General features: G+C 50.0%; 2 protein-coding genes, 6 long non-coding RNA genes, 1 other non-coding gene and 1 pseudogene across 17 annotated transcripts; 6 read left to right on the top strand and 4 right to left on the bottom strand.

Annotated features, from left to right (window-relative positions):
- Positions 1 to 43,114: 43,114 nt before the first annotated feature.
- On the bottom strand, positions 43,115 to 49,855 carry LOC131485889 (uncharacterized). Its single transcript, XR_009249060.1, has 4 exons — positions 49,582 to 49,855; positions 45,734 to 45,887; positions 45,267 to 45,442; positions 43,115 to 44,387 (listed from the first exon to the last, which is right to left on the bottom strand). It is a non-coding gene; the product is annotated as an uncharacterized LOC131485889 (long non-coding RNA).
- Positions 49,856 to 54,036: 4,181 nt separating this feature from the next.
- LOC131485888 (uncharacterized) lies at positions 54,037 to 62,974 on the top strand. Of its 2 annotated transcripts, none has more exons than XR_009249059.1 (3): positions 54,037 to 54,336; positions 62,512 to 62,623; positions 62,724 to 62,974. It is a non-coding gene; the product is annotated as an uncharacterized LOC131485888 (long non-coding RNA). The 2 variants fall into 2 exon arrangements; XR_009249058.1 differs by having other exon boundaries at positions 54,037 to 54,372.
- Positions 62,975 to 93,302: 30,328 nt separating this feature from the next.
- Positions 93,303 to 101,297, bottom strand: LOC131486267 (uncharacterized). Its single transcript, XR_009249274.1, has 3 exons — positions 100,998 to 101,297; positions 94,754 to 94,865; positions 93,303 to 93,856 (listed from the first exon to the last, which is right to left on the bottom strand). It is a non-coding gene; the product is annotated as an uncharacterized LOC131486267 (long non-coding RNA).
- A 69,185-nt stretch (positions 101,298 to 170,482) lies between these two features.
- On the top strand, positions 170,483 to 170,567 carry TRNAR-UCG (transfer RNA arginine (anticodon UCG)). The gene has a single exon. It is a non-coding gene; the product is annotated as a tRNA-Arg (tRNA).
- A 24,822-nt stretch (positions 170,568 to 195,389) lies between these two features.
- LOC131485887 (uncharacterized) lies at positions 195,390 to 204,294 on the bottom strand. 2 transcript variants are annotated; one of them, XR_009249057.1, is made up of 4 exons: positions 202,620 to 204,294; positions 201,322 to 201,615; positions 200,985 to 201,109; positions 195,390 to 197,124 (listed from the first exon to the last, which is right to left on the bottom strand). It is a non-coding gene; the product is annotated as an uncharacterized LOC131485887 (long non-coding RNA). The 2 variants fall into 2 exon arrangements; XR_009249056.1 differs by lacking the exon at positions 202,620 to 204,294 and having other exon boundaries at positions 201,322 to 201,916.
- Positions 204,295 to 248,910: 44,616 nt separating this feature from the next.
- On the top strand, positions 248,911 to 249,968 carry LOC131486266 (uncharacterized). The gene is made up of 2 exons (XR_009249273.1): positions 248,911 to 249,203; positions 249,322 to 249,968. It is a non-coding gene; the product is annotated as an uncharacterized LOC131486266 (long non-coding RNA).
- Positions 249,969 to 279,938: 29,970 nt separating this feature from the next.
- Positions 279,939 to 282,081, top strand: LOC131486265 (uncharacterized). Its single transcript, XR_009249272.1, has 2 exons — positions 279,939 to 280,530; positions 281,476 to 282,081. It is a non-coding gene; the product is annotated as an uncharacterized LOC131486265 (long non-coding RNA).
- A 1,035-nt stretch (positions 282,082 to 283,116) lies between these two features.
- SULF2 (sulfatase 2) lies at positions 283,117 to 400,420 on the top strand. Of its 3 annotated transcripts, none has more exons than XM_058685881.1 (21): positions 283,130 to 283,376; positions 308,691 to 308,966; positions 329,047 to 329,286; positions 362,438 to 362,589; positions 373,680 to 373,849; positions 378,640 to 378,790; positions 379,998 to 380,173; positions 383,752 to 383,880; positions 384,837 to 384,893; positions 385,387 to 385,516; positions 386,889 to 387,081; positions 394,245 to 394,473; positions 394,596 to 394,692; positions 395,096 to 395,190; positions 396,145 to 396,204; positions 396,547 to 396,716; positions 396,893 to 397,035; positions 398,096 to 398,219; positions 398,885 to 398,918; positions 399,119 to 399,172; positions 400,049 to 400,420. In XM_058685881.1, exons 2-21 carry the CDS (start codon positions 308,792 to 308,794, stop codon positions 400,077 to 400,079), a joined length of 2,610 nt encoding a protein of 869 aa, XP_058541864.1. In that variant the 5' UTR covers positions 283,130 to 283,376; positions 308,691 to 308,791; the 3' UTR covers positions 400,080 to 400,420. The 3 variants fall into 3 exon arrangements, with proteins under 3 accessions (XP_058541867.1, XP_058541864.1, XP_058541866.1); XM_058685883.1 differs by lacking the exon at positions 283,130 to 283,376 and adding an exon at positions 283,765 to 283,892; XM_058685884.1 differs by lacking the exons at positions 385,387 to 385,516; positions 386,889 to 387,081; positions 394,245 to 394,473; ... (7 more) ...; positions 399,119 to 399,172; positions 400,049 to 400,420 and having other exon boundaries at positions 283,117 to 283,376; positions 384,837 to 384,897.
- A 1,096-nt stretch (positions 400,421 to 401,516) lies between these two features.
- On the bottom strand, positions 401,517 to 545,086 carry NCOA3 (nuclear receptor coactivator 3). 5 transcript variants are annotated; one of them, XM_058685880.1, is made up of 23 exons: positions 544,933 to 545,086; positions 471,112 to 471,193; positions 433,947 to 434,051; positions 432,896 to 433,068; positions 432,327 to 432,427; positions 431,161 to 431,335; positions 430,703 to 430,891; positions 430,433 to 430,534; positions 426,795 to 426,935; positions 426,387 to 426,534; positions 424,802 to 425,193; positions 423,764 to 424,632; positions 422,407 to 422,542; positions 420,707 to 420,901; positions 419,517 to 419,774; positions 419,292 to 419,418; positions 418,102 to 418,273; positions 410,883 to 411,176; positions 408,404 to 408,508; positions 406,948 to 407,188; positions 405,662 to 405,836; positions 405,169 to 405,310; positions 401,517 to 404,863 (listed from the first exon to the last, which is right to left on the bottom strand). In XM_058685880.1, the coding sequence occupies exons 3-23, from the start codon at positions 434,030 to 434,032 to the stop codon at positions 404,852 to 404,854; spliced, it is 4,233 nt and encodes a 1,410-aa protein (XP_058541863.1). In that variant the 5' UTR covers positions 434,033 to 434,051; positions 471,112 to 471,193; positions 544,933 to 545,086; the 3' UTR covers positions 401,517 to 404,851. The 5 variants fall into 5 exon arrangements, with proteins under 5 accessions (XP_058541863.1, XP_058541861.1, XP_058541862.1 ...); XM_058685878.1 differs by lacking the exons at positions 432,327 to 432,427; positions 432,896 to 433,068; positions 433,947 to 434,051; positions 471,112 to 471,193; positions 544,933 to 545,086 and having other exon boundaries at positions 408,416 to 408,508; positions 420,707 to 420,904; positions 431,161 to 431,700; XM_058685879.1 differs by lacking the exons at positions 432,327 to 432,427; positions 432,896 to 433,068; positions 433,947 to 434,051; positions 471,112 to 471,193; positions 544,933 to 545,086 and having other exon boundaries at positions 406,948 to 407,185; positions 408,416 to 408,508; positions 420,707 to 420,904; positions 431,161 to 431,700.
- LOC131486475 (U2 spliceosomal RNA) lies at positions 455,680 to 455,775 on the top strand (annotated as a pseudogene).
- Positions 545,087 to 574,612: the final 29,526 nt, after the last annotated feature.

Below are 574,612 nucleotides of genomic sequence, written 5' to 3'. Positions count from 1 at the left end.
TCAGAGCCGGAGGGAGCCTCCCAGGGGGGCGACCTCCTGGCTGCCGAACAGGGGTGGCCTGGGGACCAGCCCCGACACTCTGGCCTCCCCGTGACTGACGCAGGCAGACCTGGGAGCCAGACGGAGCCGGTTCGGACCCCGGCTCCGCAGCCGGCAGCGAGAAGGGCTGGGCACGGGCTGCACCGAACGGCCTGGCCCTGGGCAGGGAGGGGGACACGTGAGCCCGACTGAGCCCAGAACCGCGTCGGAGGGGATGGGCACAGATGGTGACGCGGCCCGCGATGGCCCCGCCCTTCAGAGCCCGCCCTCCTTGCGAGCCCTTCTGCGAGGCCTTCTTCTCCTTGACCCTCCGCCCCGGCCGGCCTCTCCACCCTCGTCTTGGGACCCCCGGCTCTCAACACGGCGCGCCTCCAGGAGCAGATGGCAGCTGCCGGGCCCCACGTCACGTCCCGCCTGCCTTTCGCATGAAAATGGGGGAGAGACAGCCAGACAGATGTCCACCAGGCTGGCCTGTCCGGGCAGCGTGGACTCCGGGCCACGTCCACATCGGACAGACAGCCCCTGGACAAACAGCCTCCGGTCGGTGCTCCCCCCCACCCGGTGCCTCGGTCCCCCCGGAGCCCCGTCCATCTTCTGTCCATAAAAGCCACACCTGCTCTCTCCCTCCCCCACAAGGACGGGCTCACGGAGCCGGCGGACCAGCGGCCCGGCGAGCGGGAGCAGGGCCTCCGTTCTAAAGTGACACCCGGCCCCCCAGCCCGTGGTGGAGAGCAGAGGCGGGTGTTGCCTCTGGAACAAGAAGAAACAGCCCAAAGGAAGCGACTCCCCCCCCTTCCCCGCGCAGGGCACAGGCCTCTGCCTCTGTGCCCTCACGAGACCCTGGGGCAGCAGAGAAGGGGGCAGTCGCCCCGCTGTGCATTTGTTCATTCGACAAATGCTAGGGGGCTCCCGCTCAGCATGCAGAGACGACAAAAGTCCCCACCCCCAGGCAGTTGGAGGATTAAAGACAAGGTGCTGGGAGCACCGGGTCCGGCCTGGCTCAAGGATTGAAGTCACTAGGGTGTCCTCGCGGGCCTGGGTCCCGTGGGAGTCATGGAAGTTCTGGGCAGGGATCTCTGTGGCCCATGGAGCGTGGAGTGTGGGTGGAGGCGGGGGCAGGAAGGAGACCCCACGGATGGGAGAGTAGGTGCCCAGAGACCCTCCTTTTGGCCCGGATGAGAGCCGGGGTGGCAGAGACAGACACGGCTAGCTCTGCCCTCCCTGCACGGCCGGGTCCCTGGCCGCTGTCCTGAACCTGCCGACAGCATTTTCGCCAGCCCACCGGAGCCAGGAGAGGAGGCTGGTCTCGTGTTCCCAGAGAGCCCGCAAGCCCCTTGCCCCCAGAGTGCCCGCAATGCGGAGAAGGGGCTTCTCCTTCCTGACCCCGGATTCTCCTCTCCCAGAATCCAGCCCCTCCTCCAGGGCAGCCCAGCCTCCCTCCCGTGGGCTCCATGAGGACAATCCACCTCATTCTGTCCCCCGCCAACTGCCAGACTCTATGGGGAGAGATCCCAAAGAGGAAGCCAGGTTCCCAGCCCCAAAGGAGACTTCGTTTTCTCATCTGCTAAATGGGCTTAGGGAGAAGCCAAGGGTCGCTCAAGAACAATGAGGCATTGCTTCTGGGCTTGTGGGCTCGGACTGGACATCCAAGTGGGGACGGGGCTTCCCTGCCCACCTCAGGAGAGTCCCTCCCCACAGCCCCCGGCGTTAGTCTCCGTTTCCTAACCCTGCGGTGTGTCCCTTATCCCTCCCTGGCTCATCTCCCCTACCACCTTACGCTCTGATGCCCCCTGACCACGCTCTGAAATTAACTTTTTAATTCACTCATTTACTTTGTCTCTATTTTCTACCGGAACGTGAGTGAGCCCCATGATAGCAGGGGAACTTGCTTGTCAGGTCTAGTGCTGGATTTCCAGGGTCTAGAATAGCAAGTGCCTGGCACATAGTAGGGCTCCAAAAAATATTTGTTGAGTGAATGAATGGATCGGGAGGCGAATGAATGGGCTTCATATGACCCTGGCCCTGCTGCCTGTCCGGACTCGCTGCCCAGCACTTTTCTTCCAAGTCACTCTAGCCACACCCACGTTTGCCACAGCTCAGACATCCGGGAATATTCCTGCCTCAGGGCCTTTGCTCATGCTCTTCCCTCTGGCTGGCACATTCTTCCCCTAGATATTTCTCATGACTCCTGCCCTCACCCCCTCAGGTGTCTGTATCCGTGTCACCATCTCAGGCCTCCTTGCCTATCCTACCTAAATCTGCAATTGATCTGCCCTCCGGAGATCTCCTACCCTTCCTTCCTCCTGGCTGCTTTCTTTTCTCCATAGCGTTTGTCACTTTGCACACATTAATTTCTCTGTGTCGCCTGTTGTCTTTCACTCCCCACAGGCAGAGATCACCCTCTGTTTTGCTCACTTCTGTTTCCCCGGTGCCTAGAACAGTACGTGCCTGGCACATAACAGGTGTCCCGTAAATATTCACTCAAGAAACAAGGCAATGAGAAGGCAATTCACTCAAGAAACAAGGCAATAGGAAGTCAGACACGAGAGCACCCACGCAGGGCGGGGTACGTAAGGAGGGCTTTCTGGAGGAGGGGACTTGAGGTGGGGCCAGCTGGACTGAGAGAGGGAGAGTCCTGAAGGGAGAAAATTCCAGGTAGAACCAAGTAGTGAAAGCCAAACGCAACTTCTGGAGCCAGGAACAGAGAAACCACAGCTTCAGGCTTGGGCTATTTTGTGCTTTCTAAGGTGCTTCGATCATACGCAGGCCGGCGACAGTTCTTTGGCAATTAATTCAATGTTTTATTCATCCTTGAATTCTTTCAAGCTGCAAATCAAACAGTCACTGGGTGCTTTGCTAACCACGTTCCGTTCCGGGCTCCTGTGTTGCAAATAACCGTGCTCTTTTGCATACCAAGCAGACTTCTCTCCGTCCCGGGAAAACGAATTTCTCCTGGTGTTCATTGGTCTAATTGCATCCACAGCAAGTCCGACCAAATACGTTTCCATCACGATTTGCATTATGCAAAACCTTAATCTCCCCAGTTTCCTAAATCACTGTGAATGATTCACAACCTCCCGATGCCAGGAAATACACTGTTTGATCTGCCAATCCATACGCATAAGATTTATTGGAGGGAAATAAAGGAGCCTCGATACTATAAACTATCAGGAAATAATCACCCGTGTGCATGTGGGCCCCATAAATTTGCTACTTTGGAGGAAACCGAGGCAGCTGACCAAGCACATGTTGCTGAATTTATGTCCTCGGTGCAATTATCAAAATTGCGAGGAGGATGTTGGACTTCTGCCTTTGCAGACTTCTGTGCTATCCGGCCCATCCCCACACTCCCTGAACTGGGGGCAATTGGCCTAAGGAAGGCCCTGGAGGGACAGCTGAGTTACAGGATGGCTGAGGGTCGTGCCCCGAGCCTTCTATTTGCTGTGTGACTTTGAGCAGGTTATTTTCCTTCTCTGAGCTTTAGTTTTTTTCAGCCGGCATTAGGAAGATGGCAACTTAACAGACCATGTGGCTACGAGAATGAAATGAAGTCCTGGAAGGAGCCATTACTGGGCACCTTCTCAGTACCAGGTTCTGGCCTATGCTCTGGGGCCAGTGGAGAAAAATGGCAGGCGAGGCCCTTGCCACGAGCAACTTAGAAAGAAAAGACCAGGGAGCAAACTCACCGCCTGAATGAGCTCAGACAACGAAGAGCGAGGTGATGCATTGTCTTTACCTTTACCCACAGTCCTTTATTGCGGCCTTTGGTGGGCGAGGACTCTGTAACTTACAAAGTACCAGGATTTTCTATATCTGAACCTTTCTGTGTCTCTGAGCCGTGGGTTATGATCCCCATTTACAGATAGGAACACTGAGGCCGAGGAGGAGGGGGGAGTGCCTTGCCCAGCGTCGGACACACAGCTGAGCTGGGAGAGGCCCTGGTCCTGGGCTGAGTCGCCCTGTAGAGCTCCCCCTGCCTCCCCCCCCCCCCCCCCCCCCCGCCGTCGCCGCATCCCGGAGGCCTTCTCAGCTCTCTGACCCCGTGGCTCTCCCGGCCTTAGCCACACCCCCTCATGCCATCCTTTTACATTCTCATTATCGGGGTCACTTCCATTCCTGGACAGCCCTTGTTGGTATCAGCCTGTGTCAACTAGAGAGACGCGAGACGCATCCATCGGCACAAAGTCGTCCTTTGGTGGCAGGATGTGGAAGAAACGGGACAGGTAAGCGTGGGGCAAAGTCTCATCACGGTGCCACAGTGCCCTCCCATTCATTCATTCGTTCGTTCAGTTACTCAGGCATTCAACAAATATTTGTGTGTCCTACGTGCTGGGCGATATGCTCCAACCTTCGCTACCACGGAAGACCAGCCACGGTTCCTGCCCCCGTGGAGCTGGTGAGCAGACAGAAGCCACCAATCATACAAACACGAGGACTCAAGACTTGATACCCATAAGGTAATAATACCAGGGGCGCCTGGGTGGCTCAGTCGGTTGAGCGTCCGACTTCAGCTCAGGTCACGATCTCGCGGTCTGTGGGTTCGAGCCCCGCGTCGGGCTCTGGGCTGGCAGCTTGGAGCCTGGAGGCCGCTTCGGATTCTGTGTCTCCCTCTCTCTCTGCCCCTCCACTGCTCACGCTCTCTCTCTCTCTCTTTCCCTCAAAAATGAATAAACATTAAGGTAGTAATACCAGGGACTATAGCAGACAGCACTGGCGAAAGGGAAGGATCACCTGAGTTCCCCAGAAGACTTCAGGCAAGGATTCAAGGGCAAGAGGTTTATTTGGAAGGTGGTCCGGGCAACACAGGCGAGGGAGGAGGGAAGTGAGAGACAAAAAGGAAGGCGACCGATACGCGGTGTCACCAAGCAGGCAAGCACTGTGGGCACCTGACGCTCAGTCCTGCAGGGGTCTCTGGAAAGCACACATACAGACACAAACAGGCGCGGACAACACCCACCCCGAGTCATCCAGTAACACGCGAGGGCCCTGGAGCATCGTTTCACCAGCTGCACAGGCACTGGCCGAGAGCCACGCCTGCAGGGTGCCAAGCCTTGGGCACTTCCAGCCGGAGGAGTAGAGCGTCCTTCCACGGTTCCGGGGAGTCCTCAGGCACAGTCAGCTGGAAGCCTGTGTGGCACACAGAGAGTTCTGAGCCTTATGGGAAGGACACTAGGCGTGCTCCATAGGGACCTGCGTTACACGTCACGGGCACGGTACCAGGATGAGCTCCACCCGTTCGTCTACACTCGTGCACACGGTGAACACTGGCACGTGCATCCATGTGCCACACGCCGTGCGGGGCCTGGACTCACGGCCCTGGGCTCAGCCACAGTCCCTGCCTCCATGGAGCTGGCTTCCTCGAGAGGAGACAATCGTCACACGAGCGACAGGATCGGAGGTCTGATGAACCCCACGAAGGAAACAGTAGGGCGTCACGGAACAGGAAGTGACTTCACAGGAGACAGGCGATCAGGGAGGCTTCCGGGCGGAGGAACTAAGACCAGCTAAAGGCACGGGCCCCCCTCCCACGGCAACGAGGGCCTCCGAGAAGGGCCCCTGGAGCCCCGGGGAGCCTGGCGTGAGGACCAGGTGGCCACAGGTAGGGGGGAGCCGGGTAATAAGGACGAGACACGAGGCCAGAGCCGAACCCCCCATCTACACTTCCGAGGGCACTTGAGATGTGTTTGCACCGTCAGAGCTGGCCGGAGCACGGGGTAGCCCAGAGCCGGGCCGACCCATCTGTGCCCTGGAATTTTCTGGGCCCGAGCCGGCATTCCCTCCAGAGTTCACTGTCCGGAGTGAGCAGGGCTTCCACATCGTCCGCGTGGGCTCCTTTAATACCACCGCGGTCAGGGGAGCCTGTGTTTGTTTAACCACCGCCCTGAGAGCAGGGGCAGTGATGGGGAGATCGTGTGAGCTTGGGAGGCAGGAGAGTCTCTCACCCACGTACACGTGCGTGCATCCACACATCACACACACAGGCTCACACACCTTTGCATGCACTTACACACATACACAAATACGTCCGTACACACACATACACATCACAGACACACATATATGCGTCCATATACACACATATACATGCACGTACTCGCATCCACATACACACTCGTACACACATATACACACGTACACACACAGCACACACAACCCACGAGCGAGACTATCACGTAAGAAGTGCTGTCATCAGAGGCCCTCGATTCTTTGGGACCTGAGATGTAGACAGAAGCCCGGTTCCCGCAGAGGCAAACAGATCCCCCTTGGGCATCCCCAGGAGTTGGTCACGGGGAAGGGACCGCCCCCCGGAAGGAGATCCCAGGGAGAGTCAGCTCCCGGGGTTTGCCGGCTCCCGGGGGGCGGGGACAAGAGTGACCCGGCCTCTCGCCACGTGCTCCTTCCGAAGCGCAGGCTCCACCGTCCACACGGACTGGGTTCCCGGCGACCCTCTGGAAGTCGAGGGAGGACCCACCCTGAGGGCACCCGCGGAGGCAAGTCCGGGTCCCCGGGGGCTGGGGGCCACGTGACCCGTTCCTGCCAATGGGCTGTGCGCACAGTGACTGCCCGACCCCCGGGGCCGGGCCCCCGACCGCCTCTGCCAGGCCCCCTGGCCGAGCTCCCTTCTTCGTGCCCAGGCCCTGGTGACGCAGGGGCCGGGCTGCTCCGTCACCCGGGCCGCAAGGGAGGAGCCCCCCGAGCCCAGCTCCCGGCCGCCCCTCCGGGCACCTGCCCTTCGCGCAAGAAGCCCGCCTTCCCGGGAGGCTGCTCGCGGGGCAGCACGACCCAGCCTGTCCCCACTGCGCGTCGGCGTGTTCAGACCCATGCGCCCCCGGAGAGGACCGCCCCGTTCCCTGAGGCCGCCCGGGTGCCAGGCGCTGCGCTCCTCCGTGTCAAGAACGTGCCCTCTGTGATGAACGTGCGCGTGGTCACGGCTGTCCTCCATCAACGGGAGCGAACGGTAGTTACAGCTGGCCTTCCCCGCGCACTTCAAATGCGGCGGGCGTTTGCTAAGCACCTAAGGTAACGTCTTTGAGCCTCACCGTTACCCTGGGCAGGAAGCGTTGCTGTTTATTCCCACTTGACAGATGAGGACGCCGAGGCTCAGAGTGGCCACGCACGTCCCTGGGCCCACACAGCCGGTAAATGGCAGAGCTGGCCTTTGAACCAAGGCCCAGCTGACTCCTGATTTGGGGTGCATGCTGCCGTCCCCCTGGGGCGCTGGTGGTGACCCCGAGGGCTGGAGCAGGATGAGCGGGGCAGGTGGCCGGGCTGAGATTCCCCAGGCAGAGGCTCTGGGTAGTTGGCGAAACCCTTGGCCCGCTTTGCGTGCAGCCCTGCGGTGCTCAGGCCTTCCTGGCCACGCCTCTCTGTCTGATATGGACCCTCTTTGGAGTAAACCGCATTGATTCTGCCTAATTAGCTCCTCAAATGAAATCGCCAGTTATTTGGGGAGCAGCATCCTCACAAATGAACGTTTCCCTGGAGCATTCAGGTGGAGAATGCAGATAAACACGCCGCTTTGTAAAATAAATGGCCGCGATTGGTCCCCAGAGCCCGGGCTATCGCAGGCCCTGGGCCTCACTTTCACAAAAGGCCTGAATCTTAGCCTTCTGGAGTTCTCTCCAAACGGGGCCCCTCCAGAGCGGAAGAGAAACCCCGGTCTGTGCGCCCGAGCGGCCACGGCAGCGTCCCGAGCAGCCCTGCGGCCCAGCGCCCGGCAGAGGGCTCACCTGCGCTCGGGCGTCGGGCCCCAGCCCCGCCCTGTGAGGAACGCGACGGGGACACTGAGGCACGGGCCCGTCGCTTGGAGGCCCGGAAGTCCGGCCACGGGTGTCGTGCACTTGGTCGTGAGGCCCCATGCGTTGCCTCCACCACCCCTCCGTCCCCGTCCTCAGGTGTGAGTGCACCTGGAATTGGCATGTTGCTTTTAAAATTTTTTTTTTTTAACATTTATTTATTTTTGAGACAGAGAGAGACAGAGCATGAACGGGGGAGGGGCAGAGAGAGAGGGAGACACAGAATCGGAAACAGGCTCCAGGCTCCGAGCCGTCCGCACAGAGCCCGACGCGGGGCTCGAACTCACAGACCGTGAGATCGTGACCTGAGCTGAAGTCGGACGCTCAACTGACTGAGCCACCCAGGCACCCTGGCACGTTGCTTTTAAATCCACGCGACTCTTGGGTTCTGAGCGGCGCGCCGGTCAAGTATCAGTCCACGTCAGCAGTTCAGCCAGCGAGTGATCTTGGTGACCCTGTTTTCTCCAGTTTTGGGTATCCCCCCCCACACCGCCCGAGGGGGAAGCCTCGGGGGCTCCCGTCTCTGGCTGACCCGGCCCTCAGTACAGGCACTGGTATTTCTCTTTGGCTGAAGCCACTCGGGGATGGCTTCACAGACCCACCGTAGCCTGTCACTCTGTCCAGTCCTGTCACATTCTCTGCTTCCCGTCTCTGGTGACAGCCTCCCTGAAGGGATAATCTGGAGCACCGGTTCAGAGCACGGACCAGGAAGCCAGACTGTGGGGCTATGTGACCTCGGCCAAGATACTCATCTGCTCTGTGCCTCCGCTTCCTCCTCTAAAGCCACGGAGATAATAGGACCTACTCTGTAGGATTTTTGTGAAGGAAGGAGTTAACACATCTAAAGCACTCAGTGCGCAGGGCAGGGCCGCGTCCTTAGCGTCCTTAGCGTATTCAAGAATGCTTAGCCTTAAGAAGCAGAAGCTTCCCCAGAGCATCTGTCTTCATGCAAGTGGGAAGGCAGACTGGGGAGCCAGGGGGAAAAGGAGTGGCGAGTGTTGGTCCCGGGGTTCCTGCAGGAGGAACTTTCTCTGTGGCATCTCAAGCTGCAGGCAGGGCTGGGGCGGGGGTGGTGGGGAGCTAAGCGATGGGAACCGATGGGGTGAGTATGAAAACACTGGCTGGCTGCTTCGGCAGGAATGCAAAACACAAACGCAGGAGTCAGGCGTGAAAGGGACATAATAAATAATACGTTAGAATATCACCTCACTGGCGGATTCAGTGAGTGATATAGGCAAAGCCCGGCACCGGTGACCGTTCTGTGGTTATTGGTTGGGATGATTGTTATCATTCCATTGTTAAAGTATTATCGTCTTCGGTAAGCCTATTCTTGACAAAGAAATTCTAAGTGAATGGATCAATTCTCTCCCCCCTTCAACTGGCCACCAAGGACGGTCTGTGTGCCAGTGGGGGTTGGAGGTGCGGGAGACCCAACAGTGAGTTGGGCTGACCAGACCTGCCCTCGCAGATCTGACATCCGGACCCAGCAAGTCAAACAAATAAGAAAATGTCAAGCAGTGAGAAGTGCTCCAAAGACGAAGGGGTGGGGCAAGGTGGTCCCGTGGCCGGGCTCAGGAGGACGCTTGAGGAAGGGCTCCCCGAGAGGCCGTGCTATGAACTGAATATTTCTTTTCTTTTTTTTTTTTTTAATTTTTAATGTTTATTTATTTTTGAGAGAGAGAGACAGAGACAGAGACAGAGCATGGGTGGGGGAGGGGCAGAGAAGAGAGGGAGACACAGAATCCGAAGCAGGCTCCAGGCTCTGAGCTGTCGGCCCAGAGCCCGACGGGGGGCTCGAACTCACGAACTACAAGACCATGATCTGAGCTGAAGTCGGAAGCTTAACCTACTGAGCCCCCCAGGTGCTCCGAGAACCGCATACTTCTGTTCCGCAAATTCATGTTGAAACCTGTTCCCCACCGTGATGGTGTTAGGAGGCGGGGCCTTTGCCTAGTCGTGAGGGTGGAGTCCTCGTGAATGGAAGGAGTGCCCTTCTAAAGCGACCCCAGAGAGGTCCCTTGCCCCTTCTACCGGGTGCGGACACAAAGGAAAGACAGTTACCCGTGAACCAGAAAGGGGCTGAAGCCTTGATCTTGGACTTCCTAGCCTGCAGAACTGTGAGAGATAATTCATGTCGTTTATAAGCCACTCAGCACAAGATACTTGGTCACAGCAGCCCCAGAGCACTAAGATAGGCGGCCTCCAAGCTGAGCCTTCAAAGGCAGAGGAAACAGCAGGAGCAAAGGCCCTGAAGTGGGAGCAAACTGGATGGTGACAGCCGTATGTGGGCAGAGGCTACTGCAGTAGGCCGGGAGGAGGGTGGCGGAGGGCCTAGGGCTTGGGAGGCGGGGCAGCCGATGTGGGCTCTGCCTCCCAAGTGCTTTCCCCTGACCTGCACCCCTTTCCCCAGCACTGTTTGGGGGGCCGAACTCCAGGGAGTTTTATGAGAAATCAGAGAATGGGCCATGGAAGCCGAGAGGCCATTAATATGGACATTGGCTAAGTGGCCTTCTGGGAGCCAGGAGGCAGAAGGAGGGAGGGAGGGAGGGGGCCCAGGGACCACAGCAAAACCACTCGTCCCTGAGGCCAGACAGCGGAGGCCTGGGAGCCATAAATCTCTCCAGACCAGAGGGCAGAGCACAGCTGGGGACAGTGCTGCTCTCCCCGGTGGGGACCAGATGGTGAGGAGCTGGAGGGGTCTAGGGGGCGCCGGGCAGGCATCTCTTCTGAGAATCCTTCCAGCCTGGAGAGCCATCTGCGTAAAGTCTATTTTCCACCTCCAGAGAGGCCTGGGGGGGGGGGGGTTTCTGAAAGGAAGGGTATTTTTAGGGGAATTTAAAAGATGTGCGATGCCCCCAGGCCCTGACTTTGGAAATCCTGGTCTGTGACCCAGTTTGAATTGGATGTGGAACGAAAGACTGTCACTCGGAGCAGAGCTGGGCTGCGGGGCTGCGGAGCAGAGTGGGCTGCGGGGCCCCGGTTCCCCATGTGGAAAATGGAAATAATGAAAGTGCCAAATTCACAGACCTGCGAGCGTCCATTCGATGAATTCATCCCAGAGACCTTTATCGAGTGCTCACTGCATGCTCCAAGCGCTGAGATCGAGGGTGAACTTTTACTGGGAGCTGATCACCTGCCATGCAAGACCTGGGCTGTTTTCCATCGTTCGGTCCTGGAATCCTCCCCTCCCCAGAGCCCCGGGGAGCAGGAACTGTGCTCCAGCCCCGGGAGGCCGGGGACGGTGACGTTGATGTGCCTGCACCAGGCTACGAGACGAAGGGGCAGAGCGGGGATTTGAAGCCCAGCAGCCGGGCCCCAGAGACCACACGACCCATCGTCAACACGTGGCTGTCCCCCTCGTCTAGGTGCAGGACTGGCAACCATTAGGAGCCCCATGTGGAGAAACAGAGGCCCCCAAAAGTCAGCAGCTTGCCGGACGCCTCCCAGTGACCAATCCCTGGGCTTTGTCGTTCCACGAGAATCTGGGGACGGCCATGTCGCTTTTCCCGAAGCCACTCCCTTGTCACTTCCTGAAGAAACACTCCATGTGTCTGGGGCGGGATTTTCCCTGGGGTCACCTGCCACTTCTCCTGAGGGAACCCCAGCTGGTGACAGTGCTGTGGTCGCCCGATGTCCTTCCTGGCTCTGACGCTGAAGGTCTGCACAGTGCCTTCCAGCTCCGATCACAAAGCCTCTGCTCTGAGGGAAACGTCTGACAAACTCGTTCCCACGACCGGTAATAGCGTGCTTGGGACGATCCGTCTGTCCGTCTGCCCAGCTCTCCATACCTCCGTACATCCATACCTACGTCCTTCTGTCCGTCTAACTATCCACCCTCCCGGCCACCTGTCTATTCATCCATCCATCCGTCTGTCTGTCTGCCCATCTGTCTATCCCCCCACGCATCCACCTGTCCGGTGCTGGGAGTGCTCTGCAAACAGCAAGGTGGCCAGCGTGAGCCAGTGAGCCGCTGGTGGTGACAGGTGAAATTGGAGAGGTGCCCACAATGGCCCCGGGAACAGCTTTTTAAAGCTTAAAGTTTGATGAGGCTCCAAAGCTTTACGCCTCCTGGCTCCCCGAGCAGCTCAACAGACCCAGTCCTGGCGCTCCTGGGCTGTGGCAGGGGCAGGAGTGGCAGGCTTGAGGGCAGCTGATGGGGGTTGGGGAGTGGGCGTAGGGATGTGGGGGAGGGGGCAGGGTGGGGAAGGAGGCTGTGGCCCGGCCAGCAGAGTGACTCGGGGAGGAGTGTCCTGCTCTCCCCTTCCCAGCTGCACACATCCCCCTGGGGAAGAGCTGGCCTTGGGAAGCTGTCATTTAAAAAAAAAAATTCTACTAACCTCCAGTCTACGCCCCCCCCCCCCCCATTTTGCACCTGGACCGTCTCAGGGACCTTCTCGGCATCTCTCTGCTGCCCTGCTGCCCTCTTCAAGCCACCCTCCCCAGCAAACAAAACGGGTTTTGGCCATCAGGAGCGTGATCCTGTCTCTCTCCTGTTCGGTCCCCTTCCGTCTGCCGTTTCTTCACACTGACCCGTCTCTCCTGGTGATTCTAGGCCTTAGCACAGGCTGTTCCGTGGCTAAGGAGCTTCCCCCACTCTGTTCCCGGCTTACTCCTGCCCACTCTTCAGAACTCAGCCAAACGTCACCTCCTCGTGGAGGTCATCCAGAAAGCCCCTGCCTGGGCCAGCCCCCCGGCCAGCTTGGCCACCGCTCACACACGTTTCCTCATGAAACGTTTATCTTGCTCGTCCAGCACCGGTTTTCCACTAACCCAGCGACCCATGGTCGGGGGGGGTCTGGATCGTCCACAACTGTGCCCTCAGTGTCGCTGCCGGCGTCTGGCACGAAATAGGTTACTCGGTCAACATGTGTGAGTAAGCGGTATCCCGGGCTTTGACACAATACACGAGGAGCCCAGGAGCCCGTCCTGCACGGACTCTGCTGTGTGACCTTGGGCGAGAGACCTCTTGCACTCGGGTGAGCACGCACGGAAGAGCTTGCTGGCAAGACTGGTATGAAAGTCTCATTTAATTGGCTTAATTCACCTCTGTGTGACAATACCTGGTTTAGCACGAGCTTCCCCCCATTCCAGGGGAGAAAATGGGGGGGAAATTGAATCTCTCCTGCGGAGAAAGCTTTATGTACTTAGTACCACTTTGCAGATGGGGAAGGTAAGACTTAGGAAGGTACAACGTCTGGCCGGTGCAGTGAGGAGAGAGGCCGGTAGGGCCAACCATGCAGAACTTGTAGGTGGCGGTGAGGATTTGGGTCTGGCCGACGATGGGGATAAGCATGCTGGGCCATGGAACAGAATGTGCCAAGTGTGTGTTCTGTGTTAACGTGAAACTCTCCAAGGGAGGCACCAGCCCGCATTGACTGAGGGTGGACTTGAAGTCTGTCCTGCACTTGGCTGGGGACGATGTTGCCTTAACTCAGAATCTGGGGGAGGGACCCAACCAGGGCCATTCGAGACAGCGCCCTCCAGAGCCGTGCAATTCTGGAAACACTTAGAGGAATCATCTCCACCCGGAACCTGTGTTGCAACAGGATTCAGTGTTCATTGGACATTCCAGAAAGGCATCTCCCCGAATATTTGGGAAAGAGAATGGAAGTAGAAATCAAAAGTTGGGCTCTGAAATGGGGTGAGAGGTGTGGAGCAGAAGAGTGAGGTGGGCCCAGGCAGGGCCACTCTGAGAGTAAAGGCCAAAAAGTGGGAGAGGGAGCATGGCAAACAGAGGAGGTGGTGAGAAGGCGAGGATGGGAAGAGAGCCCGGTGGGTCCCGGGACAGGTGGCGCCACGACCTTCGGTGCTAAAGTCGGCTCTTGATCACAAAGGGCTCGAAGTGCAAGCTGAGAGGTGTTGGCTTGATCCTCAAAAGTTCTGCTCCCCCTGATCAACCTCAACAGCCACTTGCCCCTTGTATCAGTGAGAGCAGATTCAGTCACATAAAACAGAGAATCCAATGTAACAGTGACTTAAAAACAAGTATGTCTTTGTATTTTCTTACTTAAAGGAAGCTTGAGGGATAAACAGTCCATGCCTAAGGTGGAAGATCCAAGAAGTCATCAGCGACCACAGGCCTTTGCTATCGCTGCTACACCACGGATGGCTTCAGCCCATGGTTACCTCATGGCCCCAAATCGCTGCTGAGCACCAGCCATAGTGTCCACATTCCAGGGAGCCAGAAGGAGGACTGGGATCAGAACGGACAAGGCCCATCTTCCACTTGGGCCTGTTCTCTGCCCTGAAATCTCACACAAGCCTTTACTTCATCACATGACATCACCTAGTGCAAGGGAGCTGAACAAAGTCATCTTCTTTCTAGGGAGCATGTGCCCAGCTAAATTTGGACTTCTGTTCCCAAGGAAGAAGAGGAGACTAGATATGGGGTGGGCGGCAAGCAGGTCCAGCGAGACCCCAGATTTTGTCTCTCACCAGATCTTTAAGGGAAACTGGCCTCAAAGTCCAGTGGTGTCCGGAAACAGCCTTTCTCGAGCCCACGAGTTCACCATGAACTTCTAGCCAGCAAGTCATCAAGGTCCATTTTTGGCCATGATAAAATGTCCAACGCTTGCAGCCTCATTGTGGGCACTGGGTTCAATGAGTTCAATCTCCTCTTTATGGAGAGACAGGCGTTCTAACTGTCCTCACTGGCCACCTTTCAGGGCACCTCGACACAGTGTCCCAGTCCCCCCACACCCACCCTCCCTCTGCTGAGTTCGCACTTCTCCCTTCTCCCCCTTCCACACCATTTGTGCCTTTTAAGGGACATCTGAGGGCCCCTTTCCCTGGCTACCTCTGCCCGCAGGGGAAATCAGGAAAGAACCTCTCTCCCCTTTGCTGAGAGGCGGGGAGGCGTAGGGCTGGGGAGAGACAGGCCGAAGACATGGCGGGTGAGTGAGGAGGCAGCTGTTTGGTTTAGGACCCCAGATGTGGGACAGAGAGACGCCGGGAGAGACAGATGCACACGAACTCTCACCTGCCAGGCTCACACCTTGAAGGGTAGCATGGCTTTGGTGGATTGCTCATTCGATCAAGTAAGGGCCCCGACTGGGGCGCCTGGGTGGCTTGGTCGGTTAAGCATCCGACTTCGGCTCAGGTCATGATCTCGCAGTCGGTGAGTTCAAGCCCCGCGTCGGGCTCTGGGCTGACAGCTCCGAGCCTGGAACCTGCTTCTGATTCTGTGTCTCCTCCTCTCTCTGCCCCTGCCCCACTCATGCTCTGTCTTTCCCTGTCTCAGAAATAAACATTAAAAAAAATTTTTTTAAATAAAACATAAAAGAAAAAAAGGTTAAAATGGCAAATTTAAGATACGTATACTTTAAACCGCAATAACAAATATTTTTTAGCTCAAATGAGACGGGAAAAGAAAGAAAGAAACACACACACGTCACCATCATAAACTGGAACACAGTACTGTGTCCCTAAATAGAGGCAAATACTAGAAATCAAAGCAATGAAATCAAAGATATTTATGTTATATTCTAGCCTAATGCTGTGACCTGCGGAGGTCTCCAAGCCCGAGGCACTGATCTCATGTCTTTCAAATGAGTATTAGCAAGAGCTATAAAATTGATTAAAATATATCAACACTAAACTTTGACTTTCCCCTTGACAAAATCAACAGAAGCGAAAGAGAACTGAGCCGGAAAGAGCCTTTTCTTGGAGCGCAGGCGATGTTATCCCAGGACAGAGTCCACACACCCCCTGAAGTCATCTTGGGACCCCCAGCAGGTTTTCTTCCCTCCGTTTCCAAGGAGGAGCCCGGGGAGAAACACCAGCACTGGCAAAACTAAAAAGGCACGACAGAGTCTTCCCCGACCCCCTTCCCTTCCCTCTCCGCCTTCTACCAAATAGCTCAGTGTTGATGTTTTCGAGGTGGACGTTCCCATGGACTTCAGACTCCATTGGACGAAGAAGATTTGTTGCTTTACAAAACACGTTTGGAAAGTATTGGTCTAGACCTGGGATGGTGCTGTCCACTCTGAGAGTCCAGGATTCATCTTAATTATGACCATTCTCAGAGCAAACACACCCATTTCCTTCTTTAAAAAAAAAAAAAGTGTTTTTGTTTTTGTTTTTGTTTCTTTTTTGTTTGCCATGCCGTGTTTTTTCGGACCAGATTTTCCCCTGCCCCCAAATCCATTTGCCCATCTCCTTGTAATTACTCCTCATTTTCTTTGGAGAGCCACCCCTCCCCTACTCCGTTCCTGTAGTTTGTCTGAGTCCGGGGCTGTGCCTGCGACCTGAGTCCGTGCCCATCAGACATCTATATCCAGCGGCTGCAGTGATTGGCTAAGATGTGGTCAGGTGACCCGGTTAGAGCTGACCAAAGCCAATTCTCCGCGATCCACGGAGGAACTGCCAAAGTGCCCTCCTTCCCTTGCTGTCGCTGAGAAGTTACGGTGTTGCCCTAGCAGAGGACAGTGGCCTCCTTGCTCTAGGTGAACCGCGTCTGCCTAGAATGCAGATGCAGGGCGAACAAAGATAGAGAAAGGGAGCCACACGGGGACGTCCTCTGAGTTCCTGGATCCAGCCGTGCCTGATGCAGAACTCAGCACCCCGCTTCGGATCTGTGACCGGCTGCCATCCCTGGTTTAGGGAATCCGGCCTAGGTTGGACTTTCTGTCACTTACGACCAAAGAACCCTGACTTTCTTTCTCACAAGCTTCTCTTGAGGCCGCTGTGTGATCACTCCATGCTCTTATAAACGGTAAACACAAAACATTGGGCCGGGAACGGATTTACCTCTTAGGTCTTTAGTGGATATTTTTTTTCCCCCTCTAGAATGTAAAGAAACGGACCAGAGGCTGCCATCTATTAACGTCTTGACATCAGGCACTTTCTCTGCTTGAAAACTGCCTAATGTAAAAGCCTCTGTGTGCTGCTCTGTGAGACGTAGGGAGCGTGTGTCCTCGGGGCTGCCCGAGGTCGGAGGCCCATTCTCCGCGCGGCTCTGCCCTTTGGCAAAACACTGGTCATCTTGTGTCTGAAGATGTGATTCCATTGCTCACACAGCTGGCTGTTGCACCCAACACCAATATTTTCGTTTTGGCTGAAGAGCCCATCTCAACATAAACGTCGGAGCTTCTGAATGTTGCTCTAACAGCTTGACCACTCTGTAGGTGTGGAGCTGGCTGCCAGCCCACCCGCATCTTTCTGCTTCTTTCTTTTAATATAAACAGGGCCTTTGAAGAACTGTGGATTCATTGAATGAACAAATGAACTTGTTTACGTAAAACATGCCGGCGAAACTTTCCGCCCTGCTTCAGCATATAATTCCAGCCTGTGTTCTGATGGGCCAGCGCATCGTGGAGGTTGTTTTCCTAGACGGGGATGCTGTCCTCCATATGCTGGCCTAAGTATTCACCCCGGCCAGCAAGTTCGAGATTTGGCGAAGGGAGGCAGAGAGCGGCATCATCAAAGCTCTGCTGTGTTGGTTCACCGAGAATGGACTCTTGAGTTTGGAAGACCCCTGCCCAGTTATATGAGGCAGGAAACAGAAATGGGTTGACGTCACGGAGCACGATGCTGTGCTACAAGGAAGGCGGGCTCTTCCGGGCCGCTCTTCTGACCCCCCGGCCCAAACGTGCAGCCCGAATCTAGTGACTCACATTCATCTGCAGCGGGGAAACCGAGCAAGAAGGTCACTCAGGACAGGCGTTGGGTGGGGTGACTAACGGCACTTTTATGTTGTTTGGGGGAAAATAAAGCCTGGACCGAGGCCAGGAGTTTTCAGAAAATGGTTTGGGGGGAAGATGTGAAGTCCGGAGGGAAACGTGCGGGGGGGGGGGGGGGGGGAGGAACAGAGAGGGCTCGAGGGAGACACGGAGAGGTGGGGAGGGGGCGGGGGGGAGCTGGTGGCCCCAGAAATATGCCCTCGGAGAGGCAGGGGGGGCATCGGTGGGAGTGAAACAGCCTCACACATCAGTGATCGCCGAGCGTGCTCCCCTCCCCTATTGCTGTGAACCATTACTTTGTAGCACAGGCTGATGGTGAGCCAGTTTGGTCGGAGATGGGAATCAGTAAAGGCTTCTTAGAAAATAAATAAACATGCCCTCCTACGTGGGGTTAAGTGTTATCATCATTTCTTTTGAACGGCTTGTGAACACATGCCTCTGGGATGGTACCTTCTGGGACACCAAAATGAAATGAAATCACAGCTTTTTTTTTTTTTTTTTTTTTTTTTTTTAACGTGCCAGCATTTCAGCTCAGAGCCCACTTAAGCTCCTTCAGGAAGCCAGATAAGAAAAGCAGTGATAATAATTCTAGTACGAGCCAACATCCAGGGCCCAAGCACTGCCCTTAGCACTTTATCTGCTTTTTCTCCTGTTGTCATTACAACTATACGAGTTGGGGCCATCGTCAATGCTATTTTGCAGATGAGAAAACTGAGGCACGAACGGATTAAATTAAGCCCCTTGTCCAAGCCGATGGCATCTAATGGAAACTGGAGTCGGGGGTTGAATGCTGGTGGATGTTAAGGCTCTAGGGAGTGAAAAATACCAAAAAACAAAACAAGAAAACAAAGCAAAAGACAGCGACTTAAGGGTTCAAGTCTTCATGGAACGAAGGAGGGTAAGGGGGTGTTTCCAGAAGAAGGCCCAGAGAGTGTTGGAGGGGTGGTGTAGACATATGGCAGGAGAGTCACGCAAGCCCTCCTTTTGAAGTCACATGAAGGAAAGTAGTACCTTAAAGACGGCGGGGGGGGGGGGGGGGGTGGAGACAAGGAAGCCACAGACCCTTCCTCTTGGTCTGGGGCACCTGACTGGTGACAAAAACAAGGAACAAAGACCAAAAGCCTCTATTTGATAGAGAAAGTCAGGTTTCGGCTAAGGCTGGTCAGTGACAGGAGGGTTGGGAGAGACTTTTGAAGATAGGGGGGAGGGGATAGTTGCTTAAGCATTTACATCAAAGACTTTAGGAGGCAGAGAGGAGGGGGCGGAATCAGAGAAGGCAAACTTTAGGAGGGAGGGGATGAAAACAATTGCTGAGGAGGAAAAAAGAACCAAAGACAGATAAAAGGAATCCCTGGGGAAAGCTGCGGCAAGCAAAGAAAACAAATACTAAAGACTGTAACTCAAGAAAATGTTCCTAAAGCTGAAGTATAAAAGGAGTTGAAACTATTTACTGAAAGGTAGTACCGCATCCTGAGAGGCGTGAATGGTAATCACCAACACCAAGTTCGAGTAGAATTACTGGCCGTCTTTGTTTCTGTCGTGTGACTTCAGTGCAGGCGAATTTTCTGCATGTGATGCCTTCCAGAATTTCTTAGCATATGTTATTACAAGATCAAATTCAGCCTAAAAAGAATGTCTATTTAACAACGTCAGGAACCGTTCAAGGACTGCATCTGGGAGGACCAGCTGGGAGCGGATCCAGGCGGCCAGTGTATCTGCTGCTGGGACTGGCATGGTCACGGGCTGACACCTGGAACCAGCCCAGCAGACCCCTGGGCTGAGAGTGACAGAGGGGTGTCTTCCCAAGAGAAATGCCAACTTTGTCCTCAAAAGAAGGGGAAATAGAGAAAGCCCAGGTAAAACAACTCTTGCTCACCAATATTCTTAACCTGGTCTTTCCTGTTCTAGAGTTTCAGTCCACAACCTTGGAAGAGGCACCAAGGTGGGCAACCTTGGTGGGGCACTGGATGACAGGATGGGCTAGTTTGTGACTGGAAATATGATTCCACCCAACACCCTATTCTCCATAATAAAGAATTTTGTTCTGGGTCCCGGGGAAGGAACTTCCTGGCTGGTGAACACATTGATGTGCCAGGACGGTGATGTGTCTTGATTCCATGAAGACAGGACGGGGGGAGGCCGTGTTTGAGACCCTCACAGATCTTGTCCCCATGTGTCTGTTCACTTGTCTGTTCAAATCAGATCCTGATATATAGGCTTTATTTTAATTTTTTTAAGTTTATTTATTTTTAATTTTTTAAAAATGTGTATTTATTTTTGAGACAGAGGGAGACAGAGCATGAACGGGGGAGGGTCAGAGAGAGGGGGAGACACAGGATCTGAAACAGGCTCCAGGCTCTGAGCTGTCAGCACAGAGCCCGATATGGGGCTTGAACTCACGGACCGCGAGATCGTGACCTGAGCCAAAGTCGGATGCTTAACTGACTGAGCCACCCAGGCGTCCCTATTTATTTGTTTTTGAGAGAGAGAGAGAGAGAGAGAGAGAGAGAGAGAGAGAGAATCCCAAGCAGGCTCCACGTTGCCAGCACAGAGCCCAACATGGGGCTCAATCTCACGAACTGTGAGATCATGACCTGAGCCAAGATCAAGAGTCAGATGTTTAATGGACTGAGCCACCCAGGCGCCCCTGATTTGTAGCCTTTATTTTACGACAGTGAGTTCCGTGAATTATTCTAGTAAGTCATTGAACCCGAGTAGGGCCTGGGAATCCCTGAATCTGTAGCCAGTTGGTCAGAAGTGTGTCCCCCGCCCCCCACTCACAGCTGGCGTGTGACATGAGGGTAGCACGCTGGGGACAGTGCCCTGAGCCTGTGGGACGTGCCTTCCCTCCGGCAGCCAGCGTCAGAATGGCATTGTGGTTTCGCACCGTCCCTTCCTTGCAAGAGAATTTCAGATTGGTTACCTGGAAACGAATCCCCAGCCTTGAAGATGACACAATTTGAGGCTGACTCTATCTTCATGGAAAGGCTCAGGTGGGAAAAGAACACACGGGAGCAGGCCCGGCCAGGGTCGAGCCCAGGTCTGTCCACTCCCTGCACAGAAGCAAACATTTTGGCACTCGGGTCACCCAAGAGCTCACCGGGTTCCAGCTGGCCCTTTTCCCACCTGCCTACTGAGCAGCCAGATGGATGGACGGGGTCTGTGCCCAACGCCTGGCTTCCTAGCTGGAAATGCAAGGTAGACGGTGGTGGGAGGGGGACGACGGAGCCTGCGTGAGCCGCGCAGCCTCCCCCAGGTGGGTAGAAACAAGCGCCTAAGCACACGGGTGCCCGGAGCTGGATGGCAGCTTCCTCCCGAAACCCAGAGCCGCTCACACGCTGGTACCTGGTACCGGACCTCAGCGTTAGTGCTGACTTTGACACTCTCTGCTCACCTCTTTCCCTCTCCGCGCTCCCTCGTCGTTTCTTGGGCCCGTGCTGGAGCCAGAACGGGGTGGGGGGGGGGCCGCAAATGCCCATCCAGGTTACCGGGGCAGTGAAGGTATTGGGGTTCACAACCAAAGGACCATTCTGGAATAAAAACGGTGCACCTGACTTCACCTTTCTATCTTTCTAAGAGCTAACCATGGCACACAGGGCACACGAGGACACAGATTCCCAGAACATCCCTTGGATAATTCTGGTTTAGGCCGTTAACCTTACCCGGGCATAAGAAATAACCACGTTGACATATTTACTTGTGCCCCAACCAGTGCACGGATCATTGTAACTAATATATAACACGCATGTGAACCAAAACACTGACAACTTTGTCCTGGAAATTCCTCTAGATGGGACTTCTCCCAATAACCCACAAGGCCAACATCACTGGCAGACCCTTTTCCATTTAACAGCTAAATGGCAGATCTGTGGGGAGGCCACTGACCCATGTTTGATGGAAACCTGCTCGGCTGTATCTCCAGTAAAGTTCAGCTCTGAAATATTTGCTCTTAAAGGGGCTAACTGTTTTCCCCTGACCACACTGAGACTGGCACCAAGGGATGAACAGTTAACCTAACTCCCATTTTCCCAGGGAAGAAGGTAATCCATCACCATGTGGCAGCCAGCTGGTGAGCCAAGGCGGGGGGCCTGGTGAGGGGTGAGCCAGTCTGGGGTTGCCCAAGAGACCAAGAGGGAGCAGAATCACAGGGAAGGCACGGGCTGGCCCCTGGCAGACAGGAGCGTGAGGAATGTCCCGGTTTCTCCCATCCTCCAGCCTCCAGTCCCCCGACCGGGCCTTCGATGGGCCAACGCTGGCTGGCCCAAAGCCCGATGGCAAGGGGGTCTAGGGAAGCAGGGGTCAGGCTTCTGGGGACAGTGCAGGAGGAGGGCAGGCAGCGGATCTGAGAACAAACGCAGGAGTGACCAGCGGGGACAGAGCAGGAGACCATTGCTTCCTGGAAGCTGGGCCTCAACAGGTGGTCTTTCAATACCCATTTCTGAATCCTACCAGTCTGGTACAATTCTCCTCCGAGCCCTTCAGTATGGCTCCTTAGAAGAAGCTATATTTTTGTTCAGTTACACTGGACTCTTGGTGGTGTTGGTATATAGCAGATGTATAATCAGATTTGTTATGTGGGAAATGACAGAATTCCAACTCAAACTGACGTAAGCTACACACGGCGACCTGTGGGCTCAAATACTAGTGAAGTCTTAAGAGATCTGGCTTCAGACACAGAAGGATCCAGGGGTTTTAACAACGTGTCACCTCTTGGCTTCCCTCTGTACGAACTTTATTGCCTGGCTGACTCTGCCCTTGAACTGCCAAAGATGACCCTAACACCCCAACACCTCTGGGTTGAGAGGCTATGAGGTCAGCAACCCCAGGAAAAGTATCTACAAAAGTCTCAGGCTTAACACCCACCCTTCCCCTTCCCCTCCCCCACTCTCCCTCTCCCTTCCCCCTTCTCTTCCCCACCCCTCCCCTTCCCCCCACCCCTCCCCTTCCCCCCACCCCTCCCCTTCCCCCCACCCTCCCCTTCCCCCCACCCCTCCCCTCCCCATGCCTGGGTCTCAGGTTTAGCCTCCATTCCCCGCCCCCACCCCCAGCCCTTGGGGCTCTTGGCTTCACTCAGCACACACTGCACCAGCCTGCCCCACCCGTTCTAGCCTTTTCCTCAGGCCCTTTCTTCCCGCCCACACTGCACACCCCTTCTTTGAAGAGCAAGGTTTGTTTTGTTACAAGTGTAATTAACACACATTCGGTAAACACCTTATGTCCCAAACTGTAGCAAGCTCCTCGGTATTAGACGCTACAGATGGCTTCTGGGTACAAAATATTTATGAATCTGGGTTCAGCGGCATATGGGCCAAGAGGCAAGAGTACCCTGGATGGGTGTGACATTTCTCCCAGCATGCACCCTTCTCTGCTGCCTCTGGGGTTGTCAGTCTTGCCCCCCTCCTGATTAGAGGGCCCGTGGGGTTTAAGATGAGGCCCGTGAATAGCCCTCCCCAGGGACCCAGTCACAAGGCTCTGTTGGGACTCATCGCCAGGATATGAGAGAAGATTCGGGAAGGCCGGCTGTAATGGGAAGAGAGGAGGAGATTGTATCCGGAGGGACAGGGCTGTGCAGACTGTGTGTCTGGGGATACATCCAAGGAACCATCCTGGTATAGTTCACAGACTCTGAGAAGTGGAGGGGCCCGGGTGTCCCACAGCCCCCCTTTTTTGACAGCTGGTGGGGATGGATGGTCCCAGGCCACACAGCTGGTAGGAGGCAGAGTGGGGACTGGGGTGGCAGCCAGGAGAGCCACGGGGCCCACACTGGGGACCCCCGCCCCCCATGGTGCGGTTAACCTACAAGACTCCCATCTGTACATGCTCCGCACAAAAGATACACGGAGAGAGAGACCGGCAGAGAAAAAGCAAAGTAACCATTTAAAATGTGAGCAGCCCACGTGACTTTTTGTACCATTAACACAGCAGCTAAGATCGTGGACTCTGAAGCCAGACCCTCTGGGTTCAAATCCCCAGACGTTTTTTTTTTTTTTTTTTTTTTTTTTGCCTCATTTTCTCCCTCTGGGAAATGGAAATAACAGAACCCAATAATGAAAGAGGTTTAAATGTGTAAAATGGGTGGGACACCTCTGGGCACGCGGGACGTGCTCAGCATTATGCTATCGTTGCCGTTGTGGTTAGAATCAAGCACCAGAGGCCCACAGAAGAATAACGGGGCGCCTGGGTCCGACTCCTGGTTGCAGCTCTCAGGTCATTATCTCGTGGTCCGTGGGATGGAGCTGCACATCGGGTCGGCTCTGACAGCGTGGAGGCTGCGTGGAATCCTCTCTCTCTGCCCCTCCCCTGCTCATCCTCTCTCTCTCAAAATAGAGAAATAAATAAATAAACTTTATATATATATATACATATATATATATATATATATATATATATATATATGTGAATATTTCTTCCATAGGGTCCCTGAAAACAACTACACGTGTATTTAAAAAAAATCATACTGGGGCGCCTGGGTGGCTCAGTCGGTTGAGCGTCCAACTTCGGCTCAGGTCACGATCTCAGGGGTTCAAGCCCTGCGTCGGGCTCTGTGCCGACAGCCTCAGAGCCTGGAACCCGCTTCGGATTCTGTGTCTCCCTCTCTCTCTCTCTGCCCCTCCCCCTGCTTGCACCCTGTGTCTCTGTCTCTCAAAAACAAAGTCATTAAATTAAAAAATATGTCAATAAATAAATAATTTAAAAAATAAAGTGAAAAAGTCATACTGTAACTTGTGGATGTTCTGAGTGTGTTCAGGGTGATTTTTTTTAAAGTAATTGAGAGATAGAGAACGAGTGGGGGAGGGGCAGAGAGAGAGAGAGAGAGAGAGAGAATCCCAAGCAAGCTCCATACTGTCAGCACACAGCCTGGCATGGGGCTTGAACCCTTGAACCACTGAGATCAGGACCTGAGCCAAAACCGAGAGTTGGACGCTTAACCAACTGAGCCACCCGGGCACCCCGCTCAGGGTGTTTTTAACTGCACCTGCCGTCTGCAGTCAGGTATGTGGACCCCCACCCTTAGAGTCTGCTCCTGCCGCGAGCACCTACGAGTAACTCCAGCCCCCATGGTGGGGCCTTAAGAATACAGAAGGGCAGAGCTGGGGGGCAGTGTTTAGGAAACAGGTGAGGATGTGCAGAACCTTGGCCCTTTTCGGGAGCCAGCTGAAACCGGTTAGATTCCAAGTTGCATCCGGAGCACCCGCGGGCTGAAGGACTCTGGCAGTGCCCTCTCTCCTTTCCGTGACTTACCCGCGGACTCCCCTTTCTCCCCTGGCCACGCATCCTGTCCCACTCGGAGAAGCCCCAGATGCTGAGCGAGCATGCGGCCCAGCCTCTGCGTTCACTGGGAGCTTATCAGGAAGCCCCCGGGGAGCGGTCAGGCCCCGCCTGGCATCAGCCTCCTCCCACCCCGACCCCCCTTCCCTCTCTGCTCACCCCTCCGCCCCCGTCTGTGCTTCTGAAAGAAGGTGGCTGCACTTCAATCCTCCGTGTTCTGGAGACCCCAGGCTAGGGCCGGCCTCCTGGCTCACCCGCTCCCGTGGCCAGGACCCGGCTGGTTCCCTAAATCTGCCCACGTCTATCCCTGATGATTCTTGGAAACGGAACACAACATCAGGTCTCACAGATCGGCAGCCTGGCCTGTGCATGCCGCAAAGATCCGGATGGGATCAGCCCTCGGAGGCTCTGACATGCAGCCGTGACGCCTGATTGTGGGCTGGCTTATGAAATTGCACCAGAGTTACCCGATATCCACACGAAGGGGCGCGTCTTCTCTCTGTCTTCTGCCGGGTCGTGGTCCTTGAGTCTGTGGGGATCACGCCAGCCCTCCCGAGGAGCCGACATCGTCACACCCTGACCTACTCAGTGAAGCCGGGGTCACCGATGCTCTGTGTGCTCAAGAAGATGAACAGTGGGTGTTTCTGGGACCGAACCCTCAGTTTTATTTCAGAAACGGTCTCGGCCTCTGCTGGCACACAGGGCCCCCCCCCCACCCCCACCCCCAGCCCTGATCGCTCAGGGCACCATGAGGAGTGTCTTCTAAAAATGGCGTAAAAGGTGAAAATGGTACCTGGTGAAAATCACCCTTGAGAACCCTTCACCGTGAGCAGAGAATAGTCAGAGCACATGCTCAGAAGTGCCCCGCATTTGGAGTCTAACGTCCCGCGGTCCTGGTCTTGACATTCTTAATGATTTTGTCTTTGGTCTTGGGTTTGGGAGTGAAGACCCCTGGAAGAAGAGAGCACGCTTGGAGCCTTACGGTATGAGCGGTCCTGGCTCCTCACCTCCCCGGGCGGCCTTTCAGCGGCAGCTGCCTGTCCCCTCCTGGGCTCCTCACAGCCTTCCTCTTCCGGACCCCCTCCATGACCACCGCCATCAGGCGGCGACCCAGTCTGCGAGAGCCAGGCCGGTGCGTGCACTTTATGGCATCACTGGGAGGGCTTGGGTCGTCCCTACCCCAGGCTGGCAGCTAGAATTTCCCTCCTTTCCAGTTACTGAGTCATGTAAGTATACGTACATATATGTGTGTGTGTGTATGCATATTTTTTTATTTTTTATTTCTTTTTTCTTATCTGAAGGCATTTTGAATTGGTCTCAATAACTTCTAACCCAAAGAGTCTTGTGGACTCCTTAGGCAGCCAGGACTCTGCCCACAGCACCCCACCCACCCAGCACCAAATCCAGTTTCAAGAAATGATTTGATGATTCTTCCAACCAGGTGGTTATAGCTGGTAACTTGCCACGTGTTACCCCCTCAAGAGCATCGCTAGGAATGTAGAAAGTCAAAGAGAGGGATCTTAAAGATGTTTTGGGGATCCGTATCATTTTTATGTATCAGTAAATGGATTCTCAGACGGGGCAAGGGACTTGCCGAGGGTCACACAGCAGATTTGGTGCTCTGGCTCAGGCTCCCCTCTGGCTACAAAGTTGCCTTGGACTTGCACTTGGCCCTGCCTCCAGTTCCACTATGATCCCCCAGTGTTCTCTGTGCTTCTCTCCGTTTCTGCCTCTCTCTCTCTCTCTCTCTCTCTCGTTTGTCTCCATCTCTCTGTCTCTTTCTCCGTCCATCTCTTGTCTCTCTCTCTGTCTGTCTCCCTCCGTCAAATATCCCATCACGTGATGCATGGATAAGCAAAGCATGGCCACACACTACGCTACCACACCTGCTAAGAACACGACGCTAAGTAAAAGAAGCCGGTCACAACAGGCCATGTTGGGGATGACTCCATGTACATGAAGCGTCCAGAACAGGAGCATCCGCAGCCCCCGAGGTACATTAGTGGTTGCCTGGGGCTGGGGGGAGGGAGGAGTGGGGAGCGATCGCTAAGGGATCTGGGGCTTTTTTAGGGAATGAAGAAAACGTTCTAGAATTGGCTAGTGGTGATGATTGCCGAATCTACGAAACCGCGAAGGCCACGCGCAGGGTGTGCGTGCTGAGGCAGAAGAGAGCACTGTTTTTTGAAGGGTGAACGTTAGGGTGTGTGGATTATATCTCGGTTAGGGTGTGTGGATATATCTCAGTCACGCGACCTGGCACACACAGTGTTGCCGATAACTGCAGGTCTCGGCCCATCCCGCCCGTGGCACCCTAGAGCCGCGTGACTTCCAAAGAGAAGCGCGTTCGGGTCCACACCCTGGCGGGACGGCCGGCGAGGGCAGAGGGACGGAGGGAGTGCGGGCTTCCTGTCTCTCCAGGGGTCCCCACACCCCCAGAGCCTGCTTCCCCCCCCCCCCTCCCCCCCCCCCGCAGTGCTTAAACACGACGTTTTCTGTTCTGGAAACAAAAACCCAAGACAAGGAAAACTTGCTGGGGAGGCTGCATTCCCGCGGCTCCCAGCAAAACCGGCTCACGGCCCCGGGCCCCTCTCCACCATCCCTAGAGAATGAAGACAACACCATTTTCTTTTTTTTTTTAATTTTTTTTTTTAATGTTTATTTATTTTTGAGACAGAGACAGACAGAGCATGAACAGGGGAGGGTCAGAGAGAGACAGGGAGACACAGAATCCGAAGCAGGCTCCAGGCTCCGAGCGGTCAGCACAGAGCCCGACGCAGGGCTCGAACTCACGGACCGCGAGATCGTGACCTGAGCCGAAGTCGGACGCTTAACCGACGGAGCCACCGAGGCGCCCCGACAACACCATTTTCTTTTCGGGGTCCCAACACGGGCCGGGGGCTCCTGCCCCAGAGGAGGGTGCTGTCTGTTTGGACTTGCCGTACTTTGGGGTTTCGTCCCGCTCACTTAGTTACTGGCACTGCTTTCGGGGCCGAGGCTGAGGCCAGGATTTGCTCCTGGTGGCTCCCGGGAGGTCGGGGTGGCTGTCCTGAAGGGAACTTGGTCCCCTGACCCTGCGGACACAACCGCGGTGCAGTTGCTGCTGCTTTGGGGGAGGGGGGGCAGTGCCCCATTTCTGGTTGGCACCACGTTGTTCTTTTGGGCTTGCTTCCACGTGCTTCTCCCCAGGCTCTTGCTGGGTCGGGCTCAGAAACCCAAAGCAAACAAATGAAAGCAACAGTGGACCCTGCCAGCTGCCCACCGTGTGCCAAGCTCCCGGCCGTTTAATCCCTACACTGCCCTCTATGGGAGATGCCATTACTGTCACGCCCCCTTGAGAGATGACGCTGCGGCACAGAGGGGCTAGGCAACTTGCCCAAGGTCACACAGCTACTGACTGGCAGAGCTGGGATTTGAACCCTGCCGGTGTGGCTCTAGGGCTTTGCTCCAACCACGGCTCCCTTCCAGCCTCCGGGGAGATCCCATCCCAGACGGGCTGGTCTTCCCATCTCAGGGTTGAGGCGAAGAGAGTGGGGGAAGGGGGTCCAGCTCTGAGTAGCTCCGGGAGTCACATCCACAGAGTCTGTGGCTGCTCGGAAGAGACCGTCACATTCACCCAGAACCTGCGCCTTTGGAGAACCAGCCTCCCCTAAAGGCTCCGCCCCCCCCCCCCCCCGCCCTCCCCAGGACACTCAGGACACGTGCTTCATGGCAGGGAAGTCACGCTATGTCCCATCATCTGCTGCTGTTTCTGCACCACGCATGACACTGGGCTCCCAACGCAGCCATGCGTAGGACAAGGTATAATGTCTGTCCCGGGGGAGCCACCCTTCAGTAAGGAGGGGGACAGAAACCCCCACACTGGCCTTGTTCCCACAAGACGTGGCAATTCTTCATGTTGCAAAAAACCAAATCAACAGGTGGCCCTGCCCGTACCTGCTCTGGCAGGAAGTTGTATCTCCATCAACTTGGAGGCTTCCTGCCCACCCATGGTTTAGGGCAGATTCCGGGGGCTCACGTAGCCCAAGAAAACTGCACAAAGGACCCCCCAAGGCAGGACTGGCCGGGCTGCGTCTCTGGGGCCAGGTCATCCGGGTCAAGCCCTGGCCGTGTCGCTTGGTAGCAGTGTGGCTTTGGGAAAGTCACTCCTCGCTCTGTGCCTCACTCTCCTCGTCTGTAAAACGGGAATAAGAACAGTCTCTACTCACAGGATCGCCGTGATGATTAAATCTCTCAATACGTGGGAAACGCTGAGAGCGTTGCTTGGCGTAGAGTAAACGCTCGATAAATGTCAGCTAGAGAATGATAACAGTAGTGATAACGATAGCCGTTGCCGTTGCTGTCGCTGTAAGAAACGTCCTTCCTTCCGCCGTCCCCGGCCTCCGTCCAGGTCATGCTCTGCGGCTGTGCTGGGAAGCAGAAACACCCCTCCAAGTTCTCTTTCTAGCTTCCCACTAACCCCAGACAGAGCCGCCCCCCAAGGCCCTGCTTCACACGGACCCTGGATCCCTTTCTTTGCATCTGTGGAAATCCCCAAGCCCCAGCCTCTCTGTCCACCTCCGGGAATCCACCTGCAAACATTTACAGAGCGCTTGCTATGTGTCAGGCACAGCCATGAGCATTATCTCTGCCCTCACAGAATTAAAAAAAAAAAATTTTTTTAACGTTTATTTATTTTTGAGACAGAGAGAGACAGAGCATGAACGGGGGAGGGGCAGAGAGAGAGGGAGACACAGAATCCGAAGCAGGCTCCAGGCTCCGAGCGGTCAGCACAGAGCCCGACGCGGGGCTCGAACCCACGGAGTGTGAGGTCATGCCCTGAGCCGAAGTCGGCCGCGTCACCGACCGAGCCACCCAGGTACCCCTGAATTTAAATTACACTCAGAGAGACCGATAATTAGCAAAACAGCTATGTAAAGCTGCAGAGAAAGCCAGGCAGTGATGAGGACCAGGGAAAAGCATAAAGGCTGGTGGGGAGACCAGAGAACGCCTGGGTGGGCTTGGATGATTTGCAATTTCAAATTGGTACAGGAAGGGCAACCTAACGGAGAGGCCCCAAAACCTGAGGGAGGCGGAGGAATAAGCTCTGGAGGCGGAGGGAACCACGAGTGCAAAGGTCCTGAGGCAGGAGTGTGCGAGGCTACCGGAGAAACGGCAGAGGGGCCAGTGTGGTGCGGTGGGGCTCAGAGAGGCGAGGTGGGGCGTGGAGGGGGTGGTTCTCGGAGGTTCATGTGGGGCATTGGAGGGCTTTGACTTTTACGCGGAGTACGATGGGAAATCCTTAGAAAATTGTCACTTTGGTTATGACACGGTCTGATGCATGCTTCAGACCCGCTCTCTGGCTGCTGCTTAGGGAACAGCGTGGACCGCATCAAGGGAGGAGTCGGGGCCACCAGCGACGAGGCCACTGATGTGGCAATGGCAGCTCCGTCCAGGGTCACGGCAGTGCCGATGGCGAGAAGCGGTCACGGCCGCTTCTAAGGTAGAGGTAGGCGATAGAGGTTCATGGAAGGTGCCGCCTGGGCCTGCTTGCCTTTGGGGCTTAGGGAAGTCTCCACGAAGAGACTGTCGGACTCCAACGTTGGGAAAGGAGGAGAGGGTCACCAGGAGACATGGGCAAAGGAGGTCAAGGCATGCAGGCCTGGGCACGTGTGGGGTCCGGGCTCTCGGGTCGCGGGTGGGGGGGGCTCTGCTGGCCCAGATCAAGCCTCGTGGGGGCCAGGCTCCAAGCTTGCACCCCGTGCCTCTCTGCTCCTCCCTCCACGGCAGGGAAGGCCAAGGCCATCCTGTGATTACAAAGCGTCTGCCAGGGCTAGCGCTCCCCCCTTCTCTGGCCTCCCCTCCCGCTCTGTTCTCCCCACCCCGCTCTGTTCAAGCCCCGTGAGCGCACGGCCGCCTCAGGGCTGTTTCCTCTGCAGGTGACCCCCCCCCCCCCGGCCCCCCATCTCCACTCAGGCCTCTGTCCCCAGGCACCTCTTGGCCCTACCCCCTGCCCTGCGCTCCTTTCTTCACAGCACCCGCCCCCCGCCTTCCCTGGGATTGCAGTGTGTGTGGATCAGCTTCTGGATTTAACTGTCCCCGGGACTAGAGTGCAAGCCCTCTAGGAGGAGGGCGGTCTGCCCTGTTCAGTGATGCCCAGCCCCTGGCACGTAGCCGCTGCTCAGCAAACACCCCTGCAAGGAACAGACAAGTGTGTACCAGTCAGTAAACGGGAATACCATAGTTAACACAAGCGGCGAGTTCCTTGGCCTTGTGGCACTCTTATCGGTGTGGGGGGAGGCTGGGGTGGGAGCAGGTGCAAAGGCAGACCTTGGATATGTAAGCAAATGAACCACGTGGGCGGCTGGCATCTAGCTGACCTCTCAGTTTGCAGCCTCTGCCGTCAGCGAAAGAGCTGAGCAGTGATGGGGTCCTCTGGGCATCGGGGGGCAGACGTGGGCATCCCTGCGGGCGGGCGTCCTTCCCTGCACCCCAGACAACACGCCCGTCGGTGTCAGAAAGCCTTGCTCTAGCTCTCTCTTTATGCCACGCTTTGCTCTGAGCACAGATGGCACTCGATAAACAGACGCACGGCAGGTTGGGAGACGATACGAGTTTGTTTCCGCACGCGGCCAGGCATCCTAAAACTTCCTGCAAAGGCACAGGCACTATCGTGTTGGAGTTCTCAGAAGATCGGAACGGCAGGGACTCTCAGGCGATGCTCTCAAATACCTCCTCTCATTTCACCAATGAGGAAGTGGACGTCCGTGCTTACGATCCAAATTCCTTGCAGATGTTACAATACGATATTATCAACTGCAGGCACCCGGTGCCCGTTCTAACGCTTATTCACCCTCCAAACTAAAGTTGGGGTCGTCTGAACAACAGCCGCCCGTTTTCCCCACACCCCAGCCCCTGGCAACCACCACTGTCCCCTCTGTCTCTATGGGTTTAACTAGATTTTTTTGTTTAGATTCCACATAAATGTGAGATCCTGCATGAAGGATTTGCCTTTCTCGGTCTGGTTTACTCCACTCGCCACAGCGTTTTCCGTGTTTATCCGTATGGTCTCCATTGGCAGGATTTCCTTCTTTTTGACGGCTGAATAATATTCCACGGTATACATACGCCACATTTTCTTTATCCATTCATCCGTCGGCAGACTTTTACGCCGTTTCCGTGTCTTGGCAATCGTGGATGACGCTGCCATGAACACGGAGTCCGGGTGGCTCCCTGAGACCCTGAGTGCGAGCCCCCCGTCCACCCGCCGTTCGCTCCTGTCCCCCACCTGCCAGCCCGTTCCTCCGCCGGAGAGCGGGGAGCGCAGGCCTCCGGCTCGGGGCCCTGAAGGATACCGCAGCAGCGTTTACGTTGTGTTAGTTTCTAAGTATTCCAAATGGCACCGGGCTTTCAGTTCTGAATGCGGATACATAGGGTAATTTCTACCCTACTATAAATAACTCCAAGTGGGATCTGTGCCACTTTTTAAAAAATCACGAGATAAAACTAGAGACAGGCACAGCTGTCACGAAAACCAGACGCAGAGATGTAAATGAGGCTCGCGAAACCATCAAGGGGCGGCTGATGCGTTGGGAAAATAACAATAAACGGCATTTGTCCAGAATTTACTACGGGCCCGGCTCTGCTCTGAGCACCTCTACGTGTCATAAATAATTCATTCCCCTCGGTGACTCGGTAATGATCCCTATTTGACCCATGGAGGCACTCGGGCACCAAGAGGCCACGTGACTTGCCCACAGACACACGACTAGGAGGCGACGAGGCTGGAAGAAGCCCCTGACTGAGGGTCACTGGGGGGAAGGCCCCATGGTGGGCCCGGACGTGTCCTGGGGCCGTGTGGGAGATAGCGGCCCCCAGGCCGGCCTCGCCTGCGCAGTGGGACGGGGGTGTCGTCACCCACAGACATCACAGCTGACAGCTCCTCCAGGAAGCTCCGGGCAGTCGAGCGGGGCTTTGCTTCCTAACCTGTCGTGGGTGTTCTGAAACCACTGCGGGCGATTTAGCGCGGGCATACCCCGGAGGAATCGGTCATTGCCACAGCAAACGGCAGCATTTGCCAACCCTTAGCTGACCTTGGCTTTTCTTCTGCTGAATCAGGGCCCTGCTGACCACAGGCTGACGGGACCTTCGTGGGCTCCTGTCCTCGTGCTCAGCACCGGGGTGGCAGCAGGTTCTCTGGGGTGGCTCTGGGTGGTGGACTCGGGGCTCAGGGCAGGGGCAGGGTGGGACGGCCCAGAGGGGCTTGCTTGGATCTGAGGGTGCGAAGTCCTGGGTCCTGGAGGCCCTTTTATTTCCCGTTTCCCAGAGGAACCAAAGGCCCATGCTCCAAAGGACCTCCAAAACTGCTGATCTAGTCCCTGCTGGGTCTTGAAGAAGTCAGCATTTGGGTTTGCTGGATTGGGAGGGCTTCCTGGAGGTGGTGGCCACGGGCAGCTTATCCTTGAAGGCGTCACTGCTGGCCTTTAGGAGAGATAAAAGATTCCAGCACGGGCCGGGAAAAACGGGGATGTGTGGAGGGCTGAACCCGCGAGAGCAGGTGTGTCCCAGCACGGGGGGAGGGGGCGGGTAGTACACGTACCAGGCGAAGAGGGTGGGAGAAATCAGGGAGCTGTGTTTCTGTGCGTGTGTGTTTTGCTTAGTTTAAATACATCGAATATTTAGAAAACCAGGCTGGGGGCGCCTGGGTGGCTCGGTCGGTTGAGCGTCCGACTTCAGCTCAGGTGGTAATCTCGCGGTCCGTGAGTTCGAGCCCCGCGTCGGGCTCTGTGCTGACAGCTCGGAGCCTGGAGCCTGCTTCAGACTCTGTGTCTCCCTCCCTCTCTGCCCCTCCTCTGCTCACGCTCTGTCTCTGTCTCTCTCAAAAATAAATAAACATTAAAAAAAAAAAAGAGTCACCAACTGAACTGACAGAGCCACCCAGGCACCCCTTGTCTTTACGTAAAAACACAACACGTGAATAGACTGGCACTTGTAAGGCAGCCTCCGCCACCGCAGCTCTAGGGACTGAAGATTTGGTCAGCAAAGGGCAGAGGGGGTTGGGGTCCCTGGCACAATCACACGGGACTGGCTGGAACCTCTGAGCAGGCGTCTGCATGGGCCCCAGCGTTGCGTTGGGGGTGGCGGGGCCCATGGCTTCCTGGAGGCGTCTGGCAGGAATGAGGAGACACATCGGGGGTGGTCGGGCCTCCCGGGACGGTGAGGGGGGATGGGGACCACCAGAAGGGAGCCCGTGGGGCTCTGCTCCTGGAGGACGGAGTCGGGGTGTCGGGAAGGAGAGTGATAGGACCGAACGCAGGCAGGGTTACCCTGTGTGGGCAGCGCAGGGACCAGGTCCCCGGGGGACCAAGATAGTAGCCAGGGTCAGCCCTCAGCCGTGGCACCAGTGAAAACAGAGACCTGATCCGAGGAAAGTGTCAGGAGAACTAGAAGAGAAGGGGGCGGGACCGGAAAAGCCCCAGGGGCAGCCTGCACACAGGCCCACGGGAACCAGGAGGGTGGGTGTTCAAGGACGAGGGTGGGCGTTCAAGGACGAGGCCGGGGTCAGAGTGTGGAAGGTTTGCCCCATGATAGGGTGTCGTGGATGCCCCGTGTCACCGAGGACTGAGTGTGTTCAGGGCACTGCTTAAGTGCTTTGCGGGAATCAATACCTATCATTTTCCTCGAAATCCTCTGAGCTGGGTGCTTTTATCACACCCGTGATGGCCTGTGATGGGGATGAGACGGCTGAGAAGCCAAGTGGTTTATCCATCGACACAGGGCTCACAGCCGCGGAGCCGGGGAGGCCCAGGCGGCTCGTACCAGGCTCCAGGCTCCGCCTCCCTCAGGCCCCTTCCTTCGGGGGAAACTCCCCTCAGGCTGGCACGGCCTTTTCCAAGCAAGGTCTGAACAGAGAAGGGGGCAGCCCTATGTCCTCAGCATAGACGGTGATCGCACGTGGGGACCCTTCGTGATGGAACCAGGGACCCAGAAGGAGGAACACAAGCCCCCCGGGCAGGTGGGCAGAGTTTTGTTTTTATTTTTGTTTCTGGAAGCTTCACCTCCTTCATTCCCCTCCCTTCTCCTCCCGAGTCCTGGACAGAAACCTATCTCTGTTCTGCATGTCTAGACCCCCAGGAAGCCAGTGTGCCCTTGCTGAAAACAACAGCTTTTTTTGAGCGAGAGATTGACAGAGTGTGAGCAGGGGAGGGGCAGAGAGAGAGGGAGACACAGAATCTGAAGCAGGCTCCAGGCTCCGAGCGGTCAGCACAGAAGCCCAACGCGGGGCTCGAACTCACGGACCGGGGGATCATGACCCGGGCCGAAGTCGGTCGCTCCACCGACTGAGCCAGCCGGGCGCCCCAAGACAACATCGTTCTAATCCACAACGTATAACTCACTGCACAAACACACACCCACATATGCAGCCTCATCCATTAGCAAGCTCACAAATGTACCCACTCGTCATCCGGTGCATGTAAACGCGAGCATATCCCCAGTTATACTTTCTGAACACAAACACATGCTTGCTCATCTGTTTTCATTCACCGAACGTCTCCTGCGCTCCTGATACTTCTTTGTGATGCCTCCTGTCAGGTGCCTGGGGGGACCGGGACAAGCATCAGCCAGGGGGGGCCGGGAGGGCTACCAGGGGAGAGCGGAGTGAAGCCAGGTGTTGAACGATGAAAAGGAATTTGCCTGGAAAATCGGAAGGATAGTTCATTCATTCATTCATTCATTTTTGCTTCAAACTCTATCTTTGTTTGCTTGTGGAGTATGTTTCCCTGGTAGAAGAGAATTCCCACTGGGGCAGGATTTTTGTTTTGTTCATTGCTTTGTCTCTAGTGACTTGAGCAGAATCTGACTCAAAGAGCTCATTTGAGCTCTCCTTTTTTTTTTTTCTTTAAGTTTTCTTCACGTATTTTGAAAGAGAGCGAGCGAGCGTGAGTTGGGGGAGGGACAGAGAGAGAGAAGGCAAGAGAGAGAGAATCCCAAACAGGCTCCAAGCTGTCAGCGCAGAGTCCAGTGCAGGGCTTGAAGTCACAGGCGGTGAGATCATGACCCGAGCTGAAATGAAGAATCGGACGCTTAACCCATTGAGCCCCTCGGGGGGGTGGGGGGGGGCCATCTGAGTTCTCAATGAATACTGTCGAATGAATGAATGCATACATTAATCCTCCCTGAAGATTCTGATGGAGGTGATTCGGGGCGGAGCTGATGGCAGGGGCCACAAGGAACAAGGATCTTTCCACTCCCTTACTGAGAAGAGGACGAAATGAATGGGGTTTTCACCAGGAAAGAGTGAGTTAGAATAAGTGGATTAGGCAGAGCTGAGGTCTGAAAACCTGTTTGGTATCTCAGCGCTCTGGAAAGGGGAGACAGTGGGAGGAGGAGGAAGGAAGAAGGAAAGGAAGGAGGGGAGGAGAAGCAGGGGGAGGGAGAGGGGCAGGGAGGGGAAGGGAGGAAGGAGGAGGGAGACAGAGAAATCAGGGAGCACCGAGTCCTGTCTCTGAGAACTAAGTGGCCTGGGCCATGAAGCCACTTTCCGACTGGCAGCTGGGAACGAGCCTGCCCGGAGGACAGGAGAGAACGTGGGAATGTGCGGGGTCGCTAATTGCCTGGTTTTGTACAAATCTCTGAGCTTCAGTCGTGCGTGACCTTAGGGGCAGGATTCTCAAGGGGTCATCCGTGGGTGGACTTCAGGTGGTGCCCAGATGCACACTTTTAATTGTTATTTTAATTTTTATGAGTGTTTATCAGAAATAAAAGCTCTAGCTGCAATGTCATGATTATTATTCCCAAGGACCAGGTTGACTTTGCAAGGCAGCTGATGTAAAGTGGTTTGAGGAGACGGATCTAATCGCCCCACAGGCATGCAGCTGGGGTGGCGGGGTGGGGGGGTGTGAATGCTCCCTTTTGGGAAACACAGACCTACAGTGACGTCACAGGAAGCCTCCGCCCTGTGGCTTCAAGGTACGACAGGTGGTTCTCAGGCCAGTGGATGAGAGGGGGAGCCCCATGGGTCTCCCTGCACCCTTCACTGCCCTGCCCTCTAGAAGAGAAAGGACATCTTATAAGGTCTTACCGGAGGGAAGGGCTTCACCCCCATCCTCACGAAGCCAAGAAGCATCCCGAGTGGATGAGAACAATTCTGCTTGGTGAATGCTGTCGATTCCAAAGAGGGTAGACTCTGAGCCTTTGCGCTGGCTGTTCCCACCTCCTGGATACCCTTCCCTGCACTCCTCGTTTAGCTGCTCCTTCTCATTCAGGACCCCGCTCGTGTGTCACCTGCTTGGAACGGCTTTACCGGCATGCCCTCTGCGACATACGCCCGCCCACCCTCCCCACTCTCCCGTCCAAGATTTCGTCTTGTTTCCCTGGCTCGAGTCATTTGCTAGGGTGTCAAGCTTCCATCTCTCCCACGCGTGTCACCAACGTGAGGGCAGAGCTGGATCTGGGGGCGTCCACGGCTGGTACCCAGCAGGGGTTCTGCTGTTTGCTGACCGGGTGAATGAACGGCCACGCGCTCCCCCGGTTATCTTGCCTCGGCCTCTCCGACGTGCTTTTTGTGACACATTCGAGACGTACCAGCCTTGTTCTTTCATCGCTTTCTTCCAGGCCAGACCTGGGGGGCCTTCGTACGGTAACCGGAGCTGGCAGCCGCGCGTTTCCTCCCGGCGAGTGGAAACACGAAAGGTAGAGCCGAACCTTCTTTAACCAGACAGAGCTCACCAAGGGCCCCCCCCCCAACATCTGCCCCTGCTTTGGGGTCACCTGGCAGCCGGGAGGGAAGCCCCGGCCCCTGTGGACGCCTGGCCGAGATCTGCTCTCAGTGTTCGCGCTCAGAGAGAGCCTCTGGGAAGACAAAAGCTTCGAAGCCCAGGCCCAGCGCCCATCGAGGTTGCCAGGTTGACGGATCTCCATGGAGACCACAAAAGCACATCTGTTCCCTCTCACTTCCCGGGGAGGGTGTCTGTTCTGAGAGTGCAGTGCTCGGGCCTGGAGCCTTCCGCGGGTGAGCACCTCCCATACCTCCCCCACACCCCTCCGGGCAGGAGCCCAGGCTGGGTCCCCTGCCCACGAGGAGGGCAAGAAGGAGGGCAGCCGCCGCTCTTCGCAGGAGACGGACAGCTTGGGAGACAGAGCAGAGAGACGGGCTGGGCACAGAGGAGGCCCCGCGGGACTCCCGAGCTGGCCACCGGGCTGCGGCTCCTGGCTTCCTGGGAGTCCGGGGGCTGGGCCGGTGCCCACAGCTGTGCCACTGGCGCCTGGCTCCAGAGGAAGAAGCAGCAGCCTCTGTGGGGATCGGCCTCGCCACCCTGCAGCCCCGGAACCCGATGCCTCCCTGCTTGCTGTAGCTCCCGCGATCGGCAGCCCACCCCTCCGTCTCTCCCTGGTTCTCTCTGGAACGCTCTCTCCTCTCTGCCCTGGGTCTCTTCCTCTGTGTCTTCTGACCTCTGTGCAGTTCTCTCTCTCTCTCCGTGTCTCTCCATCTCTCTCGGCATGTGTCTCTGTCCTTTTTCTGTCCTTTCTCGGCACCACACGTAACCACCAAGGGTCATTGTCTCCGGAGCTCTAGAAGCTATTAGAAATTGTTGCATTGTGGGAATGCCAACTGGTGCGGCCGCTCTGGAAAACAGTATGGAGGTTCCTCAAAAAATTAAAAATAGAACCACCCCATGACCCAGCAATTGCACTGCTAGGCATTTATCCACGGGATACAGGTGTGCTGTTTCGAAGGGGCACGTGCACCCCATGTTTATAGCAGCATGATCAACAGTAGCCAAAGTACGGAAAGAGCCCAAATGTCCATCAATGGATGAATGGATAAAGAAGATGTTGTGTAGACACACACAGACACACACACACACACACACACACACACACACACACAAACGATGGAGTATTACTCGGCAATCAAAAAGAATGAAATCTTGCTATTTGCAGCTACATGGATGGAAATGGAGGGTATTGTGCTAAGTGAAATTAGTCAGAGAAAGGCAAAAATCATATGACTTCACTCATATGAGGACTTTAAGAGACAAAACAGATGAACAGAAGGGAAGGGAAACAAAAATAATATAAAAACAGAAGGGGACAAAACAGAAGAGACTCAGAAATATGGAGAACAAACTGAGGGTTACTGGAGGGGTTGTGGGAGCAGGGGTGGGCTAAATGGGTCAGGGGCACTAAGGAATCTACTCCTGAAACCATTGTTGCACTAGATGCTAACTAATTTAGATGTAAATTAAAAAAATAAATAGAATAAAATAAAATAAAATAAAATAAAATAAAATAAAATAAAATAAAATATAAATAATAAAATAAATAATAAAATAAAATAAAATAGAAATTGTTGCACTGTGCCCAGCCCCCTCTCCTGCCCTGGGGGTAGCTTTGACCCTGGTCTTGACCCCTTGAGCCCCTTGCCCCAGATTATCTCCCACCTGAGGTCTGTCCCCTCACAGTCTCCACACAGCTGGGAGGGCCCTTTTGCCAGCAAGGTGCATCTTAGGGGAGGAATCTCCAGTTCATGTAGGGAGTGACCTGCTTGGCCACGAGGGCATCTCTACCTCTCTGAATCTCTCTGCCCCCATCAGAAAATTGTATCATCGTGTGCGGAGATCCCAGGAGTGCGGAGAGAGCTAAGTCAGAAAAGGTGTGTGACCATTGTTTGCACACTAAAGGAGGGGCATAAACTGGAGTGCCATCGAGGGCCAGGCCAGCGGCACAACTGGGCAAAGAGGGAAGTGGGCCCGTACACAGGGCAACAGGGCGGGGTGAGGACTGTGACGAGCCACAGAGCCCAGGCTGTAGGGGGCCCACGACACAGCTCTAGTGAGTGGTCACTAATCAGGCCCTCAGACCCAAGCTTTCGCTAGAGATGCTAAAAAGCAGATTTCTAGTTACATTTTTAATGCTGACAGTTCCTTCCTGTTGCCTGGGCTTGGCCTCCCTGCAATCAGCCTGAGTCCTCTGGAATCAAGCTTGGGTCTCCCCCGGGAAAGTCTCTGAACCTCCATTTCCCCAGAGGGCCAGACTCTCTGTAGGGCACACGGTGTGCTGGAGCGGAGGCTCGAACCTCTACTCACAAGCAGGGCCACATGGGGTCTTAGGTTTTGAGTCCCAGAGCGACTAGCCCACCGCGCTGGCCCCTGGACCCCAGGCCTCTCCACGCTCCAGCGAATGAAGCGGTCATGTGAGGCCCAGGGACCGGAAGGCCCTCCGGGATGTACTCCAGACCCACGGCCAACATCCGTTAAGTATTTGGACTAATCCACCCAGCTCCACACCAGCAGGCAGCAAAGGAAGGGAGAGTCTGTGGTCTGGGGGTCTGAGCTCTGAACTGAAAATGTCCTTCCTTCATTTTCTCCTGCAGTATGTGTGACAATATTCCTACAGCCGCTGCCTGCCAGCTGCTATGATGAGAGACAATCCTTGTGTGAATTTTGGAGCTCAGGCTGGGGACCAGCTGTATGGGGTGGGGAGGGCTGTTCGTGGAGCTGGTCTTTTCGACATTCTCGTCTGAGGAAGGGGGTGGGTTTCAAGCCAGGGTCCTTGCTGCCCGTCTATGGCTGCCCCGACCTTACTTTCCAGGCCCAGCCCCTCCTCCAAGAAGCCTTCCTTGATGTCCACGGACGCACATGATAACATACAAGTCGTCAGAAGTCTTCTAGCTCCTCTGGCCTGTGCTCCTAAGAGACACAGGAGACGGGAAAATGACAGACACAGAGATAAGGAGGGACAGTCTCTGTCTTTGAGAGACAAAGAACAGAGATGGAGGTGTGTCCACGGGTGTTCAAAACATCCGAACGCGACGTGCGTCGTGGTTCTGACCGGAGCCGCAAGAGCTCAGCACCAAAGTCACCACGTCTCCACCAGGGACAGCTGGTGAGATCCACCGCGGTGCGGCCACACAATGGCCTCTATCCATCGGAGAACGAGGCGGCTCTGGGTGTGCCGAGAAGACGTGCCTCCGAGCTGAAGAAAGAGAGAAAGGCAAGCCAAGTGCAGGGCAGTGTCCACAGATGCTGCCACGTGGATGGAAGAGGGCTGCGTCCCCTCCTCCCAGATTTGTTGGCCATGAACCCAGGGCTAGTGCCGAGACTGACGCCGAAGTCTCGCGGGGAAAGAAGTGGTCCCCGTCCTCGTGGAGCTCTTTCCGATTTTCTTTTCCTTTTCCTTTCTTCCCTTCCCTTGACTTTCTCTCTTCTCTCTCTGCCTTTCTGTCTTGTTTACATACGGATGGGTGTATCTTGCACGCGTGCCGTGTATGAAGGGACAACCTCCAGAAGCCCCCAGAGAAACGGCTCCCCTGCTTCAGGCCTCTGGGGATGGGAGCCGGGAAGCCTGGGAAACATGAATGGAAGAGAGATTCCCTTCTCCGTTGCTTTTCCTTTGTGTGTCCTACCCAGTTCACGTTAGTTTCCGTAGAAGACTCTAGGAACTTCAGCTACAGATCCCTTGCAACACACGAGGAGGGCATCTGCCTTCTGAACACCATGCTTCTGCTCACTCCCAGACCAGGCAGAAGGGTCCTCTGCCTTGGCTTGCAGGATTACACTGATCCTGGCTCTCTCCGTTATACTGACTCTGGCTCACTGAGTTACACTGATCCTGGCTCACTGGGTTATACTGACTCTGGCTCATTGGATTATACTGATCCTGGCTCGCTGGGTTACACTGATCCTGGCTCACTGGGTTATACTGACTCTGGCTCACTGGGTTACACTGATCCTGGCTCACTGGGTTACACTGATCCTGGCTCACTAGGTTATACTGACTCTGGCTCACTGGATTATACTGATCCTGGCTCACTGGGTTATACTGATCCTGGCTCACTAGGTTATACTGACTCTGGCTCACTGGATTATACTGATCCTGGCTTACTGGATTACACTGATCCTGGCCCCCTGGGTTATACTGACTCTGGCTCACTGGGTTATACTGATCCTGGCTCACTGGGTTACACTGACTCTGGCCCCCTGGGTTATACTGATCCTGGCTCACTGGGTTATACTGACTCTGGCTCACTGGATTATACTGATCCTGGCTCGCTGGGTTACATTGATCCTGGCTCACTAGGTTATACTGACTCTGGATCACTGGGTTATACTGATCCTGGCTCACTGGGTTACACTGATCCCTGGCTCACTAGGTTATACTGACTCTGGCTCACTGTATTATGCTGATCCTGGCTCACTGGATTACACTGATCCTGGCTCACTGGGTTATACTGACTCTGGCTCACTGGGTTATACTGATCCTGGCTCGCTGGGTTACACTGATCCTGGATCACTGGGTTATACTGATCCTGGCTTGCTGAATCACACCGATGGCCATTAGACTCTCTCCATGTGTCCAGGGTGCTTTGTTAACACACCAACCCCCTCAATACTCTGTGAAGGAATCACAGGCACTGTTCCCATAAGGAAGAAAGCGATGTCTCATAGTTTATCACTTTTCCAATTTTGTGTCCTGTTTGGGTTCTATATGCCCCAGAACTTAGTGTCATAAGACAATAACAGTTATTCCGCTGACACAGCTGAGATTTGAGCTGGCCTTGGGTAGGGTCAGCCTGTCCTTGCTCTGCTGTGCAGCGTCATCTGAAGATGACAGGGTGGCTCAGGCCTCCCAAGGTACGAGCCCAAAGGAGGGCCTGGGGGGTAAGAGCAGAATCCGTACCACCTTTCTTGACCAGGCTTCAGAAATCTCCGGTGTCACTTCCAGCACATTCTGTCCCTGAAGACAACGCATTGATGGTCCGTGGAAGGGGCGTTAAAGTCTACTTCGAGGGGAAGGAGTGTTAAAGAATTCACACACAGGTCTTAAAACCCCCGCACAGAGCAAGACAACGGTCTTAAGATTTGAACCCAGACAGCAAGGCTCCGAGAACATATGCTCTTGGCGACCCCACTCCACCTCTTCTCTTCTGGGGAAAAGGCCGTCCTCAGGCCCAAGTGCACAACAGGTGTCCAATAAATGGTTTCTTGTATCCCGCAGACTGTGAAACGCCACAGGCCCGAGGACCCGAAATGACCCTCACTCTCGCCTCCGGAGCTCAGTGAAAAAGTGGGCAGAGAGGTGCGAGCGTGAAACTTCCGGGGGCCGCTGGTTGGAATCGCTGATGAGATCCCCGAGACGCCTCCGTGTCATCTGCCCCGCCACGGGCTCCGATGGGGGAAGAGCCGGCCTTCCCTGTTCAGTGTTTCCATAGCAACCCGCAGAGGGCCCGGTTTCAGCGGGGCCGCATCCCAGCCGACAGCCACTGGACACAAGACACCCTTTCCGGCGGTTGCTTCTAGGAGGAAAACCAACCGGCGCACGGGGGCTAAGGACGGCTATCGTCTGGCACCAGTGACGGGATCTGTTATTCTGGAAGCAGCAAGACAATGGGGGAGGCTTAGGGACAGAAAGGAGCAGCCCCCGATTCTTGTTTGGACGGCATGGGAATAAAACAAAAACAAAAACAGAGATCACCTAAGTCAGCAAATAAGTTTCATCCATTCATTGATTCAGTCAACAAACTTTCATGGCGCATCTGCTCCGGGCCAGAAGGTCTTCTAGGAGCTGAACCGCAAACAAAAGGTCTGTTCTCTTGGGGCTGGCGATAAACGGAATACATCTGAAGTGAATCGTTGCACCAGCTGGTGGCAAACGCTGTGGGGAAGCTAAAGTGGGGTGGGGAGGGGGGGGGGGGGGACAAGGGCAGGGGGTGGCCTGAGCCAGCCTCGCCGAGAAGGAGGCAGGGAAGCAAAGAAAATTAACCTGGAGAAAAGTACATTTTAAACCCGACGTTGAAGCCTCTTAGGTGAGGACGTGAGAGTGTATTTTGCAGGAGCAGCAGCTGATACGGAGAAACTGGGGTTGGTAGCTTGGTCTGTTCTCCGTACCGGCATTTAAGCTGTTTTCGGAGCATGACGATTCTGGGGATGTGACCCAGTCGAGGCCCGAGAAAACTGGAGGCCTGATTTCTAGTCTTTCTGGTGATTCATCTGCCTAGCGAATATTTCGAGAACACTCACCATGCGCCACTGAGGCCCGTGTTGAGCACTGGTTTTTCAGTTGTGTGATTGTGGACAAAGCACCTCTCGGAGTCGGATGGGTTAGGTCAGAAGCAGTAACTGCGAGGGCTTTTGGGTCAGTCGAGGGAAGATAGAGTTCATTTGCACACAGGAGGGGTTAATCAGCACGGACTCATGCTCTCTTAGGTTGGAACAGGGACTTAAGAGAAGAAAAGAGGGCATCTGGGTGGCTTAGTCCGTGAAGCGTCTGATTCTTGGTTTCGGCTCAGGTCACCATCTCGCGGTTCATGAGTTCGAGGCCCTCACTGGGTTCTGTGCTGATAGGGTGAAACCTTCTTAGGATTCTCTCTCCCCCCTTTTCTCTCTGCCCCTTCCCTACTCACGCTCTCTCTCTGTCTCTCAAAATAAATACACTTTTTAAAAAAGAGAGAGAGAGAGAAAGAAGAAAAGTAAAGGGTCTGAGGGGCCCAGCCTGATGTGTATCTGACCAAGCAAAGGGAGGGGCATTTTCTCTGGGTGTCACCTTTGACAGAAGCTCTGGGCTAGACCAGTGCCCCGCAGGAGATGGCATCTTTCGAGGAGACATTTCGTCAGGATTCTTCCGACTGAAAGTGACAGAAACCCAAATCAAAAAGACTGAAATGGGGGCGCCTGGGTGGCTCAGTCAGTTGAACGTCCGACTTCGGCTCAGGTCATGATCTCGCAGTTTGTGAGTTCGAGCCCCGTGTCGGGCTCTGTGCTGACAGCTCAGAGCCTGGAGCCTGCTTCGGATTCTGTGTCTCCCTCTCTCTCTGCCCCTCCCCTGTTCACTCTCTGTCTCTCTCTCAAAAATAAATAAACATTTAAAAAAAAACTTAAAAAGACTGAAATGAAAGGAGTATATTAGCTCATGTAAATGAAAGCCTGAGGCATTTGCAGCTTCAGGTACAGCTGGATCCAGGGTTTCAGTGACCTGGAATCTGGAAATGTGGCTCTGTTTCCCTTCATCTCTCAGTTCTGCTTGCCTCCTGGTTGGCTTCACTCCTGACTGACCGCAATGATAGTGAGAAGCAACCTTGGGCCTTTATTCTGCCCTCACAGCAACTGTCTTGGCAAGAAAACGGTCTCCTTTCCAGTCGGGGCAGCTAAGATCCCAGGTTCGACTCTGATTGGACCAACCGGGTCACGTGGCCACACCCTGCCAGCGACCGAGGCCGCGCAAGGGATGGGCCAGGCCTCGGGTCAACGTGCCCCTTCCTGGACCCAGGGATGGACCCAGCCCCACCCAAACCACACGGACTGAGTGCGGGGGAGGGGTGTTCCCACCAAACAGGACATGGTGTTGTCACCAGTTGGAGTTATAGACCCTGATGGTCAGGAAGACCCAGCGCCCACGACACAGACCAAGGACCCTGCTGCACAAATTCCTCCCCTGGGTATGAGGAATGGCCCCTGGGGGCAACCCTTTCCTCGCCCGCGAAATGCGGTTTGAATTCATTTCTCACCCCAAATCCGTCCAGACGGCGCGTGGCTGGTGAAGAAGGATGGGCCGGGAGCACCCGCTGGATTTTAATGCTTTGAAGACGACTCCTCCTCCGTCTGTTTAAGGATTACTATTCCTTGAAGAATTCAGCTCCACACGATAAGTGTTAATACCTTATTTCTTGGGGGACTCTGCAGCCTGGAGTTGGAATTGATTGTGAACAGAATAAAATAATTTGCTTTTTATCAGCATCCTCCACAGAAACTTGTTTGCGGCCAGGATGGGCCTCAGAGGAAAATGCTTCACCTCCCTAATCCCTCCATGAGATTCCTAAATCACACCCGTCACTCAGCGCCACTCAGACAGAAATGACCGGCGCTCTGTAATAATAAAAACAGAATTACGGTCGCTGTCACCTCCCGCTGACGGCTCCTTTAGGGGCCGGATGCCAGCAGGACTTAGCCGTCGTGGAGGGCGGCAAGGACTTACGGGCTCTGCCGCGCAGGACAGAAGGTCGCGGGCCGACAGCAGAGTCACAGGCCACTGATGGAGGGAGCACATCCCCGTAGCCACCTTGCACTTTGGTAGGAGCACAGGCAGAACCGAGTAAGCCATCCCCCGAGGTAAACGCACGGTCCGCATCCTTGTGGCCAAACACGGCTCGTTAGATTCACTCGCCACCCGCCAGAAGGGGAAACAGAGAGAGTGGAAGAACAGAGAGGTTAAGGAAGCTCCCACATTCGCACAGCCAGCTCGGGAGGGAGCGAGAGCCAATCTCTATAGACTGTGGGCTCCTTACCTGCTTCTCTTCAGGCAGGCAAGTACCCAGAGAGGCAGGACGTTGCACTTCACATATAGGAACGCCTCTGACCCTCCCCAGTGGTCAAACCTAGGATCACCTCACGTTGCAGATGAGGAAACTGAGGCATAAAGGGCTTGGGTACCGTGGCCAAGGTCACACGGCCCGTGAGTGGCGGAGCTGGGGGATGAACCAGGGAGGCCGCTCCGGGACCCGTACATATGGCCCCCGTTTTCCACGACTTTCACCAGTGGGGCAGTGGATTTTCCCTGTTCAATTTTCACTGGTTCGATCGTCTTCTGTGCTAACTCTCCAAGTAATCGGGCCCATTTTAATGCAACTTCACGGGTTTCGGTCTTGTTTTAGCATCGATGTGATCAGGACACCACAGTCTCTTGACCCAAAGGAAAAAATATTACAAGAATTTGCCTCACAAGGAGGTTTTCCGGAAGGAACCACCTGGGTAATGAGGCGAGCGTCTGGGTCTCTCACCTCTGTCAGATCACGGCGTGCTGCGGTCTGGATCTTTCCCTGCTCCTGTCAGTGTGGCCCCACTTTGGTCTGTTTTGCTCACCGCTGTCTCTGTCTCTGGGCTCCGAGCACAGAGCCCGCGCTCGCTGGTTGTCCAATGAATCTCTCCCTCTCTCTGCCCCAGTCTCGGTCTCTGTTAGAACTTTCCGAGGCTTGTTCTACACAACGTGCCCAAGACCCCTGATGTGGAGCTGTCCGGATGGAACACGAACCAGACCCCGACCCCAGTGCTATCGCTCCAGGAAGGAGACGGATGGACCCAGGCCTGTGGTGATCGGCGTCCGGGTTGGGGGCCTGATTACCTGTCTATGGAGCATTGATTTATGGGTACTCTCCGTCTTTTCCAAGACTCTGGATTGCAGCTAATTTACCGGCGGTCTTAAATCACCCCCGCCCCTCACACCGCGAAGCCACATGCAAGGCACCATCTATCATGTGCCTCCAGGAACCACTGACTCGAATAAAACACGGGCAGGGAAGAGAAATACCCACCTCCCTGCCAAGGGCGGGGACTCGGGGGGGAGCTGGCTGTGTGCAATTTATCCAGAAACGGTGGCGGCCCACACACGGCCCGCTTAATTTCATGTTTGGCTGCTGATGGGTTTTCATTTATAGATAATATAAACAGGTTGACAGGGCCCTAATTAACTGATTTGTGGTCCTTTGGGAACAAACGGTTATTAATATTCATAAACATTTGTAACGCTCAGGCAGATGCCCGGCCCCGACATGATCATAATATGTCCTCAACTGCGTGCACCTGTGATTTCTGATTTGTCTCTTGCCCGGGGACACCGGAGGGCGTTGACAAGTGCTGATGGCCCCTTGCCAGGAGATGGGCCCATGTCCTGATCCCATCGTTAATGCGAGATCTGCCAACTACAACTTGCTGGGTTTTCCGCCATCCTTCTTTCCTCTCTGGGCGCCCTTGGCCTAGCTCTCCTCCGATCCCGCTCTGAATCTCTTTGAGACGGGCCGAGAACTCCCTCCTTCGGGAAGCCTTCCTGGATTGATCTCTCTCCGTGGTGATGCCGTCTCTCCATAGCGTAGTCTGTTGGTACGGTGCAATTATTCACAGGAGGACATGGTTTTTAATGTTTTGGGGCTATCTTATCCAAGAATGTTCTGTTTCGTGAACTTTTCCTGAAATCAGGGACAGATCAATTTCTCCCTTTGCATAAGTGGAGTGCCTCTTATGCAAAGTCAGTTGCCATGGTGATAAGTAAATAACACCCCAAACAGCAACAGCTGGCATCTACCTGGCTCTTTATCATGTGCCACGAGTCTCTACCTGCTTCTGTCTGTTAATCGTCTCGCCACAGCCCCGCGAAGCAGGTACGAGGATCCTCCCCATCTTCCGGATGAGGAAACTGAGGCACAGAGAGGCCTAGGAACTCAGCCAAGACCTTAAGTCAGTGAACAGCCCAGTCAAAATTTCTCTTAAAAAAAAAAAAAAATCTCTGAAAGTACTCATAATATCCAGTCCATATTTAATGCAACGACTTTAAAACTTTCTTTCTCGAGGCGCCTGGGTGGCTCAGTCGATTAAGCGTCCGACTTCAGCTCAGGTCATGATCTCGCAGTTCGTGAGTTTGAGCCCCACGTCGGGCTCTGTGCTGACAGCTCAGAGCCTGGAACCTGCTTCAGATTCTGTGTCTCCCTCTATGCCCCTCCCCTGCTCGCGCTCTGTCTCTGTCTCTCTCAAAAATAAATAAAACATTAAAAAAAAATGTTTTTTAAACAAATGACTGGTGGGAAACGCTCCATGCAAACACATGGAAAAGATGTTCTACATTTCTTTAAAGTTTTATAAATAGTGATCCTGACACGTATGTAGAGCTTACTAGGTGCCAGGCACTGTTCTCAGTATTTTTCAATCATTAACTCAATCCCTCGCAGAACCCTGCGGGGTATTAGGCTGAACCATATGAAATTGCCAATTACTGACAATTTCCTACAGGGAACAGCAATTGTATATGGTTGAGCTTAATATATATCCTTATGATAATTCCATGTTACAAACAGCAAAACTAAGGAACAGAGAGGTTAAGTAACCTACCCAAGGTGGCACAGCCGGTAAGTGAGGTTGCTGTGAATGCCTCCCAGGCAGCCTGGCTCAAGCCCCTGTCCTTCTAACCATTGTTTTGGCTGACGCTGTTTGGTCAATGACTCCTCAAGGGCACCGAGGAAGCTTGCAGCAGTCATGTGCACGGGTGGCAAACTCCCTCCTTGTTTCATGCTTGGGAAACCCTTCAAATTCTTCTTACATTCTTTTCCAGGTTTTCTGAGCTTCCCTGGCCTATTCCGACATCGCAGCATCCAGCGCCCAGGCACCCCTAAAGCACCCCCACCCATGTTGAGTCCTCCGTGCTCCGTCCCCCTCCATGAGGACAGCTGAATTTGTTGGGGACTTAGATGCAGTATGGTAAAGCTCCTCGAGCTTGGCTGTACCTGGGATGCAGTTAGCAAACATTAGTTAAAAAAAATTAGCCTCGGGGCACCTGGGTGGCCCAGTCGGTTAAGCGTCCGACTTCAGTTGAGGTCATGATCTCACAATCTGTGAGTTCGAGCCCTGCATCGGGCTCCGTGCTGACAGCTCAGAGCCTGGAGCCTGCTTGGGATTCTGTGTCTCCCTCTCTCTCTCTCTGCCCCTCCCCTGCTCATGCTCTTTCTCTCTCTCTCTCAAAAATAAACAAACAAACAAAAATTAAAAAAAAAAAAAAATTAGCCAGAGGCCCACTGAGAGGCTGAGCCATGTTCTGGACTAGAAGTATTTTCATAGCTCATGAACATATGGAAAGGATTGGGCTGGAGGAGACATCAGCGTTCTCATCGTCCCACTGCCTGCCCTGCCTGGCACAACACCATGCATCGGAAAGTCCCCAACACTTAATGACCCACCCTGTCACAGAACCCTCCAGTTACCCAGTGCCCTGTGTCCAGGGCACCATCCATCAGCTTCTGGAAACGTGAACCACGTCTCGCAAGGGGCGAGGGGCTTGCTTACAGTTTATTTGCCTCTTCAGGCCTTACATTTCCTCTTAAGCATCCGAGCCTCAGGATCTGTGGGTTCCGACCAGGCAGCCATGTCCCAGCTCTATTGCGGAGCCCTGGGGAGGGCAGCGCCCTCCTGTCTGGAAAACAGTGGGGTAGCACCCAAAACTGGGCGTGGCTCAGGCTCTAAAATTACTGAACAAAGGGAGGATCAAGTGCAGGAATGACTGACTCTAATTCAAACCCCAGAGACACCCCCAACTTGGGTAGACGAGCCCAAGTGGACTGGCCCCGGACAACAGAGACCCAGTGAGGGAAGAGCTCAGACCCTCTGAGTCTCCACCTCCTACTGGGCGGGGCTCCATGCAGGGGCGTGGCCGGCTGGGGTATTTACATTCATTTCCATAGTCCATGTTTAATTACTAGCATTATCTTTGCTTTCATATCTGCTGTCAACCTGAAGATAATCGTCCCATGTTTTATTTTCTGTCAGGTGTATCCAGTCGTATTCATGTCGGATGAAAGTCTACTGCGGTCCTGGCGGTAAAAATACCCGCTCAAGGGGCGCCTGGGTGGCGCAGTCGGTTAAGCGTCCGACTTCAGCCAGGTCACGATCTCGCGGTCCGTGAGTTCGAGCCCCGCGTCGGGCTCTGTGCGGACAGCTCAGAGCCTGGAGCCTGTTTCCGATTCTGTGTCTCCCTCTCTCTCTGCCCCTCCCCCGTTCATGCTCTGTCTCCCTCTGTCCAAAAATAAATAAAAAACGTTGAAAAAAAAAATTAAAAAAAAAAAAATACCCGCTCAAGGGACACGGATTTTGGAGAGCACGTGATGGGACGGGATGGATGAGAGCTGGATGCCGGACCTCTCATTTACCGACCGTGTGACTTTGGGGAAGTCATCTGATATTTCTGAGACATACGTCCTCTCTTTTCTAGACCGGTGACTCAACTGAGGACAATTTTGCACACAGGGGACATTTGGCGGTGTCCGGAGACATACTTTTGGCTGTCAGAACCTGGAGGGGAGGGTGCGACTGGTATCTAGCGGGTAGAGGCCAGGGATGCTGCCACACGTCCCACAAGGCACAGGACAGCTCCTTACACAGTGGCCTCGTTCAGCCCGAAGTGTCAACACTGAGGATGTCGAAACTGATGGAGGAAAGGTATGAAGAATACTATAATGACTAGCCACGCCTCTCCCTCCCAGACATCAGGAGTGGAAGCCCTCCGCGGGTGCCCGCCCCCCGCCCCGTGCATGCCGCTCCCTCCCTGTAGAGCCCCCCACCCCCTGCAGGCCCCTCCCTGTGGTTGTCATTCTCGTCCACGTCCGCCCCCTATAACAAGGGCATGTAAGTGCAGGTAGACCTCATTGACCGTGGTTTTATTTGCTTCTCCTATTGTCTTTTTGAGACAATGGAAATCATCCCACCTCATTTGACATCTGCAGAAATGAAGCCCAGAGAGGTTGAGTGACTTTTCCTCGGCCACACAGCAAGGCAGGACCCAAGCTGGGCTCAAAGGCCAGTCCTCTGAGTTGACTTCTGGTTTCAAGAGTTGAGCTTGAAGAGCTTTCAAAGAATTTGAAGCACAGGGGTTAATAGAAGTTGATTCTGGGCCTCTCACTCGGGTCAGCCGCTGCTCTCTGGCGTGTGTCAAAAGCATTTCCCTCCGATTTATTTCCCCTCTCCCTAAGTTGCCATTTCATTTCATAAAGGAGCACGGAGGCCGCTGTCTCTCCAGATGGATTGAAAATTGAAGGCTGCCCGGAAGGCCTTTGCCCCTTTCAGGCCAGCCCCTCTGCAGAGCGACGGCCAGCAGGGACAGCAATTTGGCTGCCTCTTATGTTCTTTTTGTTCCTCATGAAAAAGCAGTTAAAAAGAAACCGATTTTTGAGAAAATGACCCAGGTGATTAGACGAAATCGCTTCTCTGGCTTTATGCTGCAGCTGGGAAGCAGCAACCGGACTGGAGGAGGGGGAGATGGGAGTCAGGTGGCAGAGGGATCTGGGTCAGTTACTGCCTTTTCCCCCTCCCCCCAGGTAAGGTCAAGGTTGGGGTGTAGACCCACTTCACAGATGACCCCCCAATCTTATTTTTTTTTCAATTTATTTAATCAAAGGTATGTGCACACAGATGAATCACACAGTTTTATAAGGTTTGTTACAGAAGAGGCATTTTCTCCTTCCCTTTGCTCCAATTTTCTTGCACTCTAGGGTGGCTACTTTCAACACTTTTAGCTGAATATTCTGGTATCTAAATCTAAATAGCATGCTTTTAAAAAGCTCCCAGCCTTCAACAGCTAGGCAGGTGACCAAGGAGACATAATCAGATGTCACTATGTGAAGGACACAGATTAAGCTGCATGCACACCAGCAGCCACTTTATGTTCGTGAGGCACATGCAGCTAATGATGTCAAATGGGAAAGGAGAAGATCCCCGTGTCCTATTGCCAAGAAGGAACCTACTTACCAGGAGGGCCAGGACTATTCCCCAGGTCTTCTGTAACTCCTAGTGTGGTGACCGTTCACTTCATTACAGTAGACCTGACGATAAGGGTCAAGTTCCCATCGGGTTAGCAAAATCTTCTAGTAACAGTTGCAACAGCAACAGTAATACAGACACTCTCGGTTGTTTACCCAACAGCCCTCACCTTTCTTTTCTTTCCTACAAACAGATTTTGTGTGGAGGAAGGAGCTAGTGATCTCAAGATCTCAGGGAACCTAACCCATCTTAATTGTAGAGGACCAATCTGTACTATAACCATAATGGTACATCTTTTTCCACTTTGTCAGTAATTGGTTTGGGAGTTGGCACGTGAATCTGTTCTGGCTCATGAGATATAAGATATAAGCTGGGGGCTGCCCACCCTGTAAAAAAAAAAAAAAAAAAAAAACAGACAAAACTCATGACAAAATCTTTTGCCCCTGACTCTTTCTCCCTTCTAGGGATGGGAGATCCGGATCTTGGCAACCATCTTGTGACCATGAGGACAAAGAGCCGATATGCTGAGGAAGGTAGGACAGAAGTGTGGGAATACCCCCGAGTCCATGGTGATGTCACATTGCTGCCACACCAGCCCAAGGATCTCAGGGCTCCGGAGAGCTTGTTCATATGAGACAAGAAACTGTCGTTGAAGCCTGAGATGGAATTTGTCAGGTGCTGTGTAATTGCAGCCAAGGGCATTCCCATGGATACCCATATCTCCCCGTTCGGAATGGGCTCTGATTCCCTCTCATTTCCCCCTGAGGTAAGCAGCAAACACATTGTGTGGCCACCACGAAGAGCCATTTTCCAGACCCTCAGAGTACAGACATGAATTGAATCCAGTCTCTAGCATCACAACCACCGGGAACCTAAGGGAAGAAACACGCAAAATGGATGTATTCCTCAGGACTGCTACCCGCGTGTCGAGTTCTGTGCTGAGCACTTGACGTGGGACCACCCACCTGAGGTCAAAGCTGGTTGAAGAGAGCACCTGCCTTGCCGGACAGTAGTGGTTCTGCTTCTCGTGCACGGTCAACCCCGGGTCCACCCTGAGTCCAGGGGCCGGACCTCACGGGTGTGGCCACCCCGGGAGCCAACAGTAGGCTGTAGCCCCAAACCCTGACCCTTCCTCATCTTCAACGAAGTGAGTGTGCGAGCCTCGAGGAACACGTGTCTGTTGGCCTCACAGCGTGCGTGTGGCAGGAAAGGTTATAAGTAAACTGTCCTCCTTCCCTCCCTCTCTGCTGCCCTCACCCTCTGAACGTTCAGTCTGTGGTTTCTTCTCCCTTTGAAAGCCTCGCCTGGCCTGATGTGAATCCTAATCAAAGTCATGCACAGCGTGACTTTTAATTAGCCTAAGCAACCCCACGAAAGGCGTCAATATTGAGCGGGATGACTGTGCCAAGTGACTCTCCCCCCAAGGATCAGCAGGGTGCCCCAGCTGGTGGGAAGCCTGGCACCCATGCTGGGCAGGGCCACGAAGGGGTCTCGCTGGGCTCAGCCGATCACAGTTTTCATGCGGGGCTGCCTCTTTGTGGCCAGGAGGCAATGACATTTATCCGGGGGTTGCAGATTTATTTCACGTAAACTACACGGGATTGAAAATAGGTCCCAATTAGCGAAGACAACTACCCCCTGAAAGGCATGGCTGGGTTTTAGAGGCAGGGGTGTAGACCCCACCTCTGGCCTGGGGGGTGAGGGGGAGTGGCAAGGGTTCTGAATCTAGATAATGAGGAGGTGAGTAAATGGAAGACGAAATCGTTCTTTTCTTAACAGATGCAACGATCGGAGCACGGTGATTTCTCAACGCAGAAATGATCTCACTCTTCTTTATTCCCCCAAAGCCATGGATTTTTCTGTGCCTTTGCTCATGAATCAACCAGAAACGTGGCGTGGGGGAGGTGGGGCAGCAGCATTCTGTGCTCAGGAGAATTCATTAGGGATTCTGGAATACGGACATCATAATTCACTCCTAGCACAGCGGGCTGCACCTTGCCCGTGCCCAAGGTTGGGGGACCCATTTAAAGCTGCAGGCAGCCTTCCTGCAAAGACACTGGCTCACAGTGGATGGTTGCTTCTGAGTGGGACACCAGGACACCCGCTTAGGGGCCTAGACTCTAACAGCTCCCCCGGCCCATGGAGCTGTCAGCTTAACGATGGTAAAACATGTCAGGAAGCAGGCCTGGGAAACCCTACAGCTAGCAGGGGCAGAAGGTAACTTACGCATGTCAGAAAACGTAAGAAAAGTGGGCGAACAGGATTCCGACTGCCAAAAAGCAGACTTTGGTAAGACACCTACCTCGCTTGCCTACTGAAACAAAGGTAAAAGACTTGGTTAGTGACCGTCTTTCCCCTGAAATTACTTAAGTGCCTTGATCCCTTATTTTATGAGCTTGACATTTTTAAGGAGACAAGACAGATCATTCGATTTCACAAACGGATAATGAGCTCCCACAAAAAGGACACCCCGCTTCACGTGAATTTCAGGAGTGAGAAGGATAGATGTGTAGGTCGGGGACGGGGAGGGGGTGACGCCCCAGTTCCTAGGGCAATATAAACCTGACAGGTTAGTTTGGCAGCTCTGTCCGCGTCAAACGTCCCACGGTCAGTTAACGTGTCTGGGCTACACGGCTTCCAGCGACTGTCCATATGTCTGTCCATCTCAGTGTGACCAGGCGCCTCAGTGACAGGCATGAGATCCTTCCAGAAGAAAGGCACCCTTTCCTTCACAGGGATCACCAACACCCCCCCGCAGGCAATGATGGCTTCTGAAACACTTGTGTGAAACCTTCATCCCGTCCATACAAAGGTGGCGCCTTTGGTCGGCCACCTCGTTCACCAAGATGTGGTATAACTTTGCTCTTCTTCTCTCATTCCTGCTCAGTCCAATGTGGCAGTGAATCTTGTCAGTCCTTCCAAAATGTCCAGCGTCTGACCTCAGCCCCCAACTCCTTGCTGCCTCCGTGATTCGGGTCCCATTCATCACCCCTCCTGGTTTGCCGTAATGGCTCCTATCTGGGCTCCTTGCTTTTGTCCTTGTCTGCAGAAACCAGACCTGTTCAAGGCTACATGTTTTAACCTTTTCACTTGAAAATTAAACAGGGTCACTGAAAGGGGCGCCTGGGCGGCTCAGTCGGTTAAGCAACCGACTTCAGCTCAGGTCATGATCTCATGGTTGGTGAGTTAGAGCCCCACGTCCAGCTCTGTGCTGACAGCTCGGGGCCTGGAGCCTGCTTCAGATTTTGTGTCTCCCTATCTCTCTGCTCCTCCCCTGCTCTCTCTTTCTCTTTCTCTCTCTCAAAAATAAACATTAAAAAATTTTTTTTAAAAACATGGTCACCGAAAAACACACAAAAAAGCATCCTTATAACATCCTTATGACCCGGACCAAGTCTAGAAACAGCACTTTGCCCCAAGCCCCTCCATGGCCGCATCCCAGTGCCAGCCCTACCCTTCTTCCAGAAGTAGCCACCTTCTGACTCACAGGGAACGCCACCCTCCCTGTCAATGTCCACGGCGTCACCACCCCAGGGGCCTCCTCAGACCCTAGAGCTAAGGTTACTGATTCGGTAGATCTTCCTGAGAAGCCCTCTGTTGCCGTCCCGGGCTGTGTGACCAGTAGGGTTTCTCATAATCTGGATCGTGGCGATCCCATATCTATGGTCAGTGAACGCAATCAACACGTTCTCTCCGTCCTCCGCGCCTCTTGAAAAATGAAAGCTGCATGCAGAGGCTTGGTCAGAATTTTGTGCGAAACTGGAAACAAAGTTCTGACTTGTAAAGGAGGTCTTGGGGAACCGAGGAAGGTGAAGTTGGAAGGTTGGACCACGATGTGAATCCCGCCAACCAAAGACCACTGGGGATTCAGCTACACGGTTCCACTCGTTCTGCCCGCTGCACCAGAGGAGACCCCCCCCACGGCACGCCCGGAGCATCTCGGGAAGAGGGACGGGGAAGTGCTTCTGCACGGCTTGGGCTTCTGCTGAACGCTTCCTCGGGGGGATTAAGGAGGCAGGGTCAACAGGTGGGACGCTTTGGTGGCTGGGTGGCTGAAATATTTTTATCTCGGAGGCAGAAAGGTGAAAGCAGGGCTCGCATTCTCAGTGGTGAAGAGGCAGGCATCACTCACGTTAGCAGGAGAGGGGCATGTTCACTCACTTCTGTGCTCTCTCTCTCTCTGCCTCGTCTCACACATGGTCGTTTTCTGAACGTATTTGTATTCTGTGAGCATTGTGCCTGCTGATATGGCTCCATCATGACCTAACTGCTGGCTGCCAGCTGCCGGAAGGGTTGTTTTCCTCTTTCCTGGATCCCCTCCCGGGTCTCACTGCAAACGGGGCTGATTTTACTTTGTCAGCAGTCATATTGTGGAAGGCCTTGACTATCCATGTGAGGAGGCTTCTATCTAACTTGGGAGATAGGAAGCCACTAAAGATAGTCAGGAGCCAGGGTGACAGAGTTAGAAGTGTACTCGGATAGGGTGTCGGTCTTTTGGGAGAGAAAAGATTGACCAGAGGCAGTGTGATAGTTAGAGGCAGATATTCTATCAGGGCGAGAGCCGGGGCCGCGTGAGTCACAGCACTAGTAACGGGAATGGAACAGACACGGCAGAGGCATTGACGGGGCGGGGGGTCGGGGGGGGGAGCGGGGGGGGGGGGGGTCGGGGGAGGGGGTAAGAAAATGGCAAAGCTGCACCCAGGACAGGATGTTGGGGATGTGAGAAGATAGTGTGGTGTCTCCCACCCAACAGCCATCCCCACCCTTCTTGCCAACACATCCCTGAGCATTTTCTAGGCAAAATGGGTGGGCCTTGGTGGGTCAAAACCAATCTTGACTATCCCAAGCACCGTGCCCGATACTTCCCGACCACCCTGCAGTGAGCACTGCCCGTGACCTCATTGTGGCCAAGGGGACCCAAGAGGATGTGTGACGGAACCCCTGGAAAAGGTCTGTGTCCTTAAAAAGGACTGGCACAAAAAAGATGCTCCCTGAACTGCCCTTTTATGCCCGACTGCGGCACGAGAAGGCCATGTGATGCCTGCAGCTACCTGGCCCGATCTTTTGCTAAATACCCTTATTTTTTATGAATCATTGTTGGAGTTGCTGTTAGCTGTGGCCCAAAGCATTCTTTTTTTAAATTTTTTTTTTAACACATATTTATTTTTGAGACAAGAGAGAGACAGAGCATGAACGGGGGAGGGGCAGAGAGAGAGGGAGACACAGAATCGGAAGCAGGCTCCAGGCTCCGAGCCATCACCCCAGAGCCTGACGCGGGGCTTGAACTCACAGACCGCAAGATTGTGACCTGAGCGGAAGTCGGACGCTCAGCTGACTGAGCCACCCAGGCGCCCCTGTGGCCCAAAGCATTCTAACCGACACCCGGGGGGAGCCAAAGATGACCCCAATGACCGCAATGTCTTTGCCTCGGTGAGTGACCGGATGGCTGAGCAGAACCAGACAAGTCTGAAGGAGAAGTGGACTGGGGGTGGGTAGGAAGATGGCAATGTTTTTGAATCTTCTGGGTTTGAGTTGACGGAGAATGTCACTATCTGGGGCTTGGGACAGAGGCTGGAGCTTGAGAAGGAGGCTCCCAGTGCTTCCGCCGTCTCTGGGAACCTGTTCATCAGCAGAGCAGCCTACAAGGACCTATGGGTCCATGGAGGAAGGAGGAAAGGGGGTGAGAGTCAGGGGGAGCAGACCCTGAGGCTGGGGCCCCAGGAGGGTGGATCAGGGAGGACAGGTCTCAGTGGGGAGTCAGGGAGGGAATGCAGGAGAGGTGGGGGCAACCCATGGGCCGCTGACGCCTTGACCTCCTAAAATAGCCACTCTAACCATTGGACACTGGAGAAAGTTGCCCGTTTTTCTCCAGAGAAGGATGAAGCAGACACCAGAGCCAGTTCCTGGTGCACTGCTTTCTTTTTCCATCTTCCTTCATTTCTCTTCCATTTCATGAGATGAGAAACCAACAGAGGGTTTTAAGCAGAGATATCGCGCATCACCTAGACTGCTTCGATGGGGTGATGAGGGCGGGAGGGGAGAGGCAATGAGAAGGCCGTCACTGAAACCAGGTATGAGGCCCGGTGGCTCGGACCTGGGGGCAGCAGTGGAGGTGGTGGGGAGCGGTGGGGATCTCTTCCAAAGATCGGGCCCATACAACCATCCCGGTGGATCGGCTGTGGCTTAGGAGAGAAAGGAAGGTGGTAAAGATGACCCCCAGGTGCGGGTCCTGAGCAACTGTATGGCCTGGCCATTGATCGAGATGGAGAAGACACAGATTGAGAGGGAGGTATGAGTCTCAATTTGGAGAGGTTACATTAGCGTGTCTGGGCCACCAAATGCACAGGATGGGAGCTCAGGGGAGCGTTGGCTTGGATGTATACACGGAGGTGAAGGTAATGCCTTCAGCCAGTGAGGACTCCCAGGGAGAGGTCGGGGGAGTCTCAAGAAAAGAAGAGCGCCCCCCTAATTTCCCAGGCCCGGATGTACTGTGTGATCTTGAGCCGTTGGTTTGTCTACAGGAACAGCGGTGGAAGGATCTGATCTCTGAGATCCTGATCTCTCTGTGACTCTATAATGGTCCAGGCCGACCGCTCGCTGCCTAGGAGCTGCAGACTGATGAAATGGCTGCTGGCCTCCGTCAGCGCCGGCCCCTATGGGGACGAAGACCTGGCTATCATGGGCTGTCACCACATTGGACACGATGCCCGTGCACCCGGAGGGAGATGTTGGACGCCCCCAGTTCCGCAAGCCACGATGCTGGAGGCGTCAACCAGCAAGGTCCTGACTATCTCCTGTGCTCTACAATAGGAAATCGGAACCATTATTCAAATCACTCCAGCTGGGAATGTCAGGAGAACTGCAATGGCCAGTGGGGTCATCCTGCTCTGCGGTCACATCCTTGGCAGGCCATTTGCCACCTGTTTATCCACCAGCAGGAAATGAGAGTCTACAGACACAGCCAGGATCCCTCTGCTGGACATCTTCTCCCTGTGAACAAGGAGGCGGCCATTCTTCCTCACCCCGGAGCCCTGTGGATGTGATCATCCACATTATAGGGGGACCGGGTTCCGTGGGGGCACGTCGCCCTATTTACACAACGTCTTCTTCGGCCAGTGCTCAGAGGCGGGGCCCTGGAGAATGGAGAGACCTTGGTTTCCAGGTCATGCAGGCTATTTTCGGAGAGAGCAGAATGAAATGGAAACTAGAAGAGATTGACGGGTTCTGTCGGTGTACCGGAAACTGCCTGGCACCCAAAAGGTCAAAGTTGGCACGCTGCCCAAGCACTGTGTACTAATGGAACAAAAAGAAACTCTCCGTAAGCTGCACTCCCCTAGGTGGTAGGTGTGGTGGTTAGAAGCATGAACTCTAGAAACACACTCCGCTGGTTCAGATCCAGGCTCGGTTGTTTTTCTAACTGCATTACCTTGGACAAGCGACCCGATGGTCTCTGTGCTTAGAAGCTTCGTACGAGAAAGGAGTGTAATAATGGTACCCACTTTATATGAGGATTACGTGAATTACCTTGTGTAAGGTCCTTAGAATATCGCCTGAGGCACCGAGAGTCTCGTATGAATGAGGCTCGATGTTCCTAAGGACGGGTCCCTTAGCCAAATCCCAGCCTACTATTTGGAGAATCCCTGGACGACATCTGGACTCCGAACTCTTTCAGTACACGATGGGAAGACCCCAGCTCACACATGACTTCCTTCTGCTCTCTGGCCTGATCGAGCCGGTAGTTACTGACCGGGAGTCTGCAGCTCCCAGTGTGGGCAGCTCTGGGCCGGAAGCAGAGACCCTTACAATCAAGATGTGGAGCCAAGACGTGTGACCTGCTGACCAGAAAGAGGGGTGCAAGTCACGTCCAGGATAGTGACCGGAAAGCGTCAAAGGACAGCACATGATTAACACCCAGACCCTTGGGTGAACAGTGAGAGACAGGACAGTATTTGAACAAAGAGCATCAGCAGACCACGTACTTAATGAAGACCTCCAAGAATCAACTAGAACTTCCAGAGATTATAATCGTGTCCGGAAGTCCAACGCGCTACAAGGTCAGTACATATTTAGGGAGCCAACTGAGTCAATGATAACATTCCCATAAAGAGAAGAGCATGTAAGGAAAACCTAGGCATTTGTTGAAAAAGGAAGGGAGTTTGGGAGGAAATTGCTCTACCAGATTTGATGTTGATGTGAGAATAACAAAAAGGTTGATGGAACAAAATCCAGATTCCCAAATTAACGTGCCCTCTGTATTAAAAATAAGCAGCTATTCTTTCTCGTTGCCAAGTAGTGAAATCCTGCCATTTGCAGCAACATGGATGGAACTGGAAGGTATTATGCTGAGTGAAATAAGTCAGTCAGAGAAAGACAGATGTCATATGTTTTCACTCATATGTGGAACTTGAGAAACTTACCAGAAGACCATGGGGGAAGGGAAGGGGAAAAACCAGTTACAAACAGAGAGGGAGGGCGGCAAACCATCAGAGACTCTTAAATACAGAGAACAGACTGAGGGTTGATGGGGGAGGGGAAAATGGGTGATGGGCGCTGAGGAGGGCACTTGTGGGGATGAGCACTGGGTGTTGTATGTAAGCGATGAACCGTGGGAATCTGGCCCAAAACCAAGAGCACACTGTATACACTGTAGGTTAGCCAACTTGACAATAAATTATATTACAATAAATAAGTAAATAAAATAAAAAAGTATAAATAAATAAATAAAACAAAATAAAAAATAAAAACAAGCAGTTAAACCCAAACCAGAAACAAATCTAATTTTCCACAGCAGTGATATTCAGCACTTAGAGGCAACAACATGTGTCTGCGATCCATATGAGTAAAACTATGGAAAGAAAGAAAGAATGCGATGCATAGTATATTCCTGGATGGAGTTAATCCTGGCTGGGTATTTACTGCCTCTTTCTTGAATCTATAAAAAAATGAAGTTCCACAAGGTTGCCATGAGGAACATGGCCTAATGTGAATTTGGAAAGGTAAGTCATAGAAATTTTTTTTTGAAAAAAAGAAATCATGGCGTGAGCTCTAGCAGGGACTCTCACACGTCAAATTGTAATAACTGAAGCGTGGAGCTGGTTGGGAACAGAGCCACAGAGCTCAGTAGAAAGTTCGGGAAAAGACCAGCATCGACGTAAGACTTTGCGACGTGATAAAGTACATTTCCATTTTGGGGGGGAGGAAGATTATTCAATGAATGATATTCAGAACATTTTGTGAGCGCCTAATGATCTAGATAAAAAAATATTAAATCTGCTCCATATCTCATTATGTACATCAAAATGCATTCCAGATGCACGGCTAAATGAAATGTAGAAACCTTCAGTCTTGGAAAAAAATAAATGAAAGTTTACATAATATTAGGATAATCTCTTAAGAGGACAATACATGCGGCAAGATCAAAGGAAAAGTTTGCTGAATGTGAAATGAGAATGAGAAGCTTTTCTTCCAATATCTCTCAAATTAATTTGTTTCTCAAGTCTACGAATTCAATGCCAAGATATCATTTCTTGCCTGAATTCATCCGCTCATCCATCCATTCATTCATTCATTCATTCATCGAGTGCCGACTCTACGGCAGATGCTGCCTGCTGGTACCAGGGATGCAGTCATTTTTTAAAAAGGACAAACCCCTGGCCTTCCCTGGACACACCGCTGGCCTTGCATTGCAGTGGGGCCGACAGGGTATAAACAGGATGAAGAAGTAACATATATAATATGTCAGATGGGTGTTCGGATTTACGCAGAACAGTAAAGGAAACAAAGGAGTTAGGTTTGGGGAGGAGTCATTTGCAATTTTAAACAGAGTGGTCAGGAAGGCTTCTCTGAGAAGCTGAGGTCTGCGCACAGAGCCCTGGGAGGAGAGGAGGTGATGTGTGTGGATAAGTGCAAAGTCGCTGAGCCAGGTGTGTGCCCGATCGTGCTTAGGGATCCTCAAAGAAGCCCGTAAGTGAAGAAAAAGACAGGAAAGGCTAGCCCGGGGCTGGGGGCTGACTGTGTGGGCTCTTGTCTCCCCCAGCGTCAGACAACAAAATGGCCCTAGAACCGGGACTCGAAGGCAAGTCATACTTCCTTATGTGCTCCTTGAGCCTGGCTGGCATTCCTTCACTCATCAGCCTCCACCCTCTTCCTTGAGGCTTGAGTCAGCCCTGGGAGACAGGGCTCAACACACTGCTGTGACTGTGTGATTTACCCCCCAAGCCTTATCCTCACTGAGCAGGAAGGGGCGCCATTAACGATAATTCCAGGCACACTGGGACTGGTGGCCACCTTAACTGGACACCATATTTGCAGAGCACTTCTGTAAGATTGAGGAAGTTTCCACTGTCTGCACAGAGAATGGGGGATAGGCCGACGACCCGAAGGGTTGGACCCGCGGCTCTTCCTCTGGGCCTCAGTTTCTTTGTTTGTCAAACGGTGGCCGTAACAGCAATCCCTGCCTTTCAGGTTCCTCTCGAGATGCAGTGAGTCACGCATAAGTTCCTCAAACGGCCTGGTAATTGGCAAGCGCTCTGCAAAGACTGGCTTCGGAGTCATGGGTCCGAAATGGGTCTGCAAGGTCAGAAACTGAAGCGTGGGCGGGAGATTCTGGTTCCTCAAATTTCCCACCTTCTGGAGGCCACCAGCCTTCCTTGGCTTCTGGCCTCTTTCTTCCAAAGTCGGCGACATCCGGGCGGAACCCTCCTCAAGCTGCCATCTCTCTGGCTGTCCCTCCTCTGCCTCCCTCGTCCACTTGCGGGCACCCTCGTGCTGACACTGGCCCACCCAGATAACCCAGGATCGCTTCCCTCTTTGAAGCTGAGCTGATGGGCCACTTAACTCCATCGGCAACTTCCGTTTTCCTTTGCCATGCAACCTGGCATCTTTGGTTTCCAAGGATGAGGGCACAGATGTCTCAGGAGGGTGGTGGGCGGTGGGGGGGGGGGACCTTATTCTCCCTACTATGGGGGCAATTGAAATTAAATCTCCTCCTCCCATTCCAGAGGAGGCAGCCTGGAGGCCCTGGAAGAGGAAGAGAACTGCCCAAGGCACTACCTCTGGTCAGTGCCAAGAGCTGACTCCTCCCCAATATCCGCACCCCCGGAGCCAGGGTCTCCCGAGGTAGAGAAAACTCCACATGACACAATGTGCAGCCCAGGTATTCAGAGAGAGATTTATGCACTGCTCTGGTGGGAAGCACCGCTCAGCCTGGGGTCTTTCCTCTTGACAATGAGAGGTAAAAGTAAACCCAGTGACAGTGACTTTCTCTGTTGCTGGAAGTCACATCAAGTTCAACGCTAGTAATTGCAGAAGCACCCTTCCCAAATCGCAGATTCATTAGGGAACAGATTTCAAAATAAACGTCCGGTTTCCGCCCCTCGAGTAGAAAATCGATACCGCGGTCGAGCTCCGGGCAGCCGGTTTGGTCACACTCGCCCATCTCAAAGGTCACTCGGGAGCCTTCATCCCGAGCACACCCCCTCTCTCACCCGGGCTGGGGAGGGACGAGGAGGCGGGTAATTTATCCACGTAATTATCCTCACGGAGCGAACAGATGGGAGACTTTCTCCAGGGGACACAGTGTACGACGTCCCATTTCTCACCGGGGCGGCGGGGACAGTTCCAATGAACCAACTTCCCATGAACCGGCCCCCAGCAGAACTCAGGGGAGGGGGAAGGGGGGAGGCGGAGAAGAACGTTCAGTGTTGGCTTCCGCGTCCGCGGCAGCTCGGTGCCGCCTTGAAGGCTGAAGGCTCTCACCGCAGTTAGAAGCCACGATCTCGGGCTCCTGGGCTCAGAGGCTGCCCGCGGGGGTCTCTCCTCTCGTCAACCAGGAGGCCAGCGTGGAGGGGGTGCTCGGCCCCCCTGTGGGAGCACAGAGGCCTCGGAGGCACTGCCCCTGGCCCAAGGGCCGTGCAGGGTGGCAGGGCGGTGGGGGCAGAGGGGCTGACCCCTAGGAACGGCGGAGGAGGCGAGGGCAGGCACCTGTGCGGAGGGCACGCCGGCTTCCCACGCCCAGCTATGACCTTGAAGCCCTCATTACTACCCTCCAAGCCTCGGTTTCCCTGCCCAACAAACACCTGCGGTCAACACGACCTGAGCGAGCTTGGGGGGAATGGCCTGTGGACGACAGCCAGGGCACTGAGGACGCCAAGTAGGGCGACAGAAAGAGCCCGGTCCCTGGAACACGAGTGCCTGCTGCACACTGGCCCTCTGCACTGGGCGCCTCCGGGCTCCTGGGGATGCGGGAAAAACAAACCTATCTTCATTTCAGTCACCCTGGGTTGGGTTTCCTGCTAGTTGCAACTGAAATGAGCCCTGATAGAAATCATTTGTCAGGGTGGTGCTGAGGGACAGACAGGCCTTCGTGCGGGAGGAAATGGCAGAGGCAAGTGGAGGGAAGCAGAGAGAAGCACGGAGCGAAGTCTTGCGGAAGATTCTGGCAAATGATTTCAGAGATCCAAGAAAACCCCCCCAGAACAGACCACCCCTCCGGTCTCCTCTCTTGCAGACACTCTTCACATCTGGAACTGTGGGCAGCCCTCCCGTCGCCAAGAAGGGTGTCGGCCTGTGGACAACCCTGAGGTCCCAGAGATCCCAGAACAGAAAGTGGGAAAGACCCAGATTCCTTAACCATGTCCCTGAGCCACGGTGTTACCCAAACCGCAGCTACCTGAACTCTCACGTAAATAATAATTGTTGAAGTCATCGTGCCTTGAAAACAAGTGTTGGGTCACCTGTTGCTTGCAGCCCAAATCATCCACACGGATGCTCTGTGTTTCAGGGGGAAAAGATGCATTGATCATCGTCCGTTAACGGAGCTGATAGCATCTGGTTGTTTTAAGTCACCGCATACACGGCTTTCTTTAGTATTCCAGAGTAGAGCACAGCACTTGCCCCAGGGCAAGACTGAGGAACATGGACTGTGGGACAGACCGCCGAAGTCTCAATCCTGATTCTGCCAACTTCTTGCATGACTTGTTTAAACTCTCCATGGTCATTTTATTTTATTTTAAAATGTTTATTTATTGTGTGTGTGTGTGTGTGAGAGAGAGAGAGAGAGAGAGCGCGCACGCATGCACGCATAAAAGGGCAGAGAGAGAAGGAGAGAGAGAGAATCCCCAGCAGACTCCATGCTGTCATCGCAGAGCCCCAGGCTCGAACTCATGAACCGTGAGATCATGACCTCAGCTGAAATCAAGAGTCGGATGCCCGACTGACTGACCCACGCAGGCTCCCCTCCTTGCTTGTTTTAAAAAACAGAGAGAATAGCGCCTCCCGCACGGGGTGGTTGTAAAAACCAAATAGCATAATACGTGAAAAGAATAGTTCCTGGCATTGGGAAGTGCAGTGTAAGAGTTAGCTGTTGTCATTCTGATACACAGACAAACAGCGTTGTTGATCCCAAGTGTTTTTCTGCTGTTACAGCGACAATATTCCCATATCACAGATGAGGACATCGAGGCCCAGAGAACTAAAGTTATTTGCCGGAGGTTGCCACCACTAGCGAGTGGAGAAGCTGGGATCTGAGCCCAGGCAGTGGGGCTCCCGGAAGGACCAGGGCCTGATCTCTTAGCCACCCTTCTATTCTGGATCCTTTACGGTGGTCAGATTGAACGAAGCAGGCAGCTGAGCAGGATGGCCGTTACACAGGCTGGAATCACGGATACAGTCAAGCACCAGCAACGACAGCGTGCTCCTTCTTTGCCAAGCTCCTCGTGGCTTTCCAGCTCCTGTCATGTCAAAGCACAGTTATCATTTCTCTTTTGCATTTTGGAGCCGCTGAAAGGGTCAGCGGGCTCACAGATCTAGAGGGAATCTAGCCAAATCCCCACCATCTGGCGCCCCCAGGAGACAGCATATGCCGTGGCCCTCTGCATGAAGAATCCCTCGAGATGCCCCGAATCCCTCGAAAGGCCCCTCAGGCCAAGCGCAGGTAGTCCCTGAGGCCCTGCTGAGGAGTGCCAGTCCCCCATAGCTGACAGGTCCCCCAGGCTCTGGGTCCTCTTGGGCTTTCCTGAGCTGACAGCCCAAAGGGGACCAAGCTCGGAAGAAAGTACCCTCTTTCTTTTTCAGGCTGGAACAGCGCCCTTCAGGCAGGAGGTATGGAAAAAATAAGTGACATGAGACCAGACTGCAAACATGGGGCACGAATATGGCACCGACCAGGTCCAGGCACTGGACAAGGTGCCAAGAACACAAAGATAAATAAAGCCTGGTTAGTGCCCTTAAGCTGCTCACAGTTTAGACAGCAAGACAGACGGCAAACAGCTAATGAGAGTTCTTTAGTGAGCACTCGCCGTAAGCCAGACACTGTTTTAAACCTTAATACGTTGGGTCTCCGCACCTACTCTATGAAGTGGCTCCTTTTATCATTGCCATTTCCCCTAGGAATCTGCAACACGCACAGAGAAGTTAAGTCACTTGCTCGAGGTCACACAGCTAATAGGCGGCTAGAGCCAAGCATGAATCCGGGACATCTGGCTCCAGGCTCTGCTGCCTGTAGCACCCAGAAGAGGTGTGAGATGTGCTCTAAGGAAGGACTGGATGAGGGCATCCTGGGGCCCTGATTGGAAAGCAGTGCATTCTCCCCACTGGGGAGGGGCTGCTTCTGAGACGTGGACAGACACAGATGGTGGTGATGATGATGGACAATGATGATGGTGGTGATGATGATGGTGACAGCAGTGATGATGGTGATGGTGACGCTGATGATGATGGTGACGATGGTGATGATGGTGATGACGATGGTGATGATGGTGACAGTGGTGATGATGGTGATGATTATGGTGAAGACAATGATGATGATAGTGATGGTGATGATGATGGTGATGGTGATGATGGTGATGATGATGATGGTGATGATGATGATGATGGTGATGATGGTGACGATGATGGTGACGATGGTGATGATGACGATGAAGAATAGTAGCTAACATTTAATGTGCGCTGGGAGACTCGGCTGAGTTTACTCAGTGATACCACGCAACACACATAAGAGGGTCACCATCATCAGGTGATGTGACAGATGCGACATTTGAGGCACAGAGAGGTTGGGTGACTTGCCTAATTTCAGGGAGAAGCAGAGCTAGGACTTGGACCCAGGGCATCTGGCCTCAGAGCCTGTGACCTCACCACCAGACCTAAAGGACAGGAAGACAGTCCAGAGACAGGGAGCTCAGTCTGGTTGGCCAGAGCCTGGTCACAGGGCCGCATGGACACCAAGGAGGCTGGGAAAGGGAGTCCTGACTCTGCACAGCCAGGAGGACAGCAGGAAGTGAAGAGCGCGGAGACTGTGGGAAAGAAATGGGTAACAGAGGATTGGTCAGTGGTCTCCAACCCACGCCTCCCCCACCCATCCCTGGGGCGAATGTCAAATCAATGCCCTTGTGAGCGATGAGAGGAGAGAATGGGCCGAGGGTGGACGGCCAGGGGTCTCACCCGGGAGGCGTGGAGAGGTTCGAGTTGCACTCTGTGCCTCTCGCTGCCTGTTCTGGCTCCTCCTGCCCCCTGCAGCCCCACTTGGGGATATGTCAGTTTCTTCTGCTGATGGGGTCAGAGTATACCTGATCTCCCTCGGCCCAAGGCCGACAAAGGCCCTTGTGTGCCCCAGGCCTGGCCCTCTGGCCCTGCTTCTCCGTCCCCGGTGCTGGGTGTTCTGCACTCCGTCCCCCTGGGTCACACCACCTGGCACGGACCCTCAGAGGCTCTCAGCAGCCAGTGCCGGGCGTCCTGCCAAATGCCAGCCTCTTGGCCGGAGGGAAGACAGCGCCGCCCCTCAGGTCGGTTGGGGCAGAGTGGGCTGTCAGAGCAGGACCGGGCACACGGCCATTTCTCAGTGGGCCCAAGGACGGCATTCTCCGGACGGTGCCAGGTTGCAGAGGGATCTGCCCACGGGTGCCCTGAGCCCTCGTTCCTTGGACACGATCGAGAATGTGCTTCCACTGTGCATCTGCCTTGTTCTTCTGTCTGAGCTCAGGCATCTGTTGTTACCTGGTCCAACAGGTGTGAAGAGGAAGGAGCCCATGGAACAAACAGCCTTGTGTGTCTCTCCCTGCCCTGCGTGCAGCCCCCAGGTTAGGGGAGCAGCAATTGGCTTCTAGTCTGGAGAACCACCCACTCTTCCCCCCCCCCCCCCCCCGGGTCTCAGTCCCTATAGTTGGGGTTGGGCTGACCCCACCCCTGCCTCCACAAGTGGACATGTGACCAAGGTCTGGCCAATCAGAGAATCCCAGTCTCCTGGACGTGCTCTGAATCAAAGACAGTCACATGACCGCTCAGGCCAATGGTGGTTTGGGCTGAGAGGTTTGCTAGAAGCCTTGGTGCTCCGTCTTGTCCTTCTGGAGTGGCTGGCTTGTGAGATGTAACCTGAGCTTCTGGTGGCCATCTCTGTCACCCAGACAGAAAAGCCTTCCTACAAACGGAGCCAGAAGAGATGAAAGGAAGGCAGAGAGACGGAATGTGAGTGCCAGCCACCCCAGTGCAGCTGTTCCTGAACCCCACTTATCCCCTGATGCTTTCATCACGAGATCCACGGGCTCTTTGTTGTCTTACCCACCTTAGAAATAGATTCTTGTCACTTGAAACCGAAAGCTTTCTGCTTATGGCTTTTCTTCCTGGATCCACAGAGCAGCCTTCAGGGCCTGGGGAGAAGCTGCGGTTCCCAAACAGTGTGGCCCTGCGTTCCACCTGGCTGGTCACCTGCCCTTCGAACAACCCTTCCCGCCAGCGCTGCCCAGCTGCCTCCCCTCGGCCCCTGGCCTGCCCCTTCCAGCTTTGTTCCTCACTCCCTTTCCTCCCCTTTGTCCTGCAGAGACCCCTTCACGGCCCCCAGAACAATGCAGCGCTAAACTCCTTAAGCTGTCTCTCCTTTTAGCAGTTGACTATTTAACCATCTTTCCGCGGACAGTTCAGAGGCGTCAAGTACATTCACATGGTTGGGCAACCACCCCCACCGTCCACCCGCAGAACGCGTTTCTTCTGGCAGAGTGAACACTCCGTTCCCGCAAAACAAGAACTCCCTGTCCTCCCTTCCCAGACCCCGTGGCAAGGCCACCCCTGGACTTTCCGCCTGTGTGAATTTGACCGCTCTGGGTACCCCGTACAGCATTTGTCCCTTAGTGACCGGCTTGTGTCACTTAGCACCGTGCCCTCAAGGTTCACCCGTGTTGCAACCCGTGTCAGAATTCCCTCCTTCTTACGGCGGAATTCTGTTCCACTGTGTGTAGGAGGCACTACGCTCTGCTTACCCGCTCGTCTGCCGATGGTTACCCATTCCCTCGACCTGCTGGCCCTTGTGAATAGAGCTGCTATGGACACGGGCACACAAATACCTGTTCTTGCCCCCTGCTTCCAGTTCTTTCTTGGGGGGGGGCGGGTAAGAGACGCAGAAGTGGGATTATTGGATCACATCGCAATTCTCTGTTTTAAATTCTTGAGGAACTTCCATTCTATCTTCCGCAGGCGCCACACCGTGTTACTTCCCCGCCGGTAAGACACACGGGTCCTAGTGTCTCCACGCCCTCACCAACACGGGTTCTTGTCTGTTGTTTTGTTCTGTTTTGGTTTGCGTTATAGTAGCCATCCTGACAGGTGTGAGGTGGTATCTCATTGTGGCCCTGATTTGCATTTCCCTAAGGATGATCGAGGTTGAGCATCTTGTCAAACCCATATGGGCCATTTGTGTGCATCCTTGTGTGCATTCGAGCCTTGGAGCCTTCTTCGCTCATTTCCTCCAGTCTTTAGTCATCCGCCCGGCAACTATTTCTTGAGCATCGGCAGCTTGCTGGGTATTGGTCCGCATGCTACAGGTGCAACGACGACCAAGATGGAATGAAACCAAGTAAACAAATGCAACAAAATAAAAGTGAAAACTCTTGCCTGGGTGGGGATGCCGATTGTCATCTATTCGTAGCATAAATCTTACTCGGAGGGCTTGTGTCGAGAATGAAGTAAAATAATGTCTGAGGCCCCCTTTGGAGGGGGGCCGCGAGTCAGTGCCTCCCTCGCCCCCCTCTTCCCTGTGCTGTCACACTCCCTCCGTTTCCTCCACCGTCCCCTCCCCACCTGGCACCAGCCTCCCCTGCCTTTTCCCTTCTCCACGTGCCTTTCAGCAGCTGGCGAGTGTCAGAGCTGGGGCCACAGTGCCTGTGGGGTCCTGGTGGGGATTTCCATCCCTCCCTCAGCTTTGCTCCTGAAATGTAAGCAAATGTCCTAAACACACTCGCCGAACACACTTGTTAACCCCGCCACAGAGCAGTGGTACCCTAAGCCCATGTAGAGCCTCCACGAAGAAAGCCGCCTTGTCACAATAAAGTCCTTTGTCTGATACATTTATTGGGAATTTTCTGTGAACCAGGAGATGGGGGGAGGCGAGGACAGACAACTCAAACATTTACAAGGGAAGCGGTTGGGGAAGCGGAAGCTAGCGTTTCAGACTCACGCTGGGGAAGAGGCAGCTTGTGGGTAGGAGCTGTCCGGCGAGTGAGTTGGGGTGGACCCAAGCCTGGAATTGAACTGGAGATGAGTGGACAGGGAGTAAAATAGTGGGGAATAATGCTTATCACGTGCTTTCCCCTTCTGATAACTAATGATGACTTAACCCCTGCTATACGTCGAGTATTCTCCAAAGGGCTTTATCTAGATTTAACTTGCTCGATCCTCACAGCTGTTCCAGAGGGTGTTATTAAATCCATTTCCTAAAGCATGAAACTGACATGAAAGAAATCGAACTCATCACACTGTTGAGGGACAGACGCCGGGTTCAAACCCAGGCTGTGTCTGGCCTGCCCCTCTGAGCTGAAGCACTTCACCCCCTCCCCCCAGTACTCAAAGGCAGGCACACATACTGTCCCTTGGATTCCTAGTCTAGGCCTGTCTGCCACGCAGCCGCTGTTCAATCAGCATGTGTTGAGTGTTAAAAAAAAATACCCTCAAAAGACTTCCCAGTTTATAAAACATTTCACCTCTGTTAGCTCATGTGTCCTCCCTAGAACCCTGGGAGGGAAAAGTCACTATTCTATAGCTTAAGAAAATGAGGCATGATCACAAACCTACTAAGTAGCAGAACTGGAGCCTCTGTTTTCTGACATGTTCCTAGTTTGGGGTTGTCTCTACCAGGCCAAACCGTTAGCAGCCATCAAGGCCAGAGTAGGCCTTCAGGCAGAGACGTGACAAGTTGACAGCTGGAAAGGAACTTCGATGTTGGGAGAGAAGTTTATGAAAGATGCAACCCTTTAGAGATCTGGGGTGGGGGTGGGGGGAATCTATCCAGGCAGTGAGGATTGCATGTGCAAAGGTCCTGAGGCAGGATTAAACTTGGTGTGTTCAAGGATCAGAGAGCATCCCACTTCATCTGGAGAGTTGCACGCATGTTAGGGGGCTTAAGAATACAGAGTTAAAGCTCAGGAAGCAGGCAGAATTTTATTCTAGATGCAATAACCCTCTGGAGGTTATTAGCAGATGAGTAACTAGGTCTGAGAGATCTTCTTAAAATCATCTCTCTTGCATTATACGGAGGATTCGCTGGAGAGCGCAAAATGGAAGAGACAAGGTTGAGGGACTCCGAGTGGTCCAGGTTAAAAATGGTGCTGGTTTGGACCAGAATGGACTTGGTAGAGATACAGAGACGTGGACAGTGCAAGGTCTACTGTGGAGGTACAGCCATGGGATCTGCTGACGCCTTGGAAGGTGCCAGGAGGAAGGAATGTGAGTAATCAAGCCCTGGCCTTGTGTCATGGACAGCTGGCTTAAACACAGCTTCTGGAAGCTTCTCTCGATGGAATGGGAAGGTGTCTCCACGGTAGCTAAACAAGATGTCTCATGTCCTTAGGAAGAGGCCAACGGGAGCCTGATAAATGCCCACCTTCTTCTTCGGGCTTCTCCCTGGGGCTCATTCCATGTGTCAAGGGAGGGGACAGGCCTCACAGGCCGCCACGTTTCCCAGCTCTCTGGTGCATTCCGCACCGTCTCCTGCTGCTGGACAGAGAAATGTAAGACGGGGAAAACGTCTGTGGCTGCCAGCCCCAGCCCTTTCCCCATCGGCGGTCTGCCCAGGCCCGTGTGATGTGGTGCCATGCAGCCCATACAGATGGACTCTGTTAGCTCCGGGCACACAGGCCCTGGTACTGGGTCCCTCGCCAGCCTGTGATGGATGGTGGTCGGAGCCCAGGCTCTGCGAACCCGAAGACTTGGAGGTGTCCAGACGCAGACAGGGCAGGCACGAGTCCCCACAGTGCACCTTTCTACTGGAACAGAAGCATCTGGACGGGTCTGGGCATCTTCCCACAAAAATGGTGGAGAGAGGACGACTGTAGCTATCGCGTGTCCCCGTCGCTCTTCTCTTGGTGGCCACCTCCCGGGACTCCTAGAGTCTAACGGCCTACATTCTTTGTCCCCCGATTTCCTGGGGGACCAGCCTTTGGCCCTCCACCCAGTTCTTAGGACTCGGCTAATCTGATAAAAGAATGTGCACAGAAGTGTTGAAAGATGCAGTGGCTGTGCCGTCAGCGGCTTGGATTCCTGTCCCAACAACATCCCTAATTAGCTTCAGATCAGGAAGCCCTGAAGGGAGGGTAAGGCATCTCAGCACCCAACCGAGGCTCTCTTCGTGGCTCACCCAGAGGGCGGAGAGGAGAGAGGAACCGTTTCAGCTCTGTCCCTGGTGTGTTCTGTGAGAGTGGCCGAGAGAGCCTCTGGGACCTGCCAGGGGCAGGGAGGGTGACGCCGGGCCGCCCGCGGGGCGTGTCCATAAAACTACGATCATCGTCGCTGTGGCTGCTGGAGAGAGCTGACGGGGCACAGGAAGCGGTCGTTATTTCTGATCCTCGATTCCAGGGCTGGCGCTCTCGGCCACTCCCCCAATTCAAGCGCTGGCTTGAAGCCGGACGGTCCACACCTGTCACCACGAGCCACCATTTCCTGAACGCCTGCCGTGGGTCACCCTCTATGCCGGGCGCTTTATCGTTTTGTCCCAATTTAATCCTCCTCAGAAACTGCCGAGACTGGTATTTGTCATTTTTCAGACAGGGAACTCGAGGCTCGGGTGCAGCGGGCAGGAGCGCCTCTCAGCGCACTTGACCCCCGAGGCCGTGTTCTCTCTGTGACCTTTGCTCCTCCGACTTTGTAGCGAGAAGATAGAAGTCCCAGGAGGCCCGGCTTGATTACCCTGAGTTTTACAACACCTCCCTTTAGGGCTCCTTTGATTCCTGCTCTGCTGCGTTTGTAGAGAGCTTTTCTCTGAGGCACAAAGGACTTGAACTGCCTCAGAGGCCAGAATCGCCGTCTCTGCCCGTATCACTTCACCACTCAGCATGCCTCCCCTCTCCTCTCCTTTGCTCCCTGTCCTCTCCTCTCTGACCAGCCAAACGATACTCTAAAGGCTCCTTTGTTCAAGCAACAAAACCCCCAACGCAAAATGGTTAGTGCCTAGAGACCGCACATCGGTGTCTGTAATTGAACGCAGCGGTAGGGGTCTGGGCTTCGGGTACAGGTTGACTAGGTTGTTCAAAGGACCCCACCAGGACCCGGTACTTCCCTGTTCTCAGCTAAATTTCCCCTCGCGGCTGGGGCACATTTCATCTGTTCTCAGATGCGAGGCTTCTGGAGAGAGGGAGCCTCTTTGTGCCAACAGGAATTTATTCATCCAGGAATATTCAGGAAGGTGGGAAGCATCACGCTGTTCCAGGTTGTTTTCCAGGTGCTGAAGATGCCGGAGACGAAACAGAGATGAACCCCTGCCCTCCTGGAGCGGCCAGTGCCGGCGGTAAACGGATTCACGCGTCAATACATGAACGATGACCCGTAGTGACAAACGCGGCGAAGAGAAGTAAGGCAGCGCAAGGCAGGAAGAGAGGGGGACAGCGGGGTGGCTGTGTTAGAGCCGTCGGGAAGGGCCCCTTGAGGTCACTCCTTGGAAGAGGCCTACGTGAAGCGAGCTCTGTGAATCTCGGAGAGAAGAATGTTCTAGGCAGAGTCACAGCGAGGGACTGCCGGGTGTGTCAATGGAAGAACGGGAGGTGGGGGTTCTGGGGACGGAGGTAAAGCAGGGGAGGAGTGAAGCGGGCAGGAATCCCATCAGGCTGTGGGAGAAGCTTGACGCTTCTTCTCCGTGTTGAACGAGCTGCCATTGGAGGGTGGAGGGCAGGGGTGAGGCTCTGATCTGCATCCAAAGGACCCTCGGGCAGCAGACAGGCTCACAGACTTTGGGGGCCGCGTGCCCATTCCTGGACCTTTCCTGTGACTGGGGAGGAGACCCTGGAGGGCCGTGGTCTGAGCTGAGCAGGAGACAGAAGGTTCTCCAGAGGATCATCCCACCCTGCCAGTAGGAAGCAGACGGATGGGCTGTAGGGAGCTGGAAGCACCGGGAGCCGCTCCAGCGGCCCTCCAGTCTACGCACGGCCAAGTGTCACTTCCAGGGACCTGCCCAATGCCCATCCTTCCACGGGGTCTCCTCAGACACACACGTGGGGCCAGCGCAGGCGACATAAGGCTCCTGGGGTCCTCCAGTCACACATCTGTGTCTTGCCTTCTCTGATGGATCGCTGTTGGCAAACAAGGACCCTGGGCCAAATCCAGCCCACACGGCCTACGTTTGTCCAGCCCCTGGACCCATAAACAGCGGTTTTCCACCGTCTACGCACACGTACCCACACGCATGTGCGCACCACAGATCACGTTCGGCCGGCAAAGGCTAAAATATTCGTTACCTGGCCTTGAGGGAGGGCTTTCTGTCCCTTCATGTCTCTCTGTCTTACTGGACGGGTTCCAATGGCGACATCTGATTGCATCATGATCATGATATAATCGGTCCCCTGTGATTATCAGTCAATGCACAGTGTTTCATTGCCATCCACGTTTTCATACACAAGAGTCAGACTAGACAGTTGGTATCGACAGTTACATGGGACATCTCTTTGTGCCTGCATGGTATCTGTTGTGCTTCTTTGTGGCTATTTTTTAATGTTTATTCATTTTCAGAGAGAGTATGATTGGGAGGGGGCCAAGAGAGAGGGGGAGAGGATCCCAAGCAGGCTCCACACTGTCAGCACAGAGCCCAACATGGGGCTCGAACTCACAAACCGTGGGCTCACGACCTGAGCTGAAATCAAGAGTCGGACACTCAACCGACTGAGCCACCCAGGCCCTCCTCGTGCTTCTCTGGATCACAGCACCGCTCTTTTCATTTGGCGGCACCCCCTACCCTGCTTAGCACTGGGGTCTCCTGGGGCATCAGCCTAGGTTCCAGAAGGGAGCTCTAAACCCACACTGGGCCAATGGGTTGAAAACCTGTGATTGCTTTTTAGAACCTTGGCAGAGTGGGGGGAATGAGGGGTAGGGGTGGTGTCTCTTCCCATCGGCCTTGGGTGTGGGAAGGCCTCACTGCACCACCTGGGGGTGAGCCCAAATGAAGGAAGGCAGAGCTGAGAGATGGGGGGAGAGAGAGAGAGAGAGAGAGAGAGAGACTGAGTCTGGTGGTGATGGCAGCTGACCCCGTTAGTGGCTACTTGTCGCCCAAGCTTCTCCTCTTCCCAGCTGTGTGACCTTGGTAGAATAATCATAGAATTTACTACTCAAATTGGACCACTTTTGAGAATAAATGGAGGTGCTCATAATTATTGTGTTGGGGTGTCCCAGGCAAACCAGGATGCATGGTCACTCTGGATGTAAGTAAGTTACTTCAGCTCTCTGTCGCGGGTTCTTCACCTGAGGAGTACCTGTCTCCAAAGAGATGCTATGAGGACATTAAGTGTGATGTACTTAGAAGACTGACAGGCACACCATACGTGACTGAAATGTGCCAGCTATTGCTGCCGTCATTATTGTTGTTTTCATTATTGTTTGTCCCTGAGCACCTCCTATACATAGAGACCTTCCCATCTTATGGGTTCACGCCTCCCCGGTGGGAAGCTGGGGACATGTTCTCCCAGACTCCCTTGCAGCTAGGATGCTTGGCAAGTGGGATGCCCCGTGTGATCTGGAAGCCAGTAGCCTGGAGAAGGCTCCCCACAGATCCTTGTTGGTGAGGGACACACAGCTTCCAGATGGCATCAATACAGGGGGCTTTCATGCTGGTGCCTGGCCTCCGCCCCAGTGTCCCCAGGAGCAAGGACACCACACCTGATCCTTTACTCTTCTCAGAGGTTGTGTGAGCCACGTAACAGCCTTCAATAAGCCCTTTTACATTTACACAAGCTAGATAGACTTCTCCTGTTTGTAACCAGCTCATAACCAGTAACACTCCCTAGATCCAACCATGCCTGTAATCCACCCCACTCCTGCACAGAATTTTCAGTTAGACAAGATGAACATCCTTCGAATTCTGTTTAATTTGGATCCCTAGTGCTTGTAGCCAAAGCCTACTAACTAATACACATATCTGTTATCAAAATTGGGGGAGACAGGGAATGCAGAAAAGTAAAAACCATAGTTCTTATATGAAACCTTAAAACTACAATTCTTTAAACACTGGCCTCCCCACTAAGTGACATGTCTATACTCACTCATCACACATTTCAACAGAGCCCCGGCTACCTAAACCCAAAGCTAAGCATAGACAACAGGCATCCCCTATCTTGCTACTGATGTTTCCCGATTGCTGCTTTAGGAAATGCGAACAAAGCCTCCGGTCTGTCGCTGTCCCCCTTCGTAGGGCTCTGGGAGTATGTTGAATCCTTGTGTGTGCTCTGAAAGGTGATTGTCCCTGGAAAAGCCTATCTTGCTTCCCACCTTGAACTTGTGATTCCCCGGTATCTAGAGTATTTTGCGAACATATAAAAAGGAAAAGAAAATACAGCAAATTCGGATTGTCATACAACACTCACCCGACTCCCTATAAAAAGTGAGCCCAGAGAAAGGTGGATTTTCTGAATACAGACCTTTGTGAAAACCCTTTAAGATTTATCTTCTTATCAACACCCCCAAATAATTTATTTGGGTATGAATGAGGGTTTCAACCCAAGAGGAAAAAAAATTATAAACATCTCTGGAAATAAAATTCCCATTCATGCTCAAAGTTTACATTTCTAACATTATTTCCGTATGCCTGTCTGGACTGGGGAGGGGAAAGAGAAAGAAACTGAGACTTAAGTCCAGGACTTTGCCTGCTCTGTATTTTTATGCGTAGGCACAGGGATTGATGCCACGTTGAAGGAAGGTTTCCTGGCACCAACCTCCTGAAGGGATTCCGTTCTGGAAAGTCAGGCCATACCTGGAAGACAGCAAGGCCTATAGGAGAGTCTTGGTCTTTTTGTTTGTTTGCTTGTTTGCTTTGTGTTTTTGAAAGACAGAGAGTGTGTGTCTGTATGAGTGTGCACAAGCAGGGGAGGGGCAGAGAGAGAGGGAGAGAGAGAATTCTAAGCTGGCTCCATGCTGGGTGTGAATCCCATGACTGTGAGATCATGACCTGAGCTGAAATCAAGAGTCGGATACTTAACCAACTGAGCCAACCAAGCACTGCCACCCTCCCCCACTTTTTTTTTTTTTTTTGATAGAGAGAGAAGAGTCTTATTTTGAAGAGAAATCCAACTAATGTGTCCAGAGACATCAGTATTGTGCGTGTGACTTTAAATATCATTTTAAAAAACATTATACAGTAAAAGCTAACTTTTGGTGTACATTTCTGTGAATTTTAATGTATGTATATGCTTTGCATAACCATCTTGATAATGAGGATACAGAACAGTTCTATCGGCTCCCCCACAAAAAAAAAATCCAGCCTCCCGCGATTCCCTTATAGTCACACCCCACCACCACCACCACCACCACCAAACACACACACGTAACTCCTGGCGGCCACTGTACTGTTCTCTATTAAAATGATTTTTCTGCTTTTTCAGGAAGTCATATAAATGGAAATGTACAGTACGTAATCTTTGAGACTGTTTTCTTTCACTCAACATAATGCCTTCCAGATATCAAAGCTGTGGGTATCAACAGCTCATTCCTCTTATTGCTAGGTAGTATTCCGTCATGTGCGTGAACTCCAAACTATTTAACCATTCGCCCGCTGAAGATCAGTTGCTCCCATGTTTTTGCAATTACAGATTGAGGTGCTGTAACCGTTCGTGTACAGGTTTTGGTGTGAACATAAGTTTTCTTTCCCCTGGGGTGAGGCAATGGGGGCGCTGGGTCATCTGTAAGTGTGTGTTTAGTTTTATAAGGAACCGACAAACTTGTTTTCCAGAGTGTCTGTACCGTTTTATATTCCTAAAAGCAATGTGTGAGCTCCAATTGTGCCACAGGGTCTCCTACACACCCCCCCCCCACCCCGTCCAGTCTGTGTCACAGCCATTCCCATATGCATGCAGGGCTATTTCATTGTGGCTTTCATTTGCATTGTCCAGATGCCTAATGACATAGAAAATTTTGTCACGTGTATTTTTGCCATCCATACACCCTCTCTCGCGAAGAGTCTGCTCACATCTTTGCCGATTCTTTAGCTGGTTTTTTTGTTTGCTTACTGAGTTTCAAGATTTTTTTTTTTTTACATATTCTGGATAAATGATTAGCAAATATATATTCAGCTATGCGATTTGCATGTCTTTTCTCCCAATAACCAACCTGATTTAACAGGTTTTTAAGTGTCTTTCACGGAATACATTTATCATTTAAAATTAAATTTCTAATTTTTACAGAGTCAGTTTTGTTCATTTTTTCTTTTATGGGTCATGCTTTTGGTATCAAGCCTAGAAACCTTTTCCTAACCACGGGTCACAGAGATGTTTCCTACTCTTGCCTTAGATTCGATTTTTCCATTTGTTTCATGTATGTCCACAATTGTGTATTGAAGGATTTTTTTTATCATCCCTGATTTAAAGTCCTTGTCAGAAAATTTCAATATCCGCGTTATTTCATTGCAGGTGTCTGTTAACTATGTTTTCCATAAGTGGTGAGGTTTTCCCGGTTGTTTATAGATCAAGCAATTTTAGATTTTACCCTGGACATTTTGCCATGAGCCTTGGAGTCTTGTTCATATCCTGTGCACCACGATGTTGCTTAAGAGTTTGGATATGAGAGGGGTGCCTGGATGGCTCAGTCGATTAAGCGACCGACTTCAGCTCAGGTCATGATCTCACAGTTCATGAGTTCAAGCCCCGTGTTGGGCTCTGTGCTGACAGCTCAGAGCCTGGAGCCTGTTTCAGATTCGGTGTCTCCCTCTCTCTCTGTCCCTCCCCTGTTCACACTCTGGCTCTCTCTCTCACAAATAAACAAACATTAAAAAAAAATTAAAAGACTTTGGATATGAGAGAATGGAGAAAAGAGAGGGGGGAAAGTGGGGGATGGCCACACTCTGTCTGAATGTTGGAAGTTCCCTCTACCAATATGGGTTCCCCGAACAAGGCTAGCGGGCCCCTCTGGGCTTCTCCTGGACCTCTCTCCATCTTTGCTCTCATGCCATTTCTGGATCTGGGGATCAGGACACTTGATAGGAGAGGTGAAAATCTGGCAAAGTCACCACCAGATTGGTGACGCTTTAAATTCTGGTCTTCCTCCCTAAGTGACCTACAACGATTTCCTTTTCAGAGTCTCTGTTCACTGCTCCATGCAATCTTTCCAGGCTCTATAGATTTATCCAGTGAGAGACACAGGGCAAACTGTTTCTCTTACCTGGGACCTGAAGGACCGACATCATTTTTTAAGAATAACGATGCAGGGGTACCTGGGTGGCCCAGTTGGTTAAGCATCTGATTCTTGATTTCGGCTCAGATCATGATCTCATGGCTTCGTGGGTTCGAGTCCGCTCCATCAGTGCAGACCCTGTTTGGGATTCTCTCTCTCTCCCTCTCTCTCTGCCCCCTTCCCAACTTGTGCCGTCTCTGTCTCTCTCGAAATAAATAAATAAACGTAAAAGAATAATGATCCATTCATTCATTTAATGTGTTTATTACAACTGTCCTTACGTCACGGTCCCATGTATGTTTGCCACCTGCACCACGGGATGTGAACCTCCCCAGCTCCAGTGCCTCGTTTCATTCATCCCAGAGTCTGGCTTTGTTGTCGTTTGGTTTGACGTGGGTTGGTGCCCATAACAGGAAAGTCCAGAGGTAGCATGCTTCATGGCAGGTCTAATCCAGGATCTCAAGTGATTCCATTTCTCTTGTTCATCTCTGCTTTCTGTAATGTTGACTTTATCTTTGGACTCTATCTTCTGGCCGTTCTGGACTCTTGTCTGGTAGCAATACAATAATTCCTGGGTGTCCAGAATACAGTTCTCCATATGACGCAAACTAGCGGGGGAAAAGGGGGTCTCATAGTTTCTACTGCCTAGGTCTTGAGTTTTTTATCCTTTTGCTAGCCCAAGTGGGTTATACGTCTATTCCTAAGCCAATCGTCAAAGCCAGAATGGGGAGAATGTGCTGCTTGATGGAAGCTTACATAAGCTTCCCTACGTAACTGAGCATGTTATCAGTCCCACCCAAGGCTTGCGTCTGGGAATACAGGAGGGGTGATCTTCCCAAAGGAAAACCAGAATGTAAACTATGGGAGAAAGGATAAGTGGGTAGATAGATGCCACGGAGCTAAGTCACTTAAGTTAATTTTAAATGCAAACATCAAAAGGGCTAATGCATCATACTTAATTATTTCAAATGATTTGTTGTTCATGTAAGCAATTAAGTCCAGAGATTCAGACATCAGGAGTGGCTTGATTAAGATCCCTCTACGCTTTCTCTCTCATTTTCTGTGGCGGGCCCCTCTTCCCCTCCTCAGCCTGGCTTCCCAAAATGGTTCCGCGATTTGAATCACCAACGCTTCTACATTCAGAGGGGGTTCCAAGGAAAATAGGAGTTCTTTACTGACTGGGCCAATCTGTATCCAGGAAAGTATTATATGCCCATCAGCTTACACCCGGTTTCTCGGAAACAATCATGTGGCCAAAAGGGTGGAATCATGCTAGTTTTCTGGAACATGAGGGTCTCACTGCTATCGCTGGGCCTGAGGTCAGTTTCCCTGAGAGACGTGGGGTACCCGGAAGAAGGCTGAGCATCCCCTGAGGATGCCGTGTGGAAGGGACATGGGCAGTTAGACACTGGATAGGCGTGAAAAATACCTACAAAAACTACCAAACGTAGGACCCATGTCTTTCCAAGGCAGAGACTGAATTTCCACAGTATTCACAGTCACTGGCACTTGGGCACTTAATCAATTTTTGACGACTGGATTAAAGAGTTAAAACTATCAGGGAGTAAAATTCTCATCACATTTAAAAATAGGATTCACAGTCTTAGAGCTAATTCCAGTTGAGACACTATCACTCAGAGATATTTTGCCATAGCTGTGTCTATGAGAAGCTGTCAAAATATTGTGAAGTTAGGTAATAATTTGGTATCTATTAAGATTCTCTCTTCAAACGTCTTCTTTCCGTGAACACGGAGCATTGAGGACCAGGCAAAACCAATGTCAAAACATTCGTTTTATATCATTGTATCTTGGCTTCTGGGCTAAAAGCGGCGATCAAGTGACACATGTCACAAAACTCAAAACTCAGACAGTTCTTAGGGAGGGAACCGTGATCATTTAAGACACGGTGTCTGGTGGGCGGTTCTGAAAGTAGATGCCAGAGAATCTCAAGAATCGTAAAAAAAAAAAAACAAAAAAAACCAGAACTCTTGGTCAAGGTAAGATTTGGACAGAGTCCTGTGGGTCAGTAAGCTGGCCCTAAAAGTCGAGGGCGGTGTTGTGGGTGGGAGGAAGCATCCACAGCAACAGCTTAGAGTCAAGAAAAGAGAAGGGATGCCGTGTCAGGGGTTCCCAAGACCTCGCGTCCGCTGAGACAGGGTTTGCAGGACTCCGCGTACAGTTGTATTCATGGCGATGGTTTATTACAGTATCTCAGCAGAGGGAGAAGGCACCCGGAGTGAAGTCTGGAGGAAACCAAGAGCAGGCCTGCAAGGGTCTCTCCCACCGGAGTCCCACAAGACTCCCTGAGTTCCTCCTGCGACGCGTTATGACAACACGTGCGAAATGTCACCCACCAGGGACGCTCGTCAGAGACTCGGTGCCTTTACTCGAGTTGCATCATGTAGCAGCCTCTGCCGAGCGTGTGCCAAAATCCCAGACTCCCAGAAGGAAAGCAGGTGTTCAGCATAAACCATATTGTTTTGTATAAACACTTTCGGCCCCGTGAGCCTTTCTTATCAGTCAGGGTGTTGGGAACCCTCCCCAAATCCCAGTTCCCAGACACCAGCCAAGGGCCAACCCTCTCTGCAGGCCTTTCAGAGGGCACCGTCGGGCCTGCTGTGGCCACTCTCTTCTGCACAGACGTTCAAGAGTTCAGTCTTTAAGGTCAGGCCTTTCAACTTCCCTAATCATGGGGACTTGCGTAATAGTAATTACCACTTAAGCCTCCTGCCCTGTGCCAGTCACTGGGTGAGTTATTGCCTCAGTTTCTTTTTCTGAAAACAGACACGAGGCCAACCACAGAGTGGCTGAGCCAATTAACCCAGGCAAGAGGTGAGAACACCTGTTCCCCTGGGGGGGAGAAGGCGAGCATAACCTCCCCTGTCCCCCCCCCACAGCCTCTGATTTCATGCAGGGGAGGGAGGCGGGGGATCCTCTGAGCCTGTCCAGGCAGGAGCAGGATTCCTTTCCACTCACCCCACCCCAGCCTGGCCCCGGAGAACTACATGAAGCCGAGCAGAGCAGGAGAACCGGTGCTCGAGACGGAGGGTGATCCACAGGTTTGCAGAGGAAACAAGCACATCCGTAAATACATGTCGGGAAGAATGAAACCCGACTGTGAGTAGAGAAATATTTTGGAAACACGTTCCCTTGGCTTCAGCAGAGCAGAATCGGCAAACTCAAGCCAGTTGTCAATTGTTGGCAGCCCAGCTCAGCGGTTTACCAAAAGTGGTTTCTCCCCACACTCGCAGGCCTGTGGGGCCACCACAGCTCGGCTGATCTCGGCTGATCTCGGCTGATCTCGGCTGATCTCGGCTGATCTCGGCTGATCTCGGCTAGGCTCCACCGGGCTTGACTCGGGCTGGGGCTCGGGGTGGGCTCCACGCGGGTCCTTCCCAGCCCGATCTGAAAGAGCACGCTCTTCTCGCGGCTGCTTCCCCAGGGCAAGAGCAATATTAAGGGCGGGAGCACATTTGACCCCTCGGCTCTTGTCACTTGCACTGACGTGCCATTGGTCAAAGGAAGTCACAGAGCCAAAGCCACGTCAAGGGGGTGTAAAGCACTGTCCGCTCACAGCGGGAAGGGGAGAGAATGAGTGTTTTCTGGACAACTATCTGGACCGTCACATGAGCCACGGCCCTAAACACGCTTATGATATGTACCCACACGCCTACGTGCCAGAATCCGAAATACCCTCCCACAGGGCAAAATCACAGTGGCAGCTAATGCACACACAGCCCACAGCACGTGCCAGTGGCCTCAAGTTCCAGTGGCACCAAGAACAATGGGCGAGGGCCCAGGGAGGCTTCTAGCCAACTCTGGGATGGGGGATGTGAGATCATCGCTCCCGTCTTCAGCAGGTGGATCCTGCACACATGTTAACATCGGTTCCCACCTAAACAACAGCTGCCGGCCTGGCCCAGGGACCCCTATCTCTTTGCATGTTATTGTAGCTCCGGGGTCCGCCGCTGCAATAAAGCACTCTCGGGGGGTCGTCTGGAATGTCTAAATCAGCACTGCAGACAGCCTGGTGCAGAAACCGTCAGGGATGATGGATGCCAGATGCAGCAGACAACCTCGGGGTCCTGGCTTTGTGAAGCCAGCCCCCGTCACATACATCAGCTCAAGGGAAGACACTCACTTCCCCTGCAGGTGAGGCCAGCGGTGGGTGTGTCTGGGCAGCCGCGAAGGACGGAAGGTGCTGGACACACATCGGGGCTGTAGGCGATTGGCCCGCGTCATATGGCGTTTGTGAAAAAGCACTTACCGGCCTTCTTCAATGTCTCTTTGGCTCCCAACTGTGTCATTACCATTCTACAGCGGAGGGGATACAGACGGATGGTCAGGCACTGGACGGGCCTTCATCAAACCAGACTCCTGGGGGGGACATGAAGATGTGCTAACGGTCCATAGGCACGGATGTTTTATGAGAATCCATTTCCAGACCTCCACCAACATGTGTCCTATTTGCCATCTCTTCCTTCACACAGGTCCTTCCTCCACTACCGAAAACGTAGGCCAGGGGCATCCGGGTGGCTCAGTCGGTTAAGCGGCCGACTCTTGGTTTTGGCTCAGGTCATGATCTCACAACTGGTGAGTCTGAGCCCCGAGTCAGGCTCTGCGCTGACAGCGCGAAGCCTGCTTGGGATTCTCTTTCTCTCTCTGCCTCTTCCCTGCTATCGTGTTCGTGCTCTCTCCCTCTCTCTCAAAATAAATAAGCATTTAAAATTACTTTAAAAATAGGCTCATTGAGGCATCTGCCGTGGGCTTAGTGGGTCAAGTGTCCAACGTCGGCTCAGGTCATGATCTCGCGCTTTGTGGGTTTGAGCCCCGCGTCAGGCTCCGCAAGGGCAGTGTGGAGTCTGCTTGGGATTCTCTCTCTGCCCCTCAGCCCCGCCCCTCAAAAATAAATACATAAACGTTTAAAAAAAGAAATATTCACCTCGGTGTTCAGAACACAAATGTCGCTGATAAGTGGGTACCACCTCTGGTCTTTGACCAAGAAACCACACCCTTCAGCTAGTCAGAGTGTTTTCAAGTCTTTGCTGTCACTGAAGTTAAAGAAGAACCTATTACCAGTGTCAGCTCACGGATTATCAAAAAGCTCTGTGGAATTTCTGGCATATAACGACAGGAGCGCGAGCGATGGGGCAGCATATAACAGAAGCCCTTGTGTTCCTGTGTTTTTGCGTGCACAGTGTTTCGGTGCCGACATCCACAAAAACAAAATGGTGTGAATAAGATTCATGCGGGCCCCTGTCTCTTTAAGATAGCAATATTCATTCATAAATACGTTGACCGGAAAAAATAGTCCCGCCTATCATGTTAAGAGAAGCATATTGCCAAGTATTTTACTTTTTTCTTAATTTTTGTTAAACATTTATTTATTTTTGAGAGACAGAGACAGAGCGTGAGCAGGGGAGGGGCAGAGAGAGTGAGGGAGACACAGATATGAAGCAGGCTCCAGTCTCTGAGCTGTCAGCACAGACCCTGATGCGGGGCTCGAACTCACGGACCTCGAGATCATGACCTGAGCCGAAGTCGCACACTTAACCGACTGAGCCACCCAGGCGCCCAAGTATTTTACTTTTTTAGGATCATTCTTTTTTTTTTTCTTTTAATGTTTATTTATTTTTGAGAGAGAGAGAGAGAGAGACAAAGCTCCAGCAGGGGAGGGGGAGAGAGAGAGGGAGACACAGACACCAAAGCAGGCTCCAGGCTCTGAGCTGTCAGCACAGAGCCTGACACGGGGCTCAAACTCAGGAACGCAAGATCATGACCTGAGCCAACATCAGCCGCTTAACCGACTGAGCCACCCAGGCGCCCTAGGATTTATCATTCTTTATCATGAGCTATGACATATTTATCCTGTTCTGATCAATCGTGTTCTACTGAGAACAATAATGATAATTGAATTAAAAATAACTTACTTTAAAATTTAAAGACTTGTAGTGAACGAAAATGTTTAAAATCTAAATTTCAAATTATGAGACTATTTTTGTTGCAGTCAGTGATGTATAATAGTCATTAACAAAAGGCTTCTACAAATACAAATACATTAGGACCAAATATCTGCCAAGGGAGTGAACTTCAGTGAGTAAAAAGAACAATGCAGAATTTCTGGCAATTAAAACAAAGCTTGTACATGCTTTTCTTTCAAATCCACAATGGCATGGAGCTTCAGTTGCACATACTTTGCAAGTGACATTACTGTTTCCTTTTAAAATATTAATATTTACAACAGGCCAAATATTACAGCCGTATATTAATTTTACTTATTATACTTCTTCTATGTAAAGCATATATACATTTTTTAAGTTTATTTCTTTATTTTGAGAGAAAGAGTGAGTGGGGAAGGAGCAGAGAGAGAGGGAGAGAGAGAGAGGGAGAGAGAGAGAATCCCAAGCAGGCTCTGCTCTGACAGCACAGAGCCCCATGTGGGGCTTGACCCCACGAACTGTGAGATCATGACCTGAGCCAGAACCAAGAGTCGGACGCATACCTGACTGAGCTCCCCAGGCTCCCCCCAATTTTTATTTATAGGTGAAATAAATACATATTCTATGTTAGTAATATATAATACTTCTATATTAACATTATATATAAGTTCTAGAATGACATCCAAATACATACGTAAACCTAGGTTAAAAAATTTAGCTGAAAGCTTAAGACTGTGAGACTATGGCTGTGATGTTTGAAGCCGGAGGAGATACAGGGACGAGTCTGCACAGTTAGGCAGGGGTCAGATATCTTGCAGGGTCTGGTTTGCCCATCGCGTGCGGGGATCCAAGGAGGGAAATAAGTCAAGTCCGTCCAGGATGTCACAGGACAGCTGCATCCAGTGCCCGGTGACGAGGTGACAAAAGGGGAGGGCAGATTGCTGGGGATCAGGGAGATGTCCCAGAGGAACGGAGACTAGCCCGGGATTTGAAGGAGGGTTCAACTGCGCCTGTGGACGCAGAGGAAACGGAGGAAGTTTGGGAAGAGACAATCGGCTTATGTATTCTGGATCCTTCCATTTGCAATCAGATCCTCCCGTGAACACCACTCTCCGCCGTACCCACAACAACAGCAGTGGCAGTAACAACGTGACTCATCTGTATTTGTTGAACATTATTTCTAGCCATTGGTCTGGGATGCACAGATCTGAAGACATACACGCTAGGACTCAGGCACCTGTTCTCGGCCACTAGGCCACGCCGTTCCTCTTTTGTCTCTCTGGCTCTTTTCCATGGAATCATTCCTTCTTTTTAGAAAAAAAAAATTTTTTTTTAACATTTATTTATTTGTGAAAGACAGAGAGAGACAGAGCATGAGCAGGGGAGGGGCAGAGAGAGAGAGGGAGACACAGAATCCAAAGCAGGCTCCGGGCTCCGAGCTGTCAGCACAGAGCTGTCAGCACAGAGCCCGACGTGGGGCTCGAATCCACGAACCCTGAGATCATGACCTGAGCCGAAGTCGGACGCTTCACCGACAGAGCCACCCAGGCGCCCCTATCATTCCTTCTTTTATTTCCATCAGCGAATAACTGTTGAGAGCTGACCGTGTGCTAAGTAGTCTAGATATGTGTGTCACAAAATCTGAACTGGGCAAGCTTTCCTCTGCACTGATTTCCTCGGAGAATCTCACCCTGGTGTGGTTTGATTCTCGGATAAAAGGCCGACGCCCCTTTCTAAGCTGTGGAGGAGAAGCCTGCTCTCTCTGTGCTCCTCCCCTCATTCTGGAGCCTCGGGGCCCAGCTCCCTATCCCTCCTGTTCCAGCCGGTCCCCGAGTGCCCACCTTTCTCCAACCTCTGACATCTGGTACAGCCCTTCACGCCGCCCAGTCCACCGCCCAGGTGTAGGCTTCTCACCACGCTTCCGATCAGAGCGGATACTCGCACCGCCTCCTACACTTTGAATCTCCCCAAGGCTTCTGGCTCAGCGGCACCTGCTGAGATGAGATCTGAGATGTCACTCTGCTATGCGTTTCCCCGCGATGGACAGTACCTTCAACAAGATAAAAACGTATTTCTGGGGGCGCCTGGGTGGCTCGGTCGGTTAAGCGTCCGACTTCAGCCAGGTCACGATCTCGCGGTCCGTGAGTTCGAGCCCCGCGTCGGGCTCTGTGCTGACCGCTCGGAGCCTGGAGCCTGTTTCCGATTCTGTGTCTCCCTCTCTCTCTGACCCTCCCCCGTTCATGCTCTGTCTCTCTCTGTCTCAAAAATAAATAAACGTTAAAAAAAAAAATTTAAAAAACGTATTTCTGTCTCGTATAAACACGGGCGGTTATAACGTTTAGAATTTGTGAACACATGTTCGTAGGCGGCTTTCCATTGATTTATGATGCAGTTCTTGTATTTTGAAGCAAAAAAATTAAATGTTTTCTGCTTCCAGCCCACAATACTGTATTACGCACTTAAAAATGTGTTAGGAGAGCGGATCTCATGTTAGGTGTCCTTACCACAAAGAAAAAAGAAGGGGACCCAAGGAACTTTGGGGGCTGACGGATAGATCTATTACCTGGATTGCGCTGACGGTTTCACAGACGTTTTCATACGTACAGACTCATCAAATTGTACACATATAACAGGTGCATTTTTTTGTATATCAATTGCAACCTCAAGAAAACTGTTTTTAAAAAATATAAATGAGTACATTTTCTGCTCGGTTAGTTTGTCAGCTGCCCTGGGAAGGCCAGCAGGAATGGCCCCTGCACGTCAGACACTTGGGTGGTGGCTATACTTCCAGCTGTTCAGACCTGGAAAGGGTGAGCCCTTAAAATGGAACATCGTAACGAGCACATCTGTCTGGGCTCTCGGTTGCTAGCACTGGAATCCACAGAAGCTACGAGTAAACAAGATATGCAGTGACTTGGGGCACCTGGGTGACTCAGTCAGTTAAGCGTCCGACTTCGGCTCAGGTCATGATCTCGCGGTCCGTGAGTTCGAGCCCCATGTCAGGCTCTGTGCTGACAGCTCGGAGCCCGGAACCTGCTTCGGATTCTGTGTCTCCCTCTCTCTCTCTGCCCTTCCCCCACTCATGCTTTGTCTCTCTCTGTCAAAAATAAATAAACATTAAAAAAAAAAAAAGATATGCAGTGACTTGAAGGAATAAACCAACCCCCCCTGCAGCTACTTAAGTGGGAAAGGAATTTAGTAAAGGGTGTTGGGAGCTCGCAGACTCTATGAAAGAAAGAGCAAGCAAGTCAGCCATCTTGGAATCTATGCAGCAAGAACGCTGAGGGTGCCATCCCTTGGACAACTGACAATTTCGCCAAAGGCAGAAGAGCTGTGACTTGGGGGTGGCAAACCTGAGAAATTTCAAATTCAAAGAATTTGTTTTTTAAATAAATAAAAGCAGTTCAGGTGGTGCTGTCTGAATTAGCTCACACATTGCTCCTGGAGTCCGATCTGGGGCACTGATAAGCTCAATGTATGAATGATCTCAAGTGTTTAATAAAAGAAATAGCATCAGTAGGGGCGCCTGGGTGGTTCAGTCGGTAAAGCATCCAGCTGGCTCAGGTCGTGATCTCACGGTTGGTGAGTTCGAGCCCCGCCTCAGCCTCTCTGCTGTCAGCGTGGAGCCCACTTCCGATCCTCTGTCCCCCCTCTCTGTCTGCACCTCCCTTGCTCACGTGCGCTCTCTCTCTCTCTCTCTCAAAAATAAACAGACATTAAAAAAACAGAAAAAGAAATAGCTTCGGTATCCACACTGCCCAACTGTTAGGTCAACAGTGCTTTTATTCTAATCACTCGGTTAGAAAGTCCAGACTTTGCAAAGGTCTGTTGAGCTAATTTGTAAGAAGGAGCCAAGAAATTATCACAACCTGGGGGTTGGTTTATTCCTTGAAGTCACCACATATCTTGTTTACTCTTAGCTTCTGTACATTTTGCCTTCCCAGAAAAACTAACACAGATTCCTTGGGAGCGTTTTTTCTTTTCTTGACTGTGTTTAAATAAACTATTGATTTTGTTTTCAAGGTAATTTAAGGGGTGATATAGTACCGATGTGATAACTACCACCTTAATACATTCAGAGTGAACAAATTTTAGGGTCTCAATAGTTATTTTTGTCATCAAAACCGACCACATGATGACTGGCCCCAAGGAGATTACTGGGTAGCCTGTATGGGCATGAAGCCATATGTGACATTAATGACTCAGAGCCAATGACCAAGAGGAAAATTGGTATCAGAGGTTGGAGTCTCTTCTGGAGATGTGTGTTCTTTACGAATAAATTAACACCGGATTTCTTGGGGGAAAGCTGAATGGAAATGTGATTTTTGAGAATGCAATATAATTTAGCCTAGTTAGGTCAAAAACATCTGGCAAGTGTCTCTGCAGAGTGGAAAACATTCGTTGCAAAGAAAAGTAGCAGTAACCTCCAAAGAGGCGCATCCTATCTTCCAGGAGAGATTCTGGTTGCAAGTGACAGAAAACCCACGTCTATCTGGTTTGTCCGAAGTAAAGGAATTTGTGGCTCACACCAAAGGCCAGCGATGGGCTGTGGGCATATCTAAAACCAGGGACTTTGACTCTCTTTTTCTCTCCATTCCAGGGTGTTTTTCTTTGACTTCACCCTTAGGGAGATGACCTTCCGGTGGGGACCTTGCAGTCTGAGTCTCACAGCCTTCCAACCTCAGGTCCCTCAGCAAATGAACCTGTTCCTCCCACGCAGGCCCAGGGTTAGTTCTGATTGGGTCTGACTGCAGTCACATGCTATTCTTGAGCCAATCACCGTGGTGAGAAGGTCTGATTGGCCAAACTTGGGTCACATGGCCTGACACTAGCAAAGCCGCAGTCCCCAGAGCGAGCTCGGGCTCAAGGACCTGGCTCACATCCGTCTAGGCAGTTGGCCTCCAGAGTCGGCCCAGAGCCCTTGCGCTCCTTGGCTCCTCGCGGCCTTTGGACCCCGGACGTCAATTCTCAGGACTTCTGCCCCCGCCCCCTCACCGTCACGGCCACCTGCCCCCTCCCTGAGCCTCTGCATCCGGGACGCGGCTTCCGCCGAGACGCCTCCCTTTCTCCACCCTTCCTGGGCCCCCAGTCCCTGGGAATGGCCTGCGCGCCCTCTTTTCCACCCCAACTCACTCTCCTTTGTTCGTCACGACTCCGACTCCGGGTCCCCAGCTGTATTGTGAGTGTGAGTGTGTGTGTGTGTGTGTGTGTGCGCGCGCGCGCACACACATAATTATGGAATGAATGGAAGGCTATTGTTTCAGCCAGATCACACATTTCTACTAGGTCTGAAAGCATCATAGCCTGATACCTACTTGCAGTTAATGGACGCAACACACACAAATAACGTCTTCTATGTTCTCAGCGTAGATGACATCAACCGTCTAACATTTTTTGTTGTTCATTGTCACATTTAATCCTCTTAACAACGCCACGAACAAAGTCATGGGTCTGTCTTCACACAAACGAACAAGGAAACTGAGACACCGTGAAAAGTAAGCGACTTGGCCACAGTCACGCGGAAGTGGGGAAGTCAGGCGTTTGGGAGAATTGAACTGCTTCCTCCTGGTGAAGTCGGGGGTGGCCACGTGGCGGACTCTGGCCAGTGACGTATGCGTCACTTTGTCTTTAAGATCCAGTGTTTCTTTGTCAGGCTCTCTTCCCTCTTCTGAATTCTAGTCGGGAGAGAGACTGCCATCACACCCATCAGGGAGAATATTGTGAAACGGGCTTGCCCACTGCCCTGGATTTAAGCAAGAAATAAAGGTGTTGCTTTAAGCCACAGAGATTGGGGCTAATAAATTGCGACATTAACCCACACGAACTAAGGCATTCTAGAGTTCTGGGTGTTCTTAGCGGTTAACGGCTAAGGGTTAAAACTTGATTTTACATTTACAGAAATTTGGTTGCAAATCTTTCTAAAAGGTTATACTGATGCTCATTGTTCTATTCTTTTAACTCCTCCAGTATACTTTTCTTTTTTTTTTTTAAGATACAAGAGGCAGCCGTGACTCCTTAGAAATACTTACTGTAAGTTAATTTCCTCGTTGTTCATTTCAAAAGTATTTTGTTTGTTTGTTTTCAAAGGCTCTTACAGTAGTTACTCTGGGCCAGGCCCCTATCCTAAATGCTTTACAAATATTAACTCACTTAAACTTGACAATAGTCCTTTGAGTAAGGTAATATTATTATCACTTAACTTTCCCATAGTGAGGAGGTAGGTGACAGAGCCAGGGTTGACCCCAGGCAGTCTGGCTCCAGCCATGTACCTTCAACCTCTAGATGTCTTATTACTGTCTATACCTCAGGGACGTTCAGCAGGGTTTGGCACAATAAGCCTTCAGTAAACCCATTGAGGGTATGGGTGAATGAATGAATGAGTGAGTGAATGAATGAATGAATGAATTCCACCTCACAAAGTCCCCTTATTTACATTATTTCATTTGAAAGCCCCAACAATCCATTGCCATATGAGTATCCCCATGTCAGAGAAAAGAAACAGTCTGGCAGAGTGAAGGGCCTGGTCTGCCAGCCAGGAGACGGAGTGTTGCTATTCCAGGCCTCAAAACAAAGAAAGCAGAGCAAAGATACACCCTTCTTTCCTTCCAAGGGACACGCGATTCTGTCTCCTTCATCTAAGGGGACGTCAACTTGGAGTCTTGCATTTTTAATGTGCGTCCCCCTCGCTCCTATCATGGAGAAGTGTTCCGTGCTCTCTCTGCCACGTGATAGACCTCAGGGAGGCCTTGAACTGCTCTTTCCAGGGCCCCTGCCTGCCGCAGACGTGAGACGTTCCTTCCAGAAGAGCGTCCTTGTCTTCGTCTGCTTGGACTACCATAACAGACTAGGAGTTTAAACGAAGGAATTTTTGTTTTCTCTCAGTTCTAGAGGCTGAAGCCCAAGATCAAGGTGCCAGCAGGGTCGGTTTACTGGTGAGACCTCCCTTCCTGGCTTGTAGATGGCCGCCTCCTCTCTGTGCCCTCACATGGCCTCTCCTCTGTGTGTGTACCTTCCTAGTGTCTCCTCCTCTTCTTACAAGGACACGAGCCCCATCGGATTGTGGTCCCACCCTTATGGCCTCATTGAACCTTAATTATCTCCTAAAAGCCCCGTCTCAAACACAGTCTTAGAGGTTAGGATTTCAACATATGAGGTGGGGGGGGGGGGGGGGGGGGAGGGTGTGGACACAGTCCAGTCCCCTACAATCCTCTTGAGCAGAGCTGCTAGGAGCCAGGGTTCAGCAGAGCCCTCAGGCCTTGACCGAGGGAGACCTTGACCCTTATGACACAGAGAGACCAGAGAGGGCATGACTTTGCGGCCTGCTTCCTGAACAGGATTTGCATCAGTCTGTGCACATGGTCTACAGTGTAGGGCAGCACAGGGAGCAGCAGGTGTACGGGGGTCTCCCTTCCTTCCTTTGTTATTCATCCCTCCCTCCCTCCCTCCTTCCATTCCTACTGCCTTTCTTTTTCCCTTCCTCCAGACTTCAGGTTCCTTCCAGCCACCGAGTTTCTATGACAAGCACCGTTTTAAGCACAAGGGTTACAATCCTAAGCAAACGGAGGCGGCCGACTATCATCCATCAAGCCCATGTACACATGAGGGAGACAGAACATGGAAAGTAAACAAATAAATAAGATGTCAGATGTATTACGTGCTTTGCAAGACACAACAGTGAGTGTGACTGGGCAGAGCGGGAGCTACTTTAAGAAGCATTCTGGAGTATGTGTGAGAGAGCCAGGCGATGAGAAAGAGAGCCGGGCCAGAGAGAAGAGCATGCCGGGGGGAGGGAACTGCTGTGCAAAGGCCCTGAGGTAGGAGTGACTGTGGATGTGTGGTGACTGGCAAGGTGACACGTGGCCTGCACAGAGTGGGGAAGGGGACACAGGCAGGAAGGGGTGGGTCAGCACCTTGCTGGGGGACGCCCCTGCCTTCGGGGCTCCTCCTCTGTCCTTCCTCTCTCCCTTTACGCCCTCTTTTGGGGTTTCTTTGTGCCTCTCCCATCTCTATGGTCTCCCCATCTCTCCCTGCACCTCTCCATGACTGTCTTCCTCTGTCTGCGTCTGTCCACCTCCCTCTGGGTCTCTCAGAGGCGCATATGAACACGCACAGTGGCTAGCCCCCAGGAAGTGCCTGAGACCCTCACAGAAGTGCCCCCAGTCAGGCGCTCTGTCCACCGGGCCATCCCCTCGAGCGCAGACATCAGGGTAGTTCTGAGCACAGCCAGTCTCTCTTCTCAGGGGGCCCACAGTCTACTGGGGAGATAAATGTGCAAATAAAAATTACAGAACCGTTTGACCAGAATGAGGGATTCCCAGGGGTCCCCGAGGAAGCCCTGAACTCTGTTAGAGATGTCTGCACGCAGGTTGTGACATCTGACCCGGAGCGGAGTGTGGTGCTAAGAGTGAGGGCTCTGGAGTGAGGTGGCCTCATCCAAAAGGGGCCCCAGAGGTGTCCCCAGTGAGTTTGCCTCTCGGTGCCTCAGTTTCCTCTGTGCACCACCTATAAAATGGTAACATTCTAACCCTGGTCCTCACTGAGCAGGAAGAATTGCTATGAAAGTTGTCCTGTGAACTAAATGCTTGCACCCTCCTGTAATTCCTGTGTTGAAGCTTAAGCCCTAAGGTGATGGCAGTAGGAAGGGGGCCTTTTGGGACATGACTAGGTCTTAAAGGAGGAGCCCTTGAATGGCATTAGCACCCTTATAAAGAGACCCCAGGGATGGGGCGCCTGGGTGGCTCAGTCAGTTAAGCGTCCGACTTCGGCTCAGGTCATAATCTCATAGTTTGTGAGTTCGAGCCCCGCGTTGGGCTCTGTGCTGACAGCTCGGAGCCTGGAGCCTGCTTCGGATTCTGTGTGTGTGTGTCTCTCTCTCTCTCTCGGCCCCTCCCCTGCTCATGCTCTGTGTCTCTCTGTCTCTCAATAATAAATAAATGTTTAAAAAAATGTTTTTAAAGCTTTGAACATCTCCTGGCACATAGTAAATGCTCAATAAATTTTGTTCATGGGAGAATAAATAAGTAAAAGGATAAAAATATGGTACAAAATGTCTTCATGCTACGGGATGAGATCAGACCAAGACAAAACTCAGGTATTTTCCCCTCCACAACCTCCAAAGACAGAGCCTTCCCTCTGAGAAATTCCAACCCTACCGTCCTGGGTAAACGATGAATCCCAGCCCCTGGCATCGCCAGAAGAGTTTTATTTCATTTTCTTCAGGCTGCAGGATGTGGAGTTCGGTGTGTGGCCTCCAGAGCCTTATACCTGGGTGCAAAATACAGAAACGAGTTCTGCCACTAACTGTATAAGCTTGAGCAAAATACTTCATTTCCCTGCCTCAGTTTCCTCACTGTCAAAACAGGATAGTCCTGCAGCGAGGATTAAAGGAAATAGCTGTAAGGTATTCAGACTGTGCCCGGAACTTTGTCCGGTGGAATGTTAATAGAATGGATTCCATATTTTTTTTATAATTTTTTAAAAATGTTTATTTTTCAGAGAGAAAAAAATACACATATATGTGTGTGTATATATATATATATATATATATATATATATTTATATATACACATGTATACGTGTATATTAATATACATGTATATTAAAGTGCTTTGCAGGGCACCTCAGTGGCTCAGTCAGTTTAGTGCCCAACTTCGGCTCAGGTCACGATCTCACAGTTTGTGGGTTCAAGCCCCGGGCGGGGCTCTCTGCTGTCAGCCTTCGGATCCTCTGTCCCCTTTCTCTCTGCCCCTCCCCCCGCTTACTCTCTCAAAAAATAAATAATATATTAAAACTGCCAAAAAACCTACCATAAGTTTTAAAAAATAAAAACAAACAAACAACAACAACAAAAATAAAGTGCTTTGCCAACTGTAGAATCCTGTGCATGGTTGTGTTGTTCGTATTATTCTTGTCCGCGAGAGCTTATGCAGAAGTTACGATCGTTAATTAGTGACAAAGCCAACTCGCTTTCCTCGCTGGTTTCCAGGTCTCTCGTATTTTGCACACAGTTACATTTGTGTGATCCGGCTTTCCGCAACAGGTAGCCAGACAGACCCTTCCTTCTTTCTACCTCCGTAATAGGAAGTTCAACCTTTTCCTGGGTTCCTAACTCCCGATGGTTTCTTGGTGCTTCTCTCTGCTCCGCCCTCCCCCGCCTGCAGGTGTCTGCACAGCACGCATGCGCCTTCACGCACCAGCGCCGCCTGCAGAGACGCGGCCGGACCGTCTAGTCCGTCTTCCCCGATGGCGCTTTGCAGAGCTCTGTGTCCACGAGGAGCGCGGCCACAGCGCGAGAGGCGTTACCAAGCCCTCCTCCCCTCACTCGGCCATCAATTCCCACAGTAGGTATTTACATACGCCAGTTAATTGCCAGGCACTGTTCCAGGTCCAAGGGCATGGGACCTGCCCTACGTAAAGGAAAAAGAAAAAAAAAAAAATTGTTTCTTTGCGAAACGTTTGGTCCGTATGGTGAGAAGCGTTTGTGGCTCCGAAATTTTGTTTCCAGAAGGGTCTTGGAGGCAGCAGTTTTTTTCTGGAAGGGGGAACGATAGAGACCTGGAGTGTTTCTACATACCTGGAGCCCCCATCCTTGGGGAAATGTAGAGTAAAGCCTCTTCCCGTCCCTTTGAAGCTCGGTGGGGCCACAGGACCTGCCCTAGACAATTGCTGTGAATGGAAGAGATGTCATGTCGTCGCTTCACTGAAGCATTTCTGGCAGGTGCAGGAGCCCCGGGGCTCTGCCCTGAGCTGGGATGGTGACATTCGATGCTGCAAGGCCCACCCTGCAAGACGGAAGGCCCCTGGATGGCTGAGTCCAGGACTCTGGACAGGCAGTTGATATTACATGAGAAAGAAAAACAAATCCGGATATTTTAAAACAGCATTTTGGGGGTTATTTGTTACTGAAGCAGAACCCGGACGTTCCTGACCGATGTGCAGCTAGGGGAGAGGGGCGGGAGCTTGGGATACGGCTGGAGGCTGTTTGCGGCGTCACGCCGGCCACATGGAGTGTGTGTCCCTCGTAAATCCTGGGAAAATGTTGCCTAACAATGACCTTGCTTGACTTCGTATATATACGCTTGGCATTATATTACGTGGGACGGCATTGAGGGCACTTTATCAGATGTTGTTGAGGGCTCTAAAGGGTTCCTTTCCAAGCCATTCCTTGGAACCACTATTAATTTAAAAATAATAAATAACAATAAGATAATTAAGCATTTTTCATTTTAAATGAAAGAATATTAAATATTAATAAATAAACTCAAGGATCCAAGCTTGTAAGGATTTCTTAAGGGCAAACTCTTATTGCGACTTAATTAAGAAGCTCGGCGGAGAAGCGTCGGGCTATTTAACAGAGGTTGACGAAGCCTGGTTGACTGGGGCTGCATAGAGACGCGGCTTTATTAGTCTTCCTCACTCCTATGAAAGCAAAGTAGCTTGTGTTCCACTTGGGGACTAATCCATTTGTCACTGCGAAATCTCTGAGGACAGGGATGTCCATTTCAAACCTAATTTGCAGTCGCCTTTTCATTGTAGTGTTTTGGGAACGGAATTCATCTGCCTCGACCCTGCTCTGTTTGGCTCCTCTATGCAAATATGTAGTGCCCGCAGTGAAATTTCCAGATCACGTTAACAATTTGTTTTCCCTGAGATCACCTCTGTTTGTCACAGGCTTGGACCCAAGCCCGTAAAGAAATGTCACTCTTGCCCTCTTCGTAATGGTTTTATGCAAACAATATCCAAGCCTTGGTCCTGTGATGATGATTTCCAGGAGAGAGAAGGCTGGAGGGGAGAACAGAACAGAGGAGAGAGACGGGAGCTGGGGGAAGGGAGAGTAGGGGACCAGGGGAGGAAGAGGGAAGTGACAGGGAGGTGGGCTCTTGGAGGGAAAGGGTGGGGAACCGAAGGAAGGTGTGGGGTGCCCACGAGCCAACAAAACTATATCTCATCCTCCATTCTATGGCGGCATGGTGGTGGAGATGTTATTGCTCTGGGAACCTCCTTGCGTGGTCGTGAGGGACCAATGACAGTGTGAAAAATACTGCAGAAGGAGTCCGGTGCTTTTCCCCCAATTTTTGCTATTCCTGTGTGAGCAGAGAGAGGGAAGCCAGGCCAGCAAGTCAGAAAACAGATCATTTTTTAATCAAAGCCAGCTCTCTCCCGGGGGCACATTGCCCGAAAGTACACGGACACAGACTCTCAAACTACACAGGTTAGTGTTCCCTCTGTTGACCTACCTGAGAACGCTCCCATTGGTCTCCTTTCCCATCTCTCCTTCACAGTTGCCCTTTTCCCAGCTTAGAAGACGAGGTAGGGGTGCCTGGGTGGCTCAGTCGGTTGAGGGTCCGACTTCGGCTCAGGTCATGGTCTCATGGTGTATGGGTTCGAGCCCCGTGTCGGGCTCAGTGTTGACAGCTCAGAGCCTGGAGCTTGCTTTGGATTCTGTGTCTCCCTCTCTCTCTGCCCCTCCCCCCCCCCCCGTCTCTCAAATATAAATAAATGTAAAAAAAAAATTTTTTTTTAAAGAAGAGGGAGGATCTTCACCCATCCCAATCCTTCCATAGTGCCTTGCTTGGAGATGTGCAAACCTCCCCCACATGTAAAAAGGGGGCAGCTTGCAATACCGGGGTCTGGGTGCCCTTTAATTAAGACCCCCTGATTCCCTCCATCCACCCCACAGGCTGTGCAGGGCCAATGGAGCGGTGTTTGATGTTTAATAATTATTTATCCAAATTTACTGTACATTTATGTTGCTTGGATCAGTTGGGCATTACAAATAATTCCGACAATAACTCAACCCAGGGGACATTTTAAACATGCTTAATTTAGAAGTAAACTAAGTGACAGGATAAAAATACACTGAAATAGGAGAGAAGCATCCGGGAGAAGTGGAAGAGATCTTTCAAGGAGAAAAGGGAATGAGACATATTGCTAATGGTTCAGAAAACTCAGCACGTTTTTGGAAAGGATGTAAAAGGACACTTAAAAGGAGAATGTAACCGTTTTATTGCAAAATATCAACATTTACACTACTCTGTCGTTTACACAACTTTGTCATGTCTGTCCTTTGCATTTGGCTCTCTAATTTTTTCCCAGAAGAGCGGCTTGCTGAGAACAGAACTCCTTTAACCTCTCTTCTTCTCAAGTGTTCCCTTCCTCCCATGATGAGGCACTGCCTTCTCCTAGGGCTAACCTATCACAAAGAATCTACATTTGTGTTAATTCGTGAAAATGTTACAAAGCGGACGAGAGGGCAGCCGGGGTCTTTGTGGCATCGAGGACCCAAGCGGTGGGCGGGCTGGCCTCACGCAGCAGCTAAGAGGCCTGGATCCACCTGCCTGCTCGGGCAGCAGCACGAGAGAGGGATTCAGGCCTCACCGGCTACACATCGGCGCCCGTCGTAAGGTGTGGTGGTTTTGAGGGCCAGTCAGGGTCGCGGTGTGCGGACCAGCTGACCCCGAGGTGGGCATGCGCCCCTGGAGCAAAGGAACTGTTCCCTCTTGTCAGCCGCTGCCCTGTGGGTCTTGTTTGCCACTGTAGCGGAACCTCACCCGGCCTGGTATCGCCCAGAGTCACCCGCAAAGAGCTGGAGCTTCCCGTGTTAACTCTGGGAGGCAGTTAGTCTGTATCCAGCTAATCCTTGCAACTGTGTCTTCCTCTCCAAACCCTGCAGGCTTCTAGCAAGTCACACTTGCGCTGCTGCCTTTGGGGAATAAATTTTACAAACGCAAAACGTGAAAACATTCTCTCCCCTGCTTTGCCTCCAGGAAGGACCCAGGAATCCGCTGCCGTGATGGTTGATTTTGCGTGTCAACTTGACTGGGTCACGGAGTGTCCTGATATCTAATTAAATGTTATTTCTGGGTGTGTCTCTGGAGGGTGTTTCTAGATGGGATTCGCATTTGAATTGGTGGACCCAGGAAGACAGATTGTTTCCTAACGTGGGTGGGCATCACCTGGCCTGATTGGAACCAAAAAGGTAGGAAGCAGGGAGAATCTGCTTTGTCTGATGGTCTGAGTGGGAACATGGGTTTTCTCCTGCCCTTGAGCTGGAACGTGCACCATGAGCTCCCCTGGTTCTTTTGGCTTTCGGACTCAGACTGGACCTACACCTCTGGCTTTCCTGGGTCTCCAGCTTGGAGATCATGGGACTTCTCAGCCTCCATAACCATGTGAGTCAATACCTTACAATAAACAGTACACACACACACACACACACACACACACACAATCTCCCATCAGTTCTATTTGTCTGGAGAGCTCTGACTGATACAACACCCCCCTTGTCCCCCCCACACACACCCGGGTTTTGCTACTTCTCATAGATCTTTTCAGCGCTGTGTCTGTGATCACTTCTTTATTCCTGCCTTCTACGACCTTTGTGACATTTCTTGAAAATCCCATTTCCTGCTCTGACCCAGGGTCGGAGGCTCTCATCAATAAGCAGGCCTGGTGTCCATCAAAGCTCTCTATTAAATAAGAATGTAAACATGAAGGTCTTTCCAACAGAAACACCTTGTGCAGCTAATGGAAACCAGAGAAAGTGATTCATTAGCCCAGAAAACTCGGGGAAACTGATTAGTGAGTCAAAAGGACATGACCTGCTATTCCACGAGAGCACACACAGACACAGACACCATCCTGTGTCGGCCAGTTCACTTGACGAATGGCCAGCCCCGAAGGCCGTTGGGAACCTTTGCCCCTTGAAGTCAACCATGCAGCTCATTTGCACGTTAAAAAAAAAAAAAAAATCTCTATTTTAGACCATGATTTTCTGGATCAACGGTGGTAAAATAACTGAAATTCTCACCTTGTGCCTAGAAAGGTTGTCTTCCCACCAGCATATAAATGTTTCCCCATCTCTCTGGGGTCTTGGCCGATCGGGGATCCACCATTTTGAAGAAGTTGAGGGAAACCAGACCACCCCATCCCAGCATCAAAGACCTGAATGATGTCGGTGCCACCTGGGTGACCCTTTAACCATGCATCATCATCTTCCAAAGGTTCTGGCTTTGAGCGCCTCTCGTTTTCTCCACTGTTGGACTAATCAAAGCCATCCCAAGCTATTTGCATGCTGTCTTAAAGGGCACCTTCTGGAGGAATGAAGGGGGACAACTGATAACTTGATGACTCTTCTCGCAGAACCAGCTGAATCTAGACACTGAGAGTCACCAGCTTTCCTGCGTAATATCCGAGACCCTCCACAAACCATCCCCTTGCTCCCTGGACTGCCATGTGTCTGCGATCCTATCTGATTCTTCTAGACTGAGACACTAAATGCTCCTTTTTAAATGCAAACGTCGTAAAGCTCAAGGATTTTATCAGGACTCTTGGTTGCATACAAAACCTGGGTTCAATAGCTTTGAATTAAAGGAATTTATGACATCAGATACCTACGAAGGGCAAGGAGTCGTTAGTCTCGGGCACAGCTGGATCCAGAGGTTCAGATGACGTCACCAGGTCCTGCCTAGTGTCTCCTGATCTCTGAGCTCCTCCCTCCTCTCTCGGGTCCACTCTTAGACTCTCCTGTCATGGCCGCAACAGGGACAAAAGTGTACAGCATTCCCAGAAGCCACTGCAACAGTCTCGTTGCATCTCATTGGCCCTGACGGTGTCACATGCCCGTCCCTGAGCCAATCACAGTTGCCGGGAAAGGAAAGCCGCGATGATCTCACTCCACGGGACCCGGAAGGCTGGTTAAGCCATTTAGGTGAGAGTAAGGTGGTGGGAGAGCGCTTCCCAGGGAGCTGGTCACCAAGGGGTAGGGCAGTGGATTCTGAGTAGCCAAAAAAAATTAATATACATTACAAAAAAAAAATCTTATTCATTAAAGAGATTTATAAACTGAAGTGGGATGGACAGAAACTTTTACTCACCTCCTGTCCAAAGGGGAACCCCATGAACGTATTTGCTGAGTTGACTTCTCGCCTTAGATACCTGTGAGCTTGGAAAGAGAAATCCCCTAGTGCTGGGACACAGAGCAGCAAAGACTGTGAAAAGGAATAAAAGGTGGAGCCCTAACCAAGACAGCAAGGCGCCTGGGAATGGTGACAACCACCGAGAAGGAGGGAGACGTCTGGACAGGCGTCGTCACCATAAATTACGACATAAACAGTAAGGACAGTCGCCGCTGGGAAGGCGCTTTCTCTGTGCCACTATTCTGATCACGCTGCAGATTTTAACACCTTCACCTCTCCCAACAGTTTTATGAGGGTCTACTGTCTTCATCTCCATGTCACAGGTAAGAAAACTGAGACACAGAGGGCTTACGTCACTTGCCCATAGTCACAGCTACTGGTGGTGACATGGAGGTTTGAAACCGGGCAGTCCGCACCAAACTCACGCACTCAGCAAGACAGGCAGTGAAGAATCACCCAGAACCAGAGAACCAGGACGGGGCTGCTGGAAGACGGTGCTGAAGCTCATTAGACCCAAGGGGGAAACTGAGGCCTCCATACTTCGGCGCTCTGCCACCCTCGGGTGTTAGTGAGGACTCCTCTCTCTCCAGTAGTGCGTGACGGACGATGCAAACCGAGCTTGTTTCAGCAAGAAGAGAGTTTTGCTGGCTCCCCAAACAAAACATCTAAGAGCCACGCTGGCTGCAGGCAGTTTCTCCCGGGCCGTGGCGCCATCATCGGCCGTGTTTGCCTCCTTCCGGGGCTCTGGGGGGCAAGGGCTCTGCGGTCCCTCCAGCCTCTTCCTCCAGGTTCAACCCAGAAGAAAAGAGCCAGGAGCTTCCGGGTTAAGTCCTGAGAATCATTCTGGTTGGTCGTGTGCTCACCCTTGACGAACCACTGTTGCCAGGGGACCCGACACAGTGACTGGCTTAGCTCTGGGTCGTGGGTCTCTTCCCTGACTCCCAGATCAGATGGATCAAAGGCTCCAGGGGAGGACTTCCAGAGGCAAGTGGAAGGGTGGGGCGCGCCGGGGGGGGGGGGAGGGGGGGGGCGGGGGGGAGGCGTAAGAAAGTTCTGTTTCCAAAATAAAGAAATAGAGATGCAGGAGTTTAAAAACAACTACTCACAAGGCCCAGGCTCCTATGTGTGAAAGGTTCGATTTTTTTTTTCCCTGATATTACTTGGCAGCAATAAAAATATATATAACCCCCAGTGACCTCTTCCGGAGTGTCGTCTACATCGTTCAGACTCATCTGTTTGTGTTTGGAAAATGGATTTGAAATCACTGACCTATTGTTGATGGGGTCTCTTGATCAGCAGTGACTGGTGAGTTCGCGGATTGGCACGCGTTTATGAGATACCTTGTCTGCCTTAAAAGATGAAACTATTCCTTCTCCCCAATTCCTGGGGCATGCCAGAGCACGGAACCATCCTTCCGTGGAAACCGAGTGCTGTACAAGCCCTCTGCAGAGGAAGGAATTGAGACCTACCTTAGATGGACATTTCTTTCCCAGGTAGAATACACACCTAAGGGAGCTTTCACAGCGAGCTCATTTTGATGAACTGTGGTCCCTGGTGAGAATTCAATTCACCCTCCAAGGGTGAAGAGTACGTCTTCCGTGCCAACACAGCGCCCAGCCCAGCACTGGCGCTGGCTGAATGTGAGTTGATGGCTGGGAATGAATTTTCCTACTTCGGGATTGGCTGCTTCACAAAGGGCCCGTGCCCCAAACCCTCTTCAAGGTCGAAGGGTTCAAGGCAGGGGCTGTGAACACGGTGGGAGTCTTCCGTTCACGGAAGGCTTGCCCACCTGCCACTCTTGGCATATTTCCTGGGTGGCTGTATTAGTCAGGGAACTTTGGTTGAAATCCACAGACACTGGGTCCAGTGAGCTTAAGCACAAAAAAAAAAAAAAAAAAAAAAGAAGTTCCTGGAAGGATATGGGTTACCTCAAAAAAGGAAGAGGCAGCCTTAGAAAGGGGAAGAACTGGGGTGCCTGGGTGGCTGTGTCGGGTAAGCGTCCCACTCTTGATTTCGGCTCCGGTCACGATCTCACGGTTTTTGAGCCTGAGCCCCGAGGTGGGCTCCTCACTGACAGTGCAGAGCCCGCTTGGATCGTCTCTCTCCCTCCCTGCCCCTCCCCTGCTCATGCTTGCTCTCTCGAAGTAAATAAATACACAGGCAAAGACAAAAAAGGGAGGAGGCAAGAACTGAATCATCTCTGAAGTGCCACAAAGAGGAAATAAAGACAATTTCTTCAGGGCACCCCAGTGGGTGTCTCGTCATTCCCGGACTGCATTTTTTCCTCTCCTCAGAGTCAAATTACCTAGAGATTGAAATTACCCACGGACCCAGCTGGGATTACATGGCCACCCTGGCTTATGGGGACAGGGAGGCCATCTTGATCAGAGTCCCACCGAGGCTGCACCTGATGGGGAAGGGTAATTCTCCAAAAGGAAATCCAGATGCTTTTCACAAGCAGGGGTGGCTCGAGAGGGCAAACAGTCGTGCCTCCCTTTGCTCTGGATCCCCTCTCTGTTCTACATGTTCCCTCGACTTGCCCAGAAACGCAAGCCCCTCCCTCTCCCAGGTAAATACCCGAGCGACGGTCTCGGGAAAAGGCCCAGGGACGAGTAGCCCAGAATGTTCATTGCAGCTCTGTGTTCGCGAAACACATAGAGTCCACTTGAATATCCATTGACCGAAGCCAACAGCATGGGGACGGGGGTCCAAATAAACTAGGAAAGTAGATATCGACAAGAATCAAGCTCGAAGACATTATGTGAAATAAAACCAAGCAGATTGTAGAAGAATACATACAATAATACCATTTGGGCCAAGTAGTATGTGTAACATTTGGGGGTATAAACGGATTCATTAGAAGTATAATATGCACGAGCACGATAAGAAAACAAAGTTAGGGAAGTAGCTACTTCTTGGGGAGAGGGAGGGAAATCCACGGGAAGGGACGCGCAGGAAGTTTCAAATGAACTTCAGAAGTCAGATTTCTGATCACGGAGCGGTGAGTACCCAGATGCTTGTTATCTAACACTTTTCTGTACGTATAAAATGTTTCTTAAAAAAAAAAATTGGGGCGCCTGGGAGGCTCGGTCGGTTAAGCGTCGGACTTTGGCTCAGGTCACGATCTCACGGTTCGTGAGTTCGAGCCCCGCATCGGGCTCTGTGCTGACAGCTCAGGGCCTGGAGCCTGCTTCAGATTCTGTGTCCCCCTCTCTCTCTGCCCCTTCCCCACTCATGCTCTCTCTGTCTCTTTCTCTCTCTCTCTCTCAAAAATAAATAGACATTAAAAAAAAATTCGTCTTAGAAGTCAAGTTGCGAGTGTTACAACCCATGGCCAGAGCACGTCTCCTTTGCCCCGAAACGATTTCTGTCCCGAGTCTGCACATCTTCCTTAGACAACGTCAGGCTGTGAGCGCCCTCGCTCATTCCACCCGGGAGCCGCCTCCCCCCTGCCCCCCGCCTCTCGGGATCCCGTGGGTGTTTTTGCCGTGCTGTTGGGCAGAGAGGATGCCCTCCTCCCCGCAGCCCTCCGTCCCATTGTCATGCGTCTGTTGACCATCGGTCAGGAGTCAGGAAGGGGCTGCGGGCACAGCCGTCTCCCCACGGGGACCTGGACTTCGTCCGGCCGCATCCGCGCTGGGATCTTCCAGGGGCCCCTGGGTCTGCGCAGGAGGACGAGGGGGCTCTGACGCTCACAGAAAGAGGCACAGCTGGGACCCGGTGTCCCTGCCCTGACTCTACCTCCGGGCCTGGGGTGGCAGAACCTGAGTCTCCCTCACCTCCTGGAGGCTGACGGGCCCACCATCAGCGATTCCTTCCTTTTGGGCTTTCTCCCACAGGTGGGACGGCTGAGCCCTATGTGCCCGCGCCGTAGCAGGGGCTTCTGGACAGCCACGCGGGGCTATCTCTGGGGGTGCCGCAGGGTGCAGGATCGGGGATCTGGGAGGGAGGAGAAAGGCTTGTACTAGAAACCACAGGAGCTCCCACCCTCCCTGCTTTCCCTGGGGGCGTCCCCAGGTCTACACTGGGAGGAGAAGGGAGCAGAGGGAGAATTGCTCTATCTCAAAGTCAATAGTGAATGCCGCCTCCTATCACTGGGCATTCTTGGTTGTGTTGAAGCTGGCCTACCAGATAAAAGATTCTAAAGAATTTAAGTATAGAATGGCTGTTAATAACCAGAAGCTCCTGGACTACTTAACAGAACACAGACAACCACCCTCAGGCAGAAACAGAAGGATCAATTACAATGTCGGAAAAGGTTTACAAGAAAAACCCCAGTGAAAATCAAAGTGTCGGGGTACGTGCAGAACATTGCCTCGGAGCTCTGCTCTGTATTTCTGGATGAATCTGAAGCAGGAAAATCTATCCACTGAGATGTGCTTGCATGTCGGCGACCAAATATCCGAGTAACACAAACTTAAGGAATGTTGTTTATTGTCCCCGGTAGCGGAAACGATGATTGATTTAGCTTCGCCACATTTGTCTTTCTGCCTTGTCTTCCTCATCTCCTTGGCCTGGTTCGTAAGTGTATCTCCTCATGATCGCAGAATGGCTGCCTGGGTTCTAGCATCTTGTCCTCAACCAGTTCTTTTCAAAGGCAGGAAATAGACTTTCTTTCTGTGCATCCATTTTATTAAAGATGAAAATCCTTCTAGAAGATTCTCCAGACCCCAGAATACATTTACTCACCTGTTGCATTAGTCAGACTTGGGTCCCGTGGCCATTCTTGGTAGCCATGGAGACTGGTCTATCTGTGCTCTACAGTGAAGTGGAGTGGGGTGGGGGGTGGGGGGGGTGGCATCCTCCTCCTGATAGGGAAACTGAGGCTAGAGCTGGGCAGGTGACCCTTAGCTCCTGCCCCTGAACGGCAGCTAAAGCCTGTAGTTAGCTGTCTCTTCATGGGGGCTGTGTGGATATTTGGACAGGATGATTCTTGTCCTCTTGTCTTGACAAGCTGTGAAGGCTTGTCTCTTCCATTGCAAGTTATACAGCAGCATCCTGATCCCACACACGAAATGCCAGAAAGGACGTCAGCCATCAGTTATTGTGACACTCCAGAACCCCCCTAGAAACTTCCAAATGCTCTCTAATGCTCTCGACCCTCGGTCTGTCCAAGGATTCTTAAAATGTGTGAACTGTGTCTGCAAGATTCAAAGACAACGGTGGGGGTGGGCAGCGGGGGAGGGCTCACCCCCCAGAGCAGCTCTGCTTCTGGTCTGTTTTGCAAGTTGAGTTTCTATGACAGGTTTTCTTTGACGAAAATATTTACACCTAGAAATAGTTGCGAAAGACTACATGAGTGAAGACTGGAGCCACGTGAATTTGAAACTGCCTTTTTCAGGGGTGCCTGGGAAGCTCAGTCGGTTGGACTCGGGTCGTGATCTCACGTTGTGAGTTTGAGCCCCGCGTCGGGCTCTGTGCTGATGGCTCAGAACCCGGAGCCTGATTCGGATTCTGTGTCTCCCTCGCTCTCTGCCCCTTCCCAGCTCACACTCTGTCTCTCTCTCTCTCTCTCTCAAAAATAAAAATAAGACATAAAAAAAAAACAATAATAAAAAATTAAGAAACTGCCTTTTTCAGAATAAGAGTCGGTCAACATGGTTATTTTACGCAGCAAATATTCTGACCAAATTTTTGATGGTTGATGGAATGAATTGTGCCTTTTCTTTTATTTCCACTTTAGGGGGGCTCTGTCTCCTGGATTCATCCCCCATTCACGCCAGAGATGGGACTTAGAAACTTGTGTGTGCTGACTTCAAAGTCATAGAAGAAATCCTGGCTGCCTGGCCAAATTGTTCGGTTTTGTTTGGGGTTGTTTTTTTTTTTTCCACCTTCTAATTCATGAATTTATGGAATGCTGCAGAGAGTCTGAGAGTTTATAGGTTGTACTCTGGTTAAACTTCGCTGGAGTTGAGCACCTCCTAATCCCCAACAGAAATCTGACATTTTCATTTTGCTTCTTCACCCTCTCTAATCTTCACATAGCCTGAGGTGGGGGTGGGGTCCGTGCAGCAGAGCATGACAATAATCCCACCCAGCAATAACCAAGGCATGCCTGAGGGTTTCGGTGGAGACTGAGATGTCCCAAGCCCTTCCCCTTTCCAAGGTGATGAAAAGTTGGTCTGGGCAGGGCACCAAGTGCTACTTATCAGATTCCAAGTGGCATTGTCTCTGGCACCTGGCCCTGCCGGTGGCATCTGTTGAGGGTCGGTTCCATCAAGCAGGCGGGAGGGGTGACCGGGCTCCAGGCTTGGGGGATTCAGGGTCCCCGGTGCGGTTCCTGACTGGGACGGCTGTTTGATTCTGGCAAAGATGGGGGCACCATGGAGACGAGGAAACAGACAAAATGACTCATCTTGGCTCAGAGCCCAGAATATGTATGCTAATGCCTTCATGCAGACAAAAATAAGATTATGGAGATATTGGGTGCAAAAAATGCCCAACCTCAAATAATCGTTCCCTTTAATCCATCAACACGGAGACCCAATAATTTTGCTGAGATCCAGAGTCAAAGAGAAAATCATCACATGAGTAAAGTTTGTTAAGTCAATTTTTCCCTCCGCACACCCCACGCGCCTCTTGACAGACATTGCCAGACCCACCCAAATCCCCAGCTCCCTACTTCTTCCAGGCCCCCAGAAGGATCAGTCTCCCCCACCCCTCATAGTCACTCATGGACAGGTGACCACTCCTGGCCAAAGAAACCCGAGAGAAAGTGACAGGTGCCGTGTCCGAACAGAAGCACGTAAGAGCTGGGTTGTGCTTTCTCTCCTTGCTTCCCATGTTGCGGTGTCCACGGGGGCATGTATTGAGATGGTGTAGCCTCCATCCGACTGGGTTACTGAGTGCCCATGATGAACAGAGCCCCCCCCCCCCAATAGCTCACATTAGACACACGGTGTGAGCGAGAAAACTTTCGTTGTGTTAAACTACGGAGAGTTGCGCGCTGTCCCTGCAACATACCCTCGCCCATCCTGATTAGTGCATCCAGTACCTTCCCCCACAATATCCTACAGATGGATACATTAAAAGCCCATGAATCCCTCTAAACTTAGGCTCAAACGATGATTGGTGTTCAAGTCTCCTCCAGGCAGAAAAAAAAAAAAAAAAAACCCACAGAAGTGTTACAGACGAGAGAGCCGCTGACTTCCCCAATATCGAATCTGACGCACAGGAAAGATACATTTACAAGCGCTGACATCAGCGAAGGACACTTTTAATGGCTGTGTCAAAAGAGATCTAAATTTAGAAGCAGAAATGGTCTAGTGACAGGTAGGAACGAACCATCGAGACTTGGATGCTTGGTACCATTTGGGGGTTATTTGAGCTACATGATTGTCACCCACGTTGTGAGTGTTCTTCATCTTAAACCCATTAAGAAGTGGGAGGAGAAAACAGAGAGAAAATATGTTCTACATGAAGGCTGGTCCACATGTTTTAAGCACAAGTGCAGAAATAAGAGCCTCCATTACTTTTGTTCTCAAAACAAATGAGCTATAATAAGACGCGAGAACGTTGGTAAACTGTAAGGATAAAATACCAAAACTGACTTTATTTTATTAAAAAAAAAAAAAAAACAAACTTGGCTCAGTGTAGAAGACAAGTGTTCATCGCGGCCCCTCCCTCAAACACATTCACTCACGCTATTTTTAGTAACAAAATATTCCCCACAGATTTTCCAGGAGACCACCCCCTACCCTGCGGTGAGAAGCCAAGAAAAAAATGGAAACATATGTCCACACACACACGTGTGTGCGTCAGTGTTCACAGCATCATTCATATTAGCCAAGACGTGGAAACAATCCCAATAACCACCAGTTGGCGGGCGGATTAAAGAAACAAAACAAAACTGTGGCGTATCCGTGTTGCGGAATACTATTCAGCAACAAAAAAGGAAAAGAAACTGTGGACGCACACCATCACTTGGGTGAATCTCACAGACATGACGCTAAAGGAAGAAAAGCCAGGCTTAAAAAGTCGTGTGCTGTAGAAGGCCATTTATAGGACGTTCTTTCATACTTTCTTTTTTAATGTTGATTTTTGAGAGAGAGGGAGACAGATCGTGAGCAGGGGAGGGGCAGAGAGAGAGGGAGACACAGAATCCTAAGCAGGCTCCAGGCTCTGAGCTGTCAGCACAGAGCCCGACTCGGGGCCCGAACCCATGAACTGTGAGATCATGACCTGAGCCGAAGTTGGACGCTTAACCGACGGAGCCACCCAGGCACCCCTAGGACATTCTTGGACTGGGAACTGCAGAGTTTGGAGGGCAGATCAGTGGTTGCCAGCACTGGGGAGAAGAGGGGTTGGCTACAAGGGGCCACACCAAGAAGATTTTAAGGGTGACGAATCTGTGTTGTATCCTGATTATCATGGTGGAGGATATGCAAACCTATGCCTCCTGATGGGGCAGCAGGTGTATTTCTTCTTTTGCCAAGTGGGTCCTTCCTTGAACTGAAGTGACAGATAGTCCTGCTGCTTTTCCATTTGCATGCAAAACGTCAAATTATAATGCGTTTTCATTTCGCCATAATAACAAATCCTTCTTTGAAGCCAGTAACAAGAAAGCTCATCTCAGGAGTAATTTCCTGATCATCAAGTTTTTGAATATATATGTATTTTTAATTTGCTAACCCCTGCTGGCATGCCAGGTGGCTGGTGTGCTGATCCCTAGAGATTTCACTGTTATTTTTCCAAGATTGATACGAGTCAAACTCCAGATAACCTTCGATTGTTTGCATTTGTTAAGAAGCATCAGAGAATCCGGAAATCAAAGAGCTGGATGGAACGTCAAGAATAATTAAAGCTGAGATAGTACTTACAGAAGAGGGTAAAAGTTTACAGGCGTGGTCAGCAACGTAGTCTGCTGGCACCACAAAGCTTTACTCAGTCCTATGACAAAGTGTAGATGTTCTAGAATCATCCAGGAGGGTGAGCCTCCTGTCCCTCCACCCCGCTGTCTCCGATCCGGGCATCTCTGCCCAATTATTCAGAGTTTGGATCGGGCACGGGTCTGAATTGCAAACAATGGAATCCACTCCAGCTATCGTAGGGGAGGCCAAACTTCCCTCTGCCCTCTTAGATTCTGTGGCTGGACCTAAGAATTAAGCTGACATAAGACAGATCGACAAGAGAAATCCCACACATTTTATTTAATATTTTTATGCACGCATGGGAGTCTTCAAAAGGAAAACTAAAGACCCTAAGACGCCAGTAGGCCCCAAAGCTTATACACCTTTTTTAAACAAAGAACGGTAAATTATAGGGATGCGACAAGACAAAGTGGCTTGGACTAGGGGCAATAAATTGGGGGACAGTGACTAGGAAATGTATGGGGAAACTAATGGAAGATAAGGGTTATGTTAGTAGGCTTGTTTGGACAGATCCATTTTGGCCTGGACTCCCAGACTCTGGGATAAGATAAGAATGTTCTCTTCCCCATGCAGGGAAGACATCTTTCTCATGGGAGATGGCGAGTCAGAGAGCCCTTCCCACGTCTGTGGTTTCTCAAATGCCTTTAGCTCAAAATAATCAGTCTGTCAAAGTGGCATATTTAGAGGGCATATTTTGAATTTTTTTTTTACGTTTATTTATTGTTGAGAGACAGCATGAGCAGAGGAGGGGCAGAGAGAGAGGGAGACACAGAATCAGAAGCAGGCTCCAGGCTCCGAGCTGTCAGCACAGAACCCAATGCGGGGCTCGAACCCACGAACCGCGAGATCATGACCTGAGCCGAAGTCGGACACTTAACTGACGGAGCCACCCAGGCACCCCAAGAGCGCATATTTTGAACTCCTTTGCTTGTTCAGGCCAGAGAGGACATTTTATCTAGTGGCCCCCGGGGTCTCCACAAAGCGAAAGAATCAGACTCAGAGGTCGTAACCAGGAACAAGGCAGGTTCATTGCCCCTGGCACTCACGTCCCTGACACCGAGCCCGGGGTACCAGGGGACAACCTTCTGCCTCTCCCGGGTAGCTTCTGAAAGCCCCGTATCTCTTGGCTCCCCTCCCCGGAATGCACTCTGCCCCCTGCCACCCTTCACTCACTTCTCTCCCCAGTCTTCTTTGTCCCCAGCTGATCAGTGGGATCGACATCACGTGCCTGCTCTCTCCAGCTGCGAGGGAGACTGGGAAGGTGAGATTCTGGCTTCTCTTTTGAGGATGTGCAGACACATTAGGGGGAAAACTCCCCTGAACGTAGAAAGGCTTTCCAAAGTTTCTGGACGACCGCAGATCATGACAAATGTCCCCTCCCCAGGTATTCTCTCAATGTAGCTACCCCAGCGCTGCTCTTGACCACAGTTATATCACTTTCAAAAATTGGCAAAGGGGTTATGACAAATGCAGCGCTAAATTCCCAACTCCCTGGTTTGGCAAAGGAAAGCCACGGTATAAATTCCAGATGTGATTCCAGGAAAAGGTGTTTTTGGCATGGACGTGCTATTTTCGTGTAATGAAAGCCATTCAGTTTCTAGTTTCCCAGGGGAGAGAGAGAGAGAGAGAAAGAGAGAGAGAGAGAGAAACGTGTGTGTGTCAAAGGATTATCCTCCAAATGTTAAAAACATAATTTTGACGAACCCCGCGGTGACCGTTTGCCAAATCTGTTTAACTCATGGACGATGCCGTTAATAGGGTGGCCCGGCTGACTCGCAACAGGACGTGAGAACGAGGGCTCTGTCTGGTGGGTGAAACAGGAAGACAGTAGAATACAATGCCAAGTTAGATACAACCATTTCAGCATTTCCCTGGGCAGTAGAACTATGACTTTGGGGTCTTTAGCACCATCAGAAAAGTAAGTATCGCATGTTACCATTTTTCTGTATGTCGACCTCTACCTTTCCAGCGTGGCAAAACGTCCGAGCTGTAGCCAGTAACCACAGGAGGTCGAGGTCTTATCTCGTTTCCTTAGCGTCAGATGTCCCTGACGTGGGCTCGCGACACTGCTCTCCACCCTGACCCTAAAAGATCTCACAGTCATCTTTGGGCCTTATCCCCGAGTGTGGGATATTTATTCTTAACATCCGAAGTCTTCTCCCAGCCCTCAAAGGTAAATATGTTGGTCTGACTGGAGCTCTCTCCCCTTGAAGACTTCCGTCCCAGTCATTCACCTGCTCAACAAACATGTACTGGGCTCCACTCTGTGTCGAGAACTCAGCTGGCCACTGAGGCAACAGAAGTAAAGGAGACACGATTCCCACTCCGAGAAGTAAAAGCGTGCCATCAGCTCTAACGAGGTAGGTTAACTGAGGCGATGGATAGGACCACAAAGTCCTCTGGGATGAAGCAGAGGGGAAAGCGGTTCCGCCTTAAGTGCGGTTAGTGAGTTAGGCACAGTCAACATTTTCTGAAGACCCACTAAGTGCCAGGCACATCCAAGGCTGCAAGAATCCCTAGGTGGGCAACACAGAAATTGGCTGGGGTGAGTTTCTGCTGCTGTGGGTGGGCCAGCCTCAGTTCCCCTCTCTTCTGCCCTGGGACCCCAATTTTCCCTAAAGGATCCCATGCCCACTCTGTTGGCGTCTGGATGGAGCGGACGATCATGTTCTTCTGGCTGGGGTCGTGTGGGGGGGGTGCGGTGGATTGGCTCTAACTTCTCTCCTGGGAAAGCTTCTCTTGGGATGACTGACACAAGAAGAAAGGATGATTGGGTCATCACCCCAAAACACAAGCCCGTAAGAGATTGCCCAGGAGTTCCTACTCCCTGGCCCCCAGAACTGACCCAGTTCTTGTCCTTCAGAGCCTGGTCCCTCAGCCCTTCCTGTTGTTTCCAAAGTCACCCCCACATCCTTCCACAGATTCTTGATAAGACTGGCCAAAGCCAGCTTCTGTTGCTTGCAACCAAAAGACCCTGGCCGATGGATGCAACGTTCACGGGATGTGCCAAGGATGATGGGTGGGGGGTTTGCAGCAGATCCAAGGTTGGCAGCGTCTCTTCCTACTCCCTCTCCCCAGTGCGTTCACTATCCTTACCCTGGGATGGGGTCACGGCATGGCTCTTTGAAGAGATGGCTAAGAGAATTCACCTTCTGGGCCACAAAGTCACATTTTCCGACCCCTCCTGGGTGCCGGGCACGATGCTGGGAACAGAGTGATGTAATCCCCGCCCTTGAAGAACTTCTAGTAGCGATTCTGCTAAACTCCCAGGAGGGAGTTGTTAGCTCAGTTGAGAAAATCCTCCAATGTGTGCATTTCACAGGGGCAGGTCCCTGTGAAGGCGATTGGGAGACCAGCTTCCTGTGAGTTCTTTCATGCCCAGCACACTGATTTCACCGGAAGAGGGAGTGTCCTCTTGTAAACAGGGCTTGTAAACATCATTGGAGTTCCTGTAAACATGGCCTGGCCAAGTCCCGTGCTTGAGCTATTGGGAGGGTCTGTACCACCAGTGCATGAGAGACCCACACGGGCCATGGGGCAGTGGTTTAAAGTATGTCTTTCTAACGTCTTAGGATGATTCTCTTGGGGAAGGTCATTGTGTTTATCTTTATTTCGAGCCTGCTTCACAGAGCATTTGTGGCAATAAAGTATATCATATTTAATACAGGAGGCTGTGTCAAGAAAACTTGCCATTTTCCTTCTCAGTATTTATTCATTCAACAGCTATTTAAGGAGCTTCTCCTATAAGCAAGTACTATTCTAGATGCTCAAAATATAACATTGAACACAAAGGACAGAAATCCCTGACGGCCTCAAAAGGGCCCAAATTCCGTTGCGGGGAGATGAGAACAACAACTTGATTTTCATTTGGAAGATTCTACCCTCCAGTCAATACCCAGTCGATATGGTATGCAGGGAAAGGCACCCCAGGCTCGGGAGGTGGGACTTATGGTCCAGGTTAAACCTAACAGCTCTAGCGTTGCCTTGGCAACAGGAATTCATTATGGGGTGGGCACGTGACCCAAGCCGATCCAATCAAAGTTCATCGCAGGCTTTGGTGGAAGCTACTAGAAAACGGGTCGACCATAGCCCGTTGTTTGAAAATGGTCCCCAGGGCCATTCTAACCCCGTCTGGTCCTGAGAGTTAAGCCAAGGCCTGTACGTCCTGATAACCGATGAATCTGAGGTCTGAAGGTAGCTGTGCCCAACAAGTGTTTAAGATGACCATATGACGTACTGTCCACGGGACACACGTGAGGGCAAAAGGGGCACTCTTCGACAACTACTCCAGAACAACAGGCCTAAACGGGGACTATACTGGGCAAAGTGGACCTGCGCCCCCACCTCCCAACTTGTGACTGATTTTTTCATCATCCGAGGCAAGAAATTACCTCCTGAGAAAGGCACTCCATATCCTCGCAAGGAGTTCCTTCTGCTTTAATTTAGCCAGAGGGCAGTTCTGAGGCATAATGATCAGTGGGATTGGAAGGGGCTGCTGGGAACGGTGAAGGGGGCCGACAGACACACGCCGGATGTCCCCGAACACACCCGGACATCTGCCCGCCCCCAGTACCCAGCGCCTGACATGCAGGGTTCCCGGAGGAGCAAGGCACTGGGATATGCCCTCCTCCGGGTGCTCACTGTCATAGGAAGAGACACAAATACCTAAAACCACAATTGCAGTGCAAGAGTGGGGGGTGGGGAGGGCTGCAGGTAAAGCCCTCCTGCTCCCCTGCCCCTTTGAAGGGTGCTCACATTTTCGGGGCTTGACTCTGTTCAGTCACACCCAGAGATGATGAATGGCTGAGCCAGCCGACTTGACCTCTTCCCTTCCTCCGGCATTTTCCGGAAAATTCCAGCACTTCAGGTAAAAATGGCAGGCCATCTGTGGCTTCATATTTGAGCTACTTCCTGTCTGTTAGAGTTTCAGCCCCAGAGCCCTAGAGATGGAAACCCCTCATCTTCGGGGCAAGAAGATAATGGGGACTGAACAGAGAGAACTTCAGCCTCCCGCTCCCCCTGCCCCCTGCAGCCTTCTCTGAGGGAGGGGAGGGCCCTGGCAGTGTTAACTCTTTTTTTTTTTTTTTTTTTAATTTTTTGTAGTGTTTATTTATTTTTGAGAGACAGAGTGCGAGCAGGGGAAGGGCAGAGAGAGAGGGAGACACAGAATCCGAAGCAGGCTCCGGGCTCCGAGCTGTCAGCCCAGAGCCTGACATGAGGCTTGAACTCATGAGCCATGCGATCAAGACCTGGGCCGAAGTCGGACGCTTTAAGCAACTGAGCCACCCAGGCACCCCGGCAGTGGTCACGCTTGATAGGACATGTTCATGATGTGGAGTGGATCACCAGGGCGCTTCCTTACCAACTTGTATCTGAAATTAACACAGCAGCGGCCTTTGGCAAAGAGAAGAACGACATCAGGTAGCAAAAGCACCCTTTCCTCTGCCAGGAAACGTCTCGTGGTCCTGGGAGGAAGCCCTGGGCGCCAGAGTCCAGAGGGGTGGTGTTGGGCTTAGTAGACTGTCTTTTGGGTTTGGGAAAACAGAGAACACGGTGCCGAAGGTCCTGGCCGCATTGGGTGGCCGCACACCCCGTGGTCAGCACCCCAAGCTGGCCTCTCGTCCTAACACGCTGCGAGCAACAGCAGAGATATGATTCCCCTTGTCTTGCTGAGCAGCACAAGCCATGTGTCAAGTTCATGAGTGGATCTGATGAAGCGGCAGACAGCTCCCCAGCTAGCGGCCGTGTTTCCTTGCCATGGGATGATTCTGGATCTCGTAGTGATAACATCAACAAGAGAAAGGCACGTAGCGAACAGCTAATTTCTGGAAGAACATCTGTTTCTGCTCAGCTTTCGCACCTTTATTGTTCCGTGTGACAGTGCAGTATTTTCTGCTGCACGACAGGCCTGACTCGGCTCATCTGTCTTCCGTACGATCCAAGTTAAAACCGGTGACGCGAGCCAATTCCTGGCCTATCGGTACCTCTTCCACAAATTATCGTCACCAATTGGCTCGTGTTACAATTTTTTTCGGAAACCAATAGCTGGAAACAAAAAAACAAAAACCCAACCTGATAAAGTTGGAGGCGATATCATTTGCTTTTTCTGTATTGTTTCCTTAAGAGACAAAAATGGCAGTTTGGGAACCTAATGACACACGTGTCACCCGCATAGATCATATGTTGCTACTTTTATGAAGAAATCACAAAGCCGGAGGAAGCACCTACCTTTCCTTCCACAAGCACAAAATGACTCTTTTGGAAACCTGTAGACCTCTTAATAAACTCGATAAGCTGTCATGGCTCAAAACTCTGGTTTCCCAGACCAAACGAGCTTGGAGTCACCCCAGGAAACGCCCATTTTTTTCATCCCATCTATTTTACAAAAATATCCAATGCACTCTACACCCGCGGCAGCCAAGCTTCAACCGCTTCTGTCACCCCCTCGCCACTGCCTTGGTCAAAGCCACCGTGGAAACTGTCTCCTCCCTCACTGAGCTCCCGGGGTCTGCCCCTGCCCCCCGACCCAGCCCTCCCCACTGTCTGCTCTCAACACAATGGTTGGGATGATCCTCTTAATTACAAGTCAACTCTGTCAAAGGAAGTCTTCTAGATGGCCCCCAAATTCCCGCCTCCCTGGTACATAATCCCTTCCCCTAGAGTATGGACAGAAACTGGCAATATGATGGGATATTGCAAAGTCACCCTTATGATGGGTGACGCATCCATTGGCTCTGAATTAATAAAACGGGTGACGATCTGGGTGGGCCTGACCTACTCAGGTGAGCCCCTCAAAGGAGCTAGGATCTTCTGAAGGAGCTGTGAGCTACGATGGAAGGGGACACGTGATGAGGACCTGAGGAAGTGACAGTGGTGTTCAGCTAACAGTTAGCAAGAAAACAGGGATCCCGGTCCCTCAGCCACAAGGAAATTAATTCCATCAACAATCTGAGGGAATTGGGAAGCGGACCTTTCCCAGTGCACACTCTAGATGTGGTTGCAACCGGCCGACAACTCGACTTCATCTTTGTGACACCCTGAGCAGAGGATCCGGCTAAAACATGTCGGAGTCCCAGCCCACAGAAACTGAGAAAATGAATTTGTGTTGTTTTAAGCCACTAAAGTTGTGGTCATTTGCTATATGGTAACAAATCATGCAATACTAGAAAATTAGTATACTCTCCTCTGTTCCAAATCCTCCAAAGTCCTCCTCACTCACATAAAATCCAAATCCTCACAATGGCCTAAGAGGCCCAGTGTGGTCTGCTCTGCCCACTCCTCTGGCCTTTTCTGTACACCTGTCTCCCTCCTTCCCTCTGCTGCGGCCACACTGGTCACGCTCTGCTGCTCAAACTTGCCAGACATTCTCCTGCCCCAGGCCCTTTGCACTTGCTGTTCCCACTGCCTGGAATACACTCTCTCTCCAGATATTGGCCTGTCTCTCTCTCCCTCTTGGCTTTCAGGTCTCTGTTCCATGTCAGCATCCTCTGAGGACCCCAAACCCACCATTCCCTGCCACACTTTCCTTCCTAGCACCAGCCTGATTTGTTCCAGATAATGTCATCTTTCTATCGATTGCCCTTGACCAGAAGGTGAGCTCCCTAATGTCAAGACTTCTACCAATCTTCCGCTTTATACATCGAGCCTAGAACAGTGCCTGGAACATAACAGACACATCACCATTACGTCTTGAATGAATGAATGATTCGGGGTTTAATTGGGAAACCCGGCAACACAGCGCATTCACGGGAGCCTCAAATGCCAAGTGAAATGGGCCACATGAACTTGAAACTGTCCATAGAAAGAAAAAGCCGAAACCACACAGTGGCAACCTTTTTCTCTAGTCCCTCCCAACCTTCATGTTTTTTGAAGAAACCAAATAAACACGGTTTCATCGGCCTTGGCATTTTTTGTATAAGTGTTTCTTTACCTGCTCGGCAGCCCCCGGAGCCCCGGCGCCCCCCAGACACCCGTCTGGTCATGGAGTCGTTTGCACTTTGAAGAAAATGAGACCAACGTGACAAGTCGCCGCCTTTGTCGGTCAAGGCCAAGATACACAGCAGCAAATGTCAGCCAGAGACGGGGCCCCTGGAATAGGGGGGCCGCTGGCCTGAACATTCTGCATAATTGGAAGGCGAGGTTAACAGCAATAAGGAAAAGGAACACGGACGTCCAACGGTTTATGAAGCAGATGCTGGAAAGTAAATAGAGCGGAGGGCGTCCAACCAGCTCAGGCGGAGCCTGTTATTTATTTTTTTAGAGTGACGGAATAACACGGGGGCGGGGGAGCGGGAGGGCCGCGTGTCGGGCCCAGGACTCGGGCTGAAGTCCAGCTGCCTCCACCCCAGCTGTGTGGCCCTTGGCGGGGGCCCCAGCTGACCTCTTCCCAGGGTGAAGGAGTGGAACGTCACTGATGGGAAGCTTTTCTGCTTTAGGGGCCATCGGAGGGTCAACACCACACAGGAGACAAGACGACCTGGGGGTTTTCTTGACAAACCGCACATGGCACGTCCCCTGCTACTAGCCCGCTCCTGGGAAGTATCTCACCGAAGTCACTTATCAACCCCATGGGGTAAGTACTGTTACTCTCCAGCTCTCCGGACAAAGGGACCCAAGCACGCTGAGGGGGCTCTCTTGTCCAAGGTCACACAGTGAAGCAAGCCAAACCAAGATTCAAACCCAAGCTACCTGTCTCCAGAGTCGTGATCTCCGCGGCCCCCATGTCACACTGGGGTGTCTGCTTCTCCCCGAGTTTACTCTGTCCCCTGGGCGTTGGCTTATTGTATCAGTGGTGCTCAAATCTGGGACATTAACGGTGGCCACGCCTTAAGCCTGGAATCTCGGGGTCTGAAAGATCGATGCCATGGCGGCCTGGCAGGGCCCCCGAGACCAGGCCCCCCCCCCCAAGAGCCAGGCAGGAGGGAACCACCTGCAAAGGGCCCAGGGTCAAGCAAGACACAGCCACCATCGCTCGGTAGAGTCCCTAGCTAGGGGTGGTTGTCCCAGCCTGAGTCACACGGTGCCACATGACAGCTGACACGGGACAGTGGAAAAGGAATTCTCTGCAGGTCCTGAGATGCGGGCTCTTTCCAAGAACCCAAATGCAATGGCGGAAGCAGGTGGCCCCGGGGACAAAGCACTTACTGCTTTTAAAACGGGAAGAAAGGGGACGATAACATTTGCATTCGTTGTCTCCCCAGAGTTAATGAAATTGTAGAAACTCTTACTGATAAGCTTTTCTTCAAAGGATCCCAGAGCTTAAGTATCAAGAGTGTGAATCTTTCCGCGTTTCTAAATCAGCCTCTTCTTTGTTTAACTTTTAACACTTGGCTGAGTTTATTTTTATCTGTTCAAAATATTTCAAAATTAAAAGAACACTTTTATTTTTTTAACTTTTAAACGTTTTATTTATTTTTGAGAGAGAGAGAGAGAGAGAGCGAGAGAGAGTGGGAGGGAGGGGGAGAGAGAGAGGGGGACAGAGGATGCAAAGCAGGCTCCACACAGACAGCACAGAGCCCGACGTGGGGCTCAGCTCATGAACCATGAGATCATGACCTGAGCCGAAGTCAGATGCTTAACCAACTGCCCAAAAGAACATTTCTGAAATGATGGCTGGGGCATTATCCCTCTAACTGAGTGTCACCCACTCTTATGTTTATGCTTTCTATTCATGAACTTTGACCCTTCTGTTGGCATCCTCCCCATACTTGGGGGGGCCGGTTCAGACATCAGTGCTTTGGGAAGCCACTCGTAACCCAGAGGTGGCTTGCTCTGATGCCCTCGGGGCTGGGCAGGTCCTGGGAAGAGAGAAGCCAGGTGGGCTAGGGGCTCGGGGCTGGGCACAGGGAGCTGGTTTCCGCTCCAGCCCATTGGATATTTGAGGATATTCAAGAACCAAGGAGGCGTGTCAGCTCATGGAAAACCCCATTCTGTGTGAAATAAGAAAAAACTGGTGGGCGGGGAGGGAGTTATCATGCTGAAACTGTGTCCCCTCCCTGTCTCCAAGCACCACGGGCATCTGAGGCATCTGTGTCCATAGGGACTTTCCCTCCAGGATCAGAGGGGGACTCCCAGGTACACAGCCCGGTTCAGCCCGTCCTCGGCGAGGCCCACTGGGGCTCTCGGGAACTCGCCTCTGCCCAGCCGACAGACTGTTAGAGCCTCAGCTGTGCGGACACAGGAAGCTCATAGAATGTTCCCAGCCCCGGGCAGCGGCTCCTTGGGGAAATGCACTCACATTTGGGGAATGGAGTCGGGCAGTAGCTGAGTTTACAGACAAGGTGGTTGGTACCGAATAAGTCAATGTCCTCGACATGGAACTTTCTTCTAGTTGTGCATTTATGGCTTCCTTGTAGATATTTTAATAATTATTATCAATAATGTTAGTAATGCAATTGGATTATTAAGGATGGCTATCATCTTGTTATTGTTAATATTTAGATACCAATGTATTAATTAATATGCAAAATGCTTTCATATACGGCATCAGCTTGATCCTTGAAAGAGGGGAGGGAAGAGTGGTGGGCATGGTGGAGAATTTGTACCACCCTATCTTATTTCATAGGTGAAAAAAATAAACTGGGGCACAGAGAAGGCAAGTGACTTGCCCCAGGGCACAGAGCAAGTAAGTGGTTGGACTGAGTCTTGGCAGTCCTGCCCTAGGTTGGGGCTGGGGGTGCTGGGCAAAGCCCTGGGATGGGAGTCAGGGTCTCTGCATTATCCTCTCGCTATGGAAAAATCAAGTTAAAATTAATTCTTACGTAAATAAGAAATACTTAAAGGTGCTCTCCTTTTTAAAAAAATAAAAACCTTGTAAGTAGCGCCCACTAGTGATTCCCTCCCAGTCCTGGGCTTGATCCCCCTTGAGAGGTGGTCACCATGCTGATATCAGTGTCCCGGCTTCCAGAACTGGTTCCCAAGTACCACAGACATGACCCTCCACAGGGACGAGATGGTATTTTACTAGGCACGTGTTTACATAGACGTCGTTCGCATCACATGAGGTTCTGCATCTTGCTTTTTCTCTCCCTCAGGTACACGCATTGCAGGCCTCTCCACCCTGCTTCACATAGGTCCCTCACCCCCACGTCGGCTGAGTGGCACCCACAGTGCAGGGAAACCGCAGTTCACACCGCCTTCCCCAAGGGACGCACACCCAGTTCGTGCCCTTCTCTGCCCTGTTCCACATGCGGTCATGGTCACCTGACTGACTTTGACCAATGAAATGTGAGCACGAGTCCCACATCTCACTTCAAGGCAGACACTAAGAACCCCCTGATTTGCCACGCTCACTGGGGTCCCTGAGGGGGGACAACATAAAGCAGAGCTCCTGCCTACCCGAGAGGGATGGGGAGTGTGAGTGAGAATCAACCTTCACTGTTTAAGCCCTGGGGCTTGGGAGCTGTTTGTTGTTGGGGAAGCATCTTGTCTGTCTTTGATGCAGATTCTCCTGTGGTCAACTGAGTAACAGCCCCCCAAAGCCGTCCACATCCTAATCCCCAGAATCTGTGAATATGCTACCTTACACGGTAAAGGGACTTTGTGCATGTGATCAACTTAAAGGTCTTGAGACCGGAGGACTAACCTGGACCACTCAGGTGGGCCCAGGGTCATCGCGAGGGTCCTTAGAAGAGGGCGGGAGACTCAGAGCCAGGAGGAGGTCATGGGACCTCAGAAACGGAGAGAGACGGGAAGATGTCACGCTGCTGGGCACAAACATGGCGGAGGGGCCACGAGCCAAGGAGCCCAGGTGGCTTCCGGAAGCCAGAAAAGGGAGGGAAACGGATTCTCCCCTCCAGCAGTCCTCCCAACCCATCTTACACTCCTGACCTGCACAGAGGAGAATAAGTTTGTGTTTTAAGTCACCACGTTCGCGGTAAGTTGTTAGGGCAGCAATAGGAAAATGGCGTGTGTCCTGACGTTTTCCGTAAAGCAAACAGCGCCTCTATGAACATCTTCACATCTCTCTGGTATATGTGGTGTTTCTCAAATGCAGATTTTTAAACAAAGGATGCATTCCACAAAATTGGGCTGTCACTTTTAAGAGTAAAGGTGAACTCTCTGCTACATAAAATTTCATCTAAAACACCCAAAATGCCTGCGGTTAAATACACAATACCACTTATTAAACCATCACTCCACGTTTAATACAAAGCTCCGATAATTGCCATCCACTCTCCCCGTGACACTGCTGTGGAATGAGACGGTCGCAGTGAGTGGCTGGCCTGGGGACGGGGACTTCTCAGACCCGGCCTGAAGGAACTCACAGACACCAGACGTCTCCCCGAGAAGAGAGGAACTCAGAGGGTCTTTCCTCCGTATTTGCCCCGACCACACACGTCTCTGTCGCCCTTGTATCTGCGGTGGCAGGAGATGGCAGGACAGGCACCTCGCCTGTCTCCTGGTCTCTGAGCCCCAAGGTCACTTTGCAGTTTGCTCCCCTGTATTTAACCCCGGAGGGGGTTAGGGGAAGTCACAGACCACCGGTGCAATGAATAGTCCCCAACCTCGCCCACCTTTGTCCAGCCTGATTGCACGTCCCCTGCATTTACGGCTAAACCTCCTTCCCTTTCATTTTTCTCCCCGAGAACCCTGAGGTGCGGCAGGCCTGGGGACTGGGCAGGATTCTTAATGGCCGATTTGATTGCTCAGGCCCTGGCTGTTCTCTCATTTTGGTCACAAAGGTTACGTAGCTCCAGAAACAATCAATGGCTCGCTAACATATACAGCGTGTTTTCATCCCCTTTCAGACCACAAGCCATTTTATAGACAGATTACCAAGTCAGTTTAAAGCCACGAACATTCGGATTGCTTGTGTAGCTGGGCCCATGCTGGAACACACCAATTTCAAGCCTTTGTGCAACTCTGATTCTTAGGGCAGCTGAAATAGAACTTCTGGTAGAAGATGGGCGATGTCATTAGCCTTCTCGCTGGCACCTACCTCTACAGAGGTCCTGTGGAGTCACAGGCTGGAAGTGAGGTCTTTAAAGAATATCTGTGGCTTTAATGGGCACTCAAGTTGGCCAACGGTGACCCTGAATGCTCACCTAAAAGGCAGAGGGACATGTGGCACAGGTGTGAGGTGGTGAGAACAAGGGAAATGCAGAGGAAGAGGAAAAGAGCTCATTAACAAATCCTTCCCCCCCCCCCCCCCCCCCCGTTCATCCTTCACTCCAGAGGGGAACGGAGCAGAGAGAAAGTGGGGAAGCTCACCGGAAACTCACTCTCAGAAACTGGCAGTATATTCCGAACAGTGATGAGGACACGTTCATGCGGCTTCCCTGGTATGAACCTCCTGTGCTGAGTTTTCAGCACGCGTCCCCCACCCCACCTTCTGGTTCCACACCCCAATAAACAGGCACTCTCTCGTTGTCCATTCACGGCGTTCAGGATCAGCTCCGCGGCAGGTGTACGGGTGGAGCATGTGACCCGGCCCAGCCAATCAGCTGGTGAAGCCCCCAGACCCGGAAGCGGTCCAGGATGAGCACGTGACGCGATCCCGTTTCTGGGGCAGGAGCGACTGGGAGAGATGCTCCCGGGGGCAGGTGCTGCTGGAGGTCAACCCCGCGGCTCCCACAGCCCTTATTCCCGCCAGCACAGCACAGCCCCCCAGTCTAGAGGGGGTCAGTTAGTGTTACTGAATCACTCCCAGAACTACCTTTGGTTTTGTGATGTGTGGAGGGGTGGGGTGGGGAGGGGGGGGGGTTAGTATTTAAACTACTCTCTAGACTGAGGTATCATTATTCTAGTCAATTCTTTTTTTTTTTTTTTTTTTTTAGTGGACCAGAAATATGGATGGTTTGGGAGCTACCGGGCTCTTACCGTCCCGGAGATCCCCGGAATGACACCATCATGAACAGAGCTCAGGTTAACAGGGTCCTGATGACACTGTTGGAGCCTCTGACTCCATCGGTACCTGGAGACTGACCTCTGAGGTTTTCAGTTATATGAGTCAATACATTTTACTCTTGCTCAAATCAGTTCAAATTGAGTGTCTCTTGCAATTTACTACATTAAACTTTAAAACCTCTGCATAGCGAAGGATGCCATTAAATATTTAAAAATATATGCCCAAAGATGTTCTCTATGGGTAATATTTATAACAGCAAAAGTACATGAATGAGTACACAAATACATGGGAAATATCCACATATCTACAACACGATGGTAAGTGGCCCATCCATAGTATATATTACTATGTCATCCGTTAAAGAAGAGAAGCCAATATATACTCACAGACCATTACATCCAAGGCATCTATTTTGCAAAGAATAAGTAAAGAATAATTATATGTATGCATATCTTACATACGTTTACATGCCCACACGTATAGAGGCATGTGCATATAAAATAAGCTAGAAAAATCATATTGAAATAAGAATAGAGTTTAGCAGGGGGAGGGGTGGAATCGTGGAAGAGGGGGATATTTTTACCCTACACACTTACAAACTACCTCCATTTTAATAAAATCTGTTTATAATACTTGTGAAATTAAAACCTGAAGAGAAAAAAAAAAACCCTAAAATATCCGTATTGCTCTAAGCAGGTTCTACTCTTTACAAAACATTCCGTAAAAAAGAAAGAAAACAGGACAAAAAGCAGACTGGGCCGTTGCGCATGCCACGTGGAAGCTGAAAAGTCCTGCCGGGCTTTCCGTTGTTCTGTCCTCAGTCTCCACGACAGGAACATGGAACCAGCCAAGAGCACTGCTCCGGCCAGCCTTCGGGAGCCCTCCCTCTTGTCCTCAGGCCTGGGCCTAGTCCTACAAAGGTGGGACCCTGTCCTGCTCCCTGCCGGCTCAGCCCCAGCACCCTGGAGCAGGGCTCTGGGGCCCCAACTGGACTGGGCTGTGGGTAAGCAATGCTGAGGAGTTTCAGGTCAGCTCCATCCAGCCTGGACTGTCTCCTCCGAGGCTGCCTCTAAGGGAACCAACTCTACCTTCGTCCCACCTGTCAGGTGACCAAGGGCGGGGAGCCTCCTTCCTGTTGTGTCTCCCTCACACTTGGGGACAAGGAGCTGGCGGTAACCTGCTTCCTGTGTATGAAGCTACCATTCAAAACAGTATAATTATTCCGTCAAAACATCAAACAAGCCAGCAGTAGTCGTAACACACGCACTGTTCTAGAATAGCGATGTTTGCAGTGACCACAATAGGGATTTCCTCACGCACTTGGTCACTGTTCAAGGAAAAGAATGTTCTGCTCTGGCTGTTCTGTGTTGGAGAGGCCAGGGCCTCTCGTGTTCTGGTCAACAAGCTGTCTCTCTTTGGCATTGACCTGGCGTCCGATTCCAAGACAAGCAGAAAATGAGGAGGAGAGAACGAGGTCCTCCAGGGCTTTGAGGATCCTTGTGTGTTGGCCAGCTGGAGCTGTTCTGACAAAGCACCATAGGTGGGGGGGCTTACGAACATCAGAAATGTATTCCCACGGTTCTGGAGGCTGGAAGTCTGACGTCGTGGTGCCAGCAGAGGCCGGTTCTGGTGCCTCCTCAGACTGCAGACTTCCTGGATCCTCACGTGGCAGGAAGGAGAGAAGACGAGGAAGGTCTCTTGTGACTCTTACAAAGGCACGAATCCCACTCATGGGGCCTCTACCCTCGTGGTCCAATCTCCAAAGGCCCCAACTCCTAACACCACCGTGTTGGGTAGGGTTTCAACATACGAGTTTGGGGGACACAGACATTCAGTCCATAACTCCCTGTCATGTCCCTGGCTTTCACTCTAAGGGAGATCAAAAGCCACGGGCCACCTTTGAGCTGAGGGGTGGCTGATGTGACTCACCTGCCAGATTGGGGTTGGGAAGACAGAGAGGGAGGGAGGAGGGGTGACTCTGGTCCAGAGGCTTCTGGACGGAGCTGCCGGAGGGAGGGAGACAGAGACACCCTGAGAAGGTGGCCAGGCGGTCACTCAGACCTGCGATCCCGCAGCTGTTGTTTCTTTCGCCGTGACCTTCCTCGTCTGTGGCTTAATCATCTCTTCACATGCCTCTTTCCCAGCCCCGGGTTCTCAAAGACAGAGCCTGTGCCCTCTGTCACCATGTGGCCGGTGTCACAGCCAGGGCCTGGAAAATAGAGCAATCAGTCAGTGTTTGTGGAAGAAATAAATAGAGGGTACAGAGAGGTTGAGAAGACATATGGTGAAAGCAGTCAACCGTAAAATTCTCAGTCAAAAATAAGAAAGGAGGAGAAAAGCAAAGAGAATCTAGCTTGATTCAGAGAGTTGTTTTGTTTTGTTTTGTTTTTTAACATATTTCGCTGTTATCTTGGCTGCTTAGACAGGGGCTCGGCGACTTGGCATCATCCATGAAAGCGAAGAGGTGAGTCCCTCGGATCCGGCAAGGACAGTCTTCGGAATCAAACTCGGGGAAAACACACACGTACGCACACACCGAGACGCTCCCGGCAGGCTTGTCCGTAAGAGGGAAAATTCGGGAAGACCCCAAATGTCTCCCAGGCAAGTGGATGAAGAGTTGTGACAGTGACGTTGCCAAGGGACGCCATCCAGCAAACAAAAGAAAGCTCCAACTGCACATGGTCACGTGAGAACGAAAACCATATCCTCGAGGAGGAAAGGCAAGGAGGAACACGACACAGCATGCTTTTATTTATATGTAAAGTCTACACCAAAAAATACCTATGCGCTTCACTTAATTATAACTTTTATCAAGGCCATAGAGGATTACTGGATTATAGGGCTGACGGTGAGAACCTGCCTGCCCCACCCCTCACCACAGACTTGTGCTCCAGGAAACAACCATTTTCAGCGATTCTGGTGTTGGTATGAGTATCTACCGCCATGTGTCTAGATAATAGGCTTGCGTAGCTGCTTGTTCATTCACCCTCCCGCATCATCCTGACAGTCAGAGCGAGACTTAGTGGCACGGAAGAAACACACGGTGTCCGTTGTCCAGCAAAAGAACACGCACCGATGAGCTGTGTGATGTGCAGTTCAGTTGGCCATTCTAAAAGTTTGTGTTTTGTTGTGTTTCGTTTCTCTAAAATGAGTAATTGCCTTGGCTTTCTTCCGCTTCCTATGTTTTCTCCATTGCTGTCGCTAATCCATCCCTATGGTCCGAGCCCTGCCTATAACCCGCCCCTCAGGAGGCTCACACCGCCAGGTGAGGAGACCGGTTGATGGTTTTCTTGGGCTGCTCTCGAGATCTGCTTCCTGCCGTTCCCCTGGTGCCCTGATTCGTCCTGGAGACTCTGCCCCTCCCCCGCCTCGGAAGGGTCTCCCACCTCCTTGTCTGGGACCCAGGGTGGCGTTGCTGACCCACCCCTTGCTGGTGCAGCATGTCCTCTGCCCGTGGCTTCCCGAGAAAGGGCACGGAGGAGATGAGTCTCTGCCATCTTGCAGGTGAACGTGCTCATTCTGACCTTGCCCTTGATCTGTGACGTGGCCGTGGTTCACGCTCTACGCTCGGAGTAGATTTCCCAAGAGGTTTGAAGCCGCTGCTCTCTTCCAGCCCCAGGGTTGCTCCCTGAGTCCCGGTCCTGAATTTGAGAGCAACTCCTCTCTGGAGGCTTCTAGGATTTTCTCTTCTTCCCAGATTTGTGTGAATTCATGACGATGTCTCTGAGTGCTGGGTCTTTTCAAATGAATTGTTCTGAGCGCTGTGTGGGCCCAGAAAGCACATCCATCTGTTAGTTGTATAATTAAACATTAATTGTAGAATTCCAAAAATGACACAAGGGCAAAGTCACCCGCATCCTAATCTTCTTCCCCCCTGGTAGAGTTGAGCAGATCAGCGTGGCCCCAGTCACTGCCACCACCGCCTCCCTGGGTCCGTCCTAGGACACCGGCCGTGGTGCCAAGGACTCTGGAGCCGGCCCTCCAACCACGTCAGCTCGCCAGGAGACGCTCGCAGCCCCGGACGTGTGCCCTGGGCAGCCGGAGGCAGGACAGGCCTGCGCCCCCCACCCGCATGGCCTCTGCCTCAGGGGACCCCTTTCAGGTCCACCTTGGTGGATCCGGAAGCTCAGTCACAGAAAGAGCTTCCCAGCACCTCGGGGCCGGCGTGAGCCCTCCTCCTCCGGGATCAAATCCCTATTTCACCTTCACTTGCTGAGGCCTGGGACCCCTGGGGACACCAGGAGCCAGTGAACCTGCCAGCTGCTCTTGGCCTTGAAACCACAGCCCCTCCCCCTCGGTGTTCTGTCTCCAGCAGGGCTTGGCGGGGGTGGGGGGGGGGGGGACAGGCATGCTGAACCAGATGGAGCCACGTGTCCCCACACAGCATCAGCCTCCTTCTCCAGCCCGGATTTAACTTTCTTTGCTTGAGCTGAGCTCCATCAATAAGCAGACAAGTACGTGGGGGGATCCCTGCCCACCCGGGCTCCCACTCACGGCTGTCAAGACCCGACGGGTTGAGATGACGGGAGATCTCTGACCCTGGGTCGTTTGCATGAGGGCAGAGGACCCTCACTGAAGACACTTCTGCGATTTCCTGCATTCATTTGTGTGCCTGTATTATTCCCTCGTTGATCTCTAAGCTCCACGAAAAGTAACTGTGTGCTTTCGGTTTATCCTCATTCCTGCCCCTCTCGTTCCCTCGAAGACAGGTCTGTGCTTAGTATAAATGCAGCTTCTCAAATCCCGCCCCTGAACATTGAACTTGGGCCCGGGGAGTCCCACATTTCTGCGAGCTCCTCGAGTGAGTCACAAGCACATCTACCTTTGAAACATGTGCAGTAGGTGAGACGCAGACTCATTTTTCTCTACAGATACAAAAACAAGACCAGACTGTTTACAGTTAATGTAATATTCCTATGATTTAAGTCTATGCTCTTACTCTTTGTTTTCTTTATTTTTTGTTTTATTTTTTAACTTTTTTTTTTTTAAGAGACAGAGAATGAGCAGGGAAGGGGCAGAGAGAGAAAGAGACACAGAAACTGTGCTGTCAGCACACAGCCCAACTCAGGGCCTGAACTCATGAGCTCTGAGATCATGACCTGAGCTGAGGTCAGACGCTCAACCGACTGAGCCACCCAGGGACCCCTTACTGTCTGTCTTCTATCTGTGTCATCTTTTTCTCTCCTTTCCTTCCCTGTTTTGTATTGTCACGTATCTTTATTATTTTATTTTGTAACCTTCAACTAGATTGTCGTGACGTCTTCATTATTGTTTTAAGGCACGTACTAGGGACTAGGGCATATACACCCTCCACTGGTTAGAGTCTGCCCTGAATTAGAACCTTACCCCTTCCTGAATGACAAAGACCCTGAGGACACTGCCCTACCACTTAGCATCCTTCTGGATGTTTCTCTTATCACAGTTGAGTTTCATTCCTCGTGGACTGTAAACCCAGCAGGACATTATTATTACGACTGTTTTGTGAACTCGTTAAACAACTTCCTATTGTTCCTCTTTCTTCCATGTGTTTCTGAATTTTCATTTGGAATCATTTTCCCTCTGCCTCGGCAATCCCCTCCGTGTCTATTTGAGTGCCAACCTGCTGGCAGAAAATTTTTCCAATTTTTGCTTCTCTGAAAATGTGCCTATCTCACCTTCACTTCCAAAGTGTATTTCCAATCGGTATAAAATCATGACTGGGCAGGATTTCCCCCCCATCACCCCCCCCCCCCATCAGGGCCATATTCCAGTATCTTCTGGCTCCGTCGTTCTTATGGAGAAGTCCACTGTTTACCATTGTTTCTCCTTTGGAGGAGACGAGTGGTTTTTCTCCGGCTGTGTTCAAGATTTCCTCTACGTCTTCCTGGTTGGCGGTTTCGCCATGATGTAATCAAGCGTATGTTTCTCAGTTTTCGTCATGATAGGAGTTCTTGAATTTGCAACCCGATGTATGTCATCGGCGTTGGGAAAATCCTCAAAATCTCTTGACATAGGGTTCCTGCGACATTTTCCCTCTCTTTTTTTTTTCTTCAAATTTCAATTACACATTTTAGAACTTCTCACAATATTCCATATTTTCAAGGTTTTTATTCCCTGCTTAGTGTGGATATTTTTTTTTTAAAAACACCTTTTTTCTTTTTTTGGTCGAAATTGTTGATATACCAACCTCTTGTGTTGTTTTTTTATTTCACTTGTTTTATTTTTCAGTTTCGGACTATTCTTCTGACTCTGTATAAATTGCCTTTCTCTGATTAAATGTTCCCACTGTTAATATTTTTAGGTTAACATATAGATAATAATTATTTCAAAGTTCTTGCCTGGTACATTCCAGCACTGAGGCATCCGTGAGTCTTTTCCTGTCTTCTGTTTTTTCACTGTTTGATTTTGGTCATTGGTTCCTGCTCCTGTTGGGTTTGGTAACTTTTTGTGAAACCCGGATATCTTATTTGAGAAATTTAGTGTCGCTTAATGCTGTTGCCTTCTCCTAGAGAGCACGTTCTTCCAGCAGCCACAGAGGTTGGGGCAGATTTCTTGATCAAATCTGGACCTGGACTTAAGATCATTTAAAAAAAATTTTTTTAACGTTTATTTATTTTTGAGACAGAGAGAGACAGAGCATGAACGGGGGAGGGTCAGAGAGAGAGGGAGACACAGAATCGGAAGCAGGCTCCAGGCTCTGAGCAGTCAGCACAGAGCCCGACTCGGGACTCGAACTCACGGACCGCGAGATCGCGAGATCGCGAGACCGCAAGATCGCGAGATCGCGAGATTGTGACCTGAGCTGACGTCGGATGCTCAACCGACTGAGCCACCCAGGCGCCCCTGGACTTAAGATCATTTAAGTCACATTGGCAGCCTTCACACAGCCTAGTTTATTTTGGCTTGCACTTACTCCTAGAGAAAGTCATTCTAGGGTCTCACCTGTAAGACTTGCACATTTTTCAGGACTCCTGTGCTTTGAGTCTTGAACGCTAATATTTATTGTTAGGGCCACGTGATATTGGTGAACACGCAGGTACGTTTCTCAGCTTTTCTGCAACCCCCCTTTCAGCTTGGTTTCTGGGCATCGTGTTCTGTAAGCTTAGGAATCAACAAATACCTTCCTGAAAGTGCTGCAGAAGGTCAGACTCACTGCTGGGGGGAGGCTGCTTGCTCCGGTGTCTTGGGCCCCCAAGTGCTTGATTGCTCCGTAGCCTCGAATACCAACTCCTATGTCAACACATCTATGAACTTAGCAGAGAGCTCTGAATTGGCACTTTCTGCTCTCAGGATCCCTCTGCACTTACAAACGGACAGCTAGTGCAAAGACTGGACGGGGTGAAGAATGGGGGGCTCACTGCATGCACCTCACTTCTCTCTGGAATCATGGACGTCACGTCCTGGCAGCCTGGGTTGCTTTCTGATGCCTTTAAGTCCCTTTCTTCCTTACTTCCTTCCTTTTGGTTTACTAGTCTTTGCTAGGTGTTCCCTTTGGTCTGATCTACGGTATTCCATCATTGCTAAATAGAGAGGGGTCCCTTCCTGCATACTAAAGTAGACATAGATACCTAGAAAGCTAGGGTTGAAGAGCTAGATATCTGCATCTCTTAGCTAGATAAATGAGAAATTACTTTTGTTGCTACTTTCTCATGAAACCAAAGATTCCAACCACAGGAAAAACTAAGAGAGCACCCAGCTCAAAGGTTACAAACCCAAATGCCTACCGGTACCAGGCAATTAAGTCAAAATGTGAAGCAACCCAAGCATCATTAAAAGGGAAAATTCAACAAGTGAATGATACGTGGTCATAGTGATGAAGAGACTCTGGGACTGGGGGGTTTGACAGCCCAGAGGAAGAATGTTCCATGCTGAGGAGATGGTGGTACTGGCTGCTTATAGCAAGGAGGAAATGTGGACTGAGTTTTGAAAGAGCTCAATTATTTTAACATATAAACTATGTTTCATACAAAAATGCACGCTATGACAATTCCGACAATTAATTATTTTTTAACAACGTGCTTCCGAAAATGAAAATAATAATAAAAACAACAGTTTGGCACAGAGGCATCATGTTGAGAGCATTGGTTTTGGAAGTCAGACCACCTGGGTTCCAATCCTGCCTGTCCTCCTGCCAAGCAGGCGACCCAGGGAAAGTCGCCTAACCCATCTTGGCCAGCGTTTCCCCGTCAGTGAAGTGGGAAGAGGTGTATCTATGTCATGGGTGGGAAAATGAGACGAGGGAACAGACGCGAAACGCGCAGCAGCGGAGATCTCAAGTCTGGGAAAACGCTCATCAAACAAACACGATCGTGCACAGGACGGACTCCCTCCGGAAGCTGATTTCAGCCCACAGGCCACCATGTCTCAGCATCTGCCCCGGTCCAGCCTCCTCTCTCTCCACGCGGGGCACGTGTGAGTCACAGAAAGGGGAAGGGAGCTGCCCGGGCAAACGGACAGCCCCTCAGTCCTAAACCTGGGTCCAGGACTGGAGTTTCCTTTTGATGCATTTTATCAATTAAATCCGCGTGCCCTGCAAGGCGAGCAGCTAATTCCCGCGGGAGGCGGAGCGGTCGAAGCTCCCTCCAACTACAGATAACTCCCTAATTGCCACGACTGCCCCAGTTCGCCGCAATCATTAGCAGAGGCCCTTGTGCTCCGGCTGAGAGAGGAGAGGGAGGTCCAGACATATCATTGCTCATCTAAATTTTTAATAATGCTCCAATCTTCGGATCACCGGGGTAATCAAACCCAAATTAGCCTGACACTCAGAGCCACGGAATAACAAGGAGAGTGAAAGGGATAATGTTTCTTTAATGAAAATTTCATCAGTGCAGAGTTCTCATGGAATATTAAGGGTCTTGGCCCAGAGCCAGCATCAGAGCTGACTGCTGTGACACTGACCTTTGTCCCTCAGAGGGAGACACAAGTGCAGGGTCTGGCTGGCCTCACCTGCTCCATGACGACGCAGGTGGTCTTCCTCCAGCTCCCATGAGGGAAGCTCTTGAGCCTGGGGCGAGTGGGCTCAGGCCCCGTCCTCTCCGGAAGGTTCTGCCGGGCGGCTCAGCACCAGCCTGGTCTCCCTGCATCTCGGCCCCTCCTTGCCCTGCCGGCTCCTCCTGAGACGCCCCTCCCCCGACTCACTAGGTGCCCCGTTTCTCCAGCTGCTCAGACCAAGTCCTTGGGGTCGTCTTGGCTTGTTTCGTTCGCTCTGTCTCACTGCCTCTGTCCACCCGTCAGCAGAAGCCCAATGTGACCTTCAGATGTGAGGCGGGAGCCGGGCCCTGGGGACCCTGCCCGCCCCTCCTCCTCGTGCTCCTCAGGGGCCCCGCAGGCCGTCTGAGGGACACACGCTCGGGCTCAGATCCGCCCTCACTGGGCCAGGCCAGCTCTAGGTCCCGAGATGCACAGAGGACGAGAGTCTGAGTCTTCGTCCTCGTGGCCGAGCTGGAGGCAAGGGGCAGGGGCCCCCTCGGAGCCGCCAGAGGCACCAGCCCCGCCAACCCTGTGGTTCCGGACTTTTGTCCCCCCAAACTGTGAGAAGACCGTTCTCTGTGGTTCGGAGCCCCCGGTTTGTGGCGACTTGTCAAGGCAGCCCTAGGAAACGGATACAGAAGCCAGTAGAAGCTTCTAGGAGGGAGCACATGGTCTGACGTGCATTCTGGACGAGCCGGGCAGTCCTGAGGGACTGGAGGGACGGGCCTCACGGCGTTCTTGCCGAAGAGCCTCACATGTGGGGTTCACCTGCCCCTCAGGCCATTCGACCTGCTCGCGCTCGGGGAGCCTTTCTGGGCCCCCGACCCCCCCCCCCCCACCAGCTCTGTCTCCTCAGAACCCACTGCTTCTCGTCATGTGTCCTCTGGCCTATTTGTGCCACCTGTCCCTACTGTCCTCCGAGAGCCTCCCCTCAGCCGGTGCACACAGCACAGCGGGCTACGCGGGTCCCTCTAACCGAGCAGCAGCCCCGGGGCCTCAGATGTGAAGCAAATCACTTGTCCTCCTGAGACTCGGTTCACGAAATTGCAAAGGGAATGGGTTTGACTAAGCGATTTCCAAGGGCTCCTTCTGACTCCAATGTTCCGGGATTCCAATTTCAGAATTCTTAAGATTCCATTCTATTGTTCTTCCCAGTCCTTCAGTGACTCAAAGAATGCAGATCAAGAACCGACTCTGTCCTCAGAGCAGGACTCCAACAGCAGACAGACAGACAGAGGGGGGTTCTGGCTCTCACACGGTTGCCATTCCTGTGGGTGCAAAAGGCGATGAATAATCAATCTCAGATGGAGACAGCTGTGCAGGAAATAGGGACAGGATGTAGGGTGCAGACGGCTTCCGTGGGCAGGTGGTCACAGCTACTATCTGAGGAGGTGACACTTGAGCAGAGACTGGAAAGGCATGAGGCAGCAGGTCTGGGGAAGCAGGGGCGGCACGTGCAAAGGCCCTGAGGCAGGGAGACTTGGGGTTTGCAGGGGGAGCCAGGAGGCCGGTTCCCTGAGAGGGAGGGAGGGGAGGCAATGGGAGATGATTCCGCGGAACCCACAGGAGTCGTGCTGGGCTCTGCAGGTACAACAGGAAGTGGGGTCCCCTTCCTCCACCGACACGTGTACTCAGGGGGGCGTGTCTCCTGTGGATCTCACGGGGCTCACTCTCACCGTGGGAGCGTGTGGAGCGTAGATCTGGGCGTGGGGCCAGGAGGCCAGCAGGAGGAGCCGTCCGGCTGCGGTGGTGACCCAAGCGAGGACGCGGGTGACGGCAGGGGACAGAGGGGCAGACAGACTGGAGACTAGTTTGAGTTTTGTGGACTGGACGCGGGCCGGAAGAAGAGGGAGGCCCACAGGATGACACGTGGGCAGGTCCCTGGCCTGAGTGACAGGCGTTTGGCGGCCCCACCGACCGAGGAAGGGAACCCGGGTCTCGTGCAGCGCTGTCGAAAACTCCCGGAATCTGGAAGCCAGAGTGGCTCTTCCTCCGGAGCAGCTGGGGCGCCTCCCTCAGGCCCGAGGGGGCCGGGAGGCGGTGGGCACCTCGCCAGCCCAGGACCGACCCCGATCTGGACGTGGGGCAGCATGGAGCCCGGTGCCGGGAGGCGGCTGCTGCCCGGGGCAGAGCCAGGCCCCAGACTCACGGAGGAAACTGAGGGGCCGGCGATCACCTGCCACGATCCTCCCGGACCCCCCACCACGGGCAGGGGAGGGGCGTCCTTAGGCGGCGGGTGTGCCCAGAACACCCCACGCCGGCCCTGTGGACGCACCACCCCTGGAAACGGGGAGACGACTCGACCGCAGGAAAATGTCAAGGTTTCAGCCTCTCGGCATCATCGAGGACACGCTCTCCCTTCGTCCGGCTGCTCGGCTTCTCAGAGGACTCGTGCCTTCGCGGCGCTTCTGGGCTGCAGTTTGAGCAAAGGCAGAAAGAGGAACGAAGAGGGGGTGAGAAGGAGGGACGGAGAGAACGGGGACAAAGGAGACAGAGGCCTCTCGGCTTCCAGATGAGGAACGAGAGTCCAGGTGTGTTCAGAGGGGCTGTGGACAGGCCACCAGATGGTCCCCGGCTTCGCTTGTTTACGGTTTTGAGACGTTGGTGCCGCTTGATGGTGGATGCTGGGCCCACATCCCCCTAAGGACCCAGCTCTCGTCCATATTTCATCCTTGGGGACGCGAGTAACTTCCTCAAGTCGGCACCAGAAACCCCCTCTCGCGTTAAGAACTCCCCGCATGGTAACAGCCCAGACCCGGGGCCCCACTGTGTGCGGGACTCAAATCCTCTGCGCGTCAGCCCGGCAGGCCCTCCCAGAGCTCGGGGAAGGAAGGCCAGCTCTCGGCCCCTCTCCCAGCGGGGAAGGAGTGTGCAGGGACGGGGACGACTTCCCGGGGACTGTGGCCTGGGGAGCAGGGGTGGGGGCCCGGCCCCTGCCCGTCCACCAGCCCCTCTTCCTTCCGGGAGGCCCCCCTGAGGAGCTGGTGTCCCACATTCTGGGCAAACGGACGTTCGCTCCTGGTTGACCTTGGCCTTAGGGGACCTACCTGGATGTAGACAGAGGGATCACGGGAGGCAGGGGCCGCCTTTCCTTCATGAGTCCAACTTCTGGGCAGAGCCAGAGCCGGGACCTGGTCCGAGGGAGCTCCGCCTTGGCCGGCAGCTGAGCCCCGGCGCCGACCCTGCAGGTGCCGCGGCCACCGGCCCCCCGCCAGCCGCCCACCTGCAACCTCACAGCCAGAGGGAAGCAGAGGACGGGCGCTGCCCGCGGCGGGGCCTCCCGTGTCGCAGCCACGAGGCCTCCTCAGGAAGCCTCCCGACGGCATCCTGGAGCCCGTGTGTCACAATCGCGGGCCTCCCTGCTGTGGGGAAATCGTACATTTCCCCTGGCGGAAAATAATGAAAACCAAGCAGGTGCGTGTGGACCCGTGCCGGGCGGCTTCTTCCCTGTCACACGTATTCAGTCGCACAAAGGAGGAGTGTTCGTTATTCACATAAGCAAAGTTCCAGCCTCAGTGAAGAAGTGATTTTGCATTCTTTGCGAAGCCTGCCTTATCTTTCTCTCAAGACGATCCTGGTCCTTGGGACTTGTGGCTTGGGAAGATACGAATGTTTGAAGGTCTTTTTCTCCCCTAAGATACACACGTTGTGATAGGTACTGCAAAGGTTCATTTGTGTGCCTCTGGATAAAAGCAGATTTCATACACTAATAGCAGATGTATCAACTGATGGAAAATACTTACTTAGGGGCCACTGGGGAAGCAGATCCCTTTTAAACACATTTTTGCGTCGTGAGGCGATAAGGAAAGGCATGAATGTAACTCTAAGACAGAACGAAAGTCACTGTTTTTTTAAAAGAAATATGTAAATAGTAAGTAAGAGAATGCATAACAGAATGTGTTTCTGGATTCCGAATCTTGCCAAACCAAAATAATTTTTAAGAAACATTTAAAATATCATCGGTAACCTTGAACTTATCATGTTAAAATGTCTCTTGTAGACAATGGGGCCACCCAGGAACTAAAGCCAGTATTTGAGAAGGAATAAAAAGCTAAGCTAGAGTCAACATTTTGAGCTCACAATGAGAAGAAAAAGAGTGGGCCGGGAAAAGGAAGTCCAGTTCAAGTAGCATTCATTTGAAATTTCCAAACAATTAGAAACCTTTATTTCAATTATGTATCTTTTTCTGCCAGACATTGACAATCATGCACACTGTGTTTCTCTGTCTTTCAGGGAAGGATAAATGGTAAATGAGGCAATGAATTTCAGGCAATACATTTTGTTTATTTCATTCAGTAAATTTTTTTAGAGTGCCAACTAGATGCTGGGCACTTTTCTGGGAGCCAAAGATAAAGCGTTGAGCAAAGTGACATACATTATTACCCTTGTGGAGTCTAATTAGGGGAAGACGGGGTAACCCAAATAAAGATTATTGGAGGGCATTAGGTGCCATGGGGATAAATAAAACCAGAAGGAGAGATAAGTGCCAAGGGGGTGCAGTTTAACAAGGACGGGCAAGAAAAACCTGCCCAAGAAGGCTACATTTGTGCAAAGATCTGACGGAGTGGAAGGTCTAGTTGTGAACTATCTGGAGAAAATATCCATGCAGAGCATAATGGAAATATAAACAGTGCCAGCTTGGGATGAGTGTCAGTGAGTAATCATTCCCCTCCCAGTGAATCTGCAGACAGTGAGAATGCACACTTTCAATGTTCCTGAGAAGGTCTCTAGCGGGATGGAGCCCCCTTACCCACCCGTGTGTCCCAGTTACCTATTGCTATATAGCAAATGACCCCAAAGCTTAGCGACATAAAGCAAAGACCAGTCTGTTGCGTTCATTGGTACCGTGGGTCAGGAACTCAGGTAGGACAAAACCCCATAGTCTCTGAAGGGCTCCCTCTAGGAAGAGGTATGGTGCCGGGGGTGACTCAAATCCCTGGGGGACCGAATCATCTGCAGACTTCTTCGTTTCCATGTTTGATGTCTTCCTGGAAAGGCTCAAAGATTAATCTCAGCTGGGACTATCCACCAGAGGGTCTAAACATGACGTCCCCATGTGGCTTGGGCTTCCTTGCAACATGGCAGCCTCCAGGGAGGCATACTGCTTGCATGGGGGCTCAGCATCCCAAGAGCAAATGTTCTAGAAACAAGGTGGAAGATGAATGGCCTTTTCTGACCTAGCATTGGGGGTTCACACAGCATAGCTTCCACCAGCTAGAAGAGTCCCAGGCCAGGAGAGGGGGCATAGATTCCGGCTCTTGATTGGAAGAGTGTCAAAAATGTGCAACCATATTCTCAAACCACCGTGCATACTAACTAACTCAAGTTACATCCACAGATTGTCTTCTCTTCCTTCTCTGTTCTACTCTCCCCAGCGCCCTGACTTCTGTTCCTAGAATCACTTCCCCAGTCGACCTGACTCAAGCCCTTGGCTCCAGCTCTGCTCAAGGGACACCCAAGAGAAGACGTTGTTCATAGCTTTAACCTCAAAAAAAAAAAAAAAAATTGGGGATGCTCGAGGCGGAGAAGACGTGATTGGGTTTAGACAGAAATGAATTCTAAATTGAGCCTACTTCAATTGAAATGTGCGATGGTCTCTGGGACCAAAGGAAACTCACCCAAGGATATATTGCGACATAATTACACACGCTGCTTTCTTTCATACAACTTCTCGTGCCTTCCAGTTTTCTCTTTCCCTTCGTGGCTGTCTGCTTTCCCGAGACAGCACAATACATGGTGGGGGAGGGGATTCACAACAACCTTCGAGGCCTCTGTTTTATGAAGAGAAAGAACAATGGTGTGCGCATGAGCATTAACAGAGGTGAAAAATTCCCCCTCTTTTGATTTCGCTCCACCCACCCTACGACAGCATGGCAGGATTTGGATTGACCCAAATAGGGGCCCCATTTAGAAACCAAAAATCGTCTGGGAAATTTTTTTTTTTTTCTCTGCAGGTGAGTCACTTTTCTCTCACCCACGTTGAACCTATAAAATTCAGAATAGGTCAAACGTAGCAGCAATTCATTTCAAAGTATCCCACCATTAACAACGGGTATTTCCAGGCCTCACGTCCCTGCCCTTTCTTGAAACTAGCCTGCAGTATTTTCGTAGCAAAGAGAGGTTAGCCTGCTTTCAATCTCCACGGGTTCAGAAATTGTGTCCAAGAAACCCAACGGGTTGATTGGTGACCGGTATGTGTTTGTTTCTGTTTTTGTTTTCATTTGAAGTCGGCTTGCCCAAAGCATTTTTGCTTCATATGGTGGAGGTCTCTAGGGGAAGCATTGCCTCAGGCCAAAAGGAATCATTAGGGATTCCCAAGTTGAGTCAATTGTGGAACTTTTGGGGGAAAAAAGTCCCTGCCTAAAGATTCACCATGTAGGTGAATCCCCTTCATTAAAAATGAGCCCTTTTCGGGGGCGCCTGGGTGGCTCAGTCGGTTGAGCGTCCAACTTTGGCTCAGGTCACGATCTCACAGTTTGTGAGTTCAAGCCCCGCGTCGGGCTGTGTGCTGACAGCTTGCTCAGAGCCCGGAGCCTGCTTCGGATTCTGTCTCCCTCTCTCTCTGCCCCGCCCCACTCACACTCTGTCTCTGTCTCTCTCAAAAATAAAGAAGCATTAAAAAAAATAATAAAAAAAATAAAAATGAGCCCTTTTTATCTGCTCTCAGAGGGAACCAACCCCTGGGAGCCCATGGCATCACAAACAGGCATCAGCCTTCACAAAACCTCCTCACAGTGGGCTCCCAAGGTAGAGACTTGCTTTTGCCCTGTGCGGAAGGGCCACGGGACCTCTGGGACTACAGGGCTTTCACGTAAAACAGAGCGGTCAAGTTCACAAGCCATCGCCATGAGCCAGGCCATCAGCTGAAGCAAGAACGAGATGGGTGTAGAAATAAATGTATCGATCTTTTATTGGAGACTATGATGTAGGGGCTGCGGTTTTTAAAGTCAGTGCAGAATAGAATCATGTCAGCTGGTATCGAATGGATCCCCAAAATAACCTTGCTGGAAATGGATCATTTGATAAAATATTCCTAAAGAGTTTCAAGATTCATAATGAGGGTTTTTTTTTTCATAACAAACTTGGCAGAGTTTTTCTCCAGTTTCCAGTTTTCCAAGTGTGATTATTTTATTCCAAATTGCTTTTAAGTTTGCAAAATGAGCTCGATGCTTACCTTCCCCCTGTGCTGAATTGTCTCTTTTACATTTTGCAGTTAATTTTAAGCCTGAGATTGATGACTTCTTTAGTGCTGAGTCACTAGGACAAGAATGGCTAAATTTTCAATTATGTGTGGGCAAAATGGGAAGTCTGGAACTAATATAGGGGCAACATTCAGCATTTTCCTTAAAAGACTAGAAATGGCAAGCGGTGCTGACCAAGAGCATCTCTGAAGATCCCCAGGGAGGGTCTTCCTCTCGTAGGTTTTTCCTGGCAATAAGAAAAGAAAGTTTGGGTATCTCTTTGATTAACTATGTTTATCTCTCCAGGTAGACCAAATCTTCTGTGAATTCAGTGTCTCATTCTTAACATCTTAGCACCATCCATTATTCCTTGAACCTGAGAGCAAGAAGTCCTAAGTAAATTCTTGCTGACAACTCGATTAATAACTCTAAGAATCAGGAGATGACAGATCTTGGTGGGGGCTGGGGGCTGGGAGCACTGAAAAAAGAAGGAAGAGCCTTGCTTTCGTGAAAAATAGCCATTCTGGGCTGGGTTGCGTCCCCCTTGACCTTGGACCTCCAGCCTCCAGAACCACGAGAAAATAAATGTCTGATATTTAAAGCCGCTAGTACGTGGCTCTTTGTCACGGCAGCCAGAGCAGAAGAACACAGAGTTATCTTGCCGCTAACTGGGGATCCAGACTCTGAAAGTTGACTTTGCTTATAGGCCTGCAGCTCATGAGTAAAATATGACGTGATGTTACATCGAAGTCAAGGATGAGAGACATTTGAACTTGAACTTGAACGCTCGATTTGCACCTGGTCAAAGTTGCCGTGAAATGCATTGTCCCCAAAGAGTTCCAAATGATTGATAATCTCCAAGAGTGAAAAACCAAGTGACCTTCTTTATACTAATATTTGAAATACCCCTACTCTCCTCCTACCAAGACACAAAAGGCACCGGGCCCTGTCCGCCTCTTCCCTCCTGCTGGATAAACCTGCAACAAGAGGCCGCAAGCGGACGAAACACACGACGCGTGACAAGTAGGCGATGGGACAGCCCACGGCCACCGCCTGCTGAGCGAGGTGCGGCCTCTACACCCCCTCCCCACCTCCCTGCCCACCGCCCCCAGAGCACCTCCAGGCTCCCCCTCAGATCCCCGCCTCCCTCCCCAGCTCCCTGCAGTGCGCTGCAGAGCAGGGGTGAGGGCTGCGGGCTCGGCCTCCCACTCGGTGACCGTGGGGACCTCACCGCCCTCTGCGGTCTCAGTCTCCTCCTCTGTAAAATGGGTGTCCTGCTGGGCACTGGGGGCTTAACTGGGGTGCTCGGTGCTCTGTCCTGGGACCTCACCAGGATCAGCTCAGCCACCCAAGCTCCGGTCACTTCCTCCAGGGCAGGCTCCCCTGCCCGGCTTTGCTCCCACAGCTCAGGCCTCCTTTCCTGCCCCCACGACACACATGCTACAGGCTCCTTCCCGTCAGCGGACGTGCACACGCACCTAGACGCACACACGTAGACACACACCCTTAGACACACACACATCTAGACACACACGCATCCGTGGAGCTTGTAGCTGCCACCAAGGACACTGCGGGTCCAGCCGCCTCCCTCCCCCACTGTCACACTGTGCTCTCCCTCCGGGGGTCTCAGCCTCCCCATGACTTCAGGGGCCACGTACAGGCAGGTGACCCCTTCACCACACGCAGCCCAGACTCTCCTCCGGCTTTAGACCTGTGTGTCCACGTGAACGTCCCACGGTCACCCCCAGACGTGGCCTCTCTGGATGTCCCCCCTCACCGGCCGGTGACGCCATCCACCGGGTCCTTGCCGGGTCCTGGGCATCTCTCCTGTCCCCTCCCCTCCCTCGCATCCCAAACCTAATTCCCGCTGCGTCGGCTCCTGGGTATCTCTGGACCCTGCCCCACCCCCACCGCTGCCATCACCCTCCCAGCTCGGGGGACCGCCTCTCTCACCGCGTGACCGCCTCGCCCCTCTCACGGATCGCCCTGGGCACACGCTCTGCCCACTCCACACCACCGACGCGGCGACCACGTCCCGCCCCTGCGGAGCATCACGAGGCCTCCAGGCTGCCCTGCGCCGTCCGCCCCCGCGCCCTCCCCTCCACCGCCTGCCCTCTGCCCTCAGCGTCCTCGGACGTCGCTTCGCCGCCACGTGCCGCTCTCCTTCCCGAGCTGGCTGCACCCTGGTGCCTGCGGGCCTTTGCGCGCCGCGCCCCTGCTGGAACCGCCTTCCCTCGCTCTGGCCGGCAGGCAGGGTCCTCGCTGTCCCACCGGCCCCGGCGCAGCGGTCCCGCTCCCCAGAAGCCTCTCCTGGGTGGGGGTCTCCTCCTTCCTGCCTTCCAGACTCACAGACCTCCCCCGAGGCGGCACTGCTGCCCCAAGCAGAGGACGGTGGCCGCCTGGCCCACTGCCCAGGGCAGCGCCCAGCACGTGCTGGGGGTGGGGGTGGGGCTCAGCACGTGTCCGCTGAACGAGCTAAGGTGTTGTTTCCCACATCTTAGCTCCCCAGCTCGATCGTGAGCGTCCGAGAAGAGAGCTGGGACGCCCACTCTCTGGGTCCCCACGTCCCCCGCTCGCGGGTCACGCACGTTTGGCGGGCGATCGGCCAGCTCGGGCCCGCGGTCTCTGCGTTGACTGTTACCTGCTGCTTGTGCGGAAGGGAAACACCAAGGGCAGCGTCGGACACCGGACAGAAGAGCGACGCACGCGGGGCACCGGGGCGGCCGGCTGAGCGGACGCGAGCGCAGCCCGGTGTCCTGTCCACGTCAGAAGTGATTTAACGAGTGGGGGGCGTCTGGACAGATGTCACAACCTGTGCGATTCTTTTTCACGTCAACGCTCCAGACGGGGGGAGGGGCTGTCCTTCTGCAGCGGGCCCTGCCAGGGAAGAGCGATCAGAGAGAAAAATGCTCGCTGCCTCTCTCCAGCTTCTCGAGTCTCGACCGGATCGTTCGGAGATAATTGTCTGTGCGCCGGGGAGGCGCAGGAGAGGCCCCGACGTCAGCCGAGCCCTAGGCCTGCTCGAAAAATATGGGCGCTTGGGTCTCGAGGCGACGGTATTGATTTGTCCTCTGGCTGACGTGCGGGATGTGGAGACATGACTCCCTGGGGATTAACACGAGGCGCCCTGAGTGCCTGGCGGGGCTCTGACTGCTCCACAGACCCGCTGAATCTGGGTCCGGGGTCTTCCTCCTCCCGCCAGGGGTCCTCCCCGCAGATGGGGCAAGGATTAGGCCAGTGGCCAACCAGGCACGGGGGCAGGCGATGATCGCAGACGTCCTGGTGGCCGATACGTCCCCGTGGCTGACCGTCTGCCTGGCCTGGAGGAAAGGGTCAGCCTTCCTGGGTCAGTACCTGCCGCTCGGCCCCCACTCACCCCCACTCCTGCGCTGCTTGGGGTCGGCCCAAGGCCTGTCCTTTCTCTGTGGCTCAGTCTTCCCACCCGCCAGATGGGAAGATTAACATCACCCCCTGCATTATCTCAGAGCGGATGGAAATGTGAGATCCCAGCAGGGGATCCATGGGGGAGAGCCATGGGGAAGGTGCAAAGGGCCAGCGCCCAGGGCCCAGGCTGCATCCTGTAGAGACGTGAGGTGAGATTGCTTTGATTCATTTCAAAATTAAGCTCATTAGTCATAGTAAATTGCTGAAGGATCAACGGTTGTTTCTGTCTGTCCACCCTCCAGCCACCATTTGTTCCCCATGTCGTTCCATTTTTCCCCTGGGGAAGCGTCTCTCTCCCCATTCCCAAACATCGTGGCAATTCCCAGGGCTGACCCCCCTCCAGTGGGCATGTGGTCCAGGTCTGGCCCCGTAGAGCCTGATATTTCCAGACTGTAGCAATTGGCTCAGGACGGAATGCACCCCAGCCTGGTCTGATGACCGCCCTGCCTCAGAACAGTCGGGAAGAAGAGCCTCTTCCTAGTAGGGCCGTGACGTTGGCAAGAAATAAGCCTGGTGCTCCACTGACTAATAGCACATAGCAAATTATTCCCAAATGGAAGGGCTTCAAATAACCATTTCATGGCCTCATGGACCCTGTGATCAGGAACTCAGACAAAGCAGAGCAGGATGGTCGCATCTGATGCCTCAGCTAGGAAGTGTCGACAGCTGAAGATGTCTCTACAGCTAGGGGCCAGAACCATCCAGAAGTATCTTCATTCAGTCTCCACCTCATGCCTGCTGCTGGCTGTGCTCCGGGACCTCAGCTTCACTGTCACCCTCAGCTCCTGCGCATGGCATCTCCACAGAGCTGGGCTTCCTCACACACGGCAGTCACAACACAGCAGAACGTCTTACCAGTTCAGAGCTTCGAAGGCAAGTGTCCCTGAGAACGAAGCCAAAGCTGCCATGACCTAGTCTCTGAAGTCACAGGACTGCCCAGGCTCAAGGACAGAGGACACAGAGCCACCTCTCGGTGGCAGGAATGTCAAGGTCACAGTACAGATGAGCCTGGGAAATAGGAAGACGTAGGCATCTGCAGACTTGATTCTAATAATATGCCAGCACCTGGATCCATCCATGCCTGAAGCCAGATACTTTTAAGAAGTAGACTTCAATTACTTGCAATTAAAAGAATCTTGATGGCAGAGGGGCACCTGAGTGGCTCAGGAGGTTAAGCATCTGACTTCAGCTCAGGTCACAACCTCACGGTTCATGGGTTCGAGCCCCGTGTTGGGCTCTCTGCTGACAGCTTGGAGCCTGGACCCTGCTCCGGATTCTGTTTCCTTCTCTCTCTGCCCCTTCCCTGCTCATGCTCATGCTCTGTCTCTGTCTCTCTCTCTCTAAAAAATAAATAAACATTAAAAAAAAAATAAAAGAATCTGGATGGCAGAAAGGCTGTACAGGGCAATAGTTACAAGGATGCATTTTGGAGCCAGAAGACGTGACTAAATTTTGGTGCTTCCTCTTCAAGCTACTTAGCCTTGGGGACAAATTCTCAGTGGGCTGGCTTTGGCTGCTTGATTAACCGAAATGATCAAAATACACATGGGGGTCGGCAAATATTTCTTAGTCTACCCATAAAAGGAAAGATTGATAAGCCAAACTTCAGTGTAATTCATACCTTCCATTCATCAAAAACACCATTAACAAAGTGAAAGGGAGTGAAAAGGCAGGTCTCAGATCAGAAGAAGACATTTGTGATAATTACACCTGACAATGGACAGTATGTAAAATATAGAGAAAGTTCCTACAAATCAGTAAAGAGAAGACAACCGATTAAGTAATCAATTAAGGATCTGAACAGGTTTTAACAAAATAGGAGACCCAAATGTCCAAGAAACAAACATATAAAACTAAGCTTCAGATCATGATTATAAGGGAAGCATGAATTAAAGCCCTGAAAGTCCACCACACATCCACCAAATGGCTAAAATTCTTCTTTTTTTTTTAAGTTTATTTATTTATTTTGAGACAGAGGGTTAGGGAGAGAAGGAGAGAGAGAATCCCAGGCAGGCTCCAAGCTGTCAACACAGAGCCCAACACAGGGCTCAGTCCCACGAACCCGTGAGATCATGACCTGAGCTGAAATTAAGAGTCAGACGCTTAGCTGATGGAACCACCCAGGTGACCCCTGGCTAATATTCTTTTTTTTTCTTTTAAGTTTATTTATTTATTTTGAGAGAGAGAGAGAGAGAGAGAGAGAGAAAACGAGTAGGGGAGGGGCAGAGAGAGAACGAGAGAGAGAATCCCAAGCAGGCTCCACGCTGTCAACACAGAGCCCAACGTGGGGCTTGAACTCATGAACCGTGAGACCATGACCCGAGCCGAAATCAAGAATTGGATGCTTAACCGACTGAGCCACCCAGCTGCCCCACGGCTAAAATTCTTAAAGACAGACACTCAGTGTTGGCAAAGATGGGGAGCAGCTAGAACTCTCATATGCTGTCGGTGGGAGTGGAGATTGCTACAACCCCTTTGGAAAATGTCTGGCAACATTTCCCAAGCTGAAACTTTCACCTCCTCACTATGACCCAGTCCTCTTACCCTGGAAATCTACCCCAGAGAAAGGACCACACACGACCACCAAGGGACACGTACGTGCGTGTTCAAAGCAGTTGTATTCCAAAACAGAAAAAAAGAACTTTAAAATGCCCATTAGGCAGTAGAATGGAGTCTCTTCATACGCACAACGGAATGCTATGTTTCATAAAGAGAAGGAACTGCCGCTACGAGGCACAGCACGGACATGTTTACAGATATAAAGAAACAAAAAAAAAAAAAAAACAGACACAGAAGGCAAAATATGGTATGATCTCTTTTATACAAAATTCAAGAAAAATAACACTAACTTCAGTGATAATCTAAATCAGAATGGTAGTTAATTCTGGATGGGTGTTAAGTCAGAAAGTGTTTGTGGGGGTGGGGGGCACCTGTTTGTTGGAAATGGTCTGTATCTTTACTTGAAAGTTGGCACATGGGTGTCTGTATATATGAAAAACATGTGCCACGTTTACACTTGAGAATAGTTCGTAGCAATGGATGTAGGTGATAGGTCAATCAAAAGGAAGAAACTTGCAGCGAGGGGGGGTGGGTGGGGTGGGAGGGGATTGGAGCTGCTCTAAAGATTCTGGGATGAAGGCTGCTGGGCAGGTGAAAACCACAGAGACCCCTGACCCACACCCCTTCCCAACCGGGCACCACAGCTCCTGATGAGGTCAACACCATCACCCTCATTTTCCACGTGAGAAAGGAGTTAAAGACTTACATCCACACAAAAACCTGCAGGTGGATGTTTACAGCAGCTTTATTTATAAATGGCCCAACTTGGAAGCAACCAAGGTGTCCTTCGGTAGGTGAGTGGATAAATAAATTGCGATACATCGAGACAGTGGAATCTTATTCAGTGCTAAAAAGATGAGTTATCGGGCCATGAAAACACATGGAGGAAACTTAAATGTGTATTACTCAGTGGAAGAAGCCAATCTGAAAAGGCTGCATACTATACGATTCCAATTATGTGACATTCTGGAAAAGGCAAAACTCTGAAGACAGTAGGAAGATCAGTGGTTGCCAGGGACTGGAGAGGGAGGGATGAATGGACAGAGCACAGAGGATCTTTAGGGCAGTGAAGATACTCTGTGTGATGGCAGGCTGACCCGTTTGCCCAAACCTACGGAATTTGCAACATCAGGAGCGAACCCTGACCTACACTGTGGGCTTTGGGTGATCATCACGAGTCAATGCGGGCTCATCAGTTGTAACCAAGGGACCACTCCCCTGGGGGGTGTTGATGGTGGGGAAGGCTGTGCACGTGGGAAGATACATCTGAACCTTCTGCTCCATTTTGCTGTGAAACAAAACTGTTTTAAACACGAAGACTATTGCTTTAAAAAAAAAAAAGTCCTATCTTTATTCTCATTGGACCAACTCGGTCACATGCCCAATTCTGAACCAATTCCGTAGCCAAGGGGAATGTCAAGCATTCATTGGCTCCGTCCTGTGTTACTGATCACCTCCCAACGGATCACAGTGGGGAGGGGAATGTGATCCCTCTGTGGACCCGTCTCCAAGTTACTAAAGGTTTTCAACCCTGAAGTATTTATTCGTTTCTCAGCGGGTTTGGGCGCTAACAGAACTCAGGGAGGACATAGAAACAGAGGACTGGCCCCCGGGATCTTCACGTTAACGTGGGAGGCAAAATGCAAACATATACACGCGCGTATACACAGGCACAGGCACACGTGCACACACGTACATCCCTGTACATGCGCACACACGCGCACACCTAGATGGGGGGCTTCTGGGTGAGGTTCCTTCACTTCCTGGAGGCCCCGGCCCCACTTTCTACCCACAACACCTCGTAGAGACTCCACCTGTGGTCCAGCCTGGCTGTGGATTGAGTCCACTTGCGCAAACTAAAATGTCTTCCGAAAGGTGGGGTTTTTCAACTTTTGGCCAAAACCCGGAGGCCGACGTGGTGCCCAGTGAAAAAGCCACCTGTAAAAGAAGCTTCTCTGTCACGACAGGGGCCCAGAAGGTCCCCAGACAGAAGGGAGGGGAGGAAGCCCTGCGGCTGAGAGCTTTGCCCGCCCCACCAAGGCCCAGCCCCTTCCTCGGTCTCACCCGCGACGCCATGCCCAGCCATGGAGCCACCTCCAGGCCCTTCCCCGAGGGGCCTCAAGGCTAACCGTGGGGCCTTTCACCCTTGGAGCCTGAAGAAAGTGTGGTGTGCCTTCTCCACTCTGCCCTCCCAGGTTTGTTTTTGTTTCTGTTGTATCGTTGGATACACAGAGGCATGGAATGGAAAAGACAGCACCTTTAAAAGTTTCGGGCCCGCCCGTCTCTCAAGTCTCCTTGTCTCTAAATTCCAGACTTCCCTTTACAACGAAAATGACGAAGCTCAGCAATCAACAGCTTTCCAAACCCCGGTTTAGCGCACCCTTGCCGAGCCAGCCACCCATGACCTTGAGGACGGCTTCAGAGTGCAGCCAACACCTGGTGCAGAAGGAGACAGGGACAAACACTTGTCCGTGCGGACCGATCTCTCTGGAACAGAGGCAAGCCTGCTGAAAGGGAGTTTCCCGGTGGGGGCACGACTTTCAGTCTCACATTCAAAAAATTTCTTTGTGGGAAGGGCCTGGGTGGCTCGGTCGGCTAAGCCTCTGAGTCTTTTTTTTTTTTTTTAATTTTTTTAAGTTTATTTTGAGAGAGAGAGAGAGAGGGCACAAGCTGGGGAGGGGCAGAGAGAAGGAGAGAGAATCCCAAGCAGGGTCTGTGCCCCCGATGTGGGGCTTGAACTCACATCCTCGAACTCATGACCTGAGCTGAGATCAAGAGTCAGAGGCTTAACCGACTGCACCACCCAAGCGCCCCAAGCCTCCGACTCTTGATTTCAGCTCAGGTCGCGATCTCACGGTTCGTGAGTTCGAGCCCCGCATCGGGCTCTGCACACACACTGCTGACAGTGGGGAGCCTGCCTGGGATTCCGTCATCCTTCTCTCACTGCCCCCCCCCCCCCTTGCTCTCTGTATCGCTCTCCAAATAAATAAAAATGAGTTTTAAAAAAAGAGGGACGCCTGGGTGGCTCAGTCGGTTGAGCGTCCGACCTCGGCTCAGGTCATTATCTCCGGTTGGTGAGTTCGAGCCCCACATCGGGCTCTGTGCTGACAGCTCCAAGCCTGGGGCCTGTTTCAGATTCTGTGCCTCCCTCTCTCTCTCCCCATGCCCCACTCACTCACTCTCTCTCTCTCTCTGCAAAAATAAACTTAAAAAAAATTTAAAAAAAAACAAACAACCTTGTGCTTTTGTCGCCCCCCTGAAGTGATCGGCAGCTGCTGTTTTATCAGTGCTCTCACTCATCACCTGGAAGTGATGCAGGTGCTTTTGCTCTCCCAGTGGGAGAGCCAGCCCCTGGCAAAGAAACTCAGCTCCAGGGGCTGAACAGTCCCAAACTGGGCTCCGAGACTCAACGCAGGCTGTAGCGGGAACCGTGCCCACAGAGCACCAGAGAGCATGCCTGCAACTCTCCCGGCCCTAAACTCTCCTCCTCGAGGGAGCAGTGATTCCTCTACCATTTTCGCCTCGCAAGTGCAGAGCCAAGGGCTGGTTCCCCCCCAAGCGGATCTGGATGGGGTCTGTGCCACTTGGGAGGCGGGCGATCGAGCAGAGCCGTGCCCTTGTCCAGGATAGATCTACATCCTGGCTTCCCTTCTCCCTGCCTCCCGGACAGATTTCCCATCTCGATTGGTCGCAGCCCTTCGCGGGATCTGGTGAAATACCCAAGGATGTCACCCTGATGAATCCCAAAGGGTCACTTAGAAGCCGGAGAGTGTGGAAGTCGAGGGGACTATTGTCTCATTCTCTGAGGGCTGAAGACAATCCTCCTCCTTGTCCCACAACACATTTGTAGCGAACAGATAGAGTTACCAAGTGTCAGAAAATAAGCGGCCCTCTTGGGACGGGCACTCAGCCCTTGCCGAGCTCAGCACCATTCATCATCGAGCATCTTGTCTCGCGGGGACGTCACATCCACGCTGGCTTCTCAGCTTATGGCTCCTCGGTTATCTCCCTGAAACAAATGCCCTTAAATTGATTCTGCAGAATCCCATTCTGGAACTTGCCATCACTTCTAATGAATATAAATTTCCGTAAGAATTTTTTAAATTGCTCCCCGGCATTACGGATTCACAGCATCCGTGTTATAAATTTCACAGGTTTCCAAACCTGAGTATATCAAAACTGAAAAGACTGGAGCTTAAAATTACAAGAACTGAATCATTGTGCTCTCGGATGCTTAGGGAAAAGCATTTAATTGGAGTAATCAACATACAGTAATAAAAGAATTTTTATAGTCATTTATGATATTCACTTGTGAGGACGCTCAGTTGACAACCTATTGATTGACCAAACATTAAACCTTCTGACGACTATTTTTGAACAACTACTCTGTGCAAAACACGGTTAGGTGTGACGAGGTGTACAAAGCAAAGTGATACAATTCCATCAAACTCGGCAAACGAGGACAAGTCCCGGCCACGCACCAAGGATTCTGCTAGACGCTGAGACCCGGTGGTGAACAACACACAGATCTGGTCACGGCCGGGATGATGGGCCAGAGTAGGGCATCCATCAGGCGGCTCTAACTGAGTAGAGGCTTCGTGCTAAATAGGACCCGAGACAGCCTGGGACAAGGGCGAGGTGGGCAACGCCTTCGCTTCCCGCCAGTTCTGCGCTGCATGGAGCCCCGGCCCCCGGATCCGGGCCCCTCAGGACAGAGCGGGCTGTGCCCCGACTCGCTCTGAATGCGCGCAGGACACCGAAACGCCCCGTGCCTCAGTTTCCCAATCTCTGAGAACGGGCACTACTCGTACCCATTGATTGCAAATGAGACAGCCGTGGAAGGAGCTGCCGTGGGCTGTGCCCGGGCCACCGTGGCTGTCCCCACCGCAGGGTGGTGGGAGGGTGGGGTTTCGGCCGCGCTGATAACTCCGTCGTACTCGCAGCCGGCAAGGGCGTCCTGGGTGCAAAAGGGCCACCCCAGGAGGGGACCTGCGGGCGTGGTGCCAGGCTGGGAGCCTCCCAGGCCGGCAGTAGTCCCACAGCCAACAACCCGCAACGCGAGGCTGCAGTGTCCTCTCTTCCCTGAGCCGCGGCCACGCGGAGTGGGGGCGGCTCGAAGGGCGGAGTCGGGGTCAGAGCGGTGGCCCCCCTGGCCGGACCCAGTCTGCTCGGGAAGGCACTAAGCAGATACGAAAGTTGAATACAGGTTAACGTGGAACTGAGAGCCGCAGCCGGAAATCGTAGAGACTCGGGCTCAGACAAGGCAGGGGCTCAACCCGGGACGGTTTTGCACACGCACCCCAGACAGGTGTGCCTGGAGACACTTGTGGTTGTGACAGGCGGGGCGGGTGCTCCTGGGATCTGCTGGGTACAGACCCGGGATGCCGCTCAACGCCAATTAGTTAATATCTGGGTCTCCTGCCCAGGGGTTCGATTTGCTGAGTCTGCCATCCAACGTGGGCGGCAGGAACGTTCAGAGCTTCCGGGGGGTTACGAAGTGCAGCCCAGGAGGAGAGCCACGGCCAGACCCAGGCCCAGAAGAAGAAACGCAACTCACACCGTCGCGGCAAGCCAGCCCCCTGCGGGCTCCAGCGCGTCCCCACTGCAGACGCGGGGACCTCGCGGCCACGCTCTGCCCCCAGCACCTCCCCTCGGAATCGGGAACGTGACCTCTCTCTGATCTTCAGGAATCTTCTCCCGCCTTGCCCGCTCTCCGCCCTCCCCGTCCCCTCTAAACTCTCCAGGGGGCTGAGTCCTTCCCAGACGGGAAGGGCAGCTGCCTGTGCCCTGGGACGGTGCCTGTGACAAGGTAGCCACACCTGGTGACCTCCTGGGGACAGGTAGACAGGACCATGGGCAGAGAGACACATGCACCTGAGGCCCCCAGTGTGACCCTGCCTCCGGGAAGCAAGTGACACCAGGCCAGCACACAGCAAATGGGACCTTCCGTGACAAGTCTGGGGGTGCTGAGGAAGTCGGAGAAGTGGACGCGGGAGGACAGTGCCACCCAGCCCAGACAGTCACCTCCCATCCTAAAGGCCCTGAAGGAGATTCCCAGAACAAGCACATGCCCAGGCCCCCACGTGGCCATTTTCCTGGAAAGCTCCTCCTGACGGTGACCCTCAGCCCTCTGGCATTTCAAGATGGTGAGCATCGGGTCATGGCTACCTCTCTTCTGCTCCACTCGGCGCCCTGCCCTGGCCTGCGGGGCCCTGCGGTATGTGGCAGACGGGTCGCCCGGCTCCTCCAACCTCCTCCTCTCCTTCACACGGCTCCAGCTGCCCCGGCCTCCTGGCTGCTCCTCACCAAGGACCACCAAGGGCTCTCCTGCCTCAGGGCCTTTGCACCTGCTCCTCCCTCTGCTTGGTGTGCTCTTCCCAGGACTGGCTCATCTCCTCACGCATAGGACCCTCCCCGCCCTCATAGGGGACCTCCTCCATCAGCTCTGCTGTCCCTTCTAGCAATGATCACCTCCCTACACATCATACAATGATTGGTTCAATGACCACTGCTTGTCCTGAGACGGGAAGGTAGCCTCTGTGAGAGCGGGGACGTTGTTTTGTTCCCCGCCCTGTCCTGGCATTCGGAGCAGTGCCCGCAGGCGATGCCCAGGAACACCCGTCAGTGAATGACTCAGAAGCGGGGCCGTCTCCCTCTCACCTCATGGGTCTGTCTCCCTTATGCCGATTTTGAGTGGTTTTCAGACATCATGCCCTTTCTTTATTGATTCCTAGATCATAGAGCCTCAGAGCACATTGCGCACCAAACACCCCTTTGCAAACAGGGAAACTGGAAGGTGGCTTCACCTTGTGTCCGGACGGGCAGGAAGGCTCTCCAACCCCTGAGAAGGGCCCCCCGTCCTGGTGATGCCTGGGCTCCGGCTTCAGGTGGGGGCCCCGCAGTGCCTGTCATTCGTGGATTCTGCTCCTTCCCGGCTCTCAGCAAGCCAACAGCTCCCTCCCGGCTTTCACGTCCATCCGTCTAAGCAGCGGAAAAATTAAAAACAAGTGAAACGCACTTAAGAGAATGCCTCTAGGAGTTAGCGGGCACCCTGCTGAAGAGAATGGGTTCCTTTCGGGGTCTCTGTGATGATCAATTATTTATTGAGCCCTGATTATATTCCTGGCGCCACGAAGACAGAAAGGAGACAGGGTCCCTGCCCTGGGGGCTCCCAGGGAAGAAGGGAGAGTTTGTGGAGCTAAAAAAATGTTGCAGCTGAAAAGACAGCGACGCGTCATGGCTAGAGGCTGCTCTGTGCCTTTATTAGATCTTTACTTTTAATGATGTTCATTTATTTTTCTGATCTGAGAGGTAAAGGGAAGTTTATAGGAATATAATATATTCCTACAAAAGAGAGAAAAAGTAAAGTCCAACTCTGGTATTTTACCGCACATATAAAAAGTCTCCTTAGTGTGTAAACTAAGGATTTAATCTGAATATGTGCTCTTCAGATTCTGCCTGGATTTGTCCCTCACGTTCTATCACACGCAACTCTCTGTACCGTGACATCAGAGGCATAAATGTTAACAGCTAGAAACATTCCATCACGCAGACGTGCAATGATTCCCCTCCTGCACGACCGTAAGGTTGTTTTCTCTATTTTGTGCTAGTTTGTTGGAATAATATAAAAAAACCTCGCCATAAACATCCTTACTCGGGAGTCTTGGATAACTTTTGTGATCATTTAAGTGCCTAATGGAGAAGCGGAACTTCTTTGTTCCTAAGCCCAAGTTGGAAGTAAATCCCAAGGTTTCCCAGAGTTCCGTGTGCAGGGGCGAGGGTGAGTGTGAAGCGTGTGTAAGCCCCCCGGGGCCACACGTGGGCACCGAGAGCCGTCACCCCGGGAGGGCTCTCCCCCCGGTACCTCCCTCCCAGCTGGTGGGTCGGGGCACCTGCGGGATCCCACCTTCCAGCCTGAGGGAGCAGAAATAAAGGGCATGACTGCGGGAAATGTAAACAATCCAGTGCAAATTAGCTTTTTAAAATATAGCAGCTCATATGTTCTTTTCTTGTTTTTAAAAAATGTTTATTTACGTTGAGAGAGAGAGAACTTGGGAAAAGCAAGGTGGGGGTGGAGACAGAGAAAGAGAGAGAGAATCCCAAGCAGGTTCCATGCTGTCAGCTCAGACCCCACCCGGGGCTTGATCCCATGAACTGTGAGATCCTGACCTGAGCCAAAATCGAGAGTTGGACGCTTAACCGATTGAGACACCCGGGTGCCCCTCTTTTCTTACTTTTTAGCTCCATATAACAAAGTGTGCCTTCTCCGGGGAGGTCCAGGAGGCTCTGAGCTCCTTCCAAGAACAGACACTCCACGGAGGGAGACACCAGCCTCTGGTTCTCCCGTCTCCTCCCGAGTGACGAGACACAGGGCCTCCTTGGGGTTGCCTGGGAGGGAGCCACATCACCAGGGATGTTTCTCTCTCTGGCTCTCCTGTAGCAGACAAAAGAATGGTGGAAAATTGGACACCTCCAGCTTAAAACCAGCATCTCACTAGAGCTGACTGTTCTAAGAGACCAGCTCCTAGAGTCCTAAGTTCATCTGATTTAATATAAAAGCTCAAACGTTCAGCCTGAAAGCTTAATAGGGAACTGTCCTTCTGCAGAGTTATCCTTGAACGATGGTTCGCAGGTGTCTTTTCCTATCAGAACGAGCCGCTCTGGCCCCGGGTCTGCATCGAAGGGGGCAAATGCACTGTCACAGCCACATCTTCTTCCAGAAGACAAGACTCCATGTGGCTTCACAGTCTTTAGGCCCCTCGTGACAGATCCAAAAGAGGTGACACATCTTGATCGCACGTAATAGAAAGACAACTCAACCTAGATTTAAGAAAAACATTTTCAAATAAACGCATTGGTTCATTAGCAGAGAACTCCGGGGGGTAGTGTGGGGTTCAGGCACGGGTGCCTCCAGGACCCCACTCTCTCCATTATTGGCTCTGACTTCAGGGGTCTGGGCTCCTTTCTTGAAAATCTCCCACTGCGGCAAGAAGCTGCTGGCGGGTCCGGGGTGGCACCTTCACACCTCCAAATCCACAACAAAGAGCGTTTCACCCCTGCTGCAGAGCTGAGAGAGGAGCTCCTACCTTTCCTGTGAGTCTTTATCCCCCCACAGCCTGTACTTATATTTAAAACGAGGCGCTGCTACGATGGCTGCATAATTGCCCAGGACCTCGGGGTACAGACTAGTGTTTTTAGATATAGATGATTCTAGTAGCTCTGTGAACCGTCGCTTCATTTTACTGAGCGTCCGCGGAGCTATAGAGCCGCGGATTTTCCCAGCCGTTTTTCCAACAACTGTCAACGACTCTTACGACAACTGTCTTCAGCGCCTCACGCATTCACCTGCTTCCCTGCTCCCGCTCAGATCAGCTGGTCCTGTTTCCTCTCTCTCCCGCTCAGTCCGGTTCCCTCCCCGAGGCATCTGTCGTTGAACAAACGTGCAGAACGAGGCGCCGGGGCGTTTAGGATGCTTTCAAGATACACGTGAAGAGACGCCTGCAGGGCCACCTTCCCGTGTGACGGGCACTGTCCTCGCGGCTCAGATGGCTGCCCTCGCTCCCCAGCCGCTCGCAGGGGACCTGAAGCCCAGTGGGCGGCCTCGGGCCACAGGGGAGCCCGGTGGTTTCCCCGCTCCCTCCCTGCCAGCGCCTCACACAAGGTCCACACAGAGGTGCTGCTTCGGTCAAGAAAGGTCAGAGCCCAAGGTCACTCGAAACAACAGGAAGTTTGGCGTCCCTGTGGAATCCCAGGGGGGACGATGAGAAAGGAAGGTAGGAGGCGCCCTCCTGACAGCACAGAGGCCGCAGGTGTGCAGTGAGTGAACCATACGGCACCTGCTGGGTGAGCCAGAGCCGCCAGGACTCAGGAGGACGAGGGACAGCCACGACACGGCGGCATCTCCACAGCACCCCAGGCTCTCGCCCCCGGACTCGGACTTCATGGTGACAACCGTTTGTTATCAGGGTGACGCCAAGGCGAGACCCGGGGAGATTTTAGCCCCTGTCCACTCCCATCACAGCCCCAAATTCACCCCCCAATAAGCAGGGAGAACCTCTGGGAAAGAGCAACAGAGAAGCCCCCTGAAGCCCCTTCTGGTCCAACTGCCTGAAGCTTCTTCCTCCGTACGGACAGTCTGCAGCTGTGTGCCTTCGGGCTACCTGCAGAACCTCTCTGAGCTCCATCTCCTCTGTCCAGGGAGGACAACGGTGGTGATGCTCTCCGGAGCTGGCAGCGTAAACCGTGAGATGGTGTGACAGAGCAGCCCAGCCTGACAGCACCTCTGGGGAAGCGCTTGGGGGGGAGACGTTCTTGTCAATTCTCTCTCGACTCCTAACGTGGAAAAAACAGAGCTGTGCTCCCCCCCCCCCTTCCTGCTTCCAAGAGGAGCAGCGATCGTGATTTTGACGGTCATCCAGTCATAAACTCCACGTGAGGACAGTCATCAGGAGGGGACACGGGTGGATCCTCTCCAGCGAAAGTGTCAGGATGAACGAGCAAACAGAGTGATGTATAATCCAAATTGGAGACTGACCTCCTCTGCTAGTTTCCTGTCACCGGGAAGAGGCCACCTCCAACCTGCCGCGTGCTTAGTGAAGCAGCTCGGAAAAGGAAAAAGTGAGCTGACAACATGTGGTCCAAGCAGATGTTCTCGGCATCAGTGGGACTTGATGAGCCCTTGAATGTCTGATTAAAGAAAAGGAAGAACGCTAACAAAGCCTGGGCACAACGGCACAGCCCCCACTGGACGCAGACAACACAACCCTGGCGCCCGCCCCTGGGGAATACTGGCGACATGACACGGCGGTCGGGGACACGGTGTCGGACATGAAGAAGCCCCGAGGGGTAGCGGGAAGTGTGGTGTGTCGGCGGAAGACGGGCTGTTCCCACCTGTGCTGAGAGCAAGGACACCCAGACCCTACCCAGCACTGCACTGCATCCGCTGAACCTCGTAGCAGTCAGCCGCTGTCACCACTAAGCTGCGTAACAACTGCCCAAACTCAGCTGCAAAGAATAGCAAGCATCTGTTTCTCATTCTCAAGTCTACAGGGCTGTTGGGTCCATCACATCTAGGCTGAGCCTGGCTTCTTTTCTGGGCTTCATGCTGAGGGGTGAGTCCAGGGCTGCCGCACCGCGTGTCTCCCATCTTCCTGGGACCATTGAAGACAACAGCACGTTCCTAACCCTAACCCTAGGCGAGAGCACAAGAGGGCAAGACCAGCTGTGCAAGCACGTTTCAACCCTCTGCCCACATCGCATCAGCCGAAGCAAATCACATGACCGAATTCCGTGTCGATGACACAGGAGACTTCCCACCTAGAGGGACAGCCCCCAAAGTCATGTGACAAGGGGCATGAATCAAGGAAGGAAGATGGGAGAATAAAGAGCAGTGATTTGCAACAATACGGGCTCCCAGGGGCGCCTGGGTAGCTCGGTCGGCTAAGCGTCTGACTTCAGCTCAGGTCACGAACGTGTGGTTTGTGAGTTCGAGCCCCGTGTCGCCCTCTTTGCTGACAGCTCGGAGCCCGGGGCCTGCTTTGAATTCTCCGTCTCCCTCTCTCTCTGTTCCTCCCTGGCTCGCACTAAGTCTCTCTCTAAAATAAACAATCGTTAAAAAAAAAAATTAAAAAGTATCGCCACCAACAACAACATAGGCTCCCAAGGGCGTCAAGCCCCATCCTGGGCATGTTTCCAAAGACACAGAATCCTGCACCGTGGGTTTTGGAGCAGCATTTCTTTTCTCCCTGCACAGATCTCCACATCTGTAACACAGGGGTAAAGATGTCACATCAAATCGTCTCACATTCGTTTGTTTCAAGTTGAAACAAGCAAATGCCGGAGAAGCGTTGAGTAGGGCCGGGCACAGTGTGGACAGAAGCTACCCTGAGCTCTTAGCAGTCCTGTCAACGCTCAGGTGGTACAAACCCCCTTGAATGTCTCATTGGAGTGTCATCCCCTGGCAATTTACATGTGCTTGTCCTTGACGGTCAGGAAAACCGTCATGGGGTAGAATATCCTGTCTGAGGAGCGCAGAGAACAGGTTAGGGCACTGGAGTCCCAGCCCTGCCCCCCCCTCCCCCCCACCCCATGGCTGTGTGATCTCCAGCATCGCCAGCCTCCCTTCCCCATCTGCAGAATGGGTATCCTCAGCCTCGTGTCGGGGATGGTCAGGAATAAATGGGCTGATGTCTCAAAGCGCTCAGCACAGCCTGGCCCGGGGGGAGAGGGGGGCGCCAGGAGGGGCCGGTAGAGAGAGCACTGACGCAGGAGTCAGGAGCTTGGCCTCGGCTCTGCCACCCGCTACCTGGGGGTCCTGGAAAGTCCCTGTGCGTCCTGAGCCTCGCGGGTCCCGTAGGCCCAGGAGGTGACTGCACCAGTCAGGCCGCGGATGCCCTTGCAGCTCTCTGGCGTCCTTGACCCACGGTCTGCACACACTTCACCAGACCCCGGGCCTGGCAGGCTCCCACAGAGCCCAGGGGCGCCCTGTTAGCTCGGGGCGGGGATGCATTTCTGCTACAAAGACTGCGTTTCACAGACAAGATTTCCAAGGGTTTTCTTTTCGCGGAGTGCTTCTCTCGGCGCCTGCGGGCGATTATTTACACGTGTCCGCCTGCGGGGGCCTCGCAGAGAACAAACAGGGGATCATCCTCTGCAAGCAAAGCCTTGTTCCTCGGTGCTCCCGCCTGGCCTGGGGCAGGCCTCCCCTGAGCGATGTCCCCCGACAGACCCCACACCCTGGAGGGAGACAGGAGCCAGCCAGGTGCTGGGCCAGCTCTCCCCGGGCCCACGATGGGCTCCTGGCCACCCCAGCTTCCCGTCCCCCCAGCAAAGCCGGTTTCCATAAAGCACCTGTTTCCATAAAGCAGATCCCACCAGCCCACAGTGTAAAAACCACAAATGATAAACACCTCTTCACTGATCACACGAATAAGAGTGAAGTGTGTCACCACATCTAACTTGAACAAGTCTTTGCTGGGACGTGTGGATGGTCGCGAATCTCACGCCTCCCCTGCTCCGGGTTCAGAACCCTGAGGACAGGTTTGGGGACCGCAGGGGCAGTCGATGAACCTCACCGTTACTCCTGAGGCTGCAGGGAGCAACTCGACCTTGGGCCGCAAACCCACCTCCTAATGCCACCTCCAGGAAGCACTCTGTCTGCAAAACCGGAAAGCTCCCCACCAACTCCGTGGGCCTGGCTTGGAGCTCTGATCCACCACTACAGAGGAGGACACTTGTCTCCCAACCCCAAACCCCGGAGCTGAGACGGAAGGGAGGTCAGGCCTCCGCGGTCCCCCAGCCCGCTCGCCACGCACCCGCCGGCCAGCCCGGTCCTGCCCATCGTCACCCGCACACCACGCGCCCAGCGGTCAGCGCGGACTTGGTGGCCGGAAGCCACGAGCGTCTGGGCGAGTGAGGGCCCAGCTGTGACGCGGCTCCTGACGAGGCCCCAGCGAACCCAGACCCTGTAACTCGCTCGTCCCCCGGGCTCGGGCAGCCCAGAGTCATTGCAGGGACAACGGTATTCAAGTACGCGAAGCTCACGCCCCGCCTCGCCCCTCGATGCCTCCCTCCAGGACACATGACACTGGGGTGACCCAAATTCTAAAAGGGCCATGGAACTCCACTCTGAGGGAGAATGACAAAACAATGCCAACGACTCAGACGACGCCCGGAACCCGTCTTGGCTCAGAGCGGCCCCTGCCCACCCTGTTTCCGGTTCCGGTTCCGGTTCCGGTTCTCTCCGGCCGCGGGGAGGAGTCAGGGTTCATCCCCCCGCCCCAGGGTGAGCGGAAAGGGTCCCGAAGGCGGATTCCCACCCAGCTCGGTGGCCCCAGGGGAGCCGTTTCCAGGGCTGAGCAGCGAGGCAGGGTTGAGTGGGATGACGGGCGGTTCTTGGGAGGGAAACTCGAACAGACATCGTGGGTCCTCGGTAACCGTCCCCGGGACGTACTCGTGTCACATCTGCTCCTCTCACCCAGACGGACCCCGCTGCTCCAGCCGTGAGACGGAGGGAACCGGCCTCGGGCTGGCGTCACGGGCGCAGACTCGGCGACCCTGACCCGGGGAGCGCCGGCTGCAGGGCTGCTGGCTGTTCCATCAGGTCAGAAACCACGTGACGGGCACGACGTGCTGGGGAATCGCTCCTGCCTCCTCTGGAAGGAATTCCTGGGAAATTTTAGATCCACGGTGTGACCTTATCTCGTCTTGGTGAGCGACAGACACACCCTGGCCACTTGATTGTCTGTGGTCCCCACATCCGCTGCAGCTTCGACCCCTGTGTCCCGCAGACGTCATCACAGACATAGATGCTGACACAGAGCTGGGGACATGCGCCAAGTGCCAGCAAATGCCCCACTCTGATCACAGCTTCGTAAGCCAGGTCATTTTTGCTGTGATTTGCTCCATCACATCACGGGCCCATCAGGAAGAGGCAGAGTCAGTTCTGGGGCATCGATGATGGTCGTTCTTAGTAAGTCGGACGAGGCGAAGATCCCCCCAGCAGGAGTACGGCCGGTGCAGACGTGACCTGGGACGCACCCTGAGACCATGTTCTGTCTCCGCTCACCCGAGACGGGAAATGACAAACGTCGGCTGATTACACCCAGCGGGGCTGATTGACGATGCCATCGGCCAGTTCAAGCTCAACTTGATGTCTCATCATCAACCGTCCCGAAGCCTGCACAGAACCGCAGGTGCGGGCTCGGTCCAAACCTGGGAGCAGCGGTTCCAGCCAGGGGCGGTCTGCACCTGGGGCACACGGGGCAACGTCTGGGGACAGTTTTGGTTGTCACCACGTGGAGGGATACAACTGCATCTAGAGGGTGGAGGTCGGGGATGCTGCTAAACACCCCACAATGCAGAGGACTCCCCTCGACGAACCAAGGCGGGTCCTGCCCGGGATGTCAACAGAGGCACGAGTGAAAAGCCCTGATTCACAGCCATGGTCAACATTTCATTCCCTGGACGGATATTGCCAGGAATGACACACAGCTGGTGGTCCGGCTTTTCCTCGGGCATCACGGGCATGAATTCATGCGCAACGAAAACCATGCGTAAATCAATTGTTTGCTCTCCGGCTTCGTCCTACTGTAATCTTCTCCTTCCCACTTTTATTTTTTGTCACTGGAGAAATAGTGAAAAAATAAAATACGCTAATGAAAAAGAAGTAATTTGGAAATGACGCACGGGAGGCTGAAAATCAGTGAAGGAAGAAGACGTGGGCTCATCAAACGGGCATCATCCCAGAGAGGGGCAAAGAAAAGTCTCCGTGAGCCCTGGACAGTCGCATGAGCCAGCACGCCCGAGTGAGGCAGGGGCAGAGGCCGCAGGAGGACCCAGGGAAAGCAGGGCTGTGTGAGGCGAGTCAGAGCTTCCCAAAGTGCAGGCCATGCCTCCTTAGTGGAGCCTGAGATCAGTTTCATGATGCGACGCTGACCAAACCAGCATTTTAAGATGTGAAATAACAAAACCGAGTAGAAAATATCAAAGGGTATAGCTAAGGTAACTATTGTTTTGTGAAATGTTAGTTTCATAGCTTATGTGTGCATGTGCATGCCAGGTCTTGTAAAATATATTTCTTACCATGGGTTGTGGGGGAAATGGCTTGAAAAACACTGCACTGAGGGGCGCCTGGGTGGCTCAGTCAGTTAAGTGTCCAACTTTGGCTCAGGTCATGATCTGGAGGTTCATGGGTTCGAGCCCTGCGTCGGACTCCGTGCTGACAGCTCGGAGCCTGGAGCCTGCTTCGGATTCTGTGTCTTCTTGTCCCTCTGCCCCTCCCCTGCTCACGCTCTGTCTCTCTGTCTCTCAAAGATAATAAATAAACATTTTTAAAAACGTAAAAATAAAATAAAAAAGAAATCCCGGTTTTCAGCCGAGCACGTGGCATTCCGGACCAAACCCGAACTTCCCACCCGATCAGGTGCAGCTCGAGAGCTCCTCCCCCACCCCATTTCTCCTCCCTCCTGCCTAACATGACCTGCACCCCTTGCATCAGGTGAATGAGAACAGCGACCTAAAGTGGCAGAGCAGCGAGGAAGAAGGTCCAGACACCCCCTGGCGCTGCCCCCCCAGCTCCGGGCCTCCCACCGAGGCTGCTGCCCACCGGCACTGGGGTCCCTGCACCAGCCGGTGGACCAAACACCCAGAAGTCAGGGGGTGCATTTTGTGTTTTGACCGTTACCTTTTCATGTCAAGGTGAGCTAGGGGGAGAATCCCAGCTTGTCATCCGGCCTGTGATGCCATGAGGACGGGGGAGGGGGTGGAGGCAGGGGGTACCGTAACGCGGGAATTTGTTTAAGAAAACCGGGAGCTGCTTCGGCGTAAAGGAGATCTTCAGTAAGATAATGACACGGTGTTACACGGTCCGGCAACGATTCTGAAGGGGACCCCGAGGGACCAGAGCTTGGGAAACTCTGTGCCTGACAAAGTCCGTCTCCTTGTGGCTCCGTGGACAGCCGGTCCCTTGCAACCACGTCCACTCGGAAAGGCGACCGGAGGGAGCAGCAAAGCAACCAGGGTCAGGGTGAGAGGCACAGACGTCCCCTCGGGAAAGTGGGAGCAAAGCACACGAGGATCGGGAAGCACTGAGGTCTCGGCACCTCTGGTGACCATTCCTGCCTGTCGTGGGGCCTCAGCACAAAGCCCCCGGGTGCCTGGCAGGCCCCAAGGTCCCCGACCTGCAGCTCCGACTTTTTGCCACATCACGTCCCTGCAAATTCTAGCTCCGACTTTGCTGTGCGTGGCCTGACCTCCGAGGGTCACTTTCCGAATTTGCTCGCTAAGGCCTCTGCTGCTGACCCTGCATTAAGCCCCTGGTCTCCCTGCCTGCCCGGCCCCCCTCCAGGAGCATTCACACAAAAGGTCTCATTGTCCCCTAGCCTCAGACTCAGACATGCTCCGGCCTTGACTTTCCGCAAACACCCACCGCCTGCCTCGGGTCAGAGGTCACCCCCAGCACCCTCTGTGCCCGGAGTGGCTGGCGTGCGGCGAGCAATCCCGACTTCCTGTGTGATCCCAGCTTGCCCACAGGAAGTCCGGGCTTCGCAGAAGCAGAGAGTCCACAGTGGACTGGATACAACATAGATCAGGATGAGACAGTCCCATGGGCTCCTCCAACGAGCGGGAAGGTGAGCTTGTCCCTTTGTACTGAACAGCGCTCTTTCCCCAAGCTAAGGGGACACGCGTGTCTTTATTGACTGCATCCAACGCCTTCTGGGGAGCAAAGGGGAACCCCCAAGGGGAAGCGGTGTCACCCTTTGCTTCGGCTCGAGACTTAAGATGCCCTCAATATGTATCCTCAAATCTGTGTGTGCCCGAGCGTGTTAGAGCCAGCCGTCCCCGTGACCTCGGCAAGTTCCTTAACTTGTGGAGACAGTGATCGTACCAACCTGAGTGCTTGTCACAACCACGGGAGACACGGCACGAAAACCCTTGGGCACGGGAGGGCACGAAGCGTGGAGCCGGGCCCACGCTGACTTAGGTATTCGGGGAGACGTGGCCTCCGGCTTCTAGTCGAGGAAGGAAGGACAAGCCCGTCTGAGCTTAAAGAAGGACACAGACCGGATCCCCCCGTCCAGCCGGGGCTCCGTCGTCTGCAGAGACGGGGGTGAGGGCAAAACGGAAGCTCCGCGGACACCGCGCAGAGCAGGTCCCTCTGTTCCCCAGATCTGCACCCCCTGCCCTCGGCCACCCCGGGTCACCAGCCAAAGCCAGTCTGCTGAGTGATTAGTCCGCCCACCGAGGAAGCCGCTCATTGGCATGAGCCTGCTGACGGGCCGGTTTTCTCCAAGCAGTGACACGAATGCCTGCAACAGAGCCTGGAAGGGTCCAAGGGGTGTGACCGCTGTCAGAGCAAGGGCCGGGACAGGGACAGAGGCCGGCCTGACCCCGCCGTGGGGAATGCAGAAAGCTGCCTGACCTGGGCATTCTTACATTAGTTTTGAAGGCGTCGGCGTTTTCCCAGTACCTCCTGTCTCCGCCGGCCGCCCGCTAGGAACGTTCTCCAAGGCAGCCGCCCCTCGCCCGGCCCGCGCCCTGAGCAGGACCTGAGTGAGGCCACGAAGCCAGGAGCCCCACTGTGGCTGGGGTGGCCCCGCCTGTGGTTTGTGCAAATTGACACGTCTCAGCTGCACTCGGTGGAGAGAAAACTCCAGGCTCCTCTGTGGACAGACCTGGATTCGACCGTGGAAGTAAGGCCCCTCCACCCCTTGGCGTCGTGGGGACTCCCAGCCCGGAGATGTTTTCAATGTCTCTCAAAGGGCCGGGACTCAGGAGTAGCTAACAACTTATAGAACACTGTTCTCCGTTCTCCGAGACTCGGTCTGTGAAGCCGAGCACCGATCAGCATACTGCTGCCACCAAAGCTGACTGGTGAGGAAGGATCTAGAAGGTGCTTTGCTGTCCCCTGCCCTCGGTCACAAGAGCCCTGGGACTCAGCAGGACCTGAATGCTCCCTGAAGGGTCAGCTGGGACCGGGCAGCTCTGTGCTGGGGGCAGAACTGAATTGATGTAAAGAGCCTGGTGTTGGTCAGCAGCGTGGGCAGGGCTGATGCAGGGAGGGAGGAAAACGGTTGGGGGGAGTGCAGTTGTGGGGGGCCCTCCCTGGCGCCCCAGGCCTCTCCCAGGGGCAGAGGCACCAGCCTGCTCTGCCTTCCCTGGGGCTGGTTCAAGGCCCTCCCCAAGCTTCCCACTGGGTGAGTCCAGGGAGGGAGGGGGGCGGGCCCCTGCCCTGGGCGTGGGTGGAGTTCTAGAAACCAGGCCTCAGTCCCCAGCCCAGGTCCCCATTCACCCCATCTCAGCCACTGGAAGGGGCGTCCAATGTGCTCTGCTCATCTCAGCGGCCCTGCTGGGCGGTTTCCATGGTTCCCAGTCTGAGAAGAGCTCCCAGGAGCCCCGGGGCACAGGGTGACAGGCGCTGCCCTAGATCCCGCGAGCGAGCGGCGCACAGTGTGACATTAATGGATGGAATTAGCAGCCTCGGCAGCGTTAACGAATCTCCTCGTGGAGACTGTGACGTCTGTTTGGCAAAAGGGATCATTAGATGTGTGCAAACATCCCACGTGCCGTGGAAGGGCCTCGGGCGCTGACAAATGATAAATGAGGAAATTAGAGGCTTGGGGAAAATGTAAATATCGCCCTCTGTAAGTCTGTCCCGTCCCTCGGCAGGGAAAAGACAGACGTGTCCCCAGAGCTGGGAGCCACCCCTTCCGTCACTTCCCCACCTGGAAAGTGCCTGGGATTACTGCCCACGGCGGGCGCTGCACGGCCTGGCCGCCCGCTGCCTCCTGCCCGCGTCCGGGCCTCGCGGGGGAGGACAAGGCCGCGCTTTCGTCCGGGTTTCCTCTAAGGCTGTTCTCAGCCTTCATTTCCTGATCGTCCCCTACGGAGCCATTTTAGACATTCGTTTCTGGGTCCCTCGTGAAACGTTAACGCCACAGAAGCGCCACGCGGCGGTTTGTGTGCCGCCGCGTGTGCCCCTTTGCTCCTCCATGACGACAGTGACATCTTTTCGCCCAGAAACCACGCTCTGCCCCCCTGGGAGCGGCACCGCCCGGCGGAGAAGGCGTATTCTCAGTCGTGCGTGCGCGCGTTCCGTCAAACACGCGCAAGTGCGCACCGGGTGCCCCCTCTGGGCCCCGGGGACGCAGCGGCGAGCACGGCAGGTGGCCCTCGTGCGGGGACACCGCTCGGGGACGGCAGACAGCGACAGAGCAAAGTGTGACTATGCCCCACAGCCAAGGATATCGGGAGGGGAGCCGGGAATGGGTCCCAGGTTGAGCAGGGGGCCCGCCCGGGAAGGCTTGGCGCGTGGGGTGCGGCTGGAAGCGGGGGCCGGTTGGGGCGCGGGGTGCAGCGAGAGGGAGCGGCAAGGGTGAAGCCCCGAGACGGGACAGTAGCCTGAGTCTGCGGAGCAGCGAGGAGGCCGGTGTGGCCGGAGCCAAGTGGGCGAAGGGGCGCGAGGGGGACATGAGGCCAGGGGGGTGACAGGTGATGGCAGGGAGGAGGCGACAGCTCTCAGGACCCTGGATCCCTCTGAAGACTAAGGCTTCGACTCTGAAGGAAGCGAGAGTCACCGGGACCAGACCTGGTTCACACTTGAACGGGATCATCGGGATCATCGGGCCGGTGCAGGGGGGTTGCGGGGCAAGGCCCGGGTCGGGGCAGGGAGACCGGGAGGCGGGACGAGGTGAAGGCGGCCCGAGCCAGGCGGTCTTGGTGGAGGAAGTGAGAGGGGTCGGGTGGAGCCGGAAGGACACGCTGCCCGGGGAAGGAGCGGAGTGTGGAAGGAAGGAGGGAGGACGGTGCCCAGGTGCTGGCCGGAGGGCTTCCAGGGCTGCCCCAAATGGAGACGGGCGAGGCCGTGGGGGAACCCGAGCTTTTGGACTTCCTGTGCCCCAGAGCAACACCCTGCAGAGGGTCAGAGGGAGCGAGGGGGACCTCCAGGAGATTTATCACTGTTCTCCAGGCAGCTTCAACCACATACTTTGTGGAGCCTCTGCAAATTGAAAATGTGCTCCAAAGCAGGAAGAAAATGCCTTTAAAAGTTCTAAACTAAGAAAGATTTTTCTTTTCTTCTGCAGTCTGTCTTGTTCACTATTTAGTGGGTATGGAGGTCCTCGCGGGGCAGTGCAGACTCTCACAGGTCAAGCTCCTAAAAGGGTCAGAGTGTGGAAGCAGTCCCTGGGCAAGTTTATTCTCCTGAGCAAATTCTCCAAAGTCACATCTTTTCAATAGGTCTTTATTAAATTTTTTTAAATGGGTATTTATTTTTTGAGAGAGAGAGACACAGAGCACGAGCAGGGGAGGGGCAGAGATAGAGGGAGACAGAATCGGAAGCAGGCGCCAGGCTCCAGGCTCTGAGCTGTCAGCACAGAGCCGGACACAGGGGTGAGAGCCACGAACCGTGAGATCATGACCTAAGCTGAAGTCGGACGCCCAACCAACGGAGCCACCCAGGCACCCCTCAATAGGTTTTTGAAAAAACATGTTGGAATGAACGTCAAGACTACAATGAAAGCTGTTAGCAGAAGCCATAAGAATTGTGGGACGGAAGCATCAGCAGAGGGACTGTGAGGCCCCTGGACAGGACTCTGGGCTAACAGAGCCTTTGTATGGGCCCAGACCTTCCTTCACCTACAGCAAAGCCCCGCCCCCGTCGCGGCCCCACCCACGGCCTGGCCCCACCCCCAGCTTGGCCAGGCCCCCGTCTCCGCCTGGCTCCCAGGTTGGCCCCGCCCCCAGCCACACCTCTTAAGCCGGCCCCACCTTCCAGCCTGGCCCCGCCCTTGCCCTGACCCTGCCTTTAATATCTCCTAGTTCTAAGCAGATGTAATGCTCCAGGCCTGTGTCCTCGCTTTGGTGGCACGGCCGCCTCCGGCCCACCGTCTAGTGTGGTTGGGAGAGGCGGGCTCTTGGATGGCCTGGCAGAGGCCTGCAGACACCTTCTCTGTGGTCCCCAAGTAGTGAAGAAGCAAAGGTCCCCCCGACTCAGTCATGACTGCTTGGTGGCCTATCAGGGATTCCAGGGACAAGGGTACACTGGTGAGAAGATTAATGGCAGAAAATCTGAACAAGGAGGGGCACCCGGGTGGCTCAGTCAGTGCAGTGGGGGACTCTTGATTTCAGCTCAGGTCCCGATCTCACGGTTAGTGAGTTCGAGCCCCATGACAGATGCTGCACTGACAGCTCAGAGCCTGCTTGGGATTCTCTCCCTTCTCTCTCTCTGCCCCTCTCCTGTCTCTCTCTCTGTCTCAAAAATCAATCGATAAACATTAAAAAAGAAGAAGAAGAAGATGAAGAAGAAGAAAGAAAGAGAAGAAAGAAAGAAAGAAAGAAAGAAAGAAAGAAAGAAAAGAAAGAAAAGAAAAGAAAGAAAGAAAAGAAAGAAAAAATCTGAGCAAGGAAAGGGGAAAACAGCTGTGGTGGACCCTCCCTGAAGAGCACCGTGCTGTCACAGTGAGGAATGAGCCAGAACCTGGAACCCAATGCACACACACATTAAACACAGATAAACACAAGTCTACATACATGTGTACATGCAGCCTACATACACCCACATGCACACAATATGCACATGTACGTACATGTACGTACTCTAAAAGCCCACAGAGTCACCCTACATAACACAGAGTAACTCTGGGACCTATACGCATACAGGTAGAAACATTTATTGATCGAAAGCCTGTAGAGTTCATCTGGGAGGCTGGGGCCCCTCCCTTTTCATTGCCCTCCCTGCCTCTGTTCCTGGAAGCACAGAATGTTCCCGCTCCAGGGCTTCCGCCCCTGCCCCCCATTCCCACCCCCTGCTGGACCAGCCCTCCACCAGGTACACTTCCTGACCACCCACCTCCGTTTCTTCACCCTGCTCTGCAATTTGTTTCTTCGTTCTCCGATTCCTTCAGTGGAATGTCTCCTCCGTGGGGGCTTGGCATAGGACGAGTAGTCAATAAACATTCGTTGAGAGGATAAATATTACATATGTTACTTGAGTAACCACACAGACAAGTGCATAGAAACAGCCCATGCAAGGGCTTTCATCACACCTAGCTGGTAACAGTGGTTGTGTGTGGGCAGGGAGAAGCTGGGCAGGGGTGGGGGTGGGGGGGTGGCGGGGTCAATCGGGACTTGGGCTTATCTCTAATGTTTTGATTTTCTTACATGGGGAAGATCCTTATGTATTGCTTGGGTAATGAAAATTAATTTTAATTAAAAAATCAATTTCATGCAATATCGATTTCACAGTAAAGGAACAGAATTTTCAGTTTCCATGATTGAGATGTCTGACATCAAACGCTCCGTCATCCTGAAAGAACCAATTTCACAGTAAACAGACACATTCTGGTGCATTAATAATAATAACAGTAATAACCAGGACATCTGTTCCTGCTAATGGCCATTCAGGGCTTTGCTGATTCCAAAGCCTCTGCCTCCCTCACTTGATTCTTATGACAACGGTGCAAGGTTGGAGAAGAAGCTTGTGTTTATTATCATGATCCTAATCACTGTCCCGCTTTTGCCAAAGAAGATGCGGTGACTTTCTCCATGCCGTGGGGACCTATGGGAAGATTGTGGGCAACTACTCGCCACCCCCTTCTTCACAGGACTCTGAGTGTCCCGCCCCGGTAGCCTAGCGAGCCTGGCCCGGCCCCAGCTCCAGGAGCGTGTGGGCCACGATTGTCCTGACCAGTCAGCTCGTCTCACTCTTTGGGAGGTGGGATATGAACCTTGATTTGTTCAGAGACGGGCACCTGGCCTGGGTGGGCACTGAGATATTTGCCTGGGCTCCCTGGTTCTTCCGAGGTTCCCTCTGGGCAAGGTAGATGTGGATGCACTCTAGAAGGACTATGGCCTTATCTTGCTGCCGTGAGAGATAGCATCCGAAATCGGCACTGGGAGGCACCGAGAGAAGTTCAGGGAAACTGAATCACTGCTTGATCAAATCATTCCTGAAGCCTTTTATCTCCAGGATCTTTTAAAGCTTGAGGCCATCGACCCCCTATTGTTCAAGCCTGTTGGCACGGAGTTCTCTCTTCCTTGTGACCACAGCCTTCCATCTATCTGCTCAAGGTCACAGAAGAGTAAGGGGCAGATGATTAAAGCAATTCTTCCCTTGGGTGTGATACATACCTTCTCAGAACCAGCTTGGTTCTCGAAATCTAAACGTTGGAGTGAGAGGAGAGGCCCTCAAGCTCACCGAGCTCAGCCTCGTGAGCAAAGTGAGGCGGTGAAGAAGAGGTGGCCCCACATCACAGGGGAGGGGGCAGGGCTGGCCCTTCTGTAGCTGGTTGTTCACGTTTCCGGGTTCACACAGCAAGAGGCCACCGGAGCAAGACACGGAGGGCTTCATCTACCCGTGCAGAGTTCGTGTCCACACACGCAAAATGAAGTGGCAAACGTTTGCGGTCGTAGACTCTGGAGTGATAAAATCTCTGCTCCAGGGACGTGCGCGGTTCCGATTACCAAATGGAGAGGGATTCTGGTATTCTGTCGATGTGGAATTTCGCTTTTCTCTGCAAACTCAGATGACTTCATTTTTTCGATGTGATACTGTTGTTTGGGTATAGATCTGCACATGTTCCCACTCAAAAAAAAAAAAAATCTTAGGGGTGCCTGGGTGGCTCAGTCGGTTAAGCGTCTGACTTCGGCTCAGGTCGTGATCTCACGGTTCGTGGGTTCGAACCCCACGTCGGACTCTGTGCTGACAGCTCAGAGCATGGAGCCTGTCTTTGGATTCTGTGTCTCCCTCTCTCCCTGCCCCCCCACCCCCGCTCACACTCTGTCTCTCTCTCTCAAAAATAAATCAACGTTAAAAAAAATTTTTTATAGAGGGGATATAAATGCAGAATACATTATTGATATACATTTTATGTCCGCACTCCCTTTGGAATCTACTCTTCGGGGATTTTGTTCTCACAGTTGCTGCCTGTGTGTTGGGTCCTCTCTTCTCCCCTACTTTCCTCCTAAGACAAAGAGACGGGGACTGACGTACCCCCCCCTGGTTCCCTGAAGCAGGGCCCTGAGAGGCGGACCCCGCGTTGCACTTGGCCGGCGTGGGCACAGCAGAGGGCTGGGGGGACGGGACGGGAGACCTGGCGAGACGTCTCTCTCCTGGGGCTCCACAACATTCATCAAGGTAACGGCAGCCTCTTCGAGTCCGCGCTCTGGCGGTAAAGACTCTGTTGAGACCTTACGGAAAAAGCGACCGTGCTTCAGGCCACCGTAAAATGCCTTCGGTTTCTGCCGAGCTGTTGGCAGTGAGAACCTAGTGGCCGGTTTGCTCGGTGTTCCCCGCGTTCCCTCCTTCCGAGGCGACGCTGATGTCCACTCCCTTCTCCCGGGCTGACGAGAGCAATTTCCAGTCCGACGACTTGGAGGAGACATCATCTTATAACGGTTCATCCGTAAAACCGTCATGCAGAACAGACTTCAGGAGAAATTGAGGAAAACTGCCCGTGTACTTGTGGTTACAGGCAGGCGTCGGTGAAGACTGGGGGGTTTGGGATGGAAGAGGTCCCTACTCAAATCCCGACTCATCCTGTACCTGCCGCGCGGCCCCAGGGAGGACGCTGACCCGGGACATCACTTGCCTGACAATGCCACTTACCTGAGTGGTCCCTTCCCTGGAGAGGCCACTGACCGAGGAGGCCACTCACCTCCTCTGAACCAGTTTCTCTCAGTTCGAGGATTGTCACAAAGGTTCAAAGTCAAAGCAGACTGAGGCCTCGCTCCTCGAAGTGTGGTCCACAGACCAGCACACCTTCCCCACGGGGCAGCGCACCGAAAATGCAGACTGTCAGGTCCCATCCAGGTCCTACTGGGGGGGTCCGAACCTTCGCCAGTCCCCCAGGTGGCTCGCGTGGGCCCTGGACTGGGGACACCGCCTGGGGGCGCCGAGCAGGCCGCCAGGTGCACGGCCCGCAGCCCCGACATCTGGGCACTTGAGTGTTTGGCCGATGTCTCGCTTGCCGCCCCCCGGCCTCGCCCCTGCTCCCGCATCCGGATTGTGGCCGGGATTCTGCCCTCAGACAGCCCCCTTCTCTGTAGAGCTTCCCCTTGGGGCAAATGGAACCAAACAATCAAAAACAGGAAAGAGAAAGAAGAGAAAAGAGGAAGAAAGACCAAGAAAAGGCGACTGTCTGTCCCAGCAGATCAGGAGCCCTGAAGTCCTCGTCCATCCTGCTGCGGGGAAGGCAGCAAACGTCCCCTGGGTGCATCTGCTGGGCGGTGGGGGCGGGGACCAGCCCCACCGCGTGGCCACAGAGCTGCAGGGGCGGCGGGCACACCTTCGGGGCACCGCTGCCCCGTCAGGTCCTCAGACCTCAGGGAGGGATGGCCACAGTGCGCCTCGGGGCTCGGGAACTGGGGCCAGCGCGGGTTACTGAGGCTCCTGTGCCACAGGTCCCTGTGACGGGGCTGCAGCTACAACCACCTTCCAGTCCCGAGTTCGGGGCCCTTTCCCCCGCACTGATCTCTGGGCCCCTGGAACCGATACAACCGTGCACTAATGCACAACCTGACTGCAGGGAACCCTGGTGTCCAGTGACCTCCTTGAGCCCTCAGAGCAGCCCCCTCTTGGCCTGTCCCACCACTTATCCAGAAAGCAAAGGGCCAGTGGCACTCCAGACCCTGACCCGAGTGTCCCCTCACTCTTCCTGACCCATGGCAGGCAGGACGTGCAGGGCTCTGCGGAGCACAGAGCCCCAGCCCAACCCCAGCAGACAGCCTCACCCCATGCGGCCCTTCCACGAGGGCCGCCTGTGGCTCTGAACCCCATTTGGGAATGGGGCTTGGAGGGGACGGGGCTGCTCCCTCTCCGAGAGCTGCTGTGAGTTTTCAGGAGATAAAAATCTCCAGACTGAAGCTCTCACCACAAGAGCTCGCATTCTAGAACTCAGCCAGGTTCATGAGCAAGACACTGGGTGTGTGCAAGGCGGACATGGGGTGGGAAGCAGAAAGGGGTCTGGGAGAGTGGGGGCTCCGCTCTGGCCCCACAGCTGTGGGGCAATAGCCGGGGATGAGGGAGGACCAGGGTCCTGGGTGGTCTTCGAGGACTGACCTGAACAGGACAAAGGTGGAAGTGAACCAGCCTGCGGGCCTCCGGGGAGGGGATGGCAAGGTGGCGGCTGTGAGTGGATGGGGAAAGAGCTTAGGGTCTTGTCAGGGGCCCCTTCCCTCCTGCCTACATGGAGGAAGCATGGTCTGCAGAATGTTCTGTGCGGTTGCCGCATCCGTGGAGTCCAAGGAACGCAAGGGCTGCCTGGTGGGCCAAAGCATCCTCCGTGAGCGTTCCCTACACCCAACAGAGGGGCAACCTGGGGTCAGCCCCTTCTGGAACGTTCCCTCCAGAGGCAGTTGCCCGTGGATTCTCATCTCACAGAAGACAGCATCGCTCAGAGCTCCCAGAAAAGCCATCAATTAAACGCCACCGAGGGCAGTTCTGACGCAGTCTGCAGGAGGCAGCCGGGCCAGCGGCAGGGCCAGCATGATTTACGGCCCCTGCTTTCACAAACGCCGCACCGCCTCGGCTCCCTGCCCTCGGGCCAGTCACTCCGGAGTTTAAGAGTAATTAAGAGAAATGATTCCTTTTTATAGCCAGTTCTTCTTTCTCTCAGGTACAGAAGTGGTTCTGGAATAAAAACATCATGAAAGGCACCGTGAAGCCATGAGACAAAGCAGCAGGTGACTCTGGCTTCAGAGAAGGGACACCTGAAGTGAAGCAGGAAGAAAAGGCCGCCTGCATCAGCCTGGAAATGAAGGGGAAGAAGGGGAAAAAAAATGCCTCCGGGCCCAGGCTCCTCCGTGGGGAATGACGAGGTCTCCTTCTGTCCAGGGCCACTCAGAGCCCTTTTCAGCATCCCTGTGATATAATTACTGCTGACTTCACGGCCTCGGGTGGGCAGGGGGCAAGGAAGGTCCTCAGATGGAGAGACAAAACGAAACCAAGCATTTCCGCACGGCCCTATGGAATAAACAGACAAGGGGCCACATGTCCCTTGAAGGACCAGGAAATAGACCTTCCGGCTCTGGCATGACACATAAGGTCCTGTCACTTATAATGTGGACCACTCCAGTGACCAGATCAGAAGTGGAGACGGTCTACTGATGCTGTTTCCAACCCAAATCCCCAGCGTCCTTATTTCCTTATTTCCTATTCTTCGTGTAGAACGGGAATAAGTTACAACAGCCCGGCTTTCTTCAGACAGAACAGTCTCTTTTCTTTCCTTTTCCTTTTTTTTTTTTTTTTTTTTTTTTTTCATTTCTGCCATAATAATATGACTTCTTGGAAAGATTATATTTACCTTAGATTTTATTCATTCATTCAGACCTGTTGCATTCACTGATTCCCCATTTTCTGAGCAAATATTTATGAATCACCTTCCCTGGGCAATGAATGGACAACCAGAGCCTTGGCCTCAGAAGGTGAAGCTTTGAATATAGGAGACACTACGAACAATCACAGAAAAAACAAGGTTGACAAAGAGGATTTTGTGGAATTTCTCTGTGGGAAAAAACTGAGAGTTGAAAGAAAGCAGGGAATAGAGACCACGTTAGACAGCGAGATCAGTGACAGCCTCTCTGGAGAGGTGACTTTGACCCCAGATGAACACAGCAGATTCCGGCCAGGCAGAGGCCATCAGGAGAGCATTCCAGGCAAAAGGCACAGCACGTGCAAAGGCCTAGAGGCAGGTCTGGGCTGGACAAGGAACAGAGAGGGGGCCGAGGCCTGGGGCAGTGGGGGACGGTGGGTCGCAGAGAGGCAGGAAGGGGGGCACAGGCCTCCAGGGACAAGGCAATGCCCTGGGGTTCGCGAGAAGAACGGAGGGAAGCAACAGGCAGGGTGTGTACGGGGAGGGGCGCGTCCTGGCTGGCTTGCACCGCTCGGCTGCCTGGTGGAAGCTATTGGGCTGGGCAATCGTGGAAGCAGGGGGCAGGCCGATCCCCAGGTCTGCGAGACGTGTGACCTTGAACAAATTTCTCTCCCCCGAGCCGCAGTCCTCATCTGTGGGGTGAAGGAATCACCACTGAGAACGCAGTAAGATGTCGCCCGTGGAGGAGCCCAGCCCACGGCATCAGGGTCTTTCTGGAGCTGTAACGAGAGGACACTGGCCTCCCCGGCCCGTGACCCGGGGTGACCGGGCCTGGATAAGTGCCCCTCGTCTGCCAAGTACACGCGCGTGGGTAGCACAGGCCCTCTCGCGTCCTTCACTCACTGTGTCACAACCGCTGGCGAGGGTCACTTGGGGGAGGACCAGGCCCCGCTGTGGGGGCTGTGATTCTAATTTGCGGGTCCCCTGGGAGAGGCGGGGCAGCTGACTAGTGGCTCGCCCCAGAACAGAGCTGACACGATGAGGTGGTGACGCCTGGGAGCAAACGCTTCCGTTGCTAGTTAAGGACGATCCAGGAAGCCTCCTAACACGCACCCAGGCCCTTCGTACGGCACCTGCTGGAGGCCGGCCCCGCTGGGCTCCAACCCCCTGGGTTTCCAACCAACTGAGCCCCTTCCCCAGATGGAGCCCCTTCCCCAGGTTGCTCGCTGGGACCCCTTCTCCCTGCAGGGGAGGGAACTGAAACGTGGCAGGGACAGGCGGGGACCCACAGATCCACACCGTGGGGCCCTTCGGGCCACCCATCCCGGGAATTCCGCAAGGCAGTGACATGACCTGCCAAATCAAGGGAGGGGATCACACTCAACCAAGACCTGCGGAGACCTAACCAAGGGCCCGGGGGGCTCTTGCTTGCGTCCCGACTCTGGACAAGCAAGGAGAAAAAGGCCCTTGTGAGGCAGCTGCCGAGATCTGCACACTCCCGGTGATGAGGACACTGCAGTTCCCTTTCAAAGGAAAACCCATCCAGTACAGGCTGGGACTGGCTTGAAAATACCTTGGCGGGAAGAGGGGAGGCAGCTGGAGGGAGCGGGCAAAGCCGGGTAGGTGCGGAATGCGGGTGAGGGGCAGATGGTTCATTGCGTTCTCCCGGTGGAAAATCTCCATGATCGTTGTTCGAATGTGCTCCGTTCATTTTTTAAGATAGCTGTTCACTCGAGGAAATATTGCAGGATGTGACAGAACGCAGACCGGGAACGTCCACTCTGTCATTTTGCCGCTTCCCCGTGTGAACCGGGTGACAACAGGGCATGTCACGTGGCCACGGGCCCGAGACGGGACCTATTCCCGCGTCTTCTGCAGACGGGACTCTGAGACCTTCCGCCGTCCCGCACGCAGGGGGAGGGTTTGCGTCGACACCCGTCGGAAGCTAACCGGCTTGCTCATCACAGAGCCAACCGGCTGATGGCGATTTTATGCAGAGCTGAGCACAACAGCCGGGGCCTGTCACCCCGGCTCTCGAGTGAAGATCCAGGGGTGTTTTCAAGCAGAAATAATGGGCCGCCGTGGCCGTTTAAAGAGGTATGATTTATCTCCGGGACCGCATCCAGGCTGGAGCTGCTGGGGACAAGCCCAGGCTCCCTGGCCGGCGACGAGGTTTAATGCCTCGGCGGCTTGTCTGCAGGTGGAGGACGGCTGAGCCCTCGCGTGCCCAGCGACCGGGGGTCGGGGTGACCCGCGCGGGCACAGACGCAGCCAACACGGGCCGCTGCGGACAGCGCATCTGTGCACCCCAGGAGGTAGGAGATTTGGGGGTTTCTGTTGACTCTGAGCCACGTGATGCTTAGCTGGGGCATCTGGGGGCCGGTGGAATGTTTGCAGGCAGAATCATGTGGCTTGGTTGCCTTCATTACTCAAAAGCAGGAATTTCTGTCTCCAAAGATATGAATTATGTGCCTTTGATTGAGAACAGCTGCCACAGCCTCTGCACAGAAACGCCGACCCTTCGGGCCAATTCATCGGACCGTGACACGCACCACCAGGTGTCTACCCAGGGCCCTTCCTTCTCGCTCATGAGTCCCTAAGCCTCGTCCAGCCCCCGCCCCTGTGCCCCTGTGACACTGCTCTGGCCATGAGGGGACGCAGAGGCTGCTGGGGGTTCTGGGCAAGTGCTGGTTTCCTATTTCAGCCTCCTCCTCCCTCCTCCTTTCCCTCCTCCTCCTCTTCCCTCTTCCTCCCCCTCCCACCCCTTCCCCCTCCTCCCTCCTCCGTCTTCCTCCTCCATCTTCCTCCTCCCTCCTCCTTTCCCTCCTCCTCCTCCCTCCTCCTTTCCCCCCTCCTCCTCCTCCTCCCTCCTCCTCCTCTTCCCCCTCCTCCCCCTCCTCCCTCCTTCCTCCTCCTCCTCTTCCTCCTTCCTCCTCCTCTTCCCTCTTCTCCTCACTCCTCCTCCTCCCCCCTCCTCCTCCTTCCACTCCGTCCTCCCTGGTTAGGTAAGAGTGGCAGCATCTGCAGCCACGAGAGATGCCCAAGGGAGGGCAGGGCAGCAGAAGGAGCCAGCCTTGGTGACATCACGCGGCCCCCACAGCAGCCCCAGACCTGTTCGTCGGGAGTGAGGCCAACCACCACCGGTCAAGCTCCTGGAGCTGGTTTCTGTGGCTTCGAGCTGAGCGGGGTCCTGGCTGGGAGAAGCACGCACAGCTGGCCGCTGATAACCGAGGCGCCTGGTCCACTCACTGTGACCCGCTTGCACGGCACCGGGGTCCCCAAACTCACTTGTTCTCTGATGTACACGGAACGTGGCCGCGACCCTGCATCCAGTGGCCACGCTCTCAGTTACTCACTCCCAGGTGGGCTCAAGCTTTCACACGTGAATCCGGAATCGGCAGAACTTCTTCCGCTCCGACCATCTGATGCCTCCGGGGTTCTCCGGCGGTGCGGTGGGCACCCTACGCGTTCCCTTCCCGGAACGAACACCTCTCGTGCCCTCTGACGTCTGCTTCCCCTTGCCGTGTGAGCAGAACCTGGCTGCCCTTTGAGAATTCACCTTCCTACCTCTGTCCACGGGACCCCGAACCCCAGGCCCTCGGGGAAAGGCGGGCCACAGGAGCCACCACTGCCCGACAACGGGCTCGGTGACAGGAGGGACCTCAGCCGGCCGTCAGTGACTCTGGGGCTCTGATGGCATCCTGTTCGTGTCCCTGCACTTGGACCTGAGCGAGTGTGGGGCTGGAGCTGGAACCGTGGGGGGTTGGAACCACGCGGGGGCACCTGCCGCTGCCCCCGAGGGGAGTCTGCAGGGGGCCGGCACCAGGGGCGGTGCAGGGGCACACGGGAGACCAGCCCAACCCACGCGATGGCCTCTGAGCCCCCAGACCCAGCTCTGCCCGACCACCAACACCAGTGCGTGAGCCCATTGAGGCCCCGGGCCTGAGCCCCTGAGTCGGGTCTGGGTCGCGTCACCAGGAGAATCCAGCAGAAGGTTCGGTTTGGGGCAGAAGCGTCCGTGGCCCCTGGGAAATCTCCAGCCGGCCCGGAAACCAAGAGGACATTTACACCTGCTGAGTCGACTGTTCGTGACCATCCTGGGTGGGCCTCGCCCGCTGCCGCGTGGGTCCTTTTCCTTGGCTGAACTCACTGAACTGTCAGGGAACGGTCACCGGGGGTGGTTTTGCTCACTTCCTGCCAGAAGAACACATTCTGGTCTGTTTCAAAACCCTCATGACGTAACTGTGCCCCCCGCACATGAGGAAACGGAAAGTTCTTGCCGCAGAGGGAACTCTCGGCACCTTTATCCTGAGGCTTTGTTCAAGGAAAACACACCTGCCTGGCACTCCGCCGGGGCTCGAACTGTTGTTGCTGCTGCCTCCAGGGCCGGTCCCTGCACCCCAGCGCCCAGGTCTGCGGGGCCCTGTCCCCTCCCGGCCTCTCGGCTCCCCCTGGGCCTCCGGAGGCCGCCGCCCACCCGTCAGAGGCTCTGGCCTCCTGCCAGCTTTGTTCTGGGGATAAAAAGGCAGTAGTGGCCGAAGGGCTCTGCCTGCTGACCTCCAAGGAGCGGGGCTCTCGGGGCCTCTGCTGAGCTGAAGCTGCGGCCTCCCCGACGGCGAAGCGCCCTGAGCGCCCAGAAAGTTCGTGGCAGAGGCTCCAAGGGGAGAGATGGTAAGGCCTCCAAAGCTGGAAACCAGAACAGCCCCCACCCCCAGCCAGTGTCAGGTCAAGGGCAGGGCACGTCCCTCCTAACAGACTCTGATGCGCCCCCGGAATAAACTCCGCTGCTGGCCGCGACCCCTGCTGCAGTTCAGGTCCTCTCTGCTCTCTGGGGGCCCCGGCGCACTCCAGTTCTGGGAGGGGGGCGCGTCCTACTTCCCAGAGCTCAGTGGTGCCCTGACCCAGGCTCTCCCCGCCTTTCAGGAGCTGGTCTCTGGAGCATCACGCTCCTCGCCCTCCCGAGGCTCTGACGTCACCCCAGGCCTGCAATCTTGGGTTGTCCAGAGATGATGGATTTCGCTAAACCGAGCCCGGCCCCCCTGCAGACAGAGTCCCCATTATATTACCCCACTCTGCTGTGCATGTGACCTTTGTTATTTCCTGGAAGTGTCTTGTTTGTTGATTTATTCACTTCCTTCTCTCCTGTCTGCACCCCACCCCCCAGGCTGGGCCAGGAGCCCCCTGAGGCCTGGGGCTGCGTCTAATTCTCTTTTGTTTCCCTGGGGCCATAACAGGGCTCTAGTCCCCAGAAGGAGCTCGATAGAAGGCCTTTGGTCAAAGCCCCCTTTGTGTCTCATTCCCTTCTTGCCCGGTGCCTCTTTCCCACCCGATGTCTTACTAGATCCAAAACCTTGTGTGTCTGGCCAGCGTCGTCCACGAGAACTTTCTGCGATGAGACATGTTCTGTATCTGCCTGTCCGGTGGGGTAAACATTCACTGCACCATCACAGGGCCCTTGACATGTGGCTAGTGTGACTTCGGAGCACAGTCAGGGAAGGGGCGGGGGAGCCCCCAGCCTTCTTCTGGGTCTGGTGATCGGCCACGGCCGGTCACTCCCGTGGATCGGAGACTACGGGGGGTTGGAGGACAGGCTGGGAGGAGGGACTTTCACCCCGGGGCGGACAGCAGGAAGGTTGTGTGGGAAGAGGGAGAGGAACCTCAAGGCCTGATGAACAAAGATTCAACCCCGAACGGTGCCCTGCCCCCCCTCCACGTCACCCTCCTCCACCCCTTCCTGAAAGCTCCAAGGGGTTGGGGACCAGGCTCTGCCCCTTTCTTGTCCCACTCTTTCTGGGGTGTTGTGCTCATGCAGGTGACCAAGATGGCCCTCTCCCAGGTCCAAGTTCCAGCCAGTGGGGAGGGGGAAGGAAGGAAAGAGAAGTCTCTCACTTTGAAGCCTGGAAGTCAGACCCCTCACTTCTCTTCCCAGCCCATTGGCCAGAACTTAGTCACAGGCCGCCCCGAGCAGAGGCACAGGGAAGGAGTCGTGCTCTGTTCTGGCAGCCCCCTGTCCCACTGAGGGTCTGAGGGCTCTGTCTGTATAAAGGAAGGGAGAAGGGGCATAGAGAGACAGCTAGATGTTTCTGCTCAGAAGCACTTGGCGAGATCAATCACCTCACCACAGGACCACCTAGGCCTTGCCAAGTTCAAGGGAAATAGAACAAATGTTGCCCCGTGGAGGGTCAAGCCACGTCCTTGTCTGCTTCCAGCTGGGGCTCGTGCCTGTGCAGAAGCCAGCTCTCTGTCCCAGCTGGGACCCCCCCCCCCCCAACCCCACACACACCAGTTGCTGGAGTTGCTAGGAGTAACCTAGCCTCCTTGTGCCTCAGTTTCCTTATCTATAGAATGGGGGTGATAACAATCACAGGTAGGTTCGATCGTCAGAATTAAGTGAGTTAATTAACGTGAAACATCTAGAACAGAGGCTGGCACGTAGTGAGTATTAACGGATGTTCATGGGGAGAGAGCAGTGGAATAGTAAAGAGCGTTCACCCACATGCACACGAGCACACACACACGCACACGTACGGCACACACACGCGCACACACGCACACATACGCGCAAATGTGCCCACACACGGGCACACGGGCACTGAGTCTCCTCAGCCTGAGCCTTGGCCCCCGACCCCCACCCAGGTGCTCACCGCGACAGTGACAGGGCCGCTCCCGTCCCCGTAGGGCCAGCAAACAGCCCGCGGGACCTGAGCCCAGGACGTCGGATGCCAGGTCAGCCACGGAGTCGCCCCCCAGGCACCTTCCGGGCAGCGCCTCTGGGCCAGGCACGGCTGCAGGTGCTGGGAGCCTGGGGCTTAGCAGGACGGGGCCGTCCCTGCTGCCTGGGAGCTCACGGTGCAGCGGGAAGGGCGAGGGAGGTGACAGCAAGGACACGTGCCCTCAAGGTCACTTCCCATGGTGGGGAGTGGCACCCGGAAGAGACAGGGGGCCGTGTGCCGGGAGGGGCCTGGGCGGACAGCACCGTCAGGGGGCTCGCTGACCGGGTGACGCTTGGCAGAGCCCTGGAGGCTGAGGAGGGGCAGCTTCTGGAAGGTGAGCTGGGGACAGCGTGGAGGAGGCCACACGGCGGGCACAGAGGCCCTGGGTCGGGACGAACCTGGCACGTTAGTGGCACAGAAGGGAGGTCAGGGTGTCCGGGGGAAGAGGGATGGGGGGGGGGGGGGCACAGGCCTCCACGTGCCCCAGGGCCTGTGAACCCGGGCACATCTCCGAGTGGTCACGCAGGTTCTCAGGGCAGAGAGAGCCCCCACTCTGGGCAGGAAGGGGCGGCCGGGTGGGTGGGGAGGGTGCTGGGGCGCGGGAGGCAGGCCCCCGCTGTTCTCGCCAGAAGCCCAGGGCCGGCTAAGCCAGACGGCCCCGGCCCAGCCTGGCTCCTTCCTCACCGCCCGGGCCCCTGCCATCCGGTTGGGGCACCTCAGAACGAGGAGCAGGGAGGGGGACCGGTCACAGGCGCGCACCCGCTACCCAATCTCCAGACCCAGGTAGCATCCTGTGACGGGCTTCCCCGTGCCAGCGGAGGGGACGCTGACGAGGGGGTCCCCTGCCTGGCGATTCCTTTCTGGTTCTGCCCACGTGAAATGTGCCCGTTTGAGCCTCCTTCTCCGCCTGTTTGCGTCTTACACTTTCCACACGGGAGGTAAATGCAGAACAGACGCAGAACGTGTAATTGTAACCCTCGGTTTGTGGCCCTTTATCCCTGCAAGTTCCCGAGTACCCGTGCGGTGAAAGCACGCTGCTGTGCAAGAAGCCGGGCTCCGGGACAGCGATCTAACCGCTACTTATCCCGTTATTCATCTGGTCCCGTGTGTGCATCTGTCCGTCCCACTTTGTGGCCGTGCACATAACAAGGACACACACATTCACAGGTCCCCTGTGTGTTTGGACAACACGTGACTTTGCATCACAAAAGCACCTGTGATGTCAGAGGCGCCGTGAATCATCATGACGACTCTGGGCCTGGTATCCAAGAGACCTCAACTTGCAGCCAAGTCACTGTCCCCCCGCTGTGAGAACTGGTGGCTGTATTGGAGCCTCTAGCCGGAGGGGACGAAATTACATCTAGAATGACCCGCATTGTGCCACCGCTAATGACCCAGTTAACCTCTGGATAATTTTCTGCTTCTTGGTGTCCTGGGAACGGGTGGTGTTTACTCCACTTGGGACAAACCTTTATTAATGTGCATTAATGTGCCGGGGCGGTCGCTGCTCTGGGCCCAGGGTTTTCATAGAAATCGGCCAGTGAGCCAGGGTCCCGCTGGAGCTGTTGCATGAGAATGAGGCTCTTTTCTTTACCCTCTCAGATCCTTGCCCTGATTTGCATGACTAAGCGTTTCTGCTTTTTTAAAAAGTGTGTTTGTTTGTTTCTGGATTGTTGTTGTGTCTCCTACAGAGGAAAGCAATTACTTGCTCACTGGACAGAGACCTAAATCTGGCAAAAGCCCAGTTCTGCTCCGCCCAGAGGAGGGGAGCCAGCCAGCCACACTCCGTTGGTAGGGACCATTCCAGGACACGGGGCCCACGGAGGCGGGATGAAAATTACTTGGGTCTTCAGTAGACTCCTTAAAAGAAGGTATATATCACAACAAAGGAGAATTAGATGGGACCGGAGGGCAAAGAGGACTCTGTCCTTGTAAAATTCGGCTCAAGCTAACAAGTAGCTCCAACGTGTCTCCGAATGAGGCTGTGGGTCCCCTGGGGAAAGAGAAGACGTCGCTAATTCTGTTCAGACGTGTGGTTCTCAGCTGTATCAGAGCCAATGTCTGGTTTTTAAAACAAATATTTCACGGCTTCTATTCAACGGGAATGAAACTCATAATTAATATCACCTACCTACATACGTATTTTTAAATAAATATTTTATTGGGATATTTTAAATATCCCAAGTGTAAGATAAAGGGGGAAAGGAAAGGAATTCATGACAAAATAAAACACGTTTCGACACGTAAATGCTCTGGCACAACTCATCTGGAAGGTACAGTCAAGTAATCAGATGCTTGAACTTGGACATAGAATCCCAGTGAATGAAGCTACACACGCAGACCCAGGACAGTTCTGCTGTTTGGGGGCAACTCAGGCACCAGGAGAAGCTTTGCCATTGGTAATTCAAGCCTTCAAACGGGCAAGGGGACCTTGGTAAAGAGTCCTGAGCGAAACAAAGCACCGTCTTCCCTTAACTTACACCATAGTTTATTCCTGAAAACTCCAGATCCTTCCAAACAAGGAAAAAAAGTAATCTTGTGTCTATGCAAAATAGAGTTGGGTTCTGGGCTCAGGTCGTCTTAGACGGCTTTTTAATCTATGTGGATGTCCAGAGGGGCCCTCAAAATTGGTGCCCATGCGTCCGGCCCCAGAATTAGTCCGGAGGATAGCTGGCGGGCCGGGCCCCACCTTCAGACGGGAAATGAAACCAGAGGGAGGAAGAAGCTCACCCAAAGTCCCACGGCCAGAGAAGGGCAAGGTCGGGGCTTGAGCAGGACGCTACTGGATTCGAGGTCTGGATCCGGTTCACTAGAGGCTCGTAGACACCCCTCCCCAGAGTGAGAGCTGCACTTAGGCCAAATGGGAGCTTCCTTGCTCAGGAGGCTGTAATCCCCACGCATGCCCCAGAGCAGTCTAACACCAATAATGGGGGCGACAGGGAGGTCCAAAGGCCAGCCCCCTTGCCTCAAGTTGGGACCAACTCTGGGATACGATTCATGCTCCAGGGCTATCCATGGGCTCGGGCTGAAGCTGCTCTCTTTCTTCGCTTAGCTTTCCCCGCCCCGCCCCCCTTCCCTGTTCCACGCCCTCCCTCCCTCCTCCCGGGAGATGTCCTCAATAAGTCGCACGCATAGGGATCTCCATCGCAGGCTCTGCTTCAAAAACTGACCTAATACAGGTCAAGATCAAAAGACCAGTTCGCTGACTATTGCAGTCATCGGGTGAGAGATGATGGTGGCTCGGACCAGAATGGCAGCCGTGGGGGGTGGAGAGACGAACTGGTGAATATTCGGAAGGTTGGTGACTTCATTAGGTGCTGCTGCACTACGGCAGTGAACTAAACCAGGGGCCAGTAAACCACATCCAGAGAAGAGATCTGAACCCCAGCCTTTGGAAGAGGCCCCCGTCCAAGTTTGTCCTTCCTAGGAGACTCTCCCTTAGCCCTTGGGAACCACCTAGGGTTTCCTTATGGCCCTTAGTGACTCTTTTATCATAGGTTACTAATTCTTTATATAACATTTCCCCTGTTTAAATCACGGTACGGTTCTGTCTTTCGATGGGGCCCAGGCTGCTACATAGGTGGGACCCAGCAAAAAGCCAACGGGGAAAGACTAAGCGGGCTCTGTAGAGTCTCAGCCCTGGCATTACAGAACAGTTTAGAAGGGTACGTTGGCGGCCAAGAGACAGTAGCTTAGTAACCTGCCCACGGTCATTTCCGGCTTTCCCATTCTATTACTCCGATCTTTTTAGTTGTCCTCAAAAGGGCATATTGGAGGAGCACTTACTTCGAAATCAGAGAATGGACATTCCAGTCTTGAGCCGACTGATGACTCTCCCCGGGGCCTCAGTTTCCTCACTTGTCAAAGGAAGTAGTTATACCAGAGGCTGCTAAGAATCTTCTCGTCGTGAAATTTCTGTGACTCGGTGAGAGAGACACCTGCAGCTGTGGGGGTTGAACTCCAAAGCTCCCAGTGATCATTACCAGTGATGGTCATGATCCCCCCCGTCTGATGATGATCAGGCACTGACACCTCGCTGCCTTATGTTCCCTGACCCAACCCATTAGCACTTCCTGACAGCTCGACCCCCGAGTAGACTCTGAATCCACACACTGCTCTCTATCCCTCTCCTCATGTTTTTGGAATGTTTATTTACTTTTGAGCGGGGGGAGGGGCAGAGAGAGGGGGACAGAGGGTCCCAAGCAGGCTCTGCGCCGACAGCAGCGAGCCCAACGTGGGACTCGAACTCACGAACCACGAGATCGTGACTTGAGCTGAAGTCGGACGCTGTCAACTGCCTGAGCCCCCCGGGCGCCCCATATCCCTCCCCATCTTTACCCAGGACGGATGATGGATGATGGATGTGGAACACCGGCTTTCCTTCTGCCCGTCCGCCAGGTGCCTACGTGACCAACCCCCAACAAAAACCCTGGGTGCCGAGTCTCTACTGAGCCTCCCTGTAGACGAGCCCTCACACCTGTCAGGTCCCCCGCTCCCTGCCGGCCGCACAGGCTCACGGTCCGCTTCCACACTTCCACGCAGTACCATCCAGACTCCTCACTGTGGCCCACGAGGCCCTGCATGGCCTGGACCCTTACCACTCCCGTAACAATGCCACGTCCTTTCTTGCTCAGGGCCATACGCTTACCATTTCTCCCCCCCCCTCCCCGGCACCCGTGCTCCCCCACCCCCAGCCTGGCCAGCTGCTTCTCATTCCTAAGACTGACCCATCAGAGATCCCTTCCCTGCGTGCCTTTCCTTCACGGCACTTACGACAATCTGAATGTATCTCATTTATTCATTTGTGTGTTATCTCTTGCTGTCTTCCTCCCCCCGCCCCCACTCCCCAGGATAGAAGCCTCAGGAGGACAGGGACCTTGTCTGTCCCGTTCAGTACTTTATCCCCAGCAGCCAGCCCGGTGCCTGGTATAGACAGTATTTAATAAATATCTATGAGAAAATGAGTGGGATCTACTGTAGACAGCCTGTGGTTGTTTACCTGGTTCCCGTTTCCAGGTGCCTGCTTAAGGCCAGAACACGTGTACCTTCTTCATTTACCATCCGCCTCTCTGGTCCCTGCGAGGTCGCTCTGTGCACCTGCACCAGGTGTGAGTCAGGGCGGTGAGTTGAAAACCAAAAGAACTCATACTAGTACATTTACAGTCAATTTAAGCAGAAAAGGACTTTACTAAAACACAGTGGGTAGCTGGGAAATTTCCCAGAAGGGCCAGAGAGTCAAACTGAAAGCCCACCTAGCTAAGAACTTGGTCTGAGACTCACCCCCACGGAGCTCTTCACCTGAAGATACCTCCAGTACGTCGGACGCAGACGCTATGGCTCCCGCTGCCCAAAGCACTGACGCGTCGTCTCCCCGCTCGCTGGCCATCCCCAGAATGCGTTTCGTGAGGTTCCTGTTTCTCGACGCGACGAGACTCCAATTCAAGGTTTACGTACGTACGTGGGCGCGACCGGAGTCACCTGCCGCCCTAGCTGCAAGGGAGTCTGGGAACCCGAGTCGCTAGAGTCCCGCTGAGCCGGCAGTTTGTAAGGTATAAAGTTCGCCAGACGCAGGAAAGGAGCTCCGAGTTTCTGGACAGCTAAACGAAGCACAAATGCTCACTCAACTCCCCAGGCGGGTGGCCACGGAAGAGCTATTTTCCCCTGTAAGCCGTTGGCTCTTGCCGTGCCAGAAGGCTGCAATAAATCATCCTCCAGTTATGGCTGTCCTCGGGGGTGACACACGGTGCTGTAACCGCTTCCCCGAAGGCCTCTGTCTCTTTAGCCACTCTCCTTTAGAGCAACGAAGAGACGGTTGAATTGTTGTCGAAGCACCTCGCATCATTCCTCATTCTGGCTCGGCACGAAGGCAACCTCAGGATCAACGTGGTCGTTCCCGAAGGTTTTTATATGCTAAACATCAGATGTAGACACAGCCTGGGAGATGACAGTCCACCCGGGATTTACACGTGTGAAACGGGCAGAGAGAGGGCTGCCCCGGGGTCCACCCTAAACACCGTATCCCTCCCTTCTCTCCATCCTCAACAAATATTTGTCGACTGTCTGCCATCCGCCCAGCAATGTGTTAGAAGCGGGACATACGCCGCTGAGAAAAACATAGGCATGGCCCCCCGCCGCCATGGATGGTCCATTTGGGCTAGAGATTGGGAGGGCAGATACTAACCGAACAGTCATTCATATAAATCTAATACGCAGACTGAGACAAGCATATGCTTTCAAAGTCAATAAAATCACGTTACTCACCTGCTCAGAATCCTCTGACTTCTTCCCCACGCCCAGAGTGAAGGTCTCACACTACCAGCCCCACGGGATGTGATCGTGGCTGCCTCTCTGACGGCCCCCTGACGTTCGTCCCTAGACTTACTGGGCCCAGCCACGCCGGCTCTTTCCTCTGTTTCTTCTACTTTATTCAGGCCACAGTTATTGGAAGTCTCTGCTACACACAATCAAATCATCCTCAACTGACACAGCACATCTGGGAGCTTTGGTCTTTATTTTTAGGGTAAGGTGAGGCCCTCGAAGCATTTAGACGGCAGGGTGAGTGGGTTTGGTGCATTTAGCGATCCCCCTGGCTGCATAGAGGACACGCAGTGGATACTGGGCGAGGCGGTGGGTGAACCCTTCTGCCCTCCCACGGGGTAGAGGACAGATTACGTCGAGATATGGCAAGACTTGGAGAGTCTTGGTCCCTGAGCAACCACAAGGTTTGAGATAGGTCACATTTCCGGACCTGAACGTCCTTGTCTGCTACCCCAAACAAACCTGCCGTGTCTTGTCAGAAATGAACAGAAGAGGCAGAATCCGCGGCAGACGTCTGTGATCGTGATGGTAGAGACACCCCGGGAGATGAGAACCCCTGATGCCCTCAGCCGACATTCCTCAGCGTCCCTCCCCCGTGAAGGTCCATGGTGATGAGTATCCGCTCGAGCAGGGGACAGATAAGGACAGACAAGAAAACAATGCGACTGTCAACACAGCCCACACCCCGTGTCCACACTCACGGCCAGCCGGTCCTTGCCACCTGCGATCTGACCACAAGCCCCAGACGCCTCCTGACAGTGTCCTCCTGACCTGGGAAGTGCTGGGAGCTGACACCCCAGATGCCTCTGCCAGTGATGGCTGGGACCCTGAGGGCTTGCTTGCAGCCCACCTGCCCTGTCCCGCTGCCCCACTGCCCTGCAGGGTCTCCCGCAATAAACCCCTTACCTTGCCTCAGCGTCTGGCACTGGGAGCCAGACCGAAGGTCGGTGGGAATCAAATGAGATGTGGACAGAACGGGGGCCGACAAACCTTTTCTGTAAAGGGCCAGAGGCTAAATGCTCTAGGCTCCGCGGGGCGCAGTCTCTGTCACAGCTATTCAACAATGCCCTGTAGCGAGAAAGCAGCCACAGAGGACACGTAAGCGAATCAGTGTGGCTATTTCAATAAAACTTTATTGACAAACACACACAGCGGGCTGGGTTTGCCCCCTAGCTGTGCATGGCGGACTGCCGGGATGGAGAATGGCCGGTGCTGGGCCAAGAGCTCCATCAAATTCACGGTCGGGGAAGCCTCACTAAGGAGACAACGTGCACACAGGAAGTCACTAATAAAGGTCCGGGGGGGGGGGGGGGGCGGCGATCCAAGCAGAGGGACCTGGAAGACCACAGGCCATGAGTGTGTGGAGCGGAGTACGTGGCTCAGTACCTAGCTGGAGGGGGAAGGGAGACAAGGCAAGTAATGGTAGAAATGGCAACGGATACTTAATGGCCCTGCCTTCCCAGGCAGGAAGTGGGATTATTGTCCCATTTTCCGGAGGAGGAAACCAAGGCACAAGGAGGTGAAGCAGCTGGCTCAAGGCCACCCAGCTAGGTTCCAGGGGGCCAGGATGCCTCTCGCCTGCGTCCAGAGAGGAGCCATCCCCGGGGAGAGGGAGTTTGGGCTACGTGCCCAACAGAGCCAGGGTAACAAGGAACGACATTCATCCAGCACCGACCCCGTGCCGGGCCTCCATCTAAGCTCCACGCAGACTAACTCATCTAATGCTCACATCGACGGACGTTATGAGGTGGGGGCTGATTGTCACCGTGTGACAGAGGAGGAAACTGAGGCACCGAGGGTTTAAGCAGTGTTCCCAAGGTTGTTTCTGGGAGTGGCTGAGCCAGGATCCAAGCCCAGTGTGACTTCAGAGATGCTGCTTCTGCACACACTATACACGTACACACACACACACACACACACACACACACACACACACGTGCTTGTGCACACAGACCCCAGAGAGTCAGCAGCAGACAACAGTAGATGGAAGAGTGTTGCCCCGAACGTGGAGCATGATGAGAAATATCTCAGAGGCTGTTTTCCACCAACTGGGAGTGTCTGAATGAAAGCCCAGCCCCACGGCCCACGGTCACGTACAAGAAGGGGCTGGGGGCACGGAATCCTGGTTGTCGTGATCATCGGCTCTCTTCCTCCAGACCTGGGCTTTTTGGATACAGTGTATGCGGTAAACACACTACAATGAAGTCCAAATTCCATCTCTCCCTAGCGGTGGGACAAGGAGCAAACACTTCGCCATCATCAGCCTCAGTTTCCCCTGAAACATGACTGATAACACTGCCCTCCCTAAGAATTATATATAACACCTGGGCATGCTTAGAGCGTGCCGGGTACACAGGAAGTGCTCGATGAATGTTGACTGATATACCTAAGCCCTGTGTGTAAGCAATTCCCTTCCTGACTCCCCAGCACCAGACAGCCCCCGAGAGCCTCAGTGAATGACAGCTGCCACCACGCGGTGTCATTGTTTCAAAGAGTCTCCGTACCGAGCGCCTGGTGAACTGTCACGTGCCGACCGGAGAGTCGTCCAGCCTTTGTCTCGCTGGGCTGGGCCGATATCCAATGTCACAGCGTTTTAGGTTCTTCTTTTCTCTGCCTGTGTCTTTTCTCTGCGGATCGACAAGAAAGATAACAGCTGCGCTCGGACTTTGTGTTTTAATCGTTTTAATAAGGCACAGGAAGTCGGGTGGCTTAGGGACTCGGCGTCAAAGGGAAGCTGTCACTGTGTGGCCAGAGCAGGTGGAAGGCGGAGAGTCAAGGGCGGGAAAGAGGAGGACACTCGGGGAAGGCAATGGGATAGCTTGAGAGGCTTCGACGGCCCAAGTTAAGTTCACCTCTCTCTCGCAAACACCTCAGCTGTGCCAGGCACACAAGACAAGTGCCAATAAATATTTGTGAATACACGAACGGAGGAAAGAATGAATGACCCGGCCACTATCTAATGAGCTGTGCTACTCTGGCCCTACCCGGTGAGTCAGGCACGGATCCACAACGCGTGCTCAGCGACCATCTACTGATGCCTTGGACACCTAACAGATCCCTCAGTCTCGCTCCCCTTTACGAGCCTGCCTGGCTACACAGAGCTCCGGGAGGACGGGATGTGCTGTGTGTTTCTCTGCGTTCTCCACCACGCCCTGCGCTTGGGCAACTCTCAAAAGATAACTCAGGGTCGGAATGCCCGGGGACATGAGAAGGGGAGTCGTCATTCAGAAAATTTCGCCACTTGCAGGCCACGCCCTACATTCTCTTGTCAGCAACAGCTCTTAGGGCCTCCATACCTTTGCATAGACTGTTCCCTCTGCCCAAATGCCTTTCCCTCCGTCCCCACTTCTCTGGGGGAGCTCCTACTCCTCCCTCTGCATCTGTCACTGCTTCTGTGAAGCCTTTCTCTGATTTCCCCCTGGTTGCTCCGTGACCGTCCTCAGCCCCAAAGTTGGCCCCACCATCTCTGGGACAGCACATGCCTCAAGCCCCTTCCGTGTTCTGCTGCAAGTCCTTGGTGATGAGTTCTGTCCCTTGCTCTTAAAAAGACTAGGGTTGGGGCGCCTGGGTGGCTCAGTCGGTTGGGCGTCCGACTTCGGCTCAGGTCGCGATCTCGCGGTCCGCGGGTTCGAGCCCCGCGTCGGGCTCTGTGCTGCCAGCTCAGAGCCTGGAGCCTGCTTCCAATTCTGTGTCTCCCTCTCTCTCTGACCCTCCCCCATTCATGCTCTGTCTCTCTCTGTCTCAAAAATAAATAAACGTTAAAAAAAAAATTAAAAAAAAAAAAAAAAGACTAGGGTTATGAAAATGAGCACTGAACCCAGAGATCAGAGAGTGGTCCCTTCCGTTCCACGTAGCCCAACGACCAGGAGACCCGGGAAATGGGAAACCCTCCCCGTCCACCGCCGTCCGGATGGAGGGGACCCCGGGTTTCACAAAGGAACCCGCAGAATCGCAGCACGACGGCCACGCTCCGCCCTGCCCGTGAGCTCCTGTCGTCAAGCCCTGGTGGGTTCGGCTTTGTCTGAAGGTTTAACAGGATTTCAGACTTGGGGGGTGGTCTCCTCGGATTTTCTCCTTCTTTTTCCTTTTGAGGCTTAAAACTACCCCCACAACACCAAAGAAACAACCGTGGCGGAGAAGATTAGAATTACACATGATGTAATTCCCTTTCACAGAAATGCCAAAGGGTACTGGGTCATCTCGAGTTGTGATTTTCCTCCTGCAAGAGCCAAAAAGCTGAGATCGTGGATTAAGTAAAATGGTTGTGAACGAAGCGTGGCTCTTGAGGACCGCAGCTGGAGGTAGAGGTTTCAAACCCTAAGGACCCACAGCGGAGGGTTTGTAAAGAGCAGAGGAGCATCCAATCAGATATTGTGCTACGCGGCCACAGGGTAGAGATAAGGGAATATCAGGTTTCTTTAGGTTTGTCATTTCTCGGCTCGTAGATGTGTGCGCACGCGTATGTTAACGCAGTGATTCAATGTGTGTAGTATTGTCTTACGGGGAGCCTGAAAGGTCGAGGGGCTCACTTCTGGTTACGCAAGGGTTGGGATTGTTTGAGAATAATTTTCCCAAAAAAAGGTAAAACTATGACTCTCAGACAAATATTCAATGAATGTGTCAGAGGTGTGAACGCGGTAATGAAGGAGCCAGAAAAGTCTTAAAACCAAGTCAAAGAAAAATCCAGGGGCACCTGGGTGGCTCGGTCGGTTGAGCCTCCGACTTCGGCTCAGGTCATGATCTCGCAGTTTGTGGGTTCGAGCCCCGCGTCGGGCTCTGTGCTGACAGCTCGGAGCCCGGAGCCTGCTTCGGATTCTGCGTCTCCGTCTCTCTCTGCCCCTCCCCCCACCAAAAAAAATTTTTTTAATAAATAAATAAATAAGAGAAATGCAAAGTGCACACCCATTTGTAGGCCATTAGGAAGGTTGAAATTAATTTCATTAATACATGCAAAAGAGACTTCCTCCATAATGGGGGGGAGGGGTGGGGGCGGCGGAGAAAATCAGTTAAAAACACCCCCTGGACATAACATGCATTTCTATGGACAGGAATGATTTGCGTTACTATCAGTTTGCTATAAATGAACTTTTATCCTTACAGGATTGTAAAAAAAAACCTAGTCTAAGACAAGCAAAGGGGAAGATCACCTGGGACGATGAGCTAGTGAAGACACCCGCCACATTGCAAAATCTTTCCCAATTTTACCCAACGGGCTACTGGCATTTAGCAGACAGGAGCCCAGGGACGCTACAACTCCCACCACAGCCTCCCCTGTGCCCCGCATGGCTTGTAAATGTCCTTCTGGATATTCCCCTAAGCACGGGCCCTGTTTGTGATCAACTGAGCCTCCAGCCTGGGAACACAAATGACTTTGTCGCGCCTGTTCATGTGCATTGACTAGGTGTTACTCCAGTGTCTGCCCCACGTGTGTTCTTTCATTTTGAATATGTCTTGTACAGGCTGGCTTCTCATTGACTTGCTACTTTTACTTATGTTTAATTTTTTAATGCTAATTTTTGAGACAGAGAGAGAGAGACAGCGTGCGAGAGGGGGAGGGGCAGAGAGAGAGGGAGACACAGAATCTGAAGCAGGTTCCAGGCTCTCCAGCAGAGAGCCCGATGCGTGGCTCGAACTCACGGACTGAGAGATCGTGACCTGAGCCGAAGGCAGCCGCTTAACCGACTGAGCCACCAGGCGCCCCTGTTTTGCGGCTTTTAAATACACTTATTCATCAACAGCAGAAGCAAACATCTCACTGATTCTTTATAGCTGCTCCCAAGTGCGTTTTTATTATCCTCAAATTTTGTATAGTTCTACCGTTTTGTTATTTTTATTATAAGCAATATCCTATAAGTTAATTTCCTTTTATTTCTCCTCGATACGGTGACTAGGGCAATATTCTAATTTTTTAAATTATGTGTATAAGTAGGTCATATTACTCATGAATTTCATTTCCGGGGTGTGAGGCAGCATTACACAATATTTGCCATAAAGGCAGGTGTTGAGTTAGTCATGAGGGTTGAGAACCACTGTTTCCATGGAACGCTGCCGTCAGATTTTTCTCTTTCTCCAATAACAGCCTTCCAATTCTCTTTGGGGAACAAAGTTTTCACTACTGGATACAGACTGGAGGATCTGCCAATCAGGGCGCCCGGTTCCCTTGAGGGGTGACCGCTGACCCAAGCCTGGACGATCTAGTCTCTCTGTCAGAAGCCGTGTCTTAAAGCCATGTCTGAAGCAAGGTGATCAAAACGTGAAAAATACTGGATTCATGTCTATTCTGGCAGCCAGAGTCGTTTCCTGTGTCTTACAAAGAGTTCTGACCCCAAAACAAAACAAAGTAAGCCGACAACAAACAAAAAAAGCCAATAAAAGATTCCCCAAGTCTTCCTGGAAGGTTTACCTAAAACATTAATAACATAGCACTTGAAAACCAAATGGAAAAAATTAGTTCGAGACAAAGGAACCTTTCATCCGTCCTTCCCACAAGAAGCATCTCCTGGATTCCTCACCTGTGGCAGGTGTATGGCACCTTGTGGCGGGGATCCCATCCCCCAGCGCGTGCGAACACAGTCGGGGTGGGTGGGACCCGGACGACGGGCAGGCTAAGGACTGCAGACGAGCCTTAGAACCTGTACGGAAAGAGCTGTCTACGTACAACTTTTGTAAAACAAATCCATTCCTACGCGTGGCAAACCCCTAATTTTTTTCTTTTTTGTCTCTTTTTTTTTTTTAAGTTCTAGATTCACTGGAGCTTTCCAGGTTTCTGGTTCAGCAAAGGTTGTTTTCAGTTGCATTTCTGTAATTATAATTTTTTTTAACGTTTATTTATTTTTGAGACAGAGAGAGACAGGGAGACACAGAATCCGAAACAGGCTCCAGGCTGTCAGCACAGAGCCCGACGTGGGGCTCGAACTCACGGACCGCGAGCTCATGACCTGAGCCGAAGTCGGACGCTCAACTGACTGAGCCACCCAGGCGCCCCTCAGTTGCACTTTTGAATCCCAGTGCCAATCAGCTTGAGCAACTATCTTCTCAGAGAATCCTTCATTTATGTAAGATGGCACACTTTCCTCTACTTACCTTTTCTAGTTCATTGACGGGCTCCTGGCTGGGGCTCTTTCAAGGCTGGTGGCGGGGCCTCCCTCAGGGGTACGCGTGACCTGTGAGTGTAGGGGCTTCACCCTCAAGGCCATTCTCATCTGAGGCGCCCTCAGCTTGTCCCTCCCTGTGAATAAGCCACCTCTGCTGAGACCCTCTCAGGCCAGTGCCACCAAGTCCTGGTCACCCGAGTCGTGCAGTTCTATCTGACCTCTATTTCCTCCAAATATCCAAGCTGAACTTGAGTGAGTGGGGCTTCCGGTTACTGAACGAAACTGTTACCTGAGAGTCATGGGGCAGAGAGAAGAAACGGACCCTTTGGGTTTTGTTAAACTAAATAATACGTGATTTTTTAAGTTACCACGAGGACAGAAAGGCTGAGAATGTAGCATCTGTCTTTGGTCTCTTGCTCCCGACCTCTGGTCCACCTCCGGGATCAACCTTTTTTCGGTGGCTTCTGAACTTAGATACTTCCGAAAGCGACGCCTCTGATTCACAATGCCTATGTTGTGACCTGCCTTAAGGGTGGCTCCCTTTTCACTGCTGAGTGGTATTCCACTGAGAATACTAGTCGTTTGCCTATCGACGGACGCTCGAGTTGGCGAGAGCCGCTCTGAGCATCCCTGCTCCTCCTCTTTCCGGATGTGTTTTCATGTCTCTTGGTGTACAAACCTAGGGGTAGAATTACTGAGTCAGAGAACAGATGTACGTTTTAACTTTCTAAAACGGCCAAAGAGTCTCTGACGGTTCGCCTCCCTCCCTCTCTGTTTGTAACTATTTTTTCCCCTTCCCCTCCCCCGGGGTCTTCTGTTAAGTTTCTCAGGATCCACTTACGAGTGAAAACATATATCTGTCCTTCTCTGAATGATTTCACTCAGCATAATATCTTCCGGCTCCATAAGAGACCCTTAAATACAGAGAACAAACTGAGGGTGGATGGGGGGGTGGGGGAGAGGGGAAAATGGGTGATGGGCCCGGAGGAGGGCGTTCGTTGGGATGAGCACTGGGCGTTGTGTGTAAGCGATGAATCGCGGGAACCCACCCCCAAAACCAAGATCACACCTTACACACTGTATGTTAGCCAATTTGACAATAAATTGTATTTTAAAAGCTGGCCAAAGAGTTTTTCCAAGTGACCGTACCATTTAACACTCCCGCCATCGATGTATGGGAAGTACGTTTGCTCCACATCTACCTCTGACGGCGTGGGACATTGGTTGCCTACAGGCCGCTGTGACATATGAGGACTCAGCCCTCGATTTCCCCAGCAGGGTACTTGTTACTTCCACCCGCAGAAGAGGAAGGATGGGGTCCCAAGGGAAGCTGCATGGACTCGAAGCTCAGCTCCGTCACTGGCTGTGGGAACTTGGATGAGTTATCGCTTTTCTGCGTCTCTATTTCCACATCTGTGAAATTACTTTCGAGGATCAGACACCAGCCCCTAGGGAAGAAGGGGTATGTGAAAATGGCCTCCCTGGTTCGTCCTAATATTTGGCCTTTGATCTTCTTTCTGACACGGAGCTCCTAAATCCCTTGGAATTTCCTGGGCAATAGGAGTGTCTTCTGTTCTAATGAAGCGACTCTCGGTGGCCTCCTGGATGGCAGCTGGTCACCAGAAAGACCAAGCCAAGATTAGCAGTCTGGAACTTTCAGCGTAAGCTGATAACGGATCATGCCTATGTGATAAAGCCTCCATAAAAATCCCTAAACTATGGGGTTCAGAGAGCATCTGGGCTGGTGAACACATCCACAGGCGGGGGGATGGGGTACCCCAACACCACAAGGACAGAAGTGCCACACTCAGGACCTTTCCAGACCCTTCCTTATGTGTCTCTTCCTCTCACTGTTCACCTGTATCCTTTCCTATATCCTTTGTAATAAACTGGTAAACAAAAGGAAGTATTTCCCCGAGTTCTGTCCATTCTAGCAAATTATCAAATCCAACAAAGTGTGGCCACGGGAACCCCAAATTACAGCCTGTCGGCCAGAAGTCCAGGTGACATCCTAGGACTTGTGATTAGCGTCTGAAATGGGGGTGGCCTTGTGGGACTGAGCCCTTGGCCTGTGCGGTCTGACGCTAACTCAGAGCGGACAGTGTCGGAACTGAACTGAATTGCAGTACACCCAGCTGTGCTGCAGAATTGGGGGGTGTGGGAAGAAGTGTTCGATGCGAGCGGTAAGGAGAAGAAAACAGAGTTTTCCTTCGGTGAGGCTGGCGGATGAGGCTGGTTTTCCTAGGCAGCCGGTGGGTATCACTGACTGCCCACTGCATCCATGACCAACCCTCCCCGGGAAGGGTCCTTGGCTTCTCGTGAAGCCCCTGTCCCCCTCACATTCCACGGGCCTGTGAGGGGCTGACTCCAGCCATTTTCCTGGGCAGTGATTTGGTCAAGAACACACATGTGATGCAGTTGGGGCCAAGGAGATTCCGGAAAGGGTTTGCTGGAGTTTTCTAGAAAACTTCCTGCTTGCTCCTTTAAGAAAGCTTCCAAAGCTTTCCTCGGCCTGATTGTTTCTTCTGAACCCAAGTGACCCTCAGTCCCCAGGAGGGTCTCCTCCCTCGGGCAGAAAGAAGTCCACTCAGAAGACAACGCCAAGATGGAAAGAATCCGGTCCTTGGAGACCTCTTTGGATTGCTGACTCACCTGTTGACCGATGGGAACCCACATGCTCTGTAACTTAATAAGCCAATATCAGTATGAGTTCCTGTTACAGTGTCAGGGGGAGAGCGGTGAGCCCGTTCTTACACGATCTCAAATTTTCCATAAGACTGTTCAAAGTTCAAACCATGTCTGGGAGATGTCAAACACCTGCCAACAGCAAGGAGGCCATAAAAGGGTGAATACCGCGTTTGAAAGGGAAGCGATTTGCTAACGATCGATACCGATATCGGGTTGCGTTTAGAAAATATAATGTTCCCCAAAGTGAATCAATACAACAGTCCCAGGTGCTTCCAAAGATGCTAAAACAGCTAAGACTTTCTCCTGAGGCCATTGTTTTCTCCGGCTCTTGGGGTAACTGTATTCTGGGACCTGTTAGCTGAGTTTAAGAAAAAATCCCTTTATCTGGCACGAAGCTCGGATCTGCCCCTCTAACCGCGACAAAGGTGGAAAGCGGGACAAGGAATAATTCCACTTGCGGGCCGTTGTCCTGTATAACCACCTGGATGAAACCCAGAAACACGGCAAGAGAATCAGGAAGTACAACCTCCTCCCATCCACTGTTTCCCCAAGTTTCTCTTCTCTAGTAAATTTCCCCAAACCAGCTCTCCAGACCGCGGTGTCCTGGGGACGCCATCACCCGTCGTTTCAGACCCAGAACTCAGACTCAGAATTCCTCGCTGCCCTTGGAGATATTTTAAGGTTTCACGTTTTTAACCATATTCCTATTTTATATACATTTTCCCAGCATCTCCCACAAGCATAATCCATATGGATGGAGTTTTTCTCACAAGAGAAAAATAGGATTTTGGTGAGAACGTCGTCTCGCGACGCTTCCTTCCGGGGCGCTCCACCCAAGGGCTAGACTCACTCCCACGGAAGGGGAGTCTGTGTTCAATATGAATGCAAAACGCTCCAGACACTCAGGATTCTCTGTGCTTTGCATGAATAGAGACAGCAGCTTGCCAGTGGGCAGGACTTGGCGGGGAGGCCCCTGTCGCAAATCCACAGCCCGAAGTGCCTGTGAAATCTGCCTCGGTCGTTAATTTCACACCCCGGGGACAGAGCTGTGAACAGCTCAGAGCACAGAATTCTCGTTTTCCTAACAGTTTCCGTAACCCTCAGACACCCTTCTATGGCATTTTCTCCACCTTTTAAAAAATTAAAATGTTCACTCCCGTTAAGGTTAAATCTCAGGTTTGTTTTGGCTAAATCATCTCATTACTGCCTTGACTTTGCAAACAGCAGTGACTTTATTTTGTCTTCAGATCTTCTGCGAAGCTTTCTCTGGCTGGGTTGCATTTTTTTCAAAAGCGAAATGAATCGTTCGCATATTCCGCATTCATTATTCGCTCTCCTGCAGCTTTCTAAATGACGTAGGTACTTGGATGCTTCTGGGATGGGCACAGAATACACTGGAAATGCGCTGTTAAAATATGCTTTTCATCTCCCTTCAGATCAGAAGATGAGTTTTCTTCTCTGGGTTTCTGCAGACCTGAGAAACACTCCTCATGGCACAGGAGGCGGATCCTTCGGGACCCAGGCAAGTGAAGATGACTGTAAGAATTCAGGGAGCTGAATTTATAAACCCAAAAAGGTTTGCAACTGAGACTAGGGTTTAATTGTTTGGGTCGTTCCTGTTGACCAACTCGGTTGGGCATTTCAGTCAGTGAACGACTCAAAAATAGTATCTGCTCGGATCATAAAATATAGTGAAATTCTGGTTCAGCTGTCTCAGAAAAAAAAAATCATGATTTGTTTCTGATATAAATTGGCTGGTTAGGTTTTTTATTTATTTAGTAAGCCATGGTTCTCATCATAATACTTAAAAGCAGAATTGGTTTTACAATTAATCAGGAAATTAGAGGCATACAACTCAAATTATAACTCCCAATAAGGGCACCTGGGTGGCTCAGTCAGTTAAGCGTCCGACTTCGGCTCAGGTCATGATCTCACGGTCCGTGAGTTCGAGCCCCGCGTCGGGCTCTGTGTGGACAGCTCAGAGCCTGGAGCCTGTTTCAGAGTCTGTGTCTCCCTCTCTCTCTGCCCCTCCCCCGCTCGCACTCTGTCCCTCAAACATGAATAAACATTTAAAAAAAATTTTTTTTAATTTTAACTCCCAATAAAACAACAGATCCTGTCTTTATTTTAAAATTTGATATTTTGTTCGTTGCGGACTTTTTTTGCATTCGTTCTGGTTTTTAAAATACTGCATTCAAATCATATTTATCTTTTTTTACGGAGATTTGGGGGCACCCCCAAAATCCTTGTGCCCAAGGCCAGTCCGTGCCTGACCCGCCTCAACTTAGCCCCAGTCCCGAATTTACTTCCAGATCAAGGAAGTGGTGATCCCCTGGGGCCCCAGACAAGGACAGGAGCCCAGGGGAGCCTCCAACATTTCCCTCATCACAGATGGTGTGAATTGGGGGTCTTCCCTAGAGGAAAGGAAGACTTAAGGGCTGAAGCAGGTCCCAGCTCTCTGTCATCTTCCAAGACACCAGAAATGCATTCCTGCCTCAAAGTCCCGGCTCCCGACCTCCCCCGGGACCTGCCCTCCTTTCCCTTCTCGGTGTTCGGTTCTCTTGACCTGAGATGCAGCCAGCATCACGCCTCTGACATCATTTCAAGTGACAACAACTGAGTGCTAGAACATTCCTTGGGCAAGTGTTTCCTAGACGAAACCTCCACGTGCCAGGATCCCCCCCCCCCCGCCATCACCGTTGTGTACACACTGGGGACCCCACGGGGCCGGGGAGGTGAGGATTTCCAGGCGAGAGTGACAGATTCAGCTGCGACCAGGACAGTCCTCCCCAGCCCTGCTCTGAGACTGGTACAGACGTCAGCTTTGTAAGTGTCTGCTGTAGCTCCACGAATTAACAACCCAAACTCTTGGATGCTTGGCCTCCAAAACGCCAGATGTTTGGAAATTTGGAAACACTTGCGTCACTGATTTTTTTCTTTTCTCCCCCACGTCTTTTTCTTTCTTTCTTTCTTTTTTCTTGCAAGTGATTGAAGCCTGTATGTGTTCGGGACTGGTTGCGATTGGGACAAAATGTTGTTTTTAATCGCCCGATAGACATTATCCTGTTTTTGTAACAACTGCAGGGAGCAAACGCACCGGGCACCCTGGGGGTGTTGCGTGCACAAAAAAAGGACATTTATTGACCTACATAACTTATGGACAGTCTCAGGTAGTGATTCTTAACGGAGGTAATTTTACGCACACACAGCCCCAAGGCTATTTGGCAATGTCCGGACACATTTGGCGTTGTCACGGGGGGGGGGGGGGGGGGGGGGGAGGGGGCAGGGGGAGGGTGTGCGGCATGCTATCTGGTGGATAGAAGCCAAGGATGTTGTTAAATGTCCTACAAGGTACAGGACAGCCCCCCCGCAGCAAAGAAAGATCTATTCCAGAACTGACAATGGTAGCAAGGTTGAGAAAACCTGCTCCAGGGGTAACGGCTTCAGGCATGGCTGGATCCAAGAGTCCTCATAATGTCTACGAGATTCCATTTCTCTCCAGTTCTTGGCTGCTTTCCTCCACATTGACCTCACCCACAAACGGGATGTCTCTGCTCTGTGGCCTGGCTCACGGCCTCATGGCCTCACAGAAACAAGTCCTGAGAAAAGGGAGATATTCTTTCCAGGAAATCCAACCAAATCTGGCATTGAATTCCATTTGCCACCCAGGAACCACCTTGACCGAAGAGGGTGTGGGTGGGAGTGGAGAGGGAGAACATTCTTATTGCCAAGCCCCTGGGTTCTGAGGCCAAATCTAGAACTGGAGGCTTGTGGATCGAAGAGGGGAGGGATCACTTGCTCCAAATAAAATCAGAGCACAGCTGCCAGAAAGGAGGAGGATGCTGGGTGGACAAAAGTAACAGATGCCCGCACCACATGCTCATGAATGAAAGGGGTGGGAGAACGGGTTTGTAGTGTTAACCATACGCTACGGAGAAAGGAGAGGTTGAACTATGAGACGAAATGCAGAAATGAGTCATCGTGCTTACCAGAAAGTATGTACGACCAAGGATTTGCAGGCATTTTCTTCCTTCCTTCCTTCCTTCCTTCCTTCCTTCCTTCCTTCCTCCCTTCCTTTCTTCCTTCCTTTCCTTTCCTTCTTTCTTTCTTTGATCTGGAAAAGAATTATAAATATGTGTGACATGTAAATACCTTCCGCACATTTCAATGAGGACAAATGAACTTGTGCCTGGGAAGATAGTTTTGCACGGTCTAACCCTTTACACAAACAAAAGGGAATGTGGAAATACCGCCCCAAATGCCGGAACTGTAAAACAGGATTTCCCTCCGGGTCCCATTTCTGTAGACAGTTCGAGTTTTATTTACCTGTTTTTAAAGATGAAAGTATCGTGTCTAATTCCTTAACAAAGAGAAAGCAGGTGTATCTTGGGGTCACGGTGATCAGCAGCTCCTTTCGATTCCAAGCTCTCCGTGTCGCCTCCATCTGCCTGGGGCTGGGCTGATACGTTTTAATGCACCTGCTACAGCCTTTGATAAACAGAACGAGTCTGCAGCCAGCAGAGCCGACCTGATTCAGCCAATGGCGATGTAAAGGGGAAGGTTCCTGGTCTTCCTGAAGTGAACGGGTGGGAAGGTCCTCCTCGTCTCTGGAATCTAGGGCTGGACACAAAGCCCACTTTCACTGCAGTAATAACTCACAATGACAACACCATTCCCTTCTCCTTCTGGCCCACTCGATGCTTTGCGAGGTCTTTCCATGTCCCCATCTCCAACCACTCTTATGCCTTATGACTCACACACGCTGGCCTCGTTTCTAGTCCTCCAGTTCTCAAGACCTGTTTCCTCCCCTCGGTCTCTGCACCTGCTGTTCCCTCTGCCTGGCACACTGTTCCCTCAGACCTCCCATGCCAGCCCGTCTCACCCTTTAGGACTCAGTCCACACGCCACCTCCTCAGAAAGCTCCCCCCAGACCACCTGAAATGAACCAGTGGCCCCCCACCCCCCATCATTCTTTATCCCATCCCCCATGTTGTTTCCAGTCTGCATTTCTCACAGTCTGAAATTTTCTGTATATTTATTTGTGTCGCTGTATATTGTCTATCCTCATAAACTGGAACCTCATGAGAACAGAGGGATCACATCTGTCTTGTTCACTGCTGGGTCCTGGAAACCAGACGGGATATGAGCAAAGGTACACGATCAACACTTGTTAAATGAATGAACAGACCCACAAGTGGACGACTGCATTGACGGGGTTCACAAGGGGCTGTGTTGCTTTGCATCTGGTTTGTTCCATTTTTCTTGTACAATCGGGGTCTCCCCGGGCAGTGATGGTGCCTAGGCTCTGTGAAGAACCTGGGCACGCCCGTGTTGGACGAAAAAATACATAAACGCCTCTTCTCTACCCATCATTCTATACCTTCAAGGATAAAACAGTCTACCTCACACAGGCCCAGGAATTTTGAAATACATTTTTTTAAACAAACTATGTAGACTGAGACCCTGGGAAAAATCCGTGTGTGTGTGTGTGTGTGTGCGCCTAGACCCCACACAGTCTAGGTGGGGCCCTGCAGTCAATCCTGGGAGGTCTGGAGCTAACATGGCCCTTCACACACGCACTAAATTGAGCCACGGGGGATGAACCTTTATACTCCCGGATTTACCAGTCTTTGGAAATGGATGGCTCCCATGGAAAGAAAGTGGCCTTGGGCAAAGCAGCTCCCTTTGGCCAACAGCGTTCCCTGGGGAGGGACTCGGCCCTGATCTCTCAGCAGCAGCCGGCCCGGGATTATCTGGTTTGGAAGGAGACTCTGGGGGCACATCGCAGCCTCTCCCCAGCCTCCCTCATCTGGGCTCTTGCCAAAGTTCCCCAGCAGGCCTCATTCTTCCACTCTCGCCCAACAGACTGTTCTCCACCTGGCAGCCAGAGAAAGCTTGTGAAAACCCGAATCAGATCCTGTCTGTCCTCTGCTCAGAAGCCCGCTGGCTCCCACCTACTGAGACTAAAACCCCAGGCCCTTGCCACAGCCCTGAGGGCCTGTCCCCATGGCCTCTGTGACCTCATGCCCCACCGTTGCCCCCTCCCCCACTCAGCCGAGCTAGGCTGACCTCCCGGCGTTTGCCGGATGATGCCAGCCACACGCCGGCCACAGGCTCTGTGCTGACTGTTCTTTCTCTGAAGGCTCTGTCCTGAGGTCACCATGGGCCACCACTCGGGTTCCTCCACGTCTGCCAGACATTGTCTTCTCAGCCAGGCCTTCCCCCACCACCTATTTAAAATTGCCAACCACCCTCTGCAATCAGCTGAACAGCACACCCCTCCCTACATACGCCCAGGTCCTAGTCCCCAGAACCTGTGAATTTTCACCTTACAGAGCAAAACGGACTTTGAAGGTATGATTCAGTGAAGGCTCTCGAGGTGGGCAAATTATGGGGATTATCTGGGTGGGCCCGGTGTAACCACAAAAGTCTTTAGACAGTCCTTACCAGGGGGGAAAGAGGAGGCTTAGAGTCCAAGGAAGTGTCACGACAGAAGCAGGGATGGGGCAGAAGTCCCCTGAAGATGGAGAGGACACCACAAGCCGGCGAACGCAGGAACGCGAGGGGTACTCAGAGCCAGAGGCTAAGGGAACGGACTCTCCCCTCCAGTCCCCAGAAGGGCCCAGCCTTGCTGACACCTTGACTTTAGCCCCCGTGAAACTGACTGTGGACTCTGGCCTCCAGAACCGTTACGAGAAGAAAATCCGTGTTGTCTTAATCCCCCAAGGTTGTGATCGTCTGTGACAGTAGCCCTAGGACAGGAACACCCCCCTCCCACACGCCTGGAGCTCCCCATCGCGTGCTGCCGTCTCTTGCTTTTACCGATTTGTCTCTCCCCACCACTTGAACGTGTGTGCCTTCTAGAATCACGGCTCCGGGACCGCTGACGTTCCGTCCATCCCCGTGGCGCGCGAGGCGGCTGAGCACCAAGATTCTAAATTCAGTCCGGGCAAGTTCAAGTCCCAGGAGGGCGCCCTTGGGCAAGTCACTTTACATCCCAGTGACTCCGTTTCATTATCTAGACTGGAGACAGGGACAGCAGCCTCTCTCATGGAATATGATAGAATGAAAGGAGTTTGGTACATGAACGGCTTTCGACGGTACTGGTGCATAGCCTGCACTGAGGACACTTTGATTATTATTACTCCTCATTCACCAAATGGCCGCTGAACCCTGTTTGAGGTCCGCAGGCCAAAACTGAACGAGGCAGACGCTGTCCCTATCCTCCCAGGGTTGACATTTGATTCGGGTAACGGACAGACATGATAATTAAAGGTGATTATCTGTACCATTAAGAGGATAAACTAGGGCGGGCGTGACGCCCAGGGAAGAGGCGATGGAGACCTCTGTAGACGAGGTAATCCTGGAAGGCCTCATGGAGGAGGTGTCTCCGGCTGAGTGACGGATTTCAACGTGCACGTGACGGGAGCCACAGGCAAGGGATGTGAGGAGCGCAGAAACGTGGTCTGATTTATTCTCTTCCAGGATCCCTCTGGCTGCCGTGTGGGGCCGGAACAGAGGTTGAGAAACGGGTGCGGCGGCAAAGCGAGGGTGACTGGTGCCCGAGCGAAGCAGGGAGACGAAGGAAAGAGATCCACGCAAGGTGACCTCTGGAGGCACATCCAGGGAGGCAGCCGTGCTGATGGGCTGGGGTGGGGCGAGAGACCGAACCGAGGGGGACCCAGGGCGTTTGCCCGAGCCACTGGGCCCCTGATGCTTGGCGGATCACAGACGTCTGGTGGGGAGTGGATGGACCCACCCTCACAGGGGCGGCAGAGGGAGTTTTAGTCCCCCATTCCCAGGGAAACGCTCCCAGAAAGCCTGTGCCCCACGTGTGTGTGCAGGGAGGGGGAAGGGTTCCTTGTGGGGCAGGGATTAGAAGGGCGCGCAGGGGTGTGACTGCAGAGGATTTACCCAGAAGGACTGTGGCTCCCTCTCCTCACTGTAGTAGAGCCTGCAGGGCATTCCATCGCCTGGGGACCCGGGGAGCCCGGACCCATCGAGACTCACCACTCCTGCAGCCTAACCTGGCCGTCCAGGGCCAGGCGCTTCTCTTAAACGTGCCTACCACTTGTCCCAGGGACGACCTCCCCCAGCTTAACGCTTACTGACTGATATTTGGAGAGAAGGAAAGCCTGCAGGGGAAGAAACAGACTCCCATCATCCTTCCTATTTCCAGTCTCAGTCCGGTCTTGGCAAAGTACATCAACAGGGGACATTATTGGCGTTTTGTGCAAGGCGATCCATTGCAAGGGACTGTCCCAGGCATTGAAGGACATTTATCTTTACCCCGATCATTGTCACTGAAACCACCCCACTCATTTCCAGGCACTGGGTTTGCCTGCAGACCTAACTCTTCAAATGCCTTTAGAACCTCAGTGGGGGGAGTACCCTTCCCTTGCACCATTGCCTGGGCAAAGCTCTTTACAAGTGTGCCAGGTTGGTTACTTCTGAGCTCTGGGGCCTGCAGACATTCCATTACCAACCAGCCACATCTCCAGAGAAAGTGGAGGCTACTCGGGGACCATCCAGCCCTGCAAAAATAGACAGTCATGACAAAATATAAGCAAACAGAAAAAAGGGGTCTCTGCATTGTGCCATCCAGGTGGTGGGCATTTACAGATTCCACACGGCAAGGGCAGTGCCCCTTGTCAGAGTCCGAGGAAGAATGAAGACACCATCCCACGGGGCCAGGAGCTCACAGTGGGTCCAGGAGATAAACAGAATTACTACTCACTGTGGCAAAAGCAAGGAGAGAGGACGTCTTTCTGCAAGATGAGTTTTTAAACACAGGTAGGGAGTAGCCCATTTGTGGGTTCGATTTGAAGGGTATTTTTATGTTGGAATAGAAATGGATGGGATGGGATGGGATGGGATGGGATGGGATGGGATGGGATGGAATACAGTGGAATGGAATGGAAAACAACAGCATAGGATAGGATAGGATAGGATAGGATAGAAAACACCAGAGTATATCCCAGTTGCTAAAAGTATTGTGTTTCCATTTACATAAAGGGGTATATTGTCTACTGATGTAAAATGTATTTCTAACTTTGGGTCATGTTCCAAAAAGCTTGAGGTGCACGGTGTATACAATATGGGATCCCGAATGGGATTGTAGAACAGAAAAACGAGTGAAATCTGAATAAAGTGCAGTTTAGCGAACAGTAATGTGCCACTGTGGACCACGGAGGAAACTATCTTTGCAATATGGGCTAGAAACACACATCAGAACCTGTCAAGCACTGGAAACTTGACATCAGATTTTTGGAACAATTTACAGGTATAGAGCAATTGCACTCTGCGATGGGTCCTGGTGTCCATCAATTTAGGTAATTCCCAAACAACCCTGGACACCATTCTTCTCCTTGCAGAGATGAGGAAAATGGAGACTCAGCAAGGCCAAGAGCCTCTCCGGAGGTCAGCCTGCTGAGAGGCCAGAGCTCCAGGCCTGGGTCCCGCAGGCATCCCCCCCAAGACCCCGACCCAGAGGATCCTGCGGCACCTGCCACCCCGGGATGGGGCTCCCCCCACGTCCCGCCGTCTCCAGGCACCTCTGCAATGAAAGCAACAGGCAGGATGAGCAAACTCAGTTCGGATTTAGAAAGAGACTCCCCCACCAAGACTCCTTGGGCACAAACTCGCCTCGCTCCCCTCTTGCCAGAAAATCATGCTGCTGAAACTGCCCACGCTTCTCTCTAGCGTAACTGACTGTCACTTCCTCAGGGCGCCACCTGGTTCAAGCTCAGGATGCGGAAGGGAAGCAAATCTTCTAGGTGATTATTCCACCACCGCCCATGCCCACCCCCCTTCGGAGTAAAAGAGCCAACAAGAAAGGAGGAGGAGGAGGAGGAGGAAGGAGAAGAAGGAGAAGGAGAAGGAGGAGACGAAGAAGAGAGAAATGTCAGGATTTCTTCCAGAAAAGCCAAATGAAACAGGGTGGATGGAAACCCCGTCCCGGCTGAGGATGGGTAAGCATTAGCCACCCCCCCCCCCGTTTATGTTCTGTCCCCCCACATACAGGTGTGTACGTGGGAGGGGGTCCTTTCCACCCTGGCCCCTCCTCCCAGTGTCCCACGGTCTGTTGGTTTAGGGCGCCCACATGGCGTGGGTTCTGGAGGCTGAGCTGGGACAGGACAGACGACTTCTCTGTTGTCGCAAGGTCAACGACCTGTGTCACGTGCATCCGTGGCATGAGCTCGTGTGGCAGTGCAGCCTGGTGGTCAGGGCCACAGCTCCGGCAGCCCCCGCCTGCCTTCATTTCCTCTGTCGAGAGAGCAGGGTGGACGGGGCGATGTTGGGGAATCCTTCCGGCGCGTGGCGTTCGTACAACAGGCACCCCTGAGCACCCGCCCTGTGCCGGTCCCAGTTCCAGGCTCCGGGGTGCAGCCCCGACCCCAGTCCTACCCCCACAGACCCGGTACCCTGGGGGAGACACCCAGTGAGCAAGAAATCAAAGCAACACCCGGAGCATGAAGCATGCTGGGAAGACAGGCTGAAGCGCCAAGGGACGGGCAGGTGGGCTTGGATGGGGACTCGGAATGAGGAAGGGACGTCCGACCTCAGCCCGAAGAGGAAGAAGGAGCACATCGCAGGAGGGGCCAGGAAGGGCACTCTGGGCACAGAGGGCATCGGAGTGGAATCTGAGTTACAGCCAACCCCGCCCTTCCCAGCTGGCCCCATGGGACCCACGGAGAAATGTCCTTCCTCCTGCCCCCACAAAAGTTCCTGAAATTGCATCCTGGAAGTATTAGAGGCCTTGTAATGAATGTTTAAGAACATAGACTCTGGTGCCAGGGTACCTAGGTTCAAATCCCAGGTCTACCACTTACCGGCTGGGCTACCTTGGGCTGGTTAATCAACCTCTCTGTCCCTATTTCCTCCTCTATGGAATGGAGATAATAAGCATCCATTTCATAGGGCTGCTATGAGATGAATGAGTTACTGTAGTGAGCACAGTGTCTGACCTGAGTATGTTTGTCCACCATTACTGTTTAGGTGAAAAATCCAGCATGTTGCAAGCGATTAAAAAAAAAAAAAAAAAAAAAAAAAAGTGCCGTGAGGAGACCAGATGTCCAAATTGACATGCAAAGGGTATAATTGAAAGACAAGCACAGTTGGCATCGAAGCACCACTTTCCCGGAGTGTGTGCCCACGTTTTTATATAGACAAGGAATTTAACTGCAGCCTGGCAACTCTTCAAGAAAAATTAATACCCCTGCTGCCTGCTTCTCCCCTACCCTCCGTGTTTCACCTCCTCTCCCCGCAACCCACCCCTAGAGGCTTCCTGGAATTGCCGATTACACAGGGAGGGGTGTCACCCGGGGGGCTCCAACAGGGAGACACAGGGAGTCACCGGGACGCGGCAGGGGGGGCTCTGAAAGGAGGGTCCATGGGAGGCCCGGAAGCAGCAGAGCCCAACACCCTGAGCCGCCCGTCCCTGCTCTGCCCGGGGCCCGGTGGCGCCGCGCTGCGGGGCGCTTTCTGCAGGAGGGAGACACCAGCCAGGGGAGCAAGCCCGGCTGTCAGGGCCGCGCAGACGCCCAGCCCCAGGAGCAGGGAGGACAAGCACCTGGGGCAGGGCGCGGGCAGAGGGCAGCGAGCGGGAGACACCGACCGGCCACCGACAGGGCCGTGAGACTCCGTCCTTGCGGGGACCCGAGGGAGACAAAGCGCCAGGGGCCGGCATATTCACGGGTGTGGGGCCCCTGCCGGGGCGTCTCCGCGGACAGGGGGTCTGGGCAAGCAGGATACAGTGCGGCGGGCTCCCTGCGCCCACTTCGGGGCCTGCTGTCTCCGCCGTCTGCTGCCGGGCTGCCCGGGGACTCGGGGGCTCGGCCCGGCACGAGGGCTTCCCCCTCGCCAGCTCTCTCATTTGCACGGCTGGGGTGAGCACCGAAGTCTCCATCCGCGCTCCCGCCCCCTGCCCGTGCCCCGCGCCTGGTGACCCCGTACCTCCAGCCCCGTCCTGTACCCCTGCCCGCCCCGTGCCCATGCACAGCCTCAGACAGGTGGCCCTGGGGACAGGGAGGGCCCGGGACCCGCGGGGGGGTTCTTTCCAACAGAAATGGCGCTTGACTCGCTCCCGTCCCGCCTGACACGGGGTCTCCCGGAATGCGCCCCAGGGGGCTTGCCGCCCCGCCCCGGACCCCGCCCGGTCCCCCGCCCTGGCCGTAACTGCCTCTTCAAAAGGGAGGAGAAGGAGCAGAGAAGGCACCTGGCCGATCAGGGCGGCCACGGTTTCCAAAGCATCCCCCACCCACAGATGACAGCCTGCCCTTGGATGTGTCCAGGCGGCTAAACACCGGCAGATTACAGACGCCTGAGAACTTGCGGAGTCCTGCCCAGATTTCGGTCTTAAGAAGCAATTTGCAAGAAATGATTTGCCGGATTGAGCGGCCGCCAGGAATCCTGGCCGGTCGGCGTTTTCTCCCGGAGGCTGTTCTCAGACTCGGGAGCCAGATCGCGGGCGGCAGGGAGGCGCAGCGCGGGCAGGCCGATTTCGTGCGCGTTTACCGAGCCCGGCAGGAGGCCACCGCCCAGCACGTCCCCGGCTAATTGAAGGACCGCGGCCAGTTGTTCGCCATCAGGGTCGCAAAAGACGACCGCTTTGCTCCCAGGGAGCGAATGGGAGCGCGTCAGATGCCAAAATCCGGCGCCCGCCACATGGCATCCTTCACAAGCGACCCTGCAGGGACAGCCGGCCATTGTGCGGAGAGGGTTACGGTAGAGCCTCCATCCGGCCTCTGGGGGGCCGCTCAGCCCACGAGGGGGCAGAACAGGGTCCCGACCTGCCTCCGCCCTGGCCCAGAGGGGCTGCGGCTCTGCACGGGGGAGGGGCTACAGGCCGGGGGTCAGGGGACTCCTGCAGGGGCGGGGGAAGGGGGCCTGGCCCCCGGACCAGCCCTGTCTCCGGCCAGTGCAGGCCACGTGGAAACACGGGCCCAGCACCCACGGACCTTCCAGCAGCCAGGGCCACCCTGGGAAGACGGGGGTCACTGTCCGCTCTGGGACCGTGAGCTTGTCGGGACAGGGCCAGGTCCCGTCACATCCTCGCACCCCTGTGTCTGACCCCCACCCAGGACGCCCTCCTCGGCCACCAGGTTGGGACGGAGAGGTCACCCCGCTGAAGTCTGCGGCCCCCACAGCTTTAGCTCGGTGGGTGGTCGCCCCTGAACTTGTGACCCGCTAAAGCTGCCCAGTTGGGGGGGGGGGGGGAGACGCCCTCACCTCATCTGTCCCTGTGATCCCCACGCCGCCCAGCCCACCCTTGATGGTCATGACATTCTGGAATGACTGTTTCTCTCCTGGGGTCACAGGTCACACTGGCCCCAAAGGAGCCGGCAGACACGGCCGTGTGTGTCCCCTTGGTGTTTTTTGAGACATGGAACTCCAGGGTCAATGTGTGAAAACCTGGAGATTTCACTTGAGACTCGGATTGATTCTCCTGAGGTCCCAGGAGATGGGGCACCCTGGGCCCACACCGTCTGGTGTAGCCACCGGTGGGCAAAATCCCGCCGCCCCTCTAGGCGGGCCTGTGCTCCCAGTGTGAGCCGTCTCCACTGCCCCCCATCATCTCCCAGCACGAGCCCAGGATCTGCCGCCCGCACTCCTGTGCTGCGTCGTCCAGGTGCCCCTGGCCGGCCCTGTGACCCCGGCCAGCTCCTCGGCCTCCCTGGGCGCTCCCCCTGCAACCACAGAAAGTGTAACAGGACCCACGGCTCGGCTGGCATTGGCCGAGCCCGGATCCGCACCTGCTTGGACAGTGTCTGGCGGGGGTAATCCCTGGGGAGGTGCTGGCTGGCGGCCGGTGGCTGGCGGGGTCCTCACTCCTTTTACTACTTGCCGGGCCCGTCCGGGCCTTGGGGTCCGAGACCCTGCTACGGACGGAGGAACAAATTCGGCCATTTCTCTGCAGCTCTCTCTGCCTCCCCCTTCACCCCAGCCCGCCGCTCCCCGGGCCCCACCCCCAGAGGCGAACAGCACGCGGCCCGGAGTCCTGCCTCCTGGAGCTGGGTGTTCCATGGGCCCGGTCACCACCCGGCCCGAGAGACCCCGTGTGCGCCCGCGTTCGGATCTTCTCCCGCGTTTTGTGCCCGGACGTTCGCCCCCATCCAGCAGTGACTCCGAGACTGCGTGGGAGGTGGACTCAAACCTGCCAGTTTTCTTTCTTCCCGCCCCCCGCCCCCAACCCCCACCCTCACCAGACGCTTCGGGATCCGCCAGACGCCATGGATCTTTGGGATTAATACGCACACCCGCTAAGCACTTCGAACGCCGTCAACAACTGTACTCCAGTTACTACCGGGTCCTGCTTCACGCTGTCTCGCCCCCAAGCTCGTCCTGTCAAGCTCGTAACGATCAGCAGGGTCACAGGGGCTCTGCGACCTGGCGTTTGAATGGCACGTGACCTGCCGTGTCTGTGCCCGAGTGTGTGCGGCCGTGGAGCGTGTGCGCGCGTGTGTCAGTCCGCACACTCACGTGTCCAGGCCCCGAGTGTGGGACGTGGAAACCGGCCCCCAAGATCTGGTGGACGCGTTTCACGCTGTCGCGGTCCTTAAGCTCCGAGGAGTCACTGACGGGACACTCGAGTTTCCGTGTCAGGCGGCCACTGACACCCCCCCCCCCCCCCCCCCCCCCCCCGCTCCGCCGACACCCACCTCCTCCTTTCTCTCCCCCCTCCCATTCGCCAGCCCTCCCTTTCCGGCTTCCTCTGCCCCTCCCCCCGCCTGCCTGCCCCGTCCCTCCCTCCCCTCCCCGCTCTCGTCTACTTTGCAGCTTCTGCCCTGCGCCCCCCAGCCCCACGTGAGGGGTGCAGGACGGGAGGACCACCGCCTCCCCGCCTGGCCGTGGAAAAGCTTTGACGCAGGTGTGCACCCGTTTCTCGGCCCTGCGGATCCCCCAACGCGGGGAAAATCCATCCATCACACATGCGTGCACACACACACACACACACACACACGTGCACACATCAGGCGCGCAGAACGTAACACAGACCAGAAGCAAGCCCTCCGCCCTCTGTCTTGGTTTTGGTTTCCCCAGAAGCAGACCCTGAGGTGAGGTCTCAAGGTCAAGTAGTTTATTTGGGGGGTGAACCCAAACGACGCCAGCTGGGTGTGGGGCAGGGAGACCCGGAAGGGACGGAGCCAGCCAGCATTCTCCCTGTTTCTCTGGGAGGCAACCAGGCGTTGTCCTGCAAGACTGCAAGCCCAGCCCGGGAGCACTGGTCAGAAGATGGGCCTGAGCATCCTGGGAAGGGGCGGCTGTGCTCCCTCTAGCCAGTTACTACCATGCCTGCCCTGCTGGGGAGCCTGCTGCATAGACATGCTCCTCTGGGTTATCCCAGCCAAGACCCATCAGAACTGTTACCCCAACTCCATGGGACCTGGTGTGGGGTCCCCCCTTGGAGCATTAATTTCTCAGCACTGTAAACAGTGGAAGCAGTGACATGGGGTGCGGATCGAGTGACAACAAGGAGGACAGTGGAAGGCAGGCCCCGGCACTCATCACTATGCCAGCCTTAGAGCTGTCTCACTGTGACCCATCCTGCAGTTCTGCCTCACTTTTATTTCCCAGGCTCTACAATCTCCCCAAATCAACAGAGCCCAGACCTGCTGGGCCCCCTAGGTGACGTCCCAGTCGGGTCATAGGACTCACAAAACCCGTGAGACAGTTTTTCGAACTCTTTTTTTTAATGTTTATTTACTTTTTGAGAGAGAGACGGAGCGCGAGCAGGGGAGAGGCAGAGAGAGAGGGAGACACAGACTCCAAAGCAGGCTCCAGGCTCCGAGCCGTCAGCACAGAGCCCGACGCGGGGCTCGAACCCACAAACCTCAAGATCATGACCTGAGCCAGAGTTGGATGCTCAACCGACTGAGCCACCCCCGTGCCCCTTGAACTTTTGTTTAATGCAACCCACAGTGAGAATCAGATTTCACACCGTGACATACACACTCACATGCACACAGACACACGTCTGTTTATAGAAGAACGGAGCAGGGGTTTCCCCAAACGCTGCCTGCCCTCGGCACCTGCCACGCACGACATTTCCCAGTCTACTCTGTTGCGGTGACTGCAGATCTCGAACACGGGGCTCCCCCCTCTACGTTGATTTCAATACCCACTAATGATCACAACCCGCTGCTTGATAAACTGCACCCGGAAACATCCGGTATGAATGGTGTTGGACTAGACACCCTTTATCCCACAGGGGTGGGGAGGTGACCCACTTTCTCCTCCGGAGGGCAGGGGCGGGACAAGGGCGGTGCCCAGCAGACCTTGAGAGGTCACGACCTCCGGTGTTTGCCCAGCAGCCTCCAAAGCGGGATATTGGTGGGGTTGGGGGCACAGACCGGATGGCAGAACCCCAGCCCTGGCGTCTCCCCAGCCCACCCTGGGGCATCTGTAGGGCCCCGGCCCCCAAGGAAGCAGCGGGCTCTGAGCTGGGCCCGGCCGCCCTTCCCAGGGACCCCAGACCCGCCTGTGACCCCGCCCTCGGGGGCAGGCTCTCAGGGCTTGCAAACAACCCCCCGGGGCCCAGAGAAACAGGCACAAGACTGTTAATACGTTAGGGGGAGTTATTCCTCCTGTTACCGTGTGGCTCTGCTCAGCTGACGTTGCCCCAGCCGGCACACCGGCCCCGCATGGTTACCTCACTTCGTGCTCACGGCAGCCCCGGAGGCAGACACGGTGGCTGAGGTCAAGGCATCAACAGTGGCTGCGGCAGTAATGAGGACAGTAAGCGATGCCTCCTGTCCCCGTGCCGAGGGCTCCCTCTGATCCCCCGAGGGGGCCGCTTCCTCCCGCAGGCCGGTCTCTGCCCTCCTGCCCTTGTCTACCACGCCCTTCCCGTCTTGCTTGTCTCTGGACAGACACCGTCCCTCTGGTCTCCCTCATTTCCGTGCCACTGATGGTGACAGTCTTCCCGGCCGTGCTTGCGACGTGGCCTTTTGGGTCCTGATAGACTTGTTTATAACCCGATTTCACATATAAAGGCAGGTTTTCCTTCCCAGGCCCACATTGGGGGGAGGGTCTCGGGTGTTCAGGAGGCCATGTTGCCCGACTGCTGGTTCAGGGCCCAGAGGGGACAGATGGGGGGGCAGCAAAGGACCCAACCCCCACCCCAAGCAGGGGGTGGCTGAGGAGGCCACCTGGGGATACTTTGGCCACCACAGTCGTGCCGCCTGAGCCTGGTGTGTTCGCGGCACCAAGGACTGGGCCCCAGGACTCCACATTTCAGACCCTCCCTGTCCTACTCCGGCCCCAGCTCCCCAGAGAAATCTCCGTGTTCCTCCAGGGCAGAGACATTCTCATTCCCCTTTGAGGGGAAAGCCCAGTGGCGAACAGCTCTGGAGTCCCCTCCCCGGCTGCAGTCCAGCCAGCCCTGCCACAGCCTGCTGTGTGACCTTGGGTAACTTGCTTAAGCTCTCTGGGCCTGCCTCCCCCCCTGTAGCTGTCTCTGCGGCCCACCTACCCCGCCAGGCACTGAGGCTTTGATACTTCTCTCCTCTTACAAAAATTCTTTGCGATCCACCTTCGCGTATTTTTCTAACGATTTCCGCGGATAAATTCCTATACGTGGAATCTGGGGCCCGAAGTTATGCACCTTTAGCTGTAGTCGCCCTGTGTTGCCAAATTGCCCTCCAGACAGGCTGTGGCAATGAACTCAGCAAGAGGTGTGGTTTTATTGAATGAAACGTTCCTCCGCCCCGCACATCCTTTAATCCACCCTTCGCCTTTATGAGGCTTACGCTTCTCTTCAAAATCCTCGTTTCCTCCTGCATAATTCCAGAATTTCATACACGTTCTCCTTTCGGGTCATTATTAAAATAAGACCTATCAGACCGTGTGAGAGCACAGTCAGAGCCTTGGGAAAGAGATGTTCCTTTCAGCGTTGCAAAGAATAAAAACTACTAATCCCCAGGGACGCCTGGGTGGCTCAGCTAGTTGAGCGTCTGACTCTTGATTTTGACTCAAGTCATGATCTCACGATTCGGGGGATCGAGCCCCACGATGGGCTCTATACTGACAGTGTGGAGCCTGCTTGGGATTCTCTCCCTCTCTCTCTCTCTCTCTCTCTCTCTCTCTCTCTCTGTGCCTCCCCTGCTCACATTCTCTTTCTCTCTCTCTCAAAATAAATAAACATTAAAAAAGTTTTTTATAAAAAAAAAATTTACTGGGGCACCTGGGTGACTCAGTTCGTTAAGTGCCCGACTTGGGCTCAGGTCATGATCTCACGGTTTGTGGGTTCAAGCCCTGCATCAGGCTCTGTGCTGACAGCTCGGAACCTGGAGTCTGCTTTGGATTCTGTTTCTCTCTCTCTCTCTCTCTCTCTCTCTCTCTCTGCCCCTCCCCCGCTTATGCTCTTTGTGTCTCTCTCTCTCTCTCCGAAATAAATAAACATTTAAAAACAAATTATAAAAAATTACTAATCCACAGAGATTCTGAAACGAGGCGGTCAGGGCGCAAGAGAACAAAGTCTCCAGCCTCACGGGAGGGGCCCCTCTGACCCAGGACCCCATCATGGTGCTGCCTGGTCCTAGCACCCGCAGACCTTTCCACTGAGCTCAGAATGAACCTGAAACCCGCCCCCAAGAGACCAATGTTCTTTGCAGCCCCGACCTCCCCAACACCCCCCAGCTGCCTTCTTCGGCCACACTCGGCCCCACCAGCCTCCCCGCTGTCTTTGAACGGTCTGAAGCATGCTGGCCTCTGCACCTCGGCACCTCGGCACCTCGGCACCTCTGTTCCCTCCTCCTGGTAACTCTTCTCCCTGATGATTCCCAGGCCTGCTCCCTCACTTCCTATCCCTGCTCAGTGTCACCAGGTCAGAGCATCCCCCTCCCTGACCACGTACGTCAAATAGCACACCCCCTCCTTCTCCAGCCCTTGTCTTCCTTTATTGTCCCTGCATTTATCACTAATCAGTAACTGACACTATGCAAACATTCGTGTTTATCAGGGGGTTGTCTCTCCCCCACGAGAATGGAGGTTCCCTGAGGCCAGAACCTCATCTGGTATGTTCCCCGCGTGTCCCCGGTGCCTAGAATGAAGCCCACTCAGTGAACGCAGTGCATGTTGGGTGAATAAACAACTCCTTCCCGGGGCCGATCGCTGCCCATCTCACCAGGTATGACTGAGTCTGGCCACCTGCTCACCAGCCCGCTTGCTCTTCCCAGATATGCAGGACAGTGACATTTTCCAGCCTCCTTGCAGGGAATCTGGGGACGTGTGCCTGAGTTCTAAGAGAACAAAAGCACAAGGGACAGAAGACAAGGCCAGACCGAACCTTAAAACCTCTGCGCGAGCCCCTCGTCTCCTGCCCCCTTACACGGTGAACCTTGAACACACAAGGTGAACACGGTCACATCACGAGGTTGAAGGAGCCTGAATCCCTGAGCCGTGGCTTAGAGGAGGTCTCACCAGGAGAGCCTCGCCACCGCGTGAGACTGAGACAAGAGCAGAAAGAGCCCTTGGGTGTCCGTGTCAAGGCTTGGGACGTGTTGTTACAGCAGCAGCCAACACTCATCCTGACTAATGCACAAACACCGCGTGCAGCTCTGTCCCCTGGAAACGCTGCCAGAGTTTGGCGAGGTGTGGCCCGGAGCGCGCTCGGGGCGATTTTCCTTCTCGCCCCGGGGTGACCGAGCGGGACCCAGTATTTGAGATCAACCCCGCGCCTGCACACCTGCCGTGGCCGGGGCGGCCAGTGAATCCGAAAACAGACCCAACCCTGCCGTCCCAGCAGTCACTGGCCAGAGCGCGGTCTCTCCGGAACCCTCTGTCCTCGCACACGGCTCACCTGGGCTGAGCAGGCGGCAGGGCTGGGACCGCCCGACCCGCTCTCCTTTGCGTGGGAGCAGCTTAGGTAACAGCGCTCGGAGCTCACACGGGGCTGACGGCCCGGCCTGCGAGACACCCCGAGGCCTCCTTGGCTGCTTGGTAATCAGACCAGGAACCTGTGAGGAGGCGTGGCCCTCATTTCACCTAATTGAAAATCCTCCTCATCAAAGAGAACATCCATGCTCCGTGGCCCTTTCTTCCCTCGCCAGTGACCATTAACCTTTAAAAAGATGCTTTATGAGCCATTTGCCGGCCTCGTTCTCCGGGCCAGGGTGTAATGAGGCCCGTAAATGGGCCAGACTCGGGAGGGAGCGAACGTGAGAAGCGCCACAAATGAGAGACCCGCGCAGAGCAGGCCCCAGGCCGCCCAGCCACGCGGGTGCCCAAACTGGACACATCAGCAGCCACGGGACTGTGGGACGGCCGAGGCCGGGTCGTGTTCAAGAAGCGAGTTCAACCGAGCCAGCAGTGGAATGAGTGCTCGACCCAGCCCCCCTCCCCCCTCTCCCCTCTCCCCCTTCCCTCCCCCTCCTCCCACCCTCCCCCACTCACTACTAACTCCCCAGCCCCTACCCCTCTCTCCCTCCTCTCTGGCTCCACCGCCCTCCCGGCTGCGCCTGGAAATGCCGGGTGCATGCCTACCCCAGGGCCTTTGCGCGGCCATTACCTCTGCTGGGAAAGCTCCTGCCCCAGAGAGTCTCATGGCCGCTCCCTCACCTGTCACTTTCTCAGGGAAATCTCCCGGACCCCACTTGTAGAATAACATCCCCCACCACATCCCGCACACTCCCTGGCTCCCTCCCCTGCTTTATTCCTCACCAAAGCACTGGCCAGACCTGCCAGACCACTCCCCTTACCGATTTCCATTCATGGCAGCGTTCCTCTTTCTACATGAGGACGCTCGGCCCACAAGGGCAGGGAGCTCTGCGTGTCTGGTTTTTCACTGCTCTGTTCCCAGCACCCGGAACAGTGTCAGACACGTCGTCGACACTTCCTAAGTCTTTGTGGAATGCGCGAGTGAGTGAGTGAACGCACGCACCCGTGAATCGAATTCCACTGACGGACGAACCTTCGGGCCTTGGAAGAACGTGTTTGAAAACAAACAGGGAGGATTCTAGAAGCTGCGCCCCTGCATTTGCTGAAGGGAAGGGTCAAGAAACGCCAATCATCCGGCGGAACCCTCGTGCCGAGCTGCCACCAATCTGGCTGCCACAGGGCCACCCTCGCTCCAAGGCGCAGAGACAGGAGCCGGGAAAGAGGGACATCTGAGAGTTTGCTGCTCCCCAGAAGCGACACAGAGCGACACAAGGGGGCCCCTTGCTGGTCGTGCTCCCTCTGCCGGAGTCCTCTCCCCGCAGGCCCTCCCCGGCAGCTCCCCCCTCTCCTGGGTCTCCGTTCCAGGGCCCCCTCCTCCGGGAAGCCCAGACCTCAGGTGACAGCCCCCTGTCGCGCCCCCCGCGGCTTACTCCCCTCAGGTGGCTCTCAGATATTCTCTGCTTACCTGCCTCTTCTCCGTCGGCCCCCCGGGGGGGGGGGGACAGCAGCTCCTTACCGGTCTCGGGTCTCGTCCATCCCCAGGCCCTCCGCCAGGATCCGACACAGCAGGCGCTCAGTCAGCATCGATCAGGGGACAAACAGCTGTCCGTCCGCGCTGGGGACTTGTAAAGTCACACCGGACACTTCCAGTGCCGGAAGGGCCTGCAAGTGCCAGTTGCTGCCGCCTCGGGGGGACTGGGGTTACCTGACACAGGAGCATGACCCACTTGGCTTCCCCAAATCCCACACTTCAACAGAAATGTTGCCGTGCCCGGTGTCTATGGTGCACCGTTAAAGTGAGCACAGGGGCCATTTGTGCCTCTTCCTCTCTCCACACCTTCCAAACCGCACCCCCCCACCTCTGCTGGTAACGTGCACACGATTCCCCAGGACAACCACCCCGCCTGGCTCTCTGCCCTGGTGTGTTGGGGGCAGCCTCCCTCCCAGCCCCAGGCACGTGACCCCGGCCGCGCCGATCAGCGTACCTCACCCTTGGCCTCGGTGGCTTGTCTGGGGGCCATCCTGTGACCGCCGGGCGTCCAGTGCTGGTCAGCCCAGAACGGCCTCAGGACCATCGGGCTCCCTCTACTCTCGTGAACGCGGTTGTGGCGTCTCTTTGGTTTGCTCAGCCATCTGGATTATTCCACAGGGAGCATTCGCATGGAGCTCCTAGCTTGGGAGTCGTGGAAATTTCTGAGTAGAAAACCGAACCTAGCTGCTGGGGTTTTATGCAATGGTGAACAGGCTGTGAGCCTTCCCACAAGGAGGGACTGGAGCATCCAACAGGAGGCCCCGGTGGGCGTTTCGGGCTCTCTTCCCACGCCTGTGTTGGGATGACGATCCCCACCCTGTGGCTTTCTCCTCCATCGATTCCAGAAACTGGTGATGGGCAGCGAGGACACGGGGCACTTGGAGTTAGGTCCCTCCGAGTTTGGATCTTCCCAGGGCCACGTACCAGCCACATAAGCCTGCACAGATTACTTAGACCTTCCTGGCACCTGCTTCATCGTTTGTAAACCGAACAAGAGTTGCATCAAAAGCACTAGTTTGGGGGTAAGACAGACCTGAGCCCTAACGCGGGCTCTGCCCTTTACTAGATGCCTGACGTTGGGTGAGCAGTTAACCTCTCTGATCCTTACTGGCCTGTCTATAGAATGAAGATAAGAATACGGACTTCAGGGGCGCCTGGGTGGCTCAGTCGGTGAAGCGTCCGACTTCGGCTCAGGTCACGATCTCACGGTTCGTGGGTTCGAGCCCCGCGTCGGGCTCTGTGCTGACAGCTCAGATCCTGGAGCCTGCTTCGGGTTCTGTGTGTGTGTGTCTCTCTCTGCCCCTCCCCTGCTTGTACTCTCTCTCTCTCTCTCTCAAAAATTAAAAAAATAATAATTACAAAAAAAGAATACCAACTTCACTGGGGTTTTGTGAGGACTAGGTGAGGCCATCTATGTAAAGCACCTTGCATGGTTCCAGGCTCCCCGTGAAAAGACAGAAGGTGCTCTCTGGCGCCCCCAGGACCCCAGGTGCCCTGAGGACACTCTCTCCCAGGCCCAGCCCGGCCCCACAGAATTTTCAGGATCCCCCACATCATCCAACAGACTAACAGAGGCTTTCCTCAGGCCGACGTTGGTATATTAGAACCAGGGTTCCGCACACACATAGCCACCAGGATTAATATCCAGACTCCATGAAGAATCCTGTCAAGAAAGGAAAGTCAAAAATGCCAACTATCCAATACAAAACAGGCAGAGACTTGAGCCAGCTCTCTGCAGAAGAGGAAATGTGAATGAATGGCCAAGAAAAACATGAAAACATTCCCAACCTCCATAGCACTCAGGAAATGCAAACTAAAAATATAATGAGATAACCTCGTAACACCCACCAGATGGGCAAAAATCTCAAAACCCTGTAAATTCAAGCATCAGGGCATTAGGGAGCAGGAGACCTCTCAAGCTGTTACCACCGTGTCCAGAAAAACACTTGTTTCTGTTTGTGTTTTTTTTCCTAGTTACTATGGTGCCGTGCACACTTGATGACCTAGCAATTCCACTCCTCGGTATATAAGCAAGAAGGGTAGGGCTTCCATCGGTGAATCTTCAACACACCAGCATTTTTTAAGTAAATAAAATAGATCCAAACACTGCCACACATTATAAGGATAAGAACGTATCGTGAAATCGCTCTTTGTCATACATTCCTGTGAAAGTGTGTGTGTGTGTGTGTGTGTGTGTGTGTGTGTGTTGGGTTAAGACTCAAATGACATTTCTTATCTGGGATAAAATGAAAAGCCACTGGCGAGAAGAATGCAAGCATTCGTGTACAGGAGAAATGTGTAAGGACGTTCATAATGGCCCCAAATGCTCCCCAGGGGGACCACGGATGCGTATCTCCTGTTCCCATCATACAATGAAAGAACATCACGCAGGCATGAGAAATGAGCAAACCAGACTACAGTAAAAGCCAATGTGGATGAATCTCAGGGAGAGAATGGCGAGCCAATATGGACACCTGATAGATGCCCACAGCAAGTGAGAACCCAGAAACATCCACACGGTAGAATTCCTAATTATCAATGTCCTAAAACTAAATGCAATTGTATTTGGTCTATTTGGCTGCTGTAACAGACTGCCATCCACTCCACGGCTTAACCAACGAACATTACTTCTCATGGTGCTGGAGGATGGGGAGTCCAAAATCAAGGCACCAGCAGACTCTGTGTCCGGTGGGCGCCCGCTTCCTGGTTCGTGCCCAACTCTTTTGTCACCGTGTCCTCCCGTGGCAGAAAGAACGAGAGAGCCCTCTCAAGTCTCTTCCTACGAGAGCACTAACCCCACTCACGAGGGCCCCACCCTCACGACCTAATCACCCAAAGGCCCCCCCAACTCCCAATACCATCATCCTGGGATTTAGGGTTCAACACACGAACTTGGGGAGGACACGAACATTGAGTCTGTAACGGCTCCGTTGTACACATATCCGTGAGACACGCACTTGTGCTGGAACTGGGACGACAAACACAGGAAAGCGGTTCCTTCCGTGGGGGAAGGGAAGGGGCTGAGATTCTCAAGGTAGAGTCCTTTGTCAGGTAGCAGGCATCCTGCTAATCATGGCAGAGGTGGGACTCGCTGGGCCACCATGGGGTACGGCTGTGACACCTGCCATGTCACCAGGCTGCACACCAAGGCTCATGGGAAATCGTCTGCACCTCAGCGTGGTAAAGAACATGCTAGATTCTACGTTGCCCCCTGAACAGAAGTTCCCAGGCCAATCTCTGCTCTCCATTGCTTCTCCACGAAATAACTTCCTAAAGCTTTGCTTGGGTCTATTTTTCTATATATTTTCTATTTTAGTCTCAGAGTAAAAAGATAATCATAATTATAGACCATTTTTTTCTCTGCCAGTCATAATAATCAAGGCTTAATTCTTCTTATCTAGGTTTTTTTTTTAAGCTTTACAATTCCTGGAGATATTAATCAGGATCTTTGGTTTCCAAATCATGAGACAGAAACCAATCCAAACTGTTTAAGTGAAGAAACATTACGTTAGCCGCCATAGCTGAGTTCACACGTTCTCCTTGTTTGAGGTACAGCTATTTCTAGAGCTCTAAGTGCTTTCCTTGTGGTTTCCCCGCCCCTTCTTTTTCTCCCTCTCTGCCTCCCTCTCCCTCTCTCTCTTAACTTTGCCTTGTGTGTTAGCTTCATTCGCAGGAAAACTCACGAGATAAGGTCGAAAAATGGCACCAGCAGCTTTGCAACTTAGCCTTCCAGCTCCGTGACTCCAACAAAAAGGATGTTCCTTTCTCTACAGTCTTAGCAAAGTCCCAGCTGTCTCTCCCACTGGCCGGCCTTGCATCATGTGCCCATCTCTGGACCAATCACAGCGGCCAGGGAAATATGGCACCACTTTTACCCAGGACAGGCTCTCGGAGTCTGCAGTCCCAGGAGGGTCTTTCCTGGCACGAGGAGGGATGATGGAGCATCTCCAAGGAACCGCGGGACCTCGAAGCCCCGGGGAGCACGGAGAGCTGCAGGAGGGAGCCTCTGGTGGGAGCCACCATGGAGCCCTGCGGGGACCCGTGGACAGGCCAGGCAGGGGCGTCGGGAAAGCCTCGGCATGTCGATGCAGGGCTGTGGCTCATGCTCCCCCTCCTGAAACTCCCCCCCCCCCCGGCAAGCCCCTACTCCCCCACTCACACCCTGCGTCCCCCTGCTTTGAGCTGAGGGCTGGCCGGGCTGGCCTCACTGGTCTCCACCCGGAGCAGCCAGAACGGCGTGAGGGAAGGGACCCATGCCAGTGCACAGAGACTGTGTGAGCAGGGTCAGAGGCTGAAGTCCCCTGGGGCTAACAACTGCTCCAGGAATAACGTCCCCGTTAGCATTCAATTACACCTTTCTCAGATGTATTTGCGCCGAACAGCCGTCTTCAGGGGGGCCTGGATCCCCGTCGTTTGTGGGTGTCGATCGGGCCTCCACCGCATGATGGGAGTCAGGCCCGCTCTGCTCCCTCCCCGTCCGAGCCTCATTCACTGTGACCAGATGTGCCCTCGGGCCTGGTGGGCCACCTCTGCTGGGGGCCGAACGCAGAGCTTGCTGGGGTTTGGGTGGCTTTAATCAGAATGGTCCAGGCACTGGGCTGTGTTGGGAGGAAAAGTCCTCCTTCCTTTTGAATGAGCTGCGAAACGGGCCCTGGGATGCACCTCTGGGGTGAAGAGGTCGGCGGGGCCTGGCCCCAGGTAATCTGGTGAGGTGTCGGCAGACGGGGCACCAGCGGGACGCGGGGCTGGGGGACACACTGCCACAGTGTGCAGTAGGTGAGCCAGTGTCCCCAGGCTCCCCAAAGCCGAGAGGCGGGAAGGGAAGAGTCTGGAGCCGGCGGGACACACAACACCCACACGCTAACGGGGCGGCCCCACCTGGGGGGCCCGAGAACCAGAGCCGAGTTCCCAGGCCTCCCAGCAGGGAACAGGTGCGGACTCTGGCGCAGAGCAGCTCCCGTCTACACCCTGGCCTCTGATCGATCTTCTCCACGTGAGTGGGGAGTTCCTGGTCAGACGGGCTGCTGGGGCCCAGACGGCTCTGGGTCGGGCAGGGACTTGGTTTCTTCTGGTATCTTCTTAACATTCAAACTATGAATGTACTGAGATTCCCAGAATATTCAGTATCTCCAAACGCTATTCCCCTCCCTAAAATCCTTTAAAACCTTCCCATTGTCCTAGGGCATCCTGACTCACCCCCAGCCTACTGTGCCCAAGCCTGTCTGGCCCTGCCTCCTCTCTAGCACCAGGTTCCTGCCCACTGGCCTTATCACATTTCCTCAAACAGAACAGACTCAGCCCAGTTCAGAACCTCTGCACTTGCTGCGCTTTGCAGATCTCCCTATTTAGGAGTCCTAGCCAATGCAATAACACAAGAAAGTGAAATTAATATACAGATTTTTAAAAGGAAATAGAACTGTCTTTGTCTGCAAATACATGATTGTCTACATAGATAATCTGAAAGAATCAACAACAACAACAACAAAAAACCTGTTGCAACTAATAAGCAATTACAGGACATAAGATTGATATTAAAATGTCAATCGCGTTTCTATATATCAGCAATGAACAAATGGAATTTAAAATTAAAAATTCAATTCCAGGGGGTGTCTGGATGGCTCAGTTGGTGAAGCATCTGACTTGACCTCAGCTCAGGTCTTTATCTCACAGTCGCGAGTTCAAGCCCCACATCAGGCTCTGTGCTGGGCGTGAAACCTACTTAAAAAAAAAAATTTTTTTTTGAAGTTTGATTTCATTTACATTTGCACCAAAAATAAATGAAATAATTAGGTATAAATCTTACAAAGTATCCACAAGTCTACACAAGAAAAACTATAACACTGAGGAAAGACATCAAAGAACTAAATACAAGAAGAGATATTTCACGCTCGTGGATGAGACGACTCAACATCGTTAAGATGTCAGTTCTTTCCAACTTGACCTATAGATTCCATGCAAACCCAATCAAAATCCCAGGGTTATTTTGGGGATATCGACAAACCGATTCTGAAGTTTTTATGGAGGAGACAAAAGACCTAGCATTGCCAATATGGTATTGAAAGAGAACAGAATTGAAGGGCTGGCATTACTCAACTCCAAGATGTACTAGAAACCTACAGTAATCAAGAATAATAGACAAATAGATCAATGGAAGACAGCTCCCATCTTTCCTCACCCCACTCACCTCCAGCTTGTGGGACGTTCCTTTGTTCCAGGAACACAGTGTATATCCTCCTCATCTCCAGGCTTTGGCACGTGCTGTTCCCTTGCCTGAAACACTCTTCCCCATCCTTCACCTGCAGTCATCTGGCTAATTGCTACTCCTCCTTGCTGTCTTCCCTTCAATATGCTTTCCCTCCATTCCCAGCCCCTAAGCCCGAGGCCTTGTCCCCCAACCCCAGGAAAAATGCTAGACTTTCCCAGAATCCAATTTTCCCTTCACTCCCTTTTGCACACTCTCAAATTGTTGGAGGATCATTTGTATTTATTCTTTGAATGGCTGGTCTCCCCTTCTAGGCTGGAATCTTCATGAAGGCAAGGAATGAATGCAAGTCTATTCCCCAGGATGTTGTCTGTTAACAAATATTGATGGGCTGGCAGATGGATCTGTAAATAATTTTGGCCTCTGTGTCCCTGTGCTGGAATCAATCTGTGTGGGTTTGTTTAGCCACGTTACCCGAGCTGATTTCCCTTTGTCAAGGTGTCTGCAGGTTTAGTTAAATGACAGTCCCTGTGGAGGATGGAGAAGCTCCCAGCTGCTTCCCCTTGTTGAGAGTAAGAAGTTCATACGAAAATACCATCACAAGCCCTAGGCAGTCTGCACTCAGGGATGCATGGATGCTGCAGAGAACTGGGGGAAGGCAGTCAAGGGACCCGCACCCCAACCCCCCATCACTTTTCTCCATAGCACGTGGAACCCTCTAAGGTACTAAATAATGTGCATAGTTATTTGGCTCCTATTTGTCTCTCTTGATTGAAATATAAGCTGCATGTGAACAGGTGTTTTGTTGAATTCATAGCTGTATCCTGAGTGCTGAGAACAGTGTGCGATATTCTAGTGCTTGATAAATATTTATTCAATGAGTGAACAATCAATTAATGAATGAAATGCACCACACAATGAAATGCAGCATTTGTTCACCTGCTACACATCCATCATCACCGGCGTGAAAAAGGCAAAGGCTCTTTCTTCTGTATTGTCCCCAACCCTGGGGGCACTAGAGTGAGCAAAGGAGGAAGGAGGGTAGAAAGGGAGCGACTAGTGCCCCTCCCCGCTAAGGACCCTAAACATTAACGACACCTGAGTAGAAGGGATTAGACTTGAGAGATGCAGAGAAACTGAGTCCTGGTGACCTTTCCTTAAGCCCCTGGATACAGCAATACCTGAAGCCAGCTCATTTCTTGCATTAGTTTTCTACTGCTACATCAGTTTACCACACACTCCATACATTCCATACAACACCTATTTTTTGGATCACAATTCCATAGGTCAGAAGTTCAGGGCAGCATGACTAGTTTCTGTACCGCAAAGCTGAAATCAAGGTGTTGAGTTCTTACCTGAAGGCTCTTCAAGACAACAACACAGTGAATCTGAGTCTCCAACATCCTCTGTCTCGGAGCCCTAAACTCAGATTTAAAGGGCTGGAGTCATTAACTCACGTCCACCTCCGTGATCTCCCCTTCGATTAACACAAGGCCAACTAATTAGTGACCCGATCTAAATTTGCACAATCCCTTCCGTCACATAACATCACAGAACCACAGAAATAGTATCTCAGTAAATTTACGGACTCGAGAGGAGGTGACACCAGGCTCACTGGGGGTCACCCAGAATCCTGCTCACCACACGTCGGACGCTTCGGTGAGATGAGACCTTCCATGCCATTGAATTGTTCACTTTAAAGGGGCGAATTTATATTTCAACACATTAGGATGAAGCCAAAAAAAGAAAAAGAAAAAAAAAAAAAGGAAAAAGAGCCTTGATGAAACAGAAGACCAAGAAACCCAAAGATCAACACGGCTTGGGAAGGCGGGCTTGTCTGCACCATGTCTGCGTGAAGCGGGGCCTTAAGCTCCGCCCTTAAGTTCCGCCCTTTAAGTTCCGCCTTTAAGCTCCGCCCTTAAGTTGCCCTTCCTGGACAACTGCACACACACAACAGCTCCGCGGGGAGGGGGAGGGGAGCTAATCTAATTATGGTTGAAACTTCTCATATTCCCGGCCGTCAACCGGACACACTGCTTATGAAAACTCTTGCTCACAACCGCCTATAATTTGATAGGTTTGTGAAATAGAAATCCTTCTGCACTTCCTCCCGCGAAAGGAAAATTAATGGTTTATGATGAGCGTTACAAATCAGTTCTTATCTCAAAGGGAAACATGCTGGGGCTGTAAGAACCAGAGGCCATCTTTCTCCCTGGAGCACTTTCCAAAGAGACCATTTATTAAAAAGTAATTTGTAGATCCCTCGGATAGGGGGACAGCTTAATCCACTGCGCCCCTCGGCTAGGGAGGTGTGTGTGTTGACGACCAGGGGGTGTCACCGAGACCCGCACGGTCCCGAGGGCTCCGAGGCGGCCAAGCTTGAGGCCCGTGCTCACCTGGCGTCCTTCTCACATGACGGTCCCACACACTCGCAGGGGTGACCTCCAGCAGCCACGTGTGACCCGGGCTCGGGTCCAGGGCTGCCCGGATGAGGACAGGGCACCTGACCTAATCAGGGCCAAGAAGAAAGTGCCAAATGTCACTGCACTAAGGAGACCGAGATTGAGGAGCTAAATGGCCAGGGAGGACAGGGTGGCCACCTGGGATTGGGACCACGTGCCTTCCCAAGCCTGGGCCCCGCCTCCTACCTGCCACTTCCTGCACGTGTCCTGGGTCCTGGCCGCACACTCTCCCCTAGGTCGAGCCCTCTGACCGGGGGTCTGCCCTGCCCAGAAGTTACCTTATACACTTGCACAAACCCTGTTTTGTTTCCTCCCCCGAGACAACATCTCAGAGTTTCGAAAAAGGGATCCAGGTAAGCGCTGGCACCAGAGGGTTAGCGTTTCCTCCGGCAGCAGGAGAGTGGGAGCCAAGGGACATCGTCTCCTACGCCACCAGGCGGGCCAAGGTCCAGACAAGGTCCGTGGCGGTGAATGACGGAGACCCGCCTGGGTGACGTGAGCACAGCGGGCTTTGTCCACAGGATCTCAAGCCCCACAGACCGAGCGGTCGGGGCACCAGGCAGGAACCACAGGGGCCGTGGGGCCAAGAGTTGGCATGTTACACGTGGAACCGGAGTACCCGGATCACGCCCTGGGAGAAGTGACCTCCCTCCACTCGACCTCCTTTCCTTCCCTGGCTCAAAACCAAGTCCCAGGAAACAGCATGTGACAGGCCAGCCCTAGACCAGTGCCCAGCGCCCGGACAGCAGGGTGGGAGAGGGAGGCGTCGCCCCTCTGCTTTCCGGGTGGAAGGCGTCCCTGGGAATCGCCCTCAACCCTCCCACCCGGGGAGGGAAGCTCCCAGAAGGAAGCCGGGCAGCTCCAGAGAGGGGAAGTGGGTCCCGGGGAGCCACAAATGGCTCCTGTCCCCTACCTGTCACCTGGAATGGGACCGTGAGCCTTGCATGCCGGACTCATGACTCTCAGCTTCCCTCCAGGGGCAGGCGGGGTCAGGGGACGCGTGATGGCTCCTCGTGGAAAAGGCAGCTCTCTGGACTCAATTCCGGCAGAAGCCATGCTGGGCTGTACTCACGGGACTATTTAGTTTTACAACGAATGTTTACAACTCTTACAATAAAACTGATTTTCATTTAGGGAAAAAAAAAGCCACAGTTTCTGAAAGTGGCAAACCAGAAGCTGAGGCTGCTGGGCTCAAACTCCTCGGTCGGTCGTCTGCCCGCTTTCTGTCCTCACCGCGGCCCCAGCGCTGTGGTCGGTTCCCGCGGAGGTCAGACGGCGGCTCCCCAGAAACACCGCCCGCAGACGCCTGGCCGGGCTCTCCATTTACCGCGGCCCATCCCTTAAACCGCCTGCAGTCCAACCGGATCAGGAACCAGCGACGCAGCCCCCGCCTGCATTGACGCGGCCGACGACACGCACCCACGTCTGGCTGCCCGCACTTCTCGGAAACGGGGTCATCCGGCAGGTTCCCTTTCACCGCAGTGGCCTCTTGCCTTGGGCCCGTCGAGCCGTGTGCCCAGCAGCACGCTCCGGGGGCCTGTCACCCCTTCCCGGAAGAGCGGCCCCAAGGCCCCAGGCGCGGTCATGCGGGTGCCCTCTGCACGTCTGCGGGGGCACGTTCCCACCAGGGCGCGGGTGGGCCTCCACCGGCCGCCCCGCCCTGGGCCCCAGGAAACCCTGGCCCGTCCTACAACGTCAGCTCAGGCCCCTCGGAGACCTCCCATCCCGGCCTCACCCCTGCCATCCCGGAGATCTCTGCGCAGAGCGGGCTGTGCTCCTGGCCGGCTGTTTCTGGGGACCCCGCTCCAGCCAGTCCCCCGGAGAGCGAATCTCAGCATCAGCTCCGTCCCCCTGCCCCCGTCCTGGGGCCTGGAGAGGAGGCACGTCCCCCCCGAAGGACAGGGCCAACGGTCCGCGCATTTTGGGATCCGCACAGGCCTCTCTCGAGCCCGCGGCCACACCTGACCTTCCTCCTAGTCGGTCAGCGGCAGACGACGCTGCCTTCGTCGCATCTCAGACACACGATGAGGTGCATCACTGCTCCCTTGTCACTACGCGGGGAAACACTGACAGTTCAATTAGGAGGCGATGGCCGGGGCCCCATTGATGACACGACACCACGAGGTCAGAAGGACGTCAGCACGGAAAAGGGGGCATCTCCGGGCCCCGGAGAGTCGGTGTTCTTTCCGCTTTATAGATCCAGAAACCGATTCCGAGGGGTTCCCGTCTGTTCACACACACCCGGCGGGCCACAGGTCAAGCCTGGGCTGTGACCTCTGCCCCCTGGCGACCGGCCCCGGTCTGGGGTGGGCGGGAGGTGTGCTGCCCATCCCCCTCCCGGGAAGGCCTTGCTGCCCAGTGTGGGACATGGGCCCGGCAGACAGCCTCCCAAAGAGCCCTGAAGGACGGGTCCACGCGTTTCGCGAGCGGTGGCGGTTTCAGGCTGTGGGTACTGGTTGCCCTTTAAAACTGGCCTGGGATCGATGGAAGAACGGGGATGTGCTGAGGGACTGGAGAAAAGGCGGCAGCCGGGAAAGCCTCTCCGCAGGTGAGGGAACTGGCTGGGAGTGGAGGGGAGAGGCGGGGAGAGAGGAGGACAAAGACCATCCCTCCACCCTCCACCCCTGGAGGCAAGAGACGAGGAGGTGAGAGGCTGCAGCTGAGGGAAGACGGGAGGGTCGGCTCCGCATTTGCCACAAACCCGCGTGTCAAGAAGCACGTCGTTCTTGCCCAGCCAAGGTGGTTTTGTGACCACACTGGTTTGCACAGTTGTTCACTCCGTAGATACTTATAGAGGCAAACTGGGGGCTACTCGCTCTTTCAAGTGCTCGAGATAGAGCGGGGAGACAAAGCGTCAAATTTCTTCCCTCGGAGCTTATTTTTGGAGGAGGGAGATTAGAAACGAAAGAAAAAGAGCATAAGGACCTCGGACCAGACGCAGGTTACACGCCCATCCGATTTTTCCAGCCCCACCTGTCTCCCACCATGGAAACTGATTCCCTGCAGGGCCACGGGATCCCATGTGCTCTGACCGCCTCCTACTCACCCCGTGGCGAGGGAGGGGTCCCCACCCCAAACAGGAACTTTTGGTAAGTTGAAGGTTTGCTGTTCCATCAGAGGCTGTGAGTCCCGCACAACTCCCTCGCAACCTCAAGGCGTCACTCTCCCCGGGACCCATCTCAGGATGTCCTGAGATGGACGTTGTCTTCTCGGAACCCCAGCAGAAGCAGGGTCTCGTCCGTCCCGCAGGGTCCTTTATCCTGCCCTGGGCAACACCAAGGGATGTCAGACGGGTGCGCGGTTACAAATGAGGGGACTGAAGCCCAGGAGGAAAGACGACCTGCCCAGCCCTCACGTGGTGGCAGAGCTGGGACCTGAACACTTGCCTGTGGTCAAGGAACGTCAGAGGTGCTGTGACAGGTCCTCTGGATGCTGGCGTGAACGTTGAGGCTCATTCACAAGAACACAGGATGCAAAACCTTTGGCAGAATCTGCAAGCCGTGCCTACATGACTGGGATGCTCTTCCTGCTTGGATGTTGGTTTGGTTTTTTTGTTTTTTAATTAAGCTCCACACCCAACATGGGGCTTGAACTCACGACCCCGAGATCAAGAGTCTCCACACACCGAGCCGGCCAGGCGCCCCGACTGCCAGGCTTTGAATAAAAGTCTTTCCGACCCAAGTTATCTGGGACATCGACCCGCTTTCCCTTCCCCAGCCTGTGCTGGTTCTCCCGAATACTTGAACCTGAATTCATAGTTTGCATCCGGGCCTCCGGTTTCTTACTTCCACCTGCTGGGAGGAGGGCAAATGAGGGGACATTTAATAACCTGTTTCCACTCTCTGCTCGCATGATATTAATTTGAGTACACAGGATCTTTCGTGCTTCGACAACACAAAGACGCAATTTCATACATGACTGAGTCAGTGTCGAATGGGAGGGGGAGGCGGGAGGGAGGCCGTGTTTCCTTGACTCCTCTCAAATGGTTTCTTATTTCGTATCGATACAGATCAGGGACCGTGGATTATGCCGACAAGCTCATCAAGTGGCTGCTGCTCACCAACAGGGCCAAGGTCTTGTTTCCTTGACGAGTTGTTGATGGTGATTGCACAGGATGTCCGTGAACTTGAAACTGCCTCAGTTCCCCACCAGGGACCTTGAACTTGAGCCCTTCCTACTCCACACCGAGGTACAAATGACACTCATGGTGTGCTCATTGTCGAGGGACATGGAGAAGAGCAATTAGACTGAGTCGTAGGAGAGGGAAGGACGCATCGCTAATTGGAGCGCGTTACAGGCTTCGAGAAGCTGACGCGGTATAAACAGCAAAGCCCCACACGTGACAGGCAGAGATGAACGTATTTGGAGCCAGAGGTCATTAACACGGACAACTGACGGGCTCTGTGACCCAGAGGGGGAGGGAAACTCGCTCTGCCATGCAACAGTATGTAAACATGGGATTTTATTATTTTTCACAAGCCATTATCTTCACATGATGACTTCAGGGATCCTTCACGGAGGATAATTGATCACCTGACAAAGAACCTGTAGCATTTCCTTCTCACAGTAGAAGAGGGAACCACCAACCATCTAGCTCTTTTGAGCAGAGAAGGAGCATTTTTCAGAGGAAACACTGCAAACTTTGTAACAACGGGAGCCCAGGAAAACACAAATGCGTCTCGCCTTCTTGACGAATAAGATTTAATTGGGAGCCTCCTCGTGCCGGGAAACAAAAGTTCGCCCGTGCGACGCAGGGAGAAGCCACAGGCCAAGCGTGAGTCTCGTTGAAACACAGCCACACGTTGGCCTCTTCATTATTCATAAACGACCCTGTGACGGAACTTCACCGCCCCCCCCGATTTGCAGTTAATTCTCTGTCTTTGCTCCCAATGCTGCTTGTGCTTCGTAATGACATCGTCCGTTCACCCCTCAGCGGGCGCAGATGGAGCACAGAGGCCTGGGGTTACCCCCTCGAGGAATTTTCATAATGTTCACATGTCGCGGGGGTACAACCCGCGAGCGCTGAGGTTGCTGGCCCAGAGATGCGCCCGTGTCTCCGGGGCCCCGCGCCAACTGCAGCCGGGTGGGCTCCGAACTCCCGGCCCCGCAGTGCTCGCCACTCAAGGCCCCCGAGGCTGGTACTGCCGTTCGGAGCCTGACGCCCCTGTGACTCCGGACGCGTCCTGAGGCTTCTGCACGAAGCCCTGCACCCGACTTGGCCCAGAACAAGGCCCCCTGCTGACCGAGCCCAGGCCCCTGCCGTCCACGCCGGGCTTCCTTGCTCAGCATTTCCTGACCCTCTGCACTGGTTTCCTCTGAGACGTGACCAAGGCCCTAAAACAGAGGTCCACCATCCCACCCAGGCTCTTAGCCGGGAAACAGGCTGTGACGGGCAACAAGGAGGAAAACGAGAGGCCCAGACCAGCAAAGATCCCTTTACAAATGGGAACATCCAAAAAGGCCAGTGTGATCCCAGTCATACCCTGGCTTCAAACCTTCCAGAGGGCCCTCAGCCCTCAGGACGGAGCCCAAACTCCCATGGGACCCGCCCCTCACCAGACCCATCACCCACCGCTCACAGTGTCCCCCTGGTCCCGGCCACACTGGCCTCTCCTCTGGCCTTAGACACACCATGCTCCTGGCACCTGAGGGCCTTTGCACATGCTGTTCCCTCCTCCTGGAGGATCTACCCCACCCCACCCCAACCCCTCACCTAGTTACCTGCAGCCCACCTGTCAGGTCTCAGAAGAAACAGCACCTCCTTGGGGGGCTCTGCTATGTTTCTCATCAGCCCCCAGCTCGTCCCAGGGCCCAGGTCGGGTCCCCAAAGCCCCTCTCATGATGCTATGTGTCTTTCTGTCCCAGCAAGGACCACATATAATAACATGAGGTCCTTATTATGTGAGGATGATCCAAATAGATAAAAAGGCGACTTTAGGCAAATCCAGTTAATTTGGGTACCAAAGTTCCACAGCAAATATTTGTGATGTATCTAACCAACATTTACCTGGGATTTACTGCAGGCCAGATCTGTTCTCAGTACTCTACGTATATACTACGTATATTAAAGTATTCAATCCTCCACACCATAGATACTGTCATTATTATTCCCATTTTACAGATGGGGACACTGAGGCACAGGAAGTTTTCCCCACTGGCAACTGGCAGGAGAGTTCGTGTTCTCAACCACCTCTTCTGAGCAAAGGCTTTATCTAGAAAAATGAAACTAAACTTGATGGAAAAATAAATTTAATCTCATAGGTGACAACTCCCAGGTGATGGCGGGAAATGTACCCTAATTCTCAGAGTAATCCAGAAGAATCAAGCACTGCTTCCGTGATATTTGCGATAGAAGTGCAGGGCGTCCACTGCCCTTCCCTCCAGGTTTGACTTCCAGACTTCCACGCTGATCAAAGGAGAGTCGGGGCCTCTGGAACCTCCCCAGGGCCTCGCCTGTCCCTGGGGGTCAGTTCTCCCCTGGACAGCCCGCCCCCTCCTCTGCGCCAGGGCTTCTCCTCTCTGGTGTTAAGGGTCTAAATCTGCCAGATCCTCCTTGGCTGTGACCTCGTGGGTGAGGGTCGCCCGCGGCCATGTGGTGAAGTGTGCCAGCCCACCAGGGCTCCCTGGTGCCCCCACCCTGTCATCTGCCGAGAGACCCCTGGAGGGGACCCGCCTGGTCACTCGCACCCATGCGTCACAGAGGACGGCCAGCTCTCACAGCCTGCTGCGGAATGTTCAGGAATTTCACCACCTGGTCGCTGGGAATCAGCCGGCAGGAGGATTCACCCCTCGGAAACCAGCAACTGCTACAAACCAGGGCGATTTTCCCCTAGAGCCCGGGTTGACCAGCAGCCCCTGCGGTCACATCTCTGGCACAGCCCTGACCTTGGGGTGGAAATCCTGTCATCAGAGTTGGGCTCGCCTTCCGCGTCCAGACCCCAGCTCTCCCCGGGGCAGGGGTCGTGAGCCCTGAAACTGCTCTGCTGAGACCCCTCCTCTCCCCAGCACCTTCCTGCGGGAAGGACAGAAACAGGTCTGGGAAGGGCGCCTGGCCCTCGACCCTGCAGTGACAATCATTTCAGCTGCTTTCAATAAATCAAGAAATCTTCCGTTTTAATTCGTTCATCAAAGATATTTTTCCTTTCCAAGATGTTGATTTGGTTCCTTTTTTTAGTTTCTTTGTCCGCGTGGCAAGTAAACAGCCAACTGCCTGAATGTGGAGCGTAGTTAGTGGAGATGCCTTAATTGGCTAATTTGCTTAATCTCTACGAGTGAGCAATCAGAAGGCATCTCAGCAAGAGTGTCCTTTCCTGCCCGGGCTGCGGGGCCTGCAGGGGGGCGGGCACGGGAGGGGGGGCCATGCCCCACCCGCTCACCCCGACTAGAATACCCGAATTTTCACACGCCAGCCAGCCGCACAAGGCGGGAGCCTGCGTGCCAGCCGAGAGGCTGAGGACCACTTCAGATGGAGGAGGAAGCCCCTTAGTTTCTGCCAGTGGGCAGTGGGGGGGGAGGGCTGTGGATCCCTGGGGAGCTCAGGCCAGGGTCAGAGCTGCCCCCGCACCAGCCCCGCCCACCCCCTCAGGCCTCACCCCGCAGGCCACGCCCCCGGGGCTCCCCTCCCTGTGGGGCTTCCTACCAAGGGGTACCAGGCACAGGGGGAGGGAACCCGCTCCCCTAGACTCTCCCTCTGGGCCAGGTTGGAGCTGAGGTGAGAGGTCCAGATGGCCTTTCCAGGTTCAGCACCAAGGACACAGCCCCTCCCGCTCCCAAGCTCTCTCTGAAAAGCAGGTAGACCATGATCAGTGTGGTTAGTCTCTCCCAACCGGATGGGGGCCCCCAGATGTGGGGTGACGGTCAGGGGGAGGCCAACGGCGCAGGCAGAACAAAGGGGGGACAAGTTTACCGAGCACACGAAGGGCACAGTGGGGCGAGACAGCAGAGGAGAGGCTGTCTGCCACCGGGCAGTGGATGGGAGTCGCGTTTAAAGCGGAAGGTGAGGGGGGATGGAAACGTACGGAATCTTCTCTGTTTTGGTACCTGCGCCTGCTTGTGAGCAGCCCATTGGTCAGTTAGGCTCTGTGGATGTTTTAAGGTGGGTGCATCTGTTGGGCCTGTCAGCATTCAGCCCGGGCAGCAGCTGTGGGCCGCTTTCCAGGTTCCATCACTCCAGCCCGGTGCCACAAAGCGGCCTCTGCGTTCACAAGGTTCACAAGCCCTGTTCAGGTAGATTTTCACCCTCTTTCCTTATGACTAATTGGCTTCGTCATATTCCTTCCCCGGACATTATTGCCTGAGATGACCGGTTTTTATTTTGTGGTCACCAGATAGGTTTCTGACCTCTCTAAGCCTCAAGGTTCTTGTCTTTTTAAGGCTGTTGTTAGAGGGGCGCCCGGGTGGCTCAGTCACTTAGGCATCCGAGTCTTGATTTCGGCTCAGGTGGTGATCTCACAATTTGGGAGTTCGAGCCCGGCGTGGGGCTCTGTACTGAGCCCTCTCTCCCTCTCTCTGTGCCCCTCCCCTGCTTACTGCCTCTCTCTCTCTCTCTCTCTCTCTCTCTCTCTCTCAAAAAGAAATAAATAAATAAACATTTTTTTAAAAAAAGGGTTGTTAGAAACAGATGAGTAACATAGAAAAAAGTACCCGATACAGCAAACGCTCAGTCATGTTGACCTGTAAATTCCCGCCTCCCGTCCTTCTTTCTTTCTCTTCACTCTTCTTTTCCTTCCTTTCCTCCCTCCTTTTCAGCCTTATTATCCTTCTCCTGAATGACAGAGAGACAGGTGCTCCTCAAATCTGTCTCGATTTAACCTTTAGCTGGTAAAAGCAAACAGTGTATAGATTCCTCCTGTTGCACAGCGACAGCCGTGATGGGAGCTAGGTTTACAGGGCAGGCGAAGGGCGAGGGCGTGTCTCTGACCACAATTCCCGTCTCTGTCTGACTGACCTGATTTGAGTTTTGTTCTCCTCAGCTTACTCGTTTGAAAAATGCCAAAGCTACGGGAAAGCTTAACGCACCGTACGGTGAACATCTGCTCACCCCATCTCCTCTATCTCAGTCACCAGCTGCTGACACGATACCGGCCTGTTTCAGTCTCCATGTGTATTATTTATAATATATGTGAGGATTTCCCCCTGCCCCCCCCCCGTTTTTGTACCCAAACATTAGAGAGTATGGTGCAAACAACATGATATTTCATGCCTAAACTCTTCAGGATATATGTCACCGAAAAAAACCACAAAACGATTCTTCTACAAAGTGTCCAAACCATTTTTACCCTTGTAACGTTTAATGTTGATGCAGAAATCTCGTTCAATATAGTCCAAATTTAGAGCTTTTTTTCCCCTAATTCGAAGCGATTGTGCATTGCCTTTAACTCAGCTGCTACAACAAGGCTTTTTGTCTTTCATGATTTCGCCTTTTTTTTTTTTTTTTTTTAAGATTTTTATCTTGGACCAGAAAGCCAAGAAGTACTCAGAGGATGACAGGACAAATCAAGGAAACAGAAACTGGAATAAATCAGTTTGGCTCCCACTGCCACATCTAGGAATATTTACACATGAAAAAATGAGGGTAATGGATGTGAATACATGGTGTGGGAAAAAAAAAGGTCCCACGAGTGCATAATGACACCGAAATCGGTGGTTAGGAGAGAGAGTTCTTCTTCACGGAAGGAGGGAAGCTGGTCAATGCACTGTCCCCTCTGACCTCACCCGGGGGTCAGCACAGATACTCCTTCTTTGAGCTCTGCCTTGTGCCCAGCCCTGGTCTGGTCCCGGAAATGCACAGAAGGAACCTTGGCCTTCAAACATGGAGTCAAAGCTCCGGAGTCTGTGTCCGTGGGGTCTTGGGCATTTGGACCATCTCCGGATGTTTTCCAGATGATCGCAACTTCTCCATCGGAGGGATAATACATATATTTGTTGCTTCCTTCTCCCGAGCAAACCAGGCGCTCTGGTTCCAGAAAAAGACGGTCACTAGAGACGCGCACCCGGGAGCAACCTGCGGGCTCCTGGTGGTCCCATCAAGCGAGACAGCCGGGTAATTGGGACGATGCCCGCCACGGCTGCCGTCAGGATCCGCGGCGGCAACGCCATCCAAGGGCATCTCTCGGGAAGCATCACCCCAGCACCCGCCAGGAAAGGAGGCTTGCGCAGCCGGTCCGCCCGAGCCCCTCTGACACTGACGCCCGACCTGACCCCAAGCAGCAGCGGCGGCTTCAGAGCCGGCAGGCATCGGGGTGACGTCTGCAGAGTGGTAGAGTCAAAGCATTTGCTGCAGCACCGGCTCTTCGAGGACTGAGCGTCAGCTTGGCAGCCCGGGCAGGAGAGGGTCTCGAAGGCTTCGTTCCTTCATTCCGCAGGCGTCTCGGGAGGGCCTGAGACGCGCCAGCACAGCTGAGGCCCCCGGGGAAGCGGCCAAGGCCCGGCCCCAGGAGGAGCCTCGACGGAGGGAGACACACAGCAGGCAGTGACAGCCCAGGACAGTGAGCGCAGCCCCCGGCTGATGCGATCCGCCCCCTCGTTCCTTGACACTTGCCCCTCGGTGGCCTCTCTCTGCCCCGAGGCCTCCGGCTGCAGGTCACAGGCTGACGTCCCGGAAAGCAGCCCTGGCCAAGGGCCGGACGGGAGCTGGTGGAGCACACGTCCCCCCGAGGCCTGTTCCCCACCGTCTCCCACGGGACCCCGGAGGGACGGAGCCCCGCACCCGCCGTGGTCACCTGCTCACCGCCCAGCAGGGTTGGTGCCATGATCCTTCTCCTTCCCGTCTCCCTTCCCCGCAAGAGCTCCCTGGGTCTCCTCCAGATAAACCGCTACACTCACACCCAGTCTCGGGGTCAGCTTCTGGAGGAATCCAGCATAAGGCCCTCGGTAAGGCGCGGAGTCGTCACGTGGCCGTGAGTGGCCTGGAGATGTGTGGAGTAGGAGCGGGGGTGGTCGTGGAGGGAGGGGGCAGGCAGAAGGAGCCCATGGAGGAGGTGACGTTGGAGCAGGTGCCCCGGAGGTGAGGGAGCAGCGGTGGACACGTGGGCAAAGATCGGGGGAGAACAGAGCAAAGGTGAAGAACCAACAGGGGAGCACCAGGCCCGTCCCGGGAAGAGCGAGTGTGGCAGGAGCAGGCGGAGAGCCCCGAGAAGCACGGAAGAGATGAGGGGGCCGGAGGGGCCAGGGAGCGCTGGGCCCTGTCCACCAGGTAAGAGCAAGACCGGGAGATGGCGGGCTCGGTGCATTTGCTTATGCTGTTCCTTTTAGCTAGGATGCCCTTCCAGCACCTCTGCGTGTGCAAATCCAACTCATCCCTCAGGGACCATTTAGCCTGCTCTTGCCACCCCAAAGAGCTCCCGTCACCACTTCCCCATGAGCTTCCCAACTAGACAAGGATCTGCCTCCTGCGAACAGCCACAGCACTCCACCGAAATTCCTGTCCTCTCTTGTAGATTACAGTTATTTCGAGAAAAAAGTCCTCATCGATAGGATCCTTTTGACCTGAGTCCCCAGAGTTATTACAAAGTTGTAAAGAGCGACAAGGCCATCAGAGAAGTGTCCACTGATGAACGGATCACTTATAAAATTGATCCCCAGAATCCACGCCGGCAGGTTCACAGCAGCACCTGTTTCCCCTCTATCAGCCACCCACGTCCTCCCAGGCAAGTGTCCCCGTGGATGACACATAAACACCCGCCCACATAATCCAAGTAAATGAAAACAGAGTGCAAAGTGAAAAAAGAAAAAACAACAACACACCTTGCAACAGCTCCAGCCTTTCATGACTTTCATAAAATTGATGTCGGTGAGAACAGCTCACAAAGCCAATTGACGCCTGAAGGCAGGGCTGGGAGACCGAGTGATCATCAGGCTGGCTGACGGGTGCTTTCAAAGAGAACTATTTGTCTCTGAAAGAATGCAGAATCCTTTGGGGGAAATCGACGAGCCCTGAGATATTTTCCAAAACAAAACTTCCTTTGCTTGAACTGTGGACATTAAGTATAAGGTGGAGGAGGGTTAGAGGAAAACGACACCCCCAAATCAATACTCTCTCCATTCTCTGTTGTAAGTATCAGCGCGTCGTTGCAAGTGAAGCATCACTTCTGTTAAATGTAAGAAAACACACTTCCTTTAAAACTTTCCACTTGGGCTTTTCTTTTCAACGTTTATTTATTTTTGAAGCAGAGAAAGACAGAGCGTGAGCTAAGGAGGGGCAGAGAGAGAGGGAGACACAGAATCCGAAGCAGGCTCCGGGCTCTAAGCTGTCAGCCCAGAGCCCGATGCGGGGCTTGAACTCGTGAACCATGAGATCATGACCTGAGCCAAAGTCAGAGGCTTAACTGACTGAGCCATCCAGGTGCCCAACACATATTCATTTTTAAGGGACAGAGACAGAGCACGAGTCAGGGAGGGCAGAGAGAGAGGGAGACACAGAATCCGAAGCAGGCTTCGGGCTCTAAGCTGTCAGCACAGAGCCCGACGCGGGGCTCGAACTCACCAGCTGTGAGATCATGAACTGGGCCAAAGCCAGATGCCCAACCAACTGAGCCACCCAGGCACCCCAAACTTGGCTTTTGAAGTTTGAGTCTCAAACATGTTTCCACCAGATCTGTCCTCTTTATTCGGAGCAGTGGAGTCCCTGTCTTCGGTACATTCATTTAGAGGGACATTTTCTCTGGTGGACGAGGACCTCCTGTGCTTGTCCTCTATCTCCTTTTCGACCAAAAGAAAAACACGGAGACTAGAGAATAGACATTATTCTCCAGCCTAGAACATAATAGAGGCCAGCGAACATTAGATGAACGGACACCCAAACAAACCAGAGGCATTCCGCTTTGCTCTGTGTATGCAAGCTGGTCAAAGAGAAAACAGAAATTCACACCCAAGATTTACCATCTTGTCGACAAAACTAAACGCAAGGTTCTGGAAAGCCCGGCTTCCCTGGCAGAGCCCCCAAGAAACTACGGAGTAACGTAAGATAAGAAGTCTGGTTTAGGGGCGCCTGGGTGGCTTGGTCGGTTAGGCGTCCGACTTCGGCTCAGGTCATGATCTCACAGTCCGTGAGTCCGAGCCCCGCGTCGGGCTCTGTGCTGACCGCTCAGAGCCTGGAGCCTGTTTCGGATTCTGTGTCTCCCTCTCTCTCTGACCCTCCCCCATTCATGCTCTGTCTCTCTCTGTCTCAAAAATAAATAAACGTTAAAAAAAAAAAAAGTCTGGTTCCATTCACTTGGCCGAGAATGAGCTGTGTAACAAATGATGCCAGCACCACGGGTTAAGGATTTATAGGAAAATTAAAGTTAAAATGGATTCCATCCCATGCCTTATGAAAAATTAAATTCTGGTGCCTTATTAAGACTTAATTATAGGGGCCTCTGGGTGGCTCAGTTGGTTAAGTGTCTGACTCTTGATTTTGGCTCAGGTCATGATTTCATGGTTCATGAGTTTGAGCCCCATTTCGGGCTCCGTGCTGGCAGCGTGGAGCCTGCTGGGGATTCTCTCTCTCTCCCTTTTTCTGCCCCTTCCCAGCTTTCTGTCACACGTGCTCTTAGAGTAAATAAATAAACTTAAAAAAATACTTAATTACAGGGGCTCCTGGGTGACTCAGTCAGTTGAGTGTCCATTTCTTGATTTCAGGTCAGGTCATGATCCCAGGGTCATGAGATCGAGCCCCAAGTCTGGCTCCACATTGAGCATGGAGCCTCCTTGGGATTCTCTCTCTTTCTTTCCTTCTGCCCCTCTCCCCCACTCACAGTCTCCTCCCCACTCAAATGAAAAAAAAAAAAGACTTAATTATAAAAAATGCAATTAAAACTTTATAAGAAAATCTAGGACAATACAAATACAATATAGCAGTTGGGAGAACTCACAAATCGAGAACAGGAATTCTAGGAATCAAAGAAAAAAAGACATTTTAACATTAAAATTTTGCACGTCATAAGATTACATCAAGGAAATCTACATAGAAACTAGAAGTCTGTAAAATTATTGGTAAAGCAAATGATAGAGAAAGGGTTAACTTCTAGAGCATACCAAATGTTCTTGGAAAGTAACCAGAAAAAGGAGCAAAGGTTATAAGGAGACCACTCCCAAAAGAGAAATCCCAACAAGGAAAATAAAGGAAAGAAAACAAAGAAAGAAAAGAAAGAGAGAAAACAAAAGAATGAAAGAAAACAGCCGAGAGAAGGAAAGAAAGGAAGGAAAAAAATGTTTGAATTCACCAGTAGTCAGAAAATTTCCCATTCATCTCTGAGTTATGACCTATCCCTGTAAGACTGGCAAAAATTTAAAAGGGCTATAAATCCCGTTGTTGGCTGGGCTCTGGGGAAAGCATACTCTCCCACAGTCTGGTAGAAATGTGGAACCGTACCGTCGTTTCTGAAGGTAATCTGGCAACATTTAATAAGATTTAAAAAGTGCAAACGCCCTGTGTATACACCCAGCTCTTGAGCTGCTGGAAATCTATCCTGCCTGTGCCCGTGCATACAGGAACATGTACTGTGGCATTGTTCCAGTGGCACAGAACCAGAAGCAAAACAGATCCGCATTTCTGGGAACTTCGCAAATATATCCAACACGTAGCATATTGCACAGCCTCTGTAAAGAATTAAATTTAGAGCTACACAGGAGGGCTCAAAGGTGTTTCTACAAAGTATTAAGAACAGCGGGATGCAGAAAAATGCATTATATGGTACCATTTTTGTAAAACAATGACTCTCCCCCCCCAAATGCCCTTGTACCTGTGTGCGTGTGTGTGTGCGTGTGTGTGTGATGCACTTTGTAGGATTATGGGATTACACGAGTAGAAAGAAAAACATGGAAGCACATAGGCTAGTCCTGCTTTGTCTTGTTTTTTAGTGCAGGCTCTGTGTTGATGGAGACACAGACGTGAGGGGGAGGGAAGAGAGAGGAAAGTGTCCACAACAGGCACCGTGTACCATCCATTCCCATGGGTGCACACGCGTGTGTCTATACATTCGATGCTGACAAACACCAAACCACCTGGACTCGGGCAAAAGAAGGTGACCCCAAATCTTTACCTGCCTGAGACATAGAGAAGGTGGCGGAGGAGAAGGGAATCCGAGCCAGGCCTCCGAGGATAAATAAAACGCTGACAAACAAAGATGACAATAAGAGGGGAAGACAGACAGAGTTCCTGACGAAGAAATCCTTTTAAACCAAAAGCCTATGTGGTGGGCAAAATTCTAAGATGGCGCCTGAGATTTCCGCCCCCGGGTGTATCACATCCTCCCCTTGAGAGTGGGTGGGACTTGTACATACAGTGGGCTTTCACTCCCAAGCCTACATTATGTTTTATGGCAAAGGCAGAGGGCTTTTGCGGGTGTGATTAAGGTCCCTAATCAGTTGAGCCGGAATTAATCAAAAGAGAGATTATCCTAGGTGGGCCTGACCTAATCTGGTGAGCCATTTAAAAGAGAGCCCTGGACCTCCCTGGAGGGAGAAATTAAAACCCAGAGAGATGCTTTCCTGCTGGCATTGATAAGGTAAGCTGCCATGACTTCTGCAACTATAAGAAAATTGATTCTGCCAACACTTGAGCTTAGAAGACCTGTGCCTTAGATGACATTCCAGTTCTAACCAACACTTTGAAGCCTTTGGAGACTCTGAGCAGAGGGTCTCAAAGTTGGGATCTCTTTTCATATGCTTTTTAAACATATGTATTTCTTTTCATGGTCACCTGCTCCTCTGGCAGGTAACACTGATTTTCCATTAACGGTGATGATATAAAGTTGCTTTTAAAAATAAGCTTTATTGGGAGAGAATTTGCATGCAGTGAAACTCACCAGTTTTTTTTTTTAATTTTTTTTGATGTTTTTTTATTTTCGAGAGAGAGAGACAGAGACAGAGCACAAGCAGGGGTGGGGCGGAGAGGGAGGGGGACACAGAATCTGAAGCAGGTTCCAGGCTCCGAGCTGTCAGCACAGAGCCCGACTCGGGGCTCTCGAACCCACGAACCGTGAGATCATGACCTGAGCCGAAGTCGGACGCCCAACTGACTGAGCCACCCAGGCGCCCTGAAAAACACCAGTTTTAAGTGAACAATGTGATGAGTTTTGACAAGTGATGTAACCATCAAAGAAGTCATGGTATAGAAAGATCCATCACCCCCAGAAGGCTCCTTCCTGCTCCGTTGCAGTCCCCTTCATCCCGCCCCCCGCCCCGTACCAACGACTTGTAATCATTACAAATCGTTTTCATTTCTTTGGGATAAATACTGAGAAGCGAGATCACCAGGTCAAAGGGTAATTGTATGTCTAGCGTTATCAGAAGCTGTAAAACCATTTTCGCAAAGTGGCCGTGCTATTTGAACTACCGCCAGTAACGTAGGAGTGTGCCGTTCTTCCAGACACTTGCCAATACTTGGTCTTGTCGACCTTTCTAGTTTCAGCAATACTGTCGGGTGCACAGTGGTATCGCCTGGGGATTTGGCTTCTCGTCTACAGAGAGGTCAAGGCATCTTTTCATGTGCTTAGTTGCCATTCATGCATCTTTTTGGTGGAAATGTCGGTTCAGATCTTTTGCCCTCTTGAATCACCTTGTTTTATCATGTCTATATCGGGGTGGCCCCCGGAATCTCCACCATCTGATGTGACTTCCATTATTGCATCACACTGCATGGAAAAGGGACTTTACAGGTGTAGTGAAGATTACTAATCAGCTGACATTAAAATAGGGAGATGGTCCCCGAGTATCCAGGCGGGCCCCCCAGAATCACATGAGCCCTGAAAAACAGATGACTAAGGTACAGAGATTCGAAGCATGAGGACTTGACCCGCCATGACTTTGACCTGACCCGGGAACCCTAGGTTCCCGATGAGAACCACGGCCTCTGTGGATACCTAGGGTATCCTTTTAGCTGTTAAGCCCTTGACAGAGAACCCAGCTACATAACGCCGGACTTCTGACTTACAGAACTGGGAAGTAATAAATGGGTATTGTTTTAGGCCATTTAATTAGTGGAAGTTTGTTATGCTGCAGTAGAAACGTAATTTACCATCTCTGTATTAAAAGCAAAAAAAAAAAAAAAAAGTTAATTTAAGAGATCCATATGGTTCAGGAAAAACGTGAGCACATTTTTTTTTTGTGTGAGAGCGGAATTGAAGTACTTACCCATGTATTTACAACACAAACAAAATGCCCTCGTGTGAAAAAACACAGCCCACCCTCCACCCTCACACACCCTCCCGCCCGGCCCTGGAGACGCGTGAATTTCCGACTCCGGTTTCCAGACTCTCTGGACACGGTTTGAATTTTCTTTCTCACGGGTCCCCAGCTAGGAAGGACCTGGAGGCTGGGGGCTCTTCATTCAGAGGGAATGGTCCTACTCTCATTTCCAGATGACGTCATCCCCGAGGCAGCCAAATCTCTAATGTGGAGGTGTTTTCTTCTTTTCTTTGTTGTTGTTGTTGTTGTTGTTGTTGTTGTTGTTTTCCTCCTCAGACCCAGGATCCAATCCCAGCCATGTTTGCTTCCCCAACATGTTAACGCAAACAGCCTTCTTTGCAAACTAAAGCGGCACATGCTACCTTAATTACACGGTTGCTATTGAAACACCCGAGTGATAGACAAAACCCTCCATTTGGGAGGGAAATGAGTTGTACACAAACAAGAACACATTTCATCTTGAATTGAAATCTCCGACACTCCCTTGGCAGAGAACTCTTCGGCGGTTTCTCTTCCTCTCTTCGCAGCGTTACCCCCTCCCCCCCACGGGAGATTTTCTTGGCAGTGGGCCGGGCTTTGAGGCCCCGAGGCTTCTCCTGTAATCCCCCTTCTGGCTCATTCTCTGGCCTTTGTTGGGGCTACTGGCTCCAGGCCGCCTCGAGCCCCCACGCCCTCCCCAGCCCTGTCCCTTCCTGTGCGGTCCCCTCCCCCAGCCCCTAAGGAGGAAAAGTTGTCAGGTCTGGGAGGAGCCGCCCCTCGCCCCCCCAGGCCAGGGCTCACCAAGGTGAACGAGTGATTGGACGTGATGAATAACAGTCCGCCCGAGACGCAACTCGGGGAAAGTGCTCGCTTTAGCCGAAAACTCCCAGATTTATTGCCAAGTGCCACAAATAATGAAATCATCAATCTTCCACCGACTTAAAAAGGGAATCTACCGCAGCAAGTTTAAACCAGGCAGTGGGGAATAGCCCAGCAATTCAGGCTCTAGGATCTCTCTGTCCCCCCGCCACCCCCCACCACCAAACACACACACACACACACCTGCCCTGTGCCCTGGGGATATGCCCAGTGGGTGCCCGGCCCCATGGTCTGCCCTGGGGTGGAGGGGTTACCAACACCCTGACCCGCCACCCACAGGGGCCCAATGGTCCCCAACCCCCAAACTCACTTAGGCTCTGAGAATGGGCGTCTGTGACTGAGGACACGGGACAAGGTGAAAATCATAGCCTACAAAATATGCGTAGACCTGTTCTCACCACCTCCATGAACAGCATCTGGCTCGGACCAGCACAGGCCTCCCAGGCCTCCCTGCTTGTGACTTTGCCTCTATAGTCTATCCTCCCCACTGCCGTGGGAGGGATCCTGCCAGGACTTCGGTCAGATCACGACCCCCCACCTTTATCCACACTTCCAGGGCTCCCAACTCCCTCAGAGGAAAAGCCCTCCCCATCCAGCCCCCACCCCAACCCCCACCCAACCTCTCAGACCTGAGCATATTCAGTTTGCATTATCCTCCTGCGAGAAAAGCACCCTGATGATGATACAGGGTTTCCCAAAACGCAGCATATCCACCTCCAAAGACTATCTGGATCCTTCTCAGATGGATGTTGCTTATTCCCAGAGCAAAGAGTATTTGATGCGTATCGGCCCAAAATAAAACTAGCCATACACTGATGAATAAAAAGCTCAAGTAAATAGGGGCGCCTGGGTGGCTCAGTCAGTTAAGCATCTGACTCATGATTTCAGCTCAGGGCGTGATCTCACGGAGCCCTGCTGTGAAACTCTGCACTGGGCATGGAGGCTGCTTAGGATTCTCTCTCTCCTTCTGCCCCTGCCCTGCTCATGCTCTCTCTTGAAAGAAAGAAAGAAAGAAAGAAAGAAAGAAAGAAAGAAAGAAAGAAAATTCAAGTAAGTAGATTTAAAGGAAAAATTTAATGAAAGAAAGAAGAAAATTCAAGTAAGTAGATTTAAAGGAAAAATTTAATGAAAGAAAGAAGAAAATTCAAGTAAGTAGATTTAAAGGAAAAATTTAATGAAAGAAAGAAAGAAAGAAAGAAGAAAATTCAAGTAAGTAGATTTAAAGGAAAAATTTAATGAAAGAAAGAAAGAAAGAAAGAAAGAAAGAAAGAAAGAAAGAAAGAATAAAATTCAAGTAAGTAGATTTAAAGGAAAATTTTAATTAACAGAAGAGATAGTATAAGGCAAATGATAACGGTCACGAAAGTAGCTCGGGGATGCCCGAAGTTAGGGAAAGGCTGTTGCAGTAGAAAAACCCCAAGTCTGGGTGTCTGTGGGCTTGCAGGCACACCCTCCCTCTGCCACTTGCTGACCCCGTGACTTTGGGCACCCCGAATGGCCTCCTGGGCCTCCCGATCCTCGTGTGCGACATGAGGAGGTTATGAGGGCTCTGTGGTTCCTTGTCCTTCAGGTGCAAAGACAGAGGGTGCTTGTGTCATGAATTCCAAAGGCAGCACCTGGACCAGGCTACCCTGCAGCTCCGGCTGCGGAAGGGCCCTTTCCGTGCCTGGTCACAGCCCTCCCTGGGCCTAAGGACACCCCACAGGGCCGCCCCTACCTCTCTGTGTTGCGTTAGGCGTCTGTCACGGCAGCCAAGGGGCCTTAATGGATAAAAGGGGCTCTAGACCCTCAAGTCTTCCTGGGCCTTTGTCCAGGATCCCCTCCCTCGACCTCCCATCTTGCCCACCCAGCCCAGGCCACCTGTCGGCTCCCCACAAGCCATCTTTTGACCTCCCTTCTCTCATGCATGGCTCAGCTGCATGGTCACCGGGACAGGCACACCTGAGCCACTCTGCCCAGTGTGGCCCCACTTCCCCAGGGAGCCCACAGTGGTCTGGATGCTGTCATTGCACCCAGCACGGAGCTGGGGGGACCCGAGACTCCTCCTCCCATTGTTTACCGGGCGGAGGCGGGGGCAGGGGGGGGGGGGCACCACATGACCACGTGGTTCACTCAGCCCAACGCGCTGCACCTTCCTGTGTTAACATCCCATCGCCCCCGCTGGCACGGACACTCTTCAGGTTTGCAGCGGACGGTCGGGTCATTTCCCACCACACAAATCACCATGGGACAGCTTTAATGATACATGGTGCATATTAAAGTACACATTTTATGTGTCGAGGGGTGAGCCTCAGAGCTCCCACCTTGCTGAACTTTGTTTTCCACATTAGAACATTCTAAAGAACGCCTTAGAGTATCCACCAACGTACTCTTTTACGTTTATTTTATTTTATTTTTGAGAGAGAGAGAGAGAGAGAGAGAGAGAGAGACAGGGCACAAGCTGGGGAGGTGTAGAGAGAGAGAGGGAGACACAGAATCCAAAGCAGGCTCCAGGCTCTGAGCTGTCGGCACAGAGCCTGACGCGGGGCTCAAACTCACGGACCGCGAGATCGTGACCTGAGCCGAAGTCGGTCGCTCAACCCACTGAGCCACCCAGGCGCCCCTCTGCCAAGGTAGTCTTAATTGTAAATCATAGTTAATAAATTCTAGTGTTCTGAGCACATCTCCACAGGATCTATGCAGCATGACCTTGGATTTGTTCTTGACTTTTCTCCCTTTCACATCATTTTCAATTGGTCAACAAATCCAACCCGCTCTCCTTTCAAAATACATCCTCAACCCGACCTCTCCTCCCACCTCCGCAGTCCCACCCTGGACCTGGGGCCCTCATCTCTCCCCGGGATTGTGTGGAACCCCCTCACCGGCCCCCTGTCTCCATCTCGCCCACTACGGGCCACATGGCACACGGCAGCCACACGGACCCCTTCAAACCTTCGCTGGACCACATCCCTCCCCAGTGGCTCCAGCCACCCCTGAGGCAAACCCAAGCTCCTCACCATGGCCCACAGGGCCCTGCTCTTGGTCCAGAATCTTCCTAACTTTCTGACTTTATCCCTGGCCTCGCTTCTCACGCTCACTCCTCTCAGGAGCACCTGCTCCCTTGTGCACATTCACACGCCCTCGGGTGCCCTCACTGGGACGTCCCCCAGATGTCCCCGTTCCCTGTGTCTTAGCTCAGCTGTGACTTCACAGAGTGGCTTTCTCTGATTGCCTGGGATGTCCCCCTCGCTCATTCACTCTCCTTCTATCTCGCATGCCAATTACATTCCCGCTTGGCCACGCCGGTCCTCCGCCCTTCTCCACTTGCTCTGTGCCCCGGGACGCCGACCTCACGCAGGCTCCCTGTCCTCAGCTCCCCCTGGATTCTGCCCGGTGAGCACTGGCCGGAAGTTGAGGACAGGATCAGAGAGAGCTGGGACGTGGATGTCTCGCCTCCTCCGTGCTGGGCTGCGGCAATCCTCAACACCCACAGCTCCTGCCGGGCCCGCGACCTCGGCTGCAGTCCAACCCGATGTCCAGGTATGCGGCTGTCCCTCCTCTTGCCTCACAGGTCCTGGACGGCTGGGGCTCGTATTTATTTGTATCTTGTCTGCCTCTCTTCTAAAACGCAAACTCCCTGAGGCAGAGACCTTGTCTGTTTTGTTTCCTGTTGAATCCCCAGAGAGCACAGTGCTGCTTGGCTCCTGGCAGGGGGCTTAATAAATACTTCCTGAACAAGAGAGAGACATCCAGCCTGTGGTACTAACTTCCAACGGTCCCCCCCCCCACTCCTGACACTCTGCTGTCCCCTCCCATATTTGGTGTGTATGACCAAGTGTCACTTCCAACATCAGGTGATTAAAGGCTTCAGCTTCTCTCCCTGTCTCTCTGTGTCTCTGTCCCTCCACTTGTCTCTCTCTGAAGCCACGTGGCACAGAGGCCCATGTGGTGAAGGAGTGAAGCCTCTGCCGCCAGCCACGTGAGTGAGTCTTCTCCAGCTCCTGCCAGCCTTCGAAGACTGCAGCCCCAGGGCACGACTTCCCCGCAGCCTCCTGGAGATCCTGAGCCAGAAACCCCAGCTAGCTGCTCCCAGAATCCTGACCCTCAAAAACCGTGCGAGGTAGCACATGTGTGTTGCTTGAAGCTACTAAACTTGGGGTGGGGTGGGAGTAGGTATTTGTTACACGGCAACAGGTGACCGATACATGGCCCTAACTTAGTTTACCTTCCTGTATCTCTGAACATAGCCCTTGTGCCAAACCTGCCGAGCCTGTGATCAAGCACGTACCGCCTCCTGCAGCAATCTGGAAACGTCCAGCCCACCTCCCCGCTGAGCCTGGCAAGACAAGATTCCATCTTCTGTCCCGGCCTCGGCCCCAGGCCTGACCCAGGAGGGGGGCGGGGCTTTTCAGAGCTCGATCCCAAGGTCACCTTGAGCTTTGCCCTTCCCCAGTCCCAACGCTGTTGCCCGTGGGCTTTCCTGCGGCTTTGAATACAAGGAGGCCAGAGACCCGGGGGAACAAAACAGACATTCGCATGAGTCGGAGTCTCTGGGGGTTTGGGATGCAATACAATTCATCCCACGGTGGCGTTCTTCGTATAGAACTTTGTCTTCACTTTGAAGTGAACAAACTTCTTGCTTTACCTGAGTTCTGCAGACTAAGAGGGTGTGTGCACTTCTCTCCTGGCATCACGTGTAACCAGGGGGCCGCAGTAAGGAGGGAAAGGTCCCCTTCTTCGACGTTTGTTGCTGAGAAGGAAGTGGCTAAGCACCATTACTTCAACTGCACAGGCCACGGCGGGCCCCACCATCCCTCACTGCCTGCCCCTCCCATCCCACCAAACGTAAACCCTCGGGCAATGACTTTTGATAAAAACATAGGGATCATCGTCGTTTCCGTGTTGTTGTTGTTTGTTTGTTTTTTTGTTCAAACAAGTATGGTTGGGTAGAATTTTTAGTAGGAAAAGAGAACACGGAGATTCGGCGAGCAAAGGGGTACAGAGACAACAGAAGATACGGCAAGGGGTGGGGGAAGATGGGGAGCCGAGAACAGGGTCGAGGACAGGGACGGGCAGGGAACGAGGCCTCGGGGCGCGGGCCAAGGACAAGGAACCTCGGGTGGCCAACAGATTGAAGATTTGCTGGTGCAGGGAGACACATGAAGCAGTTTTCAAGGATGTGAGATCATTAAAGCAAGTTACCAGGGCTCCCAAGAGACAGTGGGAGTAATCTAATGAGAGAGGCCCCGACATTGCAAAACTCCAAATTAATTCTTTGCTCGGCTGTTCACAGGGGAGGAAGACAAAGCAGTTGCCTTCAGAAACCATAATGTATTTCCTTACTGGGGCAAAGTGCACCGGGGGCGGAGCGGGGAAGCTGGGACAATGGGGACTGGAACTTACTTGCTCTTGTGGTGGGAGCTTCTCTGACACGTGAACTGTAGAGCCAGCTCAGACCTGTCCCTTGAGCCCTGATGACACCCTCCCGTGAGTCCTAGCCAGTTCGTGCCTTCCAGGAAGCAGCGCTCAGGCCACAGCGGCCATCCCGGGGTGTCGTGTGTGTCCTACGTCCCCACTGTTGGCCGCCTGGCCCTCTCGCTCACGAGAGCTGAGCTCCTGCAAGCTCCGGCCAACTTCCCGGGTGGCTTTTCCTCCGGTGGTTAAAACAAGTAAGTCCATCCCGTCCAGATTTCCCGTACCACATTCCGTGGTTTGGAGTATTTGCTGCCCAGCTGGGTAGAATCAAGATGAAATTAAAACACAGGGCACCTGGGTGGCTCAGGCGGTTGAGCGTCCGACTTCGGCTCAGGTCGTGATCTCACGGTTCGTGGGTTCGAGCCCCGCGTCGGGCTCTGTGCCGACAGCTCGGAGCCTGGAGCCTGCTTCCGATTCTGTGTCTCCCTCTCTCTCTGCCCCTCCCCTCTCCAACGCTGTCCTTGCTCCTTCCCATCATGGGGAGTCCAGACAGTCTTGTCCCAACCACTCCAGACGGCGTACAAGCTCATCACGGGCCCTACCAGACCTCGGATGTCTTTGGTCGGGATGGGACTTTAAGGAGATGCGTCCGCCCTCTCAAGCTCTCATCCCTGGCCTGCGTATCCCAGAGGCAGGGCAGGGCTAGCACCCAAACCCTCCGGGATGGTTTAGAAAAGTTGAGGAAGTACTTAGAGCCCAGGCGGAGGAGGAGGTCAGCCCCTAGTTTCCCTGCCTCTAGCTGCTTGCTAGGCTGGGGTCAGAGCCACCGCACCCAGCTCCCGGCACACCGCTCTCCTGCACAAGAACCTTCCGGCTCCTGAAATGGAAAACTGCATTTCCTAACCTGCATTCCTACTTCCCTAGCTCCTCTGAAAACTCATCTTCTAGATGCTGACCGTGTGCGTTTTGGATTTGGGCCCTTATCCTTATTAGTTCCCTCTCCCTGCTTTGTCCTGGTTTATTTTGTTCCTCTTTCCCCCCCTAGTTTTATGATTTTTTTTTTAAATTTTTTATGTTTATTTATTTTTTGAGAGAGAGAGAGAAACAGAGTGCGAGCAGGGGAGGGGCAGAGAGAGACGGAGACACAGAATCCAAAGCAGGCTCCCGGCTCCGAGCTGTCAGCGCAGAGCCCGACGCGGGGCTCGAACCCACAGCAAGATCATGACCTGAGCCGAAGTCAGACACTTAACCGACTGAGCCACCCAGGCGCCCTCCCCGCCATTTTTAAAGAGCTAACTGCCTTTACCGGTACTCCTTCTTCTGGAATAATGCAGGCATTTAGGACCACACATTTTCTTCCAAGTCCAGCTTGGCTATGTCCCCGGTTCAGACACGAACTCTTCTCCCTTTCACCGTTTTCTACAAATATCATTTTAGTTTTGATTTCTGCTTTGATCCGGGAGTTATTTGGGAAAGGAAGCCTTCCAGTACAATGCCCCCGTCTTAAGTACCCAGCCCAGCGAGCTTTGACCAACGTGTCCACCAGGGTAAGCATTGCTATAGCCAGGATACAGAGTATTCCCAGCGTGGATATCTCTTTATTATTTGTTTTAATGTCATTAGATTATGATCAGAGTATAGCCCGCAAAAATCTTTTGTTTCAATTCCGTGAGGGCTTCCTTTGTACGCCCCCCCCCCACAAAAAAACAGCACATGAAAAAAAGGAGTGATTTGTAAATTATATTTAAGCATCAAATAACTTCTGTCTGGTGTGCATTCACCTCCCTCACTCACCTCCACTCTGCTCCTAACATCGTCTAGTCCTCTTTCTATGAAGCCAAAATCATGCTGCAGTGCTGTGAGGCCTTGCTCTACACGCCCCAGCCCCCAGCCCTAGACCGTGGCCTCCCGGAAGGTCAGGGCCACTTTGTTTTCAATGTGACTCCATGTGGCAAAGATTCTCTATCAATACTCCCCACCTACAGCTAAATCCAGGAGGCCTGGCCTGTGCCCTAGAGGACCACCCAGCTGGGTAGGTAATTTAGAGACCCCAGCCCTGTGCTTCGGGCCTCCTCTCTACAGTGGCTCAATTCGTCTTATAGTATTTCCATTGTTCTTTAGAGAGCCTGAATTATTAAGGGAAATCACTTCTAACACGACCCTATTGACTGAGATAAGTAAATCATTGAAATCATCACATCTTTCGCGTTTCAGGGAAGGGGCTGAGAGACCGGGAGTCAATGGATTCGATCCGAGCAGCAGCGGCAGGTGGGTGGAGAGGGTCCCTGGCCCCGGGGAGCAGGGCGGTTCTCAGGGCTGGCGAGGCTTCAGAAATCCAATCCCGGGCACCTCACAGGGGACAGGTGGGGTTGTCGCTGACCGTCACTGCACCCCCTTCCCTGAGCTGGCTCCGGGGTGCCTGCCTAGAGACTGGCATGTGGGTTCAGCAGATGGAGACTCAAAGTCTCCACTTATCCCTCAAGCTCAGCCTCAGAAGGATGCATTGGGCACCTGCTGGGGAGGAGCGTCTCGGGGTTCAGAGGGAGGGGGCAGGTGACACAATGGAACAGGCCCCTGGGTCACATGCTGTCCCATCTGGCTCGGTTGTCTTCTATCCCTTCTCTCCCAGGGCCACGTGGACTTCAACGGCACCCACCTGACCCCTCCACCCCCGGCTATGTCACCCTCATAGTGGCTCCCCGTTGTCACCCTTGGAATTCCTGACCGTGGCCTCAGGCCCCTTCCTGCCCACCTCCAGCCTCCTCTGCCCTCTCTCCACACTGCTCATCCGGCCTCCTCTCTTCTCGGGCCTGGGCGATGCTGCTGTCCCCCTTCCCGCACCCCTGGAAGGCTCCTCTCCCACGCTGCCCAGCCCCTCCTCCCTACCAGGGCCTCCCAAATGGCAAACATGAGGTGACGACAGGGCCGATGGATGTGGTGTCCGGTGACACTGAATCCTACAGCGGTTCCTCTCCACTTCTTCCGATTCCCTCGAAGACACCCTCGCGATTTGCTGCTAATCTGCCCTTAGCCCCTCTCTGGGCCCAGCTCGTCATCCTTTGCAACAAAGAAGGAACAGGCCTTGGGCTCACAGCAGAATGCAGCCCCTCTGTCCAGGCTCGTTGTGTTTATTTCTATGGTTACCATCCTTTTTCCAGCAAGAGACGCTGACATAATTTTCTTTCAAGTGACAATTTTTTGGTGAAAACAAAAATAGATTTATTTAAAGAAAAATATTAAATAAAGGAGCATCCTGCTGATGTATGAATGTGGGGAAAACAGAGCTAATAGCCAGCGGGTAACTAAAATTAGGTAAACGGTTGGGAGGGGGGCGTTGGTGAAACGGGTAAAGGGAGTCAAAACGTCCAAACTTCCAGCTGTAGAACTTAAAAATTCTCATCACGGGAGAAAAAAACCCACTTGTTGTAACTATGCGTGCTGGTGGATGTTAACTAGGCTTTTTGTGCTGATTACTTCGCAATGTACACATGCATCAAATCATTACGATGGAACCAAAAGCTAATATAATATTACATTTCAATTATGTCTCAAGAAAACAGGGAAAACAGTGCGCAACGGTCAGGAGCTTGGGCTGGGATGAGACCACATTCCGCAAACCCCACCCCCCACCCCCTGGCCCAATCAAGTCCCTTCTCCTGCCCCATCCTCAGTTTTCTCCTCTGTAAAATGGGAAAACAGTCCCCACCTCATGGGGCCCTCGTGCAGAGAAGTGAGCTCACGCGGGAAAGGCCCAGGCGCAATGCTGGCGTAGAGCGGACAGCCGGGGAGTGGCCGTGATCATCCTGGCGAGTGTCGCGGGGAGAAAACACCCGTCACCAGCGGGGATGAGAGAGAGGAGCTACCGTAGTGCGGGAAATGATCTCGAAAAGCTGCTCAGGGGTGCCCGTGTGGTCCCAAGGCTGGAAGAAGGCCACACAGCAGGCGCTGGGGAGCTATGCGTGGATGGTGGGCAGCAGTTTGGGGGGGAGGAGGGAGAAGGGGCTTCGGGGGGCGCTAGGCTGCACCTCCTGACGCTGGAGTTGGCAGACGTGGCCAGGGGACCGGGGCATCCACAAAATCACCCAGTCGCCTGCGTGTGTGCCCATCCCAGCGGCCTGTGGCGTGGAATCTGGGGGAGGAGGGACAAGGAGGAGTCCGAGCCCCGCGCGCCTGCGGGACTCCCGCAGGAGCCGGAAGCGCGTGACAGGTGCGGAGAGGACTCCGCTGGCAGAGGCGGGGGGTGGGGACGGAGGGGCCGCGCAGATGTCAGCCCCGAATCGCGGAGACCCCCGGGGACGGCCTCGGACTTACTTCCCACGGATGCGGGGCCCGAGCCGGCCGCCAGCCCCCAGCCCGGCCTCCTTGGAGATGCTCTGGGCCCCGCCAGCCCGCGCGCTCCGGGCAAACGTCCTGGGAAAACAGCAGGCGCCCCTCGAAGTGCGGCCCCGGGCCCAGGACAAACGGGAGAGTGTTTCCCTCCTTCCGTGAGTTTCCACAGCCGGGGGGGGCAGAGACAGCGCTGTCCATCCCCCACCTGTCCGCTATGTTCCTCGAGCTTGACTGTCCCTGTCACCATCACTGGTGGGACACCGCCCCCCCCCCCCCCCCCCACATACCGCAGAAGCTAATCGATTATTGGGAACTCTGGATGGAGTCAAGGTTTATCTTGTTAAAGAAGTCCTCCCTTCGGTTCTCACTTCTTCCTAAGTCAGGGCCTGAGGCAGCTCTTTCTGGAAACTTCCACTTGCCTGAGCCAATAAGCCCCTTTTTGCCTTGACCTGTGGGTTTTCTTTGTAATTTGGCAATTGAAAACATTTCTAATTCATAGAAACCGGAGGAGGCAGGCGGGCACAGTTACCTACCAACTGTACAACTAAGGAAACTGAGGTCCTTCCACCACCTAACCCTGCATTCTCGTTCTCTCCCAGCCAATGGAAAGAGAGAGAGAGGCGGTGCTCACACCCCAGTGGCCACCTTAAGGTCACAAGGGAAACGTGGTCTTTCTTCCAGGCAGCCGGCTTCCCTGCTACTGTGAGGGACACGGAGGGGAACCGTGGGGAGGGCCCCGCAGTCTGTGCCACAGCTCGCCAACCCCGTCCCGTCCCCCGACAGGGCAGCCGTGAGTGGGGGACAGATGTCCTGCAAAGCCGACACCGGCATGACAGGCCCTGTTTATCCCCCTGGCCAGGTCATCCCGGTGGGACGACAGCGCTTACATCCGGGCGTTGGATCGAGCCTTCTGCAAACGGACCGGCCAGGAGGAACGAGGCAGGGAGCGCTGACGGGGAACGTCACCCACAGGGGCCTTTGCCGCCTTCCTGGGACTCCCGGGAACCCCGGGGCCTTCCCGGGTGCAGCCGGCCCCTCCCCAGGCCAGACACCGGAGACAGGTGCCGAGGTGAGGGCCCCCCCCCCCCCCCGGCCGGGGCTGTCACCTGCATCGGGTTCGAAACTCCACCCTTTCAGCAAGAGGCTAATTACAGCTCCCGAGTGAATGCGTGGTCTCCGGGCCCAGCAGTCTGTCACCTGCTAAAAATAGGCTGCCTTGTGTTCTCGCCTCCACAGGTGCAGCTGAGTTTGGGGAAATATTGCCGTTTTCAGCACCGGTGCCAGCGGGATGTGGCTGACGACTCACCTCTCAAGAAGCAGGACCGGACCAAGGATCGCCCCTGCCCCTGGCCCACCCTGCCCCTGTGTGCAAGGACCCCTCAGACCATCACATGCTAATCGGCCCCAAGGCCAGGAAGATCTCACCCAGGACGTGAGCTTCCGAGGGGCTGACCCGGGCTGTGTGACCTCACAGATGGGGGGCAGGAGGCACCCACCGCTGTAAGTTCCCCGGGACTAAGGAGGACCCAGCTCTCCCGCGAGCTCTGTGTCCAGGTGACGGGCATGCAGGGCAACCCAGGGCAGCAGGGTTCGCCGTGCCGTAGAGACGCGCCGTGCAGCCCGCAATGCCCAAACGACAGGATTCTGTTCCGCAAAGGGCACCCAACCGTAGGCCTCACGCTCTGTGAGCGTCTAACTGCCTGATCCCCGGAAGTTGCGTTTCCATCGTTGTCACGCACGGATCGAATCGCTGCCGAGCTCCTCGGGTCCCTGGCGTGCGTTTCTGGTGAGCAGGTCGGGGACAAGCCTCGGATGGCTGCTCCAGCCCGGCCGCGGGCGGGTCTGGCTGCACAGAACAGAGCAGAACGTCTGGCTCACGTTCAGCCGCAACCCGGCCTCCCGGGAAGGGCCGTCTTTGCTACAATCTCTGGTCTTGTGGGCTCGTGTGAGCGAGGAGAAACGTCTCCACCCAGGAATCATGGCTCAAAGCCCCTCACCTTCCCGCTGCGGTGGATCCCCACGTGTCCCGTGAAGCTGAGCGCGGTCCATCTTGGGTCGCAAGGCCACAGATCTGTCCGTGCTCGCCTGGAGACGGACGCCCGGGCCCCACACCTGCCGATACGCCAGCCCTTTTCCCAGGCTCTTGGGAACTCGGGTGTTTGCTCGTCTTAGCCGGGGCGGTGGGTCCGAGTCTGAGCAGAGGGCGGGAGGTCACAGGGGGAAGGATGGCGTCTGGAAAGGGGACAAACGGTCTTCCTGTTGCACTTTTGGAGGCCGGATGTCGGAACGCCAAGACATTTCATCTAAGCAGGTCACAGAGTGAACCCGCTCGTGTGCGGTTCCCCGTGCAGGTGGACGGGACATCCCAAGGGAGCTCCTGAGAGCACGGTCCCGGAGGCAGATCGTCTGTGCTCCGGTCGCAGCCCGCAGCTCACCCGCTGTGTGACCTCGGCAAGTTGTTTACCCTCTCCCTGCCTCCGTTTCCTCATCTGTAAACGAGGATAATGACAGTCCCTGGTGCATAGGACCGTCGGACAGATTAAAGCCGAGAGTATCAGGAAGGCGCTCAGCAGCGCCCGCCCACAGGACGCGAGGGTTTGAATCGTCGTCGTCGTCAGGAGTGCATTTGACGACACGCCGATGACCTTCGCCTCTGGCCTCGTCGGCTCCACGTGTGTTCCTGTTGGGATCAGTCTCGTCTCCTGGGCCAGACCCCTCCCTGCAGAGCCGCAGCCTGAGAAGGATGCTCTGTGGCCACCGCCTCATCGCCACCAACGGCCGGCCATGTCCCCGAGCCAGGCAGGCGCTAGCCCGCGTCCCTCAGACGGGCCCCGCTCTGCGCTTTGCGGAGCACATGCCTCCTCGAGCAACCCTTCCTGGCCCGGCACCTCTCTGGTCAAGCCCTCTAGCGCCCCTCTCGGGGGGCGGGTGGGTCAGACCCTGCTCTTCTCAGGCCCCGGCTCTGCCCACGCTGCCCCTCACACCCGCCGCCCTGCCCCACACTGCCGTGTCCTCCGTCCCTCAGACGTGTCCCGCCCCAGGCTCCTCTGCCAGGAGTGACCGTCCCTGAATAGGCCTGGCCCCGGCTGCCTCCTCCTCATCAGACAAGGCAGATCAAGCGGCCCCTCCTCGAAAAGCCTCCCAGCCCCCCAGTCCAAAGTCACCAGCCACCCCCTCACATGTGTCATGGGTCCAAGAGAGCTGCTGAAACTCCAGCCATTACATTGACATTCCAGTGGCAAGAAGGCACAAAAGACAAAGAAGGGAATGCCCCCTCCCTTTAAGGACATGTCCCCGAAGTTGGCCACAATACTTCCCCTTCCTTCACGCTGCCTAGGACTAAGTCATACGGCCGTGCCTAGTTGCAAGGGAAGCTGGGAAACATAGTCCTCACTCTGGGTGACAATACACACAGTGATAATCAGCAGTGGGGGACACTAAGCTTACGGAAGACCACTAGCACTTCCTGCCGTGGCTGTTTACTGGCTATTTGACCCCGGGCAAATTATTGGGACTCTTTTCTTCACATCTATAAAATAAAATCCAAACTTACAAGCTCTGGCTCCTGCCCGTCTTTCCAGTCGCAGTTCCGCCCACTCTCCAACCGACTACTCGCTTCGTTCCTAGAGCAGTGGGCTCTTTTCTGTGTCTCAAGTGTGCCAAACCCATCCCTGCCACAGGGCCTTTGCTCCTGCTGCTCCCTAAGCCTGGAATGGTCTTCGGATCATTTCTTTTTCATTGCAGGAAAATAAACATCACTTCCGTTTATCACTTTTAAGTGTACAATTCAGCAGCATTAGCACTTTCACAACATGATGTTATCTTCGTCACCAGTCCTCAACAGGACGCCTTTCACCTTGCAAAACCAGACCTCTGTCCCCATTGAACAAGCTCTCCCCGCTCCCCTTTCCCCCTTCCCCTGACCATTCTGCTTTCTGTGCCTATGAATTTGGCTGCTTTAAGCACCCCACCTAAGTGGGATCAAACAGTAGTTGTTCTTTGGTGACAGGTGTATTTCACTTAGCATCATGTTCTCAAGATTCATCCGCGTGACGGCATGCATCAGATTTTCCTTTCTTTTTTTTTTTTTTTTTTTTTTTAAATTTTTTTTTTTCAATGTTTTTTATTTATTTTTGGGACAGAGAGAGACAGAGCATGAACGGGGGAGGGGCAGAGAGAGAGGGAGACACAGAATCGGAAACAGGCTCCAGGCTCCAAGCCATCAGCCCAGAGCCTGACGCGGGGCTTGAACTCACGGACCGCAAGATCGTGACCTGGCTGAAGTCGGACGCTTAACCGACTGCGCCACCCAGGCGCCCCCAGATTTTCCTTTCTTTTTAAGGCTCGGTAATGTTCTGTTGTACGGATGAGCCACGTTTTTGTTCATGCTTCCAGCATACACCTGCTTGCTGTATTCCTTCCTTCAGGTCTCAACTTTTCACAGACAGCCATCCCTAATGAGAGCAGCCCCCTGTCCCTCACTGTCACATCAATACACGTTATCTTCTGCTACTGAGTACAGTCTGAAATGACATCACTTATTGGCTTCATCACCCATTTTCTGTCCCTGCCTCCTAGATGTGGCCTCTCTGTGTACGGGGACCCTGTCCTTGCATACCCAATGCCTAGGATAGAGTCTGGTACATAGAAATTCCTTAATAAATGTTTATTTTGTGGGGCTCCTGGGTGGCTCAGTCAGTTAAGCGTCCGACTTCGGCTCAGGTCATGACCTCACGGTCTGTGAGTTCGAGCCCCGTGTGGGGCTCTGTGCTGACAGCTCAGAGTCTGGAGCCTGTTTCGGATCCTGTGTCTCCTTCTCTCTCTCTGCCCTTCCCCCACTTGTGCTCTGTCTCAAAAATAAATAAAATGTAAAAAAAATAATAAATAAATGTTTATTGAATAAAGGTATCAAAGATGGGACTGAGGTGCAAACAGATGTAACCTCCCAGGCCCCTCCCAGACATGCTTCTTTCTTTCTAGAGCTTTCTTCTCCGCTTGCTCGTGAAAGACCTTCATCCAGCCAGGCTGGTTCCATGCTGTCTTCTGCAAGTGTTCAAAGTGGCTGGACTCGGTCGTCTGAGAGAGGATGCGTCACAGTGGCCCAGGATCGGGGAGGGGGAGGGGCACGCCTTTATCATCGGGGACGTTCGTAATAACAGCACCGTCGTATTTCAAACCTGCTTTACCGCCTCCGGGGAATTCATAATCCATTGCCCTCAAGGAGAAAAAGAAACACTAGCCAGAAAGAGAGGGAGGAGGGAGGAAGGAAGATTTAAGAATGAACATTTTCCAGCACTGAGTGAGAACACGTGTTCTCTCTGGTCTCAAGATCATAGAGGGTGGATACGCAGAGAAGAGAAACACTTAAGAAAGACTGTGCTTTTTCCTGAAGATCAGCCCACAGCAGAGCGTCGGGGAATCCGTAGTAACGGAGGCTTCGGGATATTTTTTGTTTTTAATTAAGAAGCAGAAGGAGAAAAGGCAGCCGGGCCCGAGCCCAGAGCTTTGGAACGTCCATCTGTGTCTGGCAGCTGGCGGAGTGGGCGCATCTCAGGGGCGAGGCCACCATCCCTCCCCGCGGCCCCTTCTGCGCCCGGTTTAAGGACAATCAACCTTTCGTGGCCTGTCCCTTGGGAGGGATTGGAAGGAAAGCTGCCATTGCAGGCTAAATCTCAAAGCGTTCCTGCAGAAATCTCTCCTCCTACACCTGAAGCCCTGATTCCAGGGCGGCCTCTCGACCCGATTCGTCTGTGACCCCGATTGGCGACCCGCTGACGACAGTGGGCTGACTCAGGGCCCCGACCTCGTGTGGGGACTGGGGCCCTGAGAGCTCCTGTGCGTGACCTCGCTTACCCCTCTCCTGGACGCGGTCTCACGGCCCGATCAGGAGCCACATGTCTCAGAGGAGCAGGGTGGGTGGGACAGGGGTCCACACTCCCTGGGGCCCGTGACCGCAGGGCCGAACAGCCGGTGTCCAGGGCGCACCGCTGGCCGCTGGCCGCCCGCTGACCGCCCGCTGACTGTGCCCTCGCTGGTGGAGGAGGGGCGGCGGTGACAGCCCCAGCCACCGACATCGCTCTTCCCTGGAAAAAGTCCCACTCCTCCAAGGCAGTGAAGCCGGGGCAGTGGGATTGAGCAAGACTTTTCTGAGGGACTTGGAATGTGGCTGAACTCCCGAAGCTGGGGGCGTCGGAACCGAGTCATTCTAAAGAGAGTGCCGGAAGGATCCGCAAGCCCACGACCGCCAACCCCACCTGAGAGGAGAGGGACATTTGGAAGCAGAACCTGGGAGGGAATTCACAACAGGAGACGATCAGATTGGTTGTGAGACTGGGTGTTGATATATCCTGGAGTGGATTCTGCTTCCTGGGTGATGCACCTGTTCTTGGAGCTAAGCGAGTCTGAGCAGCTTCAGGATGCACCCAAGTTGTCAACCAGGGGAGGGAGGAAGGGACCAAGGAGTCCTCGTCAGCTTGGGCTGCTGGAATGAATCTTTTCTCACAGCTCTGGAGGCTGGGAAGTCCAAGGTCAGAGTGCTGGCCAATACAACCCCTGACGAGAACCCGCCTCCTGTCTTACAGGCAGTCACCTCCTCGCTGTATCCTCACATTGCAAAGCAGAGAACGTGGAAGCTTGTTCTCTTCTCCTCGGGGCCTCTTCTTTTTATTTTATTTTATTTTATTTTATTTTATTTTATTTTATTAACATTTATTTATTTTTCAGAGACAGAGAGAGAGATAGAGCATGAGTGGGGGAGGGTCAGAGAAAGAGGGAGACACAGAATCTGAAACAGGCTCCAGGCTCTGAGCTGGCAGCACAGAGCCCGACGCGGGGCTCGAACCCACAAACTGTGAGATCGTGACCTGAGCCGAAGTCAGATGCTCAACCGACTGAGCCACCCAGGCGCCCCCGGGGTCTCTTCTTATAAGGGCACTAATCCCATCCTGGGGGCTCCACCCTCGTGGTTTAATTGCCTCCCAAAGCTTCACCCCCAAACACCATCACACTGAGATCAGGACTTCAGCATCTGGGTTTGGGAGACACAAACTTACAGTCTATAACACACACGTACTTAAAGCCATCAAGGGAAGCGGGCACTCAGTTCCCTGATCATTGCTGCTTCAGGATAACAATCTGAGAATTCCCCAAAATGAGTCCTAATCTCCTTAAAGCCTTTGGGTTAGAGACACTGACAAAATCCCCAAGGAAGCAGTATTCTGTTGTGTCGTGAGTCATCATTGGCTTACTCCACTCACAGCCAGAGCCCTGTGTCCAGGACCCAAGCAGCATGGGGGTGGGAAGAAAGTAAGCCTGAGACAATGTCAGGTAGGTCAGGACTCGAGTCCGCCCTTTCCCTTGACGCCCCGTCTGTGGGATCCTCAGCACATTATTCTCCCTCCTGGAGCCTCAGTTTTCCCCATCTCTAAAGTGGGAATCATCGTACCTGCACTGACCTCCACGGGCTGCTCTAAAACCCAAGAGGAGCCCTCTTATCCAAAACAACCGGGACTGGCCATGGGTCCATTAACAAAACTACACTGGCTCAACTGAGGAATTAAAAAAAAAGAAATTACGGTCACATCCTTACACAAGTTAACAGAAACACGTAAGTGTCCATTGATTGGTGAAGATTTTTATGACAGAGACAAGACCTTTTTTTTAGTGTGAGTCTGTTACTGGATTCTCTCATCGTCTCCTTCCTTTTGTATAATCATACAATGTTCAGTTTTGATTTATTTCACACGGAATGCTGGCTTGCACAGCGATCTGAGGGCAGAATCTTCCAGAATCCTAGCCAGCAGAAATAACGGAAATCCGACGTGAACCACACATGCAATTTTGAAGTTTTTATTTTTGTAACTTTATTTATTTTGAGAGAGAGAGAGCACGAGCCGGGGAGGAGCAGAGAGAGAGGAAGAGAGAGAATCCCAAGCAAGCTCCAAGCTATCAGCGCAGGACCCAACATGGAGCTCGATGCTACAAACCGCGAGATGATGGCCTGAGCCAAAATCAAGAATCAGCTGCTTAACTGACTGATCCACCCAGCCGCCCCAGTTTTGAAGGTTTTAGTAGCTACGTTAGGAAAGAAAACGAAAAAAGAAACAGATGACATTAATTTAAACGGTATCTCTGATTTCACTAAACATATCTGAGATATCACGTCTACACATAATAAATATTAAAATTAAGATAGTCTGCATTTTTTTCATATAAATCGTCAAAATCTGGTGTGTATCATAGACTCACAATGCATCTCTAGGTTTATCAGAAACACTCGATCTTCATTTAGATTTCGGGGCATTTACGGTTCAAAGATTCATATAAACAACTGGCCCCAAATGTATTTTAAAGTCTTTCAATAACTGAATCACGTGTCTATCTTTAATAAATTAATCAACCGTATACACCGTCAAAAAGTCAGTCTCTCGGTCCCACCAGCCACGTTTCAAGCGCTCAGTAGCCACATGTGTGTCTAGCAGCTACTATTGGCGGGGAGGGGGGGGGGGCGGGTAGGGGCCGTGCCCTTCTGGATATTTTCTCCAACCTCTTTTTCAGCTTTTTGCTCTTCTCACATATTTGTAAATAATTCACATCTGGAGGAAACAGGTTTGGGAACAAAACCGGTGACTTTCAGTAAAGAGGCATTTCAGAGAGGAGCCGATGGTCCCAAGCGGTAGGTTTCGCTACGCGTTCACGCTTCAGATAGTCAGCTGAGTCGGATGAGGGGCTTTGGGTGGGAGAGATCCGACTCTGGATTGAACGCCCTAAGTGCAACGAACGGATTGTAAAAAGTGCTCATCACTACCGCCCACCTTTATTATGATTATTAAATTGAGGTGGTGGTTGTCGTTGTCTTTTCTAGTCTAAAAGCCCACCGACCCGCCTGTGCCCCGCTCAGGCGGCTGCCTAACCAATTTCCCTTCCCACGTTCCTCTTTCCAGACAAAGCTCAACTTTGCCCTGGGGTCCAACTTTGCCCTGGGGTCCAACTTTGCCCTGGGGTCCAACTTTGCCCTGGGGTCTTTTCTAGTCTAAAAGCCCACCGACCCGCCTGTGCCCCGCTCAGGCGGCTGCCTAACCAATTTCCCTTCCCACGTTCCTCTTTCCAGACAAAGCTCAACTTTGCCCTGGGGTCCAACCGGGCCCCGTGCAGCCCCTTGGCTCAAGGAGACACTGCCCCGAGCCCCGGCTCCAGGGTCACCCTGATTAGTCTGTGGTTATGAGTGTATTGCAATCCCCCGGAGGTTGTTAGTGGTCCGGAGTGGGCACGTGGGCAGAGCTGGCCCGTTGTATGGGAGGGAGAGCGTACATCACTCACCGAGGTTTCTCTCCGAGTGCCACCAGGACCAGGAGACACGTGGCCCCCGTTGCTGATGGCGGCTATCTTGTGGCCAAGAGAGGAACTGACAGCAGCAGATGGCCAAACAGAGAAGCTGGTGGTGGTGTATCACCGCTGAATCAAGCCATTCTCAAGTGTACCTAACCAGTGGATGCTGTGGTGGGAAATAACAAATTTTCTTATAGCGTCGGCCACATTTGTTAGGAGTTTCATCACATGCCAGCGAAAGCAAGCCGACTGACACGCCATCCCCTTCCCGAAGCCGTCTCTGGTCCCCCAGCACCCAGCAACCTCTCCCTTCTCGGAACCTCGGAACTTTCTCACTGCACTAACCCACGGCTCCCCGCGTGCTAATTTAGGTCCCTGTTCACGGCCCCCCGCCAGCCAGGTGCCTGCTGAGAACGAAACCTGATCCACTTCTCCTCTCCTTAGCCCTTAGTGGCCTTAGCAGGTGCTTTGTGGATTTCATGGCCCTCAGAAGGTGCTGTGCCCTTAGTAGGTGCTTTGTAGATTTCATTGTCTAAATAAATGTATATTTTCGTTCTAGTTGCTTTAGAAAGCCAGAGAGCTGGGTGAAACCGCTGTCTTGGTTTCCGTTTTTAAGAAACTCATCAGTGACATGTAAACTGCTCTGTTAGACGACACTGCAACACTTCGATGCCAGTAAAGACAGGTTTTAAGATGTTTTATTTTATTGGGACAAACTACACGTCCATAAAAGCCCCATCCGTCTTTTTCCCAGTCGATGGTATTTGAAGACTCAGTAATTTCCTTCCCGCAATTGATATCCCTCTTTAACATTCAAAATCCCCTTAACAGATGTGGTACTTCCCGACAAACCCATCTGGACAGGTGGCTGCCACAGTAAATCTCCTTCGTGGGCCTGGGGCACTCTGGGTGCTGATGGAAAGTTCATCCATTCATCCTTTAACTGCGGGACTCCCCATCCTTCGGGGGAATGAACCCCAGCCATTAGAACAAAATGCAGGCTGAGTCTTTAAAAGAAAAAGTCAAAACTGCCCTGGAAACTTCACAGATGGAATTTTAGGAAGGACGTGGCCGTTCTTAATTAAATCAATTCGTGTTGGTTTCATCTGTAACTCTGGCCAGAATTTGATCACCTCCCCACCTCCTCCATGAATGGTCTGAGCATCCACTGTCTCCAGCGCAGCTGCCTCCTCACTGGTCTCCTGCCCTGACTCTTGTTCACCCTCCACAGGGAGCCCGAGGAATCCTTTCAAATATCAAGGCAAAATCTATAAAGTCCTCTGGGCAAGTCTCAAGTCACATCCCATGTCTCTCAGAACGTGACCAAAATTTCTCTTCCGTGCCCTATAAGCCCTTACTTCTTATGAAGTCTGGCTTCTCCCCTTGCCCGCTCCACTCTAACCTTCCTAGAACATGCTCCCACCGCAGGGCCTTTGCACATGCTGTTTCCACTATCTGGAACATGTTTCCTCCAGATTCACACACGGAAGGTTCCTCTAATTCCTTCAGGCATTGGCCCAAATGGTACAGCACAGACAGGACTTTCAGCAACCCCAACCTAAAGTAGCTCCCCAGAAGTCTCTATCCCAATACTTTGCCTGATTTTTGAACATCTTTAATACCATATAACAGCTGTGTACATATACGTATGTGTGCATGTGTGTGTGCATACATGCGTTTCCATTTACATATCTGTGTGCACACACACACATGTGCATGTCTCTGTGACTGCACGTGGGAGGTGGGCCTTAACGTTCACTGCCCCCTCCCCTTCCACTGGAAGGTCAGCTCCATGAGAACCGGGCCTCGGTCTGTTCCACACGCAGCGGTAGCCTCGGTGCCTGAAAAGGTGCCCGGCCCCCGGGAGTTGCTCCGTGAGGAGCCGGTGAATGAACGAATTGAACGAGTGAGCGACGCCCTGTTCCGAGCACCGCCTCAAAGAAGAACTCGGGGAGACGAACGGAAGCTGGCCTGGCCCGGGGCGCCCGAACCCAGGGGCTGGATGCCTTGTGCAGTGACCCTCAGGACGAGCCTCCGAGAGCCCGAGTTCCACCAGGGTCTGTGCCGCTCCGCACAAAGGACCTCTGCGCGGCGATCTGACCACAGGGACCACCCAGAGCCAGAGCCAGGCTTGGCCCGGGTGCACATCCCCGGAACGAGCCTGGGATCGCCGGGTGTGCTGTCCCCAGTGACCCAGTTCCTGGATGGTCACCACGGGCAGCCCATCGGGACGAGCCGGACGGTTGGGCAGGCGGAGCTTGACGAGGCCGAGCTCACACCCCGGGCCACCCCCGCTCCAGGTGGGGAAACGCAGGTGACGGGGAGAGAAGGACGGCCACGGGCACCCGGGGCGCTGGGGCAGAGCCGGCCAAGACCAGCTTCCTCCCAGGCCAGGGCGCCTCCCTGATGGAAGCTTCTGGGAGCCTTGGCCCTGATCCCTTCTCTCACCACTCCTCGTGAGTCAGTAGGGCAGGATTACCAGGGCCCAGCTTGGCAAATGAGGAAACTGAGGCACAGCCAAGGTAAGTGACTCACCGTCTTTCAAAGGGCTCATTACCATGGGCCGATGGCCAGGTGGTTACCGTGTGGGCCTGGGCCTGCAGGCTGGGCTGGGTCCTGGCTGGGCCGCTTCCGAGCTGAGAAATTGCTAACCCTTGTGTGCCTCCATTTTTCCATCTGTAAATTGGGTAATATGCGTAATTGACCCACAGCCTTTTATCAGCATGATGAAACCAGGCATCACGGGGAGGAGCCCGACTCGGGAACGCGATGGCTGGTCAACCCACCGGCCCTTCCACTCGCTGCCTCTAGGACCCTGGGTGAGTCACCAACCGTCTGTCTGCAGATCGAAACAAGGATGGTGTCTCCCCTTGAGGTTCTTGTGAGGATTGGGAGGTTTAATGATTAAATGCCTTAAAATGTTTTTTGTTTTGGTAAAACAATGAGAATAGTGCCTCCACAGGGCAAGCACAAGTATTTGTTAAATAAAGATACGAACAGGGGCGCCCGGGTGGCTCAGTTGGTTAAGCATCCGACTCTAGATTTCAGATCTCGCGGTTTCAGATCTCATGATCTCATGATCTCATGATCTCACGGTTCGTGAGCTCAAGCCCTGCATCAGGCTCCGTGCTGGCAGTGTGGAGCCTGCCTGGGGTCCTCTCTCCTCGGTCTCTCTGCTCCTCCCCAGCTCTCTCTCTCTCTCAAAGTAAGTAATAAACGTTAAAAAAAAACTACCAACATAAAATACAGGTGAAGTGCTCAGACCACTGTCACACACACACACACACACACACACACACACGGCCTCAGCTCTGGAGGGAGGGTCTGCAGACTCTGCCCCTGCCCCTACTCCCCAGACCCGCTGGCCACCATGCCCAGCTAGGGAGCAGCCCAGGGAATGTGCTGGGCCTCACTCCTCCGCTGGCAGGACAAGAGAGATTAGAGGAGGTCTAGGTACATTTTCCTCCTCCCCACCCTTGCTCCTCCCTCCACAGCCACACGGCCACCCCCGGGGCCTCCTGCTTAGGCCTCTGGTGGTTCCCCAAACCCGACCCAGAGATGGGCGCCTGGCACCCCCAGCCACCGGCGCGGACTATCTCCGGTGTGACACAGAGTGGGGGACCGGAGCCCCGCAGGCTCCATGTGGCCACAGACGGGGCCGGCTAAGAGAGGACGAGGCCTCACCCCCTGCCGAGTGGGCCCCCAGTCCCACCCTGGTTATCCTTCCCTGGGCTGAGCACCCTGGTTGTCCTGTCACCTGAGGAGGCCCTGGGGACACGCAGGAGGGAGCCGCGGTCATTCCTCCTGTCTTACACGGGCTCTCACCGCTAAGCCCTATTAGCACAAACTGAGACTTTCCTGTTGGAAGGAAAGGAAAATTCAAAAGGATGGGCTTTCAAAACATGTGTCCCTATGTTCTGTCCTGAGGGTCTGAGTCATTTAATGAGTGTCATTCGTCATCCCCCACACTGGGGAGCAGGCGCTGACCGTGCCCTGCACAGAGCCCTGGAACCCAATGATCTGTTTCTCTTTGCCTGAGAGCTTTTGGACACACCCTCAGCAGACCGCTTTGCCCGCATGGGGCTGGCAGAAAGTGCCAGAGAATGAACACCCCCTGCAGTAGCCCCCAAAGAATGACTTGTCAGAGTTGGTGTCCCTGGCTCCGGGGGCACCGCCTCCCAGACTTTCTCCGTGGGGGTGAAGTCCAGCTGTCCTCTGAACGAGCAGGCTTAATAACACGTCCCGAACGCCTCTCCTGCCTTCCCACTCTCACTTCCTGCTCCCAGCCAGTGTTTCCTGGAATCACCTCCCAAATAAATCACTTGCTCTCCAATTCTTGTCCCAGAGTCTCCACCTGGGACAGCCCGGTCTAAGGCACTGAGCATCAGTCATATTCATCCCACCCCCAGCCCCGAACGTCAGACCCCAAATCCGAGAGACTCAATCAGCTCGCTCTTACAAATAGACGCGAAATCAACTCACGAGAAGCCTGCATGGCAATTTACTCCAGGAGGGGCTGGATTTTTCCGTGAAATATTTTCGTATGGTATTGATTACTGCAAGGGAAGCTCAAATGGAATCCATCAGATCTGCAGTCAGGAAAACTCGCTGTGGCTCTGCCCTGAAGCCCGGACCTGGGTGGCGCGGGGGCACGTGCACAGGGAACCCCGTCGGGCCCCGCTGCTGTCATCGGAGGCGATACTGGAAGAGGTTGGACGGGGTGGCTGCCCTTGGCTGGCATTCACGAAGGGCGATCACCAGGAATTTGCGATGGATTTGGCTGGCGGAGGAGGCTAAGAGGCTGCCCTCTGACTTGCAATGGACGGAGGCGTCGGGCACCCCAAAGACAAACACGGCAGGAGGAGCAAGTTTGGGGAGGGAGGTCACGAGTTCACACTCCGGCGGCCATTGAACTTGGAGCTGCCTTCCAAAGATCCAGGTGACCATGTCAAGAGGTCCGTGGGGGCGTATGGGGCCAGAACTCAGAGGAGAGGCAAGAGTTATCGAGACCATCTGTGGGCAGATGTAGTCGAGGGAAGGGAGAAGGACTTTAACGGGGGGGGGGGGGGGGGGGGGGGGGGTTTCTTGTTTTGTTTTGTTTTTTATTGCGGTAAAATACACATAAAATTTACCATCTTAAGCCTCCGTCGGTAGACACGTGGATTGCCTCTCCCTTTCGACCACCATGAATAATACCGCTCTGAATAGGAGCACACCGTCTGTCTCCCCGAGACTCAGTTCTTTTGTGCACTTGCCGGATCACGTGGTAATTCCACCTTCAACTTCTTGAAGAACTGCCTTCCTGTTTCCCACGGCGGTGACACCATTTTGCGTTCCCCCCACCAGGGCCGAAGGGCCCCACCTCCGCCGCGTCCTCGCCGACGTTTGTTATTTCCTGGAGTTTGGGATCGTAGCCATTCTGTCGGGGGGTGGGGCGGTGAAGTGGGAGAAGGCAGAGAGGAAGAAAAGGCCTCGCTCCACATCATAAGGAGGCCAGCGTGCACGAGCGGCCGCGCTCAGCTCACTGTCACTCCCACGAACCTGGGTCTGTGGGGACGCGCTTGGCTACAATGTAGCAAATGCTGTGGCAATGCCGTGAGGACATTTACCATTTTCTTTTTTTTTTTAATTTTTTTTTTTAACGTTTATTTAGTTTTGAGACAGAGAGAGACAGAGCATGAACAGGGGAGGGGCAGAGAGAGAGGGAGACACAGAATCTGAAACAGGCTCCAGGCTCCGAGCTGTCAGCACAGAGCCCGACGCGGGGCTCGAACCCACGGACCACGAGATCATGACCTGAGCCGAAGTCAGACGCTTCACCGACTGAGCCACCCAGGCGCCCCATTTTACCGTTTTCTTAATACAAGGTCCCCGAGTGGTTGGGCAGTTCAGGCTCTTCCCTGTCTGCCACCCTCAGCCCGTCAGGGACGCCGCCCCCTCCCGGCCACATGATGCATCTCCCCGGCATCAGGCCCCTGGGCACCCGTGGCGACCTCTGGAACAGCAGGAAGAGGTCACAAGGCAGAAGCGCTACCTTCTAAGACTTCTACCTTTTCAGCAGGAAGAAAACTATTTCCCCCAAGTCCCCGGCAGATGCCTGCTTACATCTCATGGGCAAGAACTGGCCCTGCGCCCACACACGTGTAGGGGTGGGGGCCGTCTAGGCAGAGATGGCTGGCCCCACCCCCACAGTGAGGATCAGCCGGCCCGGGTGGGCCCTCGAGTCAGCATTTCTAACAAGCTCCCAGGTGATGCTAATGCTGCCGGTCCGGGACCACCCCTTGAGAAAGCCTGGCTTAAAAGGATCCTAAGCCACCCCTTGAGTGGGGCCCATGGCCACCCAGAGAAAATCCAGTGTCTATTGGCAAGGGGGAAAACAGCAGCAGATGTCGGTAAGAACCAAGATGTTCTGCCGCATCTGTTGAGCTCACTTGGTGTCTCTTTTTCACCCGCTAGACTCTAAGCCCTTGGAAGCAAGGGTCATCAAAGTCACCCTAGACCCTAGGCTCTGAGACTGAGTTACTGAGACTTAGTGGCAACTTTAGAAAGGTCTGTCAAATGAATGAACCAACGAGCATCTCCCCAAAGATGTGTGAGGCTGCTCGGTGATCTGATAACCCTGATCAAAGAACCTTTGCAGCAACTCCAAGGCCGGGCCAGCCGGTCCCCAGCGGGTTCCTCCAAAGCAGCCCGTGTGGTTTCTCTCTCCACGTCTCCCCCCCAGGGGACGCCTGGCTTCCTGCTCTGAAATGCCCTGCGGGACCCACACGCTGCCGGGGGGTAACTCAAGAACAACCCTTGTTTGGGGGTCTTTGCTGCTGCGTGCACCCAGGCAGATGCAGACAGACTGCGGCCATCGGTCCCCAATAGTCTGTTAATGGCCCGCGGGGCGTGGTCCCCAATTCGAGGCAAAGAAACAAGCCCTCAATCCCCGTGTTGTCTCAGCGGACGACACCGAGAGCTCCCGCAGCCCAGCTCGTGATTCCTTATGAACCAGAGCAAATGTGGTTGCCAGAAGGCGTGCAGATTCCGTTTATCCACGGGTTGCTGGCGGGGAACGAGACCGATGAGGAAGCGCGCCGTTCCCGCACAGGTTATCCTTTCGCTCTGCACTCCCATTCACCTTTGATCCCGATGACAGTCCTGGAGGGAGGGAAGTGGGGCGAGATTTGGGTGCCCATTTCACAGATGAGGCTGAGAGCGAATGAGGCCCGAGGCTGCACAACAGGAAGCTGCACCAGAGCCCAAGTCCTCTGACCACGAGCACACGGGTGAACTTTACGTGATCTGGCTGTTCACAGACGAACCGCTTCCTGCCTCGGTCGGAGGGCTGAGTGAGCAGGAACACCCAGCCCATCCTGTGACACAAAATGGGGTCACTTGTGGTTGGGGCCCCAGGCCAGCATTAGGGCATCTGGACGGCTGGGGATCTGTGACGCTCTCCATCTAGTCCTGCAGCTGGAAGGTTCGAAGGTTCTGGCGTCTGAGCTCCCCGCCACCTTGGACGCGTCCCTCCCCTGCTGCTCCTTGCTTCCTAACTAAAAGGATGAGGGTAAAATGAGAGACACGGAGGGCTCGTCCCCGCTCTGGCTCACCGAAGGTGCAACAGGCATTTGTCCTTTGTTTGTTTGTGGCCACTCCATTCCCTCTCGACATGATGCTAACATCCCACAGGGAGGCCCGCCTTCCCGAGCCAATTCCAGAAACTCAAATTCCCGCCCTTCTTTGCAGCCGGGATGCGGTCACATGGTCCAGGCTCTGCCAATCAGACACACCCATGTGAGACAGGGATTCAGGGCGAAGCTTGGTGTGCTGGCGGCTGTGTCCAAGCGATCTGAGCTTCTAGAAAACACTACGGCAAAGCTTTTGGTTCTTCCTGGGGCTCAGCGCGGCTCAGCCTGCAGAGCCCAAGCCGGAGTTCATCAGGACAGACACCGGGGCGGTGTTGTGTTGCCAAAGCAGCCCGGGGGGGTGTGGCTGAAGTCTTTTCTGGCCGCCTGGCTTCAAAGCCTGCATCCTGACCCTCCCACAGATTCGAGGATACTTAGTATCTTTTACCAAATCCCTTTCTGGCTTTAACTACCCAAAGCCGGTCCTCTAGGAGCAACCTGGTTCCCGCAGGCAGAGGCAGTAACCTACGCTGACTCGGGGTTCCTGCTCCCGAATCCTCCCTCCGAGGTGAGTCCTCCCTCCAAGGTGAAGGGCACAGACCAGAGTACATCCAGCTCACGGCACAGGCCTCTGCTGCAGTCTTGGTCGGCAGCCCAGCCCTCACGGGCACAGCACCTGCCAGAGCCCCAGACGACTGGATGTGAACACAAGTGGATGAGTCACCAGGAGCAATCACGGGACGAGGATGGCCCTGGGTGCCTGGAGACCGAGCTGCTGCCAAAGCCACGCAGGAGATGGCACTGAGACTGACGGGAGCCACTTCCTGGGACAGAGCCGTGGGGTGAGGCCAGGTCCCACTGGAAGGAAGGCAAGTGGGTACGTTGGGGGTGCCAGAGGGGGCCAGCCGGGGACACTGAGCAGGACAGACAGTCCTTCTAGGCTCAGCGGAAGCCCGGGGCCCTTCACTCTGGTCTGTGTTGGCCCGGCCTGTGTCCCTGGGGAGGCTGCTTCACCCCACCGGGGGCAGTGACTCCAGGGGGCCTGGCTCTGGGCCAGGCCAGGCCAGGGGTCACGTGGGCAGGCTCCCCCCACAACCATCGCCGCTCCCCTAACCCACCCTCCCCTCCTACGTTCCAGAGGAGGTAGGATGTTTAGACCAGAGGTGCACACGGGCCTCTCTTCCCAGGTGGAAATGGGGAGTGTGCCCCTCCCTCCTTACCCACCTGCTTCCAGCTCTAGCCACAGCCTGGACGGACCTCTCTGGGCCTGGGCCTCGCTTTGGCCCACCCGTCTCAGCCACCCGGCCTCCGTCCCCATCCCTCCCCTCCCCACAACCACTGCTCCTGTGGGGTCTTATTTATATTCTCTTCATTTACCTACACACACCTCAGGGTCAGCTGGGGGCCTCAGAACCTTCTGGGCAAACTTACGTCACCTTCCTGTCTTTCCTGAGGCCCCCACCCCTGGGCAGGGCTCTCAGCCCAGCCACCAGGCACCAGAGGTGAGAATCACCTCAGGAGCTTTAAAACGACCCATGCCCATGAGGGATCTTATTAGGAGGGGTGATGAGAAAGTTCTAGAACCGAATTATGGGGGTGGTTGCACAACTAGGGAAATTTTAAAATCACCCACTGAAAGTGGGTGAGTTTTATGGTATGTAAATTATACTTCACTAACCTTGTCATTTTTTTTTTTAATGTTTTTATTTTTAGGAGAGAGAGAGAGAGGCAGAGCACAAGCAGGGGAGGGGCAGAGAGAGAGGGACACACAGAATCCGAAGCAGGCTCCAGGCTCTGAGCCGTCAGCACAGAGCCCGACGCGGGGCTCGAACTCACAAACCGCGAGATCATGACCCGAGCCGAAGTCAGACGCTTAACTGACTGAGCCGCCCAGGCGCTCCGCTAAAGTTGTTCTTTAAAAAATACTCATGTCTAGGCCCACGGCTACCCCCATTAAATCAGAATCTGTGGTTTGGGGCCTGGGCCAAGACCCACACTCTGGTGTCACCGTGACCCCAAACATTTCATTCCACTGCCATCATTCACACACTCACCCCGAGGGAGAAGGAGTGACCCCCCCCCCATTCACTTTCTGGGGCCACCGTAACCACCACCACAACCTGGGTGGCTTAAAACAACAGGATTCCACTCTGTTCCAGGGCTCTGGGGCCAGAAGTCTGAAGTCCACGTGCCAGCAGAGTCATGCTCCCCCCAAAAGTTCCAGGGAGGATCCTTCCGTGCTTCTTCCAGCTTCTGGTAGTTGCCCACGAGCCTTGGCATTTCTGGGCTTATAGCTGCGTCCCTCCCATCCCTGCCTCCCTCCTCATGTGGCCTCCCTCCCTATGTCTGTCCATGTCCCTGTTTTCCCTTCTTACAAGGACGCCAATCATTGGACTGGGCCCACCCTTATCCAGAATGACCTCATCTTAACTATTTACATCTGCTAAGACCCTTTCTCCAAATAAGGTCACATTCCGAGGTTCTGGATGGACAGGAATTCCGGAGGGACGCTATTCAACCCAGCACGTTGAGAATGGGAACCCGGCGAACCTTGTCAGGACCAGACGATACAGCGACAGGTGCGGCCCCCTTCTCCACTTCCTGCAGTAACTGTGCCTCTGTAACAGCCCCGGGCCTCCTCTAAGAAACAGGTCTGAGGCTCGGCTCCCTCCAGGCGTGCAGACATGACAAGGTGGTGTCTCCATAAGTGTCCTTCTGGAGGATCCCCAGGGGCTCCTGGGCCTGGGGGGATGGGAACTGGGAAAGCCCACGGGTCATGTCATCTCACTCCGTCCTACCAGAGAAAGCGCTGCGGTGTGGATCTTCGCCTAACAGGCCCTCAAGCCCGTTGCTCAATTGGTTCCAAATTGCAAGGTTGGGGAAGAGAATGATGATTAGTGATCACCCTTAAGAATAATTACACATAGCCCAGATCTTGGGCCAAACATCACCTGAAGGAGACGCACATGAATTCATTCAATTCCACAGCCAAAATATGGGGTCGGGACTCATCGTCCCCTTTTCCCAGGTAAGGAAATCAGGGTTCAGAGAAGTCAAGTACCTGGCCCAGAGTCTCACAGCTTGTAAGAGGCAGGGAACTGGAGAGGTGCCTGGGTGGTTCAGTTGGTTAACCGTCCGACTTTGGCTCAGGTCATGATCTCATGGTTGGTGAGTTTGAGCCCCGTGTCCAGGTCTGTGCTGACAGCTCAGAGCCTGGAGCCTGCTTCGGATTCTGTGTCTCCCTCCCCCTCCCTGCCCCTCCCCTGCTCACACTCTGTCCTTCTCTCAAAAATAAACATTAAAAAAAATTTTTTTTTAAAGAGACAGAGGACTAGATTTGAGCCCCAAAACCTGGCTCCAGAGGCTGTGCCCCAAACCAGGTTTCTGGAAACTGTGGCCCGTGGGCCAATCTGGCCTGCCTGGGCATGCATTTGTATGGCCTGCAGGCTGAGAATGGCTTTTAAACCATTTTTAAAGGGGAAGAAGAGGGAAAGGAGGAGGAGGAGGAGGACGAGGACGAGGAGGAGGAGGAGAAAGAAGATAGAACCAAGGCTGTACGTGGCCCACAAAGCCTAAACTCTTTACCCTGTCCCTTTATGTTAAAAGTCTGCCGTGATGCCTCCCAAGTCCCCTACAACGACTAGGAGAAGATCAAAAATGATACGGAGGTTGTGGACAGAAATCTGCATCCGCAGGGTCAGCGTGTAAGATGCCCGTGAAATGATGACAAATCACACGAGCACATAGCTCCCAACTCAGGCCCACGACCCAGACAAGGCCAATCACAGTACATGTATTATGTTCCCAGGCGTAATGACTCGTTCAGGCAGAAGTGTGTGAAATAAGTCAGGTCAGTGAGATGCAGTCTTGGGACTCTGCTATAAAACAGTCTTAAGAATAAAGAGGAGGAAGGGGAGAATTTATTGGCTCACATAATTGAAAGTGTTCTCTTGCCAGCTTCAGGTACAGCTTGACCTAGGTGTCCACACATGTACTTGCTTTCTATTGCTGCATAACAAATTACCACAAACTTGGCAGCTTCGGCCAATATGGGTTTATTATCTCACAGTTCCCATGGGTCAGAAATCAGGCTATGGGTTAGCTTGGGTCTCTGCTCAGGGTCACAGCAGGCTGAAATCAGGGTCTGACTTTAGCAGCCTTAGTGAAAAATGTTTGAAGCTGCAAGTCATTTCACATTCAGGTTCCTCTTCCACACTTGCTGGCTGTGGAAGACTTCAGTTCCTGTTAGTTAGAGGAAAACGATCCCCGCCTGTTTGCTGTCTGTCACAGAAAGGCCACACCCTGCCAAGTGGCCTTCGTCACAAGACAGCATTTTGACCTTTCAGGGCCAGCTGGAGCATCTCTGATTCCAGGGAAGACCCCAGTCCCTTTTCAGGATTTACACCTGATGGGTCAAGCCCACCCAGGATTTTCTCCCTTTTGATTCATTCAAGTTCAACTGATAGGGGTCCTTAATCACATCTTCAAAATCCCTCCCCTTTATCTCAATCATGGGAGTGAAATCCATCATATCCACAGTCCTGCCCACACGTAGGAGGACAGGGTTCTACGGAGCCTATATACACGAGAGGGGCAGGAATCTTGGGTGCCACCTTAACATTACAATGCAATCCATCTACCCCACAGCTCTCCTTCTGCCCCAGGTCTAAGCCCACACGTGGCCTCAATTAGCACCCAGTTCAAACCCGGAAGTAAGAAAGCTCCTCTCAATAGAGTGAATGAAAATAGGCCGTTTATCCCCATTGGCTCACAAAGGATCGCATACCTATGTCTGAACCAATCACCAGACAGAGCACGGAATGCACAGATTGGCCAGGTCTGAGTCACATGCCCAAATCCGGAACAAGAAGCCGAAGCCATGTCACTAGAGGCTCTGGTGGAGGAAATCCAGGAGGGACCAGTTTCCCCATAGGAGAGGAGCGTTCTTGTTCTAAAAGCTGGGCACGTGGGGACGCCTGGGTGGCTCAATCTGCTAAGTGTCAGGCTCTTGATTTCAGCTCAGGTCATCGTCTTACGGTTCGTGAGTTTAAGCCCTACGTGGGGTTCCGCACTGGCAGTGCAGAGCCTGCTTGGGGATTCTCTCTCCTTTTCTGCCCCTCGCCCCCCTTGTGTTCTTTCTCTCTCAAAAATAAACGTTTTTTTTAATGTCTCTATTTATTTGTCAGAGACAGAGTGTGAGCGGGGGAGGGGCAGAGAGAGAGGAAGACACAGAATCCGAAGCAGGCTCCAGGCTCCGAGCTGTCAGCCCAGAGCCCGACGCGGGGCTCGAACTCACGAACCGCGAGATCATGACCTGAGCCGAAGTCGGACGCTTAACCGACTGAGCCACCCAGGCGCCCCAATAAACATTTTTTTTAAACTGGACAAATGGACCCTGAAAGCAATCCCAGTTCCCCCTCAAAAAAGCAAAAATCTGTGTGGTCCATACGTACTCTCCTGGAGAGGCTACCTTATTTTATCTCCAGTTCGATGCCATTTTTATCCAAATTTCCAACCCTTTCCCTGATTCCTAACTTCTGTGTTTTTGCAATGTTAGCTTACAAATGTATATTTACCTACATGCCCCTGCAAATGGACACCGGGCATTGAAGTGTTGGGGTTTTTTTTTTGTTTTTGTTTTTGTTTTTTAACGTCCAGGCCACTAATAGGGTAAAATGTGTAACAGCCCAAGGGCCGTGAGAGGGAACGTGCTGAGTCAGAGCTCGTGCTGCTGAGTTCACTCTCCTCCAGCGGGGAGAGGGGGCTACTTTTGTCCCCTCCTCTCCACGCTCCCGTGCCTCGGCCCCGGTGTGAGCCTCCAAGGGCTGGTGTCAGGGGCGAGAGTAAAAATATTTAGCGACGGGCCCGACACATCGGCTCAGACGGCTGCTGTAAACAACCAGAGCCTTTTCCAGGCCAAATGTTGATCTGACCGGCCTCTCGCGCAGGGCAGCATGTGGCCAACGGTGTGGCCACATCAGCACTTCCAAGAAGTTTTCCCTGGGTCATTATGCTTGGAGACTGTTTCTGTGTGAGCCTGCGGATGGCCAAGGGTGCTTATAATCACAGGCCTCTGGCCAGCGGACTTAACATCAATTATAAGTGCACAAAGAAGGCTGGTTGTTATGTGCCAGCACTGTTCTGAGCACCCTGCGTATAAACTCGTTAATAGCTCGCGACAGCCCTGGGAAGTGGGGACTATGGTCATTATCCCCACTTGGTAGATCAGTGTGACAAACAACCAGGGAGTGGTAGCCTTGAACCTCTGTGGCTTTGCTTCTAAACACTGGGGTCCCAATCTCTCCACTTTACCACGTCCGTTTGAAAGCATCACACACAGGTGTATTCGTTCGCTCACTTCACAAATACCTACAGGACACCAACTGTGTACTAGGGACTGGACCTACGATAGCAAACAAGCCAGACGCAGCCCCTGCTCCCCTGAAGCTAGTGTGGGCTGCAGGCGGGGCGGGTGTGGGGGAGGGGTGCTGAAGGGACCCTGGTCACAGGCACAGAATAAAAACAGAATTTTGTATAGTGGCATGCTGTAGGAAGGCAATAAAATAAGGAGGGAGGATAGAGAGTGAAGGCGACCAGGAAACATCTTTGGGTAAGACAGGAGAGAACTCTCAGGGAGGTGACAGCTGAACTGAGAGGCGAATGATGACAAAGAGCAAGACCAGAGAGAGGGCACACCAAGTGCAAAGGCCCTGGGGCAGGAAAAGGCTTAAGGAACAAAGAGAAAGACACCCTTGTGGCTCTGTTAATGTGAGCCATCTCGCATCATCTGGGGAATGATTATGGAATTGCTGTTCATTTCCTTAGGTGTGATAACGAAGGGGAGGTCACCTGGGGCACCAGCTTATTCTTAGGAAGTGCACGCTCAGGTCACAAGGGGTGATGTGCCATAATGATCATGACTTTTTTCAAATGGTGCAGCTAGATATAATGCACGCATGGCCAAACATTAACAACTGTTGATTCCAGGTGGAAGGTGTAGCATAGCCACTGTCCTACTCTTTCAACAATTTGGTTGGAGATTTTTATACTAAAAACAGAAGGCAGAGCTCCACCTTGTCCACAGATCTGCAGCTGTGCTTCCTGGGGCCGTGTTACTCATTTTAATACCCAATTACCTGCGGACTGATGCCGGTGTGCCCCATTTTATCACATCACAAATTATACGAAATTCACGCATTTAATCTTTTCTTGCCTACGTATCCAGAAGAGAACTATCCGTGTATTGTTAAGCGACTAGACAAATTGTCACTGTTATCTGCGTTCCTTACTGGAGGCAGTGCAACCGTCTTTCACCGGTAAAAGTTCGGAATAAACATCACCTCTCTTTGAGATCACTCATAAGCAGCCCCCAGGAGACTGCAATTATACCCATTTATAATTCTCCTACCTCCCAATCTAACCCTTGATTCATGAATGTGCACTTTTAGGCGTTAGGCGTTAGAATAAATTAGACTATACAATTACGTGTAATTAAGGGGGGGAGGGGGAATGGGTACCGTGTTGCAAAGATTAGCCCTGTTTTGCTCAAGTAAAGTATGTCTGTGTCACCGTGCCAGCCCAGGAAGGCAGCATGAGATACAATTAATGTTCTTCTGACTTAATGGGGGTTTATGGTGCTGTTTTTCATTATCACAAGATCTCGAGAAATATAAACAGTTTTTCTCTAATGCAATTGCGTTTCCACCGACGAGACAGCTTGGGTCTAAGTGAAAACTCAGCAGAATTAACCGCAAATGGAAATGTTATGGATGACGCTGGGATTTGTATTTTAAGACCCGTGCAAAACTGTCCCCACTCAGGAGCTGAGAAGTCGGATCCCCAGCCCCTGGGGGTGCCTGTGCAGCCTCCTTCTGCTTTGTCCCGCACTCGTGTGGCTTATTAAAGCCACCTGTGCCCCAGTTCGGTGGCCCGCTCGCATTCCCAGGCCCTCCCGTCTGTGGCCATGTTTCTACTTTTAACGCTTTTCCTTCACACGTCAATTTGTTTGAGACATGTTAAAAGCTTGACTTTTACAACCTCATAAAACCGCATCTACTCCAATCCAAACGCAGCCAGAAGTGCTGGGACAATCAGATTGAGTTTCAGCCTCTTGACTGTGAAAACAACACAGCAGGAGCAATTCTTTTTTTTTTTTTTTCTTTTTAATTGTTGTATAGGAGTTCCAGAAATAACAGCATCCTGGCTTTGCAAGGTGGATAGAACCAGCCGGGCGATCTGCGCCGAGGGCCGCCGGGGAACTCACGGAAGGATGAAATGAGGCGTGTGGGTGTCAACAGAAAGGTCCCCTCGAGGTGAAACCAGCAAGGGGGTGGGGAGTCAGGCCAGTCCTGAGGGGCCTGAAAAGCCGATTATCCAGCCAGGACGCTCACGGAGACGGATGCCATCGGGGCGACGAGGGACCCCAGAGGAGAAAGGCTGTCCCAGACAGTGTGGATGGAGACGGTCAGGGGCCGGGGTGTCAGGAGGCCGGAGGATCCCGAGAATCACACTGAGGCCCCACCCAGGCCCTGGCTCAGTGGCTGAGGGATTTTCCAGGCTGGGGGACATCTGAGCGCCCGAGGCCTCCCAAGTCTCCCAGGCAGACACCGAGCTCCCAAATGTGGCCCGAGTCCCCCTCCTGCCTGGGAGGAAGCTGGAAAACTTAGGCTGAGGCCTCCGACCCCCGAGGACCATGGAGTTTGCTGTGAATCATGGGAATGAGATGTGGCCAGGGGGCGCTTTGCAGACCCTTTGACTCTGCGAGCGTCTGAGTTGGTGAGTTAGGGCCTCACCTGAAACCCGATCCGTGGCACAGGCCTATGGTGAGCACACACACATGTGTTTGCACACGCGCACACAGACACGTGCACATGCACACAGACACACACAAAGAGGCACTGACTCATGAGATCTATCTCCTTCCTAAGGAAAAATAAGGGGCAAAACACAGATGACATCATGTTCAGCCTATGACAGCAACAGAAAGAATAAATATCCAAAAGCGATAACCAAATGATGTCATCTCAGCCCTGCCTACAGCCCCATGTAGGGGATTGTGAGCTGCCCCTCCACGCGTGGGGTTTCCTGGTGAGGAGAAAATTGTGGGCAGGACCCCTGTAGGGAAAGGAGACCTGTGTTCGTGAACTTGAGGCCTAAAGGAAGGCAGTGTACTTGTGGTTAGAAATCTCCCCACCTCTGAAATATTCTCCAGCATAAAAAGCAGGTAAAGGCAGATCTCACCTCCCTCCCCACCGCCAGCCCCGGAGGCACCCCAGGGGGCTCTGAGGACCCAGGTAGAAAATTACTGTCGCAAGAGATACGTGTCCCAAAGTCAGGCACAGTCTCAAATGAGTTAAAATCCCACTTTGCCAACTTTGTGACCTTGGTCACAACCCTTGACCTTTGTAAGCATAAGTTTTCTTGAAAAATTGGTACAAGGATTACATAGGATAGCCTGGTGGAAACATTCAGCAGTGGACCACAGAACCTACTAGAACTATACTCCCTGTGGGAATCCCAGCCCCACGTGGCCAGTCCAAATTGTGAGATGGTGGGCGTGTAAAACACACACCAGACTCCAAAGACTTGGTAAGAAAAAAGAATGTGAACTATCTCACTAATAATTTTTATATCGATCGCATGTTGAAGAGATGTTTTGGGGAGACTATGTGAAACGTATTAAAATTAACTTCACCTGTTCCGTGTTACTTTTTAACGCAGCTACTAGAAAATTTTCAACTCCAACCATGGCCTGCTTTATCCTTCTACCAGACAGCAACGTACTAGCAGTTCTGCAGGAAACGTGTCCGTCCTTCCTTCCGCAGAGATGAGACAGAGGGGAAGAGGGTCCCCGCTATTTTTTGCTCCCCGAGGGTGAAGACGCGAGCCTGACATCCTGAAGAAGGGCAGGAGGTCAGCAACCTCAGTGGTGCCAAACGTGAGGCAGGAATCTGATTTAGGAAAAGAAGTTCCCGATTTTCCTGATTTCGTTGAATTACTTTAAATGTCTATTGATTGATGGATTTGGGGAGAGAGTGAGCACACGCGAGCGGGGTAGGGCCGGAGAGAGAGGGAGAGAGAGGGAAAATCCCAAGCAGGCTCCAGACTCCGCACAGATCCCCTCGTGGGGCTTGAGCTCTCCACCGCGCGCACAGCCGAAATCAAGAGTCCGTGGCTCAATCCACTGAGCCAGCCGGGTGCCCCTGATTTATTTAGACTATAGATCCATCTGGGGGTGGTGAAGGGAGAAGACGGTGGGGGACTTTCGTGCTTCCCAGCCGGGTTAGGACACCCGATTGGCATCTCAAATAAACAAAGAATATTTTAGCACACCTTGTGGGCCTCCGATATTTTTATTTACTAAATGTGACAAGCCAACCTGCGCGAAGGAAGACTAAGTCAGAGAAAGGAGCTGTTCCAGTGAAAGGGGGTCTCGGACTTAGCAGAACTCTGGAGCCAAGCTTCCTGGATTCCAATGCTGGGTGCACCCCTTAGCAAGTGTGTGACCTTGGGCGGGTTACTTAACCTCCCTGTGACTTGGTCTCCACGTCTGTAGAATGGGCCTAACACCTCCCTTGTAAGACCATTAGGTTTCAACAAGTCACCGTTGCCTACATAAGGGCACGTATCTGCAGCAAGGTCTGCCTCCCCTTAGCAACTCTGCGTGTTCCTGCGGCTACTGGTTGGTTCTCTGCCGGCTCTTTGCCCCACCCCGTCAGCCCGGTCCCCCTCAGGCCTCTGCTGTGGCGCTGGGGACAGTGGAAACCGCGGTGGACAGCACCACCTTGAGTCGAATTCCTCCCCTTTCGGAGGAGAAAGCGGGTTTCTCCTTTCTTTCCTATTCCCGGATCATTTCTGGGCAACGGCAGCTATTTTCGCTTGAGTTCAAGTTAGGATCTCGGGAGGGTTCCTGGGCGCGGGGGCAGTTCACCCTGCGCTCTAGCTGGGGGCTCGGGCTGCAGCCGGCATCTCCAAAGGCAGATGCGTCTGGTGAGAGGCGAGCGCCGCGCTTTCAGCAAAGGCGGTCGGGTGTTTGCAGACCGGGGCGAGCCCTTGTGAGAGCAGATAAAAGAAAACATTTATTAACGTGTCATTACGAGGGGAGCGCCCGGCCGGGGCTGTCGCACGCCCCGCGCAACACTGGCTCCTTCCAGCTCCGAGGGAGGAGAAAAAGCGGGGAGGAAGGAAGGATACTCTTCGTTTCCAGCCAAGGGGACCTGATCAATGGCCCTCCTCACTTTATTGCGGTGTTTGATTTATTAGCGATGCCCCCCCCCCGTTTGTGTCTTTTACACACACAGACACACACACACACACACGCACGCACGCACGGCTCTGGCTCGCGTCCCTCCCTCATTTCCAGCTCCTGGGCGAATCCCACAGCTGTTTCAACTCTCCGCCGAGGGCGAGCGGGAGCGAGTGTGCGTCTGTGTCCCGGCGAGGGTGCGCGCTCGGCGCCGGGAGCGCGGCCAGCCGGGTCCCGAGGCATCGGGAAGCCGAGAGCCGCGCGGACCCCCGCTCTCCGCCGCTGCCCCGTCCGGGGCCGGACTTCGGGGCCAGGGCCGCGCGCGCCGGGGGAACAAGGACCGGGCCGGCCCGGCCGCGCGTCCATCGAGCCGGAGGTAAAGCGCTGGGGCGCGGGGGGCGCGGGGAGGGCGCCGCGGCGGGTTCCCCCCCCCCACACACCGGCCCCGGGCCCCCGCCGCCCGCGGCGCCCTCCCCGCGCCCCCCGCCCCGGCGCGCGCTCGCCTTCCCCGCTCGGAGGCCGGCGGGCGGGGAGCCGGGCCGCGCCGTGTGCCAAGGGGCTGGCTCGGGCAGCGCGGCCGGCCGGGCTGGGGCGATGTGAGAGCGGCCCGGGCGCGGCGCGGAGCCGGACTTTGGCGAGGGCGGTGCGCCGGGGCGGGGGCCGGGGTGGGGGCGGCGGCGGCGGCGGAGCCGGGGGGGGGGTGGGGTGGGGGGGGGCGGAGAGGCGGGAGGAGGCGGAGGGAGGGGAGGAGGAGCGGCGGCGGCACTCGCCGGGGGATGCAGCGGCGGCGGCGGCAGCGGCGCGGAGTCCCCTGCGCCCCGCGGCCCGGCCGGGCTGCGGCAGAGGCGGCGGCGCCCCGCGCGGGGTGAGGCCGCCGGGGCCGTGCGCGCCGGTGAGTGGGGCGCGCGGGGCCCGGGGGGGGCGGGGGGCCCCCCGGCCGCCGCAGCGCCGCCCAGGTGAGCGGGCGGCCGGTCCCGACCGCCCGGCTCCGGCCCCGGCGCGGCGCGCGGAGGTGGGACCGGGCCGTCCAGGGGAGGCCCAGGCGCCGGCGGGCCGCGGGGGGCGGGGGGCGGGGGGATGACCCGTTTGACCCCGCCGGCGGGCTTGGCGAGCGGGTGACGGCTTCCCACCGCGCTCCTGACCCGCGGGAGCCACGCGGAGCCCTGGAGGACTCCGGGGAAGCGCGCCCGGGCCCGCCGGCCGCAGGGGGATGGCCTCCTTGACCCCTTTGAGTTAGAAGCCAGACCACGTGGGGCTTGTACAGGCAGGACACGGGAAAGCGGTGGACCGGATCTTCAGGGTGACTGGGAGCTCGCAGCTACCGAAAGGGCCAACGGGATCGAAAAGACAAACTTCCTCCCAGGCCAGGTCAGAACCGGTTCTCATCGCCTTGCGGGGAGATGCTCCCCTCCCCGGGCTCCCCGGGGTTTCCGAAGTGTGGCAGCGAGGCGATTTCTAGGAGTGCGCTTTTCTTTCCTTCTGGTTTTTCTCTCTTTTAATTCTTTTTGGTAGTTCATTCATTCGTTCTACAAGCATCCATGGAGCACGTCCTCGTGCCAGGTTCCGCATTAGCTCCAAGAAAAGGCGACGATCGGTATATAGTTCCTGAGCCAGAAGCTCGCTCGGTTCGCTTTGAAGGCAGCCTAGTAAAGAGATGTGGTCTCAGGGTGGAAACTGTAAAGAGACACCAGCAAATCCTAGTTTTGCACAGTGTCCTCTGTCCGCAGTTCCCTACCTGCCCTAGGACTGAAGACAGTGCCCCCTGTGCACAACACAGTCCCCCTCCTCCTCTTCTTCCTGAAAGTTCTGATCCCTTCCCTGCCCCCTCTACTCTTTCCAGCAGCTTGTTTTAATCACTTTTTGAGTTAAAAGTCAATATTTAATTAACCAAGTAATTACATTCAGCTTACGCTTGAATCTGGGTGTTTGCACATCTGTGGCTGCGGGGACGCCGGCCCTGGCCCCCTCCACCTGCCCCTGCCTCTGTCCCACAGGGCCGCCCTCCCTTCCTTCGGGGCAGAGCCCGGAGCCTGCTCTCCCGCGGGTTCTCTGGCGACAGAGAAGCAGGTAGGATGGGCTTTCCCCGGAGGACAGGGCGTCTCTCCCCAGAGCGGCCAGAGTTACTCTCATTTGGCAGTTAATAGTGAGGGGGATTTCTTCCTGCATCCCGGCTACCCGTCACAGAACCCGCTGGAGGGTTGTAATTCAATTAAAGCCATTCATACGTTTATAAAGGGGGTGGGGAGGACAGACTAGAGACCACTCACCTGGCAAGAGAGGTTCCTCCGGCTTTGCCTGTCCCACCTCATGGAGGACAGAACACTCCTCAAAACAGCCCGTCCGGGGGTGCAGATTAGTCTTCTAATAAGCGGCTCAAAGGGGAACGGTGGCAGGCTTGGCCGATAGGAGGCTCGCTGGACATTTGCACACGAAGGATGTGCCTTCCTTGGGCCACGTTTATGTACATAAATGCCTGAAAGCCCATGTGGGTTTGGGGTTTGGGCTTTGCGTACAGTTTTGGGGGTTTTCTTATTTGAATTTGTGGCTTTTTAAAAAACCCTAATAACATGTTACGTTTTCAAACTTAAGGGTTGAGTGATGAGTTAAGTGTAAAAAGCCGGGGCTTGGAGGAAGACAGTGTGGCCGTGTGTGAGATTGTGTGTGCGTGCATGCGCGTGTGCAGGAGTTGTGTCCCCTGCCCAGTCGCTCTGTTCAGCTGTCAGCTGCCGTCCTGAGGACCTAGAAAGGGGTGACTGCACTGCCCGGCATGTGAAGTCCACCTTTGGATTCGGGGGCGACAACTCTCTTCCTTTCCCTAGACGTGTTTAATTTATCCATTTGGCCGTGCCTCGAGGGGCAGCTTTCTGGTCTCCTAAGTCAGCCAGACTGGGAACATCACCCAACCCCACGAAGTCTGTTCTTCAACTCTGTCCCCGCAGAAAGGAACCAAAAGCCTTGTCCTCCAGAAGAATATCAGAATTCCCGACCCGCTTGTAGTTCAAAGAACGAGCTTCGTCTAGACTTAGGGTGATAGATAACACTTAGGTAGTGTTTTGTGAGCCATACGCTGTTCCAACCCCTCGTGCATAATAACTCCTTTAATCCACACAAAAACCCTGTGAGGTAGGTCTTGTGGTTTTCGTCATGTTAAAGACGAGGACACAGAGGGGATTGTGACCTTCCTGGGACAATTGGTCAGTGGTGGAGCCAGGATGTAAGAGGCCCTGTGGCTTCAGGGTCCATTCTGACCCACTGTACTCTCCTCCGTCCGTGACCTGGGTCTTTCTTCCAGATGCGGAAGAAATACATGCCCCGTGGAAGAAAACGCATCTAGACAAAAGTTTGAAAGGCAGAAGCCCATCAGTAACCCCTCTCCTCTCCAAAAGTCTCCACTCTTTGACAGATTTGTGTTTGGTTTGCGGGGGTGGTTTGCAGCCTGAGGAAAGTGTGCGATTGCCGGGCCACGTTTCCTGCCCCGTGCAAATACACACACACACACACACACACACACACACACACACACACACACACACACGCTCCCCTAGTCAGAATGCAAAGGGACGCATCAAATGTGGCTGATGCAAAAAAGCACGGCCTCCGAGGGGCGGAAGGGTTAACGTTTTCCGAGAAGTGAGGCCCTCTTGTGGTTGGTGATGGAGTCGCACTGGCCTGTCCTTGGAGAGGTGGCCCCGAGGTTCCCAGCTTTCCATCAGGCCCCCGGGGCCCTCTGTGGCTGGTGGGCACGGAAGGTGGGGCTTCTCAGTGCTGACCTGCAGGTGCGGTCGCCTCACCTCAACCTGCCTGCCTTGCGAGGAGCCCCCGCCCGGGGAGGCCGCGGGGCCCCTGATCCGATTCAGGGCGCTACCTAATTGGAAGATCATTAAGATCATTATAATTAATTGGCATCCTGATAAATGGCGTGATTGCCTAACTGGGACGGTTGCTAGGGAACCGGGCCTCACTTGGAGCCGAAAGAGGAAGTCGCGTGGGTCTGGCCGCGGTCGGGTGTTCTGACTACACAACCAGCAGTTAATGGGGGGCAGGGAGGCGGACGACCCGAGCGGTCTTCCCGGCATCTGCTGGTGTTTACTGAGCAACTGCTGTGTGCAGGTCGCAAAGGGAATGTCACAGAGTCTCAAACCAGCATAAGGAGAAAAGAAGGGACGTGTTCGCTTTTATGGCCACAAACTGCTCAGGTAACTCTGGCTTCAGATGCAGCTGGAATCCGTTCCTCTGCCTGTCTGCTCCTCCTTCCACGGGGCCGGTTGCCCTCTGGCTCCAAGGGGTGGGCAGGCCCGGGCTTCCTGCCCCGCTGTGTGATCCGGGGAGCATTAGTTAACCTCTCTGGGCCCCGGCGTTGTCGTCCAGCAAACGACGAGGTCTGTAGTAGCACTTACCTCCTGGTTTGTGGCAAAGGATGAAGCGAAGTCATCAGCAGCAAGGGCTTCGCGCGGCATCTGACCTCAGCAGGCCCTCAGTAAACGCCGGCTGTTATCATAATTGAGGTGTCCGAGTTGGCTGCTGAAGAGCGGTCCTCTTGTTCTCCCTGGTCTAAGCCCAACAGGAAAGAACAAGCCTCTTTTCTGGAAATGCCCACCCTCGCCCCAGGCGTCCCTCTGATGGCACTGGTTTATGTCACGTGCTCACTCCAAACCCACACCGGTCAAGGAAACGAGCGCCCGACGGTGGGCTTAGGCCAGGCTCCCAGGCCCCACCCTGGGGCTGGGGACGGAGCAACGGAGCCCCCAGAGTCCTGGAGAGCACAAGTTGGGGGGCTCCCAGTGGAAGGAAGCCTCATTGCTACAGCCTGCTAAACATCCCGGGGTGTCTGCGAGGGACCTCACAACAAATATCCATTGTGCCGGGGAACCAGGTGACTGCGCAGCCTGGAACGTGGGGATTCCTGAATAAGACTAAGAGAGAGGTTTGGGGGCAGGGAGATGATCCGGAGTTCAGTCGTGGACATGTTGGGTTTGAGATGACCAGGGGATCTGAGCTCTTGGTCGCTGTGGGATACCCACGTCTGGAGCCGGTTGGGGCTGGCAGCCTAAATTTGGGAGGCCTTGGAGGATCCGTGTTATTTTAAGCCATGGGACTGGACACGACCGTCCAGGGAAAATGTATTTTGTTCTCTGGTGTGGTCTGCCCCTCCCCTCCACCTGCCTGTCCTGCATCTATCTGATGACTATTTTTAGCACACCTCACAGGCTCACCTCCTAATGATGCTCCTGAGAAATTCACAAAGCCCCAGGCTGAGCCCGCTTTGTCCGTCTCCTCACTGCTCAGTGATTAGCGGATAGAACCAAATATTCATCACTCGACAACAGGTACCTTTGGGAACTGAAGGTCAGGTGGGATCTTGGGCCTCATAGGCAACATGATGCCTCCCTGGTAGAACACCTGTTGGCATGGTCTTCGAAGCTTTTCCTCCAGCCCAGACCCAGACTTCATGGGATTCTCTCACCAGAGACCACCGCCATTTTGAATTCTACACAGTCTCTTAATGAGATTCCAAAACATACGTTGTCCAGGGGCCCTGGCCTCTGACACATGGCTTTGTCTTGTAAAAGCCTGGCCCACGGCTCTGCGCACTTGGGCCCTGCTTGAAACATTAAGTAAATTCTACCCCAGACCCAGAGTCGTTACGAGTAGGTCTTCTAAGCGAGAGTTGATGGACGGGGCCATCCCCAGGGGCCATGACGTGTTTAGCCAGGTGGAAGCCAGATGTGTTAGGTGAAGAATATAGCCAGTAGCCTTTGTTACTGGCTCCCAGTCAGGGCCCCAGTGGGTGACTGGCCCTCCTCAGTGGCCAAAGAGAGGAGCGTTTTGAAAAGAGAATGGAAAATGGCTCCCAGAAGTTCAGGAGATGTTCATGCTCTGGTGAAAGTCAGATCATCCCAAAGCTGCATTTCTGGCCTGCTCTAGAGACAGACCCTGTCCACAGACTTGTGCATGCGGGCCACTTTTCTGGATATTTCAGACACCAAGAAATCCTACCACAGTTCTTAGAGGCTTTAAGTCCTAAGCATTTGAATGTGAATCAAGATATATTCACCGCAAGTAATGGTGAATTACACTCTCCTGGCTGAGAGTGGCTTACACAATAGAAACGTTAGCTCTCGCTTAACAACAGTCCAAGCCAGGGGAGCCCTGGAGCCAATTTGTACAGTGTCTTCAGAGACCCAAGATCTTCCAGGCCTCTGTTCCTCGGTCCTCATGCGTCTTTGGCCTTGCTGCTTCATGGTCTCAAGATGGCTGCTGCAGCTCTGGATATTACAATCCCCCATACAGAGTGGAAATAAAGAGTGGGACCCCATGCTGCCAGCCTTTTAATCAGAGAGCAAAATCCTTCCAAGAACGCCCTCACCCCAGCAGACTTTGCTTCACGCCTCATTGGTCCAGGGTCGGGTTTTGTATGCACACCTAAACCAAACACCGGCAGAGGGAAACGGGCTTTTCGTGTTTGACGTCACTCGGTGGTTCCCAAAATTAGCAGATCGGACGCCCTCATAGAGCAAATATTTTTGGCAGGTTTACCTGAAATGAATTCCTGGTAATACAACCTCTCTGCACGTTTTTGAACTGATAAGGTATCCTGAGTATAATTTAAAGAAAAACTAAGAGGAAAGTGAGTTGTAAGTAAACATATGTATGGCCAGCTATAAATCTTAGGCACAACTACGTTGGAAGACGCAATAAAGCAGTCAGATGCCCACGCTAGTGTGGAATCACATAAATCTGACGGCTACAGACACAGCGGGGTAGGCCATGTGATTTTCCCAAATGGCGAACAATTTACCAAAATCTCCGAACAAAACAAACGACAGTCTTCCCTTGGTTTACCTCGCGGTTGCATTCCCAGAAAATTCAGCGTAGAGTAGAACCAGGCAAAACAGCTTTTGTGTTTATATGTGAAATGGGGTTCGTTTCTGAGGCCAGGTAGCTAACTGTAAGAGCTTTTTCGCCTACGTGAGTGTCTTGTGGGACATCGGAAAGTCATGCCAGAAATGGGGCGGGTCTGGGGGTGCCTGGCTGGCTCGGTTGGAAGGGCATGAGACTCTCGATCTTGGGATCGTGAGATCGAGCCCCACATTGGGGGTAGAGATTACTTAAAAATAAGAATAATAAATAGAACGTACTCAGTTGGAAATGGGGCAGTTCTGGGGGTGCCTGGCTGGCTCGGTTGGAAGGGCATGAGACTCTCGATCTTGGGATCGTGAGATCGAGCCCCACATTGGGGGTAGAGATTACTTAAAAATAAGAATAATAAATAGAACGTACTCAGTTGGAAATGGGGCAGTTCTGGGGGTGCCTGGCTGGCTCGGTTGGAAGGGCATGAGACTCTCGATCTTGGGATCGTAAGATCAAGCCCCACATTGGGTTCTTCACTGCGTGGAGGGTGGCAAATTATCCGTCATCCCTGCTCCCCTACCAGACGCCGGAAACATCCCCCAGTTACCATGACGACCAAACACTCTTCACAAATTCCTGCGAACACCCCTCTGGGCTGATTTCACTCTTCTGAGAGCCAAGGGCTTACGCCACTGCTGGTTTATTGCCAAAACAGGGGTGCACCTCCGGGCCCGTAAACTGAGGAGTGATCCTGTGGGGGCCACCCACAGCTTCTGCCTCAGAACTGTCCCCGGGGACAGCTTATTGCCCTCCTTGTTGACGCGTTCCTACAATACCCTAGTCCCTCGGGTGACACGATCCCATGTTGTTAGCACGAACCAGCTCTCCAGCGAATGGGCTCCTGAGTTCTTGGGCACATCCAGGTATCAGCGGCTTCCACCTGGGCAGGAGATGAAGAAGGTGTAGAAGACTGGACGTAAGAGACATCTGACAGTCCCCCTGGTTAACAGGGTGCATTCTAGAACCAGACTTCCTGATTCACCTACCAGCTCTGCCGCTCAGTAGCTGGGCGGAGATGGTCAAGTCAACTCATTTCTCTGAGCCTCAGACCCCTCTTCTGTCAAATGGGGATGGTCACGGCGAAACACTAGTTCACTGGGTCGGCACGTGGAAATTGCTTCCAAAAGTCAGGCGTCCTTATTATTGCTTATACTTGTAGATCCCCTAGCCTTTTTGCTTTTTTGATACGCGTACATCTTGGAAAACGATTACCACAGTAAGGTTAGTTAATACGCATCATCGCACAGTTAAATGTTTTTCCTGGGGATGAGAATGTTTAGGGTTTAGGCTCTTAGCAACTTCCGGGTGCAAAACACAGCCTCATTAACCGTGCAGTGCGTCGTCCCCGGTTGCAACGGGAAGTCTGTACCTTTTAACCGCCTTCGCCCATTTCTCCCACCGCTCACTCCGCAGTCTCTTCTCGGTATGAAGATTCCACATATAAGCGAGCTCGTGCTGAGTTTGTCTCTCCCCTGATGGCCCGTGCCACAAACGGCAGGGTTTCCTCCTTTCTCCTGGCCGAGTAATATTCCCATGGTCTGCGTATACACATCACCTCTCCTCTCTCCGCTCACCCCTCTGCGGCCACGGCGGTGGCTTCCGTGGCTTGGCCACCGTGGACGTACGCGTGCAGATAGCTTTTCGAGACGGTGATTTCATTTCCTTTGTATAAATCCCGGAAGGGCAGTTGCTAGATCATATGTTCTGTGTTTAACGTGGGGAGGAACGGCCACGCTGCTTTCTTCTTAGCTTCTTGAAGTGCTCCTGTACTTAACTCCCGTCGGTCCGCGAGGAAGGCTGCAGTACCCCCCACCCCGAGCTGAGGAAGTCCGCATCCTGAGGCCTCCTGAGCTGTCGAGCTGCGCTGTGCCCCGCTCCCCACCCCGCCCCCACCCACCCCTCTTTTAGGCCTCAGTCAGGCCAGCTCAGGAAGGGAGCAAACCTGGGGGGCCAACCTATAGGGCTCCGAGCCCGTCCCGGGAGCCCAAGGTGGGCTTGTCACCATGGACCCAGGAGATGCTCATTAGGGGAGCGGGGGTTCCGAACAATCTCCAGGGCAGCTCTTAAAAACCCCGGCGCCCAGCCCAGGCCACACGCAGACCAGGTAACTGGGCGGCCTGGGGGTGGGGCCTGGGCATCCGAGCAACCAGGTGACTCCAGTGGGTAGCTCAAGTTTCGGACGGCTAAGGCAGGAAGAGAAGGTGCTGGATGGGGTGCCTTCTGCTAGGCGTTTCTGCAGTTGGTGGTGGCAGCTGCTCTAACAAACCCCTCCTTCCAGTGACCTGTTGCGCCTGTCGTAAAGTCCAGACTCCTTGCCATGGGCTACTCTGCCCTGCACTGCCTGGCCTCCACCCCCGTCTCACTTCCTCCACCTCCGAGCTTATTGTGCCATCACACTGGCCTCTTCTCTGTTCGTTGGCCGCATCCGAGCTTGTTCCAACCCCAGGGCCTTTGCACTTGCTGTCCCCCCGTGCCTGGACATCACAAGCCTGGCTCCTTCCGATCCATCAGGTCTCCGCTCAAACGTCACATCCTTAAAGGCCTGGAATGACACCTGTTTTATGTTTATAACACTTGCCACTCTCTGGAATTATCTCGATTTACTTATTTGTCCTTTGTCCTCTCTCCTCCCCCTAAAAAGTAAGCCTCGCGGCTGCAGGAATCGGGTCTGTCTCACTCATCACTGTAACCCCAGCACCCAGAACAAGGCCCGGGACTCTGAGTGCTCAGGAAATATTTTTTGGATGAGGGAACCTGGGAAGGAGGCTCGGAGATGTGCCGCTGGGTCTGAATCTAGGGTTTGGGGATTCTTCGAGGGCAACTGCTCAAGGTGAAGGAGTCAGAACCAGTTTGCCATTTGCAGAAAGCAAAGGTGGGGGGCGGGGAGGGTTGCTCCGGCGTCCATCCCGGCGCTGGAGCTGGGGTGTGTGCTGAGGTCACTCACATCCGCCTCGGGCCACAGCGGGGACGTCAGGCCCTGTGCAAGGGCTGGCAGAATCCGCCGCTTCTGACCAGTCTCAGGCCACTTGGTACACGGAAGTTAATCTGTGAGATCAGTGGCGGGACATTTCTGCAGGTGCCCTGGGAAAGACAGCTCTCCCCACCCCCCACCCCCCTCCCCCGCCCTCATTGTCCCCTCCTGAAAGGAGCTGTCACAGCCCAGGAGACCTGCCTCTCTCACCTCCTGTCCCAAACTCACACTCCTGAAGGCTCACATTTCTGTGCCCCAGACAGCATTCTAAGCGGCCGCGCAGATGAACATGACACGGGTTGTCTTAGTCCGTTCAGGCTGCAACAGAATCCCAGAGACTAGAAGGTTTCGAAGCAGCAGAAATTTATGTCTCACCGTTCTGGGGCTGACAAGTCCAAGGTCGTGGTGCCGGCAGATTCAGAGTCTGGTGAAAGCCCGCTTCCTCCTTCACAGGTGACACCTTCTCGTGGCCTCGCATGGCAGAGGGACAAGGGAGCTCTCTGGGGTCTATTTTATAAGGACACTAATCCCGTTCATGAGGGTCCCACCCTCATGACCTGATGACCTGCAAAGACCCCACCTCCTAATACTATTGGATTGGGATGAGGTTTCAACGTATGAATTTTGGGGAGACGCAAGCATTCGTCTACAGCACAGGGACCTTCTAATCCCCATTTTACAGACAAGGAAAGTGAGGCAGAAAGAAGCCTCTCCTCGTCCTGCCCTCTCAGAACGGGACATCACAGGCTGGCTAAGCAGGGCCTATATTCAGCTCACAGAGATGTTTAACCTACACACTGTTTTGAACTTTTTTTTAAGTTTATTTATTTTGAGAGAGAGGGAGCATACAGCACGGGGGGGGGGGGGGGCGCAGGGAGGGAGAGGGCAGGGAGAGAGGGAGGGAGAATCCCAAGCAGGCTCTACACCATCAGCACATGGAACCAGATACGAGGCTCGATCCTACAAACTGTTGAGATCGTGACCTGAGTCAAAATCAAGAGTCAGACGCTTGACTGACTGGGCCACCCAGGTGCCCTTGTCTCAAACATTTTTTAAAGTTACTTGTCAGATTTTTAAAAATTCTGAGATCTTAGGGGCGCCCGGGTGGCCCAGTCGGTTGAGTGTCCCCCTCTTGATTTCAGCTCAGGTCGTGATCTCACGGTTCGTGAGTTCGAGCCCCACGTCAGGCTCTGTGCTGACAGCGTGGAACCCGTTTGGGGTTCTCTCTCTCCCTCCCTCTCTGCCCCTCCCCTCCTCGCTCACTCTCTCTCTCTCTCTCTCTCTTTGATCAGGGCCCATTATCGTCTCCATTTTGTAACTGAGGCACCAAGTGTGGTGCTCCCCCCCCCCCCCCCTCCGGACTAGCAGCTCCTTCAGCTTGGTCATCTCGGTACCCTCCGTGCTGAGCTTCCTGGCTGTTTGAAAAGGGATTGAAAGAAGGGAAGAATGATGCCCCTCTTTGAGGACACTGATTAGAGCCACTGGCCACTGGATACCAAAAATCTTGACTGGTCGTAGCCTTCAAGGCTCTTTGGTTGTGTTTCTGCTCTAGGAGAGAGCACCTGCGGCTGGGTGGCTTAAAGCAACAATGGAATAATTTGTAACCGTTCTGGGAGTTGTCAGGGTTCTCCTGCTCCCTGTGGTATCAGCTAAAAGGTCCAAAATGGGTCCACTCTGATGACCTTCAGCGAGTGCTGGTCACACGGGGGAGTTACCTCCTCCCCACGTGGCCTCTTACCGCGCTCGCTCACCTATGGTGGTCGGTCTCATGGTCTTCTGACTCCTAGGAGCCCAGCAATGAAAGCTACCAGGCTTTCTAAGGCTTTAGCTTAGGAAGCTATAGGGACCCCCAAGGAGCTGCTGGAAGAGGGGTTCCAATGGGACAAATACACCCCTGTTTGTCCCTTCTGCCCTTAACATTCCATTTGAGAGTCAAAAGCCCGAGGAGAGAGTCTGATGGGCCAACTTTGGTCACATGATCACCACTCAGTCACATGGCGAGAGAGAGGGTGACATATCTTGTCAGGCGAGAGAAATTCATCAAAAGGAAATTGGGTTTCTAGTGTCGAGAGTAGTGGACCAGTGGCCGGACGAAGTTAGAAGCCACTGCTCAGCCCCTGAATAAGTGACTCCCCCAGGATGAGCAGTTAACATTTTTGAGTGAATGGATGGATAGATGGGTGGGTGAATGAATGAATGAATGAATGAAGGCATTTGTAAAAAAAATCTGCTAAAAGTAGAACGCCCAAATCTGTGTGGCATCTCTTCCCGGTCAGGGGCCCCATAACTCAGGCACTGCTGGGGGTCTGAGAGACCTCTTCACGGGGCAAAATTGGCTCCCAGAATTCTAACCCAGCATCCTGACCCCAAAGATGGGGATAATTGGAGCTGGCTCCCGGCAGGGAGAGCGTGTGCGGTCATGACCGAACTGCCAGCACAGCGAATGTGCTCCCGCCTCCCCAGACCCCACCCCACGTGGACACTGGCGGTGAGCTCTCACGCCCTCTCCTCCAGCCACTGTGCACCTGTCAGAGAGTACGCCTTGTGACACTCAGCGAGTCCCCCAGCGCAGTGAGACCGCTCCAGTGGGAGAAACTGATCCGAACTCAAGGAGCACCACCTCTAACCTCCGCTTTCCTCCCCTTGGCCGTCTGTTTCCACCTGCCGATTAAATTGCACAGCATGCCAGGGTTGGAAATGGACCTGTCCTGCAAAATTCTCTGGACTCCCGTCTCTAAATTTAGTGAGTTATTTGGTAAAAGTTGCTTCAGACTCCTCCTCCTGCCTATGAGTGCAGGCTTCTCAAATAATTCTAAGTGCCAGGCTGTTTCCAAGGTGAGCTAATGAGAAGCTCATCTGTTAATAGCAGGGGCATGATGGGCGAAGATAGTACACGGGGCTGTGGAATGGGTGGAAAGGGAAGAAGTAATTAGATTATGAACACCAGGCCACCAAAACAGACTTTTGTCCCTTTATGTTTTGCTCAAAGGAAACTATATACAGTCTCTGGAACCATAAATACGTGTCCTGGGCGGGGTAAACCGTGCTGGGAAAGAGTGGGGTTGAAAAAAAATAGACGGGGGGGCCTGGGATCCGCAGTCCTGGCCCAGGCAGTCTACACTGAGAACCAGCCCACAATTAGGCGTGAATAATGACTCTGTTCAGGTCCAACTTTATTGCTTTTGGCCAAAGGCCTTTTGGAGAAATAACTTTGTAACTTGCTGCCAGGGAAGCTTTCATGCACAGCTAAGACAAAAGAACAAAGGACAGAGGTGGGTACTTCTGTGTCTGATTCCCCATTTCCCCTGAACACCTAGCAAGAACAACGGGTGTGGCCTACCTGGAAGGTGTGGGCTGGCAGAAGGTGATGTCCAGTCTCCTCTGTGGCAGGCTGCCACTCCTGTTCCTGTCATTCTGGTCTTTATTCTGTTTATTCTTCGAACCAGCCAAACTCGTTCCTACCACTGGGCCTTTGCACCTGCTTTTTCCTTCGGTTGTAAAGCATTTTGCCTATAACTGGCTTCTCCCCACCTTCAGGTCTCAGCTCAAACATCACTCCTTCCTAGAGGCTTCCCCTGATTTACTGTCTATCCTGTCTCCCCGACAGTTTTCTTCAAAGCTCTTCAGACGACCTGAAATTTATCTTCACGTATTATCTGTCTCCCCCACCAGGATGTCAGCTCCTTGCGGGTAGAGGCCTGGCCTGTTCCATGTTTATGGCTGTTTGCCAGCATCCCATGTAGCACCAGGCACATAGTAGGTGCTCAGAAAAGATCGCATAGCTTTGAAGGGTTGCAAATAGGCCTCCGGCCACACTCTAGTGGAGCTTTCTTTGGTCGCTCCATGTTTCAAAGTGAATGCTTTCACTTTGGAAACAAAGTCTCCAGTGTGGTCCAGTCCCCACCCTCTAACCCATTCTCCCAAGTCCAGAGCATGTCACTCAATTCTCGGGCCTAGCCCCTGCAGGCATTTGAGTTTGAGGCCCTGCTGTAGACAGAGGCCACTGCAGACGAGCATGTCTCCCCAGAATTAGCCACACAACATCCAGGCTTCTCCTGAGCCAAGGCCACGGGCCAGCCCGCTGGGCTCTGGCCGACCCAGGCCCACTGACTGGATGAAGGCATCCAGTGGGCAGGACCCAGTGGTCCTCACTTTAGGGCCGTGTGTTAGGGGTCATTCCGTAAGTGACATCAGATTTCACTGTGTTCTCTTCTGAGCCTTCTGAGTCCTCGGGGAGGGAGCCCCTGTTACTCCTCCTTTGTGGCCTTCAAGGAGGCCTGTAAGAAAAAGGTCAGTGCCCTCGGCAAGCAAGGATCCAAGTGCCGTGTCATGCATTTGTTTCTTGATGTTGCTCTCCATTTATGGCCGGGGTTCTCCCCTGGGAGCAATTTTGCCACCACCCCCCTCGCCCCTGGGACATGTGACAGTGTCCAGAGGCATTTTTGATGTCCACAACTGGGGGTGGGTGCTAGTCACGTCTCACAGGTGGAGGCCAGGGAGGCTGCTAAACACCCTGCAATGCACAGCCCTCCCCCACCCCCACCCCCGGCAGACGATGGCCCGGCCCCAAACATCAGAAGTGCCAGGTTAAGAGTCTGGTTTAGTGCAGGTGATGCTCATTCCCCAGAGAAAGACAAGCCTAACTGAAGAAGAATCGGGCAGGAATGAGAGCACAGGTAGAGGTCAGTCCTGTCGCCTCTTTCAGAGCAGAACGGACCGTGTGCCTCACGCCAGGGCCCCTGCCCTGGAAGCGGCCATCTCTCCAGAACCTTCCTGGGAGCCGCCTGGAGAAATGCAACCGTTGATTCTGGGCCAGGCGGAGCGGCTGCGTTGCCTCGGCCGAGTTCCTAAGGCCTGCGGCTGGTCTGCAGCTCTCTCCTCTGTCCTGACGTTGTCAGCCCTCCCTCCCAAACCTGGTCCCCAGCCGTCCCCCCACCGCCCCGGTCTGGAACCCCCCAGTCGAAGTCGCCTCTCCCGCTGCCGGACAAGCCAGCCAGCCGCCCGAGGAGACGGGCCGGCGGCCTCCCCTCCCGCACTCTTCTGTGTGCACGGTGGCCCTGGGCTCAGAGGGCCGAGGGGCCAAGGCTCAGGATCGTCACTTCCGACGTCAGCAGGAGGGAAGTGAGGGCAATTAGGGCCGGTTCCCCCAAACCAGGTCCCACACTTCGCTCTGGGTTTCTGGGTCTGTTGGCTGCCTTCCCCCTTAAAAACGAGGAGGGGGAAGGGTTCTTTTGAAGCGGGAATAAATGCTTTCTGGGCCAAGATCACGGGAAGCTCCGTTCTCCGTGGCTTTCTACGTCCAGTGCAAGATTTTCTCTCGGCCCGTCGTCCCCTCAGAGCTGCTGGACCTGACCCCGCCGAGTTAACTGAGCCCTTCGGGTCGTACAGGACGAAGGAGTGGGGTCAGGGGGGCCCCCGGGTGACCCGGGGCCTCCTGAGGCCCAGGGATCTCCGAGGCTGGCGTGGGCACAAACTCCAGTGCCTGCCAGATGCAGACACGGAATCGGAGTCCGTTCGAGTTTCACTTCCTAGAAAGGCTGATGTGTGCCGGGCAGAGGCCCACGTGGCCCCCACGCTGTGGCGCCCAGGCCCCCGTGACTTGGCGGGTCCCGCCGTGTTTCCAGGACAGCCGCAGGATAGCCTGCGTGCTTGTCCACGCTGTGACCTTGGCGCTCCTCCAGGGAAAGGGGGCAGGGGGTCCCCATCCCCTCCTTTAGAACCCGGCCAGACTTGGGACCTGCCCGTGACCGATAGAGGCAGGAGTGACAGTGGGGACAGCAGAAAAGACGGAGTTGGGTTGGAGACACGGAGGCGGCCCTGCCCGTTGCTGGGACAGCCGCCTTGCGAGCCGGAAGCAGACCCCACCCTGAGGCCACCATGGTGGGAGGGAGCCCGGGCCTCGAGGAGGAGCCTCCCTGAGGTCCTGGCCAACTGCCGGTAGCCGCTCTTCGGTGACCCCGGCTACGGCCGCACACATTCTAAAGCAGAGGCCAGCGTTCTGTGCTGTGTCCCGTTTGAGCTCCCGGGCGCAAAAAACAAACAAAAAGGACTTTATTCTCCTGCTAAGGTTGAAGGCAAATTGTTACACAGAAGTAGTTGCTGGAGCACCTGGCGTGTGCCAGTCTGCCCTCCCATTTGTTTGTTCATTCACTCATTCGTTCACTCGTTCATTCCTTCAGTCATTCGTTCCTTCATTCCTTCACTCATTCGTTCATTCACTCATTCATTCATTCCTTCACTCATTCGTTCATTCACTCATTCCTTCACTCATTTGTTCATTCACTCGTTCATTCACTCGTTCATTCCTTCAGTCATTCGTTCCTTCATTCCTTCACTCATTCGTTCATTCACTCATTCATTCATTCCTTCACTCATTCATTCATTCCTTCACTCATTTGTTCATTCACGTATTTGTTCACTCATTCACTCAGCCCTTCACTCATTCGTTCATTCATTCCTTCATTCGTTCATTCACTCATTCATTCCTTCATTCGTTCATTCACTCAGCCCTTCACTCATTTGTTCATTCACTCATTCATTCATTCCTTCATTCATTCATTCATTCACTCATTCCTTCACTCATTTGTTCGTTCCTTCACTCATTCACTCATTTGTTCACTCATTCATTCCTTCACTCATTCGTTCATTCACTCATTTGTTCACTCACTCATTCGCTCATTTGTTCACTCATTCACTAGTTCATTCACTCATTCTCTAGTTCATTCACTCATTCTCTCATTGATTCAGTCACTCATTCATTCACTCAGTCGTTCATTCTTTTGTTTGTTCATTCACTCATTCATTGATTTGTTCATTTCACTCATTCATTCACGTGTTCATTCACTCATTCATTGATTTGTTCATTCACTCATTCATTGATTTGTTCATTTCACTCATTCATTCACTCGTTCATTCATTCACTTATTCACTCATTCATTGATTTGTTCATTTCACTCAGTCCTTCACTCTTTCATTCACTCATTCATTCACTTATTCATTCACTCGTTCATTCACTCACTCATTCATTCACTCTTTCATTCATTCATCAGTATCGAGAATCTCACATCTAGCCCCCTCACCACCCCTGTCCTGGTCCAAGCACGGTCCAGGGCAGCTGTCTCACTGGCCTTCCTGCGTCTACCCTCCTTCCCTGCAGTCTGTTCTGTTAAAGCCTGCCCTATTAAAACCTACATCCAATCTCAGTACTCCCAGGCTGAAACCTTCCAGGTCCTCCTCTCCCAATGAGCCTTCCCCTCACTCAACTCCGCCCAGCCATACTTGCACACTTTACCTTCCTTAGACTCCCAGGTCCGCTCCTCCCCCAGGACATTTGTACCTGTTCTTCCCTATGCCTGGAACACCATTCCCCTAAGATGTCTGCAAGGCACATTCCTTCACCTCCTACAGGACTCTGCTGACTCCCCTCTCTAAAGATGCAACCTTCCTCCCACCCCCACCGTCACTTCTGACCTCCCTCTCCTGCCTCCGCTCCTGAGGACTCATCGCCTCATGCCTGTGATCTCTTTTGGTGCCTGATTCATGCAAGATCGTTCATTTCTGGATCACCAGCATGTAGAACAGGGCCTGTGCGTAGTAGGTGCTCAGTAAATATTTGTTGGCTAACTGGAAGAATGGGCACCGGGGGGTGGGGGGGGTGGGGGTGGGTGGGGGGTGGGCAGGAGCTGGGGCTGTGGATTTAGAAAAGAGACAGCCCTGCCCCTGTGGAGCTTCCGGTGGAAAAACAACCCCCACAAATAAAGACCGAACAGAAGAGCCCATCAAGAATCACGTGTCGTGATGAGCATTCCGAGGAAACAAACCTTGGGTGCTCCTGCTTCCAGGAGGGAGGCCAGGGAAGGCCCTCTCCCCACCTGTCAGACTCCACCCATCCCAGGCTCCAGGGCCGTGCCCAGGGAACAGTCTATTTTGCTTGGCAGGTGAGGAAACGAAGACCGGATCAGGACCAGAGTTCCTGACTCCCACACCCACGTTCCTTCTCTTTGCCACACCACCTTGTTCTTATCAGTTGACAAAGAAGGATGAGGGCAGTTTGCCGACGCTAAGACCGAGTTGGGCTCAGGCCCCGGCCAAGGGCCAGCAAGCCATGTTGTCAGGTTTCCACACAGAGGCAGAAGGCGGCTGGGAGGCCGCCTGAGTCAGCGCTTCGCCTCCGGCTTGTTCTACCATACGGGCTCCTTCGGTTGCAAGTGACAGAGAAGGCAACTTGGAGTGACCCAAGAAACAAAGAGAATTTGATTCCTGTCCCTGAGGAGTCAACGTGTGAGAAAGCTGACCTAAGAAGAAAGAAAGAAAACAGCTGAAACCAGCCAAAGGAGAAAAAGGGATCTATTGGCGCCTGACACCGAGAACCCAGAGGAAAATCTTCCTCCTTCGGGCTTAGCTGGATCCGGGTCTCAAATGTTGTCAAAACGCAACTACGTTCCCTTGCTCCGCTAGGTTTCCTTCTGTCTCTTGGCTTCATTCCAACCTCTGCGTGAGGCACGATGGTGTCAGTCTTCCTTACTCCCTTGGTGGAATGACATAGAACCAGTTAGCCTGTTGGAAAGAGCCCACATCTCTTCCTAGTGAGGCCAGAGTGCCTGGATTACTCTAATTGGCCAACCACCGAGGCAGAGGGATTGGAGGCTCTGATGGGCGCAGGTCTGGATCACGCGGTCTGCTCTGCAGCTGGGGTCTGATTTGAACCTTATTAATGGACCGAGGATCCCCAAATGAAAGCTGCTGCTGTTACAGAGAGGAAATTGGCCCGGGGTGCCCGGGTGGCTCAGTTGGTCAGGCATCCCACTCTTGATTTCGGCTCAGGACGTGATCTCGCAGTTCGTGAGTTCGAACCCCGAGATGGGCTCTGTGCTGACAGCTAAGAGCCTGCTTGGGGTTCTCTCTCTTTCCCTCTCTCTCTGCCCCTCCTCTGCTTGTTCGCCTGTTCTCTCTCTCTCTCTCTCTCTCTCTTTCTCTCTCAAAAGTAAATAAACCAACATTCAAAAAAAAAAGTTGGCCCAAACCCAACAAAAAAATGCTAGCTAACACGTATACGGGACTTACTGTATGCAGTTCTATTCTACGGGCTTCATTGGCATGAGGCCATTTTGTCCTCATAACTATTAAGTGCTGTCATTGACCCCACTTGACATTCGAAGACACTGAGGCCCCAAGAGGTTAAGTCACTTGCCCAACTAGTCCAGAGTGCAGCCAAGATTTGAACCCCAGCAGTCTGGCTCCAGACCCTACCTCCACCCCTTCTGTATCCATTTCCTGCCACATTGTAGCACGGATCTGTCTGCGTGGCTTTCTCTACTCTGTCAGCTCCGTGAGATGTGTGTCTGCTTTTTATCTCTGATCACGAAACAAGACTCGCACATAGATGCTCAGATATTTGGGCACGTGAATGACGTGGCCTCTCCAACGCCCACTCAGGTTACGTGCAAAACCTTGTGATGTTCGGGGCTTTCCGAGACCTTGAATACATTGTTTCTAAACTGTCTTTGAGCTCTAACTCCACTCCAAGGCCCTGTCCTAAGAGTTCACGGTGGTTTGCCATTCCGTCTAGCCCTGCTTTCTCACACTTGACACTTTTAGCTGGAGTTTTTCTTTTTTTTTTTTAATTTTTTTTTTTTTCAACATTTTTTATTTATTTTTGGGACAGAGAGAGACAGAGCACGAACGGGGGAGGGGCAGAGAGAGAGGGAGACACAGAATCGGAAACAGGCTCCAGGCTCCGAGCCGTCAGCCCAGAGCCCGACGCGGGGCTCGAACTCACGGACCGCGAGATCGTGTCCTGGCTGAAGTCGGACGCTCAACCGACTGCGCCACCCAGGCGCCCCTGGCTGGAGTTTTTCAACTCCGGCTTTGGATGTCTTGACTCCTTAGAGGGTCAGCTCCTCGAGGACAGGGACTTTTTTTTTTTTTTTTTTCTCACTGCTTTATCCACCGTGCCAGGAACTGTGCCTGGCACATAGTAGGCCTCTGAGGATTTCTTGTTGAATGAATAGTTATGCCGGCAATGGAGTTTTAAGCCCTTTTCTTTCTGCCCTGATTTGCTTTCTAGAGCCTGAGCCCTTGTCTTGAAACCTGATCCTTCCCTCCTCCCTTTGAAAGACTCTTCTCTTGTCCTGCATCCTGTCCTGTGCGTGCCTCCGTGCCTCCGGCTAGAATTCCAAGAACAGAGAGCCACCGGATGCCCTGGCCCAGGGGTAGGGAACACACAACCTGGGCCCACAGGTTACAGGAGCTCCTGTCGTTTCTTGGACAGCCCAGAGAGAAGGCTGGGGAAAACCCGCGGCCCAGAAGAAGAGCTACCAGGGGAGTGTCAGGTTTAACAGACGTACTTGTGTCGTCCCCTGTCTAGACAACTTCTGGTCTTGTGAAGTTCGGGACCACACATTTACATTCCCTCCCACTCTGCCTGCCCCCTCCCCAGGCCAGCAGGGGTTTTTTCCCTTCTTCCTGTTTGCGCAACGCGCTTAACCTCAGTTTCTTGCCTCATTCCTGGGTTTCCAAGTGAGCCTAGGAGGCCGGAGAGGGCTGTGGGGTCAGGATGTCAGGGTGTGGAGCTCAGCCGTGAGGTCTGCTTGCTTTATCCATCCAGGGCCCCGCAGGAAACAGATTGTGGCCTCCCACAAAGGCGTGAGCAGAATATAAGAAAATGAGTAATACAGAGCCCTGGGACTGGGGACGGTGGGGAGCATTTGCTGGAACCCGGAGAGGGCCACCCGCCACGGAGGCCCCCAGCAGCGATAGAGGGAAGTGGTCAGTTCCCAGCAGCTGGGCGGACCACCCCCTGGCAGTGTCCCCCCTTGCCCAAACCCCACCGGGAGCCAGAGGGCACGAATGAACCCCCCCAGGGTGGGGCCTGTGAGAAGCACCCCATAAGTTGTATTCTTCTTCGTCACTGTTCCTTGAGGGCGTTTACTGTGTTGGGCCTGGTGCGTCCTGTTGCAAAGGACACTCTTGTTGAATTTGGGGATCCACACAGGAAGCGTACCATGTGGGTCTTTCTGGACAGGGCCTGGGTGAGATCCAGGGAGGCTCCCCGAAGCTATGGTGCATGGGGCCGGGGGGGGGGGGTCATCAGTTCCCCCCCGGGGACTTGTTCCTCTCTGCAGATTTAACAGATAAATCTAGAAGCAGGAGTGATGTTGCTGAACACTTGGGACGTTAGTCATTTCTGGAGCTGCCTTTCTGGGCTGGGAAGCCTTTGCCAAGGTCGGCGAGAAGACACAGGACGAAGAGAAGGAGCCAGATGGACGTGGCGGTGAGCTGGTGGGTGTGAGAGGACGTATCCAAGGGACGGACAGAACGTCAGTCCGCTGGTGCTATACGGATTCCTGTTCAGCCACGCTGAATCCTTTACCAAGAAGGAAAAAAATGGAGGCAGGTTCCCTTGTGTCATTTTTAATTGATTTCTTCAGCATCCAGAGAGAGGCTGGCACAAAGCCAGGGGAAGTCAGAGCTGGGGGAAGTCATCGAAAATCGACCTTCTGATGAAATAATTAGCTCCTGTTATTCTCAAGTCTCTGGGTGCAGAGCTTTGCCTCCCATCCAGAGGGGGAGCATCCTGGCCGGCGGGTTGTAGTTGCCTGGGAACGGGGGGGGGGGGGGGGGGGGGGAGGGCACGAGAGGGCCAACCTGGGTGCCAGGAACAGAGTCCAGCTGACCCGCGTCTCCCAGCTCCGCCCACCCTCCGACCCAGGGCTCCCCATCTGGGCTGCAGCTCCCAGCTCCATACCTCCCTCCACAGCACAGGCCCAGAGCCCAAAAGACCCTCGGAGGACACCTGGCCACCGCCTGCTGCGTTTTGCAAGTGAGGAAACTGAGGCTGGGAGACTCCCGAACTGGCTTCCAGGAGGTTCTGGTTGAGCAGCCCGGCCAAGCCAGGCTGCGTTTGAACCTGTGTCTGCTGCTGCTTTAACCACATGACCATGGAAAAGTACTTGTAACTCTCGGTGCCTCACCTTCCTCATCCATCAAACGGGTATAATATCGATGGGCGGAGATGCGGAGGAAACGTAGAACGTGTCGCAGGGGATTTGCTGTTGTTGTTTCTGATAGATGACACCTGTGGGGCCTCCCTTGGAAATTCTCTCACTGTCATCTTGGGGCCTGATGTCCGTCTGAAGGAACAGGAGTGTGCGTTTCACAGACAAAGCCGTGGGGCTGGTTGGCACATCCGTTAAAGTGCAAAGCATCCTGGTGTATTGCCAGGGGCAGGTGGGACACAGGCTGATAAACAACATGATTTGGGCACCACCCCACGATTTGGGGTAACTCAGGGACCGATGAAATGACAGAGCGTGGGTTTTTTTCAATCCTCTCCCAGCCTCACGCTCCCCCCGCCCCCCAGCAGAACAAAGGGCTGATGCCCTTTGACCCCTTCCAACACCTGCTGGTCTCCCTTAAAAAAGAGAGCGTGTGCAGGGGCGGGGAGAGCAGACAGGCCCAGGGCTCGGCTCAGAGCCTTAGGAAGGAACTAGAAGCCGTGAGGCTGCGTGTCTGCTTTCTTTCATTTTGTGTGAGTTAGTTTGATGGAAAAGGGCTGCCGATTTTCCATTCACCCTGGGATAGAAGGTCTGCTTTTTCAAAAACATGTATTCGTGTTTTTATTTTTAAATGAGGCCATTTCACAGTGGAAGGGTTGTGCAGATGTAGCAGGAACGGGGGCTCTGGCACTGGAACAGAGGAGGTTGGGAAATGTGCAGGGGGGCCGGGGCGCGCTGAGCCGGCAGGGGAGCAGGGGTGAGGCCGTCTCTGCCATTTTCTCTCTGGGGAACCTTAGGACGGTGATTAAGCTCAGTTCTCAACTGTAACGTGGGGGCAGCACTAGGGGTTGTTGGGAGTGGGGGAGGTTCTGCAGGCGGAATGTGCCTGTCACAGCCCAGCCACGGCCACAGGGATCATCGTCCGGCGAAGGTGTACTTTGTGTGACGTGTTCCGGTTAATTCCGTGCGCCAGGCTGCAGGCTCGGCACCCTGTATTAACCCGTTTCGTCCTTCACGCCCATTTTATAGATGAGGAAGCCGAGGCACAGAGGGGCTATCTGCCCGGGGTCCCTCAGCAAGTGGCTCCGGCATCCGTGTCATAACCATCCCGCCGTGTGGGACACGGCAGGTCCTCAATACACAGTTGATGCGGTGCCTCCGGCTGTCGAGAGGTCTCGAGACGGGAGCCGATTCTTGCCCCCGGGTCTTGTGAAAGTCCCGGTTCCCCGGTCAGCTCCCCTGAGAACGTGATCCGCATCTCCCCGATCTGCACAGATGGCCTGTCGGAGGCCCCTGGGGCGGGCAGGGGGGAGCACCCCGTGGAACCTGCTCCTGCTCTCAGCCTGCCCTGGGCAGTGACCATCGAAGGCACCACTTCCAGAGCCAGTTTGGGTTAAGAGAGCAAACAAGGAATCTTGCAACACCCGGAAGGAGCCAGCAAGGGAGGGGAGCCGCGCTACCCACAAGCCTGCAGGGGCAAGAGGAGGGAGAGGTGCCCCCAGGACTGGAGGCGAGCTGGAACAGTGGCCAGACTAGAGCGACAGAGGCACTGGGACACCGCTGGTGCCAGGGAGGGGGCAGAGGGGAATAAGGAGCCTGATTTCCTACCTCCCCCTGCCCGGCAGCCTCCCAGCAGAGGCGAGAACCAGCAGGAAGCAGGAGACGAGGCAGGTGCGGTCTGCAGAGGTCAGAGTGGCTTCCTGGGGCCCAGAGCAGGGTGGAAAATGGATCAAAGGGAGGGAGCAGCCCACCCTGGGACCCTTCCTGGGGGATGGGGGAGGGGGATGGGTCGGCGATGCTTCCGAGCCTCCAGACTGGGGTTACCGCATGGCCCTGCCAAGCCCCACGTCCCTCCCTCTGCAGAACTCAGAAGACCTTGACAAGATCTCCTTTCCTTTAGCCATCTGAATATTTATTTGGCACCTACTATGTACCAGGCTTAGCCTAGGTGCTGGGGACCGAGCTGTGCATAACACAGGCCTCTTTGCTACCCTCGTGGAGCTGACCCTTCAGTGGGGAGAACTGGGCAAATAAGATAATTGCAGGTCGCAGTAGGGACTATGAGAATAAAACAGGTTATAAAACACAGAGGGTGTCTCAGGTGGGGGCACCACGTTAGATAAGGGCAATCAGGGCAGGCCTTTCTGAGGAGGTGATGTTTGTGCCGAGACTTAGCAGAGGAGAGTGAGCCCAGCATAGAAAATCTGGGAGAGGGCTCTTCCAGGCTTGAGGAGGAGTAAGTGCAAAGGCCCTGGGGCAGGAGCAAGCTTGCGTTGTCCGAGCAACAGAAAGAAGCCGGTGGGGCTGGGGAGCGATTGGGAGGACTAAGGAGAGGTAGGCTGGGGCTGGATCACTTGGATCCCCTGTGGGCCCTGGCATGGAGTGTGCCTTGTATTCCTTGAGCAGAGAAGCTGAGGGACAGTCCGAGCAGGTGAGGGACAGAACTGGGACGAAGGTGAATGCCCTGCACTGGCACCACGTGGAGTGAGTGTCCCCTCTGTGTTGCGCCCTGAGCCCCTTGCTGGTCTCGGCCTGGGCCAGGCCTGCGGAGGGATAAGATGGGATTTCCATCCTAGGAAGATCCTGCTGTCCGTCCTGGAGAGAATGGAGGGTGGGGGCGCCGTGAGGGAAAGTGGGGGGCCCTCTTCGAGGGGCGTTGTAGCGGCACATCCCCTTCTGCGGACCGGAGCCCTCGATGAGTTCCCCGAGCTGTGACTTGGGGCCGGCAGTGGCGGGGGAGGGGAGGCTGGCAAACAATCCTTCAAGGTCATGCAGCCCACCTCCAATGAGCTTGGTTTCCTCCTGACAGATCTGCTCGCTCTCGCTCTCTTGCTCTCGCTCTCTCTCATTTTAAATAAATGAGACCAGAAGCCTATATGTGGAAGGACTTGAAGGCTCATTTCCTCAAGAAGTAGAAAAATGACCACAGAGAGCAAGGAGCGAACCAGATCAGACCTGCCCGAGCCAAGATTCGCCATCCCGCCTGCTCTCCCCCCAGTTCGCTGGGGAGCCCGTCCGACCCGGGGTTCAGGGGTGACCGAGGTCGCAGCCGACTGACGGCTCTTCCCCCACGGCTTTTTTAGCCCTCAACATTCTCCTCTGTCGTGTTTATTCTGCCACTTAAAGCCAGTGCGAATGAGTTGCCCAGCTGTGGGGTCTGTCTGCGGGGGGCCTTCACACCCACCCCCACTGGCTGGGGCTCCCATAACGCCCTCGTGTCCCTATTCTATCCGTGGGAAAACCAAGGTTCCTTGCTGGCCGGGCGGGGACACCCGGAGGGTGAGCGACGCACGGAGTTGTTCAGTGCCACACCTGCACATCCCTCCCTGGGCCACACGCTGCCCAAGAGCTGGGGTTCCATCCGGCTCACCTCTCCCCACCTCGACCCCCCGGTGCCGGCGGAGAGGGGACGTCCAGAAATATCAGCTCCCCCAGACTGGGCTCCTTCCTTTCCTTTCTCTGGGGCTGATCTGTCTGTCGAGCGGGTCGGATGGTTCGGGGGCCGGCTGGTTATCCGACCTTGGACGTGGGCCGCTGCCAGCACATTCGGAGGATCGCTGGTCCAGGGAAGGGGGGGGGGGGGGTCTGTCTGCAGAAGCGGTCAGAGAAGGCTCTCCGGCCGCTCTGTGGCCCGAGCGAATTGCGAATTGCAAATCCTCTGCTCGAAACTTTCTCCGAGTTAGGTTTTCTCGGCTGTGGCTACCCCTGATCAGAGACGCCCTCGCTGTCCGTGCCAGAAATCATTATGCAAGCCCAGCCGTCAGGCGGCCTTTACGTAAAGACTGACCTGATTCTTCTCCTCCTACTCTAGATCCGTGAGTAGAGCGGGAAGAAGGGAGAAGAAGCAAATCCACAAGACGCGACTTCAGGCCCCTGCGTCCCGCCAGAGGCGACGGGCCAGCGACGTGGAAGATGGGATCCCCCGGCCTCCTGCTTTGCTTGCTGTCTGCCACCGTCTTCTCTCTCCTGGGCGGAAGCTCGGCCTTCCTGTCACACCACCGCCTCAAAGGCAGGTTCCAGAGGGACCGCAGGAACATCCGCCCCAACATCATCCTGGTGCTGACGGACGACCAGGACGTGGAGCTCGGTAAGCAGCTGGCCAGCAGGCACTACCTACCCAGGGTCCCTGTCCTGGGTCTGAGGCTCCTGACGCAGGTCGGCTGTGTAGACCTGTGGAGCTCACTTCTAGTGGATTAAGACCAAGTCACGGCGGTGGAGGGTTGACCCACACATGTGCATTTGCAGCTTGGGCCTCAGGGTCAGGGGTCTCCAACTTACCCCTAAGGCAGCTGGATTTCTCCAAAAGTCTTAAGGAGAAGAGATGTATAGACCGGTTCGTGATTTTCCCCCAGCTGCTACTGAGTACCTGCTGTGTGCCAGGCAGTCTCGCAGGGCCTGGCACTTCAGTGATGGGTAAGACAGGCACATTGCGTCCACTCTCGTGGAGCGAGGGGCACGGATAATCACCGCTGCAAGACCGCACATAAAGTAATCTCGAGAAGGGAGAAAGGCGCAGGGGAGGGGAATGAGAGCGCTGTGCCGGATGGGGCGGCGGGAGCTGCTGCGGATCCGTAATTAATCCTGGAGGGGCTCCCGGAGGGGGTGATGTTTGAGCTGACACTGAAACGAAGAAGGAGCCAGCCGGAGTGTGTGTGTGTGTGTGTGTGTGTGTGTGTGTACGTGTGTGCCCCCACACGTGCACATGTGGGCCCTGCCCCTCTAATCTTAACCCCAGCTTTGGGTGGGCTTGGCGTTCCTTGGTGGCATCCAGGGACAGGGAGGGTGGACGCTATTCCTAGTGACCCGACCCTGTTCACAAAGATGGTGCCTCCGGAGGATGAGCTTGGCCGACTCTGGTCGGGACTCCCTCCCCTGGCAGTGCTTTGGCTCCGGGTAAAGCGGGTGAGGACGGGGACCCTCGCCGGGGTTCAGTTCACTTGGACCGACGGCCAGTTGTGACCAGGGCCCCTTGAGCTCACAACCTCAGCGCCTTTATCCCCCACGCGAGCACCCCTGGCCGCTCCTTGCCCCACTGCGTAAACCCTCCCGTCTGGTCCACCTGAGCTGCGGGCGCTGCATTTGCACGAGGCCTTTCTCGCCCACCACGTGTTTCCTTGCACAAGGAGAAGCCTCACAAATGAGGCCACCAAGAGTGAGCCGTCCACAGTTCAGCCTAGCTGGACCTTCTGCTCTCCTGGACGGCGGGGGGACTCCACCTATATTTCCAACTTACCTCTGGGGGGCTTTCCCAGGGTAAACCTTCTTTCTCCCTAGCTTGTGTCTTCTCCACCCGCCCCCCCCCCGAATTCACTGATTTTGGGGGTTCCGTTTCTCCACCAGTAAACCCTATACAGAACTGCCCTAGAGAAATACGATGCGAGCCACGAATGCAAATGACAAATAATTTTAAAGTTTTCTAGTGGCTACACTTTTTTTGAAGTTTGAAAAACAGGTGAAATGAATCACATCTTTTGTTTAACCTCGTCTGTCCGAATGATAATCATCTCAACATGTAGTCAACACAGAAAGTCGTCAATGAGATCGTTTACAGTTTTTATATTGTTTCCGAAATCTGGCGTCTACTTCTCGGCAAGAGCGCGTCTCATTTAGGACTAGCTGCCTTTCGGGTGCTCGGTAGCCACCTGTGGCTTGTGGCTACCGTATTGGACAGCACACATCCTTGTGCATTTTGCTTCTGTAGCTTCCCTTCGAACCATCAGCGCTGTGTATTGTGAAGATCTGGGACAAGACTTCTAAGCAAGGGAGCCAGCATGTGCAAAGGCCCTGAGGCAGGAGTGAGGAGCCAGATGGGGCTGGAGCTTGGGGCAGGGGGATGGAATAGGAGACCGGAGAGAGAGGCTGGAGCCATATCTTGGAGGCTGTCATGGGTTGCGGTCAAGAGTGCCAGTGGTTGGCCAGGGGAGGGGTGGGCTTTTAGTCTCTATCCACTGTCAAAGGACGTTTGAATATTACTGGTGGCAACAAATTTAAAGCCTTTGCAGCCAAACCTAAGAATGTGGTCAAGTCTCAAGCATGACTGGATCCATTATTAAAAGCACACACGAGTCTTTTTAACTGCTAAGAAGCGGTGATTTATATCCATCCAAGCTGCTCCTTATAATGATTTGTATTAATGATTACAAGTATAGATTTTTCTCAGGGAGGTTATCAAGGGCAAAAAGAACTTGCAGCCAGGAAGCAATCAAAGCCCAGAACTTTTATTGACAATTTCACACATATAATCCCTATCTCTCCAGCAGCATTTAGCTGGAAACGTGTTGGATAACCATGGGGAGTCCATAGGTCATGGCCATAAGGATGCAAGTTTTGTTTCTGGGGGAATTTTGCAGACAGCACCTGGATCTCAGAGCACAATGGTCTTGCTTCACGGGGCCCCTCGACGGTAGTCATGCCCGGGAGTACCAGACTCCGGGAACGTCCACTCATGCATTCAGCAGATAATTTATTAAGCATCCACTCTGTGCAGTGCACCGTGCTGGGAGCTAGAGGGAAAGGGGCATTCCAGGTCAAGAGAACAGCAAAGGCAAAGACGCTATGTTAGTTAGCAATGAACTTGGCGGGTTCGGACAGATGGAGAAAGCCTGTGGGCTGGAGGGAGCCGGGCTAGAAGTGGAAAGAGAGGAGGCCAGGAGTCGACTGAGAACAGGTCATGAGGGGCCTTGTGGCCATGACGAGGGTTTAGAGCTTTCTTCTTAGCGAAATGGATATGCATGAGGGAGCCTTTAGCAGGGGGCCGTGAGCGGACTTAGATTCCAGCAGGATCCCTCTGGCTGTTGCATTGTAACTGGCTTGCCGAGAGCAAAAGCAGAGACAGGTAGCCCCAGTCGGAGGCATGAACGAATTGGGCAGGTGATGACGGGAGCATGGACCAGGGTGGGAGCAGTGGCACCAATGAGGCACCAGTGGATGGTTGAATGTGGGGGCTACGGAAAAGAGGAAGATCAAGGGCACCTCCTAGATTTGGGGCCTGAACCAAGGTGAGCGATTGAACAGCCACTTTTGGGAGCAACGCGTCCAGCTAAGCTACGTGTCAGCAAGTGATTATAAGTTTACATCTGTGACTCCTGAGTGAAACCAAGAGGATATGCAAATATAAAAAAAAGGATCAGGGCTGCCTGGGTGACTCTTGATCTCAGCTCAGGTCTTGATCTCGGAGTCTTGAGTTCAAGACTCACGTTGAGCTCTGCACTGGGCGTGAAGCCTATTTTAACAAGAGAAAAAAAGGATCTATGATAAGGACACAGGAAGGAGGAGAGCAGGGGTTACAGAGGGAGCGATTAGGGCACAGGGAAATGGAGTTACTTAAGCCCAGAGCCCCATGGTCCAGTCTCCTGGAATGGCTGTTGAGTGGCTTCTAGATTGTTAGCGTGTGTGTTAGTTGGTTTTCACTGTCACAAATATCATTGCTGGGAATGTTTTTCTACATGCATCTTCGCACACGCAAGCAAGCGTTTCTGAAAGATAAATTCCAGGAAGTGGATTCGGGGCATTTAGAGCTGGCGTCTGTCAGCTCCCACCCAGCAGCACCACCCTGCAGAGATCGGTGCAAACCTTCCCTCCACGCTCGAGCCCCCACCCCTCCCACAGCAGGAACCGGCTTCTGAAGGAGGCTGTGCGGCTCTCAGGAGGTGAGGGATGGGAAGGTGGGGGGGGGGGGGGGGATGGTGGGCTTTTTATAAACCACTAGACAGACCCAGATCAATAATGCATGTTCCCAAAAAGGCCAGCACATTATCTCACAGTCTAGTACAACTGGCACACAGAGGGTGGTCCTAAAAAATTTATCATCTGCTATTTTCTGCTCATCCGTGCGGCAGTTCTGACGGTTCTCAGGGCTGAAGACTTCTCGACTGAGCTAATTCCAGGCTTCCTTCCAGTCCCGGGTGGAGAACAGCCGTCCATCCTAATTAGGGTCTGGTTGAGAGAACCGTTACGGGACCCAGACAGAAGAGGGGCTCGTCCTGTGTCCTGATTTGCGAGGTTGGGGCAGGGGGAGGGGAGGCTGTACGTTCATTTTCTCTTTTCTCACATGCATCTGACACCCTTCCCCGAGCTGTCACTCAGAAGTGCCGGCTGCCCAGGGGAACTGGTTCCCGGGCACAGTGGTCAGTAAGTAGCCTCAGTTCTCAATCCACTTTCAAAGTGGGTAAAATCCCTGTGTTTGGGTGATCCTTGGAGACCGGCGGGGTCTTGGCTTGCCTTCTTTACCAGAAGGATAAGAGAAGGAGAAACACACAGAAGCCAGTCTTGTTTGCACGTGTCGTTCGGTCAGATAGGCTGTGGCACTGACAGACCCTACCAAGGCTTATTGGTCTAATTCGATCCAGCCAAACCGTTGGTGAGCCTTCATGGCTCAGGCAGGCTCGATGAGTTACACGCGGTCCTCACGGAGCAAGAGAAAATTTGCAGCGTCCCCGGCCCGTCTGTCCTGCCTTTTGAGATTTTACTTAACTGGACTTGCTTTCTGAAGCTTAAATATTATTTTTATTTTTTTTTTTTTTCCAACTTTTTTTTTTTTTTTTTTTTTTTTATTTTTGGGACAGAGAGAGACAGAGCATGAACAGGGGAGGGGCAGAGAGAGAGGGAGACACAGAATTGGAAACAGGCTCCAGGCTCTGAGCTGTCAGCACAGAGCCCGACGCGGGGCTCGAACTCACGGACCGCAAGATCGTGACCTGGCTGAAGTCGGCCGCTTAACCGACTGCGCCACCCAGGCGCCCCTAAATATTATTTTTAAAGGAAGCCTTCGATTATGAGTGTAAGTGAAAAACCAGGATCCGTTGTCTTTTGTAAAAGGTCACTGCAAAAACAGGCACGGTGAGAACAGCAGTGTTTTTGCATTTCAGCAAGAGTCGGCCTCCCACAAGGCTGGCGTGTCTTTGTTACAAAGAGCGAGGGCAGTGACACGTCCCCGAGACGTTCTCCTTGACCCAGTCGGATGGAAGCTGGGAGAGGGAAGGACTTGCCAGGTGGGAGTCACAGGCTTTTCATATGGGAGGGTTGCGGAGACAGACCCCCACACCCCAGAAAATCTGGCACTGATTCTCCACTGTTGATCTCCTGAGGGTCCACGCAGGATAGCAACAAGGTGCCTCCTCAGATTACTGGTTTTCAGACCGTGTGAACAGAATTGTGCCGTTTGGGGTGACAAAGGCAGCCAGGTGATACTGTTGGAGGGCTGTAAAATACCATGGGAACAGGTGTTCCAGTGGCTATAAAAACACACGTATCACCACCCCTTTCTGTCAGTCTGGGTTCTCTCAGTGATGAGTGACAGAAACCCAATTCCAACTAGACTGACCATACAAAAAAAAAAAAAAAAAAAAGAGTTTATTTGACTCGTGTAAATAAAAAATCCAAGCGTATTTTGAGCTTCAGGTATGGCTGGATCCAGAACTCTGTCTGGCTCTCATCTATCGATCCATCCCTGCAAACTCAGCTCTCCTCCAAATTGGCTTCACCCTCCACCCAGCTTTCCACCTGGCATCACCAGACCCACATTGTTACAGCAAGCCATCCTCGTAGAAAGAGAGGGTCTTTCTCCCACAGGTACCAATAAATGTCCCCAAACGAAGTATCTTGGGGCTGGTACTCTCCGGGACAGCTGGTCGACCCCGAACCATCGGAGGGGTGCGTGGACTGCAGTGACTGGCTGGCCTGGGTCACATGCACATCCCTGGCGTCAGGCCTGGGGCCAACCCCACATGAGCCCTGAGGATTGGGAGAGGGAGTTAGGTGTGATTCTTCCCTAAAGAAAAATCCAAGCACTGGTGCCAGAAGAAGGCAGGTGCCAACCCTACAGCCAATGCTCAGGAAATGCCCAGGGCACGCTCACAGGGCTCTCTCCAAAGCAGGGTGCTGGCTCAAAGGGCAGGCCGGACTCATTCATTCAACAGATACTCACTGAGTACCTACCATGGTGCGAGAGTTAATAAAAAAGATTTATAAGTCTATAGTGCCTACGATCGTGAAAAGTGGTGGGAGGGTTAAAGGAAGGAACGGAAGGCAGCAAGGAGAAGGAAAGAGAGTTATGATTTTCTGTACTGAGAAGGGGACATTGGGGCAGAGAAGGTGAGGACACCAGTGAAGGGAGTTCCCCCAGGAAGAGCATTCCAGGCAGAGGGAACAGGGGGGACGGAGGCCCTGAGGGAGAAAGGGGTCCCGCCGGGCTCAGAGCCGCAAAGAGGTCAGGACAACAGGGCAATGGGAGCAAACGTCCAGGAAGTGGTGATTTCCGAGAGGTAATGGGGTGATGGTGGAAGGGTGGACCATGCAGGGCCTTTGAACCAGAGGGAGGGAGGATTTTGACTTTGTAAGCGATACACCAATGGAGGACGCTGAGCAGAAGAGGGACGTTATCTGACTTACGTGTTAATATGACCCCTCTGTCTGTGATATGGAGAATGAGCTGAAAGGGTGTCGTGAGGGCAGGGAGCCCGGTGCGGAGTCTACTGCAGGAGTCCAAGCACGAGGCGATGGCCACTCAGACCAGAGGTGGGGCGAGGGGGGTCGATGCTATACCTAGTTATCAGGTGGTGCTGGTAAGATGTGCTCTGATAAGCGTGGCTCAGTCGGTTAAGCGCCCGACTTCGGCTCAGGTCATGATCTCTTGGTTTGTGAGTTCAAGCCCTGCTTTGGGCTCTTTGCTGACAGCTCAGAGCCGGGAGCCTGCTTCCGAGTCTGTGTCTCCCTCTCTCTCTGCCCCTCCTCCTCTCTGTTTCTCAAAATAAATAAAATTTTTAAAATTACTAAAAAAAATTAAAAGATGTGCTGATGGGCCTGATGTGGAGTGGGAGAGAAGAGTCGTGAATAACTCCAAGGTTTTGGCCTGAGTGACTGCAAAGAGGGAGTCTCTGTTTACAGAGCTGCGGAGAGTGATGGTCAGGAGCTCATTCCGCTTCTGAACCTAGTAAGTGGCAGAGGCTGTGAAAAATCAAAAGGAACTGTCCAAGGCAGTCAGCGTTCAGAGTCAGGAGTTCGGGGAAGAGGCCCAGGTCTGGAAGGGCTGGGAGCGAGGGACGACCAGGAAGGGGGCCAGAATTGTGTGTAGATTGAGTGCCTGTGTGTGCTGTACTGGGTCCAAGACCCTCACCGGATTCCCAGGGGGATCTGTGATCTGGAAAGTTGCGGGGGCCCCCGGCCCCGACGGCTGCCTTGTGGGAGAGGCAGGCTTTTGAGAGAAAGGCTTGGGAGGGTTTCTGGCCAGGCCCTTGTTTTCCACTTTCCATCTGTGAACACGAGGAAACCACTCCCTGTACTGCAGACTGATCTCCAGAAATCAATTCTAAATTTCAGGCTTGGGCACTCTGTAGGGGCCAAATGGCTGAAAGCCCAGGAGACAGCGTGCCCAGATTCCGGACAGCAGGTCAGCGTAACTCCCAGCCTGGCCTCTCTAAGACACCAACCCCTGACATTCTTGCATTTCTCACCAGAGTTACAAAAACATGTGGCTGCAGGTTATCTCGGGAGGAAGAGAGGCTCATCTAGACCCACCCTGGTGTTCAACTTGCCAAGCACATTCCTGTAAGACCTTTTTTTTTTTTTTTTTTTTTTTTTTTTAAATTCAGCAACACTTGGGAGATACTTAAATTCTGGAAGCTAAATATATTGGGATTAGGTTTGGCTGCATATAAAAGAAAATATAAAATAACAGGGGCTTAAACAAGATAGAATTTTGCTTCTCACTCACATAGAAATATCTGGAAGTTGGCATTCCAGGGCTGGCATGGTGGCTTCAAGGTTATCAGGTACCCAAGCTCCTCTACCTTTCCGTCCTGCCATGCTTGCTGTGTGGCTTTCTGTCATTAAGGTCACCTCATGGTTCCGAATGGCTGCTGGAGCTCCATCTATCAGAGCCACGTTCCAGGCATCAGAGAAGGAGGAAGCAAAAGGGTAAAAAGAATGGACTTCAAGTTAAGTCGGCTCCCTTTAAGGACCTCATTCCAGACATCACGTACAACACAGACAGAACTTATTTAATTAGCCACATGATCTCAGCAAGAAATGTGGGGCACACTCAAATTTGGATTATTCAAGGAGGGCTTAACTAGATTTTGCTAAAGTGTGGGGAAATCTGTTTAGTAACATTGCAGCCATTCCCACCCCAAGGCCAAGGGGATGAGGGGGCAAATGGTTACTGGGACACAGAGAGTCCCCCCCCCCAACAGGAGCCGTCCCCCTCTGTTGATACCCCAGGGAGAGTGTTGGAGACATCCATACCCCAACATCCCTTTCTGCTTCTGCTGATCTTCCACCAGGGCCCCCCCCCCATTGGCCAAATCCAGCCCAAAGCCAGAGGGTAAAGACAATTGTGGGTGCAACCCATTCAGGTCAGCTCGCTGGTCTGGATCACTGGGCACGGAACTGATCTAGAAGGCCAAAGCGAGGACCGTTTGCACGTTTAGCTACAAGAGCGTCTAGGAAATGTATTTATTTCCTAGCTCAGTGCATTAAAGGTTGAAATCAGAGCCTCTTAAGAAAGGGAAACCTGCATCAATAGGCCACCGGGGTCTCTCCCACACCAGATCAGGAGCAAGGGTCCCAGTGAGGGGTAGCACCTCTAGCATGGGGGTGGTGGGGGACGGGGGAGGCAGTTGTATGAAGGGCACTCGTGAGACCTGCACCTCCAGAAGGAGGTGGTCACATGGGAATTTGGGGGAGGAGCATCCCAGGCCAAAGGACAACTGCAAGAGCCCTGGGGCAGGAATGGACTGGCCAGGAACTTAGAGGAGGGCAGCAGGACGTGGGGAATGAGGGGGAGAATGATGGGAGAAGGTCTGGATTTTCTTCCAAGGCCGATGGAAGGTCACTGAGCTGTTCTGAGCAGGTCAAGTACGCGTGATTCGTGTTCTCGGTGGCTCAGTCTGGCTGCGGGTGGAGGGGCGGTGGCCCGGGGACCGGATCAGGATCAGGAAGACCAGTTGTCCGGGTGGGAGCCGGTGGGTGCTCTGGAGAGGCGGTGACAGGTGGGGCGGGTTCTGTTTTGGGGGTCAGCAGGCAGGGCTCGTGGACGGATTGCAAGGGGGAGGGAAGGAGCGTCGAGAATCAGAGAACCACTCAGAGGTTTTGGCTGAGCCGCTGGGCAGATGGTAGGTAGTGTGCCATTTACAGAGATGGGGACACTGGGGGAGGAGGAACAGGCTTTCAGGCTCAGGACAGACATCAGGCTGCTTTGCACACATCACCACCAGGCTGGTGGCCAGGTGACTGGCTCTGTGTGGCACAGGACGAAAAGTGGGCAAAACACCCTGCACTTTGCATAAATAGCCTCTGGCAAGGAACAGTCTGTGGGTGGAGCTCCTCAGGGAGGAAGTGACCGGTGATTGGTTGGAAAGTGACCCTTTTCCAGGGCCTCTGGGCCACCTCCCCTCCACTGAGAAGGAATATATCAGAATTTCCTCCCCGAGGCTTCAGAGCCAGAAGGAGCAGAAGGCAGAGGAGGAAAAATTCACTTCATGATCTCTCTGACAGTCCGATGTTCATTAATGAAATTCTGGCACGGCTGTCTTCGACATCTGCTTAATTGATACTGGGTTTAGGAACCGATTTCGAGCCTCGGCTTTTCGTAGCTAAAACCAGCAACAGCATTTGACTTTATTTTGTAAGTTCCCAGGGCGCCTGCGTGGCTCAGTCGGTTAAGCATGCAACTTCGGCTCAGGTCATGATCTCGCGGTCCGTGAGTTCGAGCCCCGCGTCGGGCTCTGTGCTGACGGTACAGAGCCCAATTCAGATCCTCTGTGCCCCTCTCTCTCCGCCCCTCCCCTGCATGTTCTGTCTCTACCTCTCTCTCTCAAAATAAATACATAAAAACTTAAAAACAAAAAAAAAAACCTCTTCTGTTTTGTAAGATTGCGGAGTCCGGAGTGGCTCCCCCTTTGCTGCTGCGAGGAAAAGCCGCCCGAGCAGCAGGGCCCTGGCAGCCGGCGCGGTTATTCTGGGTCGAGTTGGAGGCACAGCGGTGAGCACATCCGGGCACAGATGTCGTTGTCCGGGAAACAGTGGGGTCCCTCTGCCCAGATGTGGCCTCCACTGCTGCGCGTCCCCCGGCCTCCCTCTCCCTGCCTGCCGGGGACAGAGCTATTCCGGGCGGTCGGGCTGATGGGACCCAGCCTCCCATGGTGGTTAGACAGTCTGCCACAGGCAGGCGGCTCACAGTCTGATCCGGTGACATCGCGGGCATTCCAGGGACACTCGAGGCCCGGATGAGGGCTGCCTCGGGTATTCCAGCCTGGTGGCTGCAGGGCAGCACAGGACACAGATGCTTTGCCACCTGTGGCCCGAGCTGATGGCCCTCCCCCGTCCCCTCCCCCGCCCCCACCTGCCTGTCCAGGTCAAGGCTCTGTCCTAGCCTGCACCCACACCCACAGCTCTCCTCCCCCTCTTAAAGCCTGCTCTCTGTAGGGCTCTGGGTCATAGTAAGTGTTACTCTGAAGGTTTACTCAGCTGGTCCCTTCCCCTGGAATAGAAACAGCTGCAGGTTGTAAACCCAGTGCCCCCAGGGCCAGGCAGGTCCTGTAAATGTGGGGAGTGGGGAGCGCAGGGAACCAGCGCGGCCCTTCTAAACCGGGCCTTTGCCACTCAGGTCCACTCACTGTGAACCCAGCAAGGCCAGATCTCTGTATTTTTTCAAGCCAAGCCAGAAAACTGGATTGATGTGAAATCTCCCAATTAAAAAAAAAAAAAAAGAATTAGTTAATGTTTTAAACGCTTTCGAGCGCACAGACCAGAATGTGTCCAGAGGCACTCTGTGAACTCGGTGTGACGCAGTACTTGGGAGCTACAGCCACTAAAACTTTCGACAGCTACCGCGTGTTAAGCGTTTTCATATGCCGTGTCCTGCACTAGAGGCTTCGCCCGTATTTTCCTCAGTTAAATTTTGGAACATCCCGTGGGAAGGAGGCACTCTTATTCTCCCTACTTTGCCCATGAGGACACCAAGGTACTTGGGGGGGGGGGGGGGGGGTGGTAACTCATTTGCATCAGGGTATGTGGCCGACAGGAAGCGGCGAGGTCAGGAATTGAACTCAGGCCATGTGCCTCTGGGGCCCTTCCCAGCACACTGCAGAAGGTGTCAGAGGGTATTCGAGAATCGTCCTTGAATGTCACCGTCAAAGGAAACCTTATACCTAAAGCTGTTCCCGGGCTGTACTTTGACAGAAGGGAAACGAAGGCCCCAAGAAAGTCAGTGACTTAATAGGACAGATCACACTTCGTTCCGTGGGCTCTTTGATACCCAGAGTCTACAGATGCGGGGGGCGGGGGGTCGTGCCCCGCGTTCCGTCCAGAAGAGAAGCGTGCTGATGCGGGTTACACCCGCACACGTATGGAGCAGCGGAACCCGTTTAACATAAGTGGGTGAGAGAAGAATCGCTCAGAGAAGGATGGCATCTGGAGAGGACGTGGGTCGTGGCCCCTTCACCCGCCGCCTGGCCCCATGCCAGCTGGCCCTTCGGCTCCTGCTTTTCAACCCCCAGGAGAGGAGAAAACACTGCTTGGGAACCCCTGGACCATGTGACTGGAGGGTTGGCGGAGGGGGCTGGAGGCAGAATCAGCCCGGGGCCGATGACTTGATCAATCGGGACTCTGTAACGATGCCTCTGCAAACACTGCCCGCCCCCAGACCTTGCCCAGGGCGCCTGGCCGCTGCTTCCTGTCCTTTAACAAACAGGTGAACGTGTTTCCCTGAGTTCTGTAAGCCTTCTACCAAATTCAAGAACCTAAGGAGGAGGTCACTTGAACTGCTACTCTGTGGCCTGTCGGTCAAAGCACAGGTGACAGCCCGGGCTTGCGGCCAGCGTCCGTGCAGGGGGAGTCGGGGAGAGTGGGGCACCCTTGCGGGACTTGAGCCCTTAACCTGTGGCATCCGATGCTGACTCTGCGTAGACGGTGTCCGAAATGAGTCGGACTCTTGGACCCCCTCCCGGTGTCCCAGAATCTTGACACGCTGGAAAAAGCATAACCAAACATTTTCGTGGGCAGGCCCTGCCTGTGGCTTTCTGACTGTGGCCTCCGGTTTTGTGTTCAGAGTCACCTGTGGTCTCCACAGATACGGGGAGGTCCTTGCTGAAAGGCCCCTGCTCAATTAGATTATCTTTCCCCAAATGAAAGGCACAGATAGGAAGGCGACACTCATCCTGGAGTGTTCGTGGATTAGCCTGTTTGCAGTCAGTCCTCTCCTCCCCCCTGAGCCTCCAAAGTATTTCAAATCATATGAGCCATACAGCCTTACCTTCAAATACTCAAACGATTCAAAGCCAAAGTAGCCTTTCCCAGCCACCATTCAGAGGGCTCACCCGGAAGCAACCGTCCTCTACGGCGTATGTATCTGCTGAGAACATTTTCTCAAAGAGCAAGAAGGGGAAGAAGGAGAGAGCTTAGCACAGTCCAGGGTCCAGGGAAAGCCTCCCTGAGGACGCAGTTTTGGTAAAGACCTGGATGCCACGGGGCAGGGAGGGGCGGAGGGGGTGTGTCTCGGGGCTGTGAGAGCAGCAAGTGCAAAGGCCCTGAGGCAGGAGCGTGCTTGGCGTGTTCAAGGAGTGGTGAGAAGGTCAGCGTGGCCGGAGCAGAGGGCAAGTGGGGGACGGAGGTACAAGTTGTACTTGGGGAGAATCAGCGTCCAGGTCACATGGGGTTTCCTGGGCCAAAAGGGGCCGGGGGGGGGGGGAGGGGGGGACTTTGGGTTTTATTCTAAGCAAGATGGACGCTCGTTGGATGAGTTTGAGCAAAGGAAGTCATGGTGTGACTTAACGTTTTAAAAGGAGCCCTGTGGCCACCAGGTGGAGAACGTACTGCAGGGGACGAGGGTGGGAGCCGGGAGCCAGTTGGAGTGACTGCCTCAGTAGGTCCAGATGAGGGTCAAGGGTGGTTAGAGAGTGTGGTTTAAGGGGCACCTGGGTGGCTCAGTCGGTTAAGCATCAGACTCCGACTCAGGTCATGATCTCGCGGTTTGTGAGATCAAGCCCTGCATCGGGCTCTCTGCCGTCCGCATAGAACCCGCTTCGGATCCTCTGTCCCCCTCTCTCTGCCCCTCCCCCGCTCGCACACCTGTGCACGCACCCTCTCTCTCAAACATAAACAAATTGCAAAAACCGTTAAAGGAAAATGCTGATTTCAGTCAAGACCCTGGGTTTACCCCGGGGCTTTATTTTTCCCCACATCCCATCTCCCTGCCACTGCTCTCTCGAGGCGAGAACACGTCACAGACTCTGTTGACCTGTAACGTTAAGAAAACAAACATCAGAAGGCATCGTTGCAGTAGTCGTCTGTCAAAACCAGTGCCGCCCCTGCCACCCACGCTGGGGGCCACAGGAGTCTGTCTTAAAGGGCCGTGGGTGCTTCTGCCCCCAGCTGACACAGGCCTCTAGGGCAAAAAGTGGGTGGGAACCACCTAAGCCCTGGGAGGGGCAAAAATTGAGTCAGTTTTGAATCTTGCAAGCCCCCGGCACCCGCTCGTTCCCTAGAGGTCGTGGTTGCCCCGACCCAGACTTTGAGAAGAGCAAACGAATTCAGCGTTTCCCAGATGCCTTTCTACGACAGGTAAGGCACGAGGTATCTCATGTGACAAGTCAAAAAGCATGGATTTTACTACTTACAAACTTATTTTCATGTGCATCAAAAAAAAAAAAAAAAACGTTTTGATTAGCATATCAGACACAGAACTTCACGTAGTGACTCGGGTTGAGATTCAAGTTGATCTGTTTCAAGTCACGTGAAGGGGCGCTGGGTGGCTCCGTCGGGTCAGCGCCCAACTTCGGCGCAGGTCATGATCTCGCGGTTTGTGGGTTCGAGCCCCGCATCGGGCTCTGTGCTGACGGCTAACAGCCTGGAGTCTGCTTCGGATTCCGTGTCTCCCTCTCTCTCTCTGCCCCTTCCCCATCTCTCTCTCGCTCTCTTTCAAAAATAAACATTAAAAAAAAATTGCGGGGGGGCGCCTGGGTGGCTCAGTCGGTTAAGCGTCCGACTTCAGCCAGGTCACGATCTCGCGGTCCGTGAGTTCGAGCCCCGCGTCAGGCTCTGGGCTGACGGCTCGGAGCCTGGAGCCTGGAGCCTGTTTCAGATTCTGTGTCTCCCTCTCTCTCTGCCCCTCCCCTGTTCATGCTCTGTCTCTCCCTGTCTCAAAAATAAATAAACGTTAAAAAAAATTTTTTTTTTTTAATTTTAAGTTGCTTTAAGGAAAAATATCAAATAAGGATAAATAATAGCACAGGTGGTCTACCGAGGAGGCCCCAGAAAGCGATCAGAAAGGGGCGGCCAGATAAGCGTCAAGGCCAGGGGGGGTGGGGCCATCTCATCGATGGGATGGGACCATTAGAGTCGCACAGAGGTGTCGGGTGACCTCACCCCTGGCCCAGCTGGGTTGGAAGGTTTGATCACAGAAGGAAACCGGGCCTGTTTTTGTGTGCACGTCCCAAGTTTGTGTTGGACAGAGTGAGTCTGGGTTGGCCGGCCTGGCTTCATTTAACGTGTTGAAAACTGGCCTTTTTATTTCTGTGTGGCCGCGTCTTCCAGGTTCTTCCCCCCCATCAGACTGGTCCATCTGCCTGAGGGCCGGGCTGGGCGAGATTAGATCACATGTTTTTGTGTTCCGGATGTGGACGTACAGAGCCCCATCGCTGTGGCAGTTGTGCTAAAGCAGGTCACTGTCCCCACGGGGAGGCTTCATGGTAGTGCTGCTGGGGCACAGAAGCCGCTGTCCTCTGGGGGCGTCGTCACCTCGTACCTGAGCAGCGCATGGACACGGCTCCCCTGCAGCCGGCTCATGTGGGCAGGGGCGAGCGCACCGAGCAGACACGCACGGGGACTCCTGGACGAGAGCGGCAATCGCTCCTCTCCTCGGAAATAGTACGGTGGAGACAGGAGCGCTTTGAGACCCTGGTTCTGAGCCCATTTTAAAAAAAAAAAAGAAAGAAAGAGAAAGAAACGGTTCTACGGGCTTTTGCTTTTTGCCAGTGCGGCATTCGGGGCTGCTGACTGCAGGGGAATTGTTCTCCAGGTGGCAGCCTCCTGCCTCCTGGAGGAGGGTCTGACAGGCCTGGTGGGGGGGCCAGCGTTGTCCTTTCTGCAGACCTAGGAGACCCAGATGGGCCGGGTTCTCACCACCAGCCGCCCCGTCCTTTCTCCCCACAGTTTGTAAAGAGCGGGCGAAAAGTTGATTCTGCCTGGAGGGCCCTGGACGCATTCCTTTGAGGAATACTTACTGAGCACCGACCCTGTGCCGAGGGCCGCTCCAGGCCTCGGGGCTGGGAGGCCTCAGTGACCGGGCGCAGGCAGACAGCAAGATAAATAGTGTGTAAAAGTCTGTGGTTAGTTACAGATGACAGTTATGGAGTCAGAAACTTAAGAAACAAGGGAGGGGTCTCAACTGTCAGGGGCAGGGAGTACAGACGAGAAGGGGGTGATCGCACAGGCCGTCAGGGTTCAGGGGGAAAGGCCTTCCAAGCAAAGGAGCAGCAAGGCGAAGGCTCTGAGGCAGGAGCAGGCCTGGCAGGTCTGAGGGCGAAGACGAGGCCCCCTGCCGGACGAGGTCTGGACCCAGGTAGGCCTGTGGAGGACTTCAAGACTTTGTTCTCCGGTGAGTGGGAGCCCCAGAGGGTGCCAAGGAGAGGAGGCGCTCTGGCTGCTCCGTGCAGAATAAATGGGCAGGGAGGAAGAGAGAGGATGCCCAGGGCGGGGGCGACAGGGCCGGATGGTGGACAGGCTTTGCTGATGGATTCGATGTGGGAACAGAGAGACGGGACCGAGGGGTAGCTAGATTTTTGCCCACGTAGCTGGAGGAAAGGGAAGGAGGCATGAGGGGGCAGGTGGCAGCAGGAGCCCGGGTTAGGGTACGAGGCACTGATGGTGTCTGAGAGAATCCCAAGCAGGCTCTGCACTGTCAGCACAGAGCTGGATGCACGGCTCGAACTCACGAACCCTGGGATCACGACCTAAGTCAAGATCGAGAGTCCATTCTCAACCTGAGCCACCCGGGCGCCCCTTCCGTGGACTTCCGTTAATCAGCTGTAATTGGTGTGTGTGTGTGTGTTTAAGAAAAAGATTCAGGGGCGCCTGGGTGGCGCAGTCGGTTGAGCGTCCGACTTCAGCCAGGTCACGATCTCGCGGTCCGTGAGTTCGAGCCCCGCGTCAGGCTCTGGGCTGACGGCTCGGAGCCTGGAGCCTGTTTCCGATTCTGTGTCTCCCTCTCTCTCTGCCCCTCCCCCGTTCATGCTCTGTCTCTCTCTGTCCCAAAAATAAATTTAAAAAAAAAAAAAAAAAACGTTGAAAAAAAGAAAAAGATTCAGGGCGCCTGGGTGGCTCAGTCGGTGAAGCGTCTGACTTCAGCTCAGATCACGATGTCACCGTTCGTGGGTTCGAGCCCCGCGTGGGGCTCTGTGCCGGCAGCTCGGAGCCTGGAGCCTGTTTCGGATTCTGTGTCTCCCTCTCCCTCTGCCCCTCCTCTGCTCATTCTCTGTCTCTCTCTGTCTCTCAAAAATAAATAAACGTTAAGAAATTCTTTTTAAAGAATATTAAAAAAAAGGAAAGAACAAGATTCCACTACCCTAAATGAGAGAAACCAGGATTAACTGCTCTAAGGAAAGGAAAACTAAACCAGTCGACTAAATATAAGCCAATACTGCTGCCCCCTGAGCGTTCTGACAGGCGACTGGTTCACTCCCCGTTGAGGCAGGAATTGTGTAGGTGTTAAGGACGTGACCACACCAGTTGACCTTTTGTGTTGATCAGTAGTGGAGGGAATCACTTGCCCACGGCTGGCGTCCCTGATATTTGGTGATGTGCCCCCGTGCTGCTCCCACCGCTGGTGTGCCAGCTAAAGTCACCTCTGGGATGAGCAGGGGACCCAGCCTCCAGTCCAGGACTCTTCTGAGCCTCCTTGAGGTCGAGAATTGACCCAGTGCTTGGGATCTCAGTGCGTTTCCTGGGTGTATTTACGCTGCCTCCCGTGCGGTGTGAACCGTACGTTTCTTGAACCTGACTCCAAGCACCCGCCGTCCCCGCCGGACAAGCCTGGGTTTGAGCCCTCACATCACGCTTCCAAAGGTGTGTGGCTTTGGGCATTTCGCTCTCTGTCCTCAAAAGGGCTGTTGAAAGGATTAAGTAAAACGGCGCATGACACGTGCCCAGCCGTGCATACAGCCGGCACTCGGCCATTGCAACTATTAGCGAGTATAACGATTATTATTGACGGATAACACTGCCCTCTACCCCACGGAGAAGCTGGACCTGTCTCATCCACTAAGTTATGTTAGGACGCTGCCAAACCCAGGCCTTCAGGTGCCTGGCGGGTACGTGAATGGGCAGATGTGGGATGTGGGACCATAAGGAGCCGTGGCTAGGGTAGCAAACCAGAGAACGCGGGATGGATTTCATGCTCTTTAAAGGCAGAGTTTTCGAACCCGCTGCACAAAACACACATGTGTAGGAATACGAACCACCTGGGGCTCCTGAGTTCTATAGAAACCTCAAACAGTAAGATCAGATCTTCTGTTAATTTCCAGACGTTTATTGAGAACCTACTCTGTGCCAGGCACTGTTCTAAGCTTGGGAATGTAACGGCGAACAAAGCAGGCCTAAATCCCTGCCAGATTCTGGGCCAGGGAAGGCCTCCCCTGTGATACTTGACTTTTGCTCAGTAACCTGAAGGAGGGAGCGCTCCAGGCAGAGGGCAGAGCTCCGGCAAAGGCCGCGAGCCGGGGACGTGGCTAGTGTTCAGGCTTGGGCCTCGGGTGTCGTCGGGACTCCGATGTCTCGATTCGTGGTAAAAGTTCAGGGTAGAAAGAACCCATCGGCGAGTGGGAGGCCTTCCCGGAAAGCCTTCCCCAGGAGCGGCCCCGAGGCTGGTGAGGCCCCAGGGCTCGGCTGAACCCTGAGACTGTGCCCTGCTGGCTTCACAGGCTGGACCTCGGAAAGCCCATGTCATCTGTCCCCTCCAGAGGGAGGTGTCGTACCTGGTAGCAACCTTGTAGTTGCCTGCAGTTACAACTGTGTCCCCTGGGGCTTCTTGGAGGGCGTGTGACCTTGAGGATAGATGTTCACACGGTTCTGGGCCTGATAATTCCTGTTCAGTTCCTCACACAGAGCTGGCTCTTTCCTCCACCCACCGCTGCCAGCCTTGGCCAAGAGGCTCAGGAAACACACCTGGTCCCAGAAGGGCCTCCCCTATAAAAACCAGCTCAAGTGCTGCAGGGGGGGTGGCCAGGCCTTGCTGAGGAGGTGACGTCGAGTTGAGATCTGACTGAATGGGATAAGCCAACAAAGGGATGTCTCAGGAAGAGTCCCAGCAGAAGCGGTAGCCAGTGCAAAGATCCTGGGGCAGGGATGGGAGTGGAGCATTTGAGAAACCATGAGGAGGCCAGTGTAACCAAGTGAGCAAGGGGGAGGGGAGAGATGAGGTCAAAGGAACATGGGAGGTGGCTTGGCAGCAAGGATGAGTCTGGAAGAGTCTGGAAGAGTCTTAGGCCACAGTAAGGAATTCCGGTGTCCTTCCGAGTGCCATGGGAAGCTATCCGATGGTTTTAAGTAGTGAGGAGATATGATCTATGTTTGCCTCAGGGAAGCTCTAACTCTGTTTCCGTCCCTATTTGGCAGAAAGATGGGATAAAAGAGCCATATAAATCTCCTTTTCATTCTTCGCCTGTAGGGACAGAGTGCTGAGGTGAGAGTGATTAGTTTTTGTTAAAACCTCTAAGGGGCTGTTGGTGATTGGGCTGGGCACCTCTCCAGTAAAAACTCCAAATGCCTGGTAGACTGCATTGGCTTACTCTTCAGTAGTTCTAGAAGCCAGAAGTCCGGAATCCACGTGTTGACAGGGTTATGCTTCCTCCGAAGGCTCTAGAGGAGAATCCTTCCTTCCTCTTCCAGCTCCTGGGGGCCCCGGGAGTTCCTTAGCCTGTGGCTGCGTCCCTCCAGCCTCTGCCTCGGTCCTCACATGGCCGTCCCCACCGTGTCTGTGTGTCTTCTCCCTTCTGGCTCCTACACGACGCTTGTCATTGGATTTGGGGCCCACCCCGGTAATCCAGAACAATCTCCCCCCAAGATCCTTAACTACACCTGCAAAGACGCTTTTTTCCAAATAAGGTCACATTCACAGGTTTTGAGGGTGACGACGAGGACGTATGGAGGGTGGGGGAGAGTTTGCGTCACTCAGTCCGCGGTAGACTCTAAGAACTCTAAGGAAAAGGAAGGAAACTGCGGGTGGGAGGAGGAAGAGAGAAAGGATTTCCCTTGAATATTTCCCTAACCCTACTAAATATCCTGATACCGGCCATAGGTTTGCGCGTCCACTCTGCAAACGTTTATTGAGTGCCTACTGTGTATCACACCACGAGGGCGTTGAGAATTCAGCACGGAGCAGGGCACGCAGTCTCTGCCCTCGTGGGGCCCTCAGCGGAGCAGTGACCAGGAAGGCACCTGTGCACAGTAGGTCTCCTGCACGTTAGTTTCCTTTCCGTCCTGAGCGCCTTTCGCTGCATACAACTTCATTCGCGAACAAGAAAAGGCGCGAACGAAGCCACGATACCTAGTGGTATGTGATTAAGCCCTAATAACACCTGCAGCATGCATACTACGCGCTCGAGGGAATCAGAAGCCAGTGTGATCACTGGAAGAGGTGTGGCTTGGCCGATGGGAAGTGGATTCCAAACTAGAAGGACCATGTGGACAAAGGAGCAGAGGAGTGTTCAGGGAGGTGAGCCAGGTGGGTTGGCATGACCAGATTTCAATAAAAACGAACAATTCTTGGGCAAGTTCCAAACAAAACAAAGTACAATCTTCCCTTGGTTTACATAGTGGTTGCTTACCAAAAAAAAATAAATAAATACACTGCATATTAATATCCTGCAAAAAAAAAAAAAAAAAAGATGTTTTGTTTATATGTATGACAAACAGGTTTTTATCTGCTCCCCATGAGCACGCAGCGGGACTGGGGACCCAGGATATTTCTTGCACAGGACTACCCCACAGTGCCTCGCTGGCCCATGCTCACAACTAACCGTTGTGGCCCCCCCCGCCATGTGTCCCCAGAGATTTCCAAAATGCACCCCCTCCCCAGGGATGGGGTTAAGAACCACTCAGCGCCTGTCCCCAGTGGTCGCATGGCCCACCGGGCACCAGCTGGGAACGGCCGCACTCACCTTGGCTCCTGGTTGCAGGTTCCATGCAGGTGATGAACAAGACAAGGCGCATCATGGAGCGGGGCGGGGCGCACTTCGTCAACGCCTTCGTGACCACGCCCATGTGCTGCCCTTCGCGTTCCTCTATCCTCACCGGGAAGTATGTCCACAACCACAACACCTACACCAACAACGAGAACTGCTCCTCGCCCTCCTGGCAGGCACAGCACGAGAGCCGCACCTTCGCCGTGTACCTCAACAGCACGGGCTACCGGACAGGTAAGGGGAGCCGGGGGGCCGCGGGCGGGCAGGCGGGCGCGCAGGCGCCCCGACCTCAGACCAGCATGTGGACCCTGTACTGCAGGGATTGGAGATGATGTCAGGCAGCCCGTGGACCGCTTCATTTTAACTTGAAAGCGTTCGCTTATGCCCGTGGGCCCTAGGAAAATACGACCCGAGGGGCGCCTGGGTGGCTCAGCAGGTGGAGCGTCCGACTCTTGATTTCAGCTCAGGTCCTGATCCCAGGGTCGTGGGATTGAGCCCCGCCTCTGGCTCCACGCTGAGCATGGCACCTGCTTGAGATTCTCTCCCTCTCCCTCCCTCCCTCCCTCCCTCCCTCTCTCTCTCTCTCTCTCTCTCTCTCTCTCTCTCTCTTGCTCCCCCTCCCCCTCCCCCCCCCTCCCTCTCCCCCACTCATACAAGCTCACTCCCTTGTTCTCTAAAATAGAAAAAAAAAAAAAAGAGTAAAAAAATATATTAAAAAAAGAAAAATACAAAATGATTTGCCTATAGTAGTGAAAGAAAGTGACCTTTTCAAAGCAATTTGGATTTTTTTTTTTTTTTAATTTTTTTTTCAACGTTTTTTATTTATTTTTGGGACAGAGAGAGACAGAGTATGAACGGGGGAGGGGCAGAGAGAGAGGGAGACACAGAATCGGAAACAGGCTCCAGGCTCCAAGCCATCGGCCCAGAGCCTGACGCGGGGCTCGAACTCACGGACCGCGAGATCGTGACCTGGCTGAAGTCGGACGCTTAACCGACTGCGCCACCCAGGCGCCCCAGCAATTTGGATTTTTTTAATGAGTCCACTTAAAATATGAAATATAATACAGAGAGAGGCTAGAAGTATTTATGTGTGAGTTTGTATTCACCATGTGTTATGTTAGGGACCGGTTTATTGACTTCAGACCATCAGCATGGAAGAAGGTTCCAGAAGAACATTGGGGTGGGAGGCAGGGATGAAAATTGGTGTGGAAAATGGACAGGAGCACGTGTGGGACTGTGTGGCCACTCTGCAGAATGGCCGGGAAATTGACATGGACGGCTTGTCTACACTTGGCCGTCTACACTACCCAGCACGCCCCACCTCTCCTGTGTCAGTGCTGCAGAGCTGTATCGTGGATGGATACAGAGCAGTTAGGTCTTCCGGTCTATCTTGCAGGAGGTACCTTGGTCGGTTCCCAAGGCTCACCTGTCAGGCTGCTGGCCTGGGGCAAAGACACAATTACAAACACTTACCTCTAGCACCATGCGAAATTCCTCCAAAACTCCATTAAATTGAATTTTGAAAAAGTAAACACTCCCCACTGAGAGCCGAGCGAGGCGATCGTGAAATCAGACATTGCGGCTGGGATGCTGCCACCCTGAGAAGTCGCGTCCGAGTGACCAGGGGCTTGTTTCCGGGGGAGTGACAGGAGGGAGGGATCGACGCCTCCCTCAGCTGAGTTCAGAGATGAAGCAGCCTTCCAGGCTGGGGGTGCTTTCCCTGGGATACCCATGTGGCTGGCGGGGCACGTCGGGGTGGGGAACAAGAGGAAGGTGCGTCTTCTTGTGGACTGATTCTCCTGCCAGGGTCACCCAGAAAGCGGGGCCTCCTGAGAGAACTCAGAAGGCCTCCATCCCATGCGCATAAGCTGGTTGGTTCCTGGATCTCTGCAGAAAGCCGCACGTGTCAGAGGTCAGCACGGGCCACCGCGCAGCTGGTTGTGGGGACCTGCATGTAAATAAAGAAGCGGGACACGGGGGTCCCGCAGCACACCAGAGGGCACCTACGGAAAGGGGCATCTTCTACACCGGTCCGGATAATTATAGCCATACGTGCCCAGGGGTACCAATCTTCGCATATTTCTAACCTGAATGTGTAGCTGAAATATGCTGATATAAGGGGGAAAAAAAAAAAAAAAAAACGTTGCCATCATCAATTTCTTAAAAAATGTACACCGTGGGCCAAACAAAAGCTTGTCTGAAGGCAGAGTATAGCTCACAGACCCCCTGTAGAACATCTGACTGAAAGGTCTGTGTAGAAAACTTCCGATTTGGATGCTAAAAGAACAGTAAGGACCCTAAGGTGTTCTCATCAACACCCTTATTTGATAGCCAGACAACTGCAGCCCAGAAAAGAGACGTGCCCAGAAACCGAAGACCGTGGGAATTCAAAGCAAGTTTGGAGCATCCTTCACACTGAAAGGAAACACATACCCTGTGATATCGTGGGCGCTCCTGGTGGGAACCGGTGACTAATGCCTTAGAATCATACAGCTGGCACAAGAAAAGGAACTGTTTCAATAATAAATGCTCTTCAAAATTGATTTCCCAAACTTCGTTCTTGAATTTGCACACATCGCCGAAAAGCTGTCTTCCCAAAGACTTGCTTTCATCCAACTGTGCTTACTCGGTATCGCTTCAGTGAAGACTGGGATCATAACGTCCAAGCGTAAATAGCCATCCACAGATCATTTACATTTTTCGTAAAACTGTCCCTGAGAATTTTATTCGTTACAGTTAGAATGCCTCTCTGTACAAGAGACCCTGCTGCAGCGTGACTTTCAGAACTCAGGACCCTGAAAATGCCTGTTTGTTCTGATGGCCTGATGTGCTCCTGGTCATTAAATAGCAAGAGCTATGTACCCTGTATACTTTCCCTCTTTGCCCTGGCAGCTAGGAAGCTCTGACTTGAGTTTTATATTAAGTTGCTATTTAAGGTGAAAACATTTTAAAGATACCACTAATAATGTTAGTTATGCTGGTCATTGTTGGTTGATTGAGGAAAATGACAGGAAACTAATGAGTTGAAAATTCCTCTTAGATGAATTTGATAGGTATGACTCACGTTAGAACGTGTAACAACCTTAGTCTCCCAAGGACCAGTGGTCAGCTGCTCTTTCTGGGTCTTTAGGCACATTAAACTCTGCATTCTCACGGGTATTTAGCAAAGTTGCTTGAGTTGGATTTACGTTTGGCTGTGTATGAGACCCAAGAGAGCAATCACTTACTGCTTGCAGTTAAAAGCCCGTGCTTCTAGCACTCTCAACAATAGCCAAATTATGGAAAGAGCCTAAATGTCCATCAACCGATGAATGGATAAAGAAATTGTGGTTTATATACACAATGGAGTACTACGTGGCAATGAGAAAGAATGAAATATGGCCCTTTGTAGCAACGTGGATGGAACTGGAGGGCATTATGCTGGGTGAAATAAGTCAGGCAGAGAAAGACAGATACCGTATATTTTCACTCATATGTGGATCCTGAGAAACTTCACAGAAGACCATGGGGGAGGGGGAGGGGGAAAAAAAAAGAGGTTAGAGTGGGAGAGAGCCAAGGCATAAGAGACTCTTAAAAACTGAAAACAAACTGAGGGTTGATGGGGGGTGGGAGGGAGGGGAGGGCGGGTGATGGGTATTGAGGAGGGCACCTTTTGGGATGAGCACTGGGTGTTGTATGGAAGCCAATTTGACAATAAATTTCATATATTGGGAAAAAATAGAAAAATTAAAAAATAAAAGCCCGTGCTTCTTTGGTGGGCCTGCTCCACGAATTGACCAGAGACTCAACCATTTGCTTTTCTGAGAATGAGATATAATTGGTGTCTAACATTATATTAGTTTGGGGTATTTGGGGTATTCAACGTGTGTATATATTATGAAAGGGACACCACAATGAATCTAGTTAACATCCATCGCCATGCATAGTTACGAAATTTCTTGTGATGAAAACCTCTAAGAATTTCTCTCTTAGCAGCTTTCACATATGCAGTGTGGTGTCGTTAACTGTAGTCACCATGGGTACCTTGTGTCCTCATGACTTACTTATTGTACAACTGGCAGTTGGTACCTTTGGACCCCCTTCACCCATTTCACCCCCCCCCCCCAGCCCTGCCCACCGCCACTGGCAACCGCCAATCTGTCCTCTGTATCTACGAGCTCAGTGTTCTTTTCTTGGATTCTTACATATGAGCGAGATCATAACAGTATTTGTCTCTCTCTGGCTTCTTTCACTTAGCATAATGCCCTCAAGGTCCATCCTTGTTGTTGCAAATGACAAGGTTTCACTCACGCGGCTGAATGATCGTTCCTTGTCTACATACACCACATCTTTATCCATTCAGCCATCGGCGGACACTTAGCTTCTTTCCATGTCCTGGCCGTTGTAAATAATGCTGCAGCGGACGTAGGGGTGCAGATATCTTTTCAAGTTCACGATTTCATTTCCTGCAGATCAATCCCCAGAAGGGGAATTGCTGGATCGTATGGGAGTTCTGTTTTTAATTTCGTGAGGAAGTTCCGTAGTGTTTCCGTTGTGGCTGCACCGATTTTCATCCCGGCCGGCGGGGCGCGAGGGTTCCCTTTTCTCCACACCCTCACCCACACTTGCTGTCTCTTGTCCTTCTGATAACAGCCGTCCTGGCAGGTGTGAAGTGACATCTCATTGTGGTTTTGATTTGCATTTCCCTGATGATGAGTGACGTTCGGCACTTTTTCACATACCTGTTGGTCACCTGGATGTCTTCTTTGGCAAAATGTCCATTCAGATCCTTTGCCCCTTGTTTGATTAATTGGTTGTGTTTTTAATACTCTGGTTTCTCTTCAGATCGTATAAATCTTTCGCCTTTTACTAATTGTTTGTGTTTTTGCCGTTGAGCCTTAGGATTTCTTTATATCTTTTGGATATTAACCCCTTTTCAGATAAAAGAGTTGCAAATATTTTCTCCAGTTCGGCAGGTTGCCCTTTCATTGTGCTGATGGTTTCTTTCGCTGTGCAGAAGCTTTTCAGTTTGGGGTGGTCCCGGTTATTTATGTTTGTCATGAATTGCCTTTGCTTCTGGTGTCAAATCCAAAAAATCGTCGCCAAGACTAATGTCGCATTATGGTTTCAGGTCTTGTGTCCAAGTCTTTAATCCATTTCTAGTTCTTTTTTTTTTTTTTTTTTTTTTTTTAACATTTTTTATTTATTTTTAGGACAGAGAGAGACAGAGCATGAACGGGGGAGGGGCAGAGAGAGAGGGAGACACAGAATCGGAAACAGGCTCCAGGCTCCGAGCCATCAGCCCAGAGCCTGACGCGGGGCTCGAACTCACGGACCGCGAGATCGTGACCTGGCTGAAGTCGGACGCTTAACCGACTGCGCCACCCAGGCGCCCCTCTAGTTCGTTTTTGTGGATGACGTCAGGGGTCCAGGTTCATTTTGTGTGGCTGGCTCGTTTCCCCAGCACCACTTATTGAAGAGACTGTCCTTTCCCCATTGTATATTCTAGGCTCCTTTGATGTCAATTAGTTGACCATATCTGTGTGGGTTTATTTCCAGGCTCTGTTCTGTTACACTGATCTGTGTGTCTGTCTTAACGCCAGCGCCATACTGTTTTGATTACTGTAGCCTCGTAATACAGTTTGAAGCCAGCAAGCATGAGGCCTCCAGCTTGGGTCTTTTGTGGTTCCATACAAGTTTTAAGATTATTTGTTCTACTTCTGTGAAAAATGCTGCTGGAATTTGAATAGGGATTGGGTTGAATCTCCATTGCTTTGGGTACTGTGGGCATATTACAGTATTAATTCTTCCAATCCATGAGCACAGAATATCTTTCCATTTATTTGGGTCTTCTTCAGTGTCTTTCATGAATATCTGACAGTTTTCAGCGTATGGGTCTTTCACCTCCTTGGTTAAATTTATTCCTAGGTATCTGATTCTTTTTGATGCAATCGTAAAGGGGATTGTTTCTTCACTTTTCTTTCTGATAGTTCATTGCTGGTGTATAGAGATACAATGGATTTTTGCGTATCGATTTCGTATCCTGCACCTTCACTGAATTTGTCTATTCTAACAGTTATTTTGGGGTTTTTATGTGTGATATCATGTCATATGCAAATAGTGAGAGTTTAATTCTACCTTCCCAATTTGGATGGCTTTTCTTTCTTTTTCATACCTAATTGCTCTGGCTAGGACTTCCGATACTGCATTGAATGAAAGTGACAAGAGTAGGGGCACCTGGGTGGCTCAGTCGGTTTGGCGTCCAACTTCGGCTCAGGTCATGATCTCACGGTTTGTGAGTTCAAGCCCTGCGTCGGGCTCTGTGCTGACCGCTCAGAGCCTGGAGCCTGCTTCAGATTCCGTGTGTCCCTCTCTCTGCCCCTCCTCCACTCACACTCTGTCTCTCTATCTCAAAAATAAATTAAAACATTAAAAAAAAAAGTGACAAGAGTAGGCATCCTTGTCTTACTCCTGATCTTAGAAGAAAGGATTTCAGTTTTTCACTGTTGAGTGAGTTAGCTGTGGGCTGATCCTATATGGCCTTTATTGTGTTCAGGTACTTCTCCTCTATACCCACTTGGCTGAGAGTTTTCATCATAAATGAATGTTGAATTTCGTCAAATGCTTTTTCTGCATCTAATGAGATGATCATACGGTTTTATCCTTCACTTTGTTAACGTGGTGTATCACATTTATTGATCTGCATATGGTAAACTGTTCTTGCTCCCCCTGGATGAATCCCATTTGATCCTTTTAATGTATTGTTGGATTCCATTTGCTAATATCTTGTTGACAGTTTTTGCATCTATGTTCATCAGGGATATTGGACTGTAATTTTCTTTTCTTGTGGTATCTTTGGTTTTGGTATCAGGGTAACGCTGGTCTCATGGAATGAGTCTAGCAGTGTTTTCTCCTCTTCTGTTTTTTTGGAGACATTTGAAAAGGATTCATATTAATTCTTCTTTAAATGCTTGGTAGAACTCACCAGTGAAGCCGTCTGGTCCTGGACTTTTGCTTGTTGAGAAGTTTTTGATCCCTGGTTCAATCTCCTTAGTAGTAAGTGATCTATTCAGATTTCCAATTTCTTTATGATTCAGTCTTGGTAAGTTGTGTGTTTCTAGGAATTTATCCATTTCTTCTAGGTTGTCCAATTTGTGAGTGTGTAATTGCCCGTAGTACAGTCTCTTAATGATCCTTTGTATTTCTGTGTAACGTCTCTCGTTTCTGGTTTTATTTATTTGAGCCCTCTCTCTTTGTCTTGGTAAGTCTGGCTAAAGAGTCGTCAATTTGGTATATCTTTTCAAAGAACCAGCTCTTAGTTGTATTGATCTTTTCCATTGTTGTTTTAGTCCCTATTTTACTTATTTCTGTTGTGATTTTCATTATTTTCTTCCTTCTGCTAACTTTGAGCTTTGTTTGTTCCTGTTTTCCTGGTTCCTTGAGGTGTAAAGTTAGGTGCTTTCTTTGAGATTTTTCTGGTTTCTTGATGTTGGCATTTATCGCTATGAACTTCCCTCTTAGAACTGCTTTTGCTGTATCCCGTAGGTTCTGGGATGTTTTATTCCCATTTTCATTTGTCTCAGGGTATTTTTTTTTTTTTCAACGTTTTTTTATTTATTTTTGGGACAGAGAGAGACAGAGCATGAACGGGGGAGGGGCAGAGAGAGAGGGAGACGCAGAATTGGAAACAGGCTCCAGGCTCCGAGCCATCAGCCCAGAGCCTGACGCGGGGCTCAAACTCACAGACCGCGAGATCGTGACCTGGCTGAAGTCGGACGCTTAACCGACTGCGCCACCCAGGCGCCCCTGTCTCAGGGTATTTTTTTAAATTTCTCTTGAGTTCTTCTTTGGCCCCGTGGTTGTTCGTTTTATGTTGTTTACTCTCCACACATTCGTGAATGTTCCAGTTTTCTTCTCATGATTGATCTCTAATTTCATACCATCATGGTAGGAAAAAAGTTGCTTGATCTGATTTCGGTTTTCCTAAATGTATTAAGACTTGGTTTGTGGTCCCACATATGATCTATCCTGGAGAATGTTCCGTGTGCACTCGAGAAGAATGTGTGTTCTGTTGCTTTGGAATGGAATGTTCTGGAAATCTTAAGTCCATCTGGTCCAACGTGTCATTTAAGGCCAATGTTGCCTTACGATTATCTGTCTAGATGACCTATCCATTGACAGAAGTGGGGCATTCAAGTCCCCTACGATTAATTTACTGCTGTCTATTTCTCCCTTTGGATCTGTCGATATTTGCTTCATATATTTAGGTGTTCCTAGATTGATCAGAGTTTCAGCTGCTCTCCATTTTTCCTTGTACCTCATTGATGAGAAACAAGTCACACGAGCACACGTGACCGCAGAGGAGGCTGGGAAGGGCAGTCTTCATGCTGGGTGACCATATTCCCAGCTAGAAATTCTTTCCTGTAGAAGGAGAAGCAAAGGGGTGCTGAGGGAAGATTAAAATCAAAGTACAGTAACGGTTCACAGCCACTTGTGTATCTGATACTCTTTTGAGTACAGGAGATCAACATCTTAACAGGTCATTTTTGCAGAAGTATTCGGGATTGGATCGGTTTTCGCAAGGGCCTCTCTTAATCCTTTGACTCCTGAATCTCCCCCTTGTGAAGTACTTGCTACTCCCCATCCTTTCTAACAGTCTCTTCTTCAGTTACCTCATAGACCAGAATTTTGTCAGTGGATTTGCGTGTGCTTCGAGCCGTCCTCCAGCATCCCTTTAATTAATTTCACAAAACCTTGCCTCTTTGACAAGATTTGCAAGCTCATTTTGCAATCCCCGTGCTTTCTGCTAGCCCGTGTTTTGCAGGAAGTGAGCGAGGCAAAGCGGGATAAACAGCAGTTTGTTCACGGGTGTTTCTGTGTGTTGGCTTCTCCGGGAACCTAGAGCTCAATTATAAACACCCTGAAAGGGATGAATTGCCTCCTCGGTTTTTACAAAATGCACTCGGTCCTAACTTTCAGCCCATGTCAGCTGCCCGACCGTGCTCTCTTACCTACCCACGAGTCAGAGTTCTATCGTGTTCTTGGAAGGAGATGCCTCCCCGCTCTTCACAAAGCCATTGAGAGCAAGGACTCTGCCTGGGTTCGAATTCTGATTCCACTACTTTCTTTTTTTTTTTTTTTTTTTTTTGAATAGGCATTTTTTAATTTAAATTTTAGTTCGTTAACATACAGCGCAACATTGGTTTCAGGAGTAGAACCCTTATATACAACGCCCAGTGCTCATCCCAACGAGCGCCCTCCTTAACGCCCATCCCCCACCCACCTTCCTCCATCAACCTTCCGTTTGTTCTCTGTCGTTAAGAGCCTTTCTGATTCCGCTTTCTAACTGAGTGAGTTTGGACGAGTCATTGAACTTCTTAGTCTCGGTTACCGCAACTAAGGCTAAGGATGTTACTCAGCTCGTAGGGTTTTGTGAGGATCAAATACGTTAGAACGGTGATCCAGAGTAAGCCCTTAAGCGCTGTTAGCTCCGAGGATGGTGATGAGTTACACAAGCATCGTAGCATCGAACAACCTCCCCCAGACCAGTGTTCCCATGAACGTCACGATGGATAAGCTGATCCATTCAAGTTGTACACACGGATCCAAATTGGTAGCACACGCTCAACCTGTCTGGTGATCAGCAAAATGCCAATTAAGCCCACAATGGCCATAGCCAATGTTCAGAGGCCCCATCACAGCAAAGTCTGGCGGGGGGCGGGGGGGAGGGGATGTGGGAAAACAGGAAGCCCCATACATCAGCAGTGGGAACGCACATTGGCACCTCCATGCCAAGAAGCGATTTGGCAATTTCTGGCAAAGCGGAAATAAATCGAGGGCTATGGGAACGAAGAGGAGGAAAAACGCACGGAGGTGGCAGTCACGGATTTCCACTCCGCTGCTTTGCGGGTGAGGGGGGACGCCTTTTCCGGCGCTTTCTGGCAAATTAGACAGAAGTGTCCATTGTCTTCTCGTGGGGGTCACGCCTTCTCCTTCCATGTTGCCATCTGAGTCTGGCCGTTCTGAGGCTGTGTCCGTGCCCAGCTTCTAGCATCTGGTACAGACGTTCGTAGAGATGTGGGCACTGGTGGTGAGCCTTCAGCCCCTCCCTCATTGTGTTCTAGAATGCACCGGCTGTGGAGGGGGGCACATCCACAAGAGGGTTCCTTTCCCCTCTTCATCCCCTCACCCTGCTTCATCGTCCTTCAGAGCTCCTGTCAGCGCTTAACATATATCTGTATATTTGTTGTTCAGCCTCCCAAGTTGGAACATGTCACCATCCCCCCTTCAGGACCCTGGTTCGAACCCTGCTTCATCCATCTCTCTGGCCCTTTCTACCACTAACATGCGTTCCGCCATTGATCTCACTGGTTACCTCCCTTCTGAAATGTCAGCTCACTGGGAGCAGGGACTACCTGGGCTGTCCTCTCCCGCATCCCGGTGCCTGGACGGAAGAGGGCCTGCCCCATCATAGGTGCTTGGGGAATCGTGGCAGGACCATCATGGATGAGTCTGCAAATTCCATCCAGAGCCAGCAGCTCCCCCCACCCCCACCCTCCACCAGCTTTCTATGCTCTCTCTTTTCTCTCCTGTCTCTCTCCTCCCCACCCCCCCATCCCACCATCTCGGCCCCTCCTCCTTTCTTCTTGGCCCTTCTGCACACGCACAGAGAAGAAAGGGCTTGGATTCTTCCCGCGAAGCGTCCTCTGGGCCCCTGGTGCAGCTGTCCTGCCTTCACAATGGCGGCCTTCTCTGCACTTGGCCTTTCTCCTGGTTGAGCCCCCCGCTCCCTTCCTCTCCCCTCAAGCGGGCTCACACACGCGTGCACACACTGGTCCCTTCTTCCCTCACCCAGCTGCCCCCAGCTCCGGCCTGGGGGTGTGACCGCCCCTTGAAGTAGACCCACCTTACGAGGCTCCCAGGCAGCCCCCCAGGGCTGCCCAGGAGGGCCCAGGGCACCCACATTTGTCTTTAAACTCCCGATTCAGCGGTCACTCCCTTTCTCCAAGACCTTTAGGTTTCAAAACAAGTAAAACATTGGTGCAGGAGTCTAGAGAATTCGACTCTGCTTCTAACTCCTTTGTAGCCTTGGGCTGAGACCCTCCCCCCCTGGGCCTCAGTTTCCCCGTCTGTGCAGTGGAGTTAGAACGTATACGTGTAAGTTATGTGGTGCCTTTAACAGGACTCCACCCTTGAGGGTCAGGTGACCAGTGCCCACACTTTTGGGGGGTGCTCCCTGGGGCCGGAAGAGAAAGGGGGCCACAGGAAAGACACAGATGTTCACGCTTACCAACTTCTCAAAGGCTGGGAGTGAGGCCGGTGGGTGGAATTTCTGTTTGCCCCCGACCGACGTGGGAGCTCTCTCTCTGTCCCTGCCCAGGAGCTGGTGTACGGGTTTCCAGTGGCCTCTGTAACAAAGCCCCACAAACTGGTGGCTTCAAAGAACGGAAATATATTCTCTCACGGTTCTGGAGGCCAGAAGCCCGAAATCAAGTGTCAGTAGAGCCTCGCTCCTGCTGAAGGCTCTCGGAGAAGATCCTTCCTTGCCTCGTCCAGCTCCTGGTGGCCCTGGCAGTCCCCGGTGCTCCTTGGCTTGTGGCCACACCGCTCCAGTCCCTGCCTCTGTGTTCGCGTGGCCGCCTCCCTGAGGGTGCCTCTCTTCACATGGCCTTCTCCTGTCTCCTGTGCGTGTCCGTGTCCAAATTCCCCTCTTCTCGGGACACTTAGTCTCTGGGCGAGGGCCCACCCTAATGACCTCATCTTGATGACCATCTACGAAGACCCTATATCCAAATAAAGTCACATTCACACACAGCTGGGGTTAGAACTTGAACGTGTATTTTGGGGGACCCGATTCAACCCCCATCAGCTGGGGTCTTCCGTGCACGCCGTCTTATTTAATCCCCACAGCGACGCGTTGACCTCCGTGCAAAGCTGCAGAGTCTTGAGTTAAACGCGGAAACCTTGCAAGCAAGCGGGGACCCTCAGAAAACCCGCTGCCTCCCCCTTCGTGGTCCGCTGTGGTCCTGGGTGCGGAGCGTTGCGGCCGCCCAGCCCGCCGGCGAGTGGCTTCGGTTCTGCTCACCGGGGTCTCTAACTCCCATTTCACTCAGGGAGTCTCTGACTTGGGTGGGCGGTTGAAAGAGTCGTGGAAGTCGAATAAAAGTGAGAGGCAGGGTGACTACGCTCGGTGGATGTTTAAAGCCTACCTACCGAGCTTCCAAGAGTTTGAGAGGGTTTTCAGGCTAAGTGTGACCTCTCACAGCCTCTCCCTGGTCCTAGCTGCAACTCCCCAGAACATTCTAGAAGGACCAACACTAGAGCTGCTGGGCCCCACATGGCAGCCACCGGCCACTGGGAACTATTTAATTTTAAGCGAATTAAAAACAAATCACGTTAAAAATTCTGCTTCGTAGTCACACGGGGCGCGTTTCAAGTGCCCAGTGGGTGCACGTGGGTGCCAGATTGGATGCTGTAGATACAGAACGTTTTCCATCATCGCAAAAAGTTCTGTGGGACAGCCTCGGGGTAGCGTGTCGTTCAAGCAAAATCTTTTTGGGGGGGGGGGGGGGTCACGCAAACCTTCCAGAATATAAAAAGAATGACAACAGTGATTTTTATTTATTTTTTTTTTAATTTTTTTTTTTAAACATTTATTTATTTTTGAGACAGAGTGAGACAGAGCATGAACGGGGGAGGGGCAGAGAGAGAGGGAGACACAGAATCGGAAACAGGCTCCAGGCTCCGAGCCGTCAGCACAGAGCCCGACGCGGGGCTCGAACTCGCGGACCGCGAGATCATGACCTGAGCCGAAGTCGGACGCTCAACTGGCTGAGCCACCCAGGCGCCCCGACAACAGTGATTTTTAAAAGGCAAGTTGTTCTGGGGCACCTGGGCGGCTCAGTCGGTTGAGCGTCCAACTCTTGGTTTCGGCTCAGGTTGTGGTCTCGGAGTCGGGGGATCGAGCCCCACATCTGGCTCCAAACTGAGCGTGGTTGAAAGCCTGCTTGGGATTCTCTCTCATGCTCTCCCTGCCCCTCCCCCACTTGTGTGTGTGCACTCTCTCTCGCTCTCAAAAGGAAGTTGTTTTTCATTAAGAAAAAAATGTGAATTGTTCTTATCGAGCCTTGGCCATGCCCAGACCTTGCTCCTGGTGCGTTACGTGATTTACCTTAATGCTCACACACACCTTTGAGGCGGATGCCTCTCCTCCTTCCTGTACTGTTCCCCCTCAAGTCTGAGCACGGCGATCTGGTTCCTTTGCCCTTCCTCTCCAGGCCTTCCCAGGCCATCCTGTGGCTGGGTCATGGGTCAGGTTTCAGGACCAAGGGCAGCTATACGGGAGGGCTCCAAGCTGGGGCCTGTGGGCCCACCTGTCCTCATTCTCTGAACACTTGGCACATCCCAGCCCTTGGGCAACAGATCACTTCCGGCAGAACCCTCTGTGCTGTTGCAGGGGGAGATCAGAGTAGGAGGGCTTTCAGCAAAGGAGGGGAAACTGGGCACCCCTACGCGTCAGCCCGCCCAAGGCCGAAGAGGGGTCTGCTCTCTGCCAGGCCTGTGTGAGCCCTTTTCTACCCAGAGAAACCAAAGTCCAGCGTCTAGAGGGGCCAGGTGGGGAAGGGGGCACCGCCCCACAGCCCAGCCAGATGTGCCCATTGGATGATGGGTGGGCCCAGAGGTGCCAGATCCTCTGATTCGTCAGAAGTGTGGTACCCAGATTTTTATGTGAAATTGTCCAGATTTCAAATGTGGACTGTTTGCTGTACTTTAAAAAAATAAAATAGGGGCGCCTGGGTGGCTCAGTTGGTTGAGCTTCCGACTTCGGCTCACGCCATGATCTCACGGTTCGTGGGTTCGAGCCCCTCTGAGCTGTCAGCACAGAGCCTGGAGGCTGCTTCAGATTCTGGGTCTCCCTCTCTCTCTGCCCTCTCCCGCTCATGCTGTCTCTCTCTGTCTCTCAAAAATAAATAAGCATTAAAAAAATAAAAACACCAGGCAAACCCAAAGCAAACACACCTGTGGGGTGGATTCAGCCCACAGGCCACGGGTTTGCAAACTTTTTTCTAACCTGGTGGTTCCCAAGGGAGCACACTGCCCCCTAGGGGCTCAAATCTATGAAAGCGTTTCTGGTGGTTCTAAAAGTTGGGGATGCTGCTGGCCTCCTGGGGGGGCAGGAACCAGGGACTTTTCGATGGCCTGTTGTGCGCAGGAGAGCCCCACGGGGCTCCCATGTTGCCTTGGGCTCCTCGTGGCTTCTGAATCTTCCGCCAGATCATCGTATGAGGGGATTCTTTTACGTTTATTGTGATCTGAGCCTTAACCCTAAATCCATTTTATACGTAAACACTCTGAATTGTCCAGGAAGCTAAGTGAGAAGTAAACGGAAGGACTATCATACCTCAATACAAAACTTTTCCAGGAGTCTTGCGGTATTACTGAAAATCTCGGCGCTGAGGGCGGGGCCACCAAATATTTGAATGGCCCCTGCCGTGGGCCCACCCAGTCTACACCTGTTCCTCACGCTCCTCCGAATCTGCGTCTCTGTCCAAGCCCCAGACTGTTCCCTCACCTCTCCTTGACGGATGTGCTCAGAAGCTCGTGCTGAAATTTTTCTTTGTTGTAAATTGCCTTCCTCTTATTCTGCTTATAGACTGTAGTTAGAGCATCGTATTGATGTTTTTGGAAATGATGTGCATAAGTGGCTTTTGTTACGTGTAGATTTCTTTCAGGAGAATAAGGGACTGTTACAAAATACTTGTCATAGAAATGGACATCAGCCTAATGGCATTGAGCGCCGCTCTTTGAAGGATCAGCTTCGTGTCAGCATCCTCCAAGGTGATAATTAAATATCCCATGATCGACAGTCTCCCCAGGCCTTGTTCTGAGGGTCTGTTGTGGATTTTCTCCCCACCTCCCCACCCCCTACCCGCTCCATCCTTCTGGACAAAACCATGCTTTAAAAGGGGCAGAAAGATTTTCAAATACAGCCCTTGCTGATGTTGACTCGGCCGGTGATAAAACCTGTCCCTAGTGCTGGGGGAGCCTGCCCTTCCCAACTCGTCAAGTTTCCAGGACATGCATGGGCCCCCGGCTTCACCTGCTGGACATGCACGGCCCTCCCAGGGAGTGTGCGGCCAAGGCCAGCATTTAATTCGAGGCCCAGGCAGCCCGCCCTCCACCTCTCCAACCACGACAGCTCAGTCTTCCTCGATAACGACCTCGCCAGAAACAGGCAGGCAGCGTGCAGGAGTGAAGAGACATGGCAGGCAGCAGCCTTCAGCCTCTGCTTATTCCTTGCCCCTGCTTCTCCCCAGCCATTAGCTATTTCTCCTCCCCACCCAGCATCAAGAGGAAGGAAGCTTTGAAAAATGGAATTCTGGGGCGTCTGGTGGCTCAGTTAGTTAGGCGTCCAACTTCGGTTCAGGTCACCATCTCACGGTTCGTGGGTTCAAGCCCTACGTGAGGCTCTGTGCTGACAGCTCGGAGCCTGGAGCCTGCTTCGGATGCTGTGTCTCCCTCTCTCTCTGCCCCAACCCCGCTCGTGCTCTGTGTGTGTGTGTGTGTGTCTCTCTCTCTCAAAAATAAATAAACATTAAAAAACAAAAAGTTGTTAAAAAAAGAAAAGAAAGAGAGAAGAGGAAAATGGAATTCTGATCATGTCATTCCCCGTGCGAGACCCTGCCCTGGCTCACCTCTCTTAGAATAAACTCACCACTCATGAAAGCTGCCAAGGCCTTGCACAACCTCGTCCTGCTCCCCTCTCTGGCCACATCTCCTACCTCTCTTCCTTTCTAACAGCACTCAGATCCCTTCTGCTTCCCTGACCTCCCTGCGTGAATTAGCCCTCCCCAACCCCTGTCAGCCTCTATCATGATAACCTTGCTTTATGTCCTTTGTAGGATTTATCATCCCGTTGAAATTATCTCGGCTGTTGTGAATTTAGTTCTTGCCTGTTTTGTTCATACTGTATCCTCATATCCAGGAACAGTGCCAGGCAGGTACTGGGTACCCAATAAAGATTTGAATGAACGGATGACGCTTCAGCCTTAGGCTTGAAGCAGAAAATGAGAACAAAATGGAATTTGGATTACTGTCTCCCTTTCCCAGCATTCAGAAATATGAGTGCAATTAGTTCAGGAAAACTTAGCTGAGTCCCCATACTCAAACATTGTCATCAGAACCCATCTTTCTGCTTCTCGGATTTTCTTTCATCTGGCTTAACTTTATTCCTTGGAAGGTTCTCCTTTGTGACCTTAAGATGGCCCTCACAGACCCCGCCCCTCCAGCACAGCGACCATGGCTAACAGAGAGAGCCTCTTCCTAGGGCTCCAGCGAAAGTCTCAGGGGAGGCTTTCATTGGCTCAGCCAGGGTCACGTGCCCCTTCTCTACCCAATCACGGTGGCCAGGGGAGGTGGGACACCCTATGCCTTGCCCAGGAGCTGGGAGCTAGAATATGCACCTCAGAAGGCACAGTTACTAAAAGGCAGGAGAATGGATGCTGGGCAGAAAAATAGAACAAGTATCTACTACAGAAACCCAAATCCGGCTTCCCCCCTCAAGGGGCAAGTGGGAGGAGGGCATGTTGCCCAGCTCTCTGCTTCCAGCACAAGATGCCTCCTTCGTGGGTAGTTACGCCCCCACCTTCCTCACCTCCTTTTCCCACAGTTCTCCATTCAGCCAGATCCCATCTCTGGCATCCAGAACTTTCACAACGTTGATTTATCACTTTGTGCAGCAATCCGCGTTTGGTGTCTTTTCAAAAGCGGAAGAAAGAGACTCGTGTTATAACCTTGCAAGCAGCCCAAAGTTAAAAAGATCTGGTTACAGAATATCAGAAACGCCCCGGCCCTAAGAGCTTTGGGGCTCAGGGTTTATTTAATGCATATCTTCCCAGCCCTGCTTCCTCAGCCAATTTGCCAAAAAAACAAAGACTTCAGTCCTGTGGCATTTTGCATCTAATATTTATAGCGTTCTAGAGTTTGCAAAAGCATTTCCTTCTCACTTATCACTTGTTCCTCAGGAGACCCCAGCTCCACCTCCAGAAAGTTAGAGGGATTGTTTTCCTCTGCCCAGATCAGGAGCCCCTAAAAGCCACACGGTGCATGGTGAAGGTCTCACAACTCAGAGCCGTCTTGTGGGCGACAGGGGTGGGATTGAACCTTAGCCTGGACCAGCTCAGCTTCCATTCTGCGCCCCTTGGGACTACATGTGGGTCTTGCAAGATGGCAGCCAGCAGCCTGAGTTCACACTTCAACCCCGAAGATGTTCTGTTTGAATTATAAGGTGTTTTTTTTTTTTTTTAATCTGGAAATTTCACCAAAACATTCGGCCTCCATACTTTGTTTTAAAACGGGGCAGAGGGGGCGCCTGGGTGGTTCAGTTGAGTGTCCGACTCTCGATTTCGGCTTGGGTCATGATCCCAGGGTCATGGGATCGAGCCCCGAGTTGGGCTTTGCCCTGAGCATGGAGCCTGCTTCAGATTCATATTCATTCTCTCTCTCTCTCTCTCTCTCTCTCTCTCTCCCTCCCTCCCTCCCTCCCTCCCTCTCTCCCTCTCCCTCCCTCCCTCCCTCTGCCCCGTCCTCTCTCTCTCTCAAAAAAATATTAAAAATAGGTAGGTAGGTAGGTAGATGATAGATAGCTGATCTTGCCAAATATCAGCAACATTCCTAGACAGTAGGGGTCAGCAGACTATAGCCCACAGAAGTTTGGGAGCTGTTTTTATAGATAAAGTTTTATTAGAACACCACTCTTTCATTTACCTATGTCTATGGCTGCTTTCACTCTATCGTGGCAGAGTTGAATAATTGCAGCGGAGACCATGTGGCTGCAAAGTGAGAACTGCAGTCCGACCCTTTGCAGGAAAGGTTTGCTCTCCACTACTAGATGGCAGCAGCCAGCTGGATCTGGGTCACAGCTCCCCCCGCCCCCCCCTTCCCAGTATTTGTTAGAATACAGGTACAGCTGAGGGTGCTTTGGTCCCCAAAGAACAGTGGTTTAGAGGTGGTAGGTGCTTATTTTTCTCTCCTTCCACGGTCTGGGCATTAACAGCGTAGGGATGATAACAGTCTGTGATGTTGCCCCACCAACCCGGGGGGAATGCCCCTGTCCAAAACGGCTCACCACGCCCACATCCAGCGAACGGGAAGTAGGAAATACGGGGGGGGGGGGGGGGGGGGGGCACACCCACTTCCTGTGGGAACTCCCACCACTCCCACCCATGTCTCCACCAAAAGTTGATCATGGCCACAGCCAGCTGGGAGGGAGGCTGAGAATGTCACCTCCACCCCGGCAGCCTTGTGCCCAGCTAGTAATACTGTTTCTACGGAGAAGCAAATGGGCACTGGGTGACACGGCCGACTCTGTGGGAGTTCACAGGCAAGGCTAGAACCTCCGGTCCCCACACACCTCTCCTTCTCTTATCCTTGGTCCGTTTCGTTCCTCTACCAGAGCAACTGAATCTCGTTTGAGTTTCTGTGCCAGGTCGTAAATGATGTACACTCTCTCCCCAGGGAGGAGGAAGAAAGGGATGTGATGTATTCCAAGGGCAGAGGGAAGGTTGCAGGCATGGGATCCTAAAAAGTGCGTCCCCTTCCCGCATATATTAGCGATTGGGAAATCACTGAGCTCAGTACATTCCTAGATCCGTTCAAAGTGCTGGGCCAGGGAGAGGCTGAACTGTACTTTGGAAGCTGGAGTGCCCGGCGGGGACCGTGGGCAGGATTCTCGCTCGTCTTGGGGAAAGAAACACCGTCGTCTTTGACGGCATGAGCTGGGTCGATCCCACCAAACTCCTGGAAGTACTTCCTACATCCGGCCTCCCGCTTGGTTCTCCTCCTACCCCACCTGCAGCTTCTCTCCAGTCCGCGGGGCTGCTGTCCTCCCATCCTGACCCCTTATTCCGGAGCCCGGGGCCCTCTTCTCCTGCAATACGCATTCCCTAACTGGGGATTTTACCCCTTGGAGAGCCACATGCCCCCCTTGGCATCTGTGCGGACCCTTTTCAGAATACGCTCAAAGTTAAATGCGAAGAAGAAAATACACAGGATTGCAGAGGAAGCCAGTTATATCAAAATACATTCATCACAATACTGTCGAACTGTGATACGTGTGCTTCTTCCCACGTTCAGTGACATGACGTGGTGGTTATTGAGCAGATAACTGGTAGGCCTTACAACTCGCATGATTTCATAGTAATGCTGACTTCAGTGATATTTTGAGAGGTCTGTTCATTGGAATGCGATGTGAAAATATCTGACTTCTGGTGACCCAGGCACAGGTACTAACTACTGTGACTGTGACTTGTCACCTTCATTTCTTATTGAAGGAGATGCTAGTTAGGGGATAATGAAAACAAACACACATGTAGTTTTTCCAACCAAATTCAGGAACCACAGATTAAGAACCCCTTCCTTAGGTGATCTCATTCAATTCCATGATATTAAATGCCGTCCAAATGCTGACCCCTCCCACGTTTCTACTCCCAGCCCGGACCTTGCCCTTGAACCTGAACGCACGCATATCTCCAGATGCCCTCTGTCTCCACCTCCGCTAACCGACTAACGAGAACCTCAAGGTTAACGTGGCAGACCCCAAGCTCTTCGTCACCTCCACCACAGGACCTGCCCCTCCCGCGGCGCCCCCTTCCTAGATGATGACAGGTGTCCTTGGTGCCCAGGACAGAAACCTCCAAACTGTCCTTGACTCCTCTCCTTTCCCACACCACATCTAATCCATCCACAGACCTTGGCAGTTCCACCTCCAAAAATAGCCTGAAACCAGCCGAGCCCTCCACCCCCGCCCACTTACAACCATCCCGGCCTCTCTCCTGAATCACGGTGACAGCCTCCGGGGGTCCTGCCTCCCCGCTTCATACTGTCCTCAATCCTGGAACATAAGCGCCACGAAGGTGTGGTTTTAGCTGTTCACACGCTTCCTTTTGTTCGGTGGTGTCCCTGGTACCTAGAACCAAGCCTAGAGCAAAAGCGGTGCTCTTCTGAATGTTGACTGAATGCATGCATGCATGCACATGTAACATCCTGATAAGTAATGTTAAACTACGAACGGCGGGCAGCATTGTGGGAGCAGTTTCCCTGTGTTTCCTCATTGAACGCTCCCCAACGACTTTGTCAGGCAGGCATATTATTATCCCCATTTTATGGTTGGGAAGACTGAGCTGGTAGGTCGGAATAGCTGGACTTAAACCCAGGCCTTCAGGTCCAGAGCCCCCCCATACGCAACCTCACGCCCGACTACCCCCCAAGATAGAAACACCCCTCACGCCCCACACGTCTGGCAAGAGTCCCGGGGATGATGTCTGGCTCTGCCCCGCGTTCCCATGCTGACGCTCTGAGAAAGGCCAGGCCCTCGGGCTCTGGGAATGGCCTTCCCTCAGCAGCCCACGGGCAGATAAAGCTTGGGAGGGTGGAGCATGGGGAATGAACTCGGTGTGGGAATCTCTGTCCCGCCTGGAATTCCAGCGGGAGGCGCTCTGGAGAGGGTAGTCGGGGGCCTGTTAAGGAGCAGGGTCTCTGGGATAACAAGGTCCGTTTGTCCTTGTCCCTGACTTCAGCTGTCGAGCAGTCCACTTGCTGTTGCCTTTGTCCCTGCCCCCCACCCACCCACCCGGGGGACAGTGACAGGACGTGCCATTCTGCAGAGATGTGGTCCCGCAGAGACGTGGTCCCGCAGGGATACAGTCCTGCAGGGATGTGGGGCAAGGTAGCGTGGAGACAGCCCCCTGGGGTTTGAGTCTCAGTTCTGCCACTCACCAGCTGTGGGACGTTGGGCACAAAAAGGACTTCACCTCTCTATGCCTCAGTTCCTCCGGCTGTAAACTGGGGACAAAAACCGCGTCTGTCTCATTGGGTTGTCGTGGAACATCATCATCCTCTAACCTAGCGGTTCTCAGAGTGTGCCCCCAGGAGCCCTGGACCCAAAACCATTTTCTTGATGATACAGAGACAGGATCTGCCCTTCACCCTTATTTGCTTCAAGTTTGCAGTGTTCTCTGAGGGTGCATAACATACCCACATTTCTCTAAAAAGGGCACGAAAATACCCCTCTCCTTTCTGTGTGCGTATCCAGCAAGGCTGGACTTTTCTTGAAACATCACCAAAACAACATATCTCACCAGGCTGCACGCAGGAGTAGACCTGAGAATCCAGCTGTCTTCTGCTAAACCGGACTCCAGAGAGACTGGCAAAAATGTAAAACAGTGCAGCTCTCCTCACTGATTTTATTTTGTTTTGCTAAAATGCTTACCGTTTAAAAAAAAAAAAAAACACATACTAACAAGTAGGTTTATTATTACCATTTTTAGATAATGTGTTTGAAACTTGTCAGTTCTCTGACATGGTAGAGATCGCTAGGTAGCTAATGGGGGTCCTCAAGAATCGTTCAGTCACTAAGAGTCTAAAGGGACCTTGGTAACCGAACGATCGAGGACCGGGGCTGCTGACTGGCCCTGGCCTTGGGCTCTTCCTCAGTTTTGCAGGGCACCCCACAGTGAGTCCTGCCCCACGTGGATTAAATGGATCCAGATTCCATCGAACAGATGCCACAAAATCAAACAGAAACACAATGATGTAAGAATTCTCCCTGCTTCTCCACTTAGAGATGATGTAGCCGCGTGATGGGCGACGGGAATCTGCTCTTACCCCGGGGGGGGGGGGGTTCCCCCCCCCCCGCCTCCTATAACCTGGGTGTTCGGTGGGTCCGTCATTTGCTCATTTGTGCCGCAAACGTCTGTTGAGGTCTCATTGCTTCCCAAGCTCTGTTCTAGATGCGGGGACACGGGCGGGAACGAGGCACGCAGGAAGCCCTGACCTCAGGGAGCTGATGCTTCTCGTTGGGCAGGCAGGTGATAAAAACCAGAAGACAGTTGCATTTGTTGGGTGGGCAGAAATACCACGGAGAAACAAAGCAAGGAGAAGAGGGAGCACCGGGGTAGGGAGAGACCATTATAATAGGGTGGTTCGGGATGTAACCCAGGAAGGTGATATTTGAGCGAATGCCTGGAAAAGGTGAGGAAGCGATCCAGGCAGGCGTCTGAGGAAGGGGGTCCTTCAGAGGGAACAGCGAGGGCAAAGGCCCTGAGGCGGAAATGAACTTGGGCCTGGGAAGACAGGAGGAGGCCGCTGTGGCTGGAGGAGAATGGATCAAGGCAAAATGAGGGAGATGAGGTCAGAGAGGGGACGCAAGACAGATCCCATGGAACCCTGCAGGCCATGCCAAGGAGTCTGGATTTTAGTGAGAGTGTGATACGGAGCCACTGAAGGGTTTCACGCAGGGCTGTGGCTTTATCGGATTTGTGATTTATCAGATGCCTTGTGGCTACAGTGGCAGAAGACGAGGGAGGAGGCTCTGACAGGGTCCAGGTGGGCGAAGGTGTGGCTGGGACCCCAAGCCGGTCACCGGGAGATGCGGGAAGGGCTCCGTCCTGGGTCCATTCTGAAGGGAGAGCCTCCGTGAAAGGCCGCCAGTGGACGTGAGTGGGGACAGAGGAGCCAAAGACCCTGGCAGGCGTGTGGCCTGGAGAGTCTGGCACTCGCTGGAATGTCGGGAGAGAGGCAGGTGCAGGGCACCGAGCAAGAGTCCAGCCTGATCCGCCTGTTGGGCACCAAACGAGTTGACCTGAAGGTAGATAATGAAGTTTGTAATCATCCAAACGACACATAAAAATGGGGAAACGCCTGAAAGAGGCACACAGATGTCTGGAACGTGGAAGGTGTCACGAGAAGCAGAGACCAAACCCCTGGCGTGTGGGATGGAGCGGTTTGTTCTGGGCAAGATATGTTTCACTGGCCTCTCCAAACGTCGCTTATCGTCGTTGGCTCGGCTCTGTGCTCCGGCCCATCTTTGCCAATAGATGTGGGTCGTGCCCGGCCCGTTGCTCTGTGCGGCGTAAACATCCTCGCCCAGGCTCGTTCCAGAGTCTCGGAGGGGCCTGGTTATTTTTCCGAGATGGTGTCACCTCTGGTGTCTATTTTCGTTTCTCCAGAGACCCGTGTTTTCATCCCCGGCTCAACCCCCAAAAAGGAAGCGGCTTCTGTTTTAGGGACTCTGGTCCAGACATCATCTCATTGGTTGCCGTTCCCATTTTATAGATGGAATTACCGAGGCTGAGAGAGAGCCACTCACTTGCCCCAGGAGACCCAGGCCCTCCGACTCCGGAAACCAGGCCCTTGAGGGCCACGCTGCACCACCCCCCACCCCCGCATCACTGGAGACCCGCACCCAGCCCAGGGTTTCTCAGCCCGAGCTCCGGGTCCTTGTCTGTGGTGAGGGCCGCCCTGTGCCCGGTAGGGTGGTTAGCGCGTCTCTTGTCGGGCCAGCAGCAGTCTATCCGACAACTGGGACAACCCACAGTGTCTCCAGACATTGCCCGGTGTCCCCGGGGAGCACTCGCCCCAGCTGGCCCGATCCTTGTTAAGAGTACTCTGTCCCGGGAGAGAGGGAGGCTTGAGACCCTGGTCAGCGGCAGCTTTGAGCTGTGTGGCCTGTGTCTCACGCCCAAAACCGTTGACCCGGTCACCTCGTCAGCAGCTGTGACTACGTGTCCGCTCCAGGCCAGGTACGGGAGGGTACCGCAGCGCCCGGAAGGGGCCCGTGCCCGGGGACATGATGATAAACGAGGAAGCAAACACCCACGGGTGATTTCAGAGAGTACTGAGGGCCACAGAGAAGGTAAACAGCCCGGCACAGGAGGACGGAGACCTTGAGGCGGGGCGATCCGGGCCAGCTGCTCGGACGAGGTGCCATCTGATCTGAGACATCCCAGTGAGTAGGAGCCAGTCCACGTGAGGGGGGGGGGGGGGGCGCAGGTGCGTGTCTGAGGTAGAGAGAAGAGCAGGTGCCAATGCCCTGGGGTGGCAGTGCGTTGGGAGCGCTTTAGGGAACGGGAGGCCGGGAGTGGCTAGAACGGAGGGAGCAGAGGGGCGAGCGGTGGGAGACGGGGGCAAAGGTAGCGGCACTCGCGGGCAGCCAGGCCCTGAAGGGGGAGGGCAAGAGCGGTCTCAGGTTCAGAAGGGTCTTCCTGGCTGTTTGGGGGTGACCACGTTACGGGAAGGCAAAAAGGGACGCGGCAAGATGAGGGGAGGCCGTTTCCACTGTGAGCGAGGAAATGAGGATAAAGAAGCAAGACACGTTTCCATCACTTCTGAGACCTTCCCACCCTGAGGGCCTTTTGCCTCTTTTATTCGGAGTCCCAAACACGGGATCTGGGGAGTCAGGTTGCAGCTGTTGAGCAACTGTCTCCTCGGGGGGCCTTCCAAACCTCCAACCCTTTCTCTGCCTCTGAGTCTCCTAGCTCAGGATGCAAAGTCCCAGAGTAGAGTCTGATTGGCCAAGCTCAGCCATACACCCACCCCTTAGGTGGGAAGGAGCACCCTGATTGACAGCTGGGACCTTTGTATTTGGGAAGAACCAGGGATGCGGTGGCTGTGGCTTTTCAGGGGTTCCCTGAAGGAAAGGCGTGTGCGTGTGTATTCGTGCATGTGTGGGTATGTTTGCTCCAAAATACGGAGGAAACTCCCAAGTCAAAATGGATAAACATTCATTGAAATATTTAGATCTGAATGTAAATCACGAAACGTAGCATGATTCAACCAGTCAACTCTGGAATATCTCGACTCATAGTTGTTTATCCATTATTGCTAATGTAGGCTGTGGGGAGAGACGGTGTGGGGACAAATGTGCATTGGGAGACGCCAGTGTCCTTAAAACAGCCCGGCTGACAGCTCCATCCAGATGGCCCACGAGGGGCGGGAGAAAGCTCCCCACCGGCAGTGGGTACCCTAAGTCCCACCAGTCCCGCTTGCTGGGCACTTCTCCACATTCCTTACACCTGTTGGTTCCTTCCCCCCGCATGACGGTAGGCAGTGGCTTGCTGTCATTGCTGTGCACCAAGGCACAGAGGGGTGAGGTCACTTGCCTGGGGTTCCACAATCGGGAGGTGACAGACCAGGAGACTCTGGCTGCAGAGGCACGCTCTCGGCCGTTCTCCTGTGTCGCCTCCCGCGTCACCCAGACAGCGGACTAACTCGTGGCTGTCCTGAGGTTCAAGGGTGCAGCACAGAGAGATGCCCCCAGGATTCCTGTTGCAGAAACCCTCCGTCGCCCCCGTATCCAAAACGATGCTTTCATCTGCCCTCCTGTGCCGGGTTTACCGCCAGCTAATCTCAGTCTCCAGTCCCTGCAACACACGGCTTTTAGAGACCACAAATGCGATTATGACGAGGCAATTTCAGTTAGATTCAGGGCTGGGAGAGATAACAGAAGGGCCTGGTTCTCCCATCAGACTCTGAATGGCTCCCCAGCAGCACTTAACTCAGACAAATGGAGGAAGCAGCCGGGAGGGGAACGGGCACAGCAGCTTTCCGCTGAAGGGCCGCCTGCCCCGGCCGGCAGGACCGGGAGGGAGGGTTTCAAACGGACTTGGGGGTTAATAAATCCCTTTAAAGTTGGTGGCGAGGGAGGGTGGATTTTGACATCAGTCTCTGCAAGGACTCTATTAAATAAGGTATTAATGGAGCAGGGAGGGGGACCCATTGGTCATGAGGAAACTAACGCTTGGCGGGCATACGTCGTGTGCCGGCTCTGAGCAGTACAGGCATGTCTCAGAGATGTCGCGTGTTCAGTCCCAGACCGCCACAGCAAAGCCAACAGAGCACTAAAGCAAGCCAAAGGAATTTTCGGTTTCCCCGTGTGTAGAAAAGTGATGTTCACATTAAGTGTGCCATAGTGTCGTAAAAAAGCAGTGCCTGGGGGCGCCTGGGTGGCTCAGGCCGTTAGGCGTTCGGCTCTTGGGGTCGGCTCAGGTCGTGATCTCACGGTTTCGTGAGTTCGAGCCACGCATCAGGCTCTGTGCTGATGGCGGGGAGCCTGCTTGGGGTGCACTCTCTCTCCCTCTCTGTCTCTGCCCCTCCCCCACTCACGCTGTCTCTGTCTCTCGCAAAGAATAGAGTTTTAAAAAATTTGTTTTAATAAGAAAAAAAGGCAGCGCACATACCTTAATTTAACAATATTGCTAAAAAATGCTCGCTATCATCTGAGCCCTCAGTGATCGTAGTCCCTGATCGCAGATCACCATGACAGATGTAACAGTGGTGAGAAAGTTTGGAATGTTCCAAGAATGACCAAAACGCAACACAGAGACACAAAATGAGCAAAATGCTGTTGGGGAAAAAGGGTGCCAGTAGGCCTGCTGGACTCGGGGTTCCTCACGCTTTCAATTTGTAAAACATGCAGTGTCTGTGAAGCACAATTAAATGAAGCGCGTGGGGTGCCTGGGTGGCCCAGGCGGTTAAGCCTCCGACTTCGGCTCGGGTCACGATCTCGCGGTCCGTGGGTTCGAGCCCCGCGTCGGCTCTGTGCTGACAGCTCGGAGCCTGGAGCCTGCTCGGGATTCTGTGTCTCCTTCTCTCTGCCCCTCCCCTGCTCGCACTCTGTCTCTCTCTTTCTCTCAAAAATAAGCATTAAAAAATTTTTTTTTTAATAGTAAAACTAAAGCGAAGCACGAGACCACGTGGTGTGCCCAGATGTGTGTGTTAGTTCGGTCAGCAAACCCACGACATGGGTACTGTCACCTTCCCCATTTTACAAATGGAGAAACTGAGGCATCAGAAGATTAAACTAGTTGCCCAAGGACACACAGCTTTCAGTGTTGCAATGTATCTCCGAAAGCCCCCCCTTTTTTAAAAAATTTTTTTAATGTTTATTCCTTTTTTTTTAATTTTTTTTAAATGTTTATTTATTTTTGAGACAGAGACAGAGCATGAGTGGGGGAGGGGCAGAGAGAGAGGGAGACACAGAATCGGAAGCAGGTTCCAGGCTCCGAGCTGCCGGCACAGAGCCCGACGCGGGGCTCAGACTCACAGACAGTGAGATCATGACCTGGGCCAAAGTCGGACGCTTAACCGACTGAGCCACCAGGCGCCCCATCTGAGGGCCCCTTTAACGTGGAGTGTTTTTGCTGGCGTCCTTCCTCTGGGACATCTGCACCCTTTCTGTCATGATCACATTGTATCGGTGACTGAGCTGTCTGGCTGCAAATGGAGAGCTTCCCGCCCTGTGCGTGTCGACCATCCCCACGGTCAGCTTCGTTTCCTCTCGGGCTCCTTTTCCCTTCCCCTCATGTTTCCGCTTCAGCTCACTTTTCATTTCTTGGCTGCTCTCTCTCATCTCTGTTGGCCACTTCTCCTCTTCGACAATCCACTTTTGTAAGGGGTCTTGTAGACGTATCACCAGGAGACAGGGAGGCAACCCAGCCATGCACTCTGTTGTCTGTGCGTGAACCGAGGATCAGATGCACGGGGACCGGTCACCGACCGACTTTGCAAGAAATGACGTGACCGGCCCCCGGTCCTGATGTGCGTGTTCCTTACACAGTGATTGGTGGACTGGAGGGCCAGTAGCCACGTGTGCACTTTGTGCAGTTACGGTTAATGAGCCTCGGTGGCTAAGTCGGAACCGTGTTGTGGGAGACTGAACTGGGGAAAGTGACATGTGCGTGTATCGGGACCACGCAAGGCGAGGACCGCCTGTGACTGGCTGCCCTGTTCTTGTTGTCATTGCCGGTGGGTCGGGAGCCCCCTCGCTGCCTTGGCCCAGCACCTGTTTCTCCAGATTAAACACAGCCCTGTGTCAATCCCTGAGGGATCCCTCACCCCGCACAAGGAATTTTGCTCATAACACCAAGGGTCGAAAATCCCTTCCTACAAAGGGCCGGAGAGTAAATGTTTTGGACTTGCAGCCACACGGTCTCTGTTGCAACAACTCAAGAGTAAATGTTTTGGACTTGCAGCCACACGGTTTCTGTTGCAACAACTCAACTCTGCCATCGTAGTGTGCACGCAGCCGTAACGACTATATAAACGCATGGGTGCGGCTCTGTTCCAGTAGAAGTATTTACAAAAACAGGTGGCAGCCAGATTTGCTTTGCCAAACCCTGCTCTCCGCTAAGCGTCTCATCTGCTTTTCCTCGGGTCTTTTGATTGCAAGTGCGAGAGCTCAACTGAAAAACTGAATTAAGCAAACAGAACCACCACCCCCTCTTGGTGGCAAGATGGCTGCCAGCAGCTTCAAGTTTATGTCCCCATCAGCTTTAAGCCATCTCGAAGAACGTCCCTTTTCCGGCAGCTCCCTCAAAGTCCCAGGGCTCACCCTCATTGGCCCAGCTTGGGTCACATGCCTGGCCCTGAACCAATGACAGGTAGCCAGGGGAATGTAGTCCTCTGATTGGTCCAGCTGAGATTATGCCTGCCACCCTGGCGTCTGGAGTTAAGATCAGCCCATGTGACTTAAGTAAGGAAGTAGTGGTACCCAAAGGACCACAGTCAGGATCAAGCAGGCAAAATAAAAGTCTCCACTTCCAGGGGTAAGTTTCCACCCTGTGCCTGGTACGCGGGAGGCAGTGAGCGCTCCATCCTTTCAACGGATGCCAGCCTGCTCCCGAGGGGCGGCGTCAGCCAGCACATTATCGGTGGCCTTTCCTGGCCTGGCATTTAATTCCTCTTAACCTGCCTGCCAAGTTATTCCACCCCCACACCAGCCCCCGGGTTGGTCTTTCTTTTGCGCCGTCCAGGCCGCGAAAGCTAAACGCTCGGGGCTCCAGCCAGGACATGGGCTGTATTTTTAATCTTGATTTTAATTCCGGCTCATTCTCCTGGCTGTATCTCCCAGCCCCGAAGCCCCAGGGCCCACGCTAATTTGCTTCTCCCACCTCAACTGGTACCAGAATAACCATTTTAAAAACCGCCTGGGGGAAATCTAATCAAATGAGAGCAAAATCTAATTTGGCACTAAAAGCCTTTGACTGAAGCCCTGTTTTCTAGGGTCTCGTGGAGCCTGAATAGTAAACTCTTTCTGGATTTTTTAAGAGTTGGGGGTTGGAGAGAGGAGAGAGATGTGAAAGAGGGCATTCCAGCGGAGGAAATGGCCTCGGCCACTTTGACACCCGTGGCATTGGGTGATAATGGGCAGGGGTGGGCTTCCTGAGGCGGCCCCCCTCCAAGGAAGTTATCCCACCGGCCGGGCCAAGATTGAAGCTCTTTAGCATTCCAAGCTGCACATTCATCAGAAAGACATTGGTCCAGATCTTCAGGGACAAACCATAGGATCCCAAGCCAGGGTTTGGGGGACCTAGGAGAGAACCCAGTTTTCCCAGCAGGGAGATTCAGGGTGCCTTTTTCCCGCGGCTTTTGTTCACCCTTCAGGGGTGAACCTGAGGGAAGTTGTATGTTTCTGAAGCTACTTGAGGTCTTGGGTTGCTTTCAGAATGTGTCCCGATTCCAGGAAAATGCGCACAACATGTAAAATCTGATGTATGGTATTTCAGGGGACGTGTGGGCCCTTTTCAGTTTCCCCATCATGCCTCCTGTGGCTTCTGCTCACGATCTGGTCCCTCTACCCTGTAACGTCATCTTCTCCCTTCCTCCGTGGCTTCCCTGTGTTCCTCAAATGCCTCCAAGCTTGTTCCTGCCACAGGACCTTTGCACTTGCCGTTTTCTCTGTCTAGAGCAGTTTCCCTTGTATTCCTATTCCCCCTGATTCGTCCTCAGCAGCCTTCCTTGACTGCTCAAGCCCTTGGTGCCTGCCAGGGCCCATCTCTAGCCACTTTGTTGGAACACCATCTTTAATTTCTTCATCACTTTGTTTTTACCAACAGCATCACCTCTGTGATCACAGTTCCCCCGCTAGAATGTCCACCCCAAGAGGGCAGGGATTCTGGTGGCCTCATTCACTGCTGTGTTGCCATCGCCTGGGACGGCTCCTGGCATACCATCGGGGCCTAATAAATGGGTGTAGATATGTGAATCCACATGTGCTCAGGGCAGTGTCACCCCAAACCGAGCAGTTTCCATGGGCTTCCACCAGGCCTGGGTACAGTGATTTGCTATTTCCTGAAGATTTTCCTCTCAAGTGTTTTACGCTTTTTACTTCAGTGTCTTCAAAGGGAAACTTCCCCAGTGTTTGTCACGAATGGAAAGTGCCGGGGCTCCATAAGGGGTGGGGAGCTCCTTAAATTTCTCTCTCTTCCTGGGGCGCCTGGGTGGCTCAGTCGGTGAAGCGGCCGACTTCGGCTCAGGTCACGACCTCGCGGTCCGTGCGTTCGAGCCCCGCGTCGGGCTCTGGGCTGATGGCTCGGAGCCTGGAGCCCGCTTCCGATTCTGTGTCTCCCCCTCTCTCTGCCCCTCCCCCGTTCATGCTCTGTCTCTCTCTGTCTCAAAAATAAATAAACGTTAAAAAAAAAATTTAAAAAAAAAAAAAATTTCACCCTCTTCCTGAGGTAGACCGTCGGGGCCTTTGCAGGAAACGTTTGCTGACCCCTGCCGTGTGTCATTCTTCCCCAAGGAGGAGGAACAGGAGAGAGGGGAGAGGGGCCGGCAGGGTTTATCAGAGTAGAGCTCCCCAGATATGGAAAGACATCACATCAAATGTGAGGAATAAGGTCACTGAGATTTAGCAGACCTTGTTTCCTGGACGGTACTTGATCTCTAGGGGCCTTTTCAGCCCTTGCTACGTGGTTCTGTTGCTGAGGAGGGGGGACAGGTGTGGGTGGCAGGTGGAATTGTTTAGGTCCGCGTTTCTCACCCGCAGACTGTAGGCATTTTACACGGGATGGTTGGTGCGGGGCCTCCCGAGCGCCGTGGGATGTTCAGCCGCATCCCTGGCCTCGGCCCCCTGGATGCCGGTTGCACATCCCAGCCCCATCTGTAACAAAACCAAAAACGTCTGTGGACATTGCCGAGTGTCCCCTGAGGGGCAAGCCGCCCCTGGCTGAGCACCACTGCTTTCGGGGAGGGCCGCGAGTGTCTGAACATGCCGTGTTTCCGAGGGAGAAATCCAGGCCTTCTGCTCGCCCGGGCCTTGGACGCTGAGGCCCCTTAGTCCGGCCGACATCTCAGTCCTTGTGCCCTGACACCCGCTGGGGATGCACAGTCGCTGTATAAGTGGACGCCCGCCGCCTGACTGCTTTTTTTTTTTTTCTTTAATGTTTATTTTTGAGAGAGACAGAGACAGAATGAGAGTGGGTTGGGGCAGAGAGGGAGGGAGACGCAGAATCCAGGCTCTTAGCTGTCAGCACAGAGCCCGACGCGGGGCTCGAACTCTCGAGCTGTGAGATCGTGACCTGAGCTGAAGCCGGACACTCAGCCGACTGAGCCCCCCAGGCGCCCCTACCTAACTGCTTTTACTCTCTGAATATCGGATGTTACCCGGGACTCCGAGCCCGGTGGCCAGTTTCCCTGCCCCTCCTCCCTGGAAAGCTCGGGTTCTTTCTATGTCCACTTTGCCCCCCAGCCACACAAAGGGAGGCCCCACCCTGGGCTTACCCTGAAGCTGCTCGGGACCCTCTCTTCCTGTTTTCACCTCCTCTGGTGCCCAGATCCTTCCAGGAGGTGCTTCCTCAGCCTCCTGGCCCAGCTGGTGCCAGGGGAGGATTGAATGGACGTGCGTCCCTTTGTCCTGTGCCACGGGGACTCGGGAATTGGCTGCTCGGGTCCTTAAGGGGGCTTCCCACCCCGAGGCGGTCCCAGCTACCTGCCAGGTCTCCAGGAAAGTGTCCCCATGGAGGGCTCCAGCTCTGTCCCCGCTCTCCCGACCCAAGCCAGGTTGGGGGTGGGGGGGGGGGGGGGGCGGGGGGTCATCTCATCCTCTGCTGCCAGCACAGCCCGGCCCCAGGCCACTCCTTCTCCTGTGGATGTTCGCCTCCCCGTCTGTCTCCTCTCATCTTCGGCTCTGAGCAGGCACCTGCCCAACACTCGCACTTTGCCGGGCACGAGGCACCCTGCAACCCGCTTCAGCAGCCCCAGCTCTCCCACTCTTGAGCCCTCAGTGCTGGTTCTTGGGTGTCTCCGAGGCCCCAGTGTCCTCATCTGAAGGAGAGAGCCGGCATAGGGCCTCTGTCCCTGGAGAAACGGTCACTTCAAACTGGCTTAATCGGTTGTAATTTTTAAAACTCCCAGTCGCTGGCTGAGAAGAAAAAAGAACAAGAAAGTACCACCGAGAGGATCTTGTCTGCTCCCTCCTCCCCCACCGAGGGTTTTTTGGTGTATCCCCTTCCAGGTGAATCACGGCCGGTGTCGAACGTGCACGCGGGGAGGCGCGGCTCCTGAACGTCTAGCTCAGTGGGGTTTCACCAGCCGAAGCACCCGCGTTGCAGCGAGAGAGAGAACGAGGCTGTGCCCCGGGAGGCGTGCCCTGCCCGCTTGCTTTCCTCCACCGTACGTCCGTTTTCCCCGTTTGGGAGCATCTTCTGAATGAGACCGTGTGGTGTGCGTTGTTCCATATCTGGTTTATTTCTCTTAACGCGATTAGGTGGTTGAGACGCGTCTGGGTTGTTGTTTCTTTTTGAGAGCGAGCGTGCGCACGCGCAAGTCGGGGGTGGGGGGCAGAGGAAGAGAGGGGGAGAGAGAGAGAGGATCCCAAGCAGTCTCCATGCTCAGCACAGAGCCGGACGTGGGGCTCGATCTCACGACCACGAGATCTTGACCGGAGCCGAAATCGAGAGTCAGGCGCACGACCCACCGAGCCGCCCAGGCGCCCCGAGAGGCGTCTGTGTTATTAAACGCGACATCCCGCGGCGGGAACATCCACAGTGGATTCAGCCACCCCTTTGGTTGACGGGCTTCCGACTGGCTCCTAGCTGCTGTCGCGAAGAGCGCTACCCTCCGCGCGTCCTGCTCACGCTCGTGAACCAACGAATGCTTTACGGTCGAGCGAACACCCAGGGTTCGAATCGCTGGGGCGCAAGGTGCGAGCGCGCTCAAGCTCAGCAGACGCCGCCAGCCAGGGTCGCCCGCGTGGCCCAGGCAGTGAATAAAGGGCCCGCGTTCCACATCACCAGCAACAATCGGCACCGTTCTTTTCTAACGTCAGGTCTTGTGTTCTGGTCCCGTGTCGCAGGCAGGGTTCGAGGGGCCCATAAGCCTGCACGGGAAAGAATCGCACTCTTACTTTTATGGACCCTGCACCGTCGCTTAGCATCGCCTTCGGCGGGGAAGGTGGACCACGCACCGTAAGCCGAGAGGATCTGTCGTTTGGTCGCCGTACGAGTCACCGATCTCGTCACGCCCCACGGCACTGGTTGCAGATGCTGCAAAATATTCTCACTTGTCACCACTGTGAAATTATTATTCTTCCCAAGGCCCTTTACCAGCTGTTTTGAGAGGGCGGGTTACTAGATGGCACGTTCTTTGAATGCTCGGACAGTTACGTTTCAGAATAATTTACTGGCTCTCTAATCCTATATATTTTATTTTAGGCTTCGCCTGCTTTCCAAGGGCTCGGTGGCTCGGGGTAGCGCCGCTTTCACACCTCGGGGACACGGTGGTCGGGTGGCAGACAAGGCTCTTGCTGACCGTGTTCTCACGTGGCCTCCTGACCCTTCTCCCCCTCCAGCTTTCTTCGGGAAGTATCTTAACGAATACAATGGCTCCTACGTGCCACCAGGCTGGAAGGAGTGGGTCGGCCTCCTGAAAAACTCCCGTTTTTATAACTACACGCTCTGTCGGAACGGGGTGAAGGAGAAACACGGCTTCGATTACTCCAAGGTACGTCCTGCGTGGCCCCCTCAGCGGGGGTGGGGAAGGGGGGCGCAGCGCGGAACGTGACCCGGGAGCTCCACTGCCTGGCTTTGGAGGGCGGCCCTGCCCTAGACGAGGGATCTCGCGCAGCCAACGCGTATCATCTCGGTGTTTTCATCTCTCGCGCAACAGTCTCTGAGAGCGTTATCCGCAATCTGCCGGGGCAGAACATTCTGGCAGAAAGCGCGCGCACAGAGGGTACCGATCCGTGAATTTTCGCAAACCGAGCAGGCGCGTGCACCCAGCGCCCAGGCCGGTCAGCAAGCAGCGCGCCCCCGCCAGCCCCGAGAGCCCCCTCGTGTAACCCCTCCCACCAGCCGTCCCCCCACGGGGACAGCCACCCGCAGACGCACGGTGTGGCACGTTCATGCTGAATCCGGCTTCCTTGGCTCCGCACCACGTTGAGATCCAGCCCCGTTGTCGTGTGTGGGTGACCCCACCCCCGAGGCGACCCTTCCGTCACCATGGATTGGCTGCGCCTGTTCTAGAACCTCGCGTAAATGGAATCGTGTGCTGTGTGCTCTCCCGGGTTGAGGTTTTTCCACCTGACGTCACGCCTGTGACGGTCACCCGTGTGGCCACACGTAATCAGCGGGAACCGCTATGAAACATTCCCTTGCGGGGATGGGGGGTAGGTGTCCGTTTGCACCCGGGGGACATTGTGGTCTCCAGTTTGCGTCTCTTAGGAGTCAGGCTGCCGGGAACATCCTCTCCCGGGGCTTTGGGTAAGCACACGGACTCTTCTCCTGGGGCCTAGAATTGCTGGGATACACGGTAGGTTACGTGGCTGAACCAGTGTAGGTTCCCGGTTTACGGCCAGAAATGTTACAAGGGTTCCCGTTGTTCCACGGTGCTTATCAGCACGGGTATTGTCGTCTTTTTTTTTACGGGGGTATCGTGGCATTTCATTATGGTTTTACCAGAAAGATTTTTGAGGATCACATAAGTGAAGGTGACCAGAAAAGCCCTTTCTCCATAGTGATACCCCATGCGTAGCAGTTCAGGACAGCCAACTTCCTCTCTAGGGCGCCACAGACCCAATATTTTAGGCTTTACGAGCCACACAGACGCTGTGGCAACGACCCAAGCCTGCCGTTGTAGTATGAAGGCCACCGCAGGTAATGTGTAAACAAGTAAGCATGGCTTGTTCCAGGAAAACTTTATTTATAAAAACAGGCAGTGGTTGGTCTACGGGCTAGAGTTTGCTGATTCTTGGCCTAAGTGAGGGGGAGGAGGAGGGGGAGGAGGAGGGGGGACTGACAGTGATGTCTCCTCCAAACTTTCCATTAAAAAAACAAAAATCCGGAGACGAGCAAATATTCCTGGCCCAACTAAATCTTCTAAGCCAGCTTGTGTGCCCCCCCCCCCACAGTTGACCCATTCTTTCCCCACACATTCTTCCCTTCCCTCTCTCTTCCCCACGCTCACTGCCACTGACCCTGGGCCTGGCTGAGTGTCATAACCGCGGCTCTGTGGGGTAGTGTGATGACCGCCCTCCCTAGTTGGTCTCTCTCTGAATCGCTGCACAAGGCCGCCAGGCAGAAGTCGGCAGGGGACAGGAGCCACACACACAGGATGGGAAGCCAGGGGTAGGGGAGATGGCAGGTGGGTGTTGGGGACTAGGAAGAATGTATCCAAGAGGGGGCAGCCAACGTCCATCGGGCCTGTCACTCTTGCATAGAAACGTGGGCCCAAGAGGGCCAGGTTTTCTGATTTTTCAGCAGAAGCTACAAACCGACGCGTGTTTTTTGTTTTTTTCCTGTGAGATCTCCTGATTTTTAAACAATGGCAGCTAATTTCCTAGAATCCTGCGTGAATCAAGCGTGCCTGACCCATGGATGTACAGCCTTGGCGGCCCCCTGCCTTGTTCTGCCCACCGCCCTCTGGGGACCGGGCAGTGACTTCCCGTCTTGGAGGTGGAGGACTGGGGTGCAGAGCCCCGCCTTGACACATACCATGTGCCCTTGGATATGCTACCTACTCCTAAGAGCCTCAGTTCCCAAATCTGGGGAGTGGGTACACTGGTACATACTTAATAACGTGCACATCTTTTTATGGAGTGCCTATTAGGGTCCAAGCAACTGCGCTGGGTGGCTTTTTTTTTTTTTTTAAACATTTATTTATTTTTGAGATGACGCGAGAGACAGAGTGCAGGCAGCGGAGGGGCAGACGGAGGGAGACACAGCCCAGAGCCCGACGCGGGGCTCGAACTCATGAACCGTGAGATCGTGACCTGAGCCGAAGTCGGACGCTTCACCGACTGAGCCGCCCAGGCGCCCCCGTGCTGGGTGTTTTCTGTGTAGTATTTCTAATCCCCAGCAATCAGAGGCGTGAGCGGACTAGTCAAGTTTGGTCATGTCATTCGTTCATTCCCTCAACAAGTATTTATTGAGAATCTGCTATATGCCAGGCACTGTGTTAGGTGCTGGGTACCCAGGGATGAACAAAAACAGATCAGGCGTTCACAGCCTGGGATGTGGAGGTGGGTTGTTAACTGTGAAGTGATGGGCCCACGTGTGTGCACGCACTCGCACATACACCGTCACATCGGCCCCGTTGCCCACTTCATCAGCTCCATACGAGCCAGTTCAACCGGACCAGCCTTGTCCGTTCTCACAAGCACCCCCAGATCTTTGCTAGTGCTCTCCTGCCCTGGATTTTTCCAAGTTTTACCCATCTTCTCTTCTGTGAATCCTTCCCCAAGGGCCCCAAACTACAGGATTTATCCTTTCTTGAATCACACCGGCCTCTCTCAGTTGCTTGTGAACAGAAACTCAACTCAAAATGGCTCAACTGAAGAGGAAACGTCAGCTTATTTAACTGGTCCAGCAGTAACGGCATCAGGCACGGCTGGATCCAGGGGCTCACACAGACTCTTTAGGCGGTGGTTTCTTTCTCCTCTAAGCTCTGTTTTCTTCTCTGCGGCACCATCTATGGTCTCTCCCCCTCCCCCTTCTCCCCCTCCCGCCCCTCCCCCTTCTCCCCCTCCCACCCCTCCCCCTTCTCCCTCTCCCACCCTCCCCCCTCGCTTTCCCTGCCCCTTGTAGCAATATGGCCGCCCTTCCACGTTTCACCTTCCTGCCCAGCTGCAAGCGAGAGAGTCTCCTTCCCAGGATTCTCAGCAAATCTCACTGCATCTCGTTGGCTCTTGGCTCAGTCACATGTCTGTCCCCGGACCAATCGGTGTGGCCAGGGGATGCAGTGTTTTGATGGGCTGTAAGTCACCCGCCCCACTCCCTAGCCAGAGGCAGGGACAGCAGGAGCCCCACTCTGGAGCCAAACCCTGGAACATTGGCTGAGAATAGAGTCCAAATGAAAATGGGCGGGATGCTCAGTGGCCTAAAAGCGCCCTATCCCACTCCCCTTCTGGAAAGACTGCACACTTGGGGATCCCTCCTGCCTTTGACCAAGGATCACCACTCGTGTGTCCCCCTTACTGAGTCTGATCGTTCAGGCCCTGGTGGCAGCAACCACGTGTGACATCGCCTGGACAGAGCCCTCCCCCCTCACCCTGGGTCTCAGGCCTCCATTACCTCTGAGTGAATTGATTCCAAAGTCCTGATGGGGGGATTTGTACATTAGAAATACAGATTATAGGGTCTTGGGGCTGAACACGCTGCTTCCCTCCTCCCAGACGCAGCACAAGCACATCGTCCACTACCTAGAAAACCCCACTCCGTCCTTGTTAAAATTCCTCACCACGTCCACGCCTGGTCTCAGAGCAGCCCTGTAATCAAGTTATCCAGGGAGACTCAGAGTCCCTCTGGGGCTGAGGACGGAACATGCAGTGGCTGCTACTTACCCCGTTTCCTGCCACAGGCACATCTCCCCTGTGAATGAGCCCCGTGGGAGGATTCCTGGGCTCCCTGTTCCCAGAGGCCTGGGAACAGAGGGATGGGGGCCCCTTTGGGGTCAGAGCTGGCTCAGGTCCAGGGTTCGGACCCGGGGCGGGCAGCAGACAGTGGGAGCCAGAGCACTGGGAGGGAGCGAGAGGGAGCTCGGAGTTGCCTGGGGCTCCCTGCTCCAGCACTCTGAGGAGTGAGATGCCTGTGTGTCGCTGCCCTCAGTGGCTTCAGCAGGAGGCCCAGCTCGGGGGGAAGTGACAGTCCTTCCGGAGGTCGCCTCAAAGGCCCTCTGAGGTCTCTGTTCTGAGTCACTAATCCCAAGGCTGGATGCCATGAAAAGGGTCCTGATGGCAGGTGGACAGAGAGGCAGCGATGATGACAAAAGAATGATGTGGCACACGCACTGATCACCAAAGAGGACCAGAGAAGGCGGGACCAGTGGGAGAGGGGAATGATGAGGGTCAGGTGGTGGAAAGGCCCTAAGGAGCAGCGGTCTCTGTAAACTCGAATGAGACCACCCTTTGAGCCGCCCTTTGTCATTTGCGCTTTTCTGTCGTGGAGAAGCCTCCCTCTATGCAGGTTGGGACTGTTGAGTTGTTCGTTGCAGCTTTGTTATTGAAAGAAATCCACGAGGGCCACCAACGCAAGAAATGATTAAAAGACCACAAAGGAACCCTACCCTGGAGGATTTCTAGAAAAAGATGAGGGGATCTGTATATAACACCATCAGAAGGGCTTTGGACACGGGGCTGATGGAAAGAGCGGGTTGCGGAGAGAGCTCCTGTAAGCCCCTGTTCAGATGTCTCCTAGAGCACCCCGAGCCCAGGGCATCGCACCCCAACTCTCCTGCCCCCGCAGTGAGCACCACACCTGTGTGTATCCCTGGGTCACTTGTTAACATCTGTCTCCTCTCATTAGAGTACAAGGCCATGAAGGCAGGCGTGTGACTTTGCTTTGTTCCCTGCCATGTGGAAGGAAGGAAGGAAGGAAGGAAGGAAGGAAGGAAGGAAGGAAGGAAGGGAGGGAGGGAGGAAGGAAGGGGAAGGGGAAGGGGAAGGGGAAGGGGGAAGGGGAAGGGGGAAGGGAAGGGGGAAGGGACCAAGAAAGAAAGGAAAGGAAAGGAAAGAAAGAAAATATACACAGTGTGATCCAACCGATGTAAAAAGATGCATAAAGCCATACTCTAACACGTGTAACAATGCATCTGAGAAAAAGACTTCCTGGTTAAGGCCCAAAGGGGCCAAGATTGGAAGCAGGGGTGTGAGGAGTAATCAAAGGGAACCAGATTTGTTTGTACCGTTTTCATTTTCGTGTGGAAAACACAGCCGCGTGATTCTTGAGGAATAATGACTCCCGCTCCCTTAGACCTAACGTGCACCAGATACCGTTGGAATCGTTCCACCTGAAATTAGCCCATGTATGTCTCACCATAGTTACTGTTCACAACCAGCACACGAGGAAACTGAGGCACAGAGAGGCTAAGGAACTAGGCCACACAGCTAGTGAGTGGTAAAGCAGTATCATCCGAGCCTAGGCCATCTGGCCTCCAAATCCATTTTCTGAACTCCGGCCCATGGGTCAAGTCCTGCCCGCCAAGTGTTTTTGTCCAGCCTCTGAGCTTAGAAGGGTTTTTTACATTCTTAACTAGCTGGGGAAAAAATTACAAAAAGAGCAACATGTGACCAGCGCTCTTTTCCTGACATGTGAAACTGACTTGAAATTTGCAGTTTGGCCACATAAGGTTTTACTGGAGCCCAGACAGGCCCGTTCATTTACCCAGCGGCTGCTCTCTTGCTACAGTGGCAGTGAGTAATGCAAATGAGACCTCCGGCCTGCAAAGCCTCAAAGGTTTCCTCTCTGACCCTTTACAGAAAAGGTTTGTTGATGCTTGGTGTAAACCACCCCATAGGCGTCAGTAATTTTGTTTGGGGGCCGGGGAGGGGCGGGAACGATGGAGCAGACAAAAAATACAAAGGCCTGAGGTCTGGCTCTGAGTGTATTGCCAAGTGCTTCATTCCCGTGTGAAATGCTCCCACCATCTGAAGAAGGGACTGTTATCAGGCCCATGTTTTAGAGGCGGAAAGGTGCTTTCTGAGGGGCACAAAGGCGAGCCGCTGGCCCACAGATAGCAGGTGATAAAGCCGGGGTGTGAACCCAGTGTTGCTGACTCCAGAGCCCTCGGCTTCATGAAATATGATTGCTCCTTAAAGGGACGTGAACCTCTTTTGAACACAAGGGGCTGTAGAGGGTGCAGTGTCCGCATTATGATGTAGAATATAATTTAGACGGAGGAAGCCAGTGGCTCAGAAAAGGACACCCTCCCGGAGTTACAGAAGGTTGACTTGCCAAGTGGAGAAAACATCGAGAGGTGGGCTCGAGAGCTGCGCCAGGGTGCGGGCAACCCCCCCCCAACCCCCGCCCTGCCCGTCAAACCAAGTCTCAGGGGCACAGTCATCTGTCTCAAGGCACAGCCCGAAAGCAGCCCACAAGTGGGCTTCCCAAGCAGAACAGTTAACTAGTTCTGGAAGCCAGGAGACTCCCATCTGGGGAGGGGCCCTGAGAGCTTTGGGGTGAGCTGGCTTATCTCACCCAAGTTCAAAAAGAGGTAGAACCACGGGCTTCCGTGGGCAGATCTCCCAGGAGGCAACCATGAGACACGTTTGTCCAGGCAGAGCTTCCCGTCACATCAGCCATGGTCCCCATTCCCATCCTTGCAGTCCCCCCATCCCCAGCAGCCAGGGGTAATCCTAAGTGAGCGAAAACCTCCCTGTCCCTCCCAGGTCCCATGCCACCTTCTTACCACTGATGAGAGTGCTTTCCCACACCCCGCACAGGACTGTGGTCACCATGGGGACAGGGACCTGTGACCACAGCCCCAGCACTTAACAGGAAGCCCGGAACCCTGGGAACAGGCACCCAATAAGTAGTTGCTGAGTGAGCACATAAACGAGAGCAGCAGAGGCCGCGCCTGAGGAACGAGGCCGGGAATGAGAGGGGCCAGGCTGTCACGGAGCCCAGGAGCACGCCCCACGCCCCACACCCCCATTGGCAATGGACATTTTTGCCCAGAGCCCTGGCTAGCGATCCCCACCGAAGTACTGGGTTCCTCTTGGTTTACTGATCAAAGTCAGCAGGAGGTCAGGATGGGGAGGGGAGACAAGAGGACCCAGCTCTGGCTGCTAAGCTCTGGGTAGGAGCCAAGTCCCCAGAACCTGGCATCCCCAGCCCCCTACACCTGGCCAGGAGTGCACCAGGGGAAAGTCTAGCACCTCCCCCTGGAGAGCGGGAATGGGTCTGGCCCACGACTGAAGGGGGGCAGAGAGGGGAGTTCCTCATCGTCTGTCGGCTCGTCTCCAGGTTCTAGAAAATTCACCTTCCAGCCTGCTTCGTCCTCGCACCTGTCTTACCCTTCCTGTTAACAGCCTACCTCCCTCACGTCTTCTTCACGACTGACCCAGGCAGGCAGCTCAACTTGTCCAGAACCGGACATATAGCACTCCCACCCGCACCCTGACACTCTCTTTCTCCTGGACCCCCATCTCTATTCCCTTCACCCCAGCCAGAAACCATGGGGCAGGGGGCGGTGGGGGGGAGGGGGGGAATGACTGCCAGCCCACTGCCCCCCCCCCCCCCAGCCAGCCAGCCAACGGACACATCCTGTCTGTTGAATCTGCTCCCAGCCGGGACTGGACCATGCCACCGCCTGGCCCAGGTCCCCTCGTCCCTCCGACACCTGGACTCAGCTCAAGTACCGTGGCCGGAGAGATGGCGTGTTCTTGTTGGCCAGCCTGGGGCTTCACCACCCGCCCCTGGAGTACGGGTGGCGTCCCCTTCGGTCCACACGAATGGCTGGGAGGTGGGTGTGCAGCTTGTCATACGTCATCGCGGGTGCCCTGCTGCAGCCATCAGGGATCAGCAGGGGCTTAGCTAGAGCAGGAGTGGCTTTGAGGAGACCCAGGAAGGTGGGCGGCTGTCAGGCATGTGGAAAGGCTGCCGCACCGCTAAGACAGGCATAACGTTGGCCGGCTACGTGCGAGGCACCGTGCCAAGAGCTTTGCGCCTCTTAGCGCTCGAGACCCTCATGCCAGCCTTGAGAGTCAGACACGGTAATGACACCACAAAAGCTTCTGAACGTGGAATATCACAGGCTCCAGGGGCCCCGTATTACCCTCCCGAGCCCCTTTCCTGGCCTGCCCCCTCCCAGGAAGGTCACCCGTCTCCTGCTATGGATGCGCTTATTACATAGGCAAGCGTCTCAAACACTGTATAGCATCGTTTTCTGTGTTCTTAGCCTGTATATAAACGGTATCGTACCGTGCGTGTCCTCCAGCCTGCTTTCTTCACCCAGGGTCAGGTCTGTCAGGTTTGTGCGTGTGGACCCAGGTAGCTCTAGTTTGTTTATCGGATGCCCTATCGTGGCACCGTATGTCTCTCCTGGGAATGGATGTCCACGGTAGCTTTTTATTTTTTCATTATTTTTTTAACGTTTATTTATTTTTGAGAGAGAGACAGAGGGCGATCGGGGAGGGGCAGAGAGAGGGGGAGACACAGAATCCGAAGCAGGCTCCATCCAGGCTCCGAGCTGCCGGCACAGAGCCCGACGCGGGGCTCGAACTCACAAACCGGGAGATCGCGACCTGAGCCGAAGTCGGACGCTCAACCAACTGAGCCACCCAGGCGCCCACAGTAGCTTTTTTAAAAACATGTTTCATCACAGCCAAGTAGGCGCATAGTTCCAAAATCAAGCAGTGAAGACGGGGTTACTATGAAGAGCAAGCAGCTGCGGCCCATGGTTCCCCACCAGCCGGAGACAGCGGACCCACCTGCTGGTTCCGCAGTTACCTTTGTCATTTTAAGAACTTTCCCTGCGCCTTTGGGTCATGCTCCATAACTGTAGCAGCAACTCTTGGATTTAGGTGGTCTATATTGTTACTTTTATATAATAGGTTCTACAGATAACTCCCCAGGACTATTCATAAAAAGTATTTTGGGAAAAGTACACCAAGTAGCAAGTGGCTCTCTCCCCTCCTGTTTTATCCCAGACCCCAGGTAGCACTTTGATATCTGTCCTTCTGGATTCTTCCTTGGTGCTCATATGAAGTTAAGGGTTTGGCTTCTCCTCTCCACCACCCCCCCACCCCGCCCTCCCCACCCCACCTCCCTCCCTTCCCACAAAAAGGTGGGATCTTCCTGGATTTGAAAGTAGCTTGTTCTTTCCCTTAACAGCGTATCTTGGACACGTTTCCACCTCAGTAGCTACGAATTCGCTTCTGTGTAACATCTGCACAGCACAGCATTACATTTACTTCATTAATCGCCTTCCTGTTGCTGGTCACGGCGATACGTTTTTGCTTTATGAACGCCACGGCAGTGACTTTTCCTGTGCATTTAGTATAGAGTACAAGCGTCCCTGAAGGCCCGTCTTAGACGCACGGGCACGCCCGCTGTATGCCGTCCTGCTGAAGAGTTCAGGCAAATCTCAGCTTCTCAGCTGAGCCCTTAATAGCTGAGCTTTTAAAGCCCTCAGTTCCTGCTCGTTACATTTCCCCCTCTCCTCTCATCCCGCCTGGTGTCTAAGCAGGTCTGACTCTCAGGAGACCCCCTGCGCGCCTCTGCTTTTCTGCTCCTTCCTGCTGAGAGTCCTCGAACAGGTTCAGTTCCTGCATTGGAGTCCCTGCTGTTCCCTCCGCCTAGAGCTCTTCCTCTAGATGGGTGATTCTCAGTCCTGGCTGCACATCAGGATCCCTGGGAGCTTTTTGAAAGTCCAATGTGGGGGCACCTGGGTGGCTCAGTTGGTTGGGCGTCCGACTTCAGCTCAGGTCACGATCTCGCGGTCCGTGGGTTCGAGCCCCGCGTCGGGCTCTGTGCTGACAGCTCAGAGCCTGGAGCCTATTTCAGATTCTGGGTCTCCCTCTCTCTCTGACCTTCCCGGTTCATGCTGTCTCTCTCTGTCTCAAAAATAAATGTTAAAAAAAATTTTTTTTTAAGTCTAATGTGTGTGGGGCACCTGGGTGGCTTGCATCTGACTCTTGATCTCAGCACAGGTCATGATCTCACGATTTTGTGAATTCGAGCCCCACATTGGGCTCCGTGCTGACAACGTGGAGCCTGCTTGGGATTCTCTTTCTCTTGCTGCCCCTCCCCTGAACACACACACACTCTTTCTCTCTCTCTCTCCCTCCCTCCCTCCCTCTCCCTCTCCCTCTCTCTCTCTCCCTCCCTCCCTCCCTCTCCCTCTCCCTCTCTCTCTATCTCTCAACAAACTTTAAAAAATAAAACTAAAGAAAATTAAAAGTCCAGTGCCTGAAGAAAGCCACAGACCAATTAAACCAGCATCTCTGGGGCACCCAGGTGGCTCAGTCAGTTGAGCGTCTGACTTCAGCTCAGGTCGTGATCTCACGTGATCTCTGCTTTCAGCACAGAGCCCGCTTCAGATCTGCTGTCTCCTTCTCTCTCTGCCCTTCCCCACGCATGCTCTCTCTCCCTCTCTCAAAAATAAACGTTAAAAATATATATATTTTAAAAACCAGCATCTCTGAGAGTAGGCCCAGCAAATCGCCCTCAAGGATCCCGGCAGACAACCGAGGGTGATAAAAATCTCCCCACATCCAGCTCCTCATCACTCAGGTCTCAGCTTCAGTGTCACCCCCTCCAAGAGGCCCTCCCTGACTGCCCCTGCCAAAGGACGTCCCCACTCCGGCTCCTCGGTCACAGCTTATTTCCTTCATCCGTCACACTGTGTCACTATCTTGCTTCCGTGTTCACGTGTTCAGCTGCCCCTGTCCCCAGCACAGCGCGCCAGGAACACAGGGATGTACCCACCCTGTGGGTCTTTCGTGGTCTTTCTGGAGCCTGGAAAGGAGTTCAGGCTTAGGAACCAAGACTCAGGAGGCGTGGCTGCAACACTTACCATAAGCACTCAAAAGTGCGAGCTGGTATTATTTCAGCATCTATTGTGAATGACTGACAGACTGCCATTTCTCCCCTATCCTCCCCGACCCCCTCTCTCCTTCTCCATCAGCAACATTCGACGTTCCGTGTAGTTGCTCATTTATCGTCTGTCTGCCCCTAGGATGGGCTCCAGGAACGCAGGGATTGTCTGTCCGGGTCCCCGCTGTGCCCCGAGTGCGTCCGCTGGGCACCTAACACCGCGGGTGCTCAGGGCGGGTGCTCAGCTCCTCACTGGCTCTCCTGTCTCTCCCTGCCCCCCAGGATTACCTGACGGACCTCATCACCAACGACAGCGTGAGCTTCTTCCGCACGTCCAAGAAGATGTACCCGCACAGGCCCGTCCTGATGGTCATCAGCCACGCGGCCCCCCACGGCCCCGAGGACTCCGCCCCCCAGTACTCAGGCCTCTTCCCCAACGCGTCCCAGCACATGTAAGCTTCGGCGTCTTGCCTGCCGAGCCGCCGGGTGACGTGAAGGTGGGAGGGTCGGGCTCTGGGACGGTGATGGCAGCGACAGAGCTCTGCCTTCGCTCTGATCCTCCTGGTTCAAAGAATCCGGGAACCCGCTGCTCTTCTGTGGGGAAACCGGGTGCAAAGCCAGCCAGCCTGGCTAACAGACCAAAGCAGGTGGCAGGCAGTGCTGTTCCCTCGGGGCCCTCATCCTCCCCCGAGGGGTCTGTGCATAGAACTGCATTGCAGTATAATAGGCTTCCTTCATAACCCTGTGTACTCTATGCTATACCTTTTTTTATATTTATCTGGGGCGAGGAGGGGGGGGTGAGCATAAGCAGGGGAGGGGCAGAGATAGGGGGACAGAGGATCGGAAGCAGGCTCCAGGCTGTGAGCTGTCAGCACAGAGCCCGACGCAGGGCTCGAACCCACGAACCATGAGATCACGACCTGAACCGAAGTCGGACGCTTAACCGACTGAGCCACCCAGGCACCCGTACCCTGTGCATTTTAAACGTGGTTTTTGAGAAGGCGTCCATAGCCTCGTCAGGCTGTGAGCATATTCTCCAGCCTTTACTGAGCTGTGGGCTGTGTGGCAGGCTCCGTGCTCAGTCCTTTAGGTGACACCAAATCCCTGAATGTTCACAACGACCCTTGAAATGCTAGTGATCTCTTGCTGCAGAAGAAATTACCCTGAAACTGAGCAGCTAAAGTCACAAACGTGCACGACCTCACAGCGCCCGTGAGTCGGGAATCTGGGAGCGGCCTCCTCCTCCGGAAGGTTCTAGTGCAGGGTTTCCTGAGGTTCTAATCAAGGTGTCTGCGGGGGCTGCAGCCGCCTGAGGCTAGCCTGGGGCTCACTCGCACGGCGGCCCCTCGACCAGGGTGGCTTGAGTGTCCTCACGACATGGCAACTCTAGCTGGCTTCCCCCAGAGCAAATGATCAGAGACAGAGGAACGGACTGGGGGGCCTGGGGTAGACAGAGGTTGAGATGGAAGCCGGGGTCTTTTGGAACCTAATCTAAAAGGGACACACCATCGCTGTGTCGTATTCCATTGGTCACACGGGCTGCCTACCGCACCTGGCATTCCCATTTCACAGAGGGGGAAACTGAGGCACGGAGAGGCAAGGTGACTCGCAGCTGGTAAATGGCAGAGCCAGCTTGGAATCCCGCCCCCAGTCACACCTCCTCTCCCTCTGCCCTCCTGTCCAGTCCTCCTCCCTCCAGCTGCTCAGTAAATCGCTCTGGAAAGTTCTCTCCTCCTCTGCCTCAAACCACCTCCCGCTTAGCAGTGATATGCCGCAGCCCTGGCTGCGACATTGGGGCGACAAGGACAGGGCACTTTGGAATCGGCCTGAATATTCCGGGCGTTTAATTTTCATTACGATCAGGATGTGTGCCCTTCGCATCTAATTACTTTCTGACAGCGCCCTGACGTGGCTCCGAGAGGATGAGGCGGTGTGTTAACCTCCTGATCCCCCTGGTCTTTGGGGAGGACGGTCGGACAGATGGCGAACTGCGTTCCAGGGGCTGCGGCGCCCAGCTCACCCCTCCGGCCGCAGCACCGCCTGTCTGCACACCTGACTTGCCTGCCCTCCCCCCCCCACCTCCACCCCCACCCCCACCAGCAGCTCCCCTTTGTGGGAGGGGGCGTGGCCGGCTCAGTCCCACCTTGGGGGGGTGGGGTGAGGGGGTGGGCACACCCTGCTTCCGCAGCTTCTCCTTTAAGAGAGGTTCTGGCTTCCCTCCCCCCCAGCAGCCCTGGACGAGGTGGTTTGACATTGCCTGCTCGCTTATTTCCCCTTTGAAATGGAAATTCCAGAAATTGAACATGAGTAACGCCTGCTATTACTTACCCAGAACCACCCCCCTCGCCTTATGAGGGGTCTGTTTGGGAAGGCTCTCTTATCTCCGGGGTATAATCACTTCCTAACTAGAACCAAAACCCAGAAAGTTCTGCAGCTGGGGTATTTAATTATGACAGTCTCGGGGAGTGGGGGGGGCGGGGGGGGGGGGGGGAGAGGGGACAGGGCCCTGCTGGTGGGTCAGAGCTGCAGATCTTTCTGTCGGGAGGCTCCTGTCAGACTGTCACCCACTCAAGTTTGGTGTCGTGTTCTTGCAGTGGTCCCCGTGGGCTCCCGCAAGTGCTGCCTGACGCAGTGCGGCCCCCTCCCCCTGCCCAGGGCCCCGTCCCGCCCCCTGCTGCACACACCTGTGCAAACACACAGAGATGCAAACAGATACACGCAGCAGGCACGCGCACACGTACACAGACACGAAGATACAAATAGGTGCACAGACACACGAAGATACAAATAGATACGTATGCAGGTGCACACGCATATACACACACATACACACACACACACAAAGGTACAGGAATGCGTGTGCAAACGCGGGCACCTATAGACACAGATACCCCCCCACACACAGATACAAAGATACAGATACGCAAACATGCGCAGAAGCACACAGACACAGGTTTACAAACAGATACAGATACACAAATACGTAAACACGGACACAGATACCTACACACAGATTACACAGACCCGTATACACAGGCATATAAGCCCAGATCTACACCCAGACGCGTGCACACAAACGTGAAGACACATAGATGCACAAACACGCGCACACACACGCACGCACGCACGCAAAGACACCCCAACCCCCACCAGCCCCCAGGGCTTCCTTTGAGGTGTGGCATCTGATGGTGGGTTCACAGGCCTTTTATAACCCGTGGGAGCCAGGCTCTTGTGGACAGGGCTCAAAGTCTTGAGCTGAGGCTTTCCCCTCTTTGTTCAGCCAACGGCTGGGCCCTTCAGAAAGTGTGGCTCTCTCCCTGGAGGAGCCTGGCCTTATGCAGGGGACCCGCAAACTGGCATTGGCCACGGGGGCCCCAGGCCCTGCCGCCTCCTGGCTCTGACACCCTCCTCCAAAGGAGGTCTCCAGAGAGAGGCCTTCAGAAGTCATCCCCCCCGCAGACTCTTGACAGACCCACTCCTCCCTGTTCTCCTGTTCTCGAGGGCAGACACCCAGCCTAATAGAACCTAATAGATTCAGGGATGACTGCTCAAAATCACGTCCTGGAATCCGGCCCCTTGGGCCTTCCGGAACAGTTTTCCCACACGGCCAAACGGCTCTGAGGCTGTGTCCGCGCAGCCCTGGCCCCCAGCAGCCCCCTTCGTTCTGCGTGGGGGATGGGCGGGGCGGGGGGGGGGCTTGTTCCTGGGAATGTTCTACATGCGGGTCAGGCCCTAAGCCGGCCCACAGGACGGTGAGGCCTTGCTCTTAATCAAAGGAGGCTGGGGGGCTGGGCTGGATTTAGCGGCGGGAGACCAGCCAGGGACTCAAAGCAAAGTCCAGAAGGAATCTCAAGACTTATGACTCACCCCCCGCCCCCCGCTCTACATAGCAACGGTCTCCATAACTCCTCTCCCCGAATGATATCTGATATTCGAGACGCTGGGGAGGTCCTGGTGGGGCAGGTGAGACGTCAGCGAGCTTTCTGCCGTCTCCGCAGGCACAGCCTCTTCCCTGCGCGCAGCCCCTTGGCCCCTTAATAGCCGGTTTGAAAAGCCTTTTGTCTTCAGGCAGTGGAAACTCCAACTTTATTCTCAGCTTTGACTGGGGAGGGTGAGACCAGACCGGAGGGGACTTTTCTGCTACATCCTCCAGCAGGAGTGTCTTGGCAAAAGTCATGCCCGAGCACTCGTGGATAGGAGGGTCTCTGGACAGGCCCACGTGTCACCGTGGCAGGAAGTGACCATATCCAGTCCTGGAGTTCCGGCCCCGCTTCTTCTGCCTTTGGCAAGTTAGGCCCTCGCTGGGCCTCAGTCTCCTCATTTCTCACGAGGACAGTAAGCACAGCACGCGCCCCTAGGACCCTGAGTGTTAGACGGCAGGAGGCGGTGAACCCTTCGAGCCGGGCCCAGCGCGTGGGAAGCGTAAGTGCCCCGTAGAAGTCAGAGAGTATGGTTCCTTGTCCGGTGATCGTTAGTCCCAGCGGACCCCACTCAGCAGAAATCACGGAGTCCCCTGGCTCCACCGCCTGCTCAGGGAGGCTGTGGGCAGGCCCCCGAACTCCTCTGACCCTCTGTTTCCTCTTCAGTAAATGAGAGAAGAGAGCGAACGGGAAGAATAATTGTGACACACGTACGTCCAGGGGCCCCGTACACGCATGACTATTCTCGACCTAACGTTGTAGCCAACTTCCTTTTTCTTTTCTTTTCTGTTTTTAACCCCAATCTATTGCAAAAGGAAATTCCCTAGTCGTGCCTTAATCGCCATAGCTCGGCAGTTGCCCGGGGTAACTGAAAAATCAACTGCAAGGCTGAGAAATTTGAGTGGGGGGCCTGGCCTGCCGGAGGCTCTGGGCGTGAGCCTCTCCCCTGCTGAAAAAAAGAGCCGTGTGGATTCCGGGGAGCTGTGAGAGGACTCGCGCTCGCCTGTGACTTTGGCCCTGATGTAGCAGGAGGGCTGGCAGGGCCTGACCGGGAGACGCTGCCGTTCTCACCGCGTGGCCCTGGGTCACTTAACACTGGGTGACCCCCGGCCCGCCCACAGGCACAGCACCCGCTGGAGAAACACCGACGGAGGTTTAGCGGAGCCTGTGACCGCGTCACGGCTTCCCCGGACGGGCGCACACGCGGCACAGGAGACTGCTCACCCGAGGCAGGGGGTCTGGGGGCCCCGGGGGATGCGGGTGGGCCCCACGCCCGCCACCCGCCTGACCTGGCTGTACGTTTGACCCCCCCCCCCCCCCAGCACACCGAGCTACAACTACGCGCCCAACCCGGACAAGCACTGGATCATGCGCTACACGGGGCCCATGAAGCCCATCCACATGGAGTTCACCAACATGCTGCAGCGAAAGCGCCTACAGACCCTCATGTCCGTGGACGACTCCATGGAGACGGTAGGCCCCGCCCCCTCCGCGCCCGCGGCCACCGTGCAGGCCCCGGAGCCTCCCCGTCCTCGCCCGGCTCCCGGCCTGGCCCGACAGGAGTGGAAACGGGCCCGGGGAGGTGGCCTGAGCCGCCCCGACGCACGGCCCTGCCTCCGTGAAACTCCGGTGCGGGATCTGTTCTGTTTGCTACGGCAGCCGCGTGACACGGCAGCTCACGTTCTTGAGCAGCTTAGTTGAGATACAACGCACGTCCCCTACGATTCACTCCAAGTATACAGCTCAGCGGTCCTGATACGTCGGCGGAGCTGTGTGCCCGCCACGGTCAATTCCAGAAGGTTTCCGTTACCCCAGCGGGAAGCCCCGCGGCCCTTCGCCGTCATCCCCCGGGACCCCCTCGCCCTCGGTGCGTAGGCCACCGCTAACTTACGGTGGATTTGCGTCTTCCGAATGTTTCCCGTGAGTCGAATCCCACGCTGCGTGGTCGTCGGTGGCTGGCTTGCTCCACTCGGCATCACGTCTTCGAGGTGGATCCGTGCATGTGGCAGCCCGTATCCACGCTTCCTGCCTTTTCACGGCTGAGTAATATTCCGCTGCGTGGAGATTTTTTTTTTTTTTTTATTTGTCCGTGGCTATTTAAATGTAATCAAACTCAGGACGGTTTAAAGTCCAGCTCCCTAGTCGCACCGGCCGCGGGGCAGGGGCTCAGTAGACACACGGGACTGGTGGCCGCCATGTTGGACAGCACAGGTCCCGACGCTCCGGAAGGTTCCGTGGGACAGGCCTGCCGAGCATCACCGGCACCTGCCCCAGGCCACGGCCCGGCGTCACTCGTTCGTTCGTTCGTTCGTTCGTTCAGCAGCATTGGCCAAATGGCCAGTGCCCTGGGATACAGCAGAGAACAAGGTGACCATAGTCCCTGTCCTGATGGAGCTCACCTTCTAATTCAGGGGACAGACGAGCCACAACCATGCAGACAAGATGGGAGAAGCACTGTGAAGAAGGGGGGGGGGGGGCAGCAAGTGACAGGAGGTGGGGAGGCTGCGGTTATAAACGTGTCCTTCCCGGGGACCCCCGCTGAGCAGCGAGGTGCAGGGAGGGCCTGAAACGGGAGGGACGGCCCGAGAGCACAGGCACCTCTCCGCCCCCCGAGAGGGCCCGGGCGGCAGGGCTTCCGCACCCCTTCCCTGCGCCCCTCACCGGCCCGCCCGCGTTTCAGATTTACAACATGTTGGTTGAGACGGGCGAGCTGGACAACACCTACATCATGTATACCGCGGACCACGGCTACCACATCGGCCAGTTCGGCCTGGTGAAGGGCAAGTCCATGCCGTACGAGTTTGACATCAGGGTCCCGTTCTACGTGAGGGGCCCCAACGTGGAGGCCGGCTCGCTGTGAGTGCATCACGCCCCAGGGCCCCCCTCTTCCAGGGAGACCTCCGGGGCCTCCATCGCCCCCCCCCCCCCGCACCCCCCCACCGGGTGGGCAAGCAGCAGGTGGCCCAACCGCTTAGCCCCAAGCCACTCCCTCGGGCGGCACTTTATTTGGGCAGGCGAGCCTCTCAGTGCCAAGCGAAACGGTGATTATGTCACCCGGGGTGGGTTCCGGCACATTTTATACCCCTGTGCTAGGGAAGGAGAGACCGGGGGCCGTTAACCCGTGAAAACAGATGGTCTGTGGCGGGCAGAGCGCCAGCGAATCGGGGCCGGGCTGCGTGTGCTGCGCCAGCGTGCGGGAAGGCCACCTTGACTTCTGTGGGGCCTGGTGACCCTTGGGGTGGCTCTCAGGGAGGGACCCTGCCGCCCCAGTCGGGGGGTGTTGGCCACAGCACAGAGGGAACCGGTCTCCCTCCCATCCTTCCTCCGGGACCCTGTGGGCCCTCAGCCGGCGCTCTCCTTGGGCTGACCTTGGAGGTGACACATTCTGGCAGGAAACTGCCGCATCTGGGGCAGGGAGCTCTAGAAAGGCAGGTAACCGCAGCAGCAGCTGTTGGAGACCAGCTCTGATGGTTTTTTTGAAATGCAGATAAATTGCCCTTCAGGCGCTTATCTGGCCTGACTTCCATCCCTTGGGAGGAAAGCTCGGTGACAGTTCTAGAAGGTGGGTGTGTGGGTTCAAGGCAAGGCTCCTGGCTCTTTGCCTGCCTGCCTCAACACATTCCTCTCCGCCTTTGGCTCCCAGGGTCCCCACCTGGAAGGAGAGTTAGGATAACAGGGGTGCTGTCCAGTCCTTATTCTGCAGCCCGGGTCTGAGCCGTGTAATTCATGGAAGCATCCCAACAGCCCCGTGGGGTGGATGTTACTGTCACCCTGTCTGCTGAGGCACAGGGAGGTGAGGTTGCCCGAGGGCACGTGACACATCAGAGAAGGAGCTGGGATTTCAAGCCCCGCAGCCTCTCTGTTCCTGCGTCTCTGAAACCTTGAGCCACCCCTGTAAACGGAAAGAATTTGACCCACTAAAGACTCTACAGGCATTGACATGATGGGCTTGGTCAGCTTCAGAGTCTCCGATCTGGTTGATAGGACCCAAAACCATACCCCATGTGGACGAGAGAAAGTGCTAATGTCAGGCTTGGGGCCAGAGGCTGGGACACCTTTGGCTGTACGCAGAAACCAGATAAGACCAAAAGGTAATAATAAGATAAAGGACATACAGGAACTGGGGGTGCCTGGGTGGCTCAGTTGAGCATCCAACTCTTGATTGTGGCTCAGGTCATGACCTCACAGTTCGTGGGTTTGAGCCCTGTGTCGGGTGCTGTGCTGACAGCGCAGAACCTGCTTGGGATTCTCTCTCTCTCTCTCTCTCTCTCTCTCTCTCTCTCTGCCCCTTCCCCACTCATTGTCTCTCTCTCTCTCTCTCAAATAAATAAATAAATAAACTTAAAAAAAAAAAAAAAGAATGCAGGAACTAAAGTAACTGGAAAGTCCAAGGCTCCATTGGCTTCAGGCATGGCTGGATCCAGCAGTCACACAATAATGTCAGGAAGCTTTCATTTTCCATCCCTCAGCCGGCTTCCTTTGAATTGACTTCATTGTCAGGCAGGCTTTTCGCTCATGGTGGCAGACTCACCATGACTTTCAGCCATCCAGTGTAGGAAACCAAACAGTGATTTGAACAGAAGCCTTAAGGTGACTCTCACCAGCGTGACGTGGGTCGCGTGTCCATCCCTGAACCAATCACCGTAGCCAGGGTGATAGAAAACCTCGAGTGACCAGGCCAAAGACATCAGGTAGTGGAATCTGAATGGGGCGGGGCACTGTTACCACCAAGAGGGACGTAGGAAAAGCGATCGTCCCCGTCCCACCCCAGTCCTGGGGAGCAAGCCTGCTGGACACCCCTCAGGCCACCTCAGCTGCTCGTTGCCAACATTCGACGTGGCGCCTGCTTGCCCAGCAGTCTTCCCAGCTCCCCCTGCCTACAGGTTACGTCGTTAGGCTTTACTCTGGCCTCCCAGCCCTCCTACCAGGCAGCCGCACCCCGCACCTGGCTACCTGTCCAGGGTTCACAAGGTGCTGGGCTCCGGAGGAAGGGGTCAAAGGCAACTGAAACCCTAGGACCCCGACCCTGCCCCTCAGCCCCAGGGGATGGGGTCGGGACCCCCAGCCACCTTGATGGAAAGTGCTCTCCCATGGTCGTCATTCCTGCGACAGGGGCCAACCCCTGTGTTGGGCACATCCCTGAAATCACTTACCACCACGCCGGGCACACCACCAGGTAGAAACAGGAGACGGGAGAGGTGACAGATGTCTGGCAGAGATACATAACGAAAGTCACTAAGCGAACACTTATTGAGCACCTACTGTGTATTCTAAGTGCAGAAGTGCTAGGGATACAGAAGGGAGCAAGACGGATGGAAGTGTCTGTCTTCCAGTTGGGTTCTAACTGGGGACTAGACAGCCAGATGAATGACTAAAATAGAGAGTAAATGGGGGTGATACGGCCTCAGGGAAGGGACAGGAGCGCCGGGAGGGGTCCTCAGGAAGGACCTGGTATTAATCTACGACGCAATAACAAGTCGTTACAAACCCGGCGAGTGAAAAGAACGCACGCGTCCCGTCTCGCCGTGTCTGCGGGTCACAAGTCTGGGCCCAGCCTGGTCGTCCGCTGAGGCTGAAAGCAAGACAGGGCTGGAAGTCTGACTAGGGAAGGACCGGCTTCCCCACTTGACGAGGTTGTTCAGGTGCAAGCCGCGGACCTGACGTCACACAGCCCGCCTCCCAGAATGTTTGCCAGGCGTCCTCGCTGGGGGTGGGTGACCTTCAGAGACGGCCAGGGGAGACAAGTAGACAGCGGAGGGACAGCCGGCAGGATGAAGCCGTATGTCGGGTAACATAGCCACGCTGGGACGCGTCATCGCCCTTGCCATTGGTTTGGCCCACCCTTGAGGGGAGGGGATCACGCAGAGGTGTGACCACCGGAGGGCAGGGATCACGGGGTCTGGCCCGGGCTGCCTTGGTAATTGCTGAACAAAGAACTCAGGGGTTGGGGGCAAGTGCTACCCTGGCATCTGGAGGAAGAACATTCCAGCAGAGGGAACAGCAAGAGCAAAGGTCCTGAGGCCAGACACCTGCCTGGCCAAGAATAGCAAAGGGCCAGTGTTTGCCTCAGAGGAGGTTCGGAGACAGGTCTGGGGGCAGGACCAGGGTCTACAGCGGCTCCTAAAGGCGGGTGTCCTTTGTTCAGGCGGTGGGAGGCAGGGAGGGCACTGCCAGCCGAAGTAGCCAAGTGGAGGCCCGTTAATCCGGGTACCCGGCGGCAAGTATGGAGTGCGCAGAAGGTGGGGCTCGGCTGAATTGGGGCCGCAGAAGGGGGCCCGGAGGGCTGGGGTGCGGGCGAGTGAGGAGATCACCGCTTCCCCACCCTCGGGGCGTGAGCCACGGGCGACCTCCGTCCCTCCAGCCGCCCTTCCCCCAAGCGAGGCTGGGCCACCACTGCCCGGGTGGCCGAGCCCTGTTCTCCCCGCCTCCCTCAGGAACCCCCACATCGTCCTCAACATCGACCTGGCCCCCACCATCCTGGACATTGCAGGTCTGGACATCCCCTCGGATATGGATGGAAAGTCCATCCTCAAGCTGCTGGACACGGAGCGGCCGGTGAATCGGTGAGGAGGGGGACTTGCCCTTTTGATCATCACAAGACCCAGTGAGGCAGGCGTTACTAGCATCCCGTTCTGCCGGGTTGGAAACCGGACCCCAGAGAGAGCAAGCGACTGGCTAGAGGTCTCTCTGCAAGTCTGGGCGTCGAGGTCTCCCGGTCAGAGGCTCTGACGCCTCCTCCCCGAGCTCGAAGGTTTCAGTGCCCGGTGGGACGATGGGAACATGTCCCCAGGTGTCCCGGAGGCAGAACGGGGAACAGTGACGTGAACAAGAACAAAAACCAGTCCGGTGGGGAGGTGTGCGGGGTCTGGTGGGGACGGGAAAGGAGGACACGGCCACCGGCGTGGTCACGGCGACATCTGGTGGCCGGCACCGTGACTGCCCTCCGGGTTGACGGCCCCAGAGTGCTGACGGCGGAAGCCCCTGCTTGCGCCCGAAGGCAGCTCAGCAGCTCCAGCCGTGCGGGGTGCCGTCGCCTGCTCTCTCGGGGGACCACCTCCACTGAGCCTCCTCCCTTTGTGAGGTGTTCTGAGCTGTACGGGTACAAAATGGGCACATCTGGGGCAGCAGTTGGGGCACTGGCTTGGGAGCCGGGACCCCTGGGAGTCGGGGGCAGGATGGAACCTTCTTCCGGCAACCCGAGCCTCTCCCTGGGACGTTGCAATAGAGTGAGATTGCATGAAACCCACACTCAAATTCACCGCCCAACTGTAAAGGATCAAAGAAGAAATCCCCCCCAAGACCTGACAAGCTTAGCCCCCCTCCGGCCACTTCTGCCCCGGGGGGACCCTCAGACCCATATCTCCGCTGTAGCTCAGCTCAGTGTGGGGTGTGAGCACCCAGGCCCCTCCTGCGTCCAGCTGGGCCCACGCACCCCAACTATCCCTGCTTCCCCGAGATGGGGGGACGTGGGAGGCTTCCACATCGATGGGAAGGTGAAAGTGGGCTTTTTTTCCTCCAGGTTTCACTTGAAGAAGAAGGTGAGGGTCTGGCGGGACTCCTTCCTGGTGGAGAGAGGGTAAGTGCCAGGTCCCGGAGGCCCCCTCGCCCCCCGCCCAGGGCATTTGAGGGCCCCCCACCTGCCCATCCCAGGAAGCTCCTGGCAGTGTCCCTGCCCCCTGTACCGGTGGCATCGAAGATCTCACTGCCGGGGCAGGAGAGAGACCACAGCTCTTACTATCCCTGCTCAGATACGTGTCCACAGCCCCCTAGACACATAGGAAGCCCGTTCACTGTCCCCGGGCCTCGTACGGAATTTGAGTCTGGAGGCCACGTGGACCCTTCAGACCTGTGCTCCTGCCCGTGCGACGCTCTGAACGTTTTCTCACGTGTTGCCGACTCTCCTGCAACTTGGGAGGCTTCTTGGCGAATTCCCATTTCTTAAGCCTCGTAACAGTCCCTGCACCCTCCGTGGTGACGTCACACGGGCTGCGTGGGGTCCGCCCCCCGGGCGGGCGCGGGCTCCTTCCGAGCGCAGCGGCCAGCCGCGTGTCCCGCTCTCTGCCCCACAGCAAACTGCTTCACAAGAGGGACAACGACAAGGTGGATGCTCAGGAGGAGAACTTCCTGCCCAAATACCAGCGCGTGAAAGACCTGTGTCAGCGGGCGGAGTACCAGACCGCGTGCGAGCAGCTGGGACAGGTGAGGCCGCGTGGCTGGTGCCCTGGGGACTCCTGCCCTCCGTCGTCCCTCCCAGGGGCCGGCCCTCCGCGCTGCAGCCCAGGCCGGGGCCTCCTCCCTCCGGCCCGCACAGCCAGTGAGGCCGGCTTTTCATTTATAGGAGCACTAGGAAATTGCCTTTTTAAGTAAATATAGGTGTTTAAAAAGTGAGTTGATTGCGAGGGAAAGATTAAGAAAATTACAACCAGATAGTATTTAGAGACAGCAGGGGCTGTGAGTGATGTTGGAAGAGTCTGAACTTGGCTTTTCTGAGGCCTAGACGGCCGGGGGAGCTGGGGAGGGGAGGGGAGGGGAGGGGAGGGCAGAGGAACTGAGAAGCAGGCAGGGCAGCCCGGCTCAAGGGGTGTGGGGCGTGTGTCCCTGCCTCAGTCTGCCGGCTGGTACTTTGAGCCCGCCGCCCCCCCCACAGTAACTCGGGCCTGGAGATGTGTGCCCACTGCGCCCATAAGTACGAGTAAAACCAGGGCCTTTGGACCCCATTGCTCACCATAACCTGTGGCCTTCCAAGGCCGAGGCCGGGCTGGGTGCGTTTCTCACAAGCGGGGGCGGCTCCATCTTATCGCCAGACTCAGAATGAGGCCCATCCCCGTGGCCGTGTCCCCACCCCGTTTGCTCGTAAGCCCCAGACCCCTCCCTATGCTGCGGAAGCCAGTCTGTGCCTCGGGACGAGAGCTTTGGGTCATGCCGGTCCCTTCATTGCCGAGCGCTGATCCAGGCCCTGGAGCGATGGCCCTGAATGCCCCCAGCTGAAACCCCTGGCCTCCCGGAGCTGCGTGCTGGGGACATCCCAGAAGGGCTCCAATTTCAGTTCCGAGCCACAAGGAGTGAGCTGCTGAGCCAAGGGCCCTTGTCCCCCCGGAGTGTTGGCACATTCCCCCCCTTTGCACATCTGTCCCCCGCCCAGACGGGAGGTCGGGCGGTCCCAGGGCAGCGGCAGGCATGAGCATCTTCAGAACAGATTATCAGGGCGCACTGCTTTACCCCAAAGGAAGAGAGCGCTGGGGGTGGGGGCTGGGCCCTGGACCAGCTGGGGGAGGCATCGGTCCGGAGCCCCAGCTACCGCTCCGGGGCCTCCCGGACCCCAGCCTCAGCAGCCACCCCCTCTCGCCAGCCCGGTGCCTCCCCTGGGGGGCCTCCCTGTGACTGGGGCTCGTGCCCAGCCACCAAGTGTCGGCCCTGGTGCCCCTTCTGTGCTCCCCCCACGACAGACGTGTGTCTGTGGGGCACCGAGCAGCCAGCGGCGGTCGCGGGGCCCCAGCGAGGGCGGCGGGGAGCGGGACGTCTCCGGGGCGCTCGCGGCCGCGGAGCCTGAGGCCCTCGCCGTGTCTCGCAGAAGTGGCAGTGCGTGGAGGACGCGTCGGGGAAGCTGAAGCTGCACAGGTGCAAGGCCCCCGCGCGGCCGGGAGGCAGGGCCCTCTCCAATCTGGTGCCCAAGTACTACGGGCAGGGTGGCGACGCCTGCCTCTGTGCCGGCAGCGACTACAAGCTCAGCCTGGCCGGGCGCAGGAAGAAGTTCTTTAAGAAGAGTAAGTGTGGCGGCCCCGGGGGCGGGGGGGGGGGCGCGATCGTGCCTGGGGAGCCCCGTCCGTGCGTTCACCCAGCCCCACAGACACGGATGCCAGTGCCCGGCGGCCCTCCGGGACGAGACTAAAGGGGGGAAGGCCATTTGGTAGCGTGCCGAGAGCAGGAGCTGAAGCAGGGGAGAGGGCGGCGGGAGAGGGGCCCCTCAGAGCCCTTCCTCTGAGACGAGAAGCCACGGGATGGTTTTGAGCGGAAGAGCCGGGATCAGATTTGTGTTTTCAAGGGTTCCTCCGGCAGCCGATGGGATGGGGGCTCGGGCCACGTGAGGGGACGGGGGGCTGGAGCAGGAGGCCCGTCAGGAGACCGGGCGGAGGCCTGGCGAGAGGCCGTGGTGCTGGGACCGGACAGCAGTGGGGAAGGAAGCAGAGGTTGGGCTCCGGACGGGAGTCCCCATTACTTGTGGATCCCATGTCACAGATTCACTCGTAGCCCCCCAAATCAGTACGCGGGGTGCTTTCTCGGGTGTTCACGGCACGTGTGGGGAGGCAGAACTTCTTGAGTCCCCCCGGCATGCACGTTCCCAGCTGAGGAGGACTCGGGCTTCAGCTCTCGTGCTGCAGGCAAGTCCTTCGCCCGTGCGTTTAGCGCCACGGTTCTTGATGCTTTTGCACGGAACTTGGTGCTTTTGCTTGGCGGCTTCACGAGTCGCCGCGGCCCCCGAGCCTGGTGCCGAAGTGCCACGGGGTTCGTAAGTACGGGAAGGCCGAGCGGCACCCCTAGGAGAAGACACGGGGGTCAGATGAGCTTCCTGCAGGCACGAGATTCCGTGCTGTTGGCCTTGAGTTCGGTGGTAAAGAAACCACACTATATATTAAACGGGAACACGCGTAAAACAGAGCCTTGGGCCGAGAGTGGACCAAAATGTCGTGACCGGAGGCTGGCGGGAACCTAACCCCGTGTTTCCCCTTGGGAGCAGTGCTGCGGTATCGGCCAATTCAGGGTTCAGGTGACCTCCTAGAACAGCCTCCAATAATGAGAGTCGACTGTAGTGTGGACGAGTGAGGAAGAGCCCCCATCCCAACGGAAAGAGCCGTCCCAGACTTCATGGCTCGCTCCCAGCAGGGGCCGAGGAAGGACAACGAGCAGGCAAGGTGGAACCCAAGTCCCCTTGGATCCTCCTGCAAAACTCCCGTCACTCTGGGCCAGTCACGGCCCCATTCCGAGGTTCAGCTCCCCCTTGAAAGAACGCCCCTGTGCCTTGAACGTGCTCAGAGGCCTGGGTCTCTGGCCAGAAGTGTCCCCTCCAGAGCTGGGCAGTTTCCCACGCCACCCACTCCTCTGGCCCCCCGACCCAAGGACAGCCAAGCCACTTAGGTTGTAGTTCTGAGGTGTTTTGTGTTGGTTTGTTTTCTGGGGCAAAACACACATAGTTTATCACTCTAACCATTTCTAAGTGCACAACGTGGGTGTGTGACCGTCACCCCCATCCACCCCCCGGAGCTCTGCCTCACCTTGCCCGACCGAAACTCTGTCCCCATGAAACTGTAACTGTCCCTCCCCGCTCCCCTGCCCCGGCCACCTCGCTTGGCCTTTCCATCTCTGTGCGTCCGACCGCACTAGGGACCTCGTGTACGTGGAACATGCCGTGTCCTCCCGAGACTGGCTCTTTTCACTCGGCACGACGTCCTCAGGGCTCATCCAGGGTGTAGCCTGGGTCAGAACTCCCTTCCTTTTTCAAGGCTTGAATGGTGCTCCCGTGTTGCCAGTTAGAGGTGGGGGGTTCGGTGGTCCCCACAGCCCCCTCCCGCCCGCCGAGCCTCGGCAGAGGACGCCCTCAAAGCGAAGCAGGGGGCTGCCTCTGTGCTCCTGCCTCCAACAGCACTTCCCCTGATGGCCCCCCGTCACGTTGCCCCTCAGGCTGCTTCGTGGCTGCCGAGTTAATCTTTTGTAGCCGAACAAGACGACTGGCTTCCAGATTGAATTACGCAGCCGACGTCTCCTCGCTTTGGCCCACGGCTCGGTGCATGATCTTTTTTTTTTAATTTTTAAGTTTAATTGTTTATGAGAGAGGGAGACAGCATGCGTGGGGGAGGGGCAGAGAGAGAGGGAGACACAGTACAAAGCAGGCTCCAGGCTCCGAGCTGTCGGCACAGAGCCCGACCCGGGGGCTCGAACTCACAGGCAGGGAGATCGTGACCCGAGCCGAAGTCGGTCGCCTAAGTGACTGAGCCACCCAGGCGCCCCCATGATCTTTAAACAATATGAGAAGCTGGGACTCAGTTAAGCTTCCCCTGCACCGCCGCCCCCCGCCCCTGTTAATGCTCAGAGGAAAGAAAATGCACCCAGACAGCCGAGACTCAAGTCAGCCCAGGTTCCCACGCGAGTTCGGCATAACGTCCAAGTCCTGTCTCAGGTGTACCTCGCGGCAACCCGGGGACCGAGGCGGGTGACCCTCCTTAGGATGGACAGGAAAGCCCGGGTCACGCAGCCAATTTGGGGGCCCGAGCCTCATCCCCTGGCCCCACGTTCTTCCTCCTGCCGGTGCCTCCAGCAAAGGCATCTCCTGACCCCTTGTGAGCAGCCGGCCCAGAGCAGGCTTCTCAGCCTCCCGGCAGTTTGGCCCCCAATATGGAGACATTCCTGTGGCTGTCGCAGCTGTGTGATGATGGGGGGATGCCCCTGGCCCCTGGGGGTAGACCCCAGGGATGCTGCCAAGCCCCCTGCAACACACAGGACAGTCTCTCCCAACAGAGGAGTATCTGGCCTGAAAAGGTCAGCAGTTGTGAGGCTGAGAAGCCCCAGTTTGGAGCAGCTCGGACCCCAGCGCGCCTTGGTCCACGGACATGCCAGCTGTGGTGGGAGGAAGCCAGGCGATGGGCCCAGGCGGCCGGCGGGCGTTCGCGTAGGCTCCCGGTGAATCTGCAGCCCTATCACGTGCCAGCGGCCGGAAGAGATGCTGATCGGGCCTCATGGAGGAGACGAGGTCCGGGAAGACCACTTCCGTCGGTGAAAGATTCGTGGAGGAAGTGAAAAGAGTGACGTGACCAGGAGGGAGAGGGTGGGTGGTTGGCGGGCGTGTAAGTAAGAGGTTGAGGCTCTAGGTCTGGGAAGAAGGAGCACGAAGGCCCTGTGGGTCCCAGCCCCGGAGAGCCCTGGGGAGGCGGATGGGCCCGGCTTGCGACCTTGGACGAGGATGTCACAGCTGCGGGGTCCCCGGACCACAGAGCGGCCGCTCGATGCCAGCTTCCCGGTGCTGAGAAAGTTACCGGTTCCGTTCGCGTCACCCTGCGACACAGCCCTGTAGGGCAGGGACCGTCGTGGGAACACAGCTGCTCAGGAGTTAGCCGCATTGTCCGCGGGCAGGCATTTGCTCAGCACCGGCACCCGACGGTCAGATTCCAGAGCCGATGCCCTCGGCCACGGGGTTACCAGGCCCCTCCGTGCCCAGCACACGGGGTTGGGGGGAGGGGCCCCTGTGGGAGCATGGAAACAAGGACCGCTAGGGAGACCAGGAGAGCGAGCGGCGGGGCTTCAAGTCCAGGCAAAGGTTCACACAGGGGCCAGCAGCCTTGTCCGTAAAGAACCAGAGAGCAAATATTTGAGGCTTTGCAGGCTCAACAGTGTCCCTGTCGACCTCTCAGTCCTGCCTCTGGAGCCAGGAAAGAGCCCTGGGCTCGGTAGCTTATTTACAGACCCGGGCAGAGGGCCAGACTCGGCCCTTAGGCCACAGCGTGGGGAATCTTTGGGTTTCTGGCTGGGGCTGGAGGTGGGAAGATACAAAGCACTTGATTCCTGCACAAGCAAGACAAAAGGGGCACAAAGGACCCGGTGTGTGTCTGTCTCACGGCCGTCGTGGGCAGGCGTGACCTCCCACAGGGACACCGATTCAGATTTTGTGCATCACGGGCCCAGGTATCGTGGCCTCAGGGAGACTTAACCCAGGGAGGAAAGGGCCACGGAGGGGGCTGCCTGGGGCCAGAAAAGGCCCAAGGTTGTGCTAAGAGATGCCTCTCCTGGATCTGGGCCCCCAGATCCCTTGGCCCAGGTAATTCTGATAGAAGGAGTCTGAGAACTGAAAGATAGAAACATCTGCCCCAAGGGTGGGGACAGCAGGAGCAGATCCTGGAGCCCAGGGCCCCGGGGCCACCTGGAGAGGGAGTCCCATCCTGGGTTCTTGGAGGCCACCGCCACCCGCCTCCAGCCCAGTTCTTGTGCCTTGGGCGCCACCTGGTGGCCATTTGGGGAACCCAGCAGAGACCCGGGCCGTGCGGAGCTCTAGGCCTTCTCCAAAAAGATGTGCGTTTAGACCAGTGGGGTTACAGTCGTGAGGCGTGACAGAGCCAGACCTGAGGGACGGAGAGGAGACCGCCCGTCTAAAGGGGCGGCCTCAGCTCCTGCCTGGGCCTACCGTGCAGGTCTGTGGGCGCCATGCAGGCAGGCACTTCTTTGTGGTTTTCTCTTCAGAAGCTGGAAATCTGCACTCCTGCATGACCACCACCCCCGTTTTTCTCAAGTGTTAGCAACGTGATCAACTTTGTCTTTTAGGGGCACCTGGGTGGCTCCATCAGTTGAGTGCCTGACTCTTGGTTTTGGCTCAGGTCATGATCCCAAGGTCCTGGGATCAAGCCCCACATCGGGCTCAGTACTGAGCATGGAGTCTGCTTAAGATTCTCTCTCTCTCTCTTCCTCTGCCCCTCTCCCCTACATGCGCTCTCTCTCTCTCTCTCTCTCTCAGAAAATAATTTTGTCTTTTAATATATAGAAGATGCGAGAAATCCGGGCTCTGGCTTTAGCCCGCACACCCTCAGTTTTCAGTCGTTGACTTAGAACATGGAAAGATGCCGCGGAACCCCATGTCGCTGCCTGGCTGGGGACAGCATCCAGCTCACTGCTGGCCAAACAGAGAAGCTAAGAAAAGCTGAGAAACCTCCCTACGCTGCTCTCTCTTCTATCCAGGAGACCGCCACCTAGCTTTTTTCTTTTCCGATTCAAATTAATGGGGTTTCTTTAGCGTCTCTGTTTCTTCTTGAGGTATAGTTGACATAGAACATCGTGTTAGTTTGGGGTATGAAGCATAACGATTCGATATTTGCCTCCGTTGCAAAATGACTGTAAGTAGCTAATAGCCATCGTCGTACAATTACAAAAACTTTTTTTCTTGTGATGAAAACTTTGAAGATCTGCTCTCTTAGCAACTTTCCCGTAGGGTACATCCCCAGGACCTACTTGTTTTATAACGGGAAGTTTGTACCTTTTGACCCCCTTAACCCATTTTGCCCACTCCTGACCCCACGCCCCCCTCACAGCCGCCAGTCTGTTCTGTGTATCTTTGAGCTCGTGCTTTTCTTGTTTGGGGTTTATTTTTAGATTCCACGTAGAAGTGAGATCAGGTGGTATTTGTCTTTCTCTGACTCGTTTCACTTAGCATAATACCTCACGAGGTCCGTCCATGTTGTCGCAAATGGCAAATTTTGATCCTTTTTTATGGCTGAATAGTATTCCACCGTGCACACCCGTGTGCACACACACACACACACTCCACGTTTTCTGTACCGTTCTTCCATCAACGGACCCAGGCTGTTTCCGTGTCTCGGCCGTTGTAAACAGTATGCAGCAAAAAGGAGGGCACTGTGTTAGTGTTTTCGTTTTCTTCAGAGAAAACTCTCAGAATTGCTGGATCGTATGGCAGTTCTGTTTTTAGTTTTTGAGGACTCCCCATACTGTGCTCCACCAACTTACATTCCCCCCCAACAGAGTTCCCTTTTCCCCACATCCTCGCCATAGTTGTTATTTCTGGTCTTTTTCGTGATAGCCATTCAAACAGGTGTAGAGCCATATCTCCTTGTGGTTTTGATTTGCATTTCCCTGACGGCGAGGACCTTTTTATGCACCTGTTGGCCATCGGGATGTCTTCTTTGGAAAAAGGCCAGTTGAGGTCCTCTGTCCGTTTTCTAATCAGATTGTTTTTGGTTTTTTGTTATTGAGTTGTGTAAGTTTTTATACATTTTGGCTGGTAACCTCCTTCTTATCAGTTTTTTATCCTAAATGGCTGGCGAGTTTTGTCAAATGCTTTTCCCGCACCCACTGAGCTGATCACACGATTTTCCTCCCTCATTCTGTTAAATGCAGTGTATCACATGGCTTGATTGGCAGATGGTGAAACATTCTCGCATCCTGGGAGTAATAGGCCACTTTATCACGGTGTAGGATCCTTTCCATGTAGTATTGAATTCGGCTTGCTGATATTTTTGCTGAGAGGTTCTGCATCTGTGTCCGTGAGGGACGCTGGCCTGTAATTCTCCTGTCTTGTGGCGTCCTTGCCCGTTTTTGGTGTCAGAGTCATGGTGGCCTGTGAAATGAGTTTGGACGTGTCCCCTCCTCCTTGGTTTCTTAGAAGAGCTTGAGAAAGGCTGGTATTAATTCTTCTTGAAATATCTGGTAGAAGTCACCAGTGAAGCCATCTGGCCCTGGACTTCTCTTCATTGGGAAGTTTCTGAGGAACCGATTCAGTCTCCTCATTGAATGATTTCATATCCACATCTTGTCTTTTCATTTCTTTTTTTTTTTATTGAGGTAAAGTTCACACACCAGAAAATTTACCATTTTTACAAACCTAAAGACTACCGTTGTTTTAAAAGTTTGTAAAATTGGTAAAGTCTACAGAGTTAAAGTCTACGACTCAGAAGCATGGAATTCAGAAGCGTTTACAGGGTGGTGTATCACTGCCTCGATCCAGTTCCAACACCTTCCATCACCCGGAAAGGGAACCCCATTACTGCCTTGCCCCCCATCCCACGGCAGCCATTAAGTTGCTCTGGGTGCCTATGTCTTTACCTACTCTGGACATTCCAAACAAATAGGCCCACACGACAGGGACCTCGCACGTGTGGCCGTGTTCGCGGAGCATGACGCCCACCCACGCGGTAGCTTGCATCACGGCTGTGTTCCTCTGTCACCAAACATCCCATCACGCGGATAGGCCGTGTGTGTCCACGCTCAGCTCTTTCTGGGGACTATCCCAGGCCTCTTCCTCCTTAGCCCCGAGCCTTGTTTCCCCAACTGAACCCACGGGGGTCCTTTCCAAGCGTCCGGATCAATAGTCCGCGGCCCAGGGAGCCCAGCCAGCCTGCCCAGCCCCCCTCACCCAGCCACCCGCTGACGCCCACAGAGTACAAGACCGGCTACGCCCGGAACCGCTCCGTCCGCTCAGTGGCCATCGAGGCGGATGGCGGGGTGCACCACAGAGGCCTGGACGACGCACCCCAGTCCCGCAACCTTACCAAGCGGCACTGGCCGGGGGCCCCTGAGGATCCGGACGACAAGGACCCCGGAGACTTCAGCGGCACGGGGGGCCTCCCGGACTACTCAGCCCCCAACCCCATTAAAGTCACACACCGGTGAGAGTCCGGGCGGAGGGCAGGGGGCGGAGGGGGCAGGGGGGGCCTTGGCAGGGACGCCCCCGCCTCGGGCCCCTGGCTCGGCCCCCTCAGCGGCACACGTGACCCCTACTCCCGGGCAGGTGCTACATCCTCGAGAATGACACGGTCCAGTGCGACCTGGGCCTGTACCAGTCCCTGCAGGCCTGGAAAGACCACAAGCTGCACATTGACCACGAGGTGAGGGGGGTCTGGGCAGGGGGCACCTTCTCACCACCACGAACTCGGCAGGGCCACCAGCCACATCCGGGAGGCAGCGAGGCCGGGCCCCGGGAGCGACGCTTCCCCAGAACCTTCGGGGAGGGGGCAGCGTGCTCACCTCACCCCCCTTCTTGCTTTAAAGATGCTCACACGACCCTCAGCCCTTCCGCCAGCCCGGGGGGGGGGGGGGGGGGAGGGGGGGAGGAGACGGGTCCTCCCGGCTCAGCCAGCTCTCGGGAGCCTGGTCACTTCAGCAGGTGGAAGGGACCAAGGACCCCTCAGCAGCCACAAGTGCAGGCGGTGGCTGGGGACCCCACCAGGCCGTCCCTGCTCACCCAGCCCCCCAGAGTTTCACAGCCCCCTTGCCTGCTCTCTGCCCCAGATCGAAACCCTGCAGAACAAAATTAAGAACCTGAGGGAAGTCCGAGGCCACCTGAAGAAAAAGCGGCCAGAAGAATGTGACTGTCACAAAATCAGGTGAGTAGCAAAGAGACCCCGGGAAGGCCCCTAGTGCTCCTGCAGGACCCCTCCTGGTGACACAGCCTCCCCTCTGTGACTCCTCGCATTATCTTTAGATCCCTATCTCCTCCCTCAGAGCAAGGGGAAAAATCGGTAATAATTCAGGTGCCCGTTGTCCCCTCTGGGCCGACACCACCGCCCTCAGGTGGCCAGCCAGACGCCGGGCGTAGGCGCTGTGGTCGGAGGAGCGCGCTCGCTGTGTGGGGCCGGCTTCCGGGAGGGGAAGGAGACTCCGCCCACTGCCCTTCCCGAACAGTCCCGTGGCCCGAGGTGCACAGTGCCAGCTCGGGGAACCCCAGCCGGGGGGGGGGGGGGGGGGGGGCGTCACCGTCCAGCAGAACTGCTGTGATGACGGGCTGGGCTGCATCTGTGCTGTCCGCTAGGGCAGCCACCAACCACACGTGGCTGTTGAGCTCTTGAAACGTGGCCAGCATAACCGAGGAACTGAGCTTGGGGTCCTATTTCAATTGAAATCGCCACAGGTGGCCGGTGGCGCCGGCGCCACACGGCGCATCCGCAGTCTCTGCCACCTTCCGGAAGAGGCTTGCAAAACACGGGTTCCCCTGGGGCTGGCCCTGAGCCGGCAAGAGGTGGGCGCGGGCCTGGGGGGGCCCCCCAACCTGGAGATGATAAGGCTGAAGCCATGGGGAGCCAGGCGCAGCTTCCAGTCCCCGCTGACACCCACCCTGACCTTCCAAGCCTGGCCTGAGGCCTTCAGCCAGGGCCCCAGCTGGCATCTGCAGAAAGGAGCCAGCCAGCCAGGGAGCTGCCGCGCTAGGGATGGTTTCCACCCCAGTACTGCCCCCAGAAAGTGGGACGGGGACCCCAGGGCACCGCGGTTTGCACGCGCGCACGCACACACACACACACACACACACACACACACACATGAGTTGCCCTGGTCTGTTACAGTTACCACACCCAGCACAAAGGCCGCCTCAAGCACAAAGGCTCCAGTCTGCATCCTTTCAGGTAAGGGCGGCTTAAGGCTCAGGGGAGCTAATAAAGCGGACAGGAGAGGTCCTGGCCCTTGCTGGGAGGTCAGCACAGCCCTGGAAGAGGCGGGACTCCCAGAGTGGCTCTCCGGCGCCCCCTCGCGGCTGGAGGAGGTGCTGCAGCCCCGCCGAGCAGGCCGCAAGGGGGCCTCAGATCAGCAGTGGGTCGGTCTCGGGTCCTTCGCTTGGGGGCCCCTCCCCGGCTGGCTGCGCATCCGGCTCTGGGCAGGAAGAGCAGAGGCTCGGGGTCACGGCCCCCCAGGAGGCTGCGGGTGGGGGTCGAGGGAGGTGTGAGGGGTGTGGCCCTGTGTGCCCCTAGGAAGGGTCTGCAGGAGAAGGACAAGGTGTGGCTGCTGCGGGAGCAGAAGCGCAAGAAGAAACTTCGCAAGCTGCTCAAGCGACTGCAGAACAACGACACGTGCAGCATGCCGGGCCTCACGTGCTTCACGCACGACAACCAGCACTGGCAGACGGCACCGCTCTGGACACGTGAGCCAGCGGGCAGGCGGGGGCAGGATGGGGACCGCTGGCCCCCAGCCCGGAGCCTCTCGGGGCGGGTTCCCTGACAGCAGGGGCTCCAGATCCAGACAGAAAGAGGCCCGGGGAGGGAGCCCGTCCCAGGCGGGTATTGCTCACTCTGGGCCCGCTGTCCCTTCCCTTGGCAGTGGGGCCCTTCTGTGCCTGCACCAGCGCCAACAACAACACCTACTGGTGCATGCGGACCATCAACGAGACCCACAATTTCCTCTTCTGCGAATTCGCAACCGGCTTCCTGGAGTACTTTGATCTCAACACAGACCCCTACCAGGTACACACCTCACAGGCTGGAGACGTGGGGGGCGTGGGCCACGCAGGTGCCGCAGGGCTGGGCCCCCTGAGGAAGTGACGGTGAATCTTCAAGTCCCACGGGAGTCCCTGAGGCAGAAGTGAGTTCTGAAGGGACTGGATGCACACCGGGGCCCTCTCCCTCCATCTTGCTGCCCCTGTAATCTGGGTCCTATACAGCCTCCCCCTCTAACTCAGGCACCTGGGGGTTGATGACACAGGCTTTGTGTCGAAGACCCCTGGAACTGGAGGGCTTTGGGGGCCCCTAGGATCAGACCAAACCCTGCACACTTGGGCGCCTGCAGGGACCACACAGATAACGGGACACAGCCAGCGCTCACGGGCACCGTCTTAAGTGTTTCCGTGTATTTAATCATCGGAACACGTCTGTGAGCAAAGTGGCCCAGAACATGTAAGACAAAAGGAGCCACAAGCCTCTGGCGAGTGGACTGCACGTGTCCCTTCTGACCACACGGTGCCCACGGGGCCCTTCACACTAGTGTGGCCTCGGTACTGTCCGATCTGTGTTTCAACAAAAGCCTGCAGTCGCTTTATAGGAAACCTGATTTTTAAATGCCAGCAACTCCACGCTCTTGTTCTTTGTTGTCACTACCATACGGCTCCCGGTCTTTCTCCTTAGGTGGGTCGTGCCCATGTTTTACAAAGGGGGTGTCAAAGCACGGCAGGTCCCTCACCAGTAGCTCCCAGATGAGGCAAGGACACAGGCCCCCTCCCCCACCCATCACCAAGAGGAGGGGGGGGGAGGGGGGGCGGGGCAGTGAATGAAGGTCTAGAGCCACAGGGCAACCGTGAGCTCCTGGAGCCACTGGTCAGGAAAGTGAAGCACACTGCGGGTGGAGAGCGCCTGGAGGGGCTGCAGGCACAAGGCAGTCCGGACTGTGCCCAACTCCAGCCCTGGCAGGATAAAGGTCACCATCCCAGCACACCTCTGCTCCCCCCGCCGCCCGAGGGAAGTCCCCCGGTTGGCGGAAGCCGAGGGGCTCCCTGCACTCACCACGTTGATGACCTTTTGTTCCGACCAGTTGATGAACGCGGTGAACACGCTGGACAGGGACGTCCTCAACCAGCTGCACGTGCAGCTCATGGAGCTGCGGAGCTGCAAGGGTTACAAGCAGTGTAACCCCCGGACTCGAAACATGGACCTGGGTGAGCAGGCGCTCCGCAGCGGGGCCCGTAGGGAGCGGGGCTGCCGCGGGGTGGGGAGGTAGGAGGTCACGTCTAGTCTGATGGGTGAACCTGGCGAAGCCTCCCCAGCAGCTGATGTATCACTAGGGTCCACCAAGGGCCGCATTTACGAGAAGCCCGATCGCTCGTTGATCGCCACGTGCCAGTCACTGGGCTAGGTGTCGTATGGTCTTTATCTCATCACCATTAAAGTGACCAGGTCGACTGATTCCAAACCCACACACCTGGTCACGCTGCTCATTCTCCAGGAACCTCGCTGAGCGCCAAGACCCAGGCTCTCCCCACCATCCCCTGTCTCGGGCCCATGGCCTTCTGTCCCCTGTCACATAGGTGTCCCTGCCCATACCTGCCTCCCCCACCGTGACCCAGGTCATGAATAGATACAGGAGGGTCCTAAAGCTGCTAGGACATTAGAGTACAGGCAGTCGACAAGTTTCAGGGCAAGCTCACGGCAGGATTCAGCCACTCTGTCTGCCTGGGGGTCGCTATCCACATCAGAAAAAAAAAAAAAATTAACCGTCAAAAAGCCTAAAATGTTTTTAAAAAGAGGCAGTTAACAAAGTTTGTCATTACTTGTGCCACCTTTGCCCTAATGTCTCTGTTTCGCTCATTTCTGTCTCATTCAGGACTTAAAGATGGCGGAAGCTATGAACAATACAGGTATCCGTTTTTGTTGTTATAGCCTGGGACAGCTCCCCGATCCTGGCCCGTCTCTGGTCTAACCTCTGTGGCTCGTGTGCGGCTGAGGCCCTGCCCTTTCTCCGGTCTGCCAGGGGCCTGGTTCGCCCACCAGGGAGGGGGAACTCGGTCTTCCTCGGTGAGGCTAACACCCATTCTCCTCTTGACACCCAAAAACACAGGCAGTTTCAGCGTCGAAAGTGGCCAGAAATGAAGAGACCTTCTTCCAAATCGCTGTGAGTTGAGGAACCAGTTTACCGGTGGAGAGCTGGTCTGCCTGGCCGCGTTCTGTGTGCATGCCATTTCTTTCGTAACCCTCTCTGCTGCTGTCATGAGAAGGGAGCAGGGAGTCTTTCCATGTTTCAGATTAGTACCATGTTTCATACACTGTTGTTCTCCATAGAGTATCTTGTGCTTGGTAAACTCCAGGGAGTCCGTACAGGTCGAGAAGCATTTAAATGTCTGACCTGCCCGACGTCTTCAAGGCTGTGGCTGCAGAAGGGTCCCCTGGTCCACGTCAGCAGCAGGGCGGCCTCACTAGAGGGCACCTGAAATACCCAGGCCACGACAGCTCTCTCCAGCGCCAGAGAGGCTGGTAGAGGGCCAAGACTGGCAGCCTAGAAAGGTCACCTCTAGTCTAAGGGGAGCAGCACCGATGGGAGGCGGCTTGAACCCTCTAATTCATCATGAAAATCCAAAAACGCAGTTATGGGTCAGGATTTTTTGTTAACATTGGCAATTCATTTGATGTTAAGTTGCCAGGCAGGCAAACAGACCCCCTTGGTGCACTGCCACTTGCAACTTCTGGTCTGTTTTTTCCTTCTTCCTTTATATGCATATAACCCCCCCTCTGTAGCTTTAATAGGACGACGGGCCGGCTAAGCATTTGCCATGTCTATATCTGAACGTCCTCAGTGCCTTTACCAGCGTGTGAGCCCAGAGCCAAAAGCCTGGATGACCGGGTGGGAGCAAGCCCATTCTGAGGGGTCTCGAAGGGTCCTCCCCGCAGCCACATCCTCGCAGCAGAGGGTTCTAGGCCTCAGGGCCGATCGCCGTGTCATGCCGCCTCTGGGCTTAATCAGACGCTAAGAGGAGTTTGCTTTGTTCTACAGGGGACAGCTGTGGGAAGGCTGGGAAGGTTAAGAAGCACACGAGGGCCTCCAAACCAGAGGCACCACCTGATCGTACGGACGATGAAAACCACGGACAGTCTCAGGCGGGCCTGCGCCGTTGGCCGGGCCGCCTGCGCTCACAGGACTTGCTTTCAGTCAACACGGCACACTCTGGAAGAGAACTGTCGGGAGTAGCTAACTTCAGGAAGCCCATTTTTGCCCTGCTTTTGCTTTGGATTGTACCTCACCAGCTGCACAAAATGCATTTTCATATCAAACGGTCACCACTAACCCTCTCTGAGAGGCTGACGAGGGAAAAAGGGATTTTCTTGGAAAGTTCCCCCAACGGTGAAAGTCACTGGAGTTTTTTGGTTTTTTCAATCATGGGGGAAGAACAACCCTGTTTTAAACCCTCCTCCTCTTTTAGTTTGTCACAAAGGAGGACGAAGACAAAGAAAGCAGGACAGGAGCAACCTGCAGACGCTGGGAGTGGTGCAGAGCTGACGGCCAAGTCAACAGCACAAAAGAAGGGACTTTCATTTAGCACCACAACCCAGGTCGCCTCTGAAGAAACGGACTTCGCTGTACATATGTGACTATTTACATGCAACCAGCGTGGGAACTCTTAGGGGAATCTAGTAAGAAAACACAATTTTCCAGAGTTGTGGTGTCAGTAAACGCTCTGCGGCCAGTGAAGAAAACCCCTCGGCCGTTGTGGACATTTCTGTTCCCGACCAGATACCATTTCTCCTAGTATTTCTTTGTGATCTGTCCCAGAACTGATGTTTTTCGAAGTACTGGAAAGAAATGAAGTCGATGTATGTCCCCGGTTTTCACAAAATTGTGTTTGTAAAGACATTTTGTAGTCTGAGTATTGTCATACAATGTTCAAAATCCCAGCCAACGACCAGCAGTTGGTATGAGGTAACCTTTGACATTTTGTAAAAGGCCGTTCTTGGGAGTTTTTTGGTGTGTTTGGTTTTTTTAAAAAAAGCATTCAAGATACTACCGGTCAACACCTTTTTCAAAGGAGACACCTTGGGTTTTTTAGAGGGGGAATAGATGGGCATAAATTAATGACAACTGACCCTACTTCAGGGACCTCACAGGTAAGTGTCGCATTACACTGGCTTTAGGACCTCGTTCTTTAAAAAGCGATTCACCCTAACCAACCCCTCTCTGTGCACCAGCTAGCTAGTGAAGCCTGGAGAAGGTAGCGGTCAGAGGCCAGGGGCGAGAAACAGGAGGACCCTCTTCAGCCACCACCCAATGTGACCTACTTCTCACCAGACAGTGGAAATGACCCCGAAGTGCTCACCTTTGAGAAGGGCAGCTCCATGCTTGTCAAGAGTTCTGTTAACCTTAGAGAGACTGCTACGATTATTTGAAACAGGATTCTTTAACCTTCTCTTTTCCCCTTTACTCGAATAGAGACTTGAAAAAGAAACAAAGAGACAAGCCCTTGGGCTTCAATTTTAAATAGAAACCTTTATTTACAGTGACATCCGAAATGATCAGCAAAGCAGTCCATCTCATAAGTTATCCCATGTGGTCTGTATTCTTTGCAGTGTAAAGAATGATTTAGATTTTTAAAACCAACATTTAATGTAAACTTGATTGAAACTAAATTCATTCTCAATACTATACGTCAATTCCTGAGAATTTTAAATATTGCTCTCAGAAAGACCTTTCCATCATTGAAATTCCACACATTGGCAAGAGAGAGAGAAGAAAAAACCACCTTGCTCGTTATTGTTAAACAGGTGGCCTCCGAGCTGAACAGCAACTCCTGTTCCTCCTGAAGCAAGGGTTTTGTCCTATAGGCTTCATGCCTGTGATGCCCCCCACTTGTGAATCAAACTCCTGGAACCAGACAGGCATATGGACAACGGGCAGTCCATCCAGACGGCAAGCACGTATGTTCTGTACTACCCCCCCCCCACACCCCCAACTCACCTAGATATTAAATACCAATTAAGCAGTCCTGGTGATCGATATTTACACCTTTCCATCAAGATGCACAATTTAGAAAAGTGGCATAATATGAACATTCACAATGAATTTCTATTTGTTTTCTTAAAGGAAGAAACGTGTCTCCTTTATATCATTTTGATCTTTATAAAATATATATATATATATTTATATTTATATATCTTTGGATTCAGCAAAAAAGTAGGTACTGGAAATATCACACATTCTAAAAGCAGATGAAACGGATACCAAGGTTTAAAAAAGTGGGGGGTAGGGGTGAGGAGAGGTAGGCAGCCAGAGTACAAAGAGAATTATCCAAAAAAGATAAAAGGGCAATAAAGGTAAAAACAAATTATTTCAAAAGACAGCATCTATTAAAAGAAAGATCAAATTCTTAAGTTTGCACCAATAAAATGAACAAGTAGAAAATATAAAAACTTATAATAAACTTTCTTTTTTTCCCATATAAAAGGGGTGCTGCCTTCCAGTTAGCCTGGAGCTGGGACTGAGGAAAAGAATCAAAAAACTTTTTTTTTTTTTTTTTCCACTTTTTAAAAGTCAAGAAAGGTAAGAGCACCATTCTGTTTCTCCCCACGCACCCGTGACTTAAACGAGGAAAGTTCAGATACCTGACACGGCTGTAACTATTAAGACAGACTCTTACTCAGCTACGCCTCTGTCTCCAGACAGGAGAATGTGTTATCTAAAAAGTACAGGCCACTATGATGGAAGTTGATGGATTTTCAATCTTAGATTTATTTTTAACGGGGTGGTGGGGGAGACGGTGTAAAACCCAAAGCTATTCCACTGGTGGTTCTGGAAATACAGGTTTTACTTACACAGAAATCAAAGAAATGAAATGATCTTACCTTCAGAGACACCTAGAAAAATTGCCTAAACACGTATGAAATAAAAATTAACTGGCTCTCAGTTATTGCTAGGAAATTGACACCAAAGCTAGCAGAGACCTTTGAAATTCACAAGACATTTTTAAAACCCAATTTCACTCAGCTATTTGAAGCTAATAAAGTGAACCAGATAGAAGGAATTAAATGGACTTTTTCTCTATCCCCAACGGACTAAAACAAGAGTCAAAGCCTGACAGCAGCACAAAGGGGCAGGGGCAGCGGGTGCAAAGGGACTCGCTCTGCTGGACTCCGGCTCTGGAGCTCGACGACCTGGCTGTCCTGGAGGCTGAGCTCCCTAAGGAACCACCGTGTGGCTCCTCTAGTTCTCAGGGACAAGAACACATCTCAGTGATGAGACAGCCAAGCAGACACCGGAAACCACACATCAAGGGTTCAACCCCTGAGATCTCAATGTGGGGATTTGGGTCCTAGCAACCAAAACCTTACGGAAACTCCTACAACCGATGAAAGGCAACGTATTTCAATTAAAAAACAAAACACTATGAATTGCTATTAATTTATGGACTGCTTAAAATCCAACATTCTTTTTTAAATCGCTTGATCTTTTAAAATTCTTGATTTTTTTTTTTTTAAGTTTATTTCCCCCTATCTATTCTTTCCCCTAAAATCAACAAAGTGCTTAGTTCTGGTAGAGGAATTTAGAAGTTGAAAATGCCTACATCTAAACAAATGATCTTTTTCGAAAGCATTTAAGATTAAGAGACTGATAGGGAACCATCTAACACTAGGGGGGCGGGGGGGAGGTAGGGAGCTGCAGACCACTGCCCCCCCCCCCCAGGCCAAAAAATTCAGGGGCTGTCTCTTCTGTTTGCAGCCTCACCACACTGAGCTTACTGAAGTCAACAATGTTAAATATTTAGCTTCACAAACTCTGTAAAAATGAGTTGCCGTGACCTGCAAAAAAAGGTATATACATATTTTACATAATACAATATCTTAAAGGTCGTATTTACAAAAGAGAATCTATTCACAGAAACACTGCAAAATTCTGATTCAGAATGCAGTACCTGGCCTTGGGTTTCTGCAGTTTATTTTCAAAAAGCATTATTGCTCTACCATATAGGCAAAGGGTGACACGGGTACTCTCAACGACGACAAAACAATCATAGTTCTCGTCCAACTGATTCGTTCAGACAAAAACCGGGCGGGAATGTGGTTCGCCATTCCTCAAGACCTCCGGAATAGTGCGTGTATCCGTTACTTTTTAAATAAAGTGCACTCAGCTGCACGTTAGCATGTGAAGAAACTGCTACTGCTGCAATTAAATACTGTCATTTCCCCTTCTGCAAAAGCCACAGGACATCAAGGTCAGTTCTGGAGGTGAAGCATTCTAGGACGTCAGGGACAGAGGAAATTCCTACTTAGGAAAGAGTCCAGGACAACCAATAACAGGATTGGAGCAACTCAACACGATCAGTATAGGACAAGCCAACTTCTCAGGACGGAGGGTGGGAACACGGAGTATCTGGTAGCGACAAGAACACGTGAGGGCTGGGACTGTCTGCCCCAGAGAGACCACACACCCTAATCTCGCCGAACTTCTCCAGTGTTCTCTAGCCCACCCGCATTCATCTGAAACACTGACAGGCAGAAAGAAGGGACATAGCAGAGTTTTGTGATCAGTAACACTCCGTACCTCCAGAATCACATCCCTAAGAGGCAGAATGTCAACAAAATATCTGTTTTGAATCCCGTGATACACAGAAGAAGGAAAAATACAGGTAGACATCGCACTTCAATTTCAAACCCAGTCCTGCTCCAATGACATCACTTGGAATACCCTTCCCGGAGATCAAAGCTGGTTCCCTCTTCAGAGCTGGCAGGTGCGTGGGACGATTCTTTACTTCCAATAGTTCTAGTGCAGTGTCATTTCTACAGTGATTTCCTTGGAGGTGTAGAAGTGTCAGCAATATTTCTGTTAGCAACCAGAAGACACGTGAGTAAAACATATGCTCTGCACAACACAGAAGAATCCACAGGTCTATAATGATGGCCTGCAACCTGACTCTGGCTGACTCCAATTCCTTAGATCTCACATTACCAAAAACATATTTAATGGCCCAATGCCTTCAAACCACAAGTTTTTTCAACCACTGTAGTTCTGAGTTATACGCCCAAGTTAAAAATCTGCCGAGGACCTTTAGATTACAGTTGCAGTTCGGGTTCTCTCAAGAGAAAAGGAAAAGTTTTTTGAGAAAAGTTCAGGCTAGAGCCCCATACCTGATCAGGACCCATGGGCATGCCAGACATGGGCATGGGGTTCACGTTCACCTGTCCCATGGGACCACTGCTGCCATTCATGTGCACCATACCGTATGCTGCGGGGTTCCCCTGGTGGGCAAACGGCTGCTGGGGAAAGGAGCTGCAAAAAGAAGTGTGAAATTACCTCCTGGCTCATTCTAGTAACACCAGACATGCACGCAGAGACCATCACAACTGTCAAATGTTGCTGTACTTAAGCAGAGAACAGGAGGGACAGAAGATTCCCTGACTGCCTGCCTGCCTTCTAGGTTTCACAGCTGTGTGCAGTCAAAGCTTCCTAGGCATGCGTAGGGGAGGAAGAAGCCTCACAATGGATGAGCCAAATACCACACTTTCTAAGATGAACCCAGGCCTTTTGATCTCTCCATCCACACAGAAAAATGGCAGAGGTTAATTTCCTGAATGTCTGGGCACTAGAATGTGAATGGCTTTTCAAGTCTCTGTTCTTCACCTGTTCCTGGCCAGGTTTCCTGATGGCCAGCCTTTTATTTCCGAGGACTGATACATGGGCGCGGTCTGAGGGTGCTGCATCATGGGATTCTGGGAGGGCCCCATTCTTGAGGGCATCATTGCATTGGGAGGACTAGACACTCGCCCAAAAGCCGGATCTGGCTGTTGTCCCATCCCTCGAAAAAAAAAAAGAAAAAGCAGAAATTATAACGCGAAAATGGTATCTTAGAGTATCAACTGTCTATAGAAGCTTTATGTTCTTTTCTAAACATGGGGGAACGTAAGACAGACAAGATGTAAAGTGCCACAGGATGCTGCCTGCCAGTCCCTCTTGCTTCCCACCAAGACTGGAGGAAGGGGCTCACTGCAGAAAGCATTTGGGTCACCTGAAGAGCTGTTACTTCATGGACATTTCTGTGTGAAAGGGATGCCGCTTCCTGCTGTTCACATCACTGTCCCTCTGTCCCAAGCTGGCAGGAGTGCACTGAAAATATGATTTCCCCAAAAGATACCTCTATCCCCGTTCCTACCGTGTTCCTAGTCTCTCTCAAAGACTGATCTGAAAAGGTAATGTGTATTATTGTAATTAATACACCCAAGTCACCAAGGAGAGGAACCCAGAAGCCCACCCAGCACTCCTTTGTGGCCAAGGGCTCAGACTGTAGGGTTCTACCACACTGGGACATATGGGGGGGGGGGGGGGGGGGGGATGACCAAGGGCTCAGACTGTAGGGTTCTACCACAATGGGACATATTGGCGGGGGGGGGAGGAAGCTGGAAAAAAACAAGACCTGAAAAAAAATAAAAATGCTTAACCCTGATAGAACATCTACCTCAATTACAATCACCTGTGCACCACCAGAAACATTTTGGTGTGTTTCTTTCAACGAATCAGGTTCTCTCCATTCGGACTACCCCCTCTGTGATGCTGCATGACCATCGTCTCTCGTTTGGGGTGCTCTAATTGTCCTCCCTTCTTCCACTCTCTCTTCTTGCCTTCTAACGGACATGCCTCACAGGCCCGATGACCTTTCCCCAGTGCAAACATGTCTATTAACATTCAGTGACTCCCCACTGCCTTCAGAATATCACCAAGACTCTTCATCTGATCCGGCCTCTGCTTGTCCCTTGTCTGCCTCATCGGTCACCACATCCTTTGTTCTGTTGTGTTCCTTGTGACTAACAGAGGGAGTCAAGAGGATTTTGTGTTTAACGTGCAACAGACCTCTGAATCTTATGACCCTAGTAATGTCACTCCGGGGAAGACATTCTCGCTGTCAAATTTACCATAATTTGGCGGGTATGGAAACTGCTGGGGAGGGGCCTGTGGCATCACGGGCCCTGCCAAGACCCCATCCATGCTGGGGGAAGCGGTCACGTTGGGGGGTGGGCTGAAGGCCTGGGTTCGCTGCTGCTGCTGCTGCTGCTGCTGCTGCTGCACCATCATGGCCACCCTCTGCTGCCGGAAGTGATGACTGAGCAGCTCCCTGCTGCGCTGGGCAACCATCTGGGCATTAAGAAAACCCTGCTGATACCCCAAAAAAGAATGTAATTACGCAGAGCCAGAACCAGCCAATTCCATACATGTAGTACCACCACAATACATTAGGTGCGAAACATCACCCGATGCCCCTCTTCACAAAAAAGGAAAAATGCACGTTTCTCATCACGGTAAAGGCGTTGCGGCGAGGCGACGAGGTGCAGAACAGGGACCTGGAAACTGTTCAGGCGAGTCGTCAAGCTTTAACACGGAAAACATTTCTCAAAGTGAGAGAACACTGAAGGGTAGAATGTGAGGACAAACTTTTCAGAAAATATGGAATAAAACTACAAGAAGGAAAAAGGCAGCAGTAAGAGTGCAGGAGGAGGGGAGGCACAACAGAGCACTCCCCAAAAGAATGGGGTTACCCTCCGGTAAGCAGGAATCTACCCCAGAAAGGGCCTGTATAGTCTCCTTAAAGCTTCTGAAGGGAGAGACGGAGGGTTAGGAGCAGCGGTCTGGAGGGTCCGGAGGTACATGGTCCAGGCCCAGAACCAAAGTGCTGATCTGGGCCCCATCAGCTAGAAGAGAACATCTCCAAAAAGCAAACTCATCTTTTTGGAGGGCACCCTAACTCAGCTTACTCAAACTGTTATCATCAAAGTACTTCCGAGTAGGCTTAAGACAGTAAATACTGGGCATTTCACAGTGGGTTGTTTCTCTACAGTAATTATGAACAGAATTTCCAACCACAGTAGAGGACTTCCGGGTGGTCATCTGCCTCGTGCACATTAATACCGTAGAACAGTCTCCACCTTGGGCTGGAGGTACAGAGAACTTGAACATCATCCTTCCCACTATGGGAAACAGGTCATCTCAGAGGTGATCCTTCAGAGTAGGATTATGTATTATTTATTTTCTTCTTATAACCTCAGATTTTACCCGGCGAGCACGTGGTTTCAAAACCCAGAAACAGAAGTTTCCAGATTTACTGAATTCCTAAAAAGTAAGTGATAGCTGTTTTCACAACACAGCAAATGATCACAAAGGGAATTAATTAGAAAACACAAAATAGCAGTTTTAATAAAAGAACCTCTCCTCCTGACTCTTCCTCATCACCAGCAAGACAGAAGAATGGAAGAGGGAGTGTGAGGAGATCGTGGAATGATTTCTTACACCAGAAACTTGCTGTAACACACGTTTACTGAGGGCCAGTCATGGAGCAGGCCCCACAGCAATGCACTTGGAGAGGTCTGTTCTCACCTGGGGATTTACCTGGGGCTGCATCATGGGCCTCATCACCGCAGCACCCCCAGCAGTGGGGCTTTCCATTTTCATTTCCAGTGCCTGACGGCTCTGATTCAAAAACTGGGGAGAGACAGGCTGGTTAGGATGGAAGTGGACTATGTCGATGAGCCCCAAACAGCTTTCCAAATCCTCGGCACCACCCGGAGAGGTCACGATGCCACCTCCAACCCGTTAACCTGGTCACGTCACATCTACACGGAACCCGCACGCTTCCACACTTCAAAACAAGTTCAGGCTGAGGGCGGCCTGGCTGGCTCAGTCAGTGGAACACGCAACTCTTGACCTCAGGGTTCTAAATTCAAGCCCCACGTTGGGTGTAGAGGTTACTTAAAAATAAAGATGTAAAATCTTTAAAAAAAAAAAAAAAAGGGGGGGGGGGGGCACCTGGGTGGCTCAGTCAGCTAAGCGTCTAACTCGATCTCAGCTCAGGTCTTGATCTCAGGGTCGTGAGTTCAAGCCCTGTGTTCAAAAAAGTTCAGGCTGAAAAGTCCTTGGCAAGCATTTGAAGCTTTATTTGGCGTCAGGAGGAAAAGTAAAAGTGTAACTGTGCCGCTTAAAGACGATCTTTGGGGCACCTGGGTGGCTCAGTCAGTTAAGCCCCTGGCTTTGGCTGAGGTCATGATCTCACAGTTCATGGGTTCGAGCCACAGATCAGAGCCTGAAGTCTGCTTCACATTCTGTGCTTCCTCTCTCTCTCTCTCTCTCTCTGCGCCTACCTCGCTTCTGCGCAGGCGCTCACTTTCTCAAAAATAAACAAACATCAAAAAAAAAAAAAAAAGACGATCTTCAAAAGAAACTCGAAGGATTCATAAAGTGAGATTTTCCCTGGAATTATTTAGGTCATTAGGGAAATAGCTTTAACTTGCTCAAACTAATAGTGAATGAACTTCCTCTTCTATTAGCTTTTCCCAGGTAACTTTTAGAGGAAAGAAGGGGTGAAAAGCCAAATGATACCATGCACGTATGAGCACAGCTTCTCAGGGTACCTACGCTGACTTTTAGGAGTGGGAAGGCACTAGCACAGTCTGTGGCTCGCTGGACTCCACACTCACTCAGCTGCTTACATGGTTCCGTTCTGCCACATTCACTAACTCAGCACAAACAATGTAAGTAATTAAATTTTAAAAGATTTGTTGGGCATTAAGGAAACAATAAAAAAGAGAAATCTTAGGGGCGCCTGGGTGGCGCAGTCGGTTAAGCGTCCGACTTCAGCCAGGTCACGATCTCGCGGTCCGTGGGTTCGAGCCCCGCGTCAGGCTCTGGGCTGATGGCTCGGAGCCTGGAGCCTGCTTCCGATTCTGTGTCTCCCTCTCTCTCTGCCCCTCCCCCGTTCATGCTCTGTCTCTCTCTGTCCAAAAATAAATAAAAAACGTTGAAAAAAAAATTTTTTTTTAAATAAAAAATAAAAAATAAAAATAAAAAAAAAAGAGAAATCTTAGAATGTTAAGAGAGCTCAAGTTTCACAAAACACCTAGAAAGCAGAGGTTCCATAAAACAAATGTGCAAATCATGGGGCTTGTAGGTGGCTCAGCTGAGCGTCCAAGTCTTGATTTCAGCTCAGGTCATGATCCCGCAGTTCCTGAGATCAAGCCCCACGTCGGACTCCGCACTGACAGCACGGCTGCTCGGGATCCTCTCTCTCCCTCTTTGCCCCTCCCTCACTGTGTGTGTGCATATGCACGTGTGTGTGGGAGCACATGTGCGCATGAACACTCTCAAAATAAGTAAATAAGGGGGCGACTGGGTGGCTCAGTCGGTTGAGCGGCCGACTTCGGCTCAGGTCATGATCTCACGGTCCGTGAGTTCGAGCCCCGCATCGGGCTCTGTGCTGACCGCTCAGAGCCTGGAGCCTGTTTCAGATTCTGTGTCTCCCTCTCTCTGACCCTCCTCCGTTCATGTTCTGTCTCTCTCTGTCTCAAAAATAAATAAATGTTAAAAAAAAAATAAGCAAATAAGTAACTAAATAAATAAATAAATAAGTAAGTAAAATAGAAATCATCTACCTCAAGGCACCTGGTCGGCTCAGTCAGTCAAGCCTCTGACTCCTGATTTCAGCTCAGGTCACGATCTCATGATTTGTGGGTCTGAGCCTTGCATCAGGCTCTCTGCACTGACAACACAGAGCCTGCTTGGGATTCCCTCTCTTTCTCTCTGCCCCCCCCCCAACACCCCCCCACTCACTCTCACTCTCTCAAAATGAATAAACTTTAAAAAAAAAAATCATCTATCTCTAAAACTAATGAAGCCATCAAGAAATACTCTTCTCCTCCAAGGGCAATCCTGACATTTTTTACTTTTTAACCTGTACAACATAACAATCTTATCCAACTCCCACAGGACCGCTCCCTAACAAGGAACATCTATACAAACAAAACATTACAGAGAAGTCGAAACAAAAGGACTTTTAGTTGACAAGGGACAGCTGGTTGGTTACCTGCTGGCCCTGCAGCCTCTGCTGAAGCTGCATTCGGAGTTGCTTGGGGGTGTTTGTCCGAGGTCTCATGATATTGGCCCGCGGGTGCATTCCTTGCAGAGGAAAACTGCCTTGTTGGCTCATCTGACTCATCATGGAGTTAAAAGATGGTGATTGTCCCTGAAGATTAAAGCCTCCTTGCATTGGAGGCCCCTGTGCTGCATACGTCTGCCCATATAATGCCGCCTTCTGATCCATCATTACTGCCGCTTCTTGGCCTTGGAAGGCATCCTGTTTGGACTCCAAAGCTTGTCCCTAAAACATTAAACACATAAATGAACAATGAAGTACATCTGAGAAAGCGACAGAAATCAAATGCTCCAAGGAAGGTAAAACATAAAGTCAATGCATACGAACAAGGATGTCACAGAATTCCAAAGGCAAAATCAAGTTTCTTGTCTGAAGTCTGTAAGAATCCAGATCATGACCCATCTTTTCACAGATGTGTCCTAGCTCCTAGCTCAAAGTCTCACATGGACACTCAAGTATCTGGAAAAAGACTATTTGTTCCAGACCACATTTCTGTACCAACACAGACCAAGCCAAGTACAAAATAAACTAATTAAAACCACAGGGATCAATTGATTCCCACACAATTTCGTACAAAAATGTTTTTGACAGTGGTTAGAAGTGATTTTGGTAGAGACAGGGCAAATCAACAGAAGCTCATATCCCCCGAGGCTATTGCTAGCTGCATACACAAAACCTAAAGGTGGTCATTCGCTACTATTTGGCCTTAACAGGCCGGAGGACTGTTAAGAAACCCATTCATTCAACAAGATTTGTAAGTGCCTGCTATGTGCCGGCATCACCTCTCTGCATGCTAAGAATGTCTCCAAAATAGGGGCGCCTGGGTGGCGCAGTCGGTTAAGCGTCCGACTTCAGCTCAGGTCACGATCTCGCGGTCCGTGAGTTCGAGCCCCGCGTCAGGCTCTGGGCTGATGGCTCGGAGCCTGGAGCCTGTTTCCGATTCTGTGTCTCCCTCTCTCTCTGCCCCTCCCCCGTTCATGCTCTGTCTCTCTCTGTCCCAAAAATAAATAAAAAAAAAAACGTTGAAAAAAAAAATTTAAAAAAAAAAAAAAAAAGAATGTCTCCAAAATAAAGTCCAGCAACTGACAGCAAAAGCAGTGACACAAACATTCCAGGGGCGCCTGGGTGGCTCAGTCAGTTAAGCATCCGACTTCGGCTCAGGTCATGATCTCACGGTCTGTGAGTTCGAGCCCCGCGTCGGGCTCTGTGCTGACGGCTCAGGGCCTGGAGCCTGCTTCGGATTCTGTGTCTCCCTCTCTCTCGGCCCCTCCCCAGCTCACACTCTGTCTCTGTCTCTCTCAAAAATAAAATAAACATTAAAAAATGTTCTAAAAAAGAATTCTGCAAGGGGGAAGAGCTGCCACGCTAAGACAAGAAGAGCCTGTCAGATACTGCATTCACCTTTACCGTCCTATCCACGGGCACAGAAGGCCAAGTATGCAGGCAACAGTCTCGTCCCAAAACACACTTCACCCCACTGTGACGGTGACACCACCCTCAATCTCCCTACCCCCTGATCTCCCCTTTGGAGGCACGTTAAGAGTTCATCAGGGTTCAGTCCTCGAACCTTTTTCCTCTCATTACATTTTCTATTTTGGTCTCCTCATCTACTAGTGACGACTGCTGAACTTGCCTCTGGCTCAAGTGTCTCCGAGTTCTAATTCTGCTTACGCAGATGGCTACTTAACATCTTTACCTGGATATCTCAGGCATCTCAGACTTCATGTGTAGAAAACACAGGTAGTGGTTCCAAAGAGTCCCTCGCCCAAAAGACCCAATTCTCCTCCAATCTTCCCTCATGGCAAAATGACAACACCATTTGCCCAGAACTAAAGCCAGCAATCTGGAATCCTCACATTCTCCCCCCTTTTTTAATGTTTTATTTTTGGGAGAAAGAGCGTGAGCAGGGTAGGAGCATAGAGAGAGGGGTACAGAGGATCTGAAGCAGGCTCTGCACTGACAGCAGCAAGCCCGATGAAGGGTTTGAACTCACGAACTGTGAGATCGTGACCTGAGCCAAAGTCGGATGCTCAGCCGACTGAGCCACCCAGGTGCCCCCCTCTCCCTTTCCAAGCACGTGTGTGCATACACGGTCCACCAAGTCCTGTCAGTTTTCTTCCAGGACACATTATGCATCCTTCCCTTCTTCCCTTCCATAGCTGTGACCCTCTCTAAGACACTTTCTTGGACTCTTGTAGTAACTGACATCTATGTGTCTACTCTGTCCCCTCATACCAATTCCCCTCCCCAGAGAGCCACCTGAAATATATTTCTATAAAGTAAATCACACTGTAAGTGAAACATGGATCGATCATGCATATTTACCTCCTTTCTCTTGCTAACTCTACTAAAATACCAGCGAAGAATTTAAAAGGTAGTATTTATCCACAAAACAATGAGAATAAGGAAGGCAACAAGATAAATATTTCAACAGGTATTTGCAAGACAGGAAAAGAGAGGAGTAACCAACTCAAGAGAGTAGGCACCGGGGCACCTGGGTGGCTCAGTAAGTGTCCAACTTTGGCTCAGGTCATGATCTCGCGGTTCGTGGGTTCGAGCCTCAAGTCAGGCTCTGTGCTGACAGCTCAGAGCCTGGAGCCTGCTTAGGATTCTGTGTCTCCCACTCTCTCTCTCTTTCTCTCTCTCTCAAAAATAAATAAAACATTAGAAAATTAAGAGAGAGAGAGAGAGAGAGAGAGAGAGAAAGTAGGCACTAACGTGTCTGTGGAGAAAAACACACGTAAGACACCGAGCCAACGACAGGCTGCACTGGGACGGCAGAGGCTCAGGCAAAGTGCTCAAACGGGGCTGGTGAGGAATCTGGGCAGAGAGCAGGGGGCAGCCACCTCCCTGCCCTCCACCTGTCCCCCGACTCCGCACAGCTACGTGGCCGTACTTTCCACCTACTCCCTCGGCAACCTCAGTTCTGGGACACCAGGCACAGTGGAGGGCAAGGGTAGGCAGAGCCTGAAAACAGGAAGTCTTATTTATGATTTCTAGTAAAATTTTTATTTTTATAATTTTATATCTTAATACTATGGTATCATCTACTTGCACCCCCAGCCCAGTTCCCAAAATACAATCAGGTAATAAATTCCCAAGTGAGAAAAACTGTAAAGTGGGAATAGGAGGGGAGATGCATCAATGGCTCTAGATGTTGAATTCTGGGGAGTCCTGAAATAAAAGGGCCAGCCCCTGACCAGCCACTTTCAGTGACGACTGATCCTTTTTAATACATCATACTTAAATATAAAAAGATAGCCAAGGATCACCAGATATCTGACGAAGACAGCTTTCAACATGAAAGTGACTCAAATAAAACGTTACTCAGAGACAAGAAAAATAGAGATTAAAAAACAGAGATTCAGTGTAATACCCAACATGTCAATCAACACCCAAGAAGAAAAAAACAGAAGAGATAAAATTATTAAAGAAATGATACCAAATGACATGTCTGTAAGCTTTACTAATGTTCAGCCTCATTACTAATAAATGCAATTAAAACTCACGAGTCACCAAACAGAGAGAGAGGGAGGCAAACCACAAGAGACTCTTAAATACAGAGAACAAACTGAGGGTGGATGGCGGGGGGAGGGGCGGGCGGGAGAGGGGAAAATGGGTGATGAGCACTGAGGAGGGTGCTTGTTGGGATGAGCACTGGGTGTTGTATGTAACTGATGAACCATGGGAATCTACCCCCAAAACCAAGGGCGCACACTGTACATTAGCCAATTTGACAAATTATATTAAAAAAAATGAAAACACTAGTGTATTAGGAACTGAAAACAAAACTCACTAGTTAAAAAAAAAAGACAGGACACAGAAAATGCCCCCAAACCAAAAAGATTATCTGTGCACTTGATATACAGCAGAATGAATGAAACAAGGCCCATACCAAGATAAGGCTTCCTGCAATTTCAGAGAAAAAGTTCCTGAATAATTCCAAACAGAAAAAAAAACTAATCACACATAAAAACAGGAATCAGACTGAGTCAATGGCAACAATGGATGCCAGAAAGCTATCAAACAATTCTTTCAGCATGCTAAGAAAAAATTATTTTCAACCCAAAATTTAATGCAGGAGAGTGGAATAAAAGATATTTTCAGACTTTATCCCATGCAGTGGGGTGGAGAAATTAACAGAAACTGTGTTTCAACAAAACAAAGGAATAAAGCAAGAGGGAAAACCACTTGGGACCAGAGCTGGGAGATCTAACACAGAAAAGCGTCTAGACCTGCCTCTCAGGACAGAGTAAAGCAGACCAACGGAGAATCACAAGAGGGAAGCAAGGAACTGAAGAATCACCTAAAAATGTGTCTGAATACGTGAAGAAAAAATTAAGAGAAATTTTACAGTTCCGCTGCAGTATTTGGAAAGGATCAGAAATGTGTAAAAACAAAGCAAATCAAAAAAGGAAGGCAGCTGGGGCGCCTGGCTGGCTCAGTCGGTTAAGCATCTGACTCTTGGTTTTGGCTCAGGTCATGATCTCTCAGTTTCACGAATTTGAGCCCCGCATCAGTGCAGAGCCTGCTTGAGATTCTCTCTCTCCGCCCCTCCTCCACTCATGCTGTCTGTCTCTCTGTCTCTCTCTCTCAAAATAAATAAACAAAAACAAAAAACAAACAAACAAAAAAAGGGCAATTAACTCAAAATCAGACAAACCAAAACCAAAATCCTATACAAACTATACCTGGCTCAGCAAGGAGTCAAATTAATATAAATATTGACCACCTATTTAACAACAAAAGACATAATTATTCTGGGAGTACTATGTAATGCGTATGGATGTGGAGAAAGGGGAGCTAAATACAGATCCACAATTTATCTGAAATTCCAAAAAAAATCCAAAAAAAAAAAATTTTTTAAAAAAAGCAACACAATTTTTCATCTGCATTAAATGTATTTAATAGCAAAACTTGATCTGAACTTAATGAAGCAATACATAATCTCTAGATGTCTCATTTGGGGTGACTATTTTGCTATAAAAATATTAGCATGTATGATGACCGGCTACTGCCTAAAACTACAATATTGCTCAAAACTCCACCAGGGGCATCACAGAGTATGTGGCACATACGCACCACTTGATCTTCCTAAATCCCAAAATTCCTGAGCCCCAAGTTCTCAGATAAGGGACTATGAATGCACAGTCAACTATCCTATCAGGAAATCAACAGATACAGATTGAAGTTGATGAAGGACAGTTGCACAAGCATATTACTTAGAATATTCCCAAAATAAAGAGTTGAGTTTCACTATCTCTGACTAGGGTAAATGTGCATGATTCTTCAAAGAGTATATTTCTGTATCATTTCAAAGTTACAAACACAGATTACTTGGCAAAAATAACAATTAGGGACGCCTGGACCGCTTAGTCGGTTAAGTGTCTGACTTTGGCTCGGGTCATGTTCTCACGGTTCATGAGTTCGAGACCCCACATGGGGGTCTCTGCTGTCAACACAGAACCTGCTTCGGATCTTCTGTACCCATCCTCTCTCTGCCCCTCTCCGCCCTCCAACTCTCTCTCTCCCCCTCAAAATAAATGAACTTAAAAAAAATTAAAATTAAAAATAACAAAAAAGAAAAGCAAATCTCTTCATTACCCTGCTTAAAATCTTTTATGGCTTCCCAATATAGCAGAAAAATGGAAGACTCCTTAAGATGGCTTTGTGGAACCTAACCTCCACTGACCTCTCCTCCCCAACATCATCCTACAGCAATCCCTCCCCTTCTCTCGTGGACTTTTAGTCACTTTGTTGAACCCCCAAGCCCTTCTCTGCCTGGGGACCTTTGAGTTAGCCATACCCCTTATGGAACATTCTCCCCCTCGCTGTGTTCTGAGCTGGCTCCAACTCACCCTTCAAACATCAACTGGCATGCCATCTCCCCAGAAAAAGCTTTCCTGACCGTTCACTCGAGTCCCCAGTAATTCTTCATCTCATCATCCTGGACTTGAAAACACAAACATTTTTAAACTAAAGAACAGGGGCGCCTGGGTGGCGCAGTCGGTTAAGCGTCCGACTTCAGCCAGGTCACGATCTCACAGTCCGTGAGTTCGAGCCCCGCGTCAGGCTCTGGGCTGATGGCTCGGAGCCTGGAGCCTGTTTCCGATTCTGTGTCTCCCTCTCTCTCTGCCCCTCCCCCGTTCATGCTCTGTCTCTCTCTGTCCCAAAAATAAATAAAAAACGTTGAAAAAAAAATTTAAAAAAAAAAAAATAAAAAAAAATAAACTAAAGAACAAAACTACAAACAAGTCCCCACTGAAAAGAAACTGGGAAAACGATTTAAACGTAGGAGACAAGTTAACAGTCTTCAAATGGTAGCTCAGATAGAGGGCATTTTTTGAGTAAAATCTGGACACCCCGTCCACACCCCAAGAAAAGGTTCTTTTACGATAGTCTCCTAGTGTCCTAGGCCTTTCCTGCTAATCTCTACCCTACCGTGTCTGCTGCTATCCAGGTGGCTCCTTGCCTGATGCTTGCCTGTCCAATGGGATGTGAGCTTCGGGAGCAGGAACTCGTTTGTTTCACTACTTCCCCTCAGCCTCTAACACTAACTGGCATATAGAAAGTAAATATTTGTTAAATGAAAGAATCAATAAATCAATAAGTAAACCTACATAAATAACATACTGTTGCATATCAAGAAAAACTCCATCAGAAAACTATTTTTAAAACACATATAAAAAAAAAACATAAAATATGTTCTATCTTGCAATCAACAAAATACAATTTAAGACAAACATCTTTGGGGCACCTGGCTGGCTTAGTTGGTACAGTATGACACTCTTGATCTTAGGGTTTTCAGTTCAAAATTCACGGTGGGTGTACAGGTTACTCAAATCTTTAAAAAAATAAATAAAACAAGCACCTTTGTTGCCCAACAGACTGAAAAAGATTTAAAAGAATAATCATGCTCTGTATCTGTTTCACCACTTGCTTGTCCACACTGTGTGTGTCTTCATCCACGTGGGCCACAGCACAGTGCTTGTGAGGGTTAGGAACTCCAATCATCACTCTCCATGAACACAGTGAGGTAACACAAGTGATCGGAAAGATACACATACAGGCATTCTTGTGCATGGCTTCATGAATGTATGCACACACGTGTGCACATACACACTTCCATTTCCATGTTAATGCTACCTACTTGATTCACAAGTTCAGGGATGCCCAGAGCTCTGTCAATTTCTTCCAAGCCTGTGGCATCTGTGTTGCTCAAGAGAGTGTGTAGCTGGTCCAACAACGCTCGTTCATCACTCTGCCCTTCCAGGTTAGAAGGTGGCCCAAGAAGATCATCCAGGGAATTCCTAAGAAGTGGCCTAAACAGAGACTTGCAATCAATGCCAGTGGTGCTTTTCCTCTTACTGACACTCTCTCTCTCTCCCTCTCTCTCTCTCCCTCTCTCTCTCTCTCTCTCTCTCTTTCTCTAACCACACACGTTTTTAATATACAGTAATACCTTAATTATTACAAGTAGAAACAATAAACCAACTTGGTTGGTTAAGAGAGAAGAGCAAATGTCACCAACTTAAATTGAAGGCCCACAATTTTAACCTTCCGCCAGGCCATCTACAGTTACCACATCTAGCTTACACATGCCTAGCACACACTCCCACCACCAAATGTAACTGCTAGATCCCTACACATTTAGGGGACAGCAGAGGTTGAAGAGGATGGAACAGGGTGCTATTCTCAAGATCATACAAGAACAGAGGTGGTCATGGTTATGATATTTGTTAAGTTGAAGTAACCCACAAAGGACTAGACAAAAAGAAAAAAACACAAATGTTCAACCATCAGCAAACTGAGCCTGGGACCTGCCAAAATAACTTTTTGTTCCCCGTGGCCACAGAGCTCACGTGTTAACAAGTACAATACAAGTTCCATTTACCCACAATAAGGTGCCACGGCCCTCCGACACATCAGAAGGGCGTGGACCTAGATACTCATTCTGCCTCAGGAAAAATTCTGTGGCGAGGCTGTTCGTTCTCCACTGGGTAGAGAAGCACTGAAGCTAATGAACGCACAAAGCTACACCACTGTCCCCCCAGCAGATCAAGCCATTTTTTCTTTACTGCAGAACTGAAGGCAGAGCTGACACTGACAGGTGGCTTCTTTCATGCAAATGAGTAACTGATCAAGCTAAACGAAACCAGAAGACACACAATCTGCTGTGGTGCACTTTCACCAGCATCCCTGAAATGCCCAGGTGGCAACCAGGCACCTCGGTCACAGTGAGTTTTTCTCATTCTCTTTCAGGTTTGCTCCTGTGCTCTGAGCATTTTCTAGATAATCCAATGCTAACATCTTCTACAGAGTCACATAGTAAAGCCTCACCTATTTGGAGTCCCATGAGAGCCTTGTTCCACGGACAACATGCCATCTGGCCAGGAACCCGGCTGGTTGGACGGTGCTGCCTGGCCATACGGACTGACCCCCATTCCCATGGGAATTTCACCAGGCCCTGGTGGAGGAAAAAGAGGGGATGCATTTTCAAAGAAGGCAAGGGCAAACACCGCCCCGTGTCATCTCTCTTTCTCTTTTGGCGAAGGGGACGCTTACGCATTTGAAGCATCTGCTGCTGTGGTGGCTGCTGTGGCGGCAACGCCGGCCTCGCACCTGGGATGCCAGCGGACCGGAGGGGCAATGTGGGCATCGGGCCGCTCACTGCAGGTCTGGGTAAAGAAGCGTTGTAATCCGCTCCTGGTCTTCCCACGGAGTTTGAACTCAAAGGCTCCATTCTGCTCGTCTTTGAGCTTGGCAAGCCCCAGTCTCCCGAGGAAGCAGTCGGATTCACAGTCACATTTCTGTTTGGTCCACCTAAAACAGGTAGAAATGATTACGTCTTTTCCAGATTATCATGAAATCCTTGCTATGTAAGTACCGTCATTACACATGAACTTAACCAAAAATAAAAATAAAATAAAAGCTTTGTCATCCTAAAAATAGGACTGGCCAACTATGAAGACTATTTTTTTAAAGACGTTTTTTGAGGGGAGCCTGGGTGGCTCAGTGGGTTAAGCGTCCGACTTCAGCTGAGGTCACGATCTCACGGTCCGTGAGTTCGAGCCCCACGTCGGGCTCTGGGCTGATGGCTCAGAGCCTGGAGCCTGCTTCCGATTCTGTGTCTCCCTGTCTTTCTCTGCCCCTCCCTCGTTCATGCTCTGTCTCTCTCTGTCTCAAAAATGAATAAACGTTAAAAAAAAAAAAATTAAAATTAAACTTTGAAAAAATAAGTAAATAAATAAAGACATTTTTTGATGGGAAACTGTTGCCATGTATTCATTACAAGTTAGAAAAGGTCTCAGACCGAAAGCTTCCTTAAGAGTTTAAATAGCCAGGGGCGCCCGGGTGGCTCGTTCGGTTAAGCATTAGGCGAATTTCAGCTCAGGTCATGATCTCATAGTTCATGGGATCGAGCCCCACATCGGGATCTGTGCTGTCAGCACAGAACCTGCTTGGAATCCTCTCTCTCCCTCTCTCTGCCCCTCCCCCACTCGCTCGTGTCTCGCATGCACACATTCTCATAATCTCTCTGTCTCTCTCTCGCTTTCTCTCAAAATAAATAAATATTTTTTAAAGAGCTTAAATAACCAAGCCACAGAATAAATTAAGGAGACTTATGAAAGAACTACTGTGCTACTGTTACTCATAAACCTATTACTTAATCCCAATTATTTAAATGGCTTTAAGTATTCTAAATTTGCTTTTCCCAAAAGTTTAATCATAAATACTTATTAGAAATAACATACCCATAGTTGAGCCATAATTTTCCTGACTATCCATCATTCTTGGATTCCCACCCAACATGGGCTGCTTTGGTAACATGGGGAAAGCACTGATATTCTTTACTGGAGGACTCGAGCCAACAGAAACAGGGCTATCTAGAGACACCGCTCGGTTATACGGAGGACGAATGGACTGCACAGACTGTGGGCTCCTCAAACCTGCTGAAACACAGATACACAATACAAAATGTCCTCTGACAATTCAGTACATAAGTAATCAAGGACAACACATCAATACCAATACCACCCACACAAAACTTTCCCTTACTAAAATAAACACTAAACACACGCGCGCGCAAAGAAGAAGAAGAAGACAAAAACCCCGTATTCCAAATCCAGTAGAAAACAAGAGTCCCAGCACTGGCTGCTGTACTAGGGCATCGTTCTGCGGCCTGATACGGTCATTTGTGTTCCGCTTCGCTTAATATTACAACTGCTAGCAACATTCAAACTGCCAGAGGTTCTTCCCTAAGGGAACTTCTTAAGTGGATTCTGTTTAAAATTTTATAATTAAATATAACCAGGTAAGTTGCCCTCTAGTCAAACAAGGAATGAAATACAAAATCTCCTAACTTTTTACTGTTTCCAATCCATCTGATTGATCTTTCCATTTTAGTTTAGGAAATAGTGCCATCGAAAATGAATAATCACCATTCCTGATAACTGTGAATTACTCTTTTTTGATCGATACCTGTAATATGCCCTCGTTAAACTGATGAGTGAGGAAACCACATAGCTGTGGAAGAGAGGCCGAGGGAGAATCAGCAAACACTAAAGAAGTCTCCCAGCTAGATAACCAGGTTCCAGAAATGTCTCAGGACAGGCTTCTATCTACAGTTTTAGTTGCTTTTTAATTTAAGTCTCTATGCCTCACAAAAATAGATGCTCAGGTACCTGGTACTCATCTGGAGCAACCAATGATGAACATTTTCCTAAAAGTTCCAGGATTACTGGTATATTAATTAGAAACAGGGAATTTTTAAAAATAGGAAAACGTCCAGAAAGCTTTTTAAAACATATGCACTCTGAATTAGTATTCAAAGCTGAGAGGTAGAGTATGCATTTTAAAGTTTACAAATGCTAATTAGGGGCACCTGGGTGGCTCAGTTGGTTGAGTGTCTTGACATCAACTCAGGCCATGACCTCGGGGTCATGACATTGAGCCCTGCGTCACACTGAGCATAAAGCTGCTTAAGATTCTCTCTCTGCCCCTCCTCACTGCTCGCACACACACATGCTTGCCCTCTTTCTCTTAAAAAAAAATGCTTAGATTCCAATCTTAGTGTAAGAGCACAGCTGACTCTTGAACAACACAGGGCTTAGGGGCACCGAGCCCCCAACACAGTAAAAAATCCATACAACTTCTGATTCCCCAAAAACTTACTACTAATTATCTACTTTGACCAAAAGACTTTGATAAGTCAATTAACACATATTTTGTATGTCATATGTATTATATACTGCACTCTCATAATAAAATGGAGAAAACATTAAGAAAACCATGAGAAAATGTTTATAGTACTGTACTGTATTTATTTTTAAAAAATACACGTGTGTAAATAAACATGTGCTGTTCAAACCTGTGTTGTTCAAGGGTTAACTATACATACAAGTGCGAAGAAACGTTAAAAAGGCAGCAAGAATAAAACCTAGTTCTTTCTTACCCAGAGAATTAGTTCCCTGAAACATCTGCTGCTTGGTTCCAAGATTACTACCATTTGTGGATACGGAATTATTGTAGAAGTCAGAACTAGTCAGATCACCAAGAATAGCATCTAGATTATCCAAATCTCCAGATCCCTGGGGGGGGGGGGGGAAGGTTTTTTTTAATTAACCTGTGTGCACTACTAGATATACATGCATACACATTCATCAGAAGAACACAAATGAAACGGGAACAAGTAAAATACAAGTTACCGGAAATGATAACGCCCAACTTAAAGGCTAGCTTACTTAGACCCCCACCCTAAATCTTCTTCCTTGAAATGAAGAATAGTTTTAACTACTGAAAGAAATCTCTGGGTTTGGAAGTGCTTTCAACAGGGGCATTTTTAAATCTGCACTGGAACTTTAATTCTCAAACCGTAGGTATTTTCGAGCTAGTGTTACTCAGGATCATCGGCTGACAGAGAGGCCTGCCTCTATACATACCTTCCAAAACAAGTATGATTAGTAACAAAGGCAACAAGCTGACATTCGACAAAAGATTCACAGGCATGCTTTAAAAAGGGCTCTGGGGCAGCCTGGGTGGCTCAGTCAGTTAAGCATCTGACTTCGGCTCAGGTCATGATCTCGAGGTTTATGGGTTCAAGCCCCGCGTCAGGCTCTGTGCTGACAGTTCACAGTCTGAAGCCTGCTTCACATTCTGTCTCCTTCTCTCTCTATCCCTCCCCTGTTCACACTCTGTCTCTATCTCTCAAATATAAATAAACATTAAACAAAATTTTTTAATAAAATAAAAAAAATAAATAAAAAGAGCTCTTGGTCCATAAATTTGGAGCACTAGGTTCAACAAAAATTAAATAGACATCCTAACAGCAAGACTTCCCCAAGACCTTAATTTTCTCAGGTGCATATTAACACCTCCCAAGAGGAGTCAGAGTTTGACGAACGCTTATATGGAATGAGATCATGTACAGAGGGAAACATGATTTTAGGTAAAAATCAAAATTCTGTTACTTAACGTGTTAAGTTTTTCCCCCCATTTCTTTCTACTATACCATTACATGACCCAACCTTCTCATTCCAACAACAAAACCTCCATGAAAATTTTCAAATTCTCTACCAACTGGTTCAAGTTATAGTCACATTTTAAAACACCCACATCTGGTTCTTTCCAAACTGCGTCACATTACACTTCACGATGCCCGAAAGAATTACAAAGAACCGACAGCTCAAGAATAACTTCCATCACATAAACCTAAAATAGAAGATAGGGTTTTGCACGTAACACACTGTCTTTCTAACACAGAAATGCAAGGATTAACCACAATGGCTAAGCTGGAAAACAGAACAAATTACCTCTTCATTTGTTTCGGTCTTAGTTTTAGAGTCTTTCTCCTGACTCGAGCTAGGAACGGTGGAGCTGCTGCGCTGACTCCCTTTATTGTCCACTCCTTCCACTTTGGGCTGCAGGGCTTTAGAGAGCGGATCACTGGGATCATCCCTGTCCAGCAGGTATCTCAGAAGTGCATTATTCTCCTTCTTCTTAGGACTCAGTTGCTCCTGCTTGATGCTTCCTTCCACACCAGACGCTGCACTACCGGTGTCTTTCCCCGTGGCTTCTGCGGTAATCTTGGCTACTTCTGCGGGTGAATTCCCATTCTGCAGCAACTTGTGCAGGATCCGGTGTTTCTCCTGCAGCAGTGACCCGTGCATATTGGATGTGGAGGACACTCCTCCAGAGGTCGAAGAAGACACCCCAGAGGGGCTGGTGACGCTAATGGAAGAGTCTTTACAACCTGAATCCAGGGGGGAGTTGGTCAAAGAGGAATGACCCCGATCATCAGAAGAACAGGTAAGTAACTGCAGTAATTTTTTATGACCTTTGCTTTCCAGAGGACCCCTCTGATTCTCTGACCCTTCGATACTGCTCTCCTTACTTTCTTTGTCACTGAGGTGATCCCTGCTATTTGACTGACACACTGAACTCTCCACTGGATTCTGATCACAATACAAGCCCAGGGGACTCTTGGAATCCTGACTGTTCACTTTACTTGGCTGGCTTATATTCATATTGGGAGAGTTATCCAGTTTGGGGCCTGGTGAAGACAGAGTGGATAAAAGAGAAGTCCCCACACCCTCACTGATAGCTTGAAGAGCACTCAGAGAGCTACTAGAAAAGCTGTGGCTCCCAGTATTTCCAGAAGATCCCATGGGCGAGTGCACACCTGGATGTGGAGAACAATTAAGGCAAGAATTAGACTATCAGATGCTATAACAAAATGCCACTTAACTCTATTAGAAAATGAACTGACTTTACAAGAATTGCAACAGAATAAAAAGAGAAGGACTACTGAAGAGTAAAAAATAAAGAAACGGAAATGCCAACACAAATACCTGCAACAGGAGAAAACTGGTGTGAGGCCATCTTTGGACTCCCACGATTACGAGGAGAAATCATGATGTTCTGCTGGTTGGAGCCGAGGCCAGGGCTCCCGTGTGGGGGGCTACTCATGTTGAGACCATAGGTGCTATTCTGATAGGAAGATGGGGACTGCATGCCTGGCCCAGCGTTCATTGAAGCTATGGTGCTGGAAGCCCCATACCTGGGCCCACTCATCTGCCCGGTGGAGCTGGGGTCGGCCGAGCCATAGGGCCTGCCGCTTAGCATCTGTAAGCCTTGGTTTGGCGACATGCTCATGCCGCCTACCGAACTGTTGCATCCAGCTGCTGGAGGTCTAATGCCTTGTCCAACAGGATTCGTGTTTGGTCTATACCCATTCTGTTCCCTGCAAAGAAAGAAGACAAACCTTCACTAAAATATTACAAGCATGCAGGGTGCCTGGGTGGCTCAGTCGGTTAAATGTCCGACTGCAGCTCAGGTCATGATCTCGTGGTCCGTGAGTTCGAGCCCCGCGTCGGGCTCTGTGCAGACCGCTGAGAGCCTGGAGCCTGCTTCGGATTCTGTGTCTCCCTCTCTCTCTGCCCCTCCCCCACTCATGCTCGGTCTCTGTCTCAGAAATAAACATTAAAAAAAATTTTTTTAAAAATATTACAAGCACGTGGGGTGCCTGGGCGGTTCAGTCGGTTCAGCAACCAACTTTGGCTCAGGCCATGATCTCACGGTTTGTGAGCTCCCGCCCCGCATCGGGCTCTGTGCTGACAGCTCAGAGCCTAGGGCCTGCTTCAGACTCTGTGTCTCCCTCTCTCTCTGCCCCTCCCCCACTCACGCTCGGTCTCTCTCTCAGAAATAAACATTAAAAAAACATTTTTTTTTAAACACTACAAGCATGCATTAAAACACTCAAGATTATTTTTTAATGATGAAGTGCCACGAACTTCACTTCCTAGGCACCATTCCAACACTTAGTACCAATTCCAACCTAAATATTGATCAGTTATGACGAGCCCAGTGAAATACTTTTTAATATGCCACAAAATCTAGGAGTGACCACCACCACAGCACTGAGGACCAACAGTTACATTAACTGGAATCTCGGCGGGACTTCACTAGAGTCGCCACACATCTAGGGGCTGACCTGGAGGTACCTGCAAATTATGCAAGATCGTTAATGGGTAAATATCCTGCTTTTCCATGTGTTGCTCATTTACCACCAGCAACAACAAGAGAAACTCTCAGTTTTGCTTGGAGTCTACTTTCAAATTTTAAATGCAATCCCTGGAAGCAATGTAACACGTCACCAGAAATGAAAGGGAACAGTGGTAGTCACAGTAGATAGTTCTTTTATCCATTAGGCCTTCCCATTCCCCAGCTTTCCCAGGAAGTAACTCATGAGCAAATCCTCATTTTCACATACAAATATAACCTTAAAAAATATATCATAACCCAGGAATTTAAACTCACTTCAGCAAATCCAAAGGCTCTGCTTTTTCTATTAAATCTTGCTTTTTACATTAATAATAAGGCACCCTGAGAACAGCGCTGCATTTAATGTGAGGAGATGCAGGAATCTATCATTACCTCTGAAGAAAGTGGGTCGAGACAAAGCCGTGCCGATCATTCGTGACAGGGTTTCGGAAGAGTTTGCTTTTGGTTTGTGCAGTCACTATGGTTCCGTCGGCCAATGAGAATCTATACACCGGGGTTTCTGCATGGCCATGGATATAAGCTGTTGGGGAAAATACACCATTACCAGCGACTACAGTTGGCAAAACAGACACATGTAAGAGAGGAGAGAAAGGAAATATACTTCAAGTGCCACATTTTCAAAATCCAGGGAAAAGACTGGACCTGCACCAAAATTACAAGCAGGCTAAAAGAATTCCTGCCCCACATGCACAGAACAGCAACTACAGCCATGTACGTACTGTATGCTATATACAAACACAAAAACAAACGAGGCCAAGAATCAACCTCAAAATTCTTTACCTTCTTGATAGTGACGTTTCTGGGACCATGACTGACCATCATTAAGACTAAAAAATCTCTGGATACACCTTCGGATAATATCTTCAAAGCCAGGCCTCATGGAAGATCTCAGTGAATTTGTATCTATATTGACAACTTTTCCTATTAAACAGAAAATAAAGAGTTAAATCCAACCCACAAGTATTTACTGGTTGCACGCTGACTGCGTGGCTTAGCTCTGAAGATTCAAATAAAGACACCAAATCTTTGCTCTGCTTACTCTGCTATATCCAGATACAGTCTGGATATATTTTCAGGACACAGTCCTGCAGGACATTCTTACATTAAATGTCCTCCTGTACAGAGTATCACAGAACTCCTTTCACTTTCTGAATGTACAGAATAGAACATGGCCAGATAGCCTTAGGTTCGTTTTCACTTAAAGGAAAAAAACAACACCTACCAGTAAAATTGTTCTTTTGAAGATGGTCTGTCCCTGCAGCTATGAAAATACCTACCTACACAGCTAGCAGGGACAATTCTTTTCATCTGGGAGGTGACTGCATCTTTGGACACTTAAAATCTAAACAGGAAGGTTAACCAAATACTCATTTCTACCAGTCTGGAAGTTTCTGACAACTTTTGTTTAACATCAAATACACTAGAGAGACAAAATTTATACAACTCAAAAACACTACAAAATTAAAGGTTTTATGAAGATGGCCCTTTAAAAAAAATGGCTAGGCCTTTCAACACTTTCTGAGCAGTATTAGGACAAGAATAAACATTGGCAAGAATAAACACCTAACAAAATGTGGCAAAAGGAGCCAAGAAGAAAATAGTCGATCCATTGTCGAAGAAAGAGCCATATGAGGAGAAAGCACCCGCTATGTTCAGTGAAAGGAATGTTCAGAAAACATCAGTCATAAGAACTCTGTCGACGGACACAATGGTCTCTGATGGCCTCAAGAACTGCGCTTCTGAAGTGAGCCTTACTGGTCCCCAGAATGTTGACGTCACATTTTAAAAGTTCGAAATAATTACTGAGGATGCCCTGGGCAAAAACCGTGTGATCAACATTCGGGACACGGATGCCCAAGACAAAATATGCTCCACGGCAAAAAGTGCCAGACTATGACTGAAAGCTCATGTTGGTATCAAGAAATCAATGGTTATTTTGCCTGTTCCACATATGCCTTACTGAAAAGGCAATACTCAGACCCAGACAACCTCTTATGCTTGGCACAAACAGGCCCACCAAATTGGGAAGGTGATGGAAATCCTGACCCAAGAGGGGCAGACAAATGACTTAAAAGGAGTGGTTAATGACCTGATCTCTGACAGCCTGGGAAAGATACAGAAAAGGCTTTCCAATCTATTTACCCTGTCCATGATGTGTTTGTCGGAAAAGTAAAAATGCTGAAGAAAATCAGGTTTGGATTGGGAAAACACACGGCGTAATATGGTTCTGAAAAAGCTGCTGGGGATGAGAAAGGTACTAACGGTGGATGAGCTCATGGACAGAGTCCCCAGTTAAGAATCTGTGTAAAATCCGGACCCTTCATGACATATTAAAAAAAATCTTAGTAACGGGGGGGGGGGGGGGGGGAGATCCCACCTAGGGAGAAGTGACAAATGCACTGCAGGGAAGAGTAAACGTTTGCGTGCTGTGCCCAGAATAAAGATGGCCTATCCTCAACCCCTTCTCTGAGCTCAGCTCTGACACCCAGATGACAAATACAAAATAGATGCTCAGAAAAAGTTCACATCTGGGACAGAGAATAAAATCTCTCCAGAGTCCAAAAGAAGTATTCTGTGGAGGGCAAGAAACCTCCTATGAAAGGAGAGACAGAAACTAGAAAATGCTGGCTATGGTGAGATGGCTCTCAGATGTGAACCAGACAAAAGGATTTCACTTTGCCTGCCTGGTAACTTCTACCTTTTATAATAAGAGGAGACATTAATGAGATAATTTTAAAGGTTCTATTCACTAAATTGCTTGAGTAAAGATGTTCTATTTAGTATTTTCAGCTATAAAATGTGAAATATTGTTATTCACGGAGAAAATTCAGCCTGCCAAAACATAATAGGTACAGAGTAAGAACCACTCTAGAAGGTAAAAATTCACATAAAAATTTCTGTCACCAGGTTTGATTATCTCAAAGTAAGTTAATAAAGAAAAAATTTTTCCTATGTAAGATAATATTTATCAGTGTAAACAGACTGTCAATTAAGTATACAAAAAAGCTTTTTTTGCTATTTTTTTCATCTGTGGAAATTAATCTCAAGCAGCTTCAAGACAGGCAACTGAGCCTGGCATAAAATGACTGAAAACTATAAAAATAGCTTTTTTTTTTTAAGAGTAGAATACTGTTATGTATGTATGTGTACGTAACATATACATATATATACACATGTAATAGCTATAGGTATATTACGTATATTTAAATTTTTTCAAGTTTATTTTTGAGAGGGATAGAGAGAGTGTGTGCACAGGGCAGGGGTAGAGAGGGGGGTGGAGAGAGAGAGAGAGAGAGAGAGAGAGAGACAGACAGACAGACAGACGGAGGGAGGGAGGGAGGGAGAATCCCAAGCAGGCTCCACTGGCAGAACCTGATGTGGGGCTCGAACTCACGAACCACGAGATCGTGACTTGAGCCAAAGTTGGATGCTGAACTGACTGGGCCACCACCCAGGCACCCCATGTATATTTAAACCTATTCCATGTTATCAAATTACTTATTGCAGGTCCACAAGGTGCACACAAAGCAAACAGTACAGGCTTTGACATCAGGCAGACCCAACTGCAAATTCTTTACCACCCAGGATCTAATGCTGGACAAGGAACTCAATCTCTGCCGCCCGACCTGCTCCCTCATCTCTGGGATGGCACCTACAAGACAAGCCTTGACATCACCATTTAGGGTTAGATGATCGCATGAGCAATCCTGAAGGTGAATACAGATAATAATGCAACTACATTTCATTTCATTATGTGCTTGATCACTTATACTGGCTTTAAGTCTTTATTCCCATAGTCAAAAAAGGGCAGACCAAGTCTGAAGCTCATGTTGATATCAAAAATTACTCCCAGTAATTCTTAAATTATCGTATTTTTGAAAACTTGTTTATGAAAAATGGGTTTGAAGTTAGAGAAAAGAAATACACTGATTTCAAATGCTACTGGGAGAGAAAGCTAGGTGTCTCTACATTTATTTTTTATTTGTTTATTTGAGGGAGTTTAACTGTCAAATACACCCAACTCAAATGCCAAGGGTTTTACTGAATCTTAAGAGTTGCATAAGCAACATAAGAAATGGGGGTGCTGGGTGGCTCATTCGGTTGAGCATCTGACTCCTGGTCTCGGCTCACAGTTTGAGTTTGTGCCCCACTTGGGCTCTGCGCTGACCGTGGAGAGCCTGCTTGGGATTCTGTCTCTCCCTCTCTCTGCCCCTCGCCCGCGTGCTCTCTCTCTCTCTCAAAATAAATAAATTTCAAAAAAAAAAAAAAAAAGAAACGTAAGAAATAATCTATGCAAAGCATTCACTACAGTGGGTATAGGTACTTTTACATGAGCATGCAGGCTGCAAAAATAGTTAACTTTCATAATAACTCTCAAATGAACAAAATGTATATACACACATACACAAAGTTTTTACCTGAAAGATCATGTCTAGTAATAAAGCTCTCGGGGTTTGAGGGAAACGCTCTTTCGCCTGTAGTAATGCGACGTGCTACACAGATCATACAGGATTGCAAATCTACAATACAAATTCAACCAGGTAAGGATTACATTTAACTTTTGGACAGATCTCTCAAATAGACAAGTAAGGACATGGAATTCAGTCAATGAATACAACAATGGAAATCACAGAACTACAAATTTGGCTGCTGTCTGAAAAACATTTCAAACATGTGGTCAATCTTACCTTCCCCTTCCTCCATCATAGCTCGAGGCTGAGACAGGGCAAAGCACTGCATTGTTTCATATCTCTGGCGCAGTTCAGGATTAGTGTTGATGTCTTCCAGAATATCATGTGGTGTTTTCATCAGCATACGGCAATTAAAAGTATGGCTTTTTTGTCTCTGGGTCTCATTTGTCCAGGCAACTCCATTGACTTTGGAAAACAAATTGAAAAAAGTTTTTTAAAAAGCTAGCAATTCAGGGGTGCCTAGGTGACTCAGTCAGTTAAGCGTCCAACTTCGGCTCAAGGTCATGATCTCACAGTTCATGAGTTCGAGCCCCACGTGGCGCTCTGTGCTCTGCTTCGGATCCTCTGTCTCCTTCTCTCTCTGCCCCTCCCCAACTTGCCCCCTTTCTTCAAAAATAAACTTTTTTTTTTAGTGTTTACAAAATTAAGAAAGGAAATACACATTAAAAGACTACCTGTAGATTTCGGTAAGTTTTTAAGGAAATCCTTTCTGTCTTCTTCATGCAAGATACTGTAGACACTTGTGTTAACCAGGTCTTCTTGCTTATATTGCAGGTATTGTGTGACATTTTCTGACACAAATACAATGTTTCCATCACGATTCACCACAAACAGGAAACCGTCCAATGCCTAAAGTGGGATAGGTTAATATGGGCTATTATGGACTGAACTGTCTCCCCCACCCAAATTCACATGTTGAAGCCCTAACTCTCAATGTGGCTATAATATGCGGATATTCGGACACAGGGCCCTGATTATGGGGTTACGGTTAAATGAGGTCATAAGACTAGGGCTCCAATCCAATAGGACTGATGTTCCTATGGAAGAAGACAGATACAAGGGGTGCACAGACACAGAGAAAAGGTCATGTGAATACACAAGGAAAAGGCAACCATCCACAAGCTAAGCAGAGAGGGTTCAGGAGAAACCAAGCATGCCAATACCTTGACCTTGGACTTCCAGCCTCCAGAACTTTAAAAAATAAATTCCTGTTGTTTAAGCCACCTAATCTGTGATATTTTGTCATGGCAGTCTTGGCCAATCAAAGGCACCAGCCTTAGCACTAAACAGAATTTTTTACAACTACTAGTGATTTAACAACCACTGCAAACAACTATTAGCCACCACTCAGCTGTTTCTATTCACACAGCACAATTACTATAGGATTGTATTTAAAGAATTAAAATAAAAAGAATTTGAGGGAAAAAAGATAGATACAGCCAACATAAAATCTGAATGAATGTCTACTCCAATATTTGAAGAATTACATCTTGAAAAGAGTTTTTAAAAATGAAATATCCTTAGCACTTCCTGGTTTTCCATTTGATACGAAATCAAGCTACAGGAGCCACCCCACTCCCTAGTGAGAATTTACAAAGAAGAACTGAACCGAGCAACTGAGAAGTACTTGAAGTGAACTAGTTGAAACAAAAACAAGTTAACAGTTGCACTTTATGAAGAGCCTCCTCTCTGTTCCCGTCTCCTGCTTTACAGCGAGAGAAACATGCTATAGGCGAATCATACCTATTGAGGACAACTACTTGCAAAACAATGTTTAAAGCACGTCACAAAAAGCAGATTCTTAAGTCTTAAAAATTCCTCACGAGTATAATGTACTTGCCTGAAGTAAAAGTGGCCCTAAGGAATCTTTATCAATTACTCCCTGCCCCGTAGAAGATACATCGGCTTTCTGAACATCATCATCATTGGAAATGGCTTTTCCTGAAAAGACAGAAGACAATACTACAAACATCACAAATATCAGTTACAGATCAAATTCACCTCCAAACAGTCCCCAGAACACACACGCACGCACGCACGCACACGCATACATATGCACATACACAACATTTCCTGATAAGAAACCAATTCTGCAATTTTTAATCTTAAAACTTGAGTTACCCGGGAGGGCAGAAGATACCCTTAATTTTCTTTCACTACTACATGTACTATCCCATGGCTTCCTGAAAGGCAACTAACATGGGACAGGGTGAGAACACTGGCCTCTTTCTAATGCTCTATTAACTATTTCTCAAGGAGTACTAAGTTGGCCAACTCATTTGTCCAATCCCACACAGGACAGGTCCCACTAGCCCACACGTGAGCAACAAGGTAGCAAAAAGGCAAATGTAAACATAGTTAACAAGTTCCTTCTGAAAAGATTTGAGTGTTTTTCTTACTTTGTATTACCTTGCTCTTTTATTTGACGGATCTGTCTTACTGTTTCCTTTAAAATTGCACATTTATCTGGTTTGACATTGAAATTGTCAATATCACTAAGATTAGCAGATATAAGTTCAGCCAGTTCTTCAATATATTTACTCTCCTGCTCCCGTCTCCACTTTTCACCACTGCAGGTAAGACTGAGAGAGATTGGGGGGGGAGAGAAGGCCATGAATGTACGTATCACAAAAAAACGCCGGGAGCAGAATCACCAGCACCTTCATACATAAGCAAATTAAATTTAGCCAATAGAAACCATCAAAAACTCATCTTGGAGAAGAAGTACAATACAGCAGAAATTCAGGCAAACCTAAATTCAAGTCCACCTTTTGGTTAGCCTGGTGGCCTTGGGGACACTTAGCCTCTGTTTGATCATGCAGAAAATAAGGATACACAGTCTTTACATCAAAGAGACAGTAAAACAACAAATAATAACAAAAAGAGTGTTAGCTACTTATTAATGACAAGGTTTTACATAAGGCTTATAAGCCATTTCTTACTTTGTAAGAATCACATTAAAACTCAAGTCATAGTGACCTTGGCAAATACTAAAAAGGCTAGCGTAACATTGCATGAAACATTAGATTTCTATTTTTTAAACTGCAAACTTTATTCAGGAAAAGGACGATGAAACCTCACGAAGGCCAAAATATCAACTTACAACATCTTCTTACAAGAATTTAAAGAGTAATCTGATTTGCAACAATCTTGATGCTCTATTCCTGACTCCTACCTACCTCTTTCACTAAGAAATGCTTCACACTACCTCAAAAGTGTTAGTTATTGGACTAACTCACTTTTATCTGAATCACCAATAAGATTTCTATTATATCATAAGGATGTCTATCTGATCACTGTGCCATTCTACTTAATTCAAAGCAAAATCATATTATTTAAGCAAAGACAAAAATCTACCTGAGAATTTAAACAACAGAAAGCTAAAATGTTCGTTTTAAGTCAAAAAAATAATGGTAGGGGGAGGAGACCTTGGTGAAGGATCAGGAAATAAACGACCTACCCCTGTGCTGGAGTATCACATGGCAATTTGCGTTTTCGTGAATCAGGGGCCAGTGGATCCAAGGAGTTTTCTCCTAATCCGCTCATTGTGACTATACATCAGCAACTAAGAAAGAATGATGATAAGATGAAAACATTGTAAAATACCCATGTTGTATGCTTGAATGGTTGAATCTTATAATTCAGAACTACTTTCCCTAAATGGTTAGGTAAGTCTTAATATTCTTAATTATACATGAGTACCCTGAAGACAACATCAAAAGTTCATATTCTAGTTTAATTCTGCAGAATGTCAAACCCCAAAACTAAAATGTTTCTCAAGTCCCACTAAAAATGTGGATGTTGAATACTCTGAATACTTCAAAGGATGAGGAAGGCATCTTCTTCATATTTAATAACAAGAAAAAGAGACCATCAACTTTTTCCAAGTGATAAAATCCTGGGGTGCCTGGCTGACTCAGTCAGTAGAGCGTGCAACTCTTGATCTTGGGGTCCCAAGTTCAAGCTCCACCTTAGGTGTGGAGATTACTTAAAAATAAAATCTCAAAAAAAAAAAAAAAAAATCCTAGGGGTGCCTGGGTGGCTCACTCGGTTGAGAATCAGACTCCTGATTTTGGCTCAGGTCATGATCCCAGGGTCGTGGGATGGAGCCCCATCCATTTTGTGCTCTGCTCTGAGCGTGGAGCCTGCTCAAGATTCATTCATTCATTCATTCATTCATTCTCTCTCAAATAAAAAAAATTGAAAATGAGAAAAAAATCCTGAGTTTTATTTATACCCAACTAAGGACAAATTAGAGCTTATCCTGTCACTTGGTAAGGAGTCTTCAAACGATACATGTCTACATTTTTTTTCAGGCTATTTTCAAAGTAGCACATTGCTTTCCTTTAAACTATTTCATTAATATTTATTACCCACTGTGTTTTTCTTCTATGACTTGAAAACTAATCTTAGAGCATGTAAATAATCTGTAAGCCCCACTACATGAGGCCTGGAGAGTAGATGCACAATGAAAAGGGGGGGGGGGGGCGGATTTTCATGGTATCTAAATAGCAACAACCATTTTAGTAATGACTGATGGAAATATAATGTTTTGGTTAAGGTTTCAATGATGAAAATAACGAAGGGTGTTTCTTTATTTTCTTTTTTTTTTTTTAATGTTTATTTTTGAGAGAGAGAGAACGTGCACGTGCAAGTGGGGGAAGGGTGTGGGGGGGGGGGGGCACAGAATCTGAAGCAGGTTTCAGTCTCTGAGCTGTCAGCACAGAGCCCGATGTGGGGCTCGAACCCATGAACCGCGAGATCATGACCTGAGCCGAAGTCAGACGCTTAACCAACTGAGCTACCCAGGCGCCCCACCCCACGTAGGGTGTTTCTTGTTGAAACAGTAACAGTGTTTTAACAGTCAGCAGCTCATAATTTTAAGACCTCTACTAAACCTTCACGTACAAAGAATTTTATTTGTCCTAAATTCTTATTTCGGAAGACAATCCTTGTTCTAAAGAATTCCAAGTCAATCAAGAAGTTCGAATTTTCCAAACTTTTTCTCAGTATGTTAAAATTCAACTTGCATTCCATCTAGATTTTTAGACATATACTGAAGGACATAAATTTCCACTAGGTGGCACAATACAACAGAGAGAGAGGAGACAAAAATGCAAAATTTCACACAGGATGCTAATGAAACTTAAAAAGCATAGCTTTTAAAAAATCAAAACCACATAATCACTAACCAAGAGTTCTAGATTATGACATCACCTGTACAGATACTGTAGGTATGAATTAAATACCAATAAAATTCATTCTACCTAGAAGTTTGGTAGTAAAATGTAAAATCAAAGCTGAAAGGCAGAGAGGTTTCCAAGAGTCTTTTTCTCCTCACAACATTAAGCTAAAGGAAAAGAAGAGTAAAGAACTTAAAATGCCTTTTTTTTAAACAATTTTTTAATGTTTACTTATTTTGGGGAAAGACAGAGAAACAGAGCGTGAGCAGGGGAGGGACAGAGAGAGGGGGAGACACAGAATCCGAAGCAGCCTCCAGGCTCTGAGCTGTCAGCACTGAGCCTGACGCAGGGCTCGAACTCACAGACCGCGAGATCATGACCTGACCCGAAGTCGGACGCTTAATCAACTGAGCCACCCAGGTGCCCCAGAACTTAAAATATCTTTGATTAATAGTGGCTTAATATTATGGTTTTAAAGCATACCCAGATCTCACAATGCCAGAAAAAATGTATTCTTCAAAAATGACAATGTAATAAAAGAGTCTATAAATATTCCAGATTAAAGAAAACTAAAGAGAAATGACCAATATGATATATGATCCCATACTGGATTCTGTCCTAGAGAGGGGAGATGCTATAAAGCACATTATGGGATCGACTGACAAATTTAAAATATGGAGGACAGGATTATTTTATCAATGTTAAATTTACTGAAGTTGAGTTCTGTACATATTTAAGAAGCTATCCTTATTCTTTTTTTTTTTTTTTATAACGTTTATTTAATTCTGAGAGAGAGAGAGAGACAGACAGACAGACACACACACACACACACACACACACAGAATGCTGGGGATGGTGGTGGGCATTAGAGAGGGAAAGGCACAGAATGTGAAGCAGGCTCCAGGCTCTGAGCTGTCAGCAGAGAGCTCCATGCGGGGCTTGAACCCACCAGCGGTGAGATCGTGACCTGAGTCAAAGTCGACCACTTAACTGATTGAGCCACCCAGACGCCCTAGAAGCTATCCTTATTCTTAATATTTACAGCAAATGGGTCATTATGTATGTAAATGGCCCTCCAATGGTAGAGGCCATTTTAGGTGAGTGAGAAAAGGAACAGAAGCAAAGGAGAGGGAGAAAGGAGGGTAGCAAAATACTGGCACTGGATAAAACCTGGTAGAAGAGAAACTTTTAAATTCTTTAAATTCTATTCTTTTTCCTGCAACTTTGATTTTAGTTTAAAATTATTCCCAAATAAAAATATCTTTAAAGCATGTTCAGTTTTTATTTCCTATTTTCATAAAACAGTCCTTAAGTACAGAAAAATAGTTTTAGCTATGTCTCAAAACACAAATTTTGTATTTGTTTCACTCACAAAGTTATTTTTAAATTGAGTGGCCAACTATTCAGTGAATAATAACATTTTTATTTTTTTAATGTTTGTTTACTTTAGAGAGAGAGAGAGAGAGCGAGAGCGCACGCACAAGTGGGGGAGAGGCAGACACAGAATCGGAAGCAGGTTCCAGGCTCTAAGCTGACAGCACAGAGACCGACGCGGTGCTCGAACCCATGAACCATGAGATCGTGACCTGAGCCAAAGTCAGATGCTCATCCAACTGAGCAACCCAGGCGCCTGAGTAGTAACATTTATGTTAAAAATATACTCTAACAACAGCCAAAGCAAGGAAAGAGCTCAAATGTCCATCGATGGATGAACAGATAAAGATGTGGTCTGTATATACAATGGAGTATTACTCGGCAATCAAAAAGAATGAAATCTTGCCATTTGCAACTACATGGAAGGAACTAGAGGGTATTATGCTAAGCAAAATTAATCAGAGAAAGACAAGTATCTATGACTTCACTCATATGAGGAATTTAAGATACAAAACAGATGATCATAAGGGAAGGGAAGCAAAAATAATATAAAAATGGAGGGGGACAAATCATAAAAGACTCAAATACAGAGAACAAACAGGGATTGTGGGAGGGGGATTGGGCTAAATGGGCATTAAAGAATCTACTCCTGAAATCATTGTTGCACTATATGCTAACTTGGATGTAAATTTAAAATAAATTTAAAATAAATAAAATAGGAAAAAATATGTATATATAAAATCTATTTCCAGGGCACCAGGGTGGCTCAGTCAGTTGAGCATATGACTCTTGATTTTGGCTCAGGTCATTATCCTAGGGCTGCGATCGAGCCCTGAGTTAGGATCTATGATGAATGTGGAGCCTGCTTAAGATTTCTTTCTCTTGGGGCGCCTGGGTGGCTCAGTCGGTTGAGCGGCCGACTTCAGCTCAGGTCATGATCTCACAGTCAGTGGGTTCAAGCCCCGCGTCGGGCTCTGTGCTGACAGCTCAGAGCCTGGAGCCTGTTTCAGATTCTGTGTCTCCCTCTCTCTGACCCTCCCCCGTTCATGCTCTGTCTCTGTCTCAAAAATAAATAAACGTTAAAAAAAAATTAAAAAAAAAAAAAAAAGCTTTTTCTCTCTCTCTCTCTCTGTCCCTCAGCCCCCTCGCTTGCTCTCAAATAAAATTTAAAAAATTAAAATACTTGTATAAATATATGTATGTTATATATACATATGCATTATATAATATACATAAAATCTATTCCACATTCTGGATATTATTTCCTTACTTTGATGTTAAACATAAACTGAATACCCAAAATTCAATGGCAAACTATTTAGTGAATAAATAGTATTTTTTCATTTGAACGACATAATTTATTCTATATTTTCAGTATTATTTCACCCTTCTTTGCTGTTAAGCTGAATCTCCAGTAGAGTGTAAGGTGCCTAGCATGTAATAGGTGGTGAGTTAATACTGCATGAACAGAACACTCAACTTAATAAGTCATACTTTAGAATTCCCTTCATTCTAATCTATATAAAAGTTAAAACTTTTTTAAAGTTTATTTATTTATTTTGAGAGAAAGTGTGCATGTGTGTGTGGGGGGGGGGGGGGTGGATGTGGTGGAAAGGGAGAACAGGGGAGGAGCAGGAAGAGGGAGAGACAGAGTATCCCAAGCAAGCTCCATGCTATGAGCGTGGAGCCCACAAACCTTGAGACCATGACCTGAGCCAAAAATCAAGAGTCAGTTGCTTAACCGAATGAATCAACCAGGTGCCCCAAAGTTAAAACTTTTTAAAATTTTCACTTCTACACTTGATATAGGATGTCACCAAAATGAGTTTTAAAGGCATAGATTGTATCAATAGAGAATCAAAACCATGACAATCTCTTAGTATGGAAGAAATCAATAATAATTACATTCAGTATAAACAGGAAATGCACCCAAGTCATTCACATTAAGCCAATTTTTATGTGCACTGGGAGAAACATAAATATATCTACATGTGTCCATGTATACAGACATGGCTCTTTCTCCTCATGTGGCACAACAACAAGCTATAATGTGTATGACTGTCTAGTCTATGTGTCACCAAATTTACTCTTTCACAGAATCCACTGACCTCTAAATAACAAAGGCAATTATCCAGCAATGTACTAACGCTAAATTCTAATGTAAAAACCATGAAGGTTTCGTTATTTAAGATATAAAATATTTCTTTTTTTTTTTAAAGAAAAGATTTGCCAATTTCTTTTCTAGTTCTTACTCAGACATGAACAAACCTTGGAACCACACCACATTTACTGCATGATACCTAGGGGTGTCTGGGTAGCTCAGTCAGTTAAGCAACTGACTCTTGATTTGGGCCCAGGTCATGATCTCCAAGTTTATGAGTTTGAGCCCCGAGCTGGGCTCTAGGCTGACAGTGTGGAACCTGCTTGGGATTCTCTCCCCCCACCCCACTCCATGCATGCATGGGCTGTGCACTCGTTCTGTCTCTCAAAATAAATAAATAAACTTAAAAAAAAAAAAAAGGCTTTGAAGTGTCTGGGTGGCTCTGTCAGTTAAGCATTGGACTCTTGATCTTGGCTCAGGTCACAATCTCACAGTTTATGAGTTTGAGCCCCACAGTGAGCTCCACACTGACAGCACAGAACCTGCTTGGGATTCTCTCCCTTCCTCCCTCTCTCTCTCTCTCTCTCTCTCTCTCTCTCTCTCTCTGTCCCTCCACCACTTGTGCATGCTCATGCTTTCTCAAAATAAATAAAAACTTTAAAAAGGGGGTGGGGGATTGGAAACCAATTTGACAATAAACTTCATATATTGAAAAAAAGGGGGGGGAGATTTTTATTGCACAATACGTTAAAAAAAAAAAAGACCACATGATTTCCAAGAGTGAATGATATGTTAAAATAACAAAAAAATATATCAGCAAATATATCTCCTAAATTTCATTATGACGAAGAAAATGCTCAATATGAAAAATTATAACTATTTCTGCTTAAAAAATACTTTTCAGCATATACAACAGCTAATACAATTATTCCTGAGCACAAATGACTATGACAAATACTTTATGTATAGTTTTGTTTATTTGGTATTAATCTTCATCACAAACGTAAAAATTGTCAATAGCATTGTTTTACTTGCCAAGCCTGCTGCCCACTTCTCGCTGGCAAAGATGGACTCAAAACTGTCTGAGGGGACACATTATCTATTTTGGTAAATTACTCTTTCTAAGGTACGAAAGGTCAATGTTTAGTCCTAAATTTAGATCATTTTCAGTCAGTAGTCAAGAACCAAGGTGGGAGGAGAGAAGACATTACATACTAGGCCCATGAATAATTTTTCCCCCAAAAAAACTAAAAGTTAAGAAACATAAATCAGTAACTGTATAGCTTACATTTTTACATCTTAAATTATCACCCATCTAGGTTAGAGGATATATGGAGTTGGTAAAATCAACATTCAAAGGGGAAATAATACAGCACAAGAGTCCCAAAGTATCTTTGATAAGAACAGTCTATGAATACTGAGCCCCTTCTAAATTCTGACTCCCTACAATTAAAGATCATCTACACAGCTGAGTAGAAAATTAAGACACAATATATACCTGCCCAAGTAACTCTTGAAATCCCCTCATAAGTCCAATAATGACTTCCATAGATATACTCTGAAGTTGCTAATGAAGAGATGTCCTCCGACTGATTATTAAGCTGGAGGTCCACCTCAACCGCACTTCCAGGCAGAATGCAATCCAATCACAGAAGCTTTTCTAAGCCCCTGACACCATAGTATCTAAAAGGACTACAGTGGAGAACTTTTCATTGAATCAGAATTCAAAGGCCCAAAACGTACTCAGTCTTTCAATGTGAACACAGCCATCTGGATCCTTGAGCCATTTTTACAATATTTTTTAAATTAAAAAAAAAAAAAAAGGGAATTTTACTTGTCACTCAAAAGTCACGACAATGTTGGGTGTATGACAACGCCCATTAGGTAAGCCACAAGTTGGGGGGGGGGGGGGGGCGGTGCGGCGGAGGAGGGTCTAAGAAAAGCCACGCCAAAATGGGATGATACGTTACCCGGTAAATCTCAAATGGCACAGAAACCAACGAAAATATTTCAGTTTTCCTAAGTTAATAAGGGAAAGGGAAGGGGATAACTTCTGTGGCAGTACAGTGCTGAGCATATCACATATTCTGCATAATCTCTCACAATGACTCTCGAAGATATGTATTATTTTTCCCATTTTATAGATAAGTACACAACTACATAACTTTCCAAAGATCACACACAGATACTGGATGGCATAACTAGGACTCAGACCAACAAATCATATGTTCCTTGGGCATTTTATCCCTCACTGAAATAAACTTTTTTTTTTGAATCACACCATCTCCAACCGGTTACCCAGAAAACTTCTTAGCTCATCAGTAAGAACACTGAGACGTCGTATACTCAGGGTTTGTGGGTATGCTGGATCAGGGGCAGAGGCAAGGAGCCACTCCAACTCAACAGGTACTGATGCTGTTACTCCTCTCAAGTCCCCAGAACTAACCACTGGTCTACAAGTCACCAGATAAATGGCCCTCCGGGGGTGGTCTAATATTAACCATAACCCTTACTTCCACTTGAAATCAACTGTCTCGGCTTAAACGGCAAGAAGAAAACTTGAGATCAGAAAAGCATGAACTATACCCTAAAATAGTCTTATTCTTGGGTTTTCTAAGGTTAAATGCTGGGGCCAAAAACTTTTGACTATCCCACCAGTAATTCAGTTTATTCATCAGGCCTGTTTGGCTGACTTACACAAGGTATGATTAAATCCACTTGGTAATTAGGGAGTGTTTCTGGGTGTCTCTTGAGAATCACAGTAACTTGAGGAAAATTTTCCAACAACTATAGATTTGGAATGATTTACCGAAAACCACTTGAAGCTGTATGTAGAAGCAGAGACTGCTCAATCCAATTAGGGGGAAAAAATTGCTCTTGGGAAAAATTACGAGACATTCTAAACATATAAATATATACAAATATATATATATATATATAAATCACTACCCAAAACTAAAAGCTCCAAATTGACACTCTTACTTGAGACAATTTAGTACATAGTCACCACTAGTTAAAGCTTTAATCCTACAAAATTATATTTTCTAAAATATCAAGTTAAAGGTTTTATTTCAATCTATGGTGTGGCTCCAAAAGAACCAGCACCACAGAGGAAAGGACTGAAGGAAAGAGAACCTGTGTGTGTTTAAGAGACCACGGGGGAGGGGGTGGGAGTGTCATAAACATGGAACCACTATGAAAGCTTCCTCATCAACTGGATGCCTCTTCCAGTGAGTATCTCCTACTTTTATATTTTAATTCAACCCTGGCAAAGAGGACAAGAGCTGAAAGGAGACAAGGAGAGAAAAGAGAGGGAAAGTTTCAATTAAACTTAACTGGCAACGTCCTTTTGTTTTGTTGCTGATAACCTGTTATGTTTATTTAGTGGGATCAAGAAAAAACTACCTAATGCAATCCATTTTTCAATCTAATTCCATTTCAGCTCAAACACTTACATGCCCAGAACCACTTCAAGTCCAGGAAATAGAGACGAATGACAGCATACGTTGCTGCAACCCTCAGGCTAGCACAAGAGGAAAGCATAAATGATTGTAGCAACACAGTTTGGTAAGTATTAAAATGAAGGCACTGCACAGTGTCATGGGAACAGAGCGGATAGGAAACCTACCCGCCTACAGTTGTTTTGTTTGTTTTTTTTTTTTTAAAGAAAAGGCATATAAACAGTGTCTACAGTAAACTACCTTGGTGAGGACATATGACAGAAAGGGTATGCTCTCGGGTTCTGGTCATTCTTCTCCTGTCTTTAGTTCATCCTGCCAGCTAACTTGAAAGGGGGCTGGCAGAGAACCATAGAGTAAAACATCCTATTTTTAATATACAAATTAAGCTGAAAAGCATCCAAGTGTAAGTTGACAGCTATTTTATCCACAGGCTTCACTCTCTCTTCTCCCTTTGTACGTCCTACCTTTTCATTCTCAATCCACAGGCTGAGCCCAAAGCCCCTTCACATTTATATTCCAGTTTAAGCCTGATGAAGTTGAATTCAAACACAAACTCTCCAGAGGCTCTGCTACCAGAGCTGGGCATACCAATTAGCCAAAGCAGGTGAGTTGCAACTGGAAGCTTGTTGCCAAGAGACTTCTCAACCTCCACAGAAGCAAAGGAGTTGAAGTTCACCAATATACACTGTGCAGAGGGAGTTAAGCACGCCAATTCCATCTAAATCAAATTACTCTCTCCTGACAGCGTACTAACTACCTGGGTAAGTCTTTAGTTATTTTAAAGGTAACACTGACCCTACAATTTAATGCACTGAATCTCTCAGATCTAACCTGAGCTGCGTAAACCTGATTTCAGCTTCACTCTAAAAAACATGCTGCCATACTTCTTCAGCACACCCCCACCCCCACCCCCCGCAGCAGCTCCCAAATGACCTACGCTGAGAGGTTCTGACAAAGGATGATCGCTGAAATAGTTCCTGTTTTGCTTTTAAGTCATTCATTTCTTTTTACATCTTCCCTTTCATCTCTTTTCTATCTAGAATACTCCTACTCATCGATCCTTCAAGATCAAGTTCAACTGTAGCCTCGAGGGAAACCATTCAATTTCTCCCAGTTAGACGAAGTTTTCCCTTCCTTATCCTGATGCACTTTTCATACTTTTACTACACTGTTTTACACACCGCGTTCTATTCCTGTTCACTTTTTTGTCTCCACTTTCTATACGGCAAGCTCCAAACCATTACAAAAACTTACAGGAGGGGCGCCTGGCTGGTTCAGTCTGTAGAGCATGTGACTCCTGATCTCAGGGTCATGAGTCTGAGCCCCACATTGATTGTAGAGATTACTTGAAACTTTCTTTTATAGATAAACTTAAAAAAAGAGAGAGGAAAAAAAAAAAACCTTGTACAAGACTCTTATTACAAACTCCTTCCTCTTTCTTTTTTTACTGCTCCTACCCACCATTCCCCTGGTTCTCCATCCAACTCCTGCTCTTTTCTTTGCCATCCCCTCAGTGGCACTTTTGACCAACTCTGCAGTCTTCCTTAAAATACAGAAAATATGTAAGGGGGGCTGGAGGGATAGTAAAAACTCTGTGGAACATTTGTGCTTCTTTTTGACATGTCATTTTTCACTTGGGTATTCCCACTCCAACAAATACAGTGGCTCCAAGCTGCCTATTGAAATAAAACTCAAGGGTATGAATCCTTCACTTGACTTACTATGACACAATGAAAAGACAACGGAGCTTTGTTGGAATCAAACTTGAGAGCTGAATCTCAATTTTACTAAAAGATAAACTTTCGTCTCCTTTAAAGAGTCTATATCACCTGTTAACTCTGAGGAGAATCACACCTCACATATTCATATGTTTGATGTGAGCATGAAAAACAATACAAAGCAAGCAAGGGACAATACCAAAAACAAAGATGTATGTTCAGCGACAGGAATTCTGTTCTCCAGTGAAAAACAAATAGTTACAAATAGCCCATATGACAACAAATTAAAAGGTTTCAGACAAATAACAAGTTAGCCAGAACTATTCAGGTTATCCTCAACTTACAGATTCACAACATTCTCCCACTAGTGTGAGTGGGAAGAAACAGGAAAACAGAGCTACTGTCAGAGCTATCTCTGTGTTCCTAAGATTCAAAAGCATAAGAATACACAGACATCTTTTAGAAGATTCTGCAGAGGATATCCACCTGCAAAGATATTAGGTAAAACACACAGTGGTGGTTCTTTATGATCCTGTTTTACTCCTGGATCTGTGGTTTAATTTTTCCTTGACAGACGTAAGTATCTCTACATCAGAACTATTTAGGGGCACACCTGGGTGGCTGAGTCGGTTAAGCGTCCGACTTCGGTTCGGGTCATGATATCGCGGTTTGTGAGTTCGAGCCCCGTGTCAGGCCCTGTGCTGACAGCTTGGAGCCTGGAGCCTGCTTCGAATTCTGGTGTCTCCCTCTCTCTCTGCCCCTCCCCTGCTCATACTCTGTCTCTGTCTCTCAAAAATAAAGAAATGTTTAAAAAAAAAAACTATTTATACCTAAGGTTCTCTCTTGGCATATAATGAAACATAAGCTGCAAAGAAAGAGAGGACAAGAGAGAAACTAAGTTTTTAGCCCCCTTGAGGTAAATGTTAGTAAAAAGCACCTGGATCAAGATAAGCAGTGATGAGTTAGAAGGGCATTTGCAGAAAGCAGAAATAAAACCTGATATAAATTTAATTAATAAGCAATAAAGATGTAAAAAGGATCATGTGCCCCGTTTTCTCCTAACCCATTATATCTGCTTCAGAGAAGAAAAAAAAGATATAGGAGAAATTTTAAAACTTAAGAGCAGACATTAGCCACCAAGTAACCAGCTGCTACAGGAAATGGCAGTAAGCAAGCAATGAAAGCAAGCAACAGGGAATGCTAACTGTAGGTCAGTGGGCAATCCGGATACTCCCAAACTGCAGTACCTGCGGAATGAAAACCTGAAAGTAACAAGACACTCCCCCTACAGTACTGAAGTTAGCCCTGGACACCAATATCAAAAACATAAAATAGCTACAGAGGGTTTACCTGTGACATTGACATAATAAAAATTAACAATATGGAACTTGGATTAATTTTTCAAAGAAAAATACTGATGGTGGAAAAGAGAGATGTATCAAGGCTAAAATCCATCTTAACTAGATTTCCTTCTTTAAAAGCAAAGACACTGGAGGGGTGCCTGGCTGGCTCAGTCTGTGGAGCATACAACTCTTGATCTCAGGGTTGTTAAGTGTGAGCCCCACGCTGGGTACAGAGATCACTTAAAAATAAAAAATACATCTTTAATAAAGCCAAGATATTGGAGCAGATGTTCTCGAATGCTAGTGACACAACATGGCAAGTCTGACTCATGAGACTTCCTGAATGGGGCATCATCTTTACTGCAGATTAGTCTGTGACTCAGACCTTGTTTGCTGCTTCTGTTGTCTTTTTTTCTTTTTCTGACCTCACAGCGTACTACCCTTCAGCAATTATAATTCCACTCCTAGCCTAAATAACTTTAAATTCAAAAAAGTCCTTTTTAAAGGACTATACCTGTTCAAGGTGGGGTAACACTGGTACAGTTGTTTAAAAAGTATCAAAGTCTAAATTGAACAATACCCTCAAACTGCCTCCTTAAATAAACCCCCTTCAAAATACAGCTAGTATATATAGTAACACTGTGTGAAGCTAAAATCTGTGCCTCTAGGTCATGATTGTTCCAGAAAAGAAATTTGCAGCAAGAAAGAATATAAAATACTGAGGAACAGAAAAAATGGAGCATCACTCAAATAATTTAAATAAAACATAGCTTGCTTTTTATTCACTGCTGTTCAAAGGTCAGTTTTATGACTCATGACTTTAAAGAGCTTCTTTATTTCACAAAACCAGCCTACACGTGTCTATTAAATGAAGACTGGGGGCGCCTCATTACTGCTGAAGAACACTGGAGGCAAAAATTTAATTATGAACTCTTGTAAAACCATGCATACCTCTATACTGGCTAAAACCGACCACCCAGCAAGCATCTCAACTGGTCACTAAGCACTAGGGATGTAACAGACACCAAGAGGACTGGGGTTAACACTGCCCTAGGAAAGTTAAGAAGACTAGCTCCTAAGAATTCTCATCACAAGGAGAATTTTTCCTTCTTGTCTTTTTACTGTTTCTATAGAACATGGATATTAGCTGAACCTACTGTAATGATTTCACAATACACATAAATCATATAGAACATGGATATTAGCTGAACCTATCGTAACGATTTCACAGTAGACGTACATCAAACCATCAAGCTGTATACCATAAATTTACACAGTAATGTATGTCAATTATTTCTCAATAAAACTAGAGGACAAAAATTTTAAGTGATCACTCTCCAACATATTGGATGTTGTCCACTTACACAGACAAAGGAGTTTGCGTCCCCTATGCCATGTGCTTGGGATAAACTGTTCATCAAAACAGACAAGGTTTGGGGCACCTGGGTGGCTCAGCTGGCTGAGCATCCGACTGTTGACTTTGGCTCAGGTCATGACCCCAGGGCTGTGGGATGGAGCCCTGCGTCAGGCTCCACGCTGAGTGTGGAGCATTCTAAAAATTCTCTTTCCCTCTGCCCCTCTCCCTTACTCACATGCTCCATTTCTCTCTAAAATAAAATAAAATAAAATAAAGACAAGTTTTTTGCCTTTAACACGCTAATGACCCAGTGTCCAAAACTAACAAAATAGTAAGTAGAGTATCCCAAAACGTATTATGTGCTACGAAAGGTCTCTGCTGGAAAATTAAAGCTGACCTGTTAATTCAAAAGCAGGAACACTGTGTATCAGACATAGCACTCAATGTTATACAACTGTTCAAAGTCCTAACCTTTGCAGTCAATCTGGTTCTTACTACTAAAAGTAAGATTCGGGGTAATGACCTGTGTGTCCTTGAAAATGGCCAAATTTTACCATTAGCTCAGGACCCCTTCCTGTTTAAGTAGGTCATCAGAACAGAGACAACCACAGCAGGAATTGGACGTGCTTCAAAGCAACAAATATATACAGCAGAGTGAAAGGTTTAAGTCAAATGCCTCTAGAGCTCCAACCAAATACTACATCAGTGATTCTCAACTTCTGTGATATTAGGATTCCTTTACACCTTAAAAACTGGGAACGCCAAAGCTTTTAAAATGTTATGTTGGTTATATCTATTAATATCTACCATATTCAAAATTAAAACTTACAAACATTTGAAATATTAATTCATTTCGAAACAAACCCATTACGTGGTAACCATTTCATAAACATGGGGCGCCTGGGTGACAGAGTCAGTTGAGCATCTGGCTCTTGATTTTGGTTCAGGTCGTGATCTCTCAGTCTGTGAGTTCGAGCCCCGCATCAGGCTCTGTGCTGGCGGTGTGCCGCTTGCTTGGACTTCTCTCTAGAGAGAGAACCCTTCCCCCGTTCTCCCTCTCCCTCCCTCCCTCCCCCCGCCCTCATTTAAAATAAACAAGTAAACTTTCAAAAAACAAAAATTCAGGGGCACCTGTGTGGGCTCAGTTGGTTAAGCATCTGACTTTTGGCTCAGGTCATGATCTCCCACTCCATGAGTTTGAACCCCACATCGGGCCCTGTGCTGGCAGCTCAAAGCCTGAAGTCCGATTCAGATTCTTTGTCTCCCTCTCTCTCTGCACTTCCCCCCACTTGCTCACTCGCTCTCTCTCAAAAATAAACATTAAAAAAAAAATTTCACAAATAATTTTTATGAAAAATAAATTTTCTGAAACAAAACCATCAGTGAGAGAGGTGGTACTGTTTCTACATGTTTACAACTCTTGGTCTGACTCAAAGAAGATAACTGGATTCAGTGACCTACTTCTCCATTCAATATGCTGCAATGTTCATCTGACTAAAACATATGAAGGAAATCCAGGCTCAGAGACATGTACTCTTGTTAAAATAAAAAAGGACTATCTCAATAGCCTTTTGCAAATTATTGTAGATAATAATTGGTATTATGCTAAAACTCGACAAGTATTTTTTTTTTTTCAACATTTTTTATTTATTTTTGGGACAGAGAGAGACAGAGCATGAACGGGGGAGGGGCAGAGAGAGAGGGAGACACAGAATCGGAAACAGGCTCCAGGCTCCGAGCCATCAGCCCAGAGCCCGACGCGGGGCTCGAACCCACAGACCGCGAGATCGTGACCTGGCTGAAGTCGGATGCTTAACCGACTGCGCCACCCAGGCGCCCCTCGACAAGTATTTTCTTAAAGGCTAGTGGCAGAGTGAAATCTGAAACCATTCTGACCACCTTTCATGCTGTTACATTAAAATATACTCCCCTAGCTTGCACTCTGAACAAATCTCTTACCCAGGCGTGATCTTGTAACATCAAACATCGTCATTTTAACAATATCAGTTCACTGATCAAGGATATTTTCAAATAGTGGTATTTCATGATACGATATCAAAATCTCCATCATATTAATACCACCACCAGTCTCATCGTGAAAGTCTTTAGTACTGAGAAGCTGTTACCCTCATGGGGGCACGTTCAAGTTCACCAACATTACAATTTTCACTTGAAAACTCGAATTTTATCACTGTCGACAAATACCATTAGTATTTGTTCCCAAATACCATGCTTTCCTTGAAGTAATGGGTTCATCTTGCTCGGTTTCTGAGCAAATACCCAGGCAAATACCACTGCCAAATACCCAGGTTTCAATAACCATAGCTTGTTGATCATTCTTTCATGTAAAAATGGTATTCCATGAAAAAAAAAAAGTGGCCAGTTCGGTTAACAAACCTACCACACAAGGGCTATCCCTCAAGATAACCATTACACTTCGGTAGGCAAAGTGCTTTCCACATGTTTTCCATTCTCACCAGACAGAATTTTAAAAATACGGTACCCAAGAGTCAAGATTTAATGAAATGAGCCAATGTTGCTGCATCATGCAGGGCAATCCTAAGTGAGAAATGTTTTTTCCCTTTAAGTCAAGTGCATGGCAGTAAAGAATGTAAAGACTGCTAGTGCCACTCCCTTGGTTCAAGCTAAGATGTCAGCAGTTTTCCACACCACTGATTTTGCACCATCGGTGCAAACACCAACAGAATGAAAATGGCAAATAACGGGTTATTATGAAAATAGTTTTAACTGTGTGGACCCTGTAAAAGTTCTCAGGCGCTCCCCAAAGGAACATGAACCACACTCTGAGAACCACTGTACTAGATTAAGACTGGGATTGAAGGTTTGAAACTGGTACAGCTTCTCAAGATCCTCCACACATTCATTTAATAAACATTTCAGTACCTACTATCTGCAAGTCTATATAAATAGGCCATGCTGTGAAATCAAAAAGAACTTCCTGACTTCATGAAAATAAAAAGCTTCTGCACATCAAAGAACAACACAATCAACAAAACTAAAGACAGCCTACTGAATGGGAGAAGATATCTGCAAATGACATATCCAATAAAAGGTTAGTATCCAAATTATATAAAGAACTTACACACAACTCAAAATGAAACATAATACTAATCAATTAAAAATGGGCAGAAGACATGAACAGACATATGACTAAAGAAGACATACACATGGCCCACAGATACATGAATAGATGCTCAACATCACTCGTCATCAGGGAAATGCACCTCAAACCACAATGAGATATCACCTCACACCTGTCAGAATGGCTAAAATAAAAAACACAAGAAACACAAGTGTTGGTGAGGATGTGGAGAAAAAGTAACCCTTGTGCACTACTGATGAGAAGGCAAACTGGTACAGCCACTGTGGAAGACGGTATGGACGTTCCTCAAAAAGTTAAAAATAGAACTACCATATGATCCAGTAATCGTACTACTGAATATTTACCCAAAAAATACAAGAACACTAAATTCAAAGAATTACAAGCACCCCATGTTTACTGCAGCACTATTTACAACAGCCAGATTATGGAAGCAACCCAAATGTCCATCAATAGAAGAACAGATAAAGAAGGTAAAGAACATATTATGCTAAGTGAAGTCAGTCAGAGAAAGACAAATACCGTAAGTTTTCACTCATATGTAGATCTTGAGAAACTTAACAGAAGACCATGGGGGGAAAAAAAGCTACAGAGAGGGAGGGAGGGAGGCAAATAAGAGACTCTTGGATACTAAAAACAAAATGAGGGTTGATGGGGGTGGGGAGAGGGGAAAGTTGGTGACGGGCAGGGAGGGAAGAGGGCACTTGTTGGGATGAGCACTGGGTGTTGTATGGAAACCAATTTGACAAATTATATATTAAAAAAAAGATGTGCTGTGTGTGTATATACGCACACACACGCACACACACACACACACGCACGCACACACACACAGGAATACTATTCAGCCATAAAAAAAAAGAATGAAATCTTGCCATTTGCAACAAAAATGCTAAACGAAGTAAGTCAATCAGAAAGACAAATATACCATATGATTTCACTCATATGTGGAATTTAAGAAACAAAACAATGAACAAAGGAAATGAGAGAGAGACAGACAGAGAGAGAGAGAGAAACAAACCAAGAAACAGACTCGTAACTACAGAGAACAAACTGATGGTTACCAGAGGGGAGGAAGGGGGGGGGGGGGGGCGGTGCAGTAGGTGAAACAGGTGATGAGAATTAAAGAATATACTTACCATGATCAGCACTGACTAACATACAGAACTACTGAATCACTATATTGTACACCTAAAACCAATATAACACTGTATGTTAACTATACTGGAATTAAAATAAAAAACTTAAGGGGCACCTGGGTGGCTCAGCTGTTAAGCCTCCAACTTCAGCCCAGGTCATGATCTCACAGTTCACAAGTTCAAGCCCCACAGTAGCTTCTGTGCTGACAGCTCAGAGCCTGAGGCCTGCTTCAGAATCTGTGTCTCCCTCTCTTTTCGCCCCTCCCCCACTCATACTCTGTGTGTGTCTCTCTCTCTCAAAAATCAATTAGAATTTAAAAATTAATTAAATTAAAAACTTAATTAAAATAAATATTTTAAAGAACAGGACTCCAAATATAATAATGACAAAGGATATTATTTTTTTATTAATTTTGGAGGACACAAACATGCTGAAACATAAAAAATATGCCTGTGGACCAAGACAAAGAGCAAATGTACCATAATGAATTGATGACTCCTTAAACCTACTGAATTCAGGACCTACACTAGCAAAAGCAGTCGGGAAATCCAATCATGCACAAGGTAACAGGACCAAACGCAAGGCTCATAGATAAAATCCAAACCAAAAAATTCCTAAAAGGAAGGTGAAGAAAAGCTATGACTGTCAGTAACAATACTGATTATATCAAACTATAACCTGCAGCAGAAGAGGGAGTCACGCATCTCTCCGATACCACAGTTAATACTTCAGAATGGAAACCCGGACCTAGACTGAAGGCAGGGTGGAAATGGGAGGTGACAAAAAAAGAGCTAGGGTGCCAGGCCAGGGAGAAGGGGACACATGGAGGGCACCAAAAGAAAAGGGAAAGCTAAATTTCCTATTTAAGATGCAAATTGTAAAGAAAAATTCCCAAATGTATTTGAAAACTGATCTGAGAAAGATGACCGAGGGGGCACAGGGGTGGCTCATTCGACTAAGCATAGGACTCTTGCTTTCGGCTCAGGTCATGATTTCATGGTTCACGGGATCGAGCCCCACGTCAGGCTCTGCCCTGGCAGCGTGGAACCTGCTTAGAATTCTCCTACGCCCCACCCCGGGCCCTCCCCTGCTTGTGCACACTCTCTCTCAAAATAAATAAATAAAATTAAAAACATTTCACTTTAGAGGGCACCTGCGTGGCTCAGTCGGTTAAGCGTCCGACTTCGGCTCAGGTCTTGATCTCGCAGGTCATAAGTTCGAGCCCCACGTCAGGCTCTGGGCTGACAGCTCAGAGCCTGGAGCCTGCTTCCCATTCTGTCTTCCTCTCTCTGCCCCTCCCCTGCTTGTGCTTTGTGTCTCTGGCTCTCAAAAATAAATGTTTAAAAAAAGTCACTTAGCAACTTAACTAGCCTAAATTTGAAATTCTTTTCACTATTTATCACTCTTAATAGAATGGCTTCCTTTTTAACTGCCAAAAGGGAAATGGGGGGAAAAACTGAAACTCAACCTTCTTATATTTCAAATTCAGAGAGAGCTATTTAAGGAAAAATACATCCACAATTTACGTGGTACCTTCACACCGCAAGACAGGCTTATCAGAAGCCCGAGTGAAAACTCACATACACAAAAAACCAAATTTCCGCTTACTACCCAGGACCCAGGTATCAAAGGCCTTACACGATTCAACCACATCTAGAAAGGAAAAGACAGTGGGATCACAGCTGTGCACGGCCAATTTATCTTCAGAAGTCAAGGCATGTCTCCTGTTACCTTGCAGCCAGTCAGTGCGATCTGCATATCAATATATCGAAGGGTAGCAGTGTCTGAAACCCGTATCAACCACTAAAAGGTGTTATTTTAATTAACAAGTTTGCCAACGCAGGAATTTCACAGTTTTATCCTAGAATTCTTTTTAAAATATTATCGCAATCTATTTTTAAGGAAAATTTTAAAAGGGTAAGAACCAAGAATAAAAATCATGCAATTCCAATTCTATTTATGTCACCCTCCTGTAAAATAACTAGGTCTATAAAAACCTTTTCAAAGAGCAGAGCAATATACCAGTAGTTGATTAGAAAAAGATAATTTCTACAATCCAATCTTCTACATTAGGCCCAAATTTTATAGGAGAATGAAAGAAATGCCAAATACCACATTATGTAATAAGAGTGCTACCTAGAATACAGTAGGCACATTTTTACTTGTAATAATTTTAAAGTATGAGAGATAAAATTCCATGGGAGTGGATTAAATTCCCTACACTATTGGTCTTTAGGTGTTTGTGTACTCACATAGAAGTTTAATGTTGAGGCTCATTAAAGACTGAAATTTGGTTTCATTAATACATAACGGAAAATAGATTTAAATCTTAGGAACATATGCTGAGCATGTGTGCACACGCAAAGCTTTCAAAGTTACTTTAAAATGTGAAAATGAGTAAGGCTCCTGTTATCCTTGATAAGTGTCAGCTGCCATGCATTCATGTCCAAAACACACTATGTTTCACAAAGCAGAGTCCCAGAACAGGCAATTTTGAATCCACCAGCTGCACGTAATGGTTATACATAGCAAATTCTATTCAAGGTCAGAAGTTTAGAGGGTTTCAATATCAACTTCAAAATAACGCAGGCTTTATACGTTAAATATTACACAGGTTCAAAAACATATTCTTATTAAACAAAGACAGAATCATAAGAAAGTAATTACTCTAAGAGTCTGGCATATGATAAGGCCATTTATAACAGTGGTATAAACTGGACTATTTGTACAGCAGTTCACTTTTTAGATCATTGAGCTGATTAAGTGGGCCAATTATATTTCTTTTTTTTTAATGTTTGTTTATTTTTGAGACAGAGAGAGAGAGCAAGCAGGGGAGGGGCAGAGAAAGGGAGACAGAGAATCCCAAGCAGGCTGGGTGCTGTCAGCACAGAGCCCGATGCGGGGCTCACACTCTCAAACTGGGACATCACAATCTGGCCGGAAATCAAGAGTCGGACACTTAACTGACTGAGCCATCCAGGTGCCCAGGCCAATTATATTTCTTAATCTAGTTACACAATTAAGTACTATAAGAGCTATGTTATTAGCAATGTGACAAATTTTTTCTGTCTGTATTTTCCAAATCCAATAAAACTGCCCTCTTTATGCATCTTGACTGTAAACAATTACTAAAAAGTTATCTCCATCCATTTTCACCAAGAGCTTTACAGTGACGGAATTAGTGTTTAGTTTGTTGCTCATGTCAAAGATGATCTTACAACTTTAACAGTTCTCTCTACATATTTTGAAAGACTCATCTAAAGCAAACCAGCTTAACTTTCAGTTTTTGACTTTAATAATAAAAACACAACCATCACTAGTAATTTTCTTTTTTTTAATGTTTATTTATTTTGAGAGACAGAGAGAGAGAGAGAGAGCTAGAGAGAGCAGGGGAGGGGAGAAAGAGAATCACAAGGAGGCTCCTTGCTATCGGCACGGAGCCACATGGAGCTCGGGGCGATCTCACGAACCATGAGATCATGACCTGAGCCAATATAAAGAGTGGGATGCTTAACCAACTGAGCCACACAGACACCCCACTAGGAATTTTCTTTTAAAAGCATTCCTGTATCATGGCACCTGGGTGGCTCAGTCAGGTAGGCATCCAACTTCAGCTCAGGTCATGATCTCATGGTTCATGGGTTTGAGCCCCACGTTGGGCTCTGTGATGACTACTTGGAGCCTGGAGCCTGCTTCGGATTCTGTGTCTCCCTCGCTCTCTCTGCCCCTCCCCGACTCACGCACGCACGCTCTCTCTCTCTCTCTCTCTCTCTCTCTCTCAAAAATAAACATTAAAAAAAAAAAAATGAAAGAGCATTCCTATGTAGTATAGGACCTATGCTCAAAAAAGTTACTTTTTAAGGGCACCTTGGTGGGTCAGTTGGTTAAGTGTCTGACCTTCAATTTCAGTTCAGATCACGATCCCACATTTCATGAATTCAAGCCCCACATCAGGCTCTATGCTGACAGTGCAGAGCCTGCTTGGGATTCTCTCTCTCCCTCTCTCTCTCTCTGCCCCTCCCCTGCTTGCGCGCATTCTCTCTCTCTCTCTCTCTCCATCTCTCAAAAATAAAGAAACATTTTTTTTTAAGTTACATTTAAAAAAAATTTTTTTTAAATGTTTATTTATTTTTGAGAGAGACAGAGACAGAATGCAAGTGGGTTAGGGGCAGAGAGAGAGGGAGACACAGAAGCAGAAGCAGGCTCCAGGCTCTGAGCTGTCAGCACAGAGCCTGATGTGGGACTCGAACTCACGAGCTGTGAGACCATAACCTGAGCCGAAGTCGGACGCTCAACCAACTGAGCCACCTAGGTGCCCCCAAAAAAGTTACTTTTAAAGTAAATTGCTGTTTGATTGACATTAAAATATTTAAGCTTTTAAATTATAAATGTATTATCGCTTCTCGGCCTTTTGGCTAAGATCAAGTGTAGTATCTGTTCTTATCAGTTTAAATTATAAATGTATTAATATTCTCTTACATATCATCATATAATTATCTCTACACTTTACTATAATACCACTAGTAAAAATCTTCCTCTCACAGGAGACTCTCTAAAGTATTAAGACCTTAAAATACATACACACACACACACACACACACACACTAAAAAGGGGCTGAGGGACTAAGTTTGGTCAGATTATCTAAAATAAAATAACACATTTGCCACTTGTAACCACAGCACTTTATTAGCCCTAAAACAGCAGATCCACCAAAATTATGGCTTTCATGGTAATTTTTTTTACTTGATGTTATAAGCTTAAGAGCAAAATTTCTGCATGTACTGCTATAATATACTCAAGCATCTCACAAACATATTTAATGGACAAATAGAAAAGTGCAGATGGGTTTGTGTATGAACTTGGAATTCATTTTTAAGAAAATCTTTAACACAAATCTTCCTGACATGAAAATGATATGGTGCTGGAATTAACATTAGCCCTAGAATTAGCAGCTGAATCCTATAACAAAGGCAGAATAAGGTTTTAGAAAACCTGGAGGTAACTTCAATTAACATGTTATTTTTGAAACCCAGGAATGTTTGGCATAGAGAACAAACCTTCTGAGGTCAGTGCCATGAGAAAAGTAATATTATTTTTCCATAAAATTCTTTCATGGCAGCATAGAGATCTTACCTCAGTACAACAGGTATATTCTTTCACAGCTTCATAGAGATATAATTCACATCCATAGACTCACAGTGTCCATTTCAATGCCTTTTTTAAATATATTCAGAGTGGTACAACCATCATTACAATCTATTTTAGAACATTTTCCTTATCCCAAAAAAGAAGCCCAGTACCCCTTAGCTGTTACCCCCCTCCCGTTTTTTCCCCGTTTAACCTCATAGCACCTCTGCCCACCCCCCACCCTAGGCAACCACTAATCTAACTTTCTGCTCTAAAAAATTCACCTATTTTGGACAATTCATACAAATGGAATCATAAAATATCTACTCCTTTATGACTGGCTTCTTTCACTTAGCATAATCCTTTCAAATTTATCCATGTTACAGCATACATCAGTAGTTCATTTTGTGTGTGTGTGAACACTTAATTGTATAGAAATACAATTTTATTTATCCATTCATCAGCTGATGGGCATTTAAATTGTTTCCACTTTTTGGCTATTATGAATAATGTTACTTTGAACATTTATATGCAAGTTTTTATGTGGTCACCTACATTCTTAAATGAGAAACCATGAGTGCTGGTAAGTGAAAACAGATTTTTGATGCTATATGCAATGAAGCCTCCAAAATTTGCTAGTAAACAGGAAAGAAGCAGGTTCTTTAAAAACACTAAAAATGGGGCGGTTCAGTCAGCTGAGCATCTGACTCTTAATTTCAGCTCAGGTCAGGATTCCAGGGTTGTGAGATCAAGCCCTGCATCAGGCTCCACAGGGCATGGATTCTGATTAAGATTCTCTCTCTCCCTCTGCCCCTCTCCCCCATTCACACTCTCTCTCTCACTCTCACTGTCTCTCTCTCTCTCTCTCTCTCAAATAAAAATAAGATAAAATAACTGGAGACCAACTGTGGGATTTTTATTATGATTAATATGGTAAGCACGCTAATGGAAAAAGTAGACAACAAGCAAGAAGAGATGGGTAATGTAAGGAAAGAGATGGAAACTCTGAGAAAGAAGTAAATGGGAATATTAGAAATCAAAAAAAAAACTAACAGAAATGGATGCCTTTGATGGGCTCATCAGCTGACTGGACATAACTAAAAAAGAAAAAAAGAAAATCCACGAATCTGAAGATTAATACAAGCTTCCAAAACTGAAATGCCAAGAGAAAAAAAGAAAAAGAAAAGAATATCCAAGGATGGTGGAACAATTCTGGAAGGTACGTTATATACAGAAGGGGAATACCATTTACATGAAATGCAAGAAAAGGCACGATTAGTGACCTACAGTAGACAAATGGCTGCCAGCTATCAGTGGAGTGGACTGACTGCACAAAGCAACAAAAGACCTTTTAGGGGGTGGTGAGAGTGTTTTATATGATGACTGTGGTAATGGGTTATATTTATGAAAACTCAGCAAATTGTAATTTTAAGGTTGGTGAAATTTATTTTATGTAAACTATACTTTAATGAAGTTGTCCTTTAAAATCAAATACTTAAACTCATGTAAGGAAAACAGCAGTGCATATTGCCAATTGTGTGGTAAGTAATAAATGACTGGCATAAGATAAAATAAATTAGCTAATTAGAGAGGGCTATTTCAGTAAGAAAACTTACCTTTTCTAAAAGAGTTCTACACAAAAAGCAAATTTATTACATCAGCAGTTAAAATCAAGTTTATGTTTAAAAACTTTAGTGCAATAAAAATGTTCTTGCAACAAAATACACAAAAATGTTCACTGAAATTTCATTCATACATCAAAACCCAGGACATTCTAATGACCATGAATCCCAATTTTAAAAAATAAAGTCATACCAAAAAAAAAAAAAAAAAAAAAAAAAAAAAAAAAAAAAAAAATATATATATATATATATATATATATATACATACACACATATATATAATATAGTAGTGGCACAAATAAATTATGCACAATATGGTTGGATCTCAACTTCGGAATCAAAAGTTTTTTAAAAGCAAGTACATTAATTTTTTTGTAAAGCTAAAAACAAAAACTAAACATGGCTCATGAACACACACATGTGGTTTTAAAGTTTTTAAAATGCAAGTGAATTATGACAGCTGTTACTTCTGGGACAGAAGCAGAAAGATGAGTAAAACGGAGAAACACACACACAGGGAGCAGGTGCACCTAACAACCTTAAGCCAGTTCTTAAGTTCAAGTAGTGGGTTCATAGATGTTTTTCGAAGTACACTTCATAACACATATAATATATACTGCTATTTATATAAAATATTGTATAATTTTAATGTTAAATTTAAAAACACTAATATACTGGGGCGCCTGGGTGGCGCAGTCGGTTAAGCGTCCGACTTCAGCCAGGTCACGATCTTGTGGTCCGTGAGTTCGAGCCCCGCGTCGGGCTCTGGGCTGATGGCTCGGAGCCTGGAGCCTGTTTCCGATTCTGTGTCTCCCTCTCTCTCTGCCCCTCCCCCGTTCATGCTCTGTCTCTCTCTGTCCCAAAAATAAATAAAAAACGTTGAAAAAAAAATTTTTTTTTTTAAATAAAAACACTAATATATTAAGAATGTTAAGGGCACCTGGGTGGCTCAGTTGGTTGAGCATCCGACTTTTTTTTTTTTTAACGTTTATTTATTTTTGAGAGAGAGTGCAAGTGGGCGAGGGGCAGAGAGAGGTGGACACAGAACTTGAAGCAGTCTCCATTCAGGCTCTGAGCGGTCAGCACAGAGCCCGATGTAGGGCTCAAACTCATGAACCCTGAGATCATGACCTGAGGCAAAGTCAGACGCTTAACCAACTGAGCGTCCTGTGTCCGACTCTTGATATCGGCTCAGGTCATGATCTCATGAGATTGAGCCCCACATGGGTTCTAAACTGAGTGTGGAGCCTTCTTAAAATTCCTTCTCTTTTTCTCAAAATGAATAAACATTTAAAACTAAACTAGACTAAAATAAAATAAAATAAAAATTGTTAAGTTAATGTTAAGTGAATATACACTTCATCTAATATTTGAGCTAGATATTGTGTGGAAAGCATTCCATTTATTACTCTCATTTCATCCCTACCACAGCCCTCTGATATGCAAAGCAGATAAAAGTAGAGTTCAAATTTATCGCTCTTTTACATGAGAAGAAAGATTATAGGAAACAAAATAACTCTCTCAAGGTCATGCATCTAGTAAGTGATGGAACTAGAAACTAAATCCAGGTCTTTCTAATATCAGAGTCCAAGCTCTTAACCATTTCAACTAAAAACTAAACAGTTTACTCCTTCTTTCTGAGTGTAACTTTTTTCTGAGTGAAATCTGAGTGTAACTGCACTGTCTACAGCTGTTCGAACACGTGCCTTTCAATAGAACCGGCCCAGCGTTAAGTTTCAGTAAAAAGTTACTGTTTTCTGGTCACATTAATTAAAAATTCCTACCAGTCTCGGGGCGCCTGGGTGGCTCAGTCAGTTGAGCGTCTGACTTCAGCTCAGTTCATGATCTCGCAGTTCGTGGGTTTGAGCCCCGCTTCGGGCTCTGTGCTGACAGCTCAGAGCCTGGAGCCTGCTTCAGATTCTGTGTCTCCCCCTCTCTCCGCCCCTCCCATGCTCATGCTCTGTTTCTCTCTCAATAATAAATAAACGTTAAAAAAAAATTTTTTTTAACTCCTACCAGTCTTTAAAAAAAAGAAAACAGTTAAGACTGATGGATGGCTCTTAGGTGATCACCAATAACTATAGATTCTTGACTCATCCCTGTACATGTCTTTGAAAATAGTTTTAACTATCTTCACCTTATCAACGTTTTTATTTAAGTATAATCAGCATGCAGTGGGGGAAACACAGGAGGGTAACTAAAGGCTCTGTAATGAGGAACGAGATCCATCAATCATAGAAACTTAAACTGGAAACAACCTATGATGTTCTATAAAACAAGCAAATTGATCCTTATATAAGGAAACTGATGATGTCAAGTTGAGACTCCTAGCTTCCAAGCAAAAAAAAAAAAAAAACACCCCAACTCTGACAGACTGGGTTTTCAAGCTTTAAATTTAAAGGTTGTTATATCTCAGCAGGCAATTGATGAAATTAACAAATGTCAATTTTTCTACATATGTAAAATAGAAACCTAAAAGCAGTTTTCTTAATTTTTTTTTTATTTTTATTTTAAGTAGGCCCCATGCCCCATGTGGGGCTTGAACTCACACCCCTGAGATCAAGAGTCGCATGCTCTACCAACTGAGCCATCATGCACTCCCTGAATTGTTGGTTTTTAAATACTAGCTGCTTTACAAGATATCCATGAGCTGGATTCATTTTAATTATAAGGCATAATAAAACAGAATTTATCATTAAAAGTTATCTTTAAACTTTAGTAATTCAATTTTGAACTAAACTGAAGGACAGAGATACAGTCCTTACAATTTAGAATGCCATTCATATGCTACTAATATTTTTAACATCAAAATTCTTTAGAAGGTTATTACAGAACTTTAGAAACTAGAATGTTAGTAAAATGAGACATAAAGGCCCTTAACTACCCTGACCTTGGCAATGTCTTCATTTCTTTATCCAACTACACAGTGCTCTCATTTTAATTAAGATGACACAAAAATTGGTTTGAGAAATTTTCATGAAGTAAAAGACACTGGTAAGAGACTATACTTCAAAGAGTTAATTTCCAAGATCAGGAGATACCATAGCCTGAGAGTCCAAAAACTCATGGTTTTAAAACTTCTGTCGTTAAAGATGAATTTCTTTTGAATAACCCTACGCATTTTTTCACTGCTGGGGAATGTCATCTCAAAGATTAGCTTTTTTATTTTTAATTTTTATTTATTTATCCTGAAAGAGAGAGAGAGAGAGAGAGAGAGAGAGAGAGAGAGAAAGAGAGAGAATGCATGCACGTGAGCAAAGCAGGGACAAGAGAGAAGGAGAGAATCTCAAGCAGGCTCCACGCTGTCAGGGCACAGGCTGCTGTTAGCGCAGAGCCAACAGGAGGCTCAAACTCATGAACAGCGAGATCATGACCTGAGCCAAAATCAAGAGCTGGACGCTTAAGCCACTGAACTACCAGGTGCTCCTCCGTTAGCTTTTCTTAAGGCCCTTTCTACAGTGGGTCAGGAGAACAAGATGAGATGTAAAAGCATTTTATTTTTGAATGTTACTCAGATTGGAAATGACAGAAAAAGTAACTGACCAGGAAAGAAAAAAAATTTTTTGAAGAAAAATGGACAGAGCCTTAAGTATATGTAATATATCAAGGGGCACCTGGGTGGCTCAGTTGGTTAAGCAGCCGACTTCAGCTCAGGTCATGATCTTGCCATTCGTGAGTTTGAGCCCCGCATCGGGCTCTATGCTGACAGCCCGGAGCCTGGAGCCTGCTTTGGATTCTGTGTCTTCCTCTCTCTGCCCCTCCCCGGCTCATCCTTTCTCCCTTCCAATCTCTCTCTCTCTCTCTCTCTCTCTCTCTCTCTCTCTCTCTCACTCTCTCACTCTCTCACTCTCTCACTCGCTCTCAAAAATTAATAAACATTAAAAATATATATATATCAAATGGTCTAACAAACATGTAATCGGAGTCACAGAAGTCAGAATGAAGGAGAAGAAAAAAATACTTGAAGTAATAATGGCCCAAACTTCCTCACCCAACTTTTTCAAAACACCAATCTAAACACTGAAGGAGATCAAAGAATCCCAAGGAAAACAAATACAAAGAAACCTAGACCAGAGTCTAACCATTTAAAAACAGAAAATCTTAAAGGTAGCCACAGGGGAAAAAAGACCATACATACATAGGAACAAGGATAAAAGTCACCTTTTCGGACACAACAATAAAACAATGGAACAACATCTTTAAAGCGCTGCACTACCTTCCGGTGGGGACTACCTCCCACGAGGACATGCCCCTTACAAAAGACTTGCTCCGTTCCTCCAGGGAAGAGAGGCAGCACCACAGGAAGTAGCACCTGGTGCGGGGCCCCAACTCCTGCTTCATGGAAGCGAAGTGCCCAGGATGCTATAAAGCCACCGCCGTCCTCGGCCATGCATCAACAACAGTCTTGTGTGCTGGCTACACCGCTGTCTTTTGCCAGCCTCACAGAAGGAGGCGTGTTCAGACGGAAGCAGCACGTAGCACCCTGAATCGAGATGCGTGGGAAATCACTCAAGAAACATTTCAGATAGATAGATAAAGTGCTGAAATAAGAAACCGTCAAGCCACAATTTTACAACCAGTGAACAGTCTTTCAAAGTTAATGTGAAATAAAAACATTTCCAGATAAAAGTTGAGACAATTATCCACAAACACTTCAGTAAATAAAAGGATATCTATCCTTCGGACTAAGGGGAAAGGACAGCAGGTGAAAACTCATACATAAGAATGAATGAAGAGCATCAAAAGCGTCTTTTGCCAAACAGGTGGTTGGTTCTCTTTCCTTCTGCGATTTGCTCTCAAGTCTAAGATCCTCACGGACAAGACAGCACAAAGTAGTTTTAAATCTTGATATTTCGGGAAACAGACTCTGGGGCTAATAAACTACCGAGCTAAGGGAACTTCCACAACTTTACAAATGTACTAGAGGACAATTTAAAATGTGTAGATCTCTTTATACACCTAAAGGAGATGACTTCTTTAGAGCAGACTACAGAAAAAGATGAATAAGCAAAACAGAATTACATAGGACTGAATGAAATTTAGTGAAGAAATTTAACTGCTGTTTGATTTGGATTATTATTTAATGTTTTCTGATGGGTAAATGAGAAAGCCCCTTTTTCTTTTTCATCTACCTCTAGCCCTCAATTTAACAAATTACACTTAGCCAAACTAAAAACACTTTTGCTTTTAATTTTTTTAATATTTATTTTTGAGAGAGAGACAGAGAGACAGAGAGACAGAGAGAGACACAGACAGAGCACATGTGGGGGAGGGGCAGAGAAAGAGGGAGACACAGAATCCGAAACAGGCTCCAGGCTCTGAGCTGTCAGCACCGAGCCCCACACAGGGCTTGAACCCATGAACCGAGAGATTATGACCTGAGCCGAAATCAGAAGCTTAACCGACTGAGCCACCCAGGCGTCCCCAAACTGAAAACACTTTAAAGTGGCACCTGATTCTAACTCTTCAAATGTCAGAAGTGGATGCGTGCATGTGCAGGCATGCTCCTGAATAAAAAAGTAAAGACTCTCCTCTCTACTTTCCATGCCAATAATGTTAATTGCAAAGGTTTAGTAAAAATTTGTCAATCGATTTACCAGGGTAATTAATTGGACAACTGAGACCATTATCTTGAATGGTCATAACTGAGAGAACCATTCTCATTTAATCAGGCATGAAAAGCCCACCATTAACAAACAAAGACTGCGCATAAGTCAATGCATATGAGCCTGGCACCTATTCTTAGTTTTTAGGAACCAAGGTGGAAGGAAGGTTACGTTCAGAGAGGCCCAAGACTTAGTAACTTTAGGGAACCTGGAAAAGAGATGATTTCCCTCATGGTTATACGTGAAATCTGGTACCGAGAGTTGGTTTGGATTGGTTTCCTAGTCCCGAGATACAAGAACAAATAAAAGAGACTTTGAAACATCAACCCTATCTTCCTCAGGAAAACTTTCAGACAGAAATTAATCCTGTAGCCTCAAAAGTTGCTCCATAAAATATGCACAGGGGCACCCGGCTGACTCAGTTGGTAGAACATGCAACTCTTGCCTCTCAGGGTCATGAGTTCAAGCCCCACATTGGGCACAGAGCTTACTTTAAAAAAAAAAAAAAAAAAAGGCTCAAAGACACTTTTAACAAATACATATTTTTGCACCTATGTTAAAAAATTAAAAAAATTAAAAAAAACACTGTAACTCAGCCAAAGCATGAGGAGAGCCTTTTTTTAATGAACTCAAGAATCAGCTACGGGACTTCTGCTTTAATTCGAGAGAGTAACAAACTCTCATCCGACTGTGAACAAGACAAATCATAAGAACAAACTATATTCAGATATCAGAGAACAGGCAGTGAAAAACTGTTGTCCCGGAGATTAGGGAAACATTTGAGGAGAAAGGGGCAACTGCTAGTACCCAGTCTTTTCTGCCAGAAAGCAACTTCCACATCACAGCACAGAAAGAGGGACCCAAAAAGAGCCCCGCAATCTTGAATTGACAAGACAATGACCAGAATTCAGGATGTCCCAGCAAGCCAAATTCTGCAGAAAGTTTCTCAGAGTGATTGAAAAATTGTAGGGATTCACAAACTGATTCTGAAATTAGTATCAAAATGCAAAAGCCGTGGATTAGCCAAAGCAATCACCACCAAAAAAGAAGCTGAAAATTTCACATTACTTACTTTCAGACCTTACTATAAAAGCTATAGTAATCAGGACAATGTATGTGGGCATAAGGATTGATCAGTGGAAGGGAAAAAAGACCAGAACAAGATCCTCATGTATACAGGCAGTTGATTAAGTTACCAAGACAATACAATGGAAAAAGGTTAATCTTTCCAATAAACAGCTCTGGAACAGAATATCCACATTTTAAAAACTGACCTTCAATCCTTTCTTCACACCATACACAAAAATTAAATCAAAATGAATCACAGACCTATATATAAAAGCTAAAAGTATAAAAACTTCTACAAGAAAACAGAAGAGAAGATCTTCATAACCTATGGGGAGGCAAAGATCTCTTAATACATCAAAAAGCACTAATCACAAAAGAAAAATCTGATAAACTGTACTTGAAAATTCAAAATGCCTGTACTTCCAAAAAAATTAAGACAATAAAAAGGAAGGACAAAAAAAAAAGATGAAATTACCCTTAAAAGGTATCTGGTAAAAATTTGTAGCCAGAATATATATTCTTTTTAAACTTTACAATAAGAAAACAAACTGCCCAATTTTTAAAAATGGGCAAAACATTTAAATAGACACCTTATAAAAGAAGAGATAAATGTGGTTAATGAGAAACTATTCTATCATTACTCATCATGGAAATGCAAATTAAAGCCACAATGCAATAACACTACCAATCCCATTAAAATGGCTGAAATTTAATAAGTGAAAATACCCAATAGGAACGATACAAACTTAACTTTTACCTTGCAGGTGCAATAAAAGGGGTATAGTCACTTCAGAAGAGTTTCACAATTTCTTATAAAGGTAAGCATACACTTAACTAGAATTTAAATTAAAAATTGAAACCAAAAAAAACAAATAAATAAAAGCTATGTCTTCTAGTTAGAATTGAAATGAAAAATTGAGGGGTGCCTGGGTGGCTCAGAGGGTTGAACGTCTGACTCTTGATTTCAGCTCAGGTCATGATTTCAGGGTGATGGAGTCGAGCCCCTCATTTGGTTCAGGGCTGGGCATGGAGTCTGCCTGAGATTCTCTCTCCCTCTGCCCCTCCCCTGCTTATACTTGTCCTCTCAAAAAAACTTAAACAAAAACAAATAGATAGGATAAGCATACACTTGACATTAAGACCCTGCAATTCTATTTACTCAAGGGGGAGGGGGGGAATGTATGCAGAGACCTGTACTTGAATGTTCACAGCAACTTTATTCATCATAATAGCCAAAAACCAGAAACTAAAAGTTGTGGTATATTCCCACAATAGAATACTACTCAGAAATTTATTTTTTTTTTTTTTTTTTTTTATTTATTTTTGGGACAGAGAGAGACAGAGCATGAACGGGGGAGGGGCAGAGAGAGGGAGACACAGAATTGGAAACAGGCTCCAGGCTCCGAGCCATCGGCCCAGAGCCTGACGCGGGGCTCGAACTCACGGACCGTGAGATCGTGACCTGGCTGAAGTCGGACGCTTAACCGACTGCGCCACCCAGGCGCCCCCTCAGAAATTTAAAAAAACTACTGATACATGCATTGATGTGGATGCATCTAAAAAATATACCCTGTGAAGTGAAAGAGCTTTTACAGTGTGACTATGGAGAAACACAATAGGCTCTCCCACCCTGCTGGTTGGAATTTACAATGGTGTAATCCTTATGGACTCACTGTGATTTAATGATATCTAACAAAAACAACATACACATTTACCCTTTAACCCAGTAGTCTCACCTCTAAGAACTCATCAATCATGAAGGTACATTCCCAAAACACAAAAATGTATATTCACAAAGTTACCCGCTACAGCATTATTTTCATCACAAAATACTGGAAACAACCTATATACCTATACATAGGATGCTGCTAAATAAACTATGCAATATGCATGTAATGAAAACTATGTAAAAAATAGATGAGACAGGGGCTGGGGGAGGGAGAAGGAATTATCACTCTAAAGAGTATAGAGTTTCATTCTAGAAAGATGAAAAATGTTCTGGAAGTGAATGGCGTGATGGTCACAAAAGAATGTGAATGTATTTAATGCATTAAATGGCTATTTTAAGTTTTATATACATTTAACCACTTTTTTAAGTAAGCTCTAGGCCTAACATGGGGCTTGAACTCACAACGCTAAGATCAAGAGGTGCACTGGGGCACTTGGGTGACTCAGTTGGTTAAGCAGCCAGCTTTTGATTTCAGCTCAGGTCACGATCTCACGGTGTGAAATTGAGCCCCGTGTCAATCTGTCAAGGGCTCTGACAGTGGGGAGTCTGCTTGGCATTCTCTCTCACCCTCTCTCTCTCTCTCTGCCCCTCCCCTGCATGTGAGTACATGCTCTCTTGATCAAAATAAATGAACTTCAAAAAAAAAAAAAAAAAAAGAGAGTTGCACACTCCACCAACTGAGCCAGCCAGGCATCCCTAAATTTTACCACGATTTTTACAAATGAATGGGAAAGATCCCTTTGATGTGATATGGCCTATTTCCAGGAGATATTAATAAATGAAAACAGCAAAATACACAGAATTCTACGTCTGTGTGGATTCCCAGTATGTATGCCTATTAAATTTTATTTTATCCTGTTTAAATTAAAAAAAAAAAAAAAAATACAGCAAAGCACAAAACAGTATATGCAACATGCTACAATTTTTGTGTAAAAAAAGTAAAAAGAAAATAACATGTATCTGCTGGTGATTACCAAAAGAAATGCAGGGAAGGCTGAACTCAAAACAGTGAGGTTGGTTACCTATGAGAAATGAGGGAAATGGGATGGAAAAAATACAGAAGGGAAGTGTATCTTCTGTATAATTTTAACTTTTGAAACCATGTTCATTTTCTACAAATTCAAAAAATAAATCCCATCAGGAGTGCCTGGGTGGCTCCATCAACTAAGCATCGGACTCTTGATCTCAGCTCAGGTCTTGATCTCAGGGTTGTGAGTTAAGTCCACATTGGGCTCCGCACTGTGTGTGAGGCCTAATTAGAGAGAGAGAAACAGACAGACAGACAGACAGACAGACAGAAGTATAAATATACTTCTGCTAGTATATTATAACTAGTCCCCACAAGGTGAAATATTAAAAAGCATAAGTAAAAGTAAAGGAAAAATAAAAATAATAGACAATCAGAATGAGAATGAGAATGAGCATTAACAAAACCCTGAAACTCAAACAAATAAATGAACCTGATTTTATTTCGAACGAATACCGTAACTACCTTATGCAGAAAGAAAGAGCAGGAAGTAAAAGTAGGGAGGGGAGGGGAGGGGAGGAGAGGGGAGGGGAGGGAGAAAGGAGGGCTGATTCAAGCAATTTAAGAATACAGTATTTATTGGGGCGCCTGGGTGGCGCAGTTGGTTAAGCGTCCGACTTCAGCCAGGTCACGATCTCGCGGTCTGTGAGTTCGAGCCCCGCGTCAGGCTCTGGGCTGATGGCTCGGAGCCTGGAGCCTGTTTCCAATTCTGTGTGTCTCCCTCTCTCTCTGCCCCTTCCCCGTTCATGCTCTGTCTCTCTCTGTCCCAAAAATAAATAAAAACCGTTGGAAAAAAAAAAAAAAAATTAAAAAAAAAAAAAAAAAAAGAATACAGTATTTATTTATTTATTCTCAGTCTTGGGCAAGAGGGTTATGAGCAAGTGAAGAACTACATATAAACTGCCCGCTCACATGAAGGAAGTTTGTTTATTGTGGTGAAATGGGCAAAGTAATTCTGAAAGTATTTTATTATTTTTTTTTAAATTTTTTTTTTTTAATGTTTGTTTATTTTTGAGACAGGGAGAGACAGAGCATGAATGGGGGAGGGTCAGAGAGAGAGGGAGACACAGAATCCGAAACAGGCTCCAGGCTCTGAGCTGTCATCACAGAGCCCGACGCGGGGCTCGAACTCATGGACCGCAAGATCATGACCTGAGCTGAAGTCAGGTGCTCAACCGACTGAGCCACCCAGGCGCCCCTGAAAGTATTTTAGATGTAGTATGTAGGACAGAGCGAATGAGTAAAGGCACCGACAATGTTGGGAGCCAAGGTTCTCATGGCATAAAAAAGGGACATAAAAATGTGAAAAGATAAGTGCAAAGAAAGAGCCCTGTAGAGAGGTAGTGAAGCTGGACATACTGATGTAAAGTCACGATTTCTAACCCATGTATATGCATGTTACAATGAATGTGTTTATGTGCAAATATGTTTATGTATACAGGTATGTGTGTATAAACATGCGTATTTTACTAGCTCTCTAATACTATTCCCCACAAGGACACAGAGATTGATTAAAAGAGTTCCACTTTCCAAACCTAGGACAACTGGAGAACCAAAATAATTAGGTAATGAATTTACCAATTCAAAACCTAGGAATCCATGAGTCCAAACTGATATACAGGGCTTGTGATTACACATTAATGTCAAGAGCTGACTGGTGGTAGGAAGGGAATACTGGAATCAGAAAATAACCATTTTGGAACACAGTGAAAAATTCGATCAGATAAGAATCATCAATGAATGCTAAATCTAGGGCAAACTGTGATGAGAAACATACTTGCACTGTCTCCCCATAAAATGCTTATTGCTTGCAAAAGAAGGAAAATAAACTATACAGTGGAGAAATCTGGCAACATCTTGGCCAAGTAATCAATATTAACATCAGAATAAGGGGCAAAAGACATCATGTGCCTCCAAAAGTTGTGCATCTTTCTCAGGATATCACATCACCTATACAGTATTCCAGCCAAGAACGCATAGCCTCAATCTAATCACAAGGCAACTGCCGACAAACATAAAATGAAGACTATTCTATTAAAAGGGGGAAGGGTTGTGTTCTTCAAAAATGTCAATGTCATAAAAGACAAAGAAAGGCTATAGAAAGATTCCAGGAAAAAGGAGGCTAAAGAGAAATAATAACTATGTACAACACCTGACCCCAGATTGGATTCTGTACAGGAAGCAAGGGAAATGCTGTTAACAGACTTTATTAAGGTCAACTGATCAGACTGGAAGACAGACCATACATTTGTGTCAACGTCCATTTACAAAGTTGATAAGTTATACAATAGTTATATAAGAGAATGACCCTATTCTTAGGAAATACCAAAGTGTTAGCAGAAAGAAGCTCAATATATGTAACTTCCCCTCAAATAATTCAAAAAAGCTCTCTCTGCCCCTCCCCTGTTCATGCTCTCTCTCTCTCTGTCCCAAAAATAAATTTAAAAAAAAAAAAAAAAACGTTGAAAAAAAAGAACTCTACATGAGTAGAGAGAGTGGGAAGGAGTGACAGCACACACAGATGCAAATAATAAACAAGTGAGCAAATGTGGCTAGAGGATATTTAGATGTCCTTTTATACTCAATTTCCAACTTACAGAAGTTACTAGAATAACTTCCAAATAAAAGGGGTTTTTTTTAACATAAATACTACGGAGATAGTTATCTACTATATTCAGAATATAATGTATATATATCATAATTGATGAAAGGATTTTGTGGGGAAATAGCAAGAGCAGAGACTGGATGGAGGCTTAGCTAGATTCCCAGATAAAGAACTGTTTCAAATGTCAGCGAAGGGAGTTTGTACTTTTCTTTCCGTAAGCCAGGGAATGGCAGCACAAAGCTTAGAGCATAGCAGAGACTTAATTAAAAGGGACATACGTAAGGAAATTGTGTAAGCAAAATTTCAAGTGCTAGAAACAGTAGATAAGAGGGAATAAAGAGACATGTGAACAAATACAAGCCTGAAATTACGGGGTCTTGGCCTGGGAAGTTAAGATACTAGCAGAAAGTGGCACAAGTACAGAAGACATGAAAATAGAACACCAGACATCGCGCGTTTACTAAATTACTAAATGTATCAGGTTGGGGGCAGGGAGGAGCCAAAGATGACTCAGATTTCAAGCGGAGCTAACCATAAGAATGATGGTATTACTAACAAAAAGAAATGTAACTAGCTAAGCAAAGCATAACTGCTTTCTTGGCTATCAGACAACTTTTTCTATTCTCATTTCTCCTATTCTAGTGCAACAGGAGTTAGGAAAAGAGTTATTATATGTCAGCACACGCAAACTGGGGAAACTAGTCCTCACAAGGTGAAATATTAAAAATAAGTGGAATTTATTCAGATTTTGAACACACACCATCGAAATATACACACAGAAGGGAAAGTGGGCATGTTGAACCATAACACATAGTTCCCTGCCTCCCTAAAAAAGTTACGTTTGTATATATACACATATATATATGAATATACACATATACTCACTCGCTCATTTTAAGACCATTCAGTCAACTCATACTATCGTTAAAGATAAAAACATGTAACACGAGTTTAAGATTAAATAATAAATGAAAGGAAATGGGTATCTTCAGAGGATAAAGACAAAATTACAAAGGATTGAGTCAAAGTAAAACTGAATTACCTGGCTAACCAGTCAAATGACGTTCAAGTAGGAGCTTATTTTTATTGGTCTCTGACTCCACTGTTCAGCAAGTATTTTGATCCTGAGAACAAAAAAAGGGGGAGGGGATGTTGAATTTTATTGCCCTTTCTTCATGTAAGTAGTATTATTAGTCACACACAAATTAACCTTTCCCATCATTCCCTTCTCTGGACATACATGAAATAAGCAAAAACAAAGCATGCTATCAAGTACAAGTCCTCCTAGGAATCTGAGGTGATGCCTTATTTTGCCACACAATACTACTTCTGCTTACGAAGTCCGGTGTAGCATATACAATATACCGTGTCACAGTTTGTAAACATGAATAATGCAAAACAGGAGATGAGGAAACCAACTCCTGTCCAAAAGAAATACTCAACAATTAGCAATTAAAAACAATACTGATATCTTGGCAGAAGCGAATGCTTAAATACCCGAGTCCAAAGACAGAAATACCTACCAGATAGGTGGGTGGATGGATGCATAAAGCAAGCAAGCAAGCAAGCAAGCAATGAAGAAAAAAAGGAGAGAAAAACCATGGATGTTTTCCCCCTCTTCTAGTAAAGACTGCATTTGGGCCACCAACAAGACATAGTTTTAAATGGGAAAGGAAAATGAGGAGTTCTTCAAAATAATCTGCAATAGAATACCTGAACATATAAACAGCTTCTCTGTACTTGAGGAAATACAGAGCAGGCTATGATGCAACAAAAAAGTAAGCCAATAAAAAAAACATTCACCTTCACTTACAAACTTCCAAATGTAACAATACAGCAACAATCTGATTACCACCAACTCTAGAGGTGTATATATCAAGACAATAGCCCTAATTATGCCCCAAAGTTCATTGCATTCATGCTGGAATTTGCAGGTCTGTTGGAAAGGGGTGAAGAAAAAATTATGTATATACAAGTTCCATATCACAGCCTTGGCCAATCCACGTGGAGTAGAGAGGGACAATCAACCAGAACCTATCTGCATCATGCGAAGGGTCTGTTGCGCTTCTGAAACCCAATTTAAAGGTGAGAAAATTGAGGAGTGAGAAGGAAGCACATCATATGTTCACAAACGAAAAGGAGGAAAATACAGGTAAGCATATCAATGCCATGCAATTAAAGTCTAAAAAAGAGCTATTATATCTACTAACATATGTATTTCTCATTACAGTATAGTCTCTGGCTTATAACGGAGATGTCAAAAGAGAGTTGGTTCTTGGAAAACATCTTCAATCCACGATAATATAACTACTTGTTAGCATAATGGTTTGAAGAGTGGAAGGTTGGAGTACACCAGATCTAGACTTAATGCCCAGCTTTCACTTACGACCTAGATATTCAACTTGAAGGCTTTTTTTAAAGATTTTTTTTAAAAAAAATTTTAAGTTTATTTATTTTTGAAAGAGACAGAGATAGCAGGAGTAGGGGAGGGGCAGCAAGAGAGGGACACAGAGAGAGAGAGTCCCAAGCAGGTTCCACGCTGCTAGCACAGAGCCCAATGTGGGGGCTCGGACCCACGAAACCGCGTGATCATGACCCAAGCCAAAACCAAGAATTAGACACTTAACCGATGGAGCTACCCAGGCACCCCTCAACCTGAAGACTGCTTTGAGCCTTAGATTTCTCATTATAAAATGGGGATCACACCTATTAAGGCACTTGTGAACATTAAGTGAAATGCTTAAATTACTTACCAGTACCTGATGCATAAATGCTCAATAAATAAAAACGATTATTAGCCAACAAAAGACTATCTGACATCTGATTTAAGAGTATCAAAGCACAGGGGCACCTGGGTGGTTCGGTTGGTTAAGCGTCCCCCTCCCTTTCCCTGCTCTCCTCTCTCTCAAAAAGAGAAGACAAAAAAATCCAAGCACATTGAAATAAAAACTGGGAGAAAATACAATCATTAGTTTTAGTGTCTAAATGAATTCAATGTTTTAGTACCTGAATTTTTATGATATCTAATTTAATTAGAAGAAGGTGAAGGGTGAAAGGAAGGCAGAGCTTCTATTAAGAAAGCCCAAGGTTTTCTGGCCTGGTTTTAAATCAAGTTTCATTTCAGCAATGGTTCTTTTGTTTTTGCTCCTTTTTCCAGGGGAAGGAGGAAGGTCGTGGGGTAGGGTTAGCATCTACAGAGCAGGATGAGTGGGGAGGAAAAGGAATTTGAGTCAGAACGTACATGGTACCATAATGACTGGCCCAGGAAACGAGTACTGCTCCCTAGTACGGACAGTTGGCAAGAGAGCCTACATGAACACAAGTGTTCCACTGCTGGTGGGGACACCCAAAGGAGTGTGGACCCACACTACTCTAACCCATAACCCCCGGGATCCAAAGAAACACTATCCACAAAATTTCCCCTCCCAAGAAGTGTGCAGTTGGGCTAGAGTGGTCCCCAGAAACTCACAGACAAACGACTGGCTTGCCTACCAGGACCCTGCAGGAGTAGACAGGCTAAAAAGTACTATACAACAGGGGTGCCGGGCTGGCTCAGTCAGAAGCGCATGTGACTCGATCTCGTGGCTCTGAGTTCGAGCCCCACGTAGAGTATAAAGATTACTAAAAAAGTAAATAAATAAAACTTTAAAAAATAAGTAAATAAAAAGTGCTATACACTAGATCCTATAAAGTATAGAACCTGGGAACGCTGCAGTTAACCTGTCTACAACCAAGGTTCTGCAAAGGCAACAGTCCCAGCAGATTTCTTGGGACTGTATTTTTTACCTTCAACAAAAATAAGCATAATTTTTTCATAATTTGGACTTCAGTCTATCACAAACACAAGTCAAATCACACTGACAAAAACTAAGTGACGTGTCCCCAAAATACTAAATATGGGGAGATGCAGGTTAATTTTTCTACTAGAATTAACGAAAAATGTGATTGATGGGCTCCACATTATCAAAACCTGCATCACTTGAAATCTAATGGGGAAGAAAAAAAAATTAAACTGAGCTTTGTTAATAGCTTGTCTGAGAAGACGTGCCTCCAGGCCAGAACAAAGAATCAAACTGGGGGAGGGGTGTTGACAGAAGAAAACCCAAACTATATAATGCTGATGCTTGGCAACATCAGTAGTACAAAAAGAAGCCACTGAATACCATGAACATGACTCTTCTTTTGCTGTTGAAAATGGAAGGGGGCAAGGATTCTGCTATTCATCATATTAAACTCATTGTTCCTGCCATGCTACTGTGGGTAGTGCTCTGAGGGATTCTCTCATTTCCCTAAAAATCCTAGAGATGGGGAATCACCATCTTTGGTCAAGTCAGCTGTTGCCCACTCCTCTCCAAAGCACTACGGAATAAATTTACCCATCAATTTCAGGTTAAAGTTTACATGATATTGGTATAAATAAAACATTCTCTTGAAGTTGAGATTATTTATAATAGTCTCAAAAAAATAATATATCATTTTTCAAAACTGTAACAACAGATTTTACTTGCAGCAGTCAATTGCAACAAATTTGTAGCTATACTGAAAAGAAAAAAACCAAATGTAAGTTAAAAATCAAATGGAAATTTAAAATTATTTATAAAAGTGCCACTTTTTTTGCAGCTATATAAACTTAACTCAGTTTAAAAAATTTTTTCCTTACCATTACTTATCCATTATTATGTGTTCTAGTAAATAATAAGTAAAATGTATTTGCTACCCAAGTGCACACCAGTAATATATTGATGACAAACTTTTTTAAATACCAAAGTCTTTTTGACACGGAGAAGGGGGGGATTATTTCTAATTACACATCTAGTAAAGTAAGACAGGGTTAACATGTATTACTAATCTCATGCTATAAACTAGAAAGGACTAAGCTGATTTATAATAATTTATTCTACATCGTCATTTAGTAAGTTGCAATAAATGTTTAGTTCTATATGGAGTCAATATGAAAATTTAAATGATGCAGTGAAAACAGAAGCCTTGCTTTCAGAAAACCTATGTTTTGGAAGTCCAGCTACTTGAGGTGACCTTCTGTGAGACATTTAAATCAACCGAATGTTTCCTGTGTACCTAGGAGAGGCCAGGCGTTACACTGGCCTGCAGAAGCATGAGCAAAACATGGTACCTGCAACTAATCAGAAAAGGAGAAGCAGGTGTAGAATGCCACTAGTGGTATGTTTAAATTGGGGGGGGGGGGGGGGGGGCACAAGCAAGGGAGGGGAGGGGAAGAGAGGGAGGCACAGAATCCGAAGCAGGCTCCAGGCTCTGAGCTGTCGGCACAGAGCCCGATATGGGGCTCAAACTCTCGAACCATGAGATCATGACCTGAGCCGAGGTCAAGAGTCGGCCACAAATGACTGAGCCACCGAGAGGCCCCCGCCAATGAGAATATGAGAATGAACTACCTTGCCTTTTTCAGAGGACTGCTATGGTAACTGTAAAGCACTATTTTAATGCAAAACAAGACAAACCCAAAACCATTTACTTCAGCAGAGAGAGAATTAATGAAATTCAAATGTAAAGATAACTTCTATAATTATTTTCCACAGTTATCATAACCAAAATGCCTTTTCTTTATAATAGAAGACAAAGGCAAAGAAGAAAAAAAATTGTAAAATGTTAGCCGTTTGTGGAAAAAGTACAGGAGACATAGGAAATTTTAATGGGGTATACATACAGGTTGCTAAAAATGAAAGGTATTTTTAACTCAACATATCTAGAAAATTCTGCTTACACAATGGTGCTATCCACAGATAAGCATTGGCAGTAAATACAACCCTTCTGCATTTTTAAAATTACCTTGAGGTGAAGGGGAAAACTAAAAACTCCAGTTGGCAGCCCAGTTTATTAACAAGCCCCGGTATCTTTGGCCGAGCTGCAGTTAGCGCCAACGTGGTTACTAACACAGCCATGCAAGCAAGTCGCCTGCCGGTGCTCGTGCTGCCTCCCTCTCCCCTCTCTTGGAAACACTGCATGCAGCACTGCACGATCACACAAAATAAATACAGGAAAGGGGGTGGGAGGGTTGGGTGGAGAGCTGAGCGAAGCTCTGGGCTCCACCAGTGGAAGGCGTTCCACAAGAATTGCTACAGGGTCAAAAGTTTACAGTGGTTTCAATTTCACCTCTTAGCAGCCAATCAGAAAACAGACACTGTACGCTGACCCCTCAGGCTGCAAATGAACATTAACTCATTGGCTACCGGAACTGCATATATTCCTTTCCTGGTAGGCTTTTCTTTCTCATTTTTTCTTCTTCTTTTTCGAGGGGGGAAGGAGTGGGAGAAGGCAAAGAACATTTTTTAAGTTCAAGGTGACAATTTCACTTAAGACCATGTATTTTAAGCAGGTATGTGAGGGAAGAAATGATCAAGCAATTATCTTTCTCCTTGAAACCAGTTTCTGTATCCTGTAATATCTAACAAACTAATCATTAATGCTAGTATCAAATCAAGGCAAAGAGTGAACTTAGGCAGGTTAAGGAGAAAGATTTATCTCCAAGAGGCTGCAATTCTAAGAACAATTTAATATGATGAAAGACATTGGTTGTGTTTCCAATAATGCCTTAAAAATAACTCAGATAATTAAGACACTTAAGTATTTATCTACATCCCAATTTTTTATCGACATAAATTCCCCACCTCTTCTCCAAATCATTCATATACACATGCAACACGCCTGTCCTTTTCATACTCTGCACCCAGCAAAATGCAGGTATAGCTCCTAAGGTTTAAAGCTTTCTTTTCCCATATTTCACCTCTCCTAACACTTTAGTACCAAGGAGTGATCTTTCATACAATAAACTCAAGGGTGATCTCTTTGGCAATACACACAACTGCTCCCTAATTCATTCATCCATTCATTCATTCATTTTATGTAAATCTACAAATGCAGTAAACATCACTAAACTAATCCATTAAATACTATTTTCAACATTCTATATTTAACATTAAGCAAGGGTAAAATGAAGATCTGTACCCATACACACCTTAATTATCCTACATTTAAGAATGAGATTTCTTTGAAGCATTACATGATAAAAGTGAAACAGCTATGTTAACTACTCTATCAGAATGATCTGTTAAATCCTAAATAAGCAGATGTGTGAATCGGTAGTTAGCAATATTTTTCATTAATACATGGCAGTCAGATTTTAGCAGTCTTACTGGCTTTAAAATTTTAAACTTCTATTTAGAAGCCCCTGTAGCCACTACCACTGCCTAAGAAAATGATTTCACGTAACATACTCATTTTCTTACCCAAGCTAGCAAAATTAAGAAACTAGTCATTTCTGAACATCCGAAGGTAACTAATATACAAAAGTGCCTTACTTTATATATAACTGTTGCTAAAGAAATTCAAAATAAATCCAGAGTGTATAAAGTTTCCATAGCAATTTAATGTCAGTTGTTGAATCAGTAAATAAAGAAACTTGATACAGATAAAGTTTTTTAATTTAGCATTAAAACAAGTTAATTTTCTAGTAACAACTCCTAAGCCTTCATGACGTTTATGCATATTTGCCAATAAAAAAATCTACACATTTAAAATCCAGTAGTTTTTTTTTAACATGGCCTGCAGAAGCGTCTTTTATACATTAAATTAGAGGAGTCTTCTGTATATCTTCTTTTTACAAGACGGCCTCATTTTGAAAGGAAATGGACGCGATAAAATTTTACATCAAGTCAGCATGTTGGCAAGAAGCTTTTCTGTGTGTCCTGAATTTGATTAATACGAGCCAAGGTCACTTCCTGAAAGATGCCTACCATTGCAGCTGCAGGCAAACTAGGCTCCAGAGTAAGGACTGGGGGAAGGGAATGGGTGATGGCATTCATTAACGCTGAGATAAACTTCCATCTCCACTAGCAGCTGTATAAGAAGGGGGCAACATGAAGATCCCAGAATTCCTGGCATATAAAGATTAAAATATTTCCAGCCATTAATATTTAAAAGCAGAAATTTAATCATTATATAATGTTCACGTCAGAATTATATCAAAAATATCCTCCGGGTGCCTGGCTGGCGCTGTCAGTGGATCATGGAACTCTTGCTCTCAGGATTGTAAGTTCGAGCCTCAAGTTGGGTGTAGAGATTACTTAAAAATAAAATCTTCAAAAAACAAATACATAAATAAAAATTCAAAATAAAAATATATCCTCACTGCAACAACATATTAAAACATGTCACTCCTAATACTATACAAATCATCTACTACCAAATACTGAAGTAAATTTAGTATTAATACAATAAGACCTCTATGCAAAATAGCCTACAAAGGAAGAGACAGGCCCCTGAAGAAGACAGATTCAGAGATTCAATTTCTCCCATCTAAAAACCAAGGGTAGCCGGGGTGCCTGGGTGGCTCATTTGGTTGGGCGACCGACTTTGGCTCAGGTCATGGTCTCAGTTTGTGAGTTTGAGCCCTGTGTCGGGCTCTGTGCTGACAGCTCGGAGCCTGGAGCCTGCTTCGGATTCTGTGTCTCCCCCTCTCTCTACCCTCCCCTGCTCATGCTCTGTATCTCTCTGTCTCTCAATAATAAAAATAAAACGTTAAAAAAAATTTTTTTTGTTAAAACCCAGGGTAGCCTAAAGTCAAGAAAGTATAAATCCAAAACAAAAGTCTATACTGCAAAATACCTGCTAAAGTTTTGTGCTGAAATTCAATTAATTTTCCTCTCACCAACATTAATACAAGTATCAGAGTTTCTATGCTCAAAAAACAAGTATCATCAAAATAAACATTGCCAGTAACTAGAACAAATCCTCTCCCTGAATAATTATATGCCAAGATTTAATTGAGCAGTTACTATGTACTGTTAGGAAACTATACTAAGTACTTTGTCAGTCCTCTTTGAGGTTCTATATACATCTCAACTAACTGGATAAAATATTAGGTAGCGTAAGAAAATCTATAGGAGGGGCGCCTGGGTGGCTCAGTCGGTTGAGCGTCCGACTTCAGCTCAGGTCACGATCTCACGGTCCGTGAGTTCGAGCCCCGCGTCGGGGTCTGGGCTGATGGCCCAGAGCCTGGAGCCCGCTTCGGATTCTGTGTCTCCCTCTCTCTCTGCTCCTCCCCCGTTCATGCTCTGTCTCTGTCTCAAAAATAAATAAACGTTAAAAAAAAAAAAATTTTTTTTTTTTAAATAAAAAAAAGAAAATCTATAGGATTCTTCTAATTTTCTAACTTTCTATTTAACGTTGGATAAATTAAATTGCTTTTGTGTGCGTTTTTCCTACCTGCCAAATGGAGTTACCATGACATTCCACAGAAACATGTAATCAGCAAAATCACCTCTGTTTTAGTGGTTGTATAATAAACAACACCTGGGGTGCCTGGGTGGCTCAGTCGGTTTCATGTCTCTTGATTTTGGCTCAGGTCATGACCTCACAGTTCATGAGTTCAAGCCCAGCCCGGAGCTGCTGACAGTGTGGCGCCTGCTTGGAATTCTCTCTCTGCCCCTCCCCCTTTTCTCCCTTTCTTTCCAACTCACTCTCTCTCTCCCTCTCTCTCTCTCCCTCTCTCTCTCTCTCAAAATATATAAATGAATTTTTGTAAATAAATAAATAAAATTTTTTAAGAACACACACAATACCTGTCTCTTTTTTAATCATCAGCATGTTAACAACGCATGATGTTTCCATTTTGTACATAAATTGTACATATTGTACATTAAAACGCATGATGTTTCCACTTTGTACATATAATTTTGTCCCTCCCTTATGCTCCCCATCATTGTATCTTGATTAACTTCAACAAAAAAATTAATAGATGTTAGATGCTCAAGTTCAAACAAATTTATACAGTTTGATTTTTTTTTTAAGTCTTTTACCTTTCAATGACTGGCAGAAAAGGACTATTAACAGGCACAGAGCCTTCCATATATGTAAAGGGCTTTTTAAATCATTTTAGGAAAAGGAAGGCAACCAGGTTTAAAAAAAACAAAAACAAAAAACCAACAACGTGAGAAGTCCCTGAATTCAGAGAATCTAGCTGCTGGTCGCAGCAGAGGAAAGCATTCAGAAGGGTTCAACAAGACTTAATCGCGTGCCTTTGAGATGGGACAAATTCTAAAAATGGACAAAGGGTAAATAAAATTCATCATTCATACACCTTCTCACCAGCACACCTTGTGAGGCACTCAGGAGGGGATAAACTTTCCTCAAATTCTTTTCTCGACCACATGAATTCTTCCAAAAATAACTCAAAACAAAGCAAAGAGTTAAGCAGTAGTTAGCTTCTTGCCATGTACGTCAGGGTGAAGGAGGTGCACTCATTCCTTCACCTCTCCAGCCACATCATTCCTCTCCCCTGGTCTTATCCAAGTACCCAACGTGTTCCTTCCTTGGCAAGTGAGACCAACTCAATCGGGGTCAGGGCAGCTAGCTGCCTGGTCTTCCTGTACCAACCCAGCTTCTATGTCAAAAATAGAACCTGAAAGGAAACATCAGCTATAAAATAAAAACAAACAAAATGTTGGCCCAAGTGTCTTTTGCTCTGCCAGAGTGGTTCACAGACACAAGTTTAAGGATTACTCTCTAAGAGTCACAGATTGTTTAAAAACTTTGTTTCAGTTATTTTCTACAGCATCAAACCAGACAGACTGGCCATCGCACAACTGAAAACTTCCATTACAAAAAATTCAAAGTACTACACCATATACAATGGTATCATTACTCAGTAATAATGTAACTATGCCATATGCTCTTTAAAAACCATATTGGACTGGGGTGCTTGGGGGGCTCAGTCAGTTAAGCAACCAACACTTGATTTCGGCTCATGTCATGATCTCACAGTTAGTGAGTTCAAGCCCCACATCAGACTCTGTGCTGACAGTGCAGAGCCTGCTTGGGATCCTCTCTCTCTCTCTCTCTCTCCCTCCCTCTCTCTCTCTCTCTCTCTCCCAAAATAAATAAGCAAACAAAAAACACATTGGACTATGAGCCTCAACCGTAACTCTCAAGTGAAAAACCAACAGGTTGTCATTCCAGTGCTTACCACAGTCACAATAAATGTAAATCATCCATCATTTCACAAATGTTTGCTGAAATGATGCCATATTGTACACTACTGCTATTCCAGCTTCTGTGGATACAAAGCTAAACAATACACGTGGCCCTCATAGAAGTCCTTAAATTCATACAGCCTAGTCCCCTGGGCATGGCAAAGGAAGGTGCTCTGAGTCTAAAAAGCATTAACATGTGCCTTTGAGACGGGATAAACTCTAAAGATGGACAAAGGCCAAAAATCAAAAAGCTTGTACATTTTACTGAGTATTAACGAACAACAAATAAGCAAACATTTCCAGAAAACCTAAGTGCCATCCATAAAGAAAATAAGTAAGGTGGTATGATATAAAGGGGGGGGGGGTGCCTGGGTGGCTCAGCGCATTAAGCGTCCCACTTCAGCTCAGGTCATGATCTCATGGTTCATGGGTTCGAGCCCCACATTGGGCTCTGTGCTGATAGCTCAGAGCCTGGGGCCTGCTCTGGATTCTGTGTCTCCCCCTCTCTCTGCCCCTCCCCTGCTCATGCTCTGTGTGTGTGTCTCTCTCAATAATAAATAAACGTTAAAAAAAAAAACAAAATTAAAAAACAAAAAAAGAATATACATTTCCAAGGGTTAAATTTCCAGAAGCAAAGTGTCCATGCCTTAATGGTTGTGTTTTGGGCTACGCACAGTAAACATTACACTGTTCCTTGTTCTCTGCAACTTTTTCCCTCTATTCCCAGCCACTCCCCAAGTGTGGTGCTTAGAAACAATGGAATGATCAGAAGGCAAGCCATAAAGGTTAGAAAATCATGGGGCTGAGATGATCAAAAGTAGGGAGGCAGAGTTAAGGCAAAAGAGAGTTTCCCCTAAATACATTATAAAATCCAGAAGCCTAAAGAGATCAACACATTAAAAATTAGCGTATTTTTGTAGTTGTTTTTTTTTTTTTCGTATATGTAATCAAAGCTAATCATCAACTGGACAAATCTCATACAATTTGAGCACCAAGATATAATGGCAAATAAGTGATTATAATCTCTTGAATAAGCTAAAAATTCATGAATTCATAATATGAAAATATACACCCAAAGGAAAAGCTCTCCCTTACAACAAAGCCAACTAATATAGAAGATAATGATGGAACTAGAAAATCACCGTTTGCTAAATCATATTAATAATTCGTTCAAGGGGCACCTGGGTGGCTCAATTCTTCAGTTCAGGTCATGATCTCGCAATATGTGAGTTCAAGCCCCGTGTCAAGTTCTGTACTGACAGCTCAGAGCCTGGAACCTGCTTCAGATTCTGTGTCTCCCTCTCTCTCTCTGCCCCTACCCCACTCGTGCTCTGTCTCTCTCTCAAAAAATAAACATTAAAACAATTTTTTAATTTTTTAAAAATAATTCATTCAAGAGGCAAGAATCACCAACGGATGCTAAAACTAGTGGGCGTTAAGTTTAAGGAACAGTAGGCTGTTTCCATAATCACAGACTCAAAACCTCTCAAGTCCACAGGAAACTTACCAGGTATCTCCCACAAGTAACCTCACAGTGGACAAAGTAGCAGACACCATCTCAACCAAATGGTTAAGGTTAAGCATCGTCAATAATGGGGCTCTTGATTACAAGAGACTGAAAAAAAAAGAAATCACTTCTATGGTTCTCCTCCCCCCAAAGTGCGGTACCTGAATCTACACATGAGGAAACACCACACAAGCACAAAATGTGGGAACTTCCACAAAGTAACTCCTCTCTCGCCTTCAAAAGTATCAATACCATGAAACACAAAGAAAGATAAGAAACTGTCCCAGGCTAAAAAGGACTGAAGAGACATGACAACTGAATGCAATGTGCAAAATCCTGGATTTTCCTTCCCTTTAGAGGACATTACAGGGACAACTGGTGAGATGTGAGTAAGACTTATAGAATAGATACTGTATCAACATTAATTCCATGATTTTTTTTTAATGTTTTATTTTTGAGAGAGACAGAGACAGTGTGAACAGGGGAGGGGCAGAGAGAGGGAGACACAGAATCCGAAACAGGCTCCAGGCTCTGAGCTGTCAGCCCAGAGCCCGACGCGGGGCTCAAACTCACAAGCCATGAGACCGTGACCTGAGCCAAAGTTGGACGCTCAACCGACTGAGCCACCCAGGTGCCCTTAATTCCATGAGTTTTTAACTGCAGTGTGCTAATGTGAAAAAAAATTGTTTTGAGGAAATATATACTATTTAGGTGTAAAGGAGCATCGTATCTATTACAACTTACTCTCAAACTGCTCAGAAAAAATATGTACGTTTTTAAATGATAAAAAGAGAAAAGCAAATATAGTAAAACGGTAACATTTGAAGAATATGACTGAAGGTCACATAGTACTTCTTTATATAAATGCTACAACTTTTCTATAAATTCCAAATTAAAGAGAAATGAAAAATAAAAGGTAAATAACAGACTGGGAAAAAACATGTGCAGTGTCTAACTGGGACAAAGAATAAAAACCCAGAACACACAGGATCCTTTATAAATTAGTAAGAAAAGACAACATAACAAGGCAAATGGTCAAAGAATCAGAAGAGGCAGTTCAGAGTAGTACAAATGGCCAATAAATACTGAAAACATGCACAATTCTAAGGGCTTGGAAAATGCAAAATAAAAACAATGAAAAAAAACAGCATCAGTTGGCTGAAACTAGTCATTTTAAGCATGTACCCTTTATTCCATGGCTAGGAATATACCAGAAGTACACAGATATAAAGATATGTATAAGGATATCCAATATAATATCCTATAAAAGAACAAAAAAGGGAGAAAAGTAAAAATAGTGAGCATAAATAGGCAAATATAAACTCTAACTTCATGTAAGCTCCTTGAGGTTACATTCCAATAGGTTTTTAAGTTTATTTATTTTGAGAGAAAGTGTGCACAAGTGGGGGAGGAGAAAGAGAAGGAGAGAGAAGGAGAGCGGGAGGGAGGGGGAGGAGGGAGAGAGGGAGAGGGAGGGAAAGAGAAGGAGAGCGGGAGGGAGGGGGAGGGGGGGAGAGAGAGGGAAAGAGAGGAAGAGAGAGGGAGAGAGAGGGAGGGAGAGGGAGGGAGGGAGAGGGAGAGAGAGGGAGGGAGGGAGAGGGAGGGAGGGAGGGAGGGGGAGGGGGGAGAGGGGGGAGGATATCCCAAGCAGGCTCTGAGCTATCAGCAAAGAGTCTAATTTATGCGGGGCTCAAATTCACAAACTGGGAGATCATGATCTGAGCAGAAGTCAGAGACTTAACCAATGCAGGTGCCCCAGATTGCAGTATGTTCTATTTGTTAATATTTATCTCTAATAACTAGTACATGACAGGTACTCAGCATATATTTGCTCAACTAATGGACAAATGGTTAAAGAAAGGATATTCCAAATGGAATATTATACAGCAACTGAAAGGAACGCAGCATAAATTTATAAATACTAAAATTTAAACAAAAAGAATGCAGTAGGTGTACATATATAACCACCTAAAAAGATGTCCATGAAATAAATGGAAAAGACAACTTGTAGGTAACATATAACATGACTGTTTCAGAGTGAGACATGTCTGCATAGCTATGTCTGTTTATACTTGGGGAAAAGTAAAGAAAGCTTCAACAATTTTGATAAACAATTAAAGTATAGGAATGCCTTTTCAGGAGCTGGGATTACAAATAAGTTTCTTATCAATATTTTAAAATAAAAATTAAATTTAAAGAAGATACCACAAAAAAATTGTTAAGCTGCACACATCATTAAACTCCTTAATGTAACATACAAATTAACAGACTAGAAAAAAACAGGTAACATGCACCCAGAGTCTTAAATCTTTGATCCAGGGGCGCCTGGGCGGCTCAGTCAGTTAAGCAACCAACTCTCGATTTCGGCTCAGGTCATGACCTCACGGTTCATGGGATCAACTCCCATGTCAGGCTCTGCACTCTCTCACTCTCTCTCAAAATAAATAAAATATACATTTTAAAAATATCTTTGATCCAGATTCTACTTCCAGGAGTCTATGAAAAGGAAGTACAGTAGTCTCCCACCTTAACTGCAAGGAAAACATTCCAAGAATTCCAGTGGATGCCTAAAACCAGGGACCGTGCTAAACCATATACACTATGGTTTTTCCTATATATATTTACCTATGATGAAGTTTATCAATTAGGCACAATAAAAGATTAATAACAATAAGACAGAAAAATATACTGTAATAAAAGTTATGTGAATATAGTTTCTAAGTATCGTACTTATCTTTCTTCTTGTAATGATGTGATGTGAGATGATAAAAAAAAATGAAGTGAGGTGAATGACCTATGTTTTGTGACAAAGCATTAGACATAAAAGCAAGATGAAGAAATACATATAACTGTAACACAGGATAAAGAAGAAAAATTTAGGAAATGCACTGAAATGTTAATCCCCAAGATAACTAGTATCCTTTTTCTACTTTGAAATTGCCCCAATATTTCCAAAATTAGCTGGATTTGCTCTTATGATCACAAAATAAAAGGTAGGTGACAAGGATGTGATTTATTTATAAACATCCCTAAACTTATTTTATATTTGAAATACAAAATTCTAACCCCTTACCTAAACTAGATCGTAAGCCCAATTCCTGACCATCATTTGCCAATTTAAACAAAACAAAAAATCAAGACAAGTCACAGACTGGGAGAAATTATTTGCAAAACACTGATCTGATACCGGATTTGTATCCAAAATATACAAAGAACTCTTAAATAAGAGTAACAATTATCAACATAAGAACACAACTCAATTTAAAAATGGCAAAAAATCCAGACACCACCCTAAAGATATACAGATGGCAAAGAAGCACATGGGAAAGATGCTCAATATCATATGTCTTTAAGGAATGACAAATTAAAACTAAAATGAGGGGCGCCTGGGTGGCGCAGTCGGTTAAGCGTCCGACTTCAGCCAGGTCACGATCTCGCGGTCCGTGAGTTCGAGCCCCGCGTCAGGCTCTGGGCTGATGGCTCGGAGCCTGGAGCCTGTTTCCGATTCTGTGTATCCCTCTCTCTCTGCCCCTCCCCCGTTCATGCTCTGTCTCTCTCTGTCCCAAAAATAAATAAAAAAAAAAACGTTGGAAAAAAAAAAATTTTTAAACTAAAATGAAACACCACCACACATCTAGTAGAATGGCTAAAATCTGCAAAACAACAATAACAAATGCTTATGAGCACACAGAGCAACGGGAACTCTCATTCACTGCTGGGGGAAACGCAAATGGTACCACCACTTTAAGAAGACAGACACTGGCAGCTTCTTGCAAAGCTGAACATACTTTCGTCATAGGATCCAACAGTCACACTCCTAGGGATTTACCCAAGTAAGTTGAAAACATGTCCATACAAAATCTACACACAAATGTTTAATAGCAGCTTTATTTATTATTTCCCAAACCTGAAAGAAACCAAGATGTCCTCTAATGGGTTAAAGTGGATTAACTGTTGTATATCCACACAGTGGAACATTATTCAGCAACAACAACAAAAAAAATGCATGGTCAAGCCAAGAAAAGACATGGAGGAAACTTAAATGCACATTGCTAAGAGAAACAAGCCAATCTGAAAAAGCTACATGTGATACGATTCCAACCATATGACATTCTGCAAAAGCCAACACTGTGGAAACAATAAAAAGGTCAGTGGTTGCCAGGGGTTCAGACGGAGGGGAGGATGAATAGGCGAAGCACAGGTAACTTGTAAAGAGCTGAAACTATTCTACAGGATACTGTAAGGACAGACCACATTACAAGTCTGTCAAAACCTACGGAACTATAAACACAAAAAACTGAATGTAAACTGTGGACTTTAGTTAATCATCTTGCATTCATATTAGTTAATTAAGTATAACAAGCGTGCCTTGTACCACTCTAATGCAAAACGTTAAGAGGGCAAAGGGGGCAGAATATGGGAACACTCTATTAACTCCTCAATTTTTCTGTAAATCTAAAACATTCTATAAAGTCTATTAATTTTTTAATGTTAAGAATTACAAAGAAGAGCGCGCGCCTGGGTGGCTCGGTGGCTCAGAGGGTTGAGCGCCCAACTCTTGATTTCGGCTCATGTCCTACTTTCATGGTTTGTGGGGTCGGGCCCCACCCCACTCTCTTTCTCTCTCTCTGCCCTCCCCCTGCTCCCACAGGCTCTCTCAAACATTTTTAAAAAAAAAAGAATTACAAAGAAATATGCTGCTTTTTCAAGTGGACATCTAACACAAATTAAGTAACTAACTTTTGGTTGGTTTTTTTTTTTTTTTTTAATAATTGAGTTGTATAAAACTTTCAAAAAAAGGCTGCCGAATTTTTATACCACACAGCTTACTTATGCCACCCAACACTTCCAAAAAGAAAAGTAACATGACAATTCTTCACCACAAACAATGCACTCTCTGGGTCATTAATCCAGCCATGTTGGTCCTCAATGATAAACGTGCTTCAATGATAAATTTAAACTTAATTCAACACTGAAGTTTTGTCCTTTAAAATTCTCACACAATTGTCGTTAAGTCTTTGCAATATTGTCTGCATTAAAAAGGAAAAACATTTAAGATTTTTTCCTACCAATTTAAAAACATCTAGCAAATGTCTACTATGTACCAAGCTAAATATACTGTAATAACAGTTTCTGACTTATCGAGGAAATTAATCTAATATTCCAGTGAAAATCTCTTCCAATAAACTTGTTCTCAGGACTGTTCAGTAGCGAGAAAATACAAACTTTCAGATGTTACCAACACAAAAGTACAGACTGTAGTGATTCACACAAAAACCTCAGAGCTATCTTACCAAGAAGAAATTTAACCTGCAAAATTACGAAGTATTTTGGTATTTTGGGATCAAATACAAAAAAAGCACAAACATGTGACTAAATAAATCAGGGAAAGGAAATATTTTAAATCAGTTGCACAGGCAGCTCCTTACCTCAATCAATAACCCAGAGTGGCTGGGTAGATTCACACAGAAGGCAAGCAATGCAACCTCGACAATTCCTAATAATGACAAAGCCTTCAAGTACCAAGTGAGCACTTAAGGGACTGCTGTTTATTACACGGACACCCTTTCAGGCATATGCATAAGCAGCAAGCACCACTTCTGGCACAGGTCTTGAAGAATATAAAAGTTTGCACACAGGCAGTTCTTTCAAGCGCTACAGGGAGAAAGTACGTTCAGGCTTTTAAAAGAAAGACACTAGTAAATCTATTAGAACTTAAAATTTCCATCACCAAGAGACTTGTATAGCACAAGTAGAAAGTAAAGCAATAACCGTATTTTTACAGTACTATAAAAGTGTTCATTACAGTAATGCTATACATTAAATTATCAGAAAAGTATCCCATTTTACAGACAAGGAAGGACTCCAGAGCTGTAATTTGTCTTCTGTGATGAAGCGCACATTCAAATATGCTAAGATTCCATCTGTGGTAAATGGGAAATCCTAACATAATAAAAATATTCTAAACAGATTTAAACCACTCTGTGTAAACCAATCTGCTTACATTCAGCTGCATTAGGGCCATTAATTAAATTCATTCAGGTAAAAGCCCAGCAAAAAATTCTGTAAGTCCTATACCAACATTTTAAATAGAAAAAAAAAAAAAATGGCCATTACAAGCCACTTTTATAAACAACTTTCTAATCACAACCTTCTTATAAAATATAACCAATGAGGGGAGCCTGGGTGGCTCAGTCAGTTAAGCAACCAACTCTTGATTTGGTCAGGTCATGATCTCAGGGTCGTGGGACCAAGTCACTGCGTGAGGCTCTCTGGTGAGCTGAGCCTGCTTGGGATCCTTTCTCCCTCTCTCTCTGCCCCTCCCCTGCTCATTCACTCTCTCTCTCTCAAAATCAATAAATAAACGTTAAAAAAAATTGGAATCTACATTAAGAAAATCTGGTGAGCACCACTCATTAACTGATCAAATTATACTATGAAAGATTGTGTTTTGCATACAATTAATCCCAAATAATTTTTACCCCTTTGTCAATCCAATTATTTTCATTCACCATTTTGAACCTGGGGAAATAAATTGTTTAAATTATTTTAAACTACATCCTTCCATAAACAGAAGGAAAGGAACAAGCATTTGCTAGAATCCTAGGGTGCACAGCATTTCATTGTCCATGCATAAGACATCAAAAGTTTAGGTAGGTTAGAATATCTTGCTCGGGGTGCCTGGCTGGCTCAGTCAGTACAGCATGTGACTCTTGATCTCGGTCAGGGTTGTGCGTTCAAGCCCCACACTGGGTGTAGAGCTCACTAAAAATTAATAATAAAATAGTTCTAATAATAATAACTTGCTCAATGTCTCACAACTGATGGAACAGAGATTAATCAGAACTCAGAACAGCCTGGAGGCACCTGAGTGGCTCAGGAGGTTAACGGCCGACCTTGGCTCAGGTCATGATCTCACAGTTCATGGGTTTGAGCTCCACATGGGGCTCTGTGATAACAGCTCAGACCTGGAGCCTGCTTCAGATTCTGTGTCTCTTTCTCTCTGCCCCTCCTCTGCTCTCTCTCTCTCTCTCTCTCTCTCTCTCTCTCTCTCTCAAAAATAAATAAACATTGGGGCGCCTGGGTGGCTCAGCTGGTGAAACATCCGACTCCGGCTCAGGTCACCTCACAGTTTCTGAGTTCGAACCCCACATCAGGCTCTGTGCTTTCAGCTCAGAGCATGGAGCCTGCTTCAGAGTCTATGTCTTCCCTTCTCTCTGCCCCCTCCCGTGCTCATGCACATGTGTCTCTCTGTCTCTCAATAATATTTTAAAAAATTGTTTTTAAATAAACATAAAAAAAAAAAAAGGACTCAGAACAGCCTGAATTCCAAGCTCATGCATTTTGTACTATCATTCTCCCCCAAATTTTAGTTGTATTAATAATTGTGATTGTAGGGCACCTGGGTGGCTCAGTCAGTTAAGCATCTGACTTCGGCTCAGGTCATGATCTTGCAGTTTGTGAGTTCGAGCCCCACGTCGGGCTCTGTGCTGACGGCTCAGAGCCTGGAGCCTGCTTCAGATTCTGTGTCTCCCCTTTCTCTGCCCCTTCCCTGCTCATGCTCTGTGTCTCTCTGTCTCTCAATAATAAATAAAGGTTTAAAAAAATTTTAATAATAATTGTGATTGTATAAATTTTGATTCTAAAATTACCCAATAGCAACAATTTTGCAATTTTGGGAGGAGGAGGGGCACACAGGTAGAAAACAGGTACCCAACAACTATCTAACACTAACCTTTTCCAATATGTAATCAAGGAATATTAGAAGTATAGTCTCATCCCCTACTTCCTTCCCATAATACAGAATCTTGGGTCTAGAAAACCACTAGCTGGTGACAAGATCCTGCCAGAATCAGAATCCCCATCTTCCCATTCCATGCTCGATGTACCTTCCTTGTCAAAGCAGTGGCTATCCAACTGTGGTTCCCAAAGCAGCAGAGAAATTAGAAATACAAATTCTTGAACCCTATGCCAGTACAGTAAACTGTGAAGGTGGGCCCAGCAATCCCTAATTTAAGCATTCAGGTGATTCTGGAGTGTTCTAAAGTTTGAAAACAACCAGCTTTAGAAGAAACCTGATTTTTAGGATTGTCCAAGGCATATACTCCTAAACACAGGAGTTAATCATACTCCTAAAAAGAGAAAACAGATTGACTTAATCCTCCCTTCCTATTTGTCTAGTCTAGTGCAGTTCTTCTCAAACTTTTAGGGAGGAGAATCACCTGGGTGGGAGGGGCTAAATTCCCAGGCCCTACCCCCAGTGATTACAATTCATCAGGCCCTGGAGTAGAGGGCTTGAATTTGCACTTCCAATGTTGACCAAATGATAGAAATACTGCAGGAAAGCAGACTAAATTTTTGAGTCGCAGGGGACTAAAGCAATCTCTCATACAGATCTCACATAACCCAACTTGAAGAACACTTCCATCCTTCCTCTCTCATCCTTCCTGCTTGCCCACGGAGATTCTCAATCTTCCCCATGATGATTTTTGAAAGTCACAAGCAATTTTGTCAATTAAATTTGTAGAGGAGCAAAATTTGCCACTCCAAAATGTGTCCCTTTAGCATGTGGATCATAGGCTATTTTCAAGAAAAAAAAAGCTCAAGAAGAACGTTTGGCCTTCCCCCTAACTGCCTAGAATTTAGATGGAAGACCTGCTTGGAAGGGAGCTAGCACCAGAGACAGCTACACGAGAATATGAACTAGGTGTGGTAGACAAGAATGAACTCAGAAAAGTCTATTAAATTCCACTGCTCTGTGTTCTATTCCTTCTGTATGGGCCAGCAAACATTTACTTTCTCATTTTCCTGCAAACTGTCTTCCTTCCCTTTGACGTCCTTGATCCCACCACCCCCCTTCTCCTTAGCTCTGAATGGCATATAAGCCTCAATTGCCTGACTACCTATGGGACTCATATTCTTATGGAGCCCCCTTATACACATAATTATGTTGATTTTCTCCTATTAATCTGTCTCACATCAATTTAATTGTTGGACCAACCTAAAAGAACCTTTAGAGGTAAATTTTCCTCCCCAACAAATTCCATTTCTCAAAATATACCAATGAGGTCATGTTAGAGTTAAGATTCCATTTATTATAGGGGCACCTGGGTGGCTGAGTCAGTTTCAAGCTCAGGTCATGATCTCACAGTCATGAAATCGAGCCCCAAGTCAGGCTTATACGCTGGGCACGGAGCCTGCTTAAGATTCTCTCTCCTCCCTGGAGTGCCTGGGTGGCTTAATCAGGCGTCCAACTTTTGATTTCAGCTCAGGTTAACGATCTCAGATCTCAAAGTTAATGGGTTTGAGCCCCATGTAGGGCTCCACACTATCAGTTTGGGATTCTCTCTCTCCCTCTCCCTCTGCCCCTTCCCTGCTTGCATGCAAGTGTGTGCTCTCTCAAAATAAATAAACTTAAAAAAAAATTATCTCTCCCTCTGTCACTCCCTCGCATGCATGCACACGCTCTCTCTCTCGCACTCTCTCTCTCTCAAAAAAGATTCAGTTTACTATCTTCAGAACAAAAGACCAAATAAAATCTTCAAAAGGGCTTGTATGAAGTTTTAATACGGTTCAATATGTTATGTGACTACAAGAAAAAAGTATCCTATGAGATACCACAAAGAGCACCTGAATTAAGAATTGAGAAGACTTAAATTCTCTCAGGAGGTCTGCACATGCATGACCTCAGGGGAAATTTAAGAAAACAGTTTGACAGTCTGTCCAGCAACTTTTTAAATAGACTTATGTGAAAATTCCACCACTACATGCTCATAACAACAATACTCAGATGTCTAAAAACATGCAGTAGTAAGAAAAGAAGTATGTTAGTTTATAAACTCTGATCATCACCAAAATTACCCATTTCATTCATTTATTCAAAAAACATTTACTGAATGCCTACTATAAGCAAACCTGGAACTCAGAGACACAAGATGCTCTTATCCATGTCCTGCACTACCAACAGCCCACGGTATCATTAGTTTTTCATATTTCTCAAATTTATCCATTTCATCTGAACCCCATTACTACTACCCTTTAGTGGTAGTAGGTAGTACACTTTCCCTGGATCACTCCAAAAGTCTACCTTTACACTTCACTTAATCCTCAGCTGAATCGGGACAATCTTTCTGTGACTATATAGCTCAAGTTCCTTTTTCATTTCATTTCTAAAGACCTCTCCTTATACCTAATGGTCCAGCCACACTAAATAACTTAACATTTCCCAAAATACACCCAACTGTGCCAAGTCTTTGTGCAGAAGTCACTGCTCGTCAGAATGCCACCCTACCGACCCATCCATCTCCAATTTATACCTTATAACACTCTTCCTCCTGAAAGCATCCTCCAGATGCTTCCACTAGGTCTCTTCCAGCCCACTCTCCTAATCTCAAATTAGGTTATACACTCCCCCAATGAGCCCAATAACACCTCTGAATATCTCTACTGTGCTTTCAACCTGGTAACTGCCTCTCTTCTTGCTCTTTCCCCTCTTAAAGACAGAGTCTGAGTCTCTGCATGTGCCTAACACATAGCAGGCACACACATTTTGATTAAATAAATGAGGGGAGGAAAGATACATACAGGTGCATACGTACAGGATGCTCAGAGATCTTGCAGAATTATTCCCTATAAAGAAGTCAAAATACCTGGAAGTTGCTTACCAATATACAAGAAGGTTTTACAGAAAACCTCATAACATTTGAAAAATTCTCTGAAGAAGATATTCTACTGTAAGTACAACTATCTTCTTGGTTGCAAGCACAAATGAAAATAAAGTGAAATAGTACTGAAAAACAAGAATAAATCTGAGATCAATGTCTGTGACACTGATATAAATCTCTCGGACTCAAGAAGTTAAACTATAATTAAAAGACGCCAACAAAGCTACTACAGTTGTCTGGAATTTAACACACACACACACACACACACACACACACACACACACACACACACACACTTATGACTTAATGTTATGCTGTAAAACACCAAATGCCTTCAGTTTTCTGTTCCAGGAATGATTTTTGGAATTCTGCCAAAGAAGGAAACCTCTGGCCGCTGTATGTTTTGCAGTATGTGAGTAAACCAGCCTGCCCAGGGAAGATGAAATCATATACAATATAGCAGAGAAACAGGTCATAAAAGACAAATTTCAAATAAGTAGAAAATGAGAAGGCAGTAAAGATTACAAACTTTGGATATTGACAGACAAGTCTATCCCTCGGAGGGCCTCATCCTAAAACGGACATAAAAAAAAATACCTTATGAGGTTGTTGTGAGAACTATCAGAGAATTACATAAAGCATTTAAAATACTCAAATCCTAATACACGTATGAAGTGCTCAATAAATGGTAACTTGATATTACTGCTTCAGGATAGAAGGAATCTTAGGAAAGCAAGAGCCATATAACAAAAGTTACATTCCTGCTACTGTTCCTCATTTCCTTAGCTTTTCTAATGATGAATATTTTTTCTAAACTGTGCCCCCACCCAAAAAAAATTGTTTTCTTTTTTCATTTTATTTTTTTTTTTTAACGTTTATTTATTTTTGAGACAGAGAGAGACAGAGCATGAACGGGGGAGGGTCAGAGAGAGGGAGACACAGAATCTGAAGCAGGCTCCAGGCTCTGAGCTGTCAGCACAGAGCCCGACGCGGGGCTCGAACTCACAGACCGTGAGATCATGACCTGAGCCGAAGTCAGCTGCTTAACCGACTGAGCCACCCAGGCGCCCCTCTTTTTTCATTTTAGAGAGAGAGCATAAGCAGAGGAGAGGGGCAGAGGGAGAGAGGGAGAGAGGGAGAGAGGGAGAGAAGGAGAGAGGGAGAGAGAGAGAGAGAGAGAGAGACACCTAAACAGGCCCCACTCTCAGCAAGAGCCCCACATGAGGCTCAATCCCATGACCCCAGGATCATGACCTGAGCCAAAATAGGCTCAAATGACTAAGCCACCCAGGCAACCCCTCCAAAAAAAATTCTTATGAAAATGAGTTATCATAATTACTAACTAAATACGTTTACATTTTGTATAGGAAAAAAATTTGTTAACGAGTACTTAGTATTTTTATAATGCTAAATCAAAGTCATTTCAAATCTATAAAGGGCACCTAAAACTCACATTCCAACATTACAAGCATAAAAATTCCAAAATCCCTAAAATGTGTAAGACAAAATAAAACATGACCTATGTTATGGAATGAATTGCAACCTCCAAAATTCATCTGTTGAAGCTCTAGTCATCAGTATCTCAGAATGTGGCTGTATTTGAAAACGGCACTTTTTGTTTGTTTTTAAGTAAGCTCTATGCCCAATGTGGGGACTGAATTCATGACCCCCAAAAATCAAGAGTTGCATGCTGCACTGACTGAGCCAGCCAGGCACCCCTGGAAATAGGGTCTTTAAAGAGGCAATTAAGTTACAATGAGGTCATTAGTGTCTTAGATGACTAATGTCCTTGTAAGAGGTGGGAACTGGACACAGACAAGTACATGTACACAAGGAGATGATGACCATCTACAAGCCAAGGAGAAACACTTCAGATGAAACCAATCCTGCAGATACCTTGATCTAGACTTCTAGCCTCCAGAACTGTAAGAAAGTTTCTCCTTTACAGCACCTGGCCTGTGGTACTTTGTTAGGGCAGGCCTAGCAAACTTATACAGCCTAACCTTCCTAAAACTACACTGGGTTTATAGACTGGCAGTGTTATTTCTAGTTGTAGTCACTGGTTCCTCAAGCTAATCTCAACACCACTTAGAATTGGACACATTTCCAGGGGGCTTGGTTGTCTCAGTCCGTACAGCATGTGACTCTTGATCTCAGGGTTGTAAGCTCGAGTCTCATGTTGCATGTAAAGATTACTTTAAAAAAAATTAAAAACTTTAAAAAAAAAAAAAAAAAGGACAAGTAGACCCATTTCCAAAGTCATAAAATCAAACACATAAAGCCAGAATCATGAATTAGGTATCACGCACACTTTTTTTAATAAAGTATATAATCTACACTATTTGGGCTATGGCATTATTAATATATAATCATGTTAATAGATCACTTTTTTGCAGAAAAATATGCATATTCTGAACTTTTATTTGCACCTATTAAAGACAGTCCTCTTGACCTGAGCCATATTAGAGACACTGTTTTTGGACAGAAGAAACAAACTTTGGATTGAAAGAAATGGCAATTTAAACCCCATTTGGGGGTAAACAGGTGGCTTAGCAACTTTTTTTTAATTTGTTTTAATGTTCATTCATTTTTTTAAATTTTTTTTTTTAACTTTTTTTATTTTATTTTTGAGAGAGACAGAGACAGAGTGCGAGCTGGGGAGGGGCAGAGAGAGAGGGAGGCACAGAATCCAAAGCAGGCTCCAGGCTCCGAGCTGCCAGCACAGAGCCCGACGCGGGGCTCGAACCCATGAACCGCGGGATCATGACCTGAACCAAAGTCAGACACTTAACCGACTGAGCCACCCAGGCGCCCCATAGCTTTCACTTTTTGCTCACGTGTTCTATTTATAAACTTCTTTAGAACTCATAATATTAATTTTTTTCCTACTAAAAAAGAAACAGGAATATGTACCATCTTTTCAGACTAATGCTTTCCTGTACTATTGAATGGGATATGTTAAGGAAAACTTCAGGTAAAAATATATTACACACTCACCCTTCCTCATTATTGAAAAAGCCCAGAATCTATATTGAGCCCATGTTCAAGATAGTCAAAAATCAATTTCTACTTGTATTTTTCAATTTCTATATTCTAACTTTATGTAGTCACAAAACATTTTAAAACTGCTAATTATTTGCCACATAACCAAGTCACACTCTCAAACTCTTCCCCCCCCCCCTTTCAAAATAATCTAGTTAAATATGCACCTGGAACACAAAATCACTTTAATGGTACCTAAGAAAAAATAAATCTGCACCCAAAATCAGACAAATTAGTTGAAAAGATAGGGCACTTTAGATTAGTATGAACTGCAATACCCGTGTTTCTGAAGGTAAACCGATGTGACTACACAGAACAATACCACAGAAGGTCACAATGAAAATGGAACCACTTTGTTTTACAGATAAGGGAAAATGAAACACAAAAAGTGACTTGACCAAGTTCACACAGTAAGAAAGAGGATCAGTGCAGGGCCCTGACTTCCCAGTCTAATATTCTTTTTTCTAGATCATACTGCCTCACATCTTAGCTTACTGTTTTAAATAAATTCCTTTTTCCAAATAAATTAGCAAAAATAGCATCAGATAACATACTTGGTTTCATAAATATGCATAAATGAAACAAACGTTTGCTGGCATTTACTACCTGGCATATTTGCAATACTATCTATAGAGCTGTGCATTCATTGAAATTTCAAGCATGTAAAATATCTTGATCAGACATCACAAAGGTGTCTGCTCTGCAAAAGCAGAGATGAGATGCTTTATGAGAACCAATTCATCCAATTCCCCTGGAGGTAGGACAACTAGTTAGATACTAATTAGCTGAAAGACAAAATTTTCTAGCCATGTATGTTGGTATAGTAATTTCTGTTTGTTTCAATGACACTTTCCTTTTCAAACTAATGTTTCTCATCTCTGATTTCAAAGTCACCTTGCAGCCTAATGGAGGCACATAGCTGACTCCTCTCCCTCAAAACAAGATTCATAAGAAAATAAATAATGCAAGGAGGCATTTCTTTTAATATTTTCCTTTATTGAAACCCAGTTTGATAACAATATATGAAAATCTTTGATGGCAGAACATGTACATTAAACTAAAAGATAAAAATCCAGAAGGAAAGGACAAGGAAAACTAACAGCCATATGAGACAAAAAATACATGAAATAGAAGCCAGGTAGACAATAGATCTCTGAAATGTAGTTTGGGGAAAATAAGATGAACACCCTAAATGAACAAAGGCTGATGCAACTAGCAACTAAATATACCAAGCGAAGTTTACCCAAAAGAAAAAGAATGTTAAAGGAATATGTGCTTGTCTCATATCAAAACCACAACAAATACTGAGGCAGGTATGTTTAGACATACTCAAGCATAAATGCAATAAAATAAAGTTGCTGTGCTAAAACAAAATCACAGATGGAATAAAATCAAGTTATTACAATATATGGCTATGGATTATTTCTTAGATATACTATTAGCCTTCGGAAGATTAAAATTCAATACTCAAAGAAATTATAATCTACCGACACTGTCAACACAAAATACTGCTTATAAGTGTAACTGCGATAGATCTGATTGAATCACGCAATGTGATAATTAACTTCATTTTATCCACTGAATGTTGATATTCTTCTTTAACAAAATCCAAGTATTCAGGGCTATGAGTGATGAGTGACCTTGAGGCAGCTCTTGGAAGGCAGTCACCATGGCAACACTACCACAAAAGTGCCTCATCCTCAGCAAAAGGACCAACCTGGTGCATGAGGATTTAAAAACCTAAGGAAACAGAGCTTCCTTCAAGCCAAAAAAATTAATTTTAAAAAATGTTTTATTAACCTATTTTAACCTTCCTATTTATTCTTTCTGAAGGAGGGACACATGCATTAACTTATCTGAATGATGAAATATGAAGCTGGGCATAAATTATTCTTTTCTTTTTACTTTTATTTGTTTCCTATGTGGGCAAAAATCAATTAAGATATGCATAGTAATTTTTAATTTTTGAAAAATGCATGTTTAAAATTGTTAACAATCACCACTATTCTAATCTTTTAATCATTTTCCAAAGAATTCATTCTAGTAAGACTGTTTTATTCCAGCCTATGCTTTGATAAAGAAAACACGAGAAAAAGGTTGACTTACAGTTCCAAATATAAAATATGGATTTGTAATTTTACTTATTTACCCTAAAGAGTCAGCTGGTTGTTTGCCAAGAGGGGGCGGGAGAAGTACACAAGCTTCTTTATATTTGGTGTTTTTTATAAAATTACGTCTTTGGCTTCAGACACAGATGATGTATTTTTTCCTAGGGAATCTATTCCTTGAAAGCCAGGAATGTAACTCTTTAGTCATTTTATCACTAATACAGTCAACACAGGGCCTAACATCAAGTAAGTGCCAAAGGATTTCAAGTGTTTGCACACCTACCAAGAGAATCTTGAAAAACTATATACCCCGGAACATTTGTAAGCTGACATTTAAACTTTTCACCAACTTAATTACTTACACAGCAGTCATTTGCAAGATATTTTTAGTATTAACATATTTTTTAAAGTGTTTTAATGTTTATTTTTGAGAGACAGAGTGCGAACGGGCACAGACAGAGGGAGACACAAAATCCGAAGCAGGCTCCAGGCTCTGAGCTGTCAGCACAGACCCTAACGTGGGGCTCGAAAACCGTGGTATCATGCCCTGAGCCAAAGTCAGACAGTCAGACGCTTAAACTACTGAGCCACTCAGGTGCCCCTGTGCCTTTAAATGTTTATTTTTGAGAGACAGCAAGCGTGAGTGGGGGAAGGGCACAGAGAGAGGGAGACAGAGAATCCCAAGTGGGCTCAGCACTGTCAGTGCAAATTTCGAGCTCGAACTGTGAGATCATGACCTGAGCTGAAGTTGGATGTTCATTGACTAAGCCACCCAGGAACCCCAGTATTGATATTTTTAGTGAACTGCTACATTACTCACGTATACAAAGCAAACTGGATTATTATCATCCCTTACTAACAGCCAGAAATTTTGTAACTGTTCCTTTCTCCTGGAATATGAATTTCCATTCCTCGTTGTCCACAGTACTTGATCATAATGGAGTATTATTTTATGCTTGAAAGTATTTTACTGATCATCCCATCTCTACAACTAAGATGTATGTAAGCTGAAATAATAATTAAAGTCCATCTCATCACAGGCTCTAAGCATTGAAAACACATTTATTCTGAATTATTCCTATAATCATTATTAGGATATAATTGTTCAAAATATAAATGTATTACAAGTTTGGTAAAATACATGTTAAAAGTACATTTTGCATTATAAGTGAATCTGTTAAGATACACAGGCAGGGCTTCCTCTCCCCGACCCCAAACTCCATGCCTACAGGTATCCACAATGAGTAATACTGCTAAAATGCCACAGTGTTCAATAATTTATACTTTTTGTTTGTTTGTTTTTTTCCAGAGAGAGAGCACAAGCAGGGAAGAGGAGCAGAGAGAGAGAGAGAGAGAGAGAGAGAGAGAGAGAGAGAGAATCTTAAGCAGGCTCCACACTCAACACAGATCCCCAAGCAGGGCTCAGTCCCACAACCCTGGGATCGTGACCTGAGCTGAAATGGAGAGTCAGACACAAGACCAACTAAGCCACCCAGGCCCCCCATTTATTTATACAGTTTTATTTGCAAAATTATAAATAAAACTTTGCTTATATAAATAGATAATTAAGTGTAAGGAGCTATGTGAAAGCAAAGGCTCTCAAGTCTTCAAATGCAATCTTTTTTTTTTTTTTTTTTTTTTTTTTAATATTTTTGAGACAGAGAGAGAGAGACAGAGTACAAGAGGGGAAGGGGCAGAGAGAGGGATACACAGAATCCGAAGCAGGCTCCAGGTTCTGAGCTGTCAGCACAGAACCAACGCAGGTCTCAAACTCAGAAACCAGGAGATTATGACCTCAGCTGAAGTTGGATGCTTAACCAAATGAATCACCCAGGCTCCCCTCTTTCAATGCAATCTTAGTCTCATGACAAAAAACTCAGTGAACTGTGATCAGAAATTATTTGGGGGGAAGCGCCTGGGTAGCTCAGTTGGTGAGACGTGCAACTCTTGATTTCAGCACAAGTCATGGTGTCACAGTTCCATGAGATCAAGCCCCACGTCAGGCTCTGCACTGACAGCAAAGAGCCTGCCTGGGATTCTCTCTCCCGTCTGTCTGCCCCTTCCCCACTTGCATACGCACGATCTCTCTCTCTCTCTCTCTCAAAATAAATAAATAAAAACTTTTTAAAATTATTTTTGGGGCACCTGGGTGGCTCAGTCAGTTGATCATCCAACTCTTGATTTTGGCTCAGGTCATGATCTCACAGTTTGTAGGATCAGGCTCTGTATCAGGCCCTGTGCTAACAGCATGGAGCCTGCTTAGGATTCTCTCTCTCTCTCTCTCTCTCTCTCTCTCTCTCTCTGTCTCTCTCTCTTTCTCCCTTTCTCTCTGCCCCTCCCTTGCTCATGCTCTCCTACTCTCTCAAAATAAACTTTTAAAAAATTATTTTTTCATTATCGCTTAGCAGTTTGGTCAACTATCCCTTCAATTTTGATGAAAACACAACCAGAAGTACCTGACCAACAAACCATTTATTACTGAATCATTCACTTTTTTTTAATGTTTATTGAGAGAGAGAGAAAGAAAACGCATGAGTGGGGGAGGGGCAGAGAGCAAGAGGAAGAGATAATCCCAATGCAGATCTTGAACTCAACAAACCATAAGATCATGACCTGAGCCGAAATCAAGAGTCGGACACTTAACTGACTGAGCCACCCAGGTGCCCTGAGTCATTCACTTTTTAAACACTGAGACCAGTATTTGTAATTCTCCATGTGTTGTTACAAACACCAGTTTTTTTTTAAACACCCCAGTACCAAGGCAACATAGTAAAAACAATTCTTCCTTTCTTTTTGCAGTTAAAAGAGCAACTGTGAAAAGAGACATCTAAAAAAGAAGACTCTGCAAAGCAGACCAACTGAAGGATTTAAAAGAACAAAAGGTAGCAGCACTTCAGTGGCTCAGTCAGTTAAGTGTCCAATTTCAGCTCAGGTCATAACCTCACGGTTTCTGGGTTCGAGCGAGCCCCACGTCGGGGTCTCTGCTGTCAGCACAGCGCCCGCTTCAGACCTTCTGTCCCCCACCTCTCTGCATCTCTGTGCTCACATGCATGCTCTCTAAAATAAATAAACATTAAAAAGAAGAAAAGAACAAAAGTTGGGGTGCCTAGACAGCTCAGTCAGTGAAGCTTGCAACTCTTGATCTCGGGGTTGTAAATTCAAGCCCCACGTTCGGTGTAGAGATTACTTTAAACATAACATAACATAACATAACATAACATAACATAACATAACATAACATAACATAACATAACATAACATAACACAACACAGGGGCTCCTGGGTGGCTCAGTTGGTAAAGCCACTGACTGTTGTTTTTAGCTCAGGTCATGATCTCACAGTTCCTGAGATTGAGCCCCACACTGGGCTCTGCAATGACAGCATGGAGCCTGCTTGGGATTCTCTCTAAATAAATAAACAAATAAAGCTTTTTTTTTTTTTTCTTTTTTTTTTTTAATTTTTAAAAACAAGATGGTAAAAAAAAATCTTTTTTAAGTTTACAGGGGCACCTGAGTGGCTCAATCAGTTAAGCGTCTGACTTCAGCTCAGGTCACGATCTCACGGTTCATAGGTTCTAAGCCTCACATCAGACTCCACACTCTTAGCACAGAGCCTGCTTTGGATCCTCTGTCTCCTCTCTCCACCCCTCCCTCACTTGCATGCTCTCTCTCTCTCTCTTCCTCAAAAATAAATATTAATAAAATAAAATCTTTTTTAAAAAGTTTACAAATCTGAAGACTAATTCTCTTTAAATGATTTGTGTTAAAGCTTCCAAATCCAACTGCCAATTTATAGAAAATACAGAGGACAGAAGAATGTGCTAAATGACATCACTCAGATGCAAAATCCACAATACAGAAAATTTTGCAGAACACAAATCCAATTTTTCAAACAAATAAACTGCAAGGTAAAAAAAAGAGAAGCAGGAAGAAGCTAAATTAAGAGACCTAGAAGATATAACAAACTGCAATATGGGCATCTGATTCAAACAAACTATAAAACATAGTTATGTATCAAGCAACTGGAAATTCAAAGGTGCCTGGATATGACATGAAGGAATTTAAGGTAAATGATGAGGGTTTTGTTTTGAATAGCCCTTATAGTTTACAGATACTCAAACGCTTACAATTAAAACAGTTATGTTATCTGGAACTTGCTTTAAATAATATGGAAAAAGGGAAAATCTGAATAAAAGTAAGATTGGCCATGAATTAGTAATTTCTGAAGCTCAAAGACATTTTCATGAGAATTCATTATAGTATTCTTTCTAGTTTTGGCTGAAATTTCATAATGAAAAGATTTTTAAAACGATCTCATAAGCCCTTACCAAGCCTTCACAGACCCAAAGTGAGATCGTTTCAAGACACTAGGTGCAAGTGAACTTTAACAGCTCCGACTGCAAGTACAAGTTGGAGAATCAATGTGTAGAAAGCATCTATAAACGGCAGGCACCAGAAAGCCACTACCTGCTTATTTCTATTCTAACATGGTAACACATTCGTCAACTCACAGGTCTTTAAGTGTTCTAAAATTTATAAACACCTTTATTTATATAAACACATATATGGAAGTTATATACATAAGTATTTTATAGCATACCCTCCCAACCTAAGGCAAACAACAGGACAAAAGAATTAAAGACATCATAAAAATGTATCTATGAGAGTGTGACTTTGACTTTTATTTATTCCAATTATCTTTATTCCTCACCAAATAAACTTCTGCCTCACGGTTATATCTGGCTAACACAACATCAATACACTATAAACCTCTGACTATCCATTCAAAAGCCTACCTCCTACTACATCTTTAAGAAGTAAAAGGGAAAGAGAGAACGAAGTATCATACACATTTGTGCTTTGTTAGTTCACATCAAAGCAATCTTAAACTCAAATTTCAAGAACAGAAAAATACATTTTATTTATAATCAGCCAGATTTATTAAAATTAAAATGCAGTATTTCAAAGTCTCAAAAACTGCAACACTTATACAATATTTCCAACTACAACCACCGTAGCATGGAGAAAGCCCATCCGCTCCCTTTAAATGATCTAATTTGATAACATTCTCAAAAAGGAAAAAGGTAGGAGCGCACCTGTGTGCCTCAGTTAGTCAAGTGTCTGACTTCGGCTCAGGTCATGATCTCACAGTTCATGAGATCGAGCCCCCCATCGGGCTCTGTGCCAACAGCTCAGAGCCTGGAGCCTGCTTTGGATTCCGTGTCTCCCTCTCTCTCTGCCCCTCCTCTGCTCGCTCTCTCTCTCTCTCTCTCTCTCTCTCTCTCAAAAATAAATAAAAAGTTGTTTCTGGCTTAAAAAAGAAAAAGGTATGTGTTTCTCCTATACGCAAGCAAAGAATTTAGAGACAACATGCAGAATAACTCAGAAAAGCTATCCTGGGGCGCCTACGAGGCTCAGTAGGTTGAGCATCTGACCTCAGCTTCAGGTCATGATCTCAAGGCTTGTGTCAGGCTCTCTGCTGTCAGTGGAGAGCCTGCTTCAGACCCTCCATCCCCCCCCCCACTCCTCCCCTCCCCCACTAGTGCTCCCATCCCAAGTGCATGCACTTTCTCTCTCAAAAACAAATACTAAAAAAAAAAAGAAAAGAAAAGAAAAAAAGAAAGGCTATCTTATACTACATGACTAGAAAACTACCTGCTTATCTGTATTTTAACATGAAAACACATTTATCAACTTGTAGGTTAAGTGGTTTAAAATTTATATATAACCTCATTTTAAAAACACGTTTGGGGGGACACCTGGCTCAGTCCATTAAGTATCTGACTCTCGGTTTCGGCTCAAGTCATGCTTTCACAGTTTCCTGAGTTCTAGCACTGAGTGTGGAGCCTGCTTGGAATTTTCTGTCTCTCCCTCTCTATCTCTACCCTTCCCCTGCTCATGCTCTCTTTCTCTCTCTTTCTCAAAATAAATAAACTTTAAAAATTGGTAAGAAAAAAAAAAAAAAACCACCACATTTGGGGGCACCTGAGCGGCTCAGTCAGTTAAGAGTCAGGTTCAGGTCATGTTCTCACGGTTTGTGAGTTTGAGCCCCACACTGGGCTTTGTGCTCACAGCATAGAGCCTGCTTGGGATTCTCTCCCCCCCCAACCCCCCCACCCCCTGCCGCTACCCTGCTCATGCTCTCTCTCTAAACTTTTTTTTAAAAATTAAAAGAAATACGGGGTGCCTGGGTGGCTCAGTCGGCTGGGCGGCCAACTTCGGCTCAGGTCATGATCTCGCGGTCCGTGAGTTCGAGCCCTGCATCGGGCTCTGTGCTGACAGCTCAGAGCCTGGAGCCTGTTTCGGATTCTGTCTCTCCCTCTCGCTGACCCTCCCCTGTTCATGCTCGGTCTCTCTCTGTCTCAAAAATAAATAAAACGTTAAAAAAAAAAATTTTTTTTTAAATAAATAGAAATTAAAAGAAATAATCATTTAAAAAAATACATTTGACATTTTAAGGGAAACAAATTAAAAAAAGGATCTAGTGGACATGCTCTTCAATCAGCATTAAATACAGTGTTGAATATTGTAACTAAAATTACAGAAGTAGGGGCAACTGGGTGGCTCAGTCGGTTGAACGTCTAACTTTGGCTCACTTCATAATCTCGAAATTCGTGAGTTCAAGCCCCACATCAGGTTTTCTGCTGTCAACACGGAGCCCCCTTCAGATTCTCTGTCTCCCTCTCTCTGCTCCTCTCCCACTTATACTCTCTCTCTCAAAAATAAAAAATAAACATTAAAAAAATAAAACTACAGAAGTATTTCAATCATTCATAGCCAAAGACAATTTATTTTTCACTGAAGTACACACTTTTATAAAATAAGAGGACTTTCTCTCCTGGATATTTTTACTACAAATAAACTCCCTAAGCTTTTTCCAATTAAAAAAAAGGGGGGGGGGGGAGGGGGTGGAGATGGGAATCCTTAAAGCACAAAGCCAATTATGAAAGTCTTGGTCTTATTTATTAGTTAAGAAATTAGTGAGAAATCTATGCTTTATGTACCTAACTGAGAACAATCTAACATATCTCATCAACAGAGGATAGAATTAAAGGATGCCAGATACTGGGGCACCTGGGTGGTGCAGTCGGTTAATCATCGGACTCTGAGTTCAAGCCCCTCGCTGGCCTATGTACAGATGGTGCCGAACCTGCTTCGGATTTTGTCTCTCCTTCTCTCTACCCCTCCTCCACTTGTGTGCGTTCATGCGTGTTCTCTCTCATAAAATAAACAAACTTTAGAAAAACTGTCCATCACGTAAAATGGAAAAATAAAAGATTACAGAACAGCATGCAAAAATCCCTTCTTTCTGACATACCCAAAAGTCCATATAGAGAAACACAGAAACATACATAAATATTAGCAGTTGCTTTCTCGGTACTTTTCTGTACTACATTTTTTTTTTTTTTTTTTAAATTTTTTTTTTTTTTCAACGTTTTTTATTTATTTTTGGGACAGAGAGAGACAGAGCATGAACGGGGGAGGGGCAGAGAGAGAGGGAGACACAGAATCGGAAACAGGCTCCAGGCTCCGAGCCATCAGCCCAGAGCCTGACGCGGGGCTCGAACTCACGGACCGCAAGATCGTGACCTGGCTGAAGTCGGACGCTTAACCGACTGCGCCACCCAGGCGCCCCTGTACTACATTTTTTAAATGTGCATTATTTTAATAAACATGATACTTTTTTTTTTTTTTTTAATTTTTTTTCAACGTTTTTTATTTATTTTTGGGACAGAGAGAGACATAGCATGAACGGGGGAGGGGCAGAGAGAGAGGGAGACACAGAACCGGAAACAGGCTCCAGGCTCCGAGCCATCAGCCCAGAGCCTGACGCGGGGCTCGAACTCACGGACCGCGAGATCGTGACCTGGCTGAAGTCGGACGCTTAACCGACTGCGCCACCCAGGCGCCCCATTAAACATGATACTTTTTATAAAATCAGAAAACACATTTTTTCTTAATTGTACTTAATAAACAATACATATAAAATACACATGTAAATGAAACTGGATAAAAAGTACTTGGCCTTCTTTCAAAAAATAAACTCCTGGGGCGCCTGGGTGGCGCAGTCGGTTGAGCGTCCGACTTCAGCCAGGTCACGATCTCGCGGTCCGTGAGTTCGAGCCCCGCGTCAGGCTCTAGGCTGATGGCTCAGAGCCTGGAGCCTGTTTCCGATTCTGTGTCTCCCTCTCTCTCTGCCCCTCCCCCGTTCATGCTCTGTCTCTCTCTGTCCCAAAAATAAATTAAAAAAAAAAAAAAAAAAAAAAACGTTGAACAAAAAATAAATAAACTCCTAAACTGTTCAAGAAGTAACTCAGCAAGTTTTGTGAGTAGAAGTCACATTCTGCTTTAAAAGGTTGTAACATACAAATTTTTTAAATAAATAAAATATATTATTAAAACTATTTTAAAACAAAAATAATAAGCTCCTTATGGTACCACACTAAAACTTTAAAATATGTATGAATGGGGCGCCTGGGTGGCTCAGTCAGTTAAGCGTCCGACTTCGGCTCAGGTCATGATCTCACGGTCCGTGAGTTCGAGCCCCCCGTCAGGCTCTGTGCTGACAGCTCAGAGCCTGGAGCCTGCTTCCAATTCTGTGTCTCCCTCTCTCTCTGACCCTCCCCCATTCATGCTCTCTCTGTCTCAAAAATAAATAAACATTTTAAAAAATTAATAAATAAATAATAAAATATGTATGAATAGGAGGCAAGGACACACAGTACTAATTCTTGCCTAAATTAACAATGCACTTGGGGGAAGTTATGATAGGCTTCTTTTATTACACTTAATAAAAGGAGCTATTTGGGGCGCCTGGGTGGCTCCATCGGTTAAGCATCGGACATCAGCTCAGGTCATGATCTCACTGCTCATGAGCTTGAGCCTCGCATTAGGCTCTGTGCTGACAGCTCAGAGCCTGGAGCCTGCTTTGGATTCTGTGTCTCCCTCTCTCTGTGCCCCTCCCTTGCTCACACTCCATCTGTCTCTCAAAAATAAATAAACATTTAAAAAAACGATTAAAATTTTTAATTTTATGTATAATTTTAAACTAATCTGAAAAAGAAATATAAATTTTTCTCTTAATTTTTTTTTTAATGCTTATTTATTTTTGAGAGAGACAGAGACAGAATGCGAGTGGGTTAGGGGCAGAGAGAGAGGGAGACACAGAATCCGAAGCAGGGTCCAGGCCCTGAGCTGTCAGCACAGAGCCCGATGCGGGACTCAAACTCACAAGCTGTGAGATCGTGACCTGAGCCAAAGTCAGTCGCTCAACCAACTGAGCCACCCAGGCGCCCCAAGAAATATAAATTTCTTAAAGCTGGTTACTTTTTTAAAGATTTTATCTTTAAGTAATCTGTATACCCAACGTGGGGCTTGAACTCACAACCCAGAGATCAAGAGTCCCATACTCCTCCAACTGAACCAGACAGGCACCCCCAGGCTAATTACTTAAACATTCACAAAAAAAGGTTTCACTTCAATAACACATCAAGTAAGGACAAACTTTCACTATATTTGATTCTGGCAAAGAAAAAAAAAGATAACCTAAATGTACATCAGAAAACTGAATTATTATATATTCATAATAAAATACTATACGGCCTCTAAAAATGTTCACATACTAGGGCACCTGGGTGGCTCAGTCGGTTAAGCGTCCAACTTCGGCTCAGGTCATGATCTCACGGTTCATGGGTTCGAGCCCCGCGTCGGGTTCTGTGCTGACAGCTCAGAGCCTGGAGCCTGTTTCAGATTCTGTGTCTCTCTCTCTCTCTGACCCTCCCCCGTTCATGCTCTGTCTCTCTCTGTCTCAAAAATAAATAAACGTTTAAAAAAAAAATGTTTTTTAAAAAATAAATAAATAGTAAAGAATAAATTTTTTAAAAATTTTTTAAATGTTCACATACTGTAATACAGAATATGATCCCATTTCCATTTCTTATGCACTGTGTATGTGGACTTATGCATAAATAGAAACTGAAAAGGTATGCACTAAAATGATCTTTCCTGGATTGTTTTTTTTTTAATATATAAAATCAGTAAGGCTTTTTTTTTTTTAATGTTTATTTACTTTGAGAGAGAGAGAACTAGCAGGGGAAGGAGGGGAGGGGGGGAGGGGGGGAGGGAGGGAGGGAGAGGGGGAGAGAGAGAGAGAGAGAGAGAGAGAGAGAGAGAGAGAGAGAGAGAGAGAATCCCAAGCCGGCTCCACACTGTCAGCACACAGCTTGATGGGGGCCTGAACTCACAAACTGTGAGATCATGACCTGAGCCAAAATCAAGTTGGACGCTTAACTGACTGAGCCACCCAGGTACCTCCATTTTTTAAAGTAATCTCTACAGCCAACATGGGGCTTGAACCCACAAACCCAAGATCAAAAGTTGTACACTCCACCAACTGAGCCAGCCAAGCACCCCTTTCTTGGGTTTATTTTAACATTTTAATTTTCCATCACCTTTAGAGAACATGTATTAACTTTGTAATAAGATTTTACAACACCTTTGAAGTTTTTTTTTATAGATTACATTGAATCCAAACAGAAAAATAATACTTATATAACAAATGCTCTCTTGATAGTAATTTTCTTAAGCCTCACTAAATGGTTTTCTTTGACATCCTTTGTAACAGTATTTGATTTTAACATGCTCTCCAACTGGAAACCCCACTACTATATCTCACATCTTATAGCTGAAAGCCGTGTGCAGAATGTAGTAGCCTTTCTTGGGGAGACTCCTCAATAAACTACCATGATAGAATCTTTTCTGGACTACTACAATTCATTTAATTTGCTCAAACGGAATTACAGAAACACTAGGTGGGAAGACATAATATACACATATACTTATCTTTAAAGCAATTTTCAAGTGCATGTTAATTAATTCCTACACCTACTATCTTCTCTCCTCAAACTGCCATTGAAAATTCAGTAAAAGAGGGGCGCCTGGGTGGCGCAGTCGGTTAAGCGTCCGACTTCAGCCAGGTCACGATCTCGCGGTCCGTGAGTTCGAGCCCCGCGTCAGGCTCTGGGCTGATGGCTCGGAGCCTGGAGCCTGTTTCCGATTCTGTGTCTCCCTCTCTCTCTGCCCCTCCCCCGTTCATGCTCTGTCTCTCTCTGTCCCAAAAATAAATAAAAAACGTTGAAAATTCAGTAAAAGAAACCTTTTATTATCTGACTGGTAAAATAAGAAAATTAAAAATGAATACCCTTGCATATATGATGAATGGTTAACTACTATTCAGAGTTTCTTCACAGGTCACCCTACCTTTAATCAATTTCAGAGTCAATATCCATCTTGAATGGACTTCTATATGCAATTCCAGCCTAAATAGACCGGAACTAAAATAAAACCAACAGAGACCAGGGACTTCCCTAATGTAGTCCCATGGAGTTTAAAGATAAAACACATGCTCTGCCCCGGAAAAACATCTTAATGCCCCAGACAGGGGTGGGAGAACAGTTTGAGAAGGACATCCTCCTTTCAAGGAAATACAGGGCATACTTACTCACTCAACAAATGAATAATGAACATCTACCATATGCCAAGCACTTAGATAAGTGTTTGAGATATGTCGGTGAGCAAGAGAGACTAAAATCCCTGTCCTTGTGGAACTTTTATTTTATCAAGGAAAAACATACAACTATTAAACACAATAAATAAATAAAGTATATAGTAGCTTACAAAGAATAGAGCTATGAAGGGAGAGGTTTTGGTGTTAATGGGGTGGTGAGAATGAGCCTCACTAAGAGGGTAAGACTTGAAGTATTAAAAGAGATGAGGGAAAAAAAGAGAGAGAGAGAAAAGAGAAAAAAAAAAAAAAAAGAGGAGAAAGTCAGCTGAACAGATATATGATGAAAAAAGCGTTCCACATAGAGGGCACACCCAAAGGCAGAAGTGTGCCCATAATAGATGAGAACAGCACTGGATTACAAGTGAGGAAGGAAGAGAAATGAAAAGTGAAATCGGAGAAACATAAGGGGAAGTCACACAGCCTCATACACCAAGGTAAGGGCTTCTGTTTTTACTCTAAGTGAAATGAGGAAACCTCTGCAGATTCTTGAGAGGAATGACACACTGGCATAGGATTTTAAAAGATCCCTCCAAATCTTACATTATTAACAAACTGTAAGGAGGCAAGGGTAAAAGCAAGGAGACATGTTAGAATGTTATTACAGTAACTCAAGCAACAGAAGATGCTATCTCAGAGGAAGTATGAAAATGTGGCCAGATTCCAGATTCAACTTAAACATAGAAATATGGAAGAAAGAGTAAGAAGAGTCCAGGTATGTGGCCTGCACAGCTGGAAAAACCAACAAGACAGGGAAGCCTTCTTGAAGATTCAGCAAGGAAGATCAGGAGCTCAGTTTTAGACGTGATGACTTTGAGAGGTCTATTACAAATCCAAATGGATCAGAGCTTCTGGCCGGCTCAGCCCATGGAACATGTGACTTCTCATCTCAGGGTTCTAGGTTCAAGCCCCATGTTGGGTGTAGAAATTACTTTAAAAAATAAAATATTTTTTAAAAAATCCAAATGGATAAGTTGAGAAAACAGGTGGATATACAAGTCTGGAAATGGCAGAGAGGTTTATCTCTCATGAATAATATACAAGGATCCAACATATGTACACAGCGCATATATATATATATATATATATATATATATATATATATACATACCCCAAAGAAGAAAATGTACAATCCTATGTATAGTTCCAAAGAAAAAAATCCAAAGCAATGGAACAACAAAAACAAAAAGGAAAAAACAAACCCCCCCAAAAAACCTGCAAATCAGGGCACTGGGTGGCTCAGTGAGTTAAGCTTTCGACTCACCTTAGGTCATGATCTCACAGTTCAGGGGTTCAAGCCCCACATTGGGCTCACTGATGTTGGCACAGAGCCCCTTCAGATCCCTCATCCCCCTCTCCCTCTGCACCTCCCCAGCTCACCCTCTCCCTCTCAAAATAAACATTAAAAAAAAAAGAAACTAAAAAAAAATAATAAATAAATAAATAAATAAATAAATAAATAAAACAAAACCGAAGCTTACAAGTCAAGAAAACCTTCTTATGTTGAAAGGCAGAGAGACAGAGGCAGGTGATGAAACTGCATAATGAAAGGACTCACTGCATACGCCTAAGGAAAAATGACTCAGAACGATCAACACCAATACATAAAAATACTATGAAAAAAACCTTTTGGACATTCAGGCAAAGACAAAAAAAGCTAAGCCCATTTATTAAAAAAAAACAAAAAACAGGGGCGCCTGGGTGGCTCAGTCGGTTAAGCGTCTGACTTCAGCTCAGGTCATGATCTTGCAGTACATGAGTTCGAGCCCCGCGTCGGCTCTGCGCTGACAGCTCAGAGCCTGGAGCCTGCTTTGGATTCTGTGTCTCCCTCTCTCTCTGCCCCTCCCCCGCTTGCACTTTGTGTGTGTGTGTGTGTGTGTGTGTGTGTGTGTGTGTGTGTGTGTGTGTGTGTCAAAAATAAATAAACATTTAAAAAAAATTTTTTTTAAAACCAGATTGACATCACTGTAACAGCAATGCACTATGCCAGAAAACAATGGAATGACAGACACTCTACAAAAGAATTTTATAATCAGCCAAACCAGCTTTCAACTATTAAAGCTGTAGACAAACTTTTTTTTTTTTTTTTTTTAATTTTTTTCAACGTTTTTTATTTATTTTTGGGACAGAGAGAGACAGACAGAGCATGAACGGGGGAGGGGCAGAGAGAGGGAGACACAGAATCGGAAACAGGCTCCAGGCTCCAAGCCATCAGCCCAGAGCCTGACGCGGGGCACGAACCCACGGACCGCGAGATCGTGACCTGGCTGAAGTCGGACGCTTAACCGACTGCGCCACCCAGGCGCCCCGGCAAACTTTTAAATATAGAACTCAAAGAATAAGCTCTTCCTGAGAAATTTATTAGAGAATGAATTTCAGACAACCAAAATAACTGGAAAGTCCACATCAACATTTGCTACTCCTAATAAATTACCAGCTAAAGCACACTAATAATCAGTAGCTGCTAATATCACAAAGAGAACGAAAAATAGCATCATGTGTCTCCTGGTAAGCCACACCACATGGGAAGCAGTCTAACTGTGATAGCCCCCCTCCAAAATGGCTACTAGGGATCCCATCCCCTAGAATTCACACCCTTGAAGAGTCGCCTTCCACACAGTATCAGGGTCGATGTAGATGACCAAAAGAATAGAGCAGAAATCACGGTATGTCACCTCTCTAGTTACAAAAGGCATGACACCCTTCTTCCTCCCTATCTCCATCCCTCTCGGATCACTTGGTCTCACAGACTGCCTTGAGGATACTCAGGCAAGAAACTGAGACCTCCTGCCACAGGTCTCATGTGAGTGAGCCACAAGGAAAGCAGATCTTCCAGGCCCTGTCAAACCTCCAGATGACAGCAACCCTGGGAGAAAGCTTCGCTGCAACAGACCTTGAGTCACAACTACCCAGATAAGCCCGACCTTCGGAAACTATGGAAGGTAATAAGTGCTATTTTAAGCTGCTACGTTTGGGGACAATTTGTTACACAGTTAATAGATAACTAATGTGTTTACCAAAAGTAATAACTGAACCTTATTAATCTGATCAAGCCTTACAGTAAACTACCAATTTATTTTTAAAAAATAAAAAATACAGAGGTGCCTGGGTGGCTCAGCCTATTATCTGACCCTTGATTTTAGTTTAAGTCATGATCCCAGGGTCATGGGATCCAGCCCCACATCAGGCTCCACGCTGAATGTGGAGTCTGCTTAAGACGCTCTCTCCCTCCGCCCCCACTCCCCCACACGCACTTGCTTATTACTCTCCCTAAAATAAATTGGGGCACCTAGGTGGCTCAGTTGGTTAAGCGTCCAATTTCAGCTCAGGTCATGATTGCAGAGTTCATGGGTTCAAGCCCCTTGCCGGGCTCTGTGCTGACAGCTCCAGAGCCTGGAGCCTGCTTCATACTCCGTCTCCCTCTCTCTCTGCTCCTCCCCCACTCATACTATGTCTCTGTCTCTCAAAAATAAACAATAAAAAAAATTTTTAATTAAATAATCTTGTTAAAAAATACAGAGGACCAATTTAAACAATGTCATAAGAATATACTCAAAATGTGGACAGTAGGAAGCTACAGGGGAAAAGTGTAATAAACTCAAAGGAAAAAAAGAGATGGAGAGGTAACCTGTATTTAAAGCAACTTAAGTAACAACCAAACTGCAGTGTGTGAGTCTCATTTGGATTCGATTCAAACAAATAAAGAAGGGAAAGAACTAGAAAATTACATAGTGACTGTATATTTAGAGCTACTAAGAAATATTATAATTTTTCTGGATGTAATAATGGTATTGTGGTGGGGCACCTGGGTGGCTCAGTGGTGAAGTGTCCGACTTCGGCTCAGGTCACGATCTCAGTTTGTGAGTTCGAGCCCTGCATCAGGCTCTGTGCTGACAGCTCAGAGCCTGGAGCCTGTTTTGGATTCTGTGTCTCCCTCTCTCTCTGCCCCTCCCCTACTCGCACTCTGTCTCTCAAAAATAAACATTAAAAAAAAAGTTTTTAATAATGGTATTGTGGTTATGTTTTTGTTTTTTCTGAAAGTCCTCATCTTTTAGAGATACCTAGGGAAATCGTATGATGTCTGACATTTGCTTCAAAATATGGGGGAGGGGCACCTGGTTGGCTCAGTTGGTTAAGCCTCCAAATTTGGCTCAGGTGGTAATCTCATAGTTCATGGGTTTGAGCCCCACATCAGGCTCTGTGCTGACAGCTCGGAGCCTGGAGCCTGGAGCCTGGAGCCTGCTTTGGATTCTGTGTCTCCCTTTCTCTCTGCGCCTCCCTAGCTCACACTCTTTCTCACTCTCTCTCTCAAAAATAAATAAATGTTAGAAAAAAAAATTTTTTTTAAATACCAAAGTAATATGGGCAAAGGGAGTAAATGAAGATATAGATGAAACAACATTGGTAATAACTGGTAATTAGTGAACTTGAGTGATGAGTAATGGGGACCAATATACTACTCTACTCTTTAGGTTTGAAATTTGCCCAAAATAGAAGAAAAAAGCAGTACTGCTGCAAGAGGATCAAGAAAACAATAACCTAGGGGAGCCCGGGTGGCTCAGTCGATTGAGCACCCTACTCCTGATTCCGGCTTGGGTCATGATCCCAGGCTCAGTGTGGAGCCTGCTTGAGATTCTCTCTCCTTCTGCCCCTCTCCCCCATTCACATGTGCTAAAATTAAAAAAAAAAAAAAAAAAAGTTTTTAATTAAAAAAAAAAAACAGTAACTTAAATTGGAGGTAAGCATCAGTAGAAAATGCTCATATTATAAGAGACTTTTACCCAATTATATCTGTATCTCTCTCAAAACCTCTCCCTCAAACAAAGATAATAGATTTCTGGGTCTTTGGGTTGAAAAGAACTCATATGTATTCTTTTAAATTTGAACGTAGTTATTATCAAAAGTTTTAAGTTGAAACTGTTACCTAAAACCACCAGGTCTGTTTGGGACCATGAAAAAGTTCTGGAAATGCTGATGACAATGGTTGTACACATACATAACCAATATACTTAATACCACTGAATTGTACATTAAAATGGTAAATTTTATGTATATTTTACCACAATAAAGATATGTCTAGGGGCGCCTGGGTGGCTCAGTGGTTAAGCATCTGACTTCAGATCAGGTCATGATCTCGCAGTTCCTGAGTTCAAGCCCCACATCGGGCTTTGTGCTGACAGCTCAGAGCCTGGAACCTGCTTCGGATTGTGTCTCCCTCTCTCTCTCTCTGTTCCTCCCCCAATAGCTCTTTCTCTCTCTCTCTCTCAAAAGTAAAGATTAAAAAAATTTTTTTAAATAAAGATATGTCTAAACATATTAGGTATATTACATACGCAATGTATATTAAAAAGTGTAGGGGCACCTGTGTGGCTCAGTTGGTTAAGCCTCCAACTTCGGCTCAGGTCGTAATCTCATAGTTCATGGGTTCAAGCCCCACATCGAGCTCTGTGCTGACAGCTCGGAGCCTGGAGCCTGCTTTGGATTCTGTGTCTCCCTCTCTCTCTCTGCCCCTCCCCAGCTCACACTCTGTGTGCGTGTGTGTGTGTGTGTGTGTGTCTCTCTCTCTCTCAAAAATAAATATAAATTTTTTTTTAACATTTATTTATTTTTGAGACTGAGAGACAGAGAGCATGAACAGGGGAGGGTCAGAGAAAGAGGGAGACAAAGAATCTGAAACAGGCTCCAGGCTCCAAGCTGTCAGCACAGAACCCGATGCGGGGCTCGAACCCACGGACCGCGAGATCATGACCTGAGCCAAAGTCGGACACTTAACCGACTGAGCCACCCAGGCGCCCCTCTCAAAAATAAATAAACATTAAAAAAAAAAAAAAAGCGTAACTTCGTCTTGTACAAAAATATACAAGATGAGCTACAAAGAACGTAATGAAGAATACTGGAGGGGCGCCTAGGTGGCTCAGTCAGAGGAGTATGCGACTCTTGATCTCAGGGTCGTGAGTTCGAGCCCTACGTTGGGTGTAGAGATTAAATAGCTATATAAATAAGCTTTAAAAAAAAAGAATATTGGAGGGGCGCCTAGGTGGCTCTTTCGGTTACATCTGACTTAGGCTCAGGTCAGGATCTTGTGGTTCATGAGTTCGAGCCCCACTCAGACTCTGTGCTAACAGCTTGGAACCTGGTGCCTGCTTCAGATTCTGTGTCTCCTTCTCTCTCTGTCCCTCTCCCACATGCTCTGTCTCTCTCTCTCTCTCTCTCTCTCTCTCAAAAAATAAACATTAAAAAAAAATTTTTAATATATGAATTTTATTAAACTTATTTTATTCTATGGAAATAATCTATAAAAAACCAATAACCTCCCCTTAAAAAATATATTTTATTAAATAAGGAAACACAAATGCCCTTCAAACATTTGGTGGGGAGAAGAATATTTAAAATCCTTCCTAAATATTGGAGATGCAAATTGAAACTATAATAAAATGTACACAAGAAAATTCACTACAGCACTCTCTGCTGATATACGGCAACAAAATGGAAACAAACTGCGTCCATCAAAAATAAACTGGTTAAATAAATTAATAAAATGAAAATATGCTAAAAAAAAAAAGGAGTCAAATCTGTATGTACTGATACAAAACCATTTTCAAAATACATAAATACAAAATACATAAGGTACAAAGCCCAATGTTTTTCATATGCTACAATTTGTTGCATAGATAAATAGATCATAAAGATGATTACAAAGACATATATATGTTTGTAAATATACACAAAAACAAATGGTAACAAGTGATTGCCTGAAGAAACTAGGAAACAAAAGAAAATGGGAGGGAAACCCCACCTCATTACAGTCTTAAAGAGTGTGAATTTTTGTTAGCCATGTACACGTATTACCAATTTTTTTTAACAATAAGAAAAAATGTTTGTTTGTTTTTTTTAATTTTTTTTTCAACGTTTTTTATTTATTTTTGGGACAGAGAGAGACAGAGCATGAACGGGGGAGGGGCAGAGAGAGAGGGAGACACAGAATCGGAAACAGGCTCCAGGCTCCGAGCCATCAGCCCAGAGCCCGACGCGGGGCTCGAACTCACGGACCGCGAGATCGTGACCTGGCTGAAGTCGCTTAACCAACGGCGCCACCCAGGCGCCCCAAGAAAAAATGTTTTTAAATATAGGGAAAGGGATGCCTGAGTGGCTTAATCGGGTAAGTGTCCGACTTGATTTCAGCTCAGGTCACGATCTCATGGTTCCTGAGATCAAGCCCCCCACCCCCAAGCACGGAGGCTACTTGGGATTCTCTCCCTCTCTCTCTGTCCCTCCCCTACATGGGCCCGCGCTCTATCTCAAAAATAAACACAAACTTTCATGAAATAAAAAAATAAAAATAAAAAATAGGGAAAGGGCAGGGCATTAAGTATGCTCAGATGTTTCCAGAAGTTTACCCAACAAGTTCCTAAAGGCAATTCCCTTGCTTTCTAACAAGACTTTACTGTTTTGCTTTTGACTGGTCTGTAAAACAAGTAACACACTTTTCAACCCTATGTTGAGCTCTGAGTATCTGATTCAGGAATGAAGTCTTGAAAGACTGCCAGTCTGTCATATCAACCTGACACGGTTTGCTGTGCATCTTCAACTGAAAGGCCGTATTTCAGAACACATAGCAACATAAGGGGTTAATGCTTGCTTCCAACCTTCAGAAGTCCATCACAGACTCCAAGAGCCACACAAAATAGCCTGAGCAATGGTTCAAGTATACAAGTGACTGTAAATGAGGCAAGAACAGCACTCGGCACACGGGGCAGGGGAACTCCTCTTCCCCTTTCGCCCTCCTGCAATGAGTGTTTTCCCCATCTAGTTGACAGCACATGATTTCTTCTACTTTTCTACCGGAGGTGATTCCACCGCTCTCACACAGAGAGGAAAACGCGTACATACCAAAGTTCTTCATGTTCAACAGTCTGCAGTTCCATTTGTAACAAACATTAATACAATTTTAAAGTAAGGAAATAATCTCACTAACTGAACCGATCTCCCAGGAATTCATTTAAATCCTGCCCTGGATTACTCCAGCCTCAAGCAATCTCTCCTTCTTCCTCTGAACTCCAAAAGCAATTATTTGTACAATTTATTTGGCAATTAATCCTGCATTGCCTTGTTAAACCTCTTTCATTATTCTCTGAAATGTTATTTAAATCTTCTCTAGTTATCTAACTTTCATGTTTATTTCTCATATCCCCAAACAGACTATAAATTTGAGAGGAAGAGATAAGACCTTATATTGTTTTTTTTTCTTTTGTTTTTTTTTGGGGGTTTTTTAAATTTATTTTTGGGACAGAGAGAGACAGAGCATGAACGGGGGAGGGGCAGAGAGAGAGGGAGACACAGAATCGGAAACAGGCTCCAGGCTCCGAGCCATCGGCCCAGAGCCCGACGCGGGGCTTGAACCCACGGACCGCGAGATCGTGACCTGGCTGAAGTCGGACGCTTAACCGACTGCGCCACCCAGGCGCCCCGACCTTATATTGTTTTGTATACACAAAGAACACGGAGTAGCTGGTGCACAGTAAATACAAAGATATTTGTTGATTTAAAAAAATAAAGAGTTACATTAAGAAAACGTTTAAAGCCACTCCAACTAGAAGCTTCAAGCCAGAGTTGTTAGGCCAAGGTACTATTTTGTTTTACCAATTCCTGAAGCAATATGGAGTGGTAAAAAGGGCACGGTCTCTGAAATCAAGGAGACCTCTTTTTGGATCCTCTACAGGTTGAGAACCTGTGAACTTAATCTATAAATTTCAATTCCTTCACCTCTAAAATAAGGACAATAACAGCCACCGATAGAAAGCTTTATGATCATTGAAAGAGTTTATACAAAGCTACAGGATTCCTTATTTCAGAGATTCTTGAATTTTTTTTCATCTGTGAAATCAGAATATGTCATGCTATTTTCAGTATCCCATAGCTTAATTGGCAGTTTTACATTTCCTTACCTAGTACTATATAAAATAATGCATTGTACAACCTGAACTTGATTAAATTTGGTGACAGCTGGCAGCATCCTCAACAAATGCTAGCTTTATCTCCTTCCTCCCTCACACCCATTCACACCTATCGTATGAACAGTAGACAACTCATTCGGCAGTAAAAATGGATATACCAACAAATCTACTCAAAGTGCTCAGCTCTTAGGCACATAGTATATGCTCAATAAATAGGAACCACTGCTATTGCTTCTCTGAATTCATTCCACAAAGATCTGAGTGCCTACTATGTACCTGCCACCATTCTGGGTGCTAAGAATATAAGAGTAAACAAAATAATTCCCAGTCCTCACAGTGTTTATGTTCTATCAGTACATATACTTTCTATGGCACACAAAAATAAAGGTAAAAAATCAAAACTAAGTCAACAGATTGTCCCAAATATTGCAAAAGCTAAGCAATCCAAGAAAGATACTAAAATGCAACCAAACTCAAAGTCTTGGAAGCAAAACAGGGCATCCAAGCATTTCTGCTCTAAATAAAGGTTTGGGGAAAAGAAGAACCAGGAACAAATACTGAATTAAAAACAAAAAAGAAAAAAGAAAAATTAGAGAAGAGGAAAAAGGACAAGAAAGGGAGACATAACATCATCTCTAGTTTCCGAAAATAAAACATACATTAGATTTGAAAGTGGAATAATAATTTGGGTTATTTGTGAAATACAATCCAGGAGACAGCAAATCAGGTCTATAAAAATCATCTTATAAATAAATGTGTCAACAAATCATTCTTCCCAAGCTTGTAGTTAAAGATGTGCAGTTAGTTGTAGTTAAAGGTCTGAACATGAGACTCTTTTAAATAAAAACAGAAAGAATATTGATATAAAATAAGGCTCCCAGGAAATTTCACACAAATAAAAGTAAAGGGAAAGGGGATGGATATGCACGATTGACATTAGCAAGCAGCAACAGTTAAAACTAAGTCTGGGGGCGCCTGGGTGGCTCAGTCGGTTAAGCGGCCGACTTCATCTCAGGTCATGATCTCGCGGTGCGTGAGTTCGAGCCCCGCGTCGGGCTCTGTGCTGATAGCTCAGAGCCTGGAGCCTGTTTCAGATTCTGTGTCTCCCTCTCTCTCTGCCCCTCCCCTGTTCACGCTCTGTCTCTCTCTGTCTCAAAAATAAATAAACGTTAAAAAAAAATTAAAAAAAAAACAAACAAACAAACTAAGTCTGAAAAACTATTTTAAAAAATAAGAACTCAAAGCACAGATGTCTATTGCCATTTAATAAAGAGGCAAAGAATCCCTACAATCTTTAGAATGAAAAGGCACTATAATAACACTTTGCATTAAATTACAATACAATGTTATATTCATAAAGGACACATACTTGTGTGTATGTTATGTTGTCTCCCCCAAAGCATAAAAACTCCTTTCTGGGCCGGGGCCTTTCTTTCTCATATTTTTAACTCCAAAAATACTTTACAAAGATCAAGTAAGAAATTAATATTAAAAGTCTTGGGGCACCTCGGTGGCTCAACTGGTTGAGCATCGGGGACTCCTGATTTCGGCTCAAGTCATGATCTCATAATTTGTGAGATGGAGTCCCACATGGGGCTCTGTGCTGCCAGTGAAGAGTCTACTTGAGATTCTCTCTCTCCCTCTCTCCCTTCTCCCTCTTCCCCCTCCAGGCACATGTGTGCGCTCATGCTCTCTCTCAAAATAAATAAACTTTAAAAAAAAAAGTCTCAGGGCATCTGGCTGGCTCAGTCAATAGAGCATGGAACTCTTCATCTGGAGGTCATGAGTTCAAGCCCCACATAGGGCATGAAGCTTTCTTAAAAAGAAAAAAGAGAAGAAAAAAAAAAGTCTTTGGGGCACCTGGGTGGCTCAGTCAGTTAAGTGTCTGACTTTAGCTCGGGTCATGATCTCGTGGTTCGTGGGTCCAAGCCCCACACCAGGCTCTGTGCTGACAGCTTAGAGCCTGGAGCCTGCTTTCAATTCTGTATCTCCCTCTCTCTGCTCCTCCCCCACTCATGCTCGCTCTCTCTCTTGCTCTCTCTCTCTCTCTCTCTCTCAAAAATAAACATTAAATTTAATAATTTTAAGAATAAAAAATAGGGGTACCTGGGTGTCTCAGTCGGTTAAGCGGCCGACTTCGGCTCAGGTCATGATCTCGCAGTCCGTGAGTTTGAGCCCCGCGTCGGGCTCTGTGCTGACAGCTCAGAGCCTGGAGCCTGTTTCAGATTGTGTCTCCCTCTCTCTGACCCTCCCCCATTCATGCTCTGTCTCTCTCTGTCTCAAAAATAAATAAATGTTGAAACAAAATTAAAAAAAAAAAGAATAAAAAATAATAATAAAAATTTTTAAAGTCTTCAAATGGCTATAAAATTCAAGAAAATAGATAGCATCCTATGGAAATAAAAAGTATTTAATGTTTTTTTTAGACTTAAAATAACTGAGGGAAAGTAAAACAATTCATCCTCAAAAGATGCCAACACATCAAAGTAAGCTAAATTAGGCATTTACTTTAAGGTTGTCTCATACCTTGTTCTCAGGCTTGAGAAGTATACCATTAATCAACATTAACTGAATGCCCACAATGTTACTAGTCCCTGAGCAAATGCATAAGTTCAGCATCATCCTCTAAAAGGATGTTCAGTAATGTGACTCTCAATTTTGGGAGGTTGTGAGTTTAAGCCCTACATGGGGTATAGAGATTATTTAAATAAAACATTTTAAAAATTTTAATAATAAATAGATTTTAACAATAAACAGATGCTCACATTATCTAGTTAGGGAGACTAATACCAGTGAAACAATTTGTTATATATGGCTTGTGGTGGGTACCAAGGGCCAAGCTGGGCAAAAGAGACTGGAAGCTCAGTAAAACAAAAAATAATCATCACAGGTTCAAATGAGCAGGAAAAACACATAATAAAAGAGCCAGAAATGAACCTTGGATAGTTTGACAAGAAAAATGAAACCAAAGGTTTCTTGTTGTTCCAGCCAAAAACTTCTGAGTCACCCTCCTTCTCTCTTGCCCCGCCCCACCCCACCTTACTCGACATCCCCCTCCACTGAATCCATCACAAAATTCTGTTGGCTCTACCTTCAAAATACACACAAAATCCAACCACTTCTTATCACCTCCACTGCCACCACATAGGTCTCAACCAACATTATCTCCTTCCTGGATTACAGTAATAGCGTTCTAATGAGTCTCCCTGATTCCTGCCCTCTTAAGGCTCCTTTTCATAAAGCAGCTGGAGGGATCTCTTTAAAGCCTGACTCAGTTTATCTGCTCTCTGCTAAAACCCTCCAGTGGAGAAGGGGTATGTGTGTACATATACAAGCACAAAGAAAAATGAGTGGAAAGACAGACACACAAAATCTTCAATAGTGCAGAACGAAGTTTAGTAGTAATTGCGCTTTGATTTATTTTCTCCTTTGTACTCCTGTTTGCCACATGAACATGAATTACTTTTTAACAAAAAAAATGAAATGCTTTAATTAGAAGGGGAAAAAATGGTCAGAAGATATTACTGAAACAACGGGAAAAAAAAAACAAAAACAAAAAAAAAAACCCTGCAGTGGTTCCCTAGCATGCTCAAAGTAAAAGCTGAAAACATTGTAGCCACCACTGTTACCTCACAGATTTCTTCTCTTACTACTTACTGCTCTAGTCACGTGCTCAGGCAGGCTGGTCCCTTTACTGTTCTTCAAACACACTAAAAATGCTCCTACCCAAAGGGCCTTTGCACTGGCTGTTCCCTTGGCACAGAACCCTCCCCACTCCCCAATATTCACAGAGCTGATTTCCTGGACACTTTGTTCAAATGCTACTTTCTCAGGAAGGTTACCATGACTACCCACCTAAAGCGTAAATCTCCCAACACACATACATACCACTTTCCAGTCTCCCTAGGAGGCTTTTTTTTCCATAGTCCTTCTGGTCGGTAAATCCCTAATAACTAGAGAAGAGCCAGACACATGGCAAGCACTCAGTCAATCTCCGTAAAATAAATTAAAACATGGAGACAGATGAGAGTTAAAAGACCATGTTTCAGGGGTCAAAGGCAAAAGTAAATCCATCTGATAGGAGCAGAGAACACCTGGAGTGAAGAAGCCTTCCACAGGTAAAAAAGAAACTTGGTGAACAGTGATCAACTAGAAGAAGTGAGAGACCTGAAGGACAGAAGGTTGACAAAGACAAAAAAAGGCTATGAGTCAGAAGAAAATTTAGGCCAAGAGGAAAGGGATAAAATAGTTGGAGACAAAAAGGGCTAAGAAGAGCAAAGGCATAAAGGGGACGGGAGAAGAGTTACAGGTACAGAAGTCAAGAAGAAGGAAGAGACTGTACCAGGGAGAAGCAAGAGACCACAGGGAAGGGGTGGAGGCTGTTGTTATGTCACAACGGTGTTGTTCAAACTGAAGACAGTCCTGAAAAAGATATACGTTATATGCCTTTATTTCCAAAATGACTTATGGGTGTTAAAACGCACAAAGATATGTATGTATTATCTGCTGTATCACTTTGAACATTCAAATTCCTCACTGCAAAAATGCATAAGGCTTCAAAAGGTTGGGGGCATCTGAAATCAGAATTTTTTTAATTTCATTCCTTAAAACCACTGGTAGACAACTGCCACAAAAGAGATGAAGCAAGGGAGAAGTGGGTGATCCAACCCTTTTTTTTAAGTTTATTTTGAGAGAGAGAGAGAGAGAGAGAGAGAGAGAGAGAGAGAGAGCGCGTGCGAGCAAGAGAGAGGGAGGGAGGGAGGGACAGGTAGAGAGGGAGAAAGAGAATCCCAAGCAGGCTCCGAGCTATCAGCACACAACCCAACACAGGGCTCAATCTCACAAACCGTGAGATCATGACCTGAGCGGAAATCAAGAGTCAGATGGTTAACCAACTGGGCCAACCAGGCGCCCCGAACCTTTCTGTAATCTACTCCTCATGGTTCTGCTCTGCCAGTTTACAGTTTCCTCACTAGGAAAACAGTATAACAGGGTGCCTTCGAATTTGAAATCGCCAAACTGCAACACAATTATCAGCTCTAATATAAAAATCTACTGACCCTTTGAAACATTAACAGGAATCCGAAATAGAGGTTAAAATATATCTTGAATCCACACCAAATTAATATTGAGCTTATGCAAATCTTTTAATTGCTTTTTTTTAATTTCATTTACTTATTTTAAGTAGGCTCCATGCCCAACGTGGGGATTAAACTCATAACCTTCAGATCAAGAATCGCACGCTCTACTGAGTCAGCCAGGCACTCCCGAGCTTCCGCAAATCTTTATTTTAATGTTCTGAGCACTCTTCAGTACAGTAAAAATGCTACCAAATAAATATTTAGACAGCATTGTAACTAAAATAATGACTTTATAGGTCTATATTCTCAGAGGAATAATGAATCTACTGAATTTAAAAAATCAAAATTCATTTTTTTTAAGTTTTTATTTAGCTATTTTGAGAGGGGGGTGAAGGGCAGGGAGAGAGGAAAAGAGAGAATCCCAAGCAGGCTCCGCACTGTTGGCACAGAGCACAACTGGGACTGGATCTCATGGATCTGTGAGCTCACGACCTGAGCCGAAATCAAGAGCTGGATGCTCAACTGACTAAGCCACCCAGGCACCCCCAAAATTCATTTAAAACAGATATTTTGGAATCAAAAGGAATCTAAAGATTTTTAAATAACTCTGCAAGTTCAGTGTTATGACCACAGATGAAACACGCACACAGTACCGCAGATGTGTGAATTTATGCACTCATCACTAAAAGCTGGCCAGGTACCATTTTATCACTGATAGAGGAGTTGCGAATTCCACTCAGAACACAAGTGCTGTTGCACTGAATCCAGCAGCATAAGCATGCCTGCGTGTTATTATGAAGAATCGTGGAAAATTTCACAGGCTGACATCCAGAACGTCTGCGGTTCTTTTTCATATTTCTTCCTGCAAAGCAGTTATTAGAGCAGTGGCTGTTTTATATTTTTAAGCTGGAAATTTCCACTGTTTTTTTAAACTAGGCTTCTTAAATGTAAATTGCAAAATATTCCAAAATTCTAGCGTGACAGAAAGAATAATTCAGACAGAAAAGAATTAAAATATAGATCTTCAAATTTGGGTGAGGGGACTGGTAAGCAAACTGAGAGGTCATTTTTTTTTCAAGAAAGGGAAAAGAAAGTGTCCAGGGAGATACTAAGGCAATTTAAAGTTCCAATAATTTAATATAAATAACTAAATGTGATAAATAGCACACTGTAAGCTGGTATTTTTTCATTAGCTTGTAGTAGAGGCATTCAAAAGCTAATCTAATCAGTGGAACAGTTAAACATAAAAACCATAGAAAGAGAAAACAGTATAATACAGCTTGATAAGAACGGAATACACTCTACACTAATACAGGTAACACTGGGTCTTTCAATAAGGGTTAAGGAGGGAAGAAGAATGACAAACCCGCACAGCTAAGATTCAGTTTTTACACAGGTCTTCAGAACTTCTTCATTAGGATTATACCAGACCAATATTCGGTGTTTTTAATCTTCATCTACAATAATAAATCGGGAAATAGACAAAGCCTTATTGTTTCAGTTTTATTAAAGAGGTAAAACGACACATCAGGCTCCAGGCTATTTAAAATGAAAAATAACTTTTAATAGTTAAATGTTATAGAAAATTTACTATGTTTAAGAACTGATATGTTCTAGGTTAACAGTCTTATTTCCTTCCATTTACATGAGTTAAGAAATGGGGTTATAATACATTTTTGCATAACTATCATTCAAGCGTTAAAGCACCTGTTATTCCTCCAAAATACACATGTGACCAAGAACTTGAGCATTAGTACAAAGACACTGCTGATCACCAATAAAGATCTGTACTAGCAAAGACTGAGAGAAAATACTTGTAAAATGTATCTAATAAAGATGTATATCCAGAATATACATTTAAAAAAAAGAAACCTTTGGGGCATCAGGTTGGCTCAGTCGTTAAGCATCCGACTTCAGCTGAGGTCATGATCTCACAGTTGACAAGTTTGAGTACCACATCAGGTAAGCTTGAGCCCTGCTTCAGGTGAGCTCCAGCCCCACTTCAGGTAAAACACAAGCCCTGCTTCCCTCCCTCTCCCTCTCTCCCTTTTCCCTCTCTCTCTCTCTCTCTGCCCCTCACTCACTTGCATCCCTCACCCCCCCCCGCCCCCATAGGATTCTCTCTCTCTCTCTCTCTGCCCCTTGCTCACTTGTGCCCGGTCTCCCAAAAAAAAAAAAAAAAAAGATAAACCCTTAAAACTGAGTAACAAAAAGAGGGGGAATAGAAAGTGCAGATACACTGACACAAAGCAGATCAGCAGAACTTAAAGTAATACCTTATTTAGCAGTGAAACACTGAATGCTTACCCCTAAGACAAAGATACCTATTCCCCCAAATTGATCAAATTGGTAACAATCAAAATCCCAAGATTGTCCTGGAAGCATTAGTTTTAGTTATTACAGTAAAGCAAGAGGAGAGGGGAGGGGAGGGGAGGGGAGGGGAGGGGAGGGGAGGGGAGGGGAGGGGAGGGGAGAGGAGAGGAGAGGAGAGGAGAGGAGAGGAGAGGAGAGGAGAGGAGAGGAGAGGAGAGGAGAGGAGAGAGAAGAGGAGATGGGGTGCCTGGGTGGCTCAGTTGAGTTGAGCTTCTGACTCCATTTTGGCTCAGGTCATGCACGGTCTCAGGGTTTGTAAGTTTGAGCCCAGAGTCAGGCTCTATGTTAAGAGCACAGAGCCTGCTTAGGATTCTCTCCCTGTCCCTTACACCCTCGTGTACAGACACTCTCTCTCTCTCTCTCAATATAAATTGATAAACATTAAAAAAAGAGAAGAGGGGTACCTGGTTGGCTCAGTCAGTTAAGCATCCAACTCTTGATCTCAGCTCACTCAGGTCATGATCTCACAGTTTGTGAGATAGAGCCCCACACTGGGATCTGCGCTGACAGCACAGAGCCTGCTTGGGATTCTCTGCCTCCCTCTTTGTCTCTACCCCTCCCCACTCACTATCTCTCTCTCTCTGTCTCTAAAAAAACAAACATTTTAAAAATTTTTAATTATTCACAAACAACATGATTAACTATGTATACAATCCTAAGCAAACTACATAAAAACTACTAAAATATAAGTCTAGCACAGTTACAAAAAGTACAAAATACAAGTTAGTCATATTTCTATATGCTAACAAATCACTGGAAAATTGAAATTTTTTAAATACTATATGTACAATCACATTTTAAAATACGGGACTCAGTGATAAATTTGACAAGATCTATATGCTAACTACAAAATACTAAGAGAAATTAAAGACGTAAATAAATGGACAGATCTAGAACATGTTCATGGAACAGAAGACACAACATTTTTAAGAAATCAATTCTTCCCAAATCGATCAACTGATTCAGTGCAATCACAATCAAAACACAACAGAAATTTTGCAGATGATTCTAACAACCATACGGAAATGCAAAGGGCCTAGAATAACCAAAACAAAGGGAAAGGGGAAGACAAAGTTGGAAGATTTATCCTATCTCATTTCAAGACAAGGGTTAAGACAGATAAACTGACCTGCATATATTTGATTGATTTTCAACAAAGGTGCCAAATCAATGCAATAGCAAACGTATAATCTTTTCAACAAATGGTGCTGGGAAAGTTCAATAGCCATATATTGGGGCACCTGGGCAGCTCAGTCAGTTGAGCATCCAACTTTGACTCAGGTCATGATCTCACAGTTCATGGGTTGAACGCCCGCAGCTGACAGCTCAGAACCTAGAGCCCGATTCAGATTCTGTGTCTCCCTCTCTCTCTGCCCCTCCCCTGCTTGTGTTCGGTCTCTCTCTCTCTTAAAAATAAACATTAAAAAAAATTTTTTTTAAAAATGAACCTCAACTCGGGGCGCCTGGGTGGCGCAGTCGGTTAAGCGTCCGACTTCAACCAGGTCACGATCTCGCGGTCCGTGAGTTCGAGCCCCGCGTCAGGCTCTGGGCTGACGGCTCGGAGCCTGGAGCCTGTTTCTGATTCTGTGTCTCCCTCTCTCTCTGCCCCTCCCCCGTTCATGCTCTGTCTCTCTCTGTCCCAAAAATAAATTAAAAAAAAAAAAAAAAAAAAAAACGTTGAAAAAAAATTTTTTTTAAAAATGAACCTCAACTCGGGGCGCCTGGGTGGCGCAGTCGGTTAAGCGTCCGACTTCAGCCAGGTCACGATCTCGTGGTCCGTGAGTTCGAGCCCCGCGTCAGGCTCTGGGCTGATGGCTCGGAGCCTGGAGCCTGTTTCCGATTCTGTGTCTCCCTCTCTCTCTGCCCCTCCCCCGTTCATGCTCTGTCTCTCTCTGTCCCAAAAATAAATAAAAAACGTTGAAAAAAAAAAAAAAAAAGAACCTCAACTCTTATCTCACCATATACAAAAATTAACTCAAATGGTCATAGACCCAAATTCAAGGGCTTAAACCATAAAACTTCTAGAGAGCACCTAGGTGGCTCAGTGGGTTAAGCATCCACATCTAAGTCTTGGTTTTGGTTCAGGCCATGATCTCACAACTTGCAGGTTGGAACCCGAGTCAGGAGCCTGCTTGGGATTCTGTCTCCCTTTCTCTCTGCCTCTACCCCACTCACACTCTCTCTGTCTCTCTTTCAAAAATAAACAAACAATTAGGGGAGCCTGAGTGGCTCAGCTGGGTGAGCTTCCAACTTCAGCTCAGGTCATGATCTCACAGTTCATGCGTTCGAGCCCCACGTTGGACTGTGTGCTGACAGCTCACAGCCTGAAGCTTGCTTCAGATTCTGTCTCTCTGCCCCTCCCCCACTGTGTATTTGTCTCTCAAAAATAAATAAATATTTTTAAAAATAAAATAAACAAAAAAACATTTTAAAAAATCTTTAAGGGGTGCCTGAGTAGCTCAGTCGGTTAAGCATCCAACTTCAGCTCAGGTCATGATCTCGTGGTTTGTCGGTTGGAGCCCTGGGCTCTGTGCTGACAGCTGAGACCCTGGAGCCTGCTTCAGATTCTGTGTCTCCCTCTCTCTCTCTGCCCTTCCCCCACTCACACTCTGTGTCTCCCATCTCTCTTTCTCTCTCTCTCAAAAATGAACATTTTAAACAAAATTTTTAATCTTTAAAACTTCTAGAAAGCGTATGAAAAAAATCTGAATGACCTTCGGCTGGGCTAGGATTTCTTAAATGCAACAGAGAGGTATCGACTATATAAGAAAACACACACATTAAAAAAAAAAAATCAGTAAGTTGAATTCCAATAACATTAAAAACTTTTGGGGCGCCTGGGTGGCACAGTCGGTTAAGCGTCCGACTTCAGCCAGGTCACGATCTCGCGGTCCGTGAGTTCGAGCCCCGCGTCAGGCTCTGGGCCGATGGCTCGGAGCCTGGAGCCTGTTTCCGATTCTGTGTCTCCCTCTCTCTCTGCCCCTCCCCCGTTCATGCTCTGTCTCTCTCTGTCCCAAAAATAAATAAATAAAAAAAAAAAAAACAAAAAAACTTTTGCTCTTCCAAAAACAGTTACGAAAATGAAACAGCAGACCAGTCTCAAGTTAAACATTTCTAAAACATATATCCAAAAAAGATCTGTATCTAAAGAACTCTTACACCTCCGTATGATAACTCAACTTAAAAATGGGCAAAAAATATGAACAGATACCTCACCTAAATAAGTACATGAAAATATGCTCAACATCATGAGTCATTAAGGAAACTCACATTGAAGCCACAATGAGATACCACTAATATACCCACTAGAATGGCTAACATTAAAAAGACTGACCATATTGGGGTACCTGGCTGGCTCGGTAGGTACAGCAGGAGACTCCTGATCTCGGGGTTGTGACTTGGAGTCCCATGTTGGGTGTAGAGATTACTTAAAAATAAAAATAAAAAAATCAGGGGCGCCTGGGTGGTTCAGTTAGTTGAGCGCCCGGCTCTTGATTTTTCACCTTTGTTGAAAATCTTGGGTCATGATCCCAGGGTTGTGAGGTCGGGCTCAGTGCTGAGCGTGGAGCCTGCCTGGGATTCTCTCTCTCTCCCTTTGCCCCTCTCCCCTGCTCATGTGTGCTCTCTGTCTCTCTAAAATAAATACAACGAGGGGCGCCTGGGTGGCTCAGTTGGTTAAGCGTCCGACTCCGGCTCAGGTCATGATCTCAGTTCGTGAGTTCGAGCCCCGCGTCGGGCTCTGTGCTGACAGCTCGGAGCCTGGAGCCTGCTTCACATTCTGTGTCTCCCTCTCTCTCTGCCCCTTCCCTGCTCATGCTGTGTCTCTCTGTGTCTCAAAAATAAATAAACATTAAAAAAAATTTTTTTAATAAAATAAATACAACAAAAAAAATTTTAATAAATAAAATTTACAAATGTTTTAAAGCTTAAAAAATAAAAAGACCTGACCATACCAAGTGTCGATGAGACTGTAGAATAACCAAAACTATCATACACTGCTAGAAGAAATGTAAGATGGTACAACTGCTTGAGAAACAAGTGGCAGTTTCTTCAAATTCTGAAGCATTGGGATGGATGCATTAGTGGCTCAGTCAGTTAAGTGTCCGACTTCAGTTCAGGTCATGATCTCATGGTTCGTGAGTTTGAGCCCCAAATCAGGCTCTCTGATGTTAACACAGAGCCTGCTTCAGATCCTATCACCCCTCTCTCTTTGACTCTGTCAAAAATAAATTTTACAAAAACATTTTTTAAAAAAGTTTAAAGGTTAAAAATACACTTAGTATATAACTCAGCCATTCCATTCCTACATATTTACAAGAGAAATAAAAGCCTATGTATGTCCTCACAAATCCTTGCAAACAAAATGTCATAGAAGCTCTATTTTTAATAACCAAAAACTGAACATAACCCAAATGTTCATCAACAGATGAATAAATAAATAAACTGAGATACACCTAATGCAAGGCAATAGTACTAAGCAATAAAAAATAGAACGACTGATAATATGAGGGCTAGCTGGCTGACTCAGTCGGTAGAGCATAAAACTCTTGATCTCAGGGCTCTAAATTTGAGCCCCACGTTGGGTGTAGAGACCACTTAAAAATAAAACCTTTAAAAAATATACTGATATATGTAACAACATGCACGAATCTCAAAATAACTATACAGTACTAAGTGAAAGAAACCAGTTCCCCTTGAAAAAAAGTACATGGTACTTTTGACTTTCCGCTCAGATGCGGCAAAGGTGCAACTGTTTTCTGTCATCCCAAACCCAGGTTCATCAGCCACCTCCATCATGTCGCCTAAGTTCAACCCTAATGAGATCAAATTCATATACCTGAGGTGTACCAGTGAGGAAGTCAGTGCCTCGTCTGAACGGAGATCAAGATCAGTCCTCTGGACCCATCTCCCAAAAAAGGTTGGTAATGACACCACAAAAACAAATGGTGACTGGAAAGGTATGAGGATTAGGTGAAACTGACCATTCAGGCCCAGAATGAAATGGTACCTTCCGCCCCTTCCCTGACTATCAAACCCCTCAAGGGATTGCCAAGAGACAGAAAAAAGTAGAAAAACAGTGAGTGGCCTATTCCCTGTTAAGCTCAGCAGGAATCACTTTTGATGAGACTATCAACACTGCCTGACAGATGAGGCACAGATCTTTAGCCACAGAAACTCCCTAGAACCATTAAAGAGATCCTGGGGACTAACCCAGTCTATGGGCTGCAATGTTAATGGCCACCACCCTCATGGCATCATAGATGACATCTATGGTCATGGATGGACAGTGGATGGACATCTATGGTCAGTGGAATGCCCAGCTAGTTAAGAACTACAAAGGAAGGGGCGTTCAGGTGGCTCAGTCAGTTGGGCGTCTGACTCTTGATTTCGGCTCAGGTCACAATCTCATAGTTCCTGGGATGGAGCCCCGAGTGCCGTCAGCACAGAGCCTGCTTGGAATTCTCTCCCTCCGTCCCTCTCTGCATGCCACCCACTTACAGGCATGCACTCTTTCTCTCTCTCTCAAAATAAATAAATAAACTTTAAAAAAAAAAAAAAACTACAAAGGGAAATATTTCAGTAAAGGATCATCTGACAACGAAAGGGGGAAAAAAGTACACAGCAAAGAATTCCATTTATATAAACTCCCAAAAAGGTAAACTAATCTTCAGTGACTTAAGGCTGATCAGTAATCACCTGAAGATGGGAAGGGATAGATTATAAAGAGATACAAGGATATGTCCACTAGAGCTAACAGATATTTCCATTACTGTAACTGTGGTAACAGATTCACAGGTAGACCTCTAGGTCAAAACTCAAATTATACACTTTAAACATATGTAATTAACTGAATGCCAATTATACCTCAATAAAGGTAAAAAAAGAAAAAAGTAACCTATAGTGACAGAAGGCCAAACAATGGTTCACTGAATACTCCAAAACCTAGAAAAGGACTAAATACAAATGGGCAAGATACTACTTTCTAGGGTGATGGAAATGTTCTGTACCTTGATTGTCGTTGGTAGTAACACAACAGTTTACATGTGTCAAAACAAACAACATGCTTAAAATGGTTCAATTTTAGTGTAAGTAAATTATACCTCAAAATAGATTTCTACAAATTTAAAAAAAAAAAAAAAAAAAAAAAAAACATACCCAGAGGCGCCTGGGTAGCTCAGTCGGTTAAATGTCAGATTTAGGCTCAGGTCATGAATTCATAATCTGTGAATTCGAGCCCCATGTCAGGCTCTGTGCTGACAGCTCAGAGCCTAGAGTCTGCTTCGCATTCTGGGTCTCCCTTTCTCTCTGCCCCTCCCCCTTCCTCTCTCTCTCTCTCTCTCTCTCTCTCTCTCTCTCTTTCTCTCTCAAAAACAAACAAACACTAAAAAATTTTAACAAAACAAAACAGAGTACCTGGGTGGCTCAGTCAGTTAAGCGTCTGACTTCGGCTCAGGTCACGGCTCAGGTCACGATCTCACAGTTCACAAGTCTGAGCCCCGCGTCAGGCTCTGTGCTGACAGCTCAGAGCCTAGAGCCTGCTTTGCATTCTGGGTCTCCCTCTCTCTCTGCTTCTCCCCTGCTCACACTCTCTGTCTCTTTCTCTCTCTCTCTCAATAATAAATAAACATTAAAAAAATTTTTTTTTAATTTATAAAAAATTGTAACACACACCCACAAATGTTAAATAGGTACATTTACATTTCAAACATCTTTAAACACATTAAACAGAATATATAGTTACAACATATTGTAGTTTACCACCTCATTAAACTATGCTAACAGTTTGATATCCTGACATTTTTCTATTTTACATTTTTTTAATTTTTACATTTGATTTTTGTTGTAAAAGAAAAGGAGAGCAGAAAAGCATTAAAAGAAACACAGGGAAAACAAGCACTTCCATACAGCACTTGCTACAACCTCTACAACAGGAAGCCACTTGCAATACCTGTAAAACTTAAAGTCATACCCTCTAATACTCTAGCATTCTACTGCCAGAAATTTTTATATGCTTTTCAACAAAACATGGGACAAAGAAATACATATGAGGATATTCATTTACAGCTGTTTGTAATAATATAAAACTGGATAAATTATGATATATCCACTACACAGCGGAATGCTGTGTAACCATTAGAAAGAACTTAGTAGTTATAAATACAGACCTGAAACCTCTCCCCAAGATCATTTTAAAAATATACACAATCCAGAAGAGGGCTCCTGAGTGCCAATTACAGAAGTGTGTTTGTTTTATGAAAATTTATAGGCCTCTACTTATGCATTTTCCTGAATGTATGCTACACTTTATTATACTTTACCCAAAAATGTAGGACAAATTCACTAAACTTAAAAGCTTTTAAGCATATGCATTTATGTATGTATCTAGAGTTAACAATGACTCTACAGTTAAGAACTCTGAGCAGGGGATAGGGAAGTGGCTGGAAAACGCCTGAGGAAGGATGCCTTACTTTGCACTGTATACATACCCTCTGGTACCTTCTGAATTTGTCCCACGTGCACCTGTTACATATATCAAAAAATATTTTTGAACTGACACCATTTACAACTATATCTCTGTATGAGTTGGGATTTTCATAATACAGAAATAAACTAGAAGCAGAGATGGATTTGGATCCATAATAGTTGTTAAGAACCCAATTTCAAATTTTATATTCATCACAGCAATTTCATTTTCACTGCCTTTACAACCAGCAAACAGTTTAAATTTCAACTTAGAAAATAAGTTTTAATAAAATCGCATTTTCTATTTCGAATAGGGTTTTGTATAAGACTTCAGTGGAAGGGAAAAAAAGAGCTCTGCAGTACAAAAGACAGTTAAATGAGATAATGGACATTAAACACCCAAAACTGTCCAGGCATATTAGCTTGGATAAATGCTAGCTTTTAGCTTTTATACCTAAGAATATGAATCAGAACACAGGAGAGATAATTTTTAGTAGGGTAAGACCAGGGAAGGCAGAACAAGAGAAACTTAATAGCAGCTAAAGTATAAGACACACAGAAATAAGATGATGCTGGAAATGTAGATTAGAATCAGATTATGAAAGGCTTTGGGAACTCCATGGGAAGGAGTTTAGTTTCATAATCTTAGACAATGAACAATAGATTTCATGCCTTCAAGCAGTCAAGCAACTTGGGATGGGATAAGTTTTTAAAAGATAAATAAGAGGGGAAACCTGGCTGGCTCAGTTGGTTGAGCATGCGACTCGATCTCAGGCTGGTGAGTTCAAGCCCCATGTTGTATGCGGAGCCTACTTTTAATTAAATACATACATACATACATACATACACACACAGACAGATAGATAGATAAACACCAAAAAGAAAGATAAATAAGAAGTGCACCTGGCTGACTCAGTCAGTGCAGCATGTGACTCTAGATCGCAGGGTCATGAGTTAGAACCCCACATTGGGAGTAGAGATTACTTTAAAAAAAAAAAAAAAAAAAGATAGGGGTGTCTCAGTTCCTGGGTTTGAGCCCCACATCAGGCTCTGTGCTGACAGCTCAGAGCCTGGGGCCTGCTTCAGATTCTGTATCTTTCTCTCTCTGCCCCTCCCCTGCTCACACTGTTTCTCTCTCTCTCTCTCTCTCTCTCAAAAATAAATAAATAGGGGCGCCTGGGTGGCGCAGTCGGTTAAGCGTCCGACTTCAGCCAGGTCACGATCTTGCAGTCTGTGAGTTCGAGCCCCGCGTCAGGCTCTGGGCTGATGGCTCGGAGCCTGGAGCCTGTTTCCGATTCTGTGTCTCCCTCTCTCTCTGCCCCTCCCCCGTTCATGCTCTGTCTCTCTCTGTCCCAAAAAATAAATAAAAAACGTTGAAAAAAAAATTAAAAAAATAAATAAATAAATAAATAAATAAATAAATAAATACACACACACACACACACACACACACACACACACACACACACACCTTTTTGTGATGTTTAAACTCTACCATGTTTATGCCTTTATAGTTTAAAATAATGTGTGTGTGTGTGTATATATATATATATATATACACACAATTTTTTTATTGTACTAAGCACTACATATTAAAAGATGTGGGAAAGAGAGATCAGAAACAGCAATTAATTCCGTTTAGATCTACTCCATCTCCTCCAAGAAGTTTTCCCTAACAATTCTAGTTGAAAATGACCTTTTCTTCCTCTGAACTTCTGAGCCACTTATTTATGTTGTTGCAACTATGTTTTTTCAGTTATACTTATTTCTCAACTAGATTATAAGCTCCTAGATCACAAAGGGATTTTAATGCCTACAATGCTTAGCATAATTCTTTGAAGAACCGTGGTACTGAATAAAAACATTTGAACAACTCACAGAAGGACGGTCCAGTCTTAGGACATCTGGGAAGTATGAATCCTAAGGCCCGGACAGGATTAATCTGGGACAACTCTGTAAGGAAGACATAGGTCCTTAGGACTAAGACTCTAATTTTATCTCGGGGCGCCTGGGTGGCGCAGTCGGTTAAGCGTCCGACTTCAGCCAGGACACGATCTCGCGGTCCGTGAGTTCGAGCCCCGCGTCGGGCTCTGGGCTGATGGCTCGGAGCCTGGAGCCTGTTTCCAATTCTGTGTCTCCCTCTCTCTCTGCCCCTCCCCCGTTCATGCTCTGTCTCTCTCTGTCCCAAAAATAAATAAAAAACGTTGGAAAAAAAAATTTAAGACTCTAATTTTATCTCAATTTCCAGATAGAAAAGCTGACCTGGGGGCACCTGGGTGGCTCAGTCGGTTAAGCGTCCGACTTCAGCTCAGGTCACGATCTCACAATCCGGGAGTTCGAGCCCCACGTAGGGCTCTGGGCTGATGGCTCAGAGCCTGGAGCCTGCTTCCGATTCTGTGTCTCCCTCTCTCTCTGCCCCTCCCCTGTTCATGCTCTGTCTCTCTGTCTCAAAAATAAATAAACGTTAAAAAAAAAAAATTTGGGGGGCGCCTGGGTGGCGCAGTCGGTTAAGCGTCCGACTTCAGCCAGGTCACGATCTCGCGGTCCGTGAGTTCGAGCCCCGCGTCAGGCTCTGGGCTGATGGCTCGGAGCCTGGAGCCTGTTTCCGATTCTGTGTCTCCCCCTCTCTCTACCCCTCCCCCGTTCATGCTCTGTCTCTCTCTGTCCAAAAAATAAATAAAAAATGTTGAAAAAAAAAAAAAAATTTAAAAAAAAAAAATTTTTTTAAAAAAAAAAAGAAAAGCTGACCTGAGAGTTAGAACTTTAGAAACTTTCATATCCAAATGCCAAGCATTGGGGGAGGGGACACCTAAAATGAATATAATCAAAAAAATAATGGATGACTTTAGAAGCTTATCAAAAAAAAAAAAAAAAATGGTGCCCACTTCAAAAATAAACCATCTGATTGAATCTGCCCTACCAATCAATAAATGCAGACTCCTATGCATGTGAAGAGATAATTAAGATTCATATCAGAAAATAAGAACTGTATTTTCAGTTGTGGTGGTCTGGGAAATTTACTTAAATGAGACAGGATCTGAACTAGACTTTAATGACTAGGTTAGATAGCAAGGGAGAAGAGTCAGAAAGCAGCAGCGTGACTCAAGAGGCAACAAAAATGGGAAAGATTGATTTTAAAAAGACGATGATTAAAAACTGAATATTAGGTTAAGGAATTTCGATTGTACTTTGCGAATTTTTAAGCAAAAAATGTAATCAAAATGATGTTTAAGAAGTACAGAGAGGACTTAGGGAAAGAATGGGGACTACTTTGAAAACTATTACAAATATCTAGAAATAAAGGGCCTGAACTAGAGTTTTAGAAATTGTAATGAAAATATATTTAAGAGGGGCGCCTGGGTGGCGCAGTCGGTTAAGCGTCCGACTTCAGCCAGGTCACGATCTCGCGGTCCGTGAGTTCGAGCCGAGCCTGGAGCCTGTTTCTGATTCTGTGTCTCCCTCTCTCTCTGCCCCTCCCCCGTTCATGCTCTGTCTCTCTCTGTCCCAAAAATAAAAATAAATAAAAATAAATAAAAAAAAAACGTTGAAAAAAAAAAAAGAAAATATATTTAAGAGAAATGTATCAATAGGATTCTGCAAAAACAAAACCAGTTTACTCAAATCCACTAACATTTGAGTATTTAAATGACCAAGTCTTAAAATGCCTTACCTCTGAGCTCTTGCTAATGATTTCTCACCAACAGAAACTGTTGTCTCCATATTAAAATCTCACTCATTCTTCAAAGTCTTGCATTCTCATCACCTGGTCAGAAGTAGTCCTTTCCTCCTCTGAACTTCTTCTTGATCTTTATAAGCAAAATAAATTGCCTCATACTGAAGTGATGTGAATACCTGATTGATTGTGTGCACTTGGAGGTCAAAACCTTATTAACTCTCACAGCGCCTTCAACACTACAAGCTTAATAAACACTGGTTAAGTATGTGTGTATGGGGGAGTGGGCAACCGCCAAACAGTAGCAAATTAAAGATGATTAAAGCTCGGGGCCTCATAGCTAACAGAATGCTGAATGCCGTATGAAAAGTCAGTTTAAAAAGTAACATGTGGGAGGCGTGCCTGGGTGGCTCAGTCAGTTAAGCATCTCTTGATTTTGGCTCAGGGCTCAGGTCATGATCTCCCCCTCCCCCCACCCCAATCTCTGAGGATTCTCTCTTCCTCTTTCTGCCCCTCCCCCACTTGTGCACGCACTCACACTCTCCCTCAAAATTAATAAAACTTAAAAAAAGAATTAACATGTGGGAGGTATTTCATACTTTAAACAAAGAAACAGAAAAGTGGAGTTTATCGGACAAGTTCACAATTCCAGGTTCACCTAACTTGGTTTCCCTACACCTAAGGCTTCTACCATATTCTAGAACCGTATTTTCAGTTGTGGTGGTCTGGGAAATTTACTTAAATGAGACTAGATGTGGCTGTGCGCTTTGAAAGTAGCTTCCTGAACTCACTGTACTGATGCCTGGTGAGATTATTCTTAAATCTTAATACAGTGATAGTCCCGTCTTAGTATATGAAGAATATACAACTGGGACTCCAATGGATGCAACGTATGTGTGGCGTTATTTTTCTCACTGGCGAAGTTAGATTTTCCTGGATGCAGCCCAGGACTTGCTCTGACAGCAATGGGGCCAACTGTGTTCACTGGGATGCAAGTCTTATAAAAACACAACCACCACCAGACAGGTAAAAGAGGAAAAGAGATGAGCTTGGATGGAGCAGAGGGTGTTTAGACTAAAGACACAATTTGGGGAAAAGAATACTGGGTAATCCTTAAAACATTTTCAAATAAAGTTGCCAAATTTCAATCTGGAAACAAAATCAAGCTGATAGAGCTACTCTACAGAGTGACCTAAGTTCAATAATCCATTCCACTGATGACAGCTTTACTGAGAGTAAAGAAAAATATGACTTCGTTTTCTTACAAGAGAAGGAGGGGGTTGAAAATTCTCTCCCCCTCCCCCTTCCCCAGACACATACGTGCAAGCGCGCACTTTGCAGCTTGTAGCACCCACTATGAAGTCAGGAGCTCAAAAATCATCCCATCTCCCAACTCATGAGTCAGCACTGAAAGGTTACCATCATCTGATACAAAGAGCTTAACCCATTTAATGTTTGACCAACAAAATTTAAATATAAGACCATTCTACATATCTATACAATGCTTTAAGTTTATAGAATTCTCCAATATAATGAACTTTGGAGATCACATATTCCACCCCCTTTGTTTTATAAATTTTAAGGAATGTCTTGAGATTGATTTGCATGAAGCTTACAATACTAGCTTGCAAATTATTCTCAACTCTTCTTCACAAGTATCATTTTCAAAGTAACAGGCCAACAAATGATACTGATTAGGTAACAAAAGGGGGGACGATCCAAAAGTTTTCATGTGTAGATTTTTTTCAGGTTTATTTATTTTTTAGTCATCTCCACGCCCAACGTGGGCCTCGAACTCATGAACTGGAGATCAAGCATGCTCTTCCCACTGAATCAGCCAGATTCCCCGAGATTTTTTTTTTTTTTATTCAAGTTGTTTTAAAACTGAGTGTATGATCATGCTGCTCTTTCCACCAGTAACAATTAACTCTCATGTATAAAAATGTCAGTTTAGGCCATTTAGATTATGATAAACAAACATTTCCTCTCAAAGTAAAAATAATTTGGTTTTAGATTTCACTTAAACAGAAAAGCAGAGAGTATTTACTCTAAAAGTCTCCCCCACCCCCCTCTTTTTGTTGTTGTTAAAACTCTTTCTTCCCCTCCCCACGCTTTCTCCTCTTTTGTACTCAAGTTCTCAAATGCGTCAGCTGGAGGCACAATACCACAATACAACTGCAGGCTTCCTGCCTACTGGCCAGTCATTATTCTTGACTCGAGAACTTTCAAAACACTGCTTGGGTTGCTTTGAAATTCCCTCTTTCAGATTTTCCCTCCTTCATGGAACATCTATTTAAAAGAATGACTTCAAAAATGTCTTGCTGCACCCAATCAACACTCTCTAAGCAAACTAAAAATGCTAGCCTTAGATATGAAGGTGGGATATAAACACCTGAAGTTTCTCAAACACCGATCTGAAAATACAAGACAGGAAAAAAAAAAAAAAAGTGTATTTCTGGCCAAGCATAATACTAATTTTTCTCATATGTATACTAATCCTGTTTCTGAAAAATTCCACATTTATAGCTACAATACTACCATCACTTTTTTTTTTAAACCATATAGATCTCTGTCACCAACTACACTGGGATCAGTGGAAAAGGGCTACCTTAATTATTACCAAAAAGTAAAGTTCACAAGACTGAAGTATATTCATTTATTTTAAAAAGTTATCAAGGGAAGAAAAAATTACCAGCAGCAGTCACCTGGAAACATGGGGAATTTCCCATTTCCTCTGACCACACTTTAATGGTGGCAGCAGTACCTATAAATGTATTTGGTTGTTGAAATAAACCAATGGAGCTACTCTAGACACAGACCTAGATGTGGGAGCATGGGGGGGCGGGGGGGGGGGGATAAAGTATATGCCCCGTTCAACATGAGTTATTTCCTTTTTAAAGGCAAAAGCATTAAAATTAAACCTTGGACACACTAGTTCATGAGTAACAACTTCTCAAATTGTTACAATACATAAAAATTTTTCTAACACCTCTAACAAAAACAAAAAGACTAATTTATTTCAAACAATATTCAAAAAAGTTCAATCCCAGTACAACAAAATAATTTAGCTAGTCCCCTGGAGTTTGTTATAATGGGATTTAACCTGTGCACTCAACATTCAATTAACCATGAGGCTTATCCTAATTGAGGATTATGCTGAGTTCTGCAGTCTTTTCCCATCTATCCATCTACTACTCCCACTCAGCTGCTATAGCTACCAAAAGCAAAGCCCCAGGGAGCAGTAGATTATCCATTACTATGTGGTACCCATGCCAATATTCCCTTTTCATCCTTACATAGATGATAAAGAGTTAAATTTAGTAATCTAATCAGCCTAGTTTCCAAAAACTGAAACTTCAGAACCCTCACTCTTAACCTCCAATCAAAGAAATTAAACATTTCAGAAGAATACCTTCATAGGTGGACAGCATACAAAAAAAAATTTTTTTACACTCAAAAAAAAAAAAGTCACTCTTTCCCCGAACATATCAGTAAAAAATATCAATGGAAAAGAAAAAATAGGACACAGACGTTCATAATGAAAGATAGGAAAAAATACTAACAGAAAAGACTAGTACATTTGCTCTTAAAATATTCTTTGAAATAGGTAAAGCCCATTTGCCAGATAGGTCAGACTTCTTTCCTTTGCCTCTAGGCCACAAAATTTATTACAGTTAAATAAACCTTTATTACTGCCCCCCCCCCCCCCGTAAATTGACCTAGGCCAGCAGAACCTACCAAACTGAGTTAATGCTGACAAAGTTGGGAACTGGCAGTATGTAGTCTAAGAAGATTATCCAGTTTGTGGATAAATCAGCCTCCTAGACAGTGCAGGTCTTCCTTTCAACTCCTGCTGTGTATCTTCTGGCCATTTTCCTGTTCATTTAACTCCCCACCAGAAGGTAGGAAAGGGAACGGCGATTAAATTCAAGTCAATTCCGTCATTTGTTAGGAGTGGAAATAAGGTTAGACTCTGGATAAACTGCACCCTTTAACCCAAAATAATCTCCCAGAAACTCTATCAGAAAACCAATGGGCTAAATGAATTTACGCAGCAAACACTAACAAAAAGAAGGAATAAGCCTCATTACAATACAGCCCCTCCTCCACTTTTACTGAGAAATGTTCATTTTGTGATCCCCTCCCCCACCCCCAAAAAGCACTCAATAAAATGGAAGAAAATGCCTACATTTTACTGCAGCATTCAATCTCCATACTATCCCTGTGGATCTAAACTAACATGCAGTTACCTATTTCTTTAATCTGTTGAACTATGAGAAAGAAGAAAAGTTAAGATACGTTTCCAATACTAATTTTCTGCTCCCAGAGCTTTAAACCCTCAATAATGAAAAAACAAAAACAGAATATTTTACACTACAGGGTATTTAATAAGTTCAAACCAAACTGGGACAGGTACTCTCTGGTTTAACCTATGAGAAACTACATGAGAAACTCTTCAACATGATCAACAACTCCTTCTAGTCCTAGGTAACATTAAAGTAACAACTGCATTAAATTGTGGTCGCTTTCCATTGTAGACAAACAGCCACTGGAGGCTATACTCATTCTAAACTTACAAAAATCAAGTTTTTGAAAGTAGTCTACATCCTCAGGCCAGGGCTTGAAATTATATATTCTAAAAAACTGAAAAAGAAACCCTAAAGCCATTTATTTTAACACCAATTTGGGTTTATATCTTACCTTATTGTCTGAATTATTTTTAAATTATTTGCTTAAAGACTTCTCAAAAAACATACTCCTCTTTAAAAGATTCTAGAATCAGTTAATACACAAAAGAATTTAAAAAAAAAAAAAAAAACCTCATCTTTAATAGGTCCCTGAAGTTTATTTCAAAACACCAGTCAAGAAGGCTTTAGTAAGTAACCATTTCAAAAACTATTCATTTAGCATCTCCCAGAAAAAGGATCCAGGGTCCTGCAGTACACTCCTTACTGAATGAATTCTAATTTGTTTGTCTAGGGAGTGAGGGGCAATTTAGAGAAATAATTCTTATACAGGGATTAAGAATCTATCCCTGATATGAAAAATAACTCTTATGGGGGGAGGGGGGAGGGGATGCACAGTTTACTCAATGTCAAAATATAGTGAAATTATTTAATGCAATCCCTAACCATCTAAACTCTAGTATTACTGAATTTCTGTAATGAACTGTAGTGTTGGTAAATTTAAAACCAGCATTCTAGAACTTACAAAAATAGAAATCCTGTTAATTATGCTGGGGTTGTGTCTGCATTCTCGAAGTCTCTGTAGGTAAGGAATATTTTATGGTAGAAATATTTCCTGCAACCGCTCTAGAAACATCATAGCAACCCACTTATTCTACAGTCACGTTCAAAATGTAGTTCTATAAACTAGAAGCTGGCATATGCCTCTTTTTTAATGCTGATTGGACAATTAAGTCACTTCTATCAATATATAAAATACCACTGTAATTTAGGATCACAGGCAACCTAGATTACTGCTCATTTAAATGCAGAACCTGAAGCAACCTCCAGTGACAGGAGCTATAGTGTTCAATATCATTTTACATGTTACAAACAGAGGCTTCATCTTACATACAAACAATGCACCCTGGCAGCCGTTCCTCATCCTCAAGCCCCACAGATTGTTACTTCTTTAAGGGTGTCAGTGCATAAGGCAACATCAGCAGTAAGTTCAGAAGCTTTTTCTAACAGCTATCAACATTTGTTCAAGACAGTGAAAAGAAAACAATATTCCCGCCACATTTTCCCTTTCTTCTGTTCATCTTATTTTCCTGCCTTGGGTACCCAGCAAGGGTTATGTTTCAAATAAAAATCTTAAAATAATTATTCCAAAGACCAAGGATACTCCAGAAACCGGCAACAGCCACTGCCTCCGAGGAGCCGGAACTGGAGGGTTCACAGGAGAGACTCATTTTTCAACGCTTCTGGACCTTTTTCCAGTTGGGTATCGTATCTGGTATAACCTATTCTAAACAGGGCAGTAATTCAAATGTTTCTCAAGAACAAATATTTCACGAACTTCCAGATCTCCATTTCACGTTTCAGCGTATGCGGCATTCACAAGACACACGTTTGGGGTTTGGTTTTTGTCTTTTCCATCATCCTCTCTACAACCTGCTGCAACAAATACTGAAGCTTTCTTGCAGCCAGGGACCAGTTAGGTGGGTCCGAGGCCGGGCATTTAAATCCGGAGATCCAGCAATCTCCCTCAACACCGCTACCACTCGCTCATCTCATTCAACTCCATTTAAAAAACCACTGCAGCAAGACAGCTGGTACTCGCCTTCCGGTTTCTTTACGGTACAGGCTTAATAACAAAAACAGGTTGGCTTTGAAGCGCTGCTCAAAAACTGCAAAAAAGGAAGTCTTCGCCTTCGAGACGGGGCGGGGGGCTGGGCGGGGGGGGGGGGGCGGGTTTCGACTTCGGGACAATTTCATGCCTTTCGTGTCATTCCATTTTGGAATCCCAAACTCCTCCTGTTTTATGAGATTTCGAGACGATGCTTTCTCGCTCTCACCACTGCTCTTCTGGTTAACTTTTCCACCCCGAGTGCCCTCAAACTGGGAGCAACTAAGCCTCCCAACGACTCATGGATCATCCTTTTTTTTTTTTTTTTTTTTAAAGGCATGTGCAAGACAATTTAAATCATTACAAACTCCATCAACGTACGTAAGATTCGAGATGGGGGGTTGGGGGGGGGAGAAAAAACAGTCCTGACGAAGACAGCCAAACCCCAAATTTGATCTACCAACTTCCCACTTGCCATTTCCCAACCTTCACACCGGAGGTAGCAAAATGCCTTTTTAGCGAGAAAACTGCGGAGAACCTCCCCGTGCCCAAAATGAAATTCCGCAGATCATTCGAGTTCAAATATTAAAAATGCCCCGGTGCGGGAGGAAACACAGCAACAAAACGCAACCCGATTCTGGGTGCGACTTGGAGGCTGGGGTGGGGGTCGTGGGGTCTGCGCCGCTGCCCCCGCCCCCTAATTCCTCCGAATAACTGCGAAGGAGCCGAGGCAGCGGGAGGCGGACGCGGGGAGCTTCCTAAAGCAGCCCCAAGGGCTGGGGAAAGACAAAACTTCAGGGACAGGAGGGGAAAAGTGGGCCCCCGCGGTCCCCCCCCACCCCGAAACTCCTCGGGGTGACCCCTCCGCGCGGGGACCCCCTCCGACTCCCAAGCCGGCTGCCGCCCCACCTCAACTCCCCTCCTCCGGCCGCGGGGCCGCCCCGGGCTGCGGGGAAGCGGCGCGGCCCCGACACCCCAAAACTATCTCAGCGCGCCCCCCGCTCGGCGCGCCCCTCAGCGCCTCCGCGGAGCCGCAAAGCCGCCGGCTCGCGGCAACCCGGGGACTCGCCCTCTTCACCCCCGCCTCGCACTCCACCCCCTCGCCCGCCGCCGCTCCTCCTTTATCTCCACTCACCGCCCGCCGCCATTTTCCTCGCAGCTCAGCTTTAAATCGGAAACTCGCCGCTCAGCCCGCAGCCGCCGCCACCGCCGCCGCCACCGACTCAGCCGCCGCGGCCGCCGCCGTCGCTGTGTGGAGGCTGAGGCGGCAGCGGCTGGAGCCGCGGCGCGGGGGCCTCCGGGATATGTAGTCCCGAGGCCACGCCCAGCACTACCGGTCCCAGGGGGCCTTGCGCGGCCTGGGCGCTGGGTGCCCCCGCCCGGCCGCGCTCGCGCGGCGCGAGGGCGTGGCGGGGAGGACCCCCAGGCCGGCGTCCCTGGCTCGCCGCCTGGGAACCGCGGCGGGTTCCGGAGCGTTGGAGCGCAGCCTCAGCCCTGCCCTCAATCTTGTCACACTTGCCTTCGTCCAGTAGTATCTAACCTTTACCTAGCGTTCATTGTATGCCAAGTACTGATCCTCACAACAAGCATCCCTTCGAGACCACTGTTATCCTCATTGTTCGGAGGAGCAAACTGAGGCACACGGTCAGAAGCCACCGGGCTCTTCATTAGATGCTAAAGTCACCGGGCGAAAGGTTGTTGGGTGATAGTATATTCACTATATATTCAGCCCCCAAGCATCCCACGGAATAGCTTGCTTTGCAGCGGACACCATCTCAACCGAGAGATCTAATCACCAAACACTATCACTTAGCTTCACCAGTAATGGATCAAACTGACATGACTTGTCTCCTGATATGATGCAATGGGGATGGCACAACGCCACCTCTGTAGTAGTATCCTTGCCAAAAAAAAAAAAAAAAAAAAAACAGCCGACCTGAACCTAACTATGAAGAAACAACCAGGCAAATCCAGAATGTGGGACATGCTACGAAACACCTTGCCTGGGCTCTTAAAAAAGCACGGAAGAGGTGAAAACCAAATGGCAGTAGGTGAGCTTTGATTAGATCAAGGTTTTTTTTCTTTCATGTAAAACGGACGGCAGGAAGGGGGGGGGTGTAATATAGACTCTATATTAGATAATACCGTTGAATCAGTGTTAAATGTCTCGAGTGTGAGTAGAATAAAAAAACCACTTTATGCTCTGCTCCCATCCTTTCCCACCTGGACTACTGCAGTAGCTTTCTCGCTGTTCTCCCAGCTTCCATTCCAGCCTACTCTCAACGTAGCAGGCAGAGAGGTCCTGATAAAAACCAAGTCATTTTATGTCTGTCCTCCAAAACCTTTACAGTAACCTGCAGAGCCCACACAACCTGTCTATCCCCTTTCAGTCACCATCACCCGCTTCTTGTCCAACCCACTGCTGTATTCCAGGCCCACTTGGACTCCTTGGGGTCCCTCCAACATAGCTACCACACCTTGACCTCAGAGGCCCTGCCTCGGCTATTTCTGCCTGGTTCGCTCCCCGCCCCACCCCTACCCCCACCACCACCGGAAAGTTTAAACAACACCCTCCCTCATCTCCCTCCCCACCCCTCATTGTCCAAATGTCACTTCTTCAGTGAGGCTTTCCCTGATTGCTCTATTTTAAATTCCCGCCCACTGTGGTCTCAGCTTTCTCTATCCCTCTTCCCTGCTTCATTTCTTTTCATAGCATTTTTTATCATTGGAAACAACATATTTTTGGTTACTTGCGGTACTTATTATCTCTTTTCCTCACTAGGATGAAAACTCCATGAAGGTAGAGCTTTTGTCTTTTTCATTCTCTGACGTAGTATTCTCAGGACCCACTACGTAGTTTAGCGAGAGTACTCACTCAGACGGTATATGCTACTTGTATTCAATCCCTCATCAAACAACAGATAATAAACACTGTGGTTGGATGTTGAGGATCCCGAAATGAATGCTAAGACCCTGCATGAACTTTCACCTGAACGACTGAAGCTCTCGTTGCTTTTTCCTTTAGTAATCCCCAAAACGCTCCCCACACAGTAGCCAGAGGGATCTTTGAAAACTCATGCACTAAATCATGTCACTTCCAACCTGAACATGTTCCAGTGACATCCTATTGCATTTGGGATAAAACCCAGACCCTAACTGGCTTGGTCTCTGCTTCCCTCTCCGATCTCAGGTAATAGATCTTTTCTAATTTCTTATCCTGTGCGAGACACTAACATTCCTCTTGTTTCGAGAACTTCCCAAACATGCCTCAGGGACTGTCGCTTGCTGTGCTGTTTGTTTCCTTTGCTCTCTGGCAGTTTTCATTCCTCCTGGCGTGCTCCCCATTGTCATTCAGATCTCTGCTACCTATTGTCATTCAGGTAGATCTTCTAAAGCAAAGAAGATCAGGGGCGAGTGAAGAAGCTTCCAGCTCTTAATCTCAGGGTCGTGAGTTTGAGCCCCAAGTTGGGTGTATAGATTACTTAAATAAACTTAAAAAAAAGTTAAAAAAAAAAAAAAAAAACATAGAAGATCAAGTAGATCTTCCAAACCAAACGCTCCAAGAGGGCAGGGAATTTGTTCAGTTCACTCAAGCGTCTCCAGCACCCAGATTAGTGTCTGGCTTAGAGTAGGCACTTAAATAATTGTGAAGGAAATGGAAAGAAAGAAAGAAGGAAGGAAAGGGAGGGTAAAAGAAGAAAGGAAAGAAGGTAAAAAAGAAATCATCTATCAATTATATATATACATATACGTAAACATGTATATGCATATATATACATGTACATATATATACATACATACTTATATGTATGTGTGTGTGTGTGTGTACACGTATACATATATATTCAGCTCTCTGGTCTCAGACCTAGTTTGTGGCAACATGACTAAACACAGCAAGAAGTTGGGAATCATTAGTAAACGTGGGACCCATTAAGGTGCCTCCCACAGGAAAATGGTGAAGATTGAAATAAGCTAGCGCGCCAAGTACATTTGCTCCTTCTGTGGCAAAACCAAGATGAAAAGAAAAGCTGTGGGGATCTGGCACTGTGGCTCCTGCATGAAAACGGTGGCCGGTGGTACCCGGACCTACACTACCAGCCCTACAGTCCCATCAGAAGACTAAAGGAGTAGAAAGACCTGAAGAAGTTCCACCATTTGAAACATTGCTAGCCTATAATAAATGGGTTACTTTATGTGGCCAAAATATATATATATATATATATATATATATATATATATATATACTCATATAAATATGTTATAGATATGTATAGATACATATACATATAGAATACATAGATTCACAGCAGGTGTAACTAATATTAACAATGAAAAAATATGGGGATGCCTGGGGGCTCCTGAGTGGCCCAGTCGGTTGACCGTCTGACTTTCAGCCCAAGTCACGATCTCCCGGTTCAAGGGATCAAGCCCCACAGCAGCCTCATGGTTCATGGGATCTAGCCCCTCTGCTCTGACGCCACAGAGCCTACTTGGGATTCTCTCTCTCTGTCCCACCCCCACTTGCACCTGTGCGCACACTTTCTCTCTCTCTCAAAATAAATAAATAAATGTTAAAAAAATAAGTAAAAAATACAAAAAGTGAAAATAAAAAATATATACAAGTTGTTTGGGAACCCAAGAATAGACCTTTTAACTCAAGGGGTATTGGAAAAAGCTTCTAGGAGGAAGCAACTTCTGTGCTGAATTTGGCAAGGTTTTGATGTGACATTTGGGAAACACTATTTTTTTTTTCTTTAATGTTTATTTATTTGCAGGGGGTGGGCAGACAGAGGGAGACAGAAGATCCCAAGCAGGCTCCACGCTGTTGGCACAGAGCCCTAAGAGGGGCTCCAGCCCACCAACCCCGAGATCATGACCTGAGCCAAAGTCCAATGCTTAACGGACTGAGTCACCAGACACCCCTGGAATATACTAATCTTGACTTCAAATCTAAGCCAAATGAGTGAAATGCTCTAGTAAATAGTCTGTGAAGATGTCTATCATTCCGTCCTGTTTGCACAGTTGCGCCTCCATCAAGGAGTAAATTTCTTTCCTCTTTCTTGAATTGGGGTTGCTCTGGAACTGTTCGATGAATGAAAATGGTGGCAGTTTTATGGTGAGACTTTCAGCTCATGCCCTAAGATGATTGGCAGCTTCCATTTCTTTCCTCTTGGAACCCAGCCTCCATGCTGTGGGAACCCCAAGCCACATGGAAGAGTGAGAGTCCACATGGAAAAAAAAGGGAGGCACTCCAGTCGACAGTCCCAGCTAAGATCCCAGCCAGTAGTTACTGCCAGCCCCATGAGTCAGCCTTTTTTCACATGCCAGTCCCTGGAGGCTCAGGGGACTGCAGTCCCCACCAATAAGATCGAGAACAGAAGAACCACCCACTGAGCCAAATCATCCTACAGTATCATGAGAGATAATAAAATGGTTGTTCTTTAAACCATTAAATTTTGCAGTGGTTTGTTAACAGCAATTGATAACTGAAACATTCTACATGTGTGTGCTTTTGCTGAGCTGTGGCTGAAAACTTTCAGGAGGTAGGAAGAGTAGTCTCAAATCCTGAAATTACCCCAATCAAATTGCCTTGGCCTAGGGTACACAGAAGCATAATGCTGTGAGAATGAGATTATAAGGTCACCCAGCTAAAGCCCTCCAAAAACGAAGAGATTCTGCCTACAACAATTGTGATTTCACGAAGCCTCTACCTCCACACTCCCAGGATAGGCGCTCCCTTCCTCAAGGACAGCTGTGTCCTTCAGGGCTCTTGGGTTGCAAGCAACAACAATAGACTATGGGATGGAGTAAAATGATAGGCAGGAACTCACAGAATCAAAGGGAAAACTAGAAGATCAGGCCCAGAAATGTCAGAAACCAGGGGAAAAGAAGATCCCGAATATCTTCTCCAGAACCAACAGTAAATCTAGAGCTCAATCATTTTTTTCTATCTTCTCATCACCCTATTCCAAGATTCAAATTCAAGGAGTGCCTGGCTGGCTCCGTTGGTGGAACACGCAACTCTTGATCTCGGGGTTGTGAGTTTGAGGCCCCCCTTAGGTGTAGAGATTACTTAAAATCAAAAAAAAAAAAAAAAGAGAGAGAGAAATTTGTTCAATTGGTCTAGCTTGGGTCACATGCTGTGTATGCAAGTAACAGGCTGCTAGACCGGTAATCATGCTAACTAGCCTGCCTTCAACTTACTCTCAAATAATTCAAGTGGAGAAAAATATAACCCGCGTGCGTGCACAGAGAGAGAGACTGCATGTGAGCAAACGTGGCAAAATTTTACCGATTAGTAAATCTAGATTCAGAGTATGCAGGTGTTTATTGTGTTGTTGAAATTTTCCTGTAGACTTGCAATTTTCCAAAATAAAAATTTCTGGCAGAAAAAAAAAAAAAGATAATAGTAGCCAGCACTCATAGAAAACATACTTACCAGACACAATTCCAAGTCCATTATATATATTAATTCATTTAACCCTTGTGATAACCCTAAGCAGTGGGTCTTTCATTATCTCCATTTTATGCATGAATAAATGGAAGCGTTGAACAAGTGAGTAACTTGCCCAACGGTATAAGGTACTAAATGCTAGAGTCAGGGTATAAACCCAGGCTCACAAGCCTATAATCTTAACTGTTATGCTTTATTGTCTCTCCATAGATGCATAAACAATAAAGACATTTAATTGTCACATATGTCTAAAAGTAGACAGATCCAGAGTATGCTCATCAAGAACCAGAATGTTACAACCCTCCTCTGTCATCTTCAGCATATTGGCTTTCTGTCCTTAGTTTATAACCTCATGGGCACAAAATGGCTGCCACAGCTGAAGAATCACACCAATTCCAATTCCAGTTAGAATGCAGGAAAGCAGAAAAGTGAATAGGCGTCAAGACAGATGCCGCCTCTCTCCCCGTTTTTGTTTTTTTTTTCAGACATACAACTCTTTCCCCAAACTTCCCTACTGCCCTTCATGGCCCCCATGCCCCTGCAGCAAATGTCCCCTTACATCTCATCATAGTGGAGAGAGGAGCCACATGGTCACCCCTGGCTGCAAGGCAATCTGGGAATCCAAGCATTTACTATTTCAACCATTCCCTTTGAGAGGATGAGTAAATGTTTCTCAGTTGTTTGGGGACAACCCAGAGGCTCAGCTCTCGTCCCTGTCCCCCTGACAGTCCCCTGCATTCTTCCTTCTTTTACTGTGACAATATAGCCTAGTGGTTAAGAGTGTGGGCTTTGCACCCACTGCCTGACTTGCTCAGCTGGTTCTGCTACTTATCAACCTGTGTGATAATGACTGGTTGCTTGAACTTTCTGTGCCTCCATGTCCTAAAATGGGAACTAAAATAATACCTATTTCATGGGAGGATTACATAAAACAATATAGTGAAAGCCCTAAAAACAGGATCAAGCACAAAGCACACCTTCAATAAATGTTAATAATGATCACATACAGTGGCTCTATACTTGGGGTGTGCAGGAATTAATACCCAAAGGTTAGTCACAATTTCCTCCTCTCCCCCCATTTTGCCACATCATACTTCTTATAGTCTGAAATTTCCCTGCAAGTGAAAATAGAATGCTTGGGTGGATACCTAAACCCTGCACATGCCTGACACTCTGTTTTGAAATACCCAACCTGAAAATGAGTTGGCCCCGGTCCAGGCTCCGCCCCGAGGCTGGGTGCACTCTGAACCTGTCCACTCCTGGGTAGGACACACAGCTGAGCTGGAGTCACACACACACAGGCAAAAGAGATTTCCAGCCAGTGAACGCTTTATTTGTTGTTTTGCTTAAAAGAGGAAAACACCTCTGTGAAGAATCGCATTTAAAGCCCATCTTTAGTTGGCAAAAAGCAGCCTGAGCCTTCTGACCCAGAGTAACCTTGTTCACACCTCTTGCTTTAAACCTAGAACAGGGGTTGGGTGACCTGTGATTTTCGTTCCAGAGCCGTCTCGGGACCCAGCTGAAATTGGCAGCTGGCTGCCTGCAATAGACTTCCCCCATCCCCGTAACCTGCAAATGACTCCACACAGTAGGAAGACTCTGAAGCCCAGCTCACTTTTTGCTTTTTGCTTTTTGGGTTTTTTTCTTCCCCCTCTGGGACTTACTTATTAAATGTGTTTGCTTTAGGGAAAAAAAAAATTAGTTTGCTACCAAATGCTTTATAAGTACCCATCGTTGGAGGGCTAAAATTAAAAAAAAAAAAAAAAAAAAAAAAGCGTTGGAAGGATGAGGAAAAACTGGAATTTCATACGCTGCTGGTAGGGACTGTAAAATGCTGCAGCCATTTAATGTTTATTTATTTTTGACAGAGAGAGAGAGAGAGAGAGAGACAGACAGACAGAGCATGAGCAGGGGAGGGGCAGAGAGAGAGGGAGACACAGAATCCGAAGCAGGCTCCGGGCCCTGAGCTGTCAGCACAGAGCCCGACGCGGGGCTCGAACTCACAGACCGTGAGATCATGACCTGAGCCGAAGTCGGCCGCTCAACCGACTGAGCCACCCACGCGCCCCTACATGTATTTTAAATTTTTTTTTCAACGTTTTTTATTTATTTTTGGGACAGAGAGAGACAGAGCATGAATGGGGGAGGGGCAGAGAGAGAGGGAGACACAGAATCGGAAACAGGCTCCAGGCTCCGAGCCATCAGCCCAGAGCCCGACGCGGGGCTCGAACTCACAGACCGCAAGATCGTGACCTGAGCTGACGGCGGCCGCTTAACTGACTGAGCCACCCAGGCGCCCCTCTTGATGTCCTTTGATCTCAGCTCAGGTCTTGATCTCAGGTGGTGAGTTCAAGCCCTGCTCTGGGCTCGGTGCTGCGCAGGAAGCCTACTTAACAAAACAAAAACAAAAACTGTACAGAAACGTTTATGGCAACTCTATTCATTATAGTCAAATGATCTAGTCGTTATATTCAAATTATTCAAGTGAATGATGGCTACTCATTATCGTCGAGAATGGAAAGAACCCCAATGACCATCGACTGATAAATGGTCCCACCAAAATGTGTACCCACTCAATGGAATATTATTTGGCAATAAAAAGAAATGAAGTACTGATACGTGCTATAACATGGGTGCACCTTGAAAACATGCTAAGCGAAGGGGGCCAGTCATATATCACATAATTCCATTTATATGAAATGTACAGAATTAGCAAGTCTAAAGAAACAAAAAGTAGGTTGGTGGTTGCTAGGGACAGGAGGAGGGGAGTGTGGGAGATGGTGGCAAAGGAGGGGTGCAGCATTTCTGGAGGAATGAAAATATTTTGAAATTAGGTAGTGGCAATGATAGTGTGACGCGAGGGATATGCTAAAAAACACTGAAGCATATACTTTAGAAGGGTGACTTTTATGGCATGTGAATCACATCTCAATAAAGCTGTTGGTTTTTTTTTAAGTGTCCATTGTGGTTAATGCACTTGTGAGATTGGTAATTGTCACATCACGCTCAGAGATGTGAAAAGAAAAAATTTTTTTACTGTTTATTTTCTTTTTGAGAAGGAGAGAGAGAGAGAGAGCAAGCACACAAGCAGGGGAGGGACACAGAGAGGGACAGAGGATCCGAAGGGGGCTTTGCACTGACAGCAGTGAGCCTAATGTGGGGCTCGAACTCGCAAACCACGAGATCATGACCTGAGCCACCCGGGTGCCTCTGAAAAGAAAAAAATTTTAAATAATGGTAGAAATTCAGAAGGTAAAAAGAGTTTGTAAGAAATAAGAAGTAACCCGGGGCACCTGGGTGGCTCAGTCGGTTGAGCGTCCGACTTCAGCTCAGGTCACGATCTCGCGGTCCGTGAGTTCGAGCCCCGCGTCGGGCTCTGGGCTGATGGCTCGGAGCCTGGAGCCTGCTTCCGATTCTGTGTCTCCCTCTCTCTCTGCCCCTCCCCCGTTCATGCTCTGTCTCTCTCTGTCCCAAAAATAAACGTAAAAAAAAAAAAATTTTTTTTAAAAGAAATAAAAAGTAACCCTCTACCCACCCGTGCTCTCAGATCTTCTTCTTTCCAGGGATACTACCATCACATTTTCTTTTTTTCTTTTTCTTTTTAATATTTCATTTTTAAGTAACCTCTATACCCAGTGTGGGACTTGAACTCACAACCCGGAGATCAAGAGTCACACCACAGGGCACTGGGTGGTTCAGTCAGTTAAGCATCCGACTCTTGATTTCAGCTCAGGTCATGATCTCACAATTCATGAAATCAAGTCCCGAGCTGGGCTCTGCACTGACAACAGGGAGCCTGCTTGGGATTCTCTCTCTCCCTGTCTCTCTGCCCCTCCCCCTTGCGCTCTCTCTCTGTCTCTCTCTCTCTCAAAATAAATAAGTAAACTTAAAAAAAAAAAAAAAGAGTTGCACTCTCCTCCAACTGAGCCAGCCAGGCACCCCCACCATCACCATTTTCTTACTTGTCCTTCCAGGGATAGTCTATGCCTACCCAAACTTATATATGTATTGCTTCTCATATAAACAAGAACATAATGTCCACAACGTTTTGGCCCTTGTCTTTGCAAGGACCTATGACAAAGTACATAGAGAGCTGTCATGTTTTTCACAAGGATGTGGATATTATTAGTAGACACTCAGTTTGTTTCCTGTCTGTTACCGTTACAATGAATTTCCTTGTACCTTTCTCTTAAAAGAAACATTTTAACAGGTACTAGTAATCATAAAATATAAAGAAAAAGAGATCTTATTAATGAAGTCTTTCTATTTAGAAAGTTTGATGATGTCAGGGGCACCTGGGTGGCTCAGTGGGTTAAGCTTCCGACTTCAGCTCAGGTCATGATCTTGCAGTTCTCGAGCACAAGCCCTGCATCACGCTATGTGCTCAGAGCCTGGAGCCTGCCTCAGTTTCTGTGTCTCCCTCTCTCTCTGCCCCTCCGTCACTCACACCCTGTCTCTCTCAAAAATAAACAAACATAAGAAAGAAAGAAAGAAAGAAAGAAAGAAAGAAAGAAAGAAAGAAAGAAAGAAAGAAAGAAAGAAAAAGAAAGAAAGAAAAAAAGTTTGACAATGTGAAACCTAAGACCCTGCCAGGACTAGCAGAGGAATGGGACTAGAAGGCGCCATGAGAGGAGACAGAGATGTTTTCTAGCAATGGTCGTGTTTTGAATCAAGGCAACTCCAAGTTCTGAAATGGAAGAATCACCAAAGTTGGAGCTTTTGGGTTCAAATAGGAAAAGGCATCTTTGAAGATGGACACATCAGTGTCTCCAAAAGGCAATAGTGGAGTTGGCTTCATGAGACAATATCATGTTTTCCAGATGGTGAGTCAAAACCCATTCATGGGTTTGAAAATCAACAGCATGGGATCTGCCCACTATTTTAAAACACTTGTGATGGAATTTTACGAAATATCAGAGTGGATCTCCCGTAGTATGTATTGTTTCTTAAAATTTTTACCTCAAGTATATATAGAAGTGTGAATGCTGAATCACCGTGTGAAATATATTTGTCACTGTGATTCACAGTCAAATGCTTAAAGGCACTGAGCAGAGAGGGTGACTTTCTGGCCCCTACATTCTCTTTCATAACCAGCCTTTTTGCCAGGCTTAGCATATAGAACTGAGAGGGGCGCCTGGGTGGCGCAGTCGGTTAAGCGTCCGACTTCAGCCAGGTCACGATCTCGCGGTCCGTGAGTTCGAGCCCCGCGTCGGGCTCTGGGCTGATGGCTCGGAGCCTGGAGCCTGTTTCCGATTCTGTGTCTCCCTCTCTCTCTGCCCCTCCCCCGTTCATGCTCTGTCTCTCTCTGTCCCCCCCAAAAAAAAAAACAAAAACAAAAAAAAGAACTGAGAACCAAATCCCCCGCTCCTTCCCAGGATAAATTCAACTGAGAAGTGGGAAGGTGGTGGAGACAGTGGCCTTCAGGCGCCAGATTCAACCCCACCCCTCTCCTCCAGAGGAGGATAGATTTGAGGACTCTCCAGCAGATTCTTCCCACCTTGGTTGTGGGGCTTTTCTTACATTTTCCTTCCCTCTTTTCCTTCCTTCTTTCCTTGTTTCTTTCTAAATTCCACAAACAAGATGTCAGGTCAAGGCCCTTGGCCACCCAAGTGCTCTTCCAGAGGTAACCACCGTTACCAGTCTCTTAGATGTTGTATACGAGATGCGTTTACAAAGAAACACGTATACGTACGGATAAATTTTTGTACACGAATGATGGTGCACTAATGTGCCCTGCTTTGCCCGTAACTTTTTTCACTTCCGGCAGGTATCTGAAACATCTTTTCACATTGGGACGTGTTGAGCGTCTTCATTATTTTGTTGTCTGCATGGCATGCCATCATGGAATCTCGGGGCTTGTTGTTTTTTTTTTTAATATTTACTTATTTTTGAGAGACCACAAGTGGGGGAGGGGCAGAAGGGGGAGGCAGACAGAGGATCCCAAGCGGCCTGCATGCTGACAGCAGCAAGCCCGCTGTGGGGCTCGAACCCATGAACCTCGAGATCATGACCTGAGCCAAAGTCAGACACTCAACCAACTGAGCCCCCCCGGGAGCCCCAAATCTTGGGGCTTTGAAAGGTTGGCTGACCCCAGCCCTGGAATTACAGTTTCCTTCTCTTTTTATTATTATTTTTTTTTTTCAACGTTTTTTATTTATTTTTGGGACAGAGAGAGACAGAGCATGAACGGGGAGGGGCAGAGAGAGAGGGAGACACAGAATCGGAAACAGGCTCCAGGCTCCGAGCCATCGGCCCAGAGCCTGACGCGGGGCTCGAACTCACGGACCGCGAGATCGTGACCTGGCTGAAGTCGGACGCTTAACCGACTGCGCCACCCAGGCGCCCCATCTTTTTATTATTTTTTTAATGAAGTTAGGTTTTAAAGTGATGACAGTGAGCTTATTTAATGGATAAACCTTCTTCTAATTATTTAGTAATTATAGAGTAGAAACATCGGAGGAATGGATGTGTTGAGGCATGAAAACGGTATCTATGCCAGGGGTAAATAAATGTGTAAGCCAAGTGAAGATCCTGGCGTTAAAAAAAAAAAATTTTTTTTTTTAAACCACCCTCTGGCTGTTATCAATCAACTGGATTGCAGAGTCTGTTAAGGATAAGCTACCACACACATCAATTATGATGCCTGCCCCACCCACGGGTCCGTCTAAAGGAAGGGCAGAAGTCACTGTCTCTGGTACCCTGTATTTGGCCACTTCTGCTCACAACACAGCTGACTAGATCACATTTGGGCATCAGCCCCAACAGCAGCCAAATACATTGGCTGCCTAGTGATTTCTGAGGTGGCTGGGCACAAATATATTGAGCCAAACAGGAAACAGGTTGACTTGTCAGATTTCCATTTGTATGACTTTGAATCAGACAACTACAGAGTGGGGGCGCGCCTGGCTGGCTCAGCGACTCTTGATCTCGGGGTCGTGAGTTCGAGCCCTACGTTGAGTGTAGAGATTGCTTAAATAAGTAAATAACTAAATAAATACACTTAAAAAAAGGGGGGGGGGACTCTGGAGTGAATCAACTAGTTAATAAAAGGATTTGCGCCTGAAGGGATAAAGAACTGAGAAACAGCATGTCCTAGAGTGGACGCAAAGAACAGAAACAGAATATCCAGAGCTGGGAGGCAGAGAGAAGATACTAGAAAAGAAAAGTGAAGGCAGGTCACCCCCAGCAGTACAGCAGACTCAGAGAAGTTGAAACACCCCGCCCCGACAAAGACATCTGACAATTCTGGGTAAAAGATAACAAATATTCTTTCAAACGAAAAACTGAGTTCCCAAGAAAGTGAGGGGAATCCCCTCATGCCAAAAAACAAAAATGGAACCGAAAACTAGACCAGTAAGTGCAAACTGACACTGTGAGTGCCAGAAGAGGGAGGCGTCGTGGGTCTTGGGTTGAGATGCAAAAGTAAGGACAGGAAATGAGGCCCCGGGCTCCTACAATCCAAAATTACAGCACACAGAGAGAGAGTCCTCCTTGAGCTAGCAATCAGCAGACAAGCAAAGATGCGATTAGACCCCAAGCAGACAGGGTACGAGGATAAGAACCATGGAAGAGATAGGATGTAATATAGTGGCACACAAAAAAGGAACCAAAATAGGAGAGAAGAACAAGATATTTCATAAATGTAAAGACAAGCAAGTTTGACCAAGAACCAAGCAGGGTAGAGAAGGAGAAGCTGGTAGGTGGCAGGAAGGAAAACAAGATGGCCTGTGGAGACCCAAACATAGAGAAAGTAAGTGAACTCGGTGAAGGACAGAGCCCTAACTTTGCTAGAGGTATCGTGGAGTGCTGCGACCAGCTGGCCAAGGCCAGCAGAACTCTGTGGGTATTGTGAGCCCTTCATCCACTCTTCTTACCAAATACTCATTAAGTGCTGTATTTATTTCCTGTTGCCGCTATAGCAAATTGCCACATAGTGGCTTAAAGCAACACAAATTTATTATCTTACAGTTTCAGATGTCAAAAACCTGGAATGGGTCTTAAAGGGCTAACATCAGAGACTGCATTCCTTCTGGAGGCTCTAGGGAGGAATCTGTCTCCTCGCCTTTCCAACTTCTAGAGACTTCCCACATTCCTTGGCTCAAGGCCCCCCTCTATCGTCACTCCCACCTCTGCTTCTGTTGTCACCTCTTCTCTTGACTCTGACACTCCTGCTTCCCTCTTCCAAAGACCCTTATGGTTACATTGGGCCCACTCAGATAGCTCCAGATAATCTTTCCATTTCAAAATCCTTAACCACATTTGCAAAGTCCTCTCTTCCTTTTTTTTTTTTTTTTAAGTTTTATCTGTTTGAGTAATCTCTACACCCCACGTGAGGCTCGAACCCAGGACCCTGAGATCGAGAGTCACATGCTCCTCCGACTGAGCCAGCCAGGTGCCCTTTGACCATGTAAGGTAACACACTCACAGGCACTTATTCCAGGATGGGAAATGGAAGGGTGAACCACAGAGACCTGCTCCCACAAAGCTAGAGTTCCAAGGGATGGGGAGACAGCGAAGAAGGATGGATAGTCCCAAAGCGAACACGAAAGTAAGCAAAGTACGTACAGCAAGTGATCAAGGCTATGAAAGAAATAATTCCAAGGTAATAGAACAGAGATTGGGGGCTGAGGAGGCTACCTTAGGATGTCGGGTCAGGCTCCTGAAAGGAGATGACATTTGAGGTGACGCAGGCATGGTGACAAGAAAGGAGCCCTCAGAATATCTGAGGAAAGGGCATTGCTGGCAGAGGGCACATAGGGGTGCATCCCGGGAGGAGCAGGGTGGCAGCATGGCCGAGTGGGTGACAAGAGAGGATCCAGCAATCTGCTCTTGCTGGCTTTCTGCAAGGATCATGGAGAAAAAAAAAGATTATGCCCCAGGGAAGCCCACCCTTGCCTGAAGTAGATTGATCTATTGCAACCAAAAGCTCTACGCTGATATAGGACACAAAATATTATAAGACATGATGTGATGTGGTGCAGGTGCTTTAGAACACAATCTAGCTCCCAAAAAGGTTAAACCTAGAGCGACCTCATGACTCAGCAACTCCACTCCTAGGTAGATCCCCAAAAGAAATGAAAACGTATGTCTATACAAAAACTTGCATGTGACTGTCCATAGCAGCACCCTTCATGAGAGCCCCAAAGCAGAAACAACCCCAAATGCCTGTCGACTGATGAACGGGCACACAAAATGTCGTGTATCCGTTAGTGGAACATCGTCTGGTCCCACGAAGGAACCAAGTACTGATACGTGCTTCGTGGGTGAATCTTGAAACTTTAGGCTGAGTGAAAGACGCGACTCACCAAAGGCCACATATTGTAGGAATCGATTTACATGAAATGTGCGGACAGGCAAAACCATACAGACAGAAAATAGTTTCGTGGTTACCGAGGGATGGGGGGGAGCAAGACAGGAAGACTGATTGATTGCTGATGGGTATAGGGTTTCCTTTGGGGGTGATGAAATGTTGTAACATTGATTATAGTGATGGTAGTGGATATGAATCCACTAAAAACCATTGTACCCTTGTTAATTTTCTTAATATATTTTTATATGAATTGTACACTTTATTTTTTTTTTTAATGTTTATTTATTTTTGAGACAGAGCATGAACGGGGGAGGGGCAGAGAGAGAGGGAGACACAGAATCTGAAGCAGGCTCCAGGCTCTGAGCTGTCAGCACAGAGCCCGACGCGGGGCTCGAACCCACGGACCGTGAGATCATGACCTGAGCCGAAGTCGGACGCTCAACCAACTGAGCCACCCAGACGCCCCTGAATTGTACACTTTAAATGGGTGAATTTATGGTATAGAAACTATGTCTTCATAAAAGCCAATTTTTTCTTTTTACGATTTTAGTTTTAAGTAATCTCTACACCCAACATGGGGCTCCAATTCACAACCCCAAGATCAAGAGTCACATGTTCCACCAACTGAGCCAGCCAGGCGCCCCTTATACCATATGTTTTCTTCTTTTCTTTTTCTTTTTTCTTTCTTTCCTTCCTTCTTTCTTCCTTCTTTCTTCTTTCTTTCTTTCTTTCTTTCTTTCTTTCTTTCTTTCTTTCTTTCTTTCTTTCAAGTTTATTTATTTATTTTGAGGGAAAGACCACAGGCAGAGCAGGGGAGAGAGGATCCCAAGCAGGCTCATCACTGTCAGCGTGGAGCCAGACATGGGGCTCGAAATCATGAACCACGAGATGGTGACCTGAGCCAAAATCAAGAGTCAGATGCTTAACTGACTGAGCCACCCAGGTGCCCCTAACATGTGTTTTAAAAATCAGCTTTTATTGATGGGGCACCTGACTGGCTTAGTTTGTAGAGCGTGTGACCCTCTTGATCTCAGGGTCATAAGTTGGAGCCCCACGTTGGGTATAGAGATTACAAAAAAAAAAAAAAAAAAAGTAAATACATAAATAAAATTAATAAGACATATGTCATGAGATACAGTCGCTGCCCTCAAGGAACTGAAAGTTTAGTTAAGGACAAAAATGATCAAATGTCAATTGCCCTGGCACACCTCGGTGGCTCAGTTAGTTAAGTGCCCAGCTCAGGTCAGGACCTCACAGTTTGTGAGATCGTGAACCCTGAGCCCGGTGTTGGGCTCCTCACCGACAGCGTGGAGCATGCTTGATATCCTCTCTCTGCCCCTTTCCTGCTCACACACTCTCTTTCTCTCTCTCTCAAAATAAATAAATAAACGTAAAGAAAAAAAAAATGTTAACTGCCCCATACAGGCAAGTCACCCAGATGATAACTACACGAGCGGAATGACAATGATCTCGTTAGGACACATATCTTGAGTTTCACTGTGTTCCAGACCCTGCCCCAGATACCTGTGGCTGTAGCTTCTAGTGTCAAAGCTCATGGTCCAAAGGACTTGATAAATTCCCAAATGAGTTGTCCTGGTGTCCTGGGGGTAATTATCTTCTCCATTCTGGGCCTCAATTTCTCCACTTCTGAAATGAGCTGTCTGAATTCAGTGTTTTCCCCACAGGTGGGTAAGATGATTTTTAGTCAAATATTTAGACGACTCTACATAGCACTGCGAGAAAATCGCCCCTTTTTCAAATATCTTCCAATTCTACCTTTAGTAGGAAGTCTCAGTATGGTGCAATTTCCTTTTTGAACAAAGGACAAGCCATCAGAAATCCTAAAGTTTCTAGCCAAAATGTAATCTTAAGTTACTTCACGGTCTTTACCCCTACCTTCCATTAATGTCAAGGGACTCAGGTTTTCTGCTTACAAATTTATTTTATTTTACTTTAGTATAAATTTAAAACAATGTTTTACCGTTTATTCCTTTTTGGAGACGGAGAGAGAGTGCGAGTGGGGGAGGGGCAAAGAGAGAGGGAGACACAGAATCCGAAGCAGGTTCCAGGTTCCGTGCTGACAGCACGGAGCCTGACGCGGGGCTCAAGCTCAGGAACTGTGAAATCAGGACCTAAGCCAAAGTCGAACACTTAACCGACCGAGCCATCCAGGAGCGCCTGTAAATTTTTTTTTTTTTTAACATTTATTTATTTTTGAGAGAGAGAGACACAGAGCATGAATTGGGGAGGGGCAGTGAGAGAGAGAGAGAGACACAGCAGTCTTGGATGATTAAGTCGGATGCTTAGCCGACTGAGCCACCCAGGTGCCCCTTCTGCTTACGTACTGATATAATGTTTCCTTTTGAAATAAAGCTTATACAACCAAAAATAAGTGAGTTGATTTCAAGAAACGTACTAACTAAATAAATATGTAGGTGGTACGAGAATATGGCAAAAATCCTAAAGATGGACCGAGAAAGTTAATGCACTATGCCCATTTCACAGGCAGGAAAGCTAAGACCTGATACAGCCAAAATGATTCCAGAGTTATTTTGCTGGCTCTGACTCACTCAAGCGGCCACCACCAGGAGATCGCAGAGGATGCCTGGGCTTTCAAAGTGTGTTACACAGTCACGAACCCCTGGAGGTTCCGTTCCGGCGGGTCTGGGATTCATACATGCAAGTCCCGAATCCCCGAGTGATTCTACTGCACGTTCCTGTCCCCACTGTACAAGAGTCACTCATCCAACAATATTTATCAAGTGACTCCCACTTACCGGGAGCTCTGCTAACCCCTGGGACTGTAACAGTGAGTCTCAGAGACCAGCACTTTCTGCCATCGGGGAGTTTGTACACCAGTGAGGGGGGAAGGGGCAGAGGACTAAAGTTAAACACAAAAGCAAGATAATTACAGATCGTGATCGGTGCTATAAAAGAAATAGCTGATTACGATAGGCCAGAGAGCAACCACAGAAACGCCTCTTTAGTTTGTTTTGATTGTGTTCATCTTTTCACTTTGAATAGGTAATACATTAATGAAGTTCGAAATTCAAAGCTACAAGGGACAGGGTGAAAATCTCCTTCCTTCTGTGCTCCCCAAGATGCCAAGTTTCTGTCCCTAGAGGCAACCAGGGTTACCTGTTTCACTAATGACTTGGTGTAAGCGGAACCTGGAAGCCTCTGGTGCAGCTGGAGTGTGATGGGTCAAGCAGAAGTAAGCGTTAATGGCAGGCAGGGAGGCAGGGGCATGCAGGCTCTTGCCAGTTGTAAGAGAAGTTTGCGATTAATTGTGATAGCAATAGCCACTGGATGTGTTTTCGGCAGAATGACAGGATCTGACTCGTGTGTCAAAGACCGTTTGGGTGATGCGGGGGCAGGAGTGGGAGAGGACCAGGTAGGCAGGGTGGCAGGTCAGAGGGGACGTGTGTGTGGACTAGGACGGTTGCAGGAGGAAAGGACGGGTGGGGGTACAGACTGAAGCTAGAACAGAGGAACCTTCAAGACGGATTAGACGAGGGGAACAAGTGAAAGCAGAGGTTTGAGCCCCTGGGAAGACGGGGCTGTCAGGTTTTGTGGGTGTCATAATGTCTGTAATTGACTTTAAAATACTTCAATGTGGGGCACCTGGCTGGCTCAGCCGGTAGGGTATGCAACTCTTGATCTTGGGGTCATGTTCGAGCCCCATGTTGGGCACAGAGCGTACCTAAAAAACAGTTGAATAAGACTGCCTGAGTGGCTCAGTTGGTTGAGCATGTGACTTCAGCTCAGGTCATGATCTCGTAGTTCATGAGTTCAAGCCCCGTGTTGGGATCTGTGCTGACAGCTCAGAGCCTGGAGCCTGCTTCGGATTCTTTGTCTCCCTCTCTCTCTGCCCCTCCCCCACTGTCTCTCTCTCTCTCTCTCTCTCTCTCAAAAATAAAAACAAACATTAAAAAATAATAATAACTGGGGTGCCTGGGTGGCTGAGTCCTTTGGCTCAGGTCATGATCTCACGGTTCATGGGTTCCAGCCCCGCGTAGGACTCTACTCACAGCTTAGAGCCTGGAGCCTGCTTCAGATTCTGTGTCTCCCTTTCTCTCTCTCCCTCCCCTACTCACGCTCCATCTCTCTGTCTCTCTCAAAAGCAAACAATAAAACGTCAAAAATTTTTTTGAAAAATTAATAAATAATAATAATAAATAAATACTTCAATATAGTCAGTCTGTCCTATAAATGCCAGCTTATGCCAGTGATTCTCAAAGTGTAGGCCACGGGAGGAGCACCATAAGCATCACCTAGAACAGGTTAGAAATGCAGATTCTTTTTTTTTTTTTAATTTTTTTTTTTAATGTTTATTTATTTTTGAGACAGAGAGAGACAGAGCATGAATGGGGGAGGGGCAGAGAGATGAGGGAGACACAGAACCGGAAGCAGGCTCCAGGCTCTGGGCCATCAGCCCAGAACCTGACGCGGGGCTCGAACTCACGGACCGCGAGATCGTGACCTGAGCTGAAGTCGGACGCTTAACCGACTGAGCCACCCAGGCGCCCCAATATTTAGTTGTTTTGAGAGGGAGAGAGAGAGAGACAGCTCAAGCAGGGGAGAAGCAGAGAGAGAGAGGGAGAGAGAGAATCCCGAGCAGGCTCCACGCTATCGGCCCGGAGCCTGATGCAGAGCTGGAACTCACTAATCACGAGATCATGTCCTGAGCCGAAACCAAGAGTCAGACACTTAACTGACTGAGCCACCCAGGCGCCCCTAAATCAGAAATTCTGGAGGTAGGGCCCAGCAGTCATGATTTAACTAGCTGTCCAAATGGTTCTGATGCATGTTCAAGCTTTAGAACCTTTGGCTTAAGCCATGGTTCTGGGGATGGTCAGCGAAATGATATGTACAACACAGGGATAATTAGCCGGCATCCTAACAGAAATGGCCACACTATCACACGAAAATAAAAGCGAGTCTCAGAGTGCTCTGGAGACAGGTAGGAGACAAAGGGAGTGCTTTCAGCAAAAGAAGCTTATCAGAGAAAGGAAAACAATGCTGTACGTGCCTGGAACAGCTCTTGTAGGTGTGGTTCCCCAAGCCCTGGGAAAAACAGGCCTTATCTTGAAAAGAGGAAGGATTGGATGCAAAGAAGTTTGTCACAAACAATAGCAGTTCAGGCCTTGTTGGAGAAAACTGAGTTGTGTGCAAAAATAATAAGGAAAAACGTGGTGGTTTCTTTTGTTTTTTTGTTTTGCTTTTTTTAAGCAGAGTTCTGACCAAAAAAAAAAAAAAAGAAAAAAAAAAAACCATACTATGGGGATTGTGGAAGAGTGGAGTCCATTTTAGAAACACAGAAGGCTAGGGACACCTGGGAGACTTAGTGAGTTCAGTGTCCCACTCTTGATTTTTGGCTCAGATCATGATCTCATGGTTCGTGGGATTAAGCCCAGAGTCAGGCTCTGTGCTGACAGCACAGAGCCTGCTCGGGATTCTCTCTCTCTCCGGTTCTCTCTGCCCCTCCCCCACTTGTGTTCTCTCTCTCTCTCTCTCTCTCTCTCTCTCTCGTCTGTTTCACCAACAAAGAAGCAGATTTGACCCAAAACAAGGTACTTCTCCTTTCAGTGATTTCAATATTTTCCCTTCCCAAAGGTTGGACTGTCACCTGTTAAAAATTGAAAACTTGGGGCGCCTGGGTGGCTCAGTCGATTAAGTGTCTGACTTTGGCTCAGGTCACGATCTCACGGTTCAGAGGCTAGAGCCCCACATGGGGCTCTGTGCTGACAGCTCAGAGCCTGGAGCCTGCTTGGGATTCTGTCTCCCTCTCTCTGCCCCTCCCCCACTGGTGCTCTGTCTCTGTCTCTCAAAAATAAATAGACATTCAAAAAATTTTTCTGAAATTTAAAAATCATTCTTTGGGGTGCCTGGGTGGCTCAGTCGGTTGAGTGTCCGACTTCGACTCAGGTCATGATCTCACGGTCCGTGAGTTTGAGCCCTGCATCATGCTCTATGCTGACAGCTCAGAGCCTGGAGCCTGTTTCAGATTCTGTGTCTCCCTCTCTCTCTGCCCCTCCCCCGCTCATGCTCTGTCTCTCTCTGTCTCAAAAATAAACGTTAAAAAAAATTTTGTTTTAATAAAATAAAATAAGGGGGTCTCAGTCCATTGAGCGTCCAACTTTGGCTCAGGTCACGATCTCACAGTTCGTGAGTTCGAGCCCCCCGTCGGGCTCTGCGTTGATGGTGTGGAGCCCGCTTGGGATTCTCTCCTTCTCTCTGCCCCTCACCTGCTTGCGCTCTCTCCCTCTCTCTCTCAAAGCAAATAAACTTAAAAGCAAACAAACAAAAACCCCTGTTCAACATCTTGACCAGGACAGTAGATGCACAGCCACAGATGACAACATTGTATAGGACAGACACACAGACAACACTGTATAGGACAGACACACGGGCACAAATGCGTACAAGTCAAATTGGGGAAATCTGAACAAGACTGTTTGGTGGTGGATTGTATTGATGTCAGTAACCTGAATGTGATTTATACTACAGAGCTGTAGAAGGTTATCACTGGGGGGTGGGGGTGGGGGGCAGAATGGGCAAAGTGTACAAGGCATCTCCCTGTATGCTCTCTCTTTTTTTAAGATATTTATTTATTTATTTATTTATTTATTTATTTTTAATGTTTATTTTTGAGAGAGAGAGAGAGACAGAGTGTGAGTGGGGGAGGGGCAGAGAGCAAGAGAGAGACACACACACACACACACACACACACACACAGAATCGGAAGCAGGCTCCAGGCTCGGAGCTCTCAGCACAGAGCCTGACACGGGGCTCGAACTCACAAACGGTGAGATCATGACCTGAGCCAGAGTCAGATGCTCCACCGACTGAGCCACCCAGGCGCCCCTTAAGATTTTTGTTTTTAAGTAATCTTTATCCACAACATGGGGCTCCAACTCACCACCCTGAGATCAAGAGTCACGTGCTCCTCTGACCAAGCCAGCCAGGTGCCCCGCTCTGTATTATTTCTTACAACTGCATGTGAATCTGTAATTAACAAAAATTTCTATAAACAACAACAACAACAACAGAGTGGGCTGGATTTGACCTGTGGCTTGCAGTGCTAAACATTTGCAAAGTCTTGAGCAAACCAGAATGAGCTGAACATGTACCTTCACTTTCTGGAAAACCCTTCAGTCCCTGGGAAACCAGGATAGTTGATCACGCAACATATAAGTGTTACTGTTATTACTAGTGTTAGTATTTTAACAAGAATCACACATCTGCAACATGTAAATGAACTCAGCCCTGCCAGCATCTTTCTTACTAACCCTGGTGGAAACAGCAAGGTCCCACCACATCCCACGCCGTCAGAGGCAGCAGGTAGAAACAGCAAACAGAAGCTGCTGTCTTTAAATAAAAGGTCTGGCTGGGACTCTGAATAACTCATTTATTTAAATCTTTCTTTCCCACACATAACAATAGCCCCTATTTATTGAGCACCTGCCACAGATATAGTACAGTAGGCAAAGCTATTTACACAGCTCATTTAATCCTTGACCAACTCAACAAGCTAAGTATTAGCCATTATCCCCAGTTTTTTAAATATTTACTTATTTTGAGAGAGAGACAGAGACAGACAGAGAGACAGAGAGAGAGACAGAGACAGACAGAGACTGAGCGGGGGAGGAGCAGAGAGAGAGAGATAGAATCCGAAGCAGGCTCCAGGCTCCGAGCTGTCAGCACAGAGCCCGACGCGGGGCTTGAACTCACAAACCGTGAGATCATGACCTGAGCTGAAGTCGGACGCTTGACCGACGGAGCCACCCATACGCCCCTCAGTCTTTTTTATTACAAAGTAGGTTAGGATAGAATAAACTAGAAGAGAAATGAGGAGAAAATACTGCATCACACATAGCAAAGTATTCTGGAAACTGGCATTTCAGGAGCGTGTATGCGTGTATGCGTGTATACGTGTCTGCATACGTACCACCATGATATAAAGCGTATTTCTCACTGTGAATCGAGATCAAAAATGTTTGAAAGCTACTTTTTTTTTACCCGAGTCAAATCTAGAATACAGATGTGTTCCATTTGACTCATACAATGTTTTACAAAGTCTAAATTAGTTGCCAGTATTTGAATATTGGTAGATTTTAAATAAGGATCTGAATTTCCGGCACTTTCTGGCTTCTTCCGAAACGTAAACCGTGAGGGTGTGGAAAAACAGGGTCTCCCTTCCTGCACGACCTGTATGAGGGGTGGGGGTGGGGTCTCCAGTTTACCGCTGTCCTTGCCAAGAGGCTGAGTGAGTTATAACCTATTGTCCTACACAAGCCAGCTCTCTATTCCTTGCATCCCTGGCTCCTGGTGTGCATTTGAGTTTGTCACTCCTGCCCAGAAACTAAACTCCATCTGAGCCGGGATTTTTCTGTTGTGTTGTGTTGCTTTGTTTTAAGTAAGCTCTAGGCCCAGTGTGGGACTTGAACTCATGATCTTGAGATTAAGAGTCGCATTCTCTACTGACTGAGCCTGACTTGATCCCAAACAGATAGCAGTACCCTAGAGTTCCAATAGAGTTTAGAAAGAAAGGGACGGAGGGAGGGAGGGAGAGAAGGTGAAGGGGAGAGAGAGAAAAAAAAAGCCGGCCTACCAAAGATTTTTAGTCAGCCAGAGCAAACCAAAGAATTAGTATGGGTTCCTTTAGGGGTGCCTGGGCAGCTCAGTCAGTTAAGCATCCCACTCTTGACGTTAGCTTAGGTCCTTGAGTTCAAGCCCCACATTGGGCTCCACGCTGGGCATGAAACCTACTTAAAAAACAAAAGAAAGAAAGAATAGTATGCGTTCCTCTATCCTTCATTTCCAAACACAGAAGATACGGCAAGGCCATTTTCTTAAAACAAACAAACAAACAAAAAAACCAAAGCGCCCGTTATTCAGATTTAGCAGCGTGTCTCTGTGAACCAGATCCAGCAGCCATGTTGTGGGATAAAGACGTTTTTAATGGATCAAAAAATATGCAATCTTTGATTAGTATTTTTACTGAATTAATGCAAATGAGACACGATTTGGGGGAAGCTGCTGGTACAAATAAGGGTGGTGAAAAACCTGATTGAACTTTCCTCTCCAGAGTCAGTCGGCACCCTCCCTGCCTTGTCAACCCCCCTGAGATGAATATCTGATGTGCCAGGGGTAAATGAAAAGTCAGTTCGAGGCGACGTGAGCCTCAGTTCCTTGGGATTAGGTGTTTATAACTGGGTGAGGGGGGAACGGAGGATCAGGGACGCGCACACGCGGTCTTTCCAGGGCTAAGCGGGGTTTCGATCGGCAAACTTTCTGTAAATAAACACACCGGGCTCTTTCAAGGCCCTGGACTCTGGATGCCACTCGAGGGTCTTACCGGGGCTGCGAACTTTTATGAGTACCTTTCGCAAGACTTCAAAAGCCAGACGCCCTGGCCCCTTGGTTCTTGTAACTGGCAATTAGTGTACACAAGGCCTCCTCTCCCAAAAATGAAGGCCTCATTTTAAACAAATAGCCCCCCAGGTTTACAGGGGCCCTGAATAAAGGCTGTTTGGATTTTGAAGATCCACCGGGAGTCCTTCGAGAGATGTCTTTCTTCAGCACTAGTTTTCATGCAAGGAGTTTTGGTTCAACTTCGTTCAGGCAAAAAAAGGTCTAGAAGAGATTCTGGCTCGACCAGAATTCCCCAAAGCTGAGTCACTCACATAAGGCCTTTGGGATTTTTGCCACAGCCACAAACCACCTTGGTATTATTTACTTAATATTTTTTATTTAAATTGACTCGCCTTTTAATTTAAATTTCTTTAAAAAGGAAAGTGTGTATGATCTGCTTTTCTTCCTTAAGTCAATTGTGGTTTCCTCTGGAAAGCTGAGATAATATCCAGGGAGCACTTGACTACATGCTATTCAACGTGTGGCCCACAGTAATGCAGACCTTCAGGCTCTAACTCAGAACTGCCGAATCGGAAGCTGCATTTGATTTTATTCATTCATTCATTCATTCATTCATTTTAATTTTAATAATTTTATTTATTTAAAAAATGTATTATATTTTTGAGAGAGACAGAGACAGAGACAGAGAGAGACAGAGTGCAAGTAGGGGAGGGACGGAGAGAGAGGGAGACACAGAATCCAAAGCAGGCTCCAGGATCCAAGCTGCCAACACAGAGCCCGATGTGGGGCTCGAACCCATGAACCATGAGATCGTGGCCTGAGCCGAAGTCAGACGCTTAACCAACTGAGCTACCCAGGCGCCCCTATGTATTTATGTTAAATGTTTATTTATTTATTTTGAAAGAGAGAGAGAGCACACGTGACCAGACGAGGGGCAGAGAGAGAGGGACAGAGAATCCCAAGCAGGCACCACACTGTCGGCACAAAGCCCAACTCAGGGCTTGATCCCCAAACCGCGAGATCATGACCTGAGCTGAAATCAAGAGTTGGTTGCTTAATCAACTGAGCCACCCAGGTGCCCAGAATCTGCATTTTAAAAAGATCCCCCCCCCCCCCCAACTCAAAGGCACATGAGTCTTTGAGAAGCCCTGGCCTCAGGGACTAAGTTCAGAGAACAAGTCTTAACCACAAGTAGGAATCAATGAAGGAACTAAAGAAAGTCTGAGGAACTTTACAACTCTGCCGCCTTGGTGCAAAGCATGCTGGGATTGGGAGGTACCCTCAGAGTCATCCAGTCACTCTAAGTGCAATTTGGTAGCATTACGGTTTCTTTTCTTACTTTCTTTCTTTCTTTTTTTTTTTTTTTCAGTAAACTCTGCACCCAATATGGGGCTCAAACTCATGACCCTGAGATTAAGAGTTGCATGCTCTACCAACAGAGCCAGCCAGGCACCTCTTTTCCCACATTAAAAAAAAAAATTTTTTTTAATGTTTATTTATTTTTGAGAGAGAAAGAGAGTGCAAGCAAGGGAGGGCAGAGAGAGAGAGAAGGAGACACAGAATCAGAAGCAGGCTCCAGGCTCTGAGCTGTCAGCGCAGAGCCCAAAGTGGGGCTCGAACTCTTGAACCATGAGATTGTGACCTGAGCTGAAGTCAGGCACTTAACTGACTGAGCCATCCAGGTGCCCCCTCACCACTACTCTTTTTTTTTTTAATTTTTTTTTTTTTTACATTTTATTTATTGTTGGTAGACAGAGAGAGACAGAGCACAAGTGGGGGAGGGGCAGAGAGAGATGGAGAGACAGAATCCGAAGCAGGCTCCAGGCTCCAAGCTGTCAGCACAGAGCCCGACGTGGGGCTCGAACTCACAAACTGCGAGATCATGACCTGAGCCGAAGTCGGAAGCTTAACCGACTGAGCCACCCAGGCGCCCCACCACCGTTCTTAATCTAGATGGATATGGTAATAACTTCATTTTCTGGTTCAGAGGCAGGAACAAGATTTATGATTGGTCAATGAGAATTTTCCACTACTCTTGGGTATAGTGACTGGTTCAAGGATGGGGTTGTGATCCAAGCCAGGTCATTGAGGCTCAATTCTTAAAACTTTTGTTGGAACAGTTGCCTAACTTCTGACGTCATCATTTAGTAAGCCTCTGCCTGAGAATAAAGACTGCACTCAGGAAAGCAGAGACAAGAGATGAAAAAAGAGACCAAATAGTAATGATGTCGTTGCCTGGATCCAGCCACGCCTGAAGCTGAATGCCTCCGAACTTCTGAGATTTGCAGGCTGATTAAAATTTTTCCTAACTTTTTTCTTCTCCTCGGCTTTATATTTCTTGCAATTGACTGATATAACATATATAGGAATATCTATAATAAAGGGAAGGATATATTGCATACCTTGTTCTTGACCAACTCAAAACAATTCACTCCTTTTATTTTGTATTTTATCATGATTTTTTTAATTCTCCCTTTTTAGATCAGAATTCAGGTTGTGACCAGGTTTTCCCCTTCCTCCTGGTGGCCATGTTCTTCCAGGGAGATGGTCCTAGTCTCAGGCTCAGCCTGAGGAATAGAATCAAGATGGAAACAGGCCAGTCATGATGATCCAGACACTTTCCAGTGATTGGTTTGAGCACTGTTATGTGATACCCTCTGGAGCAACAAGGTAAGAGGAAAAATCTGCTGAGTGCTTCTGGGAAAGGTTTTTCTCAATAACAGAGATACATGACATTGTGACCTGAATGTCTGGAATCATGGGCATTATTTTGCCACCACAAGTGAAAAAAACTGACATGTTGAAAGAGGCAGAGAAGAAATGCAGAAGGAACTTAGGTCCTGACACTGCTTGAACCCCTGGGAACTCTCTCTACCTGTGGCTTCTCGACAATTCCAAGCACTGCCCTCTCGGTAGCTAAATGACTACAGTAACTGGAAGCCTCACAAACCTACACCACCATCTGGGGAACAGAGAGTTGTATTTAGGTCTCTGTCTTAAAAGAGAAGAAATTGGGGCGCCTGGGTGGCGCAGTCGGTTAAGCGGCCGACTTCAGCCAGGTCACGATCTCGCGGTCCGTGAGTTCGAGCCCCGCGTCGGGCTCTGTGCTGACAGCTCGGAGCCTGGAGCCTGTTTCGGATTCTGTGTCTCCCTCTCTCTCTGCCCCTCCCCCGTTCATGCTTTGTCTCTCTCTGTCCCAAAAATAAATAAAAAACGTTGAAAAAAAAAAAATTTAAAAAAAAAAAAAAAAAAAAAAGAGAAGAAATTGTTTCCCCTCAGGAACCTCGGCTAATATTTTATATCTCATTGGCTCTGACTTGGTTATGTGCTCATCTGTGAACCGAACACTGAGGCTAGGGAAAAGAAAATGTATCAGTTGGCTTTCGCCAATCAGAAGCCAACGCCGGAGCGTTGGATAAGGTATATCCTACCCCAACACATGATATGACAGTGTAGGAATTGATGTTTGTGGTCTATAGTGCCTAGAAAGACTCCAAAAAGACATTTAAGTTCTCTTCCAATCCATGGAGCCATACGACTTTGGGGGAAAGGAAGGAAGGAAGAAAAGAAGAAAGAAAGAAAGAAAGAAAGAAAGAAAGAAAGAAAGAAAGAAAGAAAGAAAGAAAGGGAAAGAAAGAGGGAGGAAGGAAGGAAGGAAGGAAGAGAACGAACGAACATGGTGCTTAGTATTTTGGGGGATCAAGAAAATGTGTACCATATGATCCCCACTCTTGGAGAGTTTACAAGTGAGGTTACCTACTCCTTAGTAGATCAGCTTGGAAGACCTGCCCTTCAGAGACTATATTTTTCATTGAATACTCTATTAGAGTAACACTAGCCACCGTAACAAATAAACCCCAGCATTTCACGGTTGCATAACAGAAGTTTATTTCCTGTTCACACTGCTCTCCCAAGCTGTGTTGCCGGTTGCCCAACAGCTCTCCATGGTTGTCTGCATCCAGGGCTGGCAGGGACACGAGAGTGGAGAAGGCACTCACATTTCTCAGCTGCCTTGCCCTGAGCTAATACACATTGGTTTTTGTCACATTCTATTTGCAAGAACGAATCACATGGCTGCACTCAGATGCAAAGGAGGGTGGGAAATATCCCCGGTTGGGCAGCTTGCTTTTCAGTGACAATTCTATCCTAAGGGTAACTAGCCATCGCTGGCACTCCGACTTTGCTTCTAATAATGGCAAGAATCCACAAGGAGGGGGAAATTCCTTGATCACGTGTAAGCAATTTAAACCATATACCAACATTTCTCAGTCTCAGCACTATTGGCAGTTTGGGCCAGATAATTCTCTGTCGTGGGGGTTGTCCCGAGCACTGTAGAATGTTCTGTGGAATCTCTGGTCTCTATCCACCAGATGCCAGTAGTACTCACTCTTTCCACCAGTTGTGGCCACCAGAAATGTCTCCAGACATTGCCACCTGCTCTCTGGAGCACAAAACATTTCCATTCCCCAGAAGGTTCCCTCTGCCCCTTCCCAAACCCAGTTAAGCACTATTCTGACCTCTGTCGCCATTAGTTTTGCCTACTCACAGCCTTCGTATAAATGGAACCACACAGAATGAACTGTTTTGGATCTGGTTTTCTTTCACTCAAATACTGTTTTCCAGAATCAGTCATGTTCGCTATTGGATGCATGGGTAGTTCATTTGTTTTTATTGTTGAGTGTTCCGTTTTCCAACTATGCCACCATTATTTATCTGTCCTCTTGTTGATGAACATTTGCTTGTTTCCAATGTGGACTATAATGAAAAAAAGCTGTTATGAACATTTTTTTTTCAAGAGAGAGAGAGTGAGAGAGAGAGAGAGAGAGAGTGCATGTGTGCAAGCCGGGAAAAAGGGAGGGAGAGGGAGAGGGAGAGAGAATCCCAAGCAAGCTCCACACCCAGCAACCATGGGATCATGACCTGAGCCAAAATCAAGAGTTGGACGCTCAACCAACCAAGCCACCCAGGCACCCCTGCTATGAATATTCTTGACCAAGTCTTTTTGTGGCCAAGTGCATTCGTTTTTCTTAACCCAAGAGTGGAATTCCTGGGTCACAGAGTAGGCATATGTCTAACTTTACTAGACAATGAAGTTGGCCTTTTAAAATAACTAATTTTTTCTTTTCATTATTTTGGAACTAATACACATTCTAGGGGAAATGCCAGTCATGGCCAGAATAAGAATAGTTAACTTGTGTATGCTATTTACTATGTGACAAAGCACTGTTTGAAATGTTTTAGGAATGTATTAACTCACTTAATTCTCACAGCAACCCTGTGAAGTAGGCATTATGACCGTCACTGTCTGCACTTGAGGAGGGACAGCCCTGAACTGGAGGGTGGTGCGGTCTGGCTCTTGAGTCTGGGCTCTGATCTTAGCCACAGCCTACGTCTGTCATCTACCTGACCCAAGTATTGGGTGGGAAATAAAAGCCTCCTCGTGCCCTTTCCTTTCTCCTTCCACCCAGCCCAGGCTCAGTCCCCAGGGGTAACCATTATGAGCTCTTTTTCTGCTGTTTTTCTGGAACATTCTTCGTGTTGAGGCAGCTGGTTTTTAATGGTTAAGACATTGAGGTTCAAAGCATCCCACAATTAGTGTGACCTTGGGCACGTCTCTGAATATCTCTGAACATCCCTAAAAGGGGCACAGTCATAGTACCATCCCCCAGGGTG

Source organism: Neofelis nebulosa, chromosome 9 (genome assembly GCF_028018385.1).
Source record: "Neofelis nebulosa isolate mNeoNeb1 chromosome 9, mNeoNeb1.pri, whole genome shotgun sequence".
Taxonomy (NCBI): domain Eukaryota; kingdom Metazoa; phylum Chordata; class Mammalia; order Carnivora; family Felidae; genus Neofelis; species Neofelis nebulosa.
Note: the sequence above shows the minus strand (reverse complement) of the source record. Positions and strands in the feature narration are given on the sequence as shown.

What these genes read in the sequence shown, in the direction of transcription:
- SULF2 (XM_058685881.1), top strand. Translation starts at nt 308,792, where the DNA reads ATGGGATCCCCCGGCCTCCTGCTTTGCTTGCTGTCTGCCACCGTCTTC. An exon ending in TGGACGACTCCATGGAGACG is followed by an intron (nt 378,791 to 379,997) that starts GTAGGCCCCGCC and finishes CCCGCGTTTCAG; the next exon opens with ATTTACAACATGTTGGTTGA. An exon ending in GACGGCACCGCTCTGGACAC is followed by an intron (nt 396,717 to 396,892) that starts GTGAGCCAGCGG and finishes TTCCCTTGGCAG; the next exon opens with TGGGGCCCTTCTGTGCCTGC.
- NCOA3 (XM_058685880.1), bottom strand. Translation starts at nt 434,032, where the DNA reads ATGAGCGGATTAGGAGAAAACTCCTTGGATCCACTGGCCCCTGATTCA. An exon ending in GAAACGTCACTATCAAGAAG is followed by an intron (nt 426,535 to 426,794) that starts GTAAAGAATTTT and finishes TTTCCCCAACAG; the next exon opens with CTTATATCCATGGCCATGCA. An exon ending in TCGACCCACTTTCTTCAGAG is followed by an intron (nt 425,194 to 426,386) that starts GTAATGATAGAT and finishes CTTTCTTTGCAG; the next exon opens with GGAACAGAATGGGTATAGAC.